This window comes from Plecotus auritus, assembly GCF_963455305.1.
Source record: "Plecotus auritus genome assembly, chromosome: 12".
In the NCBI taxonomy this organism is placed as follows: Eukaryota; Metazoa; Chordata; class Mammalia; order Chiroptera; family Vespertilionidae; genus Plecotus; species Plecotus auritus.
In genome coordinates this window covers 41,624,245-42,200,960 of record NC_137778.1, presented here as the reverse complement: position 1 = coordinate 42,200,960, position 576,716 = coordinate 41,624,245, and the positions used below count along the sequence as shown (strand labels likewise).

Sequence of the window (576,716 nt, the reverse complement as noted above, 5' to 3'; positions counted from 1 at the left end):
TGTGGAGGGGAAGCCGAGTCTAGATGGGAGGAAGCTGAGTCTATGTGAGGGGAAGCTGAGTCTATGTGGGGGAAGCTGAGTCTATGTGGGGGGAAGCTGAGTCTATGTGGGGGAAGCTGAGTCTATGTGGGGGAAGCTGAGTCTATGTGGAGGGAAGCTGAGTCTATGTGGGGGGGGAAGCTGAGTCTATGTGGGGGAGCTGAGTCTATGTGGGGGAGCTGAGTCTATGTGGGGGAGCTGAGTCTATGTGGGGGAAGCTGAGTCTATGTGGAGGGAAGCTGAGTCTATGTGGGGGAGCTGAGTCTATGTGGGGGGAAGCTGAGTCTATGTGGAGGGAAGCTGAGTCTATGTGGGGGAGCTGAGTCTATGCGGGGGGGAAGCTGAGTCTATGTGGGGGAGCTGAGTCTATGTGGGGGAAGCTGAGTCTATGCGGGGGGGAAGCTGAGTCTATGTGGGGGAGCTGAGTCTATGTGGGGGAAGCTGAGTCTATGTGGGGGAAGCTGAGTCTATGTGGGGGAGCTGAGTCTATGTGGGGGAAGCTGAGTCTATGCGGGGGGGAAGCTGAGTCTATGTGGGGGAAGCTGAGTCTATGTGGGGGAGCTGAGTCTATGTGGGGGAGCTGAGTCTATGTGGGGGAGCTGAGTCTATGTGGAGGGAAGCTGAGTCTATGTGGAGGGAAGCTGAGTCTATGTGGGGGAGCTGAGTCCGCGCTAGCCCCCGAACACAAGGCTGATGCATGCAAACAGCATCGCACAAGACAACTGCCCGGAGCTGGTGGCCAGCAGCACCGTTCGGTGATGACGCATGGCTCTCCCGGAGTTTTCTTGGAAGGCCAAAATGGATGGCCAACGAAGCAGGGCGAGTACTTCTCCCTGTGACTGGAAATAACTTACAATTTTGGAGACCAGCCACCCAGAAAACATAAACTGCTGACATCAGTCCTCCTCAGACCTGCCTTCCTCTGCTCCCCACAACGTCCCCACCACCACCAGCCCCCGCCACGTCTCACATAACTCACTGTCAGCGTGGGGTCACGCACACACGCGTCACCTGTGGACATGGGAATGTAAAGCAGGAGGAGGGCGGGGGAAGTGTCTGTCAAACATCCTCGTGCTACAGGAGGATGAAAAGGACCTTTCCCCAGGTTTCTAAAGACGCTTTGGGTTGTGGGTATGGCAACAAGGGATTTGACGGTGCGCACGCGTCGGAAATACTCGGCCTATCTGGGGGGTTTTGTTTTCCACTGGTCAGCCTTCAACCATCTACATTCTTCTCTGTGGTACCCAGCCACGTCTCCTGCCTTATTGCAACCCTCAACCCTGGAGGGGAACGCTTCCCCCAGTTTATAAACTGGGAGGAACCCGCAGACCGCCCGGCGTTCACCCATTGCAGCTGACTGCAGCTGAACTTCCCGGAACATCAAAATCTCATTAGCGGCAGCCCCCGAACGAGAAGATCACTTAAGACACGCTCGGCGATGGCCTCCGGCCAAGTGTAATTTAATCCAGACTGGGCATGGGAAGCTGCTAACTGCCCTGGTGTTATGTTGCCCGGAGTTATTTTACTCTAGATCTGTTGACTTGGGGGGTGTGTGTGGGGGGAGCCTACTGGTCCCCCTGCAAGAATGTAAGGAAGTTGTAAGTTAGTTTCTCCGTGGGGAGTGATGGGGGAGCCAGGGAGGAGCTCAGCCTCCGAACTGGCACTGAGGACCGGGAGGAGGAGGCGGGGTGAGCTCTGTGGTCACCCGCGTTCAGAACCCAGAACCCAGAACCCAGAACCCAGGCAGGGCCTTGCACACCTGCTCTCGGAGCTGCGGTCAGTGTCCTCAAGGCTGAGTCCCAGGCAGCCGCCAGGATCTACGAGGACACTCACCAGCTGGCTGAGGTCCGCTTTAAGGGTTACTGAATAATTCAGGACCAGCAATAATCCGGCTCCGGCTTGAGCAGAGGACTCCACGCCCCAGGAGTGTGACCCAGCGGCGAACTGTTCCCGCACAGCAGCTTTGCTTCCTTTGCCTTAGCACCCCGTTAAATCCAGAGTGGCCAGTGGGAGGAGGGAAAGCCGGACCCCAGTCCCGCCATTTGTCACCAGAGTGGGGGTGGGGCTGAGTCAGACTTCCTTCCCAGCAGCCAGGGGAGGAGGGGCCCTCCTTCCTCCTCTAAATCGGAGGTGTTTTCCTGATTGGCAAATCCTTCCACCGAACCCAGGGCGTGCGCCCCTTGGAGAAATGACTTATAGCCACAGTTTCTCCTAACACTTCGGTGCTCAACACACTTAGAGCAATACATCTGACTGCTTACATCATTGCTAGACTGTTGGTTGACACGAATGTACATTTACGAGGGACATGGGCAGGTTTAATTCAGAGCCTAGCCATAGTGAGACAGTTTAAATACTTGACTGCACATGGTGGGTTCTGGTATCTCCAATGGTGCATCCCTGGCTTAATGTCCTCAGAGCTTCTCCCACGTGCTCTCCATCACCTCGGAGATCGTGTTAGCGGTAACGTATTTCAGTGCCCTTATTATACATGGCAGAAAATGCCTTTCCATCTCCAGCTGCCGGGTTGGGGTCATTTGTGATGGCAGCCACTGCAAGCCAGTAGAGGAAGGTAGCAGACAATCCTCGGGTCCCGTTTCTACTTTGCCCGCCTCTTTCTTCGGCTGCCGGGTAGATGTGCTGCCTCCGTTCAGCTGCACAATCCATTTCCTTTTGCCCTGGGGTTCCCCTGCTGCTGCTGGTGGGTCCCACTCCCCATGCTGATGCTTCAGGTGGCTGCCCGGCAGCTGGGCCATGGGTCTTGCAGATCGAAGGATAGTCCAGGTTATCCTATATAATAAAAGCCTAGGTGGCGTCACACGATGGCCGCTGCGATGTCATCACAAGATGGCCACCACAAGATGGCCACCACAAGATGGTCTGCAGGGGAGGGCAGTTGTGGGCGATCAGGCCAGCAGGCAGAAATGGTTAGGGGCAATCAGGCAGGCAGGGAGGCAGGCAGGCGAGTGGTTATGAGCTAGCAGTCCTGGATTGTGAGAGGGATGTCTGATTGCTGGTTTAAGGGATCAGGCCTAAACTGGCAGTCAGACATTCCCTGAGGGGTCCCAGATTGGAGAGGGTGCAGGCTGGGTTAAGGGACACCCCCCTCCCCCCGTGCACAAATTTTGTGCACCGGGCCTCTAGTGTATGCTAATGAGCCTTTATATACATATGAAAGCCTAAGCGACTAAACGACTGAATGACTGATCAATGGTCAACTTGTCGCTATGATGCACACGGACCCTAGGGGACAGACACTCCATGTACAGGGTTGGGCCCCCTCCTGTCTGTATTGGGCCTGCGGGGATCAGGCCTAAACCAGCTCTCTAACATCCCCCGAGAGGTCTCCGATTGTGAGAGGGTTCAGGCCAGGCTGAGGGCCCCTCGTTAAAAATAATTTCCTGGATCCCTCAACTCATTTACACCTTCAGAAATACTTTAACGTAGGCAAGAACTCCTGTTTATGATTACTTGACCCAAGAAAGCACAATATTTTTTGGTATAAATGGAAAATGTTTTTAATATAAACCAAGTTTTCCAGGAATATATTCACCGTGTAATTGAAGAATGAATTTTAGTTGGTTTGGAACTTTACCAAGATTATTTCACCATTTTTTAAATTGTCCTTAACTAATCCAATGTGTTGTGTTGGCAACAATATGTGTGTTGTTAATACCACACATTCGGTGACTCTTCATTGTAATTTTCATACTTAGGAATATTATACCCATAGGAGCAAGCACTTGATTACCTAATTATGTCTTTTAATATTGAAAGGCCCATTATTCCATTACCATTACTTGTCATATATCTCAACTATAAAACAGACCGCTCATTATATTGAGTTTTTAAATTCTTTGAATTTTTCAAAGCATTGCTTTGGGGGCATTAAAAATATTTCTAATGAGAAGGGTGGATGTTGGTTTGGAAAATGTTAAGATCCCGAGCTAGATGGATGTTTTTAAAGGCAGAGTTGGTGTCGGGTACAATATAGAATTGTCCAGTAAGACTTTTTGTACCGTAGAAACATAGCACATCCGGGAAGACTAGATCAAGTCTGATCTCCATGCACGTCACTAAGATTTTTTTCTTTTATCCTATGTCCCAAAGAATCTTCATCTCTACAATGAAATAATTCTCTTGATCATCACTAGGTGTCTATTGAGTACCTACCATGTGAAAATACACCCTGAACAGATTATAGCAGCGATTTTCTACCTTTGTCATCTCATGGCACACATCAACTAATTTCTAAAATTTTGCAGCACACCAAAATATATATATTTTTGCCAATCTTAAAAAAATAGGTATAATTTTGATTTGATTTACAAAAGAAATAATAATAGTAATTACCTACCCTTCTTGCTCCAAAGTGACTTTTAAAAAAAATCAGATGCCTATACTTGTATATAAGGATTTCTGGTATCAAGAATTAACCAATCAGACGTAAACTCATTATGTGACGAGACCAATAAGATTCAACTCTATTATATGACCTACATATTTAAGGTTCAAGACCGGCCATTCACACCAGATAGCTATAGTTGTGTTGGCTGTTGTCTATTTTTTTATTTGACAATCTAAGGGAAAAGAGGTCAGTGCCCCTGACTAAAGAGTCAAGCAGTGCATGTTTTAAAGTCTTGTGGCACATGGGTGTGCCGTGGTACCCCTGTTGAAAATCGCTGGACTATAGTATAAGTCAGGGGTGGGCAAACTTTTTGACTCGAGGGCCACAATGGGTTCTTAAACTGGACTGGAGGGCCGGAACAAAAGCATGGATGGAGTGTTTGTGTGAACTAATATAAATTCAAAGTAAAGGAGCGGAGGGGAGAGCAAGAGAACCCTCCGCTCTTTCAGCTCCGCGGGCCGGATAGAACAGCCGAACGGGCCGGATCTGGCCCGCGGGCCGTAGTTTGCCCACGGCTGGTATAAGTTCAGCCTCCTGCCCTCAGATTTATTGACAACATGAACTGTAAAACATATGCACAGAACCTAGACTAAATTCATGGCCATCTGTATCACTTTTAGGGCTTTCTCCTCTGGTTAATATTTCACACGGCTTTTTATGATTTTTCTTGCCAGCGTTTCTTAGACTGTGGAGTCCTGAGGGCTTGGGACCACGTTTAAATAATTCTCTTTGTACCAACCTGAAATAGCACAGTGCGGAATTAGCACTTTACAATTCTTTTTGATGAGGGAGTGCAATTATGCCTAAGTCCCGGATAGAAATCACCGCTGTTTCCAAATTACATAACTGTGGTATTTAAAGCTTCTGAAATGGAGCAATTAGTAAAAACTAAGATTTGGTGACATCTTTGGGGAACTCAGAATTCCAGGGAGTGATTTTTTTTTCCTCAGTCACCACCCAGAAAGGATGTTCTGTCCACAGAATTGTTGGCATTGTGTTGTTAAAATATTTGAAAGGAAAACAGTGCAATAGCGTAGCGAGTCCTCTGGGTAATATTTTATGAATCTCATTATTATTTCATGTGTAGCTGCCCCATGATTAGAGGCGTTATAAATCCAGTCAATGATTTACTAGGGAATTTGGGGGGGGGGATCTCCTTTAACACAGCGGAAGCTGTGCCACGGCAAGGGCACAATCTCTTGCCATTAATAAATAAGCTTATATTTGGCGGGTGGCAACAGAAGCTAGGGTGGTGGTGTATTACAGTGGGACTTTTAATATAAACAAAGAATTAATTTTAGAAACCGGGATGGCCAATACCAGAAGACCAAAGCTGAAAGCGGGAACTGTGAGTCGAGGCCTCCTGGCAAGTTCAGAGGCGCGACTGGACTTGTGTGGCCGCATTGCTTGCCGTGGGAGGGAGCGATGGGACTTCCTTTGGGCTCTGATGACTGCCTGCTTACTCACTGTGAAATGAGTGTGCTCTGGGTTTTCACTCTTACCCCTGCTCCTCGGTTTAAGCTCGCAACAGTCCCCCACGGCTGTCAAAGGAGGAACCAAATACTAATTGGACATTTACTGTAAAGAGACAGTGGTGAGCTATACAGAGACCGTTACTGTTTTGAGGCACTAATAAAGCAATGTCATCGCCCAGTTCTTAGAGGGGGCAACACAGTCTTAAGTCAGAGGAAGGAGCCAGCACAGGACCACCCACCTATGACTTCCCGAGGGAGGATTTAATTCGAGTGTAGAGTTTTATTTGAGTCCACACACTAATATTTTTTTAAAAAAATATATTTTATTGATATTTCACAGAGAGGAAGGGAGAGAGAGAGCTAGAAACATCGATGAGAGAGAAATATCGATCAGCTGCCTCCTGCACACCTCCCACTGGGGATGTGCCCGCAACCAAGGTACATGCCCTTGACCGGAATTGAACCCGGGACCTTTCAGTCCGCAGGCCGACGCTCTATCCACTGAGCCAAACCGGTTTCGGCCACACACTATTTCAAATTACTTCCTTGAACTCTCTCCCACATTTGGACTTTCTACTCTTGCTTAACTAGGTACTCTCAGAAGATACGTTATTGAAAAGTTCAGTGTTTTGTTATTTCATATTGAACACCGAAGTTATTAGTATTAAAAAATCTCACCAGTAGAGAAGCTTTGGCAATGAGGCACGACAGGCGGGGGAGAGGGATTATCACACACCTCCTTGTTCTGCCTGGCATTCTCTTGGCCCACGGGTTTATTCTAATCATTCCTCTGGCAGTGAGCTGTGCGGGTGCAACCCAACAGCACCTTTACCACGTGACTTCTGTGGCTTCTGTGCTCCTAGCATTTGGATTGCCATAGGTCGGCAAATTGCAGCTCATGAGCCACATGCGGCTCTTTGGCCCCCTGAGTGTGGCTCTTCCACAAAATACCACGTGCGGGCGCGCACATACAGTGCGATTGAAACTTCGTGGCCCATGCGCAGAAGTCGGTTTTCGGCTCTCAAAAGAAATTTCCGTCGTTGTACTGTTGATATTTGGCTCTGTTGACTAATGAGTTTGCCGACCACTGGCCTGTGGGGACCCACCCAGACATTTGCACTCACATGTGTGCAAATCCAAACCAATGGGGGACCCGAACCATGGGATGGGTCCTCCTCGCTCCATCCCTTGTGTAAGCTTCTGAGGTGCGTTCAGCATGGCTTCCCAGAGGGGCTCCAGCCAGGTGAAGTCCCAGTCGCCATCAATTTAATCTTGACACCAATCCTATGGAAGAAGTTGTACTATTACCCCTACTTTAGAGATGAGGGGACTGGTGTTTAGAGATGTAGAGCGACATGCTCAGAGTCAGTTTCCTAATGGAGTACCTGGGATTTGAACCCATGACCATCTGATTTCACAGGAAACAGTCATTCCCTGAAGCAAGGCAGGAGGGCTGAATCATCTGTGTGAAGGGATTTAGGGCAGAGGTCAAGAAAGCCTTGGGGACGCCTACAGTGAGTGAGAACTGCGACTGGGGTATGTCAAATCCTGTATCTTCCAAGTTGGTATAATTTAAAGAAGATCCGGGTGCTATCTTCTCCCTGCAATCTCTCTTCTGCCTCCTCCCATGATAATACATACTCCCTCCATTAAATATTCATTCAAGCTTCAAGATGTGTTAAAATGCAAGTACCTTTTGGAAAGTCATCGCAACTGAATCTCTGCGAGGAGCTAGTTGTCAGCTCTCTGAGAGCAGTAGCTCTGAGACTGTGGAATCCTTAAGAGCGTGGCCAGGACGCCAGGACACAGGGAAGGAGCTGAAACTAAAAGGAAGTAGGAAGCTACAAATCAAATTTCCTTTTCCTTCATCTTCTTTAAGGCTTGTCCAAACAGTGACTACAGGGGAGAGAAAATTCAACGATTCCACTGAAAGCGCCCCCCCCCACCCCGCCTCCCTCCTCCCACGCTGTAATGCCAAACTGAAGATTAATTAGTAGGAAGGCCTTCTCGTTTGAACAGTCTTGGAAGTATTTGAGCGAAGCGATTTCTAAATCAGTGCTCTGAGTTTAGCTCTCTAACTTTAGTTAGAATATAAAGAAATAATTACATGTCTGGCATCCTCATAATTGCACCATCTTCCCTGCCATAAAAGGCTACAGATTATATAACTGCAGCGATTGATTTTCTACATCAGACACTTTAATTGAAAGGTTAAGAGGAAGCTGGATCAGCAAAGTTGGAGGTTACTAATTCTGCATTGGATAATTTGGGACTTCAACGCCCCTCCACGGACTAGAGGCCACGAATTTTATAAGAATAATTTCACTTCTTGGAAATGGCGTATCACTGTTACAAAATCGACAAAAGCTGTTTATATACCCCATCAATGTGGCTCAGTGGTTGAGCATCGACCTATGAACCAGGAGGTCATGGTTTGATTCCTGGTCAGGACACATGCCTGGCTCATGCACGCTATACCCAGGTGGAGGGAGGGGGGCATGCAGGAGGCAGCCAATCAATTATTCTCTCTCATCATTAATGTTTCTCTCTCTCTCTCCCTCTCCCTTCCTCTCTGAAATCAATAAAGATATATTTACAAAAAGAAGACCATTTTTACAGCCTGGTCAAAATAGAAGACATGAACTTTGTATAACTTTATTGCTATTGCTGACTGTTTGGGTGTAGACTACCAAAGACCCTACCTACCGCCACTTTGTAGCCACCATTGCTTTTCACTGGCAATGGCATTTGGGGTTCTCAGGTGGAGAGGATGATGGCAGGACAATCATGGAGGAGCTATCGGTATCCAGGGGTTACAAAGTTCAGTCCTAAAAATTATGCAGAAAAAATATCAATACCACTAGCCTACTGTCAAAAATACTGATACCCTAAGACCGTAAAGCAGCAGTAGAAACAGTAATTTCCATAATCATTGGAATTGGAGATCCACTGAAAATTTATCACCAGAATAAAATGATCTCCATGCTTCACGGGAAGAGAAAAAATGAATTGGATAAATAAATGTAAAATGAAAGGGGCTAGGAAAGGTCAAAAGATGACTAAGTCTAGACATTGCTCACAGGACTCACTGTGGAACTCTAGATATATTTATTCCTTGTATATTGGGTTAATTAATGCTACATTTGAGGCACAAAACTGAAAATCAAACATATAAAACAAAATATTTTGCCCTCACAAGGATGTCCAATGAATTTTTGTCAATATTTCCCACATAAGCTGTATATTAGGTCATTTCCAAAAAACATGGGATCTACATACATCCTACATAATAAAAGGCTAATATGCAAATTGTCCCCTCGGGAGTTCAACTGGGAGACTGGGAGTTGGATTGCTCGCTATGACGTGTGCTGACCACCGGGGGGTGGCATGGAATATGGCGGGTGACCAGTTGCGGGGCGGGGCACTGAGGGAGCGAGGGAAGGAGGAGGTGGGGAGGCGGGGAACCTGATCGGCCCTGATTGCAGGCCAGGCCTAGGGACCCTACCTGTGCATGAATTTAGTGCACCGCGCCTCTAGTAATGAAATAAATTGCTTATTACAGATGGTGGTGGAAGAACATCTACCCGCTCTTAAGTCACTCTGCAAGTCTGCCCGCCCAGGCAGCGCCTTGATGCCGTTCTCGATGCCTCTGTCCGGTTGGGTTTTCCGTCCTGGCTCCCAGGGCCCGCTGCCGTGTCCAGTGTCTTAGCACCTACCACCTTGTTTTTGAAATTGTCTCTTTAGTGTCAGTCTCCCCCGCCAGCACACGGGCCACATAATTGAGGATAATGACTGTGTTCCGTGTGCTGTGTCAGTCTTGCTTGTTGGATGGCAGTGTCTGACATCCAACAGTCATCATTAAACTGGGCCGAGAGTCGCACACTCACGGTCTAACCCGCCCAGTTCCCCATTCCTGACTACCCCACTTGGAGAAGACAATTTTGATAGAATTGGGTTAGCTCATTGCTTTGGAGTGATATTCCAGGGACCTGTGCCACCACAGGTATCACTTCAAATAATGCCAGGGTGTCAGAAACTGCTCGGGTGAGAATGTGCTGAGGCAGGATCACGGGGCAGGATTTAATACTATGTAGGTAGCCAATGGGTGATGCCTGCGTGGGGCACCTTCCAACCTTTAATTTACTGCAGTTGTCCAAACAGTAATGGAATTTTCAAATGATCTGAAGCAAAAGCAGTGACGTGCCAAGAAAAGCACACATACCAACCCTACCCTAACTAGGTCCATAGTACGTGGTATGCTGTGTGTCGTCCATGTGCACAACACATGTTCTTGATGAAGTAATGGAATTGTCAGAATACAAAGTAAAAAGTTGCTTAAAAGAAAGTTAATTTTGATTTTGAGTGTATTGGGCTGATGCTCTAACCAGCTAAGCTACCCATCCAGGGCTAATTTTGATTTTTAAGTGGCAAGAAATATAAGTGAATGTCAATATTTTGCATACAGTTAGGCCAGTATATTATCAGGATGCAGAAAATAGTTATATTTTTTTGGTGTTCTTCATTTAAACACCTGAAATCATTATTTTCTAAAAAATGAGGTCTAGTTTAGTTTTATAAATTTCCTTTGAATAATTTTTACACTGTAATTCTCTTAGGATTTGAACTTCCCAAAAGAAAGCATCTTTAAAAGAGATACTGGTAAAGAGGGTTGTTATCTTGATGTAGATGATAAGGTATGTCATAGAAACAATGAAACCCTTTATCTTAAAATCTATGCTTATTCTTTAAAGCTTGATTCTCTATTCTTGAAGAACTTAATGATAATGATCATAATCATTTGATAGAACTAACAATACAATAACCCTCTTCTCTTAGAAATAGCTCAAAAACCCTCCAAGAAAATAAGTTGGCAAATATTGAGAACAGGCAGAGACGGATGGATGTAAAAATAATGATCGTCTTTGCCAGGTAGATTGGTCTCACTTCCTGTGGCTAGAGACTGCCAGGAGACAAGGCTATGCCAGCTTTGGCTGCCTTTGCGAAGTCTGGTTCTACACACTTGCCAATTCATTGGGAACTTTCTATCCTGAAAATAGATCATTGTAATACCGTCAGTAAAACAACCCGTTGTGGTGAATTAATGCCAGATTTATCCGTGCTATTAAAATTGTTATGAGTATTAGCAGAGCCGCGAAGAACACCCCTCTGTAGTGTTCTAAGCGCTTTCATCTGCGTTGCCTCATTTGACTCTCTGAGCAACTCTGAGAGGTACAGAGGGCTGGTTATTACCCTGCGCTTTGTAGATGCGGGAACTGAGTTGTAAGGACTGAATGGTCGTAGGCAGGTTCACCGCCGGAGACTGTGGTCCGTAGGCCCAGACTCTTTCTAATTTACAAAGTGATGGAAGTATTTATCAAACATTTGTTCTGGGCAGTGACTGTCACCTCCCGGTAAGAATAGCTGAGTACTGTGTTTACTTTGTCTCGGACACTTTGGCATCCTTTGTCTTCAAAAGTTCAAACACATTTCAAAGGTAGATATTGCTGTCCTCTTCCAAGTCAAGATGCAGAGGCCCAGAGAGGTGTCGCCATGGTTTCTAAATTGAGGTCTGTCTGACCCCAAGTTCAAGCGCTTCCCTCTGGGTAGTATTCCATTTAATCCTCCCTCTGCCTCTGAGGTAGGTGTGGTGCACCTCTTATAAATCTGGCGGTGATCTCAGGGGGCAATAGCACAGGGAGCGACTGGTTGGGGGACTGGCATTCTGGCTGGCTGAACTTCTAGTTTTTGTGATTGTCGACAATACTTTTGAAATACATAGCTAAATTTCCTGCTTTACTACATATATTGAGAGCAACTGGGATTTTTTGTTGATGGTGGTTACATTTCAATTCCTAAGGACTGTTAGTTTTATTCATATTTTGCATTATTTTGGTAAAGCTATCAAAGGGAGCAAATTGGCTTGAACCTATACTGGCTGTCATATATTATTGAATTTTGTTTTTAAAAATAAATCATGAGTGTCGAAAACTTTTTGAGAGATATGGGTAATTGGTATATTATTGAGCACCTACTATGAGCCAGATATTAAGCTAGATACTGAGTATACCTACCTACCGAGTGTGTACTGAGCATACCTACCTACCTACCGACAATGTACTGAGTATACCTACCAACCGAGCGTGTACTGAGTATATCTATCGAGTATGTATTGAGTATACCTACCTACTGAGCGTGTACTGAGTATCTCTATCTACCGAGTGTGTCCTGAGCATACCTACCTACTGAGTGTGTACTGAGGATCTCTATCTACCGAGTGTGTATTGAGTATACCTACCTACTGTGTACTGAGTATCTCTATCTACCAAGTGTGTCCTGAGCATACCTACCTACCTACTGACAATGTACAGAGTATACCTACCGACCGAGCGTGTACTGAGTATATCTATCGAGTATGTATTGAGTATACCTACCTACTGAGCGTGTACTGAGTATCTCTATCTACCGAGTGTGTATTGAGTATACCTACCTACTGTGTACTAAGGATCTCTATCTACCGAGTGTGTACTGAGCATACCTACCTACCGAGCGTGTACTGAGGATCTCTATCTACCGAGTGTGTCCTGAGCATACCTACCTACCTACTGACAATGTACTGAGTATACCTACCGACCGAGCGTGTACTGAGTATATCTATCGAGTATGTATTGAGTATACCTACCTACTGAGCGTGTACTGAGTATCTCTATCTACCGAGTGTGTCCTGAGCATACCTACCTACCTACTGACAATGTACTGAGTATACCTACCGACCGAGCGTGTACTGAGTATATCTATCGAGTATGTATTGAGTATACCTACCTACTGAGCGTGTACTGAGTATCTCTATCTACCAAGTGTGTCCTGAGCATACCTACCTACTGAGTGTGTACTGAGGATCTCTATCTACCGAGTGTATATTGAGTATACCTACCTACTGTGTACTGAGGATCTCTATCTACCGAGTGTGTACTGAGCATACCTACCTACTGTGTACTGAGCATACCTACCTACCTACCGAGCGTGTACTGAGGATCTCTATCTACCCAGTGTGTACTTACAGATGAGAAACCCGCAGTTCTGAAACTAAGTGGCCCAGACAAGCACAGTTATAAAACCTGACTATGACCCAGGCCGTCTGACAACTAGGCCCTGAGGCTTAACCATGACCCTGAGGGCTCTGCCCAGCACCTTCTGGGTGCCAAGCAGCCTTCTGTAGCGGGCGGCGCCCTTTATTTCCATGGCGTATTTCTGTAGAACGACTGACTGGCTTTAACCTCACTGCCCCCAACGCATGCTAATTTTAAAATTTACACAAGGATCCACTCCTTCCTCTGTGACTGTTCCTTTATGTTTGAATATTTGCTCCTGAATATCCTATAAGGAGACTTGGTGGAATTTATAAGCACGTCAGCATTTTCCCGTGGCCGTGTCCTTTTAAATCTGTGCATTTGTAATCTCCGTCTAAGGACTGCTTTCTAACTTTATTTCTAACTTGCACTAAACTGGAATTTCAGCGTTTCTGAATGCTGAACACCCTGGCAATAGGGTGTCTGAAACATATTCTCGGCCTCATTTTACGAGCGGGGTAATTAAAGCAGGGCTCAAACCTGTTTAAAGTTTATGCAATTAGCAGCACGCGGTGGTGGTGGAGGCGGGGGGAGTCCTATGTCAATCTAACAAATGAAATGCGTATATTTTTGAGGTATTCATAAATAAGGAAAAGAGAAATTGAGTCAATTATCAAAAAGACCTAAGACTATAAAAGTTCTTGACATAATTATCTCGGTCTTCTCTACCTGCAGTTCCTTAGACAGCTCCTTCGATTTGCTCATTCCGTTTATGCATCTCTGCACAGCACTGAGTAGCTCTAGCTGTCCTGGTTTCCCTCCCAAGTAAGGCTGGGACTGTGTTGTCTGGCTGTGATACACTAAAATACTTTCTCTCTCCACATTTTCATACATACTTAAAAAAAAATCTGCCCATTTGTTCCTTTCTTTTCTCCACTTACAGATAAAACTCCTAATAGAAAATTTGAAAAAATACCAGTTGCGTTTAATTTATTAAGAGTCCAAATTTCCCCCTTGATAGCTTTAATGTGTTAACCACCTGTGAGGTCGGAGTATCGTACCAAGTGCGGTAAACAACTGCTTGGAACTGAAAATTATTTCCACGAGCTAAGAAATGTACCCGAGGCAACGCCTAATATGGCACGCGATGTTCCCGGTGCACACATGGAACTTAGAGAGCCCACCAGCTTTGTTAACGCGAAACATAGTGGACGGGAGTCTATCGCTTTTGCATCGATGACAAGACTCTTTAGAGGCGGGTGTACCAAGTACCTGCACTGACTTTTCAGCCAAAGTTGACTCAAGCCAAAACCGGTGTGGCTCAGTGGATAGAGCGTCGGCCTGCGGACTCAAGGGTCCCAGGTTTGATTCCGGTCAAGGGCATGGACCTTGGTTGCGGCCACATCCCCAGTAGGGGGCGTGCAAGAGGCAGCTGATCGATGTTTCTCATTGATGTTTCTAACTCTCTATCCCTCCTCTCCCTTCCGCTCTGTAAAAAATCAATAAAACATATTAAAAAAAAAAAAAAAAAGTTGACTCAAAACCAAAGAGGAGTTCACAGTTCTTCCAGCTTTTCTTTCAGTCCCACCTGACACCTGGCAGAGCCCATGGCAGACGCCTAGTAAACATCTGGTGACGACGTGTAATCACACCCGTTAGGGTAATAAGTCTGACCCAAGTGTCAAGGATGCAGAGGAATGAGGGAATGGTCACCAAGGGAATCGCAAAGTCTGGGCTGACCCTGCGTGGTTCCTTTGTAGAAGAGGCTCATAAATATACCGCACTCTTGCTCATAACAAATAGGTCAATATTTAAAGCCTTAGGTTAGTACGATGGAGCCACACCATAAAAACAGACACTTCTAGCTGCTGGCTTAAGCTAATTAAACCATATATCCAACCACATTGAACTATGCAGTCATAAACCTTTTCTCTATGGCATTAAGATGGCACTAAAATAGAGATGATCTCTATTCATTATGTAAAAGGGGAGTCTCTATCACAGGCAAAACCCTGTTTATAGGAGCTGGTCTTAAATCTCTCATTTTTGACAGTATGATTCAGTTCCTCACATCCTTTCTATTCAGGTTGTCAGATTCACGGTGGGGTTTCCAGATGTGAGTATTTTTGTGTTCCACACGAAAATACAATAATTAGACCCACTTTTGCCCCACCCTATATTCCTGCTATGTCAGCGATACAGGCAGCCGGTGTAGCAGGAAGAGGTCTGTATTAAGAAAGAAGTCTCCAGGCCTGACCAGTTGGGCTTGGTGGATAGAGCATCGGTTCAATAAGGCAAGGACACATCGGTCCACGGACTGAAGAGTCCCGGGTTCAATAAGGCAAGGACACATGCCTTAATTGCAGGCTCGCTCCCCACCAACCAATTGATGTGTCTCTTTCATATCAGTGTTTCTCTTCCTCTCTCTCGTCTCCCTTCCATTCTCTCTAAAAGTCAGTGGAAAAATGTCCTCGGGTGAGGATAACAAAGAGGATAGAAGTGTCCAGAAAAGGTCTCAGTTTCACAATCAAGTCACCTGGTGACGTTGGACAGGTCATCACCCACTGGGCCTGAAGCCTCTGATTTCAAGCTGGATGTCGGATTTAAGTGGGGTGAAACAGGGAAAGCGCCGTGAGAGTAACCGACACACTAGGGGCACCCGCTCCCCCTGGCACCTCCCCAGGTCCCTTCACTTACATACGAGCATTAGTTGTGACCATTTTGGAGTCTTTATGAGTCTTTAAGTCTACAAAAATGGTTTTTGAGTCTGTCTGGCGTGGCTCAGTGGTTGAGCATCAACCTAGGAACCAGGAGGTCATGGTTCGATTCCCGCTCGGGGCACAGGCCCTCATTCTCAGTGTGGGGCGTGCAGGAGGCAGCCGATCCATGACTCTCTCTCATCATTGATGTTTCTCTCTCTCCCTCCCTCTTCCTTCCTCTCTGAAATCAATAAAAAATATATTTTACAAAGATGGGTTTTAAAACTAGCTGTTTACATTTTCTACATGATAGACATTTATCTCAAGTCCGGTAGAACTTAAAAAAATAAAAGCTGAGCCCTGACCGGTTTGGCTCAGTGGATAGAGCGTTGGCCTGCGGACTGAAGGGTCCCGGGTTCGATTCCGGTCAAGGGCATGTACCTTGGTTGCAGGCACATCCCCAGTGAGGGGTGTGTAGGAGGCAGCTGATCGATGTTTCTCTCTCATCGATGTTTCTAACTCTCTCTCTCTCTCCCTTCCTCTCTGTAAAAAAATCAATAAAATATATAAAAAAATAAAATAAAAGCTGAGCACAGTTTCCAGCTTCAGATCAAAAGGAAGTTCACCCATTTTATTGCATTTTTACAAGGTAGCCCTCCAGTTCCCCCCTCGCCTTCTACAAGGTGACAGGGGCCGCACCCGGAGACTTGGAAACCAGCTGGGATCGCGTTTGCCTCTTGACAAGTGAAAGCACCACGTGCCTTGGGATTGAGAAGCACGTGAGAGGCACGCTTGGCCTGAAATCTTTAAAAAATTATGCAGCCTCATTTCCACGGAAAAACGGCTTTCATTTTTTACATATAACCACTTTTCAATTTTTATACAAAGAGCTAGAAGGAACGAAAATGACAGTCCTCGCTAACCCAACGCTGTAAACGTCTAGAGAGGAACTGTGAGAAAAGCAGTAAAAACCGCCTGTCGTGGCTTGACATAAAATGGCACTTCTACAATGATTTTGACTTGTCTTTCCATTTCCTTTGAGTGAGACAGAGAGGAACTAATCTAGAGTGGGCTTGTGTTTTTTAAAGTCCTTTGAAAAATAATCCATTCAGATGGAGGAAGACCCATCACATTGCTGGGAATCTCCTTTCAGAAGCCCCGTCTGATCAAGTCAGCCCATCTTTCAAGATTTGGGGAGTAATGACCATTCGGTAGGAGGATAATCGGGTGGGAACTGGCAGCTCTACATAAAATCTCCTTTCATGATTCCACAAAGACAGTTCGACTTTTTTAAAACCTGAAGTCTTGTTCCCAGCCCACCTTTTTTCAAGTTAAAGTTAATTCAGGTCTTGTAAACTTTATTACAAGGAAATATATTGAATGACTACTGTGACTCGGTCATTATGCTAAATATTAAAGATTGTATAATCTAATACTACTTTTGAAAAAAGTAGTGATATCTGAATATATGTAGAGAGAGAAATTAGAAAAAGAAGAAAAAACACATACCAGGCTATGGATGGTGGCAATTTTGTGGAGAATAGGATGATATCATTTTCATTCTATTCTCTATCTTTTGAATTTTTTAAAAATATATTTGTATTGATTTCAGAGAGAAAGAGAGAGATAGAAGGATCAATGATGAGAGACTATCATTGATTGGCTGCCTCCTGCACACCTTCCCCTACTGGGGATGAAGCCTGCAACCTGGGCATGTGCCCTTGTCCGGAATCAAACCCGGGACCCTTTAGTCCGCAGACCCATGCTCTAGCCATTGAGCAACACCAGCCAGGGCTTGTTTCATATTTTAATTATCATCCAGGGCCCTTCCGTCCTCGCTTGCCAGCTGCCCCTCCTCCGTGCACCCCGGCACAGCTGAGAGAGCGTGGGGAAGGCGCAGTGCGGGGTGCCCTGGCCTGAGCTGGACCCCGAGCAGCAGCAGCAGCAGCGGCGGCGGCGCAGGTGAAACTCACGAGCACATACCCCCTCATCCTGGCACCGGGGACGCCGCCCGCGCTCGGTGTCCTCACCTTTCCGTTTCTTCGCTGCCTCGGGGTGCGCGGAAAGGGGGCGCGTGGGAGTCACGCCGAGCCGAGCCCCGGCAAAACGGAGTCCAAAGCCAGAGGCATCCTGGGAGCCCCACGGCTTGTGCTGCACCGCGCTTTTCTTTTCATTCATTCATTCATTCATTCATTCATTCATTTATTTTTAAAAATATTTTTTATTGATTTTTTACAGAGAGGAAGGGAGAAGGATAGAGAGCTAGAAACATCAATGAGAGAGAAACATCGATCAGCTGCCTCCTGCACATCCCCCACTGGGGATGTGCCAGCAACCAAGGTACATGCCCTTGACCGGAATCGAACCCGGGACCCTTCAGTCCGCAGGCCGACGCTCTATCCACTGAGCCAAACTGGTTTCGGCAGCACCACGCTTTTCTTGACGCAGCGATTTCGATGCCCAAAGCGCTGGCCTTGGTCATATGGACACCAAGAGGAGGCAGGCTTGGCTCGTGGATGGACAAATTACAGAGGGGAAAGGTGGTGTTTGTGCTGAAATAACATAACATTTTATGGCGGATGGAAGAGAACGGGGGAGCCCTTCCATTTGCTGTAAGAGAGGCATTATCACCCCGCTGCTGAGACTCCTTCAGTCCCTCCCTGGTCCCAGATAGGGCCTCAGGTAAACCCAGCCACAGGGATTGCTGGAGTCCCTGTAGAAGGCCGAGTCTCTCAGTTCCACAAAGACAAAGGTTGGCAGCGTAAGGCTTCGTCCTCAAGGAACCTTGCGTTGCATTCATGGACGAGGCAAGCTCAGGCACCACACGGGGCAGGGGGGATAGAATCATGGCCATGGGCAAAGCATGCATCCCCCCTCAGCTCCCTCCCCGCTCAGCGGCCCCCTCCTGCCTCCACCGTCAGCTCAGAAGGCTCCTGTGTCAGCCACCAGCTTGCACAGACAGAATGCGCAGTAAACCTGGAGTCAGCTCACAGAGAACCAGGCCAAGGGGCCCTTAGCCACAGTGGGCAGGTTCCTGGTTCTCAGATGTGGGGAGCGAGCAATCAAAGAACCTGCAGGGGCTTTGACCTGTGCCCCTACAATAGCTGGGGGTGGGGGGGTGGTCAGGGTGTCATTATCCACCTGGGTTACCCGAGGTCGGCCTGTTGGGGGTGGGGGGAGCAGGTGCAGGAAACTTGCTTTGGCTCCGCCACAGCCAGGTAAACAGATTCCAAACACTCGGGGCAATTGATCTTGGCCAGGAAGCAGCAGGGCCGCCTGTCACCCGGGGACCTGCTCATCCCCTCGTTCTCACGTGGGAAACCTAGGGCAGCCTGCGGTCATGGGACGGCCGTTTGCACAGGGCACGGGTGGACGGAGCGCGCAGGGACCGTTGGCTCCCCACCGCACAGCCTGCGCTGCATGGATTACTTGACACACGGGAAGGGTGGAGACAGGGGTCTTTTCTCCTGCTCTAAAGCTTTCAAAAAGAAAAACGGACTCTTAATTGTTCCTTTGTGGAAATCCCGTATCCTCCTTACCCACTAGCGGCTGTGTGTGAGAACCCGCTGGAATCCTGGAAGTGAGACCGGGGCCCCCCCTGCGTTCCGGCTAGGAGGCTGTTCTGAGTGGCCGGGGTCTCATTTCAAAATGGGATCCTGGGTCAACATGGCTCAGATTCGACCCAGAGCGTTGCTGCCTGTTGGCTGCGTGTCCCGGGGCAAACATTCCATTTCCGAGCTTCAGTTTCTTACCGATAAAGTTGGAATGGTGTTTATCCTTAATCCCACACTATTGTGGAGCAAATCAAAGAATTCTGCCCTAACCCTAGCGGCACTCGGTGAGGTAGTCAGGGCCTACTGTATTTGGTCCGGTTGTGAGGACACGTTGCATGTCCCTTATCTTCCTCACAACACCCCCCGCCCCCCGAGGTGGGCACTGGGAATACACCCATTACACAGATGAAGCAACAAACACACACAGGTTAATTAATTCTTTTACAGTCATACGAGTCATGAGTGGCCAGCTGGATTCCAAGCCAACACAATTAGATTCCAGATTAGGAGTTTATGTTTACTATGTTACAGTCCTTTAAGTGAGAAAATACACGTGACTGTTGTACGTTTTACACAAATATAATAAACTAGAGGCCCGATGCACAAAATTCGTACAAGGGGCTCGGCCCTCGCAGCCGCTGCTTCATTTGGAAGGTCATCTGGAAGGTCGTTCGGCTGTCTGATCTAATTAGCAAATTATGCTTTTATTATTATAGATTATTATAGATGCATAGTTTGCAAATATGGTGACCATGTGCACCTGGTTAGTCCTCATTGTAAATACTTAGACAAGTTACCCTAGAACTTAGTGGCTTAAACCAATCACATCATGTATTATCTTCCATGTTGCTGTGGGTCCGGCCTGGAGACAGGTCCCAGGTTCCATTGAGATCCCGCAAGTTCTGGATCTCGGCTCCAGGACTGGGGGGTGGGGTTATCCGAGGGCATGCTCCCTCACGTGGCCTAGTCCAAGAGGAGCTGCCTTTCAGTCGGGCCTGAGAATAACTGGCCAATAACATAACCCATTACTCCCAGTGTTTTCTGAATATTTTTCTGAATATTTTTCTCCATGTAACCTCTATTTACAAAGTTCTAATAACAGTAGACCTGTATTCTAGAATTTCCCATAAACAATCATGTGTGATAAGCTGTGTATAGAAAGCATAACCTACAAAAATCCTAAACACACTGATTTTTTTTGTTGTTAGAATAATCCCTATGTCCCCAAATATTTTCAATGTCATTGTGTCTTCGGACACATTCCTGGAGACTCCCCCTTCTCCTCCCGAGTAAGAGCATTTCTCTGTGCGCTCCTCTCCGTAGAGGACTTAGCGAACCGCCCCCTGGGTGCTCCCGAATGTCCCCTAGTCCTCCGGCTGGATGGGAAGGTCCTGTCTGCTCATCATTAACCAAATGCCCACCACTCAGAGGGTCGCACCTCCAGTAGCTCCTCAGGTCCTGCCCGTTGCGTGGCCTGGGTCGTGCTCCCTCCAGCCTTCCTTCTCTGCTCGGATCTGAGGCTCCTCCCAGCTTGTCTCCAGGGCTGCATGCTCCTCTCTGTGCCTTATCGATCCTAACGTGGAACAGACTCCTGCTCCCTTCAGTCGCTGAAAGCAGCATGGACACAAAGCTGTGCTGATGAGAGGCTGGGATGGGGCTGTGGAGTACACACCCTCAATACACAAAACGAGCAACACAACTGAGGACCAGACCGTTAGCTGCTCATCTCCCAACTCCCACAGACCATCTACGCTCCCGGGGGATTTCTTGTGTTTCATGTTCTCCGTTGGGTTCAGCTGACGGACGGACATCTTGGACCGCCCCCTCTGGAGCCTCACATCTCACATCCCTTGTCTCTCCATCCTCTCTCACGCTACTTGGATTCAGGTGCCAACTCCCAAATGTACGTCGTCGTTCTCTACTGAGAAAACACTCCTTTCTCTTTGTTCTGCTTTCATTCCAAACCATGCCCTAGTCTCGGGAGGTGGGGGAGCTGAAGAAGAAGCGAATCCAGGTTTATTTTATTTAAGGAAAGCTATGATAGAAAATTTTAAATAATATTTGACATGTAACTGCTACTTAAATGTAAAAAGTTGGTGGATCGATGGGTGGGCATGTCCCCATTTTCTATTACATGTGTAATTTTAGCAGATATTTACCCTTTCTGCTCACCTTCATCCCTGTAATGGAAGGTTGGGGTTGCTTTTACATTATAATAACAACTAGAGGCCCGGTGCACAAAAATTCATGCACTCAGCGGGGGGGTGGGGAGGGCGGGTCCCTCCGCCCAGCCTGTGCCCTCTCGCAGTCTGGGACCCCTCAGGGGATGTCCACCTGCCAGCTTAGGTCTGCTCCCAGGGGGATCGGGCCTCAGCTGGCATTCAGACATTCCTCTGGCAGCCCGGGAGCCCTCGGGGGATGTCCACCTGCCAGCTTAGGCCTGCTCCCCCTAAGTCAGACATCCTTAGCGCCGCCGAGGAGGCGGGAGAGGCTCTTGCCACTGCCACTGCGCTCACAGCCATCAGCCTGGCTTGTGGCTGAGCGGCACTCCCCCTGTGGGAGCGCATTGACCACCAGGGGCAGCTCCTGTGTTGAGCATCTGCTCCCTGGTGGTCAGTGCACGTCATAGCGACCGGTCCTTTGGCTGTTAGGGTCAATTTGCATATTAGCCTTTTATTATATAGGATTAATAATAATAATAATAACAGGTAATGTTTGAGTGCCCACAGTATGCAGGTACTTTAAACTGATTTATGTCATTATGACATGGGGCTCTCACTCCCCCCCCACCCCCTTTACTCACAGGAACATCAAGAGCAGAGGGTCAGCTCTTACCCAGTGTTACCCAGACAGTAGGGAGTAGATGGTTTGAACTTGGGAAATGAGGTCCTGGACTCCCTGTTTATAACTTCATGTGCTCATCGCCACACGCTACCTCGTTGCTGTTGCATCCCCGCTGGCCTGCCTGCGGCTCAGCCGTTCCCTGGCCGCCGAGGGCTGACCTGGGTGTTGCTGGTCCCATCAGAGTCATCACTGTGCCATCCCAGCACCCGCCGCTTCTGCCGGAGCAGGGAGAGGCCTGGGCCCGCTTACGTGAAGGGTTGGTTATTGGGGCCCCTGCTGGGCGTTCCCGCTCACTGTTCTTATGTTCCTCCGCAGCATATGTTAGAGGAACATTTTACGAGGCCCACACTCTCAGTGAGTTACAGGTCCCCCCGAGGCTGCAGAGAATCGGAGTGTCTCTCTCAAGTGGTCCCCCTGAGCACCCTCCATGCTGAGAGCCGGCACACTTGCATGGAGAAGCGCCAGCTGCCTTGTCTCTCTATCTGGGTGAACCTCCCGCCGCGTGGAGTCCCTGTGAGAGAGCGGGACTCGGGAGAGGGCCTTCTTTCTGTCCTTATATTGGGCTACAGTCCCAATTTTACCATTTCTTATAAATTATAACGCCAACGTACACCTTGTTGGGTAAAATTGCTGCAATGTTTAAAAAAAAAACAACAAAAAACCCCGCCCGGCTGGTGTGGCTCAGTGGTTGAGCATCAATGTATGAACCAGGAGGTCACCGTTCGATTCCCAGTTAGGCACATGCCCAGGTTTCACCTCGATCCCCAAAACGGGGCATGCAGAAGGCAGCCGATGGATGTTTCTCTCCCATCGATGTTTCTTTCTCCCTCCCTCCCTCTCTCTGTCTCTCTCTCTCTCTCCTTTCCTCTCTCTCTAAAAATCAATAAAAAACATATTAACAAATTAAAAAAAGGAGAAAGGGATGAAATCACACCCTAGATCACATAAGTATTTGGTTTCCAATCACAACTGCTTAGCTCTGAGTAGAGGCTTATGCCCACATGCATCTGACTCACTTCAGGGCAATAGAATATTTGGGGAGCTAGAGGAAATGGTCAGCCGTCTCCCCAGGAAGCCACACAGGCATGCACATAAGCAACAGTGGAATATCCTTCCTGAAGCACTTTCAGGGGTACCTCACATCCCTAAAACCCCCAGGAGAGCAGCGCAGACTGAGGTTAGTGAGGTGCGGAGGCGCCGTAACCATTAGCCTTCGTAAGTGGAGAGTTTACGTGGAAAAGCAGGACAAACCAACAGAGGTTTAAACCAGGGGTCGTCAAACTTTTTAAACAGGGGGCCAGTTCACTGTCCCTCAGACCGTTGGAGGGCCGGACTATAGTTTAAAAAAAAAACTATGAACAAATTCCTATGCGCACTGCGGGCCCGGGACGCGTCGGCTGCTAAGCAGGACAGGCAGCGGCCCCCGGCGGGCCGGATACATGTCCTCGGCGGGCCGCATGTGGCCCGTGGGCCGTAGTTTAAGGACGCCTGGACCCTTCCCCACCTATATTTTCTCTCCCACACCCGGACTGAAATCGACACATGCGATTTTGCGATTCAAGTCTGGGATGTTGAGATCCAGGGAGCCGTTACTAAGTGCTGCCCCCCAATGTGATTTCTGCGCTCACCCTGGGCCAGGGGTTTCCTGTGTCGTCCTGTGTCCCTTGTGCGCATACCCACCCCCCCCCCCCATCTTTCCTCTCCCCTCTGCTCCGGTGGCAGTGACCCGCGCACTCACTACAGGGCCCCGCCCTTTGCAGTTGCGTCATTTCATGAACCTGCTGTGATTTTTTCCAATCACGACCAGACAATTGCCCGTCATAATTGGTAGCCACAGGGTGAACGGTTCTTTGATGAATGCGGCAGAATATGAGGACTGAAATGATTTTCCTCCCACCGTGGGTGAATAAATTACTGGAGAGTGATCTTTGACTAACAGCACTGCCTCAGAAGGAGCTGCCGTTCCATCCGTGCTTTGTTCCTCGGAGAACAGAGGGAAAGGAGAACCCAGAGTGACCTTTTGTCTCTTGGCAATTAGACCACGGTTCTCTCTTCAGTTCGGAGCAGTGACGGCTGCAAACAGCTATTTACAGCTTTGATTCCTACATAGCACCTTGGGCCGGCCATGGCCTGTGGATGTCTGAGCTCAGACACGCACAGCTTTCTGTCCCGTGCCCCGAGCAGGCCCCTGGATCCTTTGATGGTCTATAGATGTGTCACCTCAGCGAGGCTGCGGGCCCTCGAGTTTCAGTCAGACACGGACTAGGATCAGGCGTCCTCAAACTACGGCCCGCGGGCCACATGCGGCCCGCCGAGGACATTTATCCGGCCCGCTGGGTGCCACTGCCTGTCCTGCTTAGCAGCCGACTCGTCCCGGGCCCGCAGTGCGCATAGGAATTTGTTCATAGTTTTTTTTTTTAAACTATAGTCTGGCCCTCCAACCGTCTGAGGGACAGTGACCTGGCCCCCTGTTTAAAAAGTTTGAGGACCCCTGGACTAGGTGTTGCTGCGAAGATATTCTGTAGATGTGATCAGAGCTCACGATCATTGACCTTAAGTAGGGAGGTGATTCCAGGTCATCTGGGTGGGTCCAAATCGGTCAGCAGGGAAGGCCTCCCTTAAACACAGAGCTGATGCTTACCTGCCGGGAGAACCTCCACCTGCCCATGCTGAGCATGTCGGGATGTCCTTCCTCACGGCACGTCCTACAGATTGAGGACCTGCTCCGTGACCGTGTAAGATAATTATGTGCGATACATCTCTTACCGTCCTCCAGTATTGACTGACCCTGGACCATCCATACATATGTCAACTGAAGTAGAGCAATGGCTTCATGTGACGCCTTAGTCCTTGAGAAATACCCAAACTCCACATAAAGGGTGACCCCATGTTAGAGGGGAACGTAATTCCCTTGTAGTTTTCAAAATATCGAATGGGTCTGGATTGCAGATATCCCGTTTTCTATTATTCTCACTTAACTTGCAAATAGATTATTATCAGTCTTAGTTATACTATTAAGTATAAAATATATAGGTATATGTATCTAAATCTATAAACCTATAGAACATCTATTATATATTATTTATGGGGATAGTTAAGATCCACATATATGTGTGTGTGTGTGTGTATATATATATATATATATATATATATATACACACACACACACACACACACACACACACACATATATCCAATACCCCCCAACATGTGTTTGCCTCAGAATGTCCCAGGAGAATAATTGCTAGTGTGTATTGGTGGATTTGATAACAGCATATCAGACTAAATTCATTTGCATCATGTCACTACCTTAAGCATCTGACTGAGAGAAACATTTTGCCGGGAATGGAGCTTAAGCCGTCCAACATCCATTTTCATTGTTCTTAAGTATTGAGGCTTTTGTTTTCTGATGTATACCAGTCAGCCCATCTTTTATTGTTATGTTGAGCGTCCAGCTGTCTTCCAAAGAAATAGAAGGAGGAGAAGGAGGAGGAGGAGGAGGAGGAGGAGGAGGAGGAGGAGGAGGAGGAGGAGGAGGAGGAGAATAAGGGAGGAGGTGATTGACTCTTCAGATACATGTGTGTGACAGAGAGGGAATTGGGTGAAACAGTGAATGTAAGGGAGATGTCCATTTTTCTGAAAGTCCCAGAGGCAAAGGGGCATAACGTCCACAGCAGAAGCAGTCTGCACAGGTGTCAAGCAAGTCAGTCATGCTGGCACTTCATCTGGTGCCACACCTTTAACTACACAGTCAAGAAAGGGCGCAAACAATAAAATTTCCTTTTGAAATTACCTGAGTCATCTCCCCTCTATTTTTAAAGTAGCTCTAATTTGAAAGGCTGAGTTCTAGAGATCATAAATGTCAATCCTGTACTCAATTAATTCTATATTCTTAGTTATCATCTTGGCTCTCCCTTCAAAATCTTAAAAATCAGAACCTTCCTCACACCTTGACCGCCATTCCTCTAGACAAGTCTGTGTTAACACACATTTCTACTTCTTGACCCCTACGTCCCCTTCAGATTCTGTTCTCTGCAAAGGAGAAGGAGAAATCCTTTTAGAATAAAAGTTTGCATGAAATCACTCCTGTGTTAAAAGCCTCTGATGGCTGCAATTTTGCTGAGAACTGAGTCTACATTCTGCTTACTGTATTTAAGACCCTTTGGGATCTGGTCCCGCTGACCTTCCTGCTCTCATCTCTGATCGCTCCCCACTCTCCCCCAAGCATGCTGAGCTTCTCAGTGTTCCTTGAACGCACCAGCAGGACTCGCCACCAGACGGGCACTCTACTCATGTCCTTTATATTTCTGCTCAAATGTCATTTTAGCAGAAAGACGCAGTATGAAATCCAGACCAGCTGACCCCTTCACCCTTGATCTTGACCCAAATGGATTTCTCACGTTACCACCCTCGATTGCTACTGATACCATTTAGTTATGTTGCTTTTTAACTGACTACCTCTGTCGGCCCGAGTGTCCTCTGTAAGAACAAGGGCTTCGTCCGGGCTGTGCATTGCTCTGCCCCTCACAACAAGGTCAAGCTCAGAAAAGGAACCCAATGGATATTTACTGACTGAACAAATAAATGAGTTCCAGATCTGCCACTTAGGCAACTTGGTCAAATTACGTGAAAGCTCGGTGTTCCAGTTTCTTGATTTGCCAAACGAGGAGAGAGGAAATCTAATTTGCAGGCTCTATTTCAGGGTCAATGACTGTCTATGATATGGGGATAGTTAAGCATACAGTACGTCTCGATAAATGGGTTATATTACTATGACAGTGGGATTGAGAAATAGTTGAATTAGCATAGCTTCATAGCACCTAATTTTTCCCATTCTAAGTTGCTTAAAATGATAAAAATAACGACCACCACACACACATATTTTGGAAGACCAAGCGAGACCAGTGAGTAAATTTTGAATTCGTAATTGTGAGTTCTCTGTGGGGATGTAGAACTTATTTTCGCCCAAGTTTGTTTATCCATGCAGTGGGACAGACACACAGGGAAAATGGAGGTATTAACCTACATTTCTGGCAACGCATGATTGTAAATGAGCCACATGGTTCCTTCCCTAGCTCCATATTCCAGGTGTACACAGGCCTCGTCACAAACTGGAGCCCGACTTAATGAATCATCGCGATTGATTTGAGCTGATCATCGGGATGATCAGACGCTGGCAGGGGCTCCTGCCCCGGGAGGAGGTGACGCACTCCGCACAAGGGCCTCAGAGTTCTGGAGGGTCTTGGCTTCTTCCTCCCCCACCCAACACTTAGTCATCCTCTGCAGCCGTTTATCTTGTCCGAAAGGAAAAGCCATCCAGATTCAAGGTTGTAAAGGCGCCATTTCTTCCGCAAACATGCTCTGTTCTTGACCGATTTTGAAATACCCTGCATCTCTGAAGCGTTCAGTCAGAATTACAGTACAAGCTCTTCCAGTCTTTCAAGTCACCAAAACCATTCAAACACAACCGTTTTTGTCCCAAACAGCAAGCAGGTTTACAGTTTTGAGTACGTGAAACAGAGTTCATCCTTGTCTTATTATTAATTATTTATTAATTAATTATTGTATTATTTTCCATATGAACAACTGTATACCTATGTTTGCCCCACCTCATATCCTGTCCTTTTAAAAAAAATGTTTTCTTTCATCAGCAAAAACCCTACAAAGACTCGAGAGGAGGGAAATGGACGTGGAGATGGAAGGGAAGGGGAGATGGTAAAGGAGAAGGTGTCGAGACTGGCTTCCAGTCATCTGGCTTGTTCAGTTGGATGGATAGTGACAGCCACTGGGGCAGGATCTATTAGGCGAAGCCCATGTTGGGAACTAGAAGTCCCTGGATGAATTTTCGGACGTTATTAAATCTTAGGTACTTTAGACACGTCTACAGGGAGCTGTCAAGTAGATGTTGTAAATGATGGCTTAGAGCTCAGAGCAGAGTCAGGAAATGTGACACATTAATAAGCTAGCTGGCTAATTAAAAACAGCATCCCGGTGTTTGAATTGATTTACTGAAAAATGATTGATACTGAAAATTTATGAGACCTTATCCGTGTCAGGGGTAAAAGCCGGCTAAACTAATTCCATCTTTTTAAGAGCCCATAATCTACTCGGAGAGGCATATACACATATGCAAAACATACAGGCAGTTACTTAGCCATGTCCCGTCAGACTGGAGGGTTGAAGCAGGCTCCATGAGGCCACAGGGCAGGAAGCGGGTAATCTGTTGAGTAGATGAGGCTGCAATATACGGGTTAGAAAGGGGAACAGAAGCTATGAAATTGGAGCTGGGTCTCGGAAGGGTAGGGAGCAATGTCATTCTTAACTGAGCGAGCGAAGCGAGTGCCTTCGCAGAGGCATTAGCTCATGGCACACCCTTTGGGGGAGTGTGGACAGGTGGGTGATGCTTCTCCTGCCTCTCTGCTTGCTGGGAGGAGAAGCCTTTCGGAGTCCTACTCATCGGGTTTTCTCCTTCTGACCCTCATCCCACTTGGCAGTTCAACCAGTTCTCTCATCATGAAGTTAAGTTGATAACCTTCTAGACTCCATTATTTCCTTTCACTGTCCGCACTTATGTCTTCGTAAGTATCTTGTGGTTTTAGGCCAGGGGTGGGCAAACTTTTTGACTCGAGGGCCACAATGGGTTCTTAAACTGGACCGGAGGGCCGGAACAAAAGCATGGATGGAGTGTTTGTGTGAACTAATATAAATTCAAAGTAAAGGAGCGGAGGGGAGAGCAAGAGAACCGACAGAACAGCCGGATCCGGCCCGCGGGCCGTAGTTTGCCCACGGCTGTTTTAGGCAGTCTAATTGTGTCCAATACAAAAGGCCCATGTAGTGCTTTCGGAGGCGAGCCATCAGAGCAGGTGGTTTTCAGTGGGCAATCCATGCCCTCCCGGGCAGGTAAGACATGGAGGCGTGCACCCGGCGGGCAGCTCCGGCGCTAATCACCCCCCTGAGAAGCTGTGGTTCCGGACCTGGGGCAGCTCGATCCAGCTGTGGTTCCGGACCTGAGGCAGCTCCATCCAGCTGTGGTTCCGGACCTGGGGCAGCTCGATCCAGCTGTGGTTTCAGACTCGGAGTTTCTACTCCAAGTGCAGGAAGTAAAGCCCGTTTACTGGGTGTTTTGGTTGCTGTTTCGGTGTTGGCGTTTTGGGGAGGATGTTTGGAGAGCACTTAGACTGGAATGACCATCTAATGCTCTTCACCCGGGCGCCAGAGACAGTGCCGACCAGAGGCAAGTAGATTAAGAAACACCGAAGGGACAGTATGAAGGCTACCCAGCCAGCTGAATGCAAATGGAAATCACCATCTTTGCAGTAAGCCGCACAGAGGAATTCATAGGTCACAAATGTAAAAATCCACCCAGCCAGTGTGGCTCAGTGGTTGAGCATTGACCTATGAACCAGGATGTCACAGTTCAATTCCTTGTCAAGGTACATGCCCGGATTTTGGACTTGATCCCCAGTAGGGAGAGTGAAGGAGGCAGCCAATCAATGATTCTGATCGTTGATGTTTCTGTCTCTCTCTCTCCTTCTCCCTTCCTCTCTGAAATCAATAAAACTATATTTTATAAAATGTAAAAATCCAACCCGATTTTCTGTTAGAGCATAACTTAAAAGTCAAATCGTTCCTAATTTTATTGCCAGCTATGGCTGAGATAATACATATGACTTGCTATGGCACCAAAGAATGGCTACAGAAATGAAAGAGTACTTAATACTTAAGTTTCATGGACTCTCTCTTTTCCCTTTGAAATTTAAGAAAATCATAAAGGCTCGATGTTACATAAATGAGGTCTCTCTGGGAAGAAGCTGAGTAATTGGGAAGTGAAAGGATCACATTGTGGGCTCTTAAAAGGCTAGAGACTATTAACATGGACAGATCACCAGTTCCAAGCGTCATATATCAAGGAATGGTAAGGAAGTGAGAATGGAAATTGGAGAAACTTTAGACAACACTTTCTTCTTAACTGTGTTTAATGCAGGAAATGTCCCAGGGGAGAGGAAAGATGGTAATACAATGCTTGCATTTAACCAACCACCAGATCAAATGTGAGCGCCCAGCAGGAAGGGATACAGTGACTGTGGAATTAAGCGGTGATTGATGGGGCTAAATGAATGGCCTTCAGGGTGTTGTCACATTCAGGAGGTGGCATTGGTGGCCAATGGTTTAGATTGCTCCACTCAGGAGGTGGCATTGGTGGCCAATGGTTTAGATAGCTCCACTCAGGAGGTGGCATTGGTGGCTGCAGGGTTTAGATGACCTGTTGTGCCTTGGATTTTTGAGCCTGGAGTAGCCAACCTGATTTCCCTGAAACATGGACACTTTTAAAAGTCTGATGAGAAAAACAGACTTTATGCCCTACTTAATACTGACAATTTGAGCTACATGTTAATTTTATGTACTGCTTTTATTAGCTTGGAATTTTTTGTATTGAATTTCACATCAAAAAATCGTTACAGTTTTAGTATGGTGATACACTCTTCCGTTTATGTAGCCCATCGTGATGGATTACGTTTTTCACAGTGGACCTTCACCACACGGTTAAGTAGTAGGCATGCCTGATGTTACTGGTTCCATTTTACTCAGAGAAAATGGGCTCAGACAGGTCCAGTGGTTTTCCCAACTCAGACAACTTATCCGTGTTAATATGAAGATGAGCCTACCAATTCAGAGTCCTTTTAGAATACTACATTATAGGTCTTGGGGTCAGAAAAGCATAAAGATGAGATGCATCTCAAGTTTTCTTTAGAACGTAAGCTCTTTAACACCCCAACTTTAGAATGTGGTCCCATTTGCTCTCTTTGGGCAGGCACTGAAGAGTGGATTGGGAGAAGACACAGGAAGATTCCTGGCTAAAATCTATGGGCATCAGAGTAGGTGGTTGAAGAAAAGTGATTTTTAAAAATCTTGAATAGCGCATGCATCGTCTTTTAATTAACTTGAGAATGGAAATTTGGATAAGGTAATTATAAAGTTTTCTACCAATACGATAGCCCCAGGAGGTGCTCTGGACCCCGAAGAACTACCTGAGGCTATAATGTATACAGACATATTATTGATAGCGCTTTTTTTTTTCAGCAATACTACAGAAATAAATTTCATTTACTGTCCAGTATGCTAGGAGTTAGAAACATAAAACCGAACTAAATAGGTCTTAGACTTCAAAACCACGTCCTTCTAAATTCCCAATGCCTTCTTCCTTCCTTCCTTCCTTCCCCTCATTCCCCTCGTTCCCCCTCCTTCTGCTTTTTAAAGCTCTGTTGACTTCGGAGGCATTTTGGTAGGAAGAGACTGGCACAAATGGGATGCATTGCCATCAAGAACTATCCTAATGGGTGTACTGTACCAAGCACTTGGCCCTCCCAGCACTGTGCTGGGCTTATGAAACGCTCACAGCAACCCTGTCAATGGTACCTAAATTTCATCACTTCTTCATGCGGAACGTTAGACTTAGAGAGGTTAACTGATTGGTCCAGAGTTGGGAGTGCGAATCAAGATCAGTCTCCATTGCGTTGCAATACAGACATTAGACATTTACAAAGGTTGCCTCGCGAGGTAGAAAGGCGGGCCAGTCTCGGACGAGGCTAGATGGCTGCTGAGTCATGACCTTCCAGGGTGGTCTTAATCTCAGTTAGTTGCTTGGAGTTCAGAATCCGGTCATCAGTTTTTTTTTTAAGCGTAGGAACTCAGTCTTGTTAGTACTTAGAATGGATGGAACTGTTGTTTGCTGATATGAGTTAACCAAATTCACAAGAGACTGACATATGTAACAAAAATGAAAATTCACAATTTCCCATGAGAACTATGACAAGTGGATTGGATGTTTGCACAGGACTGACCAATAATTATCAAAAGTTGCTTCAAGCAAAGGAAAGCAAAGCAAGAAAGACTTAGTCACAATTCAAGTAACACCAGTGTATGTTCCGGAAAGTCTCTCCACACAGGTTACTAAAAGTATTGTAACGTGATACCTGGATTCTCGAAGAACCCCGTGCTCTGCAAAACTCTGTGTCCTATATAATAAAAGCCTAATATGCTAAGTGTCCAACAGGTCCTTCGACTGTTCGACCAGTTGCTCTGATGCACACTGACCACCAGGGGGCAGACGCTCCCACCGGTAGGTTAGCTGGCTGCTGGGGTCAGGCTGATCGGTACTGGGCAAGACGGGCTGGACATGCCCTGGATGAATACGTGCAGCAGGCCTCTAGTTAAAAATAACAGTGCTTATGGGGACAATGGGTTTGGGATGACACCCCAAACCTACATAATTGTGTATCCAAAGCACTAACAAAAATTGGTACCGAGAGAGCTTACTTGGGGAGGCAGCTCACAGTCGCTGGAATTTGCACCATGAATGACCATAAACACCGAAAGCAACAGAGCGTACCTGCTGACTGATGGCCTGGGCCACGCAGATGAGGCACAGCGGCATATATATGCCCAGGTGACAGGAACTACCACTCAGGGCAGGAAAATGGTCAAGAAGGATGAAGGTTGTAAGATTAAAATGTGAGCAGCTGCACAGGGCAAAGATTTTGAAGGGAAGCAAAAAACAAAAAAAAGTGATATTTCTGGAGAATTAGCTATTAAATCAGGCACATTTATTGCAGCCCGAGTTGGCAGTACAACTCCTGGTAAAAGCGTGTCATAGGTTTCAGGATAAAACTCCTATTAGAAGCAGTTATTGTGTAAAATTAGCCGCCCAGATCTCTGAGCATCCATGCCATCTGGCAGACGCGTACCAGCCCAGATGTCCCGTGTCTGTGCTGCAGAGCTGAGAGTCACTGGGTACCACACCAAAACCCATAACTATCTCATTCTGGGGAAGAGCCCAGGTAGTGGTGATAGGTTCAACGTACTTTCTTATTAGCTCAGATAACACAACAGATGTGTTTAGAGTACTCCTTCGCTCCACTATACCCCAAATCCTCATGGACTATAGTGGCACCTGTATTTTTATTTTGTTTTGTTTTTAATCCTCACCCCAAGATATACTTTATTGAATTTTAAAGAGAGTGGAAGGGGGAGAGAGAGAGAGAGGGAGAGACAGAAACATTGACGTGAGAGAGAAACATCGATCGGTTGCTTCCTGTACACGCCTCAACCGGGGATGGAACCTGCAACCTAGGTATGTGCCCTGACCAGGAATCGAACCTGCAACGCCTTGGTGTATGGGACAATGCTCCAACCAGCTGAGCCACCCGACCAGGGAGGTACCTGTTGGTAATGTGCACCTCCAGGGCCTTGCTCTGCCCCCTCTTCCTGCAGAGTGTTTGGGGGAGGGGCCTTATCTGGGCAATGGAAGGTACTGGAAGGATGTCAGGAGCAGAAGGAAAGCCAAGTCGATATATTTGTTCCTCCCACTAATAAAAGCCTAATAGGCTAACTGTCGGACCGGTCCTTAGACTGTTCGACCAATTGCCTTTACCCCAAGTCTCCGTTTATTTGGGGTGAACCTCTCCCACAGGTGAGTCTCTCCCTTCAGGTAGCTGCTAGGCCCTCTCCCCGCTTTAGGCTGGGGCAGGAGCTGCTTGCTTCGGTTACTACCCCAAGGCAATGGACCATCTCTTGGTCTCTCCCAGGCAGACAGTTGCTGTTTGGGACAGTGGTGTGGCTATTGTCAGATGACATTCAGATGAATATTTAAAGTGACACAGCACACCTCCCCAGTCCCATGGCCAGAAAGGAGTGACCGCACACATGGTTTTAGTCTTTAAAATGAATGTGAGCTTCTTATCTGTCCCGATGCTTTCGACTGTATGGGGCCACAAGCATTATTCTCTGGATATTAAAGAATTAACAGTAAAAGCATGTTTAATGCCTTTATGTTTTTGAAATGCATCTTTTTTGCTGTAGATGGAGGAGTTCACAAGGTAGTTGAAATAATTTGCTTTTCCTGGTGGCTTTCTGACTTGAGGTCCTTTTTGCCCCCCCAAAAGAAATAATATCACGGTTTCTTGAGGATAAAAATGGCTCCTTTTTTTTTTTTTTTTGTCAATTTGACCATTGGCACAGAAAATGCAAACTACTTACTATTACTGTTTGCAAAAACAACAAGAAACACCAATATTTGAGATAAGAGCTTGCTGTTCCACAGAGATGGAAGTTATGGAGAGCTTGAGGAAGATAGCGGAATGTAGCTCATTGCACAGGGGGCACGATCTCCAGGTAAAAACATGTGGAACACAGGAGGTGGCACCCTACACACACAGAGAGTTGGGAAAGGAGGGACCGCAAAATGTAAAAATGACAGAGCATTTAAAAAAATCAACGTAGGAAGGAAAGTCCTGGAGGAATGAGGGGCAAGCTTTAAGGATTTGCTATGTGTTCACAAAAGCCTTGTTGTCGTTTAATGGACATTTTTAAATTCCAGTGGGGGCATGTTAAGCTCCTTGAAAAATTAATAGGGAGAGGACTGAACAAAGATTGAGACAGAAGTTCCCCAAACACCAGGACGCAACAGAGTCGATTTGCAATTAGTGACTTGTGTGTAGCCTTTTCAGTCAGCTGTTAAAATAACTGTGCCCAACATGTAATCAGAGAGTTGCACATGGCTCCGTTTCCTGGTTAAATCCCAGGCGAGGCACTCTGACCTGGTGGTGCTTACAGGCGAGTTCCGGGCACCCCGGGGCACTGCAGGGCCATCTGCTCGCTGGAGGGGTGCCCCGCAGTGGGCGGACTTACTGATTGTGAGCTGCACCCACGCCTTTCCCTCTTGTGAAACGCACACAGGGAGAGGGCTTACGTAAGCGGTAGCCTAAAAAGAGACAAGCACACACAGACAGCAGTACTAATACCAGCAATAGATGAGCTATCGGGCTGTAATTGGTGTGAGCGTCTGTATTGATCGTCCATGTCTTACTGTGTTCCAGATACTGGCAGGAAGTAGCCTATCCTATGCTTCCCCAAACAGTCTCACATTTCGCTTTATCCTGAACTTATTTACATATAAGTCAATTGAAGCTCGCAGGGGGTACCTATAACAGTGTACATCCCTAGGTCCCGGACAGTCTGATTTGACATCGGTATATAGGGTGTCCCCCCCAAAACATATACGCACACTTTGAGTAATTATAAAGGCAGTGTTTATTCGAATACATTTCCGTTTCAAAATTGAGCTACCCGCTGTTAAAGTGTGTATACATTTGGGGGGGCCACCCTGTTATTTAAACAACCTTCCCTGAATTATTTGCTCTCAAAAAATGCTTTCAATAAAAACTGGGTAACAATAAACTAGAAATTTTACTTTCTGGAAATCTCAGTGGTGGTTATGCAAACTATGTGTATTAACAATTGTGCTAGGACTAGAATTAACACCTTTTACCAGAATGGAAGAGTGCAAAGAAATTGAAATTAAATAATATTCATTTGGGAGTTTCAATCAAGGGGGTTTCCTCATCCTCAGTATTTTTCCTGTAGTAATTGAAAGTTCTCAGATGATCCATGGACTGATTTTATTCTCTTCTGGCATCTGGAATGACTTTTAGTTCTTGGAGATACCTTATGCTGCTAAAGAGCTGAAGTTTAGATCTGTTTATATTTCTCTTCCCCTTGAGCATTTACTAGAGTTCTGGATAAATATCAAATGGGGCATGATTACAAAAAGCATAGCAAATTGGAACACAATTCTTAGCAAAGATTTGTTGAACTGGAAAGCATCTCTGAATTGGAAGGGACTTTAGGGATCATTTGTTCATCCAATTCTATTCTACTTGGTGGGAAAGAATTTTCAACACCAACCCGTCACGTTCAAGCGGCGAGAGAGGATCTGTCAGGGAGTAAAGACAGAAAATAGAAAAGTGCCTCCTTCCACCCCCATTTGTTAGCCCTCATGGTAAATCACTGGTTTTCTTCTTTAAAAATATGGTTGGTAGTTGTGCTGTCGATTTATTCCCACAGATGTGGCCTTTTCTGTGTGAAGGGTCATTGTTGCTTTTGTTTTCTTGTATTTCCTTAAATATACTTTCACATCAGTGTTCCAGAGATTTCAAAGGATGGGGTCAGGAGCAGGTAGAGAGTTCTGAAATGAATATCTTTTTTATTTTCATACTGGGAGTTTCAGTCAAGGGGGTTTGATATTTATCCATGGATTCATGCACCAGTGGGGTCCCTCAGCCTGGCTTGTGGGGATCGGGCTGAAACTGATCTCTGCGTCTGGGGTATGGGTGAAGCAGATTCGGGACTGACAGTACCCCAGCAGCAACCTAACCCACGGCCAATTCCATGAGGAATTGGGCTCCCTCCTCTACTGGTTGGAGCATCTGCCCCCTGCTGGCCATTGCCCATCATAGCTACCAGGTGAATGGTTAAATGGTAGGATAGTCACTTAGGCATATATTTATATTTATATTTATATTTATATTTATATTTATATTTATATTTATATTTATATTTATATTTATATTTATATTTATATTTATATTTATATTTATATTTATATTTATATTTATATTTATATTTATATTTATATTTATATTTATATTTATATACATACTAGTGGCCCGGTGCATGAAATTCATGCATGAGGGTCGGGGGGGAGGGGGGTGTGTTCCTCAGCCCGGCCTGCACCCTCTCTAATCTGGGACCCCTCGAAGGATGTCCTACTGCCAGTTTACAGGGATCGGGCCTAAACCAGCAGTCGGACATCCCTCTCGCAATCCAGGACTGCTGACTCCTAACTGCTCACCTGCCTGCCTGATTGCCCCTAATCACTCTGCCTGCCAGCCTGCTCGCCCCCGAACTTCCCCCAGCCGCCGGCCTGCTCGCCCCCAAATGCCCCCCACTGCCAGCCTGTTAACCCCCAACTGCCCTTCCTGCTGGCCTGCTTTCCCCCACATTCCCTCCCCACTGGCCTGCTCGCCCCCAACTGCCCCCCTGCTGGCCTACTCCAAACTGCCCGCCCCCCGCTGTCCTGATCACCTCCAACTGACCCCCACTGATGGCCTGCTCACCCCCAACTGGCCCCCCTGCTGGTCTGCTTACCCCCAACGGCCCCGCCCCCCACCAGCCTGATCACCCACAACTGCCTCCCCTCTTTGCCTCTAACCGCCTCTACCTTGGCCCCGTCACCATGGCTTTGTCCAGAAGAACATCTGGAAGGTCTCCTGGAAGGTCTCCCAGTCTAATTAGCATATTACCCTTTTATTAGTGTATATATATATCTATAATAATAAAAGCAAATATGCTAATTAGACCGGGTGTCCTTCTGGAAGACCTTCCTGATGAAGCTAGGGTTGCAAGGGAAGCCCAGGTCCCAGGTGCCAGAGGGAAACCAGTGCTGGCATCTGGGGGAAGGAAGGCCTACTCTTGCATGAATTCATATATATATATATATATATATATATATATGTATATATATATATATATATATGTATATACTAGAGACCCTCTATATATATACTAGAGGCCCGGTACATGAAATTCGTGCACATATTAGGGCCTTCCGGCTGCTAACCGGGGGCCTTCCTTCCAGCTGCCAGCTGCCAGCCAGGGCCTTCCTTCCCCAGCTGCCGGCTGCCATCCGGGGCCTTCCTTCATTCCATGCAGCCTCCTGGTGGTTAGGGCACATCATAGCAAGTGATCAAACTCGCGATCTCCTGGTCAAACTCCCAAGGGGACACTTTGCATATTAGCCTTTTATATATCTACACTAATAAAAGAGAAACATGCCAATTGACCATCATTCCGCTACACCCACCAGCCAATCAGGAGGGAATATGCAAATTAGAAGGACAAAGATGGCGGCCGCCCAGCTGCTCCAGGCTTGGAATGGCAGGGCGGGGCAGGACGCCTGCTATGAGAGGGAGGGCGGGAGCAAAGGGATCTACAGGAACGGCACTCCGGCTTCAGCGAAGATAAAGACGGCAGACTCCAGAGTCTGCAGCAAAGACGAAGAAGGCAGATTCTGGCTGGAGTGAAGGCCTGGGTCCGGGTGCCAGAGGAAAACCGGTGCTGGAAGCCAAGGGAAGGAAGGCCTATTGCATGAATCTCTTCCAATCTCTGCCAATATATATATATGGCATCCTGGGAATAATGGGAAATTGGAAAAGATGAGCCAAATGAGTGATGTCAGGTTATACAAATAGCACAGTAGGTAAGAAGTAAAATGTATGGCACACGCAATATATATTGAACACTAATTTATTGAAAAATAAGCTGTCATTTATTTAGCACTTACTAAATGCCAGGCAGTGTACTTGATGGTTCAAAATGTTCCCTTATTTAAACTTCACATAGACCCACAAGGGAGGTCTTATGTTCCCCATTTTATTACCGAGAACCACATGATTTCACACGGAAGTAACATGCTTCAAGCAAGACAAGTAATTTATTATAATTTCAATCAAGAAATGTTATTTATTGCATTTTTTTTTTGTCATTTGGACCATATACTAATTGTGACAGCAGTCAAATCTGATGGTTTTTTTTTTCTTTTTGCATAAAAACCAAAAAGGAAGAAAAGAAGCAAGTGAAGAAGGAAATGAGCTTTCTTAGTGTAAACTGAATTTTCCTGGGAAATTTAAATCACCCATGTTCACTTAATGGACAGGATAATTTGAAAGTCATCTCATCTGTTTTTACAATGAGCTCTAACAACCTCTATTAGGCTTCACTTTTCTAATACAGTTGTAGGACGAACTTAGCTTATTATGTGATTTGGAAATAAGAGGCATTTAAAAATATTTTGTAGCTCATGCTGTTCACTTCTATAATTAACATAATTAGTTTGGATGGTTGAGATTTACTCTCGTAATTTTCAGATGAAACTTTCCCTCCTTCACATGCGCACGCACGCGTGCACACACAGGCACCTGCTTTGATTTTTCTATTTCCAGACTCTTAGCTCAATGCCAATGTTACAGTACCTCACACATTCCTTTTACTCTCTCATAATGTCATCCCATAGCAAGGGAAATGAGAAGAATGTGAGTCACATAAATCTTTTTTTTTCTTCCTTTTGTCACATAAAACTTAACATTTTTCTTCTTTTACGTCTGTTGGATGATTAGAAAGACCTCATATAATAGATTGAGAGCCGTATGTGAGCCATGTCTCCTTAGGCGTATTCTAGACCCAAATAAATTGCTAAGTATAACAAACTACAGATTTCTTTTCATCAATACAGCACACTGAAGTAAGATTTTCTTTTGATCTAAGGATTAATTGCAAAAACAAACACAAACCCCGTTTTTCCTGTGCGGCTTTGGTGGGGCTGAAATGATATATTCTCTTGGACATGGGAAGTTGCTGTTCGGCGCTGATAGCCCCATGTCAGTCAGCATACAATTTTCTCATATTGCTTTAAAGAATTCTCAGAGTAGAGTTTTGCCAAATATGGTTAAAATATACAAGCCCACTGACTGTCAGCCAGCCCCTCTTTCCTCGTTATATGACACTAGAGGCCCAATGCATGAAATTCGTGCAAGAGTAGGGCTTCACAGCCACGGGTGACTGCCTGGATCCCTCCCTCACAGCTGTGGGCGGCTGCCTGGATCCCTCCCTCACAGCTGTGGGCGGCTGCCTGGATCCCTCCCTCACAGCTGTGGGCGGCTGCCTGGATCCCTCCCTCACAGCTGTGGGCGGCTGCTTGGATCCCTTCCTTGCAGCCATGGCGGCTGCAGCCCCAGTTTAGTCCGGAAGGACATCTGGTCTAATTAGCATATCATGCTTTTATTACTATAGATTGATTTCCAAGACTCAATGGATGAGTCCTTCCTCAAGTAGGAATGTGACTTCTTAGGTAAATGAAGCCCAGGCTGAGGGGGTGGGGAGTGGCACACCTTTCTACTGTCTCTTCTAATCTGGAGAAATTTGAAAGATCCAGGGAAAATCTTTCCCCATTCTCCCCTAGTGATGTGGGTGTCATGCAATTGGTGATTGGCCTGGACTTCTGTAACAGGCTGACAGTACTCATTCTGTGATCTTGGTTGTAACATGGCTATCCATTTCATGCAGTTTGAACTTTGGGGCTCCAATTTTAACATTATGATAGCATTTTATTGCATTTTTGAATGAATAGAAGAAAGAAAATGTGAAAAAGGAAGGAAGGAAGAAAAGAAGGCAGAGACAAAATAAGAAAGGCAAAAAAGGAAATTTCTCTTAATCCAAAATGAACAAATTTACATCATTAAAAGAAACCCACTTGTCAATAAAATTTGAAATCGGTATGCAATCTGAGTAACCGTTTGAGGTGATGCCAAATTCCAGGCCAATTTAACCAAGCCAGAATTACCCTGTAACTCGATGAAGATATAGTAGAAGATCCTTTATTTGGGCGAAACCATTCCGACCACAAATTTGCTGTCAAAGGATAACAATAGTTTTGGTAATGGAGTAATGCTTTTTACATATGATGGTGGTGACACAATCCACAATAGAGAACCTCTTCAGTCATGACTTCCATGGGAGTCCAATGAGCATGATGTGGATGAGGCAGGGACACACAATCACAGTGGCATCATAGGGATCTTGTGTTAAGATATGTGTTGGGATTCTTCTCAGTAATTTATGTTCTGATTATTAAAGTAGGGAGTGGTTACAAAGCTACCTAGGTAGGTAGAGATGAGAATAGATAGATAGATAGATAGATAGATAGATAGATAGATAGATAAAATACAGAGATACTTAGATATATAGCTATATATATGTACATATATGTGTATGTATACATTTAAATCTTTATTGTTGAAAGTATTACCAAGGTCCTCCTTTGAGACTTCTTGCCTTTTAATGGACTACTCCTTCTTCCCTTCACTGTCAAACTGATCTTCCTTTAAGCATCACCTTCCCCAAGAAATGTTCTTTTGTGCCCCCGTAGATGTCCATTGCCGCTCCCCTGCTTGTCTCCTAGACAAGTGTCTGTGGTAGAGCAGCATACAGCAGAACAATAATAAGGACACCTGCACAAATCTTCCAGGTGAAAATGCTAAGGGCTTTGGAGAGTAATAACTGTTACTCCTTAAAAATTCTCTTATCTCCAACTCCAACAATAGTACCAGGCATGACCATTTGTTGAAAAAACTATTACAGTAAGACTGTCAATGGATGACTCTATCACAGGTGATAATTACAATCATTGGGAATCATCCATTTTTTTGGACTAATTATCTTCTTTACATTGCAAATTGTTGTACAGCTAAGAACAAATATCGGTTATTTTAAATTAAATAAGTAAACACAACATTTTTTCCCCTCCACTGCACACGAAATGGGGTGGCTCTGGCTCGTCTTTTATGGAATGTCGCCGAGCCCTCATCGCGTTTGACGGCGCCTTTATTGTGCACCATGCAGTGGTTCTCTCAACAAAATTGCTTTCATCTGAAGACGTGCCAATGCCTTCGGCAGATCAGATTTGACTGATGAAAAAGAAGGAGCCGTCATCATCATTTTACTGAATCAGAGCAGCCAATTTATTTGTATTTTCACTGTCGATTACAAATCCAGTATAAACATTTGACATCCAATGCTTCCAAAAGTCCAGTGCTGGCAAGTAAGTGAAATGACAAGCGTTTAGATTGAGGGTGAGGCTCTCTAGGCGGACTTGACCTAATAAAAACAACAAAAAGGTTCACTGTGCGTCTTACAGATGTCACCTAGGGAACACCATAACCTGTCATGTAAATTGATTAGAATTATGTGGAATCTAATTAGTCTTCTTTAAGAAGCAATTTTTATTTCTATTTTGCCTATCCTACTTGATAATTTTCAGACCTCACTGTAATGTCCAGGTATGGTCTCTTAAATCTTAATACCAACAAGCACAGACACTACTGTTATTTGGCTAACTTACAGTCTGTGCTTATTTACATATTGATTACTATCATCTAGATCAGCGATTTTCAACCAGTCTACCATGAGAATTTTTAAAACATGCAATACATGACTAATCATGGGCACTGACCTCCTTTCTCTTAGATTGTCAGATACAAAAATGTCAACAGACAACACAACAATGTTGGTGTGAATGAATCAAAATTATACCAGTTTTTTTCGTCAAATCAGAAAAAAAAAATGAAATTTTTTGTTGTTGTGCCGCAGAATTTTAGTAATTAGTCACAAATGGCCATAAACACAGTGGTTTAAAGCAACACAAGTTTAGTATCTTACAGTTCTGGAGAGCAGAAATCTGAACTCAGTCTTATGACTGAGGCTGTATTTCTTTCTGGAGGCTTTAGCGAATCCATTTTCTTGGCTTTCCACTGTCTAGAGCCGGGGTGGGCAAACTTTTTGACTCGAGGGCCACAATGGGTTCTTAAACTGGACCGGAGGGTTGGAACAAAAGCATGGATGGAGTGTTTGCGTGAACTAATATAAATTCAAAGTAAAGGAGTGGAGGGGAGAGCAAGAGAACCCTCTGCTCCCGCGGGCCGTAGTTTGCCCACGGCTGGTCTAGAGGCAGCCCGCATTTCTTGGCGTTAGGCCCCTTCCTCCATCTTCTAGGTGTTTCTCCACAGCTGATTCTGTAGAACAATCTAGTAAGCTGCCCAAAGCCAGACAACTGGCCATCTGAAGATCTGATGCTACGGCCCAGCTCTTCTCCTAATGTAGTACTCTGCCCCGTTTCCTCATTAGGGTGTAATTTGCTCCGATTTGGTGTGGTTTCTCTTTCTTGATCTTCACTTCGCAGGGTAAGGTAATATTAATTAGGTTGAGTCCCTTGAGTGGCAGCTTTTCCAAAGGCAATGATTACATACAAATGCAATCAGGTTTCTATTGCCTGTCCATGTGCAAAGTTGAGATGCAAGTAAAGAAAGGAAAAGGACCTGATTGATGCCCTTATTTATACCTTTTCCTTCCTCCTAGTTCTTCTTACTAAAAGACATTAAACATTAGTGAGCTAATTAGAGACCTTGTTCTAAAAGTGAATGCCAACACAGTAGTTACTAATAGAAGGGTAACCAGGTCTCAGATGAATGAATACAGTCATTTTGTGTGTGTGTGTGTGTGGTGGGGGGGTGTTGGTAGGGAGAATAAACTTCGCTTGCGATGCTTCAATACACATTGCCAGATGTTATGCCCCATCTCTAAAAGCTCCATCCCCTACATGTAAACAAATACTTATTTCCCCTCAACCCTTCTTTTTCTTTTAACTATCTTTTGTTCACATCCGAGATGCACATAAGCTCATTTATAATTCCATCACTTCTTTAAGTATTAATCCACTTTAGTTTTAGGATGAATATTTGGACATGGAATCTTTTCTTGCTTTGACAGATGGCGGGGTGTGAGAGGGTCAGGTCATGATGCTTTGCTGCCTAGGAGGGACACTGAGTAAATTCAGTCCATCCCATGCCTGGTTTCGAGACATCACGTGACAATCGCGACTTCTTTGGCATGAGCTTCTAACGCTCCGTCCACTTCCTCCTGCACATCCCCAGGGTGCTTTAAGGTAGATGGCAATCACACTGCCGTCCTTGCACTCTCTGACATTATCTAGCACTCAGCTTGTTGTCAAGAGTAGAATATATCTGTAGCAGGATGTAAATAATAAATGATACCTCCGATAAAAAGTCTCTAGTGGGTCCTGAAGCACACAGGATTTCAGTTTGTTGCATACTGGGGTGCTAGGCACTAAAGATGGAGTCATCCTGCCACAGAGCACCTGGAGGTGTAAAAAGACTCGCCGTCGGTGCTAATTCAGATACCCCCCCCCCCCCAGCAGCGATTGGCGCCCATCCTTCCCGGAAGTGACAGCACCTTTTGAAGGCAGTGTTTCACCGGGGACACCGGTGCCAGTGGTTTGGCACTTCCAGCACGGATGCTCTGTTTGAGGCATTCCTGACATCTGGGCTTGTGCCCTCCAGGAATGCCAGTTAATCATCGTGGGATAACGCGTCTTAATCACCTTCAGTGTAGTCTGAAAAAGAAAAAGGATCCCCTACTCCACGTATGCCCTCTCTCGGGGGTTATCTCGGTAGCTGTTGGCTTGAGATGTTAAAACAACTTTATTGCTGACGTTTCTTTCCAGAGCATTTTAAGCTACAAAGTTAAGTATTAAAATTTTGGATTATATTTAGAAGTTATAATTCAGATAAATCTAACTCCACTGTACCCGTGTTTGCTTTTAATCACTGGGTGTCATTCTGTAAAGTGGTGGTATGCTCACATAGCAATGCAGTACAAATCCAGAACTGGTATTCTTACACTAGTACCACAGAAAAAGTAATATCTAGTAAGAGAATAATTTCAACAGGATAGTTTATGTCCTTAAAAAAAATAACACAGTCACTAAAAAAAGAGATAAATACAGATAAAATACTAATTTTTCCAATAAGGCAAGACATGGCACCCAATAAAGGTTGTGAAACAGTTAGTACTCATTAATATTCAAACTTGTAAAGCTATGCAAACAGAATGGGTACATACACACAGCAAGGAATACGAGGATAAGATGAACTTTGCCACAGAGGGCCATGAAACACAGCAAGTAATTCACAAGAGGATCGAGGTCCTCGCATCCCAGAGTTACCAGATGTCATAACAACACTAAAGGTGGTGAGGTAAGACAGGAAGGTAATCAAAAACTTTAAAAAGGCATCGCCTTGCGGCATTCTTCAAGATACACGGCCTGACAGAATCGTTTGAAGCCCTTGAGACCAAGATTCTTAAAACCAGTCTTACTTTTCTTCTCTGTTTATCGGGTGTGAAGGGAGCCTGGGTCAAAACCAGAGCTTATTTCCATGCATCATTTATCGCAGGATTTCAAGTTTTTTAGGGTTTTCTTGACTTCATCTGTTCATCTGTTCATTCAACATTGCTTGTTAAAAATCCTACCCGAGCCGGACCCGTGTGGCTCAGGGGTTGAGCATCAACCCATGAACCAGGAGGTCACAGATTGATTCCAGTTCAGGGCAAATGCCTGGGTTGCAGGCTCGATCCCCAGTAGGGGGCATTCGGGAGGCAGCCGGTCGATGAGGGTCATCATTGATGTTTCTATCTCTCTTTCCCTCTCCCTTCCTCTCTGAAATAAATAAAAACTTTTTTTTTTTTTAAATCTGACCTGAATAGACGCTGTGCTAGTTGCTAGGTAGGAAAGAATAAAGATGATCAAGACCCACAGCCTGCCCTCAGCCACAATATAATTTAGCAGGGGAGACACAATACATCCAACATCCAATTAAATATAAGAGCGGGATACGTATGACAAGAGTGATTAGAAATAGAGTATTTTGCAAACTTGGGGGGAAAGGAAATCCAATTCAGTCTGTTCACTGAACACCTACTCTGTCAGACACAGTGCCAGGGGCTGCAGGTGCAAAGACAAATTGGGCCCGATTCTTTTCTTATAGGAGTTCTCAGTTTATCAGCGTCACCTCCTCTCCGGTGTGAGGAGTGTCAGGGAAGGATAGACGGGGGAAGTGACATTGGAGTTGTATCTTAAAATGTAGGTAGACTTGTGACATATGGAGAAGCAGAAAGAGCGTTCCAGGGAGAGGCCAGAGCAGGAACACCAGCATCCGGGATCCTCTTTCTGAACTTACTTCTATTCTTCCGAAAGCTTGCTGTGACAACGACAGAAGGCACAGCTTTGCGATATATGCGTCACAACACCTTATATTCAAAGCATAAAAAAAAGATAAATGTTCCTAGAAAACAGTATTTTTAATAGTTTCAACACTTTTGAGTACTTTTTTTAGCAAAATTACTGGCATTATCGATAGAGATGGTCTAAAACTGTTCGTGTATCTTGGACAGCCCTCCCTTAAAAAAATTGCAATGAGTAAGAAAAAATAAGGCAAATCTCACTATAGGATGGCAAGTATTTTTGAGATAATACATTTCTTAAATACTAGTTGTTCATGAATAAGCTCTATCCTAGGCATTATATAGCTGCTCTCATCTATTTTTTTTTTTTTACCCTTCCTATTATCTATATGGATTGAACTCAGAAAAGAATCAATTTTTGAGTTACTCAGGTGGATATGCTTTTGTTTTTTTATTTTATTTTATTTTATTTTATTTTATTTTATTTTTGTATTAAATTGATTGGGGTGTAAAGAGTGAGCTAGATCTCTGGGGCCTCTTCTCTAAGGGCACTAATTCCATTCATGAGGGACCCATCCTCAGGACTTAATCACTCCAAAGACCTCATATCTTAATACCATCCCCTTGGACAGTAGGTCAACATATGAGTTGTGTGGGGGAGGGGGAGGTGCAGAGTCAGTCATTCTAAAGTTTAACAAAGAAGTTTTAAGAACAGGCGGACCCCTCGTCTTACAGGCGAGGGCCTGAGATCACACCTTCCCCAGAGTCATTCATGGATGTATCCTCTTGTTGGCAAAGGAGGAATTAACGTGAGGGACTGACTGCACCCTGCTTTTCCCTCTCAGCGGAGCATCAATCAATTGTCCCAATAACATTGTGTTAAAGAGAATAGTTGCAAAATACAGGAAATAGTAATTTTAAAAATAAAGGAAAGCAGTACGATTTTAACCTTTTCAAGTTGCCAAGAGAAAGAGGGGGGAAAAAAGAATAATTTCTGCAAAGTAAAAATGGAATAGGAGCCAGGAGGATGGGAGAAAAGGAGAGTAAAAAGTCATTTGCTCTTTCAAAATATGAGCGGGCTGCCCTGAGCTCTCGCTTCCTGCCACATGAGGGTCCGCTGGGGTGTGACCATAGGCCTCACCACGTGGCCTCGGTCCTTACTTGCTCTTCTGATTTGAGTGGATCCTGCGGTAGAGAGGACCTCCTGGCACACAGTGGGTTCAGGAGAAGAGAGACCATTTGAGGCGCGTTTTATTTATTTTTTATTTTTTAGTATATTTTATTGATTTTTTACAGAGAGGAAGGGAAAGAGATAGAGAGTTAGAAACATCAGTGAGAGAAACATCGATCAGCCGCCTCCTGCACACCCCCTACTGGGGATGTGCCCGAAACCAAGGTACATGCCCTTGACCAGAATCGAACCTGGGACCCTTTAGTCCGCAGGCTGATGCTCTATCCACTGAGCCACACCGGTTAGGGCTGAGGTGCGTTTTAAAGGAGACTGGTACCCATCTCCGTTCCCTTCTCTTGCTGCTCCTGCTTTTTATCAATTTCATTAAAAAAACGGTAGGAACTTTAACCAGGTGTGTGTACAAAGCCAGCTCTAGCCAATGTAAGCCTGATGCTTCTCTTTTGCAATTCTATGACCCAAAGGCACTTAGACGCGGGGTGTTACATTAAGAAGCCCTTGGCAGCATCATTACTCCACAGTGCTCTTAGTCCCCGTCATGTTTATATGGCTTCAAAGCGACGGCCTCGCGTGTAAGGCGAGTCCTGGGTGGCTGTGTTCCTTTGTTCAGAAAGAGCCGTTGGCGCCTGAAGATTATTGCCGAGTCATGGTTGGGGCTCAGGTCTGTAGTGGGAGCGAGGACTGTGGTGGGAAGTTCTCCCATCTATTTCTAGGGAAGAAGATAACGAAGGGTTCCTCCATCTGAGCATGCTGGGGCATTCTGCAGGATAGTTTGCACACAAGCACGACCGCCTAACGCGCACAGGCCCTGCCACGCGTGACGGTGGCCACGGGTACTCCAGGGTGGGCCTCGGGTGTAACTGTTCTCCTGGAAACCTGCGCGGCCCCGCCTGTACCCTCCTCTCTTCTGCCTTCAGCCATGCAGAGCGGACAAACGCGTGGCTGTGATGAACGGCAGCTCCTATTTTATTATCACATTCAAATGATGGTCTGCCAAAACTCCTGCAAAAGGGGAAGGCTCACTCTCTTCCTCTCAAGGTCATTACTGGACTCGTCTCCTTCCCTTGAAAAGCACAGAGATGCCATCTAGCCGCCGCCCTCAGCAATTTCCTGCACAGAAATGGTCCCTTCTCTCTACAAGCAACAACTCAATCCCGACAAGCTTTCACGTTCTCAGAGAACTTACTGAGAGAAGGGTGGTTTGGCACAGCCTGTGCTTCAGACACTCCATCACAAATGAAATTAATTAATATCTCCTCAATAGGCAAAGTGATAGACCCGTGAGTTCTAAATGGAACGGGAAACTCGTTAATAAGATTTTAATTAAGAAAACATCATTCTCATCATTTTCCTGAGAGGAAAATTGATCGTCTGTCTGCATAAAAATACAAATAATTAGCGGTGAATGCCTGCCTTTTGTGGAAAGAAAATACTGATCTTGCCAGTTTTCTGATGTGTTAAATGAGAGAAAAGAAAGTAATCAGTATATGCTGAAAGGGAGTTCGTCCTATCCATCTAGAGGTTTGGGCATTTTTTTTTTTTAAACAATTTAAAGATAAAATTGAGTTTCAAGTAACTTATCTTACCATAAGATGGCGATACTTAAGCACTTTATAAAATGTCATGTAAGATCTCTAAGTTTCAATCTCAGGTAAAATGATGATAAACATTAATATTACATAGTGTTTATGAAATGGCTCTGGTAATGTTGTTCGAAAGCCTTTTGTTTCCAGGTACATTTTTATACAATGTGCACCCTCTAAGATTTAGATTTCCAGCATTTGGCCTGTGTGCTATAATCCTACCCATGAAAAAAAAATCGACTCCATTTTAAGAGCTCTCCTGGTTTGCCAATGTATCCATGTGTGGACATACATATGCTTACTGTAAACATAAACGTAATAATACAGTTGAATAAATGTATTTTAAAATGTTATGATGAAATATGTCAGTCCTAATATGTTAGTATTAACAAGCCAGCTGTTTAAAATTACTGTGCATCCAATTGTCACCACTTAATTATTACTCATTTGTCCCAAAACTGTGGTCTTGCATGGTATTATTGGATTTTTTTCATTTCAGTTTTACTAAACATAATTTCCATCATCAATATTCATTTTATTAAGTGAAACCTTAAGTAGTTAGTATAATAATCAATAAAACCTGAGAGAATTCCTCGGTTAGAACCTGATTGGCAATGACTTTGAGAATTGAATGATGCCATTTGTGATGGGAGATGGGGTGGGGTGATAGTTTGGCGATCAACGATAGTTTGATAAAACACGCAAAAGTATCTTTTATTCACCTTTTAAGCAATATTTTTCTCTCCCTGCCCAGGAACATTTATGGCCATGTTGACATTCTCTCTAATGTCATACGCGGCATAGAACAGGTGGCGTCTTCTCCCCTCTGCACACTGCGGGGCAGTGTCTAGATTAGAAGCTGAAAGGGACAGTTTGGAAAGTTAATGTGTGTGCCTCTCCTCCCAGACCTTCTCACTCATTTGTACCAAACGGCCACAGTTAAATCCACGGAAAGCCTTACATTGTCGCACCCCCAGAAATAAGCTGACCAATACTAGGAAGGCTCGTATGGGCTGAAAGTGGGTCATTTATCTGGAGGCATTATCTCAATATTTAATAGAAGCTTTTCGTTGTTTTTATATATTCATGTGGGAAAGAACGGAGGATAAAGACGTGCAGGTGCTTGTGCATTAAAGATGTCAAAGAAATCGCACGTGAGTTCCTTTTTAAAGAATGACAGAATTCACGTTAAATCAAGTGATTGTCCCCCCCGCCCTGCAGTAATTCAGTGATTAGGTTCAGTTTTAAAACGTGTTTTACCAAGAATATCTCAAGTGAGGTACATAATGGAATGTATTTTACAAGTTTCAACCAACATAATATAGTGACGGTGGTATGTGTCACTGTAGATCCAGAGGCGAAAAGAAAAATCAGATTTAGAAATTATAAAAAATAAAGCCCACACATTTTTGGTTCGGTGCAGAATGCTTCAACGCTGTCCATCAAGATCACTGAGGTGGAATTCACACTGAAGAGTTCAGGGACGACAGAACCACAACCAGAGCCTGACGATAAAAGGATTTGATTCTCATCAGGTCTCTCTAGACACAAAACCAGCTCCCAAATAACTAGGCGTCTACAGGACGTGACTCTAACTTTTCGCTATGCGCTTCCTTAGGCCTACAAGCATGGTCCGCCACAGCAGCAGAGTATGCCTGGCTACATCTTAATCAGTTCTTACTCAATTATGAAAAGAAAACGAATCTCTCGCCCCCGCAGAGACTGATGTAAAGCTTTAAAGAAATAACGTCCCAAGAGCCCCAAATACAGCTTCAAATGGCATCATCTGTCCGGTTGTGTCCAATTGCTCTCGGCCAGTTAAATAAGGGACATCATTTAAAAACAAAAACAAAAACTGTAGCTCTTAACTCTTTTTAACCAGACGCCTAATTCCTCACTCGGTATAATTAAGATGCTCGCACCGTGCTGACGCTCTCAGATTCTCTCACTTTGTCACCAAGACTTTTCTCTGCAAACATCTCTGGGGGTTTCCTGCCTGGTTCTGAGAAGGGCTCCGCGTCCCCTCTCCTCGCCAGAGCTGGCTCCTTTTCAGGGGTTCAGCAGCCCGGCAACACCTCCGCCTCCCCAGGACTCGCACTTCCTGCCTCTTATGGGGGGGGGGTGGTCATCAGAACTTCCTCCGTGCCCCCTGGTTCCTCCGGGAAAAGCAGGGAAAAGCAAGCAGCCGAGGCATGCACCGATGCCTGCCTCCCAGCCGCGCCGGGGGAGAGCCAGGCTCTGCCGGTGCCCGGGTGTCCCCAGCAGCATCGCCAGTGTTTTTGGACCCAAACCGCAGCACGTCTGCCATGGGAGCCTTCCCCACCCGGATCCGCCGCCGGGAAAAGCACACAGCCAGCCTCTGCTCTCAACAAAGAGACGGTTCCGTGCACCATCTCCTCATCCGTGTTGACAAATGTCATTGTTTCCACCGCTAACTCCCTGGCATGACCCCCGCGACTTCCCAACAGCGTGTTAGCGCTGGGACCCGGCACGAGCCCGTTCCCTCCCCCCCACCCCCCACCCAGAGCCGCATTGCCCGCCGCCCATCCTCATTCCCTTCGGTCCTGGTCCCTCCCCCCTTCCTGGACTCTACCTGGAGGCGCTATTCCTGGGCAGGCGGGCAGTTCACCTTGTTATCGATCACCCAAGCCCTGGGCAAACGCTGGGCATCGCAAGGTAGCCAGGACAGCCGTCCTGCATGCCGTTTTGTATGTGTGTGGGGGGGGGGGGGTTGAGGAGGGGGTGTATTTATTTGCATTTTGGGTCGGTTGGTTTCCTATTGCACATTGATTCCAAGCCGAGAGTTAACATATCGTGCCTACCTTGGAAGGACCCAATCCAGCCAGCAGCGACAGCAGCAGCAGATTGAGCAGGTGGGACGTCGCCTGCATCCTGACCTGGGTTTGGTGCCCCCTCTTCACGCCCTCTTCTGTAGCCACTCCAGGGTCACTGCGGAGACCGACACCTTCCCCTCCCGTGGCACTAGCCGCCCGCCAGCCAGAGCCGAGCCGAGAGAGCGAGGCGGCGGCAGCAGCAGCAGCCCCAGCAGCCGCCCTGGGGGGCGATCATTCCGCAGGCATCTCGGCGGGCGCCGGGAGTCCACGCCGCCGCTCACAGCTCGCCGCCGCGCAGCCCGCAGCTCCTCGCGGGGTGTCTGCAGCGGGCGCTGGCCGCGGTGCTGAAGCGCCTCCCAGCCGCGCGCCCGCCCCTTCTGCCCTCACCTCTCCACGCCAGTCCACCTCCAAAGTTTGGACCCAAGAAAGAGACCAAGGGAGTAGGCGCCGGGAGAGGTGTGGAGACCTGGACGACGGATATGACATCACTACAGCTCCTGGGGGCGCGGGGCGGGGCGGGGCGGGGGGCGGGGGTGGATATTTTGCGGGGAATTTGTTAACCAAACCAGGATGGACTCTCAGCTCCGGTGCAGCCTGTGCTGCTGGCACCTTGAGCCGCAGGGAAGTGAGCTTAAGCGGGGACCCGGGGTTATGAAACCAGCAGCGCCTGGAACCTTCTGCCGTCATTGACAGAGGACTCGACAGCCTATGTATCGCTTTCAACAAAGTTTGCAGTGCGGACTCTCCATGTGTGTTTTCTGTCCGAGGCAGCAAGTCCTGCCTGAGCTGTTCCATTGGCATATATGCACGGTCATGTAGGAATAGCCTATTGGAATAATCTATCTGGTTAGTACAAATGTGCATTTCTCTACCTAGGGCGTTTGAGCATCTGAAAATGCTATATGCATACCTAAATGAAGAGGCTGGCTTTTTTTTTCTTCTTATAAATGGGATATTGCATTAGTGACTCCCCACAGCTGAGATCTCTCCCCTCACAGCACCGAGATACCCAGAAATATAATTTCCCTGTCGATTTGACTCCTGTTTACGCCTGAGGGGGAATTCAGTGATGGATGGACAGTGGAATGGGAAAAATGATTATCCTAAGCTTCCAAATACTTCTGTTTTCTAGAGCTCAAGAAAAGAGGCAGAATAGCTGCCTCCTAGGAGCAGAGAAAGAGTGAACGGCTATCCCTTACACCCTGCGCCATTTAGCTACTCTCAAGCAACTTTATTTCTCTGAAGCTGAAAAATGCAAGTGTTCTTCTGCAGGATAACAAGGTGGGCAGGAGTTGGCAACCACTCTGACGCCTCCCTCGTACAGTGACGGCCTTGGGTACATCTTGAGTTACGTCTTCTGTTGATTTTTCTGGAAATGGTATTTCCCAAGGATTCAAATATGTGAACTGAAGCTATAAACATTGCTTCCATATCAAAAAGATGATACATTGCTTGAGCTATCAGACACATTCTATGTATGAAATCTCTACCAGTCTCTCACTGAAAACTTCATATTGTTAATACAAGAAATCTCGATTAGGATTCAAGACTTCTGAAAATTATAATTGCCAAGGATTTGCACCAGATTGCATCTAGTTTAGCCTGCTATTATTTGTGTGAATTAATAAGAGGACAGATTCTATGAAACTTTGCCAGAGAAATGTGATGGATGATCATGCTTAAATACTGAAGTAAGCAATGTATGGTAATTAAGCTACAAAGGAAAACAGACGATCTTCGAATACTTACAAGCTACTTGCCCTAAGAAAAGCTTAGTCATTTGTAGAGCATAATCAAGTTTAGTAATAAACCAAAAAAAAAAAAAAAAAAACTCGTATATACAGGCCACTGAAAAACAAAAGCTGTAACAACACAAATTCACCAATACCCTAATGCTTCCTCTGTCGCTCTTAAAAAATAAAATAAGATTGCACAGTTTTTCTGAAACATAATTCTGACAGTGTGTGCAGGAAGCCATTTGTTTCACAGTAAAGCTGTCTTATATTTGCATACAATCAACTCGAAGAGATTATGGACCACAGCATATCTTATCTGTCCATAGGCATTTACACAATCTTCCTCCTGGGAAGAAAGTCCATGAAGCGCTTTGTAACTTGAGGACCTATATTAGTTATTCCAAAAAGTTCTATCCTAGAGAGGAAGTGGTGTGTCTACTTTTGTGTTCACAGTCACTTCAGCTAGGTCCCTGTAACTTAGATTGGTGATTGCAACTTAGAACAAAATGGAAGAAAAAAATGAAGCATAGAATAGATTTGGAAATATTGTGTTTTCTAATACATGTATGAGAAAGTATTTGATATTTATGTATCTAATCAAAGTTAGCCTTCTAGGCCTACAATGGGTACAAAATTGCTTCGGAATTTATAAAGTCCTGCACAAGTTTTAGCCAGCACTATCTACAGAGGCATGCAGAAAAAGAAGCTGATACGAAATGGTGTACATATACAAAAACACAACCAAGGGTGTAACTTTTTAAAACATTTCTGCCCGGTATTACAAAAGTTAAGTTCTTAATTGTATAATGGATTATATTTTAGCCGACTGTGTTGAGTGTGTGTTCATCTTCTTTTGATAAAAGACTGTATGGCATAGTTCTTTATATATTTCATACTGCACCAATATCCCAGAGATGTTCCATTTTGTTAAAAAATGCTGTTACTTATTATGATTTTCATCAATCATTTAACACTGATGGACTTAGTTGTTTTAGGGGGAAAAAAAGATTATCCAGCAGGTTATATAAACCCTTGAATAAATGTTTACCTTTTGTTATGTAAGTGAGGATAGTTTTTTATTTATTTTCTCATGTCCTTGACCTGCCACACTTTCTTTTACTTGTTCCTCTTCAGTTCTCACTGGAGGCGACTTTTCTTTCTTGCTGACTTTTAAGCCATGCCCATCGAGATCCCCTCCCTACCTCTCAGAACTACCCCGTCTAAAATAACACCCCCAATCAGCCTCCATCTATTTCTTATTTTAAGTAGGCTGGTTATTTACTGTCTGTCTCCCGTATTAGAATATATTTTTAGGACGAAGGCCCTTTGTCCATTTGCTGTTCTGCTGTAATCTAATCTCCCGGAGTAGTGCCTGGCAGTGACTTAATCGATAATGATTTAATGAATGCATGAATGAGTGAATTTCCAACCCTAATTCCTTCTCGCAGGATATTTATATGCCCAAGGTTTGCTAGGTGTCACTCAATTTCTTGCAGGCACCTCAGACTCAATATTTCAAATCAATATTTTTTTTCCTCAATCCCATTAGTTTGTAGCACAATTTTTCTCTCCATCACAAAGCAAGAAGCGTGAAAGTCACACTTGATCCCCCCCATCTTCATCCCTGCTTGAAATCTATCAACAGTTCTGTTGACTTTTTCTCTACAATATCTCCAAATCCATCCACTTCTCCAGCTAGACCCAGATCAGACCCTCCTTTTACATGATCTGAGTTATTTCAGTGGTTTTTGCCCCGCTGGCCGGACCACCAGTTTTGCTTCTGCTTTCAACCTTCAGTTGAAACACTGATGTGGTCATGTTACTTCTTAGGGTGAAGGCCTTCCGTGGCTTCCTGTCTTTTAGGGGATCCAGTGTGGAACCCTCAAGGTGGCTTATCCAGGGCCCTGAATGAGGTGGCCCCTTGCCTTCCTCTTCCATCGCATTTCTGACCGTTGTCTCCCAATAATTCGAATCCAGTAAAATTTTAATGCTTATAGTTCCCTTAATACTATTCTCCTTTGTCATGACTCGCTTTTCTTTTGCCTGAACAATTTTTATTCTGCCTTTCAGTTTCCTTTTAAATGCCATCTTATCTAGAAAGTCTTTTCTGGGCCCCCAGTACCCTCTCTCAAGGTTTCCCTTCTCAGTCCCCCCGCCATAACATCTTGTGCATACTTTTATCATGTTTATATTCACTACATTGGATTATTAGAATCTATCTGTGTGTGTTGGTTCTTCACCTGATTGTAAAACTCTTGAAGATGTTTTAGGTTATCAGTTGCTGTGTAACTAACCCTTCCAACGGGTGGTGGTTTAAAACAAAACTATATCATGAACTCTTGTGGGTCTGTGATCATTCTCACTGACAGTTTCTGATGCAGGGGACTGGAGTCATCTCACCCTAGACCTGGCTCGATGTCCAAGTGGCTTACCCACGTGGCTGCCGTTGCTCCTGGCTGTCAGCTAGTTGCTCAGTGGTCATGTGGTTGACCACCATGTCATCTCTCTGTGTGGCTCATGGTTTTTTTTTTTCAGAAGAGCAGCTGGGTTCTGAGCAAACAGCCCGAGAGCTGGCATTCTAAAAGCCCTCGGCAGAAACCATAAACATTCTCCATTAGCTGAGTCAAGAGAGATGTACAGAATCTCAAGCAGCTCATTCTCCAACACATCATGTCTAGTTGGATTTGGTATTTTTTTCCTTTTGCGTGTGTATGTTGACAGTGGGAAATAACGATAGACGTTCAAGATAGCAGACTGGGCATCTGTGTTTATTGTTTCTCCCTCTCGTGATCCTCTTAACTCTGTAGACTATGAATTGTTACGGATGTTGTATAAAGTCGGGGGAGCAGAGATATCCAGGAAATGAGGTTTCAGTCAAATTGTGCAAGGTCAGAGTTAGCAAAGAGAGTGTGAATGACGGAAAACAGAGGAGAGACGACCACAGCCTTCGAGAGAGGGAGCCAGGGCCGTCCCCGTGTGGACGGAGGGAGCTCTGCCCAGAGGCGCTGTAGCAGAGGTGACCCCAGGGGGCAATGACAGGTTTGGCAGAGGAAGGTCTGCTTCCTATTCCTCACACACCCCTGGCCCTCGGACCAAAGCAGCCCATGGTCCCCCACAGGAAAACAAACAACAAAGAGTGTTGTCTTAAACATGCAAGAAGCATCTCAAGAGAAAGGCGAGTCAATGTGAGTTCTCTTCCTAGGAAGTGGGTAGATCAATTGGAGCCGCCTCCATTTAGCCCTTCACACCCCTCCATCCCCGCACCCCGCACCCCGGAACACAGCCAACCACTTTCTCCCTCCAGGGGCTGCTGCAACGGAACGCCCTGCTCTCCTAGTTCCTTATTTTTCAAAATGATGTTATCTTCATAGCGTATTGGATGTTTGCCAAATTATAAATACAGGGCAGATAAATAAGGGACAACGAATACCCACTAATTCCAGTCAATGGCCCCAGATTTGCTTTGACATTTGGCTTGGTTTTGTCCCACCGTGTGCTTCTGTCTGTGTCCTTTCTAAGTGAGAGAATGCCAGGAATTTGCTTCCGCGGCAGGGGCAGTCACATACAAGAGAGGGGTCAATGAGCATCCTTAGGGGTAAAAATCAGCTTGACCTAATTTACCTAAAAACAGGTGCACCTGGGGAAGCAGGGCACAGACACAGGAGGCTTTGTTCTTTATTGATCAGAATCGGCAGTCCTTGAATTTGAAGCTGTTCTCTCAGGTGACACGCCAGGAGCTGTGGTTGCGTTAGAGAGTGGCTGCAGGCCCGTGGAAGAGAACACATCTCACGATATTGAGCTTTCCCAGCATCAGTACTACCTCTGGGACCTTACAGCTTCCACTCATTCGCGTTCTTAGCAGCACTGTGCTTCGTTGTGATGTGTGTGTGTGTGTGTCAGGGTCGAACTGAGAATCATTACCCCAGTCGAACCTTTCTAATACCACATCAAATAAGCAAGGGTTAAAATAAGAGGAAGACAGCCTACTGCATGGAAGACAGGCTCTTGCTTTCTCTCCGCGAAACCACTTTTTCACAACTCAGCATTCTGAAATGAAGTCCTATTATAAACCTTTCTGCTCACGCCTATTCAAGTCGCCATTGAAACTGAAATGACAGTGATTACTTATTGACACTGGCTGGGGTAATTGCAGTGAGCAGCCTTGCTGTGGGCCAATTAAGCTGGAAACCCTACGTACAAGGTGAGGTGAAGACTCTCTAAATGGCACCAGAAATAACTACAAAATGACGAAGACCAAGAAAGAAGACATTCGTGGACAAATAGAATAGCAAAGAGCATGTTGTAATGTAGACATAGTCAACGGAGGAGCAAGTCATTTTACATTTGAACTCCTCCTCCATTGGTACTGATTAGTTTTGAAATGTAGTCTTTGAAAAATGGCAAGTGAATGTTACATGGCTAATCATATGGATAGTGTACATTTTTAGTCAGAGAGAGAAAAAGGGGTATACCTATTGAGCTATAATTGAGAAGATAGAATATGAAATTGTGTCCCTATCATTTCTTTTGAAAATATATTCATATCTAACAAATTAGGATAGATATAACCTAGAGTTCTAATTTGTGATTGATAAATACAGTTGACATTTTTCCTAGTGACACAGAGCTGCTGATTTAGAAGGAGAGATGTCTACAAAAATTGTCAGAGATATTTCCTTTTTATTTACACTTAACAAAAATTAACTGACTTTTTTCTTCATAAAAAAAGCAGTAAGTGTATAAAATGCAGAAAATGTAGTAAAAGTCCTATCAAAACAAACAAACAAAAAAATAACCTTACCATTCAAAGATGACTAATTTTAACATATTAGTGCAATTCATATAAGTCCTGTTTCTAAGTACTTTGCACATCACACATGGATTCAGGTATCCTAATTTTATACAAATAATAATAAAAGCTAAGATTATTGACTGACTTTTATGTCAGGCATGCTGTGACCACTGTACATGCAATACTGCATTCGTTGTTCACAGCAACCCATGACATAAAATTGTATGATTTTCCTCATTTCACAGAAGAGGAACCTGAGGTACGGAGAGGTTAAGTACCACCCACCCAGCATCACCTAGGCAACCAGTGGTTTGGGGATTAGGGTCCTGTCCCAGAGCAGAAGTGTGGAGCTGCCATTTAAATTATGTTATGGTGCCTCCTACTTAAAAACACCTGGGACCAATGTCATGCTCTCTGTCAGCTATACCTCAGTGGAAAAATCTTGTGGGTGGAGAAAAGGAAAGTACTAAAAAATGTTCTCATGTATTTTGTGTCGGGTAGTACTTACTGTAAGTATACACCTAACCGGGACTTTATTATTGAATATACAGGCCATTTTCAATTTACCTCTATTACACACCAAAACAGATATTAGCAAATCCATGTACAAAAAGCCCTTAATTTTATTTTATGAACCTTTTCAAACAAGTTTTGTTGGCTGGTTACCTAACCCCTATGAATATGTGGCCACCTCTCCTTTCTCTGGTCTACTTTGAGACTGGACTGTATTTCAATACACTGACACATCTCACTCCGCATACTGAGAATAGCAGTTTGTGCTATTCCAATACTATGCCTAAACATTCTTATACATGAGGCCTTTTTCCTCTATGGTGACGTCTGAGGCTTTGGAAGAGAAAAATAGAGTTGTGGTTGGGATTTGACTGGTTATGAGGCTGTAATCGAGAGAATTTAAACCAGAAAGAAACATACTCATTAATTATTAACTAGGATAGAAAGAGCATGGTCAGCACCTTCTTTGGATTTGCTTTGTTCATTGTTTATCTTGGCAGGACTCACAAGTGTGGTGTCTAAACGATGTAAAGCCTCAGAACCTCAAAAACCATGTGGCCAAACTTTTAATTTCTTATGACAGTCCGTGGAAAAATGAAACTTACCCCAAGGATCCTTTCCTCCCTTCAGTAGATCCGGCTCCTTTCCTTTTCTTTTTCTTCTTTTTTTCCCTAAGACACTGATGTAAGAATGAGGACTCCTGGGTAACCTTCAGTGTCCATCTGAACATGTATTTGTGACTCACTTCCTAACATGTGTCTCTCGAGTTTCGCTTCCACATCTTTATTTCCTTTCAGATGTTCTTGCATCTGTCTCACCCACAGGAAATTTCAGCCAAAGAATTTTGGTTCATGGAGGCTAAGATAGCCCCAAATCAATAACTCAGACATTCAGCAAGTCAGGTTTCTGCCCCCATTGCTTAGGTAAACACTTGGTATGATTTTGTGTAAAACACTGTGACAAGCATGTCCACATTAGGCCATATGGGATCTGAAAAATGGACTCGACTCTTCACTTACACAACTAGAAATCTAGACGGAATGTATGGAATGTAATACCAGCTCTCAGATATGGGCAGCAGGTGGCTCAGGCCCGTGCTCGGGGAGGGAGTCAGGGAGGGGAGGAGGGAAGGAGGGAGGGAGACCAAACAGCTACTAGGCCCATCCCTGCAGCTTGTTGCCCAGAGGAGTGCAGGGCGGGGCACATAAGCAAGTATTGGGGCTCGCTGAGTGGTGGGGACAGAATCAGAGTTTGGGGAGATCAATTTGGGAAGAGGAATACCAGAGAGCAAAGAGTCCCTGAGAGAGAAAAAGGTGGTAGGTAGATACATAGATGGATAGATATCTGGTAGGTAGACAGATAGACAGAAAAATAGGTTGAAAACTAGAGAGAGCGAGAGCGCTCAGATCTGCGGGAGGATCCATTGGACGGGAGCAAATGCTCTCCTATGAGCAGACGCTGGCCAAGGCGGGAAGGAACCATCAGGAAACTGGGCTGACAGCCTCCAGGGCTCTCCTAAGCCTGGGGCCTTTTGTTTACCCTCCAGCCCGCTTGTAAATGTCACAATACCAGGGCCTCATGTAGATTCTTCTCGAAGATTATTGCCCTACCAGTGGGGCTCAATGAGCTGTGGAGTAAGACCTCTCTGGACAGACCTATTACAGTTTCACGTCAAGCCTGAAGAGGACCAAGTTGAGTCCAAGTAACATAAACATAACCGTTGTCCCAAGTGAAATCCATCAATATTTAAAGGAATACACCTGGAGTGCCCAACTGGGTTAAATTTTCCACATCTGACAACCAAATATTACCAGGCATGGGAAGAAGCAGCAAAAGGTGACCCACACCCAGGATAAAGCCAGTCACCAGAAATGGACCCAGAGGTGAGCAAGGTGATGGGCGTAGAAGATGAGAACGTTGAAACATGTATGGCTACGTTCCATATGTTCTAGAATGGGAAGGAATATAGTGAGGAAGGAGATGCAAAATGATTTTGTAAAGGCAAGTAGACTCTCTAGACATGAGCAAATAAAATACGTAACATTAAAAATGCACTGGATGAGGTTAAAGCGGATTAGACGTGGCAGAAAAAAGGATTAGTGAATCTGGAGACACAGCAGTAGACACGATTCCAAATCAAGCACAGAGACGAAAATGACTGAAAAAAATCGGACGTAGGGAATTGCGGATCTAAAGTCATCAGAACAAACACCGTGACAGGCATTGGCTCTCCCAGGTGCTGGGCCTGTGCTATGCACCTCACCTGTGTTACGGCTTGTAGCACTAGGAGGCGGGGACTGCCTACAAGGACAGCATAACATCCAAAAAACAGTGACGCCAAGCAAATGTGTCATTAGAAAACAGAGCCTTTATTTGTGAAACACTTGAAAACTTTCAAAGATTTATTTTCATGTTACCAATTCAAAGCCCTGTATCTCTCTTGAAGCTCAAAATAGAACCGGATGTTACGCCGAGTAATTATTAACTACAAGACCGTGTGTGTACTTAAGCTCATACACTTAGTAAAACCAAGAACATAAATCACATTTCCTGCCTCTTACTTCCTGTTCCATTTCTAGGAGTGCTGCCACGGTCACAAATTAAAAAAGAGGAGGTTTTTTCCTAAGGTCAGGGAAGCCTCACAGATGAGGTCGGACAAGGACCAGGTTTTCAAACACAAACCTGGGTTGCACAGGCCAGAGAAGGTGTGTCCGCTACTGTAGGCAGAGAGAGCACTCGAGGAGGGAGGGGCACGAGGAAGGCAGCAGGGGCAATGGATGATGGAAGGCAGCACCCACTTCTTCAAAAATGACGGTCAGACGTGTTTCAGGGGGCCTAGGATGATGGGTGCAGGCTCATGCAAAGGAGTTTGTTTTTTACATGGGGGGTGTAAGTCTGACGCTCTTTTAAAATATATATTTTTTGGAGATTAAACCCTTATCGTTGATATCATTGGCAAATATGTTCTCCCATGCAGTGGGTTTTCTTGTTGTTTTATTGATGGTCTCCTTTGCTGTGCAAAAGCTTTTTATTTTGATGTAGTCCCATTTGTTTATTTTCTCTTTAGTTTCCATTGCCCTAGGAGCAGTATCAGTGAAGAAATTGCTTTGGCATACGTCAGAGATTTTTCTGCCTATGAATTCCTCTAGTATTTTTATCGTTTCCTGTTGTATGTTTAAGTCCTGTATCCATTTTGAGTTTATTTTTGTGTATGGTGTAAGTTGGTGGTCTAGTTTCATTTTTTTGCATGTATCTGTCCAATTTACCCAACACCATTTATTGAAGAGACTGTCGTGACTCCATTGTATGTTCATGCCTCCTTTGTCAAATATTAATTGAGCATAGTGATTTGGGTCGATTTCTGGGTTCTCTATTCTGTTCCATTGATCTATATGACTGTTCTTGTGCCAATAACAGGCAGTTTTGAGAACAGTGGCTTTGTAATACAGCTTGATATCTGGTATTGAGATCCCACCTACTTTGTCCTTCTTTCTCAGGGTTGCTGTAGCTATTCGGGGTCTTTTTTTTATTCCAGATGAATTTTTGGAAAGTTCGTTCTAGGTCTGTGAAATATGCCGTTGGTATTTTAATGGGAAGTGCATTGAATTTATAGATTGCTTTGGGTAGTATGGACATTTTGATGATGTTGATTCTACCAATCCATGAACATGGTATGTTCTTCCATCTGTTTATGTCTTCCTCTATCTCCTTTTTCAGTGTCGTGTAGTTTTCCGCGTATAGGTCTTTTACCTCCTTAGTTAAGTTATTCCTAAGTATCTTAATTTTTTTGGTGCAATGGTAAATGAGATTGCTTTTTTAGTCTCTCTTTCTGTAAATTCATTATTGGTGTATAGAAATGCCATAGATTTCTTGGCATTAATTTTGTATCCTGCTATATTGCCGAATTCATTTATTAAGTCTAATAATTTTTTGATGGAGTCTTTAGGGTTTTCTATGTACAGTATCATGTCATCTGCAAATAAGGACAGTTTTACTTCTTCTTTTCCAATTTGGATGCCTTTTATTTCTTCTTCTTGTCTGATTGCAATGGTTAGTACTTCCAGCACTATGTTGAACAGGAGTGGTGAGAGTGGGCATTCCTGTCTTGTTCCTGTTCTTAGGGGAAATGGTTTTAGTTTTTGCCCATTGAGTATGATGTTGGCTGTGGGTTTGTCATATGTGGCTTTTATTATGTTGAGGTATGATCCTTCTATTCCTACCTTGCTGAGAGTTTTTATCAAGAATGGGTGTTGGATTTTGTCAAATGCTTTTTCTGCATCAATTGATTTGACTATGTGATTTTTATCTCTCAATTTGTTTATGTGATGTATCATGTTTATTGAATGTGGATATTGTACCATCCTTGCATTCCTGGGATAAGTCCTACTTGGTCATGGTGTATGATCTTTCTGATGTGCTGCTGGATCCGATTTCCTAGAATTTTGTTGAGGATTTTTGCATCTATGTTCATGAGGGATATTGGTCTGTAATTCTCTTTCATTGTGTTATCTTTATCTGGTTTTGGTATTAGGGTGATGCAGGCTTCATAGAAGGAGCTTGGAAGTGTTCCTTCCTCTTGAATTTTCTGGAATAGTCTGAGGAGGATAGGTTTTAGTTCTTCCTTGAATGTTTGGTAAAACTCCCCTGTGAAGCCATCTGGCCCTGGCTTTTGTTTGCTGAAAGCTTTTTGATGACTGCTTCAATTTCTTCCATAGTTATTAGCCTATTGAGATTTTTAGTATCTTCCTGAGTAAGTTTTGGAAGGTTGTATTTTTCTAGGAATGTGTCCATTTCCTCCAGGTTGTCTAGTTTGTTAGAATAGAGTTGTTCATAGTATTTTTTAATAATCCTTTGTATTTCTGTGGGGCCTGTTGTTATTTCTCCTCTTTCATTTCTGATTTTGTTTATTTGGGTCCTCTCTCTTTGCTTCTTGGTGAGCCTGGCTAGAGGTTCATCAATCTTGTTTATCCTTTCAAAGAACCAACTCTTGGTTTCATTGATCTTTTGTATTGTTTTTTTGGTCTCTATGTCATTCATTTCTGCTCTGATCTTTAATATTTCCTTCCTTCTGCTCCCTGTGGGCTTTTCTTGTTGCTCTCTTTCTAATTCTTTGAGTTGTTGACATTTACAGGGAACTCATGCAGCTTAACAAAAAGAAGATAAACAACCCAATGAAAAAATGGGCAACTGATCTAATAGACACTTTTTGAAAGAAGACAGAAAGAAGACCAAGAGACATATGAAAACCTGCTCAAAGTCACTAATCATCAGAGAGATGCAAATCAAAACAACAGTGCAGTACCACCTCACACCTGTCAGAATGGCTATTATCAACAAGTCAACAAATGACAAGTGCTGGTGAGGATGTGGAGAAAAAGGAACCCTCCTGCACTGCTGGTGGGAATGCAGACTGGTGCAGCCACTGTGGAGAACAGTATGGAGTTTCCTCAAAAAACTAAAAATGGAACTCCCATTTGACCCAGTGATCCCACTTCTAGGAATATATCCCAAGAAACTAGAAACACGAATCAGAAAAGATATATGCACCCCTATGTTCATAGCAGCACAATTCACCATAGCTAAGATTTGGAAACAGCCTAAGTGCCCATCAGCAGATGAGTGGATTAAAAAGCTGTGGTACATCTACACAATGGAATACTACGCTGCTGTAAAAAAGAAGGAGTTCTTACCATTTGCAACAACATGGATGGAGATGGGGAGAGCATTATGCTAAGTGAAATAAGCCAGGCAGAGAAAGATAAATATCACATGATCTCACTCATTTGTGGAATATAATGAACAACATAAAATGATGAACAAAAATAGATCCAGAGATAGAGAAACATCAATCAGAATGTCAAACCTCAGGGAAGGTAGGGGACAGTGCATGCATATAAGCCTAATCAATGGACACAGACACCAGGGGGGTGAGGGCATTAATAGGAGGTGGGGGGTAATGGGGGAATAAGGACACATATGTAATACCTTAATAAAGAAATATATATATATATATGTATATATATATATATATATTATTGATTTCTGAGAGGAAGGAAGAGGGAAAGAGAGAGAAACATCAATGATGAGACAGAATCATGGATCGGCTGCCTCCTGCATGCCCCACCTTGGGGATCAAGCCCACCATCCAGGCAAGTGTCCTGACCGGGAATCGAACTTGTGACCTCCTGGTTCATAGGTCAATGCTCAACCTCTGAGCTATTCCATTCAGGCCTAATGCCCTTTTGAATGGTGCTAAAGAGTTAGAGAACATTTGAGAAAGCCATTTGGAGAAAGACAGCGTTGGCCTTTGATGAATTTAACCTGATAGAACACACACACACACACACACACACACACAACTATTCTATAAAACTTAGGAATTCATGCAACTACACACATCCTTCAATTGACATCTTGAAGACAGAAGTTAAAAAAAACCCACAAAAACAGGTTGACATCTTTTTGAAGAAATCAAGCTCCAGTTTTTGTGTAATTGCCTTGCTTTTAACCTCACGGGCAGGACCGTTTTCAGCTGAGCCATTACGTAGTGACCCTTGGGCGTACACCAGGATGGCCAGCTGCACTGCAGACACTGAGTTGTAAAGCACAGCACAAAGCTATCCCACGTTACTTGGACTTCCTCTTAGGAAGAAAAGGAAATGGTAGTGGATTTGGCCATGCTTTCTCCTCAGCATTCAAGTGAGTCATTAAGGAAGGCTTTTGCATTGCCAAGATGCTACTTTATATGTTACTAAATGGCTTCATTTACTTCTAGTCACTGGACACCAAGCCCTTAGCTATAGATTGGTGCCTGTTCTTTCCACAGCTGGGAGCTTAATTTCCTCTGAAACCCTTTAGCATTTTATCTGCACCTCTGTAATGGCCCACGTCAGTTTAATCCTAGAATTTTAATTATTTCTGTACCCGTCTTCATTTAAACTATCAGATACTGAGGGAAAAGATCCTTTTGTTTTTTATATGTGTATTTACATAGTACTATGTTAATATATTATGCACATTATATTAAATAATAATATTTTTTACTGTATAGCTCTCATTATTTATATAAATTATTTTATAACTCAGTGTTGAGTCTTATAAACTATTTATGTACAGCATATGTAATAAGTGTTTATTAAATTCACAGACTTGGAAATTTCAAAAATTTACCCAGTTATAACATTCTATGTATTTTTCCCTATTTTAATATAATTAGTAATTCCCTTTTTCAGAAGTCTAAATGAGGCTAAGTAACAATATTGTATATTTAAACTCAAAATACAATCAAAGGTTGAGACTTTCTAATGCAGTTGGAATTAAGTTTTCACCTTAACAAATATCTAACAGCACCGGACACATTTTAATAGACTTTAGACCTTTGCTTGTATTTTAAGGACTCAGTGGACTTAAATCTGCAAATCAGTGATGAATTACTAACAAAAAACTTTCTATTTGAAAGGCACCTAACAGATTTCAATGTCAAGTGGCATTATTGCATCAAATTTGGTATGGGTCTTTATTTTATTTTTATATTTACCTTCTTCGTACCCATTCAGGCTGTGGAATTCTTAGGGTCACGGAGAATGAAAAACCCCAAGTCAAGGCGATTCCCATTTCCCGTCACCATGCTGTCTCAGGGTGGGGGAGCCTTCATTCCTAGGGATGCCCAGCTCAGGTGGAGAGTTCCCCCGGAGGTTAGGGGGGGCGCTGCAGCTGGACAGAGTTCCCGAGGAAAGGCAGATGGTGCATCCTCCCAGGTCTATTTTCAGACACGGACGGGCTCTTTCCTACCCTCCTGCCGAGCCAATACGTCAAGTGTTGGCACTCCGAGGGCCGTGTCCCTTTCCTTCAAGATGATCGCGCATCGAGGCGTCCCCTTTCATCGGAGGGTACGCTTGTCGCTCAGAGTAGGGAGTAAGAGGCGTCCTTTTCTTCCCTGGGTGGAGATTAGGACTTGCCAGCTCTCTAGCGTTTCCAGGGCTCTGATAGCTGCAGAACTACTCATGGGCTTGGACAATTTGGATCGTAAAGATGGTGATTTGATGGACAGTTCTGAGAGTTTCATGCTTCAATTCTCATAACGTCAAAATAAGTGTAAGGCTTCTCCACCCCCAGCACAACTGAGGTCACTTCATCCATACTCGGCAATTCTTATCTCGCCAAATCCTGTGGTTAAGCAAGCAGGGTAAAAGGGCTCTAATTCAATGTTGGAAGATCCAGGAGAGCTAGCCACTTGGTCACATCCCCAGGAATGACCTTTGAGAAGGAAGTGTAATGCCAGGGAGAAAGGCACGGGCTTGGAGATGAGTGGACCCCTTTCCAGGTACCTTGGACTTTCCCCTTAACTTCTCTCCACCTGTTTCATCATCCCCACAATGGTGGTAACCATACCAATGGCGCAGGGAGTCAGCGCAACATAATCCTATATAATAAAAGGCTAATATGCAAATTGACCGAACAGTGGAACAACCAGTCACTGTGATGCACACTGACCACCAGGGGGCAGACGCTCAATGCAGGAGCTGCCCCCTGGTGGTCAGTGTACTCCCACAGCCAACCTCCTGTGGTCCCTCTCCCCAGATGGCCGCCCCAGTTGGCCCTGATCAGCCCCGATTGCTGGCCAGGTCAAGGGACCCCACCCGTGCACAAATTCATGCACCGGGCCTCTAGTCATACAATATGTTTTCTTTCCCCCTTTCAATCCTTTAGGTTGTTCAAGTCCATGGTCTTAGACCCCACATAAAACCTGTCAGGAAATCATGTTGGTCTGCCTTTCACATCTGTCCATCATTGGATGGCTTCTGGCTGTCTCCACCACTGCCATGTGGTCCGAGACTTTCCTTCTCTCCCCAGGTTCACTGGGACGACCTCAGCGTATTCCCTGCTTCTGCTCTCTCCCCATAGCTTGTCTGTTAAATGACAGGCAAAGCTGTTTTTAAAAAACCTAAGTCAGGGCATTCCAAATCTCTCAAAATCTCCCCAAAGCTTCCTTCCCATCTCACTTCGAGCTAGATTTCTTTAAATGCATCTCACAGCCCTCCCTGATCTGGTCATGTTTTACCTCCCTGTTCATTCTCTGTAAAATCCACTCACCCTTTCCTATGTCTGTCCCCTTTCTTGTCTCATTTCTGCTCCATAGCACTTATCACAGTCTACCTACCAAGCTGGGCATTGTGTTTTGTTTATTGTTTACCCTTTTCTGCCGTCAACCACTGTTGTGCGCCATCTCCAATGTGCTCACCTGTTTTGCTTCCCCCACCCCCTCCTCATTTGTGCCTCCTGGATCATACTCCCCAATGGATTACTTGTACTCAAACTTCCATTTTAGGCTTTGTTTTGTTGGGAAACTCAGGTTGACAGTGGCACCTGAGTTGCCCAGGAAGCAGAAATTTTGTGGGTGGATGACCAATCAGTTATGTGACAGTAAGAAACGTGCTGCTGTTAAGTGGGGTGTTGAAAGCCCCTGGGATGTACCTAGCTTTGTAATCCCCATAGCTCTCACATATGACGCATTGGGATGAAGGAAAATGGAAGGAAGTAAAGCATTGTGTCCTGGAGTGACTCTGATAGTTGGGAAATAGAGGCAATAATTATCACAAAGATTATAGCGGATATGTAATATTACATTTATCAATTGAAGAAATGCACACTCAGAGAAAAATGCCTTAACAGTGTCAGTTGGGAAGAGACAAACAGCTGTGTGAAACAGTATTTTTTAACTTTCAAGCTTGTACACATTCACTCTATGCGCAGCTTTTCTTTATCCTGATAATAGGCCATTGTTTGCATATAAACCTGAATTTAGTTATACCCATACATCCTTCTCTCCATTAGCAAATAGCACTGACTAGGACCATTGAGCAAAGCTGTTTATATGAACATGGCTAATTTAGTAAAACATACTTTATTTCAGTAGCATAGACAAATACTATTTCTCTTCAGGGTTATAATACTTTTCATTCTTGTAAAGCATTTATTTTTCATATTTTAATTATGAAAACCTTTTAAACATCCATAAACATTGAAAAAAATTTTAACTGAACATATTCTTGATTTTACAGTTAACATTTTTTAACACAACCTGTTTATGGTATACAGTATCTATCCATCTTGCCATTTTCTGTTCATCTACCCGTCTGTCTTCCTCAAGCAGTTATAATTATGTCGTAAATTCTCTTCTGTGTCACTTTACTATTGGCTACCTCTGGTGTTGGTCTCTATTGCATTGATTTGTTTTTTATCTGAAGAATGGGTCACGCTTTCTTGTTTCTCCCTATGATATGTAATATCAAATGTCGTCTCGGACAATGTGAATTAATTCCGCGTTGTAGAACATTCGAATTAAGTTAGGTTCTGCCACAGAATAATTTACAAAGCAGCATTTAACTTTGATAAGCAAAAGTACAGTCTCTGGCCGAAACCGGTGTGGCTCAGAGGATAGAGCGTCGGCCTGCGGACTGAAGGGTCCCAGGTTCGATTCCGGTCAGGGGCATGTACCTTGGTGGCGGGCACGTCCCCGGTGGGGGGTGTGCAGGAGGCAGCTGATCGATGTTTCTCTCTCATCGATGTTTCTAACTCTCTATCCCTCTCCCTTCCTCTCTGTAAAAAAATCAATAAAATATATTAAAAAAAAAAAAAAGTACAGTCTCTGGCCTAGTGGGCTGCTTGGAGTCTGCCCTGTGCGTGTGTGGCTCAAAGGTCCCTCAGATATCTGGCCAGCCCCGCCGTGTGACCTTCCCTTTCATCGGGCCCCTTCTCAAGGACGTCCAGCTTCCCTCGCTAGTGGCTGTGATGCCTGCCACCGCCCTCTAACTCTGCCAGCCAGGGTGACCCCTACTTCCCACCAGAGGCTTCGCCCACCCACATGGTGCCGCTGGGGGGCCTATCCTTTGGCTAAACGTGGTTAAGAACATGAAATCCCCAAGCTCTGTTCTCGTCACAAGTCTCAGCTGCTCTGCAGTTCCGCCTATGCCTGCTCACCCTCTGGTGCATTCAGGTAGCTATTGTGGTTTTTGATTTTTTAAATGAATATTTTGTCCAGACTTTATAGTTATTTCCTGCTTGGCAGTTGTTCTTTCTGGAGTTTTTGGCCAACCTAAGACTCCCACGGTCACCTCCTAACTCACTACATGCAGTGATTGAAAACCTTGTTGTGTTTATGAGATTTATGCTAACACATATTAAGATTGAGGTCATGTAGCTCACCACAGGAGAACACTGGAATTTTCCTATGCCCAGTTAAGCTGGGTCTCTTCTCAGATCACGCATTTGGCCCAAATTTATGATCATCCAAAGACCCAATCAGGAGCTATTCTTGCATTTGCTGTGGAGTCTGGGAAATGCCAGGTAAGGTGCTCACAGCAGCAAAGGGAAAGAACGCTTCCTAGGTCAGAGTAGACACCGCCCAGTGGACAGCGTGAGGCGGGGAAGATCACGCAGCGGGTGGCTGGGAGTGATAGAACCCATAAATTCTTAAAAAAAAAAAAAAGAAAAAAAAGAGAAAACAGTCAATCAGGTCCAAGAAGCCACTGACTGATTTGCCCACATGTCATTCGGGTGACCCGGCTCCCTGCCAGGAAAACCACGGGCATGGTGGCCCACCAGGCGATCGCTTTGTCACCCATATTCATTTATTTTTGTTTATATATTTTATTGATTTTTTTACAGAGAGGAAGGGAGAGGGACAGAGAGCTAGAAACATCGATGAGAGAGAAACATCCATCAGCTGCCTCCTGCACACCCCTTACTGGGGATGTGCCCGCAACCAAGGTACATGCCCTGACCGGAATCGAACCTGGGACCTTTCAGTCCGCAGGCCGACGTTGTCACCCACATTCAAAGCGCAGCCCACCTGTGGCGCCAGGGGAGGAAACGGTGAGCGAGACCGTCTCTATTCTGATTCCGTATGCTAACATTCCCAACCAGAATACAAGGCTACTTGGCCATTGTTTTTTCTCAAAAGTTAAGCAAATGATTCACTCGATGATACAGAGAGAGTGTACTTTAATCATTTCAAAGCGTGCTGATTTATTGTCCTTCGTGGTGCTTTATTTACATGATAGAAACCCGATATTTTAACATAAAATGTCCGAGGAATTAGGAAGCAGTGACAGAGGCCTGGGCGGGCACACCAGGCGAGAGCATTGATAACAAGTGGGTTTGGGGACAGAGCAGCCTTGCAGTGGAGAAAATGTGTCCTGATGGCTATTTTAAAAACGCGCTCGTCGACAGGTTTTCTGGTGATTGCGGACCGTGGGCACAGGTTTGCTTCGGCATATTCCGCACGGCGACACCTATCCCACAGAAAACAGTCTGGGTCCTGTCCCCACGTACTAATTAAATGTCAGTCCTTTTCCAAGACCCCGGGTCCGATGAACAAAGACCTCAATAAATGATGGCTGCAAGTGCCCACCCCAGTGAGTCCCTGCTGTCCCTGACCGATGAGTGACCAGCCTGGACCCAAACCTGCCACTCCCGCTAGAAATCCGAGTGACATGAGCCTTCTGAAAAAATGGCATCCTCCTGCCGAAACCGGTGTGGCTCCGTGGATAGAGCGTCGGCCTGCGGACTGAAGGGTCCCGGGTTCGATTCCGGTCAAGGGCATGGACCTTGGTTGCGGGCACATCCCCAGTGGGAGGTGTGCAGGAGGCAGCTGATCGATGTTTCTCTCTCATCGATGTTTCTAGCTCTCTCTCCCTCTCCCTTCCTCTCTGTAAAATATCAATAAAATATATTTTTAAAAAAATGGCCTAAGATGACCCCTGGGAGAACAATGATTTGCATGTGCATATGTTCATGAAAGCAATCCCTGTTTGTTATTCAGATGTATTTGAATGTTGCCATGTTATCATTTTGGGGGGAAAAAATGTGGATTATTTGCCAAGATTCCCTTCCTTTAAAATATAATTTGCCCTCTCCTCTTGGAACTAGAATAGGCCTTTACACCTGGTTCATGCTTTGCACCTGAGAATATTATGGCAAGAAATAAGGTTTTGTGAATGACAGACCTTTATCTCTTCTCTACACTTTCATAAATGTTAGGCTCGCTTTTATTAAAAGTGCTCATTTTACTACGTGTGAGAAGACACATGTCTAAAATTCTCCCAACACCTGGAATTGTTGGAAGGCATTTTCGAGCAATGAATTTTTATGGCACGCTCTCCATGGCCATAGGCCTGGGCGGGGATTGTACCTGCATGGAGAGAATTTCTGGATGACGCAAATCAAATGATGATGTTGAAAGACCCTTATTTTTGTATCTAACACAAACTTGCTGCGTATTTCCTTGAATTTCTTACAATCTAAAAATGTTCTCCTTGAATGTATAGGCCCTTTGTAGGTCCAGTAGGAACACACTGACCACAGAAAGCCACGTTTTAATCTTTCCAACGTTATGATTAAAGGGTTACACCTATTACTTGAGCCCGTTATCCTTTGTCGGGTGTGACAAAGAGGCTCTTTTCCGAGAGGTTAATTGCCTCTCACGGTTGCTGTTATCAGCATCTGAGGATGTACAGAAAACGCGTCTCTATTTTGGTTAAAAGAAACAGCGGCAAGGAACTCAGAAGCGAGGTCATGCCGTGCTGGTGTCAAGCAATGTCAGGTGTCTGAATGAATACATATTCTATTTGGAAGCAATGTGAGTGGAACGCGGTACATAATAATAGGTCTCTCTTATATTTCAGAGTCGATGTGGAATTTGCTGCAGACCACAGTAATTCTGTAGAGAAGGCGTTGCGCTCTTAAATCATATAAAATTTTTATTGCTTGTCTCGACTAATATTTCTTTTGCTCTCAAAACACTATCAGCTTAAAAACAAGAAAAGAACTCTGCACAGTTCTGCCACCCTGGAAATTGAACACGGGCTCCACGAAGGACTGTAATCGCTCCTATTCCAGGAAAATTCCTTAGGCAACTGTAATTGAAGGAAGCGAAATACACAAAGAAAAACCATCAAAAGGAAGCCTCTTTCAGAACTGTAATTAAGTAGATTAGCTTTGTGGGATAAATTAAGAGCAAAGAAAATTAAAATCAGGATAACATTGGGGGGGGGGGGGCACACAACAGAATGCAAAATGGGCAATCCAAAAGATAAATATCCCTGACGCGTTGTGCTGCATTAATAAACATGTACTTGTCCTAGTGATTTGCCCTTGGAGCATGTCAACACGGTGGGGAGTCACTAGCTTCCGTGGTCACATTCTCCATAGAAGGAGACGGAGGGGACGGAGGGGACGGAGGGGGCTGAAGGAACACACTCCTGCCAGCTTTCTCCTTGTAGGTGGGCTGCCGAGGTGGCACCACAGGAGCTGAGTCATCGCCAGTGCCCCCTTTAGACCACAAATGAATGGCCTTCCCTTTGCCTGGCAAGCTTCATTCTTTACCAGGGGTCCTCAAACTTCTTAAACAGGGGGCCAGTTCACTGTCCCTCAGACCGTTGGAGGGCCGGACTATAGTTTAAAAAAAAAAAACTATGAACAAATTCCTATGCGCACTGCGGGCCCGGGACGAGTCGGCTGCTAAGCAGGACAGGCAGCAGCACCCGGCGGGCCGGATAAATGTCCTCGGCGGGCCGCATGTGGCCCGCGGGCCGTAGTTTGAGGACCCCTGCAAGTTTACCCAGTCCCCTTCCGGCAGCCTCACCTGTGCTAGGCGTGGAGGCAGGTGCAGAAAGCAAGGTCTTAAAGACATTTCTCCACCAGCATATTTTTCTACCACCTCACTCAAGGGTGATTTTTTTTCTACAGAAAAGCATTCTGTTTTACATGAATAGGTTGTTATGTAAATCCAACATGTTCTTCATGGAAATGTTTATTGATCTTTACCCCCTATAGCATCAACCTGAGAAAGGGTCCCTGTAAAGTTTTAGCCTCCACTGGTCAATGCTGGGACTATAACCTATGACTTGGCCTAGCCCTACCCCCCTTTCCTGTCATGCAATAAATCCTGACAATAGTATTACTTTTATTCATTATTTTCGGGAGTTACTTTATTAAAACAGTCCAGCAATTATATGACAAGGATTTGTCTTGTTTTCCCACAAAATTGTCAGAAAGGACTTACATCGTGCTTCCTCGTGCTATTATTAAGAGACATTTCTGGGTTATTGAATTTGGGAATTGATTTGCAAGTCTATGCTGCCCTTTCCTTTCTGTGTCATAAATTGATATATAACTTAATGTGCCTGAGGTATCATTATCTCTGGCAAGATGGCAAATGATATTCTACTGCATTCTTTCTGTAAAAATGTCATAGATTAGTTCTGAAACCAGGTGATACCAGACACATCAAAACGTTAACAATTATGGAACTATTTTCAGCTTTATTATTTGGATGGATATGTAGATGTTAGATGGATGGATGGATAGAGAGATGATAGATAGATAGATTGATTGATAGATTTAGGTCATGTGGACACAGGTTTGGGGGAAGAATCTCCTCTGATTCCACCGGCATCAGGTCCATGAATTGTGTTTGGGGGGATATTTGTTTATGCACACCACTACACGACTCATCATTTCTTAGGACCACAGTGTCAGAAAGGCCTGGTTCCACTGACGGAGGGCACTAATGGCCCTTAAAAATGTCCTCTTCCAGGCGTTGCTCCTGAGCGCCTGCCATATGTCTTATTGTGTGAAGTTTCATAATTGTAGTTCAAAGGAAAAGTATATCCCCCATCTTCAAAGGAGTGCAGCATACCCTAGAGTGGTCTGATCAGGCCGTCAGCCTAAGATAGGTCCCATTTCAATAGGATATGTATTGAATGTAAGCTCTTCAGTTAAACTGGTTCATTGATTACATGAAGAAAGTCAACATCGATCTGGCTGCTACGCGTGTCCGTCCACCTGGTGCTTCTGAAGACTGCCTGGGACTCTTAAAGCCACATCCTTTGCCATGGCTATCAAGACTCCATTAATTTATATTCCCATGATGAATAAGAGTTAACACACAACCTTGTCATGTGTAGTAAAGGCCGCAAAATGCCTCAAGCTATTTGGGTATTTATGGTTTGTCTCTTTCCTGAAGTTCTTTAGTTTTTAAAATACTACGGAGATGCCCCGAGGGGGCTTCTTCTTGCTCTCCTTAAACACCTGCGATGAAATATTCATGTGACCCACACAGGGATACCCGAGAGGAAACGCTCGGGAACACTGCATTTCAGAAGCATAGAAATCCCTTTCTCCTTCGTGTAATTTTCTTTTGTGAAATGTTCGCAGCACTGCTAACGCAGTAGGCCTCGAAGATTGATGAGCTGTTTTTATGCGGCTATTGTCTTCAGAGACAAAGCACCTTGATCGCTTGCCCGGTAACTCCTCCACGCTCCTTTTCAACACCCCGTTACCAGCGCCTTCCGTTGTTGTTCATTAAGTCATCATATTACCACGAGTCTCTCCTTCTTTTATGAAATGAGAAACGGTTCTGGTATTTGCGAAATGGGCAGACCTGAGAAAGTATATAGGCAGGAGATATTGCAGAGACCGCTTTCATCAATTGAAAGAGAACAGAAAGAAAGACTGGGGTAATCTCTTCCATTAGAAGCACGACCTCCCGTTTCTAACACGGTTCCACGGGAGGGTTCTCTACTAATGACGGCCCATGCGATTCCATTGGGTTCAACCCAAGCAGAACCTTTTTCAAGAATTCTGATAGAAGCTCAGCTTCAGAGAGAAGGAGTAAGATGTGACCTCTGATTTTAATTGGGATGTTATTACTCTCTGGTTAAAAAGCAAAACATTAAACCAAACCAGACAGACACCAAACTCTTGGCTTGATGACCTCGTGACCCATAAGCTAATTCTTGCTGCAATGAAATTACCGTAGAAAAATGTTAGAGTAAGTCAATACAATGAAGGATTCGGGTTCATAAAGTGGAAAATTACAAGAGGGAAGGGGGAGCAGAGTGAGATAGAAGAGGGTAGAGGGGGCATAAATGGTGATGGAGGGAGACTTGACTTGGGGTGGTGAACACTAAATGTGAAAGGGCGGGGAGAGACCGACTCCATGTTCCCTTTGTTCCATGTCCTCCACCTCGTGGAGTCAGGTTCCCGCCCTAGAACCTCTCCAAGAGCCCAACCCACACTTTTGAATTAGCCAATAGAAATGCAAGAGGAAAGTAAGCCGCGCCCTGCCCCCATGTGCAACCTGACCCCGACCAATCAGTGGAGGCCACACTACCTCACCCCTCCTACCTCTCCCAGGCCCCCTATAAATCAGCGCGTTTGGGGTCTGGGGCTCTCTCTCTCTCCACCTCGCCTCTGCGCCGGTGTGTGTGTGTGCGGGACTGAGCTCGAGCTAGCTCCATTAAAGCTCTTTGCTTTTGCATCGGACTCGGCTCCCTCGTGGTCTTTGGGGATCAACGAAATCTGGGCATAACAAATGCAATATACAGATGATGCTTTATAGAACTGTACACCTGAAACCTTTGTAATTTTGTTAAACAATGTCACCCCAATAAATTCAATTTTAAAAAGAGATGGGAAAATAACAAGTCCTGAAACTAAGAAGAAAAGGGCAGTCGGGTTTTGTTCATTGTTCGGAGCACTCCCTGGTCTTTGAGAAAATGAAAGGGTAATAACAGCATAGGAAAGAAAAATATGAAAATGCCCTCAATTTGTCAGCAACACTCTTAAGTTTTGCAACTGTCTTAGGCAGTAAAAGAGTTATCAGTGTAGATAACTGATAATTATCCACATCTTGAAAATAAGACAAAAATGGTAGGCAGCGTGCCTTCAATGGCGTAAGAGGACAGGCTACACAAGGACTGCTGGGAAAGTACTAAATTCCTTTGTTACTTTTGATCAGAAGTCCCAGGTACAGTGGAGTGATTTGGTGATGTGTAGCTATTTGTCCAGTAGAGATGCAAATAGAGTCTGTTGCAGTGTTACAGATAATTCCAAAAGCTTGTGGCCTGTTTTACATTAAAAGCTTTATATGTAACTCGGCAATCTTACCCTAGCATTTCCCTTTTATGTGCCCGTGAGCAACCTACCTTTGAACCATAATATCTTCTTGTTTCCTTCACTAATTAACAAATTATCTCAAATCTAAGAGACTAAGAGGAACATGTAAAAGTAAAGGCATTTTGTTATCAAATGGAGAATATTCTGAATAAGAATATTGATGTACCCACTGAAATCTCATGAAGTATCATCTGCCAAATCAAGACTAAAACCATATGGCTCACTTGACAAATAAAGAAAAAACAACAACAGATTGAAACAAAAAGTAAATGTTTAATTCAAGAGATTTCAACTAAAATGCTACAAGTTTTTTATATTTTAAATCTTTTCCCATGAAAGAGTGTTTTTATGTTCTAAGAATTCAGTAAGCATTAATGTATTTATAACAGGGGGCATATCTAGGAAAAAAACATATAGAATCCAAAACAATTCACAGAGGTAAAACATGTATTTAAGATTATTTGAACATGAACTAAATCTCAATATATATGGCAGATTATCTTTTTGGTATACAGAATGATGGTGATGTACCTTAATAAATCCATAGCAAGAATTTTAAAAACACATTGCATGATACATTGAAATGAACTTTACAAATGATTGATATGGTTGATTTGTGATTCCTAACATTATCAATTTTTTTTAGCTTAAAATACCCCTGTATTCTAAGGGGGAACATTTGTGGTGTAGAAAAACTGTGACTTATGCATAACCCATAGACACAGACAACAGTGATGTGATGGCCGGGGGGCGGGGGCGCGCGAGGTCTGGGTGAAAGTGGGCAAAGGGGGGTGGGTGTTGAATAGGGACATTTGTAATCATGTCAATAATAAAAAATAAGGGGAAAAAAAAGAAAACACGATTTTAAAACATCAGTCTGAAAACCCACAAGTAAAATAATGTTTATAGTAACACAATGTGCTAAAGTATTTTTGAAATAGCGTTCTTTTTTATTCTTCCAAAGAAGAAGTTCCATAACAACCTCCCTAAAACAGCTTCCACCCAAACTGAAAGCGACAGAAGCCTAATCATCAGAACCTCACTTGACGGTTTCATTAAAACTCAGTTTTCACAAAGCAAAGCCATGAATAGGCCGAGGCTTTTCCCAAAAGTTGAACTAATTTACAAATTATTTCACTAATTAATTTGGCCCCTGCAATTGTTGTTCTAACCCCTTGCAACCTTCAATGAACCAGAAATTTTAAAATAACCTTAAATTAACATTTTCAGTCAGAAAGATTAAAGATAAATTAGTTGTGCGAGAGCAAAAACCATGGAGGTTGAATTCCCCAAGGGCAGGAAATGCCTTTTGGAGTCTGGTAACTTTTCCTCTAGTGTTTCTGTGGGGAAAGCCTCTGTATTCTTCCACGTTCTGATCAAATGGTGTTTCTTAAGATTTCTCTGATTTCTTCCCCTCAAGAGCAGAGGAAAGAAACAGGCCATGGATAGTCCCATGATGAAATGCTTTCAGTAGCTACACATGAATATGCTGGGACCAGAGCGATGACTGTGAGTGACTTATGAAACCGTGAAGTGAGTTACATAAGGCAAGGTGCACATTTAATCATCACAACCACCCTCATCATTCTTATTTCACAGACGAGGCCACTGAGTCTCAGAATATTATTTGCTCTTTAATATCTAGTGAAACCTGTTAATTATGTGCATCTGTTCATGTAGTGCAGTGGTCGGCAAACTCATGAGTCAACAGAGCCAAATATCAACAGGACAACGATTGACATTTCTTTGGAGAGCCACATTTTTTAAACTTAAACTTCTTCTAACGCCACTTCTTCAAAATAGACTCGCCCAGGCTGTGGTATTTGGTGGAAGAGCCACCCTCAAGGGGCCAAAGAGCCGCATGTGGCTCGCGAGCCGCAGTTTCCCGACCACTGATGTAGTGAAATAGTGACATCAGAATTGTGAGGCATTTGGGTAGTCACATGTGGGTGGAGATAACAGGACTTCCTAATTGGTTGGATGGGCTTGTGAAAGAGGAAGCGGAGTCTATGATCCCAGGTTCTCTGCTGAAGCAGTTTGTGTTAAAGTTGGGGTTACTGACCAAAATTAGAAACACACTCAGGTAGGAAGAGGTTTGTGAGGGACAATTAATACCTTGTCTTTGCGGGTCGTAAGTGTGATGCCTATTAGACATCCACGTGTAGCTCTCCTGCAGGCTGTCAGGTAGCCAAGTCTGGAATTGAGGGTGAGGGTCTCAGCCGGACATAGATCTGGAGGTCATTATCATTGCATTGCTATTTAAAGGCAAGAGATGGACTTATTCACCTAGCAGATGTCTGTAGTCAGAGAAGGGAAAAGGCTCCAAGAAGGGACACCATGGAGGAAGAAAAGCAGGGACGTTGAGTGCCTCCGAAGTCAAGTGAAGGAGGCAGTGATTATGATTAATTTATTCAAATGGGGCTGAGAAGATGAATAATTGAATATCAGATGGGGTGATGCGGAGGTGACTGGTGACATTGACTTCAGCAGAGAGGGATACAGTCTGGATTGCAAGAATAGGGTGCCTTTGGAAAAACTCTTGAAATTTCTCCCTCTCAGAAAACAACCCTCAGAACCTCAGACAGGAAACAGCCCGTTGCCTTTGAGTTTCCTTTAATGGCGTCCTTATGGATTCTCAGGAGAAATCTTCTGCTGTTCTCTCCAACCCTAGCATGCCACCAAGATGCTATTTCCATAGGGCCTTTCACTCTTTCAAGATATGATTTGTGCCCTGGCTGGTGTGGCTCAGTTGGTTGGGCATCGTCCCATGCACTGAAGGGTTGCTGGTTCGATTCCTGGTCAGGGCACAGGCCTGGGTTGCAGGCTCAGTCCCTGGTAGGGGGCGTGCAGGAGGCAGCCGATGGATGTTTTCTCTCACACCAAGGTCTCTCTTTCCTTCCACCTCCCTTTATCTCTCGCTACAATTATTAATAACAAAACATCTTTAAAAAATATATTTGCGGTGCTGTTAGCACTGGAGAGGGGAAAGACGAGGGGCGTCCCTCTTGGGGGCCATTTGGCATCGTTCTCATAGTTCTTGGCCTCCTTATACTAACGGCCTCACGAGCCCCTTGCGCTCAGACTTCCTGAATCTGAATAATTTCTGGAACTGCTGTTACCTTTGTGGCAATTTTTTTATGCGTATTTTATCATTACATTGATAATTTTACTTATGTCTAGTTTAGGCTCTAGAATTCTCTGAATTGGTGCCTCCATCAGTTTCATCCAATGAGTTTTCTACACTCATCGAACTTATCAAAATGGAATTTCCTAAAGCCATCCTTTCTTGTTATTATGTATGTCACTAAGTTATTTTCATTTATTATACTTTATTATATTTTATGATACTTTGAGGAATTTGGTTAAAGGAGAGAAAAGACAAAAATTCTCCTTTAATAGTTAAGATAAGCATCGTATTTGTAACAGCTTGACTTATAAAAACATATACAATGCAATTAATTTAAGTGATGAATAGATTATACCTGACGCTTCAATCCTAATAAAAAGCAACGTAAGGGAAATAGATGAATTCACTTACACTGAAAACAAAAAAAATCTGCTTACTCATGCCAAACCATAGGTTTTATTTAGATTGTTATTGAGAGGTCAGTGGGCTCTGCATAGAATTATTGCATCGAATATGAGAAGCAATATTATAAGATGCAATTCTGATTATACAAACCATAATTAACATTGCTAATGAATAAAAAGGGAAATTTTGGTTAGCTCTCTAATCAGGTCAATGTTAAGGCACATGTCCAAAAACCCCGCCAGGGAGTGTGAGACAAATGCTTGATAGAATTGTTTCAAATAGTTTATAATAATGCCTACTCTTTGTGTGGTAAGTCAACACACAACACAAAGGCTAACTAGTTTTATTATATGTAAATACCAAATATGTAAAAGGGGTATTAAAAACTGTGCTTGATTAACATTGAAATAGGAAAACAGCTTGGGGGTAAAGTCTATAATGTTGATATAAAAGGGTAAGAATGACGTATATGAAGCATTTTATTACACCCTTATATTCTCTCAACACTTGGAGATGTGCCATACTACTACTCTCGCTTTGATAAAGGAGAGGGCTAAGGCGTGGAGCTTTTAGGTAACTGGTCCCAGGCCACACAGCTGACGGTGGCAGAAACAAGATTTGAAGCATGGACATCTGACTCTAGGCTCCCCACTTTTCTTCCAGAGACTTTAGGATGGTCCTTTAGTTTTTTTTTTTCTGTTCCTAAGCAACAGAGGATTCATTTCAAGCAGAGATGATTAATGCTTAATTAAGTGATAAAGAGTGGGGGGAAAGTATAGTCATTTACAAGTAGTTTATAGTCAAACACAGAGAAATCACATACCCCAGTGAGGGTGGAGCTTTCGATGCCACTATGAGGCCACCGCGTTTATGTCTGAGAAGCTGTAAAAAAATCAGACAGTTGTCGCGAGAGTGGAGATACCAGTAAATGAGTCAGTGCCTCTCCTCTTATAAAGAAGCGAAAAATCACAAACTGGAAACCAAGAGTGTGAGGTGAACCTTTGACGGCAATCTAGGCTGGTGATAGCACTTAGGGAACAAGAGCATAGATGAGGAGTCACTATAAATCCACGGAGAAAGAGGATGCCAATCCAACAGAATAATTTTTAATATCATTTCATTGCATTTAATACTATTGATAGGTGAGCCAGAGGAGCCCACCACATCATCAGTCACACCTCTTGAATTTTGTGAATTATTTAACTGGAGATCTTATGGTTATTTTTCTGGTCATGGTAACAAGATGATGATTCATCTTGAGAGTTTTTAAATGGATTTGCATTTGATTAAACAAATCAAAGATATGATGGGTGAATAAGGGAATTTTGTAGTGAGCCTTCACTTTTCACTGTTTTTATAAATATCTCAGGAAAAGGATTCTCAACTTTGCTTACTTTGCAATCTGACAATTTTTTTTTTTTTGGAAAAAAAACAAAATCAAGAATCCGCTTTTAGAGAAGTGTGTGTAAAGGAGACGGAGGGGAGTGCAAATGCAGCCCTATCCATGACACTTGTCTGTCCTCTTCGCTGGCCTGGGATGGAGGAGGGAATGCTCTAAGGGCCAATGCCACTAGGGACTTGGCTGTGTGAGGAAGCCAGGCAGGCCTCCAGCCAGGGCACTGGGTGACCATCGATAACAGAGGCAGGAGGCGGGCTTGTCTGTAGCCCCGGGTAGGTCTCATGTCAGTGGAGGGACATTTGGAGTGGGTGGTAGAGTGACGATAAAGATGGTGGTTCTTTCCCCAAAAAAGGATCCATTTCTTCCACTCAGGATGTTTTCTCCATAATCCTCATTTGTCGTAGAGATCTAACATCCCGTCTTCCTTCTACAATAAAAAACAAAACAACAACAACCCACCATTGTTCCCTCCTGGGTTTCTGTCTTCTCAACTATAAAGTCAAATGTATTTTCTTCGTAGCTTCTTTTCTTCAAGTCCCAGGAAATTAGAACAAAGGCCATGGGCTGGCCCTCCTTTCTAATATCTCCCTGCTAATTGCTACTAGCCTGGCTGGACACACTCCCTGCGGGGCCTCAGGCCAGGGCGGAGGTGGACAGTGAATTTCCCAGGCTCGCTCTGCCCTGGGGCGCTCCGGTTAGTTACGGTGTGCCTAATGAACAAAATCCTGGGATTGTTAGTCATCGCCTGTTCCTCATCTTCCTAAAACCACAAACACATTTTGGAACCTCTCTACAGTTTTTTTAATCAGGTAAAATTAGTTCCTTTCTTGCAGATATTCTACATATGATTAAAGAATGAAATGATTAGCCAAAACCGGTTTGGCTCAGTGGATAGAGCATCAGCCTGCGGACTGAAAGGTCCCGGGTTCGATTCCGGTCAAGGGCATGTAACTTGGTTGCGGGCACATCCCCAGTAGGAGGTGTGCAAGAGGCAGCTGATCGATGTTTCTCTCTCATCGATGTTTCTGACTATCTATCCTTCTTCCTTCCTCTCTGTAAAAAAGTCAATAAAATATATTAAAAAAAAAAAAAAAGAATGAAATGATTAGCCCTGACCCGTTTGGCTCAGTGGATGGAGCGTCGGCCTGCGGACTCAAGGGTCCCGGGTTCGATTCTGGTCAAGGGCATGTACCTTGGTTGCGGGCGCATCCCCAGTGGGGGGTGTGCAGGAGGCGACTGATGGATGTTTCTCTCTCATCGATGTTTCTGGCTCTCCCTCTCCCTTCCTCTCTGTAAAAAAAAAAATCAATAAAATATATTAAAAAAAAAAAGAATGAAATGATTAAAGAATATAGGAGATTATGTTCTTTGTGTTTCATTTCAGCTTCATACTTTTTTTTCTCTTAAAATTTCAAATCAATTACATGTTGGCATATACAATTTTTTTTATTTAAGTACAGTAGTTTGTACCATATCTCTGTGTAATAATCACGTGTTTGTGTTTAAAAATTTTAGGTATCTTCTTTGTTTCAGTTTTTAGTTAATATAGCAATGCTTGGTAGGTTGTTAAAATATCATTAAGGCAACGAAAAGGAAGTGTGTTAACTCAACACCCAGAGACCGTGTCCTACTGCTCCACATTTCAAGGTCACAGGAACACACATACATGCGTGCGTAGGTGTGTGTGTGTGTAGTGACAGGAATACATAGGGGTGGGATGTCCTCGCACACACAGATTCAGGTTGATACTCATCATCGTTAAGTATTGGTATTGCTGATCTGATTGGTATTGCTGACCAACCCAACTAACTGATAATATAGAAAAGTTTTACCCCAAATTGACTTCATCACCAAGTGATTTCTTTGATTAATCCTGACAGTATCTTCTCAGAATTCTTTAAGCACAGAATGTCAGGAAATGGGCTATAGAAACTAGTTGTATCAAGTCACACAGCTTTCCATGAGCTTTCCATGAGCCACCCAACAGGAATTTACGGGTTGCCTACATTGGCCCCGGGCATGTTTAGTGTCTCTCAAATAAACTGAAGTAAATGATGAAGCAGCAATTGCAGATTTACTTAAATCATCTGAATGATGCACCATCATTTCTTTAGCAATGTCTATAGTAAGGCTGCTGGGAGGTCATGTACTAGACCTGCCCGGGTGTTTATCGGTAGCAAGTGTCACACATTTGAAAAACCCCCATCAGGCCTGAAACCCTGGGGAAACACGGGGCAGATCTCTCCAGCAGGTGAAATTGGCAAGGGAGCCTCAGAGTGGATGCAGGAGAGGGTGGGAGAGTTCGGTTGCTAAATAACAACAACAATCAGGAGTGAATGAAACAAAAATCAGGCAAATTTTTTATATAACCGGACTGTTCTGAACTCAGTGCTCAGTGAAGACTTCTAGCTTCAATAGAATCCGTAGCCACCAAATCCCTTCATTCAGAGGAAAACCAAGTTGGCATCAGTGTGATTGTCCACTGTGTTCTCCTCCATTTAGAGTTTGAATTAATATTTACAGGCGCACTACGGAATAAGAGTAAGAATGGTTGGGCAGTTGTTTGGGGCCAGGCACTGTGCTAAGCACTTCGTTTACATCATCACATTATATTTTAATGCCATGCTACTGAGCATCATTAAGAATAAAGACTTAAGTTACTGATGGCTTTACAAGCAGCTATAAAACTCGGTCTCAACTATCAAGAGGCCCATAATATGGTTGGAACGGGAGAATATTGACATAAAACCACAAATAATACAAATTAGTCTCTGCAAAGCGCTGAAAGAATAGTAGTTAAGGAAACACCAGCAATGATAAGAGTTTAAAGTTATAAATATTTGCCAAGTTCAGGGAAGGATTCAAGGATCCACGTCGTGTTTGCCTTAAGTGCTGCAATACATTCTCGTTTTCCCACCTGTCTCCTATCCCCCCGAATTTTCTGGAAATCCTTTCTGAAAGTTTTTCTCTTGAAACACAATATTTTTCCTCTTCCGGCTTTACCACTCTTTTTAAACCCATTCGACTACCTTACTTCCTACGCCCAGTGGAAGTGACTCAGGATGTAGAGATCGCCTGCGATGAATTACCTGGTCCTTCCGTGCGATCAACGCTGGAGTTCACAGTGTCCCTCCTCGCCTTGTCCTTGATGTCCAGCCTGGCCATAGGACTTGCTGTGGCCATCGTGATGCTTAGAGATTTGACCAGAGCACAGGCTTGCAATGTGCTCGCGTGTATGGTCTCACCTCTGAATTGCTCTTGCAGGGAGGCGCACCTGCCTCAGTTAGCCATGCATCTTGTGATGACCCCCTATTCGAATGACCACATTATATCAGCAAACCTGGGCCCACTCGGCATGTTGGAGCCAATCCCGGTAGGGCATAGCCTATATCAGCTGAAACCCAGCGTACCCATGGATGCAAGGGCCAAAATAAATGTGTACCGTTGCATGGCGCTAAAGTATTTATGCGCAGCGGCATTAAGGCAATAGCCTACTGAGGTAGCTCTCCTAGTTTTTAAATTATTATGAACACATTTTTTCTTGATTCTATCTATATAAGATGTACTGATGGTGAGTTGATGCATATGAAATACACTCACCTAAATCATTCTCTTGAGAATTAAATGCCTGTTAATTATAACAGATATCTTTGTAGTCAGCTTTAACCATTTCAAAATTGAACTTTTCCCACCACTTTTACAAATCTTTTTTTTTTTTTTTACAATTTCCCCTCCTAGTTGATATCATTCCACCTATTGCCCAACCAGAACCAGAGGCAACATCACTAACTCATCCCTCCCCCCATCATCACTCTGTCCAGTTGTTCACTAAGATCTTTGATTCTGCTTCCTAAACATCTCTTTAATCTTCCGCTGCAGACTCTTGTTATATGTCTTCCATCCCCTTTGACTTCTGGTCCATTCTGTGTGACCCTCCAAGCGTTTCTCTTTATTGCTGCTATAATCTGAAAATCTAAACCTGATCGTCTCACTTTCTCTCCTAATATCCTTAGGGTCCCTCTAAGGAGACTAAGGATGTTCAGTAAGTCTAAGGCCCCTTAGCAGGGCAAGCTGGTGGCATGTAGGTAACCAAGGCTACGTCTCCGCCTCCGTCTCCACCGTTCCTCCCTTCTTGCAGTATTTGGTCTAGCCATCAAGAACTGCATTCACTTCTTGCTTCTCTGATTTCTTTACGCTTTTACATATGCGCTTCCTCTTAGTGCGGTGAAATATTATTTATCAACCCAAAATCAGTTTGCCAAAGTCATCTCATCAAAATCCCTTCTCTAGGAAGATTTCTCAGGGAAAACGCTTTCTCACTTCCCCAACAATCTTTCGCACAGAGTCAGGACAGCGAACTTTCCGTGCGTGTCCCTATCTCGCTGATAATCTTGTTACCACCCTTAGTCCAAGTACTGCATTTACATGGCATTTGTATTTTACTTGGTTTTAGTATCCTAACACCCAGAGGTTCCTTTCACTCTGGTTCCCTGATCCCTAGAGCAATGATCGGCACATAGTCGGTGCCACGAATGAAGACAGACGGGGAAGGAAGAGGTTAGTAACATAAAACAATAATTGTCAGATTCTTCCCTTAGTTTCTTCAAATGGTAGTTGTTCACATACCTTTCATCTTCAGGTTCTGCTTACAATTAAATGGCCAGTATCTGGGGGGGGGGGGGGGGGAGGGGAATTAATTCCTTTTGCTATATTCTGCCATTCTGCTTCAGTGTAAAACGTCTAACATTTGGAAAAGTCAATGTTGCCTCTGACCAACGCGCAATTGATGTCATGATATTGACGATCCAAGGACAGGAAGGGGAGAAGGGTTTTCTAGTGGAGGCCGATTTTCACTTTACCTTCTCCGAGGTTTATTTTTTTTTTATTATTTTTTTAATATATTTTATTGATTTTTTACAGAGAGGAAAGGAGAGGGATAGAGAGTTAGAAACACCGATGAGAGAGAAACATAGATCAGCTGCCTCCTGCACACCTCCCACTGGGGATGTGCCTGCAACCAAGGTACGTGCCCTTGACCGGAATCGAACCTGGGACCTTTCAGTCTGCAGGCTACGCTCCATCCACTGAGCCAAATCGGTTTCGGCTATTTTTTTGGTTTTTGTTTTTCTTTTTGATTGGGCCTGAGCATGAAATCGACAAAAAACACACGGACAGGAGAAAGGCACTCACGCGTCTTTGATACAGGTTTGCGTGGCCGGGGACCTTTGTGGGGGCGCGGCCTTGGGAAGGAGCCCGCCAGGAGTTCGGCCAGCCGGGGTCATGCTAAGGCCGTCTTGGCAGTTTCCCCCCCTTTTCCCCTCTCTGTGTACATTTTTCCTGCCTGCCCCCTAGCTGCATCCTACTCATTTTCCAGGGTTCGGCTTCCTTGTGTCCATTTTGCAAGTTTCTCTTTCTCATCTCCCAAACCGGGCCAGGTCTGCAGCTACATGCCCCGTCAGATTCCTCCGCTGGTTTTGCAGCCCTCGGTATACTCATAATTATTCCGTTGTTTTCACTATTAGATGACAAGGTTCGTGAAGGCCCAAGGTATGTCTTCCTTAATTTCCGCGTAGCCTCAGGGCCTAGCCAATGGCCTCGCGCATTGTCGTCATTCAAAGCAGCAGTGAATACGAGTGTGCAAGAACGCACCCCCTGGCTCCGGCACCGGGCACCTCATGGCTAGCCTGGCTGTAAACGCCTTTCCCTGGTTTCTGCCCCGGGTCCTGGGCCTCCTGTGAGGTTCATATATGTCCCACATCCTTGCCCTCTGAAGAGGACCCCAGTGCATACAGTGCGTTATATGAGCGCCCTGATAACAGCTTTTGCCCATTCTGCGGTTTTCTGTTTGACAAGAAACGGAGGCCCACTCAAACCAACGGCCACTGAAATTGACCAGATAACCTGCAGTGAGTGAGGCACCTCCCTGATGCTCTGCGCCTGGAAACATCCCAGGCATGTGACGTGTAAGATACTTTGCTAAGTGAAAACGAGCATCTGCGTCCATCTGAGAATTAGAAGAGTCCCACTGCTGCCCGGGGAGGGCGCCCAGGTGAGACAGCGCAGCCTCCTGGGTCGGAGAGGGTGCAGATGCGTTCAGCAGCTGCGGTGCCTGAGGGACGACAGGCTTCCAGGGGAGAGACCCACGCGGGCAGAGCAAGTTCAGGTGCATGTTGGCTGATCACAGACACCCAGCGCTGGGCAAGGGGGTCGTAACGTCCACCACGGTCCTCTCGAACAGGTCAGATTCGGGTCAAAAAACAACATCATGGTTTGAGACGACCTTTCCAGTGATCACAAGGACAGCTGGGCCTCGAGGCACAGGGAGCAAGAGGGAACGCTCCGAGATCAGAAAGCACCTGGCTGGACATCAGCGGGGTTGCCAAGGGGACTGGGCGTCACGGCGGAGCTGCTGTCCGTGGGAGCCATCTTAGTCCCCTCAGGCTGTCCTGACAAAGTGTCACCACGTGGGTGGCTCATAAAATTGTTACAGTTCTGCAGGCTCGAAGGCTGCGGGCAGGGTGCCTGGTGGTCAGACGAGGCCTCTCCCGGGTTCCCGATGTCTGGCGTCTCACCTGGGGGGGGAGGAAAAGGAACTCTCAGGCCCATGCCACTTCTTTCTTTAAATTTTGCTCCTTTATTTAACTTAGTTTATTATCTTTTTCCCATCACCATTCATCTCCTCTTTGCCCTCTTCTTCCCCTCCCCCTCCCCTCCACAACCACACTGCTGTCCGAGTCCATGAGTTCTCTTATTTGTTTCTGTTTTGCTCAAACCCCCCGCCCCCACCACTTCCCCGATTGTCTGTCCTTCACATTGAGCATTAAGATTTCAACACAGGGCTTTTGGGGAGACACAAACATTCAGACATTGGAGAACTAAGTCTCTGGGAAAGGAAAAGGCAGTTGAGATCACCAGCCAAGAAAGAGGAGTAGAATAACTTCTTGCCCTCTCAGTCGCCAATCTACTAGGACCAGGGTCGGCAAACTGCGGCTCGCGAGCCACATGCGGCTCTTTGGCCCCTTGAGTGTGGCTCTTGCACAAAATACCACGGCCTGGGCGAGTCTATTTTGAAGAAGTGGCATTAGAAGAAGTTTAAGTTTAAAACATTTGGCTCTCAAAAGAAATTTCAATCGTTGTACTGTTGGTATTTGGCTCTGTTGACTAATGAGTTTGCCGACCACTGTTAGGAATAGTTGCCCATTTACTTCCTGGCTGTGCCTGGACTGACTTAGAACGTAGTACATCGAAACCTGCACTTGAGAGACACCAGGAACTCTCGATAGGAGAGTCTCGGGAAAGCAAGGGCTCGCTCTTTCCTGAGCCCCTGGAGGGAGTTCTTTTGGGATGTCTTCGAGTCTCCTGCCTCCCTCCTGTGCCTCCTGGGCTTAGATTTCTGATTGACAATACTCCAGCCGTGGGCAAACGATGGCCCGCGGGCGGATCCGGCTGTTCTATCCGGTTCTCTTGCTCTCCCCTCCGCTCCTTTACTTTGAATTTATATTAGTTCACACAGACACTCCATCCATGCTTTTGTTCCGGCCCTCCGGTCCAGTTTAAGAACCCATTGTGGCCCTCGAGTCAAAAAGTTTGCCCACCCCTGACTCTATCCTGATCAAGTCCATATCTACATGATACCTTGTCCCAGGATGAAATCATATGCCCTTTTCCTTGTTTCCCTCTTGGGCTTCCAACGTGTTTTCTAAGCGTGTAGTCACTCAGGCTGCCAGAGAGAGAGAGAGAGAGAGAGAGAGAGAGAGAGAGAGAGAGAAGTTGTGCTTGGAGATCTGGGGCCCCCACGTGCTCCCAACTGTCATCTGCTCCTGAAAAGGGAGGCGTGTTCTGGGAGCAGTCAGCTGACCCACGTACAAGCCAGAACTGGGGATGCATCCTTCCAGGCTGGTTTCTGTGTACGGACTGAAAGTTACTTCCTTATTTCTTCCGGAAATGGGCCGCGTTGACCAGGGACACAGGAGCCAGGAGGGATGCAGAGATGTGTGTGTTTCAGGGCCTTATCCGACTCCAACTCAAATCTAACTTTTCATGCCACGGGAGGCTTTTCATCATCCTCGGACCCACTGCTTCCACTCCTTCCTCTGGGCACGCACACGTCTCGGGCTTCCCTGGGGTGAAAGAAGCATGACGTCACCCAGCATTAATGCTGTCCTGATTTCTAGATAAAGAGGAGACGGACATTAGGGAAATAATGGAGTCCTCATGAAAGATCACGCCAGACCTCAGAGCTATTACTCACCACATCCCACTTGTTCAGCCACGACCTCCACGACTCCTTTATGGCACCGAATGCTGAGCACCCATTACGCGGAGCATAATTGCCGCTGAGGGAAGTGAAATAGTATTAATCAGGGCTAATACCGCGGTGGACTCTGACCCACAAGAATAAATCTAATAAATGTGTAGGTTCCCCCCGTCACATAACGAGTTCTCCCTCATGTCATTACTCAGCGGACCAGTGTGAAAACGTCAGAGGAATGTTCAAGGCACTTAATGAGACGCAATAAATAATTGTACGGTGTTCATTTCCTAATCATTTTAATGCCCCAAATTAAGAGTATGCATCAAGGTACATCCATGGAAGCCTGCCCGTCCCCGTCCTCTGGAATAATGTGAGAAAAGAGGAAAAGTAAAGGAAATCAGATAAAACTGAGTAAAGACAATGTTAGGCTGACGATCAGAGAAGCAATATCCAAATGATGAAATCAGACGGATGGTGAAACAGCCTATTAAGTGAAGTGGTCAGAAGTACCGTCTCTCGGGCCATAAAAACAGACCGCACTAGGCATGTTACCAAAGAGAGATGCGCTCCGGCGGCTCGGCTAGAGAAACCTGGGTCAAGGAAGTCTCCGATTCCAAGCAGCCCCAGCCTCTGTCTGCGCCCCCTTTCCTGGCACCATTAATCATCTGTCCGGTGAGCTCATCTCAGATCTGTGCCAATCCTACTCTACGAATCAACCAATTTTAGTCAAAGAAGTAGAAATACTTTCAGTAGATACGCCCCTCCCCCCCCCACACACACACAGAATAAAAAGTTCTTTGGAGAAAATTATGTATTCAAACCACTTAATTGACACACAGAACATCAAATAAGCAGGGAAACAGTGCAACCAATTGATTAACAAGACCATGCTATCAATTAGAAAAACAATCTTTTCAATATTTTTGGCCTTTTAATGTGGTTGATCGCTCTTTCCAGTGGCTCAATATATGACTTAGTTTACCCAAATTTAAGAGACCGATTAAAGCCTCACATGAAATAATTTACTAAATATATTGTTGAAGATAATAGAAAAGAGTAGATATCCAAGAGCCGGATTATTGTGGTTTTCTTTGGGGATCAGGACTGAGAATTGTGAGTGTAAAATAAACTGGGTCTTTTCCATTGTGTATTCTCTCATGGAATTTGTAGTCTTCGTAATATGCATACATTACCTTACAAAGATATAAGAACGGATATCCAATCATGAATAAAAACTGCAAAAGAATTCTTTGAAAAAAGACAAATACTTTTAAAAAGATCTATACCCTCCTCAGAGAGTCCATTAGGAAGTCCATTTTCAGACATGACAATGTGGAAGCAAAACTGATTGTGAGTGATTATTTGAAATCAGAACTATCAGGAGACCTTGACTTTTCTAATAAAAATAATTTCAGGCGATAACTCTTGCTCGCATTCGCATTAGTAATTCACTAAGCTGAATATCAACATCAGTAGCCGACTTTAATACCTTTAAAGAATCTACAACTTAGATTGTCTTTATGAGCACGGCTCTGTTAAGTGTAACTGAGCCTCTCGAAGCATTTGTGTATGTCTTTCTGTGTGGATATGCGTCAAAGTGGTTAGCGCTTTTCCATCTAACTCTCTTCATCATCATCATGTCTTTTGCCCAAGCAATGTGGCAAGCTGCTGTCCTGTCCAGGGTCATATTCATAGAAAGATCTAGATACCATAGAGCGATAAGTGGTTTATATCACAGCCCAAACAGAATACTGGATCGTTTGTGGTTTATCGCCCTTTCACTTGCTTCTATGTGGTGAAACATACTGGGTTTTTCTCTTTCTAAAATTTCCCTTTTTCCTGTTGGACTTCGAGTTCAGGAAATCTTTGGAAATATCTAGGATGTGATGGGGCCCTGGGGAGTATTCAGGAAGTGCACTGGAAAGTCTGAGTGAAAGGGGCTTTCAAGGATGACTCCCTCATTGGGTATTTCGTCGTAACCACACCTGCAGCAGCTGCTCATCAGGCCACATCTGCCAGGTGCTTAATCGAGGCTTCCGGGTGAACAGAAACCAGGTGACTAGATTCTCAAATGGAGTCCTTAGATGTCAGGGGAGGAATAAAGCCTTCGAGATGCAAGAAGACTTTTTCGTCCTTGTTGTTGTTACGGGGGATTGACCCACGAAAGAGGTAAGAGAAAGCAGAAACAAGATGCTCTCATGAGGAACTGGGAAGTCACACCGAAAACCTCCTAAATTTCTCCCTACACACTCGAGACCCTGACCCATTCCTGGGTGCTCGGCTCCCTTCGGAGATTCTGCCGTGCTGACATTCACTGTCTCCCCTTAGCCCCCTGCTTTCTTCAGCCTTTACTCTCTGCTCATGACTTTGTTCCCGAAAGTGTGGACTGAAACCGTTGTCTATTCCTGAAGCTCCGGTGCTGGCCGTTCACTACCCGCCTCACCCCTGAAATGGACTGCGCCTCGCTTTAATCACTTCCGGGTGATGCCCTGGGGGAGATGGTGGTTTTCTTTCTGCCCCTTTCCCTTCCGTCCTTAAAGGATTGCCCCCTTTCAAAACCTTACTGCCTACCATTCCACACCAAGGGCATTAACGGAGTAAGTTAGAGGGCAGCGGCCGTGTACCTCCGGAATCTGGAAGAACACTGGCGAGAATGAGAAACAGCCAATATGTTTACCAATGTGAGTAGGTAAACACGCCTACAATGTCCCGTTACCGTTTCACTGTCGGCTCTTCTCTCTGCAGCTGCGGGGAAGGGTATCACACCCTGCAGAGGGCTTCTGTGTTAGAAACCGCGAGCCCAGCTCTGCTGCCTTTAGTGATTTGACCCAAACGATAGAAAAGCCCTATGCTCCTAGCTGTGCAGGCTTCCTCACATACATTGTCAGGGCAGGACAATGGCTGAGGAGTGTCACTCACCCTCTCACAACACAATGGCTCCCTCCAGTGTTCAACACTCAACACATTGTTGGCAAGAGTTTGGGTGGCATTCCTACACCTGTGCTTCTGACTGGTACCCTGTCTGCATCAGTTTCTGCTGCTAGGAGTACATTTTTTTTATTGTGTTGATATTGGCTAATAAAATTACGTAGGTCTCCAGTGTACGGGAGTAAACAGTTTTAAAAAGAGGAATTCCTTAAGGATCTCATGTTCTTTGATCTCTCTAGTACTAGAGATGATCTAACTAGTACTAGAGATGATTAGTACTTGAGATGATCTAACTCAGCCTTGGGCAAACTACAGCCCGCGGGCCGGATCCGGCTGTTCTATCCGGTTCTCTTGCTCTCCCCTCCGCTCCTTTACTTTGAATTTATATTAGTTCACACAAACACTCCATCCATGCTTTTGTTCCGGCCCTCCGGTCCAGTTTAAGAACCCATTGTGGCCCTCGAGTCAAAAAGTTTGCCCACCCCTGATCTAACTAGTACTTGAGATGCTGAGTTCCCATCTTGTGTGTAGCTCAGGGGAAGGCCATGGCTTCTTTTAGGAACACAGAGATGCCATCCTCTCGTAGCCCAAAGATGCAATATGGAGGGAGAATGAGGTCATCACGGGGTATCAAACAGGTTGACTTTTATTCTTCGAGTTACTCTCATATTTCAAAGTGCTCACGAAGGCGTTGGTTTGGAAAGTAACTGTTCAGGGAAACCTCGACCTCACTTTCAATCCTTAGCGTCCACTTCAGCATTTTAGAGTTAAACAAGCCTCAGCATGGAATGGAGGCACGCAAGTGCCTGTCACCTCCTCCCCAGCCCCGCTAACCCAGAGTGAGACATGTATTCATGCTGCATGGTCCTCCACCCGGCTGCCTGGCCACGGGTGAGGAACAGGTATGCTTTCGGGGTGTCCAGTTTGACCAAAACACACCCCTCAGGATGCTTCCCACTGGAGTCGTTGACCATCAGGTCAGCTCAGTGAGGATGAAAAGCTCAGCTCTTTTGCTCACAACCAAGAATGTTGTATTTCCCATCACCCTATAGTAGTGACTCAGTGAAGGTTGGTGAAGACACCGAACATCATGGCTGGGAAACTTCTTGGGGGAGATTGAAGAATTGCTGCACGTAATGTGAACACCAGACATCTGGAGCCCCATCACACAAGATGCTAGAATTATCTGGGATTTATGGTAATGATTTCATTGCCGATGACCGAAGTCCATTAAACCACCTGCCAACAAACAAAGCAAAGGTATTGGTTCTCCTTGGCCAGGCCTGGGTAAATCCAGGAGTTCGATGGGCTCTCTCGGGAACTTCTGCCTCTACTTCGTTTTATCCCAATGTTGGCAAGATGCAGTCTTCCACGAACATATCACCTTTAGAAGGTAAGATATTTGAAGAAAAAGAAAAGTAATTTGATCCTGCTCACATTTATATCCATCCTTCCAACACAGCAATCTGCCTTATTTTGGTCAAGGTCTCAGCCCCGAAAAAGCATCGTGTCTGAGAGGAGGAGGGTATCTGACTGAGTGTGTGGGATACAGGACCATCCCTATGAAAAGGGAGCCCAGGGAACTACATCTTCCAGATTCCCTGCACTTAGTGGTAGCAACCAGGCAACTGAGATGGAGCCAGTAGGATGTGATTAAAAGTGACATCACTGCCTGCAGTCCATGCCGTGGATGTATCTGTGGCTGCACGTAGCCAGTTACCCTGTTTCTCCAGCTGCTTACGTCAGAAACCCAGGAGGCTGGGCACGTCCCTGCCTATGTGACTCTCAGACACCCAGTTCAATTGTTTTCATTCCGCAGTAACTGTAAAACGAAAAGATGGAGTTAAATTCTTCATGCTACATCTAACTGTGAAGTTACTCCTCTTTTGTCCTTGAAGAATAGTGTTAGGTTCAGCTTCACTGCGAACACTGTCCTTAGCAAAGTTAATCCATCAGGCTGATTAGTATCTTCCATGTGCATTGTAGCAGGTGTGTCTCAGCCCATGCCAATCACACTTCACTACGAATAACCAATGACTTGCAGTGTGCTGCTCACTTCATCGGATTTCAGAACACTGCACCACCTTCTGTAGGTAGCGAGCATGAGAAGATGTAATGTTGTTTAGCAACTTTGTGTTCTCCATAGATTTCAAAGCCAGTTGTAAATATTGTTAATTATAAAGTCATGCTCAATGAGTTTTCATGGTTTATCTGCCTCTTGTGGAGTGTTGCAATGGAGAGATTTTTCTAGAAATTGATTTTTAATATGTGAGAGCGATTTAACGTGCCATGCAAAATGATGCAATTCATGCATATTGGTGTAGAAAGTGATTTTTTAAAAAAATAGTTAAACCAATATATGTGTATCAAGTAGTTATTTTGCTATATTTTAAGAGTTTTTTTTTCATCATACTTTTGGGCCTCCCTCCCATCAGATATGAATATTGCAACAGATTTTTCTCCCATCTTCACTCAGAGTGGTGTTTTACACGGAGTGAATTTATAAACGAATAGTGTGAGCTCCTCTAAAGGGTTTTCGATTATGAAATAAAACTCCAAAACTGTATTGAAAAGATTAATAATGAAATTTAAGGTTGCAGTACTTGACTTCTAAGGCATTTGGGGGCCTTATGTTGATTTCCAACATACGGGACTGTGAAGCCGGTGGTTGAATTCTGAAGCTACTTTAGACAGTTTAAGGAAGATTTCACTCAACATCTTTCCGGATCTCCCCACCAGCAATCACCTCAAATAACCTCGCTCTGCTTGCTTCTTACGGTGACATGAAAGCTCGGAACAGATGAGATGATTGGAAGTGAGGCGTTTCCGGTAAGATGCTCCATCGTAACAGCCTGCCGCTCTGCTCTGTGTTCATTTCGCTGCTACCCACGGGCGGTGTATGTTACAGGACACGGTGCGGCAATGACTTCTCTCGGGAGGCGTCTCTCTAAGGCAGCGGTTCTCAACCTTCCGAATGCCACGACCCTTTAATACGGTTCCTCCTGTTGTGGGGACCCCCAGCCATAAAATTATTTTCGTTGCTACTTCGTAACTGTAATTTTGCTACTGTTATGAATCGTCATGTAAATATCTGTGTTTTCCCATGGTCTTAGGCTCTACAGTTGCAACCCACTGGTTGAGGACCGCTAGCAGGGTCGCCTAAGACCATCGGAAAACACAGATATTTACATGACGATTCATAACAGTAGCAAAATCACAGTTATGAAGTAGCAACGAAAATAATTTTGTGGCTGGGGGTCCCCACCACAGGAGGAACCGTATTAAAGGGTCGCGGCATTTGGAAGGTGGAGAACCACTGGTCTAAGGTGCACTTAGGCCTTGGCGCTGCCACTAACGCTAAGCGGAGACCTACCTTCAGCGGCTGCTCTGGAGCCTTCTGGTGGCCCCCCTACAACCCGGCCTGGTTTTGAGGCTCTGTGAATGGTACCTCTACTGGAAGTGTAAGCCACCTGGGTTATTGATGGTGGGCTGTGAGGTCGCCACCGCCAAGCTGTGCGTGAGCCGTTATTCCAGGGGGCCACCTGGGGCTTGGGGACAGGGGCTCAGCCTTTGCTCCGAGAAGGAGATTCCTGAGGCCCTCCTCTAGGGCTGCGCCTGAAACGGCAAACAAGGCCATTTTCTGCAGAAATCTTGACCCTGGCCTCCCGGGGTTGCCCCAGACGCTCTTCGTTTGGGATCCCCAGCTCCTGCTGGCTGGGGGAGGAACCCTCCGGGGTGGCCACTGTGTGTGGTGCACGAGGCGGAGTTGTGAGCAGCGGGAACCACACCTGTTGTGGAGGGACCGCAGCCTCAGCCCGCTGGGAGGGCTGGGACCCTTTTAGACCGGATCTAGGACGTGCTACTGCCAGGGTCCGAACTCTGTGCGCACGAGCCTGCTGGCTTCGCTTTCCCTCAGGGGGACAGGTTCCTTCATCTCCGCACGTCGGCTGCTCCCGTGTGTGTTCCTGTGAAGCAGCAGCGCTGCTGGGCCTCCTGGCATCGGAAGGATGCGCATCACGGGCCGTTTCTGACCATCTTACCGTGTCCTCTGTGCGACCTTGGTTCAGAATAACCCGCCTCTCGGTCACAGCCCGTGTGCGTATACATCTCCGAGTCTTCGGGATAGATTCGCTGCTTTGTAGAGAAAACGGCAGACATCCTTTGTTTTAGAAGCGACCGTCAATGGGAGTGAACGCAGCGCCTGTCGCATCGACGATCTCCACCTGCGCAGCATCCGTGTCGGATCCAGGCTTGTCTGGCGGGGAAACAACCCCAAACACCACACCCTGGAAACACAGCCGCCGTGTGTCTGACGGAGGTCCTCTTGTTGGCACCCGGCCTGTGCTCCGGGGTGGGGAGCACAGTTGTGCACCCGCCAGGATGCAGACACGGGCTCTGCCTGCAACCTCGGCCCTCGGGGCTGTTGGCCAGAGCCGGCTTGGACTCGCTGCCCAGCCCAGGTCTCATCCTCCGACCAGCTGCATCCTCTCTGCCAGCCGCGCACGCACCGCCGAACGCACTCCAGCATCCTTTCTTTCTCCTTCGTGAGTCCCGTTTCCGTGGAGAAAGAACACAGGAGCATCAAAAAGATGTCTTTCTTTAATATTTATTTACCCCGTCACCTGGCAGCTCTGAGAGGAAGGCCAGGGCGTCCACGGAGGTGAGTCGGTTGTAAAAGGACCACGGGGGCCAGGCTGGCCGCTCCCCGCTCCGTGGTCCGGTGGGGACGTCCGAGGACATCTGGCCGGGCCTTGGGAGTGGCTGCTTTAGTTTTGTCCGTGACATTAACCTTCACCACCTTCGTGGCCCATTCTGAGTCAGCCCCAGGAATCTTAGACTTTTCTGGATGGGAGGAACTCCAGAGGGCAGGGAGAGGTGGTGGGGGTTTGATCCCTGGTCAGGGCACATTCTGGAATCAGTGAATGCATACAAATAGTGGGCCAACAAATTGATGTTTTTTCTCTTCCTCTCTCTCTAAAACCCATCAATCATGAAAATTTAACGTGTGGAGAAATAAGGAACTAGCAAGACAGCACAATTTCTCTGATGTGATACAAAAGTTGAAAACTTCCCCTTGATTAAAAAAAGATCAGAGGCCAATAATGGTCCTTATTCTACATGTGCAGCTGCCAGAACTGTAGTAACGATCACAAGGGGGGAGCGTGAACGGCCATCCTGTGAGAACACCTGTGAACCTCAACATGGAAACCGCTGGTGAAGGTCCTGACTGCCCCGCGGCATTTGCACGGTTTCACAAAGGGGGGTGCTTACGCCCTCGCTAAAGCCGTGCCCAGTTCCCGGCTCCCGGAAGCAGGCAGGGAGGCCGGGCGGCGCTGGCACCCGTGGAGAATCGGCAGTCACACAGGGTGACATGCCATTGTCAGCGTCGGGATAAAAACGTCACACAGAGGAGGAAGCGTTCTTTGTGCAGAGAAAGACGAAATAAAGCACACCCAGGCCATTTTCTCCTAAGGAGACCGTAGTTTGCTCGGAAGTCTGAATGCAGGCACACAATACAGAAAACCGTAGAATAAGCGTGATTCCATTGTGATCCTTGAGTGATGTGGGGACTCCGGGAAGGAAGACAGCACGCAACGTGGAAGTGTTCCAGAATATTCCATGGGTAGATTATGAAATCCTTTTCCTACTTTATACAAAGAAGAGAAAGCATGCAGATGATGAGTGGGGGAGGTAGAACATAGCAAAGGTAAATGCTTGAAGTATTTTACTTTAATGGGTTTAATGGTTCTTAAAATTAACTCCAAGCTCGGAAATACTGCTTCCAAAACCACTGGAAATGCTGGTGTCTCTCTGGAATGGATCCAAGTGCAGACAGCAGCAAGGATAATATGCAGCCACACATCTTAGATGGAGCAAATAAATAAAATGACTGTTCGGAGAGAAAGTAGCCGGTTCTGTTAAATGTTGTGTAATTTCACGCGTGCTGGTGAGAAGGACAAAGGCCGAGGGGAGGCGTGTGGAGGGTGGAGGAGGGAGAGACTGCACGTTCACAGCTAGCCACCCCGTCTCCAGGCTCCTGGGCTCATCGGAGGCAGGAGCTAACACCCCACGAGAAGTTTGAAGGTCAAGGGCCATCACACATGCCCTTAACTCATCGGGAACTGACTGTTGAAATAATTGAATAATAAAAAACGGAGAACACATCTGTGGTCTCTAAACGATATCGTGGGAGAAACGATCACATTTCTTGCAAGTTGTCCTTGTAGACCAACGTGCACATGTTGAAGACACGTGAAAAGCACCAGGGTAGCCCAGCTGGCGTGGCTCAGGGGTTAAGTGTTGACCTATGAACCAGGAGGTGAGGGTTCAATTCCCGGTCAGGGCACATGTCTGGGTTGCGGGCTTGATCTCCAGTGTGGGGCATGCAGGAGGCAGTCAGTCATCATTGACTCTCTCATTATTGATGTTTCTATCTCTCTCTCCCTCTCCCTTCCTCTCTGACATCAATAAAAATATCTTTAAAAAAAACCCCACCAATCTAGCATTTCCATTTTCCTTGAAACAAAAGTATGATTGTAATTTAATGAGTTATTTCTTTCAACCGGTTCTACAGGGGAGTCTGGATGCGCTTATGTGTGGCATGCCGTGTAGTGATTCATCAGGCGTGGGTCTCTCTGCTGCCATCATAGAAGTCTGGCGGAGTGCAGACTGTCTTACTATGCATGCTGTAGTCTTTGAGTCCTGAGACAAGTTATAAGAATTGGGGCAAATTAGTAACCCTTCCCGAGCGTCCGTCTCTCTCTGTGTGACATCGTTTAATTATATCCCAAGGGTACTTGAAGGGTTAAAATAAACAAGGCACTGTTTACTAATACACAAAACCCTGTTATACAAAAAGAGTTGTTACTGCCAGTCCTGCTTTTACTGATTCTACATCAATGGGAATGCCCTCCGCGGCTCTGCCCCCTTGTCTACAGAATGCCCCCGGGTGGTCTAATATTTATGCACTTGCCCTGTGGCCAGGTAGACCAAGCCCACCTGACTTGGTTCCCTTGGTTTCGTATGGCAGCTGCTTTCTATAAATATCCCTAGAGATTATGGCGAAGCCTCTGGAGTCTGTGTGCAATGATGAGGAAGAACAATGCGTGTCAATTTCTCCTACATTTCACTCCTGAGCAGGTAGGTCGTGGGGAAGGGGTCTCATTTTCACAAGGAAATAGGCAGGCAGAGTCTCAGGAAAATCCTCCTCAAAACTGCTTCCTCAGCCCTTTTAATGTTTTCAACCACAGCCTGAGCTGAGAATTCCCATATAGAAAAACAATATGTGTAAAATTACTGTATTTGATTCCTCAATCATATTATTTTAAGAAACGTGTGTGGACTTATAAAAATGATGTGTGCAGCAGTAACATCCAAGAGAGCAGAGAGCCTTGTTGCTTCCTGTGGTGGAAGTGTAAGGTTTGTTAATGAAGGAAGCTACGGTGAATCTTACATTTCAAATATCTCTAACAGGACATCCCCTGGGGCAGTACCTTCAACTGCTTGATTGTACACTAGAATCGCTCTCCAAAACCTTGATGCAACATCGCCCTCGAGGCCAATGAAACCAGAGAGATAGGGTGGCACTCCAACAGCAGCTCACTCACGCCCCCCACCCCCCGCCCGCCCGCCCCCCACCGACCTCTGATTCTGCAATAAGGCTGTGCCGAGGAATGTATACAAAGGCGAGCTCAGTGGGGACTACTCCATGGCAAAGTGTAATTATATTTTTCAGTATACTACATTTCAGACATCACTTCTAAACCCTCTTCAGATTATCCTAATTGCACGAGCCATCTGTCTTCCGTTTGACGGTAAAAGATATACTGTTAATTTCACTGCTGTGCTGCAATGACAAATACCAACATTAGGTGGAGGGGGCGGGAGGAGGAGAGGAGAAGGAGGACAGGGCATCTTCCTATACATAATAGTAAATTGCTTGTCTTATTGAACTTATTTTCCTCTCTAATTGGCTGTGACTTCCATTTTAGAGCACTCAGGGGCCAATGGGGAACTAAGACTTGAAACAACTTAGGAGCCCATCACATCTAATTCACTCATTTTCTAGATGGAGGAACTGGGCGGGACCATGGCTGCAGTAGTTGATAGGCATTTGGCAGATCCAATCCCCTAGCTCTGGCTCCTCCATGGCAACCAGGGCCTCTCAGGTGGTCTTTCTCCCACCTGTGACTGCAGTGAACTAGACTCAGCTTAGCAGGCAGAGTAAGGTCACTTCTTTGCTCAAAACCTTCCAATGGCTCTCCCACTCCATTCTGAGTTGAAATCAAAGCTCCTGAAATCACTCCATGATCTCGCACTCTCTGCTCCTGGCATCTCAGAATCTACTTTCCTGCTCTCTCTTTGTTACCTCTTAGGATTCCTATGTGTGGTGAGGCCTTTGCCCTGGAAAGCTCTCTCTGCCAATGTCTTCACAGATTACTCCTTCAGTGACAGGAGCTGTCACTTTCCAGGGAGGACGTTCCTCGCCACTCATTTACAGTAGCAGCCTTCACGTGTGTTGCATATTCTTTCCCTGTATGCTGCGTAATTTTTAAAATCCATCCTCATAACAATTTTATATAGACTATCTTGCATTTAGTCATCTATTTATTCTTTTGTCCTCTATTCAAATGTAAGCTCAATAAAGGACAGGGATTTTTCTTGTTTTCTGCCTTGTTTATTACCAAATTCCTGGTGCCTACGAGAATCTCTGACACATTTGAGAGGGTAAATAAATGTTCGTTGAATGAATACATGAAAGAATGAATGGCTTATGGACTCCTGTTTGTATGATGGGATAGTCAATGCTGGTAAGTGATTCGATGGCTTTATTGGGATATTCGTAAGCATACGCAGACTCTGAGGGCGCGTTTCTAATTTATTAGAGTTTCTGTTATCAGCAGATCAAGATTACTCTACTACATGACACGTTTACTAGTAACTGTGCATAATACCAAAGAACAACAACCCAAAATCCCCCGCTTTCCTATAGATTAAAAAAAATCAATCAGCTGAAATACAATCAAGCAAGGGAGCGTGTATGTCACACTGTCCAGTTCCTCGTCCATAGATGGTACTGAATGTTCTGGCTATCACAGAGCAGGAGGGTAAATTGGCGTGGACTTCCTTGTGTTTTATGTCTCCCCCTCCTTCCCGTTATGTGGATCTAATTAAGGTCCTACGCTTGCTTTAGAAAGCGGTGCTAGAGGAGGAATACTGTTGTTCTCCAGGAGAAAAGCACAGGAATTCATGTTCTGCTTTTCACTAGGGAGACAGAGACGTAAGGGCTGCTGTTGCTCACACATTTCCTAGATTGGAGCATCGGAGTACAGCATTCTGCTCAGAATAAACAGCGATTAGTAAATATTCAGTGCAAAGTGGCAGATTCTGCCATCTGCCATTTGTGTACTTATTTCCACCGTGTTCTGGAAGGAAACCCATTATCTGAAAGTGTTTACCAATTCTCCTTGTACAGAGCTTGGATTTGTCATATTTTTAAAATGTCACGAAAATCGTGTCTGCTTTTATCTTCCTTCCTGACAGCTCAGCGGAGTCCCAGAATTTTAGGAAGTGTGCCTTTTTTTTTTCTTTCTTCTTTTATCTTTTTATTTCGATGTGATTTCAGGCTTACAGGAAAGTTGCTAGGACAGTACAAAGAATTCCAACTAGCCTTCAACCAGGTTTCCTCAAAGTTGGCATTTTGTCATATTTGCTTTTGTTTCATCTTTTCTGCATTCTCGTGTTTTCCTCTCTCAACTCGTGTGCAGATGTACACACACACACACACACACACACACACACGTTGTTTTCCAAATCCGTCAAATTGTAGACATACACTCACTTTGCCTCTATTCAAATTTGGCCCTTTAACTGAGACTTCATAGTCACAGTAGTGAGGCGGGAGAAAAATCCGGGTTAAAAAAAGGGTGTTTTCATGACACATTTAAAAACTATGACAAATCCAAGCTCTACAGAAAGAGAATTTGTAAACACTTTTAGATAATGGGTTTCTTTCCAGAACGCAGTGGAAATAAGTACACAAATGGCAGAACGTGCCACTTTGCACAAAACATTTCCTCAGAGCTTTTATAGTTGAGTACTGTGGAAGAGGGCAGGGCAGTGATGTTCCTGTGTCAATGTGTGCACGAAAGACATCGACAGAGTATTTTTTCTATGAAGATAAACTTAATAAGGCTTCAGGCATGCTTCTGGAAAAAGCCCTGAGCCTCCCCGCTCCCCAGTTGTACTGTCCTACGTGGGCTCCCACTGGTAATTGCTTATCTATCGGGTGAAATGATCGTCTGAAAAGCCAAGTCCAACTCTGAGTAAGAAGGAACCACTTGTAGGTGAGCCAAGGTTATTAGCTGCCAAGCACCGTAGGACCTCATGTCTCCCTTCGCCTCGTGCTCTGTTCCTCTCTCACTGAGCTTTACCTGGTGCCAGACGGGCAAGAAGTTAGCCGCGTCAGGGCCACCAACATCCTGTACTCGATTCTGATCAGCTCCGTTTGATACGAGCGTGTGGTTTTCTTACGTGCTGGGTATCTCTCGAGAGCATTGCTGAAAGTAACGATGGTAGACAACTTATTCCAAGTTCCAGGTTTGTTTTTAGTATCTCAACAACAGATGGCATCGACAGGCAGACAGTCCATTGCTATAGCTAATGCTGAGTAATTTTGTTTTATGTTAAAAAAAAAAGGCATCCCATTTGAACCAGCAGCAAATCCAAGTTGGTCAGAATTGAAGGCTGCGCAGAACTGATGGATCGATCATTTGTTTCCTTGAACTACTGTTACTACCAAACATGCTACTCTTCATATTTATTTCCTCGGATCTAGAGCTTAAAATTATAGCTTGCCTTTTTCAATAAAAGTGTTATTTTTTAAAACTGTTTCAAAAATCTCTGGGACTGAAGGTCAGGATGTGTAGGACCACAGTGATAAAGAGAGCCCCTGACGACAAACCCACATTTAGTTCAGAATCACGTGTGTGTGTCCCATATTCCAGAACCTGATACTTACTGTACATGGTAAGAGAGACGGAGGAGTTCCACGTGCTGCAAGCTCCGTGGCAGAGACGGTGGATGTCACATCTAGGTACCAAACGAAGCCCTTCGTCATGGTCTTGGAAACGGACAGTTGTCAATTTCCCTTCACTTGGTCCCTCCATGTGTCTTCAGAAACCTCATTGGCTGTGGGCTAATAGAAATGGTTGCTTTTTGTAAGCTCCTAGACCAGTGGTCGGCAAACCGCGGCTCGCGAGCCACATGCGGCTCTTTGGCCCCTTGAGTGTGGCTCTTCCACAAAATACCACGGCCTGGGCGAGTCTATTTTGAAGAAGTGGCGTTAGAAGAAGTTTACGTTTAAAAAATGTGGCTCTCAAAAGAAATTTCAATCGTTGTACTGTTGATATTTGGCTCTGTTGACTAAGGAGTTTGCCGGCCACTGCCCTAGACGATGTAAATGAATGAAATGTAACACATACTAATGGAAAGTACTCTAAGAGGGTGTTGATAATTATGACATTTCGGTCCAGCAAGTAAAAGAATACACATTATTATGTGAGCTATTTCCATGGAATATAAAATTTAACAAGGTCTGGTGGGGGGAGAGAAAAATGACCTCAGAACAAGACACTGTGACGTCATTTATTGACCAGACTTTTGGAAATATTGGGGATGTCACGTGGCCAAAGCAAACAAGCACGTTATGTGGAAACGGAAGCAATGGGGACATAGAATTTCAAAACAGGTCACATGCTGGTAAAGGCCCTTGGATTGTTAACATGGCCATAGTCTTATGCCTTTAAATGGCACATAAGTGTGTAACTAGAGTTGCTGGGATCGTCTTCTCTTGTAGTAGATGAGCAATGGTAAGAGGGTGTGGATATTGGAAACACAAGGACACACTCTAGGGCAGGAGTAGCGCTGCACTTTGGACTTCACTATTTTGACATTGACAGTCTACTGTATAAGCCGTTCATGAGTTTTTAAAGGGATTGGGATAATATAAAATTACAACTATAAAGTAGTAAAGTAACCCTCCAAATTGCAGATGAAATTGGAATGGCCAATTTGATGTCATCAATTGCAATTAGTTGGGATTAATCATGTAACTTTTTGTAAAAAATCAATATGCTATTTTATAATCTCAAGATGAATACATTTATAATGTAGCCTACTGCTTTAAGGTCAAGACTTAGCTGAGGCATTTAATTGGAAATGTTGGAACATGTACCTGGACACATTTGATGCAATATTGATCTTGAACCCTTTAATTAGACACTTTTATTACATAACATAATTGCACAATAGTATATCTTTCTAATTCTCTCAGGACATTGAATTTTACTTTTTCATTGGTCTCTCTTTCTACAATTAATTTTTCCGACCACTCTTTAATTATTGTCTTGAAATATGAAAATAGTTTTCTGAAGACATTCATATTTAATATGGGCTATGTAACTGTCCAGATTTTCGAGGCATATGAAGCTCAGTCATAATACAAGTGTTAAAATAAGCTGGTATCCTAAATATAATTATGTTTCATGTATTTTACTAGTATGCTTGCCGCCGACTTCATGCCCACATTTCCCAAGTTATGTTCCTACTGAAGAGGAACAGTATCTGGATACTGTTTGAATAACTCAAGACATCCCAGTGTTTGAAGACTCAGGGCTTTGCAGTGTTTACAGGCAGCCATCACAATATGGGACCCTCCCTTCTCAAGATCAGGAATGGATTCACCTCTGAGGGCCTTGCTCTCCTGCGCCTGTCACCTGCCAATTGAGCTCTGTGCTCTGGAACTCACCCTCATGTCCCAGGCACCTGGCCTGTCTTCAAGAGCGCCTGCTAAACTTTCTTTTCATGTTACCTGACTTCAGTGTCCGAGCTGTCACCTTAGGTTAGATACCTGTACTGATCTGCAACACCTGTCATCCCTCCAACCTACATTAAGAACCTGACTTTGCCCGGCCAGTGTGGCTCAGGTTGAGCATTGACCCATGAACCAGGAGGTCAAGGTTCGATTCTCTGTCAGGACACATGCCAGGGTTACAAACTCAATCCCCAGTAGAGGGTGTGCAGGAGGCAGCCAATCAATGATTCTCTCTCATCATTGATGTTTCTATCTCCCTCTCACTCTCCCTTCATACATATACTAGAGGCCCAGTGCACGAATTCGTGTACCAGTGGAGTCCTTCAGCCTGGCCCGTGGGATTGGGCCAAAACCAGTTCTCCGACATCCCCCCATGGGTCCCGGATTGTAAGAGGGCGCAGGCCAGGCCAAGGGAACCCACTGGTGCATGATCGGGGCTGGGGAGGGATGCGGGAGGTTGGCCAGCTGGGGAGGGAACATGGGAGGGCTCCAGGGCATGTTTGGCCCATCTTGCTCAGTCCTGATCAGCTGGACCCCAGCAGCAAGCTAACCTACCGGTTGGAGCGTCTGCCCCCTGGTGGTCAGTGCACATCATAGTGAGCGGTTGAGCAGCCTTAGCATATTATTAGCATATTACGCTTTGATTGGTTAAACGGCCTACTGGACTATCAGACACTTAGCATATTAGGCTTTTATTATATAGGATACACACACACACACACACACACACACACACACACACACACACACACAATGATTTCACAGCATTAGTAGACTCCAAATTGGCTTCTGCCGAGATTTTCTGGGTCAAATCTTCAAGGTGTTAATCCCCTGCTCTAGTGATCTCCCTTGCTCCTGCTTTTTTAATATACCCTCCTTGCAGACTGTGACAAAGGTCTCTCCTGATCCCTACCATCCTTTATCTTGTTACCATCTTCTCTTTGCTGTGGAGATACAACTGTGGAGATACACTGATCTTATTCAAGCCAAACATCTGACTACTTGACCATCTCATCCATCTCATAAACACAAATCTCTTTCTCAGTTTCTTCACTGAATGTTTGAATAGGATGTACAAACTCGATTGTTCAGTTCTCAGGTATACACCTGTACCCGTATGTCTCTGTTCTTACTTTTCTTATTCCCATTTGTCACTTTTCAGAAATATAAATGGCATACTGAGTCAACCTTTATTGCATGACAATAATTTGCCCAGAACTGTGTCAGAACTGAGAGATTGAAAAGTATACGATGTGACAGTTAAGTGACTAAATTATGAAATCTATACAGCAGAAATAGACTTGGTATGGAAGGTATATAATCTATAACTACACCTAAACAAGCTGTAATATTTTACCAATGAAACAGAAGCTGTAGTTGTCAAAATTTACAACAACGTCTATACAATTCATAAAAGTCATTGAACTGTAATGATCTGGGATGAAATAGCATTGGTATCAAATAGAAAAAAGTGACTGGCAAAGTCAGTATGCACTTCTCTTGCCCATCATCTGAAAGTGCAGAGATATTTCAGACTTTGAGGAACTGGTTTCTACAATCCCTGAAGCTCATTTCAACCTCTTAAAGACAATCGGAGTGATGATAGCTTCTCACGTTTCAATGCCATGTTGAAGTTCAGTAAAAGTGATCTTTTCTTGAGGTTAGAAGATTCACACTCTTTTTTGGCCATTGTTAGTACTTTAACATTTTTATGAGTTGCTTTTTTCATAGATAGCTTGCCATATATTTCACAACTTAGGTAGCTTGTTTTATTATTTGGTAAGTACAAAAGATTTATAGTACTAGGGATCCAGTAAGAGGAACACTGTTACTTAAGATCCCGAAATAAACTCAAGTTAAGACACTCGACAGCAATGCCACATTCAATTCAATAAGCTTTTAAAAAATTTATCTTTATTGTTGAAAGTATTACAGATGTCCCCCTTTTCTCTCACTGACCCCCTCCGACCCCGCACCCGCCCCTCCCAGGCCTTCGCCACACTATTGCCTGTGTCCATGAGCTATGCATATATGCATGTAAGTTCCCCAGGTAATCTCACCCCACCCCCACCCCCGCCTTCCCTCTGAGATTCGTCAGCCTGTTCCATGCTTCTGTGTCTCTGAATCTATTTTGTTCCTCAGTTTATTCTGTTCATAAACTTGCTTGGCAGCAAGGTGTTTCTATGATCCACATTATATAAATGCTGCATAATGGACTCCAAAGCACATTGAAATTGCTTAGAGAACAGCGAAGGTGGAGGAAATTTCCTTTGTAAAGCTTGTATAATTCTAGCGCACTCTCATATTTAATGGGGTTTATTCTTCTGAGTGATAAGCCAAATGACCTGGGCTGTTTATATTTCCCTGTTTCTAAGCTATAAATTCATTAGCTATGCCAGCCCGTCTTACTTTAGTAGCCTATCATTTTAAAAAGCAGTGTAATTGCATTTACATATGCTTTTAAGAAAGAAGGATATTTTACAATGTCTATTTTACATGCATATAAAACTTAATAATAAAACAAACTAAATATAGGTTATTTTGTTGTCATATGATGAAACAGGGTGATTAAAATGCTGTGGACAATTCCACATGCTTGAAAAATATATATTGTGAGTACATTTCCTGATGTATCACATCCACCGTTCAATGACAAATGTCAAGTCATGCCAAAAAGCAAGAAAGCAAAGACCCAAAGTGAGCTGAACGCGGATGTGACGCAGACTTTGTCACTGTCAGACACTGAAAGTAACGAAGATGAACACGCTGAGGTCTCCCCTGGAAAGAGCAGGCAACGTGCGAGGAAAGACGGGGAGCGCCAACAGGGTTTCTACGGAAGAACACATTGCAAATAGGAGTTAAAAATAGAAATTGCTGATGCTATTTTGAATTACGGAAAAGTTGCAGCACACAATTTGAAACTATGATGAAAATCATCAAAACAATGAAGATATTGCTTTAACGAGCTGGTGAAATGAGTGAGTGTTTGGGAGATGGGGAACAGAAGATAAAGTGTAAGAGAGGTAGATCCTCGCCTGCTGGTGGGACTAGTCAGCAGGTCATGTGTCTTCGATGATATGACATTGTAAGGCCAGTGCAAGGATTCAAAATTCTGGGAAGTTTAAATGTGCTATATTCTGTGTGTGTGTGTGTGTGTGTTTCTCCCAATTCCTCTCCAATTCATGTACTTTCCATCACTATAACAAATATCATTTCACAATAAATATATATACTTTTTATATTTTATATTTTATTGTTGACACTATTACAAATGTCCCCCATTTCCCACCTCCCTTTTTGCCCACCTCTACACAGCCCTGCCCCCCTCTCCCCTGGCCTTCACCACCCTGTTGTCGGTGTCCATGGGCTGTGCAAGAATATATATATCCTTTGGCTAATCACTTTCTTTCACCCAGCCCCTCCCTCCCCTCCCCTCCCCTCTGGCATCTGCCAATCTGTTCCATGAGTCCATGCCTCCAGTTCTATTTTGGACAATAAATATTGTTGGTAATTTTCTAGAGAGGCAGAAGGAGAAAGCTTTTGGGGTTTGTCGTTGAGCAGGTCCCATCTGGTGCCCGTGTCCTTCGCGTGGGCTCTGACCGTCTTGTGAGTGACAGCACCTGCCCATTAGCTCGGCGAAGCCCACAGATGGAGTCGGGCACGCCATGCATGCCGCTGCCAGGTGACGCTTTAAGCCACGGGTGGGAGCCTTTTTCCTGCCAGGGGTCCTTGGGACATTTATAACATCATTCGCAGGCCATGCGCCATTATCCACTTAAAAATTAGCCTGCTCTCTTTGGTCAAACATTTCATGAACTCACCCCTAATGCCTGGGCAGGGCCGGACCCAATGAGGTCAGGGGCCTTAGACAGACAGCCCGTGGGCCAGGTGGTCCCCACCCCTGCTTTCAGTGTGCATACGCCCTCTTCACCAGCCAGCATGCTCCCCCAAAAGAAGAACCATTAACTGAGAGTGAAGGAGCTCAGTGCTAATTCTCCAAGACAAGAAGATAGCGCCCCAAGGAAAAGCAAAGGCCAGTGATTGGCCGAGAAAAAATGCCAGAGAAGGTGTGACATAGTGTAAATAGATGACATGTAACTTTCCATCCAAACTGAGACACTTGGGTAGGGAAACAGGAAGCCGTTCGTGGTCCGGCTAACAGACACAAGCTGGGGCGCTCGGCCACCCTAATGTTCAGGTCTGTCCGAGGAGGCACGGTGCAGTGTGAAGGGTGTATGACCAGTGATAAGAAGCTGATGCCTTCAGATACTCGAGGTTCCTCAGTCCTCCACATTGCACGTACGTGTAGGATTCTCCAGACCCAAGGGTGTCCTGTCCGCCGCCCTGGCATCCACATGCCCCACTTATTTCCATTGGAGTCCCCTGCTTTGTTTGCTGAGTGACTCCATCCACTTGACCCGGTAGAGCCTCCGTCCCAATTTTTAGAAGCCAAGGTTGTTGGAAATAGCAGAAGAGGTGGTCACTAGAGTCATTTCTGTTCCAATGTGGTGTGCGTTCGTCGACAGCTTCCTGGAGAAATGGCAGGACCACATTTTGCTCGTTAATATGCGAGCGAAGAAGAAAAGGAAAAGGCCTGGAGAGAACCGTGAAGGCGTCTAATCCAGTGGTCGGCAAACTGCGGCTCGCGAGCCACATGCGGCTCTTTGGTCCCTTGAGTGTGGCTCTTCCACAAAATACCACCGCCTGGGCGAGTCTATTTTGAAGAAGTGTCATTAAAAGAAGTTCAAGTTTAAAAAATGTGGCTCTCAAAAGAAATGTCAATCGTTGTCCTGTTGACATTTGGCTCTGTTGACTAAGGAGTTTGCCGACCACTGGTCTAATGTAATCTACTTTTCCTACAAAGCCCTTCCGGGCTACCTACTGGCTCCTCTTCGCTTGCAGTTCAGTATTCTGATGACGCTGGACACCGTGAGGGCAGGGAGCCCTCACATTCTTTTCTTCTCTTCCGGTGTTGAGAACTTGACTTCTGTTCTTTATGCCTGTAGCTCCCCCTTTGAGGAGACCCGGAAATGAACATCAAGCTCATCTCTGTGTCGCTTGATTTAAATCTGTTTTGTAATACTTCTTCTTACTCCTGATGTTCAACATGATAATCCTGTTCAAATTGACTTCTTGTCATAAATAGTGCAAGAAAACATGGATCAGTTTAAAGCGCATTTTACGGCTAAAAATAAATAAATTCCCTCCTCACTCCTTGGCAGGAAGTTGCTGATTCTATGGATGGTGACATGAAACACAGCCTCAAAGTCTTGCTCCATCAGCCTGAACTCCCACTACTTCACTCAGCTGTGATCATATTCCCTAAAAGTTTCCACGGCACCATTTTTGGCTCAGTTAATATTATTTTCTAGCGTACGCCCGGCACAATACTTGTCTTCATCAAAATTATATATATGCGCGATATTTGTACTTGTAATTCTGTGCGAGAATTAAGTCTCAAAGATAACTGCCATAAAGAATTATGGGCTAAATCAGGCATGCTAAAAATACTGTTTTTATTCTGAGGTTATGGATACACTTGTCAAAACAACGGGCGGGAAGTGTGACGTCCTCCGTCAATCATCCGGTTATGTTGTCTGCATGATGCCAAACAGCCAGCTTGATTGATAATTGTTCCCAACCGACTAAATTGACTTATTGAGCCATTGGAGGTATAGTCATGAAGAACAGAGCCGATCATGTCACAGCTCTGCTTAAAAGTCTGTCCGTCACGGAGAGGCTAGATTCCAAAATCATTAGCTTGATGAAAAGAGGCCTTTCAAGAATCTGCCCACAAATTGCTTCTCCAACTCCATCTCCTCTCAACCTTCCTCCCTTCCCTAACCATTGCACCATTGACTTTTCACCTGGAAAAGTCTTTGTCCCTCTTTGAATCGGGGCTGGGGAACCTTCTTGCTGCCAAGGGCCATTTGGGTATTTATCACATCATTCGCCTCCCTGGCATCCACATGCCCTACTTATTTCCATTAGAGTCCCCTGTTTTGTTTGCTTAATGACTCCATCCACTTGACCCGGTAGAGCCTCCGTCCCAATAGCCTGCTCTGTTTGGTCAAACATATAACTCACCCCGCATGCCTGGGCAGGGCCAGACCAAATGATTTTTCAGGCCTTATACAGCCCGTCGGCCAGACGTCCCCCACCCCTGCGTTCTTTTTAAATATACTTTTTATTGTTGATAGGATTACAGATATCTCTCATTCCCCCTTCATCCCCTTCCTCCCAGCCCCTACCTCCCCCCCCCCCCACCCTCCAGGTCTTCGCCACCCTATTGCCCGAGTCCATGGGCTATGCCTGTAAGTGTATAACTTCTTCAGTTTATCTCTTCTTGGCCCCCCAACCCCATAGCGAGGTATGTCAGTCTGTTCCAGGCCTCCATGCTTCGGGTCTCATTTTGTTGGTCAGTTCATTTTGTTCATTAGATTCCATGAATAAGTGAGATCATGTGGTATTTGTCTTTCTCAGATTGGCTGGTTTCACTTTCAATCACAGCCTACAGGTCACATTGTCAGTTATCCTTACCCCCCTCCGCCCCCCGCCCGCCCCGCTTATGCTCAGTCCCACATGCTTCCATAAAATGTCGCATTGGGGCACAGTAAAAATGGATGACTCATGCTAACTGTTAGCCGGATTAGCATGCGAGGGAATGAATGAAGACCTTGTGTGGTTATTTGCATGTCATTCGCTGAGTCAGCATTCCTACGGTCAGTCATGTATCGGTTGGGCCCCCTTCCTTTCCTTTGTGATCTACACCTTCCGTTTTGTGAGAAACCATTGTGATCGAAATGACATCTCTTTACGTGAGGTCACATGTCATAACAAGGACTCTAGGAAAGCATACTTAGCATTTACTCTGTTGCCACCTTTATTGTTTTTGTTAATGGGCCTTTTCCCGTCAATCTTCATAAGCTTTAGTATTCGTTTCATCATCTTCCATTTCCTTCCATAGTAATTCCAACATGCAAATGACATGCGGGATCCCAGCTATAGTTCAGTGTGTACTGTCCAGGCTTTAGAGGGTGGGGAACAAGCACATTTCCCCTCCTTTCCCCTCTTGGGTTCAGAAAACAACTTGCGGCAGTGGCATTAGCAGGCAAGGGCACTGGAGACGCTCTTCTGCCTGTTCCTACACTCGGCGAGGCAGAGGAAACATCACCCGTGCTACGTAGAGATGAGGACGTTCCTAAGAAGACCCAAACCAGACTTTTCTGTTATGTACTGAGTATAACATGGCATTTATAGCCCCTCATTTCCTAAACCTTGGGAATTTAGGAATAAAAGGATCTTATTTTAGAATGCCTACTTGAATTATGATATACTAGAAGCCCGATGCACAAAGATTCATGCTAGAATGAGCCTTCCTTTCCCTGGCTGCTGGCACCGCCTTTCCACTCGGCCCAGCCCAGAAGCCACCTCTTTCCGCTCTGGCCCCAGAGCCGCCTCTTTCTGTTCCAGCTCCACCTTCCCATGCTGCCCAGAGGCCCTGAGAGACCAGCGGTGGGGCAGAAAGCCTCCCGCCCCCAGTTGCTTGGCGCCTGTGTATGCAAATTAACCACCATCTTTGTTGGGTTAATTTGCATAATCACTCTGATTGGCTGGTGGGCATAGCAGAGTGATGGTTAATTTGCTTGTTTCTCTTTTATTAGTGTAGATAGGATGGAGAGTGGTGATAGAAGTGTAATTTTATTTCCCTCAGTTGACAACTTTAATTTTTTAATGTTTTATAAAAAAATGCAATGGAAGCAAAGGAATACCCAACTCAAAGGAATATGAAAACATTAGGTTTATATTATAATAGTTTGTTCATGGTGGACCTTATAAGAGACTAATAAGGAAGTAGGCAATTAAGCAATCCTCAATTTATCTGTCAAATGTAGTTGTTATTTTTAATATTAATAACAATTTAGAACATGGGCTGACAGACCAAAGGCTGCAGGACAAACCTGGCCAGCTGCACGCCTCTGAGAATGAAGTCCTACGGGCACATTTATTTATTTTTTATTTTTTCTTTATTGATTAAGGTGTTACATATATGTCCTTATCCCCCCTTTGCCCCCCCACCCTCCCACTCATGCCCTCACCCCCCTGGTGTCTGTGTCCATTGGTTAGGCTTATATGCATGCATACAAGTCCTTTGGTTGATCTCTCCCCATTACCCCCACCCTCCCCTACTTTCCCTCTGAAGTTTGACTGTCTGATCGATGCTTCTCTGTCTCTGGATCTGTTTTTGTTCATCACTTTATGTTGTTCATTATATTCCACAAATGAGTGAGATCATGTGATATTTATCTTTCTCTGACTGGCTTATTTCACTTAGCATACTGCTCTCCATCTCCATCCATGTTGTTGCAAATGGTAAGAACTCCTTTTTTACTGCAGCATAGTATTCCATTGTGTAGATGTACCGCAGCTTTTTAATCCACTCATCTGCTGATGGGCACTTAGGCTGTTTCCAAATCTTAGCTATGGTGAATTGTGCTGCTATGAACATAGGGGTGCATATATCCTTTCTGATTCGTGTTTCTAGTTTCTTGGGATATATTCCTAGAAGTGGGATCACTGGGTCAAATGGGAGTTCCATTTTTAATGTTTTGAGGAAACTCCATACTGTTCTCCACAGTGGCTGCACCAGTCTGCATTCCCACCAGCAGTGCAGGAGGGTTCCTTTTTCTCCGCATCCTCGCCAGCACTTGTTGTTTGTTGATTTGTTGATGATAGCCATTCTGACAGGCAGGCCCATATATTTATGTGTGGTCTGCGTCTCCTCTGTGCCACTGGGGCACAGTTGAAGAATTGTGGCACAGACCATACAGATTGCAAAGGCTAAAATAGTTCCTGTCCAACCTTTCCACAAAGAGTTGACTGACCCTAGCTTAGAACTGTTAAACTACTTATTTCCTTCTCTTAAAAAAAAGGATAGAAGGTCATTGTAAAATGCCAAGAATCACAGAGAATATAAACTACACTGAACTTCATACCTTGAAGTGAATTGAACTCCCTGGCTATTATTAGGAAAATGGCTTATGAAAATTACGTTCCTATAAGCCAGTGGGTCTCAACCTCCAATTTCCAAGTCGTACCTCCCACCAAGTAGAAGAGAATGCATATGATTTCTCATGCTCCCTCTGATTTCCATGGGCAGCCAATGTTAGGACACACGCCTGACCTCTCTGCTTCTCTTATAATGTTTTGGTCAAGTAAAAAGCAGAGCTAAAAACACAGCAACAAGAGATTAAATAGGCTTCCAGCAACTCTTACATTTAGGCAATACTGTATTTTAAATCACAATAAATACAAAACAGAAATAAAACTATGGAAAAGTCATGCTTCAAATTACAGTGCTTGAGTCTGTAAAGGAAACTTGGAGAGCATATATATATATATGGGGCCCAGTGCATGAATTCGTGCATGGGTGGGGTCCAGCCAGCCTGGCCAGGGGGAGGGGACATGGGCAGTTGGCCGGCCTGCCTGCTGGTCGAACTCCTGGTCAAGGGGACAATTTGCACATTAGCCTTTTATTATATAGAATATACACTGAGTGGCCAGATTATTATGTGTTCAGAGATCATAATAATCTGGCCACTCAGTATATATATATATATATATATATATATATATATATATATATATATACTGCCCAAATCTTATGTCATTCATGCTTATTTAGGTAAGAATTCTCAAATACATTATTATCCTTTCAGTTTCATTTATGTTCTTTAACTCATGATGGAAAGCGATCTTTCAAAACCTACCTGCAATAGAAATTGATACAGAGAAAGCAGCAGTATTGTCCTACTTTTAAAGTTTACTCTTACAACTAAAGACCGGATTGGCACTAACATGGAAAAGCAGCCAACCCTCAATCGTCAAGATAAAAAGAGGAACTTCTCCCAGCTCTGCTATAAGATGAAAGTTTAGACAAGCGTTGTCTTTCTACGCCCATGAATTCAGAGGAGGCAGGAGATGTTAATTATAAAATTATATTCTGACAACTAGACGAAAATCAAGCAATAAATCTTGCATATAAAACTGCTGAGGGGGTTATTAGTAGAGAGGAAGAGTTGCAATCTGAAAGGGAAGAAGTCACAATGTGAATCTCTAATGAAGGGACCATATGCTTCATGGCCTCCATGTTTTCCTTAGAAAATACCCTGTAAACTGCAGGAGAAAAACAACAAGTTGAAGCTAGAGTACTACTCTTCTAGGGCCTTATGAAACATACACTTCCTGTTAAAAAGTGAAAGGTAATTAATGCCAGGATTTCTGTTTCTGAACCAGAAGAAAAACATGAGATATTGCCAAACTGAATTGGTTCCAGGGGCTATGATAAAGAGAGGGACATAGGAAAGAGGATTCAAAGACTCAAGACAAGTAATAATAATAGTATTGAGAGTAATGCTAATTATTACATTACTAATAATAATAGCATTGAGAGTAATGCTAATTATTACATTAGGCCCGATGCACGAAATTCGTGCAAGGGGCTCGGCCCTCGAAGCCCCAGCTTCATCCGGAAGGTCATCCGGAAGGTTGTGTGGCTGCCTGGTCTAATTAGCATATTATGCTTTTATTATCATAGATAAGTAAATAAATAAAAACAAGGCTGACCACTAACATTGTTTTTCGAATTAAACTAGTGCAGAATGTCTACATTAGCACAATAGAAAAGGACAATAATACAAGCTTTAAAACCGGAAATGAAGAAATAACACTGCTATTCTTCCCCAACAATATAATGGGAACCAAAAAAACCCCCACAAAACTACTGATGGACAAACTGTGAGAATTATTTTAAAACTTTAAAAATCTGCTGGATACGAAAACTTCAATATATAACAATAAGTCACAATTTTAACATTAGCAGTGGAACATGAGAATAAAATTTCAAAGACAGTATGAATCACAGCAGCGGAAAAACAAAGTGACTGGGGAAAATTATAAAATTATGTTAAAACAGTCTCAAAAGGCTTCGCTGGGATTCATGAATTTTTATAAGTCAGCGTCTTGTTTTGTAATTTGTTTATATGACTGGAGACCAGGCACAGAGGATTCCTATCTCCAGGGCTCCTGGGGTTTTATTGTCCAGTTTCCCGAATTATTCAAATACCATAGCGTGTTTTTGGCTGCCAGTAAGTCAGTACCACATAATTCCAGCTATGTGGAAGAGCATCTTGACTTCTCTTTGTAAATTAGTGTCATGTTGTATTATCGACATATAATTACTATAACATGATGCACACTTTGCCAAGCTTTGCAAATAATTATGCTTTCTATAATAGGCATGGAAACGGTGCATACATTTAGTAATTATAGCTAAATTTTTGTGGTTATAAGTGACAGCTGTCTGTCACTTGTAATCATTTCACTTGACGTTTTCAGTGATCAGAGCTCTATTGATGAGGGACGCGCAAGGGGATCTCAGATGCCAAGTCTCGTTATTTCAGGTTCATGGATAGCTGTCAGGGCCCAACCATTCCAAAGCGACAGAAAACTGTTCTTTGGGGAAAATGCACCGAGGAGGTCCTCCTGGCGATGGGAATGAGCTATACCCTCTCACAATGAAAACTGGAAAGTAAATAAAAACAAGAGGATAATCTATTTGGGGAGTTAGTGTATAACTTCTGCTTTGTATCTTGTCATCACGGAATTTAGTTTTTCTCTGGTCTGTTTACCAAGAGGAAAGAGAGTTCCCAGTGCTTTCCAAATAGTCATCTCCATGGACTGTGACCTGTGACCTCGCCAATACGTATGTTTGTCATTAAAAACTGCCCTTGTTGGAATGTTCTGTCCTTAAAAATTGAATTTGCCCCCCCCCAATCTTGTGATAATTAATCCGCCCAGTATGTCCTCATGAATCTTGTTGTTTTTAAAATGTATTTGTTTTTTATTCTTGAAGCTATACCCTCAACAATAAAGATAAATCTATTTTTTAACTTTCAGTTCTCCCTGAAAATAATACTGTGAACTTATGATGCAATCATAACCAACAAAAGGAAGAGTATATACTTAATACATTTTAACAAGTTCATTACTTGCCCTGAATGTCTTAAAGCTATAAGTCAAGAGTATCAAACAAGGTTAGGGAGGATAGGTTTTCTGAATTTACAGAAATTGCTGTCCTGTGTAGCACCATTTCCCTTTTGTTTAACCATTTTCTCAGCAATTTGCAGCCCAGTCCTTTTCCATTTGTTTTTGGAGGGAGATGATCCATAAAGAGGGTCATAGTTGTCTTTGACACCTGCACAGAAACCCATTTGTTACCCAGCACATCCCTAACCTGTGAAGATTATTATGAATTGCCTTTCTTAAAAATAAAAATCACACTAAATTTGCCCAGTTCCCTTTTTCCTTTAGTTTTCAAAAAAATATTACATTCTGAAAGGAAGGTAAACCTAAAGAGAAAATAAATTTCTTCTCAATGTTACTAAGCAGAAAAAACACTCACATGAAATGTGTTATGAGCATTGGGTATAAAATGAAATGTAGTTAGGGTTGGAGAGTTTATAATTATTTAAAAAATATTTAACATCATCTTCCAATGTCCCTTTGAAACTTTTCTATGATTTCCATGTAAATGTCTTTTAGATAACACGGTGCCTCACGAACCATCGAAGCTCAACTGAGCCACATATTTCCTTCTCCATGCTTGACCTACCTGCTCCTTTTTTAAACATAACAGACATACAGTAAACTGCATACGGTCAAAGTACATCATCTGATAAATTTTCACATATGCATACACCAACACACTCTTGAGTAGTTCCACTCCCAACCCTCCACATTGTCTCTCTCTCTCCAGGTAACCACTGACCACGTCTGTTTTGAATTTCCTACAGTGTTCTATACTGTGGAATTAAACATGTGATAGTGTTTTAGCCCATGATGTTAAACCAGTATATATCCGTGATAAACCTGTTAGAGCTGAGGTTACATGTGGGTGGTCAGGTAAGGCTGAACTGAGCATGGGATATGGACTAAAGACTGGCACGGTGAGGGCGTGAGCTATTTGTGTATCTGTGGAAAGAATGGTGTGGAGGGAGACTCAGTTGATGCAAACACGCCGAGGCAGAAATACGCTTGATGTGTTATCCTTGGCCCTGCGGGGAGACCAGCAGGGGTGTGACAAAGTGAACGCTGTGGAGGACAGTCTGAGAAAAAGTCAGAGATGTACCCCAGTGTCTTGGTTTCCTAGGACTGCCATAATCAAGTACCATAACCCTGGTGGCTTACACAACAGAAATGTATTCTCTCATCTTTCTAGAGACTAGCAGTCCAAGATCAAGGGGGTATCAGGGTCGGTTCCTCCTACGGGCTGTTGGGGGAAGGATCTTTGTGATACTCCCCACTTAGCTTCTGGTCATTTGCTGGCCATGTTTGATGTCCCTTGGTGGGCAGAAGCATGGCCTCAATCTCTGCTTTAATCTTCAAATGGTGTTATGTGTGTATTGTGTGTGTCTTTGCCCAAGGATAACCGTCATATCGAATTAAGGGTCCACTCTACTCCAGTGCCACTTAATCCTTGATTAACTAATTACATGTGAAGTACTGCAAGGTAGGACATCAACCTATTAATATTCCAGGGATATCATTCAACACACAATAGTAATTCAACCCATAAAGTGGTGTAAACACACAGAGAAGAGATAGTTGTTCTTAAACTAAACCCATTATTTCAGAAAACAGAGGAAGAGGCAATGGTTCTCTGTTCACTTTATGAGGACTTCATAAGCCTCGTACCCAAGTCAGACAGATATTACTAGGATGGAAATTAATGGGCCGTAGCCTCCCATGAACACAGATAGAAAAATCCTTAAATAAATCTTATCAAAGAGAATCCAGCAATAGCCGGAAAGTTGAGTTTGTTCCAGGGATGCCAATAGAACTTGACACTAACATATAAATCATGATAATTGATCAAAGTAATAGTCACCTTTTCGCTCCTTTCCTCTATTTCAATAAATCAAGTGAAAGGTTGATACAATTTAGCAAACTTTCATTTAACATGTCATATTGACTGGGATTTCTTCATTCTAGCAAAGTCCACGACCAGAAGGCTAAAGAGGCTTCGCAGTGAGACACTGAAAAGGACTTAACAGTGAGGCATCACACACTCTTTCATGACGATCCGGAATAAGGCCACGGTGCCCACTCTTGCATTTCTGTTCATCAAGTGTATCAGAAGGCTGGGCCAGTACAGTATAGCAAGAAAAGTGGATAACGTGCACAGTGATCTGACAGGAAGAAGCTAAGCTTTCGTCTGCATAAAGGATTGTATGTTACATGTTAGAGCAACTTTGCTTATAATATCTCCAGTCTCTAAGTTACTTAAATGTTCAACAGGAGGATATCGGGCAAATTGCGGCATATTCATAGAATGGAATGCTATTGGGCAATAGAAACAATCAAACCACATGCACACACCAGTGAAGAGACTGCATTCTCTCTCCTGTCACACACGTTTCTTTATATCACTCTAGCAATTCTTTTCATTTCCGTTTCGATGGGGAGAAAAATTAAGTAGCTCACTGTCTTTCCTCCTGGCAGTCGCCCGACTTCTAGAAGTTCAACATTTGCTAACCTACGGCTTCGTTCTGATTCTTCCCTGCCTTGTGATCACTCTGTATTCCCCTGCAATCTGTAGACAGAAAGTGTTCTGGAGTCTGGGTAATCAGAGGGACGAATTGTTGAAAAACAATGCTCTGTGCTCTGTGCCATCTAATGAGCCCCGCGGTGCATTCTGGGAGTCTGTGGCTGGTGCAGATAACAAGCCTGGCAACTCTGCCAGGCACAGACAGGTCTGCCGGGAAGGGTGCGACGAGCCTCAAGATTAAAATAGATCTTTCCATTTGAAACAGACAAGGTTTCAAATACTCAGCCTGGATTTTTTTTTTTTTTTTTTTACATCACGTGACATGTAGAAGATTATATAGAGAATTAAGAAATCTGCTATTTGTTTCCTTGAATAGATAGGGTAATGTGATTCATATTTTATTTCCATTTCAGTAGAAATGAAATTAGCTTAGCCCCGTGTTCCTAATGTAAAATAAGTGAAAAACAAAACAGTTACGGGCCAACATTGAAATAAATCGTCATTCTCAAACCATAAAATAGGAAATGAACGCAAATCAGATCTATTCAAACAGGAAGCCCCAAGAAATTGTTCCCCATCACTCCCTTCAGTCTCCTGCAAAAGGTTTCTGAAGTACTTTCTGTAATAATATTTTAAATTTGTATTTATTATATTTTTAAGAGGAGGAAAAGTCTTACGTTCTTATTTTAATTGAATTTATTGTGTAAACATTGGGTAGTAAGATTATGTAGGTGTCAGAGGTAGCTATAATACATCAACTGTATATTGTATTGTTCACCACCCCAAGTCAAAGTCTCCTTCCATCTCTATTTCTATCCCCCCGTTTACCCTCTTCCACCCCCAACCCCCTTTCCCTATGTTAATCACCATACTGTTGTCTGTGTCTATGAGTTTTTTTGTTTATAAGGTTTGGTACATATAAAGTAGAAGAAATTGAATATTTTTTTATTTTCTGAGAATTTTAGCAATATTCAATTAACATAAGTACTTATTCCTAAAAACCAATCAAAGGTTTAATTTAAGAGACTTCGTTAATCTAAATTACTACCACTGTCTGGAGATGGGAAAGTGTTTCACACCCACATACAAGAGTTAGTGAAGCCTTCGTGATTTATAGACACCTCGACTCGCGATGCCGAGAGGGCCCGAAGCTCCGTTCTGTGGTTCAGGGCAGAGCCCAGGACCAGAGCTGCTTTTCTTCCTGGGTGGCACCAGCTTCTCAGTGGTTGGACCACAGATGAATCCAACATACCAACAACAAATGAAAGACCAACAAGCCGGCCTCCCTGTTGGCCCTCTCCCAGCAGCTTATAAATCTCTGTAATTACTAATCCATCACATCTGTTGTTGATCGGCAAGTGGTCAGACCATAAAACCAAACCCCCAGCCCCTATTGCAGGGGTGGGCAAACTTTTTGACTCGAGGGCCACAATGGGTTCTTAAACTGGACCGGAGGGCCGGAACAAAAGCATGGATGGAGTGTTTGTGTGAACTAATATAAATTCAAAATAAAGGAGCGGAGGGGAGAGCAAGAGAACCGGATAGAACAGCCGGATCCGGCCCGCGGGCCGTAGTTTGCCCAAGGCTGCCTTATTGCCACCAATAGGACATCAGATGAGTGAGCAAACAGAAACCGAAAGGCAACCCAATGCCAACAGACAGGACCGGAAGCAACGCCAAGAAAACAATGCAACAAACACTAGAGAGGTGCCGAAGTTGAAATGCTTTTATCTCGGGATCTCACCCCTGAGAACCAGGAAGAGACCCACGTGGGCTCTGACTGCTCCTGAGAAGCACGCCTCTGACAACTGGTTCCCTCTGACAACTGGTTCCCTCTGACAACTGGTTCCCTCTGACAACTGGTTCCTACCAAGTGAATTCGTTGGGCATCTTGGCAGACAATTTTCAGAAATTACATGCAATATATTTTTTTAAATAAATACACATCAAGTATTTGACTTCACATATGAATTAATAAGGAAACCAGTAAGACATTAGAACCGATGCAAAGGAAATTTTAAAAATATGCAGAATGGATTTATCACTAGGGTAGCAGTCAATGAAGTATCACTGATAAAATCAATTCCTATGGGAAGAATTGGTTGCCTTGTTATAAAATCGATACTTACAGACCTGTGAACTATCTCAAAAACAATGAGAGGCTGAGCTAACCTGGGAGGGTGACCAAGACAAGACACCCACGGTCTTTTTAGTCCATTTAAAGGCTTTTACCGTTGTTTTTCTACAGGCTCTTTACCATAGAGTAGGTAAGGCTTATGATGAGGTTTCTATTATAACCAAAGAGCTAAAAGAAAACAAATGGGATTTATATTGTAATTGTAAAATTTATGATGATAATAATAAAACATATAATTATAAAATTTTTGAAGGTTCTCTCCAACCTCTAAATATATGGTTTAGACAAGCCTCAACCCCTTCTCTGGCTCTTCACTCCTACTCCGTGTTGTAGAAAACTAAAAAAGAGAGAGAAGAAACCGCCAACACCTGCATACTTAGGAGGGTAAACATCTGAGTTTTTGGAGAGAAAACATTTACTTGGCTTATTGAGTAGCGTGATCGGTTTAGTAGAACCCAAGGTAAGGATGAGCTATAACTTGGAGAATTACTTCGATTAGAAGGTAAAGGTCTGTAAAAACTATATACATTTTTACTCATGCATAAATAGTACTAACTGATAACTTAAACATTTTTAGGTAGCATCAGATCAGCATATGGATTGTTAGTCAATTCTATAAGGTAGGGGTAAACAAAAGACATTAAAGGTACAGAAAACTAGGAAATGTGTTCATTGATCATATCTTCATTGTTTTCAAAATGAAGCTGAGCTCTTTCCATGGAAATCTTGTCATGAAATATTAAAAATAATAAAAGTGCAATAATTTTATGTAGTGGCTTATGGTACATTTTTCTTCAGATACAAATATGCTCTGATTACCAATCAAATTTTGGACACGAAGTCCCATTGTAATGTCACTGTGGAATGGAGGGAGCCTGTAAGGCTGGCATGGCAAGAGAACCAAATGGGCAGTGTGTGGATATTATGATTTAGTGCCCTTGGCCCCTGGGAAATCCTGGAGCTGAAAGTAATAATGTCTTTCACATTAATGGGCGGTGAAGTGAATGCTGTATTGATCTTCCTAGAAAGTTCAATTCTTTTGAGAGGATAAGGAGATAATACCAATGGTATACATATAAGAAAAGTTTTAGGTAACATTAGAAGATCAATTCTATATGTTTAATATTGTATATTGGCCATATTTACCATTTTGTACTATTGTAAGTAAAAATGGTTAACTTTCAGTTTGACATTAAAGTCAGATTTTCCTTTTTGCAACCCGGAATGTAGATATATGCTTTTAAAGTCTTTGTACGTACACTGATATATTTTTGGGTAAATGTTTTTTTAAGTAATTTTTGGGCTGATTTGTTTTGGTTTGATATCAAATGAGAGTAGACAGATACAAGATTTAAGCTATTACTCCAGGAGTGGATGCTGAAGTAGTTGGACATACGCAGAGAATCCTAGGTATTAAAAGATTATCTGCCTTGCAAGGACCAATGAAGACGGAAAATAAGAAAATGGAAATGCTCCCTGTGGAAAATAAGGGAAGAGACTTTTCTTCTCTCCCTTTTCTTAGAGCATGAATTCTTTCATCTGAATTCTCTGTCTCTTTGAAACGCAGAGAAATCTTTTTAGACGCTGCATAGGCCTCTTGCCAGGTGTATGACCTAGGAATGTACTTTTCAAGGACCTAGAAGTCATCTCTTTGAAATGTAAACATCTTGGACACCATGCTCCACGTTGTAGAAGTGTATGTCCTGTCATAAAGCTATGAGGTTTGCCCAGCCGCGTGGCTCAGTGGTTGAGTGTCGACCTGTGAACCAGGAGGTCACGGTTTGATTTCCTGTCAGGGCACATGCCAGGGTTGTGGGCTCGATACCCAGTAGAGGGCATACAGGAGGCAGCTGATCGATGATTGTCTCTCTTCATTGATGTTTCTCTCCTCCTCTTTCCTCTTTGTGGGGAAAAAAAAAAACCACACACACACACAAACATAGAAGTTTGTTTTTCCTGTGGATAAAGGCAATTAGCTAACACAGATGGCAACCCCATTACTAGGCGAATTTAGGACGAGATAGGAGTGACAAATGGCACTTTCCTGGGCTCTTCCTTGAGGACTATCATTGTTATCTTGAGGACGTGTGTGTGATGGGTTGGGTCCACTTCGCTGTGTACAAGGGGAGATGTCTTTCTGTGTTTGCAATCTCTCAGCAGGTCGCCTGCGATGCCCATCACATCTTGGTGTAATACTTATCCCACAATAACACTGATTTCTTTCTGTTTCACCTTTGTGAAGATGTTTTCTGGGTTGGGAGAATATTTCATTTTTATTTACATTTCCCCAACAGTGAGGGTATGAAAATCACGGAGAATCATGACCATCAACCATGATCCAAAACCTTCGAGGGTCAGAGGAGAGGCCTGAAGGAATGGGGGGAAGGGCCATGGACAGGGGCACACGGTGCAGGTGCACACCAGGGATTTCCTGTGGCCATTACACCGAAGTCTGTAGGATTCACTGCCTGTAACTTTGCCCGTAACGCTGACTGCCTGGCTTGGTTTGGTTAAACCGCAGAGAACGCATTAGAAAATAATGAGTCAGCTTTCCTTACTTGAAGAATTAAATGTCAATAAAACCACAGCTCCGACAATGTCCCAAGCCAGCCCATGAGTGAGGGCCGACGGAGCTGTACAGACAATGTGTGCTGTGAGTTCAGAAAAGCGAGGGGTCACACATTAAGTGAGTTGGAAAGATTTTTTTAAAAATTACTATGTATGAAGTCTTCTCAGTATCAAATGAAAAGGATTGTATTTAAATAAGCTTTCAAGTAGCACCCAGGATGGGGCACACATCCCACGGGCGGGGGCGGGGGGGTCCAGCAGTGCTAATTATCATAATGTCAAAGGGCAAGAGGCACCTTATCTACTGTCCTCGGGCGTCAGCTTCGGCCATCCCAGAGAGATGAGTGGCTGTCCAGGTTTGAGCCCCTTCCCTGAGGAACCCGTGTACAGGCATTTCTGTCCAAACCCGTTCCTTGCTTTTAAACCTAATCCTACTCTCTGTGCAGTACCTTTTGTTATCTTCGTAGACGATGGAATCATAAAGGCTAGGTAATACTTTTCCTACTCGTGACTCTGACGAATGACTTCTTTTTCTCTTGGGTTGGGTATCAGAATCGGATACAGAGACAGCGCTCACATCAAGCCCTGGCGTTCTTTCATTCATCCATCCAGCTTTTCATTTATCCCGTATGTCTGTTGAGTCAAGCATTGCTTATTGCTACGTTTCAAATGAACTCTGACTTGGAAGCTGGGAATGGCACTGTGATACCTCACAGTTTTGATGGTCAGGGTCTGGGAGCAGTTGAGCTGGGGAGCCGTTGAACTTCAGCCAGGATCCTGGCTAGGGATGCCAGTCAGGGCTCACCTAGGAGGGCAGCTGCCACGCTCACTCACCTGTCCGCTGGGCAGGTCTCAACATGTCCCTCTTCTGGAGTTACTCACATGGGCATCGCCCACCAGTTACTCCCAGTGTGCAGCCGGCCTTGTCCGGAAGCAGGAAGTGCCAGAGACAGTGAAAGAGAACATCCGAGACCAACGCCACAAGTTGGTTGTAACCTGTTATGAGAAAGGGCAGCCATCACTTCTTCCAGACTCTACTCTTAAAAAGCCTTTCAGTCCAGCTAGCTCCCAAGGAGGTGGAAGGTAGGTGGTGGCCACAGTGTTGCTCTGTGATAGACCTAATGAGGAGTATAACCCAACCTGTGCCTCCTTACGGAAAGGCACTCAGTCTCTTAGAGCCGTAGCTTTCTCCCTGTGTCTGTAAGATGACACAAACTGGAGTCACCTGCCTGTGTCATTGTACAGATGAAAGGTTCTTGAGAGACACAGAGACAAGCCATTAGAAATGGCCACTGGATTTAACCAAAGGGGTGTCGAAAAGTTGTGCTAAATGGGAAAAGTGAGACGGGGCGTTTGGATGCACACAAGAGCAGCGATACAAGTGCACCCAGGCATCGAGAGAGGACGGGAGGGGTGGGCGTCAGGGTACAGTGGAGAGGTTAGCGTCTCATCCCAGCCAGGCTATTGGATGAGTGTTATTCTTTCCACCAGGAGGCAAAATCTGAGACCCAATTATCACTATAGTCACATGCTTTGTCCATCAAAACATAATTAAACTAGAGGCCCGGTGCACGAAATTCATGCACTGGTAGGGTCCCTAGTGGCTGCTGGCTGCTGGCCAGGTACTCCGTCCCTTCCCCAGGCCGGCCCCGCCCGCTGGTTGAACTCCCGGACGAACTCCCAGTCGAGGGGACAATTTGCATACTAGGGTTTTATTATATAGGATGCCTGAGAGACATTCTCCTTTCTGCATATAAACCAGAGAAATCAGCCCGGGGTTCCCAGGTGCATAGAGAAGTGCTAAGCAAGAGAAGAATAAAACACAGAATGAGGAAGGAGCTCTGTCAGCAGATCTGTAAGTCACTTAAACACCCGTCTCTGCTCCAGCCTGTTTCTCGGTTGGCCATCTGAGATTTTCCGCCAGCGTGGATTTCAAGGCACATGCTTGTACCCACGCGTGCGCACAGCCCGCACCCTGGAGACCTGCGATCTGGTGGTCACTCCGAAGCTCCTTGGAAAACGCGCTCCGCCCTGAGTCCCACGGTGGCAGGGGCTGCCTCTGCCCCACTGCCCGGGTGATGGATGGCGCCGTGTGCAGCCTCCAGCCACCGAGCCTCGCCGGGAGCTCAGGTGGTGAAGAAAGATGAGCTCGTGTGTAGAGGAGCATATGGTGTTCGCAAAACCTCCTGAGAAACGATTCAAAACGTGCCGTTCCTTGCGAAGAGAGGCTTAATTACCGGTGAGGCAGCATCGTGCAGTGTCCCTATAGTGGTCCCCGGGGCGGAGAGGCTCAGACTGGGAAGCGTTCTGTCTGTGATCTCAGAAAACTGGACGTTAGCAGGGATCGCAGGCTCCCCGGCAGGCCATCGGGAAGGCTATTAGGAGGCCTGGCAGAGGCGCAGGCTGTTCTGTGTCATACTGCCATTTGGTCTTTGAGACACACATGTCATGCCGGGCCCTGCCATTGATATCTGAATGGAAGGACAATGTGCATATATAGTAAATACTAGCAAGCGCACGGGGGCGTGTTAACGTCTCATTGCTACATAAACTCAAGCGTAGGGAGAGCTGTGTAGATACGACTTGGCCAGTCAGAGGTCTCGTTTTAGCTACTGTGGTTCACGGAATGCCAGTCAGCTGGAATCACATGTAAATCCAGACAAGATACAACTGGCCAAGAACTTATGCTAAGCCAGTGAGAGCAAGACAAGGACCATGTGATCTCACTAATATGTGGACGCTAATGAGCGAAAGAAACTAACCAAGTGGAGACAGACTCATGGATACCGAGAACAGACTGCCAGCTGTCAGAGGGGAGGGGTGGGGGGGGGCGGGTGAGAAGGGTGAAGGGATTAAGAAAGAATAAGAAGAAAGACGCAGGGACACACACAGCAGGATGGTGATTGCCAGAGGAAGGGGAGCTAGAAGAAGGCAAAGGGGGGTACACGGTGATGGAGGGAGACTTGGGGTGGTGAACACAATGCAGTATACACCTGTATAATTTTATTAACCAGTGTCACCCCCGTAAATTCAAAGGAACAAGTAAATAAAGACAGTCAATTAGGTCAAAGAGGTCATTTATTGATTTGTTGACATATCATTCGGATGCCTCACAGAAAGGCCTAAGGCAAGAATCCGCTAGTACATTATTTGCTTAATCCAGCCGTGGGCAAACTACCGCCCGCGGGCCGGATCCGGCTGTTCTATCTGGTTCTCTTGCTCTCCCCTCCGCTCCTTTACTTTGAATTTATATTAGTTCACACAAACACTCCATCCATGCTTTTGTTCCAGCCCTCCGGTCCAGTTTAAGAACCCATTGTGGCCCTCAAGTCAAAAAGTTTGCCCACCCCTGGCTTAATCCCTTCACCTTGTTCCCCCGCCCCCTAGTCCCTCCCCCTGTCAGCTGTCAGTCAGCTCTGTAGCTATCAGTCTGTTCTTGACTGTAGCTCTGATTCATTTGCTAGGTAAGATACTGTAGTGATCACTTATCTGCACCTTCGATGCTTTTCAAGATGGAGAACGCACGCACGTCACAAAGGAATAGATTACTTTTATTTGTTTGGATAGACTGGCTCGGTGAAAGAGACTCCGTTTTGAAAAGATAATGTTTCACAATTGAGAAAACATGTTACGAAAACCTTCCGCTCATCTCGGTTGTCATTTTGCCTCTCATCATACCCTATAGTGTCCCATTTTCTATTTCGTTTCTAACTCTTCCCAGGAGGATATGGAAAAGAAAGTGAGGTAACGTCAAAAAACCATCAGATGCCCTAGCCAGTTTGGCTCAGTGGGTAGAGCGTCAGCCTGTGGGACTGAAGGGTCCCAGGTTCAATTCTGGCCAAGGGCACATGCCCAGGTTGCAGGCTCGATCCCCAGTGCGGGGTGTGCAGGAGGCAGCCAATCAATGATTCTCTCTTCATTGATGTTTCTGTCTCCCTCTCCCTTCCTCTCTGAAATCAATAAAAATATTTTTAAAAATCATCAGATTTAAAAATGAATAATAAATCTGTCATTAGTGCTTGATTCCAAACCAGGAAATGATTTGTTCTCTTATCTGGAAAGAGTGGGGGAGGGGAGGCACAAAAACAAAACGATTCCTTCTGGACCACCGCCAGGCGTCTCTCTGGAAGGACATAACCGCTTACCGCTCACGCTGATCTCTGAGCCAAGGCCGTTTCGAACTCCACCCCACAGATGCTGCTCCTGTTTTCACAGACATTTAAACCAGAGGACGCCTTCCTCATTTGCATATGCTGTCAACCAACTGTTCTGGTGTCACCTGGGCCAGAGGCCCCCCCCCCCAAATAAATGGCACAGTCCATTGAGATGGGGTTTAATTTCCAGCGATGGTGACACCCCAGGGCTTAACCAAGCGCACTCTGACTTAAAACAGACCTCTGATGCACGGCCACAGGAGGAAGGAAGATCTCCTTGCCAAGGATGGCTTCATGTCAGTGTGGGAGGCTGGAAATCCCTGGCCCTGCGCTGACACACCATCAGAGAGCAGGCCCTCCCACACCCTCCTCACCAAGGCGCAGACATGACAACCGAGAACGCGCCTTCGAAGTTTAATTTAGTCAAAGTGACCTTGATCACTTGATTGGGTGCTATCAGAGAGAGTGTGTTCAAGTGTATTTATGCATGCCTGAAGCAGAGTGGGGAAAAATATATCCTTCAAACAGCTACCCCCAAAGAGTTCTGGGATTAGGAAAGAAAATGAAAAAGGCCGTTTGGCTCATTAATAATTCAACAGCTTTCTGATTTTAAAATCCCCTCCAGTCAAAACCCTGACGTCCCTTTGTTCAGAAAATTCCGAAGGCGTGCAGGCTGGAAGGCACTGGCGGGCTGTGGGCGAAGACGGCTTCTTTCATTTGGGGCCAAGTGGTGCCTCCGAATTTGTATGGAAAGGCCCTCCTGCCGGCACCCGCGCATCAGGGCTCTTTCTGTTCCCGATTTTCCTACCCCTCGTGGCCACGGGTCTGGTTTTCTGATGCGCATTCCGTGGCTCAGATAAGAACCACATGGACGGCACCTATAGAGAGATCGTGTGACTTCAAAATAATTTTTCTATTAACAAAACCATCATCTGAAATATTTAAAATAAATCTTTAGCTTCCTAAACTTGTAAAAAAAAAATAAAACCTTGTGTCAAAACCTTCTCACAATTTATTATATGGAAAATCGTGAGTATAATTTTTTTTTGCTGAACGTGGCTGTGATCTTTATCTTAATATGCATAGGACAGAGTATATGCAAATATTTCAATAGCCGAGTCTTTGTGTGCATTGCACACATGTCCTGATGGAAAACATTAAAAAGTCGTTTCTATCGACAAGTGTTTATGGAGCACATGTGTGCCAGGAACTGGGCTCTGCACTCGACATTCTTTAACGAACAGGAAAAATCTCTGCCTAGAAGTAGCTTATTGCGTAGGGGTGTTTCACAGACAAGCGCCTATGGTAGGGAGTGCGTGTCTTTATGTGGCCAGACAGACCGTGTCCGCTGAGCTGGGTGGGAACTCAGCCCCATCTTCTCCCAGAAGATGCCTTGCCTACACCGAGTTCTGCAAAGATCCTTAGAGTTAGAGTCACCCACAGCAGGCGGATGTAGGCTTGAGAGCAGGGGACGTTTATCGCGGGAATAAACTCCGGGGGTGGGAGGGGGGGAGAAGGATATGTATATTTAAGGATGCTGAAGTGATAAGAGGTTATTTCGCTTGTGAGGACCTTCCTAGCATTTCATAACATACAATTTTATTTATGTGTAAATACACAGCCTACAAAGATACACAGTGCATTTCCCAAGGCTGGTAAGGAAGCCAGGGTGTGGTGCCGGGAGGGAGGGGAGCCGGAAGCAGCTCTGAAAGTCTAAGTCTCCCTCAGGGGAACTCCCCTGGTGTTGCCTGGTCCTTCTCACTTCCACCCGGAGCTCCGGTCCTTTGTGTGACTCTGTCTTCCCTCCCAGATCACAAGCCTTGGGGGTGGGTGTATGTGTGTGTGTGTGGCGGGGTGGGGGGGGGTACAATCTACACCTACTGCTTTTTTTTTTTTTTTTTTGCTGGTCTGCCTGCCCATTCTGGAGAATTATATGCAGCATAGAGATTTGAACAAGCAGGCGATTGCATATTAGATACCGTATTTCATTTTTTTAATGTATTTTTATTGATTTCAGAGAGGAAGGGAGAGGGAGAGAGAGAGAGAAACATCCATGATGAGAGAGCATCATGGATCGGCTGCCTCCTGCACGCCCCACACTGGGGATCGAGCCCGCAACCCAGGCACGTGCCCTGACCAGGAACTGAACTGTGACCTCCTGGTTCATAGGTCGATGCTCAACCACTGAGCCACACTGGCCAGGAAGATATTTCATATTTTTTAAAGGAAGAAAAACTTATATGAAATACAGGGTGTCCCCCCAAAAAACATGCACACACTTTAACAGCTGATAGCTCCATTCTGAATAAACACTGCCTTCATAGTTATTCCAAGTGTGGGCATACATGTTTGGGGGACACCCTATCTATTTTCAGATGAAACTATTGTTTTTGCTTTAACTTCCCAAAGTTCCAGTAGTAGATATTTGAAAGCTACTCTTTCCATTTATTTTCCGCTTCTCTATCATTTAATCCCAAATTCCAAAGGAGGAAGCACACCTCAGCAGCCCCCACCAACGGTCACGTCGTCCCCAGCCCCCCTCCACGCTGGAATCGCCATCCTGGTTACAGTCTCCCCGCCCGGCTGGGTCTCGGGCCCGTCCGGCACCTGCTGTCTGAGCCAGGGCCCGCCGCCTGTTTAGATCTCGGGGCAGGGAGCTCATGTCCAGGGAGAAGCCATCTAAATCTTGGGAAGTGCTCTCTTCATCTGTCAGACCCGGGCATGCACACAAATGAAAACCCGCAAATAACCACATACATCACAAAGTAATACCTGGACGGGCGGCTGGGTGGAAATTGGCGTTTAAACAAGTTTCTAATGGGCGTCTCGCTGACACCCTCTATTTCGCCATCAGCATGCACCGTTGAACGACCTGCAGCCGTGATAGGGGGATTTTTTCCTTGTACGTATTGGAGTGTGCAAAATAAAAGCCACCATCCCTCTAAATGGGAAGTTTCTGCCCTTTTAAAGCCCTTTTTAATATGTTTTAGACTATTTTTCTACTTAATTGGAATCTTCAAATCTAAAAGCTTAGGAGGAAAAGACCCACAAAAGTCTTGTAAAAACAAAGCCAGTTCTAGATGCCCCCCAGAGGCGGGCGCTCAGAGGGGGTGCCTGCGGGGCTGTCCTTCCCCATCACGTGGCAGCACCGCTCAGCACCACGTCAGGTCCCCGTCCCCGTCCCCGGGAGCTTCCTTTCCTACCTTCACTCCCATGGCAAAGGCCCAGGAAAGCGAAAGGGAGACTGGATCTCAACAGGCGCAGGGACTGCCCGAGGGGCGTCACGATTCAGCCCCGTTTCTCCCACTGCGTCTGCAACCGCGTGGAATAAGCGTGATGCCGCGACGGGGGAGGGGGGGGGGCGGGGTTTGTAGGAAGTTCCCGAAAGCCGTCCGTGCACCCCGGTGGCCCTGGAATGCAGCCGCGTGCCCAGAGGGGGTCCCTTTCCCGTGGGAGGCGCCTCCCACACCGCCGCTTGGGGCCTGGCTGTGCTCTTGCTGCGGGCCTGCCAGCTACCCCGCATGCAGGGTGCATCCCTCCCGCCCTTCTGGCCTGAACGCCCAGGAAGCAGAGGCAGGGAGTGCCCGGGGTCAGCATCTTCAGGGCCCAGCACCGCGCTGGGCAGCCAGAGGTCGGGAAATGTCAAACGCGTGAATGAAGGAAGAGTAGGATGTCAGGATTTTATTTCCGTCTTCTTATGGAACACCCACTTTTTTATTTTATTTTATTTTATTTTTTTTTTAGCACTAAACCTTGCCTACAGGGTGTGGTGCTTTTTAAAATTTAATGTGACCTATGGCCTCTCCAAGTTATAGGACATCCGCAAATGTGAATTCTGGATTAATGGTTGTCATGAATATGGTCACCTCGACTTCACATTGAGGAGATTTAGCTTTGCCGGTGTTCAACCGCGAATGTACGCCTCTGAATGGTGGTTTAACAGAGGGATTGAATGGCTAAGAGCCATAATAATAATTCCTTTTCACGCATTGTTATTTTATGCAACAAATACCTGTGTGCTGCCCAGGAAGCATATAAATAAAATATCTCTATTTTTTACCATAACAAGGTCACACACATCTGTTACAGAAAATGCTGAGAGGCAAAAGGGAAAGAAGGAAAACATTCACTTAGATTCTCATGGGAAAAGATACCGGCCAGCGGGGCAATTAGCCTTTCACTCTTGTCCACGTAAAATTTTACAGTCTAAGTCCTAACACACTTCCCTCCACTGCAAAGCAAATATTTCCTCATCATCTCCATTCATTCTCCCACAAACGTTCTCCGCCACTGACTATGGGCCAGGTCCTCGTTAGGGCACTTAAGATCCATCGGTGAACAAAATGAACAATGTGGTTTGTGTTTTTCGCCTCACCTTCTCTTCAGCTTGGAGCCTAGGTGCCCACATCTTCAAAGGAGTCCCTCAAGGAAAACCTCAGACACGTTCTCTCTGGCAACCCGACTTCTAGTTCTTTCTGCTCAATTCCCCTTCTTGCATAATGCACACACGTGCAAACGTGCACACACATGTGCAAACATGCGCACACGTGCAAACATGCATGCATAGGTGCACGCGCACAGTCATATACAGTAATGTATATTTTTTTCGTATCACTGTTCGCCTTTCCTTGGGCCACGTATGATGATCGACACTGCTCTGGGCCATTTATTTCCTGAGACTTTTTCTGTCTCTCCTCCTCTCTACTTCTCCAAGCAGAATGTTCGCCCCAATGAGCAAGAGCCTCTGTAGCCGAGCTTTCTCGGGGTGGGGTCAGGGGTCATGAGAGCAGGGAGGAAGGGACAAAGAATGCCAAAGTTAGAAAAAAATGTACACTCCTGCCCACAGTGAGTGAGCGTGCTCGCCTCATCACATCCTGGCCTCCCTGACATTTTTATTTTAAAAATTGTGGCTAATTTAGTCCATGATGTCAGTGCTCTCACGTGGTTTCCGCGGCTCCATCTTCTCATGTCTGCAGGCCTGTGGAAGGCCACCCCCACCCAGATGCCGTCTGGCGTTTTCTCCCAGGTGTGCACCCACATTTACTTCATTCCGTCCAGTCGGTGAGAGGCGAGGCTTGCTGCGTGTTCTTCTGAAAACAGGCTGTATTCCTGGTGGAAGTGCTGTCTTCCAATCGTGCTGTAAGTCACATAACTGAGCTAATGCCCGGGATACATTTGTAGTTTATTATTTTTCTTAAAGTAGAAGCGTTATGTAATATGAATCTGGTAGAATTCACAGACTTCCTTTTCTCCCAAGAAGAAAACATTTATTACTTTTTTAATATCACCTTGCTTATTGCTTTTTGATGCATTTGTTTTGTGGGGGGGAGGGGGAGGGGGAGAGTCTTTTATAGTCCTCACTCACAGGCACAGATGAGTTTGGAAGTAGGCTTTTATTGCCTACTTGAACTTAATGGATTCCAGCACGCAGAGTGAAATAGAGTTTACACGGTGGCGTTTACTCTGGCATTAAGTCGGGAGACGCACCGGGCTCTCTGATGGCTGTGCTTGCCCATATAAAGTATGATCTCCGCTTCTGTCTGGCCCGTTACTGATGGCGCCTGGATGAAAATGCAGCTCCTCTCACTCATAAAATCTCCTGGTGTGGACAGGAGTGCCTCGTGTCAATCTGGTAAGGAGGGACGTCCCTTCTGCACAACCCTTCGTGTCCGTTCAGACCCGGCGAGTGGCGGGAAGGGACTTCAGCTGCTTTCCCACGCGCACTCCTGCTAGAACTGGAGTCACATGACTGTGTGATTGTCAGCTGTCTCCCCGTGACCCCCCCTCCCCCTCTTCTTCTCTAAACATCAATTAAAAATAAAAATGAGTGAATGCAGAATGAAGGGGTGAATGAATGGATACGAAAAGGCAACGCTGAGTGACAGTAGCTACACCCATCCGTTTCATAGTCGGAATAAGCAAAGCGCGCACGTAGTGGCAGACAGCAGAGCGTGCGACTCTCGGGGAGGGGACAAGGACCAGAAGCGGACACACGGGTGCTCTTGCTGTACTGGTCACGTTTTATTATGTACTTATTCATCCGTTTATCATTATTTTTTTTATCCTCACCCGAGGATATTTTCCCAGTGATTTTTAGAGAGAGTGGTAGAGCGAGGGAAAGACAGCGCCGGGCCGTGGAGGAACCTGCAGCCACGGTGCATGCCCTTGACCGGAGTTGAACCCAGGACCCCCTTGGGTTCGCAGGCCGACGCTCTATCCGCTGAGCCAAACCGGCCAGGGCACCTTTCATTTTTTTAAAAAAATATATTTTATTGGTATTTTACAGAGCGGAAGGGAGAGGGATAGAGAGCTAGAAACATCGATGAGAGAGAAACATCGATCAGCTGCCTCCTGCACACCTCCCACTGGGGGTGTGCCCGCAACCCAGGTACATGCCCTTGACCGGAATCGAACCTGGGACCCTTCAGTCCACAGGCCGACGCTCTATCCACTGAGCCAAACCGGCCAGGGCACCTTTCATTTTTTATGTTAATATTATTTTAATTGAGTTAATTCAGTGTTAACATACAATAGTACATACTTCCGATTTTTTTTTCACCTTTCATTTTTTTATTGGAACAGAATTTACAGGGCTGTTTCCATGATGTGATAACCACACACGAGAGACTGGCTCACTTTGCAGTCTGCATGGCGAACTTCCCTGGGTATCCATGGTATCGTTATTTATACATAGAGGGGTGAATGAACTTCTGAGCCAGAATAATATGTAACGGCTGGAAGCATGTGTGATGAATGGCAGATGAAGGTACCCCAGGAAGACCAGAGAGGAAGGGATGAGCTACTAAACAGAAGGAATCAAGGTCAGAGAGATACCAGGGCAGCCACCAGGGCTCCGGTAGCTCAATTCTGACCAGAAAACAGGCAGCCTGCAAAACCCCTGCACCCATCTGCAGGGGGAATTTCCCCGGGAAATGTAGGGTCCACTCCTCTGGTAGGTTTTGTTCCTTATCTTCTTATTGTCGCTGTTTGGAGATATAAACACCAGAGACGTGGGCTTTCACACGCCCCCACAGGGTGTCAAACCTCGCCTGACATGGATGCGAGTCAGACCCGGCCCGCGTCCTTCCCCATCCGCTGGGCGATGGGTCCGGATCTGGGGGATGAAGCAGAGCGTCTGGGCCTGTTTCTCACCCGCCTCGGGAGGTGAGCGAGAGGCTCGGGAAGAGGCCGGCCCACGCAGCGCTCAGCCCCCCGAGGGGACTCCTCCTTAGCGTCCCCCTCAATCTTTCCTAAACTGGGGCGACCCAGATGTGTAGTCCCCTCGTCATGACTGCTCCCAGCTGAAGTTCCTCTTATTTCCTCTCTTCCTGACGGAGTCCCATAATTCCCAGGTGGATAGATTTGTATTTAAAAAGGACAGTTTCCTCCCGGATGAATTTAATAGGCACTATTTATATCAGCAAAATAAGGACTCTCTTCACCAATCCCTTCTGAGTTTTGGGGCGTTGTGAAAGAAATCCTGGGCTGAACTAGGAATGGAAGAGGTGTCATTCCTACCCGCTCTTAACCAAGGAGCGCGTGGCGTTGGGCTTCTGTACCTCCCCCCGGGGCTGCAGTTCTTCTCGCTCTAACAGCTGCGATGGAAAGGAATAGATGGGGTTGCTATTTCGATGAGCATTTCCTATGGAGGAGGTGCATTCCTCAAAGACATTTATCATGTAAAGTCTTCTTCCATGTGGCTAACTCTAGTAACCACACACTCTGTCAAAATCCATGGGTTAACAAGAGCAATATTATTTTTTATGTAATTTCTTATTTTCCTGATAGAAGCGTTTCTTTTACCAGCTCTCATCCCACTGGCCACGGGAAGGCGGGAGGCAGGCCGAGATGCTTTCACAAACGTGCGGGTGTCTGCTGGCCGGGCCCCTCCATGTCTACTTCCTTGTTACTCCGAGGAGGGGTGATTGCCCCCCCAACGGCCATCGCCTCTCTCAGATAATGCCCTTCCACTGTGGTTAGAACCATTCTTCCCCAAGATTCACTAGCCCCGTAGTAAGTTCTCCTGGAAGTTTTAATGAGGTTTGACCTTCTCTTTTATGTGCTGCGCTGAACTTTTCTGTAGCGCTGCCAGGGGCGGTTCAATAACAGGTGAGCTTCCCCCCCCGGCCGGCTGTATTTCAGCGGAGGTTGAAGTGATCTCCGGATGCCAGGCCGTTAAATCTCTCAAAAGCCCTGTGATCTTTCCTAATGAAAGCCCGTGCATCCAGCCAAGAGGGTTCTCCCTTCCCCTTTTTATGGACCGCTTTGCCTCTTTGTTCTGGACAGCTCAGATGAAATACCGGAATAGACTGGCCCCCCCGCCCCACGCTCATGCGTGGCCATCAAACATGGAAATACGGAACCTGTCAACATAAAATACTCTCGTCTTGAGCTTTGCAACCTTTCCCGGGAACTTGGAAATTTAGTGCTTCCAAATGGACCTCGGGGGGATTGTTAGGCTGTGCGCTCAGTGCTTGGAAATATATTCACAGTTGGCAGTGTTCTTGAGGTCTCATTCTCATTTGTTTCTTCAACATCCACCACCAGTCAAAGGGCTTTTATTATATGTTAGCAGACACATAGTTGTTGTCCAAACCCCTTTTTCTAAATCTGAATCGTATCAGACTTCCTACCGCCCTCAGGAACTTACTTAACTAAAGTCACCAGCACTCCAAGGAAGCCTGTGCTTAGTCAGTGGCATTTTACAGGGACATTCATGGTGCTGTTGTGCTCGCTTCTTTGATATTTATTAAAAACGGACTAGGTGTGTACTATGTAATCAGTTGGATAATTGGAAAAAGGGACTCTACATTTATGTTGGAAGGATCCTACTTTCTGTGCTGTTAAATTGTCTTTCTATTTTCCAATTTCACCATTTCTGGAATGTGTGTAATATTATGTTATACTAGAGGCCCGGTGCACAAAATTCATGCATGAGTAGGGTCCCTAGGCTTGGCGGGTGATCAGGGCCGACCTGTGGGGTGACCAGTGGGGTGATCAGAGGGTCCCTGCTGGCACCCACCTTGGCTGACCTGGGGCCTGCGGGCTGGGGGCAGCTCCTGCATTGAGCGTCTGCCCCTGGTGGTCAGTGCGCTTCATAGCGACCGGTCGTTCCACCAGTCATTCTGCCATTCAGTTGATTTGCATACTAGGCTTTTATTATATAGGGTATTTGATAAGGACTTCAATCCCTAGAAACAATTCTATGACTCTCAGTTGATCCCCTGGCTTTTTAAGTTACCATTCTGTGCCTCAGGATAGCTTAACACTGTTCATATTTTTCGAAAAGTCACATTTGGTTTCCAGATGGCCTATCTCCTCACTGTGTCCCAGGTTAGCCCTTTGTCATCTTACAGCTCAAGCACTGGAGGCTCAGCGCCTTCTGCTGCTCAAGTCCCAGGAACTCCATGGAAGGGCTGCAAGGCAGCTTACGTCTGTGAAAGCATCGTGTAACTTACTTTGACCCCAAAGGGATGGAGAAAAGACATATCATTTCATATGATAAAAAACATATAAGTAGAATTTAATGTAATTCTACTTATGTAATAAAAAATATACATTCTACATATTTCATATAATTCTACTTATATAAGTAGGTTTCACAAAACTCTACTTATATGAAAACTAGGTAAATTATCCCTGTAATTCAGTACCTGTATGTATTTGCCAAATTACAACTGAGAACATGAATTGTTTACATACTTCAATTAATATTGAAATTGATGTAGATCTAATCTTAGATTTTTTTAAACTTTTTAAAAAATTTCGAACAGACTGATGGTTGCTAGAGGGGAGAGGGTTAGGGGGCTCAGTGAAAAGGGTGAAGGGACTGAGAAATACACATTGGCAGTTACAGAATAGTCACAGGGATGTAAAGTACAGCATAGGGGGTGCAGTCGATAATATTGTAATAAGTATAACTTTATGTCTTTAAAATGAAATATCGCTTATTCTAACAATATAAGGCGAGTTTAAATGTAACTTTATGTCTTTAAAATGAAATATCTCTTATTCTAACAATATAAGGCGAGTTTAAATGTGTTCTTTCAAGGACAATCTTTCCATGTTTATGGGAGAGTTTTAAGCATGTGAGAGGCACAGTTGGGCCACTAGGGTATTGACCCATACACATAGAGAGACGATATCTTTCGGAAATAAATATTTTCACTGTTTTTGTATTCATACAAGCCTAACCGAACATGCTCCCCTCCTTTGGAGAGAGTCAAACTGAGAATTCATGAACTGCCTTTGTCAGCCAAGGTCTCTATACATCCCTTCCCTCTCTAATTCCAGACAAAAGGTTATGGGTTGTATTTTTCACACTGAAAATCAATAATGATAAAAGTAACTAATAACCAGGAAGTTTGGAAATATGTAGCTACTGCTTGAAAGGAAATATTTTCAATTTGCCTACACATCTTAATACCCCCGAATGAGTTGAAAATCTGTGTGCATGATCCTAGAACATAAACGTACTTATACATCCTATATAATAAGAGAGGAATATGCTAATTATCTGTTACGCCCTGAGGGGTAACAACCAACCACATAAGGACCACCAGATCATGGATCTGCAGGAGGGCGGGGCAGCAGGCGGAGAGCTACAGGAGGGCGGCAGCGACCTGCTGGCGCATGGATTCATGCGCAGGGCTACTAGTTTACATATAAAGCACTAGAGGATGACCTTACAAAAGCGTAACTGACTTCCAGGAAGCCCGGAAGGGTTGTTGGCCAAGGAACCAAAACCTAGGCGCGTCTGGGCGGGAGAGAGGGCAAGGGGTTGGGAACATATGTTGTAAGAACAGGAGTCAGACACTCATCTTATGAAAATAGACCAATGTGCGAAAATGCAGGCGAATAATCAATGGGCTCTAGATTCAAGCACTGCCTCCACAACTAATCCAGTCACTGGCTCCACACAATTGAGACTTGAAGTATGTATGTCATGGTCCCAGAGCTCAGTTTCCTAACACCATCTGTGGGAAATGAAGAAGCGCCCTTTGATTTAGGCCTAAACTCCCAGCAATAATATTGTCAGGTCCTGTGAAACAAACATCTGCTCTTACTACATAATCTTTGGAACTTTCTACAAGTTATGTGGAGATTTGTTGACAGTTTTGTGTTAACTTGTCTGAGCAAATTCATAATGATGGTGACAACTTAAGGGTTTGGTTAGACACGTTTTAACCAAACACTGTGAGGATATTTTAACTCTTTTCTCCTGGTTTTATAAGACAGGATGATACCATCAAATCTTCATACCATGAAGTTTTTGTTCAATAGAAAAGTGTTGGCTATTTCTGTAAAAAAGCCTTCTCATATTTTCTGATCTCTAGTATGCCTATCTCTCTCCAGCTTCCAGACCCAAGACCGCTGTCTCCGGGGTAGCAGAGGGAAGCCACATAGGAGACCCATCGTATCATTTATCTGAATTCATGACCTCCCTTCCGCCTCCACCCTCACTGCCTTCCTTCCAGCCTTCTTCTTTCTGTCTCCTCACGATCTCCCAGGAGCAGAGACAGTATCGCTTGGCTGCCTAAACTGCTGAAAGGAAATGCTAATTCTTAAATATAAATGAGCTGGGATATTTTTAAAAACCTCATAAGGGATTCAACTCCTTAAGGTTTTCATTCTCAATTAAGATGGTTTTTACACTAGCCAATATCATCTTCAGAACATATTTGTAACAGACGGATAATTATTTTTTTATTGTGTGGTGATTCCATTTCCACTATAGAAAGTCAATGTCCACTGAGGCCAGATCCTATTTTAATTGGTTATGTAGGTAATAAATTATTTATTAATGAAGAATAACACAGCTTTCCAACAAAGCACACTGATAACATATTCCTTCTGGGATTACAGTATTTTATTTTTTTCATGAGCTAAGGAATGCAAGGCTTTGAAAAATTCAGTGCAAACAGAGTAAAAGTGAGGGTGACTAGGCATATAACTCCACTTCTTTGTGGAAGACAGGCCTGGAGCAAAGAACTGTGATCCAGAGTCCTAGAGCTCGAAGGATGCGGTGGGTGGTGGTGGTAGGGGGAAGAACAGGACTGGGTGGGGGACACCTCACTGTGGGTTGTTATCTCACTGAATCTCAAAGCACAGTATTACCCAATGCTCTTTTTTTTTTAATGTTTTTATTTTATTTATTTTTAAATAATTCTTTATTATTAAAAGGATTGCATAAGTCCCTTTTCTCCTCCCCACCGGCCCCCAACTCCTCCTCCCCCACTGCCCAGGCCTTCAGCACCTAATTGTCTGTGTCCATGGGTTATGCATATATGCATACAAGGTCTTTGGTTCATTACCTCCCACCCACCCTCCCCCACTTTCCCTCTGAGATTCCCCACTCTGTTCCATGCTTCCATGTCTCTGGATCCACTCTGTTCATCAGTTTATTTTGTTATTTAGATTCCACATCTGAGTGCAATCATGTGATGCTTGTCTTTCTCTGAGTGACTTTTACTTAGCTTCATACCCTCCAGGTCTCTCCATGCTGTTGCAAAGGGTAAGAGATTTGTCTTTATTGGTTTTAGAGAAAGAAAGTAAGGGAGAGGGAGAAGGAAACATCGATCGGCTGCCTCCTGTACGCCCCCTACTGGGGATCTAATTGAGCCTGCAACCTGAGCATGTGCCCTGATCTGGAATGGAACTTTGACCTCTTGATGAAGGGATGATGCTCAAGCAACTGAGCCACACTGGCCAGGGCCAAGGGTTCTTTAGGAGGAAATGCAGAAAAAAGACATCTCCCCCCAAAAAGAAATAGAAAGATCCAAGTCAAATTGGCACCCCAGAGGATAATATTTTAGGACAGTCTTATTTTGGCTACATTTGAAATAATGCCAACAAGCAGGGGGCGATGTGTCTGGGATGAGACTGTGAAGGGTCTAAGCTGGCGCACTAAGACATCTGGACTTGCTCCAGACCTCTGAAAGCTCTTCCATGTCTTCAAGCTGTGTCGCTGTATAACTTAGTCTTCGCTTTAGAAATAAAACTCTGACAGTGAGGAAGATGGGTTGGTTAAAGAAGCACATAGACTGGCCAGCTGAAAAGTGGTGACAGTAATGCCGAGTGAGAGGTGGTGACAGTCTCGGGCTGATGAGGAGAAGGATCTGGGAGGTGTTTTACAGTCTATTGTTAGGGAACTAATTTGATTCAGCGCTGGGAAGTTGGGGATTTTATCATTTAATATTGTCTCAACTTTTTTTTTTTTTTTAATGTTGATCTTGGCTATGGTGGATGTTTGCCTAGGATCAAAACATGGAAGGGAAAGCCAGAACTCTAGTCAAGGTTTTCTCAGCTGATTTCCACTGTGAAGACTAAAATGTGCTATTTAAGCTAGCAAATAATTTTCAAAATAATTTTTATTGTCTTCAGAGAGAGAGAAAGGGAGAGGAGACATAGAAACATCAACGAGAGAGAATCATCCATTGGCTGCCCCCCTGCACACCCCCTCCTGGGATGGAGCCTACAATTGAGGCATATGCCCTGGCCAGGAATCAAACCATGACCTCTTGGTTCATGGGTGGACGCTTATCCACGGAGCAACACCAGCTGGGCGCAAGCAAATAATCTCCTTTTGGCCACAGAACTGTAGCTGTGGCTTGAATTCACTAACGGCTAATGATTTCTCTCTGTTTTCCGAGAGAAGCTGTCCTCACAGGTGCGGTGAGACAATAGCTAGGTTTTGTGTGTTAGTTTGGTGAGTCCGGGTACGCTACGACTTGTGCTCTTTATTCCTAAGGACCAAGGCACATCAGGAGCATTTGGCAGAGCCCATTAGGCGTGATGGGAGAGGAAAGAACAGCACTCATGTCTTGACAAAGAACGTTGCCTTTGATTTTTAAAGACGGCCGCGTGTATTTCAAGTGTCCCTGTCCATTAACGGGCTCTCTGAATCCCTGGGATGGTTCAGACTTTGTCTACATTTGCTAGCTAAGGGCCATGCTTTGTGCTCAGCTTCTTTTCACTGATGTCCCCAAAAGGAACGGGGAGGGAGGGAGAAAACTAGAAAAGAGGGAATGCAGGACGCTGGGAAGAAGGAACAGACGGGGTAAGGCGCTAAGTGGCTTGTAACGTGGACAGATCAGCGTCAGTGCTGATCAATGTGCAGTACCACCCAAGGCCCGTAAAGACATATTAAAAATACAATTTCATTGACACGTGATATGATTGATTCTGCCTATATTAGTGATTTTCTTTTTCTTCCCCCTTCCCCCCGTCTCCCCCCTTCCCACCCCTCCTACCCTGTTCTAAAGTGTGAAAACCACAAGCTAAGACAGCCGTGGGCAAACTACGGCCCGCAGGCCGGATCTGGCCCGTTCGGCTGTTCTATCCGGCCCGCGGAGCCGAAAGAGCGGAGGGTTCTCTTGCTCTCCCCTTTGCTCCTTTACTTTGAATTTATATTAGTTCACACAAACACTCCATCCATGCTTTTGTTCCGGCCCTCCGGTCCAGTTTAAGAACCCATTGTGGCCCTCGAGTCAAAAAGTTTGCCCATCCCTGAAGACATCAGCCATCCGCTGAGAATGCAAATACGTTTCTTCTCCTTGGTACCAACCTGGGCCTGAAAGCCAGTAAGGCTGGTTTCCCTTCTGCCCAGCATTTTGACATTTGAGCCTTTACCTGCACCTCACGTGGGACACGCTGGACAGGCCACTGGCAGCAATAGAAGATTCGGGAGGAATTGTCAGCCAGCAGAACACTACGCATTGGTGCAATTTAAAAAAATTCAGTATCTCTTTAAAAAAATACCAGCTTGATTAATGTTCATCAGTCATCTTTGCTGAAGACTAATGTTTGCTTCACACAAGAAAAGTCATTAAAACTGACAAATTAATTGCCCAGAACTTGAATTCATATTGTGCCCCAGCTGGCATGATAAACACAGCATTTTCAATCCATTTCTTAAGAAAACATCTGCGTGGTGGTGAGTGTTGCTAACGGAGTGTGTTGATTCAGGCGAGGGCAGGCCAGCCAGCCACCGTGTGCTACTGGCAGGGTGGGAAGGGTGATCTGCAACACGGGGACCCGGCACTCAATGCGGAGCTTATAAATTTGCATCACTGGCTCCCGAATCACAATTAGTTGGTGCGTGTTTTCCTGGCAGCAATTAGCAGCAGGCAGGCGTTTTAATGAAATAAAGTTGTGATTCCCACAGGGGCTATTTATAATAAACGTTACACAACAATGTGAGCTTCCAACTGTGTACGTTAAGAATTGATTAATAACGAAGCTATTAAGCCACATATTAGGTTACACATTGTGCCAATGTAAGGGATACTGCTAATTAAGTAATCATAATCACTCGAATGTGCCACATCTAATTAACTTTTTATATCTCTCTAAGTGTTTGCTTCAGGACCCGCGGTGTCTCATTGGCCATTTCCTGCAATATTGTTGCCCAATAAAGGAGGTTGCTGTGGAAACACTTGGAGGGTTCAATCAGAAAAAGTGGCTTTTCACGACAATTACTTTGGGCCGCACCAAGTCTATTCTTGAGGGAATGAATTAGCATGAGGACAGGGGGTAGGGTTTTTCAATGCTTCTACGCAAATTAAGTTGGGAAAATAGCTTTAAACCTTCTGAAGAAGTTGAACACTACAGTCTTAGTGCTCGAGAGGATTGCAGTCTGTTGACCTGTTGGTGTGTGTGTTAGCGAAGAGCGCGCCCTCTGATCTGGGAAGAAGAATCCTAGAGGTTCTTGACCTTGATAGGAAGGGAAGGTTCAACGGGCTTTTCTTCAGTGTCTGTCTCAAAGAAGATGGTACCTTCAAACTAGTTCCACCTTTACCGGTGCATTTTAGCATCTGTCCCCATTCAAGCTCATTTAAAGTATTTCATTACCCAACAGTAGCTTCTATAATTGATGTTGAACCGTCTCAAAAGTTTGTGTTACTAGTTCTTTAACTTACTTGTTGGATAGTATTTTGCATTGAGTAATATAAGCTAGCACGCTCTTCACCATGAACCTGAACAACAGATTTCATTGTTGACACCATCAAATCATTTACAAGAAAAAACTAATTTTGTTGTTGTTGATGGTGTTTCTTCTCATTGCTGTACTTCTGCATGGAGTTGCCTGGAATTTTGCTACCAATTTACCAACAGTTCAGTTCTAATAACCACACAAGGCATTGACTATACACTCTGTTCAAAGTGCTGTGCAATGTCCTAACACAGATTATTGTCACTAATGCTTAACCCAGTAAAACAGGTCTGACCCTCCTCATTTTGCAGACAAGAAAGCAGGGAATGAGATGTTTAATAACTTTTCCAGTTCAGAGACTAGCAGATGGCAAAGCCAGGGCACGGTTGCAGACCATCTAGCACTAAAGGGAACCTTAGCAGCTACTCAAGCGTCACCTCACCAGTTCATCCATTGCTTCGGTTTTTAAAGGACCTGCTGCCATTGATTTCCTACTTATTGACAATAGTGAAGATTCTACTAAAACCACAGCTTCTCATGAGAATTTGTTTGTTTGTTTGTTTTTAACACATTCAGACCCTTGGAAAGGGCTCAAATATGTAGACTTTGATAGTAAAACAGTGCTCAGATCCCCTGGGGGAGATAGTCGAGGCAAAAAGAACACAGAGGAAGAAAACTGAAGCAAAGCATATTTCCTCTCTTGTACAGCGGGATAGGTCCCACATTATCTGATGAGTTTCTGCATTTCTTTACCATAATAAGGCAATTTGCATTAAATCATATCGTTTGCGCCAAAAATATAGTCACAGACAAAAGTAGTGAGAAATAAATACCTGAAAGTGTAGCTTGCTATTTATACTTTTGTATTTTATTTGCATGTGATTTTCCACAAGAAAATTAATATTTATCATTTTATTTTTACCTCTATTCGGAAAACATTCAATGATCCTCAAGTCATATTCCTTTTAGCATAAAATGAATATTAAAATATGGCTTTTAAATAATGTCTTCACGATTGGAAGTATTCCCTTCTTTGTGTTGAAAGTATAACAGGAAAAAAGGTTCATTAACATATTGCCGTTGCCCATGCAGACTTATTTTTTAAATTTCATTTCGTACAGAGAAAATGTGCAAGAAGTCCAGAGAAGTCTGGGCCCGTCATGAGCATCAGAACTTCCCTGTGTACTGAAATGTTTAGAATGTCAGCGGTAATGAGCCAAAGTCAAAGTAATTAAGTACAAATGGAGGAAATCACAGAACTGCTCATTACTGGTGTGCTGCTTCCCACCCAGAGATCCCATCCTTAGATCTGCTTTAAATTTTCTATTTATATGTAGTTTACGAAATTGTGGTTTCTGATTGCTCGATTTCCATGAGATACATATTCAGATGCATAATTATTACATTTAAGAAAAACTCTGCAAACTATATAAAAATGCAAGAGCACTTTTAACTAGGTTCTGGTACTAATTCCAACGTGAATATGGCGGTTCCCCACACCAAGGAGCAATTCTTGCCCAATGGGTGTCCCATAATGCAACTCAGTTCTACCAGGGAATGGCATCAGATTCCCCAGGTGAAGGGTTCAAGGTTCCCCCTCCTTCAGACACCAGTTGCAAGGCCAAGTTGTTACCTGTACTCCTGGCCAACCGGCTGCAGATGGGAGGTCCCAGGACCTCCTCTTCGGGCTCCACACACCTGTCACAAGGCCAGGCTGTTACTGGACTATCGATCAGAGGTTCCCAAACCCCGTCCCCAGGTTCCACTCATTTGCTAGAGCGGTTCACACGGCTCAGAGAGAGCGTTTGCCCACTACATCAATGGCTTATTAGGAAAGAGTGACTTAAGCTACCCGCTCGCTCTCCGGTTGGGAGAAGAGAGAAGCCACCTGCTCTTAGAGGTCTTGGCTGGGGAAGATGAGATCTTGTGATTTATTAGCTGGGGTGCTAATTGCTGGGCTGTTTGTTTAACTGTTTGTCTCAGTTTCCCCAACCCACTTGCCAGGGAATGTTCTTAGCTTCTTCCTAACCTGCCTCAGCATGATTTACGATGTGCGCTAGGTATAAAGCATCACTGGATTTCGTAGACCTAGTATGAAAAACAGAACATAAAATATGTCATTAATCAGTTTTCATAGTGATCACATATTGAAATGACAGTATCTTGGCCAAGTCTTTAAAAAATGTTATATTTAACGTAATTTTTACTGGTTCTTTTTGCTTATCGTAATTTGACTACTAAAAATGTAAAAGTCTGCATGTAGCTTACATTGCAGTTAGTATATTGAATAGCACTGGGTTGGAATGTTTGAAATCCATGTGGTTACGGTCAGGCGAGTTTCAAAGAATAATGGAGAATTAGTAGAAGACATGTTAAATGAAATGTCTTCTAAATAACATCCACCGTGTGAAGTCTTCCTTGAGGTTAGACCTAGGGGAACTCTCCTAGAGAGAGATTTGTGATGAGATAAAAGTGACGGGGAAACGTGCGTGTCACTCGTAGAGTTCAAATAGGGCCACCTTTCCAGGCTGTGGCATTCCTCCTTGTGCAGAAACGCTGCTTGTGTTTGCGGGAATTCAAAACTTATTTGGAAAACTACGCCTCTAAGATGGATACTAAGTCCTCTTTACAGCCCAGTTATCTTGATAAATTGATCCTAGGATTCATTAATATTCTACCTCTAAAGGGTTCTGGGAAATAAGATACGGATGAGGGACAGATGAACAGCGGCTCTGTTATCTTCGCTTCCCACACATTCCTTATTTCAGCCGATGTTCCCATATCTGTTTATATATGTGGTTTATATATGTGGTTGCAATGAGAATCGAATAGCATTTCCTGTTTCTAGTTTTCAAGCCCTAGGTAAGCACCATATATTTTTATATCCAGACTGAAGAGAGATATGGCATATTGTGTTTCTCTCTTCCTGTGGCCGACTGGAATTCACCATATGAATTCATGGGGAGGGCCCCCGATGGCATTTTTTAATATGCAGTCTTCCATGTACTTTGGTTTCTTATTTAAAAATACACAGATAATTCATAAAAACAAAATCCTCCATGCTACGGAATTCTAAAATGACTTCTTAAAGCAGGTACTGTATTTTATCCGACTGGGCACCGTACTGTATGCCGTCTAGCAAAATGTGCATTAATATCTCCTTGGAGACTGTCAGCTGTGCGTCACAGATTACTGTTCTCTTGCTAAAGGCGTGATTGTTATAGAATGACTGTTGACAAACACGTCATGAATTAAGAGTCTTAGAAAATAATGATTGTCCAGTTTTAACTACGGAAGGGTAGCACATGCCTGTTTGAAGTTACAGGATCCCTGTCTTGTCCTAGGCAAGTAGATGGCAGAAGAAATAGCATCAGACACTTGGAGAGAAAGAAACTAGTGACCTTCCCCACCCAGGGCAGGTCCTACCTGGCGATTGTGCAGTGAGCAAAGGTGTGTTATTTTTAGCCTCTTTTGACCGGACAGTGGACCTGCTGCGAAGGGAGGGTCCCACTCTGGCTGCCCTTGACAACCTGCTAGGAAAGAACTCAACCATCAGCCCCTTGGCCCCCCTGGGGGGGACTCGGTCCACGCTGGAGGGCAGCACACCTGCATTGTTTGAATTTCCCAGGGTCGGATGTAAATAAGTAACAATGGAGGGCATTGGCCAACACTAGGATGCAGACTCTCCTGATGGCGCCTCCATCCGGGCCTTCCTCAGCTGCAAGGGAGGCTGCCTCTGCATCTCCCGGGGACCCGAAGCCGAGTTGATGCATCCTTACTATTTTTCTGTTCATAGTTTAGCACCAGCTGCTGTGGCCTGGGGCCGGGATCACCCTCAGGGAGTGGGGGCCCAAAACCTCAAACTTCACTGACCATTTCCTGCACCCTCAAATACGAACTCCCCGAAAACATCCAATGCCCTTGATGCTGCAGGACTGCTCCCCTGTATTTTTAGCTCTCATGCTCATTTACTCCGCCAATCAGCCCCTGATTCACTTATCTATTTATCAAGGGCATCTATTAATATTTATTAATGGTACACAGCGATGGTTGTAAAGAACCTGCCATTATGTATGTAAGTGAATGTCTGCAGCCTGATCCCTCTTCTTCATTGTTATTTAGGGTAGAAAAGGTTAATTTACTGAGAAAACTAGGAATGCCTGATTCCCCGAGGACCCACTGATAGTAACCCCAAAGTCGCAATGAATGTACCTTGTATGCTAATGAGCTATGATACAAGAAGAAGCCGGTGTACTTAATTTATAAAGATTTTACAATATTGACGCTTAGAATGCATTTTAGTCCAAACAACTTTGAATGGAAGTCCAAGCTGACTCAGAGGTGACCCTGGGGAGGCATTAATAACCCAGGACACTCCATCTTGAGTGACCTGCTCCAATAACCAGTGCCCACGTGGCCAGTAAGTCAGGCCACTCGTTCTACTGTGTGACAGTGGGTCAATCGTCAGGCCAGGAGCCTTGGAGGGAACCCGGAAAAAGATGAGACTATGGACCCGAAGCTGATGATCTAGCCAGCCTTGGGCAAACTACGGCCCGCAGGCCGGATCCGGCTGTTCTATCCGGTTCTCTTGCTCTCCCCTCTGCTCCTTTACTTTGAATTTATATTAGTTCACACAAACACTCCATCCATGCTTTTGTTCCGGCCCTCCGGTCCAGTTTAAGAACCCATTGTGGCCCTCGAGTCAAAAAGTTAGCCCACCCCTGAGTCTCAGCTCTTCCAGTCCCTGGACCCGCAGGGCCATCCTTTTCGGTTGCTGGTGTTCTCAACCAGAGACTGCGTCGGGATAAATCATTTAAAACTCTCTTGAGTTTAACTAAGAATTTTTGACAATTGTAGGATATTATTTCTAATGATTAAAGAGAGTGACATAGGTTTCGATCCAATCTATGAACTTGAAATTACTAGTAATACTCTTGTGGAATCTAGCTACAGAAAAGAATGGTGACTGGAATGTGGTGCTGGCTCCGTACTAAGCAATCTCAAACGGGCTTCTGCTGGTTCCCCATCTGGTGTTTCCTGCACCCAAAGAAAACACGTGTCACTTCCTTGTAATTGCTCTTTCTTCTCCAGGCCACTAAGTTCTCAGGAGCTGTTACGTGATTCTGAGGAAGCATGGATTGAATTAGAGTTGTAACCTAGTAAGAATCAAAGTTACCTCCTGTGGCTCTCTTTGAGAATAATATTTTGTCATATATATATATAATGCTACATATATGTGTGTACACATATACTAGTGTGTATACATATATGTGTATATTTTTTGGTCAAGATAAAGTATCATGATTAAATTGATATTTCCCTCTATGTTCTCACCACCTTCGTTATTAGTCATTTACCTCTGTGCTGTGTGCTCTTCTAGACATCTGCCCTACCTTCTGATTGGCCATGAAGAACTCAACTGTATTCTTTTCTTAAAATGCAAGTGTGTTTGTGTGTGTGCGCTGTTGGTGGGAATGCAGATTGGTGTAGCCACTGTGGAAAGCAGTGTGGCGTTACCTCAGAAACTCACAATTGGAATTGCCTTATGGCCCAGCGATCCCACTTCTGAGAACATATCCTAAGAAAAATTTTAAAAGGTTTAAAAGCATGATACAAGTTAGCATTATTTATGTATGACCACGTCATTATTCTGATCACAAAATTAATATCTAGCTAAAGCCATACGCAGAAAACTGAGGCATGATGTGTTTTTGAAGTTATAGAGAAATTAAAATAATATTCCTACCATGCTCCCCTCACTGTCATGGAGAGATTGTCCTGGAGAGCTAATTGTATAAAAAGTGAAGGGATTTACTTCGATGCACGACCATAGCTAGCTTTCCAAAATGTTTCCAGACATTCTCTTGCCATGGGCAGGTAACGTATTTTAAGACATAAAGAGTGAAACAAATATGTGGCTAATAGGTTATGAATATAATTTCAATAGAGGAACAAAGTAGAAACCCTTGGCATTTATACCAATGGATAGATTGGTATGGCCTGACTTGGAAATTATTAAATCAATTTAAAATTCAGACAGTGTTTCCAGAGGCAGGAGAAATCCGTGGGGAATTTTGGGGAAATCTGCAATAAATTCTGCTTAGACTAGAGAGATTTAATTAGAGATTTTTTTTATCTTAAATCTGTTGGCGTTTTGCCAGTTAGTCACTAGGTTTCATCCCTGCTTGGAAGCCTTCCTAAGGAGAAAGGCCACGATTCCCTGTAAGGGTGACATTCTAAACCCAGAATATCAAAGTGAACAGCAAAGATTAGAAGCACAATTTTCACATTTTTTAAAGCTTTGTAAATTTCTCTGAGTAGTTAACAAGCTGGTATTGAGAATACTATTCTTTAGTCCCTTGTTTGTTTGTTTTTGTTGTGTTTGTGTTTGTTTTTTTACATAACCAAGCCCAACTTGTCATCCTATTCCTAGCAAAAGCTAAAACAGGTTTCATCTATGTTTTGCATGCAACTCTCCATGTAATCCTCATTACAGGACTAACTCCAGACAGTGAACATTATGCCCAGAGTACACATTTATCTTCGGCCCACTTAAAAAACAAAACAGGAATATTTTCCTAGGTGTTCTTGCAAGAATTTTATGTCTCCTTCTACATTCAAATGCTTCAGGATGGCCCGAGAATCTGAATCTTCAGTTTCAACGAATTCCCCTTGCCTTTTCTACATTCCCATAGAGATTTAACCTTTTCTTCCTCTGAGTTCCACAACCCTCTATGTATGTGATCTCTATTGTACGGGCATGGTTGGTTTACCTAAGAAACATGGAGAAGACTATACAAGGTCTATGGCAAACAAGAACTCTGTAACTGATGAAGCGCTCAGTGGGCCGTGCCGGAAAAATAATTCCATTACTATAGTGTTGCTGATTTTCCCCATAGACATATGGAGTTCTCAACTTTCTTTTTTGAAAAACACTTGAAAACATTTTATTTCTAAGTTAGATGTCGGATGTTGGAAAGAAAGCGTTGTCTGTTGCCATGAAGAATCATGTTAGATGCCAGTTCCTAACATTCACTTCATCAGTTTGAAGAAATCCCCTTCCCGTTCCAGGCTAATGGAAGTTTTTGTCCGCGATGGATGTCAACTTTTGTTAAATGGATTTTCTGCTTCTATGGGGAGAGTCACGTGGATCTCCTTTTTCTGGCCATAAATGTGGTGGATGAAGTTAGTTATCTTTTGAACGTTGAGCGTCTGCAGACCCCGCCGCTGCTCCGCACTGGTTTGGAAGTGGTACCTTTCTCCACGTCTCTGATGAACTCGCTGCTGCTTCCTTAGCGTCGTGGGGCATGTTCATGAGGACTGCTGGTCTACAGTGTTCTTTTTCTTTAACTCTCTCAGGTTTTGATATGAAGGTAATGCTGGCCTCCTACGTATGCGTTGGGAAGTGTTTCATCCTGTTATTTATTCATTTGGGGTTTTCAAACCCTTTGTATAGATTGATAGGCATTGAGCTGCCTGCCCAACAGATTCACTGAGAGTTTTGATCGATGAAAAACTGTCGAGATGAATGGTTTTCCATCCGCCAGCGAGCCCATTCTTCCCCGGGCGGATGGGTAAGCTTTTACTCTTTGCTCTTTCTGTAAGGTGCTCCGTGGTCAACTGCACATCTTTTGTCAACCTGGTTGACAAAAGTACTGGTTTCAGTTTTTCCACATCGAAGACCTGTATTGACAAATACGATCATTAGGTTGAATGAATTTCCCAGATATTTGTACGTATCAGCTGGTACTTTCTGTGTGATATCTTTTGGTTCCTCCAGAATCATGACCAAGATCAATACTCTACATATGACAACAGTTTGTCTTACAGCATCTCTGCGTCATTAATTTAAATGTGGTGCTACCGTGGACTAGAATTAGGGCAGTATCTTAGAATATCCAAACAGGGTTCAGTTTGACCAGGTTCAGTGACTATCAGTTGTCCGGACTGTAACAAACTCCTCCCGACAATGCCATTTTCCTTCCCGAGGATAAACACTGGTGTGTTTGGTGCAAGCTTTCCCATCGTTGGTAAAGGCATTTTTATCCTGGGTCATGTACCATCTTCTGTGTAAAGAATTTTTATCTAAGAAAGCAGGATTTCCGCAGAATAGCACTAAACAAAAATAAATACAGGGGACATTCAAAAATATGTTGAAACTGCCATAAGTTCACTTTCACAAAGGTAGTCCAATTTTCAGGGTAATGCTTTAAGCAGATATTAATGATTAGTGACATTTAGATGGTAATAAAGAGTCCATCATTGTGACTAAAAACAGACCAAACTTGGCAAGGTACAAACACTATGATTGCATCTTTAATAATTCAGCTATTCATTCCCATACACTTCGGCTATTTCCAGATTCCAATACCCCAAAGATTGTGTACCATGCCTTATATTTCACCAGAATAGCAGGTGTGCTTAGCAGAAATCATGGAGAAATAGCAAAGCCTGTTCTTATTCCACAAAGACAATTTACTTTTTTTATTCCGTTGACCCCTTCTAGCCGTCCCCCCCCTCTTCACCCAGGTCTCCACCACCCTATTGTCTGTGTCCATGGGTTATGCTTATATGTTTACAAGTTTGGTTGATTTCTTGCCACCCACCCACCTTGCAATGTATGTCTTATCGGAAATTACATAAGAAAAAAAACTTGAGTGATAACTAGGGATGTGTTATGATTATGCTCAGCAAAACAGCAGAATGAGACAATTTCCATTGTCAAAAATATACATAAAATTTAAAAAATGATTCTGTGGGAATCGGAAGATTCTCTGTGTAGCTGCTTCAAATTGGCTTGTTCATTCATTCACTCAATGTTACTGAACACCCTTTAGGAGATACACTAAGCCTGCTTAGGGTTGAAGAATAAATAACCATCAGTTCCCACTGTGAAAAATTATATTTATAATATGTAGTTATGAAACATGATGTTTTAAGTGCATTAAGTTTAAATCCATTAGGCAATTTAAAAACACAGTTGCGTTAGGATTTGTAATTGTGGCAATGGAGAGAGTAAATGAAGACATGAATAAATATTGATTTCATTGTAGTAGAAACAGATCCAGGTGTAAAGGAGAAAAGTTGAGACAATGTGAGGGTAAATGTTTGGAAATTTATCAGAAGACAAATCAACTTAGAGAAGTAACTACTGGACTTTCAATGTCATTTTATTTTATTTTATTATTATTTTTTTAAGAAGTCTTTTTTTTAAATATATTTTATTGATATTTTACAGAGAGGAAGGGAGAAGGATAGAGAGCTAGAAACATCAATGAGAGAGAAACATCGATCAGCTGCCTCCTGCACACCTCTGACTGGGGATGTGCCCGCAACCAAGGTACATGCCCTTGACCGGAATCGAACCCAGGACCCTTCAGTCCACAGGCCGACGCTCTATCCACTGAGCCAAACCAATTTTGGCTCAATGTCATTTTAAAGGCTTATGCCTGATTCCATCAGTTTGTACTTCCAGCAGCAGGTCAAATTTCAGACCAAAAGTATGAGCCTAAGAGCTATATTTCATAAAGATCAGATCATGGGTAAAAGATAATAATTGACAGGCCATTTTTATAGTATTATTTGCGAAGCTTGTAGTACAAATAATAAGCACTTATTAGTTAAATCTTTCTCGATCTCTATTTTCCTCCATATCTGTTTTAATTTAGGGATGTTGTATAGTATCCGTATTTCACCCTGGTATTCTGCATTTCCATGGTACCCAGCATTGCACAGAACAAAGCATCAGATTAGAGCGACGTCACTAGTAAGTAAAGTCATAGAAAGTATTTTTACAGAATAAAGAGGAGGTCCCAAATGTCTGTAGAAATTGTAGTACGGACCGTTTGAGGCTTAAAGCCAATATTGATAAACCTCACACTCAGAAACCAAGTACCATGTCGATAAAGTTATTAAAATGTGCTGTAACTCGCGAAGGAAGGCTTAGAGGGTACAGTCAATACTCAGACCCAGACAAGAGGATGACTAGAAGCAATCAGCAATATCAGAAGTTTCCAGATAAAGGCAGCGGCGGCATCAGGGGCTGCACATTGTATTGGGCTTTGCCTTTGAAATGTCAGTTTTATTGAATTGTTCCCTTAACAAGTCCTTTGGAACGTCCCTCAGGTGCCCAGTTGCACGTTAGAGCCAAACCAGATGCTACCGTTAAAAACAAAGTCAGTAGCGTAGAAACTAAACACCTCACACATTAAAGGACGACTAGTGACTCAAGCAAAGAACTCTGTAAGAGCACAGTAACAGGCTGTGATTGCACGTAAGCACAGGGACCAGGCGCTGTGTGTGGAAATGACAGAATCTCATTTTCACGGGAGGCTCAGAGAAAGTCTTTGTGGGGAAGTGATGAGGGAGATAAACATGACTGAGTGGCAATGTGTAGGGACATTCACGGAAGCAACCCATCGATGTGTCTCTCTCACATCGAGGTTTCTCTCTCTCTCTGTCTCTCCCAATCCCTTTCACTCTCTCTGAAAATCAATGGAAAAAATATTGTCAGGTGAGGATTAACACATCCATGAATATAGAGGAAAAATAAAGTTAGGCCCATCCATCCATCCATCCATCCATCCATCCATCCATCCACCCACCCATCCATCCATCCATCCAAACTTTCTGCCCATGTCAATTGCAGTGTTCAAAACTATTAATCTGAGCCTGTGACTCAAGTCCCGGGACGGGTCACTAGTGGGCAAATACAGTTGAACCTAGATCTGATCAAAGCAACCTCAAATTCCATTCTCTTCTACTCACTGTTCATGCAAGGCAAGCAGGGTGAGTTGAGTCCAGTGTGGTCAATACATAGCAAATCATAAAGGCGCCTTTTTCTAGGAACCCATCATTTAATTCTTACAACCTATGAGAAAGGGTTTTCTCTTATTTCCTTTTATAGGTGAGCAAAGTGAGGCACTGAGAAAGTAAGTCACTTGGCCAGAGTTGACCACTTACTAGGTCACTTACGCTATTTTGAAATCACTCCGTCAGTGATTGATTAGTCATCGATGTGGCTAATGACCCGGAGTGCAAAAGAAACTGGATTTAAACTTAATGCATCCCAAAGAGAATAACCCGATATATTGGCCTAGGACCCGTTATTAGAATACCAGTTATGAAGTAGGTGCGTATGTGTTGAGGATAAAATCCTGAGGCAGCTGAATTTGGTGAAATAGGAAGTTTCACCGTGTAACAATCTTTCAGTGCAATCTGAAAAATAAAAAGTGAAAGCCTTTTCTCTCCGCTGCACCAGTTATTGATGGCCACCAGGAGAGTGCCTACATGTGAGTTACAGCCTGTCCGCTTTATTTTCTAAGTTCCCCCAAAAACTGCCCATTTTAATTAACTTTAAAGGGCCCACCTGGAGCAATAATATGATATGAGATATGGCCAATCTCATGTTAAGAAACATGACATGTAGCCACTGTGGCCATTTTTATAGCTACTCAAGGCAGGGAAAAGCAAAAAGTATAATGTTGTAATACCTCTCTCATTGTTTATAGATTAATTTCATCTTTGCATGTGTCTTTAAGTTATAATGAACAACAGGCTGGATATATTCCCAACAAACTTTTAGATTAAGTGAATAATATCATATCAATAATAATGATGATGGCAGCATTGATGATTATGATGATTTTATTTGAAGCAAACATGAGGACAGTTAGAAAACAAAATCCATAATTTTATTTATTGTTTTAGCTCTATTTTTCAACTCAAATACATAATGGTGATTTGTTCATGTCATTAAAATGTGTTGACATTTTGATAATTCCAGGGTTGAAGAACTTAGGTCCTCCTGACACCAGATGGAGAAACAAAATCTTTCTCTTTTCTATGTAAACACTGCAGAACATCTCAAACGCTCTTTTTAAAGATTTAGAATAGACAAAGGAGACCATTAAAACAATGAATCTTGAATTATTCCATTATCATTTGGTGATTTTCTCATTCATTCCATTGGTTATTTGTTTTTTATTTGAGCAGGAAATAATTATTGTGAAAAGCTGAAAGTAGATGCATTGCTAAGTTGAGCTGTCTTAGGGAAAAATCTGATGTGGGAAACAAACATTTCATTCTAGGAAGATAAATACTATTTATATGTCACTACCAGGCCAAAGAATGAATTAAAGGAAGGAAAGTCAACTCTGCCTTTAAAAATCAAAGAAGATGGCCCTGGCCGGGTAGCTCAGTTGGTAGAGCATCTTCCCAATACACCAAGGTTATGGTCACATTCAAGAAACAACCAATGAATGCATAAATAAGTGGAACAACAAGTCTCTCTCTCTCTCTCTCTCTCTCTCTCCCTCTCCCTCTCCCCTCCCTTCCTCCCTCCCTCCCTCTCTTTAAAAATCCAATAAATAAATTTTTAAAAAATCAAAAAGGATATTACAGAGGCAATGTCTGATCTGATTATTAAAAAGTGAAAGGAATCAAACACACTATATAGCATGCAAAGAACTCTAAGAACTCTCAAAAACGGTTCAATTTGGTTCAAAACATGTATATTGGAATGTTTAATTTCATAATTACTTATTGAATTATTATGATTAGAGAATATAAGGGGGAAAAAGTTCTTGCCTTTAGGAAATTTAATCTAAAAGGTTCACCGAAGAAGTAACTGAATAATTAAAAAATAATATGGAAAAGTTACCCAGGATGATGCATAAGATTAAAAAGTCATATGAAAGCAGGAATAATAAGATCTGCATGCGGCGGGAGTAAAGGAAGTTACTGGAGGGTGAAGGTAGGTCTCTCCCGTGGCTTCCAGGAGCTTGAGTGGGAAAGTGGCCCAGACGAGAAACAGCCAGTCATTCTGTGTCGCCGGAGCATGACATTCAGGGGAGACAGTGAAAGGCAAAGGAAGTCTGCTGAAAGCATCTCAGTGCTTGCAAAGGGAGGCTCTGCCTCAGTGCAAGCTCCTCAGGCCTCTCCCAGTTGGAATGTGCCCCCAGGGGACTGGGCGTGTAACCATGGCAATGCCTGAGCAAAACACACACACACACAGCGCTTTCTGATGATGTTTATCGCATCTTATTTTCTAGTTTGTGTAGATTCTGTAACTCCTGCCACACAGGAGCGCACGGATATGATTTACAAATAAGTAAACCTAAACATCTTGAAGGTAGGGGAACAGGGTGGTGGAGGAAGGTGGGGGATCATACGAAACAGGAAGGCGATCAAGTCAGATGTTTGCTTTGGAAAGTTGCTTTTAAACATCAAGGAGCAAAGGGGACTAGTTAGCAGACTCGTTAGAATAATACAGAACAGCGCGCCAGGCCATGGAGCGATTTGGCTTAATAGAGATGGAGATAAAGCATCAGATTCCAGCAATAATTCGGAGGGGAAGGTAAGAGTCCTTGGTTAATTGCATGACCAGCTCATCTGCTGACCGCACAGTGGGGGTCAGGGGCTCCATGCCTCCAATACCTTATGTAATGCTCGTGGCAATGAGGAGGCGGCCATTCTTCTTCTTGTACTTACCAGAGCAAAATGAAGCTTAGGGAGGTTAAAAATTAATTAAAAGGCACCCAGCTGGAAAGTGGCAGCGCTTGACTGGAAAGCCAAGTTAGTAAGACTCCAGAGTGAAGCTGTTACCCAGGTGTCTCCGAGGAAAACAGCCGGGGAGAGGCAGGGAGCTGACTCAGAGCGCAGGCGCTGATGAGAGAGGGCAGTTGCCCAAGGCTTCCCATTTGGCCCCGTGACACATGCTCCTGAGCCCTAATGAAGCACTTTGCCCAACTGATAACCATTTTCACTCGTTTCGTAGTGATTTTCACGTGCATCGAACAGCCTAGGTCAGTTTAAAACTCTGTTGTCTTATTTGCACATGACCAGCAATCATAAATTCTGTAATACTGACATCTATAAAATGGGCAAGAGTTTTATTCAGACTTCCATAATGTAAAAACAGTTGAAATTCTAATAAAAAAAATATCGATGTTGGGAAGCACAGTCCTAATAAAAACAAATAATTAGAACATAATTGGACAGATGTCTGATTGTATAATAGCTTCCAGTTTGGGGGGAACTTTAGTAATTATAAATATAAATGAATGAAGATATCAGAGCCTACCAAATTAGTCCACCGTTGTTTTTTTCAAGCATAACATGACAGCTTTTCTATTTCCTGAATAAGTCTAAGCAGGATATTGGAGTTATTTTCATTTGCTTTTATTCTAGAGTGTTTTCCTTTTGCATCCAAGAAAAATGATTAAGAAGTATTCCTAGATTTTAAAAATCTGAGTTTACCACCTGATGCACTCAGCAATGATGGCTGTGGTGTCACTAAGCAATAGGAGGTTTTTAGCTGCGTTATAGTCTTATGGGACCACTGTCATATATGCAGTCTGTCGTTGACCCAAATGTCATAATTCAGTGCATGCCTGTCCTATATAATAAAAGGGTAATATGCAAATCGACTGAACATTGGAACGACCGGTTGCTATGACATGCACTGACCACCAGGGGGCAGACGCTCAGTGCAGGAGCTGCCCCCGGTGGTCAGTGCACTCCCACAGGGGGCGCGCTGCTCAGCCAGAAGCTGGGCTGACAGCTGGCGAGCTCAGCGGTGGCAGGAGCTCTCCCGCCTCTGAGGCAGTGCTAAGGATGTCTGACATCCCCTGAGGGCTCCCGGACTGCTAAAGGGTGCGGGCTGGCCTGAGGAGACCCTCCCCCCAAAAAAATACACAAATGTCGTGCACCAAGCCTCTAGTATATACTTATGTATATAATATATATCGTATATATGATGTATAATATATATATACACACTAGAGGCCCGGTGCACGAATTTGTGCACAGGTGGAGTCCCTTGGCCTAGCCAGCAATTGGGGCTGATCAGGGCCGGCCGGCCAGGGGGAGGAACTGCGGGAGGTTGGCTGTGGGAGTGCACTGACCACCAGGGGGCAGCTCCTGCATTGAGCGTCTGCCCCCTGGTGGTCAGTGCGTGTGATAGCGACCGGCCGGTTGTCTGGTCATAATGGTTGCTTAGGCTTTTATATACATATATAGATATTAACCCTAGCTCAGAGGGTCATGGGGTGAAGGTAAAAGATCATTACTCAGAAGAGACAAGTACCTCCTTTTATTTAAATATATACTTTATCTTTCATATTCTGTTATTAAATATCACATACAGTACGCAAGTGCATATGAAAATATACAATTTGTTATTGATATAAATTTAATAATTCAAACATCATGATTCTTATACTTCTGTAACATGCTCTGCCAAATTATATTTTTCTAAGTCGTTAATGAGTCCTTAGGGGGGAAAAAATTTTAGCATGGACCCTTGGGTGGCAAAAAAAAAAAAATCTTACATAGTTTAGTTATAGATTTAAGGAACATGAGCAATAAAAGTTGATTTTGATATTTCTGCTGGGCTAAATTTTAGTGAAAACTTAAAAGAGGGAGAGTGATGTTATGAAACACATTTATATAGTTAGTATTAGGGGAGTAATCATTTCAAGTTGGCTTATGTAAAAAGAGCACAACGTCACGTTTAAAGCATCCTGTTTTTAGTTTAGAGAACTAAGGCCATTAAACATTGGATTACCAGCACCTTTTTAACACACATCTCGTGCACCAGAGGTATAGAACAACACACAAATATTTTCATGAGAAAGACGGGGACCATCCCCGTGCCACAACCCCTTGGAGTGGCAGCTGAAAGTGACTCAAAGGGCGGCTCATCCACTGCTTTTGAAAAGCACACGTCTCTGTAAACTTGACTTCTTATTCTGCTTCTGCCCTCCTGGCACCCTATTCCACTCTCCCAGCCATGAGACTCCATCTCTTCCCTTCACGTTCCAATAAAGTTCATCTTGAACGTCTTCAGTCTGATGACCAGACAGAAAGCTCAGAAAAGGATCCTGCCAGTTGCTACTCTATTTATAATCTAAAATACCGTGGCTGCTCCCGCAGAGTGAGAAATGACACGCGCTGTCCACCCAGGGAACCGAGGAGCTGCCTCAGCCGTTCGTGCATCACCTGGAGGGTTACTAGGCTGCGCCAGAGGCCCATGATGGTGCCCGTGGCTCGTTGTGCCATAGATTCTTCCAAGATGCCTGGAGTCACGTTGGTTCTCTGCTCTAATGAGGCGCAGGGCAGTGATGATGGGCAGGTCTTTAATCTCCAGGGACGGATCCCAGGAGACAAGGTTTTCCAGGCCAACGGACCATAATCATAACAATTAGTCAATGATCACTCCCCGCAGTGACCTTCCTCCTGTCTCTGCGAGGACACTCGTGTTTTCTAAGTGCTCATAGCTTGTTTTTATCAAGTGCAGGCGTGAGACGTGATCTTCATAGTATACATAGTCAAGGCCCGGCATTTCGCAGAAGGGAAAAAACAACTCTTTGAATGGAGTACCTAAAAATAATACAGGGTTCACTCGTTATGCATTTCATGTGGTGACTGATAGCTGTCTTTTACTTTAAAAAAATAATTTTTTTATTTTTCAATTACGGTTGGCACACACTCTTGAATTAGTTACAAGTGTACCCCACAGTGATTAGACATTATATAACGTACTGAGCGTTCATCCCAATAAATCTTGTACCCATCTGACACCATAGATAGTTATTAAAGTTCTAGAGGCCCAGTGCACGAGATTCGTGCACTGGGGGGATGGGGGTCCCTCGGCCCGGCCTGTGCCCTTGGGGGATGTCCGACTGACACAGGGAGCAGGCCTAAGCCAACAGTCGGACATCCTTAGTGCTGCCGTGGAGGCGGGAGAGGCTCCCGCCATTGCCGCTGCGCTCGCTAGCTGTGAGCCCGGCTTCTGGCTGAGCTGCACTTCCCCTGTGGGAGCGCACTGACCACCAGGAGGCAGGTCCTGCGTTGAGCGTCTGCCCCCTGGTGGTCAGTGCGCATCATAGTGACCAGTCGTTCCGCTTTTTGGTCAATTTGCGTATTAGCCTTTTATTATATAGGATTGTTGAAAATCCCTATTACATACAGTAGTAGCAAAATCAATCTCTTCTTAGTTAACCCCCTGCAATAAAAGGCAAGGAGTCAACATTAGGTATAAATCACTATAAAGCCAGCAGCTGGAGACCACCCCTAACATTTTATAGAGCTTAAAAACTGTAATATTCTTCTAGATCAGAAGGAGTCATAAATTGCCAGCCCCAGCCTTCTACATCTTGGTGCTGGGATTCAAATGGCACTTGGAGACTCATATTTAACACAGAATGTAAAATAAGGCAGAGGTATTGTTTGCAGTTCAGGTGGAGGTCAAGGTGAATTTGCTTATTAAGTATTTCTGTTGTGAAATCATGTATGAAGTAAGGCCAACGTGAATGAGAATAGAGAAATAAGTGCTAATCTACAAAGAAGTAAACGGGAGCATTTCACGGTACATGGACAAGGATGTGTATTGTGAGTGACATAAACAACATATTAGCAGAGAAGCAAAGAACACATCAATCCTGGGTCTTTCAGGTCCTTTCTACAAAATGTTTAATATTTGAAAGGTTCTCGCTGACAAGTGAGATGAATTCAAGCACTTGAGGGTTTGGACATTGTCTGTATATCAAATATAATTTTATGTTGTGATTTTGCTTGAAGATCAGTTAAGGACAAATTAAAAGAAATTTTGCTGACATGGCTCACATGTCGTGTCATTGATAAACCAGAGGAGATTTTGATTTGGAGCCGTAGGGAAAGTATTTGATGGTTAGCACTGTTTCATGTGCAGGTTGCTACCCTGCTAGGTTAAAGCAGTAAGCTAGTCTATCTCCTATTTTATGGATTTATCTCTTTCATAAACTCAACGTTAATATCAATAGATCTGGAAGTAATCATTGCATATCTATATATTTTTTTCCAATTTAAAAGGCTACTGTGAAATGAAAATTAAAATGAGATAGCCTTAGCTCCTACCATGCTGAAAAGAGTATTTTTGAATGCAGTATTGGGTAAAGAAAAGGAATAGAGTCAGGTAAGTCTGGCTGAAGGGTACATTAAGGTAACTATTATTAAGAGAAGATTGAGCGTCGGCCTGCGGACTGAAGGGTCCCAGGTTCGATTCCGGTCAAGAGCATGTACCTTGGTTGCGGGCACATCCCCAGTAGGGAGTGTGCAGGAGGCAGCTGAATCGATGTTTCTCTCTCATCGATGTTTCTAACTCTCTATCCCTCTCCCTTCCTCTCTGTAAAAAAAAAAATCAATAAAATATATTAAGAGAAGATTGGCTATATTTATCTAAAATGAATAGTCTTCATTTTTTACTAAATATGTCTATGTCAATAAGTCTTTTAAGGAAAATAGTATAGAACTGGATGCTAATAGTAGGGTTTTTGTGTAATTAACAATATCACGTCAATCTAAACTTAAAAAAAACTGGTTAAACATGAAATAGCATGTTTATATATGAGGGTTAAAGGGATCACTATAAATTAGGTTGGAAGAGAATATTTTTAGAAGTGTTTTGAAAATAAAAAGTCAGAGTATAAGGTTGAATAAAGAGCAAAACAATGTTTTTCAAAGTGATGCTCAAAAAACATTTGATAAGATTTAACAGCTATTATCATCGTCATTTCATCATCAGGTAATAAAAAGCTTGAATTGTAAAGTAACTAATTGTTAAATCATAACACATTAAAGCTATAAACCCTCCATTAATAGACACAAGTAAAAGAAGAATTTGGCAACATATAACTACCAAGGGCTCAAATCCAGAGCATGAGGGGAACTCAAAAGCCATGATAGACCACTCAGTAGGAAAATACACAACAAACCTTGACACTCTACACAGAGGGAACAGCTAAATATTGTTTAAACATGCATGAAGAGATTCTTTTGAGTTGTCAAGCAAAGACAAATTCAAATAAAAAGGTTACCTGCACTCTCCTCAGAATCACTAACATTAAGTAGAATGAAAATTCCCAGTGAAAATAGGGGGTAGCTAGAACTCTCATACACTCGCAGTGTGAGTTAGAATTACTTCCAGATAATATTTGGCATGATTTCATTAAACTGAAAAAAAATGGCAGTCTCAAGGCCTAGAAACTCCATTCCTCAGCACAAACCCAACAGAAATTTAAATATATATTCTCCAAAATGTACTTATATCTCCAAAGCTGCTGCAGTTAATTGCTAAAGTCTAGGAACCGCCAGTATTCATGAACACTAAAATGGGTAAACTGTTTTGTGCATTCAATAGCATATTCTACAACAACGTGTGTGTACAAACTTGTGTTGCCCGAAGCAATGTGGGTGAATCTTACAAATCCATGAAAGCTAAGGAGCAGGATGCAAACTAATACACAGCATGGGGTTCCACCTGTGTACTGTTTGAAACCAGGCAAGATCAATAGTCATATTAGGAAGTAGAGTGGTTACCACTGGGAAAAGGAAAAGCTTAGCAAAGGTCATGGCTCAGTGGTTGAGCATCGACCTATGAACCAGGAGGTCATAGTTCGATTCCCGGTCAGGGCACATGCCTGAGTTGCGGGCTCGTTCGCCAGTGTGGGGTGTGCAGGAGGCAGCCGATCCATGATGCTCTGTCATTGTTGATGTTTCTCTCTCTCTCCCTCTCCCTTCTTCTCTGAAATCAATAAAAAAATTTTTTTTTTTTTAAAAAAGAGCTCATAGTTTAGTCTTCTGGGGTTATTTTACTATTTTATTTATTGCTCTGGATATAGATGAACAGATGTGTTCAATTTATAACAATTCATCAAAATTTTGCCTTGTATTTATAAAACGAAGGCCAAGGTGTCTATATGTATATAGACTCTATTTGATGCTGGTAACCACTAAGGTTTTTGTTGTTTTTTTAGATTTGTGTGCGTGTGTGTTAGATAAGAGGATAAATGATTGTAAATTTAGTATGTTGGTGCAATCAACCCATCCAGTCACAGAATCTACTAATGTGTTACTTTTATTTTTTATTTAAACAACAACAACAAAAAAATAGATAAGGATGCATTCTTAAGCAGGAAATCTTTAGAGAGAGGTTTTGCAGAAAGAAGACCTCCTTACCCACTCCAGGGCCTGCTGTGGGGAAGGGCCACGCAGACCTTGGCCTGACTTGCTTTTAAAAAACAGACTATGGACAGTCTGCTCACCTCATTTCCTCCCAGGGGAAGGGACAGTCTTCTCTCTACCTGTGAAAACATCCTTATTTTTTAAATAGATTCCTGTGTTCAGAGTATTAAGAAAATCACCAATCTTAAAGACCTACGCTTTTCCAACCTATGAAAATGTGTTCAGGCTTGCTTTGTTCTTCCGTAAACATGTCACGTTTATCCTTGGCCAAGATTGATCATCTCTGAAGGTCACCAGGTACTTGACTCAGAGCTTAAGGCCGTGTTTAAATGTAACTAAAGATAGGCCGTGACCTTTCTGATGGCTCAGAGGCTGCGCACACGGTCAGCCTCGGGCTTACGGCTGGCTTGAGGCCGAAGGGGTTCCGCCTCTGACCCGGCCTCGTGTGCGCGACCCTGTGCGACATGCACCGAAAGACAGAAGGGAAATCTCTCCTGACACCTTGTCTGCTGCCATCAGTCCAATCCACGCAAACGTCCGGGAGCCGTTCTCGGATCTGTCAGTGCCGGCTCGATGCGGACCACCACAAATGGCAGGAAGTCTTTGGAAACACAGTTCCAGGCAAGACTGAGCGGGCTGAGGAAGGGAACAAATTCGAGTGTGGGGGGCATTGCTGCTGGGTCTGTCACAACATAAACCTGAATTATGGCATCTCTCCTCCTGGGGTAGGAAATCTCTTGGTATTTACTGCTGGGCTGTTTTCCATGGGACAAAAATAAACTGACCTACCGCATCCTTGCCTTAAGTCACGATGCTTGATGCTCGTGGTAAGATACCCAGGGTAAATGTCTGTACTGACTTAACTGGACCTACTCAAAAGTTACTTCCTCCCCAGTCATTAGGCAGTATAATAGACGTCTTATCCTATCATTCTCATATTCTAGCAATCAGGCACCGAGTTCTTTCTTCTCTAGAGTACCCCCTCTCTTCAGGCCAGAGGGGTGTTGACAAAGACGGGGAATGGAAAATTGAAGTGACAGCTTGTAAAATTTTGTATTTCCCATTTCTTTTTCCCACCATTTAAAGCTAGAACCACAAGGCCGATTCTCTGACACCATTATCTCAGCCCAGGCTTGAGAGTCCAGGGCATTCTCAGACCCCGGCAGGCGCAAAGCAGAATAGCAAACCTTATTATGTTTTCAGGTTTTAGTCTGAAACACATTTGCCGGGTGAGACTCGTGCGGTCTCCTTATCTGGCAGGTCTTGTCAGAATAATACAGTATTGTTCTAACGCCAGTCGATTTTTCCCATTATTATTTTCTTCATCATGCATTTTCAAAACCAAGATAAAATGGACTTTTTAAATGGCCCTTGGGTACCTAAGTTTGGCAAGGTGACGGTGAGCATCCGGGGGGCTGGCCTTTGTGGGGGGACCTACCTGATTGACAGTGTATTTGAGCAGCCGAACAGTATCCGGTCCGAAAGGGTCCCCTGCCTGATAGGACGACTCAGCCTTGCTAATATAATACGATGTTCTGTTGACGATGAGTACTGATTTAAGAACATGAAATATGAAAAATATATACAGCTAGGGCTTTTTCCGCCACAGAAGTAATAAATTATAAAAGGTAATATGCTACTTCTGCAGGAGGGTTGAATAATAAGGGAAATCGCATTGTCTCAGACGAAGGAAGTGTTTTAATTTGGGTCCAGGAGAGGTAAAGTACATTCCATCCGTGACCTCAGGCACCTGCGGAGAGGCAGATGCGGTCATGAAAACTGCTCAGGGGTTGCCTTCTTGCAACACAAAAGTGGGAGGAGCCGCGGGCCCGGTGTGAACTTGATGGCTGAGCTGAGCTGAGCTGAGCTAGCCATGAGCCTGTTGAGAACAAAATTGTCTACCACGATGGGCTTGCTCGACTTGGGGCTTGCTTATGAGACTTTAATGCCAGGAGCTACATGTTAAGTTTGTTTAGCTAGTTCTGTCTTGGGGAAAAGTCCAGGACACTTGGAAACGTGTATTTGGTAAAGAAGGAGACCTTGGATTTTACATAAAGGGATTTAACTGAGCCCACATCTTAAGATGTTGTTGAGTATTTTAGAGCTTTAGGGTTCTCTGCTGACATAGCTGTTGTCATTGTACATACACTGCATATACTAGTATGTGAACCCATACTGCCTCACTCGTCCTACCTCCGGAACAGCGAGGAGACAAGAATATTACTCTGAACAGGGGTCCTTCACATGGAAAGAGACATCATGAGTAAAAAGTAGCTGATGAACAGAGAGGAAAGAATTCAGAAGATATTCAAAAAATGCCAGTGACCACCTAGATTCCTCACCTAAAACTGAAATCACCTCCTGTTCTACTTGCCCCATCTCATCAATCACACATCCTCATTTTTTTTCAGTTTTATTTCACCATTTCAGTTCAGAATTGTGGATCTATATTTAATATTAAGTTTTATCTTGTCTTCTCTAAACCAGTAACTCCACGACATGTTTCTTCACCAAAGGAAACATACCTGAGTTCTTTTCTCTCCCCATTGCTGCTGTTCTCTATCACTTACAGTCAACAACATTCTCTAGAGTATTCTGAGGACACTGGCCCTTTAAGATTCTCTTCAAAACGAGGGCTTTCTGTGGTTAAATATGTTTCAGAAATGCCATTGGCTTTACCTCATTGTAGAGATTTAAAATGCTTGTTAGCAAGTATGTCTCCCAATAAAGGAACCTCTTTGCCTTGTTTGATCCAAAATTTCCAATCTTATTTCAACACGGCAACTTAAAAAAAAATAGCAGTTATAACCTCTGAGGACTAGCATTCTGTGAAACACAATTTGAGAAATGCTTTCTGAAAATATTTTAATGACATTCTATCTAGTTCCCTAGCCTTAAGGTAGTCATGCCAAATAAGCCCACACATTGTATAACTTCCCTGTTTAAAACATTCTATGTATCCTTGCTCCCTCTTGGACAAAAATAAGTCCAAGCTAATACGCAAAGGCAAGTACAACCTTTACTCAAGCTATTTTTTAGATGAAAATGCCACTCTTTTGTAAAAAAAAAAAAAAAAAAAAAAAAAAAAAAAAATTCTTGCTGAAGCCAAATAAATTCTCTTATTACTCTTACCAAGGACAAATAACCTAAGTTCTCTAAACGTCAGTTTCCTCAGATCCTGTCTCAGAGCTAAAACTGCATCATCCGGTCTTTCCTGACTCATATGCCCTTGCCTGGACCCGGAAGCTCCTTCCATGCAGTGTACTTGGACTTAGCCTGTCTTTTTTACATGTTTTATATCCATTTGATATCTTTCACCTTACTCAATGGGCTCAGAGAAAATATAACGCCGTGATTAAGGACCGTGGCTCCACATCCCAGCCAAGATTACTTAATAGGCATGTGATTTCAAGCCAATTATTCTTTTGTGTTTCTCTCTCCTCCTATTCAAAATGCGAACGAATATTAGTTGGCAGGATTATTAGGAGTATTAAACGAGTATGTATATGTGTTGGAACACGGAACTACCTCATAGGTAGCTATTATGACTAATATAAGATTACCGGTTTCTTCATATTAATATCTAGCCTTTATTTTGTCTTTGTAGTGTATACAAATGCCTTCATGTTAGTATCCAACTTTATGTTTTCATAGGCTTTGCTGGAGGGAAGTATTTCTGAAATATTTTTACGGAGTCAAAGGTATCAGAACTTGGACGCTGAGATATTGCGTGGTAGTTGACTGGCCTGGTGGGACACCGTTGTTTGATAAATATGTCCAGGAAACGTTCTCTGGGCCAAGACCTATGAGATCCAAATTGTCACCAAGGAAACTTGAATGTCCTTACGTCCCTCACAATAGCTAACAAGAGCTCTGCCTTTAGGTCAAGGTTGATTGGCGGGAGGTGCTTGGCCAGAGTTGATGTACTTATACAATGGAATTAGGATTCCGTTGTCTCCATCTTGTTAATGATGTGTGTATGCTGTGCCAAGTACTTGATTAGTAAATCCATTGTACATGATTAAAGGCACATTAAATATGTCATTTGTAATGTAGACTCAGGGCTACTGCTGCATTTTTGCTCTAATGAGTTAATGTATTTAAGGAAATGATGATGTTGGGCTAAAGTTATTTCAACTTTCCCCCCCAAAAAGAGTTTTTAATTAACATAATCATAGGCTTTCCATGAAAAACTCATTGTCTTTTTAAGGGGAATTAAGGAATTGCATTTGCCTTTGTAATTATATTTTCAAAATACTAATGAAATTTGTGATAAGAAATAACCTGTATAGTCATGGGAAAAGGCCTGGTTTCATTATAGCTGATCCAAAGTTTGTTCAACTTGGAGAATGAGAGGAGCAGCAGGAAAAAAACACTAACTAAACATTCTCACAAGTCAGGGACAGACAGCTAAACTAGGACATTAGCAGAGTGATAATTTACCTGTGCTACGCAAATTTAACTACCCAAGTACAAATGCCTTAGCATGAAGTTATTTTAGCTCCTTGCCTTCAATTCAAATAGGTAAAGCTTGTGTCACCTCATAAACTGAAGTGCACCTGACATATGAAACTGTTTTAGAGAAAACCTTTTTTTTTTTTTTTTAATTTTCTAATATTATCAGTAAGTCATCCCTTGAGTAGCTGTCAAGGGCTGACTTGAGTTTAAAATAGTCCAATATGTCAAATCTTGTGAGTTAATAACTTGGATTTTTTAAAATCAATTCGTTGCTATAGGAAAGCTACCGAAGATAAAGAAAGAAACATGATCTATCTATTCTGAACTAGTAATTTGCAGTACCTAACAAAGTGTATTTTTAAGCTTCTCTACAAATGAGAGGTCAAGGGCTTTGTACAGAAGAAAATCATCTTTTCAAGATGAGCCCTCATCAAATATTGATGCTGTTTTTGACCCCCCTTCCAAAAAAAAGGAAAAGAACGATTGTATCTTTGTTATAGTCTTCATTACCTCATCGGGACAGTCACCTAAGGTGCTTTTCATCGTGGTCCTCTAAGCCACGTATGCTCAGTGCCTGTCAGAACCTAGTGCTTCTATAACCATGGTCCTAAACAAGTAATAAAGTTGTTATTCCGTTTCATCCGTTCTTAGCACTCATTCCTATTTGGCTTCAGAATGGAGAAAAAAATAATAAAAATTACCTTAGCAAAAAAAGAAGTCTACATACTCTACGGATTTAACTTATTAAGTTTTACATATGTCTCCTTTTTCCCCGCTGACCCCTCCTCCCCCCCAGCCATTCCCACCCCGGGCAAGTCCCACTGCCTCATTGTCTGTGTCCACGTGTCCATTGGTGATGCTAATATGCATGCATACAAGTCCTTTGGTTGCTCTCAAACCCCCCCCCCCGCCCTCAACAACCATTTGTCTCTGGATCTATTCTTGTTCATCAGTTTATGTTGATCATTATATCCCACATATGAGTGAGATCATGTGATATTTATCCTTCTCTGACTGGCTTATTTTGCTTAGCATAATGCTCTCCAGTTCCATCCATGCTGATGAAAATGGAAAAAATTCCTTCTTTTTTATAGCGGCGTAGTATTCCATTGTGTAGATGTACCACAGCTTTTTAATACACTCATCTGCTGATGGGCACTTAGGTTGATTCCAAATCTTAGCGATGGTAAATTGTGCTAGTATGAATATAGGGGTGCATAAATCCTTTCTGATTGGTGTTTCTAGTTTCTTTGGATATAATCCTAGAAGTGGGATTACTAGGTCAAATGGGAGCTCCATTTTTAACTTTTTGAGGAAATTCCATACTGTTCTCCATAGTGGCTACACCAGTCTGCATTCCTACCAGCAGTGCACGAGGGTTCCTTTTTCTTCGCATCCTCACCAGCACTTGTCGTTTGTTGATTTGTTGATGATAGCCCTTCTGACAGGTGTGAGATGGTACCTCATTGTTGTTTTGATTTGCATCTCTCGGACAATTAGTGACTTTGAGCATGTTTTCATATGTCTCTCGGCCTTCCGTATGTCCTCTTTCAAAAAGTGTCTATTTAAAATACTTTGCCCATTTTTTTTTTATTGGATCGTTTATCTTCCTTTTAAGTTGTATGAGTTCTCTGTAAATGTTGGAGATTAAACCCTTATCAGAAATATCATTGGCAAATATGTTCTTCCATGCAGTGGGCTTTCTTGTTGTTTTGTTGATGGTTTCTTTTGCTGTGCAGAAGCTTTTTATTTTGATATAGTTCCATTTGTTTATTTTCTCCTTAGTCTTTCTTGCCCTAGGAGCTGTGTCTGTAAAGATATTGCTATGACATGTGTCTGCTATTTTGCTGCCTATGGAGTCTTGTAGGATTTTTATGGTTTCCTGTCTTACATTTAAGCCCTTTAGCCATTTTGAGTTTGTTTTTGTGTATGGTGTAAGTTGGTGATCTAGATTCATTTTTTTGTATGTATCTGATCAATTTTTCTAGCACCATTTATTGAAGAGACTGTCTTGACTCCATTGTATGCTCTTGCCTCCTTTGTCAAATATTAATTGAGCATAAGGGCTTGTGTTGATTTCTGGGTTCTCTCCTCTGTTCCAGTGGTCTCTATGTCTGTTCTTGTGCCAGTACCAGGCAGTTTTGAGAACCGTGGCTTGGTAATATAGCTTGATATCTGGTATTGTGATCCCTCCAATTTTGTTCTTTCTCAGGATTGCTGTGGCTATTTGGGGTCTTTTTTTTTTTATTCCAGATGAATTTTTAGAGAGTTTGTTCTAGATCTTTGAAGTATGCTGTTGGTATTTTAATCTGTAGATTGCTTTGAGTAGTATGGACATTTCAATGATGTTGATTCTACCAATCCATGAACATGGTGTGTTCTTCCATTTGTTTATGTCTTCCTCTATCTCCTTTTTCAACGTCCTATAATTTTCCGAGTACAGGTCTATTGCTGAATTCATTTATTAGGTCTAATAAGTTTTTGGTGGAGTCTTTGGGCTTTTCTATGTATAGTATCATGTCATCTGCGAATAAGGACAGTTATACTTCTTCTTTTCCAATTTGGATGCCTTTCATTTCTTCTTCTTGTCTGATCACTATGGCTAGCACTTCTAGTACTATTTCAAACAGGAGTGGTGAGAGTGGGCATCCCTGTCTTGTTCCTGTTCTTAGGGGTAATGGTTTTAGTTTTTGCCATTGAGTATGAGGTTGGCTATAGGTTTGTCATATATGGCTTTTATTATGTTGAGGTATGATCCCTCTATTCCCACTTTGTTGAGAGTTTTTAACAAGAAAGGGTGTTGGATTTTGTCAAATGCTTTTTCTGCATCGATTGATATGATTATGTGATTTTCCCTCTCCCTTTGTTTATGTGATGTATCACATTTATTGATTTGCGGATACTGTACCATCTTGCATCCCTGGAATAAATTCCACTTGGTCATGGTGTATGATCTTTCTAATGTAATGCTGAATCCTATTTGCTAGAATTTTGTTAAGGATTTTAACATGTATGTTCACCAGGATATTGGCCTGTAATTCTCTTTTTTTGTGTTGTCTTTATCTGGTTTTGGAATTAGGGTAATGCAGGCTTCATAGAAAGAGCTTGGAAGTGTTGCTTCCTCTTGCATTTTTTGGAATAGTCTGAGGAGGATAGGTTTTAGTTCTTTGACTGCTTGGTAGAACTCCCCTGTGAAGCCGTCTGGACCAGGGCTTTTCTTTGCAAGAAGATTTTTGATCACTGCTTCAATTTTTTTTGATAGTTATCAGCCTATTCAGGTTTTTTTTATTCTTCCTGATTGAGTTTTGGGAGCTTGCATTCTTCTAAGAATATGTCCATTTCATCTAGGTTGTCCATTTTGTTGGAATAGATTTGCTCATAGTATTTTTTCATAATCGTTTGTATTTCTGTGGGGTCTGTTGTTATTTCTCCTCTTTCATTTCTGATTTTATTTGGGTCCTCTCTCTTTGCTTCTTGGTGAGCCTGGCTAGAGGTTCATCAATCTTGTTTATCCTTTTAAAGAACCAGCAAAAGTGGCCTGTGGGTCACTGTCTCAGAGACACTTAAAATTTGTAATATTCCTTTCTGAAAATATGTACTATCCAAACCAATATTACCTCTATATTTCCTTTTGATTTAAAATCATAATAATTAGTGTGTCAAAGTATATCGTTCTATATTTAATATTATTTTTAAGACCTTTATTATTAATTTCTACAACAAATTAAACAAAGGGTATTTGTTGCTATGAAATCACCACACTTTATCATTAGGCAAACAAACAAGCGAACCAAAATCTGAATGAATGGACCACACTCTAATTTAATACCCTCTCCTGGGATCTGTGAGTCCTTTATCTAAATATCTGCAATTAATCAATACTCACCCAATGACATTGATTCTAAATCTCAATGGCAACAGCAATCATGCAAAATCAATTCATTACCTATAATAAAGTGAAAGATTCTAAAATGAGATCATTAAATACAAACGAAATGATTAGATACCATTCTAGGAACTCTGACTTCTGTGTAAAACTTGAGGAAATGTGAATTGAATTTTATAGACACATTCCACTGTGGACATTCAGTGTATTCAAAAAGAAAACTTCCCTCTTGGAACATCCTTTAATTACTATTCAGGTCCTGTTCCTGCACGCTCTATTTTCCTCCCGGGCTTCCTTCGGATGAAAAAGCAGTTGTTCGACAAAAATGCTAACGAAGTGTTAGGATGAACCCTTCTGTGGGGATTCCTCCGCTGCTGGTTCAGGAACAATCAGAAGCGCTCACATGAGGGGCTCTGCACCACTTCTTGGCTTTGACACTGTTCCAGCAATGTCCTCCGAGGAGTCATTGCAGAAACAAGGGGGAATGACTCACCGAAGATGGAAGTCTGGCAAGAAAGCATTCCTACCCCGAGCTTACTGCTGTAGGCTCTGAGGCATAGAACATGCTCAGGACTTGTTGACACCGCCGTGTCAATAACACACAAGAGGACACAGAGAGAGGACCCAGAGGGACCTAACACTAGTTCATGCTTCCATGACCATTCACTGTGTCCACGGCAGTTACTTTTCCTGGCTTAAGTTGGGGTTTTATTTTAAAATGCACATGTGGGATAAGGAAAAAAAATAATGGCCAGTCAGCCTCTCTTCCCAAAACGGAAACTCACGTAGTGAGATGGACGGCGAGCAGCAGTGTGTGCGCGGGGAAAGGGATGATGGGAGTGTCATGGAGTGGCTAAAGGCATCTTTACAAGTGAAATAGGAGTTTGAGAGGATGCCCTGGAGAGAAATTAATGCTTTTTTTTTGGTCTGAAATATTTCTGCTGAAGTATTAAACCATCAGTAGATTGCTCATCATACCCCACTCCATTCCGGATGTCTAGCTCTACTCTGGAATTTGCGATTTGCTAGAATCGGAAATATCCTCACCATAATCCTAAGGTGAAAATAACCTGATATCACAGGGCGCAGTAGTATGTTCCACAGAGGATAAAGGACAAGGTCAGTTTTGTATCATATCATGAAGAGAAAGCCTCATAAACTCATAGCATTGGAGACTGAAGGTCAAAGCCAGGATGCCTGGGTAAGACAGCAGGTGTATAGTGAGGGAGTGCTGCAGTGGCCAGGAACACCAGGCTTGCACAGTTTTATCTCTGTTTTTAAAAGGCAACGTAGCCCACCTGTTGTATCAGACCTTATAAACATCCAGCTCCGCAGATAACCCACATGAGCCCAGCTACTTAGGTCAAGATCCCACTCAGTTCTCTTGCTGGCGAATAACTCGGAGCTCTTAGTCAATCGCACATTTTACAGTCTGGATCCTTCCATGATGAATCTGGGGTGGCTGGCTTCTGGGCATGTTCTCCATGAAATGGTGCATGTCTTTTTCATGGCCAAGTGCACTTACATCTAACTTCACCCTTTATTTGCAATTCTTCCTTGTCATGACAATTTCTATGTTTATGTACTTTGTCTCCTTGGCCTCTGCTCCACTCTCGCTGAGTTTCTTTTTTTTTTTTTCTTCTCCTTAATCCTCACCCAAGGATATTTTCCCATTGATTTCTAGAGTAGAAGGGAGGGGAGAGACAAAGAGAGGGAAACATCGATGTGCGAGAGACACATCCATTGCTTGCCTCCGGAACGTGCCCAAACAAGGCCACGGATCAAGCCTGCAGCCAAAGTAAGTGCCCTGACCAGGAATCAACCCTGGGACCTTTCAGTCCATGAGTGGAGACTCTATCCACTGAGCCACACCGGCTAGGGCTCCCTGAGCTGCTGTAATGGTGGATTAAGGGACCCACGTTCTTGCTAACAGCAGTCATTGCCAATGGCAGTTGAGTGCAGCTTTCATGGAAGGTAGAGCCCCTGAGCCAGGGCAGTGTCTCTATAATCCGCAAAGCAAAAGAGCGTCCCGATGTTCCAAACTGGAACGAGGGAAAGCTCAGGTCATTCCTCGGCGGCCTCCTCGGTGGAGCTGCCTGACTCAGCGCAGTGTTTGCCGAGGGGACCGCGTTAGCATCGTCTCGGTCAGGATGAAATGCTTAAGGGCTGACTGCATCCAATATCCCTAAACGGCACTCATCCCCATCAAACATAATTTTATCTCTCGATATTAATTCCATTTGATTTTACTTCCTGTAGCGTATGATCAGTAAAGAAAATACTTGTATTACACATTTGGTATATAACTACTCTTGAATCAGATTAGATCTCTCAAATTTACTATAAAAACAGATCAGCCAGATCATGAACCGTTCACATCATTATTTTCAGTATGATCTCATATTAATATTGCCATGAAATCAAATGGAATTTTAATTTACTACATATTCAGCAGTATTACTGCTTATAGACCAATAGTAATTCAACCCTTTAAAAAAGAGAACAAAAGATTAAAAATTATGACTTTGGCCCAGCTGGCGTGGCTCAGTGGTTAAGTGTCAACCTATGAACCAGGAGGTCACTGCTCGATTTTCCATCAGGGCACATGCCCAGGTTGTGGGCTCCATGACCAGTGGGGGGGCATGCAGGAGGCAGATGATCAATGATTCTCTCTTATCATTAATGTTTTTATCTCCCTTTCCCTTCTTCTCTGAAGTCAATAAAAATAGATATTTTTAAAAAGTAAAAAAATATGACTTTGGTTTATATTAGGGTTTTTTTTGTTTTGTTTTACTTTATTAATGCATTGTGTAGATCTACAATAAAAAGCCAGAGTTAAAGGCCATGGCATTGCCAATCTACACAGCAGGAAATTAATAGCCAAACATTGGGCTCCTACTTAGCTGGTGGGATCCGGGAGCAGGAGAAAGAAGGGTTTGTTGTGGAGATACCACCTTAGGAAAGATCTGAAACACAGCCAGCTCCAAAGAGGAAGGAACATGCCCACAGCGAGAGCACACGTGTATTGTTTTCTTTCGTGGTGACCTTGGCCGTGACGAAAACTACGGACTCAAAAGTGGAATAATCGAACATTCATATGAACTATTTTGGAAATATGTAACATTACGCTCTTACAATGGCTAATGGTAGTGGTTTTTCAGAGCATGGTATGGAGAGGTGTCATATCCTATGCAGACAAGAAGAACCCATTTTACAGACTTATTTTTCAAAATTCCTTTTGAAAATGGTTACCAAATCGCTATTATTATAGGACTTACCGGCGAATACTATGGAACGGTTAGATAACTAATATCATCGATGCCATAACAAATGTGATAGGGTAAGAAGCTTGGAATGTTGGGTGACACATATAAAGGACGCTGGTAATAGGGAAGAATATAATTATTGTTTTCAGGTTTTAATGTAAGAAATAAATACAGAACGAGGGCTCCTCACAAGACCCTATAAAAGGCGACCCGGGGAGGGGACTAGATTGCAGGGGTTCCGTGCCCACAGGCCTCACATTAGAATCGGCCGCTGAGGTGGAAGGCCCGTCTCTGCACTTCTCTCCTGCACCGCCTGCCTCCTGGGTTCCTGGAAGGGCGCCAGGAAGGACGAGAGCCACCCTGCACCACAGTGTGGGAGACCCTGTGCAACCTGGCATCTCGCTAAGCTCCTGGGAAGGAGGCCGCGTGCCTGCGGGCTCAGAGGTGCCAGCGTAGACGCCTGCTCTGTTTTCTCTCACTTCGCTGCTCATTCGAGAGCCTCTGTCACTGGCCTCACAGCAGGAGTCCACCTCTCTGTAGGAAGCAGGTTCTGTGCTTTGTCCTCTTCCCATCGCATTTCTTGGCCTTGGCCCGGTTGTCTCCAAAGCACATGAGTATTTCCGAGGCAGAAAGGGAGATGGGTGAGGAACCGTCACAATAGGTGCCCTCGGATATTGGTCTGCAGGGATCATTGAAGACTAGTCTGAGCTCTCAGCAGGAACACTGGGGCACCCGGGGACCAGGCCTGACCCCAGGCAGTGGGGCTGGGGAGCTGGGTGGGCGTGGGGACTCTGCTGGTCTCAGAAAGGGGCCGAGCCACTCCATCCAGGATGGATTGTAACCTCCCTCTTCTGCGTGATGCCTGCTGTCTCTCGGTACCTCTGACCACGTACTGATCAGATCTGCGCATCTAATCAAACACTCCTGTTGCCTAAAGGGACGTAATTCTAATGCAAGTGATCGGATCACATGTTTCTCTTATAGGAGACAGGGTAGCATCTTCCTGGGAGAGTTCAAACCAAACGTGACTGCCCACTGGTTGCAGGGGTCCTCAAACTACGGCCCGCAGGCCACATGCGGCCCGCCGAGGACATTTATCCGGCCCGCCGGGTGCTGCTGCCTGTCCTGCTTAGCAGCCAACTCGTCCCGGGCCCGCAGTGTGCATAGGAATTTGTTCATAGTTTTTTTTTTAAACTATAGTCCGGCCCTCCAACGGTCTGAGGGACAGTGAACTGGCCCCCTGTTTAAAAAGCTTGAGGACCCCTGGAGAGGCATAAGAGTCATATGGCCTGAGAATAGACAATGACCACGAAACATTGACCTGAAACTGCTATGCAATTCAGCTCAACCCGACTGAATTTCAGTATTTCTGTTTCTCGGTATAAGCCTGTGCATATGTACCTGGTGATGTGCATGCACACACACACACACACACACACATACACACATAAACACACACATACACTCACACATGCACACATACACGGACACACTCACACATGCACACACACACACTCACACATGCACATACACTCACACATGCATTCACACATGCACATGCATTCACGCATGCACACACTCACATGCACGCACACATGCACATTCACACGGGATGTGGTTGGCACTAGAAGACTCCGTACAAAGGAGGCTCTTGCTCTCTCTCCCTGAGACAGACATCCCACTGCCGCCCCAGGTATGACTGGACGTGGTCCCTGGGGCCCCGCTACGGCCCGCGTTTAGCAGCAAGTCACTGTCAACATAGGTCAACCGCTGGGAAACGCGTCGTTGCTCCCTCTTCCTTTCGCAACGCCAATTCGAGCAGCCAACGTCGCTATGAGAACGCAGCGATCAGCATGTCGGGCAGGCGGTGCTACGTGCCAACCTGGTGTTCCCTTGGCGTTGCCGTTGGAGGAAGACGTGTCTCGCGCCCAGCCGTGTGGGACTAAATCACTTCTGTTGGTAGGAGTGAGGCCTCTTGGAGCCTGTCTCGCTCTCGCCCCCTGGCACATGGTCACGGCGCCCTGGCTGCAGGCTTCCGCTCACGTTGGCTAATGGCCCTTTCCAAGGCCCTCGCTTCTGAATCGCAGGCTGGTTGTGTTGTCTTTCCTAAAAAGACCACACTCCGCTTCCTCTTTTGTTCTCAGTTCTCCTATCTCCAACTTCAATCAGAACCTCCAACTCTAACCGCCTCTCTCTGCTCCAGTGTCGGAGGCGGGCGAGCAGGAGCCGTTCGAAGTCAGCACTGAAGCAGAGCGCCGTACAACCATGGTCCACGTTGCTGACAAACGTTTCATCTCGGCGCCTTAGTTAGGGCCACAGCAGTGCCAGGAGGCTACACCAGTGGTCAGCAAACTGCGGCTCGCGAGCCACATGCGGCTCTTTGGCCCCTTGAGGGTGGCTCTTCCACAAAATACCACGGCCTGGGTGAGTCTATTTTGAAGAAGTGGCGTTAGAAGAAGTTTAAGTTTAAAAAATGTGGCTCTCAAAAGAAATGTCAATCATTGTCCTGTTGATATTTGGCTCTGTTGACGAATGAGTTTGCTGACCACTGGGCTACACCAACAGCTCGCAGAGCACTGGGTGACCTTCTGCGTGACTCTGAGCAAGCATCAGGGGGACGGACAGTGCCCAGCGGTGACCACGGGGAACAGGACAGGGAATACCGCACGCCCCGGCCGTCGTTCTCTCCTAAGCTAAGAGCCTGTCAAGCCCCAGAGTCGCTGTCTCGGAACCTCCAGATCCTCGCTCCATTCGGGTACGGAGCTGTTGGCAGCCGCAGACCGCTGTCCAATGAATGAGATGGAAATCTATCCTCTGGCCACCTCAAGACAGAGGCGCATTTGGTGGAAGGTTTCAAATTTAAGGAAGAAGCGTTAGGTTTCGATCTAAAAAGGGCTCCCTTTGCAAGCATCGGTTACAGAAATGGACGCATCTCAAGCTTCGAAATCCATTTGTACACCTAGGTGCCAATTGATGGACGTAAGGGGAGCACAAGGGGGAAAAAGACACTGTTTTAATCTACTGCCATACAGAAGCCCACTCCGATCTCTCAGTTTCCTGTGCCACCCCAAGAAAACACAGCCAGTGAGGGACGTAAGGGGAAATGTGGATGAGGAGCCGTTATTTCCGAAATTACGTACCAATCAACTCCTGGTTTGCTTGTAGATAAAGGGAAACAGCAGCGCCGATGCTCGGTTAAGCTTTGCATCCAAATACGCGCTGCCCACTGGCTGCAACTCACCCTGCCTTAACGCGAATGAGCTCCCCGGGCCCTGGACACACGCGAGCAGACTGACTGCTGCTTATTGGGGTGCACGGCTCGCGGACACGGCACCCAGTCCCAGCAGCTGTTCCGGCTCCACGTGCTGGCCCGGAGCCGCAGCAGCGGGAAGAAGCCGGAGGATTACTTTGCTGATTTACTTTTGTCCCTCCCCCGCCAACACCCCCACCCCCCCATCTTCAGACAAGCAGGAGGCGTGGGAACGGCCTGAAAGCCGAGGACAGTGTCGCCTTAGCCCTTCCTCGGAATGGGCGGGGTGAACTCAGCAGCACCTGTCTCCCCGCACCTCGCTGTCCCAGTATAGTTACTTGTTAAAAGTCATCAATCCCTGACCATTCGCTTCCACACGGGAAAGGACTGAGCGATGGAGCACACAGGTCCCCCCCGCCCCCCGCCTTCCTGCCCACCCACTGCTGGACTCCTGTGCCCTGCGCTCTTGACCGCATTGTTTTTAGGAACCGGGGCCACCGTCTCCTGGGGTCCCCCTCTGAGATCCACGTGCACCTCCTCCGTGTGTTTGTTTCAGAGTTTGGCGGGTCACTGGTTTGAAGGGAAATTCGCTGACAGCTTGCAGATTGGCGAGCACAGCCGCGTGCCCAGAGGGCGGTGCCCCGGCCAGGCAGGGTCCGCAGCTCCAAGCCCAAGACCCTTCCGAACCGCACCCTCGGCGTCTATGGGCTCTCCTGGGCGGCGTCCTGTCGTAGGTCATTGAGGTCATGAGTGGAGCCCTCGCGACGACATCAGTGCCCTTATGAAGAGACACCAGAGAGTGTCTCTCTCTCTCTCTCTCTCTCTCTCTCTCTCTCTCTCTCTCTCTCTCTCTCTCTCTCTCAGCCATTCTTCACCCTGAGCTAAGAAACTAGATGGCTGTTGAAGCCCCACGATCCGTGGCATTGTGCAGAGGCTTCTACGCGGACGGGATCTTTCTGGGGTTTGGCTGCCTTGCTTATTCTGGATAAATGAGTATGAACACCCCATAATATAGTCTCTCCTATCTCCTTGCCGTGTCCCTTACCCTTCATGAGCTCCGTTCCGACCCCCTTTCCTGATATCTGGGTGATCAGCCCAGTGTCTTCTGAGTTTATTACAGTAAGTCTTTTGGGCCTTTTATTTGGAAGGGGGGGGCGGACAGTAACTTTTTTCTCTGATCCATATTCCCTAATCTGCATCCTCCTTTGCTGCTTTTGTTCAAGATATCCGTCCTGGGTTTAGGACTCACGTGCTCAGACGGGCCAGCACACAGGAAGCCGATGAGGTATTAGCAAAACAAGGGGGCAAGCTGAGGGCACAGCGAGTCAGAGCACGTGCCCCCTCGGCGCCCCCTCGGAAGGATGCCCTGGGCACTTCCCGACCCTGTGTCAGAGCCCCCCATTTCCAGGAGGGGCCAGAAATTCAAGTTCGTAAACATTAGCCACGAATTGAAAAGGGGTGTAAAAGGGCGTATCTGAGCCAAAGCATTCCCCTAGGTTAGTCTCTGGACGCCAGTGTAGACCACGGCTACCCTCCCCTTAGTGACATCCTCAGGGCTGCCGGTTGCTAGGCAACAGTCCTCCTGGTGGTTCATAGAAATAGCCTCAGATGCTTTGGAGGTCAGGCCGAGGGGAGACCAGCTCATGGGGAATCCTGACCCGTGTCTTTCTCCAGCTCATGGGGGATCCTGTCCCATGTCTTTCTCCAGCTCATGGGGGACCCTGTGCCATGCCTTTCTCCAGCTCATGGGGGACCCTGTCCCATGTCTTTCTCCAGCTCATGGGGGATCCTGTCCCATGTCTTTCTCCAGCTCATGGGGGACCCTGTCCCATGTCTTTCTCCAGCTCATGGGGGATCCTGTCCCATGTCTTTCTCCAGCTCATGGGGGACCCTGTGCCATGCCTTTCTCCAGCTCACGGGGGATCCTGTCCTATGCCTTTCTCCAGCTCATGGGGGATCATGTGCCACACCTTTCTCCAGCTCATGGGGGACCCTGTCCCATGTCTTTCTCCAGCTCATGGGGGACCCTGTCCCATGTCTCTCTCCAGCTCATGGGGATCCTGTCCCATGCCTTTCTCCAGCTCATGGGGGACCCTGTCCCATGCCTTTCTCCAGCTCATGGGGGACCCTGTCCCATGTCTTTCTCCAGCTCATGGGGGATCCTGTCCCATGTCTTTCTCCAGCTCATGGGGGACCCTGTGCCATGCCTTTCTCCAGCTCATGGGGGATCCTGTCCCATGTTTGGCAAATAGCTCGGGACACAGAGAACCTCTGCCCAGCAGCGGAGTAGGGCTCCCTAAAGAGCAGCCCCGGGCTGACTGCCCAACGGGCTCTGTCCCGGGGACCAGTGTGACTGTATTGAATAGTGGATGCGCCTGGAGCTGGTACATCGCTCAGCGGTCACCCCTGTGGGGGCAGCTGCCACCTGTCCGGGAACCACAGGCATCAACATTAGCGCTCCCTCAGACACTCGGATTTCCTTTGCCCCGATGCTTTCTTCGCCGCGATGAGCACCACTGAGTGGTGTTTCCTGCCTGCGCTGGGCTGTGCGGTGGCGTCTGCAGCCGGGCCTCACGCGGTGTTGTGGATGGGGCCGGTTCCCACGGCTGGGCTCCTGTGATCTCTGAAGTTCTGCGTGGGTTTCCCTGTGGGTGGTCGGACCCACGTTGCTGGGGCGTGGCTCGCTTCATTCCTTGTTTCTAAGCCTCAGGCCAGGTGGCGGGAGCTGCACCGGAGAAGTGGCAGGTGTGGGAAGAAGGGCGAGAAAAATGAAAACAAAACCCTTGTTCACCGTTCTCCAACAGAAAAAGAATAATGAGCAGTTGTTTTTTAATTCGAGATTTTTTATGGTGTAATCATTGTCTCCTTTATTAACACACTTATCTCTCGTCTGCTATTGCGGTGGGAAATGTGCCACTTCCTGTTATTGTTACCAGTGTCATTACCTGCTTTTATTTTGTTGATAAATTCAAACCACTTGGCTGGATCTTTAGAAAATATTCAATGAAAAATTGGGCCCCCAGCCTGCCCCCTGACTGGCTCTCTCCCCACCCCCTATCCCCTCCCCCCTTTCCTTCCCTGGGCTGGGCTGGGGGTGGGACTTGGGGGGCAAAGGTGGGGGCGGCTCCCTGACATTGAGAAGAAATTCTGAATAGACTTCTAACAATTTCATCAAAAATCTAAAATTAAAAATGTACTCACCTAGTCACGTGGCTTTTCTACCCTGAGTTAAACTGTGACTATGTTGAGGGATTTTGCTTTTTGCTGTTAGCATTTTCTCTCTCTTCTCATCTCTCTCAGTCGGGATGGGAAAGTCTCTACTGCTGTGTAGACATAGCTAGTCAAGAACGCTCCCTCACATGTGAAGTATGTTGCCATATAATGAATTTTAGTGACATAAAAATACGACTCGGGTTTTAAACTTCATTTTACCTTATAAAATGGTAGCTGTGATCATTTTTACTCAGCAACTTCCTTTTCTTGAAGCGGATCACACGCCCAAACCTGTACGGTTTCCGAATCCTTACACGACCCCCCCACGCTGCTGCCCCGAGGGACCTGCCAGTCACTGCCTGTCTTAGCGGACTTCGTGGCACTGGAGTGAGAGGCGCATGCCGTGGAGGTGGCAGTTTGCCTGTGCCCACAGATCATCAGGTCCCTCCCGAGCCCCCCGCATAGCTGGCCAGCATTTTATTTACACGGGACGCCCTGACGAGGGGGTGGAGGAAGCTAGTCCACGCACTGGCTTCCTCTGTGCCCTGGTTGTCCCCGGAATAAATTCTGGGACGTAGGGATCAGTTTTGATAAAGGCAGATCTTCCCATTGAAGAGCAAAGAGCTAGTTCATCCTTTCTAGACACAGAGGGGTCATTCACAAACGGAAAGCTGTGTACTTGTGTGACTTCTTGTAAGTCGTGGTAGAGGCAGACACGCCATCAGGAGGGCATTATCTAACTAGGCCTCGTTAGGGGACCATGAAGCGTGCTGAAATGACGTCCATGTACATTTTTAGGAGGAAAGCGTTAACGGTCTGTAACTCTTTCGTCCCTCTGCTCTGACCCTGATCAACCTGCTCCTAACTGTCGGGTGATGGGTTTACCGGATGGAAGACGAACGAGGCCCTGCAGGCTTGCTGTGTGCCACTGGCGCCTGCGGGGTAGGCCTCTTCGCAGGGGGCAGCGTAACTGACCCTGCAGCCCTCATCGTCGGGAATCGCCCGTTACATCTGCACTAAAGCGATGCTGGAGAGCAAACTATCCGAGACCCCCAAACCCACGGCACTCATCCTTCTGGGCCGCGAACACACCCATCCTTCTGGGCCGCGAGCACACCCATCCTTCCGGGCTGCGAGCACACCCATCCTTCTGGGCCGGGAGCACACCCATCCTTCTGGGCCGGGAGCACACCCATCCTTCTGGGCCGCGAGCACACCCATCCTTCTGGGCCGGGAGCACACCCATCCTTCTGGGCCGCGAGCACACCCATCCTTCTGGGCCGGGAGCACACCCATCCTTCTGGGCCGCGAGCACACTCATCCTTCTGGGCCGGGAGCACACCCATCCTTCTGGGCCGGGAGCACACTCATCCTTCTGGGCCGGGAGCACACCCATCCTTCTGGGCCGCGAGCACACCCCATCCCGGGGAAGGGGGCTGGGGAGCCCGTCTGCTGCGTTGGGGTGCCTGGTTACTTACAGAGATGCTGCTGCGCATTCTGGGGTCCGTGGAGCATCATTCCTGGAGCTTGTGTTTGACGCGTGGCTGGTGGCCGATGTGGGCGTGTGTGATCATGCTGCTTTCAGAGTGCCCCCCCCCCCGATTTCTAAAAGTCTGTGAGGAAGGTCACTCCTGAGTTCTTGGCATTGTTCTGGAAGGGAACGCACGCTCTGGTGGTGACGGGAGTCGTAGGAAATGTGGAGGTGGAAACTGCACTTGGCTCTCAATCAGGCGTCCTCAAACTACGGCCCGTGGGCCACATGCGGCCCGCCGAGGACATGTATCCGGCCCGCCGGGTGCCGCTGCCTGTTCTGCTTAGCAGCCAACTCGTCCCGGGCCCGCAGTGTACATAGGAATTTGTTCATAGTTTTTTTTTAAAACTATAGTCCGGCCCTCCAGCGGTCTGAGGGACAGTGAACTGGCCCCTGTTTAAAAAGTTTGAGGACCCCTGGACTCTACATCAATGTGCTCGGCCCTTGGGGGACTCATTTATTGTGCAGTTACCCAGCATGCAGAGGACTGTGACTGTGACCCCCACCAAGCTGCGCTTGGGTCCTTCCCTCTCACGGGCTCCACCTGAAACGCTGTGTGAGCTCCTGGAAATAGGGTCACGTCCCCAGGAGCCTGGTGAGACTTGCCCACGGTTCGCAGCCTTCCACTCTGTGCTCCCTTCGGCGCCCTCTCTTGTGTTGGGTGGTGCGGAAGGACCCGCAAGGAGGGAACTGGATTTATTTATGGGGGTCGTCGGACATACAGGGTGTCCCAAAAATACACACGCACACTCTAAGTACAAAGGCAGTGCTTATTAAAATACATCCCATTTTCAAGGTGTAATCGGATCAGCTGCTAAGGGGTGTACACATCTTTTTTTGGGACACCCTGTACTTCTATGGCTTGCAGTTAATATTTATGCATAATGAATGCCAGGAATGAATAGAAATGGTTTTCTAGAATAATCCTATTCCCCAGTGTTATGATAACAAGAAAGGTCTGAGGACAGAGTTTACCATGGCGTGTGTGTCGTTTGGGGCCCAGAACCTGACACCTATGGAGAGTGGGCGAGAAGGCAGGTAAAAACACACACAACCAGTCTGTGAGGAACCCTCACACGTGCATAGTGAGCATATGGAAGGAGTCTGACAGAACTCTCCCTTGGTTTAAAAGGATCTAAACACTTAAAAATACTTAACAAGATGCGATTTTGAAACATCTCTAAGCTATTGATAATGAAAATATTTTTAATCTAATATGCTAGGAAAAAAACCTTATTCTTCCTATAGGAATTAAATTATACAATTTCCTATGAAGAGGTACTCAGAAATGGCAGCCAAAAAATTAGCATGTGGAATAAAAGTGTTACAGAAGTCCTTCAGAGAATTAGTAAAAACATTGGTATTTTCCAGGATTTTCTGATTATTTTGGGTGTTGGTCCATTTCATAAATGAATGCTTTTCTGTAGTATCTGTACTCATTTTAAACAGTGCCTCCTGTATTTGTATTGGTAATTTTCGTAAAGAGAGACCAACTTTTATGTACACCTGGCCAAGAATCCACCCAGGCATTGAAGTGTTATTCTTCATGGTCTATGCATGAATAATTTATACATAGAATATGCCTTTTCTATTCCACTGAGCTTCCTTTTGTCTAGATTAAATCAATAATAAGGGAGAAAAAATTCGATTCTAAGCAGAAGGCTGTATCCATACATAAAAGGAGTAGGAAATAGTTCTATTGAGTGCCAAATCTGAGGCTATTTTGTTTAAATGGACAGCTCTCCCAGCATAGATCAATATGCACAATAGTCTTATTGCTATTCATTTATTAAATTGTCTGAGGTAGGGAACCCCTCTTCATTAACAGTATTATTTCAGGGGTGATTTAGAGACTCTGTTTCAAAAAAAAGTTCTGAAAATACTTTTAATGCTGAAATTATTAATATGTTAGAGACCTTGCAAAATGTTTACCTATGAGAAGTACCTATGCTGAAACTTTAATTGTAACCTATTTTTATTTTGCAAATAGAGTATTACCATGTGGTGATACCATGTGGAGATTTAAACTTTTCTGAGAAGGATAATATTATTTTTTAAAAAATGTAAAACAATTCTAACCTGGCTGGTCAGCATACAGAATTGGAAGCCCTTTCTGCAGGAGAAAGCGATTTGGAACCTAGTTAAGAAAGAGAATGACCAACCCAGGTAGACAAGACTTGAGTTTATTTATACGATTCATATCTCCCTTCTCCAAAGGACATTTACAAACTTAATTTCAAAAATAAAAGAACTTCTGAAGGACACACGTTCACGTTTTCATGTCAACATTACAGGAATGCGCTTTTGTGATAAATTATTGGTTGGAAAGGGTCCAGTGGAATCTGGCATCAATTAACTTAACACTTCATATAAGCAATAATAAAACATTTATTTTAAAGTCTGACATATATTACTTAGAATAGATACAAAGTTCAATTTGTAATTTTTAAATTTTACTGCTATTTCAAGCTACCTGAAAGAAAATACCTTAGTGTGAAAAAAATGTTTTGATTGTTGTTCATAAGTATGACTTTTAAAACAAGCACTGTTAGTAACAGTCCACCATATGTACTTGCGCAATTAGGTAGGTCTGATAATGAATGGTATTATCTTAAAAGAAAGAATATTTGTTGGGCAGGTGCAGGTAAAATAATTTTTGGAGACTCTTATCATATGCAACTCAGAATCCAATTCAAGAAGTTGATTTGTTTTGAAAAGTACAACATTGAACATATTCATAAATCATTGCTTAGCTCCCCACTTTGAATATTAACCTGCGTGACCGAAGCGCACCGGAGCGGTGAGATAAGGTAGTAACAACATTGTACAGCTGATTGATGGAGGCATCCATGTGTTTTTAAGTAGCTTCTCATACACATTTTCCTGTCCGAAAATAGAAACTTGCTTGTTTTCCATGTATATACAAGTAGCCTGTGAGATCCTGGACTCTGGAAAGAAAAAAGTTGAGGTATAGCACTGATCAAAGCATCCAAATGCATCTATTTGGCTGGAATTCATCCACGTTTCTATCAGCAGAGACGTTGATGGACGCGCGCCTCGGCAAAGGCTTCAGGTGTCTGCACCTCTGAGAAATTTGTTGTCGGCATCGAATAACTGAACCCCTCAACGGCAATATATACAAAGGCATTTTATTGTTCATCGAAGACAGGGAATTAGAGCCATCAGAAATGACAACTTTATTTTTTTCATAATACATATATTTATTGCCATCATAGTTCTGCGATTGTCGTAAAATTCGAGCCAAATGGAATTCAGACACGCGCACAAGTTTTGGACACGGACACATAGATAACAGTATAGAACTGTACACAAAATAATTACAATTTATTAAACACACTGTTTTAGCACATCCTTCATGGATGGAAATGAGCACCATATCTTTTATGAATATATATTTTTCTCTCTCTCTTTTTTTTTTCTACAGCACCAAAGAAATCCAAATAGGAAAAGGAGAGGTGAAAATTGGGAATCAAGAATAAGGCTTGTTTCCATCTCAGCCACACTATCTTTTTTTTAAAATTATTTTCAAAGCTTTTGCCATATGATTCTGCCCTCACTGATGAGGGCATCAGTACTTCCTAACTGGTACATGTATATGTGACGAGTTGTTTTCTGTGGCATCCTTACTCAAAACTCGCATGTGGCCTCAAATGGGTGGGTGGCACCAAGGTATGTTTCCTGTTGATTTCACATGTTATTCGTCCTAATCTCAGCCAAGAAAGCAGACAGGGCCAACTTCGAATCCAAACTTCTGATTCTGATCACCAAAGTCATTAATCATTACATCAACGATAGGGACTTGGTCAATTCTCGGTGTATTGATTTCAATCACAGTCTTTTCGTAGCCTTTTCTGGACTGTAAAGCGAAGCAGAAATTGAACAAGTTATGCAATCATTTTATGGTTTTAACACAGATGTTATTTTTTTTCTGAAGCTTCGGAAGGGAGGTAGGAAGATAAGGAAGGAGAGTGGTAGCACAGATTTGCTATTATTGAGGTCATACATTCTTCTTGTTATCTCTTATGTCATATGTAGTTTTAAATACTGAACGCTGGCACCTCCATTTCCTATTTAGCTATAATTACCCAACTATAAGACTCTAATAAATTGCGCGGTTGAAGAGAATCTTACTGAATTGGTAATTACTGTTTAATAGGAAAAGTAATGTTGGTGTTGGGTTATACGCCTACATAAATAATATGGAATAATAAGATACAGTCAAATTTTCTTAAGGAAAACTTGAATCTAGGAATTAAATGCAAGCGGTGGGAGCAGTCCCGCTGGTGTGTGTGCACCAGCCTGTGTGCAGCGATCAGCACGTTTCCACTGCCGAACCCAGAGCACCTGCAGCTCCGCTCCTTGGCCGGGAGGCGGGGGGGGGGGCTGCTCCCTCGTTGCGGTGCCTTCTCTTGAGCCATCGCGAACACTGGGCTTTCTGGGGGCGGCTATGGGCCATTTTCTTACATGCAACTCCCAGGGTGTGAAAAAGATACTTCCAGAGGACAAAACGGAGGAAAGTAACAGTGGCGTCTACACTGGTGTCATGGAGTGCCAACCAGCAAGCCCTCACCAACAGGATTACCTTCGGTTGTGGCTTTAAAAGTATGTCTACCTGCCCACCTGGCATGGCTCAGTGGTTGAGCCTTGACCTATGAACCAGGAGGTCACGGTTGGATTCCAGGTCAGGGCACATGCCCGGGTTGTGGGCTCCATCCCCAGTAGGGGGCGTGCAGGAGGCCGCCGATCCATGATTCTCTCTCATCATGGATGTTTCTCTCTCTCTCCTTACTGTGTGTCTTAGAGGTTTCTAACATCCTGTAATGTCCACATGTCGGTGATAAGCATCGAATCTTAGCAAAGGCCTTGCCTCGGTGACATGGGGCCACACGGAGGGCCGTGTGCCGCCCGGGCCCGGGCCGCGCAGCCGAGACTCACCGCACAGCCGTCGTGCAGCGCTCTGATGTACGGGCTGTTGTCGTGGGACATCTCCTCATCGTTGGACCCCAAGAACCGGAGCGCCCTGCCATACCCTCCGGCGGCCGCGTCGTACCAGGCCGCCGACTGGTGGCAGTGGTAGGTGAAGTTCTGCCGCGCGGACGCCGTCAGCAGCTTCAGGAAGGTCATCTGCACCATGTTGATGGCATTGCCTTCCACGTCCAGGTAGGAAAGCTGGGAACGAAAACGCCACAGACACGTCAAGACCCCGCTCCTCTGCTCGGTCCTAACGGGAGAACATCCCTGTCGGCAGGGACCCGGGGAGCGGGTCTCAGAGCCATTTCCCTTTAAGGGAAGTGGGTGCTGAGCCAGGATCTTAAGAAATCGGGGCTGTGTTCCCACCTGAGCTGCTGTGAGCGCTGCTGATCTTTGAAAAAAAAAAAAATCACTTTATTTCTTTGCTTCCGTTTCTTCATCAGAAAACAATTTTGTTTCCAAAAAGCCCTTCCTTGCATTTGTGGTTTCTAACAGTAAAACCGTGGAGATTGAGGTGTCTCGGTGTGACGTAAAGTGAACTATGTTTACGCTGTCTGATGGCGCCGACTCCTTTAAAAATGTCAGCGTGTGCCAACTGGAAGCAAATTCTTAAACGCGTCCCTGCAGTTCCCACGGGGCCCTGGTCTTCTAAGGCAGTTCCGCTCGGACCCGCCCGCGTGCCCATTCTTAGCCGGGGGACTTCCTCATTCTGTGTGGCCAGGCACAGCGCCGGGGGATGTGTGTCAGTAAACATTGGCTTTGGATTGAGTAAGGGAAATAGTCCTAATTGCAAAGTCTTAAAAACTGTCTCTTTTACCAACGTTAGAAATTGTCTTATCAAAGAAGCTGGGCTCAGCTGAGAAATATAAATTTAGATTTTCAGAAAAAATTAAGGAATTCATCCAGATTATATTGAAATGAAATCTTATGGAAGTGAAGAACACAAAATGAAATTGTCAGAATCGGCCCTAACCGGTATGGCTCAGTGGATAGAGCGTCGGCCTGCAGACTCAAGGGTCCCGGGTTCGATTCCGGTCAAGGGCATGTACCTTGGTTGCGGGCACATCCCCAGTGGGGGGTGTGCAGGAGGCAGCTGATCGATGTTTCTCTCTCATCGATGTTTCTAACTCTCTATCCCTCTCCCTTCCTCTCTGTAAAAAATCAATAATATATATTTTAAAAAATAGTCAGAATCGAAGATACTAAGTAGATCTATTCTCTCTGCCTGATGTTTCCAACATAAACCATTTTTATGATGTCTATCTCAGCCAATAAAATGTATCTCTTATTGATGATTATTTTAGCAAATTTAGTAGATCTACATTTCTTTTGATAGAAAATTGTAGATTTCTCTGAAGTCCATGCCACAGGAGTGTAAGAGCCACGGGTCCCGCTTCGTGTGACCTACACTAGCACCATCAGTGTCACGAGACAGGAAATGGGAGCCTCGTTTACGAAGCTCCGGAGAGACCGTTGCGTGTTGAGGTGACAACATACCAGTTTTCCCCTCTTAAACTCGCTGAACCAGCTCCCCGGCTTCTCCTTCGGCCACGAGGAAATCCTCACCTGTTGCGAAAGAGCAGGGAAATCAGACAGTCGGTAAACAGCATGAACAGTAACAGTAACAATAACATACACATCAGTAATTTCCAGCGGGAGCGAGATGCTAAATGGCCACTCTGGATAACACAACATGATATCGAGGGCAAACTTTGAGATGGATCCTGGGAATTCCCATTTAGTGAAGACGCGTCATTTTCTCCGTCTCCTTTAATTGCTCAGAAGGAGGGGAAACCATCTGGGAAAGGCAAGCGAAGGGCTGCAGGGATCACAGCTGGGGCGCCCAGCTCCCCCTTGCCCAGGACGCCCTCACAGCGCCGCGCGGCATCAGCCACTGGCGGGCACCGCCAGCATTCCGTAGCCAAGGTCGAGTCCTCATCAGTGTAAGGGGGTGTGTTTTCCTCTTTGCTGCAGGTCTTTGGGGGCGCCAGGGGCTCTGTGATGCTTCCCCGCGTGCCACGCAGGTGGGAAATGCAAGTTTGCTTTGTCTCCTGCCCCTACTCCCCACCCTGCGCATCTCCCTCAGCAGATCAGCTGCACATAAAGCCATTGTTTTGACTTAGGGAGTTTCTGTAACTCTGAGACACACGCCATTTCCTAAGAAAATGCGGTTTATTAAAAAAACCATAAAGGCAAAATTTCCCACCTGTATTGTGTTTGGAGACTATAATTATGCCGGTGAAAAATCTTCCATTATATTAATAATTAGCTTTTAGCTTTAAAGATAGAACTCAAATATACTGATACTGCTGGGAGAAAACCAAGAACTGAGTTCGGCCCTAGCCGGTTTGGCTCAGGGGACATAGAGCGTCGGCCTGTGGGCTGAAGGGTCGTCCTGTGTTCGATTCGGGTCAAGGGCGTGGACCTCGGTTGCAGGCTACTCTCTACAGCCTGGCCCGGAGAGGCAACCAATCGATGTGTTTCTCAGTCTCTCCCTCTCTTTTCCGTTCTCTCTGAAAGTCAATGTAAGAATATCCTCGGTTGAAGGGAAAAATTAAAAAAAAAAAGAAATGGGTTTGAAGAGACTAAACATTTAAAAAGTATGCATGCGTGGAGAATACTCTTCTTTTATGTGAAAAAGTAACGCTTTATGAAACTGTATTTCCAGCATAAGGCACAGCTGTGGGTTCTACCACGTGGGGGGTGGCGTGAAGACTGCTATACATGCACTGAACCTGAGGATCGGCTGGTCGTGGAAAGCCCTAGACTTCCAGCGAGCACACAGGTGCCTCAAGAACACGTGGGTAAAATACAGGAGAAAAGTAGTTAACACCACCCACACCACTTGGGTGCCTTATTCATGTTTATGCAAATGGAATGCTCTGATTACTCTAAGAAAAGCAGATGAGTGGAAATATGACAGGGTAATTTTCCTGTTTAGCTCAATATTGCAACAACATGGCAGGAACTGTCAGCAGTCACCACCAACACGCTGGCACTTACCCCCTCGGATTTCCTGTCTGGGTAAATGCACGTCTCGCCGCCCGACGTGAAGTTGCAGTAAACCTTGAAGGAATCTCCTGAGCAGCCTTGGTTAGGATCGATCCAGTACTCACCTGGAGGCGGGGGACAATCAATAGGTCATGGACAAAGGTCGTGGGCAAACGCATGCCGGTCTGAAATCAGCTGCATTATGGACCCAATTTCATTAGAGAGAGAAGGAGGTAAAATAAATATCCGCCCATCTCTCCCCACAGGGATTTCTCGTACGCTTTCGGTTGTCTTGGGGTCTAGGTTCGAAGAGGTAAAAAGTGACCCTTTTGTCTTGTCTGCCTCAGAGCTGTGCCCGTACCCCAGGTCCTCTGCCTGGACACCCGCTTTTATTCCTAGCGCGCCTCTTCCTTTCTGTCTCAGCTTCCATACCACCTCCTCAAACAGTAACCTTCCATTCCTCCTCAAACAGTAACCTTCCATTCCTCACGTGCAATGAATCGCATGCACACGGGGGCAGATATATGCTCCACCTTAAACCCGCCGGTATTATTTACCACCGAAAGCAGCCGAGTAGAATAGCCCAGGTATATCTCCTCGGTTTACTCATTGGTAACAGTGGAAGGGGTGGTGGTATCTACTCGGCCTGAAGGATTACCCGTGAGCATTACTTTATGGCAAAAACTCCTCCTGGCAGTCAATGTCCTACTCCTCTGCACGGGGCCCTAAGCGGCAGGTGGAGGCTGTGCAGCCGTGGGCAAACGACGGCCCGCGGGCCGGATCCGGCCCGTTCGGCTGTTCTATCCGGCCCGCGGAGCCGAAAGAGCGGAGGGTTCTCTTGCTCTCCCCTCCACTCCTTTACTTTGAATTTATATTAGTTCACACACACACTCCATCCATGCTTTTGTTCCGGCCCTCCGGTCCAGTTTAAGAACCCATTGTGGCCCTCGAGTCAAACAGTTTGCCCACCCCTGCCAAAACCGGTTTGGCTCAGTGGATAGAGCGTCGGCCTGCGGACTGAAAGGTCCCGGGTTCGATTCCGGTCAAGGGCATGTAACTTGGTTGTGGGCACATCCCCAGTGGGAGGTGTGCAGGAGGCAGCTGATCGATGTTTCTCTCTATCTATCCCTCTTCCTTCCTCTCTGTAAAAAAATCAATAAAATATATTAAAAAAAAAAAAAAGTTTGCCCACCCCTGAGTTAGAGCTGCTTTCTGTTAACGCCCGTGCCGTTGCCGTTGGGTGGGTAAAGATGGTAAGTAGGTTTGAGCAGTTGCTCTGGTTATTGGTGGGTGGATGAAACAATGTTTTGCTCCAAGCTTTCCTAATTCTTAAATACTCTGCTCCTCGGATCAAATAGGATTGTTACGCTACTTCATCATGTTGACTTTACTCACATTAATGTCAAGTAAGTTAGGGTATAGGAGGTAAATAATTATACGGTGACATGCACATGTGTGCACACACATAAGCCCCGTTCGATGACTGCTATTACAAGGCAAAGTGCACCTATGTTATCTATAGTCACCCGAAAATGATCTTGTCGTAATTTAACGAACCCTTATTTAACAGACACGGGTTTTCCAAAGTAGAGCTTGCGCTATGCAGCGTAAATGACTTTTTCTGTCTACAAGGCTGGAGTTAATAGATCGCTGGCTGGCGTTCTCCTCGGAGGCTGTATTAACGCTTAACGGGAACGAACGAGCGGACGCCGCGCCTCGGAGCTGCCAGGCCCCGTGTCGGGCTCGGCCATGTGCCACGGACGTACCGTCGGGGAAGTCGGGGTGGCTGAGCTGCAGGTCTTTGCACGTGCGGGCGGGGTTGGTCTGCGTGCCCATGGGGAACTTCATGTGCTCGATGTCTTGTTTCAGGGAATTGAGGGAACCGAATATTTCCTCCATCCCGTCCGAGTAGTCGAGCGTAGCATCCCCCGCGTCGGCCTGCATGCCCTCCGTGTGCCTCCTCGTCTTCTTGGGTGACAGGATGGGTAAAGGCTGGATGGCCTCCCCGGGGGGGCCCTGCGAGAGAGATGACAGACAGGCCGTGTTTCCTGCGGTCGGACAGCCCGCACAGCTGTTACTGCTGGTGACGGAGCACGCACTGCGTGGACATCTGTCAGCAGCCTGCTCTCAATTATTAGTTAGTCCTCAGTCACAGGCCGTGTCCCCACCCTTAGCTTTCAGCCCCCGAAGACGGAGCACCCCTTTGAGGCTCTTGTGCCGTCTAAGGAGGTGTCTGTTGTGCTTGATGATAACTTATATGATGATACTTCAAACCTTTTAAATGCACCGTAGCTTGTTTCAAACATTTATAAAGGAACAAACTCAAAAGAAATTGCACCTTGCCAAAACGGGTTTGGCTCAGTGGATAGAGCGTCAGCCTGCGGACTGAAAGGTCCCAGGTTCGATTCCAGTCAAGGGCACGTACCTTGGTTGCGGGCACATCCCCAGTAGGAGGTGTGCAGGAGGCAGCTGATCGATGTTTCTCTCTCATCGATGTTTCTAACTCTCTATCCCTCTCCTTTCCTCTCTGTAAAATATCAATAAAATATATTAAAAAAAAAAAATTGCACCAGACTCGACTTCACACTAAGTCGTCGATCCATAGCGTTATGGGTCGGATCGTGTCCCACAAAAACTCACACGTAGAAGTCTGGAGTGCCAGTTCCTCGGAATAAGACCTATTTGGCAATGGGGTTGCCGTGGCTGTAATTAGCGAGGTAACTGTGAGAGCGTCAGGGTGGGTCCTAGACTGGCCTCCTTGGAGTGGGGGGCGATGGGGGGCACAGAGACCTGCCTAGACAGAAGTCAGCGTGAAGAGGCGTCGGGTGGTCTCCATCAGACCTGGCCCCCAGCCCTCGGAAAGAACCTGCCGACACGCTGGTCCAGGGCTTGGGCCCCCGGATGGACAGTAAGATGCTGGGGGTGACCCACACTGATCCCCCACAGCGGGGAAGCAAGCCCAGGCCGGGAGCCGGGAGCCTTTTCCCAGGACCCGTCACTCGGTGTGAATCCTGGAAAGGCCAGCGTTCACACGGGGCGGCGGGGGGGTGATTATTACTGCTTTTCTTATGTCAGATGCAGCAGGAAAACAGTGCCGGCCCTCTCTTTGCTCTGAGTGTCAGATGTAAAGGTATCTTTGGGGCAGACCATCAGCTGCTTTCATGAAAGTCTGACATCAAAACATATGCTTTTCTTAAGAAACTAATAGAGCAGGACCATCCGAATAGATATAATGCGAGCATCTACATTCACACAGCAAAGCCAACGCTAGGGCGAGCCTCGGCGCGCAGACCGAGAGCTTCCTGAACGTGGCTGCTGTTCCCCAGAGAATCAGACGTTGGCAGGATGTGCCTGCTCCCCCTCCTCACACATTTGGAGGCCTCGTCTCGGGACCCGAGGAGCCACGAGGCCCCTCTCCTCTCCACGCACTCACCGGAGGCCCGGGGGGCCCTGGCAGGCCACTGTCGCCCTTCTGGCCAGCGGGTCCCTGTGGGAAGGAAAAGGAACAAGGTGACCAGAGCACAAGGCACTGGGGCCGCCTCGCTGAGAAGCGCCGAAGGCGCGGGTACTCACCGTGGAGCCTTTGTTCCCCTTGGGACCTTGAGGGCCCTGGAAAACGCAAGAGCAAATCACAGAGGTGAGGGGGACGTGTGTCCCTTTGGGGCATTTGTACGTCTACTTTATAAAGCTCTCTTCGCTGGTACTTACTGGTAAGCCCGGAGGGCCAGGTGGCCCGATGGGACCGGCAGGGCCTGGAATTCCCTAGGGAGAGAGTCAGCCGCGTTAGAGGGTGTTTCTCAGGCGTCACGTTGCCATGGTTTGCAGAGCAGCGCACAGCGCAGAATTCAGAGCGCAAACAATGCACGAGCAGAGCTTCCGTTTCCCACTGTCTGTCTAAGAAACAGCTTGGCAAGACAGTCTGTCTTTTCCCCATGTTGCTTCAATGTCTACATACATATTTATGTTCCTGCAGCCTTCAGAATCATGATTTGCAAGTGTTGGGGATCAATACGTGTTAGTGCGATCAACTACCGAACTGTAACTTCCGTGATCCGAACTTGGCACGCTTTTAATTTATCTACTCTAAGGTGAAATAAATTTTTCTTTGAAAACAGCGCTGATGCAAGGAGATTAGAATAAAGACGCTCTAAATCCGCCCCCTCGGTCAAGTACGAAGGCCTTGCACGTGCCGTGTGTGTGTATCATGGGATGGACAGGAAACTGATGTCTCTCCTCACCCCGTCGCCCTTTGCTCCTGGAGATCCCTGGGTCCCGGGCAGCCCTCTGTCACCCTTCTCGCCTTGTTCTCCCGGAGGCCCGATCAGGCCAATCAAACCGGGGTGCCCCTGTGGAAGGCAGAGAAAGGACATGTTAACACTACGGAAATTACAGCTAGGTTGTCCGTTCTAGTCATAAAGTAACGGCGCATTAAATGTATGAAACAAAACTTGAACTTTCGGAAAGGATGTGGGACGAAGACCCTCTCTGTCCACACCTCACATGACCGCTTCCTGCTGACATAGAGACTGTGTTGAGGGCTGGGAGGACCGTGGCATGAAATGCTTTCTAAAAATAGCATCTTCAGCGTTTCCTTTACTGACCGGGGATTCCCTCAACTACAAGACCAACAATCACCAGATGTGAGATGTTGGTGAAGTACACAACTGGAGACTCATTGTTTTAATAGGCATCTTATTTTATGCGGAATGACTTCTATTCTTAAGAGACTGTGCAGTCTTTAAGAAATATACGGAAACTTCAAAATAATCCAAAAATATTAATGCCATTCTGAAAAAGGCTTATTTTACACACACACAAAAAATGATTTGGTGCAGCTCAGTATACATTTTGGGAGATCACATGACTATCTGCTCAAATTTTTCCTTCCACGTTTAAAGCAGAAAGACGGGCCTTTTGCTATTCCCCGTGTTTACTTCTGAATTCCTATTTTAGCATAACCTCGTGCTTTCCCCATCCGGTCCCTCCGGGGCCACGGAGAAAAGGCAGCGCTGCATTCTGGCACCTTCTTCACTGCGACTCTGTGTATTCTCTCTTGTCTAAGTCCTTGGTTAGAGCAGTGAAGACAGTCCTGGAAATTTCCCTTTCGGCGACTTTAATCTGCCCAAGTGTGGTCTCTGCTACCAGAATATCAAAACTGTACACACAGACTTAGTCTCACCTTCTCGCCCTTGGAGCCAGGGTCACCTTTGAGACCAGGTAATCCGGGAGGGCCCTAAATGATGAGAAATAATAAATAAACACACAGAGAGCGCATCATGTTACTATGACGAGAGCAGGTTTGGCTTTGGTAACTCTGCCAACATAATTTTGACCAAGTTTAAAAAATAATGATGATCAGCGTTTATTTTTCAGAATTCTAAACTATTTTGTACATTTAAACCTCTATGGTTGAATATTTAACCGTAAAAATGAAATATATTAATGATCATTTTGATTAAATAAATATGAAGACAGAAACATAGTTTTTCAGTTGAGAAGGGTAAATTTTTAACTGCACTAATTTTAGAAGAAGGGGTTTCCAGATAACATCCATTCACTCAACTATTTTGGCATTAAACTCAAACTCAAAGATTACGCTCTTTCCAGTAACATTTTGAAAACCTCGATTTGGAGCACGCTGGGTGGGAAGGTCGCGGTGGGGGGAAGCTGGCGGGGACGTTGCTTGCTGGACATCGGCATTCCAATGACCGCTCCGTCCAGCCCGGAGCCCCTCACTCACCGGCTGGCGGGGAAGCTGGCGGGGACGTTGCTTGCTGGACATTGATATTCCAATGACCGCTCCGTCCAGCCCGGAGCCCCTCACTCACGGCTGGGTACACTCACGCCTCTCACTTCTCACCTCCGAGCTTTATTTAGAAAAGCATTCTAACAACAACAACCGTGTCAAAGGATTGTTGTCATGAAAGAAAATCCAGTCCTACAAAATCACTGCCTAACCTGAAGCACAAGGTAAATGTTAATTATTATCATTCGTTTTTGCATGCCCACCCGCTTCCTCATCGCGGTCTCACAGTACAAGCGACAGTGCCCAAAAGGGGAGAAACCCTAGGAATTCTAATTGCTCGGGCTTAATGAGAACTATACCAGACGCTTATTTGTGTTTCTAATGCATTTTAAATCGTTCCTATGAATATTATTCATGAAGGAGGTACAGGAAATTCTTATTTAATACCTCTAAGCTAATAATCTCCATGAAATGACAACATCTAAGGAGGAATTTGCCAGGCAAAAACCAGTTTCTAATCATTTTCATTCGCTGGAAATAGCAATCGGGGAAGATCTGATATGAGCAGTAGTTATAAATAACCCTCTGAACCGGGGACCCATCAGAATACTAACTCTGCCTTGAAAGCTGTTATTCCAAGTGGACACAGTCTCTAGTTCCCCTTTAGGGTATTGTAAATTGAAAAGCCCTAGAGAAATACATAATTCATAAGTAATACTGTGGAAAAGAAAACAGGGGTACGTTCATAAGTGTCTGGAACACACAGACATTCCCCCTGCAGCGCCGTGCACCCCAGACGGCGCACTTCGATAAACACCACAAAACTCCGCTGCCTGGACGTCGCCCCACACTGCGATATGGGGAAACAATATTTAATTTGGTAAAAAGCAAGCGTTCGGTTGAGCATGCTAATCACTATGGAATACCGCACTCCTCGACCTGCTTACAGAGAGTTCACATGTAGCGTAAAATAAAAAAATCAAAATGCAGTTTAGAACCCGGGCTAACGCAGGCCTTCATGGTTTGAAAGAGAACGCTGCTGGTTCTTTTATTGATCAGCCTGTGGAAAGAGGGACCGTGGGGTAGTTCTAAGGTAAACGTGTCCAGAGATGAACACTGAGCAATTTTTCAGTGACAATGGAATGAATAAAACACAATAAAAGCTTAGGCCCAACACAGAGATGCTAACCTGCCTTCAAAAACGAAAATAGCTCCTGAAACGTCCTAACATCCAGAATAGAGGCTGTGACTGTTCCCACTTCCAGATGAGCAACTTCCCTAGAGTCGCCCCGCCCGGCAGTGGGAGCGCATGGCTCCAGGCTCAGTGACCTCAGCCCAGGGGTGGGCAAACTTTTTGACTCGAGGGCCACCATGGGTTCTTAAACTGGACCGGAGGGCTGGAACAAAAGCATGGATGGAGTGTTTGTGTGAACTAATATAAATTCAAAGGAAAGGAGCGGAGGGGAGAGCAAGAGAACCGGATAGAACAGCCGGATCCGGCCCGCGGGCCGTCGTTTGCCCACGGCTGCCTTAGCCAGTGACCAGGACCCGCTCCTCCTCGCTCAGATCCAACAGTTGCCCCCAAAAGGGAATCTCCATTAGCTGAGCCTCAAAGATCACTGAGTGGCCATGGAAGACACCCTCGAGATGACTCCTGCTGCTCTCACCTTCTGAGGACCAAGTAGCATCTTCACTGAAATGAGATCTCACAGTCAACCGCTGTGAAAAAGCAACGATATGTCCTCAGAACAAGCAGCCGGAGAGGGCTGGCACCACGCTCTCACTTCTGACCCTTCCCAGGTGGCCCTGGGCCCGAATGGGTCGGAGGCGCTCTGCCCCTCCCTCGCTCTGTAAACGCACATGTACCCAAGAGCCAGAAGCACAGACTTCTGCGAGCCGCCTCGGGGGCCTGTCTGCCGGCTCATTTGTAATATGACCGTTTAGCCGGAGGAAAGCTCCAGCAGGCTGTTTATTTCATCCGGGAAAAAGGTCAGAATACTTACTGGAAAAATCTGAAATAACAAGGACAAAACCTCTGGCGAGTTTCAGGGTGACATTAAGTCGAAGGGCTTCCTTTCTCCAGGCTCGCACTCTGCAGTTAGGAGCACCCCGTATTCACGGAGAATATTCCCTAAACAGTGCAGATGCGGGGTGGCGGGGGGGGGGGGGGGGGAGCTGGCCCAGGGCCTGTGCGGTCCTGTGTGCTGACTTGATAATCTCCTGCCTGAAGTCACTCAAAACTTGGTAACTTTTATTCAGTCACTAAAATAACTGATCTTTAACTTTTCAGAGAAAGTTAAGACACTCATGTTAGAGGAAATTCTGGTGACGTTTTTATTAAAAGGAATGACCCCAATTCCCTGACTAATTGAGAATGTGAGGCCCCGTTTCGATGGCTCTCTGTGTATGTAAATGTCTCGGGGGTAAGTGCTCAGTGTTGGTCTCTGTAAAATTTAAGCTACGACACGGAAGCCCTCGCCTGTTTAAAGAAATGAGCGTCGCCGAAACCGGTTTGGCTCAGTGGATAGAGCGTCGGCCTGCGGACTGAAGGGTGCCGGGTTCGATTCCGGTCAAGGGCATGTACCTTGGTTGCGGGCACATCCCCAGTGGGGGGTGTGCAGGAGGCAGCTGATCGATGTTTCTCTCTCATCGATATTTCTGGCTCTCTATCCCTCTCCCTTCCTCTCTGTAAAATATCAATAAAATATATTTTAAAAAAAAGAATTTAAAAAAAAAGAAATGAGCGTCCCTCGCAGAGTGCTGTGTGCCGTTTGGATCCATCCCTTTACACGTAACTATTTCTGGAAAACGAAGTTCAAATATCTCTACCATGAAACAGACTCTCTCATGTAGCAAGCAAGGATTTCAAAACTGAGATGTGAATTCTCACGTTCTGCCCAGGTTAGCAGGGCGGGCAGCCTGGCTCCTAGAACCACCTCCATCTGTGAACGCTAAGCGGGTCCGCCCAGTGCTTCACGCATCTGCCAAGCACCACGCTTGCCCATGGCAGTGACCGAGCCCGGTCCTACCTCTCTCCACGGGCGGGGGTTCATGTTCTCGCTCCGCTGCGTGACTGACTGACTGCCAGAGAGAACATTCTCTGGCGAAGGAAGCCCCGGCGGACTGGGCCAGCACCGCCGTTTAAAGGCCGTGCCCGGAAAGGCAGGCGGTTGCACGCTTTGGGGGAAGAGACTGGCCGGGCTATTGGTGGCATTTTATTCGGAGCGGCGACCTTTCTTTCAGCCGAAGGACAGACCCAAGGAAAGACCTCCTAACCATGGGGCGTATTTTCAAAGAACCTATCCCGATTACCTTCCTCTCCTCCGGTGTAAGACACTTCCGTGAATGTTGCACAAAATATAGAGCCGTTTATAAGCTAGAATGACTGAAGTTGTGGCTCATAAGCGATTTCGTTTCTGGAATTCTCCCCTCCTAACAGGAAGGGTGCTACTCACCAAGGGACCGGGCGGCCCGTCTTGGCCTGCAGCTCCGGGGAGACCTTGTTCTCCCTGTGGAAAATAAACAGGATTGATTCCTTAAACACAAACGTATTTCTTTTATCTTAATTTTGGAAGAAAGCAAACATTGCCTGTGGAGTCCCTCACATGGAGAACGCCTACAATTAATTGTAAGCAATCTCGCGTCTTCTCCCTTTGTGTGGTATTTGTCTACAGGTACACACACACACACACACACACACACATGTGCTAGGTATAAAAATATGACATCTTTGTGACCTCAGGGTTTCGTTTTCTACTCTGCCTTTATGAGTTAGAATTTCACCATGAACTAATTAAATAAATGACATTCTGAAATATTTAAGGTTTTCATTATTACATATTTCCCGAATTCCCTTCAAACATTCACACTCTTATAAAACAGTGCTGACAAAAACATTTTCATTTAGAATTGTGTTGTGTTTTTTTAAAAAAATAAAACATCACAGATGCTCACCACAGGCCCGGGGATGCCCCGAAGGCCCTCTGGACCGGGCTTCCCGGAAGGGCCCTGAGGACCAACTGGGCCAGTTTTTCCGGCAGGACCTTCGGCACCTGCTTCCCCCTGTTAGAAAATACAATACAGGCACACGGGACTAGTGAGGAAAGATGTCTTGTTATTTCATGAAAAGTGTTATGTCTAAAAAAAAAAGTGTCAATCTAGACATTGGGTCATGTATGCAAAGCTGTGTAGGCATGAGCTTTGCATACATAACACCTACACAGCCGACCTTACCTTGGCGCCCTTTTCCCCTTGCCGTCCCTCTGCACCTGCTGCTCCCGGAGGACCCTGCAAACATAACACAGTCAGACTTCGTCTGCACTTACAGGGCCACCCGTGACATAAAAACCTCGGCGTTCCTAAATCTTGCAGCCAACTGATGTAGAGAAGAATCATTTATGTTGCATAACCTAATATTCAAAGTATCAAAGAAAAAGTTTTTATAATCCCCATGATATTTACATTTTCTTCCTAATAATTCCGCCGCATTATTCATGTCTTCACTTTCGGCATTTCCTAGAAACCTTTCAACTCGACACAAACAGGGCTCCGGTTTTGATAGCCCACCACAGTGAGATCTACACATACATAGTCATAATAAACTAATTCTAACACCTGTACAACTGACAATTACTATGGAATATTTATTTCATTTCCACTAGTTAATTGAGTTTTCATTATTACTCTAACAAGCATGCAATGCAAGGAGATGGAATTTTCTGCACCAGTTCAGACACAAGTCCTGAAAGTTTAAATGAATGATCTCGAGAAAACTGCATTCGTTTTTCCCCAGACTCTCTTGTTTACTTCAATTTTTGCAAGGAATTGTGCTGAGAGTCAGGGACTGAGATTGAGGTTGGGGAAAGGAGGGGAGATGGTGCTTTGTAAGGTTATCATGTTCACATTATGTTCATCAGCCCCAGAAATTGTTTTTCAGCAAAATGCATGGAACGGACTTGGTTTTCGAACAGCTGTGAGGCTACCCTGGGTCTTAGCATCTCATGGCTTATTGACAGCAGCTACAGCCTCGTCTCATGCCTGAAGGAAATACACATTCATTCTCAAGGATTACCAATGCACGACAGGGTGTGCGCGCACTACAAATGACAACTTAATTCCCCTCCTTGTTCAATAACTGTTAGAATGTTGACTGCCAGTATCACCGCCACTTGCAACATTCTGATCAATATTCCATTAGGAAGGCTTTCACTCGTGGGGAAAAATGATAATACATGTGAACACGTCTTGCCATTGCTCGTTCGGCACTGGGGCGATAGAGCTTAATGGCTGTTGGTCTATCTTTCTGGGTCTCCAGTGTGGGGAGGCCAAGGGGAGGAGGCATGTTGACTGCCTCAAAAGAGACAGAGCTTGCTTAAGCTTTCATGTTCTGGTGAGAGGAGGAAGGGAAAAGGGGCACTCGGTCAATGAAGAGAAATTGCATTCCAAGAAGATATTTACTATAAACCAAATGCATTTCTGTCAAAGAGGAATGTCTGTAAATATCAACTCAAATTTATGTTGCTGGGAGACGAGAGGAAAATCTACTTACACTCTGTCTACGAAGATGGTTTGTGTGAAAATGCCCCTAAAATAAAGCTACCAGAGGAGAGCAGCTCCGTCCTTGTGGATTTCTTAGGGAGATCGAGCCCAAGAAATATATTTGGTGTTTCCCACCTACCCACGCACAAAGTACGTGGCAAAGAGACTAGAGGAGGAGCAGGCATAAATGCTGCGAGAGGCGGGTCCTCAGAAACTGTGTTATAAACAGTACAGCAGTAAGGAAGACAGGGCGGAGAACCTAGCACCTACTGTCACCAACATCTCAACAAGGTCTACGCATTTACACTGAGGGGCCAGATGATGATGATCTCTGAACACATAATAATCTGGCCACTCAGTGTATATCCTATATAATCCTATATAATAAAAGGCTAATAATGCAAATTGTCCCCTCAACCAGGAGTTCGACCAGCAGGCAGGCCAGCTAACCGCCCATGTCCCCTCCCCCTGGCCAGGCTGGCCGGACCCCACCCATGCACCGGCCCTCTAATACACACACACACACACACTGAGTGGCCAGATTATTATGATCTCTGAACCCACTCAGCGTATATCCTATATAATCCTATATAATAAAAGGCTAATATGCAAATTGTCCCCTCAACCAGGAGTTTGAACAGCAGGCAGGCTGGCTAACCGCCCATGTCCCCTCCCCCTGGCCAGGCTGGCCGGACCCCACCCATGCATCGGGCCTCTAATATACATATATATATATATATATATATATACACACACACACACACACACACACACACACACACTCTCTCTCTGAGTGGCCAGATTATTATGTGTTCAGAGATCATCATAATCTGGCCACTCAGTGTACATATCACTGTAGTCTTTTGTTAAGATCCTTCCTCTGCTTCCAAATCAGAGACGTCTGCCCATGGAAAGCGATCTACCGTTTTATGCTGATGGCTCCTGAGCCCATCTCATAGATCCTGCATCCGGGTTCTCACAGCGTCTTCGGTAGCCCTGGCCTGTGACACTCCATCTCTCTGGGATGCACTGGAGCTGAAGCTCCCAGCCCAGGACACCGCGACAGAGGGCGGGCTAAGCACGAAGACACGGGGGCTGCTGTTCACTGTGACAGCCTCGGCCTGGCCTGGCAGCTCGAGTGGGGTCATTGCCCAGGTATTCTGACAAACTGAAGAAATCGCCCTCTTCTCCAGGATGCACATGTCTCAGCATCATTGTAATGCACCGCTTGCATATATAGTGTATGGATTTACACACACAGGGGATAATGCGTGGATGTTTCCAATAAAGAATTTTAAAAACTTACTCTTTTCCCAGGAGGGCCTGGCGGGCCTGCCTCGCCCGAGGGGCCGGGAGGACCCTATAAAATGAGAAAAACACATTTAAGCCACTGGGTGCTGTTTTACGGCCCACAGCATTTTTCAGAATCAGGACTGAGCCCAACCCTCCTCCATCTCCCCACATCTCTCTCCTGGAGAATCGCAGCCCTTCTTCAGATGCCTCACCTGCCTTTAGGCAACTGCAGGCAGACGCCTGGTAAATCCCCAGTGAGAACTTCCTCAGAGCCGGAAGAAAGCGATCACAAATACTGTGTTCTTTTAAAAAGTGCTAATTTCCCCCTGGCCAGTTTGGCTCAGTGGATAGAGCATTGGCCTGTGGACTCAAGGGTCCGAGGTTCGATTCCGGTCAAGGGCATGTACCTTGGTTGCGGGCACATCCCCAGTAGGGGGCGTGCAGGAGGCAGCTGACTGATGTTTCTCTCTCATCGATGTTTCTAACTCTCTATCCCTCTCCCTTCCTCTCTGTAAAAAAAAATCAATAAAATGTATATTTAAAAAATAAATAAAAAGTGCTAATTTCTCTCTGACAAGCATCCAACAGACGTGCTAACTGTAGAAGCATGTGGCGGTAATGCCACTCAGATCGCATACAATAGTGCATCTCCGCCCCTCCCTGTGCCACGCCAGCATCGCTGCGCCCAGGAGCACGAACCTGCCGGGCCGGGCCCACAGCGCCATCGGCACAGAATGAGCCCCCGCTCCGAGGGCAGATCTCCAGGGGCGACGCTCTCCACACAAAGCTGTGTGAGGGGGGCAGCTTGTCTCTGGCTGCTGCTCAAGCTCGCGCCCGCCCTGACCAGCCCCGTGGCCACACGTCCTGTGTCATAACCAACCACACAGCGCGGAGCTCGGGGAGGTCAGTGCCCGGAGGAGTGATGCACAGGACACCCCACAACCTGGCTGTCTTCCCCCGGTCTGTCTGTGACTTCCACGGAACGTGTATTAACCCGAGTGGACAGACAGCTGAATTTGATGCCGTCGGGCAGAACCTGATGTGACTACATATTTTTTATTATGAAGGCTTTGCTTATATTTCTTAAATCACCTCGAGTTAGAAATACTCCATGTAAGCTTGCCTTTTAACTGGAATTGAAATATCACTGATAATTCTTTCAGAACAAATGGTTATTTCTGATTTTCTTAAATGCCTCGAGGCTAGGTAAAGACTAAATAAAAGCAGTGGTGCTTCCTCACCGGCTGCCCCGGGTCTCCATCCTCACCCTTGTCACCACCGATGCCATCTTGACCCTGTAACAGGAACAGGAAATGAGCCCGATATTTCTCACTATGATTCACTTTTATCAGAGAGAAGGGTACAGTACACTGTCCTAGTCCGTGAGCTGAACTATAACCAGGACGACAAAGTATTCTGCTCTCTCTGTTGTTCTTCTAAGGACGGTGGTATCTCTCTCTCTTTCCATAAAGATTTGTGAAACTGTGACCACATCCAATTTAAAATATAGTGTGCTCTTTTTTAAAAAATTATTTTTATTGATGAAACATATTACAGAGGTCCCCCGGTTTCCCCCCATCGACCCCCACACTGTCCCCCCAGGCCTTCACTGCCCTATTGTCTGCGTCCATGGACTATGCACATAAGCATGTAAGTTCTTTACTTAGTCTCTTCCCACCCCTCCCCCTCCCTCTGAGGTGAGGGATTAAATGTTCTCTGTGATTAATTATTAGCAAGAGAGGCGCTGGGAGCACCCCCACCCTCCATTATGTTCCACGCTACTCACCGCGGGGCCGGGCTCCCCGGGCGGACCGGGATCTCCGGGAAAACCAACAGGGCCCTAGAGGGTGTTTGCAGAGGGAAGGAAATAAACGAAAACTATTTATTAGACACTCTGACGTCTAAGAGGTAAAGGCCATGGCAGAACCATGTGAGAATGTCTCCCTTCTTCTCCCAGCAATGGCAGAACCATGTGAGAATGTCTCCCTTCTTCTCCCAGCAATGTCACAAACCAGGGGTGGGCAAACTTTTTGACTCGAGGGCCACAGTGGGTTCTTAAACCGGACCGGAGGGCCGGAACAAAAGCATGGATGGAGTGTTTGTGTGAACTAATATAAATTCAAAGTAAAGGAGCGGAGGGGAGAGCAAGAGAACCGGAGAGAACAGCCGGACCCGGCCCGCGGGCCGGAGTTTGCCCACGGCTGTCACCAACGCCGGCAATCGCTGGAGGCTGTGCTGGCTTTGTGAAAAGTCAGTCTCGTGTTTTCCCATCTGCCTGCGGAAAGCTCCAAAGTGGCCTCGACTTCGGTGCCACTTGGAAGGGGACCAACTTACCGGGTTGCCCTTCGGGCCATCGTCCCCTGGTGGCCCCTTGGCGCCGGGGGGTCCAGCCGCGCCGGGGGGCCCCGCTTCCCCTTTCTCTCCTCGTTCTCCTTTGGGGCCCTACACACGGGACAAAAAGCGGTTACCGTACAAGCTCTAACCCAGACTTTCCCCCAGTTCCCAGCGGTTTCACCGGTAAGCCAGGCCCTGCTCTAACTGCAGTTATGGGAGGACGCCGACGGTCATCTGTGGGCGGGGGGACTTGGACTTCGGAGACGCGCAGGCCTGCACCGAACCCCGAGCCCCCGTCTCCTGGCTGCGCTTCCCGGCACTGCGTTCGGCTTCCCACAGAAACCATCGCCTTCCGTGACCGGAGGAGGAGGACACGGGAGAGGAACGGCTAGACGGCTAGTGGCAACCCTCCAAGGGGGCGGGAGGGGGTGCGGCTCCCAGGGAGGGAGGGCGCCCACGTGGGTCCAGTCCCTGAATGCGGGCGACCGCTCCCCGCTCGCTTCTCGCTGGCGGAGAGCGCCTGGAGCCTTTGCACACGTGTGTCAACCAGTGTCTTCGCCGGTGCCTGTCGGGCCAGAGGACTCCGGTCGCAGGGCGGTGTCTCCGGATTGCCAGCTGCGGAGCAGCTGCCCGGTGTCTGCGGTGAGCTCCGTGCCTCCCAGCCACAACCAAACACCTGCCCGGCCTTTTCCGGGGCCTCCCCAGCGTCCGTGCACCGGGTTTAACCGGACCTTAGTGAGAACACGGCCATCCTAACACAATTTACACTTTTTTTTGATGTAGCAATGTTGGTCTGTTAGTTTCTTTTGTGGACAATCCACCACCACACCGTAGACCATACACAGCTCAAACCGGAAGGCTCTGCCGTAGGCAAATGTGATTCGTGCAATTCCCACGTTAATCAAGGCACGCAGGGGAAATGAAAAGTCTTCAACGGAAACGCTCCGCGTGTCTGCTTCCTTTGACAGAAAGGCCAGGCAGACGACTGACTGACAGCGAGGAGGGGGGCTACATGACCAAGCTCTCGGGGGGCCCCCCGAACACCCCCCTGGAGGGAAGGCCCGCGCTTACCCCCGTGCCTGCTTCCCCGGGCGGCCCTGGGTTCCCTGCTTCTCCAGGTTCACCCTGAAACGAAGAGATCGGATGAGCATCAGCACATGGAAGGGAGGGCTCACACTTGTAAAACCGCCTTCAGCGAGGACCACGATGTCTGAGACCAGCCCTTCAGACATTCTAGTCTCTAAAAGGCAGAGGAACGTGTCCTGTTACTGACGTTTCTCTCTCGGGGGAGAGGCCAAAGCCACAACTCTCGCTGGTTGGTTACCAGGCGGATCACTCACCCAGGGTCCCACCAGCCTCACAGGACAGACCGCTGCTGCTCCCAGCCCAGTGTGTATCTGTGCTACGTCAGTGTTCATACAGTTAAGTTTATGGATTCAACAGCTCCAGGTCTTTTTGTACCAAAATGTGAATTTATCACTGACACATAAGCAAATCCTTTGGTAGAATGATTCTCCTGTAAACTGTATTGAGGCCTAAAGAACATAGAATGTCTTTGTAAGATGCATAAAGGTACATAGATACCAGTTAAAACTGCTCCTCTTGAGGATATACGTATTATCCATTTGGGTGGTTATTTTTCTACGTTAGCAGACGGATAACTAAGCCTCCAAGACTAATAGGTTTTGGTTAGGAAAGTCTGTTACTAATTCTTTGGCCTTAGAATGCCGGCAAATAACGTATCAGTACATTCATATGCCAAGCTTATCCACCCGATCAGAGGTACCAGCAATTCTGAGGCAGAAATGGTTCTAAATTTTTTAAAAATGTAAGGCCTGAATGCTCTTTAACATTTAACTCTACTCTCTCAAATATTCCCATTGCTCATACATTTGTTTGAAATGCATTACATGAAACAGAAACAGAATCCCGGGGGCCAGGCTAGCTTATGTATATAATTCCTTCCTCGATGAAAATATGCACATATTTTAACTTCATGAATTATCTGCATAACGACGGAAAATATCAAGTACTTTCATTGTGTATAAGAAATTTTCTTCTCAAGAGGAATAGCAAATATTTCCAGTTTTTCAATAAGTCTTACAAGTAATATTTATTGAAATAATATTGTATTTATATTATTTACAAAGCAATGAATCATTCAGCTATCTGAGTATGATGGAATGATATATGTGATATTTCTGTCATTATTCGTATCTCCAAAGTAAATCTTTAGTTTGCCATTCAGATCAAATGCTTTCTATATGGAATATTATAGTCTACTGCAGGAGTTCACTTAGGTGTGACATTTAAAACAGTCGAACTCATACAAGGAGAGAGTAGAAAGGTATTTCACAAAGCATATTTGTACCAGAATATCAAATTGTACATCTTAAATATATATAATTTTTGTCAATTACAGCTCAATGGAGCTGGGAAAAAACTCAAGGACATCAAGCCCTAGCCGGGTAGCTCAACTGGTTAGAGCAGTGGTCGGCAAACTCATCAGTCCACAGAGCCAAATATCAACAGTACAACGATGGAAATTTCTTTGGAGAGCCAAATTTTTTAAACTTAAACTTCTTCTAATGCCACTTCTTCAAAATAGACTCGCCCAGGCCGTGGTATTTTGTGGAAGAGCCACACTCAAGGGGCCAAAGAGCTGCATGTGGCTCGCGAGCCGTGGTTTGCCGACCGTGGGGTTAGAGTGTCGTCCTGATACACCAAAGTTTGGTTGGTCAGGGAATTGACCAATGAACGCATAAATAAGTGGAACAGTAAACAACAAATTAACCTTTCTCTAAAAAAGTACACACAGAAATACAGGAAGCCTATTGACCATGCTCAAAGTACCTTCTTAGCCACCACGTTAACCCCTGGTGAGACCACAGAAATTGGAACTAGAGGGGAAATAACTATTTTTCTAGTCACCCTCTGTATATTTTGTTGTTGCGTTTTAATCCTTGTCCACTATAAAGTTAAACTAGATTCTTAAGGATTATTTCCATTTTTTCAAATGAGGAAAATGACAGGTAGCAAAGAGATGGGTTTGAATTTTGTTAAAATTTAAAGGTAAGTTTTCACTACAAAAATCTCTTCACTTAGAGAACACCACACCTATGTTCATTTGTCAAAAGTTCATATTCAAATTACCTTTTGTATATGAGAGCCACGTGTGCACAAAGTAAGTGAACCATTATTTAAGAAGAAATTAATGTTGTGCAAAGGTTAAGTAATGTCCCATTTAATATCTTTTGAATAGGACAAAATTCCAAGTAAAAAAATGTTACAAGCCTACATCAAATGGATAAATCTGTCTTTCTAGTATCAACAAGGCTACACCATATTCATTCTAGAAAGTCATCATTAATATGCAATGATACAAATTCTGTAGAGAGCTGTGCGATAAATTTTCAACTATTATTACTCAGCACGCCACCGTTTTGCCTCATTCTATAACACACTTGCTCAGGTTGAGAGCAAATGGCTCTGTATGCCTTTTGTCATAAAATATGCATGAAATCCCCAGGCCCTGTGCTGATACAATCTCTGTTTTGAGGAAACCGTTCAAGTGCAGAAACCCATCTGCAGCAGATATGTATTCTATGGAGTCAGGCTACACATGCTCAGCAGACAGAGTGCAGCATGACTCAGGGATACGCTTCTCTTTCCCTGTATTTTTTTCACTGAATTAGGGACTGGAAATAAACTTTCCAAAATAAAAACGAGGAAGCATTCAGCCAGAACCAAAGCTGATACCAGAAACCTGTAATCTACAGCAAATGACATTACTCCAGATGCTGAAAAAAATGACAATCAGAATCTCACTTCTATCTGGCTGTCACATAGAAGCGTATTTTTTGGGAAAGAGAGAGAAATGAAACTTTTTATGGTGGTGACGCTGGTGGAGTCGGCCGCACCTGAACTGCAGGAAGTGGAGTCACCGCCCCGGTCGACTGAGTGTTTCTCTGGAGACTGGGCGTTGGCTGGGCTACCAGCTAGCAGGGGTGGGCAAACTTTTTGACTCGAGGGCCACAATGGGTTCTTAAATTGGACCGGAGGGCCGGAACAAAAGCAAGGATGGAGTGTTTGTGTGAACTAATATAAATTCAAAGTAAAGGAGCGGAGGGGAGAGCAAGAGAACCCTCCGCTCTTTCAGCTCCACGGGCCGGATAGAACAGCCGAATGGGCCGGATCCGGCCCGAGGGCCGTAGTTTGCCCACGGCTGAGGCTGTGAGCGCATGGAAACAGCATGGAAGGGAGGCTCGCAAAGCCCCAAGCATCTGGCACCCGCGTTTGCCCAGGAGTTACGCAGAAGGGAAACCATCCAAGAAGCAACTGAAGTACTTACAACTGTTCCCACTGCACCCCAAAGCTTTGCAGAGCAAAGCGATAGGCTGAGCGGGCTATTAAGAGGTTTTAAAATCTGCTATGTGGGCAAAACGCAGAGACCAGATTTCACAACTCTCTAGTCAGCATTAGAGCCAAAGGTGGGGGTGGGGGACCCACAGGGGAGGAGGACAGTTGTGTCCTCATCTGTGCGATGCAGGGACACCCTCAGACAGTGGTCTCTCCCGCCACTGTTCCCATGACAACTGAACTCCGTGAAAAGTGATCTTTTAATTCCACCCCCAGCTCACCGGCGCCTTTTCAACATAAACTCCCAATGTAAGAATATAAACAAAGAGACAATGAGTCTACAAAATAGGTTGTTAGGCAGTAACACTTTGATAATAACTTTAAAGTGTTTCAATGTAGTGTTTCTATGTAGTAATTAAGAAACTATTTGAATTATCACATAGGCCTGGCCAGGTAGCTCAGTTGGTTAAAGCATCACCCCGATAGGCCAAGGTCGCCGGTTTGATTCCTGGTCAGGGCACATACAAGAATCAACCAGTGAATGCACAAATAATTGGATAAACAAACCAAGGTTACTCTCTCTCTCCTCCTCCTCCCTCTCTAAAATAAATAAAAACGTAAAAAGAACAGTTATATAGGGTTAATTACATTGAAAATACTAGAATGTAGGTGTTGAGCAGAAACAAACATCCAAATAATATATTCTGCTTCTATCACATTACTTTTCTGAGCGTTAAAATTTTAAATTAAAATAAATTAATTTAAACACAAGAAATATCAAAATTTTTTTAGACCAAACAACAGAACTTTTTCTGATAGCATTTAATAACTAGAAAATTCGAGAAATTTCTGTTGTTTCTACTGGATAGTATTTTATGTTATGAAATTTCACTTTTGGCCACCAAAACTGATAAGTATTTTAGTTTTTACATAAAGCACAATTGATGTCAATGTTTGGAAAATTCTATAAAGAAATGAGCATGAATGCATCACTAATGAATCAGAGAAGCAGTGTGCCATTTTCACGAGGAGGAGGAGGAGACTTTGAAACGTGATGGTGCTCGTGAGAAAAGGAAGCCATCCCGGGTCCAGATGTTATGGCACATGCCAACTAGTTTACAAAGCGCCCAAGACAGGCCACAGTGGTAGCCACGAACATGTAACTCCACACACGACAAAATTAGTAACTCTTTCGTAGTTGGAAGGATTCCGTTTTCCCTTTTACGTCACTGCATCACCGATCTCTTCCAATTTCAGTAAAGCGTGTTATTAGAGACACTCCGTCTAGTCAGACATACCTGGGTCAGAGTCGATCTTGATTTAGTCACTTTCTACTGATAAAAACCTGGATGCAAACGCTGAAATGCTCCAGGCTTCAGCTTTCCTGGCTTAGACATGTGGATAATAATAACACCCTCATAACAGGGTGGCTGGGGTGATTAAAGGAAATGCTCCATGTACCCCATCTGTACAACACCTGGCAATCAAAGCCGTGGCACCTGAAATCATTCTACCTCTCGTTATTGAGCCACCGGAGCGGGTGACTTGCGGTTCGTCTAGCTGTGTGTGAAACACTGAGAAAGAAGCCCTGGGGAACATTAGCCAACGTTATCCAAGTCCTCTATTCTTGCCATTTCAAACTGTAAACCCCTACATTCCTGACCTTCTCTCCAACACCACCAACGGAACCAATGGATCCTGGAGGTCCTTGTGGTCCCTGCAGGAGAGGAAAAGGAACAGTTATTCTTCTTACAATGACATAATAAATCATAAGTATACATCTAGTTCTTCTTAAAGAGAGAAGTATGTGCAAGGATTTCCCAAGTCATTGGAAGAATGGGACAAAATCATGCCCTTTACTGGGTTGTTGAATTCACTGAAGAGCAAATAATTAAACTGATTTTTAAATGCACCAGAATTTTCAAGTTAAGACTCGAGACTTTCCAACTCTAGTCTTGCCAGTTGGTACACAAAACGTAAATTCATCCTTCCTATCAGCGAACATGTCCTATTTAGAGGATGGTTTTTGTGAATTTGTGTAGTAGATCAAAATACGACTCTGGTGAGGAATTGGTTGATCCATGCCAAACACGAGGTCAACCACCGCTCAACCTCAAAATTACTTACGGACAATGAGAACCTAAAAGCGTTTTTGGTGCATCTGCCCCGGGTACATTCTGGCCAGAATTAAAAGCAGACGTAAGAGCAGCAAAGACAAGAATAGATGACTCGTTCTGGGTGAAAAGGTGAGGTCAGAAGGTGTGATCACCTCAGAGCCTATACATTTGTGGTTGTTAACAAGACAAATATGACATTACATTTCAAAGTCCTAGAATATTGGAACAGTGAGTTAATTATGAAGCTCTGGGGAGATTGTTTATATAATTGAGAGGAAACGTTTTACATGGTGAGAGGTGCATGATATATAGGCACACATTACTCAAACATACTTTATAGAGTGAAAATACAAATGCAAACTTTTAGATAAAAGTCACCGCTGACAGATGCATACGTAAAGGCGGTTTGAAGTATAGTCCTGGGCTCAGGCAATCGAAGCTAACCACAAGCCATCTCCTCAAGCCATTGGAAGCCATAAAGGTTAAACTTTGAGACAATTCGGTAACACTGAACAGTTATCATATATGCAAGGCCCAGTTAGTATGTTGACCTGAACAAATGTGATTATTCCAATAAAGCTAATATTTCTAACTCACCAATAAGTATTTAATGTACACTTTGTACCTGTTTTATATTTACAGTGATTAGTTCCCTAAAAAGCCTGTTTCTTTTCTTGTGAAATGACCTGGAGTAAATAGGGGATCCTTGAACTCTGCACTTCAGCCTTTAATAATAGAGTGATTATCTCCCTTGTACTGCAGACACGTTGGTCATTAAATGATAACAACACCCATACAATGTCCAAATAATTAACATCGATTTCACAGTTCTTACATCAGCTCCGTTGGGACCTTGGGGACCTCTTGGGCCTGGAGGACCAGGTGGACCCTGTAAGAAACGGACATTAAGGTTTATGAGGGCCACACGTAAATGCACTTAGAAAACTAAAAGGTCTCAGCCTGCAAAGTCAGTCAGTGGAGCACCTGCGGCTTATGAGACATTCTTGATGGACACGCTGCCACATTAGCAAATGCTTCTCTATACACAGCTATGGGGAAATTAAAACCGCAGGGCAAACACTTTATTTTTATTTTTTTAAAATATATTTTATTGATTTTTTACAGAGAGGAAAGGAGAGGGATAGAGAGTTAGAAACATCGATGAGAGAGAAACATCGATCAGCTGCCTCCTGCACACCTCCTGCTGGGGTTGTGCCCACAACCAAGGTACATGCCCTTGACCGGAATCGAACCCGGGACCCCTAAGTCCGCAGGCCGACGCTCTATCCACTGAGCCAAACCGGTTTCGGCCGCAGGGCAAACACTTTAAAAACTCGCCTGGCCAGTGTGGCTCAGTGGATGGAGCACTGTCCCATGCACCACAAGGTCACAGGTTCGAGGACCAGTTAGGGCACATGCACATGTTTTGGTCTCGATTCCCAGGACGGGGGCGTGCAGGAGGCAGCCAATCAATGTTTCTCTCTCATCGATGTTTCTCTCTCTCTTTCTCTCCCCCTTCCTCTCTAAAGATCAATGAAGACATATTTTTAAAAATTTAAAAAGTCTATTGCTACTATCTGGTATAATTAATTCATAATACAACTAGAAATAGTTTATGCCAGGATATGCCAGAATGCTAGTGTGCAAAAGGAGCAAAGGTGGAACAAGAAATGGCGCTTGAGTAGCTTTAGAATTCTTAATTCTACAGAGTATTTTAAAACTTGTATACGTGTTCCATAGGTTAGAACTGAAATACGATTAACTGCCTCATTGTCTTTCCAAAACGATGGTTCTCTCTCCTTGTTATGCATTAAAATGAACTTGGCCGCTTTTAATAAAGTATGGATGGCCAGAATCCATAACCTCACACTTGTGATTAGTCTGGAGTGAATACCAGGGCATTGGTTTTTTTTTTTTTTAAAGGTCACAGTTTATTTTAATATCATGGTTGAGAAGCTTGTCTACTCCCAGCGTTACCGTAGGTCAGGGAGAATGCATTAATATTCAGGGAACCTAGCAGTCACATCCAGAGGATGCTCGCTTGGTGCCCGACGCTGCTTGGAGTCTTAATCAGTTACTGAATCAGCACCTGTATGTCCCCTGTTTTTAAGTTTATTGTAATGACAAAAAATCATTTATTTGAAGAAAATAAAATCTACGTTCAACTGTAAACTTGTCAAATATGTATTTTAAGGAAGTAAATATTGGAGTAATCTTTATTGAAAGAAGCAATTAGGAAGTGTATTCATTATATTTCATTATTAATGTCAATGAGCTTGCCTAATTGTTTTCTTACCCAATACAGTGCTTACTAAACAAACGTATGTATTTCACATTTTCAGTTGAACCATGAGAGCAGAAAGCCAGAATTAATCAATGGGAATTATGCCATCATGTTCTAATTAATTGAGAATTCCTTATTAAATGAAGACTTTCAAAATACAATTAATTTTAATACTGTGCTAACATTTGCTAATTATTCAAATCCTGGGAGGCCACTATCGATTCTTTATTTGTGCCACATGAAAGTTCAGAGCTCAATACTCATAAATAACTGAAGTGTGGCAGTTTATCTACACCTCGGGAATATACACTCAGAGAAATGAGAAATCTATCAACCAGTGAGAGCCCCAGGTGTGTTCACCATTACCCCAAAGCGAGAAAGAAAAAATAGAGGTTCAACATGATGAGAGACGCAATGGTCCCAGGCGCAGGTTGGGCAGAGGAAAGAGAAAGCATCCATTTGAAAAGCCATAGCCTTTAGGACCACTCTGTTCACATTAATAAACCTTCAGGACATATTAGTAACATGGAAATCCATCAGATCTACCCGATACTTAAAAAGCAAAACGTACCATGGGACCCACATCCCCATTTTCACCTTTTTCACCAGGTGGTCCTGGCAGACCCTAAGAAAATGGAATAGAAAAACCATAAAAGTCACTCATTTATTGAAAAAGAAGCACTTGGCCAATTTCTGACATAAAACCAAAAATTAAATATAAAGTTAAGTTAGAACTTTAACGTGGAAATTAAGATTCAGAAACTATCATATCAAAATACTTATCATAGAAGAATTGACTACACATGGTAAGATCTTATATCTACACTTACAAGTAACACGTAGGCTTTGTATAATATTACACTGTTTGAGCGTAGTTACCAGAACTCAAAGAGCAGGTTGCACTCCGATGTCACCTGGCTATGTCCTCATGGGAAATTACTGTACTTTACCTTGAACTTTCTCTCTAGTTCCCCCATGCAGAATTGTTTATTTTTCCTCTTTCGTGCCACAACACGTTGACACACTCGGATTGTATACAGCACTTAAAAACACAAATTTGCCACTTGCTCGTGTACTTACAGTCATGAGCTCTTAGGTGTCAGTTTTAAGCGGTAATAGTTTGGAAATTATATACTATCTAGTATAATTATGGAGTGTTTTCATTTTTAATGTTATTTGTATATATCTTATACACTCTATACATATTTTATTTTTAAAGCTGATACAATAGCATCACAGGTGTAATCTACTTAAGAAATAAAAAGACACGATGCCAAGCTTTAAACTCACGCTGGTACTTTAGAAAAGTATTTACATGGCACTGCACTACAGTAGCAGCAAATTACTAGACCACGACCCACAGTAATAACTGCCTTCTCCGCATTACTCCCTAAACGTGCACATGCGGAGTAGCTGACACATGGGCTTCCAACAGTCATGCTGACCCTCCATGCACAGGTGAGGGTCTTTGATGTTTTTATTCTACTTTAATTATCCTGTTCCTCTTCGTTTTTTATATTGGGAATACCCCATTAAGTAGTTTTGATGATCTACTGCTTCCCCATGACTCAGTTTGGAGAGAGGGCACTGTACCAAGCATAGACATAAACTTCTAAAACGTTGGGTGTACGCTCACTTTTATGAGGAAAACTTAAGTGATGATTTATACTGGACAGCATAACCAGGAATTCGTTTCTTTTTTATCGCATGTCAGATAGATGTCTAGGGAAGTAGCCTGCTACATGTAATTCCCACACAGTCACCACCATCCACGGTCGGTTCCAGAATTACTGGAGAAGTTCCCAGGAGGAAATAGCCAGGTAGAGTTGCAGATCTGAGTCCGCCTGAAAATTACCTGGAGAGATTGCTAACACTTTGGACTCCAAAATCCACAACCGCAGAGATGCTAATTCATCGATGGAGCGCACAAACGTAAATTCTTAAACATGCGAGTAGACATGAACACAGATGAAATAAATATTTCTTTTGTAAGTCCGTTTTTTTTTAAGTAATATGCATTGCAACTTAGGCATAATTCAGTGCTTACCAACACCATGTAAATTAACCACACATTCCCTATATTCTAGCCAGGTTTCCACCTCCTTTCCTAGAGAGCGCATCTACTTCGGGATCCCCTGATTAAATGGTATATAAATGCCAGGGGATCGTTTACTTCCAGAACAAGGCCAGCTCTACATCGCATCATTTCTTCATGTGCATGGTCATCCCTACAATTAACTCAATAGGAACCTTCCAGCAGAAAAAAAATGGAAGGATGTCTTTCTTCCTGATGAAGTCTGATTACAGTTTGAGTTTATTAAGACGGATGTTCTTGTTATTAAAACGAATCGAGACATGACGGGTCAGGTTCTCTTGTTGCAGAGCTCCACCTCCCACGTGACACCGGGGATAGGCTTCTGTGCTTCCTCAGCTTTTCCTGGCGTGATTTACACAGGAAGAGGCGCTGTTTTAAGGTCAATTTCAAAACATTGGCCACTAACGTGATGAAATGAAAAAGTGAATTTAGGCCAAAGCCGTTCATTCTATGTCTCCTTCGTATGCAGACAAAGAGTAAACTTCAAACTGAAAAATCAAGTCATTTAACCAGAGCATTACATCATTATGATTTAGGTCTATTATAATTGCTAATATTTATGCTGCCATGAAGACTCAATTAAAGGACGTAGATCAATTATGAAAATGTTAATCACATCAACATCTTTTCAGATTCCTGATTTAAAGAGGTAGCCATGGCAAAATACAATCCATTTCTTAGTGTATTGATGTCTTGAGTCACCTTATCAAACAGCACATTTATTAAGTTGTGGAACTGAAGGTAATTTTTTATTTAATATGTTATCAATATAAGCTACAAGGCATCTTCTTTAATCATGAGAACTAAATTCCTGAATTACACCCTTATAGAATTCAGGGCAATCTCTTAAATGAGAAAGCGGGAAGGGAATGGTACCATAGCCATTGGCAATCTAATTTTTAATGTCTTGTTTTCAAACATGTGTGTTTTTCACACATTGATGTGTAGTACTCATGACTGCTTATTTATTATTGTCTAATAAGGGTAAAATACTTCAACAGTAATATGAAAATAAAATCTTGGCATTTTCCCAGTTTAAAAGGATTTATCTTGGCATTAAAATGAAAGTGGAAAATGATGATGTCATGTTCACTAGTGGACATTCAATGAGTTTTATAACCATAAAAATTATGATAATATAATTAATTATATAGTTTACAATGTAATTTGTATGATTATATATGTAAGCTATTTAATATTGAAAACCAATACTCTGGGACTTGACTTGTGAAAATAAAAAAATGAAATTTATACCAATTCCACTTCTATTTACTTTTCTATAGCCTCACAAATGTTTAAGTGCAGGGAACAGATGATTTAATGTGGACATTTCTAAAGTTTCTAATGTGGCATAACTAACATCAAAATGGCACTTGAATGTTACTTAAAACGAAATCTGGTCATCTTCTAGAGCAGCGCTCGCCAACTGGTCCACGGGCCGCTGGTGGTCCGCAAGGTCCGGAGGTTGGTGACGGCCGCTCTAGAGCATCACGCGGCAGGTGCAGGATAAGCAAGCGGGAACGAAGAGCTCGCTGTTCCGTCCGAAGCCGTGAGCGCCCGGAGGCGGCGCTAACCAACAGGACAGACGGCATTCCGCACGCTTTCCCTACGAGTCCTGCCGAAGCGCCGTCTGAAAATTCCTCACCCGCAGTGTTCACAGAAACACACTTCCTCTCCTGAACGTGCCCATTGCAACTTTAAATGTGATTTTAAACGATCCATTCGCTGTTGTTTTGCTTACGTTACCCATAACTCTACCATTCGCTGCTGGTATTTTCTGTTGGTGGTTGTGGTTGGCAGTTGCTATTTCTCAGAATGCTTTTAATGTTTGCTAGCCATCTGAAATACCAATTTTCCTGCTATGACATGTACGAAAACAAAACAAAACGAAATGAAAAACCCTTCTAACAATTTCCTGTTGACTATCAGACTGAAACAAGATTCATTTTTCAAACACAGGAATAAGGAAAGCAGATGTAATATCTAAGATGGGCTAAATAAATACCAAAAACAGAAACTGGGGCTGATAGCTCCAGAAAAAGGAAGATTAATAGGTAAAAAGAAGTCGAAGTTCAGATACACATAGAAGAAAAACAGCCCTTGGGGTTAGCCACACACCAACATTCTGCTTTGTTTTACATCCAGCAGAAAACCTGGTGCGAAGTAGGTGGAATGACAGAGGACACGGGCAGAGAGCAACGTACCTGAAGACCGATGGGACCAGGGGGTCCCGGGAAACCTCTTGCTCCCTCATCCCCTTTCTGTCCAAACATCCCCTGCTGACCTCTGGGCCCGGGCTCCCCGTCACCTCCCTGGCGGAGAACAAGGAACGTGATCACAAAGTGGGGAGACCGTGATGGGGTACAAGTCATCATAAAAGTATAAGCGCTTCTAGTTGAACCCAAACGGGTCTAGACAGGAGGGAACGAGTAGCGAGTGGATTAAACTTCCATTCTCTGCTGCCAATATCCCATGGTTTGTTTTGTTGGTATTCTTTGTTTCCGGGGTACGGCTGATTTTAATTTTCTTGTGTATGCCACGTGAAGTAAAAGCTTTGTAATGAGGGGAAAATAACGCTCAGCATTGACTACAGTGTACTTCCCAACCGGTTAGGGACTCTTGTGAGATGAAGTCACAATGGCTTTTGTTTATAAAGATCAGCTTGGTTAGCTGTTAGAACTTTTACATTTCAGTCCACAGTAAGCCTACGAACAATATCAAATAGTCTGGTTATGCAACAGTTCATGAATTTAATCGGGGACTGTAAGGATTTAGTGGGCTGGGCAAGGGGGGGATACTTACAGCAATTCCAGGGGCGCCGACGGGACCCTGAAGACCTGGGGGGCCAGGAGGACCCTAGGGGGAGAGAAGAATCAGGAATTCTGACACTGAGGCCAGAAGGGTCTCAAAAGTATAGGGCGGGACGTTCTCTACACTTGGTGATAAAAAGAAGTCTTTTCAATAAAGTCATTACTGACTTTAGTCCTTGAGACACACAGGTGTGTAGCTGCAATCCATTTTACATCAACAGGTATGAAAGCCACTCATATCTGTGATGTTGCAGATATTTAGAAGTGGGTTTCTGTGCTAACATAAATAGTGGTGAAGTTTTCAGAAAACCCCGTCTCTTGAATGAGGGATGTATGAGTCAGAAGGAGCACATGAAAAGTTCACCTAGGTGCTGTCATTCTAAGTGAATACTAGAAGGTGGGGGGCCCTCTACAGGGGGAATGCAGTGGTGTATGGAAGACATTTCTCCTTATGTAAACACGTGGAACTGAACGTTATTTAGTAAGTATCCCAGCTCTCCTTATTGTGAACAATAGATTTGAGTAGGCTTATTAGTTTTACATGCATGCATGTTTCTTGCTAACTTACTTCTTATATGTAAATACTGATAAGGCCTTATAAACCATCCAGGCATGAGACAGTGATGGGATTAGATTGTTCCTTATCATAGCTGCTCTGAGCAGGGAAAAGTGCTTAAAGCCAAGTTCCAGGCAACCCGAAACCCTTTCAGGTGTGAACGAGGTCAAACTCTTTTCATCACAACAAAGACTTTACTTGTTTCTAAACCACATGAAAATCTGAGCTAGTGATGGCAGGTGAAATTGCTGGTTGGGATTATTGCATATATCTGAAAATACACTGAGTATGAGGTTGGCTGTGGGTTTGTCACCTGTGGGCTTTATTAAGTTATGTCCCCTCTATTCCCACTTTGCTGAGACTTTTTATCATAAATGGGCTGGATTTTATCAAATGTCATGTGTGTGCGTCTACTGATATGACCATGTGGTTTTTATCCTTCGTTTTGTTTATGTGGTGAATCACGCTTATTGTTTTGCTGAGACTTTTTATCATAAATGGGCTGGATTTTATCAAATGTCATGTGTGTGCGTCTACTGATATGACCATGTGGTTTTTATCCTTCGTTTTGTTTATGTGGTGAATCACGCTTATTGTTTTACGGATATCGCACCAACCTTGCATCCCCAGAATAAATCCCACTTGGTCATGGCGTATGCTCTTTTTAATGTATGGCTGGATCTGGTTTGCTAATATTTTGTTGAGGGTTTAAGCATCTATCATCAGGGATACTGGCCTATAATTTCCTTTTTGTCACGTCTTTATCTGGCTTTGGAATTAGGATGACGCTGGCCTCCTAAAGTGAGCTTGGGAGTCTTCCCTCCTCTTGATTTTTTGGAATACTTTGAGAAGGATAGTGGAAAGGGGTTTTATTAGAATTGGCTGAATTCAAAGTAATATTGGATATAAACTGTAATTGAAAAATGAAATTTAAATTAAAAATGGAATAGACTGAATCCCAAATGTTATAGTGTTGATAGGATTGCCCTCTGATACGTGAATAAGCAGCACTAATTCTCTATCCATGGGTACAGCAGGAGGAGTTAAGTGAATAATGCCCCTTACCACAAAGCAGGGAACTCACATTTTCTCCTTTGTCACCCTTGCTGCCTTTTTGTCCGGGTTCGCCAATTTCACCCTGTAGCGGAAAATTCGAGGTAAAGTTTGTCTGCAGTATGCCATACCAATGCATCTTCATCACCATCATCTCCCTATTAAATGTGACGCGTACGGAATTGCAGGCTAGCCCTTAATGCCCCCGTTTAAACTGTAAAAGGCGGGTTCCCTCTGCTTCTCACTTTCTGGTATTGACTAAAACACAGACTAAAGGCAACTCAACCTGGAGGAATATTGCAACAGGATTTTTAATTTATAAAATGCATTTTGTCTGAAAAATTACCATGATTGTCTTATAGAAGCACATTGATTTATTTAAAAAATGTATAATTACACGGTAATGATTTTTCTCCTACTTTCCAAAATGCTAAGATGCTGCAGTTATCATAGTATGGGTTCACCAGTGTAGCTGTAGTGCCTCTCAATAACATTAGGCAATATGCAAACTCAGACACAACATCACAGCTACCGGTTCAGCATGAAGAGCTCAGAACCTTCTACGTCAGGAAGAGAGGGAGGTGCCGGATTACCAGACACGTTTGCAGCCCATTCCCAAGCCCTTCCTCTGCAAAACCCAAGACGCAAGGGCTGGGTATACACAAGTGATCGGTTACATTCATTTCACATTTATTCCAAAAGCCTGTGTGTTTACACACAAATAAGCAATGTGGGCACCTGCTCTTTTTTCCTCATTCTCTCTGTTCTTGTACCCAATTCCCTGTCCTGGTTGATAGCCCACAGATTTCACGGGACGCCTACTAATCCCCAGCCTCTGAAATAAACCTTTGGGGCTCATGCGAGATGCATGAAACCTTAGGGAAGATAGCTTCAGATTTGGGGTCTAAGCTTAGGTTAACGCGTAGGGCCCTTGAGGAAAAGCCACTTTCACAGGATACATGAGCGAAGAAAGGGGACCGACCTTGTCTCCGTCTTCCCCGGGGGAGCCGGCGGGCCCAGCCGGCCCCGGGAGCCCCACGGGGCCTTGCACTCCGTCCCTGCCTGCCGGGCCTTGGGGGCCTTTCTCTCCCTGTAACCGAAAAGCCAACAACAGACAGTCATTTTGCTGTAAGAAACCTACACGTTAGCCTGTTGCTACAGTTTCAAGGAGCAGCGCCAACCGTCACACTGCAGCTTCCATACTGGCAAAGAAATGGCCTGATGTCCTCAAGAAAAACCTATTTTGTCACGGAGGACACAGAAAACCCATCCCTTCCTCCGCAGCCAAGAATGCCCTCCTCGGTACCGAGGGACGGATCGCGGGCGATGGCCCACAGGTATGAGCGATGCGTCTTAGAATTTTTATTTCGCACACGCATTTTCTAATCAAGTTTCGAATATCCGTCAATCGGATGCTTGATGTTTACAAAAACTCGCTGAGCCTTTCTTCTTGGACGGTGATGCCAGACACTGGCTGTTAGGGCAAAATATCCATGGAAACGCATTTGCTAGTGCACTGCCCACCGTGGCAATAGGTTTGTGACCTTCCTTATATGTTTAAGAAATGTTGCATGCGTATTCTACAAAGTGGTTTAGAGCTACAGTTTCATCTGATCCCCACAAAATATTGTGGCCATCTTCTTTTCTGGCCACGGGGCATGGCCGCATTTTAACATTCCACATGTTTCTGAAAGGCAGTAGTTTACAGAAAACAAGCATTTTAATCTGGAAACCTCTGAGTAACATCACAAACAGCTACGAGAGAAAATGCTTGGACAATGAACTCAACTAGCTTAATCTGAAATGAAGTCTTCGTGATAAAAAAAAGAAGTATTTTTAAAATTATAGGCTTACACTAGATTACATATTTCAAGACTGACATGTATACAGAAGTCTTAAACTCATATTTTTGCGTATGATGTCTGATTTTCATCTACATTTACTGAATGAGTTTGTGTTTCCATCTTGAAGGATGAGAGAAAGCTTTTATTTTTTACAAAATTGGCATGTTTCCATCAAAAGCAGGAACAAAAAGAGGGAAGAGATCTTGACCCAGCAACATAAACGTAGTGAACAAAATGTAGCTTACTATCACAAGGGAAAAAATGTAGAAACCCAGTAAATGTAAGGTGAAGGAACTGGCCAGATGTTTCCCATCCACTCACTGTGGACCCCGACTCAAATCACAGGAGAAGAGCCGCCACTCTCTATGGCTTTCCCTTGGATGAAAATGACTGGAAATAAAGTTGTATTGCCCCAGCTGGTGTGGCTCAGTGGATAGAGCATCAGCCTGCGGACTTAAGGATTCCAGGTTCGGTTCTGGTCAAGGGCATATGCCCGGGTTGTGGGCTCGATCCCCAGTGGGGCCGTGCAGAGGCAGCCCATCAATGATTCTCTCTCATCATTGATGTTTTTCTCTCTCTCTCCCTTTCTCTTTAAAAAAAATCAATAAAAATATATATTTTTTAAAATAAATAAAAGTTGTATCACAAGAAGAGAGAAAAGTGCACACCTTTCTAAAATATAGCGGCAAGATAGAGTTTTAATCAAAACTCCAATTTTATTTTTTTCTTAAAGGAGCCAAATCAGAAGCCTTTTACATTAATAATATCCAATTCCCTCACAGAATTAGGGTTCCACAAAGTGTGGAAAAATATCAGCTCGTTTCATTGAATCTGAAATATTCTCTCCTATGAAAATAAAGAAGGAGTGTGTTTCTATGCCGGGCACATATGCAGGGAGCATGCAGTGGCGTGTGAAGAGCTAATATCCTTGAATAAAAAGTAATAACTTTTGCAGGGCGGCAGGATAATATGTTTTTCTCCTTGAAATTACTTACGGGAGCACCTTTCTCTCCGGCTGGACCGGGGGGACCCTGGGGTCCTGGACGCCCTGGCAATCCGATGGGGCCCGCGGTGCCTGCCGACCCCCGCTCCCCTGGGGAGCCCTGTACACGGGAGAAAAGACACGGGTTACCAGTGATGGGAAAGGTGACGCAGGCTTAGGAATCAGGGACCTAGCAGTGGGGTCTTACAGTACACAGTGCAAAGGTCACTTTTAGACAGGTACAATCTCAAACAAGAACAGCTGTGCTCACCATTTGAAAGATTAATTTCTAATCCAATACTAGAGTTAGGAAATATTATTAAGATGAAATAATTTCAAAGGCATATATACTTAATTTTTTGAAGATGTTATATATTTTTTCATTTAAATGTAAAGTTGTTATACAATTATAGATATGCATTAGTCTTTTTATAAAGTCTGTGAACATGATGGCTTTAAAAAGTACAGGATCTAAATGTCCTTATGTTCAGTCAATAGACATTTCCCAGATTTGCAGGAGAAAAAAAACCTCCAGTAGAATGTGTATTTTCCTGAAATGCTGTGGTATAAAAATTAAGACAAATATATATTTCTTAATTGGATACCTGATGACTGGCAAGTACAGGAGAATAACTCACGGCTTTTACTGAAGAATGCTTTTTAGTTTTATAGTTAAGTATGTTTAATATTTAAAATCAATCAAATATTTTCATGTACATGAGAGAGAGGAAGAATGCTGATGTGGATCAATGACAATGCCACAGTTGGTAGGTATGACGGAATATTCTTACGGTACAAAGCTGAGCTAGTTTAATGACTCCCTTGGAGTATTAATAAGATTAAATTTCAGATTGCCATCTTGCCTGTGAAACCTGCTTTAAAATTAACAATGAGAACATATTACTTTTCTGTAGCTAAAACAATGCTCATGATAATGTCACAGCTCAGTAATTTCAAGACGGATGAAAATGTTTTTTCATGTATATTTGCTCCCAAAAGCACAGCTGCAATTTCCTTTTCCGTCAGTTATTTCAAACATTCTGTAAGTCTAGATATTTTTAATAACAGCATGCCCTTCAATGATTTCATTATAAACATCTATAAATGAAAAGGGAAAATCTCTAATGCTATGTGGCGATTAAGCAAATCATATTAAAAACTTGCAAGTCTCATTAAAATATCCCCAGGCTGATTTTGAACAGAATAAACCTATCAATCTTCTAGTTGCAGCTCAATCACTAAAGAGGTAGGTCCGATTTTTTTAAAAAATGAAAATGTAAGCCCAATACTAAAGAGAGAACCCATTTACACATTCCACAAAACACTGAGAATCTGAGTCTTATGCCTGGGAATACAAGATGTATTATGGTGGGTATTAGCCCTGGAACAAGCACATTGCAATGCATTTCCCCCATAAAGTGTAGACATGTATAGTGACGGAATTACTGCGTTTCTCTCTAACTGGCTATGGTAAAAACGGAGGGCTTGATAAGTGTCAGATAAATAATTGCATCTGAAACGAACATGTTTGGGTTTAAACGTAGCTTAAATGGATAATGATAAGCTTCACAAGGGTAGAATTTTTGCAGGTTTTCTCCTCCTCACCCATCTCCAGCAATTCGAGTAATTGCTGGCACACAGTAGGCCCTCAGTAACGCATCCACTGTGTGTATGGCCTTTTCCTTCCCAGCACTGGAACCACTAACCTCCTCCCATCGTGAGCAAACCATTCGCTTCTCTCTGACTCACTCTCCTTGCAGATTACAAATAGTGTAGACCAGTGAAGCCAAACATTCTGATAACACGCCAAGCAATGCCACAAGTTAGAGCATACATTCTGCATGATTAACTCCAAGTCCTGTGCTATCTCAGCCTCGGCTATTGAGCCGCACCGCCATCTCCGTCCTTCGCTCCTTCCTACTTGGTGTAACAATATCCCCAGATCTACCCGGGTCCCCCGAAAACCTGCTTTAGCTTTAAAACGATAGCACGCGGCCCAATTCGTCTGCAGGTGTAATCCTTCTGAGAACTCCGGCTTCCTTGTTTGAGGAGTACGTGGAAGGCACTGACAATAAGGTCCTCTGGAATGGGATGGAGGGAGAAAATAGAACGAATAGGAACTGGACAGGAAGGTTTATAAACTCCTCAGGAGAAGCGCAGAAGAAATATTAGCACATGGCCAGGAGATAGGAGGCCGCAGGCTCAGGGCGGTCCTGAAACCGCCCTGGGAGGGGAAGTGGGGGGGGAGGGGAGAGAGAGGGGAAGGGGGAGGAGGAGGGGAAGGGGGAGGGGGAGGAGGAGGAGAAGGGGGAGGGGAAGGGAGGGGGAGGAGGAAGGAAAGGGGAAGGGGGAGGGGAAGGGAGGGGGAGAGGGAGGAGGAGGGGTGGGGGAGAGGGAGGGGGAGGGAGAGGGGAAGGGGAAGGGGGAGGAGGAAGGGAAGGGAAGGGGAGGGGAAGTGGGGGGGAGGGGAGAGAGAGGGGAAGGGGGAGGAGGAGGGGAAGGGGGAGGGGGAGGAGGAGAAGGGGGAGGGGAAGGGAGGGGGAGGAGGGGAAGGGGGAGGGGGAGGGGGAGGAGGAAGGAAAGGGGAAGGGGAAGGGAGGGGGAGGAGGGGAAGGGGGAGGGGAAGGGAGGGGGAGGAGGAAGGAAAGGGGAAGGGGAGGGGAAGGGAGGGGGAGAGGGAGGGGGAGGGGAAGGGGAAGGGGGAGGAGGAAGGGAAGGGGAGGGGAAGTGGGGGGAGGGGAGAGGGGAAGGGGGAGGAGGAGGGAAAGGGGGAGGGGAAGGGGAAGGGGGAGGAGGAGGGGAAGGAAGGGGGAGGTGGAGGAGAAGGGGAAGGGGGAGGGTAAGGGAGGGGAAGAGGGAGCGGGAGGGGAAGGGGGAGGAGGAGGGGAGGGGGAGGGAAGGGGGAGGAGGAGGGGAAGGGGAGGGGGAGGGGGAGGGGATGGGCTGCGGTCCTGCCCCGCTCCCATCCAGCTCCCGCAGCTCTGCCCCTCATACCCTTCCCCACATGGCCTCCCACTTCTCCCAGGAACAAAGCACATGTGGTTGTAAAACTCCAGGGCTTGTACGCAACACACCACTGCATTTCTCTGAATCACCTCATTTTCCGAGAAATGACGTTGGTAATAAGGGGGATTCCATATCAGGAAAGATAAATAAAAAGAGGTTATGTAGGGAGTACCTTTTCCTTGATGTTGCTTTATGATAACACAGGTGGCAGAAGCCATCGGAGAAGTGGCTCGCACACACATTTGCGTCTGTTGTGCGTTTACAGAAACAGAAAGCACGGCCGGTTTACGCTCAGCCCGCGGGGAAGGCGCGCTGCCCTCCGCTGGCCGCCCCCCGGTGCTTTCTGCTGGGCGCTCGCAGATGCCATTTAGCAGGCGAGCCTGAGGCAGAGAGCATGCCTGTGCCCTGATGGGCACCCATCCCCAGCTCTCGGATGCCACACGGTGCTTCCAGTAAGCACGCGGAGTCGCCAGACTTCAGAAGCCCGAAGTCACAGCATCCTGCTGGGATCATTTTGTGTGTCGTCAGTGAGAGCATTAAAAAATGTTTCTTACCCGGCCAGCATGGCTCAGGGGCTGAGCACCATGGACCTATGGACCGGGAGGTCAGGGTTCGATTCCCGGTCGGGGCACTCGCCCGGGTTGCCGGCTCCATCCCCAGTGTGGGGCATGCAGGAGGCAGCCAGTCTATGATTCTCTCTCTTCATTGATGCTTCTCTCTCTCTCTCTCCCTCTCCCTTCCTCTCTGAAATCAATAACAATATATTTTAAGAAAAAATGTTTCTCAATACACATTTACTTGCAGCCGCCAGACTTCAAGAACATGATGCCACCCCAGTTCTGTGCTCAGATGACCTACACGGCGGTGAGCACTTCCAGACTCGGTTTAGACTCAAAAACTCGCTTTTCATCAAATGATCTTTTATTTATGGCTCCAATGCCAACATCATTCCTTTAGGCAGAAATCATTTTTCTCACCTTGCCTTCTTCGGTTTGTCTTTTATCATATCACTTATTTATTATTTGTTATTTTACCTATTTCCTACCTGGCTTCCTCTGAAAGCCATAGCTCTTTGTAGGAAATGCCCATTTAGTGAATCTATATAATGGCAGTGGGTCTTGTCCAGAACTTTAAAATATTGACTGCGATAAAATATAATAGATAATATGAAACTATATTACATGTACCGTTTCATATTGCGAGTTGTACTCAAAAAGTCATAAAGCAAAGAGTTCTCTCTCTAGTGTGTCTGTTTTGACGGACTTCTGTAAGCTGAAGCACAAAGATTCTCATTTTCACAATTTATGAAAATAAATTTTCATAATTTATGAAAATACAGTATATACCTGGTAACTGATCGCGAAATTACAAATATTCTCAAGCTGGGATTCGCAAGAGATTTTTCTGGGGGTATTCCTATCAAGGGCCCCGCCTAGAGCCATCTCTCATCCTCACACAGAACCGGTGGTTGATGCAAATCTAGATGTCGCTGTCCCCCTGCACCCCCCCCCCCCCCAGGGGCCTCCCAGCTAGACCTGCCGAGGCCAGGAAACCCCTGTCCAGGATGTCACGGCGACGGGACACAGCCTGCCCTGGGTTTCTGACGGAATGGATTATAAGGAAAGGGAACGGGCGTCCACGGATTCAACCTGCCCATCTGCTTACGTAGTTTAATCTCTGGTTCATTCAAATTAAGTAACGGTTATAAAGAGCACATGCAGGAACAGTAAAGCCCAGTGAGCTGGAATATGAGCTCCTCTGACTCGCTTCCTTTTGACAATTGCTCACAGGAGTCGGGAGGAAGTAAGAGGACTTGGACAAACGAGACTAAGAGGAGAGGACTGAAGTAGATGTCTAGAGTGACGGATGCACAGCTGGGAAGGAGTCGATGCAACGTGCGAGGGTGGATCTTTGTCGTCAAAGGGCTATAAACTCAGGCTCCTCATTTACCTTCTCTAAGCCTCGGGTCTCTCGCCTTTAAAAAGGGAATGGTAGTATCTACCTGGCCAGGTTATAAAGACCATTAAGATACAGACTGTAAAGTTCACAGCATTAAAAACGGAAAGAATAAACACTTGCGATATCATTTCTTTTTCTATTTCATTTACCATTCACGTTCTTTATTCACATTCTTTCCCCCAAGAATTCAATTTAGTACCTTTTCTTTCATATGAATAACAGCAAAATCTCCATCCCTCTCCACCCCCGTGCGTCTCAATCCTGCACTTACCATGACTTAGTCCAGTGGTCGGCAAACTGCGGCTCGCGAGCCACGTGCGGCTCGCGAGCTGCGGTTTGCCGCTCTGTTGACTAATGAGTTTGCCGACCACTGACTTAGTCAATACCCCAAAGGTGACGTTAATAAAACAGACTATGGTGACTGGGATCACACTGTGACGATAACTCATTGATCACAGTAAGGACTTTGGATTCCGCAGGCAGTGTGGGACCCTGAGATATGTATAAGCAAAGGAATGGCATAGTTAAGGGTGTGTCTTCGACTAGAATCAGTGGGAACCAGTGGCTGAAAGGGTAAGAAAGTGGAGTCAAGGAAATGTTGCTTAGACACAATCAAGCAAGGAAACAAAGAGACTGAACAAAGGCAGGTCGCAGAAAGTAAGAAAAGGGGGGAAATGAAAGAAACATTTTCAATGTGGAACTGGAGTGACCTCCACATGTGGAAGGAAGTTGAGAGACAATTTGAGGCCACTGCCAGCTTCTGAGATGAGTGAAATGAAACGAAGCATGAGAAGAGGCCACGGAACTGGGCCGTTCGGCTGTTCTTGTTAACCTTCCAGGACACAGGCAAGAACCAAGGTGAACTGATGGAAAGCCCTATCAGATTGCTTTCCTAGGGGCTGACCAGGTCTCTCAAAAAAGGAATCCGATATTTACTCATTTGCCAAGTATTTGATGTGGTTGCATTAACTAAATAAAGCTATCTGGAGAACACACACATGGACATACACTTTTCATACTTCAGCGATGTTTAAATAAGCATTGATAACATTCAAGTCGCACCGAGTACTCAGAAGCAGACAAATTACGACTTTGGAGGCAAGATAGCTCCTTTCCCTCCCGACAGCATGGAGGGCAGGACTGTCAGTCCTCTGAACTCTCTGTTTCTGCACTCATTAGTGCAAGCAATTAGCAGCAACCCAGCGCTGGCTGGCGTGATTGACACGTGCTTATTTCCTCTCCACACGCGGTGGGATCACAGCGGGAGAATAATGGAAGGAGAGCCGTAATTTGCAGCCATGGCTGGCACGGTTGTTCACTATAATCATACTTACCACTGGACCTGGTGGGCCCTGGGGACCCTCTCCTCCTTTCAGGCCAGGGGTACCCTGGGAAAAGCAGGGGGGAAACCGAGACAATGAGTCGATGCGAACAGGATATAAATCCAAGGACACGCGTGATGGGTAAAATGAGGGTGTTGGGAAGGGTTTTCAGACACAAACACGTATTGCTCTAGAGACGATCATCCATGCATACGCTTACATATTTCCTTTTCATTAGTCATGACCTTTATTTAGTTAAAAAAAAAAAAAAAAGCAAATGTTTCTAATAAGCCATTTCATGCACGGTGATGGTACCTGAGCTCCAGGGAGACCTCGTTCGCCTGGGAAACCACGGAGACCTGCCGGGCCGTCTTTCCCCGAGACGCCTTGAGGACCTGGGTCGCCCTGAGGGATATCACATACGTCCGTCATAGGGAGTGGCTTCTATACATGTGTCCGCAAACAAAACTGTAGCTCCCCTAACCCACTGTAAGTCCAGTCGGACTCTCATTTCACGGTGAGAATATGATGGGAAAGGCCACATACATTAAAATAAAGTGACCACGACTTACAGATATTTCGTATGTACACAAATGGATGGTTTTATAGTCAATGGAGCTAACTTATGTCATGGTTCGGTTATGCCTTGAAGTACAGCAAAGTGAATATTTCAGTGACGTTTCTGACTTTCACTGGAATACTCCACCACCGGCTAGTTCAGGGGTGGGCAAACTTTTTGACTCGAGGGCCACAATGGGTTCTTAAATTGGACCGGAGGGCCGGAACAAAAGCATGGATGAACTAATTAGTTTGTGTGAACTAATATAAATTCAAAGTAAAGGAGCGGAGGGGAGAGCAAGAGAACCGGATAGAACAGCCAGATCGGGCCCGCGGGCCGTAGTTGGCCCACGGCTGGCTAGTTAGTCCAATGCTGGACCAGTGATACGGAGCTGAAGTGAACAGCAGACCGATGCTGTCGGCCAAAACACCCCCGAGCACCTGTACCTTTGCGCCTTCTTTTCCTGCAGCGCCGGGAAGGCCTTGCTCACCGGGCGGCCCCGGAGGGCCAGGATGTCCGCGTTCGCCCAGGGGACCAGTCTCGCCAGTGGGCCCCTCAATGGAAAGGGAGAACTCGTTAGATCGTTCTTTCATTTATTGCAAAGATAACACGAACCCCAAAGAGTGCATCGTTCCCATTCATCTGCATGACGGTTATTGTCCTCGGTGACTTTCAGGACGCCCCACAGAACACTTCCCATCGAGCGCGGGCCGGGCCGTGTCCGCGGGAGTCTGAAAGGATGGCGTGGACTAAATCTATTCAAAATGGAAAGAGCTGCCCCCACCGGTGTGGCTCAGTGGATGGAGCGTCGGCCTGCAAACTGAAGGGTTTCAGGTTCGATTCCGGTCAAGGGCACATGCCCAGGTTGCAGGCTCGATCGCCAGTAGGGGGCGTGCAGGAGGCAGCCGATCAATGATTCTCGTCATTGATGTTTCTATCTCTTTCTCCTTCTCCTTTCCTCTCTGAAGTCAATAAAAATATATTTAAAAAAATGGAAAGCGCTGCTCTCTTTGTTCAATACCAGAGGCCTTCAGAGCGAGGTCAGCCTGAGTGCTGTAAAAACTAGGTTTCTAACTCTAGTCTGTCCCCTTCTCTGTCTAAGGGTTCAAACAGGAGTGAAAAAGAAGAAAGCCATTGGTACCACAATGGTAGCTGCTCAATGAATCACGGCTGGAAACTGAGCTCAGGTTCCCAGGAACCCACACCACCAGCGTGGTCCTCCGGGGAATGTCCCCGGGGGGGGGGGGGGGGAGCCCTCCCTGTGGTTAATCTACACTCATCTGGCAAAGGCTGGCGAGCGGCCGGGGCCCTCAGGCCATGGGTTTGGGCTGGCAGTTCCTCCCGCCCAAAGGCCGTAACAAATCACCCGCTGCCTGAAACGGCTGCAAACGCCACGGTGGAAAATGCCAGGCCGTTCACGTGTCCCCGAGCGCAGCCCTGTGAGACTGCTCTGTGGTGAGAGTTTAATGAGCTCGCAGGTGGAGCCAGAGAGCGGAGACCAGCGCTCTGTCTCCGCGGAGAACAAGGCGCCGGGAAGGCACGAGACCAAAGATGCACAAACGCAAAGTGCGCAGATGCTGTGGCTGTGGGAGGAGAGTCTGAGTGCAGATGCTAATGAGCCTGAGGATGCCGCTGATGCTTACCTTTCGGTCTCGGACAAAGAACCAGATGCCCCGAATTTGAGTGTACATTTTTAGGTTTAAATTCCTTTAATTACACAGGGTGTCTCCCCCTGCCCCCCCCCAAAAAAAAATGTATACACACACTTTGAATAATGATGAAGGCAGTATTGTTTAAATACATTTCATTTTAAAATTCGAGCTATCAGCTGTTAAAGTGTATATACATTTTTGGGACACCCTGTATATTGCTGCAAGTCCCCAACTTACCATCAATATGAAATCATTTCCCCCAAAGGAAATTTTCCTTCAATTTTTGATCTGAATTTAACAGTAAGGAATGTAAAATGGATCCAATTTAATGGCCATCCCCACTGAGACTAAAAGGAGCAGTGATTCACACAACTGTGCCAAAAAAAAAAAAGTGGCTGGCAAGGACTGCAATCAATATTGCTCCTTTTAAATCACACCCTTTGTCTTAACATGAAAATGTGATTACAGTTGAAACAGGCCACTGGTTTTTCTTTCCCAAAAGTACCAATAAAAATAATCCAGTGAAGATGCATACTCAATCTATCACCTGCTAAAATCATTGTTATGAAGACAAAAATCTTAAGATACAATATATTACAAATGTTACATTTTTAGAATAAAACTGGGTCAAAGCCTTCTATTTCTAATCCACTTCTAAAAGTAATTTACACTCAGAAGATTCAAGTCATTTTGTAACTTGAAATTCCGGGAAAAGGGGATGGCTGACCTCATTACCAAGGCATTGTGGGGTTTTTAGCAGATGCTGCCATGGCCAAACTTTCACTACGCTGTGAATTTTCCGACTTATTTTTCTTATTTTTCTTTCTATTTCACTCATTCAGTTCAGTTAGAAATCACTTTAGCTAAGCAATAATTGCGGGAGTTCATTTGATGCAAGCAAGATGCATATATTATAATGCTATCTGAAATACAAAAATACCTCATTTTCAATCCTAATAAGCTGGGCAGAGGTGGAAACAGAAACAGGAAAATAAGACGTGTTAGGGGAACAAAGTGTTGGGATGTACCTGTGGTCCAACCACTCCCCCGGGCCCAGGAGGGCCGGTCTTGCCTTGAAATCCCTAAAGAGAGAAAGCATAATCCATTAGAGCTCTACAGGGTACGACGCATGAATTCAAATTCCCCGGGACAATGGAATACCGCTCACGAAAAGAAAGTCCCTGTTGGCTAAAATACTTAGCGTGTCATCACTTCCCTGATCTCCTTAAAATTCAAAATTCGCCACGTGCCTTATTTCACCTGCCAGTCCAATGGGGACCTCCCATAAGCTCAGAAGACGGAGTAAGACCCTGGGATGACCCTGGAGTGGGAATATGTCCTCAGCCCGCTGTTCAGGTCAAAGCAGGTCACTGTCACCCAGCACTGCTCACGGGCGGAATCAGTGACGATTGTCAGACGTTCTCCCAAACAGGCCCGATTCTGAACGCAGACATACGTCTACAAGTCTATGATGTCAAAGCGCTTCTCCTTCCTGCATCCCAACGATCGTGTAAAATAAACACGGTGTAAAATTATATTTATAAAAAGAACACTTGAGCCCAGCCAGTGTGGCTCAGTGGTTGAGTGCCGACCTATGACCCAGGAGGTCACGGTTCCATTCCTGGTCAGGGCACATGCCCAGGTTGCAGGCTCGATCCCCAGTGTGGGGCCTGCAGGAGACAGCTGATGGATAATTCTCTCTCACTGATAATTTTTTCTCTCTTTCCCTTCCTCTCTGATATCGATAAAAATATATATTTTTTTTAAAAAGTGGATTTGAAATCTGAAATACAATTTTCCAGAAATAATGCTAGCCTTTGTCTAGGAGAAACTACTGAATGAGAACATCCATCCTAGAATCATTAGTTAATACGTTATTTTCCCTCTTTGTTTTAAATTTAAATATATAATATGGTTAGTCTGGAGAAAAGCAGAAGCTCTTATTAAATTGAAGACAACAGGGATTTTATAATGAAAATTCTCTAGGTATCCCTCCCTTCACAGACATTTTGGGAATATTACAGAATTATTCCCACATAGCTCTACCAGGACTTGGTTAAAAATGATTGACTGCAATATTTAAATGAGAGTGCATTTGCAAATTTGAATGTGGATTTTTCTTTAGAGGGTTTATTTTATGCTCCTCATGTAGCTATCTTTCCCGGGAGAAAACCCAACCAATTTTACTCTTTGGTCTCACTAAATCATTCTGAAATGTATTTTTGAAATCCAAGACTTTGAAGTTTACAGTCTGACGAAAGCGAAAAAGTTCTTACACCAAGACCTGTCACTTGGTGAATGACACAAGACTACGCAGAAAATCATCATGTTTTCAGATTTGTTATGGTGGACTGCGATGGGACTCCAAATACAGCTTCATGCTCACAGAATGCCCTAGAACAGTGGTTCTCAACCTTTCTCATGCCGCGACCCTTTAATACAGTTCCTCATGTTGTGGTGACCCCCAAGCATAAAATTATTTTCGTTGCTACTTCATAACTGTAATTTTGCTACTGTTATGCATCGTCATGTAAATATCTGTGTTTTCCCATGGTCTTAGGCTCTACAGTCGTGACCCACAGGTTGAGAATCGCTAGCAGGGTCGCCTAAGACCATCGGAAAACACAGATATTTACATGACGATTCATAACAGTAGCAAAATTACAGTTAGGAAGTAGCAACGAAAATAATTTTATGGTTGGGGGTCACCACAACATGAGGAGCTGTATTAAAGGGTCGCAGCATGAGGAAGGTTGAGAACCACTGCCCTAGAATATTCTGGAGCCTCATCCTCAAAGGTAGTCTGTGTGGTGGTTTCCCTAAGAAATCTGGATAAAATTAACCAACGATGAGAAGCAACATGGGATTCCAAGTCAACATGCTAATCCACGATCATTTGTTTAAACTCACATCCCACCGGCATAGCCTGACACCTGGTTTTTGATGGTGGCAGAGTAAACCCACCAACCCACCAGGATCTGGAAGGCATAGCTGAGCTTCCGGTGTTCCGCTGCCCTAGTCATGTATTCAATGTTATACTGTTCATAGCTTTCAAACAACATGCAGTTACATGTCCCCATTCATAGTGTTCCACTGGAGGCAAGAGGATGCATTTGACCTCGTTCCAGACCAACTGTAGCCTTGTGGTTTCAACATCAGAAAGTGCTGCATCCTTTTGTTCTGCAGGGAAGACTGTGTCACCTGCATGGCTTACTTTAGTGTGTTTCCTTTAGAGAGTGGAAGGTGATGGGGTTGGTTGGAATATACCTGTAAACAAAGACTTCAGTGAAAGGGCCAAGGTGGAGGCGTCACAAAAATAATGGGGTCGCCAAAACCGGTTTGGCTCAGTGGATAGAGCGTCGACCTGTGGACTGAAGGGTCCCGGGTTCGATTCCGGTCAAGGGCATGTACCTTGGTTGCGGGCACATCCCCAGTGGGGGGTGTGTAGGAGGCAGCTGATCGATGTCTCTCTCTCATCGATGTTTCTAGCTCTCTATCCCTCTCCCTTCCTCTCTGTGAAATATCAATAAAATATATTAAAAAAAAAAATAATGGGGTCTTCCCCATCAGCTCATCCCAAGATGCTGTAATTGACCATAAGGACAAGCAAATCAACGAACGTACCATACCCTCAAGTCTGTTCTTTTAGGTGTTTAGATACAAACATGGTTCTATTTATGCATTTATATTTTAATAAGAGTTTCAGTAGGCCCAGCGGTGTGGCTCAGTGATTGAGGGTCGAACTATAAACCAGGAGGTCACGGTTCGATTCCCGGTCAGGGCACACGCCCGGGTTGCGGGCTCAATCCCCAGTGTGGGGCGTGCAGGAGGCAGCCGATCCATGATTCGCTGTCATCATTGATGTTTCTATCCCTCTCCTCTTCTCCTTTCCTCTCTGAAATCATTAAATATATATAAAAGATATATAAAAGAGTTTCAATAGAATCGATTTCTCCGTTGTCCTTAACCTGGTAATTGAGCTGCTAAATAATAAAGTAGCTTTCTGTTAAATGATGAGGTGCTAGGGATGGACAATTTTAATCAGAGAAGGGGGGACACTTACAGTCTCTCCACGTTGCCCAGGGTGCCCTGGCAGGCCGTCCTTCCCAGGTGGTCCCTGAAATCACAAATAAAAACGCCACATGTGATGAATATGTATGACTTGTTGTATAGTCTCATGCAATATGTTAGAGAATTTTCTTATATTTTCATTAAGATATTGTATTTTTTATGTTCTGTTTATTTTATATATGGTAATATGACGTATATATACATATATATGTGTGTGTGTGTGTGTATATATATAGTATATATCTTAGGATAATTCTACCTGAACTGAGACCAAGAAAAAATTGTACAACCCTAATCTGAACATTTTACATTTCAATTCTCTTCTTTAGTAGTTACCTATTTAAAAGGAATATTGACATATATTTGTTTTTATTTTTGCAAAAATGTTAGTTCTTTAGTACTTGAAATATGAGTATATTTTGCCCTCCTTTTGCTGATCAATTTTCAACCCATCAAGACTTGGAAAGGAGAGACAGTGCCCTCTAGTGGTGGTCTGAGCTTCTAACTGACAATGAAAAGAAACACAAACTCTATGTTCTAAACCAGTGGTCGGCAAACTCATTCGTCCACAGAGCCAAATATCAACAGGACAACGATTGAAATTCCTTTTGAGAGCCAAATTTTTTAAACTTAAACTTCTTCTAACGCCACGTCTTCAAAATAGACTCGCCCAGGCCGTGGTATTTTGTGGAAGAGCCACACTCAAGGGGCCAAAGAGCCGCATGTGGCTGGCGAGCCACAGTTTGCTGACCACGGTTCTAAACAATGGCAGTTGCCTCTTAATTGCTTCAAGAAAAGGAAAGAAGGTACTACGCTCAATTCTAGACACACTCAGGACCGATTTCCCCGGTCGGATTGCTCCGATTTTCTTGGAGCATCGTGTTTGTTAGGCGCTGGAGAGCAGGGCAGTATACTATGCTGTCACTTTTCCGTAGAGGCTGCTCTCTCCGTCATGACTGAAGAAATAAATGAAGCAATTAACGAAGTACTTAAAGTAAACAACTCAGTGAGGTGCCTACGTTTTAGACACTTAGTAGAAATAGATTGCTTCTCTAGACTGCGTTAGGAATTATTCATCCTCCTCAGAAGCCATTCTAAGGATCAAGTTCACATTTCAAGACATGTTTACTAGAGGTAGGCAGAAATAGCCTTGCCATTCTGGATAAATGAAGAAAAACCACCATTTTAATAACAATATTTTAATGATGACAGATATACTTCTCATGACATTTAATCATTTAAATACATCTCCGTATTTGTTTAAATAAATGCACTATGTACATCAATCTACTTTGCAATATCATGCTTTTTCTATGTCGAGTTGGACTAAGGGTTTTATTTAGAAATAAGCTCATTTTGACAATCACGTTCTTCCCTGGAAGGAGCCTTTTTCTAGCTCGGCTACAGCCCTTCGGGAAGAAGTTTCCTGGCCTCGCCTCGTACCCATCTGCTCCCTGATCTCATCGCTGGGGACACACGGGTCGCCAGGTGAGCTAACAGCGCTAGTTAAGGGCTGCTGTTGCGATATTTCCTGAGATCATGGCTTGTTCAGGGACTGACTCGTGTCTTCCAGCGATTCTGATGCCATCCTCCCCCAAAACCAAAACTGGAATGCTTTTAACCAAGGCCCCCAAAATGCGATGCCGTTTTACCATCCCTTCGTTCCAAAGCAAATTTGACATATCTATGTATTAGGCACCGAGTTTTGAATTTTCCTCTTCTGTAAATAGAATGTATCTTATAACAGTCATATTATAGATCTTCATCACCTCAAGTTATAAATTACCCGAAGTGGGGACACTGTATGCTGACATGGACATGACATTAACATTCTAAACATGAATATCCCAAGCACTCGATCCATAACCCATGTTTGTACATGTGTATGTGCATCTTGTGTGTACACAGAATACATTTCGTGATTGCCATGAAGATGAACCGATGAACCTGCCGGAAGAGGAGGGTGCTCTAACCCTCCAACCACATGCCTTCCTTCTCTACCAAAGAGATGAAGGCATTTCTTTCCTCAACACCCTGAAAATGCATCCCGGAGAAATGAGGGTGCTTTTAGCTCATGCTCTCATGTCTCACTTGCCAGAGAAAGAGTGTAAAAACCACTCTGCTCTGCAGTGAACGCTGTGCTCCTCGGCGCTGGCCTGCCTCTCCAACAAGAGTGCGTTCTGCCCAAGTGGAGGCATCTCCACTTCTAACGCCTCGTGGAGGCAGAACGCAGGCGTGACCAATGGCTCCGAACTGGTGGAAAAGGCAGGAGAGAACAGGCTGAAAAAGTCTGAGGGAGCCAAAACCGGTTTGGCTCAGTGGACAGAGCGTCAGCCTGCGGACTGAAGGGTCCCAGGTTCGATCCCGGTCAAGGGCATGTACCTTGGTTGCGGGCACATCCCCAGTGGGAGGTGTGCAGGAGGCAGCTGATCGATGTTTCTCTCTCATCGATGTTTCTGACTATCTATCACTCTTCCTTCCTCTCTGTAAAAAATCAATAAAATATATTTAAAAAAAAAAAAAAGTCTGAGGGAAAGTGGGTCAAGCGGCTTTCTCTGACCGTAAAATTACATTGCATGAAGGGAAACCATTCTTAAACATACGCACAGAAATGAATGGTGGGATAATGTGGACGTTACACATGACCCTAGTTTCTGTGTTGCTAAAACCATGGTCTATGCACGTGGCTTCAAAATATTCATGAAAAGAATCCTATGTGTAGTCATTACCCTACATTTAATATTAGCTATTTGCATGAATCCGGTTATAATACAGTAATGCAGATAATCTGCTCTTGATCTGTTTGCAGCAATAAAACTGTAGTGTTAAACTAACAGTTTAAACATACTTGTGCATGTGTCTGTGTAGATTGTACATACTGTCTGAAGATTATTGTAGAAGGCGAGAGACTGCCTTAACATTTACTATTCAAGTCAGTGTTTCACAATAAATAATTTATCTTCCGAAGATGTGAGCTAAAGCAACATTCGAAAGTAACAGTGAAATAGAGGGCTGTTCAAACTCAGTAAGAATTGGAGAACATATGTAATTATTTATAAATTATTTTCAACATGTTTAAATATATAATGTAATCACATATAACGTTTACTTAAAAATTTTAACATCTTAATTTAGAATGTTCTGAACAGTTCCTTTTTGCAAGACTTGTACTGAACGCACCCAAGACCTACTGAATCAAAATCCACATTTTTAACAAGGTGCCAACGTGATCTGTGTGCACATTCAAGTCTGGACCAGAACAGTGGTGAACAGGTTGAGCCTTTGTCAGAACTACCTGGAGACTTTGCTAAGAACACCCGAGGCCCCTCCCCTAGGGCTCTGAGCCGGTGAGTGAGGCTGGGACAAGACTCTGCATTTCTAACAAATCCCAGGAGTGCTGACGTGCTGGTCCGAGGACCACACCTTCAGAACAGCCTCCTTCGACAGGTGGTGCTAGGGCCCAAAGGCTGTGTCACCCCAAGTTCGTATGTTAAAACCCTAACCCCTGTCTGAACCGTGTGGCTCGGTGGTTGAGTGTCTACCTAAGAAGATTACGGTTTGATTCCTTGTCAGGGCACATGCCCAGGTTGTGGGTTCGATCCCCAGTAGGGGGCATGCAGGAGGCAGCCGATCCATGATTCTCTCATCATTGATGTTTCTCTCTCTCTCCCCCCTCCCACACACACCCTTTCCTCTCTGAAATCAGTATTTTTTAAAAAGACTTAACCCTTAAGGTGATGTTATTGAGGGGAGACCTTTGGCAGGTGCTTCAGTCATGAAGGTGGAACCCTCCTAAATGGGATTGGTGACTTAGAACACACGCCCCGGAGAGCTCCCTCATCCCTTCCGCCAGCGAGGACACAGCGAGAAGTCTGCGGCCCACACGTATTTTGAAGGACACACTGGATATCACAGTTTTTCATGCCATGAGTGACATTAGTGGCGGTAGAGGAGTCATCGAGAGAGAATAATATTCATGTTGTTCTAGTGTTTGATACACTTGGAAAGAATATTTAGTAAGGTGTAATTACATTCTAACCAGAAATACTCAGTAAACATCACAAAGTGAAAATATCTGTAGAATTCGATGTTATTCATTGAAGCTTTGTTTTTATCGGAATTGTCATCACTGTGTGTACCGAAGAATGATTCAAATATAAGCGATGACTCTCAAAAATGTCAACACATCCTCAAGCGAAGAAAGAGAGAGAAAAACTCTGACACTTACGGGAGGGCCTTTGGGTCCCGGGAATCCAACCGGACCCTGAGGTCCTTGCGGGCCCTGGAAGTCAAGAGCAGGGGGGACATTTGAGAACACGCCTTACAACACGCCTGATGCTTCGCGGTATGTGTCCACAGAGGAAGCACACGGAGCAGGTACCGTCCTCACCACGTTGACGGCCGTGGCAACACGCGAGACCACCTGTGCTCAGCTAAGGGCAAAGGGGGTGCTTTTTCACCCGACTCAGCGCCCAGAGCCACACAGCACGTTCACAGGCAAGTGTGAGCCGCGGCTGGGTCCGGACACAGTTCTCTGCCTTTCACATCAGCTAGAAGCAACTGACAAGGAGGATACGTCAATTCCAAACCCCCCACGAGAAGAATTATTTTTTAAATGGACTTTCTAAACATTCTGGCTCTAGTCATATCAACTAAGAGGAAACACATACGTGGTTTCCTCAAAAAGACCAGAGAAGACGCCTTTCACTCAGCTCTGTACTTAAAACAGCTGCTTTTGAAGGTTGTATCTCATTTCCCTCACTTCCTCAGACAAAACAAAGATGAAACACTGGGTCTTTCTGTATAACATTCCACAAGAGAGTGTTGACATATGCTTTCTGAATTAATCAGGAGTTTCCAGGTGGGGTAAAAAATACATACAATCTCTGTAAAAACAGTATTGAAACGCAATGAGAATTGCCAGATAAAATACCCAGTGTCTAGTGAAATTTGAATTTTGGGTAAATAATGAATAATTTTAATCTGTCCCAAATATTTCAAGGGACATAATTATGTCACAAATTATTCATTGTTTATGTAAAAGTCCAATTTAATTGGATGTCTCACTTACTTTACTTATTTTGATTTCGTTTTGTTTTGTTTTTGCTAAATCTGGTCATCTCAGATCCAAACGAATGCTGTATTAACCAAGTCTTTGCTAACAGGCACTCCTGAGCTGCAAATAATTGAGTATGAGTGATCATATTTAATTGTAGGATATCCTACATTTGTATATTATTTCTATCACTTTTCAGTTGTGTGCCTAAGATGTAACAAAACAGTTCATCACAAAAATCCTTTGCAGAGAATGAGGGCACACTAGGGAGGAAATGTCGCACCAACTCCACAGAAGACAAGAAATACGTTCCATGTATTTAAAACACGTATAAACGTTTCTTGAAAATTGTTCCCAGCTTCCTTGACAAAAATTTTTCTTTTGGATCAGCTTTTAATTTTATCTCCAAAATACCCTCTTCTTATTCTCGAAGAGTTTTTGCAATTACACATAAGCGTGCTATTGGGTCCGTGCTGTGCTCCAAAATAAAATGGTAAAGACGTGGCTGATGATGAAGTTTTGGAAAGCACAAGTAATACGTAAAGAAAAACTAGTTTGTGCTTTAAAGACCAAATTCCTAGTTGGGCTACGATTTCTTAAATGCTTCTACTCCATTTAGTGAGTCAGCCATCTTAATTAATTTGACTGGATCTTCTTCTTAACATGATTTGGTCCACAAAAAATTTCAAAATGTATGTATTATTTATGAGCTTAAAATGTATAGGATAGACTTACTTTGAGGATAGTTCAATAGTGAGAAACATTTAGTAGAAAGTTTAATTTAATATAAACCAAAGCTGGAAATGACTATAAGTATTTATTTTTTTGTCTCATCTGACATTTGTCACAAATACCAACTTTACTCAAAAAAAAAAAAAAATTACTTATTCTCAGTTTCAAGTTTCACATTGTAGGATATTTTTGTGAAACTTCTTTATAAATTTCAAAAAATAACATTAAAAATATATGTCTATGATTGCATAATACTAAAAATAATTATAGAATATTTAAAATAAGTCTAATTTCTTTCACAGTAATTCAATTTAATATTTAAAATTCTTTCAAGAGATTGGCTTTTCAAACTCTGACTACAAAAATGATCCTTTTTGCCAAAAAAACTAAAATAAAATAAAGGGCATGCATACTCATGGGTATTTAGGTTGATTTTACATCAACTGGAAATAAACAGTTTTTCTGTTACTGGAATACATGTTTCATCTTGATTTGAGTGCATATGGGTTGTGATTTAATGGCCCTGGGGAGCTTGCATTTTGCCAGCATCATGCTGCTGGCCAGCTCATGGACACAATGAGCATCACTGTGTAACACAAGCAAAGCGAAGAAGGCAGAGGTGTTATGCGTCCATTTAAAAGAAAAAACATTATTTTGGCTTGAGTTGAAGAGTGACATCTTGGACCAATTACACGTGTTATTGCTCTCGTTTCTGTGACAAAAATCGGTAGCATATAACCTGTGTGCAAAGAAAGATGAACGCTGGCCAGTGTGGCTCAGTTGCTTGGGCCTCGTCCTGTGCTCTCTGAACGGTCGCTGGTTCGATTCCCTGCCGGGGCACACGCCTGAATTGTGAGCTTGATCCCCAGTAGGGGGTGTGCAGGAGGCAGCCCCATCAATGTTTCTCTCTCTCCCCACTCCCTTCCTCTCTCTCTAAAAATCGGTAAAAATCTTTTTTAAAAATAGAAAGATGCCGTAGTCAGTTGGCTCAGTGGCTAGACTGTCAGCCTGCGGACTGAAGGACCCCGGGTTCGATTCCAGTCAAGGGCACGTACAAGGTTGGCGGCTCCTCCCCGGCCTGGGCCCTGGTCAGGGCTCGTGCAGGAGGCAACCAATCGATGTGTTTCTCTCACATCGACGTTTCTCTCTGTCTCTCCCTCTCTCTTCCCTAGAAGTCAATGGAAAAACATTCTCAGCTGAGGATTAAGAATAAATAAATAAAAAGTAGAAAGAGGAAGCTTTCTTTTAGAGGAGTCCATTCAAGAATAGGCATGTTTTGCCAAAACCGGTTTGGCTCAGTGGATAGAGCGTCGGCCTGCAGACTCAAGGGTCCCAGGTTCCATTCCGGTCAAGGGCATGTACCTTGGTTGCAGGCACATCCCCAGTAGGGGGCGTGCAAGAGGCAGCTGATCGATGTTTCTCACTCTCTATCCCTATCCCTTCCTCTCTTCCTCTCTGTAAAAAATCAATAAAATATATTAAAAAAAAAAAAAAAAAGAATAGGCATGTTTCAACTCCCGCTGGATTTTGCGCTGCAGACACGTTCCCTTCCCTAGAAATGCAATCGCTTGCAAAATCTCCGTCCCGATTCTGTGTGATGTGCCCGTCTCATACTTACTCTCTCGCCAGGAGGGCCCGGGGGGCCATCACCGCCCGAAGTGCCCTGCCAATAACAGAAGGAAAAGTGCGGTGAGATTGCTGCTCCCGGCACCGTCCCCGGTGGAGCACTGACAGCGAAGGCCGTGAGACAGGCGCGGACAGTACCTTGGGACCCGGCTTCCCGGTGGGGCCGCGCGCTCCTCTGGAACCCCGAGGGCCCTGCAAAGAACAGAAGACCGTGTGGTTCTGTGCCACGCCACGCCGGGGGCGCCGGGGGCATTTTTATTTCTGGGGAACATCGTCTCGGAAAATTAAGCCCGCAATGACAGTGTGGAGGAACGTCAGGTACCCACCGTGGGACCGCGCTGCCCGCGAGGGCCCGGCTTGCCCGCGACGCCCTGTCAAAGACAGACAGACAGACGGGGTCAGGGTTAGCAGGCCCAGGGAACCGCGTGGGGCCGGGAGGGGAGGTCGGGCAAACACATTACACTAGCGCGTCCAGGCGATATACTCATCATCGTACCCGTGCGCCCTTCTCTCCGTTGGCCCCTGGGAAGCCGGGAAATCCGGTGGAACCCTGCAAAAATGGAAACGGCCCACCGTGAACTTGGTAGCTGACATCTCAGCCACAGGCGGGCCGTCTCTGAGAGCACAGTGCGTCGCACAAGCTGGTCACGTGTGAGTGAACAGTGTTTCTTGAATGCGCCACACCAACTCCACCCATGTACTTAAAGAGCACTTACAGGGGCGTCCGCGATCCTGGGGGCATCGGAAGCATGAACGGATAAAACAGACTTTCAGTTTTTTCCCTCTCGGTAAAATCATGAATCAAATATGTCATGTCTCGTATTAGAAAATAGCAACTACAGGGCATTTTATAGTCAGTAAATGGTTAACGTCTAACCCTTCCTACTTGCTTCAACTCTGAGGAAGAATCCTATGTTTCCATATGAATAATCACATATTAAAATGAGCATTTCATACGCTATTGTCCTGAATTAACATTCTGGGATGAGTCTACATAGCACGCTTCATTGAGTAATTTTATGTCTTTAGAACTGGATCAAGTCACAGACGCTGAACATCTGCCTCCACCTTCCCTGTGTGACGTGTGACTGTGGTCCAGCAGCCCAGTCCCGCTCTGGGAATTTCAAAGACATAAATTCAAGACCTGTCTTTGTCAAGCGTTCACCTAAGTACTGTGGGGCGTTCCTCATTCTGCCTGAACATAGTTGTTCTTTCTCTTCTGCGAAATGAGGGCAGTCAACCTCTCACAGGTACCAAGGAGTTTGGGGGAGATTGAAATCAAGGAAGGCAAGGGGTACAACTGACAGTGAGCCCAGCCGAGGTGGCGCAGGGGCTGAGCGTGGACCCGTGAACCAGGAGGTCACTGTTCGATTCCCGGTCAGGGCACAGGCCTGGGTTGCGGGCTCGATCCCCAGTGGGGGCGTGCAGGAAGCAGCCGATCAATGATTCTCTCTTGTCATTGATGGTTCTCTCTCTCCTCTCCCTTCCTCTCTGAACTCAATAAAAAAAAAAAATCTATCTATCTATCTATATATATATTTTAAAAACGACAATGATAGCAATAAATAATGGCTAAAGATGTAATAAGCACAGTAAAAGCGTTATGTCATTTTCCCTACAAACAGCCACATTTTATAAATGAAATATACTCTAATTCCCCCATTTCTCCTTGTGCACATGTCCAGACTTCCATTGGCTCAGAGAGTCCTGTGAACAGCACTGTGGCTGTTTGCCTCGGTACTGTCTCATTAAATAGAGGTTAGGGTTCCGATCCGTGCTGCTCAACTGGCTAATTATCAGACCCTGGGACGGGGTAGAGCGTGTTTCCACAAACTCACGTTTCCTATTGAAACCATCGTGGGAATTAAATGCAGCAACGCGTGCACTGCCCATCGAAGAGTAGACGGCGGTCCTATTTGACACGTGTCCCATGCGTGGGAGGAGAACAATGAATTCTTCTTTGACTGGGACACCCTTTTTGCTTTTTTTTTTTTTTTAATCCACTCATTTGGGTTGAATTACCCCTTACTGTTTCTCCAAGTGATAGGTGGCTTCTCTGTGTCAGAACCACCTGGAGCGATGGCTACCATCCTGGCCGGCAGGTCCCACGCAGACCTTTGGTTCAGGAATCCGCATTATTAACAGTGTCTCCAGGTCTTACGTACAGAATGGAGGCCATCCATCCCCATGTCCTCCCCAAGTCAGGAAAGGGTGCAAAGCCCGTGGTAGCTGATGGTCAAAACGCTAACCTGAACGCACGGCTAAGCTATTTTTATGACCCATTTCCCGATTTATCTCTCTGCTCGTAGAGATGACCATGTCTGACCCGAGGACAAACGTTAGGATGCGTAATGTTCACATGATGGGGGACATGTCTGCAAATTACATTTTTGAAGGCTTTCAAAGCCTCTTCTTTCTCTATAGAGAATCAGATCGTTGTGTCTGGTACAATATTACTTGGTGATACGCTGGGAATTTGATAAGCGAGTATAACTGAATAGGAAAATAATTCACTTCTATCAGATTTTATTTAGGAACAAACATTCACTTCTGTCCCGAGTGGCCTAGATGAGTAACACATTTAGAGAAACTCCACTAAAACAAATGGCTCTTATGCATCCATTTCCTTTTTAATAAATTTATTTTCTTATATAGCTTCTACTCTAAGAAATTTATGGGGAACAGACAAAAATGTCCAATCTAACAACTAAGCAGTTTGTACTAAATCATTCTTCTTTTGCTCACGGAAGGAATTATCACCAGATACCTAAGTTCCATGCAGAGACATCATCTGCTTTTAAATAGAAAAAAGCAAACAGCACACAGAGGCCAAAAGTCAAAAGTTAATGGCAAATAGGCCCAGCCAGTCAGTGTGAAAGCATAAAGTATTGTAAATGCTGTTTTAACCATCCAGGTGTCCTGTCTTAAAATAGGTATTACTTTTTGAAATAGCTACCTATCATGTTACCGTACACAAGATGGGTGCATCTAATACCCACCGAGATTTTGCTAGTAAGATACTGGATAAGTTATATTGTCTAATTATAGTCTTTAAATTGCTGGAAGGAGATCAGCAGCCACATTTGACTTTTAATACAAAAAAAAGATTTAAATCTATTTAAAATTCACTGGCTTCCACATAGGAAAGTTAGCTTTGAAGTTATCTGTGATCTTTGATGTGCCAATCATTTTTGATTGTAGAACTGAGAAACATAAATGGTTTCTGAGCGGAGAATAAAATGCATGAAGCAAAGTTATAGAGAATCATAAAGATTAAAATTTCAAACTCAAAGAATATTGAACGGAGAATTGACCTGTGAAAAACAGCAAAACATAAGGATGTCAAACTCATAAAAGGGAATTCAAGTAACATGACAGTTTTGGGTTTTCACATCAAAGCACCAGCATGACTGCACTTCACCTTCCTAATCAGATCAATGATTCCGGGAGTCACGGAGGAGAGCCGACCTCCAGGGCTGGGCGGGAATGTCTTCTCACTCCTAGCACTTGTGAGAAATGCTTGGCATTTGAAAAGGAGGAAACTGAGAGGCAGGACAGGGGAGTGGGGACAGCAGTTAATGGGAAAATTCCTAACTGGTGCTTGAAACACAGCCACAGACGGGGAATGATGACTGCATTCGTTTACAATCAGAGACATAGGACTCTTATTTTGCCAGGACCCAAAGGGTCATGTTCACCTCCTACTACCGAGGAAATATGAATTATAATATGTATAATACGTATTTTCTAGGAGATAATTTTTCTAGAAAAATTACAAGACCACACAGTAAGCCTAAAATAGTGTTGTCACGTGACGATGCGTGCCTGTTTTCACGTTTGTGAGGAGAAGGGACGTTTCTCTCTCCCACTGATTATTTGTGAAGCTTCTTAATAAATAAATGTTTGCGGATTGTTATATAATTAGGATTTATTTCTACCTACTCTGTCAAGCCTGAATGGGTCAAACAGAGATGGATGGTAGATAAACAGATAGATACACAGATAGATAATCTCATGGGTATTTAACAACCTTAAATATCAATAACCAACATTTATCTATTAACTCGTTGAACCACTTAACTGTATCTAGTCAATGCAACAAGTGCAGCCGTAACAACGTTCTATCATTAGCTTGAGGAAAATTAGTACACCCGGGTAAACATGTATTTTTAAAACCATCTCTGTTTATCCATAACATATGTACACTTCAATGAGGAAAATATAGCATTTGGGTGGTGGAGGAGGTTGAATGGTGCCCCCCCAAAAAAAGATATATTTGACATGGAAGCATGGAACAGATGGACAGATCTCAGAGGGAAGGGGGGTGGGGAGGCAGGAAGAGATGAACCAAATAACGTACAAACACATATGCATAGGCCCTGGGCACAGACATGAGGGTGGAGAAGGCCTGGGGTGCTGGTGCGGGGTGGAGGAGGTAAATGACAGGGGAGGGGGGACATCTGTAATAATGTCAACAATAAAGATAAACTTAAAAATAGTAATAAATGCGTTAGATAAGGTAGATAGACTTCCAACGGGAAACAGCTGCACTGGAATACAGTTATCAAACATTTTTTAAAAAATTGTGATAGGGTAATCTATGTGCTTCTTTGATAACACACTTTACATTACAAGATCTAACAGGTCTAATAATTAAGCATTTTGAATGAAGGGAAGTGAAATTTCAGGATAATGTCATATTATAGGCCCCCCTCCCCCCCCAAAAAAAAAAGAAAGGTAACCAATTTTAACTGTTTCTACAAAATGTCAGTAAATAAACTCTAAAAGCCAAGCTCATCATTTTACCTTCGGACCTTGTCTTCCTGGATACCCGGGCAATCCCGGAACACCAAGCTTCCCCTAAAGTTAAAAAAAATAAAATTCAGGTTGAATTCAGCTTAAATGATCATTCTGAATTCAGCTTAAATGATCATTTTAGTCATTTTCCTGGAAGGACCACGTATTTGTACACTAGAAAGATGTTCGAGTTTCCGCCACACTTTCCCTCCGTTTCCTCATCCGAAGAGGAAAAGGTTCTAATGTGCCAATGGTCACTCGCCCCCGTGCTGCCCGAGAGACGGGGCCCTCGCTGGGGCACAGAGCCGGGGCGACGGGAGCTGGGAGCCGCGGGGGGCGGGCGAGCCCGAGGAAAGGAAACACCGAAGCTCTTACAACATCCCATGTTCCTGGAAGTTAGCTGATGTTGATGAGAAAGTTCGTCCTTTTGGTAAAATATTTCCGTGCTCACTATAAATACAGAGCCAGCATTCACACGTTCTTTACCCTTGTCTCGCTGAATACGGTAAATAACTGTATGAAGAAAGTCTGACCCAATTTTGAGCAGTTCCTTCTTTTTCTCTCTCAAGTATCTGCATCAATAAATACACACAGGTTGCAAGTGATAGCGAAGTAATGATTTCTGTGGCGTGCTGACTCCTGCAGGAGGGCGCTCGAACGTACAGCCACGTTGTTCTAGAGCAGCCGTGGGCAAACTACGGCCCGCGGGCCGGATCCGGCTGTTCTATCCGGTTCTCTTGCTCTCCCCTCTGCTCCTTTACTTTGAATTTATATTAGTTCACACAAACACTCCATCCATGCTTTTGTTCCGGCCCTCCGGTCCAGTTTAAGAACCCATGGTGGCCCTCGAGTCAAAAAGTTTGCCCACCCCTGCTCTAGTGCAATGAGATTGTATCTCCATCTAAAAAATGCTCCAACCAACGATACCTGACATTGGTGTCCACGGATGTGTAACAAAAACTTGGAGGATTAAAATGCTATACTAACCAAAAATGGCCCCCCTGGAAACCCGTTACCTTAAAAATCATAGATGGGGAGGAAACTAAATTAAATAGATGGATAAAAGGTGTTTGTGGAATTTTACTGGGATTCGTTTTTCTTAAGATCTTATGAAAGCGCACTTTACAGAATCTGTGCCAACGTCTTAAACGTTAGACGCACACAGTACCGGTCTTTCTTATGTCCATTTAGACAAAATAAAAGCAAGTCTAAGTCACTACATACTCATTAAAGACGAGCAGTACTTAACGAACGAAGTATTTTACGAGATGAAGGCTGGTAAAAAGTTAGGGTTAGGATTTCTGACCTTGCCATTATAGACTGAACTGACGAGCTGTCCGATTCCAGGTCAGCCCTGCACAGATGGACATTAGGCAGACCAGCCCTCCGGGCGCTGGGTGATGTTTGCAGAGACGGAAATCACCTAGCAACGCCTTCCTGTCGCTAAGTGGCTCGCAACTATTTCTGGACATGCTTGAATTTAACAGGATCCTCTACATTCCCGACGTGGATCATTAAAAACACTGTTAAGTGACCACGGAGCATTTTCAAGAGCATCTGTGGGCTTAAGAGCTGCTCACTGACCTTCTCTCCGGCTTGACCAGAAGGACCGGGGTCCCCAGTGGGACCTGCTCGACCTTTGGGGCCTTCAGGACCGTCTTCTCCTCTTGGACCTAATTGACCAACTTCTCCCTGGAACGCAGAGCAACAGCATTTTTGAAACTTAAAACAGACTGGCGATTGAATGGCAGAGATTACAGCCTATCAGGAAGTCATCTTCTTCACCTCCCGGCCTGATGGTGCATGATTTATCTATGACAACGAGGCTTGGAAGTGCTGGACGTTAATTAACAAACAATTGATATAGTTTGACGCTGGACAACCGACAGAAGCCCATGCTACTCTGTATATCATTAAACTGATTTTAGTGCATCTGTGTTGCAGAACAAAAGAGAGAGAGAGATAAGAATCAAGATTAGATCATATAGGGTGGCAGGAGAAGCCAGCCCCATTATTCCACTTTGTAACCATTATTTTGACCTAAAGGCCATTGAGAAGCCGGTACATGCAATAACAGATGGTGTGCCATACAACCGTACACGTGAAACCTATATGACTTTTTAACCAGTTTCCTCCTAATAAATTTAATTTAAAAAAAAATTCTCTTCCTGTGCCCCTTAATTGCCTAAAATAAAGACTTAAATTTGCAAAGGTGTCCTTCCTCCCCTTACAGCCAGGAGGGACAGAAGCTAATCACTGGAGACAATGAGTCCTTTCTCAACCGGCAGCCAGAGCAGACACGAGGGGTTTCTACAACATTTGACTAAGGAGCCCCTAGTGTCCCTTCGACGTGCCTCCCAACTACCGGCAGTCCTAGGAACTGGAAGTCCCCTTCCTGTGTGCGCCGCTGCTCTAGAAACGTCTTGTTCCTTTTCTGAAAGGCTAAGGGAGCCACAGTGCCCACCGCCCCTGTGAGCTACCACTACTCATCGCTGAGTGCTCCAGGTGCGAGCGTGACGCACCAGCCAGCAAACTTCTCCGTTTTCTCTTGCTAATCCCTTGTTGTCAGGCTGATTTGAAAGGGCTCCAGCCAGAGAACCTAGCAGGACAGTAGGAAGAAATAACTGTTCCTCTCTGACAACAGCAACTTTGGAAATCACTGTTGGGAATATTTGTTAAAATTCTCCATTTTAGACGTGGTTCTCATCTGCGCCGGGTGCTGGACTAGGATATGAACGCTGTAGCCACCATCCTGGGAACAGGCTTTCTATGAACTTCAGGGAATCAAAACGGTCTCCAGTTTGCTCCTTTTGCAGATTGATCAGCTACTATTATGTTAGATATTACATACATCTTCCCAATAAAATGTTAATTCACTTCAGGTGACTCACATTTTGGTTTGTCTTCTAGATATTCATTACCAGAAAAAAAGTTTGTTTTTTTTAGTCAAAAATTCAAAACCACCGTACAGTACAAATTCATACAAGTTGCAGGAATACAGTCCCCAGGCAGCCTGGCTCACTATATACAGCTAAATGAGAAGAAATCCATTATGTCACTTCTTTCAAGCAATTTTAGCATTGATTTTTTAAAACGTCTATAAGCAATATGGAAATTTAATAGAACATCTAAAAGACAATTGATTATATTATCTTCACAAAGATTAAAATACCTAACTTTTATATAAAAACCAAGTGAGTAAAATCTTGTGTAATACAAACATTTTTATTTATCCTGTGCTGATACTTCCAATATTTAACTAAAAGAGTATGCACACACTCACACAGACACACACACACTCATGCACATTCACACACTCATGCACATAATTGTATGTACTAGTGGAAATTTTCACTTACTCTGTCACCTTTAAGACCCATATCACCTTTGAATCCTGGGAAACCATCTTCACCCTAAAAATACAAGTAATAAAACAGGTGTTTGAATATAAAATATGGCTAAGTACAATGTCAATACTGATAATTAGGGAAAATTCTTCTGAGAAATGTGCATCCTCGTTGTAAAACTTCCTCCTCCCTATTCTAACCCTTTCCCCAGTATTCTTCCATTTTACCGTAATTAATCAAATCTTCAAATAATTTTCTAAGTTAATAAAATAAATAATTTTTACATTTTGGAAATATTTTAGAAATGTGTCCATTAAATTTTCTCTATCTTATGGGGGATATAACTATTCTCTTATGACAACATGTATTCTGTGCTACTTGAAGAAAAAGTAAATATTTAAATAATTATCCTGTTAGCTTTGGATTCCAAGAACTTTGAACTACCAAATACAATGTCTTTACCCTTCATTTACTGATTTATACTGAAGAATTCTGTATCATGCATTTTGTAGCATGTGCTTGAGATAAATGCTTTCCAGCTCAACTTGTTCTCTATCTAATCACCTCTGCACAGGTGGAGAGTAAGCAAATCAATATTTTCCTTTATCCGTAAATACGGATTGCTCACTGACGCACCCTATGCACAGACCAGTGTTGCTGAAACACGGGCATCCTGTAGCCAAGACGGGAGAAATTCCGGCTATAAAAATATGTCCTATCACTCTTTAGTGAACTCTAAACTTTTAAGAAGCATCACAAATAACCTGATCATCTCCTAATTTCAGGAAAAAGACTAAATTCCGAATGAATAATTACTCATATATTTAAAACATTAATTGAGCAATTACTGCTTTCAGAGTACTGTGGAGAATTTGGACGTTTTTGTTTTACCAATAAAATGAAGGTAGACTATTTGGGTTCATTTTGGTACAGATGGAGTAAAATGGTTATTGGGAGGAAAGATGTGCTGGTGAAGAAGAAGATGATGATGATGATGGTGGTGGTGGTGGTGGTGGTGGTGATGGTGAAGATGATGATGGTGGTGGTGGTGGTGATGGTGAAGATGATAATGGTGGTGGTGGTGATGGTGAAGATGATAATGGTGGTGGTGGTGATGGTGAAGATGGTGGTGGAGGTGGTGGTGATGGTGATGAAGATGGTGGTGGTGGTGAAGATGATGGTAGTGGTGATGGTAGTAGTGGTGGTGGTGGTGATGGTGATGGTGGTGAAGATGTTGGTGGTGGTGATGGTGAAGATGGTGGTGGTGGTGGTGGTGGTAGTGATGGTGATGGTGGTGGTGGTGGTGATGATGGTGGTGATGGTGGTGATGGTGATGGTGGTGATGGTGGTGATGGTGGTGGTGGTTTTGTTAAGGATCCCAGGGCAGGAGGGACAGGGAAACTGAGACAGGAAAGTTAAAACAAGGCCAAACAGCCTGGGCAATGTGCAGCCAGCTTGTAGCTAACAAGCCATTACCTTCCCCAGCCCAGGACTCAGCAAATGGTTAAAAGCCTCCCTAGGGAGAGAATGCAGAAAGGGAGGGGAGGGGAAGGGGGGAAAGAGCATTTTTACTCCCTGGAAGCCAGCAGCCTCAAGGCTTGGCAAGCTAGGGTTGCCAGGTGCTCCTCCTGAATTCTGGAAAGGCCACAACAAAGTAAAAAATAATAAAAAAAAGACCCTGAGAATTAATCTGCACCCGAACAGTCAGCAGAGGAGTTCTGAAGCCGTGACAGGCGGTGTATACAGGAGGTGTGTAAGCCTCGGACCCCACCCGGCCTGCTCTTCGGTGTAGCCGAGAGCCGACCGCGCTTCCGAGGCCAGGTGCAGACGTTTGCTGGCTTTGCTCTGCTTTCCTTCAGTAGAGGTGCCGCTGTAATCACGTTAATAAACTGGCTTTCACAACGCAGCCAGGTCTCTCCTATAAATTCACTGACACGAGAAGACAAGGCCCCGGGCTGGGGACCGCCCTCCCCTGGCTCGGGGCGCCGTCCTGCCGGGAACACCTCTCCGCTGTGGGCCGGAGGGGCCTCCCACGGGTTTGGGGCAAACAGGGAACTGGCGGAGGGGCGGTGACACCTTCCTGAGCAGAGAATCGTTGGAGTCGCAGAGTTTGAGAGGAGGACATTTCGAGGCAGAACAGAGCGGAAAGGCTGACGTGCCTCCACACGGGCTGCCAGGGTGGCCGCCTCCACCAAACTGGTCAAATGCAGCTTCGCTTACTCCGGTGGAGCACATCCTGATCATGCCCTCCCCCTCCCCCTCCCCCTCCCCTCCCCCTCCCCCCTCCCCCTCTCCCCTCCCCTCCCCTCCCCTCCCCTCCCCTCCCCTCCCCCTCCCCTCCCCTCCCCTCCCCCTCCCCCTCCCCCTCCCCTCCCCCTCCCCTCCCCCTCCCCCCCTCCCCTCCCCCTCCCCCTCCCCTCCCCCTCCCCCTCCCCTCCCCCTCCCCTCCCCCTCCCCCTCCCCCTCCCCCTCCCCCATGAGCTAGATCTTGCTCAGCTGGCTCTCTTCTCTCTGGTCTTGAACCTCCTCACTTCCCCGACCCCACACTGGGGGCCTGGGGTCCAGAAACTCGGAATGATCTGCTTTTCCATTTGTCCTCTCGCTTCGGCTTCCACTCTCACGCACACTGCGCATCTGGACCTTCTCCGTCCCCCTGGGGACACTCTGCCCCTCTTTCTTTGGTAAAAGACAGCATCAAGTGCACGTGTTACAAGTCACTAGCTCCAAGGCACACCGTGGCTGGGACTGCGGGGCCGTGCGGAGGACACGCAGACCAGACGGGGGCCAGCACCTCGCTCTGCTGCTCGGAGCGGCCGTGGCCCGGTGACGCGGGGACACACCGCCGGGCCGGCCAACAGGAACCCCAACACCTTCCCTCCAGACCTTGCGACAACAGCAACAAAAACACGCCCTGCCCCCCAAACATCCCCTCCCCCACTTTGCAAACAAAACAGAAAACCCAACGGAACAGAGAAGAGAAGACCGTGCCCTTGCGGCTGTTTGGAAAGAAGCCGCCACCATTTCACGGCGCCTGCTTTTCCGGCTGCACCCCGGCCTGGGCAAAAGGAAGAGCCCTTTCCCTTTCTCCGGGTTTCCTCCCCGTGGAGGGCGCTCAGCACTCACAACAACACGCACCAGCCGCAGCGGCGCCAAGGGGGCTATGAGGCCAGCACCCTGCACCCCTATAGCTAACACACGTGACGCCAGTGGCCCTGCCAGCACCCTGCACCCCTATAGCTAACAAACGTGATGCCAGTGGCCCTGCCAGCACCCTGCACCCCTATAGCTAACACACGTGACGCCAGTGGCCCCCCCCCAGCACCCTGCACCCCTATAGCTAACAAACGTGATGCCAGTGGCCCTGCCAGCACCCTGCACCCCTATAGCTAACAAACGTGACGCCAGCGGCCCCCGCCAGCACCCTGCACCCCTATAGCTAACAAACGTGATGCCAGTGGCCCCCGCCAGCACCCTGCACCCCTATAGCTAACAAACGTGATGCCAGTGGCCCCCACCAGCACCCTGCACCCCTATAGCTAACAAATGTGATGCCAGTGGCCCTGCCAGCACCCTGCACCCCTATAGCTAACAATTGTGACGCCAGCGCCCCCCCCCAGCACCCTGCACCCCTATAGCTAACAAACGTGCCGCCAGTGGCCCCCCCAGCACCCTGCACCCCTATAGCTAACAAACGTGCCGCCAGTGGCCCCGCCACCATCACGCCGCCTGACACACGCCAGCTTACCTTTCAAATCCCGAGGTGCCAAACCTCAGTTTCAAACTACAGAAACGCACGGCGGAAATCACGTCTCTACACAAGTGACTTTCACACTCAGCCCGCGAGGCTGCCAGGGCGTGTTCCAGGACCTCGATACCCCCCCGGAGGTCACCGCTCTGCCCTGAACTTTTATGACCGCCACCCCCCTCCATCCCGCTCCTAGCGGGTCCCAGGTCTCGGTCAGCCTACTAAATGGTGAAGGGCACGGGCCCCGTTAACCCCCGAAGCTCCAGTGCCCGCTGCGCCTCTGACCCTCGATAGCCACGCTATTCCACAGGCCTTTCCTGGAGGCACGCCTGCAGGCCGCCCTGCCTGGGTGTGGGCTTGGCGAGCTCTGCTCGGGCCCAGCAAATACCAGGGCGTTCTGGGCATCAGAGACCTGGGCCCGGAAGGGGATCCAATCCGGCATCTTGCCCAAAGCTGAGAATTCCGACTGGTGTGGAGGTTTCCTTTAAGCCAGAAGCGTGCTGTTCCCCACGTCCCGCCAGAGCAACACCTGTGGGATAGGGCGCTCCCTGCACCCAATGCCACTGGGCAAGCGGGCACTTCAGCGCTGAAAAGGACCACGCGGCTTCCCACTGACCACGCCTCCATCACCTGCCCCTGAGAGCGAGGTGGCCACGCAGCGGCCCAGTCCCGTGGGGAAGACTGCCTTGGGGCTCCCCACCAGGCGCCAGGCAGGGGGGGTGGGTTTTGTTGTGTTTTTTAAGGGAGAAAGAACACAGTGAACTGGATGCTGTTCGTCTCACCTGTGCTTTCACTACGTTCACAAGACACAAATGCGATGACTTGAATTCTCAGGTACCCATACAATAAATGGCTTTTTTAAAACAACAGACACTATCACATTCTGAGACTTCCAGTCCTAAAATGGCCAGGTCTGAATTAATCTTAAACACAAAAACCCCCGAGTCTGAGCAGATGTGGAAAGGAGGAATGACTCATGTCCTCAGGAAAACACCTGAGTCCAAACAACAGCGGTTTTTAATTCCTGCCTCTTGACCGTTGGTTGACAATGAATGTTGTTGTTTGTAAAAAGAAAGTAGTTTTGACTTCCTTTTTTTTATCTCTTATAAGAGAAACGATTGATTATAATCCATACTCAGGAAAAGCTAATTAATACACATTAAGATTCATTAGGATTGAATGGTTCTGTAGAGTTTTAAAATAAGAATTCTTATCATTCTAAAAAAGTTTTCTTCGAAATGTATTTAAATCTAGGTAAGTAATACCCAGTTAAATTAATATGTGGTATGAATAAAGAGAAGGCAAAAAAAAAAAAGTGCCTTAGAGATTTGTTTGGACAGGATTCAGTCTCATTTTACAGACTTAGAATAAGCCTCCGGGAAAGTGAACAATCTAAGTTGACATGTGTGGTTAATACAAGAATCAGAACCCAGAACTTTCAACTCCAAGTTTACAATAGTAATTCTTTTCCTAGAGGTCTACTTGTTTCTTCTCAGACCGAACAATAATCTCAAATTATCTTCCTGCCTATAAGCAATATACCTTTATTTTTTTTTCTGAGTAGACTTCTCACAGATAGCACATCATCTGTCATTTTTAAAATATATATTTAACAGCTGATAGCTCCATTTTGAAAATGAAATGTATTTTAATAAACATTTACTTTATAATTATTCAAAGGGTGTACATACATTTTTGGGGACACCTTATAATTGCAAACCTTGACAATGCCTCTGTAAGTTACCTTTTTTTTTTCAAAAAACTAAATTAAAATGGATGTAATAAGTCCATCTCCTGTTATCTATTCCTTAGTAATATCAAATCCACTCAAAGTACTGTTGATAAAATTATGACTAAGGAAATGAAAAGTCACATTGAAATCAACATTGCTATTCCATATATTTCTCACCAAATCTACCAACATTTGATAAGAAGCCCTATATCTTTAAAAATATAATATTGTAGTAAGAAAACTCAATACTGATTCTGAGTGCTACCATTCAGTTTCAACATAAGTGTGCAAGGATTGTTTTGTTTTTTTTTGCGGGGGAGGGGGGCTCTACACTTATATTAAACATTTATATTTTTAAATTTCAATGTTAAGTTCTTTGTCTAAAGACAATTAAGCTAAAAATGCTCTATAGAAGATTCTACATTCTTTCATCCACCTCTGCCTGGTTTTAATCTTTATTTCCTTCTCTTTAATATTTCATCTTTAATTCCTTCTAACCTTTATTTCCTTCTCCTTAACACTCCATCTTCCATTCCTCCTGCTTTTAATCTTTATTTCCTTTACTATTTCATCTTTAATTCCTTCTAACCTTTATTTCCTTCTCCTTAACACTCCATCTTCCATTCCTCCTGCTTTTAATCTTTATTTCCTTCTAATTCTGTGCAAATAGTATCACACGGGGAGTCTTTCTCCTCCCCCAAGCGCTTTCCACTTTCATCTTTTGCACTGAATTTCAATGTATGAGTCTGGGGGATTTTAGTCGAGAAATAAACACTCCTCTGGTATGCATATAATTAAATATTGAACAACCCTTGCATAAAATGTATTTTCTAAAGGCCAATCTTATGATTTAGAAAAGTTAAATACATGCAAGGAAAAAAGGAATGCAGGATTCATTCTGTTTATAACATATCTTGTTTCTGTTCTGTAATTTGGTCCTCACTCCAGGTTATAAGAATATATATTTTTTAAGTTTTCTGAATACGAAGTATAAAATTATATTTGCATTGCCTGGGATATAAGAAATCACAATATACTATTTGGCGAACAGAATATCTTCAGTGAATTTACATTTTTGACTATAATGGATACAGTCGCTGACACCACTAAATTATAATTTACCTTTTCACCTTTAGAGCCCTTGAGACCTCTGACACCATCTGCTCCCTGTGGAATAAATTAGAAAAAGTAAATGACTATAATATTTCACATTGAAATTAAGTGGTGTGGGAAAACATAGCACTTACCTTCACTCCTCTGGGGCCGGGGTAGCCAATAGGACCCTGTGGGCCAGGCGGACCCTGAAACACACCCATTGCGAGTTAAATCAGAACACATTCCAAGTGCTGCTTATGTTACAATTTTACCAAATAACCTACAAGAATATGCTCCTTTTCTACTGTGGACAATGGTTTCTTGGGTAGTTTATTCTAAAGCCAGAAATGATAAATAAACCATGTGACTAGCCCTACTTATCCCAGACTTATCATGTCACATATTCATGCTAAAAATAAGATAAATATTGTATGCGAAGTAATGTAATAATTATACATAATTAATAACTAATTTTCTAAACCTGAAAAAATATCTGATGTCCTCAGTGGCTATAATAGACAATTACAGATTAACCAAGAGGATCAATAATTTCTAACCAACATCTCTGCATAAATTTGTAGCGTTCACGTCATTAAGAATATGATTAAAATGATGTCTTTTCCACAGCTGGTTTCATGGCACCAGTATACATAAAGGAAGCAATATATTATATGTAATATACAATTTCTGCAGGAATGCTGAGTATTTTAATAAGAATCCAAAACTAACAACTCTAAATAAGAATGATCCTGCCCTTGCTACTATAACCCAAAATAGTATTAACATTGAATAAGTTTTATTTGGATATTTTGATAATTGTTACTCTCACAATCCATCTCCGCTTCCTTAAGAGTTGCCAGAAAGTAGTAAGTGACGATGAGGTTTGAGTGACATAAACAGTGTAACGATATTCAGTAGTTCTGGTCCAAGTTCACTATCATAATTCATGGTCATTTACTCCACAATGACGACATATGCAGAATGCGGATTTATTTCTGACCATGAAAACATTTTTAAAAAGACAGCAAATGCAGTCTAACAAAATGGCTAATACAAAATTAAAAGTTACCTAATATGTATCTGTTTATTATATCCTAAACAAAAACAATTCTAGGGACAGGCCATATTTAAATGGTAGCAAACATTCTTTTGGAAATGAAGACTTATTTACAGGTGGAGATGAATTGGTTTCTGGTCCTTATTTTCTAATAGTCATGTCCCTAAGCAATCACGTATCACGTATGTGTCACATATGCATCGCCGAGATGATGAGCGTAGGCAAGTTCTCCAGGATGGAGGTGAGGGGCATTTCCATGGATACTTTGTAACATACCAGAGCACCCTTATCTCCAGACTGGCCTTCTTTCCCAGGATGACCCTATATTTAGCAAAAAGATATACTGGTAAGATGCAAAATGAAAGGCAGTTCATGATACTATTACATTTTATTTTCAAAATACTGAGATATTACTTGTTATGTTTCAAAACAAATGGAACATTTTTGCATCCGTGTGCAGGGCCTTAAACAACATTGAAAACTGTGGCATTTGGATAGATGCACGTTTTGCCAGCTACATAACCTATGTGAGAGAGCCTGGGAAAACACATAAAATGATACATATTTGTGTTCATCAATAATTCAACCTCAGCGTCCATTCGTCTTACATAATTAGTCAGATTTCAGTCTGACTTCTATTTTGCATATCGATCAACTAATCAGACATGCATCTTCAAAAGGGAACTAAGGCATGTGGGTGAGACCTTGAAGATACAGCAAGATCATAAATAATACTAATAGTGTCCATAATCAAGTTCTTGAAAATTAATAAAAACGTGCAGCTCCATCACAATTATAATCAATAAACACAAGTAGAAGCTGAAAGACTCATGTACCGTAGCTCTGAGCGGGAGGTTGCAATGTACAGAGATGGGAGAATATCTGACTCGGGGGGTGGGCACACAGGGCAATATATAGATCATGTATCATAGGAATCCACACCTGAAGCCTGTATGATCCTATTCACCCGGTCACCCCAATACGTTTAATGTAAAAAAAACAAGTTTGTAGAGGAAAAAAGAAGTATCAGTAACAAATTCTTAAGAATAACAACTGTAGCCCTAACTGGTTTGGCTCAGTGGATAGAGCGTCAGCCTGTGGACTGAAGGGTCCCAGGTTCGATTCAGGTCAAGGGCATGTACCTTGGTTGCGGGCACATCCCCAGTGGGAGGTGTGCAGGAGGCAGCTGATGGATGTTTCTCTCTCATCAATGTTTCTAACTCTCTATCCCTCTCCCTTCCTCTCTGTAACAAATCAATAAAATATATTTTTTTAAAAAGGAATAACAACTGTAGAGATTACAGAATTCCATTATTGATTGCTCTGCAATGAACACTGCCATCTTTTTTAGAAAAGGACGGGATCCCTGGGGCTGGGCCAATTAACGAATGGCGAGGAAGCCCACGGGGCTCTCGAGGAGCACGTGCCGTGAAAGAAGAGAGGACGGGGGCACTTTCTGGGGAACGGAAAGGCGGCTGTGAGGGAAGGGGGGACAGCGGGAGGCTCAGGGCCTGGCAGAAGGGGCGAGGCGGGCAATGTGGGACTCCGAGCTGGAGCCCCAGGTTCTCCAAACACCGCTGCGAACAGTGAGGAGAGAGATGGGCCGCGTGGAAGCGACCGGGGAAGCGTGCTGGGGTCCAGTTTAATTTCTGGCTCAGTGTGCTCCTATTCCTGAACTCACTAGCCGCCCGGGAAGCTGTGTGGGACAGTCACACAGAGGCTGGGGGAGCAGTAACTGGTACTCACAGGAGGCCCGTCAGCACCCGGGAGGCCCGCGAGCCCGGGTTTGCCTTGAGGTCCCTAACCAAACAGAGAGAGAGAACGTGTTAGTTTCAAATGTGAAAATGAGGAAAAGGCTGACTTTGTACATAGGAATCTACCACTAATAAAATTTTTTAATTTAATTTTTTTATTGTTTAAAGTATTACACATAGTCGTACATATGTCTTTTTTTCCCAATTGACCTTCCCCCAGCCTCCCTTACCCCCCAGAACATGTCCTCACCCCCCTCCCAGTGTCTTGCATCCATTGGTTATGCTTGAGTCATTGGTTTTTATGTATAAGCCACACACACGTAAATGCTTTTGAATGTATGATGTGGAAGAAATAGTACGTAGAGATAATTAAAACCAAACTCAGCAGATGTAAAAGGGAACATGCTCATTTTGGGCCTGCTTACAAATCCTACATGTGTCTTTTTGTTTAATTTTTAAAAAATTTATCTTTATTGACTGGCAGGAGGCAGCTGGCCAATGATTCTCTCTCATCGTTGATGTTTCCATCTCTCTCTCCCTCTCCTTTCCTCTCTGAAATTGATAAAAAGATATTTTTTTAAAAAGGACAAGGACCTAGCAGGAACCCCAGGTGGTGGACAGTGTTTGGGAAAGCCGTGGCATTCATGTAGCCTGATAGCAAAGCGTTTTACAAGACCTGACTGAAATCTCTATCACACAACAGGAGATGAAAGATAACCTTTAACTTGGGCAATTTAGATTTCATAACTGAGGTTAACAACATCGCCTTGAAAAGTTCCACTCCCCCTCACTAACGTGCAGTCACATGTAGCTGAGGAATTGAAGATGATGCGAGAACTACTATAAAACACGACATTTTCAATGAGTGTATTTTGACTGTCACTGAAATTATCGTTTGACCTCATTTCTTAAGAACAAAATGTAGCGGTCTAAGGCAGACTATTCCGTTACTTGTTACAGATGTGATATTTCTATGCGTGACAAGGACCCTGTGGGCATCACTCCACGAATACTTCCTGGTTGCCACATATTTAAGGGAACACTACAGATATTCAAACGCTGGTGCCGGCGCTGGCGGGTCGCTCGGTTGGTTAGAGTGCCGTCCCCGTACACTGCGGTTGTGGGTTCGATCCCTGGTCAGGGCCCATGTAAGAATCAACCAATGAGTGCATCAGTAAGTGGGACAGCACGTCGATGTTTCTCTCTCCCTCCCTCCCTTCCTCTTTCTCAAACCGATTTAAAAGGTGATTGTGGCATGATTGTAAATTTACTAAAGATCAGACTGTAGACTTAAAGCGAATGAATTTCTGTAGTATGAAATTATACTCCCATTAAAGCTATTTTTTAAATTACATGTCCATAGAAATTAAACCTATATATAAGGGGGGGAGGCATTAGAAAGAGCAGCTGGCACTGCTGTTAGGGCAGGGGACAGAGTGGCACTGAGGAAATCCGGCAGAGACCATCAGAAGGAAAAGACATCGCTTTAATTAAAGATTCACTCTTGTTTTGATCCAGGCATTGGGTTATTAACAAGAACATCATTTGTCATTTATATATAAGAAACGGTGGCAATGATGACGTCACCATTTTCCCTTAGTCAGATCTTGCCACAAACCCTCTGTCAAAGCAAACCTAATTACATTTCTTTAAATAATGAGAACGAGAAGGAGAATGAGAGAGAGAGAGAGAGAGAGAGAGAGAGAGAGAGAGAGAGAGAGAGAGACGCACACCAGTGCCGTTCTGAAATGAACGTAGCTGAGCATGTCCCATTGGGAAACTATCCAAATGGGACCCTGAGACATTTCCTCACTGTCGGTTCGGGGACGTAGGCATGACCCCACACTGTACCCCGTGGTTAAGCCCCAGGTCAATTCCTGATGGCTGAGCCCCGAGACATCTTATCAAAAACTCGCCCTAAGGTCCACAGCCCAAACCAGACATCACCAGACCGACAGAGACTCACCTTTTCACCGGGAGGACCGATCGGACCTTGCGGGCCCGGGAGACCCTGTATCAAAAGAAAGCAGGCCACGCGTCAGGTCACGTGGCAAGAACTGCGTGGCAGAGCCGTCAGGGATGCGCCCTCTCCCACAGGAAGGGCGTTAGGGGCATCTGCGCTGGCCCCTGTGTTCCCCACGAAGTCCCGGGCCTCTGAGCCACTCCGGGCAGCGGGCTCCCGGAACCCTGCTCACCCCCTCCTGCAAGCCGCACCCTGCTCACCCCTCCTGCGGGCGGCACCCTGCTCACCCCTCCTGCAGGCGGCACCCTGCTCACCCCTCCACCCCTCCTGCAGGCGGCACCCTGCTCATTCCTCCTGCAGGCGCTGAGCCACTCTGGACAACGGGCTCTCAGCACCCTGCTCAGCCCCCCTGCAGGCCTGGCTCAGCTCCCCGCACCCTGCTCAGCCCCCCTGCAGGCCTGGCTCAGCTCCCCGCACCCTGCTCAGCCCCCCTGCAGGCCTGGCTCAGCTCCCCGCACCCTGCTCAGCGCCCCCTGCAGGCCTGGCTCAGCTCCCCGCACCCTGCTCAGCGCCCCCTGCAGGCCTGGCTCAGTTCCCCGCACCCTGCTCAGCCCCCCTGCAGGCCTGGCTCAGCTCCCCGTATCCCGAGCACCAACGACTCGCGTGTCTCTTGCAGGAACGAGGCCTCGGCACATCTGCTCAACGTTTTTGCTTTGAACTTACTTTTCCGTCACCGCTGACACCCAGTATGATCTGGCATGACGTCCGGGTGCACAGCACAGCGGTCAGACAAACCCACACACTTTGCAAAGTGCCCGCCCGCCCCGTGCCCACCTGGCCGCATCCCTGCGACTGTGCTTGGCATCCCCGCGACTGTCCGGTACCTGCCCACGTGCACCCCTTACTCCCTTTGGTCCACCCAGTCGCTCCCGCCCCACCTCCGCTCACGGCTTCCTTTCTCTTAGGGGGGGAAAAGGAATTCTCTCCCTACTCTCACTGCACAGTTCTGGGCTGTTTGTGGCCATTCCGCGGCTGTGGAAAGACACCTCCTCACCCACCCTCTCCGAGGCGCTGCCCCGCTCACACTCACCTGCGGCCCGGGGTTCCCCTGCTGCCCCGGAGGCCCGGGCTCCCCCTGGGGACCCTGCGTAGGAAAACACACGGAGACTGTAACAGAGCCCTTTCGCATCGCAGAGGTTTTTTGTTTTCTTCTCGGTTGAAACATAGTCCCCACATCCAGCCCCCTATGGACAGTCTGGAAAATCCTGCCGAATATGACGGCCCGCGGCATCTAATGGACTTGGCCAATGTTGTAAGAAATCTTCCTTTCAGACCGAGCCGCAGCGGAGTGTGTGCGCCCCGGCTTTGCAGAGATGCGTTATGTGACGGCCGTGTTCTACGTACCATGTTGCCTTTGGGTCCTTGGGGGCCATCTATACCCGCGATGCCCTTCAATGAAAGAACAAAGTATTCATCAGCTTAGATGCTGCACCGGAACATCCAAAACCAGGCGTCCCCAAACTACGGCCCGCGGGCCACATGCGGCCCGCCGAGGACATGGATCCGGCCCGCCGGGGGCCGCTGCCTGTCCTGCTTAGCAGCCGACGCGTCCCGGGCCCGCGGTGCGCATAGGAATTTGTTCATAGTTTTTTTTTTTTAACTATAGTCCGGCCCTCCAACGGTCTGAGGGACAGTGAACTGGCCCCCTGTTTAAAAAGTGTGACGACCCCTGCAAAAGACTAACCTTCTCACAGCACCGCACCCTGAGCCGGGGACTGGGACTCCGCCCAGGAGGGGATGAGAAGGAGGAAGGGGAGAGCTGGACCCTGGCCGTCTGCGCTCACAGGGGAGAAAACCCATCAGCAGCCCCGCTGGGCCGGGAATGTGATAGGAAACCTCACAGGAGAGCAACTAAGCCAGGAGGAGGAGCTGCGTGTGGGGACACCAGCGCCCTGGTTGCTGATATTTAAGGGGTGCGCTACCGACGTGGACGCTCTTTACTGGCCCCGGGCCGGCGCTCAGGGGAGCTGGCTCCTGAAGGCTGTCCAGCCTCCCCGTGTCAAACCCCAGGGGCCCCCCTAGGAGCCGGGGGCCGGAGCAATACTCACAGGCTGCCCGATGGGTCCTGGCGTTCCCCGCGGCCCCAGCAGGCCCCGGGGGCCCTAGAAGGAAGGAAACAACGAAGTAACAAAGGCGCGTCCTCCTAAGAAATGCCTCACACGGGCCGCCTCCGAGGACATCTCCATGTCACGGGCGGGGTGAAAGGACCCGTGGTGGACTCTGAACTCGCTGGACGTGGGAGTGAAGCCCATTTTCCGTGACACATCCTCAGTGTTTACACTGATCCGGAAGCCGGAATGGATGCCCGGGCGTCTTTGCTACAGAAGCCGTGTATCTTTGTTTCTGCAAATTTCCGTAGGAACCACTTGGGATGTTTTAAAAATAAGACATAGCTTAATGCTTTCAGTATGTCACTGCTGGGTCATGTTGGACTGGAATGGCAGCACACAATCGGATCAAACCTTATGTTTCTGCTACTCACAGAGACGGGTCCCTGTTCCCATCCCACCTGTTTTACATTTGCGTTAAGTCCATCCTGAGAGAATATTCCCGGAGGGAAAGAAGCTCCTGGTCACTGTGTGCAGATGATAGAAACCCTTTCCCTGAGACGTTCTAAAAATTATTTTTGTTTAATCTTTTTTTAAAAAAATATATTTTATTGATTTTTTACAGAGAGGAAGGGAGAGGGATAGAGAGTTAGAAACATCGATGAGAGAGAAACATCCATCAGCTGCCTCCTGCACACCTCCTACTGGGGATGTGCCCGCAACCAAGGTACTTGCCCTTGACCGGAATCGAACCCGGGACCCTTCAGTCCGCAGGCCGACGCTCTCTCCACTGAGCCAAACCGGTCAGGGCGATTTTTGTTTCATCTTAATCAGTGTTCCTCCTCTTCCTTCCCCCTCCTCCATCTGCTTGGGGTTTCCTCGCTTGGAAAGTCAACACGGTTTCTCCTATTCTCTCAGCTCTCATGCCGTTGAGTCAGCAGGCTCTATGAAGTGGCCAATCACTTCTATGTAAAAGTCCAGATAAAGCAGGACACAAGAGAATCATTTTTTTTTTCCCTAAATGACTCCTTGCACCACAGGAGTCACATTCTTGTATTGGGTGTGCACAGACGGGCCCCTTCGCCGGCCTAGGGCTGCCTGCAGTCTGGCTCTTGGATGAACTAGCGTTGGGTAAGGCTTCCCCATTCATTTTCATGCGTAAAAGTCAGTGGAAGAAAGCAGAACCCAGCGCACGTCATTCTTATCCGGCTTACCCAGCACTTCATGTTGCGGTCTGGTAATAAGCTTCATTTATCCTAAATACCCAGATCGGTTCTGGAGCGATTGCTGGTATTTAAAAAATTAAAGGAAACAATGAAACAGCAACCGAACCCAGATAAGGGTTTTTGTCTGACAAGATGTCATATTTTACATGTCATGTCTCTCCAGTGTCTAAGAACTGATAACAGAAAAGCGCAATGTGTCCTTTAACTGTCTGACATAATAATTACCTGGCTAATGAGGCAATTAATAGTCGCTGCCTTTACCATTGACCTCACGTGTGCAGCCCCACTCAGTCTCCCTCCAAACAGGGCGTAGTTTACAAAGAACGGAAGTTGCTTACAGCTTCTCCTGGAAGGCCCCGGGGTCCGATTTCTCCGTCTTCGCCCTGTCATTGCAAATGAGTGGAGGGAAGCAGTTACTCAGTGTGTCATTTCTACGGGACTCTGTTCTCCTAGGTTTAATCCTAAGCATTTCCATAAAAAACAAAGTTTCACGTACCCTCATTCCGTCTTCGCCAGGAGAGCCGGGAGGGCCTTGGGGGCCACGTTCACCCTAGTGAGCAAACACAAATGTGATTCGAATATGAAATAAGTAGAGGGTTTAGAGGTCTGTTCTGTAGCTCTCCTGCCAAACCAGAACAGAGCCCTCGGCAGGAAGCCTTATTGATGCTTTAGTGACCTCCTCAGAGCCCCTCCCAGGTAAACCGTCACTTGACATGAACTGGTATCTCAGTGGTACGCTAGGAAAATATTCCCTTGATTTTCAAAACTAAAAGGTTTAAATTAAACACTCAAAATAATTTCCAGACATGCAATTATTATAAGGTAAACCAATAAAATATTATTTTGCTGAAAATTATCTCAAACGTGGATACACTTTGGTGATTTTAATTTCATTTAAAAATTTTCTGCTTCTGAAATAATTCATATTAAATCAGCACAACTCTAGAATACTAAAGGAATTTGGGATTTTTTTTTTAAAAAAGCAAAATTATGTATTTCTCTTGCCATGTGGTATGCATACATTATCTTGCTAGGCAACCAGCCTGCCTTCCTTCCTTCCTTCCTCTTTCCTTCCTTTATTTCCTTCTTTCTTTTTAAAATATACTCTCCAATTTACCTAAAGTTTATGCTACCTTCATTCTTAACTTCTAGAAAAGAAAAATGTAAAGATCCAAAACTGATCTTTTTTTTTTTTGGAGAGACTGACTCTGCTTAATATCCCACTAAAAATATCTCCTGGATTGCTGTTTACAATGGTGTTTATTTAGCCCTACCCAATTATAAGCTCCTGCGTTGGGTTGCAAGGTTATATTATAGCAAAGAAATAGCTGTGGTGTCTCTGTCTACCAGAACCCTCTCATTTAGTATAATAAAAGAGTGTCCAGTATATTGTTATACTAATAACAGATTGTCTACAAATGTCTTCTTTTGAGTATATTTCTACAAGTGGAAAATGTAAGGCTAAAAGAAAAATTAAGGCAATTATAAAAAAATGGAAGGCAAAATTAAATCCCTAAATTATTGTTCTTCTATAATTATATTTCTACATACATGTAAATAAAAATTCCACCTCAACTTATGTTTATATAAAGTGAGTATTTTAAAATCTAAAAACAAAGAACTTATATTAATACTAGAGGCCTGATACATGAAATTCGTGCAAGGGCCTCGACCCTCACAGCCATGGAGGCTTGCCTCGACCCTCACAGCCATGGCTTCATCCAGAAGGTTGTCCAGAAGGACGTCTGGAAGGTCGTTTGGTTGTCTGGTCTAATTAGCATACTATGCTTTTATTATTATAGATTGCATATGTAACTCTACCTTTCTTTAAAAAAATCCTTAATTATTCTATTATCACATAGGTGTCATGACTTACTAACTGGATTTACAAATATTAAATTTTCTTCTATTTTCCTAGAGTTTATCAATTCTAAAATATTTCCTAATATTCTTGGATTGTCTCTATAAAAAAAGTAACAGAATGGTATATCTTACCCTGTGACCTTTATCACCTGGTAGACCTGGAAGTCCATCAAATCCTCGATCCCCCTATAAAATCATCATCATCATCAACAGTATCATCATCATCACCATTATCATCACCATCATCATCTAACATCATCATCATTACCATCTTCATCATCACCATCATCATCATCACCATCACTATCACCACCACCACCACCACCACCACCACCACCATCATCATCATCACATTTTCAGTTTCATTCTGTGGGATAATTTCACCGTGAAATAGTCTTTTATATCAAGAAAGATACTTTAAAACACAAAATTGTGAGGGCTGAACGGACATACAGGATCTGAATATATAAACGGCAGAGCTCCTGACCTTTGACCCAGGTTCTCCTGGCATTCCTCTTCCTCCATCGGCACCTGGACGACCCTGAGAAGGCCAAGAACACGATTAACCAAAAGCCAGTATTTTCCGACTAGCACAGAGGAAAATACGGCAAAGGAGCCGATGACTTCAGAATCCCTCCAGCAGCCCCACGTGGAAGCCAACCTTACCCTTTTGCCGGGTTTCCCCGTTGGACCAGGTGGCCCTTGGACCCCGCGAGGACCCTGCACCAAAACATCACAATTCATTCGTTTCCTAACATTCTTGACCAATCAACTCAATCACATTGAGAGACGCGGTTTTAAGAGTTTATATCCAATTAACGTGACCTTAATCATTTTTTGAGTATCCTTTTCTCTTTATGTCTTCATTGGTTTAACACAAGAAAATCAGTTCTTTCTTATGCAAAAGTCCAGATAAACTAAAAGTGAATCAATTTTTCTAAATGACTTCTTGCAGAAAAGAATCATATTATTTTATTAAGTTTATATAAACATGCACCTTCATTTAAACAAAATGAACACAGTAATATTTTAAACTTTTAAAAAAATCCTTAATTTTTTTTCCCCCCTCAAAACCTGAGGGTTTTGTATTTCCCTGGACTTAAAACACTCCTAACCCATCCATCTCATTCCTCTTTTGTTTCTAACGCCTTTCCCTTCATTTTTTGGCAGTTCCTCTCTTAGGTATTCTTTTATTTCATTTTTCACACTGGATTATAATTGCCTATTTTTCACAGTTGACTCTCCCATTGAGTTAACTGTGGCAGTTTTGGACTAAATCTGTCTTTTTCTCCTTTATACTCCTCCAACTCAGCGCCGTGCCTACAACAGGTTTCTCTCCATCATCCATAGAATGCCTGAGGGTGCCTGGCAACCCCTAATGCAAGTGACTGACTGGCGCCATGCCTTGCCGAGGGAAGGCTGAATGCTCAGCGTGTTTCTCTCCTGAATCAGTACAATGCGATGTTGTATCTACATAGGAAGTCTCCTGCGGAGATCGATACACGTTTTTTAAAATAAAATCACACAACTAATCATAGATCAAATGCAGTTCCAGTATAAATATTACATAGGCTTTTATATTTAATTAACTATCAATATTTAAAGTGAATTTAAACAGTATGCATATAATGTGGTAGAAGATGTAGCACATTTGGAATGACAAATAATTTTATGATCCCTGTAAAATACTGATTATAAAAATTATAAAGTTAAGGGTGTCTAATACTTAGAGGTTAAGAGAATGCAGCTTTAAAAAAATCATTGCCGAGAGAACCCTACCCTACCCTGTATTTAGCTGGCAGGCAAGGGGCAATTAATAGCAGGACAAATCTTGTTAGTTTTCAATGAATATGATCGTTTGAATGTGCATCTCTTTGGAATTAAGGAGTCAAAAAAAAACAAAACACACACACAACAATACAAAACCCTTGAAACCTACTGCAATATTTTCAGATTTCTCTATTTTTTTTTCAAGAGCTGAGTTTGATCAAAAAGTTCTTAAATGCTGCAAAAGATTAAACTCCTTAGAGTTTCATGCAGTGTCATTTCAATATTTTTATGCAAGTCTCGGTTAAGCTGCAAATGCTTCCGGTCCCTTTATGGGCAGATGGACCAAGCATCAAAAAGGATGCCGCCGCCGCCTTCTGAATCACCAAATGCCTTTCTCAGCCTCCTTTGACTTGGTTCTCATTGCAAAGTAAGTGAGCTGTGGTGCACCCACACGGGCCTGCTCAGCCCCGGAAAGGACAGAGCCATCGATCTGCTCATCAGCCCCAGGCCTCTCTAAGGCACCGTGCTGAGTGCAGGAGGCCAGCATCGGAGGCTACGCAGTGTGCGCCCTCATTGGCGGGGGGTCTTGAAAAGATGCAACTGTAGTGAGTGATGAGGAACAGGTCAGGGGTGTCGGGTGTTGGGGCTGGGGTGGCCATGTGACTGCAAGGTGGTGGCACCCAGACATTTTGGGGGTCATGGATCTTCATGACTGTGGTGGTGACGGCAAAGAATATTATAGGTGTTAAAAGTCAAGGTTACTGTATGCTATTTTGTAATGAAATGACTTTAAAAGGAAGAAAGCAAAGCAGTCAGTGGCCACTGGAGAACTCCCGCACTCCGACCTGATGGTATGCTTACTGGGTACATTAAGAAGCATTCTTTTAAGAAAAGAACGCATTTTAAAAAAATACATCACATTTTATTTTTCTGCTTTTTAGAACAGGCATCTTTCATAATGTGCATATATTGAGTGACTCTATTTATTTATCTTCATTAAAGAAAAAAAACAACACTTTCCATTTGGCACCAGGCAAGTAGAATCTAAGAGCTTTGACAAATTTCGGCTCCAGATGTCTCAATTTCTCTGAGCTGCTTCAGCTCTACAGCGGCTGTGGAGTCAGCTACTGTCAGCTGTCCATGCTGAGAAATGAGACCAGGCTCACTCTCCCCAGAAAACACCGTGGGCTGCAGGCAGGGCCACACCAATAAAAACACCATCGTTCTGGCCTGCTTCGGACAGTCCCACCCGGTTTCATATCCTGAAGGGCTAATATGACAAAGCCCCCTCCCATCCTGGTTTATCTCCTTTTAATATTTGTTCAAATTAATCAAGTCATTGGCAGTCAACTGGCCACGAAGGATTTCCCAGTGAAATGAGCTGATGTGAGCTTCAGGGTAGCGTCAGTAACTTCCTTACTCATAAAACAAGTGGCAGACACTTCCATTATCCTACTTGACAACAACAACAAAAGCCAACAATGAAGTAAGTGACATAAATTGTTTTTACCTGAGGACCTGGGTCACCACTCTCACCTTTGGCCCCCGACGAACCAGGCCCCCCCTGGAGAGAAAAAGTGAGGATGCAGTCATTTAACTGGGCAGTTCCCTACCCACTCTTCTCCCACCACTGTCACCGAGAGGACTAAACATTATCCAAAATATGCCTCAGCCGATTAGCACGATTGTATTAATAGGGTAACATCCCCAAGTCCTTTGAAAGGCACCTCCTCAGGCTGTATCCAGGGTGAGCTCCATTGAGAAGACTATTTTCTGCATAACCACACAGACGCCAATTCCGTGCAATCACACGGAAATGGTCCTTAATGGGCGCACCATCAGGGCGCTGACGGTGACCCACGGGCGTTATGCATCATCGCTCTTACATGCGTCCTACAGGCCCCGCGCTCACTGCGTCAGGTGTGTGCTGAGTGCATGTAGGCGGCAAGGACGTCAGGTGTGTGCTGAGTGCATGTATGCGGCAAGGACGTGGCGAACAGCAACAGCGCGCCAAGAACGAGGCCACTGCTAGCGTCGCACTGTCCCGGGACAATGCCAACGCCTGTCCTCAGACCGGCCTGTGCTTTTCCTACGAGAACAAGTCCTGGTGACAAACACGTCTTACCAACACGGACAGAATGCCCAGCGTGCAGCAAAAGCTGGGCACGTTAACTGGAAAACCAGAAAACCGTTTTGTAAAGGTCCTGCGCGTTTTCGACATGAGTAGTGGGTGCTCCTTATGAAAGCACTCGTGGGCCTCTCGCTAACGACCCACGGGGCCCCCCAGAAAGGGTGTAGTAGCCCGGCCGGTGTTGCTCAGTGGCTGAGCATCGAGCTATGAACCAGGAGGTCACGGTTTGCTCTCCTGTCAGAGCACATGCCCCGATGGTGGGCTCCATCGATCCCCAGTGCGGGGTGTGCAGGAAGCAGCCAATCAATGATTCTCTCTCATCACTGATGTTTCTATCTCTTCCTGCTTCTCTGAAATCGATAAAAATATCTTTTAAAAAAAAGGAAGGGCAAAGTAAAACCCCCACTTTGGGGTGAAACTGCAGCATGCTCTGTTGTTTGCTTCAGTCCTGGTGTGTCAAGGTCAAATCAATAACAAATAAAATAAACAATAAAGACTAGTTGGTTCAACCCCCTGGAAAGGTCTAGAACATTACCCCTGAACCTGGTAGTAATAGTTCCGGCATGCCATACAAATAGACTCTGTATGTCTAAGAAGTGCAGGGTTCCTTTAAATCAAATTCATATTCGATTAATAGTGCACTGAATCAAAGTAGGAAAACATTAAAATTCTGCTGTCTGAAAATGTTAGCTACCTAGAGCCTCCTGGTGGCTCCATCGTAAAATAACTATTCATAGGACTCCTGAGAAATAGGGCAAGTCAGAAACATGAGCATTCCAACCTTGAAAGGGACAAAAATGATGACTTTCAAACTTCTAATTAAGAATTCCTATAACCAAATGTCTTCCAAAGAAAAACTGCAGCTCTACATTAACTCGGATTAATAATCACTGAATCGAATGCTAGGGCAGTTGATTTCGTTTTAATTAATTTGCTGCATTATGTCCTCTGTATATAAGCATTAGCTACTCAACAGATTATAATTACTGTGCAAAACACTTACTCACAAAATTGTCATGCAATAATGGAGAATAACAGGATGGGGGGGAAAATATTTTCTATGTTTCCTGTATATTTTATAAGCTAAACCCCCATTTGTCTACTGGGGGGAAAAACCACAATTGAATAAAGAAATTTTTCATTGAAAGAATATACATGTTTGTCTTAAAATATTGATGTAGTCTCTCTTTCTTTTTAAATTCTTATTGTATAGAAATTTTTGGACTCTAGCGTTAACAGATATTTGAAAGTCTGTAATAATTGGATGTTTTGGAGCGAAGGATACTAGAGAAAATGGTAAAAAGAAGCAACGTGACTTTTTCTCTCTCAATACTTACCTTTAACGTTGAAGGAACCTAATATTTCCCATAACAAAGACGTAAGTAGTAAAATTCATTCATCTTGGATATAACATTGAGAATGCGTACACGTCGTTAATGGTTTCTTTCTGCCCGTGTGACGTGACCCTTAATGACTGGTGAAGCAGGAGGTGCCAGTTTTCTCTGCTTTGACTGCTTCTGCTCAGCACCGCCCTTACCCGCTACATATCCACTAGGCTTGTGTTTGGATGTTACGTAGGAAAATTCTTTTGGAAAAGACAGTGTTAGAGGTCCTAGACTAATATTTTTAAAGTAATACATGTCAGTGTTTTCCAAACATTCTTGACTATAGGAATCAAGCTGGTGAACTCTTTAAAATTATAGTTTGCCACTTCCGACCCTGAACCTGTATCATCAGAGGCTCAAGTTCAGGGTTCAAGAGCATTTATTTATATTTAATGAATTATACAGGCAACCCTTCTGTGCCCAAATCTGTAAAGCACTAACATGCTTCTGATTTTCGTTCATCAGGTAAATTGGAGTTACCTCTAAGTAGCCATTAACTATTAACACTATTTCTTCCCTTGTTAAGTAGCATGGACTCTTCCATGTTTCTTATGATTCCGTGAGAGGCAGAACAGTAAAAATACATGATAACACTTAATAATGTACATAGAATTATGTATAATATAAATTCTGTGGGACATATTGTCAGAACATATATTCCACATGAGCTCATATGATTGAGTGTAAAACCCTTCAAATACATAAAATGTTATGGAATTTCAAGACTGAATTAAGAAAACTGCAAATACATGTAAACTACATAACAAACTCCTCAATAAAATACAAGTAGAAAACTGTTTCTCTCATCCTAATAAGAATAAAAGAGATTAAACAGAAGACTGTGCACTTGATTAAACTTGAATAAAATAGTTTTGCTATGTGTCCACTAAGTAAATCCAAGATAAGGTTTTCATGTTCAAGTCTATAATTTCTATAAATGCCTATTTCAATACAGCAAATCGAAAGCATATAAAATCATATAAAAGCAGAGTATACATGCCTTCTTATATTGAAAAACAAATATTTAAAATAGAAATTATTTATTCCATTGATTGTAAAATCAATGAGAACTTGGGTTTCGATCCTACAGTGTTCTTTTCTTCTAAAGAAAACAATATGGTTTGAAAAAAATCTGCATTTTGTGGATTGCTACAATGCTTACTATTTAGTAAGTTTCATAAGATTTGAAGACACTTTAAAAAATATTCGTAATATATGAGCAAGCTAGTAAGGAAAATCAAACACTTATTTTCCAAGAGTCTCTGAAAGACAAATAATTTCTCCAGTGCCTGGATCGCTGTGTGGAATACTGCAGGCAGTCTCGAGTGTAAGCCAGGTCTCCTGTTTGCTCCTAATACGATGGAATAATTTTCACTGGCCTCAAATACTTTTCCTTTTATTACGGAAAATTCTGTTTAGCATAAAAGCAAATCTCAATTTAATGTAAAATTGAATTTTAGTAACTCTAAATATTATGCACGTATATTATATTTGCATGTAGAAACATTAGCATTTGTATATGTGACTATATTTTTTCATTGTATTTACTTGATTTGAAAACTTTTCACTGAAACAAACAAAAAAATCATTTCCATCAAAATTTACTGAGGACTCCATTCTAATAGATTCTTTAAATGGAAAGAAAATTAAGCAGGAGTTGGTATATATACACCCTAGTTTCACCAGCCAGAGGAATGAACACTGCTTGGACAATGCTCCCCAGGGAACTGCTATTTTAGGGATTTAAACACACATCATCTTATTGGGGCACCTACCACAGGACCTGGTCTTCCGGTTAGACCCATTGGGCCAGGGGGACCCCTCAGCGCAATCTACAAAATAAAATATATCAGTGTTAGGAATGTCCTACTGGACCCGCATGTTCAACCACAATATTCATTGGCACAGGCAACCCTCACGTGACAGATGATCAACACAGGCATGATAGCTCCACGCTAGACAGAGTGCCTGGTTACTGAAGAATTGCTAGCTTCTACAATGACCTAAATAAGTATCAGACGTTTTCTAAACCTTTGGAGCATATACAATCTTGTATCACATACTACTAAGATTTATTCAATAAAAAAGTTAAAATAGACCTTAGAATAAGAAATCTAATATCTGATATAGGTTTCTACTCTGAGGTGTACTTTAGAATAATGTATAGACCTCTCTTAAATGCATAGGTTCCGTACTCGTTGGAAATACTTTTAGGTAAACATTTTCTAGCCATATTTTAGGAAAGACTATGACAATGAAAGCCAGGTGACAAAATGCAAAATTGATCAAGAGTTATGGCGAAACACTTCTTTTGACAAATCTCAAATGTAATGCTCTATAGAAAAATACATTTATTCTGTGAAATCACAGGCATGGGGGACGAATTACATGCATTACTGACACTGACAATTAGAAACGTGAAATTAGCATACTTGAAAAGCTGGAACAAGTAGAGTACAAAGAATAAATATCTGATAGATGTTAAATTAGTATGGTGTGCGAGTTTTGAATATTAGTGATTCCAAAGGTAAATACTTAGATTATCCAAACAGATGTCAAAAACAATACAGTAATAGAAATAATATGTAAAATCGTATTAGAAAAGTGCACAAGATGAAAACGGTAGGATCTCCAAAGTTTCGCTACTGACTCACCATGAGATTTTTGACAATACACTTCTTAATCCTTGAGATTAAATATCTGAAAAATTGGAATTATAATGCTTGCTACCTATTTCCAAGTAGGTTGCAAGGACTAATAAAATGAGGAATTCAGTGGCCTCACAAAATGTTTAAGCTCAAATAATTACCTTAAATTTGTTCAAAGTAATACAATTGACAAGATAAGTTGTAGGAATCGTTAACAAATTATTTTCAATATTTTTATATTTGTTTATGGTAAGGTCTAGTAAACGAATATTTAAATTTTTCATTTCATTATCTTTATACATGATGTCACCACATAATGGCATATTTCTAGGTGAATAGACTGGTAAATATGTAAACAAATATTGATAATGAATTTAAACTTATGTTTTCAGATATTTTGTACACTCAGATTTATGATGATAAACAATGGTATCACATAGTAATTTACATCACTTAGCAGGTGGGTACCCACAACCATACCAATTTAGCCCTTTATTTCCTTTCTTCTTTAAAAGAACACTAGGAATAAAAATATTATATGACTTTCAACTCTTTCCCAAGCCCTTCTTTGATTTACTTATGTATAATGTGATGCAATAAATCTAATTATTACCATGGTAGGAAGAAGTGAACGTGAACGATAGAGGGTGCTAGGTATAAACCCACCAGTACTCTTCAAAACACATAAAAACACGTGCGTGTTATGGTGTGGGTGTTATCGCCAGAGTTATCCATGGCCAGTCATTGAATACTCAATTAAGGAAAAAAAAATCCTAGTGGACAAAAGATACAATCTTAGCATTTTCCCATCTATATTTAATATTCTACTCAACAGTAAGCATTTTGTTCAAAACAGTAGCACCCTCCATATGCATACACAGACTCACACGCACACGCACACGCACACACACACACACACACGTGCACAATTCAGCACAGAATCGGGTTGGGGGATACACGTTCATTCCTCTTACCCGAGCTTGCTGGAGGATGGCCTGGGCCTGCGCCTCCTGAGCGGACACAGCTGGGCCTTTGGAGCCATCGCCACCATAGCGAAACTAAGCGAAGGTCACACGAAGAAACCCCAAATTAGCCTTTGCTAAGTAGGGGCCTTCACTGCTAGATAAAAGCCACTGACTCAAAAGAGGGGGATTTTACAAAAGTCCAGGGTCACTCCCTCATGAATCATGATGCCTAGATTTCTTTGTTTTTTTAGAAAGTCTCCTTCTGTTCATTATGCAAGTTCTCTAGACCACGTTTTACCAGTCATAGAAAAGACTAGAGACTTCTTTCCACTGTTAAATTCCATAATTTCTGAAAACTGTATCAGACATTTTCCACATGCACATTGGGTACCCATATTATTCATCCACTTGCAAAAATTCCAAATGCACGAAGTCGGGGGTGGTCACAGGCCATTGCTGTGTCGTTGAGTAAAACTTTGGAATCACTGCGAACACAGTGGATTCCTTGAGATATGTTTATTTTGTTTACCTTTTCTTCACTAAAAACCGATCCTACTGATATCCCTCCATAAAACTCTAAAGCTTCTTTCAAATTTTAACTTAAAATGAAGCATGAGTCAATTTCTCACTATGTAATTATTACTTGCAATTTTATTGCGTTTACATAAATAAATCATTTTCCCCAGAGAAGCAGGGCAGCATTAAAAGGAGACTCATGGTAAAGCAAATACTTTTGAGCAATGAATAGTGACACTAGAGCAGGGGTGGGCAAACTTTTTGACTCGAGGGCCACAATGGGTTCTTAAACTGGACCGGAGGGCCGGAACAAAAGCATGGATGGAGTGTTTGTGTAAACTAATATAAATTCAAAGTAAAGGAGCGGAGGGGAGAGCAAGAGAACCCTCTGCTCTTTCGGCTCCGCAGGCCGGATAGAACAGCCAAATGGGCCGGATCCGGCCCGCGGGCCGTAGTTTGCCCACAGCTGCACTAGAGAGATATCTGTTTTCAAAGGTATCAACTATTGTCTATATGGTGAGAAACAGTATATTAATATTATGTTAACACATGAAATACAGATTAATCATATGACCAGGATAAAGCACATGATTGGGAATATTAAGAAAAAAACTCTAAGCTTTGTTGTCAAAAGTGTGATCAAATTCTGAAACCTCAATTCTAAAGTAGAGATCGGTATTTACTAGATGTCCCTTTCAGTAAAATTTATCGTAATTCCCAAAGGCTGCTTCATTTTCTACCTCACAGGATGGTTTTCAGTTGACCGCTCTGTAATACGGTCCAACAATATTTTTCAGAAACAAGATGACAAATGTTAAGTCCTCTTTGTAGCAACGAGAAAAGAACATACCGGCAGCATCAACATGGTACCAGGAGGACCAGGGAGGCCATCGGCCCCTGGTAAGCCAGGACGCCCTGGGGGACCCTAGAAAGTAAATAAAATCCTCAAAATTAATAAATGAATGAAATAATCAAATTTATTAGAAACGGAATAACTTCCAATAAGTCTACATTATCTCATTTGCATTTGTCCTTTCCTCCTTCATCAATCTCCTTTTAGTAAGCACACCTAGGAAGAATTGTATTTCATTATACCAGCTAACATTGTTTTAATAATGTGCAAAGTTATAGACTACACAAGGATGGTCAAAACAAAAACAAAAACAGAGGGATGGAATTCCGCATGCAGAGTTTGGGGAGACTTTGTTCCACCATGTGACCCAGGATTTGATGCTCAGTATTAGCTCAGACGCTACCAGCCTCCCACTAAACACCTGTGGCAGTTCCTGGAAATTTTGTCTGAATTCAAACTGAAGAACTGAATCTAAAGAAACAGGCTCCTGTCAATATGGAAATTGATAATAAGTTTTCTCACTAATTATCACATAGATAACATGCACGTTCTTTTCCCTCATTTTTAAAAGCATAGTTAGAGAAGTTAACCTAAATGTTGCACACCACCCCCAACGCAGTGAGAAGAATAACATGTTAAGCTTGCAGGATGTATTTTAATTTTTAATCTATGTTATATCCCTCAGTTCTGAGGAGCCCCTTCACTTACCCTATCGCCAGGGTCGCCAGGGGGTCCAGACGGGCCTTGTAGACCTGGAGGGCCCATAAGACCCTACAGAGAAAGAAACCAGCATCCGAGTCAGACTCCTGCTCTCCTAGGGATGCAGGCACGTTCATGCAAGCAACATCAAAGAAGAGCTCATTTATCTTTCATGAATATACAACTGTCTCTCCAACAATCGCCCTATTTATCTTCCTATGAACAGACAACATATAGGGGCCGCTTTGTGGCTATCTGGACTCTTCCTCTATGAAGCGGCTCTCCCGGTGGAGGCAGAGGGTCCAGGGAAACACAGGGAAGGAGAACTCCCCAAGGTCAAGTCCCTGAGGCAGATGTCGGTCCCGGGTCTTATGGAAGAAATGGTAGGCTCCTAGGATTAGACCTCAAGAATGTGCAAGCAATATGGAAATGTAGGCAGCAGGTAGCCTGGGGCATTCTCATATTTTCTTTTATGGGTAAAATATTTAAAGGCACTGGTAACGCATACTTCTTTCAGATGGTGAGATTTTAATTAATCCCACCACTACCCGAGAATGAAACCCGGGAGAGCTCTCGGCCTCGCAGGGGAAGGACGAAAGAAGCTGGTAGTCACTCCATTCAGAAGCACAGACAAGGCAGCTACGCTCTCTTAGAACCCTGGGCCCCATTCACTGAGATACGTCTGCATCTTTGCCATAGAAAGAGCCACGGCTTTTCTTTTACTTGCATAACTTTCCGGAAGAGGGTTGAAAATGAGGTTAGACGTAGAGATATTTAAGCAACAAAAATATTTAAAACAAAATATATTTCCACTGCTCTCAAAAGAATCTCAGAGGGAAGCCGGGGGTGGGTGGTGGGTGGGAAAAGATCAGCCAAAGAACTTGTATAAATATATGCATAACCCATGGGCACAGAGGATAGGGGGGTAGCGGCCTGGGGCAGGGGGTGAGGATGGGCTAGAAGGAGCCAATGGGGGGAAAAAGGGGACATGTGTAATACTTTCAACAATAAAGGTGTTTGTTTGTTGTTTCTTTTAAAGAATATCATTTGGATAGCCAAATCAGAAAGCAATTCAAGGCCCAGGTCCTCTGAACAAATATTCGCCTCTATAATAAAACTAGAGGCCCGGTGCATGAAGTTTGTGCACGGGGCTGGGGGGAAGGGGAGAGGTGTCCCTCAGCCCAGCCTGCACCCTCTCCAATCTGGGACCGCTCAAGGGATGTCCGACTGCCCGTTTAGGCCCGATCCTACCGGGCAGTCGGACATCCCTCTCACAATCCAGGACTGCTGGCTCCCAACTGCTCACCTACCTGCCTTCCTGATTGCCCCTAACCACTCCCCTGCCAGCCTGATTGATGCCTAACTGCTCCCCTGCCAGCCTGTTTGCCCCTAACTACCCTCCCCTGCAGGCCTGGTCACCCCTTACTGCCCTCCCCTGCAGGCCTGGTCCCCCCCCAACTGCCCTCCCCTGAAGGCCTGGTCCCCCCCCAACTGCTCTCCCCAGGAGGCCTGGGTCCCCCCCAACTGCCCTTCCCTGCAGGCCCGGTCGCCCCCAACTTCCCTCCTCTGCCGGCCTGGTCACCCCTAACTGCCCTCCCCTGAAGACTTGATCACCCCCAACTGCCCTCCCTTGCAGGCCTGGTCCCTCCCAACTGCCCTCCCCTGCAGGCTTAATCACCCCCAACTGCCCTCTCTTGCAGGCCTGGTCCCTCCCAACTGCCCTCCCCTGCTGGCCATCTTGTGTCCACATGGGGGCAGCCAGATTGTGTGTTGGTGTGATGGTCAATTTGCATATTACTTTTATTAGATAGGATTATTAGATAGGATAGAGGCCTGGTGCACGGGTGGGGGCCAGCTGGTTTGCCCTGAAGGGTGTCCTGGATCAGGGTGGGGGTTCCCTTGGGGCGTGGGGCGGCCTGGGCGAGGAGCCTGTGGTGGTTTGCAGGCCGGCCATGCCCCCCAGCGACCCAAGCGGAGGCCCTGGTATCTGGGATTTATTTATCTTCTATAATTGAAACTTTGTAGCCGTAAGTGGAGGCCAAGGCAGGCCAGGGCTGCAGGAGCTTGCCTTCCTCCATCGCTGGGGGCAACTCAAGCCTCCTGCTCTCTCCAGCTCCGTGGCTGCTGCCATTTTTGTTGGGATTTATTTATCTTCTATAATTAAAACTTTGTAGCCTTGAGTGGAGGCCTGGGCCTGCCAGGGTGTGCAGAAAGCTTGGCTTCCTGCATCACTGGGGAAACCCAAGCCTTCTGCTCACTCCGTGGCTGTAGCCATCTTGGAATAATTTGCATACTCGCTCCTGATTGGCTGGTGGGCGTGGCTTGTGGGTGTAGCAGAGTGATGGTTAATTTGAATATTACTCTTTTATTAGATAGGATACTCAAATTAGTCTGAAATATGTCAATTCAATAATGTAGCAGAAATCTTACATCTGATTATTTTAAAAAGTCAAGACAAAAATAATCGTAAAACATTTCCATACCGCAGGTCCGGCTGGCCCCGGTGGTCCTTCAATCAGCATTCCCTAGAATAAGGAAAAACAGGCTCTTTTCTAGGGAAAGCGTAACCGCTCACCTTTTACCTGACTGGCTCTACGAAAGCATTTTAAAAAGTGAAATCTCTATTCCTACCACATAAAACCAATCACAAACACTTTTGCATGAGGAAGGGCAGAAACTCAAATGATAGAAGACATGGTCCCCGTCCTCAGAAAATCTATGGACGACTTAGAAAACATATAAATATTCAGATCAGTAATATGACCAGGGGAATATGCTCAGTGCTTCCAAGAAGAGTAGAACAAAGGCATGTGACCAAGTTGTCCCCGGCTCCCAGAATAATTCCAGGCGCAAAGCAGGGACGACAATACTGGTTGCGTGAATGAAAGAATGGAAGTGACACCCAAACACTTTAATTCAGAAAAGGGAGAAAAGTCCAGACAAAAGAATCTGGGATAAACATGAGATAAGCTCTTAAGTACGTAAGAGAATATAGTACTATTTCAGGCCCAGTTCCAAAACGTTCATGATTCTACTGCTGAAAATTGTTTTGTCATTTTTAAAAGGTGATTGTAAATGTTCATAACAAGGGCAAAGTCATTCAGAAAACACACATTTTTTAAAGCCCTTAGTTGAGCAAGTGGCATGCTTTCTCAGATTTTGGAGAAATACAGTGGATAGCCAATAATATCCTTATAGGTGTAGCGCGCTCATTTTTATTCACCCACCATCTTTTTTTAATGTTTATGTCATTGTAATTTCTAAAATGATATGCAGGACCGTGAGCCAATGATTGGACACATGCTTTAGTTCTAATGCAGCAGTTTTCCCAAGGTGTTCAGCAGGTAGAGCATCAGTAACACTGCTTTCCGGAAAGAATATGTTTCTTACCAATATCTTGAGTGGTAAGAACATTAATATCGTTTTAAAAGTCATGTTTGGAGTGAACTGGAGCCTTTTTATTAGGAGATAAAGAACTGAGGTGTTGTTTTTTTTAATCTTCATTTGATTAGCTAATGTTATTTGTCTATGAAACTTACTTTTTTCATACTTATTTGTATCTATGTCAAAAAATATGTTTAATAATGTCCACTCAGACCTAAGAGGAGAAATCACTGGCCTGGAATCCGGAAGAGCTCAAGTCTAGTTACAGCTCCACCTCCAAACATTCACACCCAAGGAAGCACTTAAACCCCTCGCATCTCAGGTTCTTTGGTTGTAAAATGAGAGAATTAGACTAGACACATTTCAGCCGCTTTCAAATCCCCAAATTCCATAACTCCATGGTCGGCAAACTGTGGCTCGCGAGCCACATGCGGCTCTTTGGCCCCTTGAGTGTGGCTCTTCCACAAAATACCATGGCCTGGGCGAGTCTCGCACTTTTGAAGAAGTGGCGTTAGAAGAAGTTTAAGTTTAAAAAATGTAGCTCTCCAAAGAAATGTCAATCGTTGTACTGTTGATATTTGGCTCTGTGGACTAATGAGTTTGCCGACCACTGCCATAACTCCATATTTTTTGGTTTATTGAGATTCCACTTGCCAGAAATGGCCTTACCAACTCAGTTATCTGTGACAAATTATATACACTTTTGGACAACAGAATTTTCAGTGAACGTAGTGAAATAACTACCAACCTTTACAATGTATTCACACCAGTACTTACAGGTTCAACTACCGCTGGCTCTCCTTTCTGTCCTTTCTCCCCGTATCCACCATGGCCATTTATCTGTTGAGTGAAAAATTCAAGCAGCCTGTCTTTAAGTAAATAAGGCCATTAAGTACTTTTTAATATATATATATATATTATTTATTTAATGATTTCAGAAAGGCAGGAAGAGGGAGAGAGAGATCGAAACATCAATGATGACAGAGAATCATTGATCGGCTGCCTCCTGCACACCACATACTGGGGACCAAGCCCACAACCCGGGCATGTGCCCTGACTGGGAATCAAACCGTGACTTCCTGGTTCATAGGTCGATGCTGAACCACTGAGTACCCCAGCCGGGCCAGTATTTTTAATAAGGCAATTATCTAAATGTATTTAAAATAACCTATTAAAGTGTGTTTTTTAAATAGCAACCTATTCAAGGTTTAAATACTGAAACTATAACATAGGAAAACATAATGGACGTTAATACTGAATCCTGAATGCGAATGAACAATTGCTTCTTAAAGACAGAAAGATAAAGACATCCGCAGACCTTAATGATTGTTGCAAGGCATTCATCAAAAAGTGTCATCAAATTAAAGTTAATAAAATAGAGGAAATGAGTAGGGGAAATGGGTGAAGGTGGTCAACAGTTTAAAATAATAGCAATATAATAATAAGTATGGTGAATCACTGAACATCACCAAAATATAGTCTAAAAATCAGAAATTTCACTTACTACCCAAAATAATTATGACCACATTTTAACCATATCAATGAAGAGAAAATCTGGATACAATTCTATTCAAGATTATACTGTCAACAAAGACTCCGGCCAGAGATACAACTGGGGCAGGTCCCCAGTGGGGAGAGTCTATCAAGATGTCCTAGCTGTGATAAGTGTTCATAATTTATATGAGAATTAAGCTGGATTTTATTTATTTATTTTTAAATGTTTTTATTTATTTTGAGAGAGAGAGGAAGGGAGAGTGATAGAGAGAAACATCGGTAAGAGAGGAACATCATCGATTGGCTGCCTCCTGCATGGCCCCTACTGGGGGCTGAGCTGCAACCAAGGTACATGCCCTTGACCAGAATCGAACCTGGGACCCTTCAGTCCATAGGCTGGCACTCTATCCACTGAGCCACACTAGCTAAGGCGATACGCTGCCTTTTAAACTTGGAAAGACATCAGGATGAACATGGAATACTCCCGAAAGGACACACACGACACAGAGCGTAACACAGACTTACGCTGGTTTCTGTGATATCTGTTTCTGCCGGGACCCCTGGACCAAACTCTTCATTAGTGGGGCTCGTTTGCTTATCTTCATATTCTTTATATTCATAAAAATCGTATTCGCCTAAATCTCCATCTACCGGAAGGTCAGAGTCCCTGCCGTCTATTTCTTTGTTCTCATACAGTGTATCCTCGGGATTTTTCCTCGGGGCCTCATAATCCTCTCCGGTTAGATATTCTTCAGTAAACACATCTTCCACGGGACTTGGCTATTCATTTAAGTTGCAAGGAATCGAAGAACATGAAGGTTAATGTTAGTGAAGCAAGGTAAGCATTTGCAACCACAGTTCCGTGGTATGTGATTGGGGCAGCGGTTCGAATGCTGCTCAGGCGAGTCCAGGCACTATTTCTCCCAGGATCGTTGAAAGAAATAGTTCTGTACATGGGTATGTACAAGGATACATGGCTTTCAAACGTGTTGCCCAAGAGTTCCAAGGCAAATATTCACATGGGTTCCACATGTGTATTTGCTTGTTCCATGGAAAAGAACCTTGTTAGTCAATTGGATATTTACTTTATAGTTTAAGATTTGAATAATAAGATATGCTTAGTGAAAGACTGCTTAATTTTCAAACCTCGCAGAACATCCTTAGGCGATATAATTACCACCAGAAAGCCATGTAACATGGACTCTCGATCCCAGACATGAACGATCCCCGCCAATACTGAGACTTATCGCTGCGATAAGTAGGCGGAGTATCTGGCGTGTAGGGAAGGTTCATATCACCAAAGAGCTCTTTAAAGCCACTATAATATAAAATACAGTCCTCACAATTTAAGACAATCAAGTTAAATATATCACTGTCAGAGCTCAAAGAGTAGAGAAGAAATATTCACTTAAAAGTGAAAATTACATCAATAACACTACATCAGAGATACAGAAACATAAACTTAGTGTAATTTTCATTTTCTCACGAGTAATTCCCTAGTAAGAGTATAAATCTAAATCATATTTATTATGCAATTTTTGGCCATCTTCTGATTTTGATGAAGTTGAAATTAAATAACTTACTTTGCTACTTTTTGAGTTTCATTTTGAAGTAACTTGTTTTCTATTATATAGTGAGTCTAGATCAGTGGTCGGCAAACGCATTAGTCAACAGAGCCAAATTATCAACAGGACAACGATTGAAATTTCTTTTGAGAGCCACATTTTTTAAACGTAAACTTCTTCTAACGCCACTTCTTCAAAATAGACTCGCCCAGGCCGTGGTATTTTGTGGAAGAGCCACACTCAAGGGGCCAAAGAGCCACGGTTTGCTGACCTCTGGTCTAGATGATAAATTGAACAAATAAGTAGATTACACATAATCATGTGAATAAAAATGTGGCTGGATTGTAGCCATTGTTAACTAAAGGGAAATGTCCAATAACCTCAGGAATTCTTAAACAAGGAGGGTCTACCGGGGATGCACATTATCTAGCAGCTATCACTGTGTTCAGAGCTGAGAACTACAAAACTGGATGAGTTTGGGTAGGTAAATAAACATCTTGAATCAAGATACCCATTTTGGGAAACGATTAATTTGGACAAGATGCAACTGATCTGCTCTCAGGCTAAAATGTCACTGTTCTGGATCATGCATCTGCATGTGATGCACCACAGCGTGAATTCCCTGCCGGGACACAGGTCACATAAATTTTCTAATAACTCAATTACTCAGCCATGGTTTATACCAGGGAAGGCAGGTATTTCACGAAGTTAAATGGAATCATACACTCATGTTTGCATGATCAGAATGTGCACATGATAGGAAATTGAGAAAGATTGCTTGATTTGTACCTACAGGTCCTTAAATCTTTTCGTAGGAAAGAATGGGAAAGGTTAAAATGTGTTATTTTAACCATCCTCAACACTGCATTCCTAACCAGCGTGGAAGTGCAAACAGCGAGTAAGACTGCATTGGCTCAGGAGGCGCGCTGTTACAAAAATGCGTGGTGATGCTCAGGTGGGAGAACTCTAATCGCATCCCTGGAGGATGCAATTTCCCTCGTGGGTTCTCCTCGGGGAAGGCGATGTTGTGAAGACCGCTCATCACCATGCGGAGGAGCTGGGGGCCCCAGGAGCATCCAGGTGAGGAGAGCAGCCGGAGCCGAGTGGACGTGAACGGACACCGACTGAGAACGACCCGTGTTTAGGAACAGCGAACCGATGTCACTGTTCCTCTCACCTCGGGGAGACAATAAAAGCCCCAAACTCGCAGAGGTTCCCTGTGGGTTCCTCCAGAGGGAGGCATCTCGGGAGAACAGGGACCCCTGTCAAACCTGGGGCTGAGCCCGACCCGGGGGGAGGAGCGTTACCTCGTTGGTGCCGGAGGCCCGCCGGGGAGCTTGGGTCTGGTAGCTCCCCATGGTCCCGTAGTTGTATTCTTGAAAATCTTCCACGATATTGGCCTGATGACAAATGCAATGGAAACGCAATTAGTCGAAATGAGACGAGATCCCAAACCTTCTCACATGGGGACTGGATGGGGCGCGGTGTTAGCCAGAGGGGGGTCTGTCTATTCGCCCCGTCATCACAGATCTTCCTGCGGGTCTAGGACAGATCTGGATTGCTTTGGCTTTGCTACCTGGACCCCTAGTCTGGCTGTGGCCGCTGCTCGGTCACTTTTCTTCTTCTTGGACGCAAATGTGTCAGATTTAGGGGGTGTGAACTTTGGGGGCTTTTCCTTTGAGTGAGTGGCCACTGTCCTCGTCTTCTTTTGGAAATTGGGTTTCTTCTTCTGGAAAGCGCGGTGGGAGAGGGGAGGGAAAACATAAATATAACGTGAGAAGGGAAGGGAGGGGCTCGGCGGGAGGAAGGAGAGGCGCCGGCAATCGGGCCCTGTGCCTTCGGGACAGCGGCTGCCGAGGAAAAACCACAGTTACTGGCCCCCCGAACTCGGGGGGACGGGAGGGTGCGCTGGGACCCCAGGGGGACAGCAGCGGGGCCCCGCGCACGGGCGCCACGTGGGGTTTACCTGGGTGTGTGCTAGGATCTCCTCGGCGACAGTGGGGGTCTCTGTCACCCTGTCAGCCTCTTTATAGTCTGCTTCCCCATACTCATAGTCATACTCCGTTACATCCTCAGGCGCGTACTACATCGCGGGGGGAAACACCGGGCAGAGTGGTTAGTTGCAGGTGACACTAGCAATGAAGTAGGGATCGTCTCCCTAACGTTGACGTGGAGGGAACGTTAGGAGACAGGGGAGGGTGTCATTGGGTGTCACGCGGGGTATCATACCGTCCCGCACGGAGTATGATAACCCAGGCGGGACGAAGCAGGCGTGCGAAGAGCAGGAGGGTGGTTAGGGCGGCGGAGAAACTGCAAGTTTTGAATGTTAATTCAAACTTTTAATCCTTGGCTATTAATTCAGACACAGCAATTATGTATTTGGACCCAGGTGCTCAATATCCGTGTTAATTTTGGTTTGTAAAACTTACTCCACAAGGTTTCTCCCTAAGAATTTTACAGTGGTTACAATGGGCGATTTCTTATTTTCTTCCAACTGCATATATAAAAATGAACAATGGAGAGACTAGGCTTCCCAAGTATGAAAGGGTCTTGGTATTTATTGTGAAATGGGGGGTGGGGGGGTGGGGGAAGGAATACAAGGGACATGGAATGTCTACATTTTATTGGGGATACTAGAACCAACGGAAAGATTAAATTTTAAATTTATTCAGAAATCTCGAATTTGCTACTTAAGATCCAAATGAGCACAGAATACTTGTGAAGCATTAAAAGATTCAAAATCATATCTACTTACATTTAACACTTCACTTAAAATGTTAAATATATTGCCTTTGTATCTACAAAAAAAAGGGCATGCCATTTAGACACCATAAACTACTAAACTGAACTCACATTGTAAATAGTATTTTATACTAAATTTTTTGTGCAATAAAATGTCGATTTAACAGACTAATTCAGGCGAGGGGGTGTCCCTTAAAGCCGAAAGTCTGTTATATTATAAAGTAGGTTTTCCGAATACATGTTAAAAAACTGACAAATTAGTCTACCTGTTTTGACTTATGTAGAAGCACTTGTGTAATTAAAAGTAAGTATGTATGGAAAGTTTAGCTTCACAGAAAAGCTGTCTATATGTATTCCTGTCACTTTAAATCGATGCTGAACGGGTCTAGTAAATGCAGCCTTCACCCGGCACCTGTTGAGCAGATGCACACGGCTGGGCGGGGCTTAGCCCACGTGGGAACACGCACCCGGTCCACCTGCTGCAGAAGTCCCACCACGGGACCGCAGGACCAATCAACCAACTGACACAGGTGATGCGGTGTGACCACGTGCTAATCATTTGCTGAACATGGTTTATGAGCAGTGACACTTGGATTTAGATATGTAGACTACAGTTGTAGGTATGTAATATTTAGTTATGTTGGTGAAATTACTACGTTTTTTCCCCAACATATGGCTCTTCGCGAAAATGTGTTAAAAACAACAGTTAACCTGTTACCTTAATTACAAACAAATCTTGGTTAAAAGCATTTTTAAATTAACAGGGTGTTAATTTTCACATATGACATATGGACCGGAAATTTTGTCCATTAAATCCAAAGTCCATTAAATCGAGATCCGCAAAATTGAGGGTTTACTTTATCAAAAAAAATATGTATTGGAAAGAGCTATGTTCTTAGTAGAAGGATATGCGAGATAATAATGCAAATTGAATGATGAGGAAAATAATGTGTTCACCTTCACAGACAAAATCTCTATCAAACTTTTAAGCTGTAAAGAAGAATAGAGATATGGTGAAGGATATATTCATAATTGGTTTTAATTAAAATAACCAAGTACAGTAAGGCCATATATAGTATGAAATATTAAGCAACAAACGCAACAAGCTAACACTAATATAGTCTATATACTTTTTAAGGGCTAAATGCAAACTATTTGGAATTTCTTAAGTATTATAATTAGTAAAACTCCAATTATATCCCAACCGAACCTCTCTTGGCATTTCAACTGATCCTTTTGAATCTGCCCCCGAACAACAAGTCCTTAGAGGCTTGTGACCACTATGGCGACATGCACATCTGGCCCTTCCTGAGGGACCTCTCCTAGCTGGTGCCGCTGAAGGTCATGCTGACATAAACATAGAGCTCCAGCCTTCTTTACAATGCTCAAAACTCCCACTTGACTAAATTAATAGAAACAGAGTCATCACTTTCCTTTCTCCAGCAATATCTTCATTTTCAATGAATATGCATTGGATGCCTTATAACAAAACTTTAACTAGAATTTGGTAAAATAGAAAAATACACGTGTATAGCACTTTAGACATTTTTGTTCCTCTATGCCTCTGCAAGCGAGACAAAATGCCAATTATTTCTAGGAAAATTAATGTAAGCATTACTAATAACATGGTTAAATTAGATAATTAAGAACTGAATTAGATATATATGCAGTAGACATCCATGGAGAGTGGATATGATCAAATGAGTCATGTTGAAATAAGAAATAATGGGGTTCTATCATTACTAGCTACTAGTTGAAACTAGAACAACAGCCAAAAAAAACAAAAACAAAACAACAACAACAACAAAAAAAAACGCCAGTCTATTTTATCTACATTATGCTTTAGAGTTTTATAATTCAGTATGCTTTTCAGAATCATGTGCATCTATAATGAATTGCAAAGACAAAAAGCAATAAAGAAAGGCATAAAGGGAGAATTTAAATGTGTCTTAAAGCCTGGTATTCAGGCTTTATATATATAAAGATAATAGCTAACACTATCGTCTATCTATCTATCTATCTATCTACCTACCTACCTACCTACCTACCTACCTATATATCCATCTATAGATAAACCTGTGCCAAAGTAGCGCGTTATCTTTAGAGCATGGATTTCCCTTGTGGGAGTAAACCTCGTCTAACCTCCACGATTCTGTCCTCTGAACTCTTTCCAAACGGGGACCAAGCAGACTCGGTTGTGACTGTAATGCTGCAGGAGGTAACACGCTCACCACCTTAAGCGCTGACGGCATCTCTCTCCTGGAGCTACTGGGGTCTCATTGGAAAGCATCGCTGCTTTTGTTCTTGTTTTCATCTGCACAACATCCCCCTGAGCACTTAGGGCTTTGTGTCTACATGAAGCTTTCCAGCTATGGGGTTCGAGGGTGCCTTAAAGACGGGTGAGGAAGAGAGACCCGATTGTAATCAACCAGGTGAATTTATGCAGAAAGATAAGCAGTGCTGGCATGGCTTCCACGTTGCTGTGAGCAGCCGAGCATGAATGAGTGTCTGTGAGGAGAGAAATGTCAGCAAGTCTGTTCTGGCTTCATTTGGTAGAAAACAGTGGCATCGGCAGATATCTGTGCGCCCACGAGAGCTGGGATATATATGATAAATATTAAATGAATGGAAAATTAAGGTACCACATTTGGGGAAGTCAATTATTTTTAAATTTTTTTAAAGATTGTCTTTGTTTTCTTTACTTCTTTATCTTTTATATGTAAGACCATCAATTGCCTACTGGATATAAGGCATTATAGTCTGTGTAATACATGAAGAAAGAACCATATATAGATTTAACATCAAAACCATCATGATTTTAATGTTAGTTATTCCTCCATATACCAGTAGATGGTATTGTGTAGGTCAAATAAAATTTAAGTTTGATGATATTATCACTATATTCAAATCTATCTACATTTTTCACTATTGTGCCAAACACATAAAAAATTGACTAAAAATGAATAAGAATGTGTTATTCAGAAAAAAACTAACTAGTCTGAATTACACGTTAGAAAAAGCACAGTTCAGTTAATTTCTAAAAGAAACTGACATATTTATTCATTCAAATTAGAATAATAAATATGCAATGTCACAAATTTATTAATATGAAGTTAACTAACATAAAGTACAACATGTATGCTCGGTGCTCCACACTGTACTTCATTTTCATTTTCATTAGCAAATAACACAGCATTCCTTTTTGTATCGGTAGAACATACATCAATTTTAATGTATTTTTGAAATATAATGATATATTAGAATTCGAAATTAATTTAAGAATTGCTTGTAGATTTGTTTAGCCAGTTTTTCACATACTAGTATAAAATGGTTATCTCATTATTGAAGTATCAGTGTCGCTTAGAATTGGAAAAAACCAATAGCTGACGTAAGTTTTCCATTGTGACATGTTCAGCAGAGAAGCTAGTTGGAGATGCTGGGACGCATCACCCAGCAGACTTCCGGCCGGCCTTTGCTCCAGCAATATGCTGTTTTCATCAAACGCTAGCAACGAAAACAAGTTTGAGCCCAGGCAGGCACATGCTCGGGTAGTGGGCGCGATCCCAGTGTGAGGTGTGCAGGGTATTTCTCTCTCTCTCTCCCTCTCCCTTCCTCTCTGAAATCAATACATACGTACATATATACTAGCATATACCTATATGTCAACAAATCTGACATCTGACAATGTTAAATAAATATATGTTAGACCATTAAAATAGAAAAAGGATTACTATTTTAAGTGAAGGCAAGTTTCCTTTTAAATGAACTTAAGATAAAAAAAGGGATAAACAGTCTTATTTTGATTCAAAAGAACTCAGCTACATGGCTAATAGCATTAAAAAAATGGGAATGTCACCTCAAGGTAACCTATTAAGAAAGCATACCTTTATTCTTTAAAGAAATCAGAGCCATATCTGTTGCTAAAAATATATAAGCCTTATTGTTCTTAAAACAGGAACAAAATAAACTTCATCAATCTATACTAAATGTCATACATGTTAATATGGAATTACTGCATAATCTGCAAGGTATAAAAGCACTGACGCGGATGGCTATTTCACCTAGCCTCCTGGGACTCAGAGAAGCCTGTTTTAAAGACCTCGAGGGAATCAAAAGCAGGAAGCCGTGGAGAATGGTAAACAAGCAAACACAAGCATCCAAGCAATTTCTCTTTTCTTTCTCCTATTGACCTTCCTGTCAGCTTCTTAAGACTTTTTCCTGTTTTGAAAAAAAATTAATATTAAGTCATGGGAAAGATCATTGCAACAGAAATCAGTATCAGACCTTAAAAAAATAATGTAAAAAAAGACATATTTCCAGCATTTCAAAGATAAAATATTCAAAATAACTACTTAAAACGAAAAGATAAGAGTCTTAGTCTGTTCTAAATAATAAAACTCAAAAGGTGGCACCTAACAATCGTGTATTTAGAAGAGAAATGCTATTTGAGCTACTTTCAAACACAAGGACAGTTTTAATGTTTTTCAACTTCCTCCATCCCTTCTAAAATGTAATACTTTCAATTTGAGAGAAGAATCTAAATACATAGTTTTGAGACTAGCCGAAGACTAACTTCCAGTTTGCTTACTTTTTGATTTCCAGAAAATCCACATCAATGAATATTACCGAAAGGTCTGGAGGAAGGGTACGCTGTACTGTATTTCTTGTTCTCTGGGATAGTCAAGGCTGACAGAATTGCTCTGTACACTAACTTAGATACGTGTATTTTTGGTCTGAATGAGAACAGAGTCAGATTTCATTGTGATGAATTTTCTTGGGGAAAAATCGCTTAGGAGAATGGTTTTACACCTGAATTCCAAATAACATGACATAACATGAATAAAAGTACATGAATAGTTTAATTACCACACTCAGTTCATACTGCTTTTCATTTCATTGTGATTCACATCAAATTTTGTGCAAGAAAAAGAAAACATATGTCAATGTAGGATAGCCTACCAGAAATAAAGAAATTCCCTCACATCCTACAAATGCTAAGGTGGCTCTAGTGTCCCTTTCTCCTCTGCAGGCGTTTCTCAAGGCCTGGGACATGGGGAGTCCCCAGGGCTCTGTCAGCCTTATCTTGAAGCAGAGTTAATGACTGAAGTGCTCAGGGCAAAAACAGAGCCTTTAGAAATTATCTTTTCCTCCCCCTCCAAAAAAATGCAATATGCTTATATACACCGTATACAAGGGAGGTATATCTATTTTTAAGAAACGGAAATTACAAAATACTTTCATAAGAGGAAAAACCACCAAAAGCCATTTCGAGTCAGTTCTCCCCAGCTATCAAGCGCTATTAAATACGAAGTGCACTTGAATGAAAACGGGATGCATAGGGATGAGCCTCCAAACTGCAGGACTGCGTCTCTGCCACTGAAGTGGGACCCCCTGGCCCACCTCTGGTCCTCACCTCATCGATCTGCGGCTCCTGAGCCTGCGCTGCCTTGGGCGCCGAGGAATCGCAGTCGGGGCTGTAATGCTCACAGTAGTCATAGGCGGCTTTGGGGTCACTGATGATCAGCAGCTGTTGGATGTCCCCCTGCACAGAAGCAAACAAGGATGTGGTCAGCATATTCAAATACACAGAGGTCTAGGGCAGTGGTTCCCACATGGGGCACACTGGGGGGGGACAATTTATTTGAAAGGGGGGCAATTCGAGAATGAGTTATTAACTGTGAATTTTTTGCATTTCTTATGGTTCTAGGGGCCTCCTATCTACACTAATAAAAGAGTAACATGCTAATTGACCATACCTTCACGACGCCCACCAGCCAATCAGGAGTGAGTATGCAAATTAACCCAACAAAGATGGTGGGTTAATTTGCATACACAGGCACTGAGCGGCTGGGGGCGGGATGCTTGCGTCGTCGCCATGGCAATGACGCAGGTGTTCCGCACCGCCCCAGCCACTCCAGGCCTCTGGGCAGCGTGGGAAGACAGAAAGGCGGTTCCGGGCCAGAGGGAAAAGGCGGCTCCGGCCAGAGCGAAGGCGGTGCCGGCAGCCAGGGGAAGGAAGGCCCATTCTTGCACGAATCTTCGTGCATCGGGCCTCTAGTACAGTATATAAATATATATTGTGACATATTCATGCATTTCAGTTCTCTAATATATGTTTTGAAACTTTATTTGCTATTTTTTCATATAACTTCACAGTATCATTATTTTTTTAACCATTTCTTAGTGATTTCTTCCTCAGTACTTCAATTCTCCTTTCGTTCTTTTATTTTTCTCTTTCATGGATGCCATGTTCTTTGGAAGCTTGTTTAGACCAAGTTAATGGCCTTTTAGGCTTCCTCCACGTGAATAGGAGCTCATTTTTTGAATAATTAGAACTATAGTATATGTCATGCGTGGGGGGGAGGGGAGGGAAGGCATCAGGATGTTAGAGATGCTAGGTGGGGCATGGCCAAAAAAAGGTTGGGAACCACTGGTCTAGAGCAAGACTTACTCAAGATCACGTGTGGTGTATTTCTACACAGGTCTGAGCTGTGTGGGTCCACTTGGATGTGGATTTTTTTTTTCAATAAATATGTTAGAACATTTTTGGAGATTTGTGACAAATTTTAAAAATTCTCAGATGAACCTTATGATTTTCTCAGTAACATTTCCTTTCCTCTCACTTAGTTTATTGTAAGAATATAGTATACTAGTAACCTGGTGCATGGATTCGTGCACATTGAAAGGAAATTAATTAGAAGGTGGCCGGCGGTGCGGGACTGGGTGAGAAGGGCCGAACACGCCCTGGAGCCAACCTCCCGCAGTCCCTTCCCCGCCAGCTGCACCTGGGGTGGCGCCATGGCTCGAAGGACGTCTGTGGGGTCTCTCCAGCAGGTGGGGATCCCTCGGCCTGGCCTGCGGGGATCGGGCCAAAACCGGCTCTCCGACATCCCCTGAGGGGTCCCGGAGTGCAAGAGGGCACTCTGCAAAGTTGCTGAGGTACAGGGTGTAGAACGCAAACACAAGTGTGCAGTAACCAGATTTGGGGCAACAGTGCCCCAGCAACAACATAACCCACAGCCAAAGGTGGAATCACACGGCCCCACGAGGAATCAGGCTCCCTCCTCTCTGGCTTCAGGGTGCATCATCCGAGAACCTCCACTGCCAAGTCACTGCAGCTCAGCAGTTCCTGAGTTGAGTGTCTGCCCCCTGGTGGTCAGTGCACATCCATAGTGATCGGTGGGACAGTAGGAGGGAGACTTAGCCTATTAGCCTTTTATATATATAGATAGTACACCTGACATACCAAATATGTGTAAATTGACTGTTTATATTCTTAGTAAGGCTTCCTGTCTATATTAAGCTATTAGTAGCTAAGTTTTGAGGGAGTCAAAATTACACGTGGATTTTTGACTGCACAGAGAGTTGGTGCCCTTAACCCTGGCGTTGTTCAAGGGTCAACTGTATTCTGCTCTTGAAACAATCTGTTTCCACGTGGGTCTAATTAAACAGGAAACGAGTTTGACATGAATCTATGGGTCATGACCCTATTAATTATACTAAAGCCCAGAAGAATCCTGAGTGAATATCCATTTGACTCAGATTCCAGGCCCTGTAGATTTGAGAACAGGAACTGGATTCCCAGAACTCCTGAGGTCATTCTGAATAACTTCAAAATTACTCCAGCTTTCTCTGCATTCTACATTTTATTAACAGGTGTTACTTAGGGCCTGACGAAAGTAAAGACATTAAGATGTTAAAGACTCTTAACCCTGAGTGCTAAGAAATGATCCTTTGTCTCCTCTTACTTGCCTGTGTCTCCCCATAGTTTGCTGTCCCGAGTTGCAAATCCTCTGCTATTTCTGAATAAACTCAATCTGGGTAGCTAACGGCCGTTGTTATTTCTTTTCTTTTCTTTTTTTTTATAGCATAGGTGGAGATTTATTAAAGAACGAGTACAGACTCCCACGTAGGGAGGGGGAAGAGTCCCCTATTTCATTTTTTAAGGTGGACAACACCAACTGATCAATTTAGAGCACTGAGAAGCCACGACTGAATTATTATAAATAATCATAAATAACCACGAGAAATGTGAATACAGAATTCTTCATTAGGCTGTATAAAAAAATGAGGCCTCCTTGAGTAATGGTCTCATGAACGATTTCAATTAGAAATCCTGATTCTGGAATTTTCTCCCAGTTTGCCATTAACTAGTTGGAATGATGCAAGTCACTCAACCTCACTCATCATTTGTAAAAAGAACACACTGAGAGATCATATCTGTGGCCCTCTCCAAGAGTGAAATCTATAATCCCATACTTAAATTATAGAAAATATACCGAACCCGGTGGAGATGTCCCTGAGATAGAAGAACGTTGCCTATCTCATATACGCATGCGGTACTTTTAAAATCCTATATTTTTGAAAAGAATTATGGTTTCTTAAGCGCTTACTATTTTAGTCAAGGCACTGGACTTCATTAAATGGAATCCTGCCAACCTTTCCACCATAAATTCTCATTGCAGGTGGCACATCTTCAACCATAAGAATCACTACTGAAAAGTCGCTGGAAAGTGCAGTTAAAAATCTGCTCTTCTCCGTCTCCCAGAAGGCATCTTCCAGTGCTTTTCCGTTAATCATCTGACAGGCTGCGAGACAGTCGGCAGATAAACAAAAGCATCCTGACAGGTTGAGGGAACTGTGCATATTTAGCTTCGATAGTCACCGAAAATTCCACAGCTGGAAAAGGTGAAGTGACCCAGTGAAATTGGCATCTGGAACACATAAGGTGTGAAAAGCCACCTCCTCCTCCAGTGACCTGCCAAGCTTAGAGTTGAGTTGATGCAATTACCTTGCGTGCGCAGCTGTGGAAGCCAGGTCTACATGATCGTGTTTGCCTACAGAGAACATGGGTCTAGAGCAAAGCATGTGTAAGAAAACCTGACAGAACCCACCTATGCTGAGGAGGTTCTGCCGAATGTCATGCGCACTGCAAAAGGTTCCGGCCGCGTTGTTATTAGACCAGTTCTATAAGTGATACATAGCGTGCCCTCCTTTCCAAACTAAGACGGAATGTATGTATTCTAACAATGTTTGTTTGGCTTGCTTTCATTTTTGTTTTATATACAGACACATTCACTCTTCATTTTATTATTTTTTAAATACATTTTTATTGATTTCAGAGAGGAAGGGAGAGGGAGAGAGAGAGAGAGAGATAGAAACATCAATGCTGAGAGAGAATCATGGATCGGCTTCCTCCTGCACGCCCCACACTGGGAACCGAACCCACAACCCAGGCATGCGCCCTGACCTGGAATTGAACGGTGACCTCCTGGTTCAAAGGTTGATGCTCAACCACTGAACCATGCCAGCCGGCTAACAATAATTCTCTATAAGGCTCAACTATTTCTATTTTCTCATAATTACATCACACTCTATGAGATACACGTTAATAAAAATTTAGCTTTATATGCCTGTGTAAGAAATCACCTTTATTGAAAAAGTGTCCTACAAGATTGGTTTACTGCTTAAAGACCACTTGTCCATAGGTCAATGTGAGGCGTCTGGATTTTTATTTATTTATTTATTTATTTATTTATTTATTTATTTATTTTTTATTTTATTTATTTTTTTTTTTCTAGACTCAATGCCACTATTCTCCTCTCTGTTGAAAGGCAGGAAAATGTTGAAGTAATGAAACTTATCCAGCCACTGAATAGGTTGGTTAGAACTGGCACAAACTCCAAATTACTCTTGCATACACTGTCCCCCCTGCCTGGCCATGAGCACCGTCAAGCAAGGTCTACGGGCATGCCCGAGGCATCTGAATTTTCAGATTCAACACCTCATCTTTCTGTGAGACCCCCAGTGCCTGGGTGAAGTCAGTTGCCAGCGTGGGCATCCTCTGAACTGTGCAACCCAGCAGCTGATTCCTAAGAACTGGCTCTGGAAACCCAGCTAAGGGCTCGAGAGTTAGGTCCCCGCAGGGCCTCACCCAAGTTATAACGAAACAGCGTTTTAGGACACAATGCTCTTCGACAACCCTGCTGTGCTCGAGGCCTTGAGATAGCGCCTGGCATCTCGCCTTCATGCATGTCCTAAGTTTAAGGATTCAAATTATCAGTCTCTGTCACTTGCCTGGAAAGTACAGTTTCTACCAGAGCACAAAGGTACAGTTTCTAGTCTGGGATCCTCTACTTACTCAGCCAATCTCCACTGTTCAATAAAGAAAATGCACTCAAATACAGACTTCAGAAAGCAAGGCCCTGTCTGTTCCGTTCTCTAAGCTTCCTCCCTTTCTGGAATAAGCCTGGGCACAGTGGGCACATGATAAACGGATCCCCGGGCAATGAATTTATTCACATTCCAAGCCTCGATTTCAACACCTGAAATTAAGAACACTATTATTTATTTGTCTTGCATTTCCTATAGCTTCTATAAAAATTAATATGTACTTAAGCAATTTTTAAAGTGTAAAGTGTATGTACCTATTGGGTATAATTATTTCGGTATTTGAGGGCAATTCACAGAGAATACATCTTTAAACCGAATTTCTAGGCAATGTGTATATGGAGCCTGTAAAACTTAAAAAATGCAGCTGGACAACCCATCTGTGGACGTTCTAAAAATAAATTCCCAAAGATTGAGATTAAGGAGACTTAAAGTCATTATTCAATAAGGAAAGGCAATCAGGAAAGAAAGTATAATATATAAGAAAGAAAGGTGCATTTTGCTAAGCAGGTCCCAGCATGCGCCACTGTCAAAGCCATTGCCTAACAAAATTCTAGAGTATTTCCCTAAGGTGTCCGCTGGCGGCTAAGGCTTCGGTTCCCCTTTGATATCAGAGCTTTGTTCAAGGTATGGGGGTCTCGGGAGGAGTTTTTGTGTGTATATTCAGGAACACGACCGGCATTGAATCTTACACATGGCACAGGCTTCTCAAGGAGCAACTCCCACTGCCAGAAGACTAATTGGAAACTGATGCTTCCTGTCTACCCAGACTTCTGAATTTGCTGGGGCGTTAGCTCTCATCGCAGTTCTTCTCTTCCAACATTCCATCCAGTTAATGATTCCTCTCAAGAATTTTGTGTGGAAAAGGACAGCTGCCAAGATGCTTAGAATCCTAATGTAACTGAAAAATGCATCATCGATTGCGCGGAAGGAGGGAAACCACGTAATCAGAGACAGAACTGCTACCCACACAGTCCTTATATTTCACCAACACCAGCTTGGGAAACCAATTGTAAGAAAATGGGTAGCGTTCCTGTGTTACCAATTCAACAGCTATTTACCAAGTATCACAGAAACTGCCTGAAGTTGAATAAAACTTGACCACCAAAAGTGCACATTTGTCTTATACTTTTAGTCAAGGATTTTTACTGAAAAATATTTACCAGCAATGCTCTATTTCCCCCCACATAATAAATTAAATTACATGTTCATTATTTTTAACCATTTAAAAATTTTCAATTACAGTTGACTTACATTAGTTTCAGATGTACACCCAGTGATTAGACATATAACTTATTAAGAGATCATGCCTATAAATCTCATAGCCACGTGACACCACACATAGTTGTGAGAATATTATTGACCATATTCCCCAGGCTATACTTTATATCCCCATGACTATTCTGTAACTATCAATCTGTACTTCTAAATCTCTTCACTTTTTTCACCCATCCTCTAAACCCTCCCATCTGGCAACCCTCAAAATATTCTCTGCATCTATGAGCTTGTTTCTGTTCTGCTTTCTTCATTTATTTTGATTTTTAGATTTACTTGTTGATAGACATGTATTAATGCCATTTCATTGTTCATATTTTGATCTTTCTTCTTCTTCTACTTCTTCTTCTTCTTCTTCTTCTTCTTCTTCTTCTTCTTCTTATTATTATTATTATTATTAAAGAAGACCCTTTAACATTTCATGGAATTCTGGTTTGGTGGTGATAAACTCCTTTAGCATTTTCTTGTCTGGGAAGTTCTTTATCTGTCCTTCGATTCCAAATGATAGCTTTGCTGGGTAGAGTAATCTTGGTTGTAGGTCATTGGTTTTCATCACTTTGAATATTTCTTGCCAGTCCCTTCTGGCCTGTAAAGTTTCTGTTGAGAAATCAGCTGATTGTCTTATAGGAGGTCCTTTGTAGGTAACTAACTGCTTTTCTCTTGCTGCTTTTAAGATTCTCTCTTTGTCTTTATCCTTTTGCATTTTAATTATGTTGTGTCTTGGTGTGGGTCTCTTTGGATTCATCTTGTTTGGGACTCTCTACCCTTCCTGGATTGTAGGACTATTTCCTTCACCAGGGAAGGGAAATTTTCTGTTATTATTTTTTTAAGTATGTTTTCAACTTCTAGCTCTTGGAAAAATGGTAGCATACCTGGCCTCTTGTCTCCTTTCTTGCCACAGAAGAGCTATACCCCATTGAATTAATAAGTGCTAAAAAGTATGCTTATTCATTCATTTAGACAATAATAAATTTAAGGCACTATTCTAAACACTGGGTATATATAGCACAAAGCTCCTGCCCTCTTGGAGCTTAGATTCCAGATGGGAAAAGAGAAACTAAGAAAAATTAAAGAGTGTTAAGCACTGTGCAGAATATAATAAAGCATGATAAGGGAGACATGTCAGAAGCCATGTCTGAGATGTGTCATGTAGATACATAGGACTATTTGTACATGCCAGCCATAAGATCCCCTCTTAGAAATAACTACATATATATTGTCTGAATGGATCAAAAAAACAAGTCCCAGGGAGATTGTCAGAGGGAATCAAAAAACAAGACCCAAGTATATGATGTCTACAAGAAACCTACTTAAAATAGAAAGACATATAGATTAAAAGTAAAGGGATGGAGAAAGATACACCATGCTATCACTAATCAAAGGAAGTAAGAGTGCCTATATTAATTTTAGTTCAAGTTGACTTCAAAGCACAGAAAGTTATCCAGGTTAAACAGAGACATTATATGATGATGAAGAAGAAAACTGTCCAAGAAAACAGCTACCTTTAATGTGTATGTGCCTAAACCCAGAACATCAAAACTACGTGAGGCAAAAACTAAAACAATCCAAGAAAAATGTGATTAATCCAATATTATAATGGGAGAGTTTAACAACCTTCTCCCAGAAAGGGACAGATTCAGCTGCAAAAAATTAGTAAGGACATAGTTGAACTCAACAACACTATCAATCAAGTGGATATAATTGAATTCCATAGACTACTTCATCCAACAACAGCAAATCACACATTCTTTTCTATCTCACATGGAACATTCACCAAGAAAGACCACATTCTGGGCCATAAAACACACCTTTAACGAATTTAAAGAATAAAATCCTACAGGATCGTCACACAGATGTCTATAGCAGCTTAATTCACAGTTCCCAAAACTTGGGAGCAACCAAGATGCTCTTCAGTAGAAGCCCTACTAAACTGTGTGACAGCCGGACAGCGGGATACTATTCATTACTGAAAAGCAAGGAGCTATCAGGCCATGAAGCACAGGGAGGAGACATGAATGCATATGACTCAGTGAAAGAAGTCAATCTGAAGACTGAAAACTGCAGGATTCCAACTATGTGACACCTTGGAAAAGGCAAAACCACAGAGATAGTGAAAAGATGAGTGGATGCCGGAGTTTAGGGGTAAGGGAGAGATGAATAGGCAGACCACAGAAGATTTTTAGGACGTGAAACTACTTCATAAGACACTACATTGGTGAATGCATTTGCCAAAAGCCATAGAATGTACAACAGGAAAACTGCTGTATATCAATGCATGATTAAATTAACATAGAATATATACCCATACATATGCATTCCAGTATTTTCAGCACCTTATATACATCAGCTCATTTAAAAAAAATAAATATGTATAAGGGAGATTCCATTACTATTTCCATTTGAAGAACGATAAAATTAAAACATACATAAAGCAATAACCCAGAGAAACGTGATTAAGCTAGACGCTGAGATTCAAAATCAGCTTTTTCTCATTCCAGAATCAATTCTTATATTCCCTCTGCCACACTGAAATTAAAGAATCCGAATTATGGGTCTATATATTCATTTGGGCATTTTCATATAAACTAATCTGTCATTATTTTACAAATGTTTTCAGTTTTTTTTCTTATCTGTTAAATATTTTGTTCCTAAAAGTCTTCAGATTGCAATTCAAACAGGGTCATTTTGAGCATTTTTGCCAGAATAGTACCATTCCATAAATGCAGGGTGGTATTAGACAAAATTATAAACACTAAACAAATTTGCGTCTAAATTGAAATGACACTATTTCCAAAGAAGTGAAAATGAATTGCTGGTGTGTTTACATCTTCTTCTTCATTACAACTCTGATCCAACACTAAAATAATGCATACAGGGTACCACTGCTCTCTCCTGTCAGCTTTAGTTTAATTTCTACACGTTCAGTTGCAATGACTCCGAAGTCTAGATAGGAACCATAATGTAAAAACCAAAAGAACTGAAAAATAGTTGAGTCAATTTTAGGAAAAGATATATTAACACCATATTCAGGTATGCTGAATTAATTTCACAAAAGGAATCAGAAAATTTTATTCTGATGGAAAAAGGTGTGTGTGTTACAAAATTAAATTTAGCCTGTAAAACTAGTTTACACTTAAAATAAAACTTTTCGCCATGGCTGGGTGGCTCAGTTAGTTGAAGCTTCACCCAGTACACCCAAAGTTCCCGGGTTTGATTCCCAATCAGGGCACATTCCTAGATTTCAGGTTTGATACCCTGTCGGTGCACGTAGGGGAGAGAACCAATCAATGTTTCTCTCTTCCTCTCCCTCCTCTCTCTTTAAAACCAATTATAGATATATATACATATATATACACATATATATATGTATATGTATATGTATATATATATATACACACATACATTTAAAATTTTTTTAACTTTGCAAGACTAGAAATTAAATTAATTTGTTTACAATATCCATTCCTCTAATAAATCAATATGTAATATTTGTGTGCAATCAAAGCATGATACTGGAAGATGTGAGAGTATATGGTTATATAGTGCCTGGATCAATTTATGATTTCACTCAGTATGATGTAAAGTGTTAAAACACTGTGTTTAGAAGCTAGGGCTTAGATAAATACCAGGGGAGAATATGCAAAACACATGGAATCCCAAACAAATAACCTGAAAATGTCGCCAATATCAATTATTATTAAACTATTAGAGGCCCGATGCACGACAAGAGTCGGCCTCCCTTCCCCCGGCTGCCGGCACTGGCTTCCCCCTGGCACCCGGGCCCCGGGCTTCCCTGGCAGCCCCGGCTTCGTCCTGGAGGACATCCAGCCTAATTAGCATATTACACTTTTATTATTACACTTTTATTATCATAGATGCCACGGGTGAGGTATATAAGCACAGGAATGCAAGACTGACACTCCGAAGTTACACTGTTCTTTTTATAAAAATAACCATCTGTGTGTATGTGTGGATACATATGTGTATGCACATATATGTGACATACAGATTCACACATCAACAAAATACAGTGTCTCTTCCATGGAAAACTTGTCTATTAACCTGTAATATGTTGCACAGCTTCACTCTGTTCCACTTTGGAAAGGAAGTGACGTGGAGATTGTGCACAAACAGCCATCAGAGTAACGATGAGGTCTCAGGCGTGCGCCCCGCAGGGGGCCAGGCCCCGGCCTGTTTGGCTCACCATGAACTGAAGGACCCAGAAAGCACCAGCTACGGTGCCGGGCCCGGAGGGTTAACAGAAAGACTGGGAGGCTCTAACTGGGGAATTATCATCGGCAGCAAGCTTCCACCAGGACCTTCACATCATTTTTAAAAAGGTCTTTGGACAACGTAAGGCTCCCTTTGCCATCTCTCTTGTGCCTCGCAAACCTTCACAAAGAACCGAGGAAAGCAGAATATCTGACCTGCACATTGTTCTGAATTCACCTCCCGGAGAAGGAAGTGGAGAAAATGTCCTTTTCTCTAAGGGAAAGAATAGCAGGCACTAAGAGCAGAGCCACGGCCCCTCCCCGGAGAATAGCGTGCCTGTGTTCGCTTCACCCAATCTCTGTCAATGTTTCCCAGGCGCTCGGGTCGCCATTGTCCACTCATTCTCTCGCCCGACAATGGAAGACATCAGCGCTGCGCCCACAGGGGACGAAAGTAGGTCACCCCGTGGAGCGAGCGGCCAGCCTCACTGCGGGCGCTTCTTGGGGGTGCCTGCCGTTAACGGCGCACCTGCCTCAGCCGGGGCCAGCTGGGAATAGAGTCTGGTCCGTCCTCACCTCAAACACCTCCTCATCCAGAATCCTCGTGCCGAACACCGTGATCCCGTTGGTGTCCACGATCGCTCGCTCGCTTCTGTCCAGCGGTTTGGTGGCTTTCTTCTTACAGTCCACAATCATGGTCACCGTCTTCTTCTCCACGCTGATGGCTACCCGATGCCACCTGCAAAAGCCCAACAGTAATCCTCGTGGAAGCTCCCAAGACCTGGTGGCTGAGCCATCGCTCACATGAAAGTACGTTTTTGCTCAGTGGTTAGAGCAGCCGTGGGCAAACTACGGCCCGCGGGCCGGATTCGGCCCGTTCAGCTGTTCTATCCGGCCCGTTCGGCTGTTCTATCCGGCCCGCGGAGCCGAAAGAGCGGAGGGTTCTCTTGCTCTCCCCTCCGCTCCTTTACTTTGAATTTATATTAGTTCACACAAACACTCCATCCATGCTTTTGCTCCGGCCCTCCGGTCCAGTTTAAGAACCCATTGTGGCCCTCGAGTTAAAAAGTTTGCCCACCCCTGGGTTAGAGCCTCAGCCTGCTGACTGAAGGGTCCTGGGTTCGATTCCAGTCAAGGGCACACGCCCAGGTTGCAGGCTCGGCTCCTAATAAGGGGCATGCACGAGGCAGCCAATCAATGATTCTCTCTCATCATTGATGTTTCTCTCTCTCTCTCTCTCTCTCCTCCTCTCTGAAATCAATAAAAATGTATTTTAAAAAAATGCAGTGCATTTGAAATTGGGAAAGTGAGCTGAAATGGTGCCAGAGAGAGGCTCGCTGTTTACCAGGAAGGTGCTAAGTGCCCCGGGACACAGGCAGGATGCTCAGCAGGATGGATGCTCAGCAGGTAGGATGCTCAGCAGCCCTGCTATCCCTGCTGATAAGGAGTGCCACTGGGCCTTCCCTGTGTGTGTGGCAACAAAAGCTTCATCTTGTCCCGATGGGGGTATCTGCTAAGAGACCGGGGGTGGGAGAGGGGGTAAGTCATCGTTTCCATGTAGGGAAATGCTTTCTTCCAAAGTGGGATTCCACTGAGAAAGAAAACAGCGTCCCCTCCCGCGTCCCCCGAGGCTGGCTGCGAAGGGGTCTGTCCTCTCACTGAGTGGCGGCCCCGGGACGTCCTCACTGTAGGACACAATGTGCTTCTCTGTCTTTAGTCTGTTTCACGTCTATTTCAAGTGCTTTCGTTTTATTTTTCCATTTTAATTTCAAGACAGTTATAGATCACTCCGGTGGGCTGGAGCCAAGGCGGAGACAATCTCTCTCCTTTTTCCCCGGGCTGGCAGGAGGTGGGGACGCTGAAAGCCAGCAGCGTCTGCATGTGGGGGGGAGGGGGGGGCTAATTCAGGGCACAATGACAGGCGGAGGGGAGGGGAGAGATGACCAGCCCTTTGGAGACGCGCATGCCCGCCTCGTCCTGTACCATGGTGGGTTCCGTTAGCAGATGCCGGTGCTGCCATAACCACTGGGTGAAGCTCACTAATGGTGCAAGCCGCTCTGGCTTATATTTTCTTTTCTTTTTTTTTTTTTTCCAAATGAAAAGTGCTAGATTAATATTCCAGAAACGTCTACGATTAGATCCTTAAAATTGCAGAAGCCTTCGTAAAATGTGACTTGGCAGGGCTACGGATGAGGGCCAAGCGTATTTCCACACACACAGAACCTCTGGTCTTGCCACAGCCCGTTCAGCGAGCACAGGGGTCTGCCTGGTTTGAATTGAGCAAAGATTTACACGGAGGAAGCTCTCATACCGTGAGGGTGAAATTTACACACGATTCCGCCAAGATGCCCCTGTCCTGGCTTCAACCATTCTCACTAGGGATGTGCTTTCCATGAACCGAAAATACTTACGATTTCAATTGTTAAAAGTCATAAGCATTTATTGGAATTAACTGCTCTCTGAGTGAGAGACCATGTTGACGGCACAGAATTCGGAATTCAGCATGATTTTCAGAAGAATGGTGTGTTATTGGAGAGTCTGCCCTCATGTCAGCCATTGGCTAAAACTATGACCTGTCTCTGCCACTTTCCAAATATATGATCTCGTGCAAGGGACCTAACTTCTCTGTTGCCTTATCTGTCAAATGGGTCATTACCATCACTTTCTTCAAAGAGCTGTGAAGATTAACTGTGTATGAAGTGTTTAGAAAAGTATGTAGCGCAAGCCAAGTATTACGTAAGGCTTCCTTCCAATGTTCCTCCGTCTTCATCTGACTGATACATGGTAAGGAGACCATTGGTAAGGAGACCACTGCTCTGCTCAGAACGTCTACAATGGCTTCCCATCTCACTCGGAATAGAGCGCAAAGTGCTAACAGCACAGCAACGTACTAGAGCATCTGGCCACATGTGGCTGTTCATCCCCAAAGTCCGGCCCTGCTCCTGGCAGGCTGCCACCTGGACCTCGCTTGGACCACCCAGCCACCCCTGGATCTGCTCCCCCTCCTCCTGGAATAGCAGCCTTTCGATCCTCAGCGTGACTTGCCCCATCTCCTTCACAAGTCTCTGTCCTAGTGAGGTTTTGCCTGAGCCCACTTCTTTTTTTTTTTTTTAAATATATTTTATTGATTTTTTACAGAGAGGAAGGGAGAGGGATAGAGAGCTAGAAACATCGATGAGAGAGAAACATCGATCAGCTGCCTCCTGCACACCTCCCAATGGGGATGTGCCCGCAACCAAGGTACATGCCCTTGACCGGAATCGAACCCGGGACCCTTCAGTCCGCAAGCCGACGCTCTATCCACTGAGCCAAACCGGTTTCGGCACGAGCCCACTTCTTAAAAGTGCACCTCTCCCCCCATTCTCTAAACTCTCCCCTGCTCATTTCTCTCTCCCAGGTATCACCACCTGACATACTATTTATTAGTCATTTTTTTAAAAAATATATTTTTATTTATTTCAGAGAGGAAAGGAGAGGGAGAGAGATAGAAACATCTATGATGAGAGAGACTCATTGATCAGCTGCCTCCTGCATGCCCTCCTACTGGGGATCGAGCCTGCAATCCGGGCATGTGCCCTTGACCGGAATTGAACCTGGGACCCTTCCGTCCGCAGGCTGATGCTCTATCCACTGAGCCAAACCAGCCAGGGCTTATTAGTCATTCTTTATTGTTCATTATTTGCCTGCCCAGGCTGTACACTATGCCAGGTTGGACACGTTAGCGTGTTCTCCCCGGCCCTCTCGCTGGGCTGGAGAAAGCTGTGCCGTGCCCTTAAACACTTGCTGGATTAGCCAAGCCCAAGGACTGCTTTGGGCTGAGACACTGGGCGACGGAGCACTTACTTGCCATCGGCGATGTTGACCGTGCGGAACAGCGGGTAGTCCTCGGGGGCCGGCTTCCCCAGGTGGTCTTCAAACAGGAAGACGGGCGACCTCCCGACCTCAACGCCGATCTGCTGAATGCCGTGCTCATTGTAGATGGATAAGAGGAAAGACTGAATTCCTTTTTTGGGTTTTACTGTAAATAGTATTGAAAAATCTTCGGGGAAAGTTCCTCCTGAGAAGAAAAGTCCAAAGAGTCAGATTCCGAATTTCCAAATTGCTCCTGGATCACCCCCTTATTGGCCAACTTTCTGTGTAGCCTTAGTAAGTCCCCTAAGTTCACTCAGTGATAACAACACAGGTTTAAAAGCAAACAGAGGGGACCGTGGCCAGGTAGTTCGGCTGCTTAGAGCCACGTCCCGATACACCAAGGTTGGGGGTTCGACCCCTGGTCAGGGCACATATGGGGATCGGCCGATGAATGCATAAACAAGGAGGTCAACAAAGCCATGCTTTTTCCTCTCTCTCTTCCTCCCCCCGCCACCCTCTCAAATCCATTTAAAACATTAACAACAAATAGAGAAGAATCTCTGCTGAGCTTTTTCTGCCATAGTTGTCTAAGCTCTATCAAGTTTAAAGCCACTCACGTAAAGCACAGTAATTAAATAAAATTAAATAAAAAGCCAGGAAGTAAGGTCATGATGCCAAGTACAGTGTCAAGCACAGCGGCCACTTTTCAAGCACTCAAGTCCCACTTTCGGTGCCAAGTTTGTGTTTGCTGCCTTTGCCTCGTCTGAGGCCATCCATCGTCTCTCTAAAGAGGCAGGGTACGAACACGGTGTCAATACATTCTTTCAGCCACCCTTTGGAAAGCCAGAGTTTCTGATCAGTTTTTCCTATCACACAGCACAGTTCCACTAATAAAAAAAGCTTAAGTCATTATAAATCAGAGCTGTTAGACACCTGGCCAATTTCATGGTAAGTTCAAGAGGGCAGACTGTCTCCTTCTCCCCTCCCCCACCATCATATCCCTCATACCCTGCCCGGGGGAAGAGCTGTGTCAGTGCTTAGAAAGCATTTAGTCAATGAGTGTATTAGTTAAATGAACGGCATAAACATATTCCATACAGTTAAGCAAAGAAAAGGTATATAAAATAAAGTCTACACAGAGAGAGGAAGGGGAATTTTAGGAAATAACATATTTATATCAGACTTAAAAAATTACAATTTAATCACCCAATCTGTACAGCAGTACCTTTGAATACTGTCACTTTCTAACTAATGAGTAAAAGCTGTTAGTTATAAAGGTATTTCCCAATTTAAAATAGAGCAATAACCTAGAAGATTATGGTTAAAAAAGAAAATATAGTTATCTAAAAAAAATCAGGGTTTAATGTCAATCTAACCTGGGCAACCCACCCTAGTCTCTCTCTAGAACAGTGGTTCTCAACCTTCCTAATGCCGCGACCCTTTAATACAGTTCCTCATGTTGTGGTGACCCCCAACCATAAAATTATTTTCGTTGCTACTTCATAACTGTAATTTTGCTACTGTTAATGAATCGTAATGTAAATATCTGTGTTTTCCGATGGTCTTAGGCGACCCACAGGTTGAGAACCGCTAGCAGGGTCGCCTAAGACCATCGGAAAACACAGATATTTACATGACGATTCATTAACAGTAGCAAAATTACAGTTATGAAGTAGCAACGAAAATAATTTTATGGTTGGGGGTCACCACAACATGAGGAACTGTATTAAAGGGTCGCAGTATTAGAGTCTAGACTAGAAGATGCTAATTAAAACTGTTAATGTAACATATTTAAAATCGTTTTTCTTGGAAAATATATATATATATATATATGTCAGGAAGAAAACGTTTGTATAAGAAAAATTTTTAAAAAATAAAACTGTTCAAAATTGTTCGCAACTGACTATGTCAGAGAGAATTCCCTACGAATGTAGTTCAACAGCAGAACTGAAACCACCGAGTAGGTGAAATTGTACATGGGTAGGCATAAAAGGTGGAGTTGTTCCGTGCTCCCCAATAAGTAAATTCTGCAAAAGTGAGCTGCACATAATGTTGGCTTCAAGTTTTGTCATCTTGAAATAAAATAGCTTTATTAGGTTTGCTCATAAGCATACCTTCTGTGAATGTGCTGAGTTAAAACTGGCAATTACTAAATCATTATTAGTCCAGCTGGCGTAGTTCAAGTGGGTGAGTGTCAGCCTATGAACCAGGAGGTCACAGTTTGATTCCCTGTCAGAGCACATGCCCGGGTTGTGGGCTCGATCCCCAGTAGGGGGCGTGCAGGAGGCAGCCAATCAATGATTTTTTTCTCTCATCATTGATGTTGCTATCTCTCTCTCTCCCTCTCCCTTCCCCTCTGAAATCAATAAAAATATATATTTAAAATCATTATTTTCCTTGTTGCCTTGGTGGCCACCACCTATTTGCTGTCTGATATATAAAAACTAGAGGCCTGGTGCACGAAATTCGTGCATGGGAGAGGGGGGTTCCTCAGCCCGGCCTGTACCCTCTCGAAATCCGGGTCCGCTGGCTCCTAAGCACTCGCCTACCTGCCTGCCTGATCGCCCCTAACCACTCTGGCTGCCTGCCTGATCGCCCCTAACACCTCTGACTGCCTGCCTCATCGCCCTGACCACTTGCCTGCCTCTGCCTTGGCCCCCGCCACCACAGCTTCATCCAGAAGGCATCGGGATGACGTCTGGAAGCTCGTTCGGCTGTCTGGTCTAATTAGCATATTATGCTTTTATTGTTATAGATGACATGTTCCCTACCATAACTGTGCATTATAAAGTAGGATAAAAAGAAATAGTGAGAAGTAACATAGCGGTAGCCATAGTAATGCAGTGAACTTACCTGAAAAGAGCTGTTTTGTCGGGGCGCTGAGCTGAGCCTGCTTTGAAACTCTGTAAGCAGTATCCGACCCTTTCGAATTCTTTCTGTTTGTGCAAAAGCCCGTTGTTTTTGATATTCCCTCTGGAGAATTGTGAAAATCTAGAGCTTTTAGTACATCAACTGGAGCAGCTGAAAAATAAGTTAAAAATAAGAAAAATGTAATTGAACAAAACAATCGAATATAAAAATGAGTATTTTTTAAGAGGAAATCGTTCGCAGTTCCACCTACAGAATTTGTTTATCACCTGTCCTCTTCCCTAACATTTGGGTGGGGAGCTGAGGAGTGGGGAAGCAGGTAAAGAATAAACCAAAACATTCCCAAATACAAAAGATCTCTAGCAGGAACCAAACGACGCCAGAGCAAAGCAGAATATTTACTTTTATATAAATATTTATGCATGTGTGTATATAGATTTAGAATTTAATATGACTTTGCAGACATTCTGATGCACCACAACTTCAACTTATAAAATCTTTAATTATTCTAAACAATTGCATTGTTTGGCACTGGAGTGAAAGCCAGCATCTGTAATGCTCTATTAACTTCTAGCAGATTTACTATTCAACTATTCATAATGTAAACAAAGGTGATTTTGAAGATTCAAACTCAGAATAAATGTTATGCATAAATGCTGCCAATGAGCAGTTACTAAGTCACGCTGTCTGCACAAAGATAAGACAGTAAAGAATAGTAACAGAACGCAATGCCCTTGCTTTGCGTGTGTTGTGCTATTCGTTATTCGCAAAGTGCTTTATAGAAGCCTACACTTGGTGGATATGTGTGCATCTGTGTCGTGTGTGCCTGTATGAACATATGGATGTATAATTTGCTGATTTTCACCACCGACATTTGCCAAAGTAACTGCACGGACATTGCTTCATGCTTCGATATTTAAAGTCCCTGGAGATGAGTAATCCTGCCCTTCCCCCTTTTGTGTAGTCTCAGGGTGTAGGGTCAGGCCTATTTGTTGGCAGAAGCATAAATTTCCCAAATCCAGTTCATTCCAGCTGCCCCCTGCTGCCATGAGGTGGTCAGGAGAAAATAAGTTTGGAACCTTAAACTTCCCCTTCAGATAACCATGATGCTGTTAACAGCTGTATTGGAATATAATTCACATACCAGGCAATTTAAAGTGTCCGATTCACTAGTTTTGGTATACTATACTATCCTATCTAATAAAAGAGTAATATGCAAATTAACCATCACTCTGCTCCACGCACAAGCCATGCCCACCAGCCAATCAGGAGCGAGTATTCAAATTAACCCAACCAAGATGGTTGTGGCCACGGAGCGAGCAGGAGGCTTGGGTTTCCCCGGCAATGGAGGAAGCCAAGCTTTCCGCACACCCTGGCTGGCCCTGAACTCCACTCAAGGCTACAAAGTTTCAATTATATAAGATAAATAAATCCCAACAAAAATGGCTGCAGCCACGGAGCTGGAGAGAGCAGGAGGCTTGAGTTGCCCCCGGAGATGGAGGAAGCCAAGCTCCTGCAGCCCTGGCCTGCCTTGGCCTCCGCTCAAGGCTACAAAGTTTCAATTATAGAAGATAAATCCCAGATACCAGGGCCTCTGCTTGGGTCGCCGGGGGCATGACCGGCCTGCAAACCACCACAGGCCCCTTGCCCAGGCCGCCCCACGCCCCAAGGGAACCCCCACCCTGATCCAGAACATTCTTCAGGGCAAACCAGCTGGCCCCCACCCGTGCACCAGGCCTCTATCCTATCTAATAAAAGAGTAATATACAAATTGACCATCACTCCAACACACAAGGTGGCTGCCCCCATATGGTCAAAGATGGCTGCCCCCATGTGAACACAAGATGGCCACCACAAGATGGCCAGCAAGGGAGGGCAGTTGGGAGGGGCCAGGCCTCCAAGGGAGGGCAGTTGGAAGGGACCAGGCCTGCAAGGGAGGACAGTTGGGGGCGATCAAGCCTGCAGGGGAGGGCAGTTAGGGGTGACCAGGCTGGCAGAGGAGGGAAGTTGGGGGCGACCAGGCCTGCAGGGAAAGGCAGTTGGGGGAGGGCTCAGGCCTGCAGGGGAGGGCAGTTAGGGACAAACAGGCTGGCAGGGGAGCAGTTAGGCATCAATCAGGCTGGTAGGGGAGTGGTTAGGGGGTGATCAGGCTAGCAGGCAGAAGCGGTTAGGGGCAATTGGGAAGGCAGGCAGGTGAGCAGTTGGGAGCCAGCCATCCTGGATTGTGAGAGGGATGTCCGACTGCCCGTTTAGGCCCAATCCTGGTAGGATTGGGCCTAAACGGGCAGTCGGACATCCCTCGAGGGGTCCCAGATCGGAGAGGGTGCAGGCTGGGCTGAGGGACACACACCCCCGTGCATGAATTTCGTGCACTGGGCCTCTAGTTCATTTATATATGTCATGATTATATATATCATCAAAGTTGCCACTTTAGCCACTTTAAAGTGTACAGTTGAGTAGCATGGTTATATTCACATTGTTGTGCAACCATCACCACTATTTCCGAAACTTTTTCAGCACCCCAGACAGAAACTCTAGATCCATTAAGCAATAACTCCCCATTTCCCCCTCCTCCAAGCCATTGGTAACCTCTACTCCACTTTCTGTCTGTATGAATTTGCCTATTTTCAAATATTTCACATAAGTGGAATCATAAAATATTCCTCAAAACACTAAACATAGAAGTACCATATGACCAAGCAATTCCACTCTGAGAGATATACCCAAAATGTTGAAAGCTGGGACTTAAACAGATACCTGTATGTCAATGGTCATTGCTACACTATTCCCAATAGTCAAAACGTGGAAATAACCCAAGTTTAGATCAATATGTGAACAGAATGTGGTATATTCATGCGCTAGAACATGGGTCAGCCATAAGAAGGAATGAAGTTCTGATACACGCTACAACATAGATGAACCTTCAAAACAAAGCACTCTATGAAGAAAGCCAGGCATAAAAGGACAAATGAATATTTTTAGACCTTCCAATTTCCTGGTCCACCACCAAGTCTCATTTAATTCACTGAGCAAGTAAAACCAGCAATCATGAGCTGTAAGCGTTGTGATAAAAGCAGACTTCAGAATCGTATTATTCAATATGCTTACATTCTATTGGCTCTCTATGTTTATTCAAAAGTTATAAATTTCAGAGAAGGCCATGTGCCAGCCAGTGTATCAGTGAGTCTGAGACATCTTCTTACTGCACGTATGTAGATTCTAATGAAAAAGACTCTGTTTATGCCCTAGTAAGTAAGTAGGAGGCAGTATCTCCATTGAAGTAGATTTTGCAAAGCCCTGTTTTGTTCAGACGGGAAAGAAATCAGTTCTGGTTGAAAGTGAGAACCAATTATTATTGCTTTGAGAACTTTCAGTTGTTAGTTAAAAAAAAATAGCATCATCATCAAATTTCAAAACATACATTCGCTATTTCTGGTAGGACTTAATGAGAATGAAATTGGGGCTTACTTTGGAGTCAGGAAATATCATCACCACAATTTATCACACTCAGAACCTAGAGAGTGACTGCTACCATGGTGTTCTTTGGAAATTACAATTTCCATTCATATTTCTTACAATAACGGCCAGTCTGTTCTAGAATCTACCCATGAGCGATGGCATGCCTGTGAGCAGTGCACATCCGGTCATGCCCTCAGTTAATTAAATCCTGGGCGGTACTGACTTCGATGTGTACAAACCTGTGAATGAGCTTTATGTACTTTGCCTTTGATGGTATAACTAATGTACTTTCCTCTCATAATAAAGACGTCTACTTATTCCATCAAGCGTCTGAATGAACATCAACATGTAATCCAGTAGAGTACACGCACAGTGTTTCAAATAGTTTTAAAAACACCTTTTCCCTATGGAAATCAGGTGTTTCCAAGGGATCATTACCTCTATCAAATCTGATACGTTTTAGCTCGGCCTTGGAATACGTGGAGAAAAATAATAGCAGTGAAGAACATTTTTTTACGATAGCCCTGCTGGTGATGGCCGAGATTTTAGGCCAACGGGACACCTGAGCATCCTCACTTTTCTGCAACGACAGAACTCAGACCACAATAACTATAAACCGCCATGTCCAGAGAGTCTAGTACAGCCGTGGGCAAACTACAGCCCGCGGGCCGGATCCGGCCCGTTCGGCTGTTCTATCCGGCCCGCGGAGCCGAAAGAGCAGAGGGTTCTCTTGCTCTCCCCTCCGCTCCTTTACTTTGAATTTATATTAGTTCACACAAACACTCCATCCATGCTTTTGTTCCGGCCCTCCGGTCCAGTTTAAGAACCCATTGTGGCCCTCGAGTCAAAAAGTTTGCCCACCCCTGGTCTAGTATGTGCCAACCCCTGGGCTGAACTGATCTCAGGCTGGAACCCTACACGCCATTCGGGGCTCTGTTCTGATCCCCACTGTGCAGAGGAAGGAACTGGGAACCAGAAAGCAAACATCCAATCCAGGCTTTTCCCATTCCCCCGAACTCCTGGCTGTACCCTAGAAATAAAAACGCTGCGTAACGAGACGGAAACCGGGACTATCAGACACCAGAACGATCTGGAGGCCCGTCTTGGACACCTGACGTTTACATTGGCTTCACGCTGAACTCGGTGCTGCTGCAGGTGTAGGGTTCCTCCAGAGGAGACTGCTTCGGAAAGCCACAGCACCTTATCTGTTTGCGTTATCTTATCTTCTTGCTCGGAAGCCATTAGGAAAAGTACATCTGAAGAGCTGAAAGACTCCGGGGAGACATGGACACAGCCATAAAGGCTGTCATTCTTCTGAGAAGAAAAGGCGGCGGCCCCATGGTCACGGTCCCAACTGTATGTAGGTAAACAAGACATAAAATGAACCACACCGTTCCTTCTCCCCAACGATCTCTTCGCGGGGTGACCCTCTCCAAGGGCAGGGTCTCGCTCCGATCCCTGCCTACTGCGAGCCCAATGTGATGGAAACACACTCCCTTCGCCGGACTCAGCCAACGGCTCTCCTTGTCCTCCTGGAGGGGTTCTTTGTGGAGACGCACAGTATGAAGTTCTTCAAAAACCAGTTAAAAATAGGGACATCTAACAGAGATGTCAACTGGATTATTTTTCTAAAGCCACCAAAATGTAGCTCAGTGAACCAAGTCTTAAAGTTTTTATTTTTCCTTTCAAGTAAAATCAATAATAAATTAAGCCGCTTTGAAATCTGCCTTTTATTCGATCTCATCATCATAGCATTTAACAAATTCTTATAATATGGGTCTAAGGCAGTGGTCCTCAACCTTTCTAACATCGGTGTTTTCCGATGGTCCCAGGCTCTACAGCAGCGGCCCACAGGTTGAGAACCGCTAGCAGGGTCGCCTAAGACCATCAGAAAACACAGATATTTACATTACAATTCATAACAGTAGCAAAATTACAGTTATGAAGTAGCAACAAAAATAATTTTATGGTTGGGGGTCACCACCACATGAGGAACTGTATTAAAGGGTCTCGGCATTGGGAAGGTTGAGAACCACTGCTCTAAGGTTTTATACACGCATGCGTGTGCGCACACACAGGGAAACTATTCTTCATTTTTTATTACCTAAACTGCAACTGTTTAAAGGTTACAAGTAGACATTTATTTTAAGTGAACTCAGTATTTCTACAAGAAGTGAAATTTCCATAGTCAGGGCAAATCCTAAATGCCCTAAATACTTTAATTGTTTCTATGCTGCCAACAGAGATGGCGCAAGTCCTGATTCGCTCGTCAGATGGATCCAATCAGAAGAGCATTTTGTTCGAAACCCTTTTCCTGGCTTCGCTGCCACTGCTTATCCCTGGAAGAGTGGGATCTCAGGGCCCTGTGTGGCACTGCAATAGCCACTTCACTGTTTCCCCTGGTTTTCTTTCTTGTTGTTGTTAATCCTCACCCGAGGACATTTTCCCATTGATGTTTAGGGAGAGTGGAGAGAGAGAGGGAAAGACAGAGAGAAATATCCACGTGAGACAAACACATCGATTGGTTGCCTCCTGCTCTCGCCATGACCAGGGCCCAGGATGGGGAGGAGCCCGCAACCAAGCTACAGGCCCTTCACCAGAATCGATCCTGGGACCCTTTGGTCCACAGGCCGACGCTCTATCCACGGAGCCACACCGGCTAGGGCTCCCTGGGTTTTCTTATTAGTCTGCATACCACAGCCGGAGTGAGCTGGCAAAACCGTGCTGCGTGTCAGCCTGCTGCGTGAATCCCTTCAAAGCAGCCCGCTGACTGGCAGGTGTATGCGTGTGCCTTGCATATGCAATCTGGCATTGAGCATCTGTGCCACGTGGACACGTTACTGAAGGGCCGTGTGCCTCAGCTTGCACATCTGTAAAAGAACAATAGGAGTATTTAGCTTAAGCAGGGGTCCTCACACTTTTTAAACAGGGGACCAGTTCACTGTCCCTCAGACCGTTGGAGGGCCGGACTATAGTTTAAATAAAAAACTAGGAACAAATTCCTATGCGCACTGCGGGCCCGGGACGCGTCGGCTGCTAAGCAGACAGGCAGCGGCACCCGGCGGGCCGGATCAATGTCCTCGGCGGGCCGCATGTGGCCCGCGGGCCGTAGTTTGAGGACCCCTGGTAAAGAATGGTTGTGAGTTGGTATTTGTAATGATGCCTCAGAACGGCGGCTGGGAGGACTCCTGTGGGCGAAGACCGCCCTGCCGTCTGGTACACGAGATAGGAGTGGCTTTCCATTTTTATATGGTTGAAGACAATTCAAAGAAGCATAGTATTTTGCGACACATGCAAACTGTATGAGGTTTAGATGTCAGCATCCACAAATAAAGGTCTTTAGTGTAGAAAGCCACAGCCGTTTATTCCTGGGCTGTCCATAGCTGCCTTCCAACGAGGACAGAGCTGTGTGGCTGTGACAGAGGCCGGGTGGCCCGCGGAAGTTAAACTATCTACCAGCTGGCCCTTGGGAGCTGAGTCCTGAAGGACGAGTAGAAGTTCATCAATGGAGAGGAGGGCAACAGAACTGTCAGAAAATGGCAGCACGGAGTTCAAGGACATGGAAGTGGTCATGGCTGCCGGATGTGACATCAACACTCCATATCCTCAGGAGCCCAAATTCTCCCCGGGGGCCCCGTGGCTGCTCTTGAGGAAACTGCCATCTCTTCCACGAGTATTCTCAGCCACACACTCCACTGAGATGTCTACCCTGACTCCTGCTCATTTCCCCGACCCCAAATATTATGCTCCTGCCATAATAACCATCTTCCAGCTTCTAATAGTCTTATTATTCCCTTACTGGGGATATTTTTCAATCCTCCCTCCATTGGCTAAGGAGAGCTGGCTGCTTTTTCAGCCCTAACTGCCACCCGAATCCCCTGGAGAGCTCTGAAGTTGCGGGTGCCTGGGTGCTACATCCAAACTGATGACTACACTGACTCGGGCGGGGACCACACATTCATGCGTATGTTTTTGTATGTTTTTCAAGTTTCCCAGACAAGTCGAGTGGGTAGCCAGGGGTGAAAGCTGGTGCATTCAGACTTGACCAACCTTCTGATCTCAACCCAAGTCTGACTCCCTTCAGGAAATCATTACTTCTCCCTCCCAGGCTGGGTTATGGGACCGTCTCAAATGACCCCAAGGACCTATATTCCCCTTGGGTAACTCCACACTCTCCTTGGTTGGCTTGTTTAATTATCTCATTTTCACTCTAGGCTGTATGTTCTCAGGCGCAGTGCATGTCTAAGTTATGGTCATGTGGCCCTGTTTCATACTTATACCACCTAAAATTTCCTCTATCTCCCACTCTCTCTCTCTCTCTCTCTCTCTCTCTCTCTCTCTCTCTCTCTCTCCCTCTCTGTCTCTCTCAATCCCTAAGCTTCCGAACTTGTACTTCATAATTTAATGTTTGTCTCCCTCAATGATTGTAATCCTCTGACAGCAAATCTCTGCACTATTGACATTCACTATAGTATTCATAACCAACATAGCAACTGACACATAGTAAATAATCAATAGTGATATGTGAATGAATGGATGAATGAATGAATGAATGAATGAGCAAACCAGCAGCTACTTCCTGCCTCAGACCTGAAGCTTCCTTCCCACCAGGCTGAGGAGGAAGGCCTGGAAGTGACTGTCACAAACAGCACCTTGACGAGCTTGCCAAGTCTAGCTGCTCCCGTTTGATTCAGGGGTGGCAAGAATACAGGTCCAAAGAGGCCCTTCTAACATACGTGCTTTCCAGGGAGTCACCTGCCCGCACCTTGCACCTCACACCACAGGCCACATAGGAAGTGCTTCATGGAGAGAAATAAAAATAAGATGAAACACAGAGAGAATTACACACACACACACACACACACACACACACACACAGGCCTGAAGTGCTTTGCTCCCCGAAGTGTGGCCAAGCCAGGAGCGCCCCTTTGTTAGTGTGGTAGTAGGTGCAGGGCTGATCAAACATGAGGGAGAAGAGAATAGTTACTCTAGTTTAACTGCCACCAACACCCTCTATATTTCAAAATCACAACGGCCCTTAATAAAGGGGAAAACACAGGATTCCCCAAAGCAAGTGACCAGACAACAATTAAGAGCTCAGTGTCTGTGGCCGGAACTTCCGGCGTCCAGTGCAAGCCCGGCATCTATTGTCAGCATGACAGTGGGTGAGACACTTCCCCCGCTAAGACTTGGTTTCTTCAACTTAACCTCATCTGGAGAATTAAATAACATAAGGCACTTTAACCTTTGACACCTAGTGAGCATGCAATAAAGTAACATCTAAAGGCACTGTCTCTTCAAAATGTCACCCTTTGGAACATCTCCGCCAGTCCCAGCGAGCGCCACCCAGAGGTACTGTTCCCTCCGTCCTGTTCTTCCTCCCTCCGCAGGCCCTGGGACCCTCTTCGCCATGGAGGAGAGGACGGGACCGTCTTCTCTCCTGGGAATGTCCATTGCATGTCACCCATGAAAACTGTGACGCTGAGAAACCTCCCAGCATGCTCTTTTTTTAAAATTATATATGTTATTGATTTTTTACAGAGAGGAAGGGAGAGGGATAGAGAGTCAGAAACATCGATGAGAGAGAAACGTCGATCAGCTGCCTCCTGCACACCTCCTACTGGGGATGTGCCCGCAACCAAGGTACATGCCCCTGACCGGAATCAAACCTGGGATCCTTCAGTCCCCAGGCCGACGCTCTATCCACTGAGCCAAACCGGTTAGGGCTTTTTGTTTTTTTAATTGATTTTTAGAGAGAGGAAGGGAGAGGGAGAGAGAAAGAGAGAAACATCAATGAGCGAGTGTAACATCGATCCGTGTGACCCCTACTGGGGATTGAGCCCGAAACCAGGCATGTGCCTAAGGGAATCGAACCAGCAACCATTTGGTGCATGGACGACGCCCACCCAACTGAGCCACAGCCGCCAGGGCTCCCAGCGTGTTCCTATGTCACCCTAGGCACGTACAAGCCCAGGAGGCCTCCTGGAACCGTAACAGCTTAAACAACCCAGAGAGTCTCAAATCCCTGTTTTCATGCTCACTCTCCAATACCGCCCTTGACATTAATATGCTGACATCCTTAGCATTTCCCCTTTTATATAACTTTTCTTGGCATTGCATAGACATTAATATAACTGTAGCCTTAACACAGTAACCCTGATATGAGCTATGTATTAAAAAGTTTTAAAAAACCAATATCTTGGTGTCTTTCCTTGGGTACTATTCCTTCATTTATTTCAAACACATTCATGCTGCATACCAGCCTGGTGTTATCAACCTCCATGGAGTATTAAGAGATAAAACACATTGACCTGAATTCTTATTTAGAATGTATGGAAGTTCATCTTTCAATGACTATGTGGCACAAATAATATCCATGGAAATCATGTACATTTCCTATGTCCCAACGCAATTTTTTTAGCAGGAAAAAAAAATTTACCAGACTTTTTGTGTGTCTTCTGTAATCTAATCTTGTAGTAAAAAAAAAAATAAAATAAAAAGTGCAAAATGAGAGAAATAAACTGCTGGGAAACATTAGCAAACTGTGAGCATATAAGAGTAGAGCTGTACAGTTTACATTAGTGGCCTGTGTTTAGAGTTTATTTTCCCCAAAGGGGTTCTGTAACAAATTTAAATGCTTTTTCCATTTTAAGCCTGTGTGTAGAGAATATATTTCCTACAGAAAACAATATGAATATAATAAATATAAGCATCCCAAGGCCCAAGCTTTTAATGGGTATCCTGAAAAAACAATGAGTTTTTGAAATTCCAAAAAAGAATAGCATCAAATTGAGAATGACTTGGACAAAGACAATATGAAACAGAATCCTGGAGTTTTAGCCATTTTATGGTTAATTTAATCAAACCAAGCGCCAACAAGCCTACTGGGACTAGCATTTCAGAAAAGGGTTAAATGTAAATGTACAGCTCTGTGAAAATGCCATTTAAAAAAAAAGCAGTTACATAGTGAAATTCAAAACTGGAAAGGTCATGGGGAAAAATCCATAGAGAAATACAGGGTGTGGCAAAAGTAGGTTTACAGTTGTTCATATGGAAAATATGTTAATTAATCCATAACAATACAAGAATAAACTGTGTCTCACATACACATGTAAACCTACTTTTAAAAAAGATACATGTTTTTATTGATTTTAGAGAGAGGGAGGGAGAGGGAGAAAGAGGAACATCATCAATAGGCTGCCTCCTACACGCCCCCTGCTGGGAGTTGAGCCTGAAACCCTGGCATGTGCCCTGACTGGGAATCAAACCCGGGACCTTTGGTGCGTAGGACAATGCCCAACTCCCTGTGTCACACCAGCCAGGCTGTAAACCCACTCTCGCCCCAGCCTATGTTTTTTTTTTTTAATATATTTTATTGATTTTTTACAGAGAGGAAAGGAGAGGGATAGAGAGTTTTAGAAACATCGATGAAAGAGAAACATCGATCAGCTGCCTCCCGCACACCCCCCACTGGGGATGTGCCCGCAACCAAGGCACATGCCCTTGACCGGAATCGAACCTGGGACCCCTCAGTCTGCAGGCCGACGCTCTATCCACTGAGCCAAACCAGCCAGGGCCCAGCCTGTGTTCTGAACGGAATTAATGGAGTGTGAATCCCATCAACACCAACTGCAGTCACAGCCCATTTTGTTGAGAATTTTTTCTAACCCGGAGATAGCCAGAGGTTGGGAGAAAACCACAAAACCCTGGGCCTGAGATTCAGCACTGACCGGAACAACACATGGATGTGCTTTATCAGCGTGTTCACTTCCCTGACAGCATCTCACCTGTCATTGCTTTCTCCGCCTCCGGCTCGGCGTATCTCCCACCTGTTCCTAGGTAACACCCATCACCGCTCTGCTAAACCAGGAGACCGAGTACCAACTCCAGGTCCACATCGACGCGACTAGAACCGCAAAACTGAACCTGTGTGCGTGGCGCCCATCAAATAAACAAAGTGGTTTATGTATCACGTGGAACTAGGCGGCCATGCTGACTATGACTAAATATGTAAAATGAAATGAAAAGCTGTGGGAGTCGTTTGGACAATAAATATGGCCTACAAGCTGCCCAAATGATGTAAGGCAATGTTTGTACTCCAAAATGATCTCATTCCACATTTTATATAAATTTAAATAGGACATTACTTTTTCTAGATGACAAATATTTGAATAGCACAAAGGAGAAAAATAAATCAGTGAATGAGTATAGGAAGGGTTGCAGAGGAATGGATATCAAATAAGCAAGATAATTAAAGCTCGCCAAAACCGGTTTGGCTCAGTGGATAGAGCGTCAGCCTGCGGACTGAAAGGTCCCGGGTTTGATTCCGGTCAAGGGCATGTAACTTGGTTGCGGGCACATCCCCAGTAGGAGGTGTGCAAGAGGCAGCTGATCGATGTTTCTCTCTCATCGATGTTTCTGACTATCTATCCTTCTTCCTTCCTCTCTGTAAAAAATCAATAAAATATATTTAAAAAAAAAAAAGATAATTAAAGCTCCAATAGGAAGAGGATGTTTGAGCACAGTCTAGGAAGGCCTCAGAGGTGCCTGCTGTTGTTGGTTTTTTGTTTTGTTTTTAGATAAGCTTTTACTGATTTCAGAGAGAGGAAGAAGGAGAGAGAGAGAGAAACATCAATGATTAAAGGGAATCATTGATTTGCTGCCTTCTGTGCGCCCCCTACTGGGGATCGAGCCTGAAACCCGGGCCTGTGCCCTGATCCAGAAGAGAGCCGTGACCTCCTGGTTCATGGACGGACGGCTCAACCAATGTGGCACACTGGCTGGGCGACCCTGCTGTTTCACTGAAAGGCGTTCTAAGCAAAAGGAATCTGAGACAGGCGTGGGCCCAGATGTTGGAGGAAATGCAAGGAGACAAATATGTCTCCAGCAAAGGGCACAAAAGAAGTATCAGGGATGAGGTCAGAGAAACAAGGCGAGAGCATGTTGAAGGCCCAGTGGATAGATCCCGTGGGATCACGGTGTTGGGATTTTCTTTCTATCTTTTTTTTTTAAAATATATTTTATTGATTTTTTACAGAGAGGAAGGGAGAGGGATAGAGAGTTAGAAACATCGATGGGAGAGAAACATCGATCAGCTGCCTCCTGCACACCCCCCACTGGGGACGTGCCCGCAACCAAGGTACATGACCCTGACCGGAATCGAACCCAGGACCCCCCATCCACTGAGCCAAACCGGTTTTGGCAAGATGTTGGGATTTTCTTCCAGCTGAGACGGAAGACCCCTGGGAGTTGAGGAGATGGGGTAACATGAACCAACTGATTTTCTAGACCCCACTATGGCTCTGTGTTGAGAATGGACTGTGGGAGCGCCAAAGTGGAATCAGAGAGCAGACGGGAAGCCATTGCAATCTTCTATGTGTCCAACGGGGTTATCTTGGACGGAGAGATCAAGTGCTGGGTGAGGATGTGGGTGTTCTGAACATGGAGCGACCAGGAGTTGCCGACAGGCCGGGTGTGGAGGTGGAGAGAAAAGGAGCCTGTTTTGGGTCAGACATCACAGCTGAGTTCATTGCCATCAGCTGAGAAGGGGAAGGTGGCGAGAGGAGCAGGTTTCAGGGGGTAGTTCTGCAGTTCGGTTTCCGGCAGACTAATTTTGAGACGCCTTCCTAAATGCCTTTGGAAATGGCTGGATAGGCAGGGGCGTGAGTATATGAGTCTGAGGTTCACGGAAAGATCTGGGGTCGAAATAAAACGAAGGGCGTGGACAGTCTGTCAATGTTATTGAAAGCTATAATTAGCTTAATGACATGGTTATTTTAAAACTTGATTCTTTCCCTGAAAGAAATCATTATGGCTTAAAACTCTGTGTAATAAATACCTTTTGTTCTCTCAAATAACCAACGTAGAGATCGTGGTTCACTATATTAATCCTCAGAGACAGGAAGGACTGTTCACAATTGCTGATCTAAAGCATGCTGTCATTTGGGTTATACCAAGAACAAGGTTTAACAATGCTGGGCTATCTCTTCGCTTTTCACAGATTTTACCAATGCGTCCACACGTTCGGGGGACATGGTCCCCCACAAAATAGGCAGATTATTCATTCGTATTTTTTTGAAGTCTCTGATGGCCATCGAGTGTGACTTACACATGCTAACTGTCAGAGGGTTGGCTTTACCGAGGGTTGGTTAACCCAGAAAAAGCAGCCTGGCCCCAGTCCGGCTTATGCAGGGGTCCTCAAACTGTGGCCCGCGGGCCACATGCGGCCCACCGAGGACATGTATCCGGCCCGCCGGGTGCCGCTGCCTTTCCTGCTTAGCAGCCGACGCGTCCCGGGCCCGCAGTGCGCATAGGAATTTGTTCATAGTTTTTTTTTTAAACTATAGTCCGGCCCTCCAACGGTCTGAGGGACAGTGACCTGGCCCCCTGTTTAAAAAGTTTGAGGACCCCTGGTAGAGGCTACACGGGCCCAATCAACCTGAACCACCTGTTATGGCACCCACCCTGCCAGCTTAGCGACACCCCCTGTGGTTGTTAATTAGTCACATGATTCCAAAAAGGTCTGTCCACATGGTCTGTGTCATATGGCCCCTGCCCGCTCCGCCAGCCTCAGCCCCCTCCTAGGAGCAGACATCCTCCCGGAGGGTGGACTGGCCTCCTGCCTTCTACGCGGTCACAGCGCCCAACGCAGCCCACGGAAGAGCGAGCGTCCTGGACGTTCATGGTTATTGAGCAGCCTCCATCCTGATCTGTCTCTTATCACAAACGCTTATAGGAAGTGTGAGTTCAAAGTAGAAATAGTATTCCAACTCTGACAACGCAGTATTTGAAAAGTAATGGCATTCCTGATTTCTAAGCGGCCAACGTTAGGAAAATATTTATTATAACACAGTTGTACGTCCAACCCAACCGTGTGACGGTAAGGTTGGAAAGAGCGGTTCGCATTGACATGTATTCCATGCCCGGAGAGGAGGGGCTTTTGGAAAAGCGCCATCTAGCCCAGTGGTCGGCAAACGCATTAGACAACAGAGCCAAATATCAACAGGACAACGATGGAAATTTCTTTTGAGAGCCACATTTTTTAAACTTAAACTATATCGGTAGGTACATGGTTATTAACTTAATTAGGGTACTCCTAAGCTGGCCTTTGCTAAAAAGGTCCTCAATCTGATGGAGGCATGTGGCTCGCGAGCCGCGGTTTGCCGACCACTGATCTAGACCATAGTTGATCTCCTCACGTCTGTTTTTGTTAGACAACAGGAGACTTACTGGTGGAGTGATTTGCCCGTTGCAGATAAATAACCCTTCGCTGGCTCCGGGGCCCTGTCCAGAAGCGAGGCACATGCCCATTGCGCGTCCGTTCCTTTCCTGTTACAGAAGGTTTGTCATCCCCTGGCTAAGTATCAAAATGACCTGTGGAGCCTCATAAAACACCGCTCGGATTCCGTGCAAAATCACCGCCATCGAGATCCACGGGGATGGACTGGGAATGAGTGTGAGATGCAGCCAGGCCGCTTCCCCGGTCTTGCGGATTCAGCAGCGCGGCCTGCACTGGGAGCGCATTAACGCAGTCAGCGAAGGTGGACTGCCCGGCTCCCGGGCTGCAGGTACGGGGCTCGAGGCCGGAAGCGCTTACACAGACTGAAAAGACGCCTGCATCTTAGCGCCAGCGATGCTCTGTGATGGGTGCGCCAGCTGGGAGGAAGTCCACCGCGCTGTACGATGTGCTGTGGGATGTGCTGTACGATGTGCTGTGGGATGTGCTGTACGATGTGCTGTGGGATGTGCTGTGGGATGTGCTGTGGGATGTGCTGTACGATGTGCTGTGGGATGTGCTGTGGGATGTGCTGTGGGATGTGCTGTGGGATGTGCTGTGGGATGTGCTGTGGGATGTGCTGTACGATGTGCTGTGGGATGTGTTGTGGGATGTGCTGTACGATGTGCTGTGGGATGTGCTGTGGGATGTGCTGTGGGATGCGCTGTGGGATGTGCTGTGGGATGTGCTGTACGATGTGCTGTGGGATGTGCTGTGGGATGTGCTGTGGGATGTGCTGTGGGATGTGCTGTACGATGTGCTGTGGGATGTGCTGTACGATGTGCTGTGGGATGTGCTGTGGGATGTGCTGTACGATGTGCTGTGGGATGCGCTGTGGGATGTGCTGTGGGATGTGCTGTGGGATGTGCTGTGGGATGTGCTGTGGGATGTGCTGTGGGATGTGCTGTACGATGTGCTGTGGGATGTGCTGTACGATGTGCTGTGGGATGCGCTGTGGGATGTGCTGTACGATGTGCTGTGGGATGTGCTGTGGGATGTGCTGTGGGATGTGCTGTGGGATGTGCTGTGGGATGTGCTGTGGGATGTGCTGTGGGATGTGCTGTGGGATGTGCTGTGGGATGTGCTGTGGGATGTGCTGTGGGATGTGCTGTGGGATGTGCTGTGGGATGTGCTGTACGATGTGCTGTGGGATGTGCTGTGGGATGTGCTGTACGATGTGCTGTGGGATGTGCTGTGGGATGTGCTGTACGATGTGCTGTGGGATGTGCTGTACGATGTGCTGTGGGATGCGCTGTGGGATGTGCTGTACGATGTGCTGTGGGATGTGCTGTGGGATGTGCTGTGGGATGTGCTGTGGGATGTGCTGTACGATGTGCTGTGGGATGTGCTGCGGGATGTGCTGTGGGATGTGCTGTACGATGTGCTGTGGGATGTGCTGTACGATGTGCTGTGGGATGTGCTGCGGGATGTGCTGTGGGATGTGCTGTGGGATGTGCTGTGGGGTGTGCTGTGGGATGTGCTGTGGGATGTGCTGTGGGATGTGCTGTGGGATGTGCTGTGGGATGTGCTGTACGATGTGCTGTGGGATGTGCTGTGGGATGTGCTGTGGGATGTGCTGTGGGGTGTGCTGTGGGGTGTGCTGTGGGGTGTGCTGTGGGATGTGCTGTGGGGTGTGCTGTGGGATGTGCTGTGGGATGTGCTGTGGGGTGTGCTGTGGGATGTGCTGTGGGATGTGCTGTGGGATGTGCTGTGGGGTGTGCTGTGGGATGTGCTGTGGGATGTGCTGTGGGATGTGCTGTGGGATGTGCTGTGGGATGTGCTGTACGATGTGCTGTGGGATGTGCTGTGGGATGTGCTGTGGGATGTGCTGTGGGGTGTGCTGTGGGGTGTGCTGTGGGATGTGCTGTGGGATGTGCTGTGGGATGTGCTGTGGGATGTGCTGTGGGATGTGCTGTGGGATGTGCTGTACGATGTGCTGTGGGATGTGCTGTGGGATGTGCTGTGGGATGTGCTGTGGGATGTGCTGTGGGATGTGCTGTGGGATGTGCTGTGGGATGTGCTGTACGATGTGCTGTACGATGTGCTGTGGGATGTGCTGTGGGATGTGCTGTGGGATGTGCTGTGGGATGTGCTGTGGGATGTGCTGTGGGATGTGCTGTGGGGTGTGCTGTGGGATGTGCTGTACGATGTGCTGTGGGATGTGCTGTGGGATGTGCTGTGGGATGTGCTGTGGGATGTGCTGTGGGATGTGCTGTGGGATGTGCTGTGGGATGTGCTGTAGGATGTGCTGTGGGATGTGCTGTGGGATGTGCTGCGGGATGTGCTGTGGGATGTGCTGTGGGGTGTGCTGTACGATGTGCTGTGGGATGTGCTGTGGGATGTGCTGTAGGATGTGCTGTGGGATGTGCTGTGGGATGTGCTGTGGGATGTGCTGTGGGATGTGCTGTGGGATGTGCTGTGGGATGTGCTGTGGGATGTGCTGTAGGATGTGCTGCAGGGCAGGCTTCCTGGGTGAGGGGAGGTATTCCTCGGGGAGGTTCTGCCTAAATGCTACTCGAGTCCAAAGCAATGGGGAGCAGGTTGGGAGTGTTCAGGGGGCAGACCCTAGCTGGCTTGGAGGCAAAAAAGAGATGGATGTTTACAGGAAATCAGCATAGTATCAGCAAAAATCTGTTTAATACGCTTCTGTAGACACTGGCAGTGATTGATATACATAATCTCATATCACAACTCAGGTCTTCAATTAGGTTATTGAAGAGCAATTCATTAGAGCTATCACTAACACCTTCATTCCATTCAACAAAGACTTACCAAATGCTTCCTACGTGACAGTAGCTGTTCTACGTGCTTGCGACACCCTCAGTAAAACAGATAAAGACACCTACGCTAGTGGTTTTATTTTTTAATATGCATTTTTATTGAATTTTAGAGAGAGGAAGGGAGAGGGGGGTAGAGCGATAGAAACATCAATGAGAGAGAAACATCACTGGGCTGCCTCCTGCACTCCCCTGACTGGGGATGGAGCCCACAACCCAGACAGGGGCCCTGACCAGGAATCAAGCTGGTGACCTCTTCGTTCATGGGACAATGCTCAACCACTGAGCAACACCGGCCAGGCCCTATGCTAGTGACGTTAGTGTAAAATTGCAATGGATAGAAATAGAATATAAAAAATATATACATTCTTCCAAAACAATTCTACAACCACTATCTGTCAATCATATTCAGCACTTGAAACTATATACTCCTTGCTTAAAGATGGTACTTGGTAATAGAATTATATGTGTAATATGCAAATTACTTTCTAACATGAAGAATGTTTACTACAATAATTATAAAGCAATAAATACAGATGGGCTGCTCTTTCTAATAGTTATTAAGCAAAATCAGACAATCCCTAATAGCATACAAAACAGATAAAAAGCTCAAAAATATGTGATATAAATTTTCCCCATTATTACTTTTACAGCTATCATTCTTGGATTAAACGTTCCTGTTCACCAGTAGGGAAGTGAAATGATGATTTATGTTGGGGCCAAAGCAAAAACACCACTCCCTATGTGGTTTTTCTCTCCCTCTCTCAGATTACCATGTTAAAGCAAACGACAGTCCATCAGTAGCTTTAAATATTCAGAGGCATCTTTGGAGAGAAAGCGTAAAACTGTTTCCCAGATGCAGAAAGCTAGAGAGAAATTCTAACGCACTCATTTCTAGAGCGTGAGTAAGGGAAAGGGCGTGCGGGCTGATTACCGCTAACAGCGGGACGGGGGGAGTCCCTCCCACCACTCCAAGACAACTAGGTTCTCACCTGTTCCAGCCTGCGGGCAAAGTGGGAAGATAATTAATAACTAAATAGTGGCTGTGTCACATACTGTGTATTCTGGCATCTTGGTAGACACTGGGGGACAGAAATAAAACCAAACCACATTCACTAACTAATCCCCAGCAACTCCTAAAGCAAGCGTAACATATGAATGAGTGATTTTTAAAATAATGATAATGTGGTGGTCCCCCCCACCCCACCCCCCAAAAAAAAACAACAGCAGGCCTCTTTCAGTTTCATTCTCCCAGGAGGTTACATTCCAAACAGCTTCTAGAGAATCCGATCTGACACCTTCACACTGAAGGTAATAAACATACTCCTATACATCAGTCCCCCAAAGTGGAATAAGCCCGGTGTTCCGTGCAGTGAGTCCTGTTTAGAACGGGAAGCAATTTGCAAGAGTCCCTGTTACTTCATGCAATCAAGCCAACCCCGATCTAACCCTGGAACCCCAACAGGTTAACAGCTGCCGGCTTCTCCTTTATGTAATCAAAGGACAAAGCAGCAGGTGCTGGCTCCGAGCAACCCCCCTTTGTGTTTTCCACCAGCATCAGCGCTTAGGTGGGTCCATAACTAATAGCAGTGATCTGGCCTCCACCACCGAACTCCGTGCAGGCGGAGGAGCTACCTGAATTATAACACCCCCTCTGCCAGGAACTCTCCTCGGCGGCCCTGAAGTTCTGCACACAAATGACATCCTGTGGACTGGGGTGCAGCTGCATGCTCCGTGCGTTCTCTGAGACCCCGCGGTGCCATCATCGTAAGGTAAGTCAGGGAGGCTGTGGAGAAGCCTTGGACACTCGATGAAGTCCACCCGGCAGTGATCCAAAGCAAGGTTGTGTGGGTTTGTCACGGAGTAGCTGTGTGACCTCAGGCAAGTAACTAACCGCTCTGTTGACTTCCCGTGGGTGAAAGGAAGATCTCAGTCCTAGGGTACTTCCAGGGCAGTTGTCAATGAATGAGGGTGCCTATGGGAAGCGCTTACACAGTGAGCATGCGCACCCAGTGTTGGCCCTTACTGCTATGTCTATCCGCCTCGGGATAGGACGCTGCAGCTCAGCCTTTTATTATTATTATTATTATTATTATTATTTTAATATATATTGTTACTGATTTCAGAGAGGAAGGATGCGGGAGGAAGAGAAACATCAGTGATGAGAGAGAATCATGGATAGGCTGCCTCCTGCACGCCCCCTACTGGGGTGGTTACCCATGGCTGATGCTCAGGGTAGATGGGGCTGGGGTTGCAGCAGGTGGGAAATGGTCATGAACCCCGACATTTGGAGGGGCCATTCTGAAGGGCACACTGACTCCTGCTGCTGCTGTCTGGACCGCACAGTCATGCTCAGAACCAGCGAAAACAGGTTGAAGGCTGGTCAGCGTGCAGAGAGGCCTGGCAGCAGGGAGCAGGCTGAGCTCCACCGCCAGGGCCCCGCCCCAGAGAGAAGGCGGGGAACACCCTGATGCTCGGCTCCTCTCTGCAGCGCTGTCCAAGCCACAGGGCACCCGCGCGCCCAGGAGCCTCGCAGCAGCTTCGTGGGGAATTGCAACAGTCGCCCTTCCAGGAAACGGTGCAAAGCTGAGCGAGGAAGGAGAGCCAAGGGCCTCCTGCAGTCTGAGGTTCGCTCCTTCGAGCCCGGATGTCAGGCCCCAGTCAGACAGAGGAAGGAAGCGTCCGGTGACACCCTATGCGCGTTGGGTCCTGTGAATAGGGACCTTCATGGGCCTGTACAGTGCGGGGCCCATTCAGGAGCAATTAAATTTGGTTAAAATAAGAAAGACATGCTTTTTAAGAAGAGGAGGGAAAAAAAAGAAGGTTTGAGGGGATTGCAAAAGTTGATTGTGCTAAAGCACTTTGACACAGGTTTGGTTTAGGTCTCAATTGTCCAGTCGTATTTAAGCTGGTCTCTTACTCTGAAATATGATAACCTTTCTTTTCTCTGGGTTCTTTCTCCCAAATTAATAGCACTGTCTCTAATTCCATGCGCAGCAAGCAAAGAGTTTGTTTTACCAGATAACAGTAGGCCTGGGGATCGGCCAATGTCTAAGGAGCCACTGGCCAAGTCCGCGGCAGGCCCAGGACTGTAACTGATAAATAGACAGTCCTGGCGAAATCACTTTAAAATTGACTTTCATCTGGTATTATTCAGGGTGAGATCCAACACAACGGAGAGCAGAAATGAACAAACACATGAGCCTATAAAAATTAAACCATGTTATGATTTTGAAAAAATAACTGTATTTGATGCATTATGATATAGGAGGCAGTTTGAAAAGAAAACAACTAAAAACAACCCCCAGGTGCTGAATTAAATTTGAGATTAAAAGAAAAAAGTCGAAAAGGAAGGAAGGCATCACAGTACACTAAAAGTTACACTGAAAACTGCATTGTAAGTTGACTCTTGGGTGAGAGAATGTAGGGACCATGGCAACATTTTATAGCCTCGGTGTGTCCCTCTCTTTCTTCTTTGCTAAGGAACAAAACTTCAATGGTCAAGGAAAAGAAAAGGTCGGCTTCCTCTCAGCACTCCCAGCTCAGCTCACGTTTCCCCAGAATTAAAGGAGGGAAGTGAAGGAGTAAAAGCCGAAACGACTGGCTCAGGCCCCACTCCCCAGCGCCTTGAATTCCTAATGATCCCACCACCCACCCCTAACCATTTCTCCAAGGAAGGGGGACGGAAAAGTGCACTTAGGGCACAAGAGAATCCTGGCCTTTACAGACCTAGATATAATCATTAACAGGTATGCAAAACGACAGGGAAGGCTTGGCGCTTACAAAACCCTGTGTGTGCAGGACTTGTTAGATACACTAGGAGTATAATTGGCTTCCATGGCGTCTTCCCAGGAGCCTAAGGAGAGGTACTGCTTTTCCCTAAATACGGGAAAAGGCTTCCGGTGGTGGAAATACGAACTCTGCCATGGTGTTGCCAGCACGACAAATATTATGGTTGCCCATTAACAGTGAGTACTTCCACCCGGCGGGCGTGGCTCCGTGCTTGAGCGTCAACCTATGAACCAGGAGGTCACGGTTCCATTCCCGGTCAGGGCACATCTCTGGGTTGTACACTCCATCCCCAGGAGGGGGCGTGCAGGAGGCAGCAGATCAATGATTCTCTTTCATCATTGATGCTTCTATCTCTCTCTCCCTCTCCCTTCTTCTCTAAAATAAACAAAAAAATATATTTTTTAAAACGAGTGAGTACTTCCTTACAAACTAGCCCTCTCTGTATCTATTCCTGAGGTAGAAGGTGTTTCTGTTGTTTCAGATGTACAGACAATCCAAAGGAACAACTTTAATTAGAATGAGCACTAATAAGTGCTTTCTTATTTTTCCAAGGTTGACCCCTTGTTTAAAAAGAGATTTTCTATGAAACATACAACCCATATCAAGTAATAATCAATTCATTATCTGCCTTAATAAAAGTCATATAACTTATATGAATATAATATAATCCTATCTAATAAAGAAGGAATATGCTAATTGACCATCACTCTGTCACAAAGATGGCTGCACCCACAGCTAAGGCCAAGTTCCCATAAGGAGCCTTAACCAGCAATCAGCAGGGACCTGAGGCTACACCCTCCCCCGCCCCATGGGGCTTGACAGGGGACCTCAGGCCATGCCCCCTGCCCTGGCATCAGGCTGGGGGACCTCAGGCCATGCCCCCGTCCTGGCGCCGGGCCAGGGGACCTGAGGCTATGCCCCCTGCCCAGCGGGGCTTGACAAGGGTGGGCCTAGCCGGGTCTGGATCTAGCCCAATGGGGGAGGGGGGGGCCGGGTCTGGGTCTCATGTGATTTTGAGGTGCATGTGGGTGGGCGGGGACTTGACTCTGGGTCCTGTGGTGCGCCCCAGACTCTGACAGGAGGAAGGTTTTCATATACATTTTACTAATTTTCTTTCATCTCTGACACCTCTATGATAGAGAAAGGGCAAATAGCAATATTAAATTATTTCCTCTAATCCACTTTTAATGTGCACAAATTTTGTGCACCAGGTCACTAGTATAATATAATATAATATAATATAATATAATATAATATAATATAATATAATATAACATAACATAACATAATATAATTAATATAATATACTAGAGGCCTGGTGCATAAACTTCATGCATGGGAGGGGGGTGTCCCTCAGCCCAGCCTACACCCTCTCCAATCTGGGACATCCCTCTCACAATATGGGACTGCTGGCTCCTAACCACTCGCCTGCCTGCCTGCCTGATTGCCCCTAACCGTTTCTGCCTGCCAGCCTGATCGCCCCCTAACCGCTCCCCTGCTGGCCTGATTGATGCCTATCTGCTCCCCTGCTGGCCTGATTGCCCCCAACTGCCCTCCCCTTCAGGCCTGGTCACACCCAACTGTCCTCCCCCGCAGGCCTAGTCACCCCTAACTGCCCTAACCTACAGGCCTGGTTACACCCAACTGCCCTCCCCTGCCGGCCTGATCTTACCCCCAACTGCCCTCCCCTGCTGGCCTGATGGCCCCCAAATGCCCTCCCCTTCCGGCCTGGTCACCCCCAACTGCCCTCCCATGCAGGACTGGTTGCACCCAACTGCCCTCCCTTGCTGGCCCAATCACCCCCAACTGCCCTCCCCTGCTGGCCTGTTCACCCCCAACTGTCCTCCCTGCCAACCTGATCACCCACAACTGCCCTCCCCTACAGGCCTGGTTGCCCCCATATGCCCTCCCCTGCTGGCCTGTTCACCCCCAACTGCCCTCCCCTGCCAGCCTTATCACCCACAACTGCCCTCCCCTGCTGGCCTGTTCACCCCCAACTGCCCTCCCCTGCTGGCCTGTTCACCCCCAACTGCCCTCCCCTGCTGGCCTGTTTGCCCCCAACTGCCTTCCCCTGTCGGCCATCTTGTGGTGGCCATCTTGTGATAATGTCACACGTGACGCCACCTAGGCTTTTATTATATAGGATATATCATCCAATCAATATAAAATCAACATGAAAAGCATGGAAATCTGACATGATTTGCCTTATGTGAAATATATATAATTTTCTAAGCTTCTTAAAAATTCAAAGTTGTACCTGCCTCTCCAGTAACAACTCTAGAGAGGATCAACACTATATTCTTAATCCAGCCACAAATACTTACAAAAAATATTTTACAAACTATTATGCTTTCTATTCTGATACAGATAATCTTATAGAATCAGATAATTAGGCATATTAACAATACAGCTAACCAAACATCACCTTCCTCATTCTATAACTATTTCCTCTCCACTTTTAAATCAGTCCTTCTCACTGAACCCATCTTCGCACTAAGCACTCCAGCTCATACATTTAAGTCATTCCATAAAGTCTCAGACTACTATCTTTTAGTTATTTACATCACTGTTGCAGATCTTCCCCTGCTCCTTTAGAAAAACCATGGCTAGTATAAGATTTTTTTATGAGAGTTTTCAGCTAGCAACTTTTCTGTGCCTCAGTTCCCTTACAGTAAAGTAAGAAGGTGGTATATAAGAAGGTGGTATTATTATTTCTATAATAATTTCTGTCTAGCATTCCCTTAAAAAATCTAGACACCTTTTTCTTTTTGTTACAGACACCCTCAGCCAAACTTGATTTGAGTCCATTTGTTATTAAATAGGATAGTTCAGTAAATTAACCAGAGTGAAGATCATTTGTCCCAGAATAGAAACAAATTTTTTAGAAAAAAAAAAAAAAAAAGGCAGGGGAAGTACTTAGATTTTTTTTTATAGAAAGCCTACCCACAAGTCTGAAAAGGGGTTCATAGTTGCCTTGCTATGTTTTAGGAACAACTTAACGTGAATGATGTGCTCCTTCTAAGTTAGTCACAAAGAGAGACAAATACAGAACCTAAAAAAATAATAAGTACCTGTGAGCTATCATGCTATCTAAATATATACATTTCTCATTTTACAACTTTTTAAATTTTGTCTGCAATTATCAGAATATACTCAGAGAGTGATTTTGATAAAGTCGACTCTGTCAAGTATTGATTATGGGGTAAGCAGTCAGTTTAAGATATCAATACACTCAATGTAAGACATGTCGACAGTTTTGTGAACGTGTCCCGATGCTTCTTGGAAGATACCTACTTTTCCTTATTGTTTCTCTACTGCAGACTTTGTCCATTTTGGATAGAAAATAACAAACGAAGAGACATTATTAGTACTCCTCGCGGACACTGCATTGACTGTCGGAAGTATATCTGATCGCTGAGCTGGTTTCTGATTAAGTAACCACAAGGCCCAGCTGGATCTCTGCAAAGATGGATTAGCTCGGCCGCGGGAGCCAGCACCATTTCACCTGCTGAGCCCGGGCACTCAAGACAGCACGCAGCTGCAGGGCGCACTGCCCACGGCGAGAAGCTCTGGGAGTTTCTCATAAAATGAATCCACTTCTTGAAAGAACAGTCTTGGCTTCACCACCAAAGATCGGATACCATATTAATTAGCAAAACGTGATTCCATTAGATGCTCTTTTTCTTGGTACTTAATCGTACCTTAACTCATTTTTAAAACTCTTAAAACCTCCTGTCTTAGCACCATCACAGAGTAGTCACCACAGAGTCCGAGGAAACCTCAAGTCCTGTCTATAAAACGTAATGGGCTGATTGACAGAGAAACCCCTTATATTTCTGAGATGAAACATTTACGTTAATCACGGGCTAAAAATGGAAGCTAATGTAAATGAATATATTATAAGACTCTTTTGTGCTAGATCAGAATCAATACTGCACATGTAGAATGAGCATGTTAAAGATTACCAGGGAAGGGATAAGGTTTCTATGTGCAAAGTAAATTGATGACTGTGTGAGATCGTAAATTTTCTTTGAATCCATTCATCCCAGAGCTTGTCTCTGTAAGGCTAGATGCTCCAGGGTCCTAACTAGGCTTCCTTCTCGGTCCAATGTATTATAAACCCGTCACTCTTGGAGGCTTTACATTTTTAATCCTAGGAATACAAATTTTAGATGAAAATAGGCCGTTTTAAGTCATCTTTGGGTCGAGCGACCAAATCACACCGCTGCATCTCTGAGAAATCAATACATCATCTTAGTATAATTCTAGCACACGCCACTTTTGCTTAGAAACTGGAACAAAATCTTACTCGTTGCTCATTCACTTGCACACCCATAGACTAGTATGGGAAGTGGACCCTGGGTTCACGTCCCCCTGGGTGATGATCCAGGCCAGTGTTTCCTTTCGGGCATTCATACACCACCAGGTCCTTTCGGAAGTTTATCAAGAGGCTAGAATGCCCACCGGTAGGTTGAAGTAACCATCTAGCTTCCCACTGAGCAGCAAGCTCCGAGCAGCTTGGTTGAACGAATACCCCATTTTACAACACGGCCATCTCAGCAACCACAGAACTTTCAAGACAGTTCATCAGAGAGGACAGACACAAACCACGGGATCTGGGCACTTGGCTACTTCTCGCCTTACTTGGCTTTATAATAACGGGGAAGGCTCTTTCCAGCATGATGCGCTGTGGTACCTGGACGTCTGTTTAAAGTGTTTCAGGTAAGGAGCTACTTTACAAGGGTAGCAATGCGGTCTCTCTGATATCCTACGGACTTTGAGGAAAAGAAACACACATCTCCGACCCTGAATGCCTACAATGGCACCCCTGAGTTTGTATCTCACCTTTCATTGAAGGAAGTCTGAGTGTCTCTATTTTTTAAATGAATAGGTGCCTCTAGAATACTTTCCTCACGGCATCTCCGTCCCTCCTTAACCCAGTGAGGACTTCCAGAAGCCTCAGTTGCTAAGTAGATGCTCGGATTCCAAATAATAAACAAAACCAGCAGAGGGCAGAGCGGCGGGCAGAATGGCCAGTCCCGCGGGGGACCAGGTACCCAAGGTAGAATGCAAACTTGGGATGGATTCCATTTTCAAAGACTCTGCTCTGTGTCCTTGGGAAGGGAGAACGGAACGAATGGACCTCATTGGCCTAACTTCTTTACGGTGCAACCAGGGTCCTCCGAGACCGGACTGTCTGCGCGGGGACAAGGCGCGTGCAGGAAGCACCACGCCACGCGGCCTGCTCCAGAGCGTGCGGGGAGGGAACGCAGACCTGGTTTCCGGGACTTCGGCCCCCGGAGCCCCACCTCCCACCGGGCAGAACTCAGATCTTGGCACCCACGGGCCAGACTCAGGTTTCCGCTAAAGCTTGCGCATTTGGGGCTGACCATTTCTTCCTCCCTCGGCCAAGCCTCGCCGCCCTCCTTCTCACCCCCGCTGCCCCGTGCGCTTGGAACAAAGCGGGCTTTTCTACTCGCAGCACTTGGGGCCCCGGCCCTCCACGGCGGCCTCCCGCCAGCCAGCCGCGTCTGCAGCACCTAACGGACCAGAGCGCTCGGGCGGACTCCTCTGCGGGGAAGGGGCGGGGGCAGGGGCGGGGGCGGGAGGGAAGTCGCTCTCCCTCCCTGGGTACTGACAGGGCTGCGGTCCTCCCGACAGGTCAGCTCCTTGAACAGTTGCCGGTGCCACGTAGGAACTTTTCCTTACCTCTCTCCTCCCGCCCCCCCCCGCGCCCCCTCCCCCCGCCCCTCCCTTCCCAACCCCATGCCTCCTCCCCCAGCCCATTCGCTTGGCCAGTTTCATCATTCTCCACGAGAAGTGCACGTCCAACCTGCAAGAAGTGGGGGGTGGGGGTCACGGTGGAGAGTCCGGGGCTGAAACTCAGGGCAAAGCCTTCTCCCGATTTCCCACCCCGTCCCTAAGAACCTGCCACGTTCCCACTAAAAATCGCACCAAAATGCCCCCCCCCAACACGCACACGTGTTCTCAGTCTTGTCGATTCACCAGCACCCCCCCCCCCCGCCGCCTTGCTTTCTCATATCCCTGAAAGGAACACAGCCCGTTTCTCACTTTATTCCAGACAAAGAACTTCACCAGGTTCCCCTTATGCCCTTTCTCTGTATTTTCGCTCCGTTCAGCCCTGAAAAAGATCTCTCCATTCACTAGAACCCGAACCAGAAGATGTGCGTTCCAGGGGGGCCGGGGGCCGGTCTGGACACAAAAGCTCGTACGAGCGCCCTTGTGTCCAGGTAATGTTGTCCCTCGTTCCCCAAGCCTGTGCGCTGCGGCCAGGGCACCTCGCAGGCTCCGCGCCTGACAGATCCGCGTCCCTGCCACCTCTTCTCCCGTGACCGTCCCGCCTACACCCACCTCGCTCTCCAGTCCGAGCTTCCCACCTGGTGGCAGCTGCAATCTGGATTTTATTTAGGAGAATATTTTCTTGGGGGGCCTGGGGAGCGCCTGGGCAGGGGGCGGGGGGGGGGCGAAGAGGGGGAGGGGCGCAGAATGAGATCGCCCGACGGACGGCGATCGCCCACCTCCCCCCCGTCCCCGCGGTCTTACCTCCTCTGACCCCTCGGGGCTGGACGAGGAAGGTCAGCGCCAGGGTGGTGACGGCCAGCTTCCACGGCCACCGTCTCGTCTTCCAGCGGGAGGGCCACCGCTCCATCTCCGCGCCCCGCACTCGCCGCCGGGAGCTCGCCCCACCACCCACCAAGTCGCGACCACGCACCAACTTCGCGTCCCTTCCCAGGCAGCGCGGGGCTGTTTGCTACACAGCCATTGGGGAGGGAGCAGGGAGCAAAAAAAAAAAAAAAATTAAATTAAAATTAAAATTAAAAAAAAAAATCAAAGGGCTTTTTCTTTTCAAATTGGATGGTTTTTGCTTCCTTCCTGTCCCTCGGCCCCCCTCTTCTCCCTCTCGCTCGGCCCCCGCCGGCCGGGACCCTCCGATCCGTCCTCCGCGGGGCCCTGCCTTCAGACTGAAGGCGGGTGAGGGGCTTCCTCCAAAAACCGGAGAGGACTGCGGGCCCCTAAAGGCTGCATGCCGTCAGGGGGCCGGGCGAGAGGCTCGGGGCAGCCCCCTCCCCCGCCCACTCCCCTGCGCGCCCCCCTCCCCTGCCCTGCCCCGCGCGCGAAACTGACAAGCCGGCCGCGGGTCAGACCCAATCACACGCCGCGCGCGCGGCCCGAGCCCGCCCCCCTCCGGGCCGGGCCCTGGGACCGCGACTGGGAGCAAGCCCAGCCCACCTACCAGCCCCCATCGCCCCCCTCCTGCCTCCCCTCTCTCCGCCCCGAACCCCGGAGAAGCGGCGGGAGGGAGTGGCGGGGGGCGCGTGCTTGGCTCCTGCGCCCTGGGAATGAAAGGAATGGCAGGGGAGCCGGAGCTCGCAGCTTTCAAGGAGCTTCTGTGTTCAGGAAAAACAGCTACTTGTCTCCCCGCGCCGTCTGCTCGCCGCTGGTCGGCGGCGGGGGAGGGGAGGGCCCGCGTCGGATCCCCACCCCGGCGGAGTGCGGGCTGGCTGCCGGGTAACCTTATCCCCGGGCACACAGCGGCTGCCTCCAGCAGACGGAGGGAGACCGGCGGGCTCAGGGCTCCGCGCACTCCCCAACGTGTGCTGTCTGGCTGCGTTTACACCGAGAATTAGAAGAAGGGGCTCAAGGTGAGATGGAGGCACCCAACCAGGTCAACCCCGATGGTTTTCAAGGGGAGCTCTCCTTTGGGACCTGAAATGGACAGGTGTTTCTCTGTCTCTGAGCTGCCTCAATTCTGCACGAGCTCCACTGAGAGGCTCCTGGACTCTGATCGGAGGCAGGGCTAGAGGAGCCCGGAGACGCACGGGCGCTGACAGCGAGCGCGTGGGCAATGTTCCAGCTGCCTCTGTCCTCGTCCCCATCCCCGTGAGCGGGTAGAATGGGAGGAGGAAACACCTGGAGTTCAACCAGCAAAAGGCCTCCGGGGCTGGAACCATGGTCCCCGCACAGTGAACCCTGGAGGGTGGAGGGTGACCGGGCAGGGGGAGGGTGTCTCAGGTCCTTCTACACCCTTGCTCGGTGGAACCCGCTTACACCTGGGATAGATTCCCTGGCTTCCCCCGCCCCCCGCCCCAGTCTAAAATATGGCTCCTCCTGTTCCTTATTTCCTAAGGTGTCTCTCTCCACAGTTTTCTGGACCAGGGCCCAGCAAGGTGCCAGCATACATTAGGCACTCAGCAGAGGCCTGCTGGATGGATGAAGACGTGTCCCTGTGGGCAGAGGCTGGCGGCTTTGGCCAGGATCTATGCTGAGCGGTGAAGATACTTCCCTGTGTAAGAATTCCCAACTACGTTTAGGAGGCTCACATGTCCACTCATCTTTCGGAACCAGCTTTCTATTAGTTATGGAACTAGACCTCGTGACCCATCAGATGAAGTAGATGCTCTAGTTATGTGGTTTAAGGGTTGGAAGGTGCTCAGACAAGGGAGGCCCCAGATGGAACTCACAACATACATAGGATGCCATCCATGTAAAATGAGGAGAACCACTAAAAAATACCTTCAACGTGGCCGTCCCTCTCCGTGGCAAAGAACCATTCCCATATGGAGAAGCTGACTTCTTACTTTATATTAGGGATGCTGCCAGAAGCACGTGTGGGATGCTTAGGTCAGCTACAGAGAAGTATCACCAACGAGCTTCTTAGATGATGACCTCAGGTCGCTAATTTCATAAAGAGATTCAAAATCAGTGTGTTTGCAATTGGAATGTACGGTTACAAATGAAGACTATGGTGGGAACTTAGGTCAGTTAACAATCGTCATTATCCTTCATCTCTTCAAAATGAAAAAAATGTGTGTGTGTTTGCCGTGTCCACACTTTTTTGAGACCCTAATTTTCCTATCCAATTATTTGTATGTTTTTAAACTTACTCTAAAAGTCATCCCTTAAATGGAAACCGGTGAAATTAATACACTGTTTAGATAGATATACGTATCTGCGAGATTGCCAAAATGGGAAACCAACTCAATGGCTAGAGAGAGTTACAGGGTTTGTAGGAACGTGTCAAAATGGTGTTTCGAATTGTTTCTCCATCCCTGTCCTGATTTATGGAGCATTTCGTGGCCTGACACTGTCACAGAAGGTGAGAAATGAGGCAGTCAGTCTAGCAAGCCCCGCCTTCCAGTCACATCTCAGGCCTTCTCACCACGTGAAAGGGTCCTTTCAGGCAAAGGGACTTGGGTGAATAGAGCCATTACCACCTTCTGCTCTCTGTACTCTGTGGTCCAAATTCCTCTGGCCCCAGCCCAGCGAGGCATAACCCGGGTCTGGATTGACGCCTCTGGGAGGAAATACAGTAGATTCACAGAAAGGAACATTAGTGGTGCCCAGTCCCGCTGGCCTGTAGCTAGCAGCCAGATCTAGAGCCCAGGACCCGGCCCATGGGTTCCAGGAGATGAACTCGGAGAGAGGAAGGTTATTGGCAAACAGGAGATGGAGGACAGGGCCCGGCCGCTGTGGCTCAGGGGTTGAGCGTCCACCTATGAACCAGGAGGTCACGGTTCAACTCCCAGTCAGGGCACATTTCCGGGTTGCGGGCTCCAACCCCAGTGGGGGGCATGCAGGAGCAGCCGATCAATGATTCTCTCTCTCTCATCACTGATGTTTCTCTATCCCTTCCTCTCTGAAATCAATAAAATATATATATATATATATATATATATATATATATATTTTATTTTTTTTTTAAAGAGAGAAATGGACGCCCTGACTGGTTTGGCTCAGTGGATAGAGCGTCAGCCTGCGGACTGAAGAGTCCCAGGTTCGATTCCGGTCAAGGGCATGTACCTTGGTTGCGGGCACATCCCCAGTGGGAGGTGTGCAGGAGGCAGCTGATCGATGTTTCTCTCTCATCGATGTTTCTAGCTCTCTATCCCTCTCCTTTCCTCTCTGTAAATAATCAATAAAATATATTAAAAAAAATAAAGATAGAAATGGAGGACGGGGAAGCGGAAGAGACCTCACCGCCTTCACCTTGGCCTGGCTTACTCTCCAGGGGCAGTCGCCAGGCCGCCTTCCAGCCCGTCCTCGCTCACTGTTTATCCCTAGACTCAAATGTAATAGGACGTGACGACTTCCCGACATAGTCTTTCATCCGCAGCACAATTAGCTCGATGACACTTCCTACTTGGGCACGTTAGAAACAGTGTTTGAAGGACTCGTGCGGCTTTCCTTGTAGAATTCAGTCTGGCTGCCAGCCGTGCGGAAAACAAGGGGAAAGAGTTTTAAAACACCAGTGGCTTCCTCGGGAGCAGTGTTCTCAGCTGGCTTCTCCACACTGGCTTGTCGGGGGAGCCGAGAGTAAGTTGGTGATTGATTGGGAGGTCCGTCTAGGGAAGTGTGAAGGTTCTAGACCCGTGGTCGGCAGACCGCGGCTCGCGAGCCACATGCGGCTCTTTGGCCCCTTGAGTGTGGCTCTTCCACAAAATACCACGGCCTGGGCGAGTCTATTTTGAAGAAGTGGCGTTAGAAGAAGTTTAAGTTTAAAAAATGTGGCTCTCCAAAGAAATTTCAATCGTTGTCCTGTTGGTATTTGGCTCTGTGGACGAATGAGTTTGCCGACCACTGTTCTAGACAATTTTCGGAGCTCGTGGAGTTTGACTAAACATGGTGAAGAGCCAACAGATTGCCCTCCAGTCTTCACCAATCTCTAGGCATCGGGGGACTCGGAGGCAGAACCAATGTTGTAGACATGGAGACCTAACAACCAAGCTGGGGCTGGAGAAACCTTGCGCATGGGTGGCTGCTCCTAATGCAGAGAGAACGGAGCAGTGGCGGTGGAGAGAACTCCGATGAAACAAATGGAGCTAGTCCCTCTGGCCCAGCCGTGGGCAAACTACGGCCCGCGGGCCGGATCCGGCCTGTTCAGCTGTTCTATCCGGCCTGCAGAGCCGAAAGAGCAGAGGGTTCTCTTGCTCTCCCCTCCGCTCCTTTACTTTGAATTTATATTAGTTCACACAAACACTCCATCCATGCTTTTGTTCCGGCCCTCCGGTCCAGTTTAAGAACCCATTGTGGCCCTTGAGTCAAAAAGTTTGCCCACCCCTGCAGTCTGGCCTCACAGAGGGACCATTGTTTATGGTCGAAAGTGGGGGTGGGGAGGGGACAGGGAAGTTTATTTCCAGAGTCTAGACCAGCTCCCAAGTTACTCTACAGTATTAAGCATTTTTGATTAAGTATTTTCCGGCACCTTTACTGTGAAATAACATACAGAATGTAGACGGATACCAACTAAGCCTGATTTCCATGATAACAAAACTTTTGGTGAAAGGTTTGGTCTGTTGAAGCTTTGGAAGAGTCAACTGACCCATCCTATTTAAAAGAACCTACAGTAAAATCCATTACGGCCCTTGTACACTCGGGTGCATCTCCCTTTAAAATACCCTTTGTGCCCTGGCCAGTGTCGCTCAGTGGTTAGAGCATCAGCCCACACACAGAAGGGTCACAGGTTCAATTCCTGGTCCTGGGTAGGTACCTGGGCTATAGATTCTATCCCTGGCCCTGGTCCAGGCAGGTATGGGAGGCAACCAATTGATGTCTCTCTCTCACATGATGTCTCTCTCTCTCTCTCTCCGCCCCCCCCCCCACCTATCCCACCCCCTCCCTCCCTTCCATTCTCTTTAAAAATCAATGGGAAAAATATCCCCCGGTGAGGATTAACAACAACAACAAAATAACAATAAACTACCGTTGTTAGCTGTGCCTACAGGAACTATCACAGTCCTTGTTTGTAATTGTCCCAAGGCGGAAGGGAGGAACAGCGAACAGAATGGCTCAGGGTCAAACACTTAAATATTTTTGGCCCTTTGTCAAGGTAGTTTTACTCTCTGTATCGTGTCTTCTCCTTAACCGAGTGGCTTTGGCATTTGCTAAGCTCCTGTGTGTGTCAGCAAAAATGTAACCAGCCTTTTTACAAAGTGGTACGGAAGAGCATCGACGTCTCCATCAGCGGAAGCAGAAGATGGAATTTTAAACACTCCAGTGAGCCAGGTGCCACGGCCAAAGGAAGGGCCACAACAACAATATAGCCCAATGGTACTTTTCTGTGCACGGCATTCCAGCTAGCATTTGAGTAGTAAGTATCTTCATTCACACCGGGCTGTTCCTGATACAATAAGGGTTGCTAAAGGTAAGGATTCTAGCTACTTTCAAGGGATTGTTTACTCTTAAGAATTTGTTCATAACAATTTGACCAATACTTTTTAAAAGTTAATTTTGGTAGTGAAATAAGAATATACAAATAGCTTTCTTTTGACACCTTTCATCAAGTAAGTGATAAAAGGCCACCAGATGACCAAATCTGTCACTTCACTTTATAAAATAAGCAGAATCCTCGTCTGCGTCGACCACATTCTCACAGACGGATCCACCCCAATGGCACTTGCAGGGTTACTGACTTAGAATAAAATGTTCCTTTCAACCATATGTAATGTGTTTTGTGCCTCCACCATTTGTACCAACTCATTTAATTCTGAAACTAAATGCATGTGCTTTAGAAAGTGGAAGACTCACTCCAAACAGATTTGTGAATTATAGGCAATATTTCTGTTATTTTTATATGGCAATCTTATACATTCTCTTGATGTCACGAAAAAAATGCCAAATACGAGATTTAAGCCTGTGAGTAGGGTTAAGTATCGAAATAGATCTTATTTTTAAAACATCTGTGATGAATAACTCCAACCTAATTGGTTTTGCAGATTCTCAGTGTTTAGTGACCCTCCCAATATTCTGCCTTCTGCCAGTGCCCATGCCGTCAAATTATTGCTCATTTAAATGCTGCACAAACAATAGATCCTATTTCAAAAGTTTTTACAGTCTAACCTATAAAGACTGGAAAACTGCTGATGGATTTAAATTATTGCAAAAGTAGTATTCCATACGAAAGTATACTTTGGACAGCAAAATCACTTTCTACTTTATTAAGAACCGCTCATTAAAGGTGCTTCATGGGTTTGTCAGTCTTCAGAACATCTTCAGAACATGGGGATGTGGCAGGTTTAATATTTTCATTTTAAGGATGAGGTTAGGGGCACTCAAAGTTCAAACTGGGAACACAGAAACAGAACATGTGAAACATTTCATTTTCACATTTCTGCTCTCATTATTACAATTGTTTTTTCCTTTCTTGATTTTTAGAGAGAGAGGGAGAGGGACAGAGAGAGAGAAACATTGATTGGCTGCCTCTGACACGCCCCCTACTGGGGATCGAGCCCGAAACCCAGGCATGTACCCAGATCAGGAATCAAACCCGTGGCCTCTTGGTTCTTGGGTTGATGCTCAACCACTGAGCCACACTGGCCAGGTCTGCTCTCATTACTTCTTTCTTTATAAGTAATATGTTTTTAGAATATAGTTTTGCATTTTATAGTAGGCATATTATTTTCTTTACAGATTAATAAAATGAATGCAATCCCCAGAATTACAAATCTTAAAATCAGGAAAGGTAACATGACTGACTATATGTATAGACTTAAAAAAAAATCTATAAATCTGATTAAAGAGTTACATCTTTGAATAAATTTCTAAGAAATTTTAAAAACCTGTTTTGAAAGGTAAAGCGTTATTTTTATCCCAATGCCAATCTTCAGGTTTTATTCTCTTCTAAGACGTTTAAATAAATTTTATAACTTGATATGCTTCTGCAAACAGAAAACACTACTGAAGTTAACCTCCAGGCATTTTATGCTTTCCAAAAGGGAAAAGGAAAAAGACATTCAATATATTAAAGAAAAAATATATAGTCATAATTACCTTAGTATTTCTCCAAACCACCCAAAATATTTGTTTTTAAAAAGACTTAAATAGGCCCCGCAGGTGTGGCTCAGTGGCCGAGCACTGACCTAGGAACCAGGAAGTCAGGGTTAGATCCCCAACGAGGGCACATGCCTGGGTTGTGGGCTCCATCCCCAGTGAGGAGGCAGCCGATCCATGATTCTCTCATCATTGATGATGTTTCTCCCTCTCCCTTCCTCTCTCTGAAATCAATAAAAAAAACCATAAAAAAAGCATAATAAAATATATATATATTAGAGACATAAACTACATTAAAGAACCAAACAGCAATATCAGAACTGAGAAATACAGTAACTGAAGTTAAAGATTGACTGAAGGAGTCAAACAACAGATTGGAACCAGCTGAGAAGAGAATCAGCAGGTTTGCAAACAGGTGATCTGAAGTTATCTCTTCAGAGGAGAGAAAACAAAAAAAGAGTGAACATAGCCCTAAGGGGTGATGGAATTAACCGAGCAAACTCGGGCACAATTACAGGATTCTCAGAAGGAAAAGAGAGAAATAGAAAGGGAGTGGAATTATATTTCAGGAAATAATAGATTAACATTAAGAAATAATAAAATAAGTTTTCATTTTTAGTCTACATCTAATGCATTTTTCTAAATTCCTGATGTGTATATGTTGATGTTTATAGAGAACACATACGTATACTCATATGATTTATGTCTGCATATGTTCAAACATGACACACGGAGGTCAGCCTCTGAGGACGCTCCCCACCTCCTGAGAATGTCCGAGTCCTGGGGTGGTACCCACAGGGTGCACAGGAGCATCTCCCACAACCTGTCTCTCGAATGTTCCAGCAACTTCGTCACGGAAGCCCCAGGAGGCGCTGCTCCAGGACCTGCGCAGCTTGCTCTGGAAGGGAAAACCGCTAGGCGCTGCGCAGCTGGGCTCAAGGTTGGACTGACCTCCTTCTTCCTTTACTACCTACTTTGCTGGACCAGGGGCGGCCTCATTCCATAATCCAGACACGCATGGCTGTGGGTTCTGATCCCTCCTCACCACGCCCTCCTGGGCCATGCTTGATGCATTTGTACGTTTATAATGAAGATGGAGCCCTAACTGGTTTGGCTCAGTGGATAGAGCAGCCGTGGGCAAACTACGGCCCGCGGGCCGGATCCGGCCCGTTTGGCTGTTCTATCCGGCCCGTGGAGCCGAAAGAGCGGAGGGTTCTCTTGCTCTCCCCTCCGCTCCTTTACTTTGAATTTATATTAGTTCACACAAACACTCCATCCATGCTTTTGTTCCGGCCCTCCGGTCCAGTTTAAGAACCCATTGTGGCCCTTGAGTCAAAAAGTTTGCCCACCCCTGGATAGAGCGTCGGCCTGCGGACTGAAGGGTCCCAGGTTCGATTCCGGTCAAGGGCATGTACCTTGGTTGCGGGCACATCCCCAGAAGGGAATGTGCAGGAGGTAGCTGATCGATGTTTCTAACTCTCTATCCCTCTCCCTTCCTCTCTGTAAAAAATCAATAAAATATATTTTAAAAAATAAAATAAAATAAAGGTGGAGCAAAGTGGTACCGAGAGACTGCCTGCCCCATGGGTCCCCCAGGTCAAACGGGGTCTTGCGGCCCCACTGCACAGCCGCAGCCCTGTCTTTCCTTAGCGAGTAGAATCCAATTTCCTCTGACAAAATGGAAACTCCTTCCTATGCCTCCAGGCCGCTCAGGAGGCGTCAGAGAGGATGGGGCAGCAGCTGTATTTTTGGGCACGACTGTTGCTGCCCCCTCCTTGGAAGCAGTGCCCATCTGGAAAGGAGGCCCCGGGCCGGGAAGCTCAGACCGGCAGGCGGCCCCGTGTGCTGAGGTGGTCACTGGGTGGTAATGCCAGGTGGGTCGAGTTCTGCTTTGCCCTTAGTTTACAGCCCAGACCCGGGTGTTCTGCTTGCGGGGGACAGAACGACACGCTCATTGCTGACCGAGTGCCTGGGATGTGTTCAGAGAGATGGGCCTCCATCCATGCAGAGCAGCACCCCGAGCGGGCGCCTCCTATAACCTGCACCAGACCGTTCCCTCCCTCTCGGGCCCGCAGCTTCCCAGTAACGCAGCCCGTGGTAGCACTCGTGCATTCAAGGCCCACGCGCTCCTGGCTAAGCTTCCTTTGCTGCCCTCCGTGGCTTGCTTGGTGCGATGTCACATTACCTACACCCCGTGGGCCGTTCAAACGCCCCCTCATCTGGCTGAGACCCTGGGGCGGGAAAGGTAGACCCATTACCCTGGGAGGGAATTTGCCCAGGGAACGCCTTAGGTGCGATCACACCAACTACCTTAGCACACGGGAAGAGACCCAGGGGGTGCTGTGTTCCCCAGAAATGAAGATGGCCTTGCCATTCGAATAGCCAGGCCGGTCCTGTCCTTCCAAATGTCTGACCAGCCCTTCCAGAGACTTTTATGACCGAGCAGGAGCTGTGGTCCCCAGGGGACCGCCTCGCTGAAGGGGACTCACGGCTTCCCCGCTTTCCTATTAGCACTAGAATATAATAACTCAGTGTCTGTCCATGGTAATTTACTCAATGTGTGCAGGTAATATGTATCATTTACAGCTATGCTCCTGTCTCCCCACTCGAAGAAATGCTCCCTAATTACAGGAAAAGCACCTAACCCAAAAGAAATAGAACTGCACTGAGAAGTGATCATTAACTCCGGGTAGATATGATCATGATTCTTCAGAATGATAAAGCAGGCACTTGGCTAACTCGTGATTTTCAGAGGGCTGCTTCTGAAGAAGTGGCTGTGATTGGCCTGAAAGTGGGGTGAGGAGGAACCCCCTCTGGGTGGGTCAGCTCCGAGAGATATTTCAGGCGAGCTCTTTTGCTTGCCTAGAACGGAAATTGAAGGATTCCAAAGAAAGAGCAAAATTAGGTCAGGATAGTTCAGGAGGCTGAACAAACCTGACTTCTTCTCAACAGACAGAGACCTGAAGAAGGGGCTTTATTTTTTTTTACCATTCCTCGAGCAAATGAAAACATTTTAAATGCAGCTTTAGAATGAAGGCATTTCTCATCTCCATAAGCTCAAATAATGTGCTCCGGGGACCTGGGAATTTTAGGTCTTTTCTACTAAAGTTCAGTTCCTTCGGGAACAACAATTATTGTTTGCTTGTGACAAAAGTCACAGCACAAGAAAGTGACAATTTCCCCCCGTGGGAGCCATCCCAGAGCCCTTGTGAACAGTTGGAGGAGTCTGCCCTGGCCGTGTGCTCAGTGGGTCGCCCTGGAAGGTCACAGTTCAATTCCTGGTCAGGGCACATGACCAGGTGAGGGTTAGGGTTTTGTGCTGGCGGGGGTGCATGCAGGAGGCCGCCAATCGATGTTTCTCTCTCATCGATGTTCCTCTGTCTGTCTCCCTCCACCTTCCTCTTTTTCTAAAATCAATAAAAACATCTTTTTTTTAAAAAAACAAAGAAAAAAAGTAAGTTGACGATTCATAATCATTTCTTTTGCACAGTATCCGAATCACACCCACTTTTGATGGTCTTACTATTCAGCTGCCTCATACAAAACACACACAAATTGCACACAATAAAATAAAAATCACCCTTAATTCCACACCCTGCATACTATTAACTTTTGAGTGTATCCCTTAGAATTCTGTTTCTACTCATGTTTATTCATCAAGCTTTAACTTGTTTGTATATAAACCTGGGTTGAGCTGTGCACACTGTATAACCTGTTTTGTGATTTATCAAAATAATGTTTTCCCAGGACATAGCTTATTTTCCTTTAATAACACTTTAATTACTGCGCAATATTCCATCACTCCAATGTATCAGGATTTTATGTAGCCTATAGTTGCTGAAAACTACAGAATCTAAGCAGGTAAAGGGATACGGAAAGTTCCACGCAGGACGAAGTGAGTTTAGAGATGCGGTTCCATTGCTCCAAAGACCAGTTATTATGGGACAACGCAAATATGGGGTGGGGTGGGGGGGGATCTGATCATGAAACCAAACTGACTCCTTTCCTTGTGACCAACACTCTATTTATGGAAAATGTGCATTTCAGAGCCCCGGGAGGAGCAGAAAGTATGAAAGGGGAATTCAAAGCTACGGGAGCCCGGCTGCGCTGAGGTGAGGACAGGAATGTGGGTCTGAGGCGCCGAAGTCAAGGACTCCAGCTTGAGCTCTGGGGGATGAAGGGCTCCCCTAGAAGGACCCTCGTCAGGTTCGGGACTTGCTGAGCGTTACCACTTCTAATTGTTAAATCCCACACCCTTTCTTCTTCCACCAAAGCTTCTCTCTCCAACACTACATCCTTTTCTAGATGAAAATTCTTAGTTTGAAATGACTTCATCATTTTTTTATCACATGGTGCACTTTACATTTTTAATCTTATTATTGAAGGTATTACATATGACCTCTTCTAGCCCCGCCCCCCAGCCCCAGGCCTGTGTCCAAGCTTTAGGCATTTAAATTCTTTAGTTGATCTCTTCCCACCCACCCACCCACCCTCCCCTGCCTTCCCTCTGAGATTCAACAGTCTGTTCCAACTGTATTACTTTTCAAAACGTGTGTTTACAACAGTTTGCTGTTAACACAACTCTTGATTCTATTTAGTGTTAGCATAAGTGTACGTACAGGAACCCGATACACATTTGAGTATTAAAAGCGGCGACGTGCAATGAAGAGCATTTGAAGCTTCCCTTCTCTTTGTTTTTTTTTGTGTGTTTTTTTTAAAATATATTTTATTGATACTTTACAGAGAGGAAGGGAGAGGGACAGAGAGCTAGAAACATCGATGAGAGAGAAACATCGATCAGCTGCCTCCTGCACACCTCCCACTGGGGATGTGCCCGCAACCAAGGTACATGCCCTTGATCGGAATCGAACCCGGAACCCTTCAGTCCGCAGGCCAACGCTCCATCCACTGAACCAAACCGGTTTCGGCGCTTCCCGTCTCTTTGAACACCCAAATAAGTTGTGTCGGTGTGCTGTTATTTTGTTGACATTTAAATATATATATAATCACTTGCTTTTCACCTCAGTATGCAAAATGGGATAACCCTATGGCCGCCCAGAATTCTGCTGTTGAATGCTTGCTTAGCTTTGAGTCAGACAACTAGTTACAATTAGTTTCCAGGAGTCAAATCCTCCTAATTTTGGATTGAAATTTATTTTTACGACTATAGTTTAGAAGAGCTTCTTCCCAGTCCACAATTCAATACTGGGCGAGTCACATACATGTTGTTGTTGTTGACTCTATTGCAGATGTCCCCCCTCAACCACGCCCCCCTCTTTGTCTCCTTCCACCCAGCCCTGGCCCCTCCCAGGCCTTCTCCGCATGACTGTCTGTGTCCGTGGGCTCTGCATGCAGGCAAGTTCTTTTATTGATCTCTTCCGGCCTCCCCGCCTGCCTCCCCTCTGAGATATGCCAGTCTCCTCGAGGTACCCATGCCCCTGGCCCAAGGACCTCTTGCCCTTTGAGACAGCATGGATGGACCCAGAGACTCTTATGCTGAGTGAAATGAGCCAGTCAGAGAAAGACCAGCATCACACCATCTCACTCATATGCGGAATCTAAAGAAGAACAACAAAATTCTCCTAATTTAAATCAGTGTCACGAAAGCTATCGTCTCCATCAGAAAAAAAAAAAAAAAATTAGTGAGCACGTCTGCAAAGGCAAACAGCTGGCCAGGCCCCCTGTCTGCAGGCAGGCCGCCCCCACACACACAGAAGGGACTAAATACGATAATTAGTGTCACCTTGGGCGTGCGTGCGTGCGGAGCCCCAGCCCTCCTGCCTGCCTGCGCGGGGCCGGGAGGGAAGGGGTTCCAAACAGGAAGCTCCGGGGGAAAAGAGGCTCTTTCAGGAACTGCGGAGTCTCTGGACACCCAGCTGCCTTCACCTCTGAATTCTGTGTTTGTGAAAATGCTAATCCACCTTCGCTCTGGAAAAATAACAACATCATGCAAATGAGCCGTCTGATCGAACTGAAGACGGAGAAGTGCGTTTCCTCTTTGGGGATAATCTCTCCTTGTCAGAGCTGGTCTGGCCAGAGGAGCCGCAGAAAAGGGGCCCTTATTCATGGTGCTCCCTCTCTGAGAGACGCTGTTGCTCAGAGGCAAAAATAGTCGCATTTCATGTCCTTGATGAACAGTTTCCACACTTGGTTTTTAGTAGCCTCAGCATAGAAAATAAATAAAATAAAGTAGGTAGTAAAAAACCCAAACGTTGGGTTACTAATTTCCATAAGATTTCTTAACTTATTTTCTTGGTTTAATTGGAAGGTTTTTGAATGGGAGGGGGGAAAGGCATCTTTTAGGGCACGGCCTGTTTTTAATCTGCCACCCTCCTTCAGTTGACTACAAGCATGAAAAGACACCAAAGGCCTATTTCACACTGAGCGGGCTGTAGGCAGGGAGTGGTGTTCGTGGTTAGAGTGGGCTTGAAGCTCGACTTTACGAGTTCTATTTCTGGCCTGATCTCTGGCAAGCCCTGTGGCTCTGAGATAGTTGCTCAAATGGCCATATAAGGGCTGGCACATCTGAGAACCAGGTGTTGTGAAGGCTCTATGCTTCAAAGAAGTGGTATTATATAGAGACTCCCGTTCAGTTCCCTACACCATTTGAAAGAAGCCTGTATTTGAAATTTATCACCTGACCTCACCTCTTGGGATAAAATCCTTAAAATGTTTATTTCAGGTTTGTCCTCATAAAGTTCTCTCCTACCTACCTATGGTGTCTAGGGTCCCCCTGATATTGAAATTGTGCCCACCCCTCCATGCCCAGCCTATACTGGTATCTCACGGTGTCCCAATCACTGAAGTCCGTGAGGGTGGAGAAATCAGAATATGCTCTGGCTAAACTAGGCCACAGAGAACATGACCTGAGCGTGTTCCTCAGTCTTTCTCTGAACCCAGGGCGTAATTGGCCAGCCAAGCTTCAGGGACTGTGGGAATCAGAGTAGCATGAAGTGTTCCATTGAGGAAATGGCAACGGTGTGGCTCTGCTCCCATGATTCCCTGCGGCCTTTCCTCTCAGCCCTGTACGCCCAACGCCCCGAGGGACACCTGGGATGGGCAGAGGAACACGGGGTCCACCCCGGAATCAGTCCTCTGCGGCCGGAATGGAGATGGCTCTTATTTAGCAGAATGACCTCCAGCAGCCATGTATGTGTGTATGTATGTATGTATGTATAGGAACAAAGACAATATTCCAGAAGCCATTCGTGGGCAGATAAAACTACATTTAGGACTCAGTAAGTCCTAGCTCTTATCTATTATATTCTTGGCTTCTTGTCTGTAAAATGGATGTAACATACCTATTCACAGGTATGGCGAGGCTAACTGATGTCACGTGTTTACAATCTTCAAAGGGCCGCAGATTCCTTGATCAGGATGTATGACCGTCGTCGCTAACATTCAACCTGTAATTTACTTTGAAGTCTGACCCCTTGGAAATGGGTTGCTTATTTCTAGTCAGGGGTCTCTTAAGAAATAATCGCCTGTTACTCACTCACCTGCCAATACCCTTACTAACTCTGTCTCATTCCGAAAAATAGCTGAATGACCTCAGTGGAAAGCTTTGCATTTTTGAATGAGCATATCTATCTCAAGTTTACTTAAAGCATTTATTGCTCAATGAGCATTTATATCCCAAGTTTATTCAGCATATGCTTCTGTGAAATTCTCTCGTTATATCTTTAATTGCCAAGGGCACAGATGACATCTAGTGTTTTTTAAATTGTATTTGACACAGACATTAAAATTCTTTAAAATGTACCTAAAAAAGGATATGCATAATGTTAGAGAATCATTTGAATGTAAGTGATATTGTGCCTTATGAGTATTCAAGAAAGCAGTGTATTGGACATGAGAAACCATGAGGAGGAAAAGGCTGTGGACCAGGAGTACTCTGTAAATCAAAAATGGCGCGTGAGAGACCAAACCAGGCTAATAATGAAGGTATATTATTGGGAACATCTTCCAGCTCTATCTCTCTGTCTCTTTCCCTGACTTTGTGTACTTTTTGAAATTTCAGTTTTTGAAATCCTCACAAGGATATGTTTATTGATTTTAGAGAGGAAGGGGGAAGAAGGGAGGGAGGGAGGGAGGGAGGGAAGGAGGGAGGGAGGGAAGGGAGAAGAAGGGAGGGAGGGAGGGAACATCAGTCGGTTGCCTCCTATACCCGACCTGACCAGGAATCAAACCTGAAACCTAGGTATGTGACCTTACCAGGAATCAAACCCACAACCTTTTGGTATACAGGACAACACTCCAACCAACTGAGCCATCAGGATGGAGCTGTAGTTTGTTTTTTAAGTGATATAGATGATCGCCACCAGAACTTCTGATACACCCTCATTCTACTCTGAGTATAATTTATTTCATCAGAAAGTGCATGTATTTCTAAGTGGGTCTACCTTTTTAAAAGTGCAAAATGGGCTTACGTAAAGAAGGAGAAGAAGGAGGAGGAGGAGGAGGAGAGAGAGGGAGAGGAGGAAGGAAGGGGGAGGAAGGAAGGAAGGAAGGAAAGAAGGAAGGAAGGAAAGAAGGAAGGAAGGAAGGAAGGAAGGAAGGAAGGAAGGAAGGAAGGAAGGAAGGAAAGAAGGAAGGAGAGAAGGAAGGAAGAAGGAGAAGGATGGATAGTTTGAGAGGCATTAGAGTGATGATTTCAACAGGTAATTTGTTATGCTTCTCTTGACTTTTGCAAGGTGAGTGATCTAAAGGTTCTTCAATGCCATGTTGGAATTGTACACAGCAAAGAACAAAACCTTTTCAAAGCCATGGCTGCACAATGAACCGTCCCAAAATGTAGTGGCATAAAACAGTAGCCGAGTTACTATGCTCATAGCTTGGTGCCTCAGAAATTCAGACTGGGCATGGCTTGGAGAGCTCATCTCTGCCCAGGTCTAGTGTCAAGGATGAGAAGATTGAAACTGAATGAGCTTGACTGGCTTGGGATTGGAATCATCTGGACAGATTTTCGCTCGTTTATCTTGTGCCAGGGCTGGGATGACTCACGTTTGGGGTTAGCTGGAACTGTCAACGAGAATGTCTTTATGTGGCCTTTCTGTGTAGCAGGGGCTTTGTCAGGGCAGTGAGACTTCTTAGGTGACGACTCAAGGCTGCAGGAAGGAGTGCGCCAGATCACAGGACGACGCTGTGTGGCGCCAGCCTTCGTCACATACCACCATCTGCACTACATTCTATTGCCTGGAGGAGCCACAAGCTCCCCCAGATTCCGAGAGGAGACACAGACCTGGCCAGGTAGCCCAGCTAGTTGGAGCGTCGTCCTAGACACCAAAAAGTTGCAGGTTCTCTCCCGAGAGGGGGTGCATACTAGAGGCAACCCACTGATGTTTCTCTCTCTCTCCCTCTCTCTCTCCCTCTCTCTCTCCCTCCCTCTCTCTCTCTCTCTCTCTCTCTTTCTCTCTCTCCATCTCCCTTTCCCTCTCCCTCTCCCTCGCTTCCTTTCTCTAAAGTCAATAAAAACAGACCCTCGTATAGGATAAAACAATAAGAGGCCACATAGACCCTACCTCATGATGGAATAAGCTCACGACATGTGTGACCCCGTTTAAAAGCTGCCCCAGACGTGAACCTAACACGGAAAGGCTATCCTTATGGGACTTTTGAGGTGTGGAGCGTTTGCAACCCAAAAACGGTTGCAAAACATCTCAGAACACTTTATGAATTCAGAGTTGGATTTACTCAGTGACTCAGTTCCACCCATCCTGAATTCCAGGTTCTGGTCCATTGGAAGTGCCAATGCTTTTTTTTTTTTTTTAATGAACAAACTGAACTAACAGTCATAGATAGAAAGCAGACAGACAGCTCTGGGGCCGGGGGGGGGGGGGTGTTGGAGGTGGTGGTGGAGAGATTGAGCAAAAAAAAAGAGAGAGAGAGAGAAAGAACACTCAGGGACCCAGAGCACAGACAGAAGTGTGGTGATTGCAGGGTGGGAGAAGGCGGGGGGTAGGGGGGATGGGGAGGGGGAGAAGTGGGGGGGGGGACAGGCAGAAGGTGTATTTTATTTTATTAGGGGGAAATTAAATAAAAGGACGTGCCAATGCTTTTGCCATTCTCAATTACCCTCTTCTTGACAACCCGGCAGCCAGTAGTCTTAAAAGTGCATAGAAGCAAGCATTTTAATCTAAAGTAATAGTTTAAAGTGTGAAGCATTAAATAACAATTTCCACTCTCTTCAGTTATCTGCCATAGCGAATACCTGACTTCAGGGAGAGATGTGCATGGAAGAGACCAGGAGGCGACAGGCTCCTGAATGTGTCCCGAGAACAGATTTTTCACTGAATGCAGAGCGCCGCCTCCAAGTCCGTGGATGACTGTTTGGACTGTCCCTGGCCCTTTTCATGGGTTTTGGAACCTAGAAGCGCTCCCCTTTGGGGAACTGGACAGCACAGTGGCATCTGGGAAAATGGGACCCGCCTCCGCTTCAGCGGCCCCAGAACGCTGGGCGCCCAGGCCGTGGGATGGAAACGGAGAGCGGGCCGTCGGGCCTGGGTGGGTTTCTTCTCAAGGCATTACATCTAGGATGGGATCTCACAGCTCCGGAGGCCTATCGGGAACTGGAGGGTGTACAGAGACACTCTGCAGGCTGAGGTGAAAAGAAGTCTGCTTGTGACCTCTGGGGAGAAAGGGGAGCTAAGGAAGGTAAATGAACGTCACAGCATCAGGGCCTTAGGTTTGTGGCCGCAGACTAACAAGCCCGGGCTTGGGAGAAGGTAAACACACACGTCAGATCTCAGGACACACGCCCCTGAACGCGTGCGCTCAGAAACTGCTCCATTCAGCGGTGCTTCCTCCTCAACAGTGATTTTTAAAAAAATATATATTTTATTGATTTTTTTACAGAGAGGAAAGGAGAGGGATAGAGAGTTAGAAACATCGATGAGAGAGAAACATCGATCAGCTGCCTCCTGCATACCTCCTACTGGGGATGTGCCCGCAACCAAGGTACGTGCCCTTGACCGGAATGGAAGCCGGGACCTTTCAGTCCGCAGGCTGACGCTCTATCCACTGAGCCACACCGGTTTCGGCAAAAGTGATTTTTTTACTCCTCCCCAAAGAAAGGGGGGTGGATCTAGCGAGCGAAGCGTGCCGTGTGGATACAGTTCTGGAAGCCGGGACATGGATGGGAAGTGGCGCTTGACTGAAAGGCTGGGGCAAGCCCTAGCCGGTGTGGCTCAGTGGGTGAGCGTTGGCCCACGGACTGAAGGTTCCCGGGTTCCATTCCGGTCAAGGGCACGTACCTTGGTTGCGGATTCCCCGGCCCTGGCAGGGGTGCGGGCAGGAGGCAACCAATCGATGTGCTCCTCTCACATCCACGTTTCTCTCCGTCTCTCCCTCTCCCTTCCACAATCTCTTTAAAATGTCACTGGAAAAATATCCTTGGGTGAGGATTAACAAAAAAAAAAAAGAAAAGAAAAAAGCCTGGGGCAAAATAAAACCCCGGTTGCAGAGAGGTGGCGGGAAGGAAGGGTTTCCTGGCGCGGAATGGCAGGGCTTGGGGCACAGAGGCGAAGGTCCCCTGCGAGGGCAGCTGGGCAGCGGGAAGCGCATGAGGAATACTGTGACTCTGAGCCTGGCCTGACAGCGGCAAAGGCCATGGGAAGAGACAAAAGCAGCCACTTGGACATGAGCATGAAGCACTGTTCTTCAGAAGGAAACGCGGGGTGACCAAATCCATGTCCCCGTAAAGGCCCCTTCCCTCTGGGCTCTCCAGAGCCCCCGGAACGGAGGTGTGGGCTCAGGGCACTGGGGGTGGCCATCTGGCCCCTGCTCCTGCTCCTGCTCCTGCTGTGAGTGACAGACTGCTTCTCCTCGGAGCCATAGTGTCCTGTCTCCTGCCAGCGCCGTGAACGTGAGGCCTGCTAATGCGTTACTGGCAATTACAGTAAAAATCAGCCCCCGCCCCCCCTTTTTTTGTGTGATCACCAGTTACAAGTCAGAAAACGAAGCTCGGCGAGGTCAGAGGACACGCTCAAGGCCACCCGGCTGGCAGAGAGCAGAGCCTGGAAGTGAACGATGGGATTCTAACGGCAGGAACAGATCTGCCACCGGAGTCCATGCTTTCGAGAAGGGACCCTCCCAGGACTGAGGGCCGCGGTCATCTCTGTGTCCCTTCCTTGTGGGAGGGGCCTGGCTCACAGGGCGAAGCTATGGAAGGTGACCTGTTCCCCCTTCAGAAAGGTACGCTGCCCCCTCCTTCCAAGCTAGTGAAGCCCTAAGAAGTCTCTTGAAAATCAGCAGCGACCTGGAACTGTCACCTTTCCCTAAGTACCATTACAATACATGCATTTGTCGGGGAGATTTCCGGTGGCATTTCAAACAAGGAGGTATTGGGTGGGAAGAGATCAACCAAAGACGTTGTATGCATCGGTATAACCCATGGGCAAGGGCAGTAGGTGGTGAGGGGCAGGGGCAGGGGGCGGGGACAGGCTAGAAGGGGGCATTGGGGGGAAAGGGGACATCTGTAGTACTTTCAACAATAAAGATCTTTTTAAAAATTAAAAAAAAAAACAAACCCAGGAGGTATTAAAGCAATGTGATATTAATACTGGCCTTTATGGTGCTAAGTTTCACAACGGAGTGGCAAGTGTTTGGGCCAAGCAGACAATAAAAATCAAAGTGGAAGAAAAGAAACCACAACATGGTTTCCAACATGTGAAGCTGCTGCCTGGAGCAACATCTGTCTCCCCCTCCTGACGGCCTTCCAGCTCGGGAACCACAGGAATGGACGGCAGGGGACAAAGCCGGGCGTGGGACGGCGAGCTGGGCCAGGACGTCCGTGAGCTGCTCCGGGAAACCTCCCCAGCAGCAGGAGGCTCCGTGGCTGCTGCTGCGTTGCCATCTCTCCCCAGGAGACCCGAAGGAGGGCTCCGGGAGGTGGGACAGTGGGTGTGACACGGAAGAGAGAGGCTCTAGTTCCTTAAAAAAATCTAGAAAACACGTCCATCTGAGTAACTTTGTGTTGTTTTTTTTAACTCGACGTTCTGCTATAAAAAAGATGTTTCGCTATCCAAAAGTTTTTATTTAAAAATTCAAATGTAGCCAAAACCGGTTTGGCTCGGTGGATAGAGCGTTGGCCTGTGGACTGAAGGGTCCCGGGTTCGATTCCGGTCAAGGGCATGTACCTTGGTTGCGGGCACATCCCCGGTGGGGGGTGTGCAGGAGGCAGCTGATCGATGTTTCTCTCTCATCGATGTTTCTAGCTCTCTATCCCTCTCCCTTCCTCTCTGTGAAATATCAATAAAATATATTTAAAAAAAAAATAAAAAAAATAAATAAATAAAAATTCAAATGTATCTTGAAACCCAAAACTCTACCCATCTCTCCTAGCTTCTCAGAGCACACGGGGGGTCCCCAGGCCCGGGAGCAGAGCAGGGGTACCGTCATACGGGTCTGGCCTCCACCTTGGAGACTCCATTTTACAGACGTGGAAACTGAGGCTCTAGAGACATCTGAATATCAAGATACACAGTTCATAAGCGGCCGAGTTCAGGTTCAAGTCCAACAGGCCCTGACTGCAGTGTTTCTACTCCTTTATGCTGGACTCCTACTAAAAGGGCCTGCGGGGAGAGGCGGACAAAGAGCACTAAGAAGTCATAACCCCCAAAGCCAACTGCTCCTTATTTTGGAGTTTCCCACAGTCGACCCCATACACTGCAGGGGTCCTCAAACTTTTTAAACAGGGGGCCAGTTCACGGTCCCTCAGACCGTTGGAGGGCCGGACTATAGTTTTTAAAAAAAAAAACTATGAACAAATTCCTATGCGCACTGCGGGCCCGGGACGAGTCGGCTGCTAAGCAGGACAGGCAGCGGCACCCGGCGGGCCGGATCCATGTCCTCGGCGGGCCGCCTGTGGCCCGCGGGCCATAGTTTGAGGACCTCTGCTCCCAGAGACCCAAAGGAATAATAAAAGAGAAACAGAAATTACAGATTTTTTTAAAAGAGCCAATTAGGGCCAAATCAAAACCTTCAGTAGGACATTTTTAGCTCAGGTCTTCTTCCATGATTTTTTTGTTTCTCACAGGAAACAAACTATGCAAACGAATGTAAGGAAAGGGGTCCATAGCTTATTGAATTGTTTCAGCTTAGCATATACACTTAGTAGATTCAACTACTGACTTCAGTTTTACATTGAGAATAATCACGATACTACACAACTGGATCTTTCTCTTTCAAACAGGATACTTATTAGGCAGACAGGAAAAAGTTACCTAAGTATACCGGGAGAGGAATTCAGGTCTCCAATCCAAGGGGAGTGGCTGACAGCAGTCCTTGCTGCGGGAGGTCCTTCTCCCCAGCCTTTACTACAGCCTGGCTCCCAGATTGCTTCCTCTTATTTCCTAAATCAAAATTATACGCTTGTCTTTCGTTACGAGATTTTATTTTTTTTTATTTTTATTTTTTAAATATATTTTATTGATATTTTACAGAGAGGAAGGGAGAGGGATAGAGAGCTAGAAACATCGATGAGAGAGAAACATCGATCAGCTGCCTCCTGCACACCTCCTACTGGGGATGTGCCTGCAACCACGGTACATGCCCTTGACCGGAATCAAACCCGGGACCTTTCAGTCCGCAGGCCGATGCTCTATCCACTAAGCCAAACCGGTCAGGGCAACTTCCTCTTATTTCTTAAATCAAAATTATACGCTTGTCTTTCGTTACGAGATTTTAGACATTTTTCCTAGGTTGTGTCCAAGTGATACTCAAACGAAACGTCAATTACCTTCATTTTTCTTTTTTTTTACAACAGATATTTGGGAAACATCTGTATACCTGGCAGCATGGGTCACTGATGGAGAGCTTTCATTTGTAGTCGCTCTTTAGAGTCCTGTACCCAGTCACTGTGTGGCTAGAATGCCATCGGGAGCAGAGTTTTCACTAGCACACAGAGCAGCAATGACAGCCCTGGCAGGCGTGGCTAAGGGGTGAGAAGGTTCTTTCATTGGCACCTCCGTGCTCTGACACCCCAGCCGCTCCATCATCACAGCCCGAAATGATTTATTCCGCACCCTTGAAACAAACACTGCAGCCTCTCAATTGTGGTTTGCCATGTGTGAATGCAGACACTGATTGACGGGTGGCGACATAATTTAGGTGCCAAAGAATAACCATTATGCCATATAGATTCTTATCATTATGCTGCACTTCCTGCGCTTCTTTGGCAGTAGCTGGGAGACCTGCTCTTAGAGTAATTCTGCAAAATAAAACCTTCAAAGGTATCCATGCAAAGCCTCCGTGTTTGGTTCAGTATGTGCAGAGTTCAGAAGTTTATTATACACTAGAGGCCTGGTGCACGAAATTTCGTGCACTGGAGGGGGGTGTCCCTCAGCCCAGCCTGCGCCCTCTCGCAGTCCAGGAACCCTACGGGGACATCCTTAGCTCTGCTGCTTAAACCCGGCTCAGGGCTTCTGGCTGAGCAGCGCTCCCCCTGTGGGAGCGCACTGACCACCAGGGGGCAGCTCCTGCATTGAGCGTCTGCCCCCTGGTGGTCAGTGTGCATCATAACGACCGGTCATTCCACCATTTGGTCGATTTGCATATTAGCCTCTTATTATATAGGATTCCTAGCTTTGTGTAAGTAGCGTACCTATACACTATGTCTTCAATGTTCTCATACTGCACTGGCCACTCATTTCTCTCCTTCTGGCCCCATATTTCAGATGCAACATTTTTGCTTGCATACTATGTAAAAAATTTACAATATTATTCATCCCCTGGTTCATTTTAAGTTTTATGTAAAAATGACTAGTTTAGGTCATGGTGAAGGATATGTTTTGCTATATATTATATAGTGTAAACTTTAGTGTTTCAATCCTATTTTTTTAACTATATATTTTTAAATATTTTATTGATTTTTTACAGAGAGGAAGGGAGAGGGATAGAGAGTTAGAAACATTGATGAGAGAGAAACATCGATCAGCTGCCTCCTGCACACCTCCTACTGGGGATGTGCCCGCAACCAAGGTACATGCCCTTGACCAGAATCGAACCTGGGGCCTTTTAGTCCGCAGGCCGACGCTCTATCCACTGAGCCAAACCAGTTAGGGCTAATCCTATTTTATTATACCCTCAGAGTAACAGATGTAGCTCATTCAATTGATAGAAAATGTCACCACGAAATCCAATTGGCAAAGTCAGCCCTCATTGTTCAACCCGTTAGCCAAATCCCATTTGCTTCCTGTCTGAGAGTCAGACTATATTTTTAACATGATAAATTTATCTGTATGAATATATGTTCATGTGAAAACTTCCCCTCACTTTGGAATTCCAATCCTAAGATACACAGTTAAGGGAGGAAGTGAGGAATGGCATAGAACTCTGCCCCGAGCGGGTTGCAGGGATAAAACTGGGCACAGGGAGGGAATAATGGCGGCGGAATAGACAGACGTGTTCTGAGCCTTGTCCCGGAGCAGAAAGAAAGAACAGCTGAGGGTCGCACAAGGAGTGTTTGTTGGCCGGTTGGGAGACAGCTGAATTCCAGAAGGAGGTGGGGGACTGCTGAACGGGGTTCCCCTGACCTGGCAGCACCAACTGCGGCTGGGTCCCCTCCCGGAGCTGCGGGGTTGGACGCGGAGTCTGCGCCATCTTGATCCGGAAAGTGGAGCTTATCGGAAGCCTGAGAATCCACAACTGCGGCACCCCAGGAACAGCTGCGAGCCCCAGAACAACGCTCCCCAACTGGCGCAAGCACACGGGTTCAGAGGAGCTCTACACTCCACCACGGAAAGGTCAGATTTCGCCTGGGATAAGGTGAGGTCTCTGGTCCCGGAGGGAGAGAGGAACGCGCGTTTTGCGGGAGCTGGAGGACCAGGGAAGTCTGTGCCTAGAAAAATCCGTGGCTGTAGGGGCTGGCGTGATGTGATCTGTGATTGTGGAAAGGGGTCCTCAGAGCTGCTAAGAGAAGGGCACTCTAAAAAGCAACCCATTTTGATCTGAAGTGCAGGGACACCCTAAGAATTTCAGGCAGTCCAGACTTACGCGCAGCCCCTGCGTTCCCTGGGTGCCTGGGCTTACGCGGAGTCCCGGAGTTCGCACAACTGAGCTTTTTCCTCTTGAAATTCTTGCCTCTGATTACTAAGCCCAATACATAGGATCACCCAGTTAAGGACACCCTGGGAGACTGCAGGGGAAAGTTGTTTTTCTGGAACCTGGGGATCGGAGCGGGGAGTGACCATCAGAGAGTCAGCTCTGAGGCAGACCACTCCCACAGGCCAGTGGCGAGTGCGGGAAAGAAGGCTCTAACACTGCCTAGAGAGGCCATAGATAGACCCGGAAGTTAATCCAGAAACACTGCCACCCAGGGGCTGAATCACAAATTGACCCTTGTGTAATCAAAAATAAAGGAATACGAGAAATTAAGACACACCGCCTGCTTAAAATCAGGACTGGCTTACAACACCGAAGAGCAGTGGATCGCAGGGAACTGCAATACTGTCTGGACTGAGAAACAGGCGTGCCAAACAGAAAAACAGAGGAAGTGAATGACCTTCACTACTTCACATTTTATTTTTACCTTTTATTTTTTTATTTTTTTATTCTTTTTTATTTTCATTTTTTGCATCTTTTAATCAAGAAACTTTTTTTTCTCTTTTTTCATCACTTGATTTTACCTTTTTAATTATTACATTTTTATTTTCAATCCGTATTATTACTACTGCTATTTTATCTTTTTTTTTTTTTTTTTTTTTTTTTTTTTAAAGTGTCATTTTATTTTCTCTTCATTTTATTTTGGGATTAGGGTTCTACATTCTATTTCTATCTTTCCTTTAGCATCGTTTTACTCTATCTCAACTCTTCCTTTAGGCCATCACTCTCCTCCTAACCTCCCCCTTTTCAGTGTCCTGTTTATCTTACCCTTTTACTGCTTTAGATTCTCCCTATTCTTTCTGTTTACCCCTTGTTAAAATTTCACCCTACTTACATATCTAATCTCCAATCCCCTGCTCCTAGTCCACATACACCTCTCCCTTCGCTGTCTGAGCTATCCATAAACTTGTCCTTCTCTCTGTCCTTTTGTTGTTGTTTGCTTGAATGTAGATTATATCCAATTTTTATGCTTTTTTGTGAGATTGTTTTGCTTATTCTTCTTTTGTTTATTTTTTTGTTTGTTTTGTGCTTCAGCTTTCCCTTGCCTCACTCCATATTAGTTGGTGTTGTAGTTTGTACTAATCCCCAGGCACTTGTTGCTGGCATTTGCAGGGATTAGTGATTGTTCTATTGGAGTTTTATCCCCAATATATATATAGTCTGTTCCCCTATCTCTCTTAGTCACTTTCTTGTCTCTCTTACTTTTTTTTTTCTTTTTTTTTCTTCTCTTTACTTTCCCTTTTCCCAATTTCATTTTCACACTCCTTTTTTCTTTTTTTCTTTCTTTCTTTCTTTTTTCCTCTTCTTCTTTCTCTCCTATCACCTAATTTGCCTTTTTCTGGTGGTCACCTTTATTGGAGGTTATTAATATCGTGAATACATTCCTGTTCAGTGCCTTGTGAGTTGTACCTGGTAGTGCTGTATTTTGTGCCTTTAAATCAACCCAGGAGAGAGAGAACTACATAACCAGACACCCAGAGAAGAGAGACCATGGGGAGACAAAGAGGCAGCCCGCATATGAAAGAAAAGCAGGCATCACCAGAAAAGGAAGTAAACGAAATGGAGGCAAGCAACCTTCCAGAAAAAGAATTCAGAGAAATGGTCATAAGGTGGCTGAAAAGAATGGAAGACAAATTCGACAATATGAGCAAGAACCAAGAGGAAATGAAGAAGAACCAAGAAGAAATGAAAAATGACATCGCTGCTGTAAAGAACTCAATAGAAAGCATCAAGAGTAGACTAGAAGAAGCAGAGGACCGCATCAGTGAGCTAGAAGACAAGATGGAAAAAAATACCCAAGAAAAGCAACTTCTAGAAAAAAAAATTAAAAGGCAAGAGGAGAGTCTAAGGGAACTTTGGGACAACACGAAAAAAAACAACATCCGCATAATAGGGGTTCCAGAAGGAAAGGAAGCTGAGCAAGGAATAGAAAACCTCTTTGAAGAAATAATGACAGAAAATTTCCCAGATATAGGGAAGAAAAAACACACACAAATCCAAGAAGCTCACAGAGTCCCAAGCAAAATGAATCCCAAAAGACCGACGCCAAGGCACATTATAATTAAATTGGCAAACAACAACGACAAAGTAAGAATCTTAAAAGCAGCAAGAGAGAGACAGAAAGTTACATACAAAGGAACCCCCATCAGACTAGCAACTGATTTCTCAACAGAAACTCATCAGGCCAGAAGGGAATGGAATGAAATATACAAAGTCATGCAAAGGAAGGGGCTGAATCCAAGAATACTGTACCCAGCAAGGCTGTCAATCAAAATTGAAGGTGAAATCAGGAGCTTCACAGACAAAAAAGGACTAAGGGAATTTATTACCACCAAACCAGCAATGCAAGAAATGCTAAAGGGTCTGCTGTAAAAAAAAAGAAATAGGAAGTGAAGAAGTAACACAGGGGTAAAGAATAGGAATGGCGACAAATAAGTACCTATCAATAATAACTTTAAATGTAAATGGATTAAATGCCCCAATCAAAAGACATAGGGTAACGGATTGGATAAGAAAACACGACCCATATATCTGCTGTCTACAAGAAACCCACCTCAGAAAAAAAGACGCACACAGACTGAGGGTGAAGGGATGGAAAAAGGTTTTCCAGGCAAATGGAACTGAAAAAAAAGCTGGGGTAGCAATACTTATTTCTGACAAATTAGATCTCAAACTGAAGGACATAACAAGAGATAAGGAAGGCCATTTCATAATACTAAAGGGAGCAATCCAACAAGAAGAAATAACTCTGGTAAACATATATGCACCCAATACAGGAGCACCCAAATACATAAAAAAACTCCTGGAGGATATCAAGGGAGAGATTGACAGCAATACAATCATAGTAGGAGACTTTAATACCCCACTATCACCATTGGACAAATCCTCTAAACAAAAAATCAGCAAAGAAACATCAATCCTAAATGACTCACTAGACCAGATGGAATTAATTGACATCTTCAGAACATTTCACCCCAAAGCCACAGAATATACATTCTTCTCAAGTGCACATGGGTCATTTTCAAAGATAGACCATATGTTGGGACACAGGCAAAGTCTCTTCAAATTCAAGAAGATAGAAATCATATCAAGCATCTTCTCAGACCACAGTGGCATAAAACTGGAAATCAACTACAATAAAAACAACCCAAAGAAATCAAACACATGGAGACTAAAAAGCATGCTATTAAACCATGACTGGGTTACCAGAGAGATCAAAGAAGAAATAAAAAACATCATGACAACAAATGACAATGAAAACACTACAATCCAAAATCTATGGGACACAGCGAAAGCAGTCTTGAGAGGGAAGTTCATAGCTCTACAAGCCTACTGCAAAAAACAAGAAACAGGGGTAATAAATTACCTAACCCAACAACTCAAAGAGTTAGAAAAAGAGCAACAAGAAAAGCCCAGTGTAAGCAGAAGGAAGGAAATAATAAAGATCAGAGCACAGATAAACGACATAGAGACCAAAGAAACAATTCAAAAGATCAACAAGACCAAGAGCTGGTTCTTTGAAAGGATAAACAAGATTGATGAACCTCTAGCCAGGCTCACCAAGAAGCAAAGAGAGAGGACCCAAATAAACAAGATCAGAAATGAAAGAGGTGAAATAACAACAGATCCCGCTGAAATACAAAGGATTGTTAAAAAATACTACGAACAACTCTATTCCAACAAACTGGACAACCTGGAGGAAATGGACATATTCCTAGAAAAATATAACCTTCCAAAACTCAATCAGGAAGAATCTAAACAGCTCAACATGCCAGTAACTATGGAAGAAATTGAAGCAGTCATCAAAGAGCTTCCGGCAAACAAAAGCCCGGGGCCAGACGGCTTCACAGGAGAGTTCTACCAAACATTCAAGGAAGAACTAAAACCTATCCTCCTCAGACTATTCCAAAAAATTCAAGAGGAAGGAACACTTCCAAGCTCCTTCTATGAAGCCAGCATCACCTTAATACCAAAACCAGATAAAGACAACACAATGAAGGAGAATTACAGGCCAATATCCCTCATGAATGTAGATGCCAAAATCCTCAATAAAATTCTAGCAAATAGGATCCAGCAGTACATCAGAAAGATCATACACCATGACCAAGTAGGATTTATCCCAGGAATGCAAGGATGGTTCAATATCCGCAAATCAATAAATGTGATACATCACATAAACAAATTGAGAGATAAAAATCACATAGTCATATCAATTGATGCAGAAAAAGCATTTGACAAAATCCAACACCCTTTCTTGATAAAAACTCTCAACAAGGTGGGAATAGAAGGATCATACCTCAACATAATAAAAGCTATATATGATAAACCCACAGCTAACATCATACTCAATGGGCAAAAACTAAAACCATTTCCCCTAAGAACAGGAACAAGACAGGGATGCCCACTCTCACCACTCCTGTTTGACATAGTACTGGAAGTATTAGCCACTGCAATTAGACAAGAAGAAGAAATAAAAGGCATCCAAATTGGAAAAGAAGAAGTAAAGCTGTCCTTATTTGCAGATGACATGATAATGTACATAAAAAACCCGAAAGACTCCATAAAAAAACTAACAGACTTAATAAATGAATTCGGCAATGTAGCAGGATACAAAATTAATGCCAAGAAATCTATGGCATTTCTATACACCAACAATGAACTTACAGAAAGAGAGACTAAAAAAGCAATCCCATTTTCCATTGCACCAAAAAAATTAAGATACTTAGGAATAAACCTAACCAAGGAGGTAAAAGACCTATATGCGGAAAACTACAGGACCCTGAAAAAAGAGATAGAGGAAGATGTAAACAGATGGAAGAACATACCATGTTCATGGATTGGTAGAATCAACATCATTAAAATGTCCATACTACCCAAAGCAATCTATAGATTCAATGCACTCCCCATTAAAATACCAACGGCGTATTTCACAGACCTAGAAAGAACTCTCCAAAAATTCATCTGGAATAAAAAAAGACCCCGAATAGCCACAGCAATCCTGAGAAAGAAGAATAAAGTAGGAGGGATCTCAATACCAGATTTCAAGCTGTATTACAAAGCCACTGTCCTCAAAACAGCCTGGTACTGGCACAAGAACAGACATATAGATCAATGGAACAGAATAGAGAATCCAGATATCGACCCAAACCAATATGCGCATTTAATATTTGACAAAGGAGGCATGAGCATACAATGGAGTCAAGACAGTCTCTTTAATAAATGGTGTTGGGAAAATTGGACAGATACATGCAAAAAAATGAAACTAGATCACCAACTTACACCATACACAAAAATAAACTCAAAATGGGTACAGGACTTAAATATAAGACGGGAAACCATAAAAATACTAGAGGAATCCACAGGCAGCAAAATCTCAGACATATGCCAAAAGAACTTTTTCAGTGATACTGCCCCTAGGGCAATGGAAGCCAAACAGAAAATAAACAAATGGGACTACATCAAAATAAAAAGCTTTTGCACAGCAAAAGAAACCATCAACAAAACAACAAGAAAGACCACTGTATGGGAGAACATATTTGCAAATGGTATCACTGATAAAGGTTTAACTTCCAACATCTACAGGCAGCTTATACAACTTAATAAAAGGAAGATAAAGGATCCAATAAAAAAATGGGCAACGGACCTAAATAGAATCTTTTCGAAAGAAGACAGAAGGAAGGCCAAGAGACACATGAAAACATGCTCAAAGTCACTAATTATCCGAGAGATGCAAATCAAAACAACAATGCGATACCATCTCACACCTGTCAGAATGGCTATCATCAACAAATCAACAAACGACAAGTGTTGGCGAGGATGCGGAGAAAAAGGAACCCTCGTGCACTGCTGGTGGGAATGCAGACTGGTGCAGCCACTGTGGAGAACAGTATGGAGTTTCCTCAAAAAACTGAAAATGGAACTCCCATTTGACCCAGTAATCCCACTCCTAGGAATATATCCTAAGAAACCAGAAACACCAATCAGAAAGGATATATGCACCCCTATGTTCATAGCAGCACAATTTACAATAGCTAAGATTTGGAAACAGCCTAGGTGCCCATCAGCAGATGACTGGATCAGAAAACTATGGTACATCTACACAATGGAATACTATGCTGCCGTAAAAAAGAAGGAATTACTACCATTTGTAGGCACTTGGATGGAATTAGAGAACATTATGCTAAGTGAAATAAGCCAGTCAATGAAAGAAAAATACCACATGATCCCACTCATTTGGGGATAATGGAAAACATTATAAACTGATGAACAAAAAGATAGTTACAGAGGCAGTAAAGCATCAAACAGACTGTCAAATTACAGGGGTAAGGTTAGGGAGAGGTGGGGGAAATAAGAGATCAACTGAAGGACTTATATGCATGTATATAAGAGTAACCAACGGATGCAAAACATTGGGGGGTGAGGGCATGTATGGGAGTGGGGTGGGGGTGGGGGGCAATGGTAAGATATGTACACATATAATACCTTAATAAAAATTTGAAAAAAAAAAAAAAAAAAAAACTGGGCACAGACCCCAGGAGCTCTGTGCCTGTTTTCACGGGGAACACATTCCTTTGTTTGATTCCTAGGAGATCTGAACGCTGCTCAATAGGTAGGGAAATGCCTTCCTTCGGAACGTGGTAGAAGGGCAATTAGGAAAGGGGTCTGAGATAGGAGAGCTGGAAGACTAGACGTGCTGTGCTCTCCTGGGAAGAACAATATTAAGAAGTTGAGGATTTGAATATCATTTCCTTCAATGCTCCTGAGGCCGTCCATACTCACTGAAAAGTGTGCACGTATCCTTGGCGTGTGCATACCCAAGTCTGAAGACCAATTGGAAGGTCAATGGTCTTTGATTTTTCTAATTCAAAAACATATACAACTTTTTGAAAGAGGACAGAAGGAAGGCCAAGAGACACATGAAAACATGCTCAAAGTCACTAATCATCTGAGAGATGCAAATCAAAACGACAATGCGGTACCATCTCACACCTGTCAGAATGGCTGTCATCAACAAATCAACAAATGACAAGTGCTGGCGAGGATGCGGAGAAAGAGGAACCCTCATGCACTGCTGGTGGGAATGCAGACTGGTGCAGCCACTGTGGAAGACAGTATGGAGTTTCCTCAAAAAATTAAAAATGGAGCTCCTATTTGACCCAGTAATCCCACTTCTAGGAATATATCCCAAGAAACTAGAAACACCAATCAGAAAGAATATATGCACCCCTATGTTCATAGCAGCACAATTTACCATAGCTAAGATTTGGAAACAGCCTAAGTGCCCATCAGCAGATGAGTGGATTAGAAAACTGTGGTACATCTACACTATGGAATACTACGCTGCGGTAAAAAGGAAGGAATTCCTACCATTTGCAACAGCATGGATGGAGCTGGAGAGCATCATGCTAAGTGAAATAAGTCAGTCAGAGAAAGATAAATATCACATGATCTCACTCCTTTGCAGATTATAATGAACAACATAAACTGATGAACAAGAACAGATCCAGAGACAGAGAAGCATCGATCAGATGCTCAAATCTCAGAGGGAAGGTAGGGGAGGGTGAGGGTAAGGGGGAGAGATCAACCAAAGGACTTGTATGCATGCATATAAGCCTAACGAATGGACACAGACAACAGGGGGGTGAGGGCATGAACGGGAGTGGGGTAGGGGGAGTAACAGGGGGAGATGGACACATATGTAACATCAAAAAATAAAAAAGCATACACACACACACAACATGTATATTTCTTAACCCTGACCAATTGTTAAATTTCAATAACATACATTCAACACACATCTAGGCAACACTGTTCTGGTTGCCTGGCTTCTGCCCGTGTAGCGGATTGTGTTATGATGTCCAGTTATCCACACCTCCTGGGAAGAGACCTGTCCGTGCTCAGACCCCCGTGTGCCCCTGTCCTTGTAGGGTAATTCCTCCTTCCATTGTTGGTCTTGCCCACGTGACTTATTCCTGCAAAGGACAGGGAGTGAGCCCGGTGTGTGCCTCATTCAAGCAGAGGCTTTTACAGCTTTGTGAATGTACTGGCCACGTGCTCTGCTGTCCACAGCACACCCACCCCAGAGAATGGCTCCTCCTTCCCTGTCCCCCCTCAGCCGCGGCTGGGAGATGCTGCCAGCTCAGCGGAACCAGCAGGGGCCGGCAGGGCATGGAGGACCCACAGCTCTCATGCAACCTGGATGAGAAAGAATTGTTTTTGGAGATGCCGCCGAGATGTGCTCATTAGGGAGCATTCACTGCCACAAAACCAATACATGTGTAACTTTGCAAAAAAACAACAACAAAAAAGCCACGTGGCATCTTCGTAAGCTCAGCAGCTGGAATTAGGCAAGACGAAGACCATGAAATGTTCTACTTCATGGCAATGCAAACCTCATGCTGGCCCTGTAGGCCAGCGAGAGGTGCCCGGGGAACGTGGCTGTGGGAGACTTCAAGACAAAGAGGATGGCACACACAGATGTAAGGGTACAGTGCTATAATGTCCAAGAAACTATTTTGAACAACATGACAATTCTGAGGTTAGGAGAGACTTGTTACTTTTGGAAGGAAAATCCCATGAGCCTATCAAATCAAACTGTACATTTGGAAATCAATTTATCATATGAACTGAGTAAAAATAACAAACCAGATCATTATTTTACTTAAAGGAATATTACCATTCTTAATAATAGTATTTGCAATATAAAAAGCACACAGATAGCCTCCTTTATGTTTTTATAGCCCACAAGGGGTTTATGAATCAATTATATCTCATTAATCCTATCAACGTTTGCAAGAAGACGCGTGCTGGAAAGTAAATTGGAGTTCACACATTCAGGGAATGGAAAAATTATAACCCACGTCTTCCGGCTCTAATGTCAGCATTTCCCTACCGCGGCACCAGCCTGTCTCTTATAGAGAAGACACAGATTGTTTATCTAGTGATAGTGAATAAAATTTTACCATTTTATTACTTTGTAATACAGATAAACTTATTCGCAATGACTCCTTACAATGAATTATGTACAATTCCTTATAAGGAGTATTTCTATATTTACACACATGCTTCGGGTTTGATTTGTAAATTTAATTTTCAAAACTATAAGTGCATGACAAAGCATAACCCTTAATGCCACGTGGGGTGAATTACTTTGTAACCAAAGAATGCTCACATTTGCGAGCCTTTTACAGCCATGTACGTCTGCATTTGCAGTTCAGGATTCCCAAAGTCACAGGATATAGAATAACATCTTATTTTATATAATAAGGAAAACCATATAAGACATAAAAGTGGGCAACTGATGTTATTCTACTTAAGTGAAAACATGAAGGAGCCACAGATGCAGAACTGGCCAGTCCCTCCAAGGCAAAGGAGCAAATGAAGGAGGAAGTGGGATATCCAGAGAGGCTTTGTCAATCCTGAAGTCATTCCCTTCGTATCTCATACCAAATGGATTGCGGAGAACGAACTAGGTTATTATGTGAAGGCAACAGAACACGGAAAGGTGAAATGAAATGAAGTGATAAGATGTGTTTTTACGGAAACAAACAAAAAGGAGTGGCCAGGAAAACTCTCCTCCTCCGATTCAGTCCTTCCTCTTGGCTGTGACATTTAACTCTTTAAAAATTTTTTTTAAAAATGTATTTTTATTGACTTCCGAGAGTGAGAGAGAGAGACAGAAACATCAGTGATGAGAGAGAATCACTGATTGGCTGCCTCCTGCACGCCCCACACTGGGGATCAAGCCCGCAACCCAGGCCTGTGCCCTGACTGGGAATTAAACCGTGACCTCCTGGTTTACAGGTCATAGGTCAATGCTCAACCACTCTGGCCGGGCTTGACATTTTTTTTTTTTTTTTAATCTTGACACATTACAGTCTTAAGCCTGTGACCTTCCAGAGAGTTTAGCCAAGTTGGTATTTATTGCCACAGAGAGAAGGGGATAATTCAGTTTTTCCAATATAATTTGGAAAAATGTCAGGGCAACCTATCCCCAATCTGAAATCTCAAATGGGGAGTGTCTTCAGAAAGTTCCACTCTCATGAGAAAAGAGAAAGACCATCTGCGATTGATATTTAATGAATAAAAGGAGCTTTTGTCCAAAAAAAAAAAAAAAAAAATCTATTTATAAATCCCACAGTGTGATTTCATTGGGATGTAAAAACCCTGTGACTCTTCACATTTCAAAATTCATTAAGCCTTGAGAATTGTGAATTCACCGCTGGGTGAATTTTTGTTTGTTTATACCCTGATCCTGTCTCCTGCTCTCAAAATGACTAGTTACTAGAAGCCAGCAAAAGAAAGGGTGTTTAGATTTACCTCTATAATAACAAGGAGCTGGCTAACAAACTAACCAAGAACTAAATTGGGTTCTAAAATTAAAAAAAAAAAAAAAAAAAAAAAAAAGAGGAGGTTAGCAAGCCGAGCTGATACACTAAGATTCCTAGCCGAGGTTCAGGTCGCGGGGTTAAGGTCACAGCCATCCATCCTTCAAGTTAAGGGGAACAGGACTGAGAGCTGGAGCACAGAGGCTTTGGAAAAAGAAATACCTGGGTTTGAGTTTTGTCCTCTGCCACTCACTTGCGATGCACGTGGAAATGCGTCCTACGCCTTTGAGTCTCGCTTTCCTGAGCCATAAAGGGCTTAATACAGACCACCAACTTCATAGAGACGCTTTCAGGATTCAGTGGCTTACTGTGTTACAGTGTCTTATCAACTATTTAGCACAAAACAATGAACTGGTCAATTATATTGGCTGCCCTGGCCGGTGTGGCTCAGTTGGTTGGGTATCACCCCATACGCCAAAAGGCTGCTGGTTGGATCCCTGGTCAGGGCACATGCCCGGGTTGCAGGCTCAAACCCAATAGGGGGCTTGCAGGAGGCAGCCAATCCATGTTTCGTTCTCACGTGGATATTTCTCTCTCTCTCTCCTCCCTTCCTCTCTCTAAAAAAAATCAATACAAATATATTTTTTAAAATGTTAGGTATTTTGAGTTCTGAATATTTCCCTGGAGGATGGAAAAATGTAAGATTTCCTAACGACAGTCCGTTTCCGTTGACAGACACCTAATGCAATGACTTTTGGGGGGAAAGTAATTGGAAAAACAACAACAACCAAAACAGTGATGAATTTTATGAAGAAATGAACCCATTCACATGCATACTTGAGGTAATTATTTTGAAAATGTTTGTTTAGTTATATACCAGTGACATTAACGGTTTTTCTATAAGCTAGTTGGTAGGGAACCTGAACACAGTCAGGGGTGAATGTTGATTTTGTTAGACAATAACAATTATTATGGGCCTATCAAATTAAAAAATTAGTAAATACTTTTGGTAGAAAATTTGAGTGCAGAAAAGAGAAAACTGGATTCATTTACTATAGCTTATGAGGGTTTTTAAACTTATTTTTTCAAGAGCATTTTCCCATGTCATTAAATTAACAAAATCCTCATTTTAATGTGTATATAATGAATCTAATAAATTCTGAAAACTATGTACAAGTTGCCTTCCCTCTTTGAATCCCAGTTTCCTTGTGCTCACCATGGTGATGGTGATAACAACCCCCCAATGGCTTATTGTGAGGACCCCAAGAGGCAATGCTTGTGAGAAGCCAGAATGGCAAGCTAGAACGCAGTGTACAAAGGTTAGCTTTCATAGCTGTGTGCGGCCAGAAGCAGCAGGAAAACGTGATGGGCTGGATACTGGCGGGGCGGGGCGGGGGGGGGGGGGAGCTCTGTCGGCTATTTTATAGCACTTTCTTACGTCAGGAGGAGGAATGAGTTTCCTAACTGTGTTTTGTTTAACTTATGAGTTAATATTGCTCCCACATAATTAGGGTAAATCCTCCAAAAAAAGAACTGAACGGAGCTAAACGAAAAGGAAAGTCAAGGTCTACAAATAGAGAAGGGAAGAAGTGGGAAGATTTACATCAAATGGTCACCCCTTTTAAAGGATTAAGACATATTCCATAGGATTCACTCGAAAATTTTAAAATAGTCATACTTATAATTGGATTTCTTAAATGTTTTGAGATGTATTTTGCTTTAGAAAGAATCAGAAAGCAGGGACCATCCTTCATACTGTTGTGGAACGAACGCGAGTGAACGACCACTGGAGTCGTTCAGACCAAATTAAAATGTAGGGAGCCTTTAATAGCCGGCCGGTGACTGCTCTCTCTCCACGCAGGGAGTCCAGAGAGCAGCCCCGACCCTTTGTGCGGGACCACTTTTAAGCACATTAACCACATCTTGTTTTTGCAGAGCAAGCAACCCAAGACAAAACAGTTTTTCCTAAGCAACGTCAGGATCATGCCATTGACGACCATGTTATTCACAGGGTCATCCTGCTCTTCAGAAAGCTGACAGTGTTCTATGAAAGAAGGCCTACGTGCTGGGAAGGGGCCATGAGACCGCATCTCAAGGCCTGGCCTGGTGTCATCACTGACCACTCTATCTGGGCCATAGTCCACGGCCTCTCTGGAATGGGCAAAAATTCCCACTCTCCAACAATACTACCCCTTCTCTTGCTATTGGTTTTCACTAGATTCAGTAGTCAAATTGTGGGGTGGGGGGAGGTATTTTAATTTTATAACTCGGGGTGATTGTCTCAAAAAGAGTTTGATGCTCTCAACGAACCTCTGGAGAGTGTTCCTATCAGAGAAAACACAGAAGCACTTTAGCGTGGTTTCTGTCTACCACCTGGGAGGTTGTGCTTCCAAATGCTGAACTGTGCCAGAGAGCCACATTCCCTGCGCACCTATCTGCTTCATCTTGGCAAAGTGCAGGATGGCTAAAAACAGTTTTTGTGTACCCAAAGTAAACCATATGCATGCATTGGGTTGAATGATGGAAGAATTGAGTTCTAGGAACTAATTCTGCTGGTTTTGCTACCAATTTGGGCAATGGCCGATAGCGAGCCACTTTAATCTCCTAAGCCTCAGTTTCCCTGAGGGTAAAATAAATTATATCATAGTTATTTTAACTGTAACATTGTTTTTCTAAGTGTGAAATCCTTCCTGCACATCTCGATTACAATTATGTAAACCCTTCTTTTACATCGTTGAAGTACAGCACGAATTGGCTTACACTGCAAGGTAAGTCCCATCCTGTCTTTACAAAGCTGTCTGCACTCATTTGTCATTTACAGCAGCATTTACCACGAGGTCTCCTCTCTCTCCCCACCTCAAGCGTGCATCACATATAGCGTTTCTGATTTATGTGGTCCTCGCTGACCTCTTCTAAAGCTTGTCTGCATTTCTGTCATCACCGCCGTCCTTTCTTCTTTCAGATCTTCTTTTAAAGAGACATAAACCTGGGTTGCCAAGGTAAGCTGAAATTGGCTTCAGTTCCTGAAATTACCACTTGGCTCCCACCAAGTCCCCTTATATTAATTCAATATCCTCTGCAGTTTGTGTAAAAAAAAAAAAAAAAAAAATCCTCCTGAGAGGTGAAAACGATGACTTTTTCTCTCCTTTTCTGAGTATTTTAGAAGAAAAAGAAATTAAGGGATGCTAGTACATGAACAGAGAAAACAAAGATGCTCTGAGCGCCTGGTGCTTTACATTCCCTCTGAGGACAACAGCAACTAGCAAACAATGGAACCTCACACAGTTGGTGAGTCAATAAGTGTTTACCGAGGCTAACAAGCAGCCAACCACTGCTGGGGTGTGTGGTCCAGAGGAGCGGGGCGGAGTTGAGAGCCGAGTCCTGTGTGACCCATTCTGCTTCCACAGGGGTTTGTTTTAGACATAGGCGCTCTTGTGAAGAATGCTTGGTATGTTGGCCAGGGATCAAATCAGTCAACGATTTGAAGACCGTTCGGCTTCCAACATGCACACTAATAAAAGCGAAGAACACGGGGTAGAGCAAAAACAGAGATAATGCGTCTCATTAAATGAGAATTCATTCACGGTCTGAATGGATGCTTGTGCCTGAAGAACTTTCCGAAGGAGATAGCAGGCAAAAGATCCTCTGTCGATTTCGTTACCTGTTAATGTCACTTAACTACTTACCAAGTCACCTGTATGACACGTTCACAACTCAACAGAAGAACTACCCTGATCTCCGATAAAGAAAAGAAACGGTGAGCCCCAGGGTGGCTCCTTTGGCTGGGCGTTGTCCCATGCACAAAAGGGCATCGGTTGGGTTCCTGGTCCTGGCACATGCCCTGGTTTCTGGCTCAAACCCCCAGTAGGGGGCGAGCAGGAGGTGGTGGATTGATGTTTCTCTCTCTCCCCCACTCTCCCTCTCCCTTCCTCCCTCTCTAAAAATCAATAACAACCTATTTTTTTAAAAAAGAAAGAAAATGGTGAGATGAAACGTTTTGATCTTTCAAAAAAGAAGTAAGAGTTAAAGGAGCTAAACGTAGGAGGTCCTGATTATTTCTAAACAGCCAAAAGGGTTCTTCTGACCAGAAATTGGCTGCATTGGTTCAGACAAAAATGTGACTTCTTTGTGTATTTTTCATAGCATTGTCTTTCACATCAGCCGCTCTGAGCGGTGGTGGCCAGTACATACAGCAAGAAGCCCCAGGTGAGGAGAGGAAAGCCACACTCCACCCTACGAACGCACGTCCTCCTGGCTGGACTCCTGGAAGCTGGGCGGTGTGCGAGGGGGGAGGCTGCTGGCGGAGGGGAGGCTGCCGCCCTATTTTTACTGGTCCAGGGAGCCACCTGCGGACGGGCTACCTCGGGAAGTCACCCCTGGTATTGCTGTCGGCACACTTCAGGTCGCTGTGCCTCTGGGTCCAGCTCCCGTTCTTCATTAGCCAAGACAGGTCTGGTCAGTTTCCTTTGGTTGAGATTCATTGGTCCTTATTCAAGGAAAACTCCCCGGTGTTTTCCCCAAGAAAGGTAGCAGTGGGGTTCAAGCGTGTTCCTTTAATTGGACGCTAAGTTAACCGGCATGCTGTGTCACAGGGAATTAGATTCTTGCATTCCTCCACTTCGTATTTCTTTTTCTTTCTTCAGACTATTTTACTTTAAGCTTGCATGGTGTGGAATAAAACAGTGATGCCTTTTACAGTCATGCGTGTTCCTATGAATACAGACAGATCCCATGCTCCATTATGCACATGATAAATTGGCCCCTTCCAAACTTTAAAAACAGTTTCTTGATATTTACTGTTTAAGAATATTTGTAAGTTAAATCTGTTACTCTGAGTTTAAACTCACTGTTGAGTGTTAAAAATATTCATTGGAGATTTACTAATTTCTGTAAAATATGTATTAACGGTAGCTGGGAATTCAAGGTGTTGTGTTGTGTATTTTTTTAACAGATTCGGATATTGTATTTCTAAGTTGTTATACTCTGCCTCGTGTTTGCCTCTGGCCTTTGTCAGTGCCCTAAGTGCATCACCTAATTTGAAACAGGCTTGCTGCTGTTTCCAACTATATTCATTTTGTGGGTTAAATATACGAGATAGAAATAACTGTACAAAATGTGAATTTCTAGGGCTAGACATTCCAAACTTGCCCATTGCAGCCAGGAATGTGAATTAGTCTGGGCAGGAACGATAAACTTGGGCTATTTAAAAGTACTAGTCAATGGCTGTGAATCCGGAATTTAGAAATTCGTCTGCTTCGTTCATCTGAAAGCTGTGTGTGTGGACCAGTGGATCTAACGGCGTTGGGATGAAACGAACCCCAGCACATATGCTTGCAGCGTGTGACAGGAGACCAGACCCAAAAAGTAAGTGATGCAGAAGGAAGTGGGGCTCAACTGGATCGGTCCTCGGCCAGCGGCCAGTCTTTGGTGTGGGCCACTTTATTTTAGTTGGGAAGGAAACAGGAAGTGAGAGCGAGGGGACCCACGTTTGGTCAAACGGGAAGACAATGGGATGTACCTGCAGTGGTGAAAACGGCAGAGCACCCGGGGTCTGCCATAGCCGCCACACTACCCCACATTCCTTTTGGACAACCTCGCTGCCATGTGTCACACTACTACCCTGTGGGCAGAGTGATGGGGTGACAGGCTTTCAATACCTGGAGGTTTCAGGTGACAGACGGCTCTGTGGCCGCCCTCACGATGAGGTGGAGCACCGAAGGAGACACACTCTGCTCGCACCCGGGCTGTCTTTTAGGGGAACAGTCACACAATTAAACTGAAATGCTGTGGTCACAATACATCCAGGAGGCACATTGTGCAGCATTTGTGAAAAGTCCCAAACCTTGGTCAAGGCAGGAATATATGAAGGAAACAAACAAATGAGCTACAGTATGTATATATATAATTAGTCTTTTACCCAAAGGGGCTCTTGCTACTATTGCAAAGAACAGCTAGCTCTTAGGAAGCATAAAATAAATGAGATTGCTATGGTTACATGCTGTTTAATAGAGGGACACGTAAATGCTCAAATGGTGTTTCTCAAACCAAACGCATGGTACAACACCCAAGACAGCAGTGTATGGTGATGTGCAGCAAATGCTAGCAGTGGGGCTAATGTTATTTCATGTGAGAGAAACAATATGGTTTGAGGTAGCATGTTTAGCCCATGAGTCCGTCTACATTTCTAACTATGTGCTGCCTCCTTTCCTCACACAGGGGGTCCGGCTAGAGTAGATTCCGAAGGCAAGGACAAGTCGACCGGCTGAGGTTCTCGACCAGGTGACGTGCCCAAGATGACACAGTCAGCACTGTGAAGATCTAACGTGAGAATTCAGGGCTTTTACTCCAGGCTCCATGGCCCCTCTCCACCTCACAGGTCCCCAAAGCTATGATTCAACCCCAGTCCAGCCACTGACCCTGCCCAAGTATTGCACGTTGGTTGCGGCCTTCCCCACGGTCTCTGAGTTCTCCCTAGACCAAGGAGAGGCCAGACGATGGATCTTACTGATGATTGATTGCAGAAGCCCAGTGCCGGCATACCGGCAGGCTGAAGTCGTTTTAAATTCCATCAGTTTACTCATCCCTGTAATGAAAGCCTGTGAAATCTACTCTGGATCATAAAGTCAAAGTGACCCAGCCAATCCGTCTTCCCTCAAGAATTCATAGACCAGTGCAGAAACAAACAATGAAACAATTAACTATAATCAAGGACACTAATAGATAAACTGGTTTCTTTTGGTTCTTTCGGTTTTTGGAAAAAGCAAAGATAAACTCATAACACTCATATTTAGTGGCTGGCGGTAAGGAAAAGCTAGCGACGGCCTCTGCTAAGAAGCATGGGAGAGCCCTGGCCCATGGCTCAGTTGAGTGGGGCACCCTCCCCTCCCCGCAAACGTTTCAGGACCGATTCCAGCTCCCAGCACATACCCAGGTTGTGTGTTGGATCCCTGGTCGGGGCACATGTGAGAGGTTGCTGGTTGATGTTTCTCTCTCACATCAATGATTCTTTCTTTTCCCTCGATCTCAAATCAATAACTGTATCCCCATGTGAGCATTTTTTAAAAAACACAGGAGGAAGTGTGGAGGGGCAGGCGAGGCCAGTCAGCACACCGTGATGCACACTGTACTGTAATGACATTATTCTGATCGTATGAAATAATGCCCATGTGGATTGTACTACAGTTGGGAAATTGTCCTTTATAATAAAAGTGTAGTATGCAGGCTGAAACCGGTTTGGCTCAGTGGATAGAGCGTCGGCCTGCGGACTGAAGGGTCCCGGGTTCGATTCCGGTCAAGGGCATGTACCTTGGTTGCGGGCACATCCCCAGTGGGGGGTGTGCAGGAGGCAGCTGATCGATGTTTCTCTCTCATCGATGTTTCTAGCTCTCTATCCCTCTCCTTTCCTCTCTGTAAAATATCAATAAAATATATTTTTTTTAAAAAAAGTGTAGTATGCAAATTGTCCCCTTGACTGGGAGTTGTCCGGGAGCTCGACCAGGGGGCGGGGCCAGCCCGGGGATGGGAGGGAGGCCCCGGTTGGCTGCTGGCAGCCGCTAGGGATCCTACCAGTGCAAGAATTTCGTGCACTGGGCCTCTAGTATTTGGAATAATGCTTCCTCACCTGTCCTATTTTAACTGAATTATATGTTAGCAAACAAAACACTCCACCTATCAATATATTATTACAAAAATAGTATATGTGTGTATTTAAATATATAACCAGGATTATCCCTAAGTAGATATCTGTCTTTCTTCTTCAATGGACCACTGTTAATGGATTCTAGAAAGCAATTTTCAAGGATTTGTGTTCTATGCTTCTGAATTCTCCTACCTCATGTGGCAGAAACCTGGACAGCATGCCTATCACTGGGAGGTATATCCCATGCTATTCCTTGGCATGCTCGCAACTTGTCTTCCCACACTTCCTGCTCCTACGCATCTGAGGAGAGGCACCAGCTAAAGAGGGTGGGCCGGTGCTCCCTGCAAAGAAGGAGAACGTATATTTAGACTCTAGTCCAGGGGTGGGCAAACTTTTTGACTCGAGGGCCACAATGGGTTCTTAAACTGGACCGAAGGGCCGGAACAAAAGCATGGATGGAGTGTTTGTGTGAACTAATATAAATTCAAAGTAAAGGAGCGGAGGGGAGAGCAAGAGAACTGGATAGAACAGCCGGATCCGGCCCGCGTGCCGTAGTTTGCCCAAGGCTGCTCTAGTTCCATCTCTGTCAATCACTTGCCTATACCCCTGGAGAACCTGTGATTCAGGCCCACCCAGCGCTCAGTCAGTGAGTAATAGCTGCAAGGGAGGCAGCAGGACAGCCTCTCTGGGTCTGAGGGATGAGGACCTGTGGTCTTGCCATTGCAGACACTGGCAGTATGGCAGGGGAGGTAAGATTAGTATGCAACAGCACAGACTATATATGACGTATAATAAAAGCAACACGAGTAAAATGCCACGGGAGCTTGTCTGGGGGGCTATGACAGCAGCGGTGCGGTGGCTACCAGGACAGGCATGTTCACATACAAAACAGGGACACTCCTCTACATTGCGAAACACATTCCCGAAACTCCTTTTGGTGGAAGAGTTTGAACCAGGGCTCAGACAGCAGAATGCAACTGTGATTCCCAACGGCAATGACTCTGGCCTCGTGGGGATCGCCGTGAAAGGTCTCTTTTGTTCTTGGAGCTCTGAGGAAGCACTGAACGACGACTGTCAGGAGTCATTAGCCCTGTAGGTTTCATATGCATTCAAATATGTACTCTCCCGTGTGCCTTGCTATTTCACATTCCCTAGCCTGTAATTTCTGACCTAAGTATATGTATTTTCAAATGACAGCTTGTAAAATAGCCCTTTCCTTATTTAAGGCTCAATTACGATGCTCCAACTACCTAGGTCCCAGCCTAACCTCTCCTGCCGTTTTTGCCCCTCGAAGAGAAGGCAGCTGCCTCCGGGCCCTGAGAGAATCCTCTCTTTTAAGGCCACGAGGCTTCGGTATTAATAGAATCCCAGCATTCCGCGGCGGGCGCTGAAATGGGAGTGGAGAAAGCCCATTTTGATTTCGGCTGTTTACTCTGATTTTTAGCAGGGGACGCGAACAAGGGCCCACAGTTCAGCCCTTGAAACTGTGGTCCAGGCTGCGAGCCACAGGGAAGTCCGCTGGCCGCCTGCAGAGAGCCAGGGAGCCGGGCACAGGGGTGTTCCTGACATTTTTCAAATGGCTTTCTACACAGAACTCCTCTATTGCAGTCCTTGAAAGGGGGTCAGTAGTTGCAGAGAGAGCCTCGGAGCGGGGACGTGGCTGTTACCAGGGCACAGAGATGGATCTGGTGGAAGGGGCTGCGCAGGAGAAGCGACAGGAGGGAGAGAAAGGCACGGGCTGGTGGAAAGCATGAGAAGCGGCATTTTTCACCCTCAGAATGACTCACCGGAGAGTTTACACAAAACCCAAAGCAGCACATTAATAAAGCAGGTTTTCTAAGATTAAAAAGAAAGGAGAGATACGTAATTAGCCCAAGTCCCGAAGTTTCCCTGTGAAAGCAGAACAGGGGGCACGTTGAGCAAAGGGTGCAGGTGAGCCTTCGGACAGCATCCTGTCCCAGGGCAGCAGCCTCTCCCCAGGGCCCTTCCTGCGCACAGACTGGCACGTCGTCTGGAGCTGCACATTCTGTGAGGACTGAACTGTGTTTTCAGGGGAGGCTTGGCCTGACATGACTTTCCTACGGAAACTACCGATTCTTGGGGCAGCACTGGGCACTCATATGCAGAAATAAGTTCCAACTCCCTTACAGATGTGATTTCTCCCTCACCATGGGCACGGGTAGGGTTAGGGGTAGGGTTAGGGTTAGGGCTAGGGCTAGGTTTAGGGTCAGGGTTAGGGTTAGGGCTAGGGTTAGGGTCAGGGTCAGGGTCAGGGTTAGGGTCAGGGGTTAGGGTCAGGGTTAGGGCTAGGATTAGGTTTAGGGTTAGGGTCAGGGTTAGGGTCAGGGTTAGGGTTAGTGTTAGGGTTAGGGTTAAGTTTAGGGTCAGGGTTAGGGTTATGGCTAGGTTTAGGGTCAGGGTTAGGGTTAGGGTTTAGGGTCAGGGTTAGGGTCAGGGTTAGGGCCAGGGTCAGGGTTAGGGTTAGGGTTAGGGTCAGGGTCAGGGCTAGGGTTAGTGTTAGGGCTAGGTTTAGGGTCAGGGTCAGGGTTAGGGTTAGGGTTGGAGTCAGGGTCAGGGCTAGGGTTATTTTAAGCCACCAAGTGTGTGGCAAGGTGACATGCGGAACAGATAACACCCTGTTCTGCAGTGCCAGCGTCTGGCAGGGTAACGGTGTTTCCCGTAAGGCAGCCATGCATGGTCCATTCCACAAATTCTTACGCAGTGCCAGTACTCTTCTAGTTACTAGAGATGTGATAAGAAACAAATGAACACGATTCCTAGGCTCTAATGGGGGACATTTAATGCTATGTGATGGTTATCGTGGAATAATTACAGAATTGCAATGGCATTGTCAGGGAGTAACAATGCCCTAAGGCAGGCAGGGGACTTAGTCAGAACTCCCTCAGTGACTCCCTGCTAGGTTCCTCCCAACAGCCTCTTGGCGGTGGGGAGGGGAGCAGCTGGGTTTCTAGCATTTGCCCATTTGGGTTCTGTAAATGCCCTCACCGTTGTCGATGTTTAGATGCCAAGGCTGGGGACACAAAGTAAGTCAGAGGTAAGGTCCCCCCCTCAGGGTGCTCGAAGGACCCTTCATGCAATGCTGAGAATTTTAGAGTTTGGCCTCGTGGGAAACGGAAGCACTGAATTATTCCTGGCCAGAAAATATCAATTTGTATTTGAAAATATAACCGTTCTTTGGATAAATTCATTTTGAAGAGCATTTGAATGTGTGAAGAAACCAGTTCAGACAATGCTGCTAACGTGTGTGTCAATTCCTTCTTTTATAAAATAAAAACAGTAACACCGTCTCATCGTTAATCGTTTTGAGATTCACTTAGTAAACATAAGTGTCCAGGAAGACAGTCAGTATACAGTAAGTGCGCGAGAAACCTTAAAAGATGTTTTCTCCTTCTGTTTTCTCCTTCCTCTACTTGTGATTTTCTTATTCTCGTACAGAACACAGGAAGAAGCCTGTGACGGAAATGCCACCTGGAAGTGGTCACCGCACGCATAGGGTTTAAAGCCCCACAGTTTGGGCCTGGCCTGTTTGGCTCACTGGATAGAGCGTCGGGACTGACAGGCCCCAGGTTCGATTCCGGGCAAGGCCCATTGTCACTGTTCAGGGTCCTTTAACATCCTCTTTGATATCTCAACACTGGTCCCCATCTCTAAAGAGCCCCTCCATTAAACTCTTTAGGGTTACCGCTTCTGTGATTGCTGTTTCTTTTCTGCTGAGGCCTGAACTACTAACACGGCAGGCAGGGACTCTCAGAGATCACTGCAGGTGACTCATCGTCCTTGGGCGTCCACCTTTAATGCTAGGGGACACGAAAGCCTCATCTCAGCTGGTCTGAAAGGAACATTATTTAAAAATAATTCCCTGCGTGTGCAAAAGCGGATTCCATGACCAACAGCAGAATTTGGGGTGGCCTTGGCTCCTGTTATTAGCTCGGAGCAGCGGGCCCAGCTGCAGGCGGAGAGCTGGCGGCCCACAATCCAGGAGCCCGGCGCCCTCCGCGTGGGCTGGGCAGACAGGGAGGAGCTGAACCGAGCGTTTGCTTACCTTGGCTGAGCGGAGGTGAGCACGGACGAAAACCCAGAAGCAAGCCCTCGGCTCCGAGGGGTCTTTGTCCCTGTGGCCACCATGGGACTGGGCAGGACACCCCTGCAACCACAGAAGTTAGCGCTCAGGGTCACAGGTCAACAGCAAAGCAAGTCACGGGATTGAATACTGTCCTTAGTAGGACCTTTATTTTGAGTTTCCAATATCCACTTTAAAGTCCCATCCATTAAAGCTATCTGGCATCACACAAAATGTTGTCATTATTTAAATAAACAATAAAAGAACGTTAAAAGCTCCTCTCTAAATCATGGGGACACTTAATTTTCAACACTTGATCTTTTTTTTTTTTAATTATGATTCTTCAATGGCAAGCTCAGACTGCTTTTTTTTTTTTTAGACATTTTGGCAGACCGCCTAAAGTAAAAGCTATGGTTTTCCAGGGCCATGAGAAATCAGTGTGATTTTATAAGGTGGTTTCATTCCACTATAGCAGGTACGATGAGATAATGGCAGAGATATTAATCAAAGTGTAAATTTTCTTCAAATTTAATGTTACTGTATAATAAAAACTTGTTTTATATATTTACTACGCGAAAATGTTAATTAATTCACAATCAATGCATTTTATATCAATGTAGCTTTACAGATGATAAATTGACTGTCAATGTTTCTGAGAGTGCAAATTCATTTTTAATGGCTGCTTTTTACATTAATGGCAATTTTCAGTCAATTGACTAAATAGAAATGATTTATAAATTATTTTTAAAAGCGAATTAGTTCATAGACGGTGATATTTAAGTAATATTGGGAAAGTCAGCCAAAGTCGTGTTTAATAACATGATGAATTATTTCCCACAACAATTTAAACATGTTCTTTTAGTCCATTAAAAATCACAAAAGAAAATTAAAGTTTCACTTTCTCATATATTTTTCTCTGATTAATTTTTCACATGCCATAAAATTTACTATTTTAAAGGGTACAATTTAGTGGTTTTAGTCTATTCGCAGGATTGTGCAACCATCACCATGATCTAATTCCAGAATATCTTCATCATTCCCAAAAGCAACCTCATACCCAGTAACAGTCACTCTCCACTCCCCGAGCCCCAGCCTCGGACAACCACCAGTCTACCTCCCGTCTCCGTGGGTTTGCCTGTTCGGGACATTTCCTATAAATGGAGTCATACTCCTATGTCTGGCTTCTTTCAGCTGGTATAGCTTATGGTTACTTCATCCCTTCTAATGGCTGAATAATAGTTCACTGCATGGACACACCACGTTTTGCTTATCCATCACCCACCACTTGATGGATGTTTGGGTTATTGCTACTGTTTGGCTATTATGAATAATGCTCCTTTATATCCACGTGCAAGTCATTGTTAGGACATACGGTTCAGTTGCCTTGGGTATCTATACCTAGGAGTCATTGTCTCGGGTCATATGGAAAGTCTACATGTAACTTTTTTCTAAAGGGGCTACACCAGGGGTGGGCAAACTTTTTGACTCGAGGGCCACAATGGGTTCTTAAACTGGACCGGAGGGCCGGAACAAAAGCATGGATGGAGTGTTTGTGTGAACTAATATAAATTCAAAGTAAAGGAGCGGAGGGGAGAGCAAGAGAACCCTCCGCTCTTTCGGCTCCGCGGGCCGGATAGAACAGCCAAACGGGCCGGATCCGGCCCGCGGGCTGTAGTTTGCCCATAGCTGGGCTACACCCTGTTATATTCTGATGAATAATGCATGAGGGTTCCATTTCTCCATTCCCCTGTCAACACTTGCTATTTTCCATTGTTAGATTATAGCCATCTGATTAATTTTGAAAAAAAAATATGTTTTTGTTTATTTCAGAAAGAGGAAGGAAGAGGGAGACAGAGATAGAAAAACCCCTGAGAAGAAATATCAATCAACTTCCTCCTGCACGGCCCCTACTGGGGATGGAGCCCCAAAACCCAGACAGGCCTGGACCAGACTGGAATCTAACAGGCAACCTCCTGATGCCTGGGGCTTGGGGCAACGCTCACCAACTGAGCCATGCTGGCCGGGCCACCTGAGTAATTTTTGACTTCCATGACTTCCAAAGAAGAATTGATAGCCCTAACCGGTTTGGCTCAGTGGATAGAGCGTCGGACTGTGGACTGAAGGGTCCCAGGTTCGGTTCCGGTCAGGGGCATGTACCTTGGTTGCAGGCACATCCCCAGTGGGAGGTGTGCAGGAGGCAGCTGATCGATGTTTCTCTCTCATCAATGTTTCTAACTCTCTATCTCTCTCCTTTCCTCTCTGTAAAAAATCAATAAAATATATTTTAAAAAAAAAAGAAGAAGAATTGATAAAACGTGCGAGTGGGAGGATGAGAGAAGTGAAAAATGACTTTTATAGGAGGCCAATCTGTTGCTTCAACCAAAAACAGAAACAAAACAATAAAAAACCAAGACGCACCAGCACCCGTATAGTGAAGTACCTCTTAGTGGGTCCAAACTAAGTGTCCCCGTATCCTTAGGAAAGCCATACGTGTCTTTTAGGGTGTGAGCCTGCTGAGCGTTCTTCTCTGTTTTGCCTCAATTACACACCACGTGCCATGCGGTGCAGTCACTGTGTCCTGCGCCCAGGACTCTACACACCAGATATTCACACACCTGCCTTCTGACTGCTCATTCCTTCTCACAGATTGCCATCGGAGCCCACATTCCTTCTTTAATCTCGCCTCTACTCATCTGACTTTGAAGTTGAGCTTTCTCATTTTTAGGGTTTGGCACTTTCTAGGAGATATTTTGGCCACATTCAACTCTTTATTTCTCTTCAATACAGTAATGCTTTAGTAAATGATAATAAGTTTAGAAGTTTTTTAAATCAACATCATTTATTATGGGGAGTGAAGATATATTTTAGTGGCATTACTTGCATCCATATTTAGGCAAGGAGTGTCAGCAGAAGTTGGCATGAACCACATGCGGGACACACCCAATAGGACTAGACCTCACTAGAGCAGCATGTGGTATTGCTTATCTATTCTACCCACACCGAATACCAGAAGTTTAAGTGTTTCTAATGCTCCTGTCTGTTAGAACATCCAAAAGGATTCTTTATTTGGAGTTAGTTCTCTGATTAAAAATGCATTATGAAGCAAACTATACATGTTGCTGCACAGTTCATTATAATTCTCAGATTCCTTGACTACAAGTGAATGCCATTTAAACAAAAATCCTTATTAAGATCCATTTTATATATTCAATGACTGTGAGATGGTAACTTTTTAGAAATGTAGAAAATCTCAAAATCAGAAGCGATTCCCTTCCTTCCTGTTTGCATTATCTGCAAATCGCTGACATAACTGTTCTCTATTCTTGCTATCCATACTTATTTTTACATTTCCTTGGCATATATCTCGCTCGCTTTCTCTCCCTCTCTGGAGCATTAAGAAAGAATTTAATGCTTGTGACCTTTTAGAGGGAAAAGAACAGCTACCATGTTAATACATATTCAATAAACTCCCTGCTTGTGTGAAATCCTTCACTGTAGTGTGTGTGTGTCTGCGTGTGAGAGAGATAAACTTCAGACATTATGGATAATACAAACCCATGTTTCATGTTTTTTCCTGTTTAGCCCCAATAGTCTCACTATGTTGAAGCCACTTTGAACTTTTTTTGGCTATGGTGTCATAAGGCCATTAACTTTGAATTCATCATATAACTACAACTATGTAAGTGAGAAAAAAATGAGGGTAGTAATATCTGAAATAAAAACAAAAGTAAAAATGTACATAAAATATTGGAATGAAATTGGGAAGGAAAAAAAAAAACACCCATAAATACTTGATTGGAACTACAAGTGAAACAGTAAAGAATCAAGGATTCCTGCAAGGTTTTTAACCTAAACAACAGGAAGTACGGAGATGCCAGTCACAGGTACGCGGGTCCTAGGAGGAGAAGAAAATTAGGGAAGGAAGGTGAGGGATTCTCCTACTTGAGGTAGAGATGTTGACAGCATAATCCAGCAGAATGCAGAAAACTTGACTCTAGGTTTAGGAGAGGGCAGACTTCCAGATAAGTGGTCAAGTGTCATCATTACGGATCCAATTCGTTGTAAAAAGACAGAGTCATAAGTAGAGAGGGTTGGAGCAGATGGATCCAAGTTATTTTGTGCCATTGAGAATTTTGGAATGTCTAGTGAAGACTGTGGACCCCTCCTTAGGATTCTGGCCTTACCTGCATAAACGAAAAGGTATGGGATTTAAACGAAGAGCAATTGGTTGGAAACAGAGCTATCAGAGTAGCTTAGAGTGTGATATGCTAATGAAAGTACTTGCTTATGAACGCATTAGATAACAAGATGCAGTGGTGGGTTTAATAACGGTGATAATTTCAATGTAATGATGACTCTAAACAATATCTAAGATCAGAAGAACCGTAGCAATTGGAGAGAAACCACCTGTGTTTTCCAGTGGCGCCAAAGCCAGCACATGGCGAACGATCATAGACTCCAGCCCAAACACTACTGTACCATCTTGAGCAAGCCATTTCCCCTCTCTGTGCGCCAGTCTCTCTTTTTCTTGGCCCTCACAGGGTAATTGTGAGGGGTTAACGGTGTGAGTGTTTGGAGGGCGGCCTGGTGAACGCTAAGCACTACGTTAGGAGTACTTATCACGTACATATGGTCAAGTAACCCCCCCTGCAGACTGAGCCATGCCATTCATTTCAGGTGGCCTGTATCTTAAAGGTCTCCTGAGCCAGTGGAAGAGACAGATGTTGAGTGGAAAGAGAGAAAAAAGAGAAGGAAAACTAGGAGAATGCAAGCCACAATGAGATGAGTTTCAAAGGGACACAGTTCAGAGGAACAGGCTACCTGGAGGTCAAGGATGGAGACTGAGAAAAGCTATCTGGCCTGAGATTGGCAGTCGGTATATTAGGGGTGCCTCCTGGAGAGGGCCTCCTAGGTGGGTAGAAGCAGGTGCCAGACACGAAGCTATTTGCTAAATAGACTGATAGTGAACAAAGACAGCGAATTGGATGACTTTTCTCAATAGTTCGCCCATGAGAGAAAGGAGATTGCAAGTTCATTAGATTTAACAGAACTGAGGAGAGCACCATGAAAGGTACAGTAGAGATAGTCGGTGAGGACAGAAAGGGTGGAACTTGTAAAAAAATCATTTTGTAGGAGTTCTTTCTGTATTTTGGATATTAATTTCTCAGCAGGAACATGGTTTGAAAATATTATTCCCATCCCATAGTTCAACTTTCCACTTTGCTGAGTGGACCTTCTGCTCTGCGGAATCCTTTTAGTTTGATGTCCCATCTGTTTGTTTATTTTGTTGCTTGTGCTTTTGGTGTGATTTCCAAAAGATCATTACGAAGACCCACGTCCAGGAGCTTTTTTCCTGTTTTCTGCTAGGATTGTAAATGTTTGAAGGGCTTCTTTTTGTTTATTTGCACACACATATTGAAGATCTGGCACATAGGTGATATTGAGCAATTTTTTGTTTTTAATGAATGCCTTTTATTTTCTGGAAGTACCATGTGTTTGAGAAAAGTCTCCACTGACCTTGGGCTTTGATTCAAGTTGAAGCATCCATCGCACTTCTGGCAAAGACAATTTTGTTATAAGCAAATCAATTCTGTCTTCCATTTCCTCACATGGTCTCCATCATTTATCCTTCTCTTTACATCTCACTTATTTCCTGTTGGTGGCCTAGTTATCCCTTTAATTTGGCCCTTGCAGTTCTTCTCCTTACTGACCCCTTGCAATAACTGTCCTTGAGTGCAATTCTGTTTTTGATGGGCATCGTGTTTTGCTTACTTTCCTGCCCCATGCAATTCCAAGTGACCTCAGGAGCTCAGCTCAGGGTAAGGCAATCTACTTAATTAATTTTCTAATGGATCAACACTGGATCTGGCAACAAACATAAAAAACGAGCAGGAAGAAAAAATATTACATGTAGCTATTAAGGGTAGAAATGACCCACTTTTGTACAGAGAAAGTCTACCACGTGAAGGAGTCAAGAGGTACATGAAGTTGGGTAGAAGTTGAGATGTGTCAAAAGATGTGATCTTTTGTAAGACTTCAGGTAGGTGGACGACCTACTCGCGAATCCCTTTGAACAATTATTGAAGAACCAGTATAATCCATGGCTGCCAGGAGGAGAAAAAAATAATAGGTTCAATAAGGAATCAAATTTTAGATCAACACAGAAGCAACAGGTCTATATTTTGACCTTTTAAAAATAATGTTACAAAGGTAGTTCAGTTCATCATGCATGTATGTTTGCTGGGGATTTGCATGACAGAAAACTTACTCTGTGTCGAGTATCGTGTTCGTGCCTTTGTCTTATCATTCTTGACGATGTGCATGGGAATACATGCAGGCTATTTCATTAGTGATCGCAGAGGCCTTCCAGGATCTGTTCCATGTAACAAGGTCCCAGCTTGTCCTTGCGATGTGGCAGGCACTCCCTTAAGTGCCTTACCAACGCTAACTTATTAAATCATGTGACTTAGCATTTAAATTTATTTTTCCTGGCAGGGTATGTGAGGGTCCCAGACAGTAACTCTCCTGGAACATTTCTGTTAATTGATTTAAACCAAACATACTAAAAATAAATATACTTAAGTAACAATCGAATGCTGCCGGGGTGGACTATTGGTATTTATCCACATTAGCAATCTCTTTGACTCTCTGCTGGCACACAGAAAGGACACATGTGAATAGATTCACTTATTTATTCATGGCTGCATGCATACCTTCATTTAGTCAAGAAACTTTTACTGAGTATTTGCTATGTAAAGCAATGTGTTCAGTGATTTTTTTTTCTTAAAAAAAAAGTAGAAGAAGAAGCTATAGATAGCTCATATAGCCCTGGCCAGGTCACTCAGTTGGTTAGAGCATCATCCCAATATACTAAGGCTGAGAGTTTGATCCCCAGTCAGGGCACATATAAGAATCAACCAATGAAGGCATGGATGGATGAAACAACAAATCTCTCTCCTCTCTCTCTCTCTCTCTATCTATCTATCTATTTCTGCCCTCCCTTTCTTTCTCTCTCTCAAATTTTTTTTTAAATTACAAAGCAGATATAAATAGGATAACTTCACATTCACGAAGTTTATAAACTGGGGAAGTATGTTGAGGCAAAAAATTCAGATAAGAAAGCAACTAATAACATGAAATACACGGAGGGTGGAAAGCACACACCACCCTGTAACAAACATGAAAGCAGTGCCTGGCGGAGTGTGTAAGACCCAGAGCAGAGCACTCAGGCTGAATAGGTTCCCTGCCGGGGATGGAAGTCCTCACCGGCCTCCCGGCCAACAGGGTGTAGCACACGGACCGACTTCAGCTGGCCCCGTGTCCCTGGGCTAAAAGGGAGGTGCTAACAATTGTCAGGGGAAAATCGTTTGCTAAATATTGAGAAAATGCGACCTCTCCAGTTAAAGGAAACTCTGTCTACCAGTTTCCAGCTGCAAAATTGCCTACCAGTTCCACATTTTTTGTTTGTTTTACTGTTTCTGCACTTTGATGGCTCTCAGGGCTAGAAGCCCATTCCATCTCCAGCTGGCAGCAGAGCTCTGCCCGTTTTCCAAGCTGGACGCCATGCTCCTCCCTAACGAGTCCACCACAGCCCATTCTCCGAGCCTCTCTCTGGACCAGAAGTGCATTCTGAGCGGAGGCACCGCGGGCACCCGGGCGCTCGGTCCTCGGGCAAAGCTTTCTCGGTCGTTGCTACTTTCTTTCCGTTCCAAGAGAGAAGTGTCTTGAAAAGTAAATAAAAGATGAGCTTTGAAAGCCAGCTAACCTTGTTTTCTCCTCTCTACTCGTCACGATGAAAACACCGACTCTGTTCTCAGAGGGGTGGGGGATACACAGGCGGGAGGCCCCACAACGTTAGCCTGGCAAAACCAGAAAGCAGCGATTATGTTTTCATATAATGCCTTCTCGATTATAGCAATAGTGGTTGATCTAACAGGCGTCCTCAAACTACGGCCCGCGGGCCACATGCGGCCCGCCGAGGACATGTATCCGGCCCGCCGGGTGCCGCTGCCTGTCCTGCTTAGCAACCAACTCGTCCCAGGCCCGCAGTGCGCATAGGAATTTGTTCATAGTTTTATTTTTAAACTATAGTCCGGCCCTCCAGCGGTCTGAGGGACAGTGAACTGGCCCCCTGTTTAAAAAGTTTGAGGACCCCTGATCTAAAAAATTAAAACTACTAATAGCCCGACTGGTGAGGCTCAGTGGTTGGGCGTAGACCCATGCACCAAAGGTCACCCGTTAGATTCCGGGTCAGGGCACATGCCTGGGTTTGGGGCTTGATCCCCAACAGGGGGCTGTACAGAAGGCATACAGATCCCCAATAGGGGGCTGTACAGAAGGCATACAGATCCCCAACAGGGGGCTGTACAGAAGGCAGTTGATCCATGTTTCTCTCTCATTGATGTTACTCTCTCTTCCTCTCTCTTTCAAATCAGTACAAATATATTTTAAAAAACAAAACACTAATAAATAAATTTTTGAATGGAGAAGTTGTAAGTGGTTAGCTGGGTCGCAAGTTCTGAAATTTTCTCACACTGGCTGCTCTTACAACAATAACGTGTGACGGCAAAGTTTCTCTGATGCTTCCATTCCATACAAGCAGCTCTGATAGGAACGACTTTCAAAAACAGAATGAAAACGGCATCGAAATACACGTGTCATGAAAAGCTAGTTAAAAATAGGTCACTGTAGCCTCATCTGAAGAAACAAGATGGTGTTTGGATTTGCTTGTATTTACCGTAACGGGAGTGCATATCTTCCGTGCAGTCGATGGGAGTGGAAGAAGTGAATTCACACACACTCACTGCGTACAGTTGTTCTTTGCTTACTCAGATGCCTGGTATAAATGGCCTTGGTCACATCATGCCATTTGCAGCACACATGGCAGTGCCACAGATCCAGAGAGAGACGGTCAGAAACACTGGGTGAAAGCCGGCCTGGGTATGGCCTGGGAGCCGTACAATGTGTGGCTTCTGATATGTCAAGGACATTCTCTGCACTTGTCTTCCTTATGAAGCCCAGAATTCTGTACAAACTATGCAGGTTGGTCGCATTTAAAACAATAAAAAAGAGCACGTGTCAGAGGGAATATTCCTACACTTTTTTTTGCGCATTAGACCAAAGGTAGAAGATGAAATATTCCCTGCTCATCTCAACCGTGTTAGACTCCGGAGATCTGATTCTTTAAACCAAGCCTGGCAAAGCACCAGTTATTGATTCAAAAGCAAAACAGAAACAACCCCTCCCCCCGCCCCCCCCCCCCGCTCCCCCCCGCTCCCCAGCAAATCAGCTTGAATTTCACAGATTCATGCCAAGTGATGTTTTCATGATCACACAGCTACTAATCAACAGAATGAAATATTAGGCTTCATCCTCATACCCACTGGGGAACTGGGGAATGAGAAATATTTACAAATAAAGAGAGACAGGGATAGAAATAGCAAGAGACAGAAAGTGAGATAGATGGGGTGGGGGTGGGTGGGTACCAGGGTTCTAAGATTGCTCGCTCAAGTGTCGAATGAAGCCATGCATTGGCAGGAGGCTGGGGGTACCGAAGCTCAGGCAGCACTGAGATGCAGGAGGATGTTCGATTCTTATCAGACATTTGCAGCATTTTGGTGATGCTTTACCTCATCCACGTCTTGGTAGGAGTGAAAACCACCTCTCTTTAGAAAAGCTGAGCATCCCTGGCTTTCTCTCCCAGCTAGGACACAGCCAGGGACCAGCTCCACCAACTTGACCGAGACTCACTGTGGGCTCCTCATCTCCCTCCTCTCTCTCTCTCTCTCTCTCTCTCTCTCTCTCTCTCTCCCTCTCTCTCCCTCTCTCTCTCTCTCTCCCTGTCTCCCTCTCCGCCCCCCTCTCCCTCTCTCTTATAGCTGCAGTAGCAATTTCTACAAGGCCGGGTTCCTTGCTTCTGCAGAAGGTTTTGTGATTTGTTTTCCAGTCGGAGCTCACATTCCTTGGATCTTTGTGGGAATGGTTGGAGGCCTGGGGAAAGCATGTGCTCCGGCGAGAGGTTATGGCACAGACTGTTTTCACAGGCACAGCCTTGGCCATAACACTCCGGGAACTGCTCACAAAGCCGGCCGCCTGGTCTGTTAAATCAGGCCCTGCCTACCGAGGCTTGTATTTAAAGGGCCATTCACGTGTCTCTGGGCATGTGTGGTCTACAGCGCTGGTTGGCGATCCTTATTGGAGGTCTAGGATTAGGCGTGTTTAATAGGATGCAAGGCGGGAATGAAGCAAATACTAGGCAAGGGGGAACGATGGCTGCCAAACGTGCACTTTCTGGTTCTCCACGGCCTTGGATGCTTAGAGCAGCCTTTCCTCCATTTGGTACATCGAATAGGCTTTCCCCCCTTCAGCGTGACTTCAAATGGAGTTGAAAGTAACTTCTGGAGTTATCTGCACATGCATTGTGAATCAGAAACCACAAATGCATGTTTCGGCCTCTCTTGAGAAACTCCTTTGGTACTCATCTTTTGGCGAATGAACGTAAGAACTGATTCGGGTTGAGTGTTGACCCATGAACCAGGAGGTCATGGTTCGATTCCTGGTCAGGGCACACGCTCAGATTGTGGGCTCGATCCCCAGTGGGGGGCATGCAGGAGGCAGCCAATCAATGATTCTCTCTTATCATTGATATTTCTATCTCTCTCTCCCTCTCTCTTCCTCTCTGAAATCAATAAAAAATATATTTTTAAAAAGCAACTGATTTGGGGTATGTGCGTATGAATGGAATTGTTGTGTCCTATGGTGTCTTAATTTGGAAGCTTTCCAAAGTTGCACCAGTTCACACCAAGGGGGTGGGTGATAGCTCAGTTACACCGCACCTTTACAGACATTTAGCAGACTCCCACTCCCTCTCCATCCTCCTAGCTCAAGGCTCCATCAAACCCCTCCCAGGATGGGAAAAGCTGCAGGGTTAGTGAGCATGTGGAGATTCCAGGGGAGAGGTGCGTGGGGAGGACAGGGGAGCTCTGCCCCCTTGCTCCATCCCTGCCTTGGGCATCTCTCCCACCCAGCTGTTCCACACTTACGCCCTTCTATAATAAACTGGTAAACTAGTAAGTAAAATGCTCCTGAGAGTTCTGTGAGCCAGCCCAGCAAATGAACCGACTCCAAAGAGGGTGTCAGTGGAACCTATAACCTCGAGCCTGCTGGACAGAAGCACAGGGGCAGCCTGGTGACGTCAGGGTGGTGGGAGCGGCCTGCGGCCTGAGCTCCTGTCTTGTGGACTCTGATACTGTCTGCAGGTAGGTAGTGGCAGGACTGAGTTGCATTTAGGACAGCTGGTGTCTGAGAATGGCTGGGTGGTGGGGCAATCTCCCCAGCACAGCGGCACTGGTGACCAGAACAACAGCAGGTAAGACTTTTGCCCGAGTTGGACCTTGTGTCCTTTAGCATCCAGTGATTCAGAATTGTTCCTCATTCAAATAAAAAATCACCACTGCAAATCATCGATTCCATTAATTTAATAGAAGGAAAAACAACAAGTCAGACAATGCGAATCCTCTCTTATAAAACCCCATGGATTATAGAAGCTTTTCACTGATTTTTAACCTACCTTATCTAAATATTTTACACTGAGTGGCCAGATTACTATGATCTCTGAACGCATAATAATCTGGCCACTCAGTGTATATCCTATATAATAAAAGGCTAATATGCAAATTGTCACCTCGACCAGGAGTTCAACCAGCAGGCAGGCTGGCCAACCACCCATGTCCCCGCCCCCTGGCCAGGCTGGCCGAACCCCACCCATGCACGAATTCATGCACTGGGCCTCTAATACACACACACACACACACACACACACACACACACACACACGCTGAGTGGCCAGATAATTATGCTTTCAGAGATCAGTGTATGTGTTCCACAGGAATAGAACTTGATAGAAGCAAACTAACATTTTTTGAGCATTTATGGCCGACCATGCATTAACTACTCCAGGGGCTCAGCTCTGTTACCTAGCTCACTCCTCACCCCACCCGAAGACACCCGCAGGTTAACACATTCAGACGGGGAGAGACAGACCCAGGGACGCTACGGCAGTCCCACTGAAAGGTAAGTCACTGCGTAAAGGCAGGTTCTTCCTCTCCAGAGCTCATTTTTCTGTCCCTGGGACCAGAGCAGTGCCAGGTAAGTAGAGGACCCGCATTAAATAGTATTGAATAAATGAATGTGAGTAAGTGGCCTTGTCCAAGGGATGCTTAAGATAGAATCACAATGAAATCCAAAGTTATTAACTTGCTGCCTACAAGGCTTTCTCAGGACCCCATCTCATAGCAGGTACACCCTGAGATGCTATGTCATGTATCAGATCATACCATCAATTCCTATCCTATCAGATCATACATCGTATTGTATTATATTTTAGGACACACTTGCTTTGAGTTGTGTAAACCCTTTCCAACTCCAAATCTCTCTCCTTCCCTGTCCTCTAGACACATTACAGAAGAACACGAACGCTTTCTGGATGGTGATCAGTGCCAAGGTGGTGTGGCTTCTCCTGACCGCGACATTGTCAGAAACAAAACTGGCACCGAAATTTCCCCTCAAATGACATCACGGGATTTTCTGCCCAAAGCACACATATCTTTGGGCGAGGGAGGCAACCCGAAGAGAAAATAAATGTAGGGAAATTACATAGTGCACTTAGTAAGGTTTGTATTCAGCACATTCTGAGCCCACATCTGCCCATCAGATGTCTTCGCACAATATCTATGGCTCTTTAATGACTGGGTGTCCGAATATAAAATAACTTGAAAAAACTGATTTACCATTAAAACTCCTCGAAATTCCATGGAAATGAAGAATATTTTACTTCCGATGTGATCAGATGATTATAATTTTATTCTCAAAATTGAATGAAAATGTATTCTAGGTGATTTACACTGGCCTTGAAAACGTCTCCAAAGTCAAATGTGAAAACCGTTTCTATAACTAAGGCCTCACATAAGCTCCAGCGCTGGGCACGCTTAGCAGAAAAGGCATCACTCTCTGAGTATTAACCATCACAGCAATACTACATCAGGAATGAATAAATGCAGGGAGGAGGGCAAATAGCAGGCCTCCCCACGCTGTCTCCTCAATTACCGTTTCAAGGATGGTCCTTAAACTGAAAGCATCAGCATCTCCTCGTGACCAGCGCTTCTCAAACTAGAATGTGTTTATGAACCAACGTCGATTCGGGAGGTGGGTCTGGCTTTTTAATACGCTTCTAGGTGGAACGGAGGCTGCTGGCCCGTGGCCCACACTGAGCTGCACAGGTTCGATGGTCAAGGGTAACTACTGTGTATGCTGAATTTCAGCCTCCCCACAATGATGTCCTTGATGATGCACACTCTTCTGCTTGTATGTTTGTATAGTAATCTGGGAACAGCAAATATGTTTTGAATATCCATCTGTGAGATGAAATTGAGAAGTAAAATCATGTGACAGGAAAGAATTGAATAACTGATAAAGTTTTTTGAAGCATGAAAATCAGAAGAATTCATCAGGTCACTGAGGAGGGAAATGTATGTATGCACTGAAAAATGGCACATGTTTTGTTGACTTAACTCAACTTTTCCCTTGATAGCCACATCTTGCTGATGAGGAAAGAAATTATGGTTTCATGGAAAGCTTGAAAGGAAACACTTTCAACGGTGTATAAACAGCTTATTCTTTTTCATAAGGGAAAAATCGCAAAATCAGGATTTTTACAGTTATTAAGTTGTCAAAAATTTTGAAATCTCGATCTCAAGGCATTAGGATTGTGCAACTGTCTTTGACAAGTCCCCACTTTGAATGAAATGCTGTTTTTACGATCTGATTGATTTGATGCCTGGTAGGTGTGGTGTATCCTGAGAGGGCAGCATTTTGAAAACAGAACATCGCCAAGTCAGTAAAATATTTGCAACAGATGCATGTGCAAGAGGCTTTAGAGCTTTGGTACAACCCCTTTATTTTAAAAAGGAAAAAGCAAAGGTCAACGAAGCTGGGGGATCAGCCCGGGTCCCGCCCAGCTAGTTAGAAACAGGCTAGGACTAGAGCCCACAGCGCTCAATGCCTGAGTTTTCCTGTTTTTTTCCATAATAGTTTGAATTTTCAGCTTATGTGAGTGCGTGTGTTCCAAAGCCCAGAGAATAATAATGGTGATGACGAAAATGTGTGTAGCTTAAAAAGGGACCACCTAGAACGATTTATTTTCTGGATTTTTTTTTCTGTTTAAACACAATTAAAATATTTACTGAAGTATACACATTGACTGTGATAACAAACAGTTTTGATGGCAAGTTATCCAATAAGGACAGATGGATTCATTGGAAGAAACGTACCTTAAAAATGAGAGGGTATGGGGTCTAAATTAAAAAGCAGAAATTCAATGCACTTATTTAAAACATGGATTTTCCTTTCTTTGTGTTGAGTAGAATGCACTGTCGTCATTAAACTAGTTTTGACAATACGACGACTCTGGGTCCTCACTGGCCCCTCGTAGCCGGGAAGCCAGCCCTTGCCCAGTATCCCACCCTATTCCTAAGGACCCGGGCTTGCTCCTTCCCACTGGCCTGGCTAATGTGGCCAGCGACTGGGGACTCAGGTGTACCTCATTAAGCCAAATTTATGCAAGAGCTGGCATGCTCACAGCCTGGCTTCCTGGTTAAAAGTTCTCCAGCACCAAATTGCTCTCCTGGCTGAAGTTCAGGGCAGCTCAGCTCTGGGTGCAAGTCCATGAGCAGGGGGGTGGGGGGTTGCCACAGGCTGAGGCTCCAAGTTCGGCAGAAATGGAAGAAGCCCAGAAAACCCATTTGGCTCTGAGGTCAGGCCTTTGCAACGCAGCCGCCCATTCCTCGGTGATTCCTCCCAAGGTTAGGTTCCTTAAGAGGTCCCACAGCACAAAGGATTACCTTGAGCCTTAACTATAACGGCTTTTAAATTTTTCTAAGGACTTTGTTTTTTAGAGAAGTTTAAGGGTTTCAGTAAAATTGCAGAGATTTATCAGCTATCGCCCCGACCACCCAACATGCACAGTCCCTCCCATTACCAAGGTCATTCCCCAGGGTGGTACATTTGTTATAACTGATAAACCTACACTGACACTGTTATCCCCCCAAGCCCATAGTTGGCCGTAGGGTCCATAATTGCTGTTGCACATTGGTGTAAATGTGTAATATCACGTATCCATCATCATGGTATTATACACTGCCCTAAAAAGCCTCTGTGTCCTGCCTGTTCCTCTCTCTCACCGTCCCCCCGCCCCCGCACCCGGCAACCTGTGACCTTTTTACTATCTCCCTGGTGTCACCTTTTCCACGATATTATAGTGGAAATCGTATAAGATAAGGCCTTCTCAGATTGGCTTCTTGTCATGGCTTGACAGCTTAGTTCTTTTTAGTGATGAATAATATTCCACTGTCTGGGTGGACCATGGCTTATGTATCCATTCACTCACTGAGAACATCTTGGTTGCTTCCAGTTTGGGTAACAATGACGAAGTTGCTATACACATCCATGTGCAGGGTTCCGTTTTGGGGAACATAAATTTTCAACTTCTTTGGATAAATGTGGAGGAGTGCGACTGCTGAATCACATGGTAAGGGTGAGTTTAGTTGTGTAAGAAATTGCCAAATGCTTTTCACCAGCAAAGAAGGGGAGCTCCGGTTGCCCCATCCTCACCCGCATTTGCTGTTGTCGATGGGTTCTGGCCAATCTAATGGGTGCACAGTGGTACCTCCTTGTTTTAATGTGCATTTCCCTGGCAGCAAATGGTGTGGAACATCTTTTCATAAGCTTATTTGCCCGCGGTGTAGCTTCTTGGGTAAAGCATCTGTAAAGATTGTGGCCCATTTTATAATGGAGTTATTTTCTTAATATTGAATTATAGGAGTATTTTTGTGTGTGCATATTTTGGATAACAGTTCTCTATTAGATGAATCTTTTGCAAATATTTTCTCCACACCTGTGGCTTGTATTCCCAGACCCTGGACATTGTCTATCACAGAGAAGACACTTTCAATTTCTTTCATGGTTTATGCCTTTGATGTTTTATCTACAAAGCCACTGCCATATCCAAGGATGTCTCCTAGGTTATAGTCCAGGAGTTTTATGGTTTTGCATTTTACATTTACGCCTATAATCTAATTTTATTTCATTTTTGTGGAGGGCATGAGGTCTGTGTCGAGACTCATTCCTTTGCATGTGGATGTCCGGTTGTTCCAGAACCGTTTGTGGAAGAGACTGCCTTTGCTCCTTTGTCAAGGCCAGTTTACTGTGACATGGGTTAAGTGGGGAAGTTCGGGACGTGGTTGGAAAGTCTGTAAGGAGGATTCTCCGAAAGGTCGGGGGCCTCTTGAGGGTCCTTGCCGAAGACAGCAGCCCCTGCCTTGACTTTTCCAAACAAGTCTGAGTCCCCAGGTGTTTTAATGGAATCTCTATGTTTAGTCAGTAGACCTGAACTTGTAGAAACATGTGCTTTCTCAAAGACGCTTACCCTGCTAATAGTATCTAATAGTTAATTTTAGTTCAAGCTATTGTTACAATAAAAGCCTAAGGAGGCAGGCAAACGGGGCTGCTTAGTTGCTACAGCCAAGCAGTCCCTTAGCCTCTTTCACAGAAACGTGTGTCAGAGTAATCCATTCATCCATCGCCCAGGGTCTGCTGGTCAGTCCCAGCATTAAAGAACAGATTTTTAAATTTGTTTGCCTTTAACTTTTCAAGCACGTCTATAATTGTAGGTCTGAATAGATTCCAGCATAAACTATTCACTGTACCCAAATCTAGCCTTTCCTAAGACAATGTCAAGTGGAAGACACCAGTCCAGAATCTGTCTTCCTACAGATTATCTTTTGCACATGGGGTGTGCCGCCTGACCGTCCATTATAGCAAACCTCAATGGGCACCACCCTGGAATTTAAGATATTTTAATAATTCTCAAGCTCAAGAAGAAAGAGTCTGGTTCCAATTACCTTATAATTGGAAGTCTCTTTGGCTCTTAAGTAAAATTTTGCTTGCCAATAGTCTTGATAAAGGGGTACTGCCTAAATCCACGGGTACCAGCATGAGAACCCTGGCTCATAATGTGCTCATTTATCTCGATATACTCCTTTCAGAAAAGTATAGATATATATTTTACTCACAGCTTTTTGCATGACTAAAGGGAAGGGAAAAATCTGTGTTAAAGGTGATAATACATACATTTGAACAAAGTACACTATTACTAACTTCTGAGTATCCACTTCAAATCTGGAACAAATAATTTAATACCCCATACCTACTTTAGATAAATAAGGACAAGGATACAGCTATCGCTTTTACTTTATAACACTGAAAATAACTAAATTTTAACAACTGATACAGAAAGAAACTCCATAGAGAGGAAAGATGAATGTATGACTGTTATAAAATAGGTGATATTTTTGGTTTCTTCATTGATCACTGACTAGTCACACATTCAAAAAACATTTATTGAGTACCTGCTTTGTAACTGAAAAGACATTTTGCTCTGCTTAAACATCTCTGTGTATAAATTTAATCATTTAGAACTATCTCTTTAAGGTTTTCTATATATTTTAAATTCTCATTATACTTATGCAGTTTAGGAAAACAATGTTTATTGAATCTGTATAATAAATTAGAGGCAAATTATAACCTTGAATGAAAAAAAATCTGTTAAAAAACCTCTAAATATTTCCATATTTTTGACGGTTATATATATGTAAATATAGATAAAAATATGTCAAAAATATGGTGTGGCAGACAGAAAATCTAGATTTAGGCCTACATGTACATTCAATTTATTATTGACAAAATTACCAAGATATTTAAATGGGAACAAATATTTTCAACAAATGGTTCGGGGACAATTTGATAATCATATCCAAAATAAACCAAAACAAGCCTCTGTTTTTACCTCATACGATACACAAAGATCAATTCAAAATGACTCATAGACCTAAATCTAGAAAAATTTTAAAGGAAACCACAAGAGAAAACTCTCAGTGCCCTTGAGTTTGATACATATTTCTTAAACACCACACAAAAAGGACAAACTACAAAAGAAATAAATCTCTATGTTGAATTTTATCAAAATTGAAAATATTGCTCTCCAAAAGACACTGGTATAAAAATGAAAAGGCTTAAGGCAGACTTTCTGTAAATTTTTGCCGAGAGCTTAGGTTGTGGCAAAGCAAGATGCCCACATTCACAAGGTCTCTTGAAATGACTGGAGTCTCTGAAGGGGTTGGGGGAATGGGGGACTAATAAGTCATGTAATATATTTGCAAATCTGAAACCACGTGCTTTTATTTTAAAAGCCCTATTTAAAAATCAGGATCCTCTTTACCTCCACTTCATTCTTCTCTTTCTCAGCACAATGACAATACTGCTCTAACCACTAAATATTATGCAATATCTTATGTCATCTCTAAGAAGATCTTAAGAACAAGAAAAAAGTTTATTCTTGGGGTGAGTTACATGTTTGCGTGGTTTTCTTTTAAGATGAGCTAGGGCATGTATAAATCTTGAAAAAACATTAACAAAACAGAAATATAAAAAAAAAGAAAAGGCAAGTCCCTTGGTGGAGAAAATACTGGTAAAACATACCTATCTGGTAAAGAATTAACTTTGTCCAAAATAATGTTAGACCCTGTACTGGGTTGAGTAGTGTCCCCCCCAAATTCACATCCATCCAAAACTTGTAATTGTGACCTCATTTGGTAATAGGGTCTTTGAAGATGTAATGCAGTGAAGTGGGCCCTAAATCTAATAGGTCTGGCGTTTTTACAAGAAGAGGGGAATTTAGACACAGAAACACAAACACAGAGAAGAGAAGACCAATAAGAACAAAAGAGCCCTGGCTGGTGTGGCTCAGTTGGTTGAGCATCGTCCCATGCACCAAAAGGTTGCTGGTTAGATTCCCAGTCAGGGCACATGCCCAGGTGGTGGGCTTGATCCCCAATACCCAGTAGGGGGTGTGCAGGAGGCAGCCGATCAATGCTTCTCTCTCAGATACGTTTCTCTCTCTCTCTCTCTCTCTCTCTCTCTCTCTCTCTCTCTCTCTCTCTCCTCACCCCTCTCTAAAATCAATTAAAAATGAACAAACAAACACCAGAAGCAGAGAATGGAGTGATCCATCTACACGCCAAGGAATGCCAAGAAATGCCAGACTCTAGAAGAAACAGAGAAGGAGCCTTCCCGACAGCCTTGGCTAACACCTTGATGTTGGACGTCTGGACTCCGTGACTGTGGGAGAATCACTCTGTTGTTAGAAGTCACCAGTTTGTGGTACTCTGTTCCAACATCCTTACAAGCTAGTACACACTCCTCAGTATTCACACAGGATAAATCAAAGCTATTCTTCCACCTAAGTGTGGGAGACTTGTACACTAATGAGCATGGCGGCTGTGTTTGTAATAGCCCCAAACTGGAAACCACCCAACGTCTCTGAAGAGCTGAATGGATGAACAAATCCTGATATAACCATACAATGGGATACTACTCGGAAATAAAAATGAGTTACCAACATAGGCTATGGCATTGAATAGTCTTAACATAATTAAAGAACACATAAGGTATGATTCCATTTACATAAAATTCAAGATAATCCAAAAGAATCTATCAGGATAAGCAGCAGATGGGCGCAGCCTGAGGATGTACAGGGCAGGTGGGGAGGGCTGGGGAGGAACGCAAAGGGCCGTGAAGAAAAGTCTGCGGGCCATGTTGAGAGTTCGTTATCTTTATTTCTGGTGACGGTTTCATGGCCGTGTACACATGTGCAGGTTATTGTTTAGCAATTCAATGTCAATAAAGCTGGGAAACCAATTCTCTGAGATGAACGCCCTGAGCTAGCTGGCGTTTGGGGGGACGGTGCCGAACCCAGCCCAATACTTTGAGCCACAACAACACTACCCAGAGGCGAGGACATCCTGGTTTACATGGGAGGAGGAGAGACGTTACCCAGGAGTGGAACTCGGGGGGAGGCCTTCCTAACACCAGGAAGCGCAGCCGTTGGAGGCCTCCCACCATCTGAAGGCTGACACATGGAAGGGGCCGCGTGGGCAGGGCGAGGTTAAAGCAGGGAGGAGAAAGAATGTGAGGCCTACACTTCATCTTTTTTTTTTTTTTTAAATATATTTTATTGATTTTTTACAGAGAGGAAGAGTTAGAAACATCGATGAGAGAGAAACATCGATCAGCTGCCTCCTGCACACCTCCTATTGGGAATGTGCCCGCAACCAAGGTACATGCCCTTGACCGGAATCGAACCTGGGACCTTTCAGTCTGCAGGCCGACGCTCTATCCACTGAGCCAAACCGGTTAGGGCTACACTTCATCTTCATGGCGTGGATTGTCTCTCCACAGTATGGGGAGCTTTTGAGGGCTTCTAAACATGCCATGATCCATCTATGCTACTTCTGCAGGACAGGTTTGAGTTGAGAGAAGAGAAAAATAGCTTATTGGTCATCAGTCATATAGGCATTTCGGAGGAAGGAAAATTGAAAATTTCTGCCATCAATTGTAATTCAATTTTCTTTATTCTTCCCACAGTTCTTTGAAATCATTGCGTTTGTTTACAACAGATTTCACCGCGTCTGGGGGTCTTCCTCTCTGTAATGTAAACATTCACTGTATCACGTTCCAGCGAAGAACATTTTTAGTTAGACTGGGTTTCCGTGGTCTGGCTTTTAGATTAAAGACATTCTATTTATTTTTAAATCTTAAATGCCTCTTTCAAAATGGCAAACATTTTTACCCCAACCAGAAAAAAAAAAGAATACTATAGAATAATTGTTCTTTGAAACCCACTGTACTCACCCTCCTGCTCTACTTCCTCTGCTACTACTAGTAGTCTCACCCTATGATAGTGAATGCTCGTATGTCCTCTCACTTATCCTTCTTCACCCTCAAATATGTAAACAAATACACGTGCACCTACAGGATTTGGGTGCTGTTTCCATTTATAAATACTGTTTGGGCATATATATGCAACCTGCTGTTCTCACTTACTATGTCATGGACATCCTTCTGGGGTGTGCATTTCGACTTTTATAATTTAAAAACACACAACATGGATGTCCTGTTACACCTAAGAATTATATACAGTCCTGATGTTAAGGGGCTTAAAAATTAAACTCTTTCCAGGTCTGGCATTTACCTGTTACATGCAATCCCCACCAGCTCCGCCTGGAACACTCAAAGTAAATCTCGATCTTGGCTATTGTGAGAGCAATGCCATTTCCATCTTGCAATACCCATTCCAGGGAAAACGATGAGTTTTCATAAACCTAATGAAATTATGCTTGTGTGCCTGAGCACTTCCAGACCATCCTTTTCAAAACTCAGGGAGGGCCCTAACCTGTTTGGCTCAGTGGACAGAGCGTCAACCTGCGGACTGAAGGGTCCCAGGTTCGATTCCAGTCAAGGGCATGTACCTTGGTTGTGGGCACATCCCCAGTGGGCACATCCCCAGTGCAGGAGGCAGCTGATCGATGTTTCTAACTAGCCCTCTCCCTTCCTCTCTGTAGGGGATCAATAAAATATATATTAAAAAAAAAAACAAACTCAGGGAGGAACGTTCGTTAGGGTTAAGTGTAATACACTGCGGGACCGGCGTTTGCTGTGTATCAGCCTGAGTTCCCCATAAAGCGATGGAGAATTTATGTAGTGGGCTTAGGGGCGCTCCATCAGGATATACACAGGTAAGTAAGTGATGATGGGACTGGGCAGAGGGAGCAGCTGGCCTGGCCTCCAGCACAGCTGCGTCTCAGAGCCCCGCCAGTCCTGCGGGGGAGCTCTGGAGCTAAGATGGGCCTTTCAAGTCAGGTTGCCCAGGACCAAACCAGAGAGGGTCGGACCTGCATTACCACCATTTGTCCACCATCCAGAACTGAAATATCATCGCTGACATGTACACATAAGGAACTGTTTGACATTGAAATTGGAACTCAAAAGAACTGTTGGCCCAGAAAGAAACTCACTACAGACCGATTCATTTGCCTCTCAGCATAACCATTATTGCTTGTCTCATTTTTGGCTCTTATAAGTGTATTTCTAGTATCACATGATCTCACTCATCTAGGGGAAATAATGAACAACATAAACTGATGAACAAAAACGGACCCGGAGACAGGGAAGCATCGATCAGACTGTCAGGCTTCAGAGGGAAGGTAAGGGAAGGTGGGGTAAGGGGGAGAGATCAACCAAAGGACTTGTATGCATGCATCTAAGCCTAACCAGCGGTCACGGACAACAGGGGGGTGGGGGCATGAGTGGGGAGGGGTTTGGGATGGGAATGGGGGGATGAGGACAAATATGTGATACCTTAATCAATAAAGAAATTAATAAAAAATAAAGTAGGTCTGACTTGAGCCAGGGGAGTTGTGCCTTTGTACCCCTTCACCCGTCCCCGTAGCCATGGGCTGCCCGCCACCTTTGGGAAGGCCGTTCCTTACAGCCGAGGACAATTCCTACTGAGGGTCGGAGCTGCGTGTGCCAAAGGCTGGGGGATGGTCTTGAGTTGGAAGTCTAGGGGGAGTACCCCAGTCCCCATAGTGTCTACTCCAATAACCAATTTTAGAACAATCCATCATAAATGCAGGGTTATTTTGGTCTTTAGCCAATGAGTTAGATTGTGCGGGGGGAATGGAGGGAGCTGCTGTTTAGGTTTTGGCCACAGATATAGACATGATGAGTAAGCACGTGCATGTATGTAAATGCATGTTAGAATCCATCTACTGAGCAACAAATCCTAAAGCTCTGGTACATACATGCAATGGAGTATTACTCAGCAATAAAAAGGAATGAAATTGTGCTGTTTGCGACAATGTGGATGGACCCAGAGGATATTACGTTAAGGGAAATAAGTCAGAGAGAGACAAATACAGTATGGTCTCACTCGTATGTGGAATCTATATAAAAGCAAAACAGCCTGGCTGGTGTTGTTTAGGGGTAGAGTGTGGACCCTTGAACCAGGAGGTCAGGGTTCGATTCCCAGTCAGGGCACAGGCCCAGGTTGCAGGCTCAATTCCTAGTAGGGGGTGCACAGGAGGCAGCTGATAGATTATTCTATCTCATCATGGATGTTTCTCTCTCTCTTCCTCTCCTTCTCCCTAAAATCAATAATTGATGTTTCTCTCTCTCCCTCTCTTTTCCTCTCTGAAATCAATAAAAATGTATTAAAACATTAAAAAAACACGCAAATGACAAAAGAAAACAACAGACTCACAGATACATAGAATAAGCTGATGGTTGCTAAACTGAGGGGCTCAGGAGGTGGATGGGAAAAAATGATTCATTACAACCTCCAAGAGCACAACCTTTGGAAATACCTTCAAAGCAGGACTAAAATAAACCTTATTCAGCCACTTTGGTAACACACTTCTCTGTCTCTCTTTTTAAGAATGTTTTTCCAAATTGATTTTTAGAGAGAGAGAGGAAGGGAGAGGGAGAAGGGAGAGAGAAATAGAAACATTGGTGAGGGTGATACAGTGATTGGCTGCCTACTGGGGATCGAGCCTGCAACCTGGGCATGTGCTCTGCCTGGGAACTGAACCAGCGACCTCTTGGTGCCTGGGTCGACACGCAACCACTGAGCACACTGGCCTGGCACCTTCTCCTCTTTAAAAACGTATGTTTCCATGCTGTTCTCAGTCTTCCTTCGATGACTCTCCCCAGACCATCCTCCACTCCATTTTCAATTCCCAAGGTTAACTGCGTGAACACCAGGGGTTTTGTTTGAGAACTGTCTTGGAATCACATGTCCTCATGTACTAGCGCCCAGATTCGATTCTATTGTGTCATGTGGCCGTGCTGCTCAACAGCTAGCAGGGGTCCTCAAACTTTTCAAACAGGGGGCCAGTTCACTGTCCCTCAGACCGTTGGAGGGCCGGACTATAGTTAAAAAAAAACAAACTATGAACAAATTCCTATGCGCACTGCGGGCCCGGGACGCGTCGGCTGCTAAGCAGGACAGGCAGCGGCACCCGGCGGGCCGGATAAATGTCCTCGGCGGGCCGCATGTGGCCCGCGGGCCGTAGTTTGAGGACCCCTGACTAGTGTGAAGGTTAGGAAAGCAGGATGCAGACCATGGCCACACAGGCCAGCAGGACAGTCCACCGCCCATCAGGATCACGTGGAGAACACAATTACATTCACACATTGGGCAATGAGATTCCTACGTATCAGCGCTTCCTCTTTTCTTGTCAATCCCTACGTGGAATGGCTAAGGAGGATTGAAGCAACGTAATCAGCGTATCACTGAATGGAAATTAGCAGGAGAGATTAATGAGAATAAAGCAGGTATTAACAATGACATATTCTCAGCAGAGAGCTAGAGAGGTGGCCAAGATAAAAGATTCCAGTTTGGACTTGAGGGCAAGTTCGTTGTAAGTGCCCAGCTGAGCAATGATGGGCAGCATGCAGACCAGTGACCGAGAGGGCTCTCATTACAGGAACAGTTTGAAAGCTTAGAAAGTAATGGCCCCACATTGCTTCATCCTGTGGTCATCTTTAGAAGTCTGCAGAAACAATTCTTAAGAAACCTGTTGTGTGTGCTTAATGGATGCAATCACAGTAAATAGAAATAAAACGTGTGCTGATGTGGAACCAGCCCACAGAGCACCTGGATGTATCTCCATGGAAACACTGAGAGGGCAAGGCAGAGCAGGGGTCCTGGGTTCTCCTTTTTAAATGCCCTGCTCTTGGCAGTAAGAAAGCGCTCAACAAATACGTGGAAAACTGATAACAAGTAAAGAAGTCTGGGAAAAGGAGAAACCATTCAACAAAGTTATGTGTGTGGTAAAGGCAGAAATGACTCTTACTAGTATGTTTTTAAACGTGTGCTTCCTACTCTACACTCCTTTCCATATTTTGAAGGCTAATAATAATAATTTGAAATTACTAACGATAGCGGATTTTAATGTGTGGCCTTAGGGCAGAGTTTAACCAGATCTTATAGTGTATGTAGTACTAGAAAGTCAGAGATGGTTCCTCTAACTCTCTTTGGGAATATCATATTTTAAATGTACATAAATGACATATTTTGATTGAAACTCCCTGTAAGTAGTAAAATACCACGTGGGAATAGAGTGACAGAGACAGATACCAGCTACATTTTTAAAATGGGCTAGAACCCCATTCCATTTCACATGAGCCTCCAATTCTGACAGTCGCTTTAGAGCAGAAAAAATGATTTCATTATAGGACAGCCTCAGGGTAGAGCAGTATTGTTGCAAAAACTATCCTCCTTCAAGTCAAAGGAAAATATTCTCATATAAAACAATGCTTCTAAAGCAAAACTCGCATTTTCAATATAAATACTCTGTTGGAGTCTCCAGGTGAGAGGCGTGGCGCTGGGTACTAACAGGGTAGCGATGGGCATGAAGGAGGAGAATGACAAGACGTGGCCAATATCTGGATTGAGGCTGAAGGAAACGGAGCAGTCAAAACCAGGTCTTCACGTCTGGCTGCAGACTCTGAATAAGGCTCATGCTACTAGCAGGGGTGGAGAACATAGAAGAGAGGGGCGTTTGGTGCGTGGAGGAGGGAGGGGAGGTGTCAGCGTGGAACGCGCTAAGCTGCGGTTCTTAGGAGACACTCAACGGAAAAGGCCCAGAGGCGTCTGGATATCCGGGTCTGGGTTACAGGGTGGATGTGGGAGGCTCCATGACCACAGAAGGAGACTGAAACCATGTGAATGGATTCGCCTTCGGGGAGTGAAAAGAGATGGAGACCGGGCCCCAGGGGGTAACTCCAGCCGCCCAGAACCAAGTCAAAGAAAACCTAAAGGAAAATGAGATAGCAACCACAGAGGTAGGAGGTCATTAGACAAGCCTGCAGAAGCGGAATAAACCGGGTTAGGAAACAAATAGTTAAACTGTTAAATATTGCTATGAAGTGAATCAAAATAAGGAAGTAAGGAACCCACTGGTTTTAGCAACAACTAAGTCATTGCTTCCCTCAGTGAGAAGAGTTTTACTCACACAAGAGACAGGGAGCTGACTGCCTGGATCAAAGAAAGAGCTGGAAAGTAAGGAAGTGAAAAGAGTGGAGATTACAGTGCTAGGATGTATGGCTGAGAAGAAGAGGGAGACATAGGCGTCAAAGTGAGTGCGTGTGTCTCTGCGTGTGTGTGTGTGTACATCTGATTTTTCTTTTTTAAGGTAGGAGCTTCTTAAAGTGTTTGAATACCTAGGGAATGAACCTAAGCATAAAGGTAGAGTTTAAAATACAGAAAGGAGAAAGAATAGCTAAATTTGATAGACATTTGTCTGTAATATTGAAATACAATTATTGAAATTAAGCTTAGGAAAAGAAATTGTTCTTACTAAATATATACCATGAGGCTAAATTCAGAGGGACTGTTTTGGTATATTCAAATGGGTGAGGGTCAGAATTAACCTATATCAAGTTCTAGTGTGTCTGTCAAGCATCCCAGAAAGAGGGGAAAGGGTAAATAAGTGATTTAGGGAATCAAAATCAAAATAAAATACCACCTCCTCCCCCAAAAACCTCACCCTTCTACCCACGGATCAAACACTTTATTTCCAGACTGAAGATTGATCTAAGGAAATAGTAAAGATAGTATACTAATTTCCATAAGTTTTAAGATCCCCTTTCCCCACCTTTTTTTTCCTATTCATTGTATCTGCATGTAATCTTAAAGCAACATATATGTCCTTATGCTCACTCCATTCCTCTTCTCCTTAGAAAACCTCCTTGGCTAATGTCCCACAGAGTTTTTCATATTTTCCTTTAGGCCTGTTTATATTGTGGTTTGCTAATAAATAGTTCATTCACCAACCTATGACACAGCAGCCAATTCCAAATCATTTGGATTCTTCTTGAATATAAAAAAATTGCATATAAAACTTTCAATATGAGATGAGCAATAAAGTAACTTGGCAAGCCAGTTATTTTTAAAAATGTAATTGTAAATATTAAAAAAACAAATGTCAATCAACTATAACCCTTGGAATTTCTATTTGGTTTATTAATTAGTAGGCATACTTGAATAATTATACCTACTGCAGAGGTGTGTTTATTCGATTCCAAGGAGATAAAAACTTTAAACATTTTAGCATTATATCTGTGAACCCAACATAGTTAGAATATGATTAATTAATATACTTTTTTCCCCCCCTAGGGTAACCTCAAACTCTCCAACCAGATCTTGAAAAATAAGGAAAACGAGGAAACACCATCTTAAAACAACTTCCCCAACCTGCTCAGAACACGAAAATAAATAGAAATAATTAATCGCTTTGGGGCTGGAAGTCAAACTTTCCAGAAGCAATCTCTTTGAAAGCAACGGACGTGCTACACTGCCAGAAGGGAGGTAAATTCCTTCTATGGATTTTTGAAATTATATGATTCATTTAATCTCTCCCCATCGCTTCTTTAAAGAATTTTTCATAAAATGCATGAACGTGTTTTTTAGGCGAAGACAACCATGCGAACTACAAAGGAGGTCCTTCGGGGCTTCCTTCCCTCCTCTGTGGTAATCCTCTGCGAGGGAGAAAACAGGAGAGCTGTAATTCTACCTTTCGGCATAAATAATCTTCTGTCAAGTTAAATAAGTTTTTGGTGTGTGCCAAATTCTGGTGAAACGGCTAGAATCTCAGCGTCATCACACTCGGGTGTCTTTTGGGTCCACTGTTTTCTCCTGAATATAAATTAAGTGCATGAATTAGTTTCATTGATTAATCCTCATAAAAATAACTACAGCCTTAGCTTTGATTTTATGAATTAAAATAATGAAAGGTCAGGGCAAATAAACGTGAAAAAACTCAACGTTGTTAAATGGCTTAGTTGATACTCAAACCCAGTTCTTCGGAAACTTGTGACCCGTAACCACATAACGTAAGCATTTTACCTACATTGCATGTTCTACATACAGCATCTCATTTAAATTCTGTGCCGTTTTATTTGTACCATTAATTTAATTTAATTGCATTTTTCCATCACCATTTATCCCTCCATACCCTGTTCCACCTCCACCCCCTCCCACCCCCATCCTACCCTATAATCACCACACTGTTTTTGTATCATAGTTCTTTCTCTTTATTTCTTTTTTGTTCAGTGCCTCCCACCCACCCAGCCAGAACTGTCAGCCTGCTCTTTATGAATTGGTCTCAATTTTGCTTGTGGTTATCATTTTTTTAAGATGAGAAAATTAAAACCCAGAGTAGGCACAATTCAGTAAGTGATTACTTGGGAATCAAACCCAACTCCATCAAATTCCAAAATCACTGTTTGGAATGCTCCTGAACTATTTGGTTCCAAGGTTAAAAATCTTGTGACGGGGCGACTAGCTTATCTACTGTATTTTGCTACATTGATAAATCAGATTTTACTACCCGATACTTATTTCTGAACTGTCAGGTCTAGCCTATGACTGACTTTATTTTGGGGTTGAAGACTCTCCAGTTCTAGAGATGTAATAAAGAGAAATATTGATTGCTGTAATTTTAATTCTCTACCGTATTTTAACCTTTTTTTTGAATTTTGAAAATAGTATTGAGCTGAAAGAAACCTGAAAATGGATGTTAGCTCCCTGCTGTAAGACTTGTATGGCCGACGGCACAGCTATTAGTTCCTGACCTCTTACATTTCGATGTTTTTTCAGCTTTATTTTCCCCCAGGAGAAAAACATGCGAGGCAGAAGAGACTTTGAAAAGAAAGCCTGTTTTAGAACACAGTGACTGAATGACACCTACGGGTGAGCAGAAGCCCAAGAATTAGGTGAATGTGGCATGACTCATCTCCCACCCACAAGGGTTGCGCCCTTCCTAGCCCAGCCCTGGAGAGTGGTCGGTGTGGAGGCGGGCTTGAAAAATGGCTCATTCTCTGCTGTCCCTTCCTCCAAAGGAAGAGCCTAGCATGGGGGGATCCCTGTGTCCAGGGCACTCACTGGAATCTGAAGGGGGTTGTGGGCCTCATCTCTTACCACACTTACGACCCTGACTTCCTCAACGACTACAGCATTTCACTAGAGAGAAAAGCTCTACCAAAAAAAATGAAGAGAAAAAGCACCCGAATAATTAAGTCCACTGATCTTAAAGCTGATTAATCCTCATGTAAATGTACATCATTGAAGGAAGAAAACAACGTATTTGGGGCTGGGAGAGAAGAGTGGGACGCACACATCCCTCCCCTTGCTGGAATTGCTTATACATCGGATTGCGTTTCTGCCTGCAGAGACATTCCCTGGCCTTTTCCAGGGGGTCTCTAAAGAGCGTTGGGAGGTCTGTGTGCCTCTAAAGTGGGTGTTGGGGTCTTCGGGGACAGGTGGAATTAGGCGGCTCTAGGAGGGGTGTGAGTACGGCTTGCTTTCAGTTTTCTGGCTTGATGTTGACTTTTACTTTTTAATAGAAATAGAAATTTCTTTTCAGAAGTTAATTGAACTTTCCCTGCAGTTTGTGCCTGGGTAACCTAATACAGGAAGAATTTGGAAAGTGAATACAGGAAGTAGAGAAACCTCAATAATTCTATTAATTTAGTGCTCTGAAATAGTTTCCGAGTTTCCATAGGAGAAATTACGTACGAATGTTGGCTCTTAAAAGTCTCCTGGTTTAGATCTTATTTCAAGACCAATGTGGTAGACTGCCGGTACCGACTTCCCCACCCCCCAAAGCCCTTTAAAACACCCACAAATCTTCACTGAATCGACGGTTATCAGGGGACTGTCTGTTTGGTTGAATTATTATTTGCCAAAGCACTGTGGGAAGGCCACATGGGGGCACCACCCAGGTGGAGGCCCAGGGAGGCGGCGCAGAGCTAGCGGGTATAGGTAAAAGGAAGGAGTGCTGGATCACGTACTGAGGGTAATTAACTGAAGGATCGTTTGTTGAACTAATGGAACAGCCTTGCCCCTGTTTCATGAGCGTCAGACAGCTGGTCTCAGCATCCTTGAGAACTGCTTTCTAAACGCAGGGAGAGACTCTTCTGACTTGGGGGTAAGGAGCAGACTTCAGGAAATAGGGTTTTGAGGTCATTCTGGACTCTGAAGGAGCAGAAAGGAAGAAATTGATAGGAGAGCTCTAACCAGGAGCCAGGCCCTCCCCACATTCACAATGAATGAGAACCCAGCCAGCCTGCTCTCCCCCCGGCCAAGCAGCCGAGGCCCGGCGGGAGAGCTGGCCTCTTGATGAGACTCCTGGACTTATAGAGCCCAGAACTGAGCTTTCTCATCTGTGTGTGTGTGTGTGTGTGTGTGTGTGTGTGTGTGTGTGTGTGTGTGATGAATTGGTACCTTAGTCATAAATAAACATTTGCTAAGTGCCCAGTATGTATCAGTGTTCCACACCCTGGCAGAAAAATACCAAGTCCCCGCCATCAGGGGCCTTACATTCTACATCCCATCAGGGAAACATGCATGAGATGAATACACCCAGTGGATACACCCCGAGCTCGTCTTGCTAAGAGAGAAAGCAACACAAAGAAACAAAGCAGGAGAGGGAGCCTGCGGACGAGCTGGTGTGGGGCGACAGGCAACTGGCCAGGGGGGCTCCTGTGGAGGTGACACTGAAGAGAGCCTCAGAGAACCAGAGGGGAGGGCCCTGCGCAGGAAGAACATTCTAGTCCAAGGAGAACGGTTACTGCCAGAGCTCTGAAGCAAGAGGGGGTGCGTGTGTCCCAGGAACAGCCAGGAGACCAGCACGCATGCGGCGAGGGGACACGCTCTGCAAACACACAAAGCGTCCTACTCTGACCCACATCGCTGTTTACGTATAAATTTGAAGAACTCAACCAAGGATCAAGAGGCCCTTGACAAAACCCAAACGGTGACCCAGAAAGGCCAGGGTGAGGGCACATGGATACCCTGATGGCTAAAGGGGGCGTGGAAAGAAGAGAGGGGAAAATGAATTCTCAAAGTTTTAAAATTTGAATAGAGATGCTAAGATAATCATAAAACACTAATAGCCACTATATGAAAGGACCAAGACGGAGATCTTAGAAATGACTGTCCAAAGCTGGTCAGAGTGGATTTTTGTGCCCCAAAGGGAGGGGGTGGGTTTCCCAGGAGCTCAGAGCGTCAGGCGCTCACTGGTTTCGCTTCCTGCTGAGCTGGCAGATTCTCAGGCACACGCCAAGCACACCAGCGCACGGAGGACCGCCATTAGAAATTAGTTTTCCATACGTAAAAACCAAGTCAAGTTCTCCGTTTCATTCCAATGAAATCAAATCCTGTATTTGGAAACCAAAAAAAGGGGACAGTGTTCAAATGTAAGTATTCGGAATCATTTGGAGCAGTGAGTAGATTTGAACACAGTTGCCAGAAACAAACATTCTCCTTTTCATCTGGAAACGAATGAACATTAGGACTATGGGGGCAAGCACCTAGAGCAAATTAAAGGTATTGCTAACATTAATATTTGCCATTAAAATTATTCTTAAAGACTATCCCCAGACTTGTCTTGCTCATTCCTTCTTGGGTGTCTGCCTTCCTTTATTTATTCATTTTTGATTAGCCAAATATTACCCCACCTTAAAAACGGGGGCCAATTGTATGTTTTGCATGAAGGCCTAGACCACTTGGCTTTTTTTCTTTAACCATGTCAAAGTTCGTGACTAAGGTCATGAAATCTGCCCATTTTGTAATACGCCATCCAGTTAGCACTTGCACATATGGGGGGTAGGCAGGAGCTATTTGTGGGCCACAGTCATTGGCCACAGTGCTGACATTTTGCCAGTTGCTATTCCATTGGAGTGAACATTACTTCCCCCAGTCAGTTCACTTCAAATCCAAATACCACTGGGTGGCAAGAATATGTTAAATCTTTCATAACCTCCCGCCACTGTCTAATTAGATTGCTTCCCCCAGTAACAGTAAGAAGCAATGGACGAACCCACACAATTTTAAGGTATTTGTTAGCCTGGGACTATTCAGCGACGAAGAATAAAAAGGAAAAACTGAACGAGTGGCTAAAAACACAGAAAGATATATTTATGTATATGTAGGGCAGACCACCTACATCAAAACTTTCCAAGGGCTAATTTTAGTTTCTTATACTGGTCTGTAATTTTATCTTCTGCCTGGTGTTTTTTTTTTTTTTTTCTTTCCTAACAAAACTACAACTTTTTTAAGGGAATACCTCTTGTGAGCCAATATTGTTTCTACTATATAGCATTGAGGCACTAAGGAATTCAGTGCTATTTTAACTCTTTTTTTGCTCATTTTTACTTTTCTGCAATATGACTAATAAAATATTATACATAATAGGGTACATAATTACTTACAATCAATCTTGCTATGAAGGTTATAATAAATTGTCACTACCACGTGCCTTACTCAACTTGGGCCGCCATAATAAAACACCATGGACTTGAGTGACATACACAACAGAAATTCATTTCCCACAGTTGTGGGAGCTGGTCTTGGTGAGCACTCTTCCTGGCTTACTGACAGCTGCCTTCTTCACGTGGGCTTTGCTCCCTGCTCCAGGAGGTTGCACTCAAGACAGAGGGAGACATGGAGCAACACATACAAAAGGGCTCTCTGGTGTCTTTTCTTCAAAGGACACTAATCTTATTGGATCAGGGCCCCACCCTGAAGACTTCACTTAACTTACTTAACTCCATAAAGGCCCGATCTGCAAATACAGTCCCATTTTAGGTTAGGGCTTCAACATATGAGTTTGGGGGTGGACAAAACATTCAGCCTATAGCACTATGTGAATGTTGGACAAGAGTCAGGGATATCCTAATGTTTATGGAATATTAAGTACTGAACACTCCATCCTAATATTCAATAAATAAAAGATACAGCTAAATTTGACATTTCTTATTTAAATCATTAACTTTTAACAGCTGTTTAATGTTGCCATGCCTCTTAGTGTTCTCGCAGTCATGGAGAAAAGTGAGGAGAATATTTTATTGCTACATTTCTCTGAATTTAATTGGTGTTTTAAGTGATGTTTTGGAGAATGCAATGACTACTTCTAAAGTAAGGAATCCCCAAAGGGATGTTCCCTTAAATGTAGATTCAATAAGTTAATTCTAGTGATTTTTCGTCTTAATCTATTTTGAGTACATATCCAGTCAATTTTAATTATTTTTTTAAAGGGGTGCTTCCAATGGAAAATTAGAAATTTCTCATAGGGTTGAGAAAGGAGGCCTCCCAACCCTAGTTCCCCAGCGATGGTGCATGGCCCAGGGGCAATCCAGAACTCCCCAGGGACCACACTGCAAAGCAGAGATATCTGAGATTTGATGAGAGGTTGGCCCACCCTACAACCTCTATGGTGAGGGATGCGGTGACTGCGCCATAGAAACTGCTGAGAACCAAGTTGAGAATGCAGCTGGTTTTAAGTATCCCCAAGGCAGGGCCTGGTTACTTGGGAAGAGGGCGTGTTCTATGGGCTCCACCCACGAAAAGAGCACAGACCATAAATTCCACCAACCTCAGGTCAGATCGTTTTCCTGCTCAAGATAAGGAATTAACTCACTGAATCATCGTAAGAACCCCAGGGAGTAATTATAATAATCTTTCCCAAACCGAGATAAGAAGACAGAAATTCAGAAAGATGAACTTGGCCATAGTCCTATAGCAAAAAAAGTGTTAAAAGACAGCTTGTTCAAAAATACTAGTGAGTTTTCTTATTCTATTTCCATCTTTGTTCCTCTTTCCAGATGAGACTGTTATTATATATCCCTAGCTTATGACACTGTAGGCCCAATTTAAATCTGGAAATTAAGACTGTGTTTAATTATTCTTGAGGAAGTTAGAAAAGCATGTTCAGAGGCAGTATGTTCAATGTAACTCTTAGAGAATAAGTGTATGCTTTATTCTTAAATAGAGAATATTCTCTATTTAAGAACAAAGCATACACAACAAGAAAAAAAATGTTCTAGAAATCAGGAAAGAGTTGTGCTATTTAAAAATCCTCAGTGGACAACTGTACTTTAATTTTTTTAAATGATAATTTTTTTTTTTTTAGTAGAATGGGCATATAACAGTATTCCAGATAAAAAAACTAAAAAAAATAATTTTATTATACTTAACATTTTCAGAGTTTTCATTTTTGTTCTTTTTTTAAAGTATATATTTTTATTGATTTCAGAGAGGAAGGGAGAGGGAGAGAGAGAGATAGAAACATCAGTGATGAGCGAGAATCATGGGTCGACTGCCTCCTGCATGCCCCCTCCTGGGGACAGAGCCCGAAACCCAGGCATGTGCCCTTGACCAGAATCAAACCCGGGACCCTTCAGTCCACAGGCTTACACTCTGTCCACTGTGCCCAACTGGCTAGGGCTCATTTTTGTTCTTTAAAGAAAGAGAAGATGTGTGTGTGTGTATGTTTGCAATATAGTTTGATATTGTTTATATTCTAACTTTTATTTTTTTAATTAAATTGTAGCCATTAGCAATGTTATCAACATATCTTGGCAAAATTGCTTTACATGCATTCCTCTTATAGGAAGGGCAATACAAATTCATCCGTTTCATAGATTGCTGAAATCTCAAAGGGATTTTAAAATTTAAATAAACTATCCAGTTTTGTTGCTGAAGAAAAAAGAATTAAGCTTGTTTTTCGTGAATTTTATTCAATGACCACTGAGTTATGAATTTCCTCAAGTGATAAATAAATCTAAATGCTTCCATTTACTATCAATGCTTTAATTAAGCCTTGCCAACTGCTGTGGCATTTCACACATGCCCAAATAGGCTGGCATCTTAAATAGCTCAATGTTCTTGAGCAAATATACTTGCTTTTGGCTGCATTTGATTTCTTTACCATTCAGACTTGCAGGACATAAGGTCAAGTTCTGAAGAGGAGTTTTCAGAAATATCTAGAATAATGCATCAGGCCAAGCAAAACCCCCTAAAGACAAGCTCTTATCGCTACACAAAGGTCTTTGAGAAACAAGGAAAGATTTATTTGGAATCAAGGAAGGAAAGTAGAACTCTGAGAACAATCCCCACATTCACATTTCCAAGTAGTAAATAATGTCATTAGATATCTGTTCAAAGAAGACTAGGGGATGTGGGCTAATTAATGCTGGTAATGGAAATATCTGATCATATTTGGATATAGAGTAAGAAATTTGGGTAGAAAAATGACAAAACCCAAAAGTAAAGCTCAATCAATTCTTTACAACAGATTCCACTTTACAAAAAATAAGTCATTTATTTTCCTATTTAAAATATAAAAAAGTAAAGGTTTAGCAGAGATTAACGGAGAGCATGAGTTCTGCTTTTTCAGATTAACGGTTGACTTGTATTGACCAACAATCCATCCTATACACATGAGATATTAGAGTTGAAATGTACTTTTTTCTTTTTTTTTTTTTACACATGAGCAAACTGAAGTCTAGACTGGTTAATATATCAATGCATCTTCAAAATATCAGACTGTAGGCTTGCGAACGGCATGTTTTCATCCAGTGACCTTCTGCTGACCCTGTTCTTGCAGAACCTATGTTCTCACTCAGGCAACAGACACTCAGTAATTATGACAAAGTGAGGTAAATGTTTTGATAGAGGTGCCTTTCAGCACCAGGAGTTTCAGAAGATGGGTTACTTGGCTGAGTCTTCAGCGATGAAAAGATGTTTATCAGCCTTGGAAAGGTCGGGGAGGGCGAAAAACCTGGCCTCTTAAGAGACCCACCGGAGAAGGTGCATTGGGAAGGTCATTTTGTTCTTTACACTTTTGTGCCATCCCTGCACAACAGCAAAGGAGGGGTCGCTATTGCAAAGCGAGGACATGCCCGAACCTTTTTCATGGCACCATTGAGACGTACCCACTCAATAGACTAATGTTTTCAGTTTGACTGACTCATGTGACAACAAGAAAATGCTTACATCCCACAGAGGACTGACTAATTAATAGCACGACACAATGTTCCCTGGTGCGCATGCTGTCACTTCAACCCTGGGAGGTGAACCACCTCTAAGCATCACGTAACTGATTCCAAAAATGAGTCTATAGGAAACCCAGCCCCTGCGGACACTGCCAGGCTGCATGACACAATTCGGAGTGACCCTCAGAATTCTCTTCCAGGTCAGTGTTCTCTGCTCACCTATCATCCCTTTTAACTGATAATCAACTTTCACGTTAGCCTAAATCCTTATCAGGAATTGCAGTCCTTTGAACAGCAGCACGAAATACACTCAGGAAAGACATTCGTTCTCTGTGCGAAGGCAGCAGTCTTCCAGGTGAATGGGTAGGACTCCTGGAATCCTCCTTCATTTGGATACCCTGCTGTTCTGGGGAATTCGGAAGAGACCCCTGAGTAGAATCCTATATAACTTCTTAAATTGGGGGAGGAAGGGGAAGAGAGAAGACCACTTAGGTGCCACTTTTACTTACTTTATGCTACTTTCCTCAGATAAGGACTACATTTGCAATATTGTTGTATCTAAGCCATCCCAGCGTAAGCACTGTAGGCAATGCTAAGAGAGATCCAAGTCCATAGCCCAGAGGCTGAGTGTCTGAATGGCTTATTGGAACAGGGACTGATTTTTTTCCATACAGGGTTAATGTGCATTTTTATTGGACAACTTTGTACAAGGAATTGTTTAAGGTTCTTGCTCTCAGGGAGCTGATAGGTATTTTTAAAATATGTTTTTATTGATTTCAGAGAGAAAGGGAGAGAGAGAAACATCAATCATGAGAGAGAATCATTGACAGGCTGCCTCCTGCACACCCCACACTGGGAGTGAGCCCGCAATCTGAGCACGTGCCCTGACCAGGAATAGAACCACAACCTCCTGGTTCATAGGTTGATGCTAAACCACTGAGCCATGCCGGCCGGGCAGAGCTGATATTCTGCCATCAGATGTCAGATACAGGAAAGTACATGAGCCTTTTCCTATTCTACGGTGACTTAGCTTATTCTCGCATGATAGGAAAAGTAGGGTTTGACATGCCGGTAACACCTGTCCTGTACAGGTATACTCCCAGGTGTGAACCTCAGTCCGGGTACAAACTTCTCAGTTACAAAGGTAACTCCAGTGGCTCTCGGGGTCTTATCAGTCTTCCACAATCTCAGATGAACCATGTGCTTGTTTGCTATCTTCTCCATCATGCTATACTCTTCCTGATGTAGGAGCTGTGTCTTCACAGCTCTGCGCTTAGCACAGAATAGCTCTTCAATACGTATTTCACTGGTTCGAGGGAGCTATCAGAGATGACATGCCACTATTATAAAACATCATCAATAATACTTATGATGGTGAAAGAGTATGATCAGTCTGTATTCGCTAAGCAGAATATTACACAGCCAAGAAAAGGAAGTGTATGTTATATATAATACTGTCATATAATTTTTACAGAAATAATGTACTACTAACTACGTTAAAGTACTACACCAAACGTTTTCATTTTGAAGGTCTATTGATAAAGTGAAAGTTTGAAAAAATATGTATTACTATTACTCTTTAGGTAGTGAGATGATTAAAGATATTGTTTTATTTTTTATTATCTTATTCAGAATTTTGCATTTTTTCAGTGCCTGTAACTTTTATAAAATGGAAATATAATTTTAAAATGTTACCAATTTTTTTAAATGTGTCACACAAGCTTTTATTCGTTTATTTGTTTTGCAGCCTGGTGTCACTGACTTAGTAATGACAATTTATTTCACGTCCCAGTAACTTAGGTTATAAAAATAGAAGCACAAGGGGAAGGCAACAAGAGAAGCAGGAGGAAAAGCATTTGCAATGTATAACGACTGGTGCCTCACTCACAGCGAAATCAAATACTTTTCAACTATTCAGTCAATTAGCGAATTTAAATATTGTTCTCAGAAACATAAAAATACAGAAAACATTTAATTTCTTATAAAATATACTCTATATTGTCTTAGGATATTACTTCCTTACACTCAAAATGTTCAAAATGTTTTCACTTTCTCTCATTGCCTTTGTCAAGTGGGTGTCATGCCAAGAGGAACATCTTCCAGCTGAACAAATAGAATCCGTCTCCGTCCACCAGAGCATTGAAATGGACACTGAACATAGCTTGAAAAATCGTACAGTTTGGCCCAAACACTAAATAAGGCATTTTTTGAGCACTCGCCAGTTCTTTTTTACCTGTTTAATCACTTTTTGAAAGATGTATGACTTCATGGATGGATTCCCATTACTTTCAGAACACACAAAGCAAGGGACGATTAATTTATTCTTGATATTTTTTGGCATGCCGTTGAAGAAATTTAGCGACGGGTGGAGTCGTTATTATTCTTGCACGCCATATCATTTCAGAACGGGAACTCTCTTATACATGTAATCCTGAGTCTCTCTGATTTCAACCTTCAGCCTCAAAAATGGTTCTGTTCTGTAATACATCATCCTTCTCCTGGTGTAAGAAACAAGTCTAGCTAAATAAAAAAATAAACCGTTAGCCAAAAGTACATCTGGAAATAATGTTAAAGGCATGAATTTCATACAGAATCTTATAGGGGAGGTAGATTTCTAAACGAAAACCCATATCGCCACCCTATTGTTCCACTTAAGAATGAATTCTCATTTTCAATGCTCAGTAAGAGTTCAATGTCAACCATAACTTTGGGGACAGCAAGTACTGCACCATGGACTCAAGCTCACTACAGCGATGGAGCTTGGGTTCCATCCCTCGGCGCCATCCAGTTGGGAGAGAGCTCAGTGCAGAATGTCAGGCATGGAAACTGTACGTAACGGACGGAGGTTTCTCGGTATGCTGCCTCTGCAGCCGGGAAACGTTTCCATGCCTCGCTTGAGGGTAATGAGAGAACACTTTTTGGGCTTTGAGGCTGCAAATGCAAACCTCTTCGGTTGTGTCTTTCAAAACAACTATCAAATAGCTTTTGGGTGCCTCCGTTTTCTTCTCTTCAGCTCAGAATTTGTCCTTTTCTGTTATCTGCGTATTGGAAGTGGCCTAACGCCCACTTTCTATCTCCTCAGCTGGTACCAATTTGACTCCTGGGTTCCCCAGAAGAGTGTGTCTCGAGACACCGGCTGGCCACCAGAGATCAGATTCTGACAACGGACGGGCACAGTCAGCTGCTGCCAGTCTCATTCCACCTGTGGGCACGCCCCCACCTGGGCATCTGCATGTGGGTGACCCTCTACCTTTTTCTGGGGGGCATTCTCTTCTGCTGATTGAAAGAGAGAGATTCCAGATAATCTCGACCAGGATGATATAAAACTACTCCGGTTGCTGAGCAAAATAAAAGCAATACAGGGAGTTGTGAAGGAAACGGAATGCAAGCAGTAAGATGTCCCCGCAGTGAAACGCACACTCGCCCGCCTGCACCCTGCCTGCTGTCAGAGAGGAAGGACTTCCCTCCTCCAAAGCCTTTTCCCCCTCAACCAGCTCCATCCAATTACGCTCTTGCCTTGGATTTCTGTCTCCGCTGTAATCTGTCTGTATTGTTAATATTTAGATCTTTTTTAAAAAGTTATCTTTATTGTTAAAAGTATTACAGATGTCCCCTTCGTTAGTTTTTTTCCCCCCCACTGACAGTTCCAACCTGCACCCGCCCCTCCCAGGCCTTCGCCACTGTACTGCCTGTGTAGGAGCTATGCATATACGCATACAAGTTCCCTGGTTAATCACTCCACCCACACCCACCCCCCTCTCTCTGAAATCCGGCAGTCTGTTCCATGCTTCTGTGTCTCTGGATCTATGTTGTTCATCTGTTTATGTTGTTCGTTAGGTTCCACATAGGAGTGAGATCCTGGGATACTTGTCTTTCTCTGACTGGCTTATTTCACTTAGCACAATACTCTCCAGGTCCCTCCATGCTGCTGTAAATGGTAAGAGTTCCTTCTTTTTTACCGCTGCATAGTATTCCATGGTGGAAATGTGCCACAGCTTTTTTACCCCTCATCTGCTGATGGGCAGTTGGGCTGTTTCCAAATTAGATCTTCTTAAGTCTCTCCCTTATAAAAGAAAACGCCCTTGATGCCACATCTAAATAACGGCATCTCTTCCCTTTTAATCACAATTCAGCTTTGTAAAGAGCTACCTATACTCCGCTGAATTATCTTCAAATTGCATCTCAATCTTCAAGTTAAAATGCTCTCTCAGCTGCAGATGAGAGAAAATTGCTCAAAGAGCGCTTTTATGACCTCATCGTTTAAAAGGTCCATAGTTGGATGGTGGAGAGTCAGTGAGTCCAGTAGCTGAATAATATCAGGGACCTGGTTCCCCTGGGTGCAGTTCCTTGCTTTCCTGTTATGGTCCAAAGCATCTGCCTGCTGTCCAAGCATCAGGTCCCGGTGAATCAATGTTCAGACAGAGAAGAAGGGGAAAGGCTGCTCCTTAGGAATTTCCTCCTTCTTATTAAGGAAAGGGGTCTTTCAGGAGGCCCCAGCCCTTCCCATTACATTTAACCGGTAAGAACTTGGGTGCGTCTTCTACCCTAAACCAATCACCCAAAAGGAGAATGAGATAACTTCAGTTTTTCCAGTAAAATTGCTTACCTGAGCTTTTCACTTAAATGTCCCCCCAAAAGCCTTTAAATTTAACATTTGCAAAAGCTGAAATCATCTTACGTTTTGTGTACGTGCTGCCGAAGTGAGCGCACGCCTTCCACTCTCACCGCTGTTCATTCCTCATCTCAATGAGTGGCACCTGCACAGATTCATTTCCTGAGGTGAAAATGCGCGCCTCACCACCGACACTCAGCTAGGCGCCAAACTGTGGAGGTTCTATGTTCTTCGCACTTCCGTTCATCCACTTCTCTCCTTCCTAACACCACCAATTTGGTTGAGTTGCTACTCTTTGCTAAATAGGGCTTTGGCCCTGCTTCTACTCTTCCCATGCCCCGAGGAGTTCTTTTAAGAAGAAAAAACGGAGCCGAAACCGGTTTGGCTCAGTAGATAGGGCGTCAGCCTGCAGACTGAAGGGTCCCGGGTTCGATTCCCGTCAAGGGCATGTACCTTGGTTGCGGGCACATCCCCAGTGGGGGGTGTGCAGGAGGCGGCTGATCCATGTTTCTCTCTCATCCATGTTTCTGGCTCTCTATCCCTCTCCCTTCCTCTCTGTAAAAAATCAATAAAATATATTTAAAAAAAAAAAAAAAGAAGAAGAAAAACAGAGCCCTGGGTAGCTCAGGGTTACAGCGTCGTCCCGATAAGCCAAGGTTGTGGGTTCCATCCCCGGCCAGGCGACATACAAGAATCAGCCAATGATGCATAAATAAACGGACAACAAATCGATGTTTCTCTCTCCCTCTCTCTCTAAAGCCAATAAAATTTTAAACAAATAAATAAAAAGGAACGTGGACCATGTCATACCACCTGCACCCAGTCATTCAATGGACACGGCAGCCTTAAAATGAAGTTCCGACCTTAGCAGGTATAGGAGGCTCTTAGTGACTGGCCCCTCCAGGTCTCAGTCCTGCTCCATTAGCTGCACTTCTCTGATGCTGACGCCCACAACTCCTCTCAGCCACGGCCCTTCAGACCCTGCAGCTTCTTTGTGGAGAATCACTTCCCAGATCCAAACTCCAACCCCACTAGACATGGCTAACTTCTCTTTCAAGATGCAGTTCACAGGACTGGCTAAGCTCTCCCAGCGTTTTTACGATCTGGTTGAGGTGCCCGTTCTCTCTGCCTTCACATCACAACTCCACATGGGGCACTGTTATCACCTACTTACTTCTCATTTTCACTCACTGACTGTAGATTCTCGAGGCAAAGGCTATGTATTCTCTAAGCCAAGACAATGCTTGGAGCATAAAGGGTACTAAAAAACCTTTTTAAATACGTGTTCATATACCAAATTTTAAAAACAAAATTGAAATATATAGTCCACAAAGAAAGATGTTTATATTAATTTTATAAGACATCTCACAAAAACAGGATAATTAAATTACATTTAATTATATACCATACTGAAAATAATGAAATACTTTTAAGAAAGTCTGGAATATGTAAATAACATAGCTATACGTTAATAAATTATATTATTGCAATTACTTCTACCACATGCCTAACTCTCTCATTCAGAAATGAAATACAACCCACTAAATTCAATGAATATTTTTTAGCTTTAAAATTTTTATTCCTTTTACCGTTACTTCCACTTTTTGATTCTATGGTTTTGCCCTGCTCTTATTTATTTATTAAGTACCTTCACCCAAAATGTGTAATTTTGCTTAGCATACTTAGTGAGACCTTGGCCCAAGGCTAGGGATCACTTTAATTCAACAGCCTGGAAAAGCAGCACAAGGAGAGTCAGTATAAAAAAGCCTGGATAGACAGGTAACTAACACTCTAGGTCCCGGTAAAATTCTACCAGCGTAAATCGAGGAATAAGGGCATCCTTTATACACCAATGTATTGCGTATTTAAGTGAGTATTTACATTGAACAAAGCAAGTTCAAATCCAAGAAAGGTGAAGCAAATAGGACTGTAGTTAACTGGAAAATGCAGTGGGCTAGAAGTCAGAATTCCAGTGTTTAAAACTTCCATACGGCCTGGCCAGCGTGGCTCAGGGGTTGAGCACTGCTATGAACCAGGAGGTCATGGTTGGATTCCAGATTAGGGCACATCCAGGTTGTGGGCTCGATTCCCAGTAGGGGAAGTGCAGGAGGCAGCCAATCAATGATTCTCTCCCATCATTGATGTTTCTCTCTATCCCTCTCCCTTTCTCTGAAATCAATAAAAACATATTAATAATAATAAACTTCCAGATTGCTTTCGTTAACCTTGCCCAATCACTTCACTACGGTTTTACATTGACCCTGTAATGTGTTATGTTTATTTGCTCATTGTATTTATATAACACCTACTATTGGAAATAAACTAACCTTTTACAACACGAAATGGAAATAAGAGCAATGATTTTTAATTACCAAAAAGATTATGGAAAGGGATAAAAATTGAGCAGGTCGCCTCTTGAAGTTGCCGTGCCACGTATTTTTTTTAGTGGATACAGTCCGCTCCATAGACTGAAAAAGAAGGAAAAAAAGCCACACTTCTTTCTCTGTGTTTCCCTCAGATATTTTGCTCATATTCTCAGGGAGGAGACAAGCCGGACATTGAGAAGTCAAATTCTTGGAACCCACTGTCCTAATCCAATTTCTTTTCTCCTGGGGGTACCATGGGCCGTGGGGGGAAGACTAACTATTTGGAGCTGTCTACACATAGGCTGTGTATTCATTCATTCCACAAACATTTGTTGAGCATCTTCTATGTGCCCACATTCTCACCAGGGAATGCAAAGATGAATAAGTCATGGTTCCTGCCATCAAGGGGTTCACAGTCTAACAGAAAAATAAAAGTTTATAAAACTACTATTTTGGGTGTATTTTTTTTTAACTAACGAGGAGAATATTCTTTTGAGTAGAGTACTACTCTGGGAACTCTCAGGACAGAGAGGCAAATCTACTAGAACTAGGGGACTAGGAATGAATAATACACACACACACACACACACACACACACACACACACACACACCACTCCTGAGCCTACATTCAGTATAAGCAAATTCAGGAAACAGGAAACAGACATTCATGAAACTTCTCATTCAAGACATCTGAATAGCTTAGATCTATTCTATAAAACATGCCACTTATGGAAAATAAAATATACAAGTATAATGAAATAGTGATGAACATACTTCTCTTTCTGATAAATTTTGAAAATACGTTAGGAAATTTTGGGATAGGGCTTTGGAATAATTTTGAAAACAAAATAGATGACCAAAATGCCTCAAGAATTGAATCGAAGGCTTAACCCCTTGTTGCTGTTTAAGACCTGAGACTTCGGGCCATTTTCACATCAGTAAACTATCCGCACATTTACTCTCTATTCATACAAATAAGACTCCAGCCAACCAACAGCTCGAGGCAGTCTTGGCTGGAGAACGTAGAAAGGCTTTTGCGTCGGGGAGAGGAGGGTGAACCCTTCTCAGAGAATCAACAGATCAGCTGCGTGGTCGTGCTAATCCTGAGCTTCTGGAAAGCATCGTCACTTTTTTCTAATGGTTTCAGTAAAGATTTCTTCCTAAGAATCTGGCCAACAATACTCTTCAGTCAGGTACGCTGGACATGGCTGTGAATACTGGGATGTAGACCAAAGAGAATAAATTATAACCTTACATTGTAAGCCAAAGTACACACCAGTGTAAAATACTGCTCTGTGATGTTTGGCTCGAGTGAGGAAGGTGCTCTCTTTTAATTCACTGGAAATGTAGCTGTACCACATTTTAGGTCATTTTCTGATTAATTCTCACTTCCAGGTAAGAAATAACACAATTACAGAGGTTTATCTTAGTGCCTGCATTCTCTTCCACCTACCTTTGATTTCTCACACCTAGATTCTTAACCTGGGGCCTCTCATTCTTAATCCTTGAGCTTCTGTGTTGCCCTCTTAGCTTAAAATAAGGTAGTTAGTCCTTGCGTGTATGTTGGGTTCCCTAGAATCACACCCCGAGAAGATTCCACATGGGGTAGAAAGAACCTGCTAGAAGAATGAGAAGGGAGGGAGGCCATGGAAAGGTGTGATATCAACCAAGTCCTATGAAAGGTATCTTTGACCCAATATTTCAAGCAAACTCTAGAAACAGCTCAGATCCATCACACTTCAGAGCTGCCCTTACCAGAGATGAAGAATTGTGACCTACCTCCCACCTGCCAATCTTCTTAAAGGGTCAGTAATTCCCAGGCATCCTAAGCTGAGCTGGTTCTAACAGTCCACACACAAAAAAACAGACCATCAGCCCACTGAGAGCCCATAACCAAGAAAGTAGCAAAGGGGACATGGTGGAGTGTTCAACAGCATTCATGGTCTTCCTGAAGATTTGCTATGACCTGGCTACTGTTGTTATTCAAGCAGAGAGAAAGAGAGAAAGATGGGCCTCATGGTGAAACTGAGAGGTGAAACAGTTCTCTCTTTCAATCTGTCTTCCTTGTTTCAAAGTATGTCTTTTATTGATTTTCAGAGAGAGAGAAAAGGAGAGGGAGAGAGGAATAGAAACATCAAGGATGAGAGAGAATCACTGATGAGCTGCCTCCTGCATGCCCTCTACTAGGGATCCAGTCTGCAACCTGAGTATATGTCCTGACCGGGAATCAAACCAGGTGACCTGGTTCACGGGTAGAAAAGTTCAACCACTGAGCCCAACCAGCCGGACATCAATCTGCCTTCCTTTTTATTCCCAGTCCCCACTCCCTTTTTAAATATACCTTATCACATCACGCTTGTATAAAGCTAGTAGCCTTCCAACTGGTCCTTCTGCCTCCAGTATTTCCTTCAACTAACACCCAGTCAGATAGTTTTTCTTAAGCAAAACAAAACAAAACAAAAAATACAACATACATACATACATACTATGTGGCTCTAAAATTTTAATCGGGTAACATTTATTTACTGATGGAATTTTAAAGTGGTGAGGAAGTTCAGAGCATTTGCACTGAATTCAATTCAGTTTTAGATAACTTTTACCCACAATTCCTTGCAAAAACAGGCCAACAATTCATAAGCAAAAATAGTTAAAAAATAAAATTCCTGGACACCAGGTAGAAATTGCAGGGAGGTCTATGGTCTTTCTGGGATAGCACTGAGGAACCAAAATAAAATGTTAGAGAAATCATAGAAACATGAGTAAGAAACAAAATGAAATACAATTTGGTATAAATACATAAAAGCTTGTGAAACTGAAGGCTGGAAGATCAATTAGGAGGAAAAAAGCAACTGTCTGGGCAAGAATTAATGATCGTCCAAATCTGAATGGTGGCAGTGAGAATGGAAAGAAAAGTGCAGATGCGAAAGACATCCTGAAAGATAAATCCACAGAACTCGAGCATTGGGCCAAGGGAGGAGGAAATGTGAAAACTATTTTGAGGTTTGGGCTCTGGGAGAGCTGTGATACATACTACAACCAGAATAAGAAAACCAAGAGGAGGAGTCAACTGGTTGAAGTTTCTTGAGGAGGGATTATGTGATCCATTTTCAACTCATTAACTGTTCCCGAGCTGGGCGTCTGTGGTTCTGACACCATTCACCCTGTACCTCGTGACAATATATACGCTTTTCTCCTTCATCCTCCACTGACTTCTCTGCCGGCTTCAGGATGGGCCACCGGTCTTGCAGTAAAAGCACTGCATGCCCCTGGACCCAGTGATTCCTTCAGGGACACCCCTGCCCCACTGGAGACAATATATGACAGGATGAGGTTTTTGCTGTAACTGTTGGGAGAGAAACAGTGTTCCCCCCACCCGCCAGGCTTCCCAGCAGGTAGCCTGGTGTGGCTGGTGAGAATGAGGGCAAGCCAGCCAAGGCCAAGGCCTGGCCCCTGATGACATCCTTCCAACCCTTAATTCAAGCCCCCACTCCCCATCCCCATTTTCAGTACATGATACAGCAGATCCCCTTTGGCTTTAAACGAGTTGAGCAGAGACCCTTGTCTGACCATTGGAAATGCCACAACATATGCTCTATACCAGGGGTCCTCAAACTTTTAAACAGGGGGCCAGTTCACTGTCCCTCAGACCGTTGGAGGGCTGGACTATAGTTTAAAAAAAAACTATGAACAAATTCCTATGCGCACTGCGGGCCCGGGACGAGTCGGCTGCTAAGCAGGACAGGCAGCGGCACCCGGTGGGCCGGATCAATGTCCTCGGCGGGCTGCATGTGGCCCGCGGGCCGTACTTTGAGGACCCCTGCAACAACAGGCAAAAATGGAACCACTTAACAACACATTAGGAAGAAGTGAGAGGAAAAAGGAGAGGAAGACAGAGAATGAGCTTCCTGGAAATCCTAAGTTGTATCTTTTGCTTGCCCCCATTTTAAGGTGAACACCAGGGATTTTTTTCAATCCTTCCTCATGTTTCTAAGTCTATGTCATCGCTCTGAGTCCATAAGCAAGCTCTTCTTTGACATGTGTGTTTCACAAACCCACTAATTGCTACTGGAAGGGTAACAGTATATTCCCTCTTTGGAGTTTTGGCATTTCCAAAGAATGCCCTGTCTTCATGTGAGCCCAGGCTTTTTCCATTAGAATTCCAGGGAATGAAACCCCAGAATCAAGAGCAGGAAGACGAATGCTTGAGTAACCGGCACCATCAGCACATATGGGGATGATTCATCTGATACTTTCTTTAAAAAGCAAAACCGAAGTCTACATTTTTCACTAAAATAACTGCTTCTTGTCCTTCCTAGGGGTTGATGTGTTCTTTTAAACTGAAGCACTGATATTTTTTAAATTAATTAATGTATTTTTCTTGCTTCAGGAAAGCTTTTGCTCGCAATCATCTGACCTCTAAGCAAATTCAGCAAGATCACCTCCTTGAGAGGTGATACACTCAGAATTTGAGCTCATGTCCCCTGAGGCCAGATGGGAGACCTTCAACAGCCTGTCCCGCTACCTTTACTGAGTACCTTTGGGGAAGCCACTGACACTGTGAGCCTCTCGTCCCTCTCCACTAAAACCCTCCCACACTGTTATGGCAGAAGCAGAGCCAATAATTGTATTATTTGCCTGACAAATAATTGGAACATTGCAAATACTTGTAATATTTTCCTGGAAAATAACAGGCAGCCATTAAATGACAATAATCTTCAAGTCCTTGCCACATGACAGTTAAAGTAAGAGACATCTCAAGCAAGCTCAACTCTTACAGGATACGTCACTGCCCTTAAATAAGCCAGCCAGAGAAAGACAAGCATCACGTGATCTCACTCACATGCGGAATCTAATGAACAAAATAAAGTGACAAACAAAACAGACCCAGACAGAGGCATGGAAGCAGGGAACAGACAGGATTCTCTGAGGGAAGGGTGGGGGCAGGAACACGTTAACCAGAGAACGTGTATGCACATGTGCAAACCCATGGACACAGACAACAGTGCGGTGAAGGCCGGGTGTGGGGGGGGGAGGAGAGGAGGCCGATGGGGGAAGTGGGGCATCTGTGATACTTTCAACCATGAAGATGCATTCCTTTTAAAAAGACGTGGGGATGAGGCTGAAGGCTCAGAGGAAAGACCAAGAAACTTGCTTATCCAACTCAAATTGAGAACGTGGGCCAAAACGTCAAAACTGTTTCTCAAAGAGCAGAACTGAGCTCCAGCAGATAATGAACGGTCCATTTTCCAGTATGGCTTTTTCCATTGCCAGTAGCCGGGATCATGGAGACCTGGGGACAGATTCAGTGATTTAGAGATCTGGAAATGGAGAACTCTGAGTGATTTAAGGAGCTCTGAACCCTACCTCGTGATGGAGAGCCAGAGGCCCGAGTCTCTGTTCCACCTGTCCACTTACGCCCCGTCCCCAGGAGCACAACGCCTCCCTGTGCATCCCGGACCAGAGCACATTGCCTCCCTGTGCATCCCGGACCGGAGCACATCGCCTCCCTGTGCATCCCGGACCGGAGCACATCGCCTCTCTGTGCATCATGGACCAGAGCACAACGCCTCCCTGTGCATCCCGGACCAGAGCACATCGCCTCTCTGTGCATCCCGGACCGGAGCACATCGCCCGTCTGTGCATCCCGGACCAGAGCACATCGCCTCCCTGTGCATCCCGGACCGGAGCACATCGCCTCCCTGTGCATCCCGGACCGGAGCACATCGCCCGTCTGTGCATCCCGGACCGGAGCACATCGCCCGTCTGTGCATCCCGGACCAGAGCACATCGCCTCCCTGTGCATCCCGGACCAGAGCACATCGCCCGTCTGTGCATCCCGGACCAGAGCACATCGCCTCCCTGTGCATCCCGGACCGGAGCACATCGCCTCCCTGTGCATCCCGGACCAGAGCACATCGCCCGTCTGTGCATCCCGGACCAGAGCACATCGCCTCCCTGTGCATCCCGGACCAGAGCACATCGCCCGTCTGTGCATCCCGGACCGGAGCACATCGCCCGTCTGTGCATCCCGGACCAGAGCACATCGCCCGTCTGTGCATCCCGGACCGGAGCACATCGCCCGTCTGTGCATCCCGGACCGGAGCACATCGCCCGTCTGTGCATCCCGGACCGGAGCACATCGCCCGTCTGTGCATCCCGGACCAGAGCACATCGCCTCCCTGTGCATCCCGGACCAGAGCACATCGCCTCCCTGTGCATCCCGGACCGGAGCACATCGCCTCCCTGTGCATCCCGGACCGGAGCACACCGCCTCCCTGTGCATCCCGGACCAGAGCACATCAACTCCCTGTGCATCCCGGACCAGAGCACATCGCCTCCCTGTGCATCCCGGACCAGAGCACATCGCCCGTCTGTGCATCCCGGACCGGAGCACATCGCCCGTCTGTGCATCCCGGACCGGAGCACATCGCCCGTCTGTGCATCCCGGACCGGAGCACATCGCCCGTCTGTGCATCCCGGACCAGAGCACATCGCCTCCCTGTGCATCCCGGACCAGAGCACATCGCCTCCCTGTGCATCCCGGACCGGAGCACATCGCCTCCCTGTGCATCCCGGACCGGAGCACACCGCCTCCCTGTGCATCCCGGACCAGAGCACATCAACTCCCTGTGCATCCCGGACCAGAGCACATCGCCTCCCTGTGCATCCCGGACCGGAGCACACCGCCTCCCTGTGCATCCCGGACCAGAGCACATCAACTCCCTGTGCATCCCGGACCAGAGCACAACGCCTCCCTGTGCATCCCGGACCAGAGCACATCGCCCGTCTGTGCATCCCGGACCAGAGCACATCGCCTCCCTGTGCATCCCGGACCAGAGCACATCGCCTCCCTGTGCATCCCGGACCGGAGCACATCGCCCGTCTGTGCATCCCGGACCGGAGCACATCGCCCGTCTGTGCATCCCGGACCGGAGCACATCACCTCCCTGTGCATCCCGGACCGGAGCACATCGCCCGTCTGTGCATCCCGGACCGGAGCACATCGCCTCCCTGTGCATCCCGGACCAGAGCACATCGCCTCCCTGTGCATCATGGACCAGAGCACATCGCCTCCCTGTGCATCCCGGACCAGAGCACATCGCCTCCCTGTGCATCCCGGACCAGAGCACATCGCCTCCCTGTGCATCCCGGACCAGAGCACATCGCCCGTCTGTGCATCCCGGACCAGAGCACATCGCCCGTCTGTGCATCCCGGACCAGAGCACATCGCCTCCCTGTGCATCCCGGACCAGAGCACATCGCCCGTCTGTGCATCCCGGACCGGAGCACATCGCCTCCCTGTGCATCCCGGACCGGAGCACATCGCCTCCCTGTGCATCCCGGACCGGAGCACATCGCCTCCCTGTGCATCCCGGACCGGAGCACATCGCCTCCCTGTGCATCCCGGACCGGAGCACACCGCCTCCCTGTGCATCCCGGACCAGAGCACATCAACTCCCTGTGCATCCCGGACCAGAGCACATCGCCTCCCTGTGCATCCCGGACCAGAGCACATCGCCCGTCTGTGCATCCCGGACCGGAGCACATCGCCTCCCTGTGCATCCCGGACCAGACGCGAGACTCCGGGAGTCAGGGCTCAGGGAGTGCTGACTCTAAGCCAGACCTGGACTATCAGCTCCTTCCGTCTTCCACCCCCCAAACAGCTCCCCCTGTAGGAAAAAGAGACATCCCTGGAGGGGGGGTGCGCGGCGGGGGCAGCGGAAAGAATGACTAGGAGGAGCTGATTTCAGGACAGAACATTGCGGGGAGCAGAGAGGGAGAGGAAAGCATCCCCAAAGGATGGAGCACCTGGGCTCTGCAAGTTCATGGGCACCTGCGTCCCCCGGGCTGGCGGGCACCTGCCCGGCCGAGTCTATCAAGTGCGTAAGGAAGGCGAGGGGCTTCATGGAAAGGTGCAGGTGGGGGAAAGGCAGGAGGCGTCTGACCACTTCACGGGGCGAACTGGGACAGCCATGGCAAAAGGAGACCAACACAAGGCTGGGAGCGAGGAGGGAGAGTCCTTTCTCCCGGAGCAGGAGAGAGCACTGTACGAAGCAGGTGGTCTGGGAACGAGAGAGGCCTCGGGATTCGGGTGGAGAGGGAAGCGTGTACCGGCGCCCCCAGCGCAGAAACAACCCGCGTGCGGAATGGTTCTGTGAACAGCAAAGGGCTGGGCAGCACAAAGGCTTGGCGAATAGGCGGGGGGTGGGGGGGCGAGGGGGCGGGGGGCAGCGAGAGGGGTGTGCACAGAACACAGGGCTTCACCGTCCTTTTGGAAGTCCAGTTATTCTACTGAGAAATCTCAGTTTAATGTGAAGAATTAACGATGGGGCAGCGGGGTGTCCTCCCAGTAATAGTTCAGGTAATTTCGAATCCTACTTTACAAAGGCTGTGTGTGTGCGTGTGTGTGCTTGTGTGTGTGCTTGTGTGTGTGCTTGTGTGTGTGCGTGTGTGTGTGCTTGTGTGTGTGCGTGTGTGTGTGCTTGTGTGTGTGCTCGTGTGTGTGCGTGTGTGTGTGCTTGTGTGTGTGCAAGAAAGAGAGCGAGGGAGTGGGAGGGAACACCCAGGAGTCCTGGTACCCATGGCAGCACCCCTCAGGGAACCCCAGAGCTTGCTACCATCCTCTCTGTCTGAACTGCCACCTCACAGGCTCTTCATTTTCCAGGGAAACACAGCGAGACTCATTGATCCCACAGTACAGCTACTGGTGATTTCTTCTTAAAGGACCAAAGTCAAGACCACGGCTTTAATCAGCTCAAAGAAAACACCACCCCCCCCCCGCCCCATGCATTCCAGGCAGGGCAGGGTCTAGGTCTGCGCAGATAGGTTTCAGTGGAAGTAATTACAAGCTGCAACATAATTTCCTTCGAACGACACCCATACTAGACAAATACTTATTTGTGGTTAGAGAGTGGGTAAGGTTACCGTAAAAATAGCAGCGCACCTTGTAATAGTGCCGAATGCCGTAATTTACCTTTGCTATATCTGAAGTGTCATGCCTTGTTTCAGACTAATATTTAGTAACTAACAATTTAATGTACAAATCTCCAGCGAAGAAGCAGAATAATCAGGAGAAAATTACAGTGGGCCGGTCAAAATGCCTAAGGATTATACAGAACGGAGGAGTGATTTTTAGGGATGAAAAACGCAAGGCAATTTTCAAATCAGTCTCATAAACCAAGCAGTGAGCTCAGGGCAGACAGGCAGAAGGGACATAAGGGACCATCAAGGAGAACGCACTTCTCTTACGAAAGCGAATGCCCGGAGCACACCCCTAAGCTGACGTCCGCATGCCCTCCGGAAATAGGATTAAAATGTAACGTATTGGAAAAAACGCAGTCTGATCCATCACGGTTCCCTGCACCGCCAGGGGATGAAGATGGCAGAGTATCGTCCTTCATGACGTATGTATGTATTAGAGAGAAAGGAGCATCGGGGCAACGGCCCTTCCGTTTTCTCCCCATCCAAAGTAAGTCTCTCTTTAAACAACAACAACAAACATATCAGCAACAACCAAAGCATTTCCTAGGCTGGAGGAACTGTGGGGCTCTTGGGGTTGATTAAATTGATGGGAATGGAGCCAGAGTCCCCCAAGAATGCAGCAATTTTTGGTAACTTATTGGAAACATTCCATCTCATTTGAGCAGTTTATTTAAACTCTGACGGCAGCTTACCACACCGTGAAAGGCAACGGTCCAGAATGCACCTCACCTCCGAAGGTCAGAGGTCATCAGACTGTCCCAAGCCAAGAGCTGTTTCTGTCCGTTTATATGAGATCTATCCGCTAAGTTATCAAAGTGATATTTTATGCACTTTTTCAAGTTGTGACATGACCTATGAATGTGTCGGGGACTTACAAATCAGACTCATAACCTAGATGATAGAAATCAAGTCCACACACATCTATTCCCAGCATTCCCTATTTTCCAGGGTTTCAGCTTTTATCATTCTGGTCAAAAGTTGGAGACGGGAAATGTAGGAACCACACTCTCATCGCAAGGCCTTGCTGGCTGAATTCAGGAGGAGGGAAAGGAAGAAGGAGTGAGGGGAGGGACAAAAGACAAAATAAAATTTCTACAAGCAGAGAAACCCATGGAGAGGAGTGTGAGACATCCCTCCAGGAATTACAAAATTGGAGAAATAAGGTTGCCCTATGAAAGGTCAATGTTAAATCATCCTCTGACCCCTAAGAGCAGAGATAAGCTAACTGACTTTACACAGACTGTTCACTCACATAAAGGGAGTCTATGAACGGATCTGAAGTTCGGTGAACATATTTGAGGAAAGAACTAATGAGTCAGAATTAAAGTGAAAGAACCAGTTAAAAAAAGAGAGCCTGCAAAGAAAACTTCCCATGGCTAAAAACCCGTCTGGCCCGGCAATGTGGCTCAGTGGTGGAGCATCGACCCAAGACCCACCAGGTCCCCAGTTCAATTACTGGTCAGGGCACATGCCCGGGTTGCGGGCTCGATCCCCAGCAGGGGGTATGCAGGAGGCAGCCAACCAATCATTGATGTTTCTCTCTCTCTTTCTCTCTCTCTCTCCCTCTCCCTTCCTCTCTCTGAAATCAGTGGAGACATATTAAAAAAAAATCCATGTCAAAATATTTTTTTAAAAAATGAGGGCTGAAGGAGAATGAGACAAAATACCAATGAGAAAAATAAAAACAAAACAAAAAACAACAACAAATACCTGGAGATTAGGATGCTCAGTGAAAGAAGTCAGCCAGAGAAAGACAAATACCACATGATCTCACCTATGTGTGGAATCTAATGAACAAAATACACTGATGAACAAAACAGAATCGGAGTCATGGACACACGGAACAGACTGACAGCTGTCAGGAGGAGGGGAAGTGGGGCCTGGATAAAAGGAGGTGAAGCGATGAGACAAAGAACATGTAACGCATAACCCAGTGGCACAGACAACGGTGAGGCGATGGTCAGTGGGAAGGGGGGCAGGCACTGGGTGGAGGTGGGCAAAGAGGGGGGATGGGGATATCTGTAATATTAATGTAAAATAAATAAATAAATGAATAAATAAATAAATATCGCCTGGGAGAGATTTTTGCCATGGGCTTTGAGGACGCCGGTAACAGGCGCCCTCATCACGATGATGATTCTCACGGTGTAAGTGGGCAACCTGAGGCTTAGTGATGGTACGTTGGTGCTGGAACCAGAATTGGAACTCACGCCTGTCCTACTGCCTGAGCTTTATGCCACAGACCTAACGGTAACGGAAAACATGATTATTGAAGACACTGAGTTAGCAAAGTCTGCCAAACAAAGGGTCCTGTTCTTTTTCTGAAATCGATGATTACATTTGACAATAATTTGCACGGTCCCCTCCACGTTCGCACATTTCTGTATCCATCCCCAAAAGATCTGAGGACTTAAATCCGTGGCACCTTTTGTAGGTCTTTTATGTCAATGAGGGGCAACGTATTCCCAAACACTGGCTTGCTTATTCTTCAATGAATGTTTTTGTATTTGGACAAAGTATACAATGATAAAAATACCCATAACTCCCTTCTAAAGCATCCTGCGATTTCTCAACTGAATTTCATTTACTGTTCTGCTCCGTGCTACCAGTTTTGCTGCCCAAGCAGGCGGCTGCCATGTGCAACTTCAGTGGATTCTTTCTGATGTCCCAAAATAAATCAAATTATACAGCGAGCAGGGATATCACCAAAGTCTATGTAAATAAAGATATATAAAAAAATTAAATAGAACCTGTCATTTGCCTGTGACTATTGAAAGTAAAGCCATTCATGTTGCTCCAAATAAAACTCCCGAGCGTCACAGTTTTTCTAGGAGGGTGGCAATCAAGAATGAACACTTTCTAACAGGCAGAGAAAAGGTCCTTTGAAGACCCAGTCAGGCTCATTCCCCAGGATTCCTCTTTGCTTTACCGTATCCCCAGCCCGCTGGCTGGGGACCATCACAGGACGGTCTTTCATCCACCCCTGCGCCACGGAGAGGGACTTCAAAGTGAATTGTCACTGCAGCAGCAGCCTCTGTAAATATCTACGGCATCGTATGGAAGCCCTCAGTGTGGGCTTCACACAGGGTTCAGACGGGGAAGGTCAAAGGCATCTCAAAGCCCCTTTGTTCTTTATGTTTTACTGATCGTAGCATGATTTCTCAAGGAACCCTTTCTGGAATTTCAGTCTTTCTTCTGCAACTTTATGCTCTTCTGCCCAACTTCCCATCAACTACCCCCCCACCCCCACCCCATCGCCCCCAGGCCTGGAAAACTGCTTCGTTCATATTCCTGCCCCAAGCTTTTCCTCTCTTCAGCACAGTCTATGCAACACTAACAAACGAACCCTCTGAAATCTGCAATGTATATAGATAGAGCCCTTGCTCATAAAACCAGTTGTCCCCCAATATCCAGAGAAGAAACCCAGGTTCAGTATCCAGGGAGGAGGAATTTGCCTGCTCACCAAACTGGTCAGTATACCCGCTCTCCTCTCCCCTCCAAAACAAACCCCACAAACCATATCCACTGATTTAAATCCCATAACCACTTCCTGAAGTTTTCTGCATCGATGAGTTCACTTTTTAAATCGTTTTTGTGTTTCTCTGTCTGATTTATTTCACTTAACATAATGCCCTCAAGATCCATCCATGTTGTCTCAAATGGCAAGATTTCTTTCTCTTTCCCTTCTCTGGCTGAATAACATTCCATGTTCTCTATATAATATATAGGGTGTCCCAAAATGTGTATATACACACTTTGAATAATTATAAAGGCAGTAGTTATTAAAATACATTTCATTTTCAACGTTGAGCTATCAGCTATTACAGTGTGTATATAATATATTTACCACATTCTCTTCACTCATTGGTTGCCGGAGGCTGGGAGTGGGGGTGTGTGGAATGGGTATAGATTGCCAATTTACAAAGGAAAAGCCGAGTCCCAGCCCTAGAAGTGCCTCCCTGAAGACCACCATCTTCATAAATAACTGTCTAACTAGAGCTTCAGGGATCTGAAGCTCTTTTAAAAAAAAAAAAAATATATATATATATATATATATATATATATATTATTGATTTCAGAGAGGAAGGGAGAGAGAGAGAGATAGAAACATCAATGTTGAGAGAGAATCATTGATTGGCTGCCTTCTGCACCCCCCCTAGTGGGGATCGAGACCGCAACCCTGGCCTGTGCCCTTGACTGGAATCAAACCCGGGACACTTCAGTCCGCTGGCCAACGCTCTATCCACTGAGCGAAACCAGCTAGGGCGGGGACCTGACTCTTACTTCTCTCCATATAAGCTTCAAAGTTCTGATAGTTCATTTTAAACATCTTCCTTATAGATTTGAGTTTTTAATATTATTGTCATGTCAACCCAATAAAATAACACAATTTTCACTAGCTAATATATTATTTTACTATACCCCATAAATCATCTAATCCATTTTTTCTGTTCCTCTTCATATAGTTTGCTCTTTTTTATACAATCATCAAATTAAAAATTAATTTCATAGCTTCATATGATGGCTGATACATCACGATGTGAGGAAGAAACAAATCAGGTGGCTTAACCATGAGCTGTAATCTCAGGAGAAATATCCTACCGTAGAAATATCTGGTTTATTGCTCACTTCTTGACAGCTCTTGCTTTCTGAAGTATTCAAGTGAGAAGCTTTTTATTTTTCAATAAAATAAGAATATAACATTAATCTAAACCTCTCTCTCCCTGGCCATTCTATATTATTTTATATTTTACTTTGAATAGAATTCCTATCATGCTTGATTTGCTCTTTTTTTTCTCTGTTCCTGTTTTCACACATTGGGCTGAATTATTTCATTAGAAAGGTACTGAATGGAATTATACACATTTAGACATCTCCAAACATTTGCTACATGCAGCTGGGCTCAGCTAGGACAGCGAGCTTTCCAAAACTCACATACACACACACACGCACACACACACGCACACACACACATACACACAGGGCCTGCTGGAATGAATGGCCCTATTCACGGGAGTAGAGAGAGAAACTGTGCAGACTCTGAAAGAACTGCTGTTCCCTGTATACATACCTGACCACCTTTACCATCTTTGTTTGTGGAGAGACAGTGTTCCTGTCCAAAGGTGCCCTGTGTTTAGACTCTTATTCATTATTCACATCTGCATATTCATTTTTTTTTCTGGGAATGATAGTAGTCTGAATACTTAGTTTGCCCTGCATGTGAAAATAAACAGCACACTCGCAGGCGAGCTAAAAGCAGCCACGGAGGGCGTTGAACCGGAGGCTGAATTCATAACTCAGTCACTGGAAGACACGGGTTTGAGTCTACTAAGACTGGCCAGGTTTTCTTTTTGTAAAAATTCATTTGGTGTCAATATTTTGTAGAATGGGGAGAAAGGTCATATGCCATAGCACAATAATTCCACAACATTCCAAACAATTTTTTTTCTAAAAGACTGAATAAATTCAGTATGTCTTATCAAGTGATTTAAAGACTTGAAGTAACATTTTTAAAGGGGTTTTTACTTACATAGATTTATGTGAGTCTTGAGTAGGTTTACATTTTTTAAAAAGGAAATGAAAGCTCTACTAGACGTATCAGTTAATAATGGCGGGTTTTGTAATCAAAGAAAACACGATAATTTCAAGAGAAACATCAAAAGTGCTTTATGGAAAGTAATGTCTATCACTAGCTACACATTTCCCCCATCTTTCAAGTAATTTGTGGATACCGTCCCAATAGAACTTTTCTTGTTTTGAGGCAAACCACTCAGAGACCAAATTTTCCACTTCTTCGTGCGTTTGAAGTGCTGTTCAGAAAGTACATGTGCTATCCATCCATCGGAACAAGTGGTCATCTGAAGGAGCAGGTCTGGTGAATATGACGGGTAGGTTAATACTTGCCAGGCAAGATCTTTTAATGTGTCTTTAACTGGTTTTAAAGTGTGTGATAGTGCGTCATCATGAAGCAAAATTACTTTGCCGTGTCTTCTGGCACATTCTGGTTGTTTCACGAACAAAGCGTGGTTTAAATGGATTATTTGTTGTCGGTAGTGATCAGAATTAACGGTTTCACCTAGTTTTAGAAGCTCATAATACACCACACCTTCCTGATCCCACCAAGCGCAGAGCGTTGTCTTCTTTCCAAAGCGATTTGGCCTTGCAGTCGATGTTGATGGTTGACCTGGATCAACCCATGATTTTGTGCATTTTGGATTCTCAAAATAAATCCACTTTTCATCACCAGTTACAATTCGATGCAAAAAAGACTTTCTTTCGTGCTGTTGAAGCAACATTTTACTGATGAGGTTTTGGTTTTCCATTTGTCTTTCGTTCAGTTGATGTGGCACCCGTTTTCCTTCCTTTAAAATCTTTCCCATTGCTTGTAAACGATCGGAAATGGTTTGCTGAGCAATGTTTAATCTTTCTGCAAGTTGTTTTTGAGTTTGACCTGTATCTTCATCCAATAATGCTTGTAATTGTTGCTTTTCAAACTTTTTCAGTTGACCTGTACGTTCTTTGTCTTTCACATTGAAATCATCACTTTTAAAGCATTTATACCAGTGTTCACAAGTATCTTGAGATGGAGCATGTTTACCATAAGCTTCCTGAAGTATTCAGCAGCACTTTTCTTCAAAATAAAGTAATGAATTAAAACTTCCCACACGAGCTCTTTTTTTGGCACGAAATTTGACATTTTTAAGCGTAAAAATTTCTATAATGTCAACACCTCCAGAAAATTTGACATATGAAATTTTGAAACTTGTTGTCTATACAACAAAATAGCATACATATCAAATCGCATATACACTGAGTGGCCAGATTATTATGATCTCTGAACGTGTAATAATCTGGCCACTCAGTGTACATCCTATATAATGAAAGGCTAATATGCAAATTGTCCCCTCAACCAGGAGTTCGACCAGCAGGCAGGCCGGCCAACTGCCCATGTCCCCTCCCCCTGGCCAGGCTGGCCGGACCCCATCCATGCATGAATTCATGCACCGGGCCTCTAATATATATATATATATATATATATATATATATATATATATATATATATACACACACACACACACACACACACACACACAAATACTGAGTGACCAAATTATTATGCATTCAGAGATAATAAACTGGCCACTTAGTGTATATGAACATATGTGTAAGTCCATCTATTGAAAAAAAATCTGCATTATTAACCGGTACACCTAGTAGGCTGGAGTATTTTCTCTAAATTTAACTTTGTTGTTTATCATTTGCTGTTTTTCTTTCCACATTCTGACTGAGTAATGAGCCCTTAGTAAAGCAATAATTCAGGTATGATGGATTTAAAAATGTAGAGCTCATTACTCCAATGGCCTCATGGCTTTCCTGCCCGCTCCAAGTACTTTCTCTTTACTTTTTCAAAGATCCTGTTTTAGTGAGCATTTGTATTCGTTTCACCTACAAACATGACAATTAATTATCTTTATGCACAATTAAGGTCATATTTTTAACAAATCTCATCCCAGTGATGACACTGATCAAAACATGTCGATTTGCCAAAACACATGACCATGGGGCCCACTGGTTCTGATACAAACTGTACCAAGAGGTGCCAGCAGGTCGTGCTGGACAGCTGTGAGTCAATACACACAACACGCTGAAGACAGAGTCACTAGCTCAGTAAACCGGATCTCAACGAGGCCCCTTCAGCACCTCTACAGTCTTCTTCTTTTAGATTCTTCATTGTTTAAAGTATTACACGTATTACACATATCTCCTTTTCCCCCATTGACTTCTCCCTGGCCACCCCCACCCCCCAGCACATGCCCTCATCCCCCTAGTGTCGGTGTCCATTGGTTATACTTACATGCATGCATACAAGTCCTTTTGTTGATCTCTTTCTACATATAATTTTAGCTCCATTTACCCTCCTTTATGAATGGGAGCAAATATTGCAATTTTCCCATCCCAAATTCCTCAGTGTCTTTCAAGAGTATGGAAGACAGATAAGTTGTCTCTTTCATTCACAAGTCTTCAGAGTGAGAGAAGCTATGCCAAAGGCCTTTCTTATTCACATATGGACCTGTTTTAGATGACAAGACCTTGGACTCCAAGACCGAGTCTGATGCAATAATTGGTTGAGTCTCTGGGCATCCTGGGAGCATACATTTCGGTTGTGTGTTGACTGTGAATTATTAGGGGCAAGAGGGTGAACTATGGAAGACTGTTCCTTTGATTGTCCTCCAAAAAAAAAAAATCATACCTCCTAGAACTCATAACCTACCTTTGAATCTGGGCCCTATGATGTTCTGTTGCTCTAACCCAGTGGTCGGCACACTGTGGCTCGCGAGCCACATGCGGCTCGCGAGCTGCAGTTTGCCGCTCTGTTGACTAATGAGTTTGCCAACCACTGCTCTAACCAATAGAATGCAGGGAAAGTGATGCTGTTTCATGTCTAAATCTTACACATTGTAGCTCTTCCTTTGCACTCACCCTGTTTCCATGAGAGAAGTTCAGCCACCCTTCAGGAGGAACAAGGGGGATTATAGAGGCCTTGAAACTGTATGGAGGTGAACCACGAAACCCAGATGACAGCCAGAACAGAGATCTTGGCCAACTGATCCCTGAGCTACTGAAGCCAGCCCACGCTTTTCAAGCTTTCCTAGCTGAGGTTAAGACTTGGGACTGGAGAGCCGTCTTAGATCTTCACATCTACCGGATATCACATGAGGCAGACACATGCTTTCCCTGCTGTGCCCTGTCTGGATTCCTGATCCCGCCCTCCCCACACCCCCATCCCCAGAACTGCAAGCAAGTAAAAGGTATTGGGTTAAGCCATTACATTTTGGGCTAGTTTGTTACACAGCAATAGGTAACCAAAAAACCAAAACTAACTAGGAATTCCTCCCGCTTACAATGAAAAGAAGGAAGACAGTATGGTGTATCTCAAGTGCAATATAATTAAACAGTCCAACCTCTAGAGCCAACACTACATTATGACGTCATGATATTGCTGCTCTTCACACTGAACTTCGGGTACTGTATTACAGCTTCTGTGTGCATATTCTTTTCCTCTGATGTATTTTTAATATGAAATGTGATCAAATGCATAAATGTATTTTATTTTTTAACAGAATCATCTTAGCTATAGAGAACAGAAAGCTTATTTTTTAGAAATCTGGTTCCACTCAAGGATTGCAACTTTCATTTTGCAAAGCCTTCTGGGAATACTTTTTCCTGGTATGCATTCCAGTAGTCTTTTTATTTCCTGTAGCTGTGTCAAAAGCAGTAACAGCAACACGAAAGAATGGAACAGGTTACCTTATGATAACCATACCATATGGTTGCATAGTCTTCTCCCTCCATTGCTTTGGAAATTACTGTATGTGGTCAGAGTACATGGCCTTCTAATGACTATTCCTTGTGTATGACTATGTATGTTAATGTACAATAAATGATAAAGATGAGATCTTGCTTCTCAAATCTTGTCTTTCAGATGTCTCTGTGTCTGTGATATCTTAACTATACTTTTTAAAATCTTCTTTTGTAGCAAAACAGTAGCATTCCATCCCCGAGGATCTAAGAAGTAGCCCAAGCCAGGTCAAGCTATGGAGAGAAGGCCAAGGCAGTTCTGGCAGGATGAATAAAGGGAAAAGGAGATTGCGTGTGAGGCACAAGAAGAAGAATCTATGACAACTCCCAGATGGTTGGCTTAAGCACCTGACATCTACCCAAATGGAAGGGCTAGGGGGAAACGTATTAGTTTCAGAAAATCTATTTTATGGTGATCTTTATATTGACATTTATATGAAGAACTAATATTTCATCTGAGTTATATGGAACTAATTTCACCTCAAGTAGAAGCACCACCCAGAAAAATCCATGATACAAACTAGTCATTGAAAAGAGATATATTCCGGTCAATGGTACTATAGCCACAGTTCTAGAAGAAAAGAAAAGGATTAAAACAAAAGTAAAAACACTTCTAGCACAATATAAATATGCCTATTTTTCTGGGCATACCTTAGTCTATAAAAGCCTGAATGGAAAAAAAAAGTGACGTCTTAAATCTGGAGGGCACTATGCTATGTGAAATAAGCCAGAAAGAGAAATACAAATGCTATACAGTATCACTTATATGTGGAATCTGAAAAAAAAAGTCAAGTTCATAGAAGCAGAGAGGAGGAGAAAATGGAAACTGGGAGATATTCGTCAAAGTGCACAAACTTCCCATTAAAAGATGAGAAGATCTGAGGACCTAATGGACAGGAAGGTGATATAGTGAATAATTCTGTATTAACTTGGATTCTGCTAAGAGTAGATCTTAAGAATTCTCAAAAAAAAGTAAATACAAAAAAACCCTTTTCTGAGCTGAAATATTATTTAAGTCTAAATCAAACGGACTAACTTCATGAACCCAAGAAAAGCAATGAAAAAAAAAAGTGATTCAAAATGAGGCATTAGCACTCGGGCAGGCAGGGAAAAAGTTACCTATGAAAGAACAAAAGTTGGACTGTCCTCGAATTTCTTTTCTACATAAGGGAATGCCAGAGGACAACACAGAATTTTAATAAGAAAAGTGTGTGAACTGAAAATTCCACATCAATCAATGTATTGTTCTCACATGAAAGCAACCAAAGACACTCCCAGGGTATAAGGACTCGGAAAATTTTGCAGCCAAGCACTCCTCTTGGAAAGAAAAGAGAATCAATGATACAATTCAAGTGATAAAAACATCCATCAAAACAGAAAGACTAGCGCTGAGTACTGAGACTAAAGACATCGGATTAACACAGCTCACTGCAGACCCAAATAATCTCAATAAAAACAGGCTAAGGACCTACTGTGTCGGGAACCCTACTACGTAGAGGGGAGCTAGGAGACATGGCTGCAGTTTTAGGCAGGTGGGCTCAGGAAAGCATCCCGAAGGAGCAGGTCCTGACCGAAGTGAGAGAATGAGGCTATGAAGTCTCAGAGAAGAGTTTTTGGAAAGTTCCATGGACCAGAACTGGGAGAGAGCTCACCCTGTTCCAGAAGGAGTGGGAGGAAGTGAAGTGAGAGGGAGAGTTAGAGAAGTCTGCAATGGAGAAATAAACACTCAGGGCCCACACAGCATTGGCCAATTTAATCTCGTAAGGACTTTGGGTCTATTTGATGGCAACTGAAACACCAATGCAGAGATTTAGGCAGGGGAGAGATATGATCTAATTTAGCTTTGAAAAGAATAGAGAGAAATCAGAAGAGATCGGGTGCGTTCGGGGTGGTGTGGCCATAAATTGGAGAGAAATCATATGGTTCTTAACTTTTTTTTGTCTGGCTTATTTCATTTAGCATGATAGTCTCAAATCCATCCCTGCTGGTGCAAATGGCAGTGTTTCATCTTTCCTGAAGGCCGAGTAGTATTTCATTATTTTCACAGGTCTGGCAAAAGTAGGTGTGCAGTTGTTTGTGTGGAAAATATGATTAATAAATAATAGTAATACAAGAATAAACTTTCGCAGTCTCACAACTGTAAACCTACTTTTGCCTCGCCCTATAAGTACATCTCCTTCATCCAGTCATCTATCTGATTTCACTCATATATGGGATACAGAACTGAAAGCAACAAATGCACCAACAAAAACTCATAGACACAGACGACAGTATGGTGGTTAGCAGAGGGAGGGAGGGTGAGGACTAGTAAAGGGTCAAGGAGGTCAAATATGTGGTGACAGAAGAAGATTTGACTTTGGGTGGTGGGCACACGATGCAATACACATATAATATATCAGAGAGTTATACGCTTGAAACCTGTATAATTTTATTAACCAATGTCACCCCAATAAATTTACTTTAGAGAAAAAGGAAAGAATGGACAGTAGAGTGGTGTTTGCCAGGCACTGTGGGTGGGGAAATGAGGAGATGTTGGTCAAAGGGTACAAAGTGCCCATTATAAGATGAGTAAGTCTGGGATGGAAGGGACAGCATGGTGTCTATAGTTACCGACACTGTGTTACCCACAGGGAAGTTGCTAAGAGAGAACACGTTAAATGTTGTCATCACAAAAAAAGAAATGGTAATTATAGGAGGTGATGTGTTCACTAACCTGCTGTGGCAATTATTCCACAATGGATGAGTCCCATATAATACATATGACTTACCACTGCCTTCCTGTTACCCCTAGTCTGACAGGTACACATGTAAGCAGTTTCCTTAATAAGAACTTTCGGGATCAATAATCCCTGAAGGCTTTTGTGTTCAAAACAATTTGTCTCTCGAATTTGTACTTGAAGCACAAGTTGGCTGGATATAGAATCCTTGGCTTGTACATTTCCTCTTGCCTGTCATATAAATACTAGAGGCCCAGCTGCTGGCCAGGGCCTCCCTTCCCCCCGGCTGCCTGCCGACTGCCATTGCCACCAGCGGGGGCCTCCCTGGCGCCACCTGCTCACCTGCTCTACCATCCCTCTGCGGTCCCAGTCTCATTGGGGCCCAATTGGGACCAGCAGCGCCTCCACTGCAGCCATGTCGCCGACGCCCGCCACGTTCCGCACCGCCCCCTGGTGGTCAGCACATGTCGAACTCCCGTCAGGTTGAACTCCCAACCTTAGGGACAATTTGCATATTAGCATTTTATTATATAGGATTGCTGCTTTGTCTTCTGATGCTGAATTCTGCTGAAGAAAACTTGAAATCTGGTTAATTTGCTTTTTAAAAAATTATTCTAAGTGACCTGATAATTTGGCTTAACTTAGGGAAGAATTCTTAACTTTAAGGACTAATACTTTATCAAAATGTATCTCGTTATTGATCCTTCTGGTTCAAGTTGCCCTGGCACATGACACGTCTTTTAGACCCAAGCCTTCTTTCATTTCAGGAATGTTTTCTTGAATTATATGTTTCTATATTCTGTTCCATTATTTTGGCTTTCTTCTTAGGGAACTCCAATTATGTGCATTTGATCTCCTTTGCCTTTCTTGTGTATCTAACTATTCCCTTTAATCTTTTGTAACTCCTCTGTATTTCTATTTTATTTTGATCACTTTTGTCATTCTATAATCTAGATCCCTTTCTGTATTATCTTCCATGCTTATGGTGCCTTGTGCTCCTTCCAATTTCGTCTTCGTTTTTGTGCTTTTTTGTTTGTTCTTTCTACTATTTTCACCTTAGCTTGTCCATGTACATTTCCTTGTCTCCTGTTTTCTCACCGTATTTTCCATAAAATCTTGTGTTTTCCCCTTTGGGGTCGTCTTCCTTCATAGAAGTGATCATTTTATTTCTCTTTCTCTACTTTTAGTTCATGTATTTGGTCAGAACTTTCATCTGTTCTTTCTCATTTTGTGAGGTGTCCTTTAGGAAAATCTTTCCCACTTTATTTCTTCTGGCAGTTTTGTGTCCATTCTGGCCCAGCTCCAACTGTACTTCTTACTAGGGAAGAAACTAGCCTTTTCCTGTCTGGCTATCACAGACATTTCCTTTAGAGAGTGTGGTTTTACTGGGTTTTCTAAGACAAATGGCCACTTCTCCATTATTCTATGCATTCATGTCTTCCATGCACTTTGAGCTCTTTGGTTTTGCACTTTCTGCTTCATCCCTCCCAGACCCCACAGCCCTTATTTCATGCTGGTCTTTGCGAAACCTGTTGTTCCTGGACCACTTGTTATTTCCATTCTCCTGGGTGTTTCATGCAGCCCTACAATCCTTTCCATTTAAGGCCAATCTTAGTTGCTTTTATCTTCCTTTACACTTAAACACACACACACACACACACACACACACACACACACAACTATGGCCCAGCTGGTGTTGCTCAGTGGTTGAGTATCAACCTATGAACCAGGAGGTCAGGGTTTGATTCCTGGTCAGGGCACATGCTCAGGTTGTGGGCTCGATCCCCAGTAGGGGTCATATAGGAGGCAGCCAATCAAAGATTCTCTCTCATCATTGATGTTTCTATCTCTCTCTCCCTCTGTCTTCCTCTCTGAAATCAATAAAAATATATTTTAAAAAATCTAGGGAGAAAGTTTGCTTTCTAGTTTCAACATAAAAGAAAAGTGTAGAGGGTTTTGTGTGTGTGTGTCTTGCTTTTATAAGATACTAGAGGCCCGGTGCATGAAACTCATGCATGGGTATGGTCCCTAGGCCTGGCTAGCGATCAGGGCCAATTTGTGGGGTGACCGGCAGGACAATCAGGGGCCCCCGCTGGCACCCGCCTTGGCTGGCCTGGGGCCTGCGGGCCAGGCAGCTCCTGGATTGAGCATCTGCCCCCTGGTGGTCAGTGCATGTCATAGTAACTGGTCGTTCCACCGGTCATTCCACCATTTAGTCATTTTGCATATTAGGCTTTTATTATATAGGACTAGAGTCCCAGTGCATGAAATTCATGCACTGGCGGGGGGTGTCCCTCAGTCCAGCCTGCACCCTCTCCAATCTGGGACCCGACTGTAGTCCGGGACTGCTGGCTCCTAACCACTTGCCTGCCTGCTTGATTGCCCCTAACCACTCTCCCTGCCAGTCTGATAGCCCCCTAACCGCTCCCCTGCTGGCATGATTGACACCTAACTGCTCCCCTGCTGGCCTGATCACCCCCAACTACCCTCCCCTGCAGGCCTGGTCCCCTCCAACTGCCCTCCCATGCAGGCCTGGTCATCCTCAACTGACTTCCCGTGCCGACCATCTTGTGACAATGTGGGGGTGGCCATCTTTTGATGGCATGGGGGTGGCCATCTTGTGGCAGCCATCTTGTGATGATGTGGGGGCAGCCATCTTGTGATGATGTGGGGGCGGCCATCTGTGTGGCCATCTTGTGACTATGTGGGGGTGGCCATCTTGTGATGACATGGGGTGGCCATCTTGTGATGACCTGGGGGTGGCCATCTTGTGACATGAGGGCATGAGGGTCAATTTACATATTACTTCTTTATTATATAGGATATTGGATAGAAATGGGGACTACTTCAAGCTCCTATTTACTCAAGGAATTCCACTTTTACTTTTGAAATACAATCGTTCATTAAAAATATGTCTTTACGTTCAGCAGCCTGGGATAAAATTGCCTCACATATTGTAAGCTCTTTTCATCTTCAGAACCATTTCTTTCCTAATTTCTTCTTGATAGATATTTTAGAAATCGTCTTCTGTTCCATAGGCTGTGTTCTCCCTTCAGAAACACTGATTATCCGTCACTGAGTCATTTCTTCTTGAACACTCTTATCTTTTCTACAGCATGCATGCATTGCACTTATCTCAACCATATCCTTCACATCAGTATATTTTTTATCTTTATTGTTGAGGGTCTTACAGATCAGAATTTTAATTTTCAGTACTTTTGATATGGTAACTTGCTATTTTTAATCTGCTTATTTAGGTCAAAATAATGTTTGCAGCCTCCATTTATTTCTTGATGTGTGCAATGGATGCTGTGATGCACCACCCTGATGTCCCTGTAGTGACAGGGGTTGTCAAGAGAGTTGGTTGATGATAGCGCACAACTAAATGTCTCTCTGAAAATAGCCTTGGGTCTGAGGGAGCTTTCTCAAACAAAGTTAAATGCCTCTCCTCCTCAAGAACATGTCAAATGACTGGCCCAGGTTCAATGACTGGCCCATGGAAGCCATACACAAACTCAACCTCCTTGCAACAGTTCAGGACAACTTCAAATGCCATCCTAACTCCAGAACTCCCCGGGGGATTAGTTGAGACCCCTGCTGCCACCTCACTGCAGTTCATCTTCTCCCTCTTCCCCATCCTGCTTTGTCTGTTCCCTGGTGTACCCTGTTCCTAGGAGAATTTGTAGCAGATTCGAGAGGGCCACACATTCTTCGAAACTCTCCCAACCAAGAGAGAAGGTGTTTCTTCCCCTGGAACCTGGGCTGTCCTAGGACTACTTTGACCAACATAATACAGTGGAAGAGACCCTTCCAGGTTTGGTCTAGTCTTTAAGAGGACTGAGAAATTTAAGGGGTCCTGAGATTACATAGAAATAGAGGAGCTCCACTAAACATAGCCTTCTAGTCCTCTCTCTGCAGACATCAGGCATGTGAGAGAGTCCAGTTGCCAAGTGAATATACCCCAACTGTCAACTCCACACAAAGCAGAAGGATCACTCGGCCAAACTCTACCCACACTCCTGCCCCATAGGATTATGAGATACAACAAAATGGTTATGTTTTCTGAAGTCACTAAGTCCTTTTTTGTTATGTGGCAACAGATAAGTCAAACCACACTCCACAATCGATATCTCATACTCAATCTCCATCTCAGAGCATGCACCCTGAGAAAATGTAAGGCAATGGATATGAGGAGTGACCTTAAGAAGCAGACCCTCTTATGGGTGTGTTGGCAATGAGGACACCATCACTGGTGGTAAGTGCACAATCAGTGGCTCCTGGGATGGCATAGTGGTGTCATTGTTAACATGTGGACAGTGATGAACTGGGATGGGATGCAGATGAAGGGGAGGCACCAGCAGCTTCTGTGTCACAGAGCCTGGGAGGTGCAGTGGAAGTAGTAAGTACAAGGACTGTAGATCAGAGGAATATTGCTGGGTGGTACTGATGCACTAGTGGAAGGCGATAAAAGGCTCAGGGTTACGAACCTCCTGTTGAAGACAAAGTGTGAATTGAGAGCCTTGTTGGCATTATATGGAGAGTCTCTTATTTACTGTTATGAAATGCAAACCAAAAGCCACGGAGGAGGCCGAGACGTTAATTATAAGGGTAGCAGAGTTCAAGGGAAGTCTGCATTGTCAAATCCGGCTAGTATGCTATGCCAAGGTCAGGTCCATAATTAGAGAGATGTAGGACACTGAGATGTGGGCTGAACTCTCCAGATTCCCCTGAAATATCCCCCCGAGTGGCCCACTCCTCCCAGTTGAAGGCTAGCATCTTCCACGTTAAAGATGATACAGAAAACTTTGTTTTGCAAAATGACAGGTACCTACAGGACATCTGTCTCCATTTCTCCTTTCTCTCCTCAGATCAATCATTTGGGTCAAGCTACTCAGCTGGGGAAGTACTTACTAGGCCTGCAAAGGAGGAAGGAGAACCATGAGCCAATGTATGTCATGGTTCAAGGACAGAATATAAAGTTGGATAAAGCATAGCTTTTTGAACTTGGAGCAATTTCCTGAGATGCAAGAGAAATAAGCTGGGCAGGAACCATGGGATGCTATGCTACCACACTGCTCAGACAGCTCTTAGAGGCTTGGGAAAGGGCAGGCCCACACTAAGCGATGTAGAAATGCTGGAACTGCCATAGCAGATGGTAGAAGAAGAGCTTAAAAGGCTCAGAGAAGTGGGTGTGCTGGAGGGGGTAAAATGCATGAGCCCAGAAACTCCCTAACCATCTGCGCTCCAGGAGAGAGCTCCATGTATTGAAGTGATAAAAGTGAGGAGGCATCAGCATTAGAGGCACGGCCAGGAGTGTCATAGATCTGGATGGCCAGGTGTGTCGTAGATCTGGATGGCCAGGTGTGTTGTAGATCCGGATGGCCAGGTGTGTCGTAGATCTGGATGGCCAGGTGTGTCGTAGATCTGGATGGCCAGGTGTGTCGTAGATCTGGATGGCCAGGTGTGTCGTATATCTGGATGGCCAGGTGTGTCGTAGATCCGGATGGCCAGTTGTGTCGTAGATCCGGATGGCCAGGTGTGTTGTAGATCCGGATGGCCAGGTGTGTTGTAGATCCGGATGGCCAGGTGTGTCATAGATCTGGATGGCCAGGTGTGTTGTAGATCTGGATGGTCAGGTGTGTTGCAGATCTGGATGGCCAGGTGTGTTGCAGATCTGGATGGCCAGGTGTGTCGTAGATCCGGATGGCCAGGTGTGTCGTAGATCCAGATGGCCAGGTGTGTTGCAGATCTGGATGGCCAGGTGTGTCGCAGATCCGGATGGCCAGGTGTGTCGTAGATCTGGATGGCCAGGTGTGTCGTAGATCTGGATGGCCAGGTGTGTGGTAGATCTGGATGGCCAGGTGTGTCTTAGATCTGGATGGCCAGGTGTGTCGTAGATCTGGAATCCTGACATGAACAGAGATGACAGATCCTGAAGTAAGAGGAGCAAGATGAGTGTATTCATCATAAACATCAAGGAGGTCTCAGCGGAAACCAGATGTCCCTGGAGATGAGGTAGAGGAGCAGCCAAAATAGGGCACTGCTTAGGTCCCACCACGACGACGACAATCCCAAGACAGACGAGCACGCGCCTGTGAAACTTCTCAGGTAAAATGGCCATCCCTTGCCTTGTTTCGGAATATGAATCACTTCTCAGACCGGGAATCCAATGTCTGTAGCTGAGAAAGGACCCTTAAATACCGTGCACGGGTATTCTAATGATCCCCCAGCACAATCCCAGAGAGAATCTATGCCATTGATTCAAGCAACAAAACAGTGTGAAAAGGTAAAAATTAATGCAAAAGAAGCAAGAAAGGAGAGTAAAAGAAACTTGGAAAAAATAAAAAGGACAAAATAAAAATTTAGAAATAAACTCAAAAGATGAGTGATCATAGCAAATGTAAAATGGACAAAGTGTTACAATTAAGTCAAAATTTATCCCAATGGGTTACAACACGGAATCCAGATGTGGGCTACCTGTGAAAGCTACATCTAAAAGGGTCACAGGAACTTGGAAAGTAAAGAGCTGGTGGAAAGGTACACCAGGTTCACACCAATAAAAGCGAAGCTGGTACGGCTATGTTCGCATCAGAAACGTAAGCTTCAGAGCAAGAAGCACGGTGGTGGGTACAGAGGAAAACTCCACCACGACACACATTCCACTCTCCCAGACTGATGCGAAAACTACCAACATGAACACACCGGGTAATAAATCCACAGCATATGTGAGGACAAACTAGACAGAAATGGAAGGAGACCTGGTTTAATCCAGCGCCATAGTGGGAGATTTTAACATATCTCTTCTCATAATTTCTATATTCAACAGGAAAAAAAAAAAAGAGAAAAGATCCCAAAACCACAATCAACAAGTCTGATGTAGTGGGCATGTGGTGTACCCAATGGTTGGAGAAAACACCACTTTTCAACACTCAAGAAACAGTTACAAAACTTGACAATTTGGAAAGGAAGACAGTTTCAACACATTTTTAAAAATTTAATTTAACTTTTTCCATCGCCTTTTATCCCCTCTATGCCCTCTTCCACCTCCACATGTAAATAAAGGAGTTTGGGCTATTAGTGGATTCTCCATTTAACTTAAAAAATTTTTTTTTTTATTTTTATGATTTCAGAGAGGAAGGGAGAGAGAGATAGGAACATCCATGATGAGAAAGAATCATTGATCGGCTGCCTCCTGCACACCCCACACTGGGGATCGAGCCCACAACTCAGGCATGTGCCCTGACCAGGAATTGAACTAAGACCTCCTGGTTCACAGGTCGACATTCAACCACTGAGCCATGCCAGCTGGTCCTCCCCTTTACTTGTAAAATTCGTAATTCAAGACATAAACAAAAAGTGCTACATAGTATTTCCTAGTTCCATGTTCTTCAACCTTAAGGACTTTCCATATTTGCCCTGTGTCATTTTTTTTTTTTTAAGAATTTTTACGAGTTTATTAGAGCCAGAGTGATTTCAATTGCTGGAAAGTAAAACCTCAAGGGATTGAGAAAATGCTCCACAAAAGGACAGTTTTGCACCTTATTTTATACATTACAATCAAAAGAGGAGGTGTAAGCTCAGCCAGCATGGCTCAGTGGTTGAGCATCGACCTGTAAACCAGGAGGTCATGGTTTGATTCCTGGTCGGAGCAAAAGGCCAGGGTTGTGGGCTTGATTCCTGTTGGGGACATGGAGGAGGCAGCCAATCAATGATTCTCTCTCATTCCTGCCTCACTTTACCCCTGCCAAAATGAAAATGAAAATGGCATCACTGTGTATGAAGAATCAGCCTTGCCCCAAACGAGGTCTAACCTTTGTCCTAACTACTGCAAGCTGATCTCTAGGCTCCTGGAATGGCCTGCTCTTCGTCTGCCTGGGAGCCTGGGCCACCGGACACGCTCGTCTGATTTCTGACGGGGCCTAGGGGCCGTGCACTATCAGTTCCCACCTCTGGAAGAAATGGAGACCAAAGAGACTAGCCTGACCTCCTAGAGGGGCTAAGAACTGAAGGTCAGCGATGCAGACATATAGGTCAAACCCCATAAGGACCCTGGATACCAGAGGCTCAGGTGGGCCTGGTCCCGACTTCTGACATTATTCTGTGCATATTTTTGCACGTGGCCAGGAGGAGAGCAAGTCACTGACAACTCCACGGAGAGAGGAAGCTCCGCGTTTGAACACGTCCCAAACTCTATCGTGGCATCTCTTCCTTCGGTGATTTTCTACATCCTTTCTCTGCAATAAATATAACCGTGAGTAAAACAGGGTTCAATGAGTTCCGCAAGTCTTTTCAGCACAGGATCAAGCCTGAGGGTGGTTTTGGAAAACTAAACTTGCAGTTGGTGTCAGAGGTCGGGTCCGTCTTGTGTCCCTGCGGGTGGCTAACTCTGGATACTGTGACGACATAGTGCTCTGCTCTCTCTCTCTATACTTTCCAATTAACTTATCCTATATAATATAGAGGTAATATGGAAATTGACCATCACGCCCTCACACAAGATGGCCGCCCTCATGTGGCCAGCACAAGATGGCCAGCAGGGGAGGGCAGTTGTGGATGATCAGGCCAGCGGGGGAGGGCAGTTAGGGGCGACCAGGCCAGCAGAGGAGGGAAGTTGGGTGCGACCGGGTCTGCAGGGAAGGGCAGTTGGGCGGGGCCCAGGCCTGCAGGGGAGAGCAGTTGGGAGGAACCAGACCTGCAGGGGAGGTAAGTTAGGGGTGACCAGGCTGGCAGGGGAGCAGTTAGGCATCAATCAGGCTGGCAGGGGAGTGGTTAGGGGGTGATCAGGCTGGCAGACAGAAGCGGTTAGGGGCAATCAGGAAGGCAGGCAGGCAAGCAGTTGGGAGCCAGCAGTCCTGGATTGTGAGAGGGATGTCTGACTGCCCATTTAGGCCCGATCCCGGTAGGTGGGTCCCAGATTGGAGAGGGTGCAGGCTGGGCTGAGGGACACACATCCCCCGTGCATGAATTTCGTGCACCAGGGCCTCTAGTACATTCAATAAAAAGGAAAGAAAAGAAAGCTGCTTTCTGTATGATACAATAACACGTTGTTTTGAAACACAAGTGAAAACAAGGTGGCATCATGGGAAATGAACGCTGCCCCTCACCAATGTATGTTTAACTGTGACTTTTTAACTCGGTTTGCTTTCATACAGAAAACCAGTAAAAAGCTGTGCTCTGGGGGTAAGTCATAATGACCCGACCTCACTAATTGATGTAACAATAAAAGACTCTAATCTATGAATTCAAAAAACCCCTCAGTTACTCCGTGTGCTAGGTAAATACTCAGCCCCCACACAGTGATAACCCTGACGCTGCCCTTCCCGGGCTGGCATTCCTCACAGGACACGGGATAAGCGTGTGTTCAGCCCGAACCGACAGGCTGCTCTAGAAGCTTTTATAAATAACAACACTGGATGTTCTCCTCGCAGAATGGAAAGAAGAATGTGCGTGTTGACTCTGGCGGCTAACAGCATCTGCTCACCGCCTGGTCCTTCAGGGAGACAGGGACAGTGTCACAGCAGAGCGCTCTGCAGAAGCAAAACCAGCCCACCGCTCTCTGTAGCTCCTTCCACTTGGAATGGTTCACCAAGGGGATCCCTTCCCACCAACCGAACAGAGTCGTCGCTGCCCACCTTTCCAGCTGTGTAGTGGCTCTCTTCACACAGGGGACTCTACGTTTTATTTTAAAAATTAATGTTGACATGAAGCTACAAGATTCATTAAAAGCACAATTTTAATGTCGAAAAAGATTAAATGAAAAGGGTGAGCCTTCAGTAGTACCCAAGGACTGTAGCAGGGGGGAGCACACTGGGAGGTCTGGCCGCTGGGGTCGCTGATGGATGCCACAGGACGTCACAGGACTGTAGAAACCCCCAGTGACTGCTGCCAGAGGCGAAGGGACAGCTAAAGAACAGTTCTGCGGCTTCTGTTTGTTTGTTTTTATTAATCCTCACCTGAGGATATTTTCCCCACTGATTCTCAGAGAGAGCAGAAGGGAGGGGGGAGCGGGAGGGAAGAAGGATGGGAAGGAGGGAAGGGGGTAGAGAGGGAGACAGGCAGAAAGAGACAGAGACAGAGAGAGAAACATCGTGAGAGAGACACATTGGTTGCCTCCCACAGGCACCTGGAACCAGGTAGGGAATCAAACCTGCACCCCAGGTACGTGCCCTTGACCAGAATCAAACCACTAGGACCCTCAGGTGGAGGTGGGCCGAGGCTCTTACCACTGAGCTTGCCAACCAGGGCTCATCTTCAGTTTTCAACAAAATCTATCCTGTGACGATCTAATAAGCAAACAAAAGATGTCCTCAGATGGCTCTGAATGTTAAAAAATGGAAATGACGGAGGATATTACCGTCAACTGGCTGGACAGGCGCCTGAGCTACTGCAAGACCAGGTCAGATAAGGTGAGGCTTCCTTTGAGGAGCGGTGCTACGATGCACCCCACTGCTGTCACTAAACAGTCCGCAGCCAGTCACGCTCCCTGGAGGACGCTACTGCGGGTTCAAAAGGGGCTGCAGGCTTCGTGTGGTCCCCTCCCAGAGACCCAGTTGTTTGTGTAAAATAACGGACTTGCCAAAGGCCTCCCTCCCAAAGACTCTGATTTCCATTTATAAACAGCCTCTTCAATTTTTTTCCAGAATAAAATATTCATAATATTAGAAAAAATATTTTTAATCAAAGCAGCAGACAGTTCAAGTAAAAATAAGCACTTATAATTATACCTAGTACCGTGCAATGGAGTCATTTCTGGCATTAATAGTATGTCTTATCTCACGGCCGTAAAAATATTCCAAAGGGTAGAAGATTAAAAGGTTATTAGGAAAAACACATTATGGAGGCACAGAAATGTTACGTGAAGATATTCATTCAAAACTTAATCTCTGCATGTGTAATTAATTCCTGATTAAGTCTGGCATGACTTGAACGCTCATTGGCCTGAGATTAGACGGAAGTTATAGGAGAAATAGAGAAAGGAGCACATGTCTTATGGGCCACAACTCATTATTGTCAGAGAACACAGATGCTGATAGAAAGAGTGTGGACACTTGTATCTTTAAATCACATACTGTAGCCAGCCAAATAATTTAACTATAAATGAAGTAGAAGTCTTATTTAAGGGTTCTGTAATTTTTGCAACTGCATTTAATTATTCACTCTCACACTGCTAGATCTTATAGAAGAAATAAGTCACAAAGTAAAATAAAGAGACATAATCAAGTACTTAATTTAACTATCAGAACTAACCATCAGATGCTACAAAATTAGAGCTTTACCAAGGCTGCAATTGATTCCCCTACATTAACCCTTTATTTGGTTTGTAAACTTTCATCTTCATGGTAGCCCTTACTATTCAATTATGAATCAACTAAACCAACATTTACTTGCTATACAGAGACTCCAAAAAAGTAGAAACCATTAACTTTGTTCTCAAAGAGTTTTTAGAGCAGTTAGGAAAACCCACATATACTGAAGATTATGGGGGTAACTCAACTGATGCTAATTAGAATTATATAAACCCGAGTCATGATATTTAATAACGATTTGGCTTATCATTGACCTCAGAGTAAAGCAAACATCATATCCCTAGACATTAGCAGGGTACTTCACATGTGTAGTAAACTGTTAGGAAACATTACTGCCTACTCATTCATTCATTCATTCATTCATTCACCAATATATTTATTGAACATCTATTTTGAGCCAGGTACTATACCAAGAACTGACTATACAACAGTAAATAAAACTTCACCACATGGAAATTACGTTCTAGACTAGACAAAAGTGTTCTCCTTTTCTTCATCCTCTTCTCCATCGTCTCTTTGCTACATTTGGCCAATAGCCCAGTCTGGACTCATCATAGTACCACACACATCTAGCTAAAACATTGGTTACGCATTACACATGTGCCCCAAGAAACAATAAGATTCCTGCTCTGGAATTAATATTTCTGCTCAATTTGGTTTAAGTACATGTCAATTCAATTCAACCCTGACTTATACAGTAAGTACGCCACAAATCATCACTACATGGGTAAGTCATAGTGCTAACCCAATTTAAAACACAGTTGCATGCTGCCTCCTGACGTTTTGGCCAATGTCAGACGGCATACCTGAGGGTGGCCCTAAGTTTACAAAGGAGCAGAAAAATTCCTGTCGCCTGGTGACAGGCATATTGCAGAGCGTGACTCAGGTGTTGGGGGCGGTGTTGGTGTAAACAAAGCTACTTCACTGCCAGTCATAAAAGAGTATAGCACAGCCCTGACCGGTGTGGCTCATCGGCCTGCGGACTGAAGGGTCCCAGGTTCGATTCCGGTCAAGGGCATGTACCTTGGTTGCGGGCACATCCCCAGTGTGGGGTGTGCAGGAGGCAGCTGATTGATGTTTCTCTCTCATCCATGTTTCTGACTCTCTAGTTTTCTCCCTTCCTCTCTGTAAAACATCAATAAAATGTATTAAAAAAAGAAAAAAGTACAGCACCTACAATCATGTAGAGGAAAGAATACTTGATAGTGACAGTAGATGGCTATGTGACTGGTTTGTGTATTTACTATACTGTATTTTTTATTTTATAGCATACTCTTTTTCTCATAAAAAAAGGTTTGCTGTAAAACAGTTTGCCGTGTTCCGCCACCAGGAGCCTCTTAACATCTGTTGACCGCATCTCTTGATTGTACCATTTCCTCTTGTGCTTGATGGACGCTGGGGTTGTTCTGTACAATACCATGCTGCCCTGGGAGCAGCAGGCGACACCATGCAGCCCAGGTGAGCAGCAGGCTGTACCAGCCAGTGTCAGTGCTCGGTGATGTCCGTACAATGATGAAATCACTTAATGACACCAATCTTAGAATGTGTCCCTGCATTCGATGATGCACAACTGTAAAGATAAATCACTGTAGTTTGTATCTCAAGAAAAGGCTTAGAAAAAATAAGTTAAAAAAACCACAAACTTAATAGTAAATATAAGATTTAATTTGGTCAATGAGTCCTTTCCTGCAGAAGAAACAACAAAGCTCGATCATTCTTGTTCCTGAGGACTATTCCTCAGGGAAAGTAGGAAAAGAGGGGCTATGACAACGTTTGGGAAATCTGAATGAGTGAACAGGAGGGACCTGTGAAGACCTGTAATTGGCTTCCATGTTCTGTGCTTCACCCTGTAACTCTTGGACCAGTGACAAGACCCTCTGTGTTGTTCCATTCACTGTGTTGTCCATCCACGGCTCCCTTTTCATTTAATGAACAGTGTAAGCTCCTTAAGGACATAGACCTCAAAATAAGTTTTTCATAGCTTCCATGTAGGCCTTAAATGTATACAAATAGTATGTTCTCAGAGACGATCAAATATTTTTTAAAAATACCAAATTCACCAATAGAACTAATTCAGATGTAAACGGTAGATAGACCTCAGTTAACCCGTGTAATAGACTAAATCCTTCACAGTCAAGATACCTGAAATTCATGCTAAGTTCTTTATATATATATATATTACTAGAGGCCTGGTGCACGAACTCGTGCACAGGTGGGGTCTGGCCGGTTCACCCTGATCAGCCGAGATGGTGGGGAGGAGGGGACACAGGAGGTTGGCCAGCCAGTCACGCCTCCAATTGAGGTTGGGGGGCCAATCAGGGGCCAGACCAGCCGGGGGGTGGAGGCTGCGGGGCCAGCTGGGTGGAGAGGCCACGGGAAGTTGGCCAGGTGGCTGCGCCCCCAATCGGGCTGGTTGGCCGGCTGCAGTCAGCATCATAGCCACTGTAGTCGGCATCATAGCCACTGTTCGTTCCAGCATTCCGGTAGCTGGCTTTTTATATATAGAGATTTTACATACGTTTTAAAAAAGGTTGATATTTCAAAGCTTTAGGTATTATTATCCCGAGTGAAAATTATTACATATCGTGCATTTTGTGTCTTCATTCAGAGTCAGTGTCAGATGTTAAATGCAGATTCCAAAGGTCTACAGTCAAGCGAAATAAATTTAGCATCTACCTCAAACATCCTAAACAATCACCAGAACAAACAGCTAATGTAAGCTGGACACACTTCTTTTTAAAAATATTTTTTTATTGATTTTAGAGACAGAGGAAGGGAGAAAGAAACATCCGTTGGCTGCCTCCCACATGCCCCCCACTTTGGATCAAGCTCAACACCTGGACATGTGCTCTGACCAGGAATTGAACCGGCAACTTCTTAGTGCATGAGAAGATGCTCAACCAACTGAGCCACACCAGCCAGGGATGGCACACTCTTCCTTGCTCACTAATCCCCTATTGCATATCCCGAAGGTTAAAGGGATGATGCTTCCCAATCAAACATGACTACTTTTCCAGCAGGCATACAAGTCACCATAATCCCTTGCTAGAACCACTATTTATCGAGTTTTTATATATTAACAGAGGTACACTGGGTTGAATGTTTGAAGATTAAAATAAACATTCAGCCAGAGTCAATGTTTCAAAGTCAAATATTATCATCATAGAACAAACGTATAGACCGTAAGAATAAATGTGAAATTTTATCAAGTAATTGAATTTTTATTAAAAATTTATTATTCAAATATCAGAGTCAAATTTGTAAATTCTGACCCCATTGCTCCTGTGGTCAGTGTCTTGGACACGTGCCATACTAAATAGAAACTCGTTTCAATTGAGTCAGCTAAAAGGCAGGACTTCGCTGGCTGGCTCCACCTAAAGGTATGTATGTACAGGCTCGCCTCGCTTTGTTGCACTTTGCTTTACCATGCTTCACAGATGTTGCGTTTTTTTTTAATAAATTGAAGGCAAGACCCTCCACCAGCAAAAAGATGACGACTCATTTTATTGCGGTGATCTGACACCAAATCTACAGTATGTCTCAGGTCTGCCTGCATGGGGTGGTCAAAAGGAGATTTACGTTGTAATACAAACAAAAAACACAATCATTAATAAATAATAATACAAGAATGAACTCTGTGTTTCGAATACTCACAAACGCAACCTCCTTTTGCGCACTCCTGTATGTATACTAGGTTTGTAAGATGATGCCATTATTGCCAAGTCATTTTCTTCCTCTCTAACAGTAACAGATGAAAATAATTACAAACTCTTTAATGTGTCTGAATATATTTGAAATGAGAACTAAGTGCCTTAAAAAATAAACTTATATGGCCCTCGGCCAGGTATCTCCGTTGTTTGGAGCATCTCCCGGTATAACAAAAGGTTGAGGGTTTGATTCCCAGTCAGGGCACATACCCAAGTTGTGAGCTCAATGCCAGGTTAGGAGAAAACAGATTGATGTTTCTCTCTCACATCTATGTTTCTCTCTCTCCCATCCTCTCTCTCTAAAATCAACAAAACATATCCTCAGGTGAGGATTCAAATAATAATAACAACAAAATAAATAAATGTAGATGTTACTTTTATATATTTTTGTCCATGTGTGACCTCACACCACAACACTAGGGCTTACAAACTTTCATGTTCTATTAGTGTGTTAAATCCAATTTAATCTGCTTTGTGCCTCTACCCACCTGGCTGGTAAGAAATCCAGTGTCAGTCATTTGGGGGTGTCCTCACCACAGTACATTGGACCAGACAGAATTTCTTGGCTTCTGTGGAGACAGAAACCCTGGGAGAGTGTCCCGTCCGTATGCAGGACTGTCCCCATTGTTGCTAAGACTCCCTTGGCCACACTGACCTCAGTTTGCAATTCTGAAAACTACCATCGAGCTTGCGGGCCCTGGGGCTTCAGAGTGAGTGCTGGCTCTCAAACTCCTCTCCACTTGTCTCAGGCTTGGCCCTGGGAGCTCTTCCCACTGCTCTTGAGTTTCGAGCACTCACGACTGCAAAGGTTCCTGCATAACACGCCCAACTGCCCTCCCAGTGAAGGAAACGCCCCTTGTGTTCCCTTGGACCCTTGGGCCACATCTCTGAAAAGTTCCTCTTTTCTGTGGTGGAGCCTTTACAGCCTTATCCTGGGTTCAGGATGCTCTTCCGATGGTCCGGGTCTGTACTGAAGCTCCCGCCACACTAAAACGGCCCACAAGGGGGGTGGCTAGATGCCAAAGCACTGGGGTCTAGACAGCCGTGGGCAAACTACGCGGGCTGGATCCGGCCCATTCGGCTGTTCTATCCGGCCCGCAGAGCCGAAAGACCGTACCCTTTTATGTAATGATGTTTACTTTGAATTTATATTAGTTCACACAAACACTCCATCCATGCTTTTGTTCCGGCCCTCCGGTCCAGTTTAAGAACCCATTGTGGCCCTCGAGTCAAAAAGTTTGCCCACCCCTGGTCTAGAAGCATAACCCCCGCCCCCTAGCTGCAAGGAAGACAAAGCCACAGTCAATTATTTTCTGTTGTTGTTTTTGTTATTCCTCACCCGAGGATATTTTTTCCATTGTGTTTTTTATTTTTGGGGGTGGAAGGGGGGCGTGGAAGGGCGGGGAAGAGACAGAGGGAGAGAAACATCAATGTGAGAGAGACACATGATTGGTTGCCTCCTGTGTGCGCCCAGACCAGGGTTTGGGGATCAAGCCTGCAACCAAGTTATATGCCCTTGGCCAGAATGGAACCCAGGACCCTTTAGTCCTTGGGCCCGTGCTCTACCCACTGAGCCAAACCAGCTAGGGCTCATAGTCAAGTCTTGAGTAGCTGTGTTGAGTTCCCATCTGTCCTCACTGGTGGAGCATAAAGCTGGGTCACTAAAACCATCTCTGATGCCTAAGTCCCCTCCCTCTTGGAGTGACCACCACTCCCCCCACAACCCTTCCTGCTTTAATGAGCTTTAAAAGTTCACAGATGGTGGGAGGAGGGGGGGCGTTTCCACTAGGTGGAGCTCACAGAGGCCTTTACCCCAGCAGCCCGCCCTGGCCCTTCCTGCTGGGCCTGAGCCATGCTCTCCGGTCTGGGCCTCCTCTGGCCAAGGACAGTCTCCCCGCCTCTGGACTTGCAGTTGCTGTAGAAATGTTTCACCAGCCCTCAGGGTGGTATTTAGAAGGCTGACCGGATTAGGAGATTGTTCGAAATGACTCGGACATCCGGCCCAAATCTGAACACTTCCTTTTCAAGTGAACTTTACTGGGGTGACCTGGCTAATAAAGTGTACGGGGACCAAGTGTACACTTCTGTGATACCTCATCTGTACACGGAGCTGTGTGTTTACACTTCTGAGACTTGCACAGACTCAGACTCTGAGACCTTGAACCCGTCTCTCTGCGGCTCATGTTCCATGATCTCATGTAATTTCCATTCCTCTCACAGTGAATTCTTTCCAAAGGTCTTCTCAACCTGCCCAGGGTTTCAGCCTCTTCCCTCTTCGGTAGGCCTCCATGGAGGCGTGTTTACCGTCTTCATTGGAGGAGCGGTTGTCCTTACTTCTTGTCATAACACTGCAGCCCGGGCATAAACCTTCACGTGTAGAGAATCCAGAAGCTTCCACAGACTATGCCGGAGGTCTCCAAGTCATTGGATTTGAAGTACCATCAGAAACACAATTTCAGTGTGATTCATTACACCAATATATGTGTTTACAGGTGTAGAATACATATACAACTAGAGACTCTGATTATATGTGATATAATCACATTTGCCCATTTTATTCTGTTGTACTTCACTTGATGTTTTTTAAAAAATTCTCGTTGTACTAATTTGAAAGAATATATGTGCCCCTATGTCCGTGGCAGAGAGAGAAGTTAAAGAGAGAGTGAGAGGGGGAAAGAGGCACGGAGGGAGAGAAAGCTCATTACGTGTTCATTGTCCTAGAAAGCACTTACACCTGTGCTCTTTGCACTACCAGGGAAGCAGAGGAAAAAAGGTGCATAAACTCCTTAAAGGGGCTTTACACTCCCTTTGACTCATTGTAACAAATATGAGATGAGATTATTATTGATTATCTTAACTTCTAGAATGTTTGCACACCCCATTGAATACAAGATTAAAAATAATAAAATAGACCGTAGACATTAATACCAAGAGAATTATAAAATTATACTATATTATCCAGAAAGAAAAGTCTTTCTATTTTCTGAAGAAGTCTGACTTCAGGGATTTCATCAACTCTGCATCTCTGAGACCTCAGTATTGCACCTAGACTAGATTAGAACCACAACCAGAAACAGAATGGTGATCAGCCCCACCTTCTCCACATAGCCAGGAAGAGCCCACTTATTCTAGCAACGGAAAGAATCAATGAGGAAATATGGGACTAAATAAGCAAAGGAATAGGACTCCTTCTTCACTATGAAGAAATATATCCGGCAACATCATATATAATGGAGAATATACCACAAAATCAATGTCAGGAGTAATGACTGATTTCCTCCTCATGCATGGCCCAGAAATACAGACTAGTGGTTCTAGTTTGATTAGTTACATTACTATGGTTACTACCCTGAGTATATTAGTGATGAGAATGAAAAGTAATGACTACATAAAGTTTTTCTCATTTCACTGACCGGAAGAGAGAGGGAGAAAGAGAGAATTTAAAAAATTGGACACTCAGCAAACTAAGTATATTAAAACTGCTTTTTCTGCTTGCCACAGCGATTCCAAGCGTTTAATGGGCCCATTTACATTTGTTCAGTTGGTGTCTTTCATTTCTCGAGGTTAATTTTGTAGTTGCTTTTCCAAGTTTCTGTTTCAGCTTAAGAGTGTTCAGTGTTTTTAAATAATCAGTTCTACAATTATTAAAGACATATTTCATTTTCCTAAAGATAACCGTATTTTTATGAATGTGAGTAGGTACAGGCATACAGCATGAGGAAAGGATGAAAGGAAAGGAGGAAGGAAGGAAGGAAAAAGGGTTTCCTGGAGTTAGAATATATGTTGAGAATCCAGTTGCTCCTATTGGTGCCCAAGTTCACTTGGAATACAAGCAGAACGTGAGGGAATGTGTTGCCTGTGGATTTGCCTTGCGCTAATTACGAAACCTTCTTTAGCGAGAAGGACAATGACACAGACAAGAAACTCACAGCACCAGAAGGGAAGGAGGAGCACCAAGGAGACAAGGGGAAGACTGTGTCTTATAGCTTTACTTTCTATTCCTGTGAATACTATTGAAGGTAAACGTTTATTTCTCCAAATTAATAAAAAAAGATAGTCACTAGGATCTTCTTTCCCCTTTTAAACGTTATAAGCAAATATCATTCTCTTAACTATTAACCAATCAATATGCCAACACTGAAATGGTTATGTTTCAATAAATGATGCTTTGCCATAGAGTCATACTGGCCAAAATAAATAAGTAAATAAATAAATAATAAACAAATAAACAAACAATCCTTGATATAAAATCTCACAGCTTATATAAAAATTAACTCAAAACAGATCATAGACTTAATTGGAAAATGTAAAATCATGAAATTTTAAAAGAAAAATATCTGAGAATTCTAAGAGTAGGCAAAGAGTTCTTACCCATGACAGCAAAAATACAATAAAAAAAGATGTAATCAGTGCATTGGAATTTGTTAAAATAAAAGTGTTTCCTCTGTAGAAGACTATGAAGTGTCTGAGGCAAGTTACCACCTGGAAGAAAATATTTGCAAACCACATGTAAATATATAAAGTAGCTTTTTAAAAAGGCAGTAAAAAGATGAAAAGGATTCAATTAGAAAATGGGCTAAAGACATAAACAGAGCTTTCACCAAAGAAAAATATACAGAAGACAAAAAGCACATAAAAAGATGTTCAAATGATGAGCCATTAGGGAAATAAAAACGAAACCGTAGTGGAATATCACTATACCCCTTCTAAATAGGTTACAATTTTAAAAATAGTGGAGATACCAGGTGCTGATGAGGATATAAGAAACCAGACCTCTAAGTCATTGCTGGTGATGGTGTAAAATGCTAGTACAGCCACTCTGGAAAACAGTTTGGTATTTGCTGAGAAAACTATATGCACTTATCATACGACCCAACAATTGACTCCTGTATATTTACCCCAGAGAAATGAAAACTTACTTTCTCATAAAGTCCTGTACATAAATCTTCATAGAAGCTTTATGGTTAATAACCAAAAACTGAAAAAAAAAAATCCCTCAATGGATGAAGGTTAAACTGTAGTACATCCATACAACAGAATATTATTCAGAAATACAAAGAAACAAACTAGTTATACATGCAACAACTTGAATGGATGTCAAGGGCACTAAAAAAGAAGCCAATATACCAAAAGGTTGCATACTGTATTATCCCATCTATATTACATCCTTGAAATGACAAAATGCAATACCTTGAAAATGACAACATTTTAGCAAAGGAAATGGGCTGGTAGTTGCCAAAAGATAATGATGGTAGAGGTGGTTGACTATAATAATTAGCATGAGGGAGTGCCTTTGTAATGATGGAAAATGTCTGTATTGTTGTTTTCAGATGAATCTATGCTGAACTAAAATTGCATAGAACTACACATACACATATTAATATCCTATATAATAAAAGCCTAATATGCTAAGTGTCCAGTCGACTGTTCAAGCAATCAAAGCATAATATGCTAATGAATGCTAAGGCCACTCAACCACTTGCTATGATGTTCACTGACCACCAGGGGGCAGATGCTCCAACAGGTAGGTTAGCTTGCTGCTGGGGTCTGGCTGATCGGGACTGAGCAAGACGGGCGGGACATGCCCTGGAGCCCTCCCACGGTCCCTCCCTGGCTGGCCAACCTCCCACATTCCTCCCTAGTCCTGATCGTGCACTGGTGGGGTACCTCGACCTTGCCTGCGCCTTCTCGCAATCTGGGACACCTCAGGGGATGTCAGAGAGCCAGTTTAGGCCCAACAGCAGAACAACTGGTTGCTATGATGTGCACTGACCACCAGGGGGCAGATGCTCAACGCAGGAGCTCAGCCAGAAGCCGGGCTCACAGCTGGCGAGCGCAGCAGTGGTGGCCTCTCCCGCCACCACGGCAGCACTAAGGATGTCCAATTGCCCGCTAAGCCATCAGTCGGACATCTCCCGAGGGATCCCGGACTGCGAGAGGGTTCAGGCCAGCCGAGGGACCCCCCTCCACGAGTGCACACATTTCATGCACCCGGCCTTTAGTAAGTAATAACTGGTAAAATCTGAATAATGTCTGTAATCTAGTTAAGAGTACTGTACCAAATTCAATTTACTGGTTTTGAGATTATACCACAGTTAAGTGAAATGTAGTCACTGGGGAAGCCAGGTAAGAGGTATATATTGTAAATGCGGCGAAAACCACTACATTTTTGTTGAAAAGGTCTAAACAGTAAGCCAACAGGAGAGGAAATGTGGAATTATGTTTTTCACTGAATAAAAAGAAAACATTTCAAGTTTGGAGATGCAGCTATAGGAGTCCTTAAATTTTAAAAAGTTGCAGCTCTATAGGCTTAGAGTAGAAAGAAGAATAGGTCTTCGAATCAATGATTCAAGCTTCCAAATTAAGAAGACAGAAAAGGTAAATCAAAGTAAATACGAAGCAGGCAAAAGGGATGAGAAGAATTAAGGTGAAATTGAAAACAGTAAAACAATAAAGTCAATTAAATAAAACGGTACTTTTTTACAAAGAGCAATAAAATTGATAAACTAGCCAGACTGACCAAGAAAAAAGAAAGAAGACACGAACAGTGGCTATGCCCAGACTTTCAAACTGGTGCCCTAGAGCCAGACGTAGTGGAATGGAGGATGTGAGGGTTTAGCGTCATTAACATCTTTGTTTTTCTCTCTCTCTCTCTCTCTCTCTCTCTCTCTCTCTCTCTCTCACACACACACACACACACACACACACACACACACACACACACAATGGGCCCAGGATAAAGCCTGGTTAATCCAAGGGGAGAGGCTCGTCCACATGGAACAAGCTAGTCATGGAACACAGAACACACCTCAGACGCCAGTGTGTGACGGGCAGGAATACAGGTTGTCATGGGATGCAGTGGAAATGGAAATCAATAGATAATTAGATCCAATGTCCTAACGGGCAGAGTCTGAATTTGTTGCAGGACCAGGGCTCCCAGCTGTTCTGCTAAGAGTCCCTAAGAGCAGAAGGAACACAGACCGATGGTCCTCGGGTTCTGGAAGTAGAGCTGAAAGGACCTGGCGCTGGCTGGAATGACATTGAAGTCTCATCTGTCCTCTTTAACATTAAAGAGAGGCCTGTATGCTAATGATGAATACAAGACGTGCTATTACTCAGCAGATGAGGCCACCATCTCTCCCTCAGCACGCATGCTGCCGTTGCTGAAGCACGGGAGAGGCCACGGCGGGTTTCTCTACATCCCCACGCAGAGGCGAAGGGCACGTTTGGACAGATTTACATGGAAAGCAATGCCTCGGACTTCAGTTCTGGCAAAGAACGCTCATATCTGACCCTCACGGTAACCTATGGCGGTACAGCAGAAAAGGCATATTCATGCCCACGTGTACACAGACGAGGAAATGGAGACGGCGAGAATTTAAAGTGCACAGTTCCCCAGCAGCAGAGCCAGAAGAGAACATACTTGGGGCTCCGGAGCCGATGCCATGCTATATCCCTCGTCACCTGAGAGGAGCGTGTGCTGTAAGACCGGTTTATCCTGGATCGCAGTAACGGGACCGGAGCTGCACCCCACCAAGAGGCACATTTAGCGGCACAGGTCATCCCAACGTACGTTTTCCCGTGTCCACATGTCGACTTGGCCAGTGACATCGCCTACTGACACAGATGTGCTTTTTCTTGATGCTGAAATGGGACTGGTTGCACTTGGTTGTACTTGGAAGAATGAAACTGACCTGCCCTGATTTACTGGGGGGGGGGCGGGGGGAGGTAAGAAAGGAAGAAAGGAAGGAAGGAAGGAAGGAAGGAAGGAAGGAAGGAAGGAAGGAAGGAAGAAAGAAAAAGAATGAAAGAAAGAGAGAGAGAGAGAGAAAGGAAGGAAGGAAGGGAGGGAAGGAGGGAGGGAGGGAGGGAGGGAGGAAGGAAGGAAGAAAGGAAGGAAGGAAGGAAGGAAGGAAGGAAGGAAGGAAGGAAGGAAGGAAGGAAGAAAGAAAAAAAAGAAAGAAAGAAAGAAAGAAAAAGAAAGAAAGAAAGAAAGAAAGAAAGAAAGAAAGAAAGAAAGAAAGAAAGAAAGAAAGAAAGAAAGGAAGAAAGAAAGAGAGAGAAAATGCCCCTTTGCCCAAACCTCTGAAAACAGTTGATATGTCAGGACACATTTCTGTAACCGTCTGCGAGTTCCCACTGCTATTCCCTTACTTCGCAGAACTCCAGCGGCCAAGGGTCTGAAGATCTCACCGCAACGGGCAGGGGCTCCGCGGCGTCCTCGCTCTGGGGAACACGCTCTGTTTGTGGGACGCGAACCGGCTCTGGCTGCACTCCCAGATTTCTATCCTCTGTGCTCCCAACGGCTGGCTCCTTCCGAGGGTCCACCTGCCCAGAGCCACTAAGAAGGTCTTTATTTTTATTATTTTTTAAGCACACTTACCCCTTTGACCAGAGCCCAAAGCTTTGAAGTCGGTGGTTGATAACAGACCTGAACCTAACCCGATGGGCAACCCGGACTCGGGACTGAACTTTCCACTCGGGCCGCCTCAAAAGCATTATCGTCCGAGTCTCTGGTTCCAATGTGGACAGGCTTCCTGGAGTGTCCGCCATTGGATTCCCTTGGCCTACTGGGCACCAAAAGCCCTGCCAAAGAGACCCGGATTCCTGGACTCCCATTGTACGGAAAGTATAGAGTGGCGTGTCTGAATCCATGACCTGCTTTCACATCCACTGATAGCCGAAGCTGCTTGTTTCCCTCTGATCTTATTAGCGAAATTTCCTTTGAATAGTCAGAAAAGGAGGAGAGATGAGAGTAAGGGAAGGAGATAAGTGGCTAACTTTGGAAGCGGCTCCCAAAGAAATAAACAGGAGTGTTGGCTGAGAAAGGTAAAAGCTTTTTCAGGAATCGCTTTTTCTGTTTTTGTTTTTAGTTTTTCTCAGTAACTCGGTTGAACAACACTGGGAAGCTCAGAATTTAATCATTGGTCTCATAGAGCTTATCAATGCCAATTTATTTTTCATATATTTTTAGAATATGTTATTTTATGGCTAAAAACCTACTAATTACTCTTAATGTTATGTTTTCATGTTTAGGGATACTATTCGCCTCTTCTGTGAATACACTTCATGGTAAGAAACCAGTCAGACTATGTGTTAATGGTGCCTTAGAAACACATTTGGAAAAGAATCGTCAGGCTAAACCAGGCGTCCTCAAACTATGGCCTGCGGGCCACATGCGGCCCGCCGAGGACATGTATCTGGCCCGCCGGGTGCCGCTGCCTGTCCTGCTTAGCAGCCGATGCGTCCCGGGCCCGCAGTGCGCATAGGAATTTGTTCATAGTTTTTTTTTTAAACTATAGTCCGGCCCTCCAACGGTCTGAGGGACAGGGAACTGGCCCCCTGTTTAAAAAGTTTGAGGACCCCTGGGCTAAACCTTGATGAAAGAACTAGTAATTTCAGACTGCTCAATACTGGAAGCACCTGGGGTCTTTAGAAAGTATTCATGCCTGACCCCTACCGTCGCATGCTTTTTTGATGCATATGAAGTGGGGCCTGAGCATCAGCATTTGTTAAGGCTCCCCAGTGAAAACGGTGAGCTAGCGGAATCAAAACTACACTGGAAGTCTGAAGTCCAGAGTTCAAATCGAGTCTCTTTTGTCCATTGACTGTAGAGTTTTGAGCAACTCAGATAACCTCTCTAACCCTTCCTTTTTTTCTTATCTGTAAAAACAGGACATTTAAATGCATTTTCCATCTCTCATAGAAGATTTGTAGAGATTAAATGAGATACTATCCAGGAAGTCACTTCATAAATTATCAAGTTAAATATGAAATAATACATAAATATGAATTATATGTAATATATAGATATGTTCTGGGTCAAGTCTGAAGGCCACCTGCTCTAGAATCATTTCTTGCTCAAAGACAGAGCAGTCTATTTGGTCTCTTTCGGCCTTCAACTGATTGGATGAGACCCACCCACAATTTGTAGGGCAACCTGCTTTGCTCAAAGTCCACCAATTTAAATGTCAATCTCATCCAATAACAGCCTCATACAAACACCCAGAGCAACACTGGGTCAAATCTCTGTGCCTCCACAGTCCGGCCAAGTTGATACACACAATCCACCAGCACAGTGTTATTATTACCCTTTTAAACGAGCCACAGTGAAAAGGGTTATAACCACTGAGTTGTGTCCCTGGGCCTCAACTTTCCCCTAAATACGTTTACATGTACAGATGCTCTTGACGTAGGGTGGGGTTACATCCTGATAAACCATCGTAACTTGGGACATACTGCCATTGGAAGGACAACAACGATCAGGGACAACTCCTCTTAAGAGAGCGGACTTCAATGCTCAGTGACTTTGCCCCTCGTTGCTCCAGTGACAGCGAGGAAAGCACACCTCAGTGAGGTTCAGGGACACGCAGGGCAGGCCCTATGAGTAGGTGGTATGATCTGAGAAATACCAAGAGGCCCCACCTGACAAACATACCCCGAGGGACATTCCTGGAATTCTCACCCTCAGAGGAAAACTGAAGGACCCTTTTAAAATGCTCAGAAGTGTTCGAGTATCATGGATTCATTTATAAGTTGACCAGAACAGGAATAAAACAGCCTTTCAAGATGAAAAAAGTGATTACGCTCTCATCTTTGCTCTGGCAAAACGGTTTTTCTTCACCAGACAAAGCTATCAGCCTGGCTAAATTAGCCCACGCAGCTGGTACGTGGTGCAGCTAGGACTCAAATCCCGGTATCTGACACCAAAGTGTCCGTTTTGAACTACAGTATTCTATCAGACTTCCTCACAGACATCTGGAAAGGACAAACATACATATGCAAAGGAAAAGGAAGAAACTATCAAAGCTGTGTACTCCGAGAATAACGTCTTCTTTGATGCAGAAATATGCACAGAATTTTACATGTCATAGAGTCACAGCATCTATTATGCTAATTGTGCCACCTTTGAGCATAGGTCTTGTGAAGTCCAACATCCTTTACTTAACCTTTTTTCAAAATTAAGGAATAAATTAAGTATGTAGTTCTCTCTTTTTTTTTTTTTAAGAAACAACTTCTGTTTACCACATTTGAGATGCTTTAATAACTCTATAAAACTTTTCACTGTTTTTGTGTATATTTTGTAGAGTATGCATTAGTGCATACGAGACATGAAGTATTTCTCTAAAGTCTTGTAATTTATTTTTGCACTTTAAAACAACAGGTATTTTGTAAAAGCACAAGAGAATAATTTGTCAGTATTATTTTGCTGACTTGTGACTATATAAAGGGCTATTTAGCTTTTAGCTAATATTTGGAATGCATATGGCTAGAGAGTTAAGGTCCCCCCTCCCCTGCCCTGAACTATATGGAATACAGTGAACCTTGTATTTTACGTTTCCTAAATTTCTGCATTTATTTAAATAAAAATGCTGCCAAGCCAAGTAAAACACTAGTTTGGTAATGCTGCGTTCCAGCAAAAGAACACCTACAAATGACAGGGGCCGGGAACTTGAAGCCTTATTTTCCCTTTACATAACTACTCATTACAAGCAGTGGCTGTAAAACAAAACCTAAAACTATGAAAAGGAGAAGCTTAATTCAGATTTCCACTCTATCCCTCTAGGGATAGATATGCCCCAAAAGCCTTATTCTGTTTTTAACAAGGATGACAAGTCTGATCTCCACACTGACCACACGGACACATGCCCGGGTTGTGGGCTCGACCCCCAGCAGGGGGCATGTGGGAGGCAGCTGATCAACGATTCTCTCTCATCATTGATGTTTCTATCTCTTTCTCCCTCTCTCTTCCTCTCTGAAATCAATAAAAAAATATAAAAAATAATAAATAATACAATAAGTCTCCACGATAGGAACACCGACACTGATTCACGTTTCACATTGGGTGCATGAGGTATCTTGGGCCAGTTGTCAGCATTGTTAAAAGGAATAAAGGAGAAAGGACTCTGTCTCTTGCAGAGAGACAAGCCCAATAAGATTTGTCTCTGAATGATAAATATCATAATCTGAACTCTTATTAGTCTCCTCAGCCATAAAACTGAATCATTGAGCCCTAGCTGGTTTGGCTCAGTGGATAGAGTGTCGGCCTGTGGACTGAAGGGTCCCAAGTTCGATTCTGGTCAAGGGCACATGCCTGGTTTGTAGTCTTTTTTTTTTTTTTTTTTTTTAAATATATTTTATTGATTTTTTACAGAGAGGAAGGGAGAGAGATAGAGAGTTAGAAACATCGATGAGAGAGAAACATCGATCAGCTGCCTCCTGCACACCCCCCACCGGGGATGTGCCCGCAACCAAGGTACATGCCCTTGACCGGAATCGAACCTGGGACCCTTGAGTCCACAGGCCGACGCTCTATCCACTGAGCCAAACCGGTTTTGGCTGGTTTGTAGTCTTGATCCCCAGTGGGGGACATGCAGGAGGCAGCCAATCAATGATTCTCTCTCATCACTGATGTTTCTATCTCTCTTTCCCTCTCCCTTCCTCTCTGAAATCGATAGATATATTTAAAAACAAAAACAAAAAACACACAAACTGAATCACTAAAAGATATGATCCAATAAAAGTTTGCATGAAGTCTATGAAAGGCACCTGATTTTAACTGTACACGTATATATATACGGCTAACAACATGCCCAAAGTCTTTAAAATGGGATAAGGTTTATTTTTTATTATTTTTAAATGTTTTTTTAATATATTTTATTGATTTTTTACAGAGGGGAAGGGAGAGGGATAGAGAGTTAGAAACATCGATGAGAGAGAAACATCGATCAGCTGCCTCCTGCACAGCCCCTATTAGGGATGTTCCTGCAACCAAGGTACATGCCCTTGACCGGAATCGAACCCGGGATCCCACAGTCCGCAGGCCGACGCTCTATCCACTGAGCCAAAGAGGTCCAGGCTGGGATAAGGTTTATACTTTCATGAAAGGCTCCTAAAACTGTCCAAACACTTAAACTGAGCCTGGCAGGTGTGGCTCAGTGGTTGAGCTTCAATCTATGAACCAGAAAGTCATGGTTCAATTCCCATAAGGTTGTGGGCTCAATCCCCAGTAGGGGGTGGCAGGAGGCCATGATTCACTCATCATTGCTGTTTCTATCTTTCTTTCCCTCTCTCTTCTTCTTTGAAATCAATAAAAACATATTTAAAGAAAATTTTAAATTACTTAACTATAGCATAATGAGATCACTTTCCATCTATTTTGGAAAGGATGCGAGGTGAAATTATGACACATACCTGGAATTGGTTATGTACGAGTTTACCTATCTATGGAATATTTTTCTCTGCATCTCTTCCAAAATGACACACACACACATCAGCAATGAAACCCTTCATTTTATTCTTTAAAAATATGTTTTTATTGATTTCACTCTCTTTTTAAAGATTTGTATTTTTTTTCTAAATATATTTTTATTTATTTCTGCGAGGAAGAGAGATATAGAAACATCAATGATGAGAGAGAATCATTGATCAGCTGCTTCCTGCACACCCCGCACTGGGGACCGAGCCTGCCACCCAGGCATGTGCCCTTGACCGGAATCAAACCCGGAACCCTTCAGTCTGCAGGCTGACGTTCTATCCACTGAGCCAAACTGGCTAGGGCTAATATAATTTAAAAATATATATATTTGTATTGATTTCAGAGAGGAAGGGAGAGGGAGAGAGAGATAGAAACATCAATGAAGAGAGAGAATCCTGGATCAGCTGCCTCCTGCATACTCCACAATGGGGGTCGAGCCCACAACCCGGGCATGTGCCCTGACCAGGACTCGAACTCTGACCTCCTGGTTCATAGGTCAACGCTCAACCATTGAGCCCCTCTGGCTGGGCTGGAATCCTTCCTTTTATAGATTCTCGTGTCAATTCCTCATTGAAGAGGAACCTGAACGCTGACAAACCATGACACGAAATAAACCACGATGTGAAATACAGCCCTGCCCGGTGGCTCTGCAGGCTGCTCTCCGGGAGCCCGAGGGAGACAGACACTGATTCGCGTTTCGCAGCTCTGTGGCCCGGGGTCTAGATTGCAGCTCCAGCCGCGGGCCAGCTCTGCCGGCCCTTCCACGATAGGCCTGTCTTCACTTTTTAAAATACGAACAGGCTTCTCGTGGGTGGGATCGGATGACTGCCCCTCTCCCTTCACCTGTGAAATTTCAGAGCCTATTTGAAAAGGGCCATTGTTTCCCAGGAATGCCAGGCCCAGTCCAGGAAAGAAAGTCTTCGTTTCAGCAGGAATTTGGAGCCTGCCTGAGAAGGCCCGCCAGTTACTTGGTGAAAACTGGCAATTCATTCAAGTTCTGAGCAGTTCCTCTCCCGGCCTCGCTCTCTTCAACGTTCCACTCCTGGGCTTTATGACTAATGGGTTTTTTTCCCCTCCGTCCCCGGGATGTGCCTGCGTGCGTGTCTGTGTGCGTCACGGCAGCAGGCAGTGTGCGCCGTGCGGCCCGTGAAGGCAGTCTCTCTCCTGGAACAGGAGCTGCAGTCCCGGGCGGGAGACACAGGCCCTCTGTTCCCACGGCGGCCCCACGCTTGCATTCATGTGCATGAGCTCCCGTGTTGAACCGTGTTTAACAAGCATTTTGAAATGGCTTCCCAATAAAATATATTTGTCCAAGAAGACAAAACAAAGACATAGTATTTGCATTCAAGATCTGGACAGGAGGCGCCTGTCTGAAGCGCATGAAAAACCATTCCTAAAATAAAATTAGGACTAGAAGCCAAAAGAATACATTGCCCTAAAAAGAAAAAAATAATAATAATGAAACAAAAAGTGGACACAGAGGTGCGGGGACAAGCCTTTCTTCTTAGAGGCTGCAGGGCCTGGCTGAGCTTCACTCCCCACAGTCCCTCCTGGCCTACTGTTCGGAGCTCCTGACATTTTCTACAAAAGGAGCGGGACATTTTCCAAGATGTGGTCACCCGGCTAGTGAGATAGTTAAGGGCACCAGATCCTTAGTAAGGAAAGCTGCCTCTGCCCCTCAAACGTTTCAAAACACCAGCCAGCATTCAGATGGACTGAAATGCAGAAACTAAACAATAGCAGTAATTAATAATACTCTCACGTGTTTATTAGCCCACTCACTGGGGAGAGGATGGTGGGAATATGTTTTCAAGGCAAGGCAAGCAGTTTTGAGTATGAACCGGCATGAACTGCTTTTGTGCTCAACATCTAAAGATTTAGGCAACCTTTTTTATGATTCTTGATACCTCACGGATTTAATCCCTCGTTTAATAGTAACGCACCATTAACTTGTGGCGAATTAGCACGTAATAATTTTCCAAAGAGAACCTTCTAAAATGAGCAAACGGTGAGAACAGGCTACTCCAGTCAAAAGATGACATTTGTTTGCTTTCCTCCCCTTTCGCCCGATGTTTCCTGCGATCTTGCTGAAAACCCGAAGTCGTAACATGACTAGTCGTTGGACGTCAGGGAAGATGGGCACAAAAGCCAGCTTGTCCTTTGGAGACCTGGTTTTGAATCGGTTACAGACGACAGAAAAACACTCTTTTGTGGCTGCTAAAGTTCAGGAATGAATCCCGGCAGCCTTGCCCAATTCCCCAAAGCAGAGTCCGCATTACCAGCATCTCATTGGCAGGCTGTGCGGGAACTCCCACTCGGGCTGGGCGGTGAATGGACTTAGTGAAGGTGTCCTCACGCATCTGCCGGTGGCGGGGCTGGCGCTGGGGCTCTTCCTTAGGCCCCAGACACGTCACCCACGGAAACGCCAGGCCCACGTGCTCGCACCACGACGACAGCTCGAAGTTCTGTTAACTTGCAGTCCCGGAGAAAGGTGTTTTGTCTTGCGTTTTCCAGGAGTTGATACAGAAAAGCAAAAGACGCTGAGGAAAGAAAACCTATGGGCGGTGGACCACTGGATTCTTTGACTTCCGTCCCGAAATCTTTCCTCTGTGGCTGGGACAGCCAGTTCACCAGGGTGGAATGTGACTTCCTCCAGGCCTACGCCAGGCTCCTCTTTACATAGAAATCTGGCCCCTTGGTGCCTGGAGAGCAAATGCCCAAGGTCGACCCACAGGTCAGATCCCTAGTGCGACAGAGCGAGGTGCTGAGCATGACATGTGGCATCCTTTCCTAGTCTCGAGGCTGCTGTGTGAGGATTTAGAGCTGACACCTGAACAACGCATGCAGGCGTCCTCAAACTACGGCCCGCGGGCCACATGCAGCCCGCCGAGGACATGTATCCGGCCCGCCGGGTGCCGCTGCCTGTCCTGCTTAGCAGCCGACTCGTCCCGGGCCCGCAGTGCGCATAGGAATTTGTTCATAGTTTTTTTTTTTTTTAAACTATAGTCCGGCCCTCCAACGGTCTGAGGGACAGTGAACTGGCCCCCTGTTTAAAAAGTTTGAGGACCCCTGCATCCATCAGATGGGGGGAAATCTTAAATCACATGATTTGGCTGACTTATCCAAGTGGTAATACCTACTTTTATCACTTAATTATCTGAAACTATTCTGATTTAAAGTTTGTGTTACAGTGTTATAATGTTGTCCTAGGAGGTAGTGCTATGGTCTTTCTAGTGACTTGGGGCAGACAGAATTTAAGATTGAACTGTATTAACCTGTAATGCCAAAAGGCTTTTCATTTCTCTGTCAATACTGACCTCTGGTGGCCAGCTAGAGCAATAGCACTGGCAGCTCAGCAGGCAAAGGTTTATTCCCTGAGGAAAAGGAGTATAATCCTAACAGTAAGTTTAAAATATATTAGCCCCTCAATGCCATTTATATTTTAAATCTTTAAAATTCCACGATAATCCACTTGTCTCATAAAGATCTGTGTACTCTTATTTAAAAACTAAGTGATAGCTGGCAATTCTTAGCTGTGTTGTTGTTGTTTTTTAAGAATTAAGGAACTTCAATGGCTTAGAAGCAGAACAAACTAAAATGCATGCTAATGTCAATCTTTGTGTGCAGGAAAATGAGGAAGAAAGCATTGTAAAGGCTTCTTTTCCTGGAAAGTGTACACATGACGCTGATATAAAAGAATGACTCTATCCTACCTCAGAGCACGGACAGCATCTTCCCTCATTCACCAAGGACTTCCTTGTAAGCCAACGATGCAAAGAGGAAAAGTCTTTGTTTTTCAGGAATAGGTTACGTACTTTTATTAACATGTTGCTAATTCATTGGTTTTTAAAAGACTATAACTCTGGTAAGTCCATCAAAGAGAGATCACCTCTCTTTGCAGTATTAAAGTGGATAATTCTATACAAATAAACTGGGAAATATTTCCACGGTGCTTAAGCTACATTTATCATTTTGGATTTTCAAGGTAAAACTCTCTCTGACTCAAGTCAGTCAAAAACAATCAGTCCAATAACTGGACTTCCTGGTTTTAGTTATTTTCTTCTAGTTACGCCAGATGTCCTAAGGAGCACCTGAAAGCTAGACGTGAAGGTACTGCAACTTCCCGACGCCAGTCTCTCATCCTCCATCTCCTTCCCTTATGTGTACCTCACGGGGCCTGAAGCTCACAGCCATCTCTGTATGTTCCCGTCCAATGCCCAACACCCCACCGCTCTCTTGTCACTACCCTCTATGCCTTGACTCTACCCCAGTTCACGCCACGAGGCTAACATAACCCTAACCCTGAATGCCACCTCTGTCTGCCCTCTGTAGGCCTATGCTTAAGGAGAACCTGGCAACGTAAGAATATGTTTAAGATCTAACAATAGTCCCCAGTAAACTACACAGCATCTCTTGAAAATAAGTAAGATATGGTTTGTTGGTAAAAAAAACAAACAAACAAACAAAAAAAAACTATTACTTTGCACAATAAGCTTCTACAATGTGGGATAAAAAGGAGTTATTAGCCAAAACCGGTTTGGCTCAGTGGATAGAGCGTCGGCCTGCGGACTGAAGGGTCCCGGGTTCGATTCCCGTCAAGGGCACGTAACTTGGTTGCAGGCACATCCCCAGTAGGAGGTGTGCAAGAGGCAGCTGATCGATGTTTCTCTCTCATCGATGTTTCTAACTCTCTATCCCTCTTCCTTCCTCTCTGTAAAAAATCAATAAAATATATTTAAAAAAAAAAAGGAGTTATTAAACAAGCCAATTCAGTCCTAGCCAGAGCCATCAGGCCTGAGAAGGGCTGAGCGCGGACGCAGGCTCTCACTGCAGAAGGAAGACGCCTCAGGGAGCTGAGGGCACCCCAGCCAGGAAATGAGGGCCTCTGTTCTGCACCCGAGGAGCCAGCCTCTGCCAACCACCTGAGGAGCTCCCAGGTGCATTTTCCTGGAGCCCCCCCATAAAAGCCGACACATCGATGTCCACCCCGTGGAAGGTCGAGAAGAGAAACTAGCGGAGCCCCCCAGGCTTTGGACCCCCGAGACGGTGAGATAATAAAAGTGTGTTGCTCGAAGCCAGTGTCTTACGGCAGCCTTAGACCGTCTGCCCTTGGCCAGGGCTGAGAGGACACTCAGCCACAGAGGCCCCAGCCTCGCCTCGCCAACTGCCGCCCCACAGACGTTTTGATGATGTGAGCGGCCAAGCATTCGGCGGCTTGCGGGGCAGTCATAAGTAAAGGGGACAGAAATAAGGGCTGAGAGCCCTAGCTCAGTGGTCGGCAAACTCATTCGTCAACAGAGCCAAATATCAACAGTACAACGACTGAAATTCCTTTGGAGAGCCACATTTTTTAAACTTAAACTTCTTCTAACGCCACTTCTTCAACATAGACTCGCCTAGGCCGTGGTATTTTGTGGAAGAGCCACACTCAAGGGGCCAAAGAGCCGCATGTGGCTTGCGAGCCGCGGTTTGCCAACCACTGCTGGTTTGGCTCAGTGGATAGAGCATCAGCCTGCGGACTGAAGGGTCCCAGGTTCGATTCCGGTCAAGGGCATGTACCTTGATTGCGGTCACATCCCCAGCAGGAGGTGTGCAGGAGGCAGCTGATCGATGTTTCTCTCTCATCGATGTTTTGAACTCTCTATCCCTCTCCCTTCCTCTCTGTAAAAAAAATAAATAAATAAATAAAATATATTAAAAAAAAAGAAATAAGGGCTGAGAGCTGTGTTAAAAATCCCAAGCAAATGGCCCTGGTGAAGGGTGGGGCCTGCAAAGAGAGGGCAGGGTTAGTGAAGGCTGATGGGGACACCCGGAACTAAGGGAGGTGTTTTCAAGGCAGAAGTCACGTCCACACATCTCTGTTCTGAAGACAAGGAGAGGTGAAGAGGGTTAAAGTGAACCTCTGAGAACAGAAGTAATGACTCACAATACCCTTGAAGACTGGGAGTGGATGGGCTCTGACACAAAGGAGAGGCATTTCCCCTGAGGCAGAGGTCAGATGGGCATCGATATGGAGGGCCCAAGCCTTTGGGAAAAGATTGTCTTGGTCTGTCTCACCTCCAGTGGACTTCCATCTGAAGCTTGAAGAATGTTCTCTCTTTTTTTTTTTAATCCTCGCCTCAGGATATTTTCCATTGATTTTTAGAGAGAGTGGGAGAGAGAGGGAAAGACAGAGAAACACATCAATTGGTTGCCTCTTGCACGCACCTTGACCAGGCCCTGGGCCAGGGAGAAGCCTGCAACTGAGGTACGTGCCCTTGACCGGAATTGAACCCGCGACATTTCAGTCTGCAGGCCGATGCTCTATCCACTGAGCCAAACTGGCTAGGGCAAGAATGTTCATTTTGAGCCACAAGTTTGAAAGCAGCTATCATCATCATCATCATTTCTTGTTTTCCCTAGTGTATTATAAAAGCATCCCCTCCCCCACAAAAAACGGTGAACTTAGAGAGGTGTTTTATTGAATTAAAACACGCACACACACCACCACGACAGACATTTCCTTATTGAGCAGTGCCTTATCTAAACACCTTGCCCCCAAATCGTGGCGAGGCCCCCGGTCCTCCCACACAATCCAGCCTCAGTGATGTGCACTCCCACTTCATATAAACACAGGTTAGCACAAGGTCTGTGCTTGTTTCCTCGGCACTTGGAATTAACATTTTTGAACACTTTTAACTTTCTGGGTTCTGTGAAAGGAACGTTTTTAAGGCATTTTTGGCAGGTGCGCTGGCTAGCTTCACTGGACCCATTCATGAGTACAAGGGAGCTTTCTGCACTGGGTGCAGACCAAACCTAAGATGGAACTTCCTGGGTAAACACTCCTGTTTACTTGTCATGGTAAATCATTTGATTTACGGCTGAACTAGCTCACTGCACACAATCGTTTTGTGTGATAAATAAATTAATAAGTAACATACAGGGGCCAAGACAGAACGGTCGCTTCAGGACAATGGAACACTGTGAGGCTTCAAATAATGTGAATTATAATTTGTGTCGCTATACATTGCAATTAGCATCATCATCATCGTTTCACCTTCCTGTGGAACAGAAGTTTCCCCTAGAAAATGACCTTGAACGTACACCTCATGGAGTAGGTATCCCCTTGTGTGTGTCAGGGTTCTCCGGAGAACCAGAGCCAATAGGCTGTGTCTGTACACAGAGATTTGTTTCCAGAAACCTGATTACCTGATTGTGGGGGCTGGCAAGTCCAAAATCTGCAGGCTGGGCTGGCCGGCTGGAGACTCGGGGGAGCTGGCGGAGGCCTGAGCTTCAGAATTCCCCGGCTTTTTTGCTACTCCGGCCTTCAGCTAGTTAGCGGAGGCCCACCTACAACAGGAAGGGCAATCAGCTTGACTCAGACTTCACCAATGTGAGTGTTAACTTCACCCCCAAACACCCTCACAGACACATCTAGAATAATATTTGATCCCAGAGCTGGGCACCATAGCCCAGCCAAACTGACACGTAAAAGCAATCATCAGACCCTTTCTTCATTGTAATCAACTGTGATGCAACTTTTAACACTGGGCGGGAAGGATGCACTCGTGAGGAACAGAACTGGGCGCAACAAGTCACTTCCAGGGAGAAGCCTGTCGGATGCCCACCCCTGCCTCCATCACTTCTGCTCTGCTGGACAGAGCGTGTGCAAGGCATTGTTCTCCGTGCCTCACCCCCCTAGTCTCTACCCCTGCTCTTTAGTCTACATGACCCGGTTCCTGGAACCATGAGGAGGAGGAGGGGAATGGATGATGGGCATAAGTAACCAGCAGAGTTGACCACATATCTAAATCTGAGCTAACAATTAGAGAGATATGAAAGCGTGTGATTGTGTGCACTTGTGTGCATGAACACATTTAGAGGAAATCGTAGGTAGTGTAATTCATAGCTTAAATCCCGTTAGTACTGCAGCCATCCGTCGGCTGTTGTGGTCACACATTATAGCTCTGCCAGCAAGGATTTACTTTACGTCACAAGGCAACTAGATTCATTTGGATTAACTTTGAAAAAAGGAGACGCTGTTCAGACTCTCCTTGATTTTAACTTAGCAGAAGTGAAGACTCAATAATTCGCTTTCTCACTCTTCCATTATTACAATGTTCTTGAGCCTCATGACTGATACTGCTAATTCTAATTCTTCTCCAATGTATCTAATCTGCTATAAAGAATAGTTGGATAAGCCAAGGAGGATTTTCAGCTTCCTCGCTGTCAGCATCCTACAAAGTGTCTGCCAGTGATATTCTTAAATTGAAACATGATATGAAAATCTGACAAGTGATTGCTTAATGAAATATGTAAATCTGAACTTGACTGGATTATTGTCAAATTAACTGCAAGACTGAGCTTTCAACCAAATTTAAAAGTTACAACAACATGATAATAATCAAACATTATTTAATTATGACAAAGTTGATACTCATTACAATAATAGCAGCTAGCATTCATTGAGCTCTTACAGGCACTTTCCATATATTATGTCATTAAGTCCTCAGAAATTCTTGAGCTTGATATTATAATTATTTTACAGGTGAGTTTCAGAGAAGTGAAGCGATTTCTCAAGATCACAGAACTAATAATGAGTTTTTCTTCACCCATTTATGCCTATCTGTATATACACTGAGTGGCCAGATTATTACGACCACCTGATGTTTGTAGGTAAATTAGCCGTACACTGCATCGTATGGGATCTGGAAGCCGAAGGCCTGTTCGAACACCTTTGCTGTCTGCAGTTACCAAGATAAAACATCTCCAATTCGCACAGGAACACAAGGATTGACAGTCGAGCATTGGAAAAAAGTCATGTGGTCCGATGAATCACGTTTCCAGTTGCATCATGCACATGGCAGAGTGAGAATTTGGTGGAAACAGCATGAAAGCATGCACCCCACATGCATGAGTACAACCCTTCAAGCTGGTGGGGGCAGTGTTATGGTTTGGGGCATGTTTTCCTGGCATGATTTGGGCCCTTTAATTCGTGTGGAACAACGTCTGAATAGCACAACATACCTAAGTATCGTTGCTGATCAAGTTCATCCTATCATGTTGGTGGCATATCCCCATGGAGATGGCTTCTTCCAACAAGACAATGCGCCATGCCACGGTGCTCGTATTGTGCAGGAGTGGTTTCCAGAACATGAGGGAGACTTTCCCTTGCTTAGGTGGCCCCCACAATCACCAGATCTCATTCCAATGGAGCATTTGTGGGACGAAGTTAAAAGAGCCATCGGGCAGCTGGTTCCACAACCATCCAATCTCCCAGAACCGGACAGTGCTGTTCATCAGGGATGGTGTCAGATTCCTCACATCACCTTTCAGCATCTCGTGGAGTCAATGCCAAGAAGAATCACCGCAGTATTGAAGGCAAAAGGTGGCCCAGCGAAGTACTGATGGGGTGGTCTTAATAATCTGGCCACTAGTGTCTATCTATATGTATATATACAGATAGGCATAAATGGGAGGGAGAGAGGGAAGGAGAGAGGAAAGGAGGGAGAGAGAGACATCCATTGGTTGTCTCCCACACGCACCCAGCCCAGGGACTGAACCGCCACCTGGGCATGTGCCCTGACCAGGAATGGAACTGGCAACCTTTAGGTGCACGGGACAACACTCAGCCAACTGAGCCACGCTGGCTGGGGCTGTAACTTAATATCTCAAACATAAATATGCTTTTCTTCATGTATCCATTTTTTCTAAGAAACAATAATCCAGATTGTTATCCTATAAGTTATAATGCCCTTACTAACAGGGCACAAGAAATCACCGTAGAAACTGGGGACAAAGACACGAAAAGGAAGCCGTGGTCCATTATCCCCCCCGGGTCTTTATTCTGACAGGTTAAGAAACATGCACCCACAGACTGAATGGCGGCGGGCGGCCTGTCTTTACCCTTCAACTTTTCATTGCACCTCAGATCTACACCATGGAGGGTCTTAGAATTGTTCACAAATCAAAAAGAGGAACCCGAATAAAGGACGAAAGAGATCACCTAAGAATACACTATCAGGGGGTGGGCAAACTTTTTGACTCGAGGGCCACAATGGGTTCTTAAACTGGACCGGAGGGCCGGAACAAAAGCATGGATACAGTGTTTGTGTGAACTAATATAAATTCAAAGTAAAGGAGCGGAGAGGAGAGCAAGAGAACCCTCCGCTCTTTCGGCTCCGCGGGCCGGATAGAACAGCTGAACGGGCCGGATCTGGCCCGCGGGCCGTAGTTTGCCCACGGCTGCACTAGATCCATGAGTTGGGATTCTTTTGGTAGCTACTGGCGGGAAATGCCACAAAGGTGGGTGTCACGGAAGGGAGGGAGCCTGGCTGCCTACAGGAGCCGGTGGGGGAGCCGTGTCTCAGGAGAGAAACAAGCCTGCCCAGGATCAACGTCCAGGCCGCTCCTTTTGGGGCCCTGTTCTGGGGCCACGCTCCCTCGTTAACAGCACGCCTCGCTGTTTCCACACCACGCAGCGCCCTATCACCAAGCCCAGCCGATCCCAGCGGACTTTCACTGGACTGTCTGCTGCTCCCCCTGAAACAAGGTCAGTGGCTGGATCGTGATGGCTCCCAGCCAGTGAGTCCAGCCCTGAAGTAAACAGAGGTAGCTCAAGGGGAGCCCCATGGCTGAGAAACGGGGAAGTCTGGAGCAAGTTACCCCTCTGAATGTTCAGAGATTTCTGCGTATTTTTTGATGGGGGGGGGGTAGGCTTTATTTTACATGAGAACGGCTGCCAGTTTGCTTAATTCTAGATAATTGAGGTATCACTGAATAATTGTCCTGACCAAAATCATTAATTTGGAAAACAAATATTGACTAAATGTCAGACTTCTGTTGTTTAGATGTACCATGCAGCTTACCTAGAATAACAATTTGTTTTTGATCTTACGAAACAGGTATTTTCTCTGACTTAATACACTGTGATATACAATCTGGCTAAAACTATCTGAAAATAGGTAAAGGCTTTTAAAAACTTCACAGATAGAAGCAACCTTATGCGACTCCCTCCTTTTTGCTAAAAGTAGAGAAAAATATTGTCACATGCCTTTTGATTATAGGAAGCATATACACACATTTAATCAATTTCAATTGATTGATATTTATAAAATTAATTTTCAAAAGCCCCAAACTTTGATCATTTAGAGGTTATCTCATTTGTAGACTCTTCAACACTTACTTTTTTTAAAATATATTTTTATTGATATTTTACAGAGAGGAGGGGAGAGGGATAGAGAATTAGAAACATCGATGAGAGAGAGACATCAATCAGCTGCCTCCTGCATACCCCCTACTGGGGATGTGCCCGCAACCAAGGTACATGCCCTTGACCGGAATCGAACCCGGGACCCTTCAGTCCGCAGGCCGACGCTCTATCCACTGAGCCAAACCGGTTAGGGCCTCTTCAACACTTTCATTTCTTTCTTTTACCAGGTGCCTGTTGGTAATGTTGCTAAAAAAGGTGAAATTAAACAGGCACAATAGCAGTTTCTTTTCCCAATGACACACATTGTGAGCTGGAAGAGAATGAAAATGGCACGTGCCTCACACCCATATAATGAGCAATAGTCAGAAGGTAAAAAAAAAGACCAAGTTCTTGCTCAAGAATAAAGGACAGAGGGCGTAAGATAGAATGTAACTCATGTTCCAGCCATAATCATGGTAGATTTGGGAACCAGCAGGTCAAGGTCTGTGGTTGAAAGAATTAAGAAAACTCTGGTTAATAATAATCCTGTAAGAGACCTTTCTGAGCCCTAGCCGGTTTGGCTCAGGGGATAGAGCGCCGGCCTGCGGACTGAAGGGTCCCAGGTTCGATTCCGGTCAAGGGCATGTACCTTGGTTGCGGGCACATCCCCAGTAGGGGGTGTGCAGGAGGCAGCTGATTGATGTCTCTAACTCACTATCCCTCTCCCTTCCTCTCTGTAAAAAAATCAATAAAATATATTTAAAAAGAGACCTTTCTGAGCATTGTTTTTCAATGGAAATTGTGAATGTTGTAACGAGGTGTCAGTGGAAGGAGAAATGCTAGATGTATCATATGCAGATGCCCACTGACCTCCGTACACTCTCCTGTGTGCTCTGGGCTCTGCCTGAGACTGTGCCCAGGGGGCAGGTGCAGCCTCTGACCAGGTCCTGGACCAGGTCCTGGGGCCTCTCACCGGGTCTAGGAGCCAGCAAACATTTTCTCTGGAAGCCCTGACTGGTGGTTCGTGCCCACAAGGACCACATGGAGCCTCAGGCCCCGGAATTTTGAAATCAAACATTGACAAGCGCAGCTGGTTTGAGTTTGGTTGAAGTTTGGATGCTGAAGGGATCTTAAGAGCTCAGCAAATATCTTTAGCTTTTCCCATTTGGAAAAAATGTCCTGAGGGGAGAAAGGGAAAATGGCATCAGTTGGTCCTTAAGTAAACAGAAGTAAAGGAGAACTTTCTAGAAATGGAAGAGTTGAAACTTCAGCATGTCCCGTTATGTACGCCTCTTGCCGGCTTTGGGGTTAATGCGTTCAGGATTTGATCTCTACTGAACAAAACGTCAAGGACAGAAGTGCCCATAGGTGACCGCAGCCAGGTCTCGGGCCTGCCCTGCGGGTGAGCGGGACACCTGGGGGCCGCCACGGGAAGGGGCACGCTGCTCTTCCCCCACAGACACGCAGGCACCAATTCACTTGTGACTCAGAATCACAGCGGGCCTCAACCTGCTGTCACAGCAGCCAGGCCACCCACGTTCAGCCAGTGTGCGTGTGTGGCCGGTTAAAAACGTAAAAAATGAAAAATAAATCAATCAAATGAAAGATGAGCTAGTCAGAGGGGCAGAGCACATGATGGAATGAAGAATAATAATCGGCAAATCTTATTTATAATTAAACTTCCATCTTCCTCTCCTTCTACCAGCCTAAAAACCATACACTACTGTGTGTGACACTTCCCCATCTTCAGTTCCTCAGGCCCTTAAAGCATTTGCCTTGCCTGGGACAAGCTTGCCATCTAGTGACCGTGACTGGTAACTGCAGAATACGCGGCTGACTTCAGTGCACACACAAGCATGCATTGTTACTTCGACTTAAACCATTCTTTTTATTATTATTATTATTATTATTATTATTATTATTATTATTTTCAACAACAATTTATAGAGTGCCTACTATGAGCTGGGGTCTGGAGCTACAATGGTGGGAGAAAATAACATGGTTCCTAAAAATCTAGTGGGGAAGACAAACATTACCCATATAGTCAGCAATTAAAAGTAAAAGTAACAAAGAGAACAACTGTATGGCAGATTCATTAATTTAAAACTTAATAACAAGCCTACGAGGAAGACGGTGTCTTCGTTTTACAGATCAGAAAACTTGGCAGAGCAGTTAAGGAACTCCCCCCAAGTCACAGAGCAGAACAGGAATATAAACCGAGGCAGTTTCACTCCCAGAGCTGTGCTTTTAACGGCCTCTGAATGCAAAACGGAAACCCTGATACAAGCAAGATAAATATAAGACTGGATGTCCCGCCTGCGTGGCTCCGTGGTTGAGCATCGACCTGTGGACCAGGAGGTCAAGGTTAGATTCCCAGTCAGGGCACATGCTAGGGATTTGGACTCCATTCCCAGTGCGGGGCGTGCAGGCGGCAGCTGATCAATGATTCTTTCTCATCATTGATGTTTCTAGCTCTCCCTCTCCCTTCCTCTCTGTAATCAAAAAAATATTTTTTAAAATCGCACTAGGTACAGCGAGGGAGAGCAGACTGCAGGGTGTGTGCAGTGGAAGTGAGGAGACCCATTGGAGGGCTAGGGCAACATTCCAGGTGAGGGGTAATGATGAAGTGCACGCGACAAATCAAACTTACAAATGACCGGAATACACAGGAAACCGTGTCATACCAGAAGGTACAAGGTATACGGGAACTTAAAGGCAAGGGCCCGTTTGGATGAAGATCAAGATCATTAAGGGGATCATTTGCCGAATGTCTCAGTGTACAGAAACAAGAACACCTGAGTGTCTGCAAGCAAGAGCAGATAGTTCTACTTCACTGCTGCACGAGGTGAATGCAGGAGTAAAGCATGAATTAGTCCAGAAATGAGCCCTGGCCTGAGCGCCCACCGGGCTGCTGGGTGCACAACGCCCCAGAAGACAAAACACGTGTTTCAACACTTTGTTCCGTACACTGAGTTCCGCCTGCGTGGACCTCACGGAGTTGCAAAAAGAACTTGCTGTCTCCGAGGAATCCTGTCTCTACAGTAAACCCACACCCACACGCTCACTGCACCCTCCTGGCCTCCAGGCAGGGGCGGGAATCCCGCCGCCAGGGCGGCCGACTGCGCAGGCGCCACGCCCCTGCCCGCTCCCCGCTCCCCGCCCGCACATGCGCAACAGACTCCTTCTGTCGGGCTTCCCTCCTCCTTCCTCAGCTCAGTTGAGGTATCGCCTCTCTGTTCCTTCTTTGACAACTTCTTAAAGCCTCACACTCTCTCGGGCACGTTTCAGTTTTTAATACCTTCCGCAGCCGCCTGGAATTCTAACCACGTTCCTTTCCAATCACTGCAGAGCCACGCCCTCCAGCCCCAGGGACCGCCCTCCAGTCCCAGGAACCGCCCTCCAAAGTGTCACTCTCGCGAGAGGCTCGCGAGAAGGCGACCACCTCTCGCGGCATTTCCGTGCTACCAGAATCCTTCGCGCGAGGCGGAAAACTTACACATTGGTCCCAGCTTGTGTTCCACTGCGGTGCTACGCTCCGCGTCCCGGTCCTTCCTTCTCCGGGGCCGATGGCGGCCCCCGAGCAGCCGCTGCCCGCGGCCAGAGGATGCCCGAGCTCCGCTTCGCTGTCCCCGCCGCGGGGCGACCGAACCCTCCTCGTGAGGCACCTGCCGGCCGAGCTGACCGCGGAGGAGAAAGAGGACTTGCTTAAGTATTTCGGGGCGCAGTCCGTGCGCGTCCTGTCCGATAAGGGGCGACTGGTAAGGGCGCTCGCGTGGGGAGATGCGCTCCCGGCGTGGGGCTCCCCTTTTCCATCCCGATCTCCCGCGGGTCCAGCGACGTTTTGATGGGCGGAAGCCTGGATCGGTGACAGCGCCGCGGGAAAGGGAGGTGTGGGGGGGGGGAAGGCGAGGCTGAAGAACGCAACGTGCCTTAGTTATGTACCCATCTTGAGGATCCCAAAACGCCTCGGAAAATGGGGGTGTTTCTCCCAGTCTCCGTACTCTCGGAAATAGGGAAGAAGGACTTAAAAAATATTGGTTCATTTATAAGCCAGTAATAAGACAGTCCATGAACATAGAGGAGAAACTGCAATAGTAAATTGGAGTGAACTAGTTACAGAATTTCTATTTCATTTCTTTTATACCCGAAGATGTTTTAGCTGGATTTGTCTGCATTAGAAGAGGAACGGCGCTGTTAAGTTTCTGCAAGGTGGTCTCCGATGGGGCAAGTCATCCATGGTGCTGAAGTCCCCCTAGGCCTAGGCGAATGGTTCTGACATGCAGCCAGGGTTGAGGATCAGTGAAAAAGACCAGTTTTGATCCAAGTGTCAGGTGCAGTAAGTCCTCGATGTCATTGACAGGTGCTGCAACTTTAAGCAAAAGGACATATAAGGAATCTGGTCTTACCATAGGTGATTGACAGAAACAAGAGTTACTCAAGCTCCCGAGGCAGCTCATCAACTAGTAAGGAGAGGACTTTTGAACAAAATGACATTCATTATTCAAGGGCCTGCTGTGGACCAGCAGATACAAATATTCTATGGCGACAGAATCTAGGCGATTCAGTTTACGTGCACTTAATCAAGTCATCTTGGATCGGATTAGACAAAAGTAACAATGTACTCAAGCAACTTGAAATGCTTTAGGCAAGAACTCTTTCTTAGCATGATAATTTATTTTCTTTTGACTTAGTGTTCCTTTTCTGTTATAAAAATATTCACAATTTGTATTTAAAAATAGAGTTCTTCCTTTGAACCCGTATTACAAAGATAAAGCCCAAAGGAAACATGCACTCAAGGAATTTTCTTTCTTATGAACATTTTTAAACTCTGCATTTGGGTATATAAAGCTTAAGATCTTTATATGTATTATAAAATGGCAGATATTTTATATTTTTGGAGAGTTTAAGGATAGTCCTTTGGGTATAGTAGTAGTTTAGAAACTTTTGATGTGTTGAACTATTTGACGGATGTCAAGCGAGCTCGCGCGCGTGCGCGTGTATGTGCGCGCGCATACCTGTAACAAAAAAGGCTACATAGTTTCCATCTCCAGTCTGATCCAGAAAAGATTCAAAACCACTGTAATGAAGTTAGCTTTAATCAGTTAAAGTGATCTTGATTTTTCATTCTTTTCCAAGATTTTATCAATGTGTCAAATCACTAATAACTGGTAAAATGTCAGACTTCCTTATGAAAAACTGAAATTATATTTGAAATAATTTTTGTACTTTAATTCTTTTTCAGAAACATACAGCGTTTGCTACTTTCCCTAATGAAAAAGCAGCTGTAAAGGTGGGACTTTTTCTTTACTATCAAAGTTAACAATTATCCAGTCTTGGTTCAAAAATAACGCATGAACTATAGTTTTTAAAAAGCAAAAGGGTTTGTATTTCAAGATTTGGCTCCACAGGCTCCCTTTGACTCTGCCAGTTGGCAGATCTTACCCAAACAAAGTCTAGGTATTGGGATCTAAGAACAGTAGATTAACTGTGTGCTGGATTTAATCAGATTTTAATTTTGCTAAGTGATAGGAAGCCAGTAAGAAAGGCTGGGCAGCCTGAAATTAGAAATGGGAAAGAAAGAGCCAAAGGATTGATAACAGCATTAACAAAGGCCATGTGTAAATGTAGGTGGTCTCTAACAAATCACTGTTGGTTCAGTTATCAAATTCCTATTCTTCTCTTCCAACTGAAGGCACTGACAAGACTCCACCAGCTGAAACTTCTAGGTCACACTTTAGTTGTTGAATTTGCAAAAGAGCAAGATGAAGTTCATTCCCCATGTCCCTCTGCAGGCACAGACAAAAAGAAGAGGTGCGTACATAGTTGGGTTTTTCTAACATTGATACATCTCTCTGATTGAATCTAGTACATTCAAACAATGTATTTTTGTTCCTAGTCGTGCATTAGGAGTTGATTTAATATTAGGGATTAATGTGGGAAGAGGGTTGTGTTAACAACATTGTATTACAGACAGTGGGTGTCATGCATAGATAAGACTTTTGCAATCAAAGACTGGTATTTGGTTTCAGTTATAACTCTTTGTAAGTTATATAACCTATACAAATAAACTTTACACCAGTGGTTCTCGAAGACTAGTAGTCCCTGGACCAGCTGCATCCTCTAGGACAGTGGTCGGCAAACTGCGGCTCATGAGCCCCATGTGGCTCGCGAGCCGCAGTTTGCCACTCTGTTGACTAATGAGTTTGCCAACCACTGCGTAAGGCATTACCCTTACCCAGAAGTTTTGACTTCAGGTTAAAGACATTAGTACATTATTAAAATGTTTTTTAAGTGTTTTTCCCTAAGGCAGTGGTCGGCAAACTCATTAGTCAACAGAGCGGCAAACCGCGGCTCGCGAGCCGCATGTGGCTCGCGAGCTGCAGTTTGCCAACCACTGCTCTAGGATCTTGACTGGCATACAGATTTCTGGGCCTTCACCTGGTTTTCTAAGTTAGAAATTGGGGGAGAGGAGCAATGTGGTTATAGAAATTGGGGCATCGCTGTTGTATACCAGGTAAATTTCAGGGGTTCTCAATCTTCAGTGAGATTTACCACACCGTCTTCCTAGGGTTTCAATGAAGATTAAATGAAATGATGCATGTCACGGACAGTATCTGAACATTTTACTTATATGGAACCGTTTTCATAATGCCACGTGTGAAAAGATAACTTTTTTTTCTGTATGTATTTTTTCACTCTGTTTCTAAAGTTCAGATCAACTTTGGTTCTGTGTGTCCTAGGTCTGAGGAGCCTGTGGAAGATGATAAAGAAAAAAAAGAACTTGGTTGTTTGACTGTAGAAAACGGAATTGCACCAAACCATGGGTGAGTGCTTTTCTTTGTATTTTGTTGTTCTTTTAATTTTGTTGTTCTGGGTGTGTGTGTGTGTGTGTGTGTGTGTGTGTGTGTGTGTGTGTGTATTGTAAATCAGATAATTTATTCAAAAGGGATATTTTTTCATGTCTATTTTTAATCTGTCGATTAAACATTTTGAGCTATAAGAATTGGTCACTGAATTTGGTTCCATTAGAATGTTCAGAGCTACGAGATAAGGTCTGATAAGAAAATTCTTATTTTCCTGTAATGCGGCCAGAAGATAGCTTTCCTCCTAAATGTGCTTGTTTGGGTCTATTAGGCACCAAGCAACCCTAGAGTACTGAATTATTGGATCGGTTCTGAATGTTACCAGATTATCTACAACGAGTTCTTGACATGAAACTCAGTGGAACACAGTAAGCATTTTAAATGTTTTTTCTAGGCTGACATTTCCTCTGGATTCCTGCCTCAAGTACATGTACCCCCCGCCGTCCAGCACAATCCTCGCAAACATAGTGAACGCCCTGGCAAGTGTGCCCAAGTTCTACGTCCAGGTGCGTAGAGTGAAACCAGCGTTCCCCACAGGAAATGCATGAGGAACTTGACGTTTTATTTTCCATGCCAATTCTCAGAGTTTTCCATAGAGTACTAATTAGACTAATTCCGACAGGCATGGATAGTGCTGTAGCTTAAAGCTGTCATAATCAGTGCAGTCTGCTGTAACTGTGCCACAGAGTAGGCGGCTTATAAACAACAGAAAATGATTTCTTACGTCTGGAAGTTCGAGATCAGGTTGCCAGCGAGGTGGTGTTCTGGTGTGGGCCCTCTTCGGGTGGCAGATGGCCTGGCATATGACCTAATTACTTCCCAAAGCCCCATCCCTTCCCCCCACCTCCTAATACCTTCACATTGGGGGTCAGGATTCAGCATGTGAATTGGGGGTGGGGGGTTGGGTCACAGACATTCAGTCCATTTCAAATGGTAATGAAATATTATTGCATTCAAGTACAGGCTTTTATAAACTACTAGAGGCCTGGTGCATGACATTCGTGCACTGGGGGGCTGTAGGGGGGGCGGGGTTCCTTAGCCCGGCCTGTGCCCTCTCGCAGTTCGGGACCCCTCGGGGGATGTCCGACTGCTGTGGAGGCTGTGCTCGCCAGCCATGAGCCGGCTTCTGGCTGAGCAGCGCTCCCCCGGTGGGAGCATACTGACCACCAGGGGACAGTTCCTGCATTGAGCTCCTGGCCCCTGTGGTCAGTTAGTGTCGTAGCGACCAGTCATTCTGGAGCTCGGTCAATTTGCATATTAGCCTTTTATTATATAGGAATGGCATAAGCAGCCCATTATGTTTAGTATTAATACTAATAAACACAAGATAATTTGGGAAATGCAATTTCTGGTAATTCTTGGTTACTGTAGCATACACCTTGAAGTAGTGATTCTTAAAGGAAAGGACATAGTTGACCCCTTGGCAAAGGTTTGAAAGTATTGATAGTAACAGGATACTTTTTGAAGTACAGAATGTAGATAATGTTGATTTTGTTACTTTACAATGATCAAGGGGGAAATAGCATGGGAGAAGATTTTGTATTGTAATAATGAGAATAACGTTTGCAGAGCTGACAGGAATTTAGGAAGGCTAACCTGAGATACACCAGGGCCTGCTCCAGGCCTGTCATGGGGTCGTGAAGGTGAGAGGTCTGCCGGCCTCTGCACCACATTAATCGGTAGTGTCATCGCAGAGTTTTTAAGTACATAAAACCTGAGCTGAACACCATTTTACTAAGCGGTTCTAAATGCTCTGTCACTTTAAGGTGCTTCATCTTATGAATAAAATGAATTTGCCCACACCTTTTGGACCAATCACTGCACGGCCTCCCATGGTAAGAAAGCTCTTAGAATTTTCAAGATTGAAAACTGCTCCTCCAGGGGCGGGATTACTGAGGCTACACGCTCCAGGTGCTGGGCCTTTGACCTCTCCTGTGCCCTGAAACCCAGGAGCAGGTACAGTCACTGTGATGGGGATGAGGGTCACGTGGAGAACGGAGAGTGGCAGAGCCGCCAAGGAAGGCCGGCCCCCTGCAGAGCGGTTAGCCCTTTGATCCAGAGCAGCGTGCCCCTTGCGACTTCCTTATCTCACCGCCTGACTTCCTTATCTCACCCCCGCCGCGGTTTTGTGGCGTAGAGAGCTTTCATGGCAGAAGAAAGGTTGCTGATATTTTAATGAGAACTTCCTGTGCACATTGATCAGCCATTCAGGTAGCAGGCATTGTCTGCTCGGGAGTGATTCCAGTCATTTTGCCACGGTCCTTTCCGGATGACCACCATGAGAAATGACTTTCAGTCCTGACATTTACATGGAAAAATCTCCCGCCACCCCAGTGTCTGGCTCAGTGCAAGGGTATTACGATTATGCCAACTGCAGTTGACAGATAAACTCAAGTCTTAGTCACTTGACGCAATAGAAGCTACTTCTTGCCCATGTCAAGTTCATTCCAAAAATAGGGCAGCGTGATGCTCTGCCCTGCTGAGTCATTCTACGACCTCGGTTGTCCCCACGGGTGTCCCAGGTCAGTGAGGGCTTGCCGTGCAGCCTGCCGAGCAAGAAGGAAGAGAATTTCACGTGTGGAAGGTTTTCATGCCAACCCTTCGTTGGCAAAAACAGTTCCCTGGTGAATCTTAACTGCCAGGGAAGTTGGAAATACTTGGTTACTTTCGCATACACCTTTAAGGAGAGACTCTTAAAGGTGTATGCCAGGTGCCAGGAAGAAGCAGCACGTGTTTGCTCAGCTAGCCATCTGCCACGCAGGTGTCCCTCCGCGTGTGGAGTTTGTCCGAATAGCATGAGCTAGAGAGATGAGAACCATGCATCGAATGGAATGGTTTATCTGTTCTGGAAACATCACCGGTTTTGTTGTTGCTGTTTAGTATGAAGACTATGTGCCGTTACACGCCCCTCTGCCACCTGCGTCTCCTCGGCCCCCGGAGGAACCGCCTTTGCCGGACGAGGACGAGGACTTATCGAGTCAAGAGTCCGAATACGAAAGCAGCGATGAGGAAGACCGACAGAGGTCCGTGACTTCATATCATACTTGTTTAGATTCGAAGAGATACACTCTCTGAGAAGAGATTCTCTTGCTCTTCTGAATTTTACTGTAATTCTTGGTCATTTGGGGACATTAGAACTTGTTCATCCCCAGCGCCAACCCCTCAAGCATATAGTAGTTATACATTTTTTTTTAAGCCTCACCCAAGGATATGTTTATTGATTGTGTTTTCTTTTTTAGAGAGAGGAATGGCGGGGGGTGGGGGGGAAGAGAGAGAAAGAAACATTGATGTGAGAGAGAAACATCGATCAGTGAGTTGCCTCCTGTACTCACCCCAGCCAGGAATCAAACTGGCAACCTTTTGGTGTACGGAAATAATGTTTTCCTTCTCCTTCCCCCAAGGCAGAATGGCCAAACTAATGGAATTAGCGAATCTTCAGCCCAAAAGACCAAAAGCAACAAGACAGCGCCATGTGAGAAAAAGGCGAAAAATAAAGGACATGCTGACCACACCGGCGCCCGTGTCTCACAGGTGGTTCTGTTTTGGATTATGGAATGAGGGTTCTGTAGGCGCTAGTCTGCTTGCGGAACTCTCATTTCTTCAATACAGTTGTGGCAGAGATGTCTGTTTGCCATGAATTTCTATGCATTTCCATATCTTAATCAGATTAAATTACTCTTAATTGTGATTTTAATTTCATGGAACTTTTCTATGTCAATTTCCCTTGAGCTCATAACTTCATAAATTGAGAAAGGCGTTTGTTAAAATGATCTTTTTCTCCATTTTCAATAGTTCTCACGTACTGTCTCTTACTTGCTGAGTGACTATGCAATCTGTCTAAACTAGGAACTTCATAGGACTCACAGTAGAACGTGTCGGGGTTTATGGAAGTAGTTCATGCAGGTTTTACTTGGTGAACTGCCTGTAGTGTTGAGTGCTTTGTCAGTGTTAGCTTTTTAAAGTACAGTAAACACGAAATAGTGTTTTCCCGGGGACGTTCTTTGCGGTTGCGAAGTAACGCTGTGATTGTTTGTGAACTGCATGCAGTTTGCACCCGGTGCTGTCACCGTCGGATGTATTCGATCAACCACAGCCGGTCGGGAATAAAAAGATTGAGTTCCATATATCTACCGACATGCCAGCTGCATTTAAGAAAGATTTGGAAAAGGAAGATGATTTTGAAGAACAAAATCCTGGTAAGCATGTTCTAGTTCTTTTTATTTTTTTTCGTATAAAGGAATGCTCTCTATTTTTTTATTGAATTTACTGGGGAGCCATTGGTTAATACAGTTATATAGGTTTCAGGGGCCCAATTCTATAATATATCATCTGTATATGGTTCGCTGTATCATCTGTATATGGTTCGCCGTGCCAAGTCAAGTCTCTTTCCATACATTTGTCCCTTCTTTACTCTCTCCTACCTCCCCCATCTCTGCTTCCCTCTGGCAGTCACCATACTGTTGTCTGTCTATGAGTTAATCTCTTTTTGTTTGTTTTTTTAATCCTTTCACATTTACTTTAAGGAATTTAAAGTAAATGTTCTTTATTTTATTTTTTTCTTTATTGATTAAGGTATTACATATGTGTCCTTATCCCCCCATTACCCCTCCACCCCCCCACTCATGCCCTCACCCCCCTGGTGTCTGTGTCCATTGGTTAGGCTTATATGCATGCATACAAGTCCTTTGGTTGATCTCTCCCCCTTATCCCCACCCTCCCCTACCTTCCCTCTGAGGCTTGACGGCCTAATCGATGTTTCTCCGTCTCTGGATCTGTTTTTGTTCATCAGTTTATGTTGTTCATTATATTCCACAAATGAGTGAGATCATGTGATATTCATCTTTCTCCGACTGGCTTATTTCGCTTAGCATAGTTCTTTAAATGTGATATCAACACGTTGCTCAGTCAGCGTTTGTGTTAGAATTACGTTCTGTACGCAGCGTTTCCGTCTTAGTGTTTGTGAACTCTGTGAAATGTGCAGTCAGGGCTTCCTCAGGACCATGGCATACGGTCCCTGGTCCCCTTTTTATACACTTGGAGTTGGTGCTTCCGGTGGGAATGTCACATTGCCTGTTGGCAGTAATGGACTCCGAGGAGCGCTGGAGTCTGGTTTGCACTGATGTTCACACTGGGAATGAACTAGAAGGATTCTTACGCTGACTGACTTTTTCATTGCTCGCTAAGTGTGATGTGCAGTGGTTTTCTTAGTATAATCGTCGTGTTGGTTAGGAAACAGCAATGAGACGGCCTTGTGAGTAGGTGCCGGCGGGCGCCAGTTCTGTTAGTACAAGTTTTTGTACATCACGAAGACACGGTCCTAGTCCCGCAAACCCTGAAGTACTTACTATTTGAACCTTGACAAGTAGACTGTGCCTGCCTGTTGTAAAGTAATGAGAAAAACACCAAAGGGCTTCGTGCCAAAGACGTCTGGAAAACTAAAACTGGAAAACAGACTGTCTTGAAAGGAGGGATTTTTAATGGCTCCTGTTGACCTTCACCCTTAGATTTACCTGCCGCCCAAGGTGATGCGTCCGCTGTAGGGTTTGGGAAGATCTTCCCCAAACCTAACCTGAGTCCCGCGGAGGAAAGTAAGGAGGACTCGGACGAGACGCCGTCCGAGTGTATCTCCAGGCGGGCGCTGGAGAAGGGCCGGGTCTCTAGAGAAGGTAATTTCATGACCGGAACCAGCCTTGCTCCCTTCAGGCCATCAAACTGATATAAAATATCTTAACTTTGCTTCCTTGTTTTGTTTTTAAATAAGAAATGGAGACACTTTCGGTTTTCAGAAGTTATGAACCTGGTGAACCAAACTGTAGGATTTATGTAAAGAATTTAGCTAAACATGTTCAAGAAAAGGTAGGTCAACATTTGTAAATGAAGTTTATTATTTTACTATTTATTTTTTTGGCTGGACTTCCTTACTTTTTTTTTTTTTTTTTCCTTATTGAAATTCTAGGACCTTAAATTTATTTTTGGAAGATATGTTGACTTTTCATCAGAAACACAACGGATCATGTAAGTGGCCGTTATATTCTGCGTTTCCTTTTCGCCGGTGAGGAAGTAACCCGGTTCATCCCCGCGCCCGTCCCTTGTGAGAAGCCGGAGGCAGCAGGCTCTTTGCAAATGGCCAGGTCGTAGCCATTCAGTGTTTCATCTCAGTGCAGGCCACGTGGTCCCGTTGCAGCAGCTCAGGGCTGCGTCTGGAGCATGAGAGCAGCCACCAACAACACCTAAAACTGTTGGTGGCCGAGCTCTAGTAAAATGTACTCAGAGAAACAGCCTCATCAGAAGCTCGGGTCCCAAAGCAGAGGTTCGCCTGCATAGCAATCACCTGGAGAGGGTCTGGGTCCCTCCCCAGAGAGCCTGGGTTTCCAGACCGAGGCAGGGCCTGTGGCTTTGCATTCCTCAGAGCTCAGGGATGCCGCCAGAGCTGCTGGTGCCGAGCCCACGGGGAAAACCAGGGCTGGTGCCTCGCCCTGTGGCCCACCGCAGCCAGGCACAGGTTCTCACTCGCCCCCTGGCCGTCACTTCTCTGAACGGGACTGAGTCGAGCAAGGCTCCTATGGAGCGTAACCGAGGGATATGCTTTGTAAATGATATAACAGCTAATGTCTGCAGTTAGAATTTTATTCTTTGAAATTCCATAAAGTTGGCTCCTAAGTCCATAAGACTGTTGGCCATGTAAACTAGAAGTAGAAGAGGTGAGGAGAGAGACCTCTCAACTAGTTAATTTTGCTTTAAACTTCTTGAGCAACCAGCCCTTTTCAAGTCTAGTCTGTACCTTTTTAGATAGGTATGCACGGGTCTTAGAATTCTCCATTATATGCATTGGTCCACGATGCCTCTTCTTATTAGAATATCAAAAGATTTTCTTGCTGGTCCTTTTTCTTGTTGCTGCCTTTAAGTCATGACGGTAAGAAACATAAATAAATATTTTATGTACGTCGATATGTACAAATGTGTGTATACATTCTCTTCTTCTCTTTCCAGGATTGCCTGCAATTAGAGTTTCATGGGGAAAATAATTCTATATGGAGAAAGTGGTACACGACAAAATGACAGATTAATAATTGTTCCCCATGGGACTTAGTCATGTGAATTTTAAAATTTCACTGCATTTTTTCATGCTTTATATGATTTTCCTAGTCCTGTAGACTCTAAATGGCAAGCAGTACTTTAGTTACAAGTTATAACCTGCTTTTTCTAAGGAGTCTCCAATATAGCTTTGTGTTCAAAATGTTAAAAAAATACAGTATGGAAGAGTGGAACTCTACACCTGCAATAATACATGTGCTTCGTATTTCGGTCTCTGACTTGAGCTCAGTAAAACGACAGTGAAGAAACCACTGTCTCCGTGGGCATCCCTGTGAAGTGGTGATTAGTAACATCTCTTCCTGCTCTGAAATCCGTTCTTTTTCTGGGGTTATGATGATCAGCCCTTCTGTTCTTGGTCATATCGTTGTTTTTTGTCTCTTGAGTAATAGTATTGAGTTGGTTGCATGGAATTTTTAAAAAATAGAGATATGACATAACTTAAGAAATGTGCTTCATAGTTGCTGGTAAGATAATTTTTAAATCACATAAATACATTTAAGATAGCTAAAAAATACATGTAAGCGCATCCTCAAACTTCGATTGTCTACTCATAGAATCAATTTTAGAACTGACTACAAAATAAAATTTTAGAAAGCGAGGAATTGATGTGCTAATGAGGTTGTACAGTTGTTTTCATTCTGAAATGGCAACATTTCCATTCATTTGGTCACCATGGTTTGACATGCTTTGACTCAAACCCGCTCGTTCTTCTGACCTCTAGGTTTGACATCCGCCTGATGAAGGAGGGCCGCATGAAAGGACAGGCCTTCATTGGGCTCCCCAACGAAAAAGCGGCAGCAAAGGCCTTGAAGGAAGCTAATGGATATGTTCTTTTTGGAAAACCTATGGTGGTTGTATCCTTTTAACCTGTCTGTCCCAAACACTCTAGTTTTTAGGAGAAGAGTATAGTTGAAACTAATTTTTATCAGCCTTTAGAAGACTTAACAACTGGCATTCGTACTCAATCACAGACGTTCCTGGCTGAGAGAGATGAGTGTTGTTTAGATGAATATTGGACAGGAAGGAACCTCAGCAGCAGCATGAGGTTATTAAGATGTAGCCAAGTCTAAACCTTTCTCTTACACAGCCCAACAGTGCGTGTGCACGCTGAGCCTGAGCCTGCAGTCCCCCAAAATTCCTTTAGGGTCATTAAAGAGATCCAGTTCATTGTAGTTTTATCTTGTATTTTATCATATTGTAATTCATATTTGCATTTAAGAATTTTCATAAACAAAATAGACCATTGATTAATTACCCTGCTTTTAGCGAAGGTAGTTTTCAAGTTATTAAATCAGTGGGGTAAATGAAGGTCCAGGTGTGGAAAATACTGACTGGAGAGAAAGGTACATTTTTTACTTCTCCCCCAAATCATGGACAGCAGGTAGATAAAACGTATTTAACAAATGTCTGAGAGTATAAAAATAAATATAAAAGGTAAATTCAAAAACTGTACTTCTACTCTGAATTAGAAAGTTCTTGATAATTAGGAAAGATTGCTTCCATGTTTGTAAAGGAAACCTTAATTTTTAAATATTAGCAATTCGCTCGATCTGCTAGACCAAAACAAGATTCTAAAGAAGGAAAAAGGAAGTGACACAAATTGGTGAAGGTAAGTGTGGATATGAATGAATGAAAGGAGAAGACTCTTTGAGATTCTGCCACCTACACTCTTATGGAGGAGGGCCCTGTCATTTCCCCGCCCACCACACCTGTCTACCACTTGGAGCTGGTAGAGCAGTAACGCAAGTGAAAGCCCTTAGTCAGGGCCTTGCATCCATCTCTCCATCTCATCTCTAACTGTGCAGTTAATTCTCATTCAGCTTCAACATTATAACTACGGAATAAAGCCTATCTGTATATAAAAGTTCCATTTGGAAAATGGGTTTTATGAGGGGAGTGTGTGTTAGATTGCCAGAGTTTCTGTTCAGGAGGTCTGGGGTGGGGACCTTGGGAAACCAAGAAACCAGCTCTCCTCCCCCTCCGGCCCCCCAGTTTTTCTGTGACAGGGTGTGTGGGCCAAGCCAGGACAAATCAGTCATCCTTGGTGGGCCTGAGCACTTGCATTACTAATTACTAATTGGACATTTAAGAGAAGTGCATACGTGTCTTTCATGGAATGAAATCTTTTGTCTTTCAAATGTGTAATTCTAATGCACACTCAAGTAATTTTATTATTAAAAATGGTAGAATTACATTTCCAACTTTAAAGTTGGGTTACATTGATGAAAGAAAAATAAATGGAAATATATCCTTTTTTATTTTATTTAAAATATTTCTGCCTCTGTACACTGGAAGAACATGAAGTAAATGGGTCAAAATTACTGGTGTTAAGCTGAAAAAATTATTTAACTTAGAGAAAATTTTGCTTCATGTGTATTCCTTTTATGAGATACCTTAAATATTTGAATTTTGTTTTAAAACATCTATAGTGGTATAGTCATAAGTCCTACAAATGCCTTAGTGGAACAGTTAACAAGAAACAATATTTAGTGTGTGTTTTTAAAAATCATTTATATGTAAACATGTGGAAAATGAGAAGAAATTAAACTGCAACCCGCTGTTCTTCTTTAGAAGCATCCCTGCGTACATACCGCTGTAACACTGTCATGCAAAGTGTATCCTTTCTCGTATCCTTTTGGGGGCAGTACTTTTGTTTTTGGTTTTCCTTAGAAATGTTTTGTCCCTCCCACCCATTGGTCCAGAATAAGCAATACTTTTTGCAACTTAAAGGAAATATTTCTAAATATCAGTGTTGATTGAACAAATCTTTTATGGGTTTGTTTAGATGTGTTGCTAAATTTTCTAGACTTTCCTTTAGGTTACGTAATTTTTTCAGGGAAAGTTAGTGAATCAGGTCAATTTATTTACTTGTAGAATGTATGCATTTACTTTAATACAGAATTTAGCCCTTTTTCTTCATTTATGTAATTTCTAGACCAAATTCAGTAACATGTGTTCTGTTTATAACATACTAAAGGCCCGGTGCATGGATTCGTGCACTGGTAGGGTCCCTCGGCCTAGCCTGCGGGGATCAGACCAAAACCAGCTCTCCAACATCCCCTGAGGGGTCCTGGATTGCGAGAGGGTGGTTCTCGGGTGATGCACCCCTGAACTGGGCTCCCTCCTCTCTGGTTCCGGGTGCGTCACCCGAGAACTGCAACTGCCACATGACTGCAGCTCAGCAGCTCCTGCATTGAGCGTCTGCCCCCTGGTGGACAGTGTGCATCATAGCTACTGGCTGGTCGGCCAGTCACTTAGGCCTTTATATATATAGATTTAGTTTAGGTATTCTGTATAATGTGCTGTAAAATTTGGTTGGGGAAATGTTTTTTTTTTTATTATTTTAAGAATTCAAATATTAAAAAATATTAGCTAGTTAAAAAATAGCATAAGTAGATTCCTATGTAAATTCCAAATAAGAGTAGCAGACCTCACGTTTGAAGTGTTGTTGAAATTTCCTTTGAGACAGACAGCAAGTAGGAGTATCTTTTTCCTCTTTCTTTTTCTAACCCAAACAAAACAAAAGCAAGAAGAAAAGTGTAACAGAGGTGGAAGACAGAATGTTGACTCAGGGTAGCACATTAAGTGGAGAGAAATAGTCCCAGTGGATATGTCAGAACAGTGGTTTCCAGACTAGTTCATGACCAGGATTACCCAGAACTGAGTCTCAGACTTGATTGCACATTGAAATAACCTGGGAAACTTTTAATGTATTGATTCAAAAACAAAAAACACTAAAAAAATCTACTGATGCCTGGGTTCCTCCCCCAGAGTTCTGACTTATCGATCTGGTGTGCAACATAGATTCTGGGATTTTTTAGACCTCCCTAAGTTTTGACTCTAATATGTAACCCAGGTTGAGAACCTCCTAGGAAGGATTTTTAGACTGAGATTCCTGAACTGGGTCCTAGAATTAATAAATCAAATCTCTGGGAATCGATGAAGAATCTAATTTGAAAAGGATCCTTCCCTTAGTATAGTTATAAGGACTGACCAGTTTGGATACGACTTTGTGAGATTAAAATGGTTAGCTACCTAATGTCACTACCCATCTACCTTTCTAGGTAGGAAAATAAAGGTTGGTTGGTGCCTCTACATTTCCTTCTTGCAAATCCTGCTATTCTTAGTCCTGTGGAGACAATTCAAACATCTGTTAATAATCACTGTCATCCTAAGAGTGCAAAAAATTACAGATATTGAAATTACTTTTTTTCCCAGTAGGGGGTTAAATGTGTTTTTTTTTTTAATATTATAAATCAGTTTCTTTAGAACCTTTTTTAGACAAATAAAATGTTGTACTGACATGATTCACTAATTTTCTAAGTATAAATATTTTAGCTTTTATTTATTTTTAAACTAATGAACTGTTTTATACTCATTACTGCTTTCAATGAATTTTTATGGTATTTTAGGTTCCTTTTGAATTCCATGTCTTTCCTGTGTTTTGCATCTTTGAGAAGAAATTGACCATCTGGGCTATGGAACTGTGCGTAACAGCTTTTAAAGTGTATTTAAAAATTAAGTGTATTTGCACTTAAATTAGTTTATTGGACATATATTATGTGCATTTTAATCAGCTTTCTATATAATAAATTATTTTTTTCACTAAAATATTCTTAATTTTAATGTTTTACATAGCTAGGAAAGTATGATTTTATTAAGGTGGTTTTACAATATTAAATTGTATTTTAATATTACAAATAATGCCCCTTTTTAATTCCTACCTGCATACCAGTGCACTTACTTGCAAAATTTTCTTTAATAGTGATCGTATTTCTTGTAATTCTTTTAGGAGTTTTGTTTGTCTGGCTATGAGTTGTGTGTGTGTGTGTGTGTGTGTGTGTGTGTGTTTTCCAGTTTAGGGAATTTGTTTAGTCTTTGATTTTTGTGCCCCCATAATCTGTTAGAATATCATTCAAAAGGTACATATGTTTCCCATATAAAATTCCCTTCCCTTGGTGAAATTAGTTTCAGCTGTAGGTAAGTAGGAAAACTTTCATATACAGACATATCTCACAGATATTACAGTTTGGTTCGAGATCACCACAATAAAGCGAGTCACATTTTTTTGATTGCCCAGTGCCTATAAAAGTTATGTTTATACTGTAGCCTATTAAATATGCAATAGCATTATATCTAAAAACCACAATACACATACCTTAATTTACAAATTCTTTATTGCTGGAAAAAAAAATGCTACCATAGTCTGAGCCTACAGTGAGTCATCTTTTTTTATTTGCTGATGGAGGGTCTTACCTTGATTATTAATGAGCAAAAATACTTGGAAAGTAATCTTTTCTACTGAGCAGTAGGCCTCAACAGAAGGCTTAAAATGTCTAGTAAGCCATGTTTAAACAGATGTGCTGTTCCATTTTCAGAGCCCGGCAGAGAAGATTTAGCATAGTCCTTAAATGCCGCAGGACTTCCAGAATGGTCAATGTGCACTGGCTTCACCTGAAAGCCACAGCTGCATTAGCCCCTAACGAGAGAGTCAGCCTGTCCTTTGAAGCGTTGAAGCCAGGCATTGACCTCTCCTGTCCCGCTATGGAAGTCCCAGTGGCATCTTCTTGCAGTGTCACTGTTACCTACACTGAAGCCTGTTGTGGAGTGCGGCCGCCTCCTCCATCATCTTGGCTAGCTCCCTGGCTGACTTGCTGCAGCTTCTGCATCGGCACCCGCGGCTCACCTGCCCTTTGGTGATGTGGAGACGCCGTCTTTCCTTAAAGCACATGACCCAGTCTCCACCCGCTCCAGACTTGCTCCTGAGCTTCCTCACTTTCCCCACCTTAGAACAGACGAGAGCTGGGGCCTGGCTCTGGACTAGGCTTTGGCTTAATGAGGTTGTGGCTGGTTTGTCCTATCCAGACCGTTCAAGTTTCCTCCTATCAGCTTTCTTGTCATCTGTGTGCTCACTGGAGTAACACTTCTCATTTCCTTCAGTAACTTTTCCTTTGCTTCCACAACTCAGCTGTCTGTCTGGTGCTGGAGGCCTAGCCTGTGGCCATCTTGGTTTTGGACATGCCTTCCTCACTAAGCTTCCTCATCCTTAGCTTCTGACTTAGAGTGAGAGACCTGTGACTCTTCCTTGCACGTGAACACTTAGAGGCTACTGTAGGGTTATTAATTGGTCTCATTTCATTATTGTGTTTCAGGGAGTAGAGAGGCATGAGGAGAGGGAGAGGCAGGGAACGGCTGGCCGGTGGAGCAGTCAGAACAAACACAACAATATCTGATATGTAAACTCTGGTTAGTACGGTTGTTTCCCATTATGCCTTCTACAAGGGCTCGGATGAGTGTGAAGCAGTGAGACACCTCATGTGTTTGTTCCCTTTAAGGAGTCTGCCTCCTGTTAGTAACATGAACAGTCAGTGTAATCCTGGTAAGTCAGTCATCAGACAGAGGCACAGCATTCAGGTTGCTGTTTTAGGTGAGTCAGAAAGCATTTACTGTGTAAATAAGACTCCTTCAAAATCAATATCAAGAGATACTAAGGCTTTCAGAGGAAGTAAGGGAACAGGATCAATAGCTAACGTTCACCAGGCGCTGTGCTGAGTGCTTAGATGTAGGAATTATTTGATGTTTACCACCCCGTAAGAAAACACGTCCCTCTGTGAGTAATGGAGTTTTTAAGTAAACTCCTACTGTAAGTGAAGACATTTTGTTTGTTCCATTTAATTTCCTTAACTCATGCATATACAACAAAAATAGTGACCTCAGTGGGACTGTTCAGTAGACATGAGAGCAGACCAGTGTGTTAGGCACGTAAGAGATAGAGCTGATGGTTCTTAGGAGGAATAGAGTTCCCACCCAAGAACTTAAGCAACTGACATTTGCGGAAGCAAGCTGTATAGAGGCACAGCAGTCACAAAGAGAGCGGGCGGGGGGAGGGGGGTCTCAAATACGCAACTCAGACTCGGCAGCATGGAGAGCGTGCCAGGAGGAGAGGCCCTGCACCACACAGGCTGAGCTCTGACGCCCTGGGGAAGGGAGGAGGCCAAACAGGACTTAGAACATCAGGACAACATATAAACACCGCATGGGGATCGCGTCTGTTAAACATGGACATCGGTTAGAAATGAGGAGAAGGGTGTTGACAACATAAGGTATTTTATTTGAAAGATTATGACAGCACCAGGATACCACTTACTAGTAGTTAATATACCAGGGTCCTTGAAAATCCCAGAATACAGAAGAAAATCTGAGCCACAGATTATTTTATTACTTGAAACTTTTCAGAGCTTAGACAAAAATAGACACAGAGAACAGCATTAGGTATTTATGGAGGCACTGCCTGCCTCGCTGTGGAAGAAGAAGATGAAAGGAGATGAAGTTGGAGTGGGCAGCGCTGTATGGATTCTATTTTTCTTTAAAAGGATGTTTGAAGAATATTTTGGCAAAATGTTAACATTTATTAAACCTGGGTCTTGGGACATGGAGTCTCTTTTTTTAATTACATCTTTCTGTATGACAAACATATCACAGCTAAAACAAAAATAAAACAAAATAGCGGCATACCTCTAAACCAGTTTCTCAGCTATTTTTTAAAATGACTGTCCCTCCCAAAGGAGCATTTTTAGACTTTTTTAATCAACTGACATGAAATTTTAAAATCACAGCACACTGTATGTCTGCCTGTGCACTGTGTGTCTGTCCGTGATGAAAGGAAGGTTTTTCTTCCTCCCTCACCAGAGAACGGAACAATGGCCAACAGTTTGGAAGACACACGGTTCTGTACCGTTAAACGGTGACATCATACAAAGTGTGTCCTTTGACCTCAGCCAAATTAAACCAGATAGCAAGTAACAGGGGAACTTCAAATTTCCTGGATATTAAATAACACATCGTTAAATAACAAATAGAGCAAATCAGCATTCTTAAGGGAAATTAGAAAATAATTGAATTTGAATGAATGAAAATACAACAAAAATTTGTGAGGTACAGCTAAAGAAGTGTTTAAAGGGAATTTGCTTATATTAGAAAAGAATCAAAACGACAGATTGATGATGTACATTCTACTTTAAGGAACTAGAAAGCGAATAAATTAAACCCAGAGCAAGCAGGAAAAGGAAATAACAGTAATAAGCACAAACCAATACCTTGTAAACAGGAAATACCATTGTAAACAAAACTAGTTCTAGCCAGATTGCAAAGGAAAGTAAGAGACCCTTCCCCCTCCTCCCTCCCAAATTGTAAGAATATAATACTGAAATTTGAACAAATTTCTTTTTATAAATTTGACAATTTTAGTGATATGGACCAATTTCTTGAAAGTGAAAAACTACCAAAGCTTGTTCAAGAAGTAGGTGGCTTGAATAATCCTTTTTCTATTTAATAAATTTACTTCGTAATTCAAACTCTTCCTGCAAAGAAAGCTCATGGTCTAGGTATTTTCAGTAGTAAATTCTGCTAAATAGCAAATGAAAACGAACAATCCTATGGAAGCAAACACTTCCAAATTAATTTTCTGAGTCCTGCATTATCTTGATACTAAAACCAGGCAAAGTACAAGAAAACTACAATATCCCAATTTCTCATGAGTATAGATGCAAAATCCTCAATGCAGTGTCAATAAGTTGATCAAACTGTAAATAGAATTATACATCATGGTCAAGTGAAATTTATTCTGGGAAGTTCAGACTACTTCAAATTCTGAAAGTCAGATGTAATTCATCATGTCAACAGAGTAAACAAAAGCATAAAGGAAGGGAAAGCATTTGACAAAATTAAACATCCGTCCATAAGAACTCAGTACACTAGGAATAGGAAAGAGCTTAATTTGGTAAAGAATGGCTACAAAACCTATGGCTATGCTAATACTTCCTGGTTAAAGGCTCAATGTTTTCCTCCTAAGATGAGAGAAAGGCAAGGAAGTGCACACTCCCCATCCCTATTCAACATCTCCTTGACAGCCAGTGCATAAACGGGAAAGCCATACAAATCAAACGTAAAGAAATAAGTTGTCCTTATTCAGAAATGCCATGTAGAAAATCCCAGGGAATTAAAAGGTTCCTACAACTAATAAGGGAGTTAAGGTTACAAAATTAAAAGGTGTAGAAATCAAATGTACATCAATATACGAGCAATAAGCAACTACATTTTGAAAATGTTCTAAAAGTACCATTTGCAATAGTACCAAAGGGGAAATAATTAGCTATAAATCTACCAAAATATGTACTACCTCTGTATGGTGAAAACCCCCCACCAATGATCCTAATATATAAAAAGCCAAGGGCCGTCATGACTGAAACAACCAGATGGACGACCAGACAGCAGGTTGCATGGGGGCAACCAGGCCGGCAGGGGGGTTAGTGAGGGACAACCAAATGACTGAACATCAGGCTGCATGGGACGACCAGGCCGGCAGGGGAGACAGTTGGGGGTGACCAGGCGGGCAGGGGGGAGGCAGTTAGGGGTGGTAAGGCAGGCAGGTGAGCAGTTAGGAGCCAGTGGTAGGATTGTGAGAGGGATGTCCCAGATTGGAGAGGGTGCAGGCTTGGCTGAGGGAATCCCTCCTCATGCATGAATTTCATGCACCGGGCCTCTAGTCTATATATATAAAAGGCGAATATCCAAAGTATCCCCTTGGGAGTTTGATCGCTCACTATGACGTGCGCTGACCACCAGGAGGTGGCGCAGAAAAAAGGGAGGCCCTGGCAGGCAGCCAGCACCCACTAGGGACCCTACCCATGCATGAATTTCATGCACTGGGCCTCTAGTTGATAGTAAAAAATGAAAACTTAGTCCTGGCCGGGTAGCTCGGGTGGTTAGAGCATTGTCCTGATTTGCCAAGGTTATGGGTTTGATCCCCAGTCAGGGCACATACAAGAATCAACCAATGAATGTATAAATAAGTGGAACAATAAATTGATGTTTCTTTTCTCTCTCTCTCCCTCCCCTGTCCCATCCTATCTCTAAACTCAATAAAAATTTTTAAAAATGAAAACTTAAATAAGTGGAGAGAGATAATGTGTAAATGTGTCAAAAGACTCATGATTATTGCCCAGCCAGTGTGTTAATCTATGTATGAACCAGGTTCAATTCCAGGTCAGGGCACATGCCCCAATTGTGGGCTCCATCCCCATTGTGGGGTGTGCAGAAGGCAGCCAATCAATGATTCTCATTATTGATGTTTCTATCTCTCCCTTTCCCTTCCTCTCTGAAATCAATTAAAAATATGTGCGTGTGCGTGCGCGCGCGCATGCGCACACACACACACACACACACAAAAGCCTAAGTGACTGTTACAACCAAACGACCGGAATGACTGGAACGATTGGTCGACCAGTTGCTATGACGTGCACTGACCACCAGGGGGCAGATGCTCAACGCAAAAGCTGCCCCCTGGTGGTCAGTGTGCTCCCACAGGGGGAGCGCTGCTCAGCCAGAAGCCGGGCTCATGGCTGGCGAGTGCAGCGGTGGGGTGGGAGTCTCTCATGATTTCGCGGCAGCGCTACTGAGCAGTGGTGGCAGGCACAGCGGACTGGGATGAACGCAAGTGGCGCAGTGCCAGCCCTGGCTCGGGCTCCTCCCTGCTGCCTGCTGCTTGGCACACTGCTACATCCCCTGAGGGGTCCCAGATTGCGAGAGGGTGCAGGCCAGGCTGAGGGATCCCCACACACACACACGATTATTAAAATGTTGACTAAAAATTTATTCTTTCCCAGTCAAAAATTCTATTTTGTTGATGTTGCCAAACTGATTGAGATTTATTTGGAAAATTAACAAACTAGAATAACTAGCACAATTTTGAGAAAAACAAAACTAGATGACTTAGATTACTAATTTTAAGACTCATTTTAAAGCTATGCACTATAGGAGTCCCTGAAGGAGAGAGAAAGGGACAGAGAGTACTTGAAGAAATAAAGGCTGAAAACATAAAAAAATCTGATGAAAGTCATGCATATAAACATAAAGGAGCTCAACAAATTTCAAGTAGATGAATTCAGAAACCCACACTGAGACACAGTATAATTAAATTTTATAAAAGGCAGAATCTTGAAAGCAGCAAGAGAAGTGAATAGTCATATATAAGGGATTCTCAATAAAATTATCAGTAAATTTCTCATCTGAAACCTTGATCAGAAGCCAGTAGACTAATATATTCAAAGTGCTAAAAGAAAAAAACCAACAAGGAACCCTATACGTAGCAAAACTGTTCTTCAAAACTCAGAGAGAAATAAGACATTCCCAAATACACAAACCTGCACTGGAAGAAATGCTTAAGGGACTCTGCAGCGTGAAATGAATGGACGCTAGACAGGAACTCAAAGCCATCTAGAGACATTCAGATCACAATCCTATCTAATAAAAGAGTAGTATGCAAATTGACTGTACTGCCGCTATACCCACAAGCCACGTCCACCAGCCAATCAGGAGCGAGTATGCAAATTAATCCAACCAAGATGGCTGCGGCCACAGAGAGAGCAGGAGGCTTGGGTTTCCCCGGCAATGGAGGAAGCCAAGCTTTCTGCCTGCCCTGGCCTGCTTTGGCCTCTGCTTAAGGCTACAAAGTTTCAATTATAAAAGATAAATAAATCCCAACAAAAATGGCAGCAGCCACTGAGCTGGAGAGAGCAGGAGGCTTGAGTTGCCCCCTGCGATGGAGGAAGCCAAGTTTCTGCAGCCCTGGCCTGCCTTGGCCTCCGCTTAAGACTACAAAGTTTCAATTATAGAAGATAAATAAATCCCAGATAACAGGGCCTCTGCTTGGGTCGCTGGGGGACGTGGCCAGCCTGCAAACCACCACAGGCCCCTCGCCCAGGCCACCCCACGCCCCAAGGGAACCCCCACCCTGATCCGGGACACCCTTCAGGGCAAACCAGCTGGCCCCCACCCGTGCACCAGGCCTCTATCCTATCTAATCCTATCTAATAAAAGAATAATATGCAAATTGACCATCACTCCAACACACAAGATGGCTGCCCCCATGTGGTCAAAGATGGCTGCCCCCATGTGGACACAAGATGGCCACCACAAGATGGCCAGCAGGGGAGGGCAGTTGGGAGGGACCAGGCCTGCAAGGGAGGGAAGTTGGGGGCAACTGGGCCTGCAGGGAAGGGCAGTTGGGGTGGACCTAGGCCTGCAGGGAAAAGCAGTTGAGGGGGACCAGGCCTGCAGGGGAGGGCAGTTAGGGGTGACCAGGCCTGCAGGGGAGGGCAGTTAGGGGTGACCAGGCCTGCAGGGGAGGGTAGTTAGGGGCAAACAGGCTGGCAGGGGAGCAGTTAGGCATCAATCAGGCTGGCAGGGTAGTGGTTAGGGCAGGGGTGGGCAAACTTTTTGACTCGAGGGCCACAATGGGTTCTTAAACTGGACTGGAGGGCCGGAACAAAAGCATGGATGGAGTGTTTGTGTGAACTAATATAAATTCAAAGTAAAGGAGCGGAGGGGAGAGCAAGAGAACCCTGCGCTCTTTCGGCTCCGCGGGCTGGATAGAACAGCCAAACGGGCCGGATCCGGCCCGCGGGCCGTAGTTTGCCCACGGCTGGGTTAGGGGGTGATCAGGCTGGCTGGCAGAAGTGGTTAGGGACAATCAGGAAGGCAGGCAAGTGAGCAGTTGGGAGCCAGCAGTCCTGGATTGGAGAGGGTCCCAGATTGGCAAGAGTGCAGGCTGGGCTGAGGGATACACCCCCCTGTGCATGAATTTTGTGCACTGGGCCTCTAGTAAAGGAAATAATGGGCAATTACAAGAGCTAGGATTATTGTAACAATGGTTTATAACTACAGTTGTTTTCCACATTATTTAAGAGGCATACATTGAAATAAGCCCATAAGTTAGTATTGTAACTGGTTTGTAACTCCACACATTTTCCACATAATTTCAGAGACTAATGCATTTCAAATATGTGTGGGGGCACATAATGTATAAAGGTGTAGTTTGGGGACTTCAACAATGAAAAGAAGTGGGAAGAGAATTGTAATGGCAGTTCTTGTATGTTATTGAAGTGAAGCTGGCATAGATTCCAAATACAGTGTTACAGTTTAAGGATGAACCCCATGGTACCTACAAAGAAAACAGCTACTGAATATACACAAAAGGAACCGAGAAAGTAATTTAAATACTTCACTACAAAAAAACAAACAATTAAAAACAAAAAAACACCACACACACAACTAAACATAAGACACTAAACTGGGAAATGAGAGACCAAAAAGCTATCATGCATATAGAAAACAAGCAAATTACAAAAAGTAAGTCCCTCCTTTTCAGTAAGTTTTAAGTGTAAATTAATTGCTCTTCTATTAAAACACAGATATTAGGAAACTCAGTAAAAACACATGGTCAAACTATATGCTGTCTACAAGACTCTTAGATCCAAAGACACAAATAGATTTAAAGTGAAAGGATAGAAAAAAAAATGTTACATTCAAGTAGTAAGCAAAGAAAGCAGGGTGGCTATACACACAAAATAGATTTTAAATAAAAAAGGTTGCAAGAGAAAATAACGGCAATAGGTATTAATAAAAGTTTCAATAGAGCAAACAGATGTAACAATTATAAACATTTACACAACTTAGACCATCAAAATGTATGAAGCCAAAATGGACAAAATTGAAGGGAAAAATAGATATTTCTACAATAATAGTTGGAAACATCAGCACCCCACTCATGATAAGGGATAAAATGAGAAAATAAGAAAGGAAATAGGGGACTTAACATCATAAATCAACTAGATCTAACAGACATGTGCATAACACCCTACCTAACTACACCACCATACTTGTTCTTGTCAAGTACACACGGGACATTTTCCAGGACAGACTATATATCAAGCTACTAATTATTCAAAGTATTTTCAGTGGGATTAAGTTAGAATTCAATAACAAGGGAAACTGGAAAATTCCCATTCCCATTGAAATGAATGCATCCTTGAACAACCAATGCATCAAAGAGGAAATCACATGGGAAATTAGAAAATATTTAACCGAAGACAAAAACAAAATGTACCAAATGATAGGATGAATTGATAGCGATGCTAAGGGAGAATTGATAGTTATAATTACTTACAAATAATGAAGATCTCAAGTCAACAGCCTAATATGCAACTGAAAGAACTAGAAAATGAAGATGTAATGGAACACAGCCTTAGAAGAAGAAAGGAAACGATAAAGATCAGAGTAGAGATCAATGAAACAGAGAAAGAAAATAATAGAGACAAATCAATCAAAGGAAAAGTTGACTGAAAGAAACAACAAAATTAACAAACCTTTAGCTAGTCAGCCTTGGGCAAAGTACAGCCCGCGGGCTGGATCCGGCTGTTCTATCCGGTTCTCTTGCTCTCCCCTCCGCTCCTTTACTTTGAATTTATATTAGTTCACACAAACACTCCATCCATGCTTTTGTTCCGGCCCTCCGGTCCAGTTTAAGAACCCATTGTGGCCCTCGAGTCAAAAAGTTTGCCCACCCCTGAGCTAGATGGACAAAGAGAAACAGACCCAAATTACCGAAGTCAGAAATGAAAGAGGGGACATTGCTGCATAGTCTACAGAAACGAAAAAGAATTATAGAGTACCATGAAGTGTTCTACACCAACAAATCAGACACCTAGATGAAATGGACATCTTCCTGGAAATGCAGACCCTTGACTTCCTACATCCCAAGAGAAAGCCAATGTCACATAGAATGTCTTTTGAATCAAAGAGCGTAAGGGAACTTAATGGTTGTATCAGAAAAGAATAGTTTAGTAACAAAAACTACAAACCTTCAGTGGCTTACAGGAACCACGGGTATGTCTTATGTTCATCGTCGATCAACAAGGCACTGACCCTTCATCTTAGCCACTTCATAGTCGGCCACAAAACTCCATTTTGACACAAGATTTAACAAAGAGGCCTCAAAGTCAAACATATTCCTCCTGCTTGCATTTCACTGCCAAAGCAAATCACATAGACACTCCCCAACTCCACAGGACAGGAGGGTGTAATTCCCCTGAGGGAAGGAGCACTGAGTATGAACAAGAAAACATTCTGTGGGTGCAAATGAGATCAAGTACTAATAGGGGAATTAATTTTGTGCAGAGTAAAAATTGGAAGAAACAAAAAATAAGAGGGTAACCCTCACTCTGCAATCTTCTAAACATACTACTGAAACGTTAAAGCCGGGCAGGCTAAATAGCCACCTCAGGCTGAGAATAAAGAAAAACTGGATTTACTTAAGGGAAAAGCATTGGAGGAGGGGGCCATTGAAAGGGGAGGGCTCACAGCACTGAGCCAAAGGGTGCTGGGTCCGTGATGGCGGCAGAAATACGCTTAGGAGAGTGCAACAAGGAAGGGCTCAGACGCAGCGGAGAGCCCAGGTGAGCTGGTCAGAGAAAAGGGGGCCTTGGACACGGGTTCGGGGTGAGCCCGGGACGCGCTGCCACTGCCCATTGCTCCCCTCGGTGCAAGTCTCGTGGGGTCCCTTGGAGGTTAGGAGATACATGCCTGTGGGGGGAGGGGGAGGGAATGGCACAGGCTTGCTCCTTTGTCCTGAGAGTCTCTCTCTTGCAGGTGGGGACCTTAGGGGAGGTCTCAGAGGAGGGTCTGATAAAATACTCATCAGCTTTGCAGGTGTGCTCTCTCAGGGCATCCTCTCCACTGACTGGTCGGCACCAGGCAGGGTCATTAGTCAGTGTCACTGTTTCTGGGGCAGCCGCTGCCTCACTTGTCCGGTTTCGCTGCTTTTCTGAGCCTGGAGCTGAAATACAACCGAGGACTAGCTGTTATCTCTAGGGAGGAAGGGGCAGGCAGGGGTCTAAACCGCATGGCCAGTGACATGAAAAGTCAGGCTGTCCTAACCACGTGGGCAGCCACACTCTAGGGTCGCCAACCGGTGGTCTGCAGACCACGGGGTCCGTGAGGTCCGAAAGGTTGGTGACGGCCGCTCTAGGGGAGGAACGGTTACCCTGGGGAGGGGGGCGGTTCTTGTGTTCCCAGCTTTGCCCCTTGCTAAGCATCCAGTGAGTTTCTGTACCTGGTGAGTTTCTGTACCTGGTGAGTTTCTGTACCTGGTGAGTTTCTGTACCTGGTGAGTTTCTGTACCTGGTGAGTTTCTGTACCTGGCCCATCGTCCTTGCTCTGCTCATGTCTGTCTAACAGTTACTACCAGTCAAACAAACGTCCAGATTCCAATATACCTTCACATACAATACTCTATTGGTTTTCTATGACACCAGTGACAGACGGATAGGACTGGGGTACAAGCTCACACGGAGTCACACTGTTTGGTTTTGACTCTCAGTCTGAACACTTACTAAAATTTGACCTTGGCCAAATGACTTAATGCCTCCGTAATTAAAACTGGGTACAAAGCACAGCGCGCTCTTGCATTACACGCGTGTGAGAAATCAAAGCGATGATACACGGAAATGGCACGCAGTAGCAGTGGCTGCGTGTTGCTAGCTGTTTGTAGTTATTTTTGAGTATTTAACATGTACTATGATTCCCACTGGATAAATGAGGATCGACATGTAATGTACAGACTTCATGGTTTTCTTCCAGGCTCACACAGCCGATGGCAAAGCTTGCATTCAAAATTAGATTTCTGGTTTAGAGACTTTGTTTACGTTCTAGTCACACTTAGGTTACGTAACTCATTTAACACAATGATATTCTAATCTGTCTTTAAGGGTGTTTGTTTTTTTTAACCATTTCCCCCCATGGATTAATATAAACCACTCAGAAAAGCAAGGGTTGTTGCGATTGGGAGAGGCTCCTGAGGAAGAGAAAGGAAGGACAAAACGAAAGCAAACTGGCAGAGGAATCCCAGAGGCTGCAGGCTGCAGGGGGTGGGGACAGGGAGGGGAGCCCAGGCTGGCTCCGAGACAGGCCTGACCTGATGCCAAGTGGGGCTGAGGCTAGACCGGGTACCACGTGGGTTTGGAGAACTCAGCAGGGTCCTCAGAGTAACCACGGAAAGGAAGAGGCTTATGGGCAATTCATAAAATCTAAAATGCAGCATTTTTTCCCTGATTGAAGAGAAAAAGAGAACTGTTTGTTTCCTTAACTTGTACCCTTGAGAAGAGACTGAACGGAGGATTTGCGAGATTGCTGGCTTACAGAAGTTGATGTGGTAAGTTACATTACTGTTTGCTTTTTTTTACTATCATATAATACCTTCCCCCCTTTTTGTCTTGAAATAAGTGGCTTCTGGCATACGATTCGATAAGAGTTCAAAGTGGCACAATCTATTTTAGGATTGTTGACAACTCAAGTTTCAGTGTCCAGCAGCACAAAAACGTACAATTTAGATTTGAAATGCATCAAAACCTTCACTCAAAATGTGGCGCTCCCTGCAGAGAGCTGTAGGCAACCTTGACTGTCTGCCTTCTCTTCTCTAACCTTCCCAACGTGACTTACTATCCTGATGTCAGGTGCATTTCTCTTGCTTTTATTTCTCCTTTCTTTTGGTAGAGGGAGGGCTCATAGGCGACAGGGTATTGTTTTAAGAAAATTGTACATGAGATTCCATGGAAAACTTAGAGGGATTGTGACTATCTTTAGAAGAGAAACCATTACCTTGACATATTACTACCTACATTCTAGAATATTGAAAACTGGGAAAACAGAAAAAATATAAAAACAAGTGATAAAATAACAGACATAGATGTGACATTGGAGGTATTTCTATTAAAATTTTTAATGATGCTTTTATTAAGTTACTTGCTATAAAGATATTTATAGAGCATCTAGACTAATGACTACAAATGACAAGAGTAGACAACTTTCTGTTCTTGGTTAATGCTAATTCATGTACATGTTAAAATATATATCTGTATCTGTCTGAGACGTGAGACTGCTGGGGACCGGGGTAAAGAAAAAGCACACACTCACACATTACTTCTCTAGACATTGCATTAAGCACATGATATGATGGAGAGGTGAAATGTTCTGTTTGCTTAATTCATAGACATTCAACTGCCAAATAAATTCAACTGCCAAATAATTTCTTAAATCTTAGTGGAGAAATTTAAGTAACTGAAAAATTAGGGCTGGGGTAACAATTTTTTAAATATATATATATACACACACACACACACACACACACACACACACATATTTTATTTCAGAGAGGAAGGGAGATGGAGAGAGAGATAGAAACATCAATGATGAGAGAGAATCATTGATTGGCTGCCTCCTGCACACCCCACACTGGGGATCGAGCCTGCAACCCAGGCCTGTGTCCCGACCTGGAATCCAACCTTTACCTCTTGGTTCATAGGTTGACGCTCAACTACTGAGCCACGCCGGCCAGGCCTAAGGCAACATTCTGACTGTGAATTTAGTTGGCTCTGTTTGTTCTTTTCCTTCTATCTTTGAAGGGCATTGGAAATAAAATCAAATGCTAAGTAAATAATATATGACTCGGGACTCCTTCTTATGTATATAAAGTGCCAGATGTTACAAAGGCTGATATTCCCTAATAAAGAAAACATTAAGGTTCTCAGAGGTCAGCTGGATTCTTTTCCTGGACAATCTCATGATTTATTGATAATACCTTTCAGATTATGAGTAAACATTTTGTGCCCTGAGTATTTGCTCATGTGAACATTAACTTTGTAAACCACGCTTCTTGCAGGAATATAAATAGTTGCTGGAAAGGACCCTGACAACATCCGAGCAAGATGAGGTTCTTGCTGTTGCTCTCAGCCCTGGGCTTCTGCTGGGCTCAGTACGCCCCCAACACCAAGCCTGGGCGCACCTCCATCGTCCACCTGTTTGAGTGGCGCTGGGCTGACATCGCCCTGGAGTGTGAGCGGTACTTGGGTCCCCGAGGATTCGGAGGGGTGCAGGTGGGTATGGCTCACAGTGTGAACCGCGGGGTCAGCGGGGCTTTAGAGCAAATGGTCTCCTCTGTGTCTGCGAAGCTCAGAAATTGTATGTCATATGCCCTCCAAAGGAGTTTTGTGAGGAACGTTCAAAATTTAGTATTGTTAGCAGCTTTAGGTTCTGTTTCTGGTATATTCTTTCCTCAGCGGGTTATCACCAATAGACTGTTAATTGTGTCCAGTGCTTATTAAAAAAATGAAGCCGTTTATACAAAGATTGAGAAAGAATTTAAGGTCAGTGATTGTTTTCTAGACCATCCAATGATACCAGGTAAGCCACCGTTTGATACCTAAGATGGTTTTCTTTGTAGATCTCTCCACCCAATGAAAATGTTATCATTAATAACCCTTCAAGACCTTGGTGGGAAAGATACCAACCGATTAGCTACAAGTTATGTACAAGATCAGGAAACGAAGATGAATTCAGAGACATGGTGACCAGATGTAACAACGTTGGCGTAAGTGAATTCGTTTTCTTTAAAATATCTATGTCCGACAATAGTGTGCTGAAGGCCTCGGGGGGAGGGACGCAAGGTGAAGGGGGTTAATGAGGGAATATAGGGGGACATCTGTAATACTTTCAACAATAAAGATAGATCTTAAAAAAATAAATTACATAAACATATAATTTCTCTCTGCCCGCCCCCCCGTCTCTTGCTCCTTTTGAGAACATTTCCCATATTTTTTATTTTACTTTATACTTTACCTGTAACTAAACTTTAATTGTAGCTTATATTTCAGTCTTTGTCATTCTTTATATGGGTGCCATTTATCTACCAAAGACGTAAGTTGGGGTTTAAAGGTGTCTTGCTTATAAAGCAAATATCAACCTTTAACCCAGGGGTGGGCAAACTTTTTGACTCGAGGGCCACAATGGGTTCTTAAACTGGACCGGAGGGCCGGAACAAAAGCATGGATGGAGTGTTTGTGTGAACTAATATAAATTCAAAGTAAAGGAGCGGAGAGGAGAGCAAGAGAACCGGATAGAACAGCCGGATCCGGCCCGCGGGCCGTAGTTTGCCCACGGCTGCTTAACCCTTATAACTGTACAGATTTCCGGGGAATACTTTCTAGTCAGGAATTGGAAATTCCAGCGACAATGTCTGGGTCCCTTCTGCATGGCTTGTGTCTCCATCCATAATTCCTGAGTCCTCTTCCCCACAGGCTGTTTGATGATAAACAGGAGCGTCCCTCCGATGAGGAACATAGTAAGAGACTATGCTTACCGCCCTGTCTTCAGAGGCTGAGTCGGTAGCAGAGGGCGACCCATGGACATTTCAAAGATCAGCAATCTCTCCTCGACTTACTCTTCCCTCGCCCACAAAGGCTCCTTGCCTTGGTTCATAGGCACGGGAGTCTCTGGTCCTATTCATTCACCACGTATGGAAACATGTGGGTTGGGGCTGGCATGCATGTAGGTCTTCGGTTCCCCTGATTTCCTTGCACACTTTACCGGGGGTCCTCTAGGCAGGCACGTTATAACATAGCAAAGAAGAAGAACTGGTTTGGAGTGTCATGCACACGCTGTCAGCTCCAGGAGATCATGTTCTGGTGGTCCCCTCCCCGCCCACCGACCTGAAGCAGGTGCTGCCTTCCAGGTCCACATTTACGTGGATGCCGTGATCAACCACATGTGCGGCAACGGCGTGAGCCCGGGGACCAGCAGCACCTGTGGGAGCTTCTTCAACCCCGGGAGCCGCGACTTCCCCTCCGTCCCGTTCTCGGCCTGGGATTTCAATGACGGTAAATGCAGAACTGCGAGTGGGGACATCGAGAACTACAATGACGCGTACCAGGTAACGAGAAACACCACCGCGATGGGAATAAAGAGCTCCCATGGTCTGCCTTTAGCTGCGTACAGCTCATTGATCATTGATCTCCACTGAAGTGCTACCTTCGCTCCCTTAAGAAATAGGAAGTCTGATTGGGTAAAAATAAAACATCTCAAAGCTATAGGTACCACCCTTTCTCCAAGTGACCGATTCCCAATTAAAAAGCTCCGCCACTTCACTGCCTTCATGCTCTGTTTTTACCCCAGAAAGCACCTCAAAGGTATGTCCAGACCAGAGTGTCCATGTCCCCAGGGCCCGAGGCGAAGACGACGCTATAGAGACACCTGTTAATGAACAAATGAACGACTGGCCACGTGGGTTCTCAGGTGGACACCATGTCTTATGCATCAATCACCAACTTTCTGCCTCCATAGGTCCGAGACTGTCGTCTGGTCGGTCTTCTTGACCTTGCCCTGGAGAAGGACTACGTGCGCTCCAAGGTCGCCGAGTACCTGAACCACCTCGTTGACATCGGGGTGGCCGGCTTCAGAATCGATGCCTCCAAGCACATGTGGCCCGGAGACATGAAGGCGATTCTGGATAAACTGCATCATCTGAATACAACCTGGTTCCCTGAAGGAAGTAAACCGTTCATTTACCAGGAGGTGCGTCGAGACATGTGTGCATATACAATGTAGCTTAATTCATCAGAAAATAAGTGACATATTTCATTAAAATATAATTTCTGTAGGTGAGGAGCTGAATCATCTACACAGAACAGGAATCAGTTGTAGAGGACAGTGTTCTTTTTTTAATATATAATTTTTATTGATTTCAAAGAGGAAGGGCGAGGGAGAGATAGAAACATCAATGATGAGAATCATCAGTCAGCTGCCTCCTGCACGTCCCCTGCTGGGGATCGAGCCTGCCATCCGGGCATGTGCCCTGACCGGGAATTGAATTGTGACCTCTGGATTCACAGGTCAATGCTCAACCACTGAGACACACCAGCCAGGCGAGGACAGTGTCTTTTAACCTCCTTTTGTTCAGAGGCCCTTCTTCGTCTAACTCTCTAACTCTTGATCACAAGGGGTTTTAAGGAAGAGCAGAGATTCCGTTTAGGCTGCGAGCGCCTCTTTGTAATTGACCGTCTCCCATCAGAGACCGTCAGAGAAGCCGGATCACAGGCTAGTGGTCCTGCGCCAGGCTGTGGGAGGTAGGTCTTGTCTGTAGCACTATGAGCTGTTCTTTCAGGCACATTGATTAGCCTCCCGGTGCTGCAGCTTCTTCACGTGAGGAGAAGGGATACGGCCATAGTGACTGTTGTTGCAGGAAGTTAGATGAGATGGTACTTACCAAGCACTTACAAGTGCTGTCGGCCAGATACTGATTGCTCTGTGAGGTTACCTGTTTCCATGAAGACCCCATCAGGCCCTGCTTTTCATGGGACAGCAGGCCGCCCTGTCTAGTCACTTTTAATATTGTAGTAACTACCTTTAACAACAAAAATGAGAATCTTGGTATAAGGAGAATCATCTGGGGCATGTCAAGTAACATAAATTGTTTAAGACCACTTAAAATATTTTTATTGATTTCAAAGAGGCAGGGAGAGGGGGAGAGAGAAACAGCAATGATGAGAGAGAATCATTGATGGGCTGCCTCCTGCACACCCCACACTGGGGATCCAGCCCACAACCTGGGCATGTGCCCTGACCAGGAATCCAACTGTAACCTCCTGGTTCACAGGTCGACGCTCAGCCACTGAGCCATGCCAGGTGGGCCAAAGCCGTTTCCTATATGACATTCACTGGTGGGTTGAAAATATAACCTAAAGTGGCATTTCCCCTACATTCCTTCTGACTTGAGTAATTCTTCCAGGTAATCGATCTGGGTGGTGAGCCCATTAAGAGCAGCGACTACTTCGACAACGGCCGCGTGACGGAGTTCAAGTACGGTGCCAAACTGGGCACAGTGCTGCGCAAGTGGCATGGGGAGAAGATGGCCTATCTGAGGTGAGTGGCACACGGCTGGTTCTTGGACTCACTTTACAGACTTGTTACATATCACATTATCCCGAGGCGTTATCTCATGAAGACCTTAGGGAGGCCCTTGCGAGGATTCAGTTACCAATAACACGGGTGCTAGCTCCCCAGACGCGAATGGATCTTCTTTATTATTGAGAATGTCAGTCCCGGGAAGTACGTCTAGAAACCCGTCTCCTGGGGTTTCTCACCTGTGGCTTACGTGACTCTCCTAAGCTGACTGTCTGCACTGACCTGTGAAGTCCAGGTTGTTACGAAAATGGTCTGTCGTTGAGAAAGTCCCTACGATGTGGCCATGCTGTGGCATTTACGAGCACCCTATCGAATGGTTTCACATTTTAAAATGTCTGTATTATAAATGCAAACATGGAAACCTTCTTTAAAACTGCTTTGCCGTTCTGCATGAGATGGGCGTTGATCCTTCTGAAGTCCATCTCAATTATAATTCCCTAAGACTTCCAAAGGGACTGTTACAATTACAGCAATACCTGTAACGTGAATGTAATACAAGTAATTTGTGCGCATGTACACATATGGGATGTATTCATAGATAACAGAGCTGTATCTATATAGAATATATGCAGGGGCAGGCAGAAGTACGTTTATGGTTGTGAGTTTATTCCTCTATTACTTATATATTAGTTGTTGTATTATTTATTTGTATTTCAATTAGAGAATTTCATTATATACTGAAAGAAACACGTAAGTTACTCTATGGTATGTGTGTTTGTGTGTGTGTGCACGCAGGAACTGGGGAGAAGGCTGGGGCTTCATGCCTTCCGACAGAGCCCTCGTCTTTGTGGACAACCACGACAACCAGCGGGGACACGGCGCTGGAGGCGCGTCCATCCTTACCTTCTGGGACCCCAGGTGGGAACGGAGTTCTCCATTTGCTCTCCCCCTACCGCTTAACCATACTGAAAACACTGCTTTCTTTGACGATGGCATCGTTGTATAACTTCCAGACTCTACAAAATGGGAGTGGCGTTTATGCTCGCCCATCCATATGGGTTCACACGTGTCATGTCGAGCTTCCGGTGGCCAAGGTATTTTGTGAATGGAAAAGTAAGTGTTGGTGTCATGGTTTCCTTTTTCTCAAGGAAAGGAAGGCAGCTTTGTTCTGAGTTTACCTGATGCTGTTACATTTATTATTTGTTTATCAACTCTTTAAGTGTAAGCGGTTAGCAAAGTAGTAGATATTAAAACACTAAAATTCATGGTCTCTGTTGTTCAACGGTATGCAAGCTATTTCTGAAACATGAGAAATATACCTCCTTACTTCCCCTGAACACTTGAACAAAAGGATACAGTGAGTATAATTGGTACCTCTTATAAGTACCTGCCACTGACCTGGCTGGTATGAGGATTACAAATGAACACTTGTAAAGAACTTAAAACAGCACCTGTTCATAGTTTAAGCAATATAAATATTGGCTAAATATTTTTTAAAAATTGTATGGAAGGCAAAAAATATATATAGTTGAACTGAGGTTAAACAGGCCAAGTATTTTATAAGAAGAAGGATCATATATGTATTAAAGAACAGAAATGTGCAGAGTATACTCGGAAAGATCCAGATGAGAAAAAATTTGGTTAAATTCACTCATCTGAGTAAAAATTATTTTTAAATATATTTTTATTTATTTCAGAGAGGAAGGGAGAGGGAGAGAGAGACAGAAACATCAATGAGGAAAGAGAATCCTTGATCAACTGCCTCCTGCACGCCCCCTACTGGGGATTGAGCCTGCAACCCTGGCATGTGCCCTGATTGGAATCGAACCGTGACCTCCTGGTTCATGGGTTGAATGCTCAACCATTAAGCCACACCAGCCAGGCTTTAAAAATTTTTACCTTTTTTGATCCAACAAACATAAACAAGGCATCATTCTTGACCATGGAGTCACAGCAGTGAACAAAACATATAACAAGTCCTGCCTTCATAGAGCTTACATTATAGTAATGACTTCCCTGATCACCCAGAGTAGCATCCAAGGTCCTTAATTTAAAAGATTTTTCTTATTTATTGTATCTTCTCTTACTAGAATGTAAATTGCATGAAGTGAGGAATTTGTTGGCCTGTGTCCATCGTGCCTGGCATATGTTAGATATTTAATAAATATTTGTTGAATGAATAAATGAACTTGCCCATACCAAAAAAAAAAAATTTTTTTTAACCTTTGAAACATGGCACTAGAGAATGAGAATTCGGAGGGAAGGTGATGAGATTTGGTGAAGGGCTGATGGCTATTGAAGGAGTTGGATTCTACATGAAGACACTCTAGAGACAAACAGGAGAGATTGGGTTTGGCATAGTGGAGAAGGAAGAGGCAACGCTAATATTTAAAATCTGAGCATTTCTTAATTCTTTTTGCTAATGAAGGATATTAATGATTGGATTGGGCCACCAAATACTAATGGAGTAATTAAAGAAGTCACTATTAACCCAGACACCACCTGCGGCAATGACTGGGTCTGTGAGCATCGCTGGCGTCAAATCAGGTGGGGCCCCTTATTCGGAGAGATCCTCTAATAATACACGTAGTTAGCATTTTATGTCAAACTGTTGAAGTATGCATAGCAATCCTACCGTGTTTTGCTTTCAGGAACATGGTCATGTTCCGTAATGTGGTTGACGGCGAACTTTTTACCAACTGGTGGGATAATGGTAGCAACCAAGTAGCTTTTGGAAGAGGAAACAAAGGATTCATTGTCTTTAACAATGACGATTGGTAAGTAGATGACAGTCAGAAACTGTGTTTGACACTAACGTGTTCTGCATTTATTCTCTTCTCTTGCTGCTCATTTACTTCTTCTTCAATATCAGAAAAATTCTTTAGTCAGTGGATTACAATCATAGAGATGGGAAATGAGCCAGAAAAAAAAAAAGATGGTTCCTATTCTTTTGATCTTTTTGGTCTTCTCTTGACGAGGGCTCTCTGTCCTCAGAAGACCAGTGTTTATGCACCTTGTGTATCATGTGCAGGTACGAGGCACATTCTATGCGTGCATATCCACCCATGTCTGTACAGGTTGTGAAATCACTAGATGAACATGTCGCTTGACCCCCTTTTATGTAAATGATGGTAGATGACTGCCTGGCACCAAAATACCTTTTTCTAGCTCTTTTCCTCCACTAGTCTCTTATCTGGTTCTCTGGTCCTTTTCTTCACTTCCGGCCCTCCGTGCCAATCGTTTTTCAAAGCATCCGTGTACCCAATATATATCTTAGGGCCAGTGATTCACCTGAGGAGAGCTGAATTTTACACTTGAGACAAGAGCATGGCTTAGACCTTTTAGCAAGCTGCTGAAATGTCTTCGTCCAAGGGCAACTTCTGTTTATGCTCAGCTCATTCCAGCCTAAATTATATTCCACAGACAAAAAGAAGAAGCCAGTATATCTCTGCTTGTGGCTAGTCCTTTAGTTTCTGTCTTTTGTGGATGGGAGAAGCAAAATAAATGTATGCAGCAGCTTTCTATTTAAAACCATATACTTCTTCAAAGAAATGTTAGATTATTTTTATCTCCAGCCCAAATTCATTTTGGCCTCTTAAAAAAGAAGAAATATTTTTGGAAAACATAATCAAATTAAAATTTTTGAAAGTAATTTGTATTTCTTTAAGTTCAGATGAGGACATACTTTAAATATTTGTGTACCACAGGAAGTACTTTTCTAAAATATATATTTTTGTTGATTTCAGAGAGCTAGGGAGAGGGAGAGAGAGAGAAACATCAATGGTGAGAGAGAATTATTGATCTGCCTCCTCACACACCCCTTACTGGAGATTGAGCCCGAAACAGTGCATGTGCCCTGACCAGGAATTGAACCTTGACCTCCTGGTTCATGGGTCAGTGCTCAACCACTGAGCCACGCCTGCCAGGCACCTCAGGAGGTACTTTTACCCAAGAGAGCCCATACAACTCAAATTTTCACCAATAGTCCTCAACCGTCATGTTTGGTAGTATTCCCTGGTGACCAGAAAGCTGCTGTCTCCTAGAGGATTCCTTCTGTTCCTGAGAAAACTCATCCCACAGAGAGGTCTCTGTGTTGGAGTCTCTTCTCCCTGAGACCTGACTGTGTGGTGTCCGTGGCATGAAGGGCAGCTGCTCGTTTCAGAGATCACCTGGGTCCTTGCTTTCCATTGTGTTGAACTCAAGTTAAATCTTCACGTTTCTGTTCCAGGCCGTTATCTTCCTATCTGCAAACGGGTCTTCCTGCTGGCACCTACTGCGATGTTATTTCTGGAGATAAAATTGGTGACAAGTGTACAGGAATCAAAATCTACGTCTCTGCTGACGGCAAAGCTCACTTCTCTATCAGTAACAATGCCGAAGATCCATTTATTGCAATTCATGTGGAATCTAAGTTATAAGATTTGAATTAAATACATATGACCCCAGAGAAATAACCACGTCTATTTCTTTTTTTTACATAAATTCTTGTCACTCATTAATTTTTTTGTAAAAGCTATAATAAGTAACCAACTTGAAATCTAAGCATAAACACTCACATAATTATACAATTATAAGATAATTACAATCAACAATTTTATTTCAGAAGACTCACATTAGCCTATTTATCTGGGTTGGGGGTCTAGGTGAAAATGGTAAAGGGATTACCAAAAATAAATAAATAAATAAATAACACACCCAAAACTCATAGACTCAGACAACAGTATGTGATTACCAGAGAGAAAGGGGGGTATAGTAGAGGGTAAAGGGGTATAAATGGTGATGGAAGGAGACTTGACTTTCGGTGGTGAACACACAATTCAATATACAGATAATGTTTTATATAAGTGTACACCTAAAACCTATATAATTTTATTAACCAACTAGAGGCCCAATGCATGAAGAATCGTCCAAGAATGGGCCTTCATTCCCCTGGCTGCCGGCACCGCCTTTGCTCCGGACCAGAGCCACCTTTCTGCCTTTGCTCCGGCCCAGAACCGCCTTTCCGCCTTCCCACGCTGCCCAGAGGCCCAGAGCAGCTGGGGAAGTGCAGAACGCCTGCGTCATCGCCATGGTGACAACACAGGCATCCTGCCCCACCCCCAGCTGCTCCGTGTCTGCATATGCCAATTAACCCACCATTTTTTTGGATTAATTTGCATACTCACTCCTGATTGGCTGGTGGGCATAGTGAAGGTATGGTCAATTTGCATCTTTCTCTTTTATTACTGTAGATATCACCCCAATAAATTCAATAAACATTAAAAAAACAGAAATTTCTAAAAACCCAGATAGGCATCTTGATGAATACCTTTGTTGATAGTAATACCCGTTGCCCAGCAATGGTTCATTGGTGTATGCTTGTATTTATTTCTCCCCTACAGTGTTTCTAGCAGTTAGTTAGGGATAGCAGAATTAATGATGAAGCCCCTTTGCAGTTAGTAAGTTACAAAATAAACAAATTGTGCAATCTGTAATTCTTAGTTATTTAGAGCCCACAGGAATCTTTGCCTCTACATTCTCTCCCCCTTTCCGTTCTCTCCCCAATGGCTTTAACCCGATGTTGACGGGCTTTCTGTTCTGCCTCTCAGCCCCCAGTGTGGATGGATTTTACTCGGGGCTTTCTTGACACCAGATGCTCCAGGTTTTCCTCCTGGTTCTCTAGCTATTCATTCTCCTCCACCTTGACTTTAAATGGACTTTAAATGTGGGACTTGTTAAGGCTCTCATCTAGGTCTTTTTATAGCTCTCAGTTATTTTTCTTAAGAAAAACATGTGAGGAAATAGAAGCCCCAACTCCGAAACCCTCTTCTTTTACCTACAAATCTATCTATTCCTTGCCCTGATCACATTTCTCTTGCCTCCTCCTACCACTTGAGTTAATAATACCATGCCATTCTCACCTACAAATCTATCCCTTGCCCTGATCACATTTCTCCTGCCTCCTCCTACCACTTGAGTTAATAATGCCATGCCATTCCAGTTTTATCGTTCCAAGGACTTTGTTTCATAGATTGTTTTCCTCTTCTGATTTAACAGTCTTTTCCATTTTGCTAGATTTAGTCCCTTCATACGACACGTAGTAGTGTTGTTCAGACAAAAAATTTACGACTCCCGTTTATTTGCTCCCCTTCCTAGTCACTTTTTGGGGTGTGTTTTCATCACAAAGTGATAACATTTCAGTGGTTTTAACCAGTCATTTTTCATCTCTTGACTGTCCAGTGTCTAGTATCATCACTTCATTGAATCTTCTCTCATCAGCATCATCGAAAACATTTATGTGACGAATCCAATGTACGTCTCTGCCATTGTCTTATATCACTTTGCACCAATTTTCAAAATGCTGAGCCACATTGCTTCCTCGGCTCCTTTGGCTTCTGCGCTTCTTCTGTCTCCCACTTTTCCTTTTCTCTCACTGCCAGCTCTTTTTCCACACATTTTTACGGGCTCATCTTCTGTCTGACCTAAGGCTCACACAGATGTATATTTACACTGTTTTACTCCCTCAGTCTCAGGGAGACTCTAGTCTCAGGGTGGTGTTTGGCACATATTATGTAACACTCAATGCTTGTTTGTAAAGTGAATTGAGATCATGAGATGAAGAAAAGAAAAAGATATCATTTTTGAGGATGGAATTATTAGTAAAGATATAGCCTTAGAGTAGAGATCTTTTTATTCTCTCTCCCATTCTTCCCAAGTTTTATTGATTCCTGGTTAGCCCTGATTTCTCAGGTCATAAATGTCATGGGATCTCAATAGAAATGAAAAAGGTATTTGACAAAATTCAACAACCTTTCGTGGTAAAAACTCTCAATAAATTTGATATAGAAGGAATGTGTCTCAGAATAGTAAAGGTCATTATGACAAGCCCACAGCTAACATTATATTTAATGGTGAAAAGCTAACAGTTCCTCCTCTAAGATTAGGAGCAAGACAAGTGTCCATTCACCACTTCCAGTTACCACAATACTGGATATTCTAGCAAGACCAATTAGGCAAGACAACGAAATAAAAGGCATCCAAATCAGAACGGAAGAAGTAAAATTGTCTCTGGTTCCAGATGACATGATCTCATAATGGAAATTCCTCAAGTCTCCACCAAAAATGTGTTAGAGCTAGTAATAAAATTCAGTTTAAGCGGCAAGATACCAAATCAACATGCAAAAGTCAGTTGTGTTTCTGTACACTAACAATGAACTATCCGAATGAGAAATTAAGAAAGCAATCCAATTCACTATAGCATAAAATAAAAATGCTAAGGAATAAATTTAACCAAAGAGGTGAAAGATTTATACACTGAAATGTAAGACACTCATCACAGAAATTGAAGAAGACACAGGTAAATGGAAAGGTATCATGTGTTCTTGCATTGGAAGAATTAATATTATTAGAAATATCCACACTATCCGAAGTGATCCAGGATTCAATGCAATCCCTATTAAAATCCAGTGGCATTGTTCACGGAAATAGAAAAAAAAAAATCCGAAATTCTATGGAACCAAAAAAGATCCAGAATAGTCAAAGCAAACTTGAGAAAGACAGACAAAACTGGAGACACCACACTGCCTTGTTTCAAACTATATAACCAAGCTTTTGTCTTCAATAAAAAACTAGATATAAAGGGCGAAATCTAGATATATTAAATGTAGCATACAATTAGTTGCAGAAAAAATCACAAGGTTTTAGAAGAAATCATTTAAGAACTCCAGTAAAAACAACAACCCAATACTTTGAAAAAACCAGAAGGGAAGTGATACACTAAAATACCTTTAAAGGTCTTTCACAAGAAACTGAACAGATGGGCAAATACAGGCTGTTTGCTCTTTGTGTCCTTGAACATAAATTCTGGGAAAAGGAAAAAAGAGAGAGAAGTGTGGCTCAGGGCCACTTACATAATCTGTTTTTAGGTAGGACTCGGCGTGTTGAAAGGGTTGGGTACAAAGAGCACCACTTACGCTAGAGTAAAAGGCGATACTTATTACTTCCCTGTAACTGCATATCTGCCAAGACCAGCTCACTACGTTCCTGTTCGTTTAAAGACATTTTCCCGCCAACAAACAACGCTATTTTCATGGTCAGTTCAGTCCATGGCCGTCTTTGGAGCGCCTCTCTGCACCTCAGTGTCCTCACGTGTCAAATGAAAATGACAACTCCTACTTCAGTTGGTGTATTAAGTGAGAAACTGTGTATATAACATGCTAACCGCTGTTGCTGGGTACATGCATACTCCATTTCCTCAGTCAAGATGTGTCTCTTACCCTAATGCGGAGGGCTAGCAATTCGATATTTCTCCTAAAATCGAACTAAAAGAAGAAAAAGAACCACAAAGTCTTGGGACTGGAGCAGAAGGCAACATTCTACTCTAATTTGAAATCTTGCCAGGTTCAACCTGTGTGCCATGAGCTGAAAGTTAACAGAAAACCCCGCTTGGCCATGGCCCGTGGTGTTCAGTGGTTAGAGCACCGGCCTGTGCACGGAAGGGTCCCAGGTTCAATTCCTGGTCAAGGGCATGTACCTGGGTTGCAGGTTTGATCCCTAGTCCCAGTCTGGGCAGGTTCCTTGAGTCTCTCTCACATTGATGTTTATCTCTCTCAAATCAACAAAAACATATCCTTGGGTGAGGATTAAAAAAAGAAAGAAGAACATTCCTCTTGGCTGCAGTGTTTCCAATTCAGTTCTAGCTCATAGGATCGAATTCAGTTCTAGGTCTAGGGATGCCACATCAGAAATTTCAGTCTCAGCTTTGTATGTTATGATCTTATCCGTGGTATGTGGCCACCAGTAAAGAAGATTAGGTGTGTTCCAATGAAAATGAGCATTAATCAGCCCACGGTGTCCTTAGTAAGTGTACAAGCACTCGCTGAGGTACTTTGAAACATGTAACCCATGCTGAAGTATAAAGTATAGTGTGGAAAACAAGACAGAACTGTAGGATACATTAAATAGAACATAGAGGGAGGTGAAGTTATGCAAAGTAAGTATGGACAGTAAGTGGTTTGATCTGAAAGAAGGCCGGTCTGAGAGGCTCTGCGAAAAATGTGTGGGAAAGGAAGGTCTCGATAGGGACCAGGAGGATGTGTAAGGAAGGGGAGGGGGGGGGAGCCCAGAAGAATACAAGTGATGATGACCAAGGCACAGAGGATGAAGGAGACTGTGGAGTGGAGCGCCGAAGGGTGGCTCAGTGAGGCTGCAGAGGGTGTACGGAATACTATTGGAAAGGAGGCTGCACAGGCAGAATGACACTCGCCAGTAAAATGCATTTTCTGCCAAGACTCTTCTATTCGGGTGGATGTGTGGACACCTGCGAGGGCATTCCTGAACAGAAAGGATGTTACAATCTATGGGAGATAATCAGGTGCGGCCATGAGGAAGTGCTAGGGACTATCGTTCCTATGTTGCTATTAAGATAGTTAGTTAACGACGTGTTAGTGCACATGACCTTGATGGTTTTCTCTCCTCCTCCCCCGCCCCCCTGCTGTGTAGTTGCAATGGCACTGATGCTACTGGGGTCCCCTAAGCACACAGGCCTGCCCATCTTCCCGTCAGTTCCGAGGGCACGGGCCTGTCCTGCCAGTCCCCGCGCCGGCCTCCTATGGTCATGTTGAAATGACTGATTGGGAATGACAATGTGCGTCCCGCTCGCTATCTTTATATAATTGGGGACGGAAATAATGGAACTACCCCTTGATTTAACTGTCAGTCAAGTGACAACAGAAGCACAGGATGAGATGAAACCAGGTGCCTCCATCTGCCAGGCGCTGATGGTTTTAGGAATACCGCTGGCTCCGCGGGAGGAAGTTCAGATATAAAGTGTTTTCCGATATCACAATGAGTATTCATGCATTTGAAAGTTAAACTATAGAATTATGTCCTGCAAAATTCTCTTTCAATGAAGATAGACTTTTAACATTTGCATTGGAGAGAAAAAGCCTCGTTTGGTACAAAGCATTTTCTGCCTTTTATTCCAAAAGGTAGCAAACCAATGAAGAAATGTGTATCCATGCCACAAAACAGCTAAAAGAAAGAAAGAGCCCTGCCCTAGCTGGTTTGGCTCAGTGGATAGAGCGTCGGCCTGCGGACTGAAGGGTCCCAGGTTCGATTCCGGTCAAGGGCATGTACCTTGGTTGCGGGCACATCCCCAGTAGGGGGTGTGCAAGAGGCAGCTGATCGATGTCTCTCTCTCATCGATGTTTCTCACTCTCTATCCCTCTCCCTTCCTCTCTGTAAAAAATCAATAAAATATATATTTAAAAAAAAAATAAAAAAGACAGAAAGAGCCCTAATTGGTTTGGCTCAGTGGATAGAGCGTTGGCCTGCAGACTGAAGGGTCCCAGGTTTGATTCCGGTCAAGGGCATGTACCTTGGTTGCGGGTTTATAAATCAATAAAATATAAAAGAAAGAAAATTATATCTCAGTAAAACGTTTTTCTGAGAAAGAAAATGTTTTTGGAAAAAACACAGTTTTAGAGATATTTCATTTTAGAGTACTATATGAAAACATTTTTAGTGTGCATGCTAGAGACCTCCCAATATACATAATACTTTTTTTTTCTGGGTCCTGGGGTCAAACTAATTGGAAAAGCAAATGAAAGAATAATGAAGATAGAAACCAAAGTACCCCCTTTGTTACAAAGCCTATCTAGGAAAATACAGTCTGTGCCAACGGGCCAGTGGCATTCCTAATGGTGAATCTAAGGGTCCGACTTTCCCACGCAGCAGCCTACACTGGGGCAGGGCTCCCCCGGACAGGGGCAGAGGCGCTGTAGGAAAAACAAAACAAAAGAGATGCTTGATATCTTTGTCAACAATAAGGCACGGCCAGCAGGAAGAGGAGGAGCTGGGCTGCATGTCCCCAATCTTTCCTTCCAAACTCACCACAAAACGCGTCCCACCACAACGGGCCCGTCGCTCACCATCCGCAGTGAGAGCGTCAGACCTGTTTCAGTCCCCAGGCCGGTCTCGGCTTCCTGGTTGACGTCCTGGGATTGTTTATAATGGACTCACATTAGCTCCCGGCCCTGCTCCAGACCCTGCTCCACCTGCATATCAAGAATTCTACCATGAATTGACTTATCTTAGTCAGCTCAAGGTACCTGGTAGGTTAGCGACACAATTATGACAGTATTTAAGTGCACGGATGCTTCGATTTTGAAATACACTTTAATTCAATAGTGTGTTCATTACTGGCATTGGAAAACTTATCTGAACCCAAAGCCTTCCACAATGACGCTGCTTTCTATGGCAAAACCGATCTTTCCTGAAGTTTGCTCTTATGAGATCCCAGGGGGAGAGAAACCACGTCAGGAAAGATGTTGCTGGGAAACAGTGCCCCTCAGGGTCTCCCTCAGAACCCCTATGGCACAACAATGCACTGAGCGAGTTAAAGGGCACAGATCTTACACCTGGTCGGAGTTGGGGCCCTTGTCAGATTCGGGTCCTCATGGAATAGAGGCTATGGAATTCCCTTCTTTCTGTTTAGTGTCTTATTGTAGCTGACATTCTTTGGTTGTCTGTATTATTAAAATCTGTTAACCTTGGAATAAATGTCAAACTGAAATTGAAGAGGGACGCTGGGACTTCGCTAGAGAAGAATCCTTTTGGAGATACAAAGCGAGGTAAAATGGAACCTGTTTCCTCGCGGGCCATTCGGTAAGCTCGGGCTGTCCCTGTAGGGTCCCAGGCAAGCTCCACCTCGGGCTCCGGCCTTCTCTCTGGGCCAAGCCCTCCGTCATTTCATTTGCCTGGGGTATTTCTTCTTCTCTCCTCTTTTCTGACAAACGTTCTACTGCTTGAGATTTGCTGTGCCCTTCCAACAGTGTGCAGTCACACCTCATCTTACTGCACTTCCTTTCATTGCTCTGCACAGACAAAGGTGGGGACTTGGTCTAGTCTCCCTGTCGGCTGGGCTTCTGGGGAAAGGGAATCCTGGGGTGTGGGAGGAGGAAACAGCCTTATGTCTGAAATGCCCTTTTTAAAAATATATATTTTTTATTGATTTCTGAGAGGAAGGAGAAACATCAATGATGGGAGAGAATCACTGATCAGCTGCCTCCTGCACGCCCCACTGGGGATCGAGCCGCAACCTGGGCCTGAGCCCTGACCGGGAATGGAAGGGTGACCTCGGATTCACTGAGCCACGCCGGCCGGGCTGAAACGCCCTTGGTAGCGTGTCCCTGGCTAAGGGTTACCTATAACCACTAGACCCCAGACTCGGTGAGGCGTGGCAGCCATCTTCAGCTCTCTGATTTTTGAAATGGAGACGTGTTATACCTCGTGTTCCTACTGTGTGAGGCAACCCGCGGACCTTATTTGGAGACCCCAGCCGTTGTTGGGAGCCAGATACTCCTGTTCATTCAGGAACGTGGGCCCTCCGAGGCTGCTGCTGACATCACGGGCCTTCCCCGACTTGCTCTGAACCTCCTGATGGACAGCATCCATGAAATCGTGAGCGGAAGGTTGATGCGGGATGCGGTCTCTGCTTCACTGAGTCTGAGCTGGCAGTCCCATGCTGAGCGTTCCCTGGAGGGAATAAAATGTACTCTCTGGCACCATGGAGGGAACTTACAACCCAACCAACTTCATTAATGCGCCATCCGATTTTCAGCTCATTCCGAAAAGAGGTGAGAGACCGGCAAAGGTGCCACAACGAAAAGAAATGATCTGAGAGCAGACACGGAAGTTCGGAAGAAAAGTCTCCTGAGGCAAAATACACCAAACGCGGCCCCTGCAGCTCACAGGGCCTCCTCACACTCCACACACACGCGGAGTATTAGGGGGAGTAAGAGATCTACTCAAAATTAAAGTGAGTAAGAACCAAAAGGAAAGTGCCTATGGCCCATGTGAAGTAATTATTCAACAAGGAAAGGAAAGGAACCAAGAGAGGAACATAAAATTCCAGCTACACAAAATCAATAGCGTTCTTAAAAACCACCCAAAATCATTGGAAAAAGGAATTGAAGACATATAATTTACAATAAACAACAAAACCAAAGATACCTAAGAATAAACCTAGCAGAATTATAAATTGATACTATAAAAACAATCCTAATTTTTTAAGGAGACTTAAGAATGAAAATGGAAATATATTTATACACACGAATGAGATTCTTGAAATGAAAGCTGTGATAACTGCAATAAGAATTCTGTAAGAACGTTGGAATGTAAAATTGAGGAAATCCCCCAGAAAATAGAGGAAAAAGACAAGAGGGAGAAAATAAGTAGATAAGAGTATTATTCCAGGAATTCCAACATCTAATTTTGATGATTTTAGAGGAGGCTCTAGGGAAAAGCGACAGGCATGAGCTCAAGGGTCTGAGTATGGAGACCTAAAATTGATGTGCTGGGTGCGATGAATGGCATTGATATTCCAGAAAACGGAAAGGAAGAGAGGCGGATAAACACTTCCATAGGAAGAGAATGACTTGTTCTCAGCTCCTGGATCAAAATACTATCAGCATGAGAGGGAAAAACATTTCCAAATGAAAAGTTTAGCACCAGAGAGCCAATGGCAGGCGGGGGACGGAGCGTGGGCTGATCTACATTCTGACTACACAACTGATCTGCTAAGGAACCTGAGACAAACGACTTGAGCTCTTGAGACCTCAGTGTCCTCCTCTGTCAGCAGGGACAGTGTCACCCATGGATAAGCTTGCCAGGAGGAACCCAGGGGCCAGTGCAGACCTTGGCGCGCAGGAAGGGCTAAATTCACATCAGCTGTTATCAGAAAACCTACGCCCAGCGTCTTGGGGAGCTCGAGCACAGGGGAGCAAGATCGGGAACACCCCCAGGGCAAGGATTTCCAACTTAGAATCTCCCAGGCAGCCACACTCGCAGCCATAATTTGTGGGGAAGAGTCAACGTGTGTCCCACGCAGACACCTAAAAATAAGTGACTCCCGTGTACCTCTTCTTTTTCTTGAGCCCCAATGGGTAAGTAAATCCAGGTGGAGGAAGATAAGGTTTCTGAGACAGAGACAATCCCCCACAGAAGAGACTGGCCTCGGAATATAATGACCAAGGACAGGAGGACCCCACTGGCTGGGAGAAACCAGGAAACGTTAGATGAAGCCACGAGTGGGATTTGTGAGAAAGGTCATTTTAGAAAAATACAGCTGATGTATTGTCTGAGGGGCTTGACCACGGCGGAATTTGATGAAAAGGCACTGTAGAAAACGGTTGCAGGGCTGGGGAGCGGATCGTTTTTAAATGCCAAGCAAATACAAATAATTAAAACGTAACTTTCAGAAGAGGAACGATCACCGTCTAAGGCAATGCAATGTTATGATGCTTGGCTCAGGATGAGAAATGTTCGTGAAGACATAATATTGAAAGCAGTAAATTTAGATTTAACTAATAAAGCCTTATTGGGAGCATGGGAAACAGAACATGCACAGAGTGAAGGATGAGTTATAGTGCTCATTGCTGCCTTCTATATTTGGAAGTCAATGCATTATATCTACAGTGGGGGCGGCTGGTTCAGAATAGATTTCGCCTGTAAAAAACCCCAGGAGAATCCTTATTTTCCAGTTTATGTTTATTTTTAAATATCGAAGGTCACCTGAATGAGAGTGCCAAACTCAGTGCTGGATTCAAACCTTTAGAGTCATTAATTACTAAAATCCATTTGGGACCCACATTCCATAATAAAATAATTTGTTAAAAATACTAGCCCTGGCCAGTATGGCTCAGTGGGTTGGGGCATCATCCCATACTCCGAAAGGTTGCAGGTTTGATTACTGGCCAACAACCCATCGATGTTTCTCTCTCCCCCTTCTTCTCTTTCTGAAATCAAAGAAAAACATGTCCTCAGGTGAGGATTTTAAAAAAAAAATACTAGCCGAAACTGGTTTGGCTCAGTGGATAGAGCGTCGGCCTGCGGACTGAAGGGTCCCGGGTTCGATTCCGGTCAAGGGCATGTACCTTGGTTGCGGGCACATCCACAGTAGGGAGTGTGCAGGAGGCAGCTGATCAATGTTTCTCTCTCATCGATGTTTCTAGCTCTCTATCCCTCTTCCTTCCTCTCTGTAAAATATCAATAAAATATATTTTAAAAAAAATACTAAATTGCATACAAATGCAAGAAACTCTAGCCAAGTTCCGAGCTTTGCGTTATGATATTTTAATGATCTTTCAAAAAAATACAAATACAAATGTTTCCAAAATGCACAGTTTTCCCGTTTCGGGTTTTCTGAAGCCACAGGCACAGGCTAGTTTGCCTGTTGCATCTTCCATCTTCGGTTACCACCTAGGCGACCCAGCTGTGGCCTCCCCACAGTGTGAAACACACTTGGAAAACCCTGGGGCCTGGGGGCCATTGCTCCCTGACATTTTGGAGAAACGCGTGTTCTACAGCATGACCAGCACCGTACCCAGAGCGGGACCTTCCTGAGCGCGCTAGGTCTGCACCGAGGCGCCGGGGAGAAGGAGGGCTCCTGATGAAGGGCAGGCTCCATGTGGGCTGAGCGTTAGCCATGACTGTGTCCAGGGGAAACACTGTCTTAGGAGTTATCTGTCCTGAGCTTTCTCTAGGGACCATGGGGAAAAGCAAACGCACTCTCTTGACTTTCTCCTTTCCTATGTTTGACACTAATTGTTCCCCATCTCCAATAATGATTGACATATACAGGGGTGGCTAAAGGTCCAGGGCAGTAAAAGGCAAGCATGGCCACTCAAGTGGCAGGAGCAGCATCCTTCAAAGGCATTCTGGCCTGGCCAGGGTGGCTCAGTGGTTGAGTGTCAACCCATGAACCAAGAGGTCACCGGTTCAGGGCACATGCCTGGGTTGTGGCTCACTCCCCAGTAGAGGGCGTGCAGGAGGCAGCCAATCAATGATGATGTTTCTATCTATCCCTATCTCTCTAAAAACCAATAAAAACATATTTTTAAAAAGCATCTGGACCAGCAGGGACACGAGTGGTCGACCAGCAGGGACACAAGTGGTGGCCTCCAGCCGACAGAGGGGCAGTGAGGAGGAGCGTCCATACAGTGGGCCATCCAGGCATCGGTGGGATACACACGACATTACCAAACTCTACTAATTACAACAGAATGGTACTCGCATAAAAACAGGCAGTTCATCTTGGACACGGTCCTTTTTCCTAAGCCGTAAAATGGTGATACTGATATTTGGAAGTAGATTAGAATTATCCCCATAAAGATTTTTATATCCTCCCTTTCTCTCAAATGTCTCAGATAATACCTTCGATCACTTTGTCTTTGTTGTAGAAGGAAGTGCACAGGCCGATATGGAGGCCCTGGTGTGGGTCCTGGTCCATTCCCCAAATCAAGAGTTTTTCTGAAATCTTTTAGAACCTGAGGCACAAACCGAAGTAGGTGCCAGGAAGTGTCTGTTGTTTCTGACCTACTGTCTTGCATCAAGTCAGTTGAAGTCATGTTAGGTTTTGGAAGAGGTTGATACCCTTGAGCTCATCCTTGGTAGATGATTAAAGTCCAAGCTGCATTTTAATACAGGAACTTTGAACTTTAAAAATAGCACTTAACCCACCTGGCGTGGCTCAGGGGTTGAGCATCAACCTATGAACTAGGAGGTCACGGCTGAATTCCCGGTCAGGGCACATGCCTGGGTTTCGGCTCAATCCCAGTAGGGGGCGTGCAGGGGCAGCCGATCCATGATTCTCTCTCATCATTGATATCTCTCTCTCTCTCCCTCTCCCTTCCTCTCTGAAATCAATAAAAATATATTTAAAAATATATATTTTAAGAAAAAGAGATTTATTCTGGGGATACCAGCGGTTCATAGAGTTAAGTCATCACTGGTCCGTGGATGCTCTGCGTGCCGTGAGGTCAGGTGTGCCCAGGCTCGTATTGCTGCCAAGTTCATCACTGCCTGTCACTCAGGGAAATGCTGACAGACTGCCAATTAGGGTGAGTTTTCCTGTCAGCACTGTCCTCAATGTTTATTGTTCAAAGATGAACACTGTGCCATATGAGCCCGTATGTTAGGGACAGCCAAAGAGGCTCGGAAAATACATTCAATATAATTGGGTGATGTAGCCCAGGCACGGGTCAGGGAAGGCTGCATTCTCATCATTCCAGATATTTTGGAGGAAAAACCTTACATGAGGAACTGGAAAGGTTTCTAAGGGGGAAAATAGCTCAGACAGCTTAGAAAAATATTTTCAAAAGTTATTATTACATTAATAGAATTTTAAGTTATCTATTGAAAGAAATAGGTAATTGGAGAAAAGCTCATAAAAGTGAAAATGCTATTAGGAGGACAAATCTTCATGATTAGTCCAATACCCATGTATAGTTAAGGAGACATTAAATCTTCCACCTCCCATGCTACCTGAGCTCTCCTTGTGGTTTTGATTTGCCTCTTCCTAATGCTTAGTGATATTGAGCACATTTTCATGAATCTGTCGGCCATGTGGATGTCTTCGCTGGATGTTTATTCAGGTTCTTTGCCCATTTTCCAATGAGTTTATTATTATTTCTTATGACATTGAGTTTTAAGAGTCCCTTGTATATGTGAGATTGACCCCTTATCAGATGGAAGGCTTGCAAATCCTGTCTCCCATCCTGCAGGCTGTGTTTTCCTCTGATTGACTGCTTCCTTTGCTGAGCAGAAGCTGATTTTACTTTGCCGCATCTGCTTCTGGTGTTACAGCCCAAATAACCCATCGCCGAGGCTGATGGCAAGAAGCCCATTCCTGTTTTCCTCTAGGCGTTTTGTGGTTTTGGGGCTTGCATTTAAGCCGTTGATCCATTTCGAATTAATTCTTGTGAATTCTGAAACATAGGGGCCCAGTTTCATTCTTTTGCATGTGGACGTCGGGTTTTCGGACACCATCATTGGCGAGACTGTCCTCTTCCCATCTTGTGCTCCTGGCAACCGTGTCCAAAATGACCTGACTGTATGTGTGTGTGCTTACTTCTGGCTTTTCTCCTCTACCTCGGTGCTCTGTGTGCCTGTTTTCATGCGAGCACCACTCTGTTGTAGTTGGTAGAGTTTGGTACTGTCATGAGAAATCAGGAAATGAAATGGCTCTAGCTTTGCTCTTCGTTCTCAAGATTGGTTTGGATATTTGAGATCTTTGTGGTTCCATATCATACCAATGGGTCAGAGGAGAAATCAAAAGAGATATAAAAAAAAAAATACCTTGAAACAAGTGAAAATGGAAACACAAACATACCAAAACTTATATGGTACAGCAAAAGCAATTTGGAGGGAGAAGTATAGCAGTAAACATGTACATTAAAACAAGAAATATCCTATATAATAAAGAGGTAATATGCAAATTGACCCTCACACCCTCACAAGATGGCTGCCTACGATCAAGCCAGCAGGGGGTTTATGAGGGACGACCAAACGACTGAACAGCAGGCTGCGTGGGGTGACCAGGCCAGTGGAGAGGCAGTGGGGGGTGACCAGGCCAGCAGGGAGGGGCAGTTAGGGGTGACTAGGCTGGCAGAGGGGGCCGTTGGGGGCGACCAGGCTAGCGGGGGGGGCAGTAAGAGGTGATCAGGCTGGCGGGGGGGAGGGGCAGTTAGGAGTGACCAGGCTGGTGGGGGGTGTGCAGTTGGGGGTGACCAGGCCAGCAGGGGGGGCAGTTAGGGGCGACCAGACTGGCAGAGGGGGGCAGTAAGGGGTGACCAGGCCTGTGGGTGGGGGGAGGCAGTTAGGAGCGACCAGGTCAGCAGGGAGGGGGCAGTTGGGGGCAACCTGGCTGGCAGCAGGGGGCAGTTAGGGGCGATCAGGCAGGCAGGCAGGTGAGCAATGAGGACCCATTGGTCCAGGATTGTGACAGGATGTCCGACTGCCGGTTTCAGGATCTGGCCTAAACCGGCAGTCGGACATCCCCCAAGGGGTCTCGGATTGGAGGGGATGCAGGGTGGGCTGAGGGGACCTTCCCCTGGCTGTGCATGAATTTCGTGCACCGGGCCTCTAGTCTCAAATAAACAATATAACTTTACACCTGAGGAACTAGAAAAAGATCAAACTAAGCCCAAAGTAAGGAGGAAGAAAATAATAAAGATCTGAGCAAACATACCTAAAATAAAGACTAGAAAAACCATAAAAATAAATCAATGAAACTATGAGCTGGTTTTCTGAAACAAAACAAAACTGACAAACTTTGAGCTAGACTAAGAGAAGAAGAGAGAAAACTTAAATAAAAGCATAAATGAAAGAGAAGGCAATACAACTGATACCACAAAATACAGTCATTAAAGACTACCATGAACAATTATATGACCACAAGTCTGATAACTTAGAATTAATAAACTTCTAGAAACATAACCAGCCAAGGCTGAATCATGAAGAAACAGGAAATCTGAATGTAATGAAATTCAGTGGGCAGGTAGACATATAGGTTCAGGCTTAATAAGAAAAATCTTTGCCGTATCCATATATTCCATTTCAATACATATATTAGTTATTTGAGTTTTCAATATATAAATGGTGGTTGAGCCAGAGTGGAGTTTCCTTTATATTTGTAGAGTAAAAGAGAGGAGAGAAGAAGAGAGGAAAATGAGATGAAAAAATGGGAGTGAAAGCCTGGGAAAAGGAGCTAATAATAGGAGTAAAAAATGGCTATGGAGGTCAGACCTAGGAAGCAGTGTAACCAAAACAATGGAGCTAAAATAAGGAAAAGACTCATGTGAGACATAGGGGCGGAAAGATTGCATAGACAACTGGCTACCTTGACACATTGGTGACCTTGGCAGCATCAGTGCAGTGGTGTACATGGAGACCTCCCATCTGACAATTGTAGGGGCAAGATAAACAACTTCAAATAACTGTGTTTAGAAATCTAAAGCTTAAATTCCATTAGAATATCAGAGTAGTTTGAAGACAATATACATAATATGGGCCTTATAGAGCTTAAGAAGGTTTTGTAAAAGAAATGTATGATTACAAGGAGATTAATAGAGGTTTGAAAACAATGGGCTTTTTATAGATTTTAATTCAAGTGTATGAATTTTTGATAGTTTGTGTTTTCACAGTACTGTGGCATTTAGATGTTGAAGCTCTGCAGAATTGCTAGCTGAATTGAAATAGATAGCTTAAGCTCTCTGATTTCCATTTAAATGTTCAACAAACCATCACAGGAAGTAGTTTTGCATGGTCTATAACAACTTTAAGAGTTTTGCAGCTGTGCTAGGAATACATTCAATTACAGTAAATATGACTTTTAAAATTACTTTTTGCTATACCTTCAAGTTAGTGTAGAAGGAAGTGGTTTGTCTAGATATAGGATGTGAATATAGGTTTGAACATTTAATATTTAAAAAATAAATAAAAAACCTCTGGCCTGGCTGGTGTGGCTCAGGGGTTGGGCATAGACCTATGAACCAGGAGGTCACAGTTCCATTCCTGGGCAGGGCCTATGCCTGGGTTGCGGGCTCGATCCCCAGTAGGGACAGTAAGCGGTGTGCAGGAGGCAGCTGATCAATGATTCTCTCTCATCATTGATGTTTCTCTCTCTCTCTCTCTCTCACCCTCTCTCTCTCTCTCCCCCCTCCCTCTCCCTCTCCCTTCCTCTCTGAAATCAATTAAAAATTAATTAATTAAAAAAACTGCACACATAAAAAGAAAAAATTGCAGCAATTATTTATTACAGATAAAACTTAATGAAAAGGAAAAAGTTGAGTTTTCAGGGTTGACTTTTTTATTACAGAGCGATATTTTTATTAAGTGGCTGAAAGTTTAATTAGAGTTCTCAATATTATCTATTGAATTCTAGATGATTTCATGTTTAATGTTGGTAACAATATGATTGCAGTAGGAGGACCGAATCTAAAATCATGGCATATTAGAGCAGGAAGATAGGCTGGCTGTCATTTTGTTGGTCCCAAACCCCTGTTTTTCAATTAAGAAATAATTTGAGGAAGTTAAAGGAGACTAGAAGGTACATCTACATGGAATGGCCTGGAGGTGCTGCCATTTTCTGTCAGAAAAATGTAGGAAGTTTATGAATGACTACTTTTATTTTTTAATATATATATATATATATATATATATATATATATATATATACATATATATATATATATATATGTATTTATTAATTTCAGAGAGTAAGGGAGAAGGAGAGATAAAACATCAATGCTAAGAGAGAATCATGGATTGGCTGCCTCTTGCACGTCCCCTACTGGGGATCGAGTCTGCAACCCAGGCATGTGTCCTGACTGGGAATCAAACTATGACCGCCTGGTTCATAGGTGGATGCTCAACCACTGAGCCATGCTGAGTGGGCTTGAGTGACTGCTTTTAATTATAAAAGGTTTTCAATATGCTGCCATGATTGAAAATATTATGTCAATCCCATACCCTAGAGAGTGGCTGGAGGTGAATCTTTAAATACTTAGCTTTTTAAGCTGGTTAAAGTTCTGTTGATATCATAAAGCACAAGGAACAGAAGAGGGGACACCATTTCATTACATTTCGTATCAGGATCTCCTTAGGTACCAGAGTGATGGCCAGTGTAGACAGGTGTAGACAAAGCACTGAATTAATAGATTGCAGCAGACATAAAGTAAGCATGTGACTCAAACATATGTGTGACTCCATCTCATCACTGAACTCTGCCAGTTTCAATAAACCCCTTTCTATATTGCACAATAACATTTTTTTTCAGAGAAAAATAACTCAGTGTCTGAAAAATATCTATTTGCTGTGAAAAAGAAACCCAAAAACTTAGAGGATGAGACCCAATTATTTTAGGACTAACTATAGTTATATTTTTTTCACTAGTGTAAAAAAGGGCTCCAAAAATTTTGAGACATACTGGGGCTAAGAGTGCAGCTGAAGGAATGAAAAATTTTAATCCAATGATAACTATTGTTAAGCTTACCCAGGGTCACAGAAAAATGGAAGTTCAGTGTTCAAGGAACTAAAAAGGTAAAGAAAGGAAAGCAAACAATAAAATAATAAAATATAACAAATAAGGATTAAAATGTTATAAAAATGTAAAGAAAGAAATAATTTTTGGCCTATTTTACTAGCCTTTTACTCTTGTTGACTGCTTCATAATGGTGATTTGGTTGTCAAAACAGTCATTGCAGAAAAAGATGAAATTACAGTACTGCCGACTGGGGTGGGACAGAACTGGCATAGTTTTCATTGGCGCTGCTTCCTTTTCCTCTCCCCTTAGTATTCCCAAGTCAGGGCCCTGTAGTCCAGGTAATTGCCCAGCCCCACAGATAACAGAGTGATAGAGTTTTAGGACAGGGAATGGGCAATTTCTCTATTGCTATCAGCTAGAGTTTTGTCAAAGTAACGTGCCCAGCAGGAAGATAGATGTCCTTATTCCTCTTATTATCTAATGAGCATTCGATACTAATTGTTATTTGAATTGTACAAGCACACTAACACTCGGAGTTTCCAGATCAATATAGATCATATCATAGAATAATTTAATTATTCAGTAGATTAGACGATGGCCTTCTAAATGTAGCACCTGCCTGCATGCCAGGAGGAGAAAAGAAACACACTGACAAACATTTAAAAGTGTTTAAAGCCTCCATCAATGTAGGCTTCCAGCATAAAATGAATCGTGCTGTATTGGTCCTGTTCACATTTTTTTACAGAAATAAAAATTTTCAAAAATAATTTGCATCTTGGAGAAAAAAAAAAAATGGCAGCGGAACAGACAGACATGTCCCAAGCCTTGTCCCAGAGCAGATAGAAAGAACGGCTGAAGATTGCATGGGGAGTGTCTGTTGGTGAGTTAAGGGACAGCTATACTCCAGGAGAAGGTGGGGGACTGCTGAACAGGGCTCCCCTGATCAGGAAGCCCCCACTGCTGCTGGATTCCCTCCTGGAGCCACCGGCTTGGACGCGGAGACCGCGCCATCTTGAAGGGGAAAGTGGATGTTATCAGAAGCCTGAAAATCTGCAACTACGGCACCCACCTAACAGCTGCGAACCCCAGAGAACTGGTCCCCAATTGGCACAAACACGTGGATTCAGAGGAGCTCTACATTCCACCATGGAAAGGTCAGATTCCACCTGGGATAAGGTGAGGTCTCTGGTCCCAGCAGGACAGAGAAATGCGCGCACTGCGGGAGCTGGAGGACTGGGGGAAGTCTGCACCTAGAAAAATCCGTGGCTGTTGGGGCTGGTGTGATCTGTGAATGTGGAAGGGGGTCCTCAGAGCTGCTAACAGAGGGGATCTCTAAAAAGTAACCCATTTTGATCTGACACAGAAGGACAGCCTAAAAATTTTAAAAGTGTGCCGGCTGCTTGGACACGGGGGAGGGGGGGTGGGATGGGGGAGGAAGGACTGCAGAATTGCACATAGCCCTGGAGTTCACACACTTGCGCTTTCTCCTCTTTAAATCCTTGCTTCTGATTGTTGAGCCCAGTGCATGGGATCACCCATTTGGGGACACCCTAGGAGACTGCAGGGGAAAGTTGTTTTTCTGGAACCTGGGAATCAGAGTGGGGAGTGACCGTCAGAGAACCAGCTCTGGGGCAGCCCACTCCCACAAACTGGTATTGAGTTCCACAGGGAAAGCAGGATCTAAGCCAGGGGTAGGCAATATTTTTGACTCGAGGGCCACAATGGGTTCTTAAACTGGACTGGAGGGCCGGAACAAAAGCATGGATGGAGTGTTTGTGTGAACTAATATAAATTAGTAAAGGAGCGGAGGGGAGAGCAAGAGAACCCTCCGCTCTTTCGGCTCCGCGGGCCGGATAGAACAGCCGAACGGGCTGGATCTGGCCCACGGGCCATAGTTTGCCCATGGCTGATCTAAGCACAGGCTAGATAGGACCTATAGACCCGGAGGTCAATCCAGAAACACTGCCACCCAGGGGTTGAATCACAAATTGACTCTTGTGTAATCACAAATAAAGGAATACAAGAAAGAGAGAGAACTACATAACCAGACACCTGGTGAAGAGAGACCATGGAGAGACAAAGAAACAGCCTGCATGTGAAAGAAAAGGAGGCATCACCAAAAATGGAAGTAAACGAAATGGAGGCAAGCAACCTGTCAGAGAAAGAATTCAGAGAAATGGTCATAAGGTGGCTGAAAATAATGGAAGACAAATTTGACAATATGAGTAAGAACCAAGAGGAAATGAAGAACCAAGAAGAAATAAAAAATGACATCGCTGCTGTAAAGAACTCAATAGAAAGCATCAAGAGTAGACTAGAAGAAGCAGAGGACTGCATCAGTGAGCTAGAAGACAAGGTAGGAAAAAATGCCCAAGTAGAGCAGCTTCTAGAAAAAAAAAATTAAAAAGCAGGAGGAGAGACTAAGGGAACTTTGGGACAACACGAAACAAAACAACATCCGCATAATAGGGGTTCCAGAAGGAGAGGAAACTGAGCAAGAAATAGAAAACCTGTTTGAAGAAATAATGACAGAAAACTTCCCTAATATAGAGAAGAAAAAACCCACACAAATCCAAGAAGCTCACAGAGTCCCAAGCAAAATGAACCCCAAAAGACCGATGCCAAGGCACATTATAATTAAACTGGCAAACACCAAAGACAAAGTAAGAATCTTAAAAGCGGCCAGAGAGAGACAGAAAGTTACCTACAAAGGAACCCCCATCAAACTAGTGACTGATTTATCAACAGAAACTCATCAGGCCAGAAGGGAATGGAATGAAATATACAAAGTCATGCAAAGGAAGGGTCTGAATCCAAGAATATTGTACCCAGCAAGGCTATCAATCAAAATTAAAGGTGAAATCAGGAGCTTCACAGACAAAAAAGGATTAAGGGAATTTATTAGCACCAAACCAGCAATGCAAGAAATGCTAAAGGGTCTGCTGTAAAATAAATAAAAAAAGAAATAGGAAGCATAGAAGGAACACAGGGGTAAAGAATAAAAATGGAGACAAATAAGTACCTATCAATAATAACTTTAAATATAAATGGATTAAATGTCCCAATCAAAAGACATAGCGTAACGGATTGGATAAGAAAACACGACCCATATATCTGCTGTCTACAAGAAACCCACCTCAGAAAAAAAGACACACACAGCCTGAGGGTGAAGGGATGGAAAAAGGTTTTTCAGGCGAATGGAAATGAAAAAAAAAAAGCTGGGGTAGCAATAATTATATCTGACAAATTAGATCTCAAAGTGAAGGACATAACAAGAGATAAGGAAGGCCACTTCATAATACTAAAGGGAGCAATCCAACAAGAAGAAATAACTCTGGTAAACATATATGCACCCAATACAGGAGTACCCAAATACATAAAAAAAACTCCTGGAGGATATCAAAGGAGAGATTGACAGCAATACAATCATAGTAGGAGACTTTAATACCCCACTATCACAATTGGACAAATCCTCTAAACAAAAAATCAGCAAAGAAATATCAATCCCAAATGACTCACTAGACCAGATGGAATTAATTGACATCTTCAGAACATTTCACCCCAAAGCCACAGAATATACATTCTTCTCAAGTGCACATGGGTCATTTTCAAAGAGAGACCATATGTTGGGTCATAGGCAAAGTCTCTTCAAATTCAAGAAGATAGAAATCATATCAAGCATCTTCTCAGATCACAGTGGCATAAAACTGGAAATCAACTACAATTAAAACAATCCAAAAAAAATCAAACACATGGAGACTAAACAGCATGCTATTAAACAATGACTGGGTTACCAGAGAGATCAAGGAAGAAATAAAGAACATCATGGTAACAAATGACAATGAAAACAAAACAATCCAAAATCTATGGGACACAGCGAAAGCAGACTTGAGAGGGAAGTTCATTGCTCTACAAGCCTTCTGCAAAAAACAAGAAAAAATGGTAATAAATTACCTAACCCTACAACTCAAAGAGTTAGAAAGAGAGCAATAAGAAAAGCACAGTGTAAGCAGAAGGAAGGAAATAATAAAGATCAGAGCGGAGATAAACAACATTGAGACCAAAAAAACAATACAAAAGATCAACAAAAGCAAGAGCTGGTTCTTTGAAAGGATAAACAAGATTGATGAACCTCTAGCCAGGCTCACCAAGAAGCAAAGAGAAGGGAACCAAATAAACAAATTCAGAAATAAAAGAGGTGAAATAACAACAGACCCCACCAAAATACAAAGGATTGTTAAAAAATACTATGAACAACTCTATTCCAACAAACTGGACAACCTGGAGGAAATGGACATATTCCTAGAAAAATATAACCTTCCAAAACTCAAACAGGAAGAATCTAAACATCTCAACAGGCCAATAACTATGGAAGAAATTGAAGCAGTCATCAAAAGCTTCCAGCAAACAAAAGCCCAGGGCCAGACGGCTTCACAGGGGAGTTTTACCAAACATTCAAGGAAGAACTAAAACCTATCCTCCTCAGACTATTCCAAAAAATGCAAGAGGAAGGAACACTTCCAAGCTCATTCTATGAAGCCAGCATCACCCTAATACCAAAACCAAGTAAAGACAACACAATGAAAGAGAATTATAGGCCAATATCCCTCATGAACATAGATGCCAAAATCCTCAACAAAATTCTAGCAAATCGGATCCAGCAGCACATCAGAAAGATCATACACCATGACCAAGTAGGATTTATCCCAGGAATGCAAGGATGGTACAATATCTGCATTCAATAAACATGATACATCACATAAACAGATTGAGAGACAAAAATCACATAGTCATATCAATTGATGCAGAAAAAGCATTTGACAAAATCCAACACCCTTTCTTGATAAAAACTCTCAACAAGGTGGGACTAGAAGGATCATACCTCAACATAATAAAAGCTATATATGATAAACACACAGCTAACATCATACTCAATGGGCAAAAACTAAAACCATTTCCCCTAAGAACAGGAACAAGACAGGGATGCCCTCTCTCACCACTCCTGTTTGACATAGTACTGGAAGTATTAGCCATTGTAATTAGACAAGAAGAATAAATAAAAGGCATCCAAATAGGAAAAGAAGAAGTAAAACTGTCCTTATTTGCAGATGACATGATATTGTACATAAAAAACCCAAAAGACTCCATCAAAAAATTATTAGACTTAATAAATGAATTCGGCAATGTAGCAGGATACAAAATTAACGCCACGAAATCTATGGCATTTCTATACACCAATAGTGAACTTACAGAAAGAAAGACTAAAAAAGCAATTCCATTTACCATCGCACCAAAAAAATTAAGATACCTAGGAATAAACTTAACTAAGGAGGTAAAAGACCTATACACTGAAAACTACAGGACACTGAAAAAAGAGATAGAGGAAGATGTAAACAGATGGAAGAACATACCATGTTCATGGATTGGGAGAATCAACATCATTAAAATGTCCATACTACCCAAAGCAATCTATAGATTCAATGCACTCCCCATTAAAATACCAATGGCATATTTCACAGACCTAGAAAGAACTCTCCAAAAATTCATCTGGAATAAAAAAAGACCCCGAATAGCCACAGCAACCCTGAGAAAGAAGAACAAAGTAGGTGGGATCTCCATACCAGATTTCAAACTGTATTACAAAGCCACTGTTCTCAAAACAGCCTGGTACTGGCACAAGAACAGACATATAGATCAATGGAATAGAATAGAGAACCCAGAAATAGACCCAAATCACTATGCTCAATTAATATTTGACAAAAGAGGCATGAACATACAATGAAGTCAAGACAGTCTCTTCAATAAATGGTGTTGGGGAAAATTGGACAGATACATGCAAAAAATGAAACTAGACCACCAACTTACATCATACACAAAAATATACTCAAAATGGATCAAGGACTTAAACATATGACGAGAAACCATAAAAATACTAGAGGAATCCACAGCCAGAAAAATCTCTGACATATGCCGAAGCAATTTCTTCACTGATACTGCTCCTAGGGCAATGGAAACTAAAGAGAAAATAAACAAATGGGACTACATCAAAATAAAAAGCTTTTGCACAGCAAAGGAGACCATCAATAAAACAACAAGAAAGCCCACTGTGTGGGAGAACGTATTTGCCAATGAAATTAACCATAAGGGTTTAATCTCCAACATTTACAGGGAACTCATGCAGCTTAACAAAAAGAAGATAAACAATCCAATCAAAAAATGGGCAACTGATCTAAATAGACACTTTTCGAAAGAAGACAGAAGGAAGGCCAAGAGACATATGAAAACCTGCTCAAAGTCACTAATCATCAGAGAGATGCAAATCAAAACAACAATGCGGTACCATCTCACACCTGTCAGAATGGCTATCATCAACAAATCAACAAATGACAAGTGTTGGCGAGGATGTGGAGAAAAAGGAACCCTCCTGCACTGCTGGTGGGAATGCAGACTGGTGCAGCCACTGTGGAAGACAGTATGGAGTTTCCTCAAAACATTAAAAATGGAACTCCCATTTGACCCTGTGATCTCACTTCTAGGAATATATCCTAAGAAACTAGAAACACAAATCAGAAAGGATATATGCACCCCTATGTTCATAGCAGCACAATTCACCATAGCTAAGATTTGGAAACAGCCTAAGTACCCATCAGCAGATGAGTGGATTAAAAAACTGTGTACATCTACACAATGGAATACTACGCTGCGGTAAAAAAAAGAAGGAATTCTTACCATTTGCAACAGCATGGATGGAGATGAAAAGCATTATGCTAAGTGAAATAAGCCAGGCAGAGAAAGATAAATATCACATGATCTCACTCATTTGTGGAATATAATGAACAACATAAACTGATGAATAAAAATAGATCCAGAGACAGAGAAACATCAATCAGAACGTCAAACCTCAGGGAAGGTAGGGGAGGGTGGGGGTAAAGGGGAGAGATCAACCAAAGGACTTATATGCATGCATATAAGCCTAATCAATGGACACAGACAACAGGGGGGTGGGGTTATGAATGGGGGTGGGGGGTAATGGGGGAATAAGGACACATATGTAATACCTTAATCAATAAAGAAATTAAAAAAATTATTTTCATCTTTTAAAAATTGATTTGAGAGAGAGAGGGGGAGAGAGAGAAACCAATTTTTGTTCCACTGATCTCTGCGCTCATTGGTTGATTCCTGGATGTGCCCTGACCAGGGATCAAACCTGCAACCCTGATGCATCAGGACAACGCTCTCACCAACTGCCCTCCACGGCCAGGGCAAACACTGCATCTCTCAGCTCTGGAAAAAAGGAGCAGGAATACGGAAAGAAAAGCATGAGATAATACAAAAGGAATATCCTTCCCAACTAACCTTTGTTAAAATACTTGTGCAGTTCTAAGCAAGGAATTGTGACCGAATAGAGGTCCTCTCTCTTCGCCAGGATGCCTTCCTGGTTGAAAAGTGCCATTCTCTGCGATTTCGTGTACTTTTCAATTGTTTGTTTCTTGAACCTGGTTTTTGATGGTCTTTCTACTCGTTTATAGGTTTGTTGAGAGCCGTAGTCAGGACCGAAGGCCATTTCTTTCACAGATGTTTGTGTAGCCTAAGAAAGTGTGTCGAATATGGTGGCTGCTTGATGATTGTTAGTCTAATGGTTAATTAATACTAAATGAAGATTAACATGTTCCCTTCAATATGTTAATTTAAAACGTCCTAAAGAAATCAAAGCCCATTACTTCTCTCATTATATTTTTATATTGTAGAGGTCAACACAGCTGGCTAAGAATAATGAAATACAGAGAGAATGATAGTGAAATATCTGATCACCAGGGGGCACTGCTATTTCAGGTATGAGGCTAAATAGAGCATTTCTCTTCTGGGGGTGATTTTTCTCTTTTAATGATAAAAGTGTTTGGAAAATACTTCATGCTATCTTAAGAATTTTTAGATCTCAGATCAACTTTTAAATAGAAAACTTCACAATTAGTGTTGCCTTTGACTACTTTTTTTTTTTTTCCCCATCAAGGTCTGTGAATTCCCTACCTCAAACATCCAGCTTTGATTGAATTTAGATATGCAAATCGAATCCAGTGCCCGTGGGGGAGGGGAGAATACGCAGACAAACAAATTTCAAGCCATACTAGTTCTATTTCTGACTCTTATTTCTTTGTCGACTTGCGAAGAAAATAACGGGTTCCGTTTTACTGAATGTCATGATTAGGGGTGACAATCAACTTTTGTCTGTCGGGTTAGTCATTCGCATTTTTCATTTTTAGGAAAGAGGAAGGTGTGCAGGTTCTGAACTGGCGTGTTGGAAAGGCGGCAGTGCCATAGACTCCTGCCAATGTACAGACATCTTGAAGCTGAAATCAAGACCAAGGTAAAGCCCTGGCCGGGTGGCTCAGTTGGTTAGAGCGTCACCTGGATATGCCAAGGTTGGGGGTTCCATTCCTGGTCAGGGCACACACAAGAGTCAACTAATGAATGCATAACTGAGGGAAACAACAAATTGATATTTTTCCCTCTCCGCACCCCACCCCCCCGCTTCTTCTCTCTTGCTCTGAAAATCAATGAATAAATTAAAAAATATAAAATTAAATAACATCACAGGCTTTTATATTCTCTGAGAAATATTCATTTAGGCTCATTTCTCATATAGTTGTGGTTTTTAGAGCTATAATGATAATTACAGAGAATCATTTTTTACATAAAAACACAGAATGAAGTAGCTGAGCCACAAACATCGTAAGGAGAGAGTGAGGCTCGTTGAGGACCTGGAAAGATTAAGAGGGATAAAGGTTTGCTAAAGGCAAACAGTCACCTCCTCAAATATAAGGAGCACAGCATCACACCACACCACCTTCCTGCCTGAAGTCATCGGGGGACAGCCTTCGTTTAAAAATGCAGTTTGAGAAAGAACAGCTCACCAGCCTTTAAGCATGGCGACTGCGTGTGGTCCAGGACGGAGCGCAGACCTGAACTGCCATGTATGAGTAGCCTGTGCATCTGTCTTTGGAGCTAACGCGTGATCTGGCCCCGCAGGCGTGTGGACAGCATGTCAGTCTTGTAGGTCTGCCCTCGGCAACTAACCTGCCATGAGTCAGTCCCCTGCATATTCTTTGCATTAGCTTCTTGGGGGGAAGAAGCGGGGAGAGAAAGAAGAGCAGACTGTATAGCTCTAAATAAAAAACAACCCTCCGCCAATGTCACCTTCTCAGAGAGCCCCTTCCTTGACAACTCCTCACCCTACCTGGTGTCAGACATGGCACGTGTGGGCTTGTGTGTGCTGTCTGCCTCACTGGAGTATAAAGTCACTGGCTTCTTGATTTCAGAGCGGAATGGAGGGGGATGGAGGGGAAGAGAGAGAGAGAGAGAGAGAGAGAGAGAGAGAGAGAGAGAGAGAGAGAGAGAGAGAGAGAGAGAATCACTGATTGGTTGCCTCCTGCACGCCCCACACTAGGGATTGAGCCTGCAACCCGGGCACGTGCCCTGAGTAGGAATTGAACTGTGACCTCCTGGTTCATAGGTTGACGCTCAACACGGAGCTACGCTGGCCGGGCAGGTTTCCTGTTCTGTTCGCTGTGGCATCCTCAGTGTCTCAGCCACCCAACCCATAATCGGTGCCTCAATACATGTTTGTTCAATAACGAAATGAATTTTCATACATCATGGATCTAGAGATGCGATTTATTTTCATCATAGTAAGCAACCAGTAGCAGATACTTGGTGAAAATGAATTTGGGGAGCTATTATTAGAGAATGCCTAAAATTTGGCTTTACCTAATTGACTAAAACTTTTGCATGTCCAATGTGGTTTTTCTCTAATCAGTCTGCACTACGGAACATAGAAAAATACGTCCAAGATTGAGGGATCAGAATATTTGAGCTGTGGCCACCACGGGGACTTCCCCAGGGGCATTCACCGGATATAATCAGAATATTTAGGTCTGACTTCGGCCTTAGACATGCACACATTTAATATTCTGATATGGTCTTCTCACTGGGGATGCTATTATTTTCAGAATAATAATTTGGCCAACTCTAACTTCTCAAGCAGGGCGCACTCACCCCCTGGGGACACTGGCTGAGCTCCACAGCCAAAGCACTCCCATGGGGTGGGGACAGAAAGGTAGAGTGTGAGCCTCTACAGACTTCTATGCACAGAGGTTGGGGAGATAGCTCAAAATAGCTTGCCTTGAATTCTAAGGACGTAACTCAAAGATGTTTATACATTTTATAGTTTACTTCATAATCTATCCATGTCTCTTTTAAAATAAAAATAATGCTCTGACTTTCTTACTGTCTGAAGATAAGGCTCTGGGATTCTGTTCTTTATATACCTCTTTAGATACCACTGATACACGGCCCCCCATACAATACTGAGCTTGATAAACGTTGGCTTGTGGCAAACTACGGCCCGCGGGCCGGATCCGGCCCGTTCGGCTGTTCTATCCGGCCCACAGAGCCGAAAGAGTGGAGGGTTCTCTTACTCTCCCCTCCGCTCCTTTACTTTGAATTTATATTAGTTCACACAAACACTCCATCCATGCTTTTGTTCCGGCCCTCCGGTCCAGTTTAAGAACCCATTGTGGCCCTCGAGTCAAAAAGTTTGCCCACGCCTGGCTTATGCCATCATGTGTCCATTTATGGATTCAGACACCCGTTATGTGCCCAGTACTGTGACATGTGCTTGGGGAACAAATGCAGGAGCCACACTAATAAACAGATGAGTGCCCTGACCAGTGTGGCTCAGTGGATAGAGCGTCGGCCTGCGACTCAAGGGTCCTGGGTTCGATTCCAGTCAAAGGCATGTACCTTGGTTGCGGGCACATCCCTAGCAGGGGGTGTGAGGGAGGCAGCTGGTCGATGTTTCTCTCCATCAGTGTTTCTAGCTCTCTCTCCCTCTCCCTTCCTCTCTGTAAAAAATCAATAAAACATATTTAAAAAAATAAACAGATGAGTACTATGTGGTAACTGCAGTGATAGAGGTGCGCACAGGTGGGTGTGGGAGTATCGGGGGAGGGGTATGCAGCTGAGCCTGAGTGTTAGGGCACATTTTATTAGAAAAGCGTCAGCGGTTGAGCGTTGACCTATGAACCAGGAGCACAGGCCCAGGTTGCGGGCTCGATCCCCAGTGTGGGCCGTGCAGGAGCAGCCAATCAAGGGTTTTCTCTCATCGTTGATGTTCCTCTCTCTCGCCCCCTCTCCCTTCCTCTCTCTGAAATGAAGACAAATACGTATTTTTTTAAGAAAGAAAAGCTCCCCAGACATCACCTTCTGGAACAATGCACTCTGGCCCGGGGTTCAGTGAAATAACTGAGGAATGTGGAAGGAGAAATCGTGAAAGGGGGCTCCGAGGAAAGCTGGCGGAGAGAGAGGATGGCACTTTCTTCATCTGCACAGTGGTGTCCTGGAGCCCCGTGATTGCCACGCCGATCTGGCTCCTGATACAGACCCGGATACGCCTGGAGGAAGTCTGTTACGGTGGAAGGCCAGGAGACACTATAAATGAGTTGATAAAACCTCCTGTAATATGAGTTTACCCAGAGTTCAAGGCGACAATGTGCCATTTTTGAGCATACATTTTAGGTAACAAGCCATTAATATAAAACTTTAATAAGACAAGGAACCCAAACCAGGCAACTTCACTTTACGTTAAATACGTTTTAACTGTGTTGTCATACTGACATCCCCACCCACAGACACCACGGCAAGTAAATCAAACTAAAGAACAAGAGAATTTTTACATAAAAATGAAGAATTTGTTTCTCACGGCTGGCATTTCATATGTTGAAGTTACAGGCTTATCATTTTTAAGATAATTCACTAAACCGTCTTTATAGTCTTCATGTTCCCAACACAGCCTATAAATTGATGAAGTTTTCACCTCAAAATCTCAATATGCATATTTTTTTCTCTACATGAATTTTATTTTGGTGTAGACATTTTATTTTCCTAGTTTTTAAATCCTCACCGAAGGACATTTTTTTTCATTGATTTTTTATTTGTTTGCATGCTTGCTTTTATGTTTGTTCGTTCGTTTTCTAACCTCCATAACATACTCAAGAGCTGGGAACAAATGATTGCTTCCCATTTCACATGTAAAGCAGCTGAAGACAGAAGAGGTTAAAAAGACTTGCCTGGGGTTACACAGTTCGGGGTAGGCTGGATTTGAGCCTAGGCCATCTGACCCAACAGCTCATACTCTAAATCAGTGCTCTCAGATCGCTAGTATAGTTGGTGAGCAGATTCATAAAGAGATACTGCTTGGTAGACCCTGTAATAGATCGGCAGGATCAAGGAGGCTTCTGTCTCAGGGAAGACAGGCTTAGGGACTGAGGTGCAGAGGACTAACAGGAGTTGACAAAGAGGAGTGATCAGCGAAGCTGCCTTAGGTGGAAAGAAGGACACACACGACAAAGGAACAAAAGAGAAAAGAGCCTTGCTGAGGCCTTGTGGGGTTAGAGCGGATGAGGTCTGGTGAGGAGGGATAAAAATAGATGAAGAGACCTCGGCCGGTGTGGCTCAGTGGTTGAAGGTCGACCTAGGAACCAGGAGGTCACGGTTCGATTCTTGGTCAGGGCACATATCCAGGTTGCGGGCTCAATCCCCAGTGTGAGGCATGCAGGAGGCAACCGATCCATGATTCTTTCTCATCATTTATGTTTCTACCTCTCTCTCCCTCTCCTTTCCTTTCTGAAATCAATAAGAATATGTTTAAAAAAGTAGATGAAGAGAGGCAAAGAGGGGCCGGCCATAAAGTGCCTATTATACATATCTCGATAAAGATGTGTGGTTTTTTTTTTTTTTTTTTTTTTTATTAGGGCCACAGGGCATTACTGAAGCATGTGAAAACCAATGAGAATATTTCCATTACAAAGAGATCGCTTTGGAGGGGTGTGGACATCCTGGAAATTATCAAGCGGGGTGAGACTGGAATCAGGAGTTGCAGAAACTCAAGTAGAAGTAATTCTCCTCTTCGGGCTCCCAGATTAAACACAAGGACCGGCACCTCAGAGGAGAGCTACTCAGAGTCACCAAGTTCAGTTGAGCCTGTCACCTGACGGTCAGAGAGGTTTAATCACTTGTCAAAATTCACAGAGCTGTCTGGTGGTAGACCTGGGACTAGAATCTAACCCTGTGCTTTCTTTGATCTCAAACACAGTCTGGGAAACACTGATTGCATATACACCATTAGAAATCCAAAAAAAAAAAAAAAAAAAAAATTCCCTGTGTGTTTAGAAACGTCCTTGAATAATACCCGCAGGTGTAGAGTGATGGTGAAATTTCACTTCTTGCCTTTCCTTCCTGTGTGCTTGGTTTCCTCAGTCCGTGGCCTCAGATGTTCCAGTTGCTACTTCCCCAGTGATCTGTGCAGAGTGTCCTCCCATTGCCAGGTGTCTGTCTCCTAATGTCTCAGGGAAGAGCAGTGAAATAGAGGCGGGAATCTGGGCTGGGGGGCCAATTACCTCCACACCGTTAGCTGTGAAGAGGTGCCATGGGAGACCTCAGGAGCAAACATCTGTGCGATGTTCCTCTCAGGAAGGCCACGAGGCAGCCCTATGTCACTGCGCTCCGGGCCTTCTCTTTCTCTTCCCAGCGATGGGGTCGGCCTGCAAGACAGTGTTCTCTCCCGAGACCCAGAGACTGGCATTCATGTGGGCTTGGTCTATATGTCCTAGGACGCTGCAAAGGTTAAGTAAATTCCATTCCCAATACCAGGATCGTAAAACTGTAAATGCTAGGGGCTTTAGGCTTTGACAACTTGGGGCCCTGAATTTTGAATAAAAATTCTATCACCACCTCGAAATATCAGATGCTGCAGGATAGCAGTGGGTTAGACAGTCTATAGTTCAGGATTTGTCAAAACAGGTTTTATGAGGATTTGGCTGGTGTTAGAAATAGAATTGGCCTGAATACACTCTGGCATGTGAAATATACGTGCACATATATCTATATGTGTGTTTTGTTTGAAACTAAAGCTACAATACATTGTATGCCAATTGCCTTGTTCTCAAAGACAAATGTAGGGCAATTTATTTGCAAAGGAAATTTTATAATTTACCTAAAAAACATCCAGGCGTATCATCTAGTCATTTTGGTCTTCAGGAGGTCAAGGGGTTGCCTCTGCTTAGATAACTTGTAGTTATTTTATGATTCCTCTTCTACTGACTGATTGGGAGGTGACAAAGCAAAATGGAAATTGAAAAGGAATCGAAGCATTTGTTGCCACCGAGCATCCGAGACACAAGCTCCGGGTACACGTGCATAGCGGCGAATGCTCTTTTGCAGTTAACACCTGTGTTTTTCTATTTATAGAAAGATCTCCCCAGTTTACGCACAGACAGCAATGGCTCACAAATTCAAAAAAAATTTGGAATGCACCACGACCAGCCATCTCAGGGGATTTTTACCTAATAAATTTGCCAACAAATCAAGACCATAAGTAAATCCTTCTGCATTGCGGGCAATCGAATGCCCACTAACAGGAACTACTGCCTAAATTAATATAATCCCACAAGTGCTCCGTCTGGTTCAAAGCTAATACCACCGAGGCTTAAAATTCACACGGGATAAGCTGGAGGATATCTCTTAATAATGGCTTAAATAAAAGGAAATTATGTGAAGATTCCAAATTAAATGCTCTCACACTGAGTGGGCTCTGATCAAATTGCTCTTGTCTCGACTTGGCCTGTCTCCTGCTGTCCCTATCTTTTCGCACGGCACACTCAAAGGAAGCAGAAAACATTTTTTGAAAAAATATTGCTTTTTTCACTAAAATCTATGGCTGCATCTGGCAACTGTTTGGTATAAAGATCGCATTGGGCATCGCGGCTCGCTGCAATGGCTCTCAGCACTCACACGTGCAGGTTCAGAGTCAAAGTCTTCACCTCTTGAAACTTACCAAGAACCCCCACTCCCCCTCCCCGGAAAATCGGTGGCTTTCTCCTCTGTTTCTAAGGACTGTCTTGGAGTATTCATCACACTGTTTTGTAACCACTTCTTCTAGCTCTCGAGTGTAGCATTAAGACCTGACATATTTCACCGAATGTGAATGTGACCGTCATACCAAGGAGGCAACCGGCCATGGGAACAGCATCTGTCATGTCACTTAATGGTGGTGTTGGCTCCACGTGGTCCTAGAGCGGGCAGCTCCTGGCTTGGCGTGGAGCACTGTTCCCTAATCGCAGAGAGCAGAGCAGACCTTGTTCTCCAAGCAGTGTGTGTCTCCATCCGAGCTGCCTGGGGACCACGCGGACTGTGCCACTCCATGTTGCCCACTAGACTTACATGAAACAAAGGATGCTGCTCCTGTTCTACAGCAAAGAGACTAAGAGCCATGATAAAAGAAGAAGCCATGGAAGAAATCTATTTAGAGCTCAATTCCAACAAAACAACTGTATAAATACATGTTTAGACAACGGAAGGAATCTGATTATGAAATTAGAGGATACTAAGGAATATTATCACTTTTTGTTGGTCATAACTCTGTTGCTTCAGAATTTATAGGAAAGCAATTAGAGAGGGAAAGTACAAGATATTTAGAAATTGCTTTAAATACTTTGTAAGGAGGAAAATGATAAAGAAGATAAAGCGGATGTGACAAAATCTTGATGATTCTTTATGGGTGATGGATATATAAGGTCATTATCATATTATTTGTAATTTTTACTATGTTTGAAAGTTGTTGTAATTAAAGTTATTTTAAAACACAGAGTGTAAGCAGCCCCTTCTACTGCTTTTACCCTAATACAAGTTAACACCATCTCTCACCTAAATTATTGCAATAGCATGTAATATCGTCCACCAGTTATCCATCAATGACCACTTAAGTCTGCTTGCAGGCAAAGGAATCTTTTTTTTAAAATCTTTATTGTTGAAAGCATATGTCTTTCTTTCCCTCTCTGCCCCCATTGACCTTTTCTAGCCAGTCCTTGCCCCTCCCTGCCCGCCCCCCCCCCCCCCTGCTCAGGCCTTCACCACACTATTGTCTGTGTCCTTGGGTTATGCATATTTGCATACAAGTTCTTTGGTTGATCTCTTCCCACTCATCCAACCTCCCCCACCTTCTCTCTGAGGTTCAACATCTGAAAACATTAAATATCAGAACGTGCATAGATAAGTAAAAATCTCTATATCGGTCAATTTAGAGAAAATATGGATTTTGAAATTAATTGTTGGTTTACAGTGTTGATTGCTTTGCTTGCCCATTAGATCATGTGGATACACTCCAGCAAAAGGAGCACATACATTCTAAGAAATGCTATGGTTTCGGTGCAGTTTTGAGTGACACAGTGAAAAGTGGAACTTGGACATTTGTCAAAATGCATGCTCTTTTTTTAAAAATCTGTTGCTGTTCAAAGGAATATAGTCAGCAAAGAATGCTAACCTTTGAGATTTAATTATTCCAGGATATATCAGAAATCATGTATTTTTATTAAAACTAAGTAATTGCTAAGATCTGCTTTATAACTCAGCTTTCCAACAGGCCCCTCTGGACGGATGAAAGTTTATTTAAAAGCCACGTCGAGGTCTCTGATCTCCCCAGTGTGCTGCCCCACCACGTGCTCGGTAAGAAGAATCCACCTGCAGTCAGTATGAAATGAAAGAAAAAGGAAGCGTTCTCTTTGAAACTGGAAACAAAACTTAAAGCGTGGAAAAGGAGAAACATGTACGAGTGCTGATCCACTTGCATAATGAACGGAGAGCATCCCATAAAGTACAGAACGTTGAAAAGAGCAGGTGGAGCACGCTGAAGGTTGGCAGGCATTCCCCATGGATTCTTGGGCACATTGTGGCTACAGTACTGAGAAGGGTGAGGAAAAAGAGGACCCAAATGGTGTTCATTAGTTTTATTAATTAATTGAATGCATGTTAAAGGAATGATTCAGGGAAATGCAGGGTGCCCCAACATGTATACACACTTTGAATAATTATAAAGGCAGTGTTTATTAAAATACATTTTATTTTCAAATGCAATATAATCAGCTGTTAAGTGTACTGGTATATACATTTTGGGGGGACATCCTGCAGATACATTTTATAGTTTGATTTCAGCAAGCCATTGGAACTCTATGACACAATATCTTTATGAACAGCATGGAGAAACTCAGGCCAAATACTAACACACAATTGGGTGCATTTTAAGTGGTTGAGCAAATACACCTAATGACTGTTGGGTTAATGAATGAATGATAGCTTTGATCACATGAACGAGACTTGGGATTTGGGTCTGTTAACTCAGATGAGTAATAATGCCCGACACTGCATAGCATTTTACAGTTCACAAAAGAGCTTGCAGGTAAAATAGCGCATTTGATCCTCCTCACAGCCTTGTGCTGAAAGCGGGGACGGTGTGATTATCTTTAACAAGACATGGAAACTGAGATTCAAAGGGAGAAGTGATTTGCCAGAGAACACAGGGCAATGCTCGTGCCTATTATGATTTCAGATGACACAGAGCTAAGAGGGCTCGCTAACACGCTGGATAAAATAATACGGAGTCAAAAACATCCCCAGAGTAGAAGCATAGGGTCAAGCTAACAAGAGGAAATTTAATTGTAATGATTACAAAAGTGTGCAAGAAACTGGATGTTATTCTTTGCAGCGTTTATCTCAGTTGTGATTATACGTTTTGCTGTGGTGATCTGGTTAATGCCTGGCTCCTTCTAGAGACCACAAGGTCGTCGTGACCAGTGCCTGTGCTCAGCAATACACCTGCGGCACCAGGGAAGTGCTGGCCACGAGTAGTTATGCAACAAATAATTACATGAATTCAGCATGAAGGTTACAGAAAATGTCAGCTATAAATGTTAGAATTCAAAAGACTTATCTTGAGAGCTTTATACCAAAAAATAAATAAATAAATAAAATAAGATAAAAAGAACAAAGTCAGAACAAAGGAAACAAAATGATGGCTATTTGTGATCTTAGCCTAAGCTGGTATGTGCGATTTTATTTATTTTATTTTATTTTATTTGTTACTGTGTATGATTTTAATCTTCACTCCTATAGGCAGGGTAATGGCCAACCCGATTGTGTGCAGAAAAGCATAGTTTAAATTACTGAAAAGGTTTTTTAGGCCTTTAACGTGAACATGTCTTGAGTTGAAGTGATTTTTAAACATTATTAGGTAGGGACTGTGAATGAAACAGATTTATAATGGATAATTCCAAGGTGGAACTAGAGTCAATTAATGGCTAGTTTAAGGAAGCAGGTTTATTTCTACAAAAATTAAAATTTAATAAGACACACAAATAGAATGACCCAACCATAGGAAATCGTCTTGTGGAATAGGGACTCTGAGTCACTAGAAGTATTTAAGCAGATCTGGATGAACTTGCCAAAGTCATAGTCAAGAAAATTTGTTTTCTTGGATGAAAATGTATTAGATTCCATTTTATTATAACACTAGTGGCCCAGTGCACAAATTCATGCACATTGAAAGGAAATTAATTAGAAGAAATATTTTAATATCACTATTCTCCCTTTCTCTATAATAGAAGTGTCAACCAAATTCACGATCAACAATGATAGATGGAAACACACATGTGCAATTGGCACCAGTGAAAGCTTTATATGTATTGCGCATGCGCGAGTCAACTTACCCTTTTATATATATACTAGAGGCCCGGTGCACGAAATTCGTGCACGGGGGAGAGGGGGGGCCCTCAGCCCAGCCTGCACCCTCTCCAATCTGGGACCCCTCAAGGGATGTCCGACTTCCCATTTAGGCTTGATTCAGGTAGGATCGGGCCTAAATGGGCAGTCAGATCCCTGTCACAATCCAGGACTGCTGGCTCCCAACTGCTTGCCTGCTTGCCTTCCTGATTGCCCCTAACTGCTTCTGCCTGCCAGCCTGATCACCACCTAACCACTCCCCTGACAGCCTGATTGATGCCTAACTGCTCCCCTGCCAGCCTGTTTGCCCCTAACTGCCCTCCCCTGCAGGCCTGATCACCCCCAACTGCCCTCCCTTGCAGGCCTGGTCCCTCCCAACTGCCCTCCCCTGCTGGCCATCTTGTTGCAGCCATCTTGTGTCCACATGGGGGCAGCCATATTTGAGCACATGGGGGCAGCCATCTTGTGTGTTGGATTGATGGTCAATTTGCATACTACTCTTTTATTAGATAGGATAGAATAAACTTACTTAATTAGACCTGCTTTCTCATGTAGCTATACTTTTTCCAACCCAGTGAAGCACCCCAAATTCTCTTTCAGGTAATTGTCAGCAACACAGTAGTAACTATCAACACAAAGCAGATTATTGTAGATCATGCAGGGAGAGCAAAGGCTAAAATATTTAACTGCAGCAGTGTTTGACCAGTGTTTGACTATATTCTGCACAGGGAGAAAACCTTGAAGTCATTTTCAAGGTCCATCATTTCTTACTTCTTTTCAGTCAGGTCAAGTTTCTAAGTTTTTTAAATCTCCGTTTTCTGGCTAATGAAAAGAAAATAGGATTCCATTGAGTCTCCTATCTACCTACTCCAGGTCTTCTGTGAGGATCAAATGAGATGAGGCATGGGGAAAACACTTCACAGACACTTGGTTACAGGGTAAAATATTTCCACCTGGCTATGAAGCAAGTCATGTTCCTGGGCTGAAGAAACTCCAAGGAGGCTAGTCGCTAGGGAAAGGAAGCCAGGCATTGCTATGTGACATCATCACCTGGATGAACACTTAGCATATTAGCCTTTTATATATATATAGATGTCCCGAATTCAATCGATCATACTGTTCTTGAATATACAATTAGTACTGAGCAATGGAGAAAACACACACACACACACATTCACACACACACACACACACACTATGTATGTTTTTTTCCCCCACTTTGACCTCTACCTGATTTTTGGCACATTATATTTAAATGATTGCCTTTATAACAAATAAAATATGACTTAGTTTTTTGTTATTATTGTCAACTTTTAAAATATTCAGGTTTAAACAAAAAAAGGAACCATATCAGATAGCTATTTATTAAGGTAAAATTTTAAAAATAATTCAAACTGTGTAAGGCTAATAACATAGGTTTCAGATTAAAAACACAAAAGATACTCATATTTTTCCAGAGAATATTCTTCTCTGCGTTTAGAAATTTATGAAGGAAATTCGGGGGGTGAAGAGAGTGACGTCTCTTGGATTTTTGCATTTGGATGTATGGAGCGGGACACTCACTCAGTGTCTGTGATGCTCGCCTTTGCTCTGCTGTTCAGAATCACACTTTGCAAGCCCGTCCACTGAGAGCTTCTCCCTGTGTCTATCTGAAAGGCGGCTGCGCTGAGCGCCCTCGTTTCTAGTACCACCTAGTGCAGCCGTGGGCAAACTACGGCTTGCGGGCCGGATCCGGCCCGTTCGGCTGTTCTATCCGGCCCGCGGAGCCGAAAGAGTGGAGGGTTCTCTTGCTCTCCCCTCCGCTCCTTTACTTTGAATTTATATTAGTTCACACAAACCCTCCATCCATGCTTTTGTTCCGGCCCTCCGGTCCAGTTTAAGAACCCATTGTGGCCCTCGAGTCAAAAAGTTTGCCCACCCCTGACCTAGTGTCTTCCGGGTGGTAATCACCTGCAGACAGCCTCCTGTGGAAGAGCAGCATGTTTACGTACACATAAAGCAGGCTGCCATGTACTGCTCCATTTTCCTCTGCACAAAAAGTGTCTCACTCCTGCTGTTCAATGCACTTCGAACACGGGCTGTTCCATACATTCTAAGCAAGGTTAAGAAGAAAACTAAACAAGATTCATCTGGCAGCACGACAAGTCAGTATCATCCCCCCTGGCACACGGTGATGCCGGGGAAAGTGATTCCCTGGGAGAGAAGTGCTTACGCAGCAGCAGGACTAAAGCGAGGTGAGCAGAGGACAGGGCACCGGGAATCAGGTAAAGGCCTGCAGTGTGGCATCGCGGGATGAGATGGAGAGGTAATGAGATGAGACGGAGCGCAGGGAACGCCAGACGGAAGAAGGGAAAAACGCTCCTGAGCGCGGAGGTGTGTTACAATCCGGAGATGTAGTGGGAACTTTGTCTCCTGAATGATTCCCAAGCAGAATAGGGAATCAGACCGAGGCTATAAAGCGGGGGATAACGTTAATGACCAAGGAGGAAGATGATCAAAGAAAGAAACCAGCCCGGACAGTGTGGCTCAGTGGTTGGGTGTCAACCCATGACCCAGGAGGTCATGGTTCCATTCTTGGTCAAGGGCACATGCCTGGATTGCGGGCTCAATCCCCAGTGTGGGGGCGTGCAGAAGGCAGCCAATCAGTGATTCTCTCTCATCATTGATATTTCTGTCTCTCTCTCCCTTGCCCTTCCTCTCTGAAATCAATAAAAATATATTTAAAAAAAGAAACCAATCAACATTCAAAGAGATAATTTTGAGCATATCTTTTTGTTATCATCTTCTCTCATTAAAAATAATTATAATAGTTTAAACTATGGAAGATGTTTACAGATTCTTCGAGTCTTTAACCAGACAAAAATGATGGGATTTAATCTTTATAGATATGCTGGAAACCTAGGGCTTGCAGGTGAGCCTCTGATGAGACTGCAGCCTGGCTGAGTAGAGGACTGTTGATCTGTGCCCTGACTCCTGCCCCATGGACACTGTGAGATAATCAATGTGCGCTGCTTTATGCTGCTGACTTCATGGTAGTTTGGCCCTGGCCACGTAGCTCAGTTGGTTAGAGCATCGTTCCAGGGTGCCAAGGTTGTGTGTTCAAACCCTGGTCAGGGCACAAACAAGACTCAACCAATGAGTGCATAGATAAGTGGAATAACAAATCGATCTCTCTCTCTTCTTCTAAAATCAATCAACAACAATTTTAAATTTATGGTAGTTTGTATACATCCATAGAAAACAAATGCAAGTATTAATGCTTAAAATAAGAAAAGGCTGCTTTAAAGATTTTAGAAAGAATATTTAACTGATATAGTATTGAACTGAAATGAGGAATTCCAGCCTGGTCTCATACCCTCTCACTAATTAGTAACTTTATGGTCTCAGGCCTTTTCCCAGAGCAGACCACTTATTTATTTATTTCCAGCTCTGGCTCAATTGGGGCTGCAGCTTTTCCTCTCTGTTTTTCTTTTCCTTTCTTTCTTTTTTTAATCTTACATTAGCTTTTGGGGGGAAAAGACAAATGGCTGTTACAATATTTAAATTAAAAATGTATAGAAATTTTTAAGAGAATTCTAGTTTCACTTTATAAATGTAATTTATTAGCTTTATAAGAAATAGTTAACAGGTCAGAAATTGTAGTCAGAAAACTGGAAAATAGAGGAAAATAAATTTAAATATTTTTCTATCTGTGGTTTAAAAATGTTTAAATGTTTGTAACTAACCTTGTAAATGAGACTAGACATTGTTAAAAGACCTTTAATATAATTTGAGATTTTTGCTAGATCTAGAAGTAGAATGAGGTAAGTAACTGAGCTTAGAAGATTAAAAATGAACTGTTTTTATCATTATAAATTTATCTAGGTGACTATTTGTAAAGATCAAAGTAAACTTTTTTTTAAAATATATTTTATTGATTTTTACAGAGAGGAAAGGAGAGGGACAGAGAGCTAGAAACATCGATGAGAGAGAAACATCGATCAGCTGCCTCCTGCACACCTCCCACTGGGGATGTGCCCGCAACCAAGGTACATGCCCTTGACCGGAATCGAACCCGGGACCCTTCAGTCCGCAGGCCGACGCTCTATCCACTGAGCCAAACCGGTTAGGGCCAAAGTAAACTTTTGAATATCAACTTCTGTAAATAAAATCCATCCCCAAGGATATCAAGCACAAAACAGGACAAAAGAAAACAGAACACACTCTCCTATAACCTCCTTCCACTTTAGGGATGAAACTCACAGCCTTGTGGGCGGAGCTAGGACTTGGAGGTCACTTGTCATGTCTTGAAGGCATATGCTTAGAGTCCTCATATGCCCGCCCGGTCTCCCCTCCTCCCTGCCCCCCCCCCACCCCCCACCCCCGTCCAGTACAATATTAGGACTCAAAACTCAACAAGAAATATTACTGGTCTAAGGAAACAGACTCCATGACGATCTTTATAAACTTCTAGTGACTGCAATGTCAACAGAGCTTGGTTCTGAATAGGAATGTTCACACCAAAGCCCTAAGAATCACTGGTGTCCCCTGGTTAGGGTTAGCTTTTCACCTCCATTCCAATCAGTTCTCCACAGCAACTATATTTGCTTATACCTGCTTGCTGCATATTAAACAAACAAGAAATAATTGAGGTAGCCTTGAAAAGAAATTAGTTAACTTACTTGAAAATTAGCTTACATTTTTGTTAGCTTTCAACCATTCAGAATGTCTTTGACACGTTGTAGTATCTTTGGTGGACTTAGGCTCCTAGGGGGCGAGGCGTGCGTTTTCCGTGAAGTCTGGTTGTGTTCTCCTGTGTAATGAAGTTCTAAGTCATTTTTATTTGCTTCTTTATATCTTTAGGTATTTTTCTTTTTTCTTACAATGAGCACAACAGGAGGGAAAAAGTTGTTAAAACAGAATATGAATTTTAAAAGATGTCTTTTTTTTCAGAGACTTAACTATAGAAGGCGAATTACACCGCGAATTCTGTGGTGTAACATTTTTTAGGACTTTAATATTTTAATGATGGAAAAGTATATCATTATTAAAGGATGGAAGGAGCTTTGCTCCAAGCACAATCTCTCCCGTGATGCATCTCAACTTAGAAGGCTGTAGACTAATTAGACTCATAGCATATGCCTCCCTAGGGTTTTACTTAACCTATATTGGTTTCCATTCTTCCCTCAGAACTTGGTAGATGTGGCCTTTTGCTGTTAAACTTTTCCTTTTGAAGAAATTACTTTTTATTTCATTTTTTATCGATTTCAGAGAGGAAAGCAAAGGGAGAGAGAGATAGAAACATCAATGATGAGAGAGAATCATCGACCAGCTACCTCGTGCATGCCCACTACTGGGGATCAATCCCACACCTAGGCAGTGCCTTGACTGGGAATTGAACCCGTGACCTCCTGGTTCACAGGTCGACGTTCAACCACTGAGCCACACCGGCCGGCCTCAAAGAAATTACCTTTAGTCACAATATTTTAAAAAGGGAGACAAAAACACCTGACCTAGTACTGAGTCGTAGAAAGTTACAACAAGCGTCACAACCACAGGACGGTCAGGCACCTGCAATGTGACCTTGGCCAAGGACAGTGATTGCAATCCCGCCCACCTCCACGGCAGTTTCTGTGACAGCTCTGCCCTGCGGTGCAAATCCATCGGCGGTACCCTTTGAGCTCTCGTGGACAGTTATGATTCCCAAGTTCCATCCCACGTACATTGACAGAGAAGCAGGGAGAGGAGAACTCCCTGGCCCGGCACTCAATCCCCGAGTGATGAGCAATAATGACCTGTCAGGCCAGCGGGCTGTGCATCCTGAGCCGTGAAATACCCCGAGGGACTTGCTTTATGAATGCGAGAGGAGGTTCGGCGGGCTCTGGGCAGGAAGGCACGCACACCAGTTCACCGTGCATCAGGGCCCTGGAACAATTCGTCGGGGGCTGTCATTACTTCGGAGTGTTTTCAGGCGGCCCTTTAAAAAATCACAAAGACGAAAAGGATGGTCTGAAACAGTCTCCTGGCCACAAAGAGTAGTCACCTGTTGTTGTTTTTTCTCAAAGGTTTATATTTCTTCTTTTTACCTTGCAGAGAGCTCTTTGCCTTTTAGGCATTCATGGATTTAGTTTTATTTTTGCCCATTCCTAACGGGGTTGATAGTGAATGGTGGGTATGTTGTTGGGCAGACTTTGTTAGAATTAATTCAAAGGCTAAAACAAACCACATTTCAGCCAGTCCTGGTAGTCGGATGGTCTTCAACACATGGGAACAGTGGTACTTCTACTTTTGGATATACAGGGCACCTACAAAAGCCTTTACCAGGAAAATTCACATCCTCTATAATAAAAGGCTAATATGCAAATTGTCCCCTCGGGAGTTCGACCACTCGCTATGACGTGCACTGACCACCACGGGGCGGTGCAGAACGAAGGAAGGCCCTGGCTGGCAGCCGACAGCAGGAAGGAAGGCCCTGATCGGCCCTGATCGCCGGCCAGGCCTAGGGACCCTGCCCGTGCGTGACTTTTGTGCACCGGGCCTCTAGTACATTTATAAAGTAAAGACAGGCATGAAAATGTAGAGGCAGACATGCCTGGGCCCTGTGTCCCAGGTTGGATTGGAATGGGGAAGTGTCCTCTAAGACAGTTTCACAGGCAGGTTATTTGAGGAAGCAAAACCCCTGGAAGGGAAGGTGAGGATGCGAGATTGGGCAGAGGGAGAAGCTGAGCTGGGTGCTGAACCCACAAAGCCTCCGGCAATGGCTGTGTAGGGGAGACCCTCGGAGCTGCCATGGAGTTGTCAGGAGGTGGGTGGGGCCGGGCTGTATGGATCGTCACAGAAGGTGACCGCCCAGGAAGGGGTAGATGTGGGCCACCTGCAGCTGAGGGATCTGCAGGGATGGATGGCTAGAACCTGTCCTTGACGGCACTCCCAGCAGCAGGGTGCGATTCCTACACAAATGGGAGCTGGCTGACGGATCACGGTGCCCATCCCACTCGGGTTATAAGAAACTCAGCCCTAGAATCTTCAGCGTTCTCCCCTCCATTCCAGTCACTGTAACGTTCTGATTTCATTTCTAAAATCGAATGAGATGGCCCTGGCTGGGTAGCTCAGTTGAGTTGGTTAGAGCATCACACTGATACGCCAAGGCTGCAGGGAAATTCACATCCTATATAATAAAAGGCTAATGTGTAAATTGTCCCTGGTCAGGGCACATACAGGAATCAACCAATTAAGGAATCAATAAGTGGAACAGCAGTAAGTGGATATCTCTCTCCCTCCCCTCCCCTTCCCTTCCTTACCCTCTTCTCTCCTCTCATCCCCTCTCCTCCCCTCTTTATCTCTATCTCTATCTCTACCTCTATCTCTGGGTCTCCCTTTCTGTCTCTCAAATAAATTAAAAATAAATAAATAAATAAATAAATAAATAAAATCTAACTTAAAGACCAGTTAAGAACAACAACTTGATTAATATAGTTTATGTCTTACTCATTCAGTAATGTATTCTAGGTGTGGTTTACTTGAGTAGGTCACTTAATTTACATTTTGAGCTTATTTTGAACTTTCTGGTCATTGAAAGATCATTTCAGTAAGGACACTGGAATCGCTAATGGTTTCGAGAAGACTTTAAAGTAGCAGGGGCGCTGCTCCGATGCAGAAGACCTCACCACGAGAAAACTCGGTGAATCCAAGAGGAAATCTTGCTGCCCTGATTCTATTAGTGAAAGGAAATGACTGACAGCCATGGAGCACAGCCCGGAACCAATAGGAAAAAAACAAATGGCATCACTGCCCTCCTCACCATAAAGAAAATTCACTGAAACAACAAGACCGAAGTTAATAGCGACATCGTTTCCACTCGGAAAAGTCACCGAAGGGCTGAAAGCAATCTCCTCGTGGTTCGAGGCCTTCACCTCTGATCCACGCAGGTTGTCACGGAGACGTGTCTCCGCCTCCATCTCCACTGCACCCGGAGAGGCCTGCTTTCAGCATGCCACACTTAATTCTCCGAAACGCCTTTGTTCTGTGGAGCCCGGAAGGGATGAATGATAGCTTGACAGGTCTTCAAAAAATAATGACAATTTATCAGGAAAGGGGGTTATTTTCAGGAGATGAATAGCTAGCTACAGCTGGAACGTTAATTTCCAAATCCCCAAAACAAAAGAGCAGTGACAGAGATCCTAAAATCAGGGGGGACCAACGAGTCTGGGTGGGAGCCAGAGGGCAGGGGAGCAGAGCGAAGATGCGTTTCATTCTTAGACACGCTGCTTTTGAAGCAGTTTAGCACATCCGAGGGGAGATGGATAGAGCCGGTAGCTAGGACCCAGGTCTGAAGCTCAGGGGTGAAAGGTCAGACTCATTGGGCAGAGGTGTCTGCTTTTAGGAGGTGAGGCTCTCCTTGGTGCGGAAATGTGCCCGGCGGGTTTCAGGAAGAAGGAGGGGGTCAAGGAGGCTGGTCCCCACTCCCGTGAGTAGGCGGTGTGGTCTGTGGGGAAAAATCACATCCAGAGTTCCAGTTTCAGCACCAGCTGTGTGATCCTGAATAACTCTCTCTGAACCTCAACTTTTCCTGTTATGAAAAATGGGATTTTCAACGCCTGTGAATGCCCTCAGAATGGGTGATTTGGATCAAACATGATCAGTGTGAAAGCATTTTTCCTATCTTTCAGGTGCTATTCCAATACACATTATCATTATCATGAAGAGTGTGTACAGACAGTTGTTTGAAATACTTAGTCTTGAAAGAGAAGTAAATGATTCACTCCATAAACATCTGTTGCACGAGGCTCTAAGTTAGTGCTGGAGAGAGGAAGGTAAATAAGACTTGGTTCCTCCCTCTCATGGCTCACAAGAACTATTAAGAAAAATAACACAGTGTCAAGTACAAGCAGATAGAAGATCTAAGGAAAGGATGTTATAAGCGAATGAATGAGCGAATAACTAAATAGGTGATGAATCCAATCCTAACTCGAAGTCTGCCCCCACCCCCCCCAAAAAAAGCTGGAGGGGCGTCATTGGGGTGGGGGGAGGGGACATATGTAATACTTTCAACAATAGAGAATTATTTTTTTTTTAAATCCTTCTTGGAAGAATCTGTCTCCAGGCATAAGAGGCTGTTCTTCAGATAAAGAAGGAGGCACGGGAAGGAAGGGAGCCCAAGGCCAGGGGATGGCAAGGGGAAATGTTGGGCGTCAAATGCTTGAGGGGAATGAGCAAGCAAGGAGGTGGAGGTGGAGAGGAGGGGAAGGTGTGGTCAGATAGCTGTGTCCTGTGCAGTTGCTGGAATTATGATGATGAGATAACAGCTATTAAATTTGTAAGTGCTGGGATGAATAAAATGAAATGTTTTCTGACTGAGGAATCCTTTGATTTAAAAAATACGTTAATGTGAACTGTGACTCTTTAGGAGGTGGTCTATTATCAAAATATTTTTCAAACTTCTAGATTTCAGGATTTTTCTGGAGAAAATTCTTAAAGAGCAAGTGCTCTGTAAAATATATATTTAAAAAGCTGTGGGACATCTACACCATGGAATACTATGCAGCAGTAAAAAAAGGAGGATCCCTTACCCTTTGAGATAGCATGGAGGGACCTGGAGAGTATCATGCTAAGTGAAATAAGCCAGTCAGAGAAAGACAAGTATCACATGATCTTATCCATACGTGGAATCTAATGAACAACATAAACTGGTGAACAAAATAGATCCAGAAACACAGAAGCATGGAACAGACTGTGGAATCTCAGAGGGAAGGCAGGGTGGGTGAGTGGGTGGGTTGGAAGAGATCAACCAAAGACCTTGTATGCATATATGCTTAAACCATGGACACAGAGAATAGGGAAGTGAAGGCCTGGGGTGGGGAGTGGGGGAGGAAGGTGGGGCAGACTAGAAGGGGTCAATGGGGGAAAAAGGGAGCATATATAA

The 576,716-nt window shown here is 44.4% G+C and overlaps 4 protein-coding genes across 9 annotated transcripts in view; 2 read left to right on the top strand and 2 right to left on the bottom strand.

Moving 5' to 3' along the window:
* OLFM3 (olfactomedin 3) overlaps nt 1–51,678 on the bottom strand; it is a 103,628-nt gene extending 51,950 nt beyond the window's left edge. Inside the window, exon 1 of the mRNA XM_080649179.1 lies at nt 51,168–51,678. Coding sequence (XP_080505305.1) covers nt 51,168–51,236 — 69 coding nt within the window. The 5' untranslated portion in view covers nt 51,237–51,678. The remainder of the gene's footprint in view (nt 1–51,167) is intronic.
* Nucleotides 51,679–186,342: 134,664 nt separating this feature from the next.
* COL11A1 (collagen type XI alpha 1 chain) lies at nt 186,343–486,085 on the bottom strand. 2 transcript variants are annotated; one of them, XM_080648023.1, is made up of 72 exons: nt 485,896–486,085; nt 390,551–390,792; nt 386,591–386,692; nt 382,720–382,868; nt 340,237–340,444; nt 312,355–312,522; nt 309,493–309,706; nt 306,226–306,388; nt 295,407–295,535; nt 289,218–289,334; nt 288,828–288,980; nt 288,559–288,651; nt 286,212–286,466; nt 284,970–285,032; nt 283,292–283,333; nt 280,818–280,880; nt 280,107–280,181; nt 278,750–278,833; nt 276,903–276,959; nt 273,122–273,175; nt 270,508–270,561; nt 270,329–270,382; nt 269,974–270,027; nt 268,475–268,528; nt 268,317–268,361; nt 266,753–266,806; nt 266,049–266,093; nt 265,735–265,788; nt 264,648–264,692; nt 262,674–262,727; nt 261,204–261,248; nt 260,023–260,076; nt 259,898–259,942; nt 253,311–253,364; nt 251,536–251,643; nt 249,961–250,014; nt 245,651–245,704; nt 245,481–245,525; nt 245,293–245,346; nt 245,147–245,191; nt 241,969–242,022; nt 237,733–237,786; nt 234,698–234,751; nt 232,464–232,571; nt 231,774–231,863; nt 231,471–231,524; nt 225,185–225,292; nt 223,328–223,435; nt 222,377–222,430; nt 220,729–220,782; nt 220,131–220,238; nt 216,403–216,456; nt 214,383–214,436; nt 213,094–213,147; nt 208,143–208,196; nt 207,072–207,179; nt 206,524–206,577; nt 205,979–206,032; nt 204,751–204,804; nt 202,140–202,193; nt 201,861–201,968; nt 201,362–201,415; nt 197,340–197,393; nt 196,399–196,506; nt 195,869–195,922; nt 195,734–195,769; nt 195,594–195,647; nt 193,927–194,176; nt 192,173–192,285; nt 190,667–190,735; nt 189,134–189,367; nt 186,343–188,054 (listed from the first exon to the last, which is right to left on the bottom strand). In XM_080648023.1, exons 4-72 carry the CDS (start codon nt 382,744–382,746, stop codon nt 187,908–187,910), a joined length of 5,703 nt encoding a protein of 1,900 aa, XP_080504149.1. In that variant the 5' UTR covers nt 382,747–382,868; nt 386,591–386,692; nt 390,551–390,792; nt 485,896–486,085; the 3' UTR covers nt 186,343–187,907. The 2 variants fall into 2 exon arrangements, with proteins under 2 accessions (XP_080504149.1, XP_080504150.1); XM_080648024.1 differs by lacking the exons at nt 288,828–288,980; nt 382,720–382,868; nt 386,591–386,692; nt 390,551–390,792; nt 485,896–486,085 and having other exon boundaries at nt 340,237–340,786.
* Nucleotides 486,086–493,264: 7,179 nt separating this feature from the next.
* Nucleotides 493,265–522,602, top strand: RNPC3 (RNA binding region (RNP1, RRM) containing 3). Of its 5 annotated transcripts, none has more exons than XR_013959425.1 (17): nt 493,265–493,635; nt 495,120–495,167; nt 495,570–495,688; nt 496,618–496,701; nt 497,135–497,246; nt 498,507–498,575; nt 499,621–499,763; nt 500,146–500,271; nt 500,788–500,936; nt 502,245–502,406; nt 502,502–502,596; nt 502,697–502,755; nt 504,557–504,689; nt 505,373–505,444; nt 506,407–506,462; nt 520,834–520,882; nt 522,389–522,602. XR_013959425.1 is itself a non-coding variant. In XM_080648020.1 (15 exons), exons 1-14 carry the CDS (start codon nt 493,444–493,446, stop codon nt 505,427–505,429), a joined length of 1,548 nt encoding a protein of 515 aa, XP_080504146.1. In that variant the 5' UTR covers nt 493,265–493,443; the 3' UTR covers nt 505,430–505,444; nt 508,248–508,533. The 5 variants fall into 5 exon arrangements, 3 of the variants coding, with proteins under 3 accessions (XP_080504146.1, XP_080504145.1, XP_080504147.1); XR_013959426.1 differs by having other exon boundaries at nt 506,407–506,450; nt 522,389–522,443; XM_080648020.1 differs by lacking the exons at nt 506,407–506,462; nt 520,834–520,882; nt 522,389–522,602 and adding an exon at nt 508,248–508,533.
* LOC308237369 (pancreatic alpha-amylase) lies at nt 522,389–530,855 on the top strand. Its single transcript, XM_080648022.1, has 10 exons — nt 522,389–522,602; nt 522,950–523,096; nt 524,237–524,434; nt 524,845–525,075; nt 526,289–526,422; nt 527,200–527,322; nt 527,418–527,517; nt 528,833–528,951; nt 529,056–529,181; nt 530,633–530,855. The coding sequence occupies exons 1-10, from the start codon at nt 522,435–522,437 to the stop codon at nt 530,820–530,822; spliced, it is 1,536 nt and encodes a 511-aa protein (XP_080504148.1). The 5' UTR covers nt 522,389–522,434; the 3' UTR covers nt 530,823–530,855.
* Nucleotides 530,856–576,716: the final 45,861 nt, after the last annotated feature.

What these genes read in the sequence shown, in the direction of transcription:
- COL11A1 (XM_080648023.1), bottom strand. Translation starts at nt 382,746, where the DNA reads ATGCTGTCCAGGTTTCTGCCACATGAG. An exon ending in CTGGGCAACGTGGAGAGACT is followed by an intron (nt 234,752 to 237,732) that starts GTAAGTGTCCCC and finishes TTCTCTCTTTAG; the next exon opens with GGATTTCAAGGCAAGACCGG. An exon ending in AGGGTGACAAAGGAGAAAAT is followed by an intron (nt 220,783 to 222,376) that starts GTGAGTTCCCTG and finishes CTCTCCCCCTAG; the next exon opens with GGTCCTCCTGGCCCCCCAGG.
- LOC308237369 (XM_080648022.1), top strand. Translation starts at nt 522,435, where the DNA reads ATGAGGTTCTTGCTGTTGCTCTCAGCCCTGGGCTTCTGCTGGGCTCAG. An exon ending in GGTATTTTGTGAATGGAAAA is followed by an intron (nt 527,518 to 528,832) that starts GTAAGTGTTGGT and finishes TTGCTAATGAAG; the next exon opens with GATATTAATGATTGGATTGG. An exon ending in GTCTTTAACAATGACGATTG is followed by an intron (nt 529,182 to 530,632) that starts GTAAGTAGATGA and finishes TTTCTGTTCCAG; the next exon opens with GCCGTTATCTTCCTATCTGC.
- RNPC3 (XM_080648020.1), top strand. Translation starts at nt 493,444, where the DNA reads ATGGCGGCCCCCGAGCAGCCGCTGCCCGCGGCCAGAGGATGCCCGAGC. An exon ending in TTTTGAAGAACAAAATCCTG is followed by an intron (nt 500,937 to 502,244) that starts GTAAGCATGTTC and finishes CTTCACCCTTAG; the next exon opens with ATTTACCTGCCGCCCAAGGT. An exon ending in GGGCCGGGTCTCTAGAGAAG is followed by an intron (nt 502,407 to 502,501) that starts GTAATTTCATGA and finishes TTTTTAAATAAG; the next exon opens with AAATGGAGACACTTTCGGTT.